Source organism: Myodes glareolus, chromosome 8 (genome assembly GCF_982192425.1).
Source record: "Myodes glareolus chromosome 8, mMyoGla1.1, whole genome shotgun sequence".
NCBI classification, from domain to species: Eukaryota; Metazoa; Chordata; class Mammalia; order Rodentia; family Cricetidae; genus Myodes; species Myodes glareolus.
In genome coordinates, this window is record NC_142033.1 from 7,644,337 (window position 1) to 8,221,052 (window position 576,716).

The window sequence follows — 576,716 nt, forward strand, 5'->3', positions numbered from 1 at the left end:
TAGAGGCAGCAGGGGTCCTGATAATACCGGGGATGGAGGAATAAGAAAACCCAACCTGTGCCTGTGTAGGCACAGCTCATCATAATCAAGTATGTCACCTCAGCCTGCAGAGGAACTATCTCTATCGCAAATGTCACAGAAACAAACCAGCTGCAATGCACCTTGCAATAGCAAGATGGGGTCCCTGGTTCTCACAGATCACAGCCTACAGTTTTCTCATAGAGTTCTGTCGTGCCCCTCACCTGGGCATGTGATATAGGAGAGAAATGGCACAGTGATGACTTCGTCATGATAATGAAGTAAAGGAAAAAGAGAAGGCAAACAATTGTCTCCCTTTGCTCTGTCTACTTCCAGACTATCAGCGTCATGAAGGAAACCCTTCATGGACAAGTTCTCAGTGTCATCAGGACAGAATAATAAACCTAGAGTAAGCACTGTGGCCTCTGACTAAATAACAGTCCTTCCGCAACAACACAAGCCCTTGGCGAAGGGCTGGGCTAAGATTGTGATGGAAGTAGTGGACCAGCTGATCCTGGTCCTCAGACAACCCGATGTTATGAACTTCCTCTCTCTCTCTCTCTCTCTCTCTCTCTCTCACACACACACACACACACACACACACACACACACACAGACACACACACACACATGCACAAACACTGGCAAGTATAGCTAGAAAGGTGTTCTTGTCAAAGCAAAAATAAAACTAAAAAGTGTGAGTCTAATCAACTGAGGTTTTGAGATTCCTTATTGCTTTAGGTAAAGAACACAAGAGAGGAACATGCTAAATGCCAGCTGAGGGACACCTAAAATCAGGTCAGAAGACATTCCAAAAGCAAGTGACCTGTCTTCTACAAGGAAATGAAAAGGAGAAGAACACACAAGAATGAAGAGCTGCTAGTGAGAATGTTGGTGTGTCCTTGAGAATGTTGGTGTGTCCTTGAGAATGTCGGTGTGCCCTTGCCCATGCAAAGAACAATACTAAGCCACACACACTTTGCTCAGGACCTCATTCAGATGCTAGCCTCAAACAGACACTTAGAAGCTAATCAGGGTAATTTGGGTGCCAAGCAGATATTTATTGATTGAGAAATGGCAGTTGATTTGGGCTATAATGACATTAAAAGCAATCTTAATTTTAAAATACATTCTGAGTTTTACAGGCACATGAATTTTGCTTCCACACCTAAATTTAAAGAGCACAGTCTCAAAGCAAGCAACCGTTCATTTGCTGGTATGTTGAGCTAGGCAGTTACTCATACTGTTTTCATAGCCTTTTTTTTTTAGGTTCCCAAAATGAATGAGGGAGAAGAAAGAGAAAGAAGAGGGAAGGAAAAGAGAGAAGACAACTTGCAGGGGCTGGTTTTCTCCTTCCTCCATGTGGGTCCGAACTCAGATCAACAAGCTTGGCAGCAAGCTCCTTCACAGGTTGAGCCATCTCACCTGCCCTGCCCGTGTTCTTATAAGCACGTTTATGTTACTTTTGCTGACAATGCGGATCAGTGGAAGCCCCCTTTCCTCTAGGGAAAGGCAAATAAAAGTGTCTGCTCGTCTCCTTCATCTGCAGTGGGGAGATGATGCAGGGCTTCTTTCACAGACGCAAGTGCGCCAGCATCCTCTGTTGGGTTCTCTGTGCTGAACTGCTTTCTTATTTTGAAAACATAGAAAAAAATCGTTCTGTTGCTGTCAACATTCTTTGGAAAATTAGAATCTCACATCTCCTGGAGTAGACAACACGGCATGGCAGACCATTTAAAAAGAAACCACACTTCCAGTCCCACAGGAAATTGATTGAAGCTATTGTTTTAAAGATCGGAAGCATAACTGCCAAATTCAAAATCTCTTGAGAGTCAGACATGGTATGAGATAGAAAATGTCATAGACAAGCTGAAACTTCTACGTATTTGCTGGAGAAAAGAGCCGCTGGTGTGTGCCCTGGTGTGTTGTTTCTGGGGAGTGTCAAGTATCCAGTTATTCTCAGGCTTGAAGGTTAATGGAAACGGCTCCCTTCATTATAGGCAGCAGCTTTTATAATGAAGAATTGAAACTATAGAACTCTAATCATGGGTCAAAAGAGCAGGTCTATTCTCTGACCTTAGAGGGGCCTGGACTGTCATTAACAGATAACTATCTAAACCTTATAGAAAGGATCGCTATCTAATGAAAGGCTTTCTGCTGAAGAACAAGGGCATGCCACTGTCCCGTCCCTTAAAAGCATTCATCTAAGTGAATCTGTCAATCACCATGCGGTGCTGTCCCAAGATTTTAGAACAGCATAAAGCCTGTCTAACATGCAGACTGGTGCGGGGGCCTCTTTGGCCACTGCTGTGTCAGCTCTTGTGACCACTTCACCTGGAATAAATCCTACCCATCTTTACACTCTGGTCTCTGTGCCCTATATGAATTCTTCTGACATAGATCACAAGAACCAAGGATCTGAGGCTTTCCAGAGAGATGTCCCAATGACAACTAATGTAAGATCCAACTAGGATGTGAATTTTGATTGCCAGTTGAACACTATCTAGAAATAGCCTTCTTGGGAAGGGAGTTCCAGTGAGGGCTTGTTCCTATCAGTCTGGCCTGAGGGCATGCTTGCAGGGAATTATCCTCAACTGATCTGGGAAAATCCAGGCCACTATGAATGACACCATCCCCAGGGTTTGTATGAGATGGAGAGAGGGGAATATATGCTGCATTCTCTCCTGCTTATGACTGTGGATGCAATGAGTTGCTCCACATTCCTGCCTTGACTTCCCCTTCCTTCCAAGAGTGGGCAGTAACCTGGGCTCATAAACTAAATAAAGCCTTTCTCTCCTAAATTGCCTTCTGCGGGGGTATTTCACCATTACAACAGAAATAAATCTAGGACAAGACTGTTGAAATATTTGGAAAAGCCATACTACATTCTGTATCATTCACACACACATGCGTGCTCACACACACACAATTAAATCACACTTAGGATTAAAATTTAAGGCCACCAATATTGTTCAAGACCATTGCAAAGTCATAAAAATATCTAAAGATATTTTTACCTATACCTAATAGTTAGCTTTTCAAAAGCATTAAGTGATGAAAAGGAATTACCTATAAAAATGAATTTTCTTGAAAGACTGAATCACATTCAGATTGATATTTTCTGGGAAACCTTCGAGTTGGCAATTCGCCTGTGCATGATGAAATAATATCTCATGAAAATCCTACAAGAAAGTTAGATGTAGGTAGCAAGTGTTCCACACTGACAGTCAGAATGAGTGTCCTGGCCATGGCTCAATTGATACATTGTCATAAACCATAGCATCTAAGTAATATTTCTGAGTCTCAGTTCACTGGATACAAAATGACGGATTTGTCCTTTCCCCTTTCAAAATTACTTCCAAGACTTTATAAATCAAAAACTTTGTAAAAAGAAGAATTTGGGGTTTGTTTGTTTTAAGTTAAAACAAAATAATAGCCAGCCTCATCCCCACACCCAAAAAATAAAATAGCATTAGATTTTAAAGATTTGTTGAAGAAGAAAACTGCTACACTGAGACTCAGTAGCTGCGTTCAGATTCTCCTAGAAGAATTAAACTTTTGAAAGAAGAATGAACTTAAAATCAAGGTTGACCTATGTCCAAAAATGTTCAGTTGTAAATGAGACATTTGGACCCACCTGCCTGACTCCCCAAGATGCAGGAAACATCACATACAAGGAGGAAAGACTGTAGTCACTGAGAATTGTAGGCAGATTTTTCTTTGATCCACCAGCTCACAAAAAATGACAATGGAGACTTATTATTTGTAACATGAGGGGCCGGCTTGTTGAGGTTTCTATCCTGCCCGGTACCCCACAGCCGGCATGCCCCAAAGAGAAAATCACACACAGAGCTCCATAAGGTTATAAACTGATTGGCCCATTAGCTCAGGCTTCTTGTTAACTCTTATAGCTTATATTAACCCATTATTCTTATCTATGTTAGCCATATGGCTTGGTACCTTTTTCAGCTGTCAGCTTACCTGTTGCTGCTTCAGTGGTCTGGACAGGAATGCCTGAGGAAGTTTCCTCCTCCCTAGCCTTCTCCTATTCTCATTGCCCTGCCTCCACTTCCTGTCTGGTTGACCCACCTATACTTCCTGCCTGGCCAATCAGCGTTTTATTAAAATACATGATTGACAGAATACAGACAATTCTCCCACACCAATTATTAATTATGAAAGCTGGGTCTATAGCTTAGTCTTGTCCCTAACAAATTCTTATAACTTGTTAACCCATATTTTTTAACCTACATTCTTTTACATGACTCCGTTACCTTTGCTCTGTACAACCCATCCTACTTCCTGCGCGTCTGACTGGCAACTTCTCCTTTCTTCCTCTCTGAGCCCACCCTGTCCGCAGAAGTCCTGCCTAAGCTCTTCCTGCCTAGCTATGGCCACTCAGATCTTTATTAAGCCCATCACCGCGCTGTATTGTCACACAGTGTAGAGGGATATTCTGAAACAGAGGATGGAGAGGAGTAATTGAAATGTGTGAACTCAGAGAAGCTGCAGTTTGCCTGTCTGTGCAAGATCAAGGCCAAGTAATATATAAAGGCAGACCTATCAGAATTACACCTGACTTCTTAATGGAAGCAATGAAAACTAGAAGGTCCTAGTTCAAGTGTAATGCAGACATTGGGAGACCATGGATGCCAGCCCAGACTACTATACCCAGCAAAACTTTCAATCACCATAGACAGACAAAACAAGATACTCCGTGACAGAACCATATTTAACCGATATATAGCCACAAGTCCAGCCTTACAAAAGGCTTACTAGAAGGAAAACTCCAACCCAAGGAAGTTGGTTAGATCAACAAAAACATGGACAATAGATGATCTCACAGCAGCAAAACCCAAAGAAGGGAAAATCACATACAATAACTCACCAACAACGAAACTAAATAACAGGAACGAACAATCATTGGTCAGTAATTTCTCTTAATATAAATGGACTCAACTCACCTATAAAAAAGACACAGGCTAACAGATTGTATACAAAGACATAATTCATCCTTCTGCTGCATACAAGAAATATACCTCAACCTCAAAGAGAGACATTGCCTTGTTGGACCCTGGAGTCCAATCACTGAGGAGGAGTTGCCCCAAGAGACCATCCTCACACCACAGTTGATGTAAAAGCATGAGAATTTTTATTAATTCTGTCGTGACAGGGTCTTTCAGCATTTGAGAAGCCAGAAAGACCCTGAATAGCTGGTACAGGCTACTTTTAAAGCAAAAGGTCACAGAAACAAGGGGAGAGTCTGGGGGTTGTTCTTTAACTATTATGAATGGCTTATTCAAAGGGTTATTACCAATAATTGGCTGGAGAGTGGTTGCCAGATGAGGTGAGGTAAGAAGAAACATGTGAGGGTTACTTTGCCCCTTTCCCAGGGACTGAGTCAAAACACCAGGAACTAAGTCAACATCTTAAGGGTTATCTTGTCCCAATTTCAACAACTGAGTTCTATCTGGAGAACATTCACAAGGACTCCGGGAGATGGAAAGTTCCCAACATTTCAGTACATGTGTGGTTAATTGTTAGATTAATGCTGAGAGGCCTCAGCTTAAAGTTCTACAGTCCCAGAGTAAAGGGCTGAGAAAAAAAATTTCCAATCAAATGGACCTAAGAAACAGTTGGTATAGCTATCCTAATATCTAACAAAATAGACTTTAAACTAAAATCAATCAAAAGAGACAAAGAAGGACATTTCATATTAGTCACAGGAAAAATTCATCGAGAGGGAATCTCAATACTGAACATCTATGCCCCAAATACGAGGGCACCCTCATATGTAAAAGAAACACTAATAAAACTTAAATCACACATTAAATTCCACACAGTAATAGTGGGAAACTTCAACAGCTCACTCTCACCACTGGACAGGTCTGTCAGACAGAAAATCTACAGGGAAATGAGGGAAATAACAGATGTTGTGACTCAAATGGACTTAACAGACATATATGGGAAATTGCATTCAAATATAAAAGAATGAATATACATTCTTCTCAACACCTCATAGAACCTTCTTAAAAACTGACCACATACTAGGTAGCAAAGCACACTTCAACAGATACAAAAAGTTGAAATAACCCCTTGTATAGTATCAGATCACAATGGCTCAAAATTAGATTTCAACAGCAACAGTAAGTCCAGAAAGCCCACAAACACATGGAAATTAAACAATACTCACCTGAATCATCAATGCATCATGTAAGCAATAAAGGAAGAAATTAAAGACTTCAAAAATTCAATGAAAATGACTACAAAACATATCCAAATTTATGGGACACAATGAAAACATGTTAAAAAGAGAGTTCATAGCACTAAATGCCTTCATAAATAAGCTGGAAATGTCCCAAACTAGTGAGCTAACAGAACATTTGAAAACTCAAGAACAAAAAGACAAGAACTCATCCAGAGGGACTAGATGACAGCAAATAATCAAATTGAAAGTTGAAATCAACAAAATAGAAACAAAAAAATGCAAAGAATTAGAGAGGAAGAGTTGGTTCTTTGAGAAAATCAACAAAATAGACAAACTTTGACCCAAACTAGCCAAAAAGCAGATACAGAATAACCAAATTAACAAAATCAGAAATGAAAAGGGGACATAACAACAGACATGGAGGAAATCCGGAAAATCATTAGGTCATCTTTCAAAACCTGTACTTCACAAAATCTGAAAACTTAAAAGAAACTGACAATTTTCTGCATATCTATTTACCAAAATTAAATCAAGACCAGATAAGCAAATTAAATAGACCTACAAGTGCCAAAGAAATAGAAACAGTTATCAAAAGTCTCCCAACCAAAAAAAGCTCAGTGCCAGATGGCTTCAGTTCAGAATTCTACAGATTTTTCAAAGAACTAATACTAATACTCCTCAAATTGTTCCACACAAGAGAAACAGAAGGAACATTGTCAAACTCTTTTTATAAGGCAACAATTGCCCTGAAACCCAAACTACACAAATGAATTACTAAGAAAGAATTACAGACAAACTCACTCATGAACATTGATGTAAAAATATTCAATATAATACTGGCAAACGGAATCCAAGAGCACATCAGAAAAATTATCCACCATGATCAAGTCGGCTTCATCCTAGAGATGAAGGGATGGTTCAACATATTAAAATCTGTCAATGTAATCCACCATATAAACAAATTGAAAACTTAAAAAAAAACCCACATCATCATCTCATTGGATGCTGAAAAAACCTTTGACAAAATGCAACATCTCTTCAAGATAAAGGACTTGGAGAGAGCATGAATACAAGGAACACACCTAAACATAATAGAGGCAATACATAGCAAGCCAACAGTCAACATCAAACCAAATGAAAAGAAACTCACAACAATCCCACTAAAATCAGGAAAAAGACAAAATTGTCCTTTTTCTCCATATCTATTCAATATAGTTCTTGAGATTCTAGCTAGAGCAAGAAGACAACAAAAGGAGATCAAGGGGATACAAATCAGAAGAAAATCTCACTATTTGCTGATGATATGATACTTTACAAAAATGGCCCCGAAAATTCTACCAACAAACTTCTACAACTCATAAACACCTTCAGTAATGTTGCAGTATACAAGATTAACTCAAAAAATCAGCAGCCCTCCTTTATACAGATGATACATGGGCTGAGATAGAAATCAGACAAACAAGCACCCTTCACAGTAGCCACACTAACCAAATAAATGGAAGACCTACGTGACAAGAACTTTAACTTTTTGAAGAAAGAAATTAAAGAAGACGCCAGAAAATGGAAAGATTTCCCATGGTCTTGGGCAAGTAGAATTAACATAGCAAAAATATCAATCTTACCAAAAAGCAATCTATAGATTCAATACAATGCTCATCAAAATCTGAGCAAAATTCTTCACAGACCTCAAAAAAACAATACTCAACTTCATATGGAAAAGCAAAAAACCCAGGATATCCAAAAAAAAAATCCTGTACAATAAAGGAACTTCTGGAAGCATCACGATCCCTTACTTCAAACTCTACTACAGAGCTATAGTACTGAAAACAGCCTGATATTGACATAAAAACAACAGGAGAACCAATGAAACTGAATTAAAGATCCAGATATCAATTCACACACCTACGAATACCTGTTTTTGACAAAGAAGCAAAGAATATCAAATGGAAAAAAGAAGGCATCTTCAACAAATGGTGCTGGCATAACTGGATATCACCATGTAGAAGAATGAAAATAGATCCATATCTATCCCCATGCACAAAACTCAAGTCCAAATGGATCAAAGACCTCAACATAAAGCCAACCACACTGAACCTCATAGAACAGAAAGTGAGAAGTATACACTTGAATGCATTGGCACAGGAAACCACTTCCTAAATATAACCCCAGTAGCACAGACACTGAGAGAAACAATATATGGGAGCTCCTGAAATTGAGAAATTTCTGTAAAGCAAAGGGCACAATCAACAAGACAAAACGGCAGCCTACAGAATGGGAAAAAATCTTCACCAACCCCATCCCACATTGGACAGAGGGCTGATCTCTGAAATATGCAAAGAACTCAAGAAATTGGTCATTAAATGAACAAACAATTCAATTAAAAAATTGGGAACAGACCTAAACAGAGACATCTCAACAGAGGAATCTAAATGGCTGAAATACACTTAAAAAAATGTTCAACATCCTTAGCCATTAGAGAAACATAAATCAAAACAACTCTGAGATTCCATCTTACACCTGTAAGAATAGTCAAACTCAAAAACACTGATGACAGCTTATGCTGGAAAATGTGTGTGGTAAAGAGAACATTCCTCCATTGCTGGTGGGAGTGCAATCTGGTACAGCCCCTTTCAATATTAGTATGGCAATTTCTCAGAAAATAAGGAAATAATAAGATTTCCTACAGCACAGGACTTACTGCAAGTCAAGTCATTTTGTACCCAGAATTAGAGCACAGATGTTGGAACAAATCCTAGTTCCCCACTTACTGAATTGACATTGAAACAGTGATAAATGTCTGTCTAGTTTCTTCTCTCTGGATTTTCTATATAACTTAAATTAATCCCAGTTGCGTATATTAACAAATTATGTACAGAAGAATCACATTGTGGTTTGTGCAGAAATAGAACTAGAAAGATTTTGCCAATCTGTAAAATGAGGGCCTAGAACTTTAATCTCTAATTCAAGTTTCACACCTATATTGTGACTGATTAGATAATTTCTCATTCAAGATAGGACTTTAAATGAAAAAAAATCACAATTCTGATGGCTGTAATTATGTATATAATTAAAGTTACATAACTTTAGAAATGTTCATTGACAAACAATTGGCTCTATTTCAAAACTATTCTCAACATTTAAATTCTTGCTAAAAATTGTACAGTCATATATATTAGCACAAATGATTAAAAATTGACATTGATGATTTTATTATCTATAAACAAAATAAACATAATAGACTGTCTTGGTATGCATTACACACTGTCACCAATCCGAGTTGTCTGTCTGTGTCACTGGTGTGTCTCAGACACACTTTTCCCAGCATGCGTTGCACTGAGTGCATTTGCTCTTTTCTTTTCACAAATGTGCTGGCATCTGTTTTCCAAACTGAGCTTTAGAGTTGTTGGATTTTATTTTTAAATACAGACACACTTAATGTACATTTCTCTCTAGTTTTATTTTCAATAATTGTCCCTAACCCCTCCCAGGTATAACCACACCTTTTCTCTATCAAACTCATATTGTCTATCTTTGTTATCACACATACACACACACACACACACACACACACACACATGTTGACAGGGGTTTCTGTCCCACCAGGTCCCACAGTCCTTATGTCCCAAAGAAATACACAGAGGTCTATTACATTCATTATAAACTAGTTGGCCTAGTAGCTTAGGTTTCCTATTAACTCATAACTTATATTAGCCCATAATTCTTGTCTGTGTTAGCCACATGGCTTGGTACCTTTTTCGGCGAGGCAGTTACATCTTGCTTGCTCTGTGTCTGGCTTCCTCTCTGTCTGGATGATGACTGCAGATTAAAACTTCCCTCTTCCCAGAATTCTCACTGCCCTGCCTCTACTTCCTGTCTAGCTGCTGGCCAATCAGCATTTATTTAAAATACAAGTGACAGTGTATTTTATTTATTTAAGTATTTATTTATTTAAGAAAGTGTATTTATTTAAAATACAATGGGTACAGACCATTGTCCCACATCACACACACACACACACACACACACATGTTTCTAAACACAGAAATACAGCCTACACAGTCAGAGCCCCACCCCTCACTTTCATGTTAGCATGCCTGTTGGTGTTGCCGTTTTCAGGACTGGTTTGGGCAACCATGTTGATGAGGCGTCATGGCTGTGGCTTCTCTGACATTACTAGGAGATGCATCCTCACAGATAACGCCCTGTTCCTCTGGTTCTTACGCTCCTCCCACCTTCTCTTTCACATAATCGCTACTCCTTAGGTGCAGAGGTGTGCTGTGGCTGTGTCAGTTGTGACTGGACATCAATGCCCCATCACGTGTGCTCTGAATTTTGAGCAGCTGCAGTGTTTTGTAATGGCCTCCATCTTATGCTGAGAAGTTTTCGATTGAAGGGTGATATTCGTAATTAAGAAAATATTTCCACTCTCTACAAAGAGTGGTTTTCCCCATTAGAATTTCTAAGGAACTCAGTGTTCTCAGAGTTTCCATTCTTACCTACATTGTGATCACTTCTCTAGCAAATAGTTTTGTGATACAGAATAAGTCGAGTAATTTTTACTCTTTATTCATCCCTCCTCCACACGAATAAAGAGGCCACAGCAGATGAAGTGCAAAAGAGAATGCTAACCCATCCCAGCCTACATCATGGAAATGATAATGATACCTCACTTCAGTTAAAAACGGTAAATTAGGTTGCTAGTGGGCCATGAAGCATAAAGTGAACAGTCAGGCAGCCCAGGATACACAGTCACCCACCTGTGGTGTGATGTCTATTAATGCTGCCTTAGAGTTTCCATTTTAAAGGAGAGTAAAAAGTTAAGTACTCACTAAGATCAAGTTTGCCAGCGTTACTGCTTTTCTTCTTCTTTCAATCTTTGGCTCATTTCAATGCGTGTGGACTACATTTGCCAGATTTTTTTTCTCAATAATAAATTCTGTCTTCACAGGCTTCCATGACGTATAAGTAAAATATGTGATTTTAAAAATCGGGCCTGGCAAGAAGAAACAGGTTTAGGAACAAATGGGATCTCTCTTGGTTCATTGTGGAATCAGAATAGCAGGAGGCTGAGAGAGAAAAAACATAAAATTCAGACCAGTAAGCTTCCTTTTGAACAGAAAGATAACTTTAACATGGATTGTGAAGCAAGCACTGACTTTATTCTTTTTCCTGGAATAATCAAGAAAATTGTTCTCCTTTGTAACATGCACCATAGCTTGTGATGTACAAAATTATGAACTAGCCTTGTTAAGCTAAATCTAAAGATTCTGATTTGGATCATTAGGCTATATTCAGCTCTCAGTATGTTCTGACCACATATTTAAGGAAAGAAGGCCCCTCAGATATGTGTGTTACACTTTAAGTTGTAGTTCTTAACTCCGGCTCTTGTATACAGTTGTGAGTTCTGACAAATGTAAGCATCTCACAAACCGTCATCAGGTCTAGCAAACAAAAGAGGGGATTCTTCTGAGTTTGTGCTCAGTACCTCTTACAGAGAGAATAAACTTGCAAATATTTCTTGCAGACCTGATCATTCATAGGTATAGCTACAGATATAGATGATATGGATATAGATATAGGTAACATAGGTAGATATATAAATAATCTCCACAAGTTCAAACTCTTAAAAGCCAGTGAGTAATAAACAAATTATAGATAATAAACAAATCTATGGTAAAAATGAATGAGTCGATAGATGTTCTGCCCTCAGAGGGGAGAGCATAATTCCCACAACTCTGAAGAGCCTCATGTCCAGTCCAGTCCAGTGTCTTATCTAAATTAGACAAGGGTAAGGCACAAAAGTTTGTCTTCCCCTGAGGCAACTTGCTCTTATCTGTGAACCAGTGAGAGCAAGCACGCTTACAAAATGCAATGATGGGATATAAACTGGACACTATCAAGGGAAGGGGAGATATAAATAAGAAGAGAGGGTTTGGCAGGCCACAAGTCTAAACCACATGAGCTGAACAGTATCAAATATCTATTTTATTTTTTTTAGTTTTCATACATACTGTGCATTTAGCATATTCCCACCTATAACCCTCTAACTCCGCTGCCCACCCAACCCTTCTGACGATAGTCCTTGCTGTCTTTATAAACAATTTGTCTTCTATTGTCACATTAAATCAAGATAGAGAATAATATGTGACTGCATGTGATGACTTCCAGATGATGCTGCGATGAGGGTTCATTCCCTAAGACAGAGAGTATCCTGCCTCCATGTCTTCTGGGCAAAGCCAAGACCACAGATCACATGGATTGGAGTCAGTTGCCTGTCATGTTCTCCGATTGGTACTGCATAGCGTGACTCTACAGTTGGACGGTCTCAGGAGCATCCCGTCTCCATGACTTTACTAGACATCGCCCTTACAGGGTCCCTGTTGGAAGAGATGCTCCATGACAGCTAGATGTAGGAGTCCATGCCACGGTAGCTCTTTCTTTCAGAGCCTTAGCCTTGCTAACACCATGTGGGCACTGCTCCGATTCATGGCTCGCATCCTAAGGAACAAGGATCCAAGTTGCATTGAATTTGCTAGTCAGAGACACATTGTTTTGTAAAGTTCTTCTATTAACTTGGGTTTTGGGTTTTTTTTCTTTTTCTTGCTATATTCTTGCATTTCCCACCCTCACAATTGATTCTATAAGGCTAACAAACGCCCTCTCTGCCTTCTGTCAGCCAGAAATCGGGGACACCGTTACTACAAGCATGTAGTAACTTGTCAATCGTATGCTGTAGAACGTCTCTCTTCTCTTGTACACAGCTCCTTACTCTGTCTTATGAGCCTACTCTCCCCTATGATCCCTGCTATGTTGCTGTCTGTCTGTCTATGTCATTACTAACTGTTGTAGTAAAGTAAATTTCTTATTCAAATAGTAATCTGTCTCAGTGTCTCTTTGAAGCCAAAACCCAAAACCTTTCAGAGCTCCCCTGAGTGATACGGCAGTTGTTACGCAGAAATGAGGGAGGGTGCGGTTTAAAGAACAAGAAATCCAGTGCCCAGATGCCCTGGGCCTTCCTGTGGAATCATTCTGCCTTCAAGGCTCCAACAGTTGAGGCCTGTGATAGGTGCAGCCGGTGTGAAGAGCTGAAATGCCTCTCAGACCCTTACCCTGCTCCTAATGTCTAGGATGTGGCTCCCCCTTATCTGATCTCTTTATCAAAAAAGAAGACCTGTTTTTTCCTCCTAAACATTTTTCATCCTTTATTTTTCCAAATGAGAATTTTCTACATCTTTAGAGTCCATTTCCCGATAAATTAAAAATTCTATCCTCAAATCACTTCTCTCCTGACATTAAATTGTTAGCCGTGAAGAGAAGTCGACCAGCGCCCTGAATGAATTGTCTAGCGGCTTCTCCTACCCAATATCTTAGTTCACTGGTCTTGAGTAGTGCCTAGGGCATAATTCAGCCATGCTCTTTGCCATTTCTTAACAAGGGTTGTTGTTCCTCCAGTTTTTAATCATAAAACCTTCATTCCGGCTAAGGCCGCAGAATGCACTTTTCTGACCAGATTTCTATTAGCATTTTGGCTGCAAGCACTGAAGCGATCTCTAGGAATAAAGGACTTTGTCTGCCACTCTTCTCTTCTCTCCCGAATCCCCTGCCTGCTCCGCTCATAGCAACAGAGGCTCTTCCCACCATTCTATTTCAGGCTCTACCCAGTACCAAGTTCCGGAGCTGCTTTCACACAGTAAGGTTACAGCCTACTTGACTCTGCATTACTCCATTGTGTAACTATAACAAAATGCTACTGCCTGGAGAATTGATTTTAAAACACATAAATTTATCTTCCACAGTTCGGAAACTGAGTCCAAGATGAGGGAGTAGCAGGCGCAGGTGCCTGCCAAGGACTGCTTTTTAACTCCAAGAGGGGAACTTGACTACTGGGTCCGTACACAGTAGAAAGTAAAAGGGCAGATCAAGCCCTTCTGGCATTCATGACCTAAACACCACCCACAGAGCCCCGGTGTGCAGCGCAGCTGCATTGGGGGTTAAGTTTGCAACATGTGGGCTTTAGGGAGCCATTTAGATGCTACTAAGTGGGATGACTGTCAGCACCCTAAGGCCGTGTGGATAATGCAGCCAGGAGAAGAACTAATAGTATTGTGATTGTTGTACTGTGGTTCTGTTGGTAAGATCATGGCGATTTAATAGCACCAATGAAAATAATCTTCCTCCTCGTGATGAAAAGAGTACATCTGTTAAAGTGTTTCTTCCTCCACCCTCTCTAGGAACACAGATACCCTACTCCAACCAGGGAACTTTCTGTAGACAAACTTTATAATGTGCTCCATCTTTATAAATTTTCTGAGAGGTATGCAGGAGAGTAAAAGAAAATGTTAATTGTCAAGAAGAATCTACTGTGTGCAAAGGAATTCTCCCTACCGTGCTGGATGCTCTGAATGGCCCTGAGGGTTGCATATCTTTCCAGTTATTTTCAGAGAAAAACTAAAACCTAGACCGTAAGTATTTTGTTCTGAGACACACATCTCATAAAGATGAGATGGTCTTTGACTGTCCTACAATATCATAAGATTCTTGCAGACAGAGTATATTCCAGAAGGGCAGAGAATCAGAGGACAAAGACATAGACAGTATCTGACAGATCTCATAAGATATCCAGATAGGTTGCCCACAAGCATCTTCACTGATAAAGTGAAAGCAAAGGCTACCTCACTCATATTGAACATGAGGATCTATCTTTACCACTCACAGTTCTTCAGGACAAACCCTGTAGTTCACCAGCCAGGATCTTTGTGGTATTTAATCTTCAGTGACAGTTTGATCTTCATTGCCAATTTGATGGGATCTAAACTCATCATGGGAAGAAACCTCTAAACATGGACGTGTCTATGGGAGATTTTCTAGATGAGGATAATTGTAATAGATGGCCCACGATGAGTGTAAGAGGCACCAATTCCAGGGTCCAAGACGGGACAAAAGAAAGAAAGAAAGAAAGAAAGAAAGAAAGAAAGAAAGAAAGAAGGAAGGAAGGAAGGAAGGAAGGAAGGAAGGAAGGAAGGAAGGAAGGAAGGAAGAAAGAAAAGAAAGAAAGAAAGAAAGAAAGAAAGAAAGAAAGAAAGAAAGAAAGAAAGAAAGAGTCTGAGCAGCAACATCCAACACTCTGCTTCCTGACCCAGGTACTGTGTGACCAGTTGCCTCACACCCTGCTGTCTGGCCTCTACTATAGGGGACTCAAACTATAGCCAAAATAAACCTGTGTTGCTTTGATCTGGTAATTTTGCCCTGTATTTTGTTGCAGCAACCAGACAAAGAAACCACTACAGACTTGAAATTCACATTGTCATCACAAATAAAAATACAGCAATGTGAATGAAAAGGGGGTTCTGGAAAATCTCAGAATCTCTAGAACATGACAATGTGAAGACCACCCAAGAAGACCCTCAGAAGAAGGGCATGGAAACAACTCCTCAGCGGTGCCCATTCCTCTGCTTCTCTGTCTGCTGGGAAAGAGTATCAGAAGACTCATACATAGTATCTCATACTGTGAATGTATTCAGGGACCACAACACTCCCTTCCTGCTGACCTCAGCACATGCTGCTCTCCTGAAACACACACGGGAAGCGCTTGGCTCCAGACTGTCCATGCAGCAACACGAGGTGTAGGATCTTGGAGGCCCATTTCTGTCATATCCTCCACATTTTCTGCAGTCACTGGATAGTGGACAAGGGTTTTATTTAAGCACAACTTGAATAGAATATGAATGCTTACGTAGATGAGGAGACTAAAAATCAGCCAATTATTATCTGCACATCTTTAATTCTCTCCCTAAGTTGCAAATATGCAATAATACTTTGTCTTTTTGTGTTCTAGGCATTGGCAACATATGTGAATTTCATTACAATTATGAGATGAATCATTGTGTTGTGAATAAGAACTTTTATTTAACTGTAGGGCTTAGAAAAGCCTTTAGTAGTAATGACACTGTCTAGTGTTTATTTTTAAAATAGCATATGTTCACAGCTTGCAACATTATCAAAATATGGATAACCACTGATATCAGTGCATGTGTGTGTGTGTGCATGTGAACTGTCAACTCTGTATACAATTACATGAAACCTTATTTTTACAAAAACGAGAACATAACACTAAGTGATCTTCACAACTCAAAAGAAAATCAATGTAGAATAGGCTTCCTACAATTTTTTTCAAACATTAAAACAAGTTACAAAGTGAAGAGAAAAACCTTTAAAGACTCCTTTTACTAACAGGACAATGTATAAAGCGAAGAAGCATCTCTGGCTTACTATCTTCATGTCTCTAAAGAAAAACTCAGATACTATCACAGTTTACAGCCCTGGTGAGAACTGGACCAATCTGATGCTTTCTCAAAGGCCTGATGCGAAGACAAAAGGAACCTAGTTCTGGGACCATGTTCAGCCCTTCCTCCCTGAAGAGACTGGAGTTCTCAGTCCCAAGACTGCTGCATGTTCAGCTTGCAATGCTCTTGAGATACCCTGTGTCCCTCTCGAACACGCTGCTTGGTCAGCCTCCTGCTTATTTTGTCCCAAGGTGCAATAGTTTCTGCTGACTTCGTCCCATTTCTTCCCTCTAAACAACACAAGGTGCTCTACTTCTTAATAAACTTGGTTGAATTGGACAAAGCTTGTGACAGACCTCCCAAGCTCAGATACTACCTTCTCTGTCTGCTGTGTTCTCTCTCTCATGCCCTGGCCCACTGTCTATTGAGAACCTGTCCCTGAAGAACGATATGCTGATCCATGTCACAATTCTTTGCCAATACATACAGAAGGGGATTTTGTTATTCTGTAAAGTTTGCAGGAGAACAGAGGGATCTGTAAATTGTTGTAGTGAGCAAGATAATCTAGGCTCAGGAAGACAAGGGCCACATGCTCTCCCCCAGAGCTTCTAATGCTTATGGGTATGCCGCTATGTGGGAGAGAGTGTGGGTAGAGGGAAGGAAACCAGAAGGGATCCATGAGAGGAGAAAAGGACGTTTTAAGGAAAAGAGTTGGAGAGAGTGACGGAACACAGCATGCGGACAAGGCAGTGGAAATGGAACTGTGGGGCAGAGGGGACAAACAGATAGACTGAGGAGACAAGAAAGAGGAAAAAGGAGGATAGGCCAAAAAATGTATAAAAATTACACCAAGAAACCTGTTACTTCTTATGCTAATTTAAAGTATCATATGCCAAGAGTCGCTGACTTACAATTTACAACTTTTCAATTTGTTATCTTTGATACAACTATTGATTTTCCAGTTCACTGAAAGTCATTTACACTAAGCAGAAACCAAAGCTCACCTTTTAGATTTTGATATTTTCCTAGTGAGATGTCACCAACTCCTGACTCAGGATGCTAGGCTGGAGCTGTGAACCTCAGGGTCGCAGTTGTGTCGGGAGAGCTTCAACACTGCATAACGTCTTCTGTTGCTAAGCTACCATTTGGAAGACCAAGCATATTAAGTGCATCTCTACTTACAGGGTTTGGTTAGGACATAACTCATCATACGTGAAGGAGCATCTTCGCAGGCAGAGGCTAAATTGTTTCCCCTGGAATTAAAATCTCATTAGTGGTTTAGACTGGGATGAGTCCCTCCTACGCTCCCACATTACAGATCCCAACCTATGTCCTCACCTTTCAGCTGGGCTCCTCTTCCAAACACAAGCTGTGACCTTAAAATGAACCCTTTCGAATTTCAACTTGCTTATCCTGGCACAAGGACCAAACTCTAACTTTCCATTAATCTCTAGAACACTGATTCTGCCACACAACTATCCTGTCTCTCCCTAAGCTTTGTGTCTATAGGCGGACTACGCCGATCTGACCTATTACATTTTATTTACACAAGAAAAAAAAGCTCAGCTATGCCATGAAACTTTTAAAGCATGACTCTCAAATAATTCAGAGCATTTAGGTCTATAAGTAGACGACCTCCCGGGATTGGTGCTGCATTTTTCTGTGGGTGTAAGGATGAGTATATTAGCCTGCCGTTAAAAACGATGCTGATTTCATCAAATGGCCGCTGTAGGTCCTCCTCTGAGATTCATGACTTCACTAGCCCTGGACAGTTGGTTAGGTTTCCCGTACCAGGGATGATTTCCCTCCTGTTGCCTGGGCTTTAACTCCAGTTAGAAAGCTGTTAGTGACCACCAAGACACAGGCGTAGCACTGCAGACAGATGCCCCATATGAACACAGACAAAATCCAGCAAGCCTCCTTTAGCTGGCAATTGTTTGGAAAATGAAAACTAGTCACTTTACTACTCCTGGGGTTCTTCTTGGTAGGCGTATGGACCAAGTCCCAGTCAAGAGTGACATAATTTTCCTCTCTTTCTGTTCCTTTCCATGGCAACTTGTCACAGCAGGGTTTTCATGAGTTTATGGATCTTTGCAGTTTTATTTTGATTTTGGAGACAGGGTCCACTATGTAGCCTACACTTGCTTGAATTCATGCTCCTCATGCCTCTGTCTCCCATGTTTGGATTACATGTGTGTGCCAGTATATCAGATGCCCTCCTTGTCTCTGTGACCAAATATCTGATAAAGCAACCTAAGGAGGAAGGATGCACTTTGGATCTGGTCTGACAGCATGTAGTACATGGTGGAGAGAAAAACAGTGTGGACATGAAAGGACATGAAGGTGAGAGCGAGATGTATAGAGAAGAGGGAATGGTGGGACATAAGGAGGAAAAAAAGGGACATAAAGAATGGCATGGGTTGAAAATAATCAGGATGTGTTACATGTGCATATGAAATTTCCAAACAAAAAATTAGTTAATAAACAGTTATATTGGGCTATTAATTTCTGATTCCATCTTTTTCATTTTTGAAAATGCTTATTCTGTACCCCCTTAATTGTGCTCTTGCTTGTTGATTTCATCTTTGGACATTATTAGTTCATCTATTTGGAATATTGTAATTTTCTTCTTTTACTTTATTGTTTATGATAATGATATTCCATTTCAGCTTTCTTATTTTATTTTAAGTGTATGGACGCTATGCCTGCATTTATGTCTGTGCACCATCTGTGTGCCTGGTACCTCAGAAACTAAAAAGAGCATCAGGTTCTTTTTAATTGAAGTTACAGGTGATTGTGAGCCACCATGTGGTTGCTGGGATTCAAACCCAGGTCCTCTGAAAGAGCAGCAGGTGCTCTTAACGACAAGACCATCTCTCCAGCTTTGTTTATGATACTTTTTACGTCTATTCACTTGGTCTGGCTTGTGCCTTCACACATACCCATTGACCTTGGATTAATAGCTGTTCTCTTGAAGAGTGAGGCTCTGGAAGAAACCCTGAGCAGACACTCTGTGCATAGGGATTTTTTTTTACTGCTTCACTAATGTTAGATTTGGGGCACTACATTACTGGACATCCCAGCCACCAACAGATGTTTTCTCTTGTGTTGGTAAGTCTTACCACAGAGCAGCTCTCTAGTTCTTACTTGAGGGTTGCCTTATATCATCAGAATTGATTTAGGAAATGAGAGGAAAGAGTAACAACCATTATATTTAGATAATGTATGTTACAGCTTTGTTCTGCGTATCCCTGCTTTCAGCTGTGCCCAAGGTCACCCCTCTGGAAACAACCTCCAACGTCCCATCACAGAGTGATGTAGTGATCACAGAAACTAACAAACTGAAGGACGACACCTTATTACACACTCCTGTGCTCAGCCCACCTGCAGCTCCCCATTCTCAGAAGCAAGAGAAATCCTGTTCTGGCTTGGGGACATGACTTAGCTCCTCCACATGCTCCTCTCTTTTATCTTGGGGTTCTGTTTCTTCGGGTCTTCTAAGCTTGGTACTATTCCTCTACCTGAGTAAAGACCACAGTGTATTTGCTTCATACGCTCTACTGAGACTTCATTTCATAGTCTACTGAACTATTACATATATTACTATATGAACTATATTACTCCACCAACGGTGGCAGAAATAGAACTATGCCAACAGCCTGGCCCAGGCCTAAAGAGAGAACAGAACCAGCTAAACCCAAACTTCCAGCTGCCCCTGACAACACAAATCAAACCATCCTCGATGTTCCAGTTCAACCCAGCCCCCCAATAAAAGACACTGGTCAACTATGGTCCATGCCCCAGGGAATGGAGGAACCATACAACTGAACCTGCCTCCATTGTGAACGAGACATGCTCCTGGGAATTTACCTAAAAGACTCCAGGCCACCCTTTATAGAGACACTTGCACATCAATATTGAGTGCAACACTACTCAAAATAGCTAAGTTATGGAGCCAGGCTATGTGTCTGTCTACTGAGGAACATACATATGGATTAGATTTCAGCTATAAACAATGAAATTGTGTTGTTTCCAGGAGGGTAGATGCAACTGGAGAGAATCATATTAAGCAGAACAAGCCAATCTCAGAAAGATAAATATTGCACATTTTTACCCATTTGTGTATCCTGGACTGGAGGTAAGTACATAAAATGATAAGTGTATAGACGGCATGAAAGGAGAATCGAACTGCCCATGGGAACAATGGGGACTGGCAGGAGGGATGACTGAAAGTGGTCAGACACCACGGTCGGAATATGCTCAAAATACATTATATACTTACATTAAAATTTACTTCTGGATCCCAATACCATGCATATCCATTGAAATATATTATTAATAAAACAAAAATATTGTGACATGTGATGTAATAGTTGTGTAAATACACGCTCTTTGGGGATACAGTTGCACAAGTCCCTTCCCAAAAGCATCTGTTTCCCGCTCTCAAATTCCAAATTACCTTGTGTTTTCCACCTCTCTTGGTCTTCCTACATTTGGGACATAACAGTTTTCATTAAATTTGCATTGCCATTTTCGGGAGTATTCAATGACAGTGAAAGTGAAATCATATAGCTGTCCATCTTATTTAAAAAGAAGTTGCCTCATTCATCTTTAATCTGTATTATAGTATGAGCTAAGAGTCACTTTTGGTACATTTTATTATTAGGTCTTGTTATATTTTCAAAGACTAAATGAAAATTTTTGGTAGCTTAAGCTCTCTCACCCATTAGTTATCTCTCCATACACTGAAGTCATTCTAACACAACAATTACATTTTACATTCCTTCTGGTCTACCAGCACATCTGTGATGTTAAGATTGAGTTATAGTTCTAATAAAGTTTGGTATTCATTGTTCTTCTGAGAAGAGCCTCAGATAGATAACAGCAGCAAATTTAATATCACATGTCATCTTTTTTTTACAGAATTGAAGATACTGTTCTTTTTAAAAATCTAGTTACAGGAATATCTAATCTCATCTTTTCCTCTAGTTCACGACAGGAACCATCAGTAACCAGTAAACGTGGATCATATTAATGCTTTCTAACATGTAGCAGCCGTCAATAAGATCATTCGTTACTGGGTGAAGTACGTGGAGCTCTATGGACAGATGGGGGACCATACGCATGTGCCATCTCAATGACATGCACGTGACTGCAATTTCCCTGGCAGTCAAGCCCGACATCTGGCTAAATATCAATTACAGGGACTGAGAGGCATGTATGGCTTTGTAATTCCCGTTACTGACAGTTTGATTGTAACAGGATCTGAACAAAGAAGGTGAAGGATAACTCTAGGTTTTTGTTTCTTTCTCTCTTTGTTCTTTCTTTCTGTTTTGAAAACAGGGTCCTAATATGTAGTCCCGGCTGACCTAGAATGCCTGTATAGACCTGTAACATGAAGGGCTGGCAAGTTTGGGTGTTTCTGTCCAGCCCCGCCCCCTCAGCTGTTTAGTCCCAAAGAAAATCACACAAAGATCTCTATAAGTTATAAAGCTGATTGGCCCATTATCTCTAGATTCTTATTAACTAACTCTCATATCTTGATTAACCCATTTTTCTGGTCTATTTTAGCCATATGGCTCTGTACCTTTTTCAGCTGGCAGGTCACATCCTGCTGCTTCGGTGATCTGGGCAGGAGTGGGAGGAATCAACTTCCTCCTTCCCAGAATTCTCCTGTTCTCCTTGCATCATAGACCAACTTGCCCTTGAACTCACAGATATCCACATGTTTTTGACTCCTGAGTGTTGGTGTTTAAGATGTACGTCATCATACTTGGCAGGTACTTTTTAAATTTTTTAATTAATTATCTTATATTTTTATGCAATATGCTTTGATCTTATTCATCTTTGCCCTGCCTCCTCCCAGAGAAACCTGTCTTCTCTACTGTCTTAGCTAGGGTTTCTATTGTTGTGAAGAGACACCATACCATGGAAACTCTTATGAGGAAAACATTTAATCTTATAAGGAAAACATTTAACTGTGGTGTCTCGCTTACAGTTCAGAGGTTTGATCCATCACCATAGTGGGAAGCAAGGCAGCGTGCAGGCAGACATGGTGCTGAAGCTGAGAGCCCTTACATCTTACTCACAGGCAAGAGAAAGTGGGCTAAGACACTGCCTGTGTCTTGAGCATATATGAGATCTCAAAGCCTCTACAGTGACACACTTCCTCAAGCAAAGTCACAACTCCTAGTAGTGCCACTCCCTTTGGGGCCCACAAATCATCACACCTACCCATCCAACTTTTTTGTCCTCTTTTTTTTTTAACACCAATGGAGTTCAGTTTCTGCTACCCATATATTCTTGGATATGTGACCTTCCATTGAAGCGTGGTTGACTTACAGGCTACACTCCTAAAGGAAACAAACTCCTCCTTTCCAAGTAGCTAACAATTTTCAGTTATGGGTGGGACATTGTCCTCACCTCCTCTCTCCATGCTGCAATTTGGTCTTGCTTGAACTTGTACAGGATTTTGAGCAAGCTGTCTCAACTGCTACAAGAGCATAGGTGCAGCTGTAGTTTTGTGCCCAGAAGACACCATTGTCTTGTAGTAATCCTCAACCTCACCACTCTTTCCTTCCCCAAATGATTCATAAGCCTTGACAGGAGAGTGGTAGATGACAGACGTCCCATTAGGGGCTGAGTATCTGAGTCTCTTAATCTCTTTACCTTGGTCGGTAGTGGATCTCTGTATTAATTGCCATCTTCTGCAAGAAGCTTATCTGATGAGGGGTCAAGATAGATATAGATATAGATGTAGATGTAGATATAGATATAGATAGCCCTATAAAAATAAGTCATTCAGAGTTCCTTGACCCCTTGTGGGACGATCTATTGAACACCGTTCTTGGAAGCCAGTTTGGAAGGAGAAGAGAGTGATCTGGGGCTCAGGAGCACAGTGCACATGAATCAACTTCTACCTGTTAGAATGCCTGTTCTGACTCATTAGATCAGTGGTCTATGTTTTGCATTTTTAACAAGATCTCAGTAGTGCTGAGACTGTTGGCCACCAGAATTCACTTGGAGAAGTAAAATATAATCAGCTGTTTGTATCTCTTTTCTCTCAATAAATTAGGAACTAATCCACGCTCCCTGCCAGCACTGTGCTATACGTAGATTCTCCATAAAGTTCTTGGATGGAATTTAGAGAAGCAGTACCCATGAAGCGAGAAAGAAACTGACTGCATGCATCTATCTCCTGAGTAAATGATAAATACTTTGAAATTCTTTTTCATTATACCTATATGATTGAAACAACTTAATAAAATTTTCACTGAAAGCATTCAGAGCTTTGCACAACACAAAAGGACACCATTGTCCTTTTCATCTTAAGGAATGTAACTATTAGGGAGACAGGACATTACTGTGCAGTAGAGAATCTAACTATCAAATTTTAAGTGATGGTTGACAAAATCAATACCCAAATAATTACTGTAGATGGCAGAGTACACTTAAATAAAGAAGTAGAAGGCTGTGGCTGGAGAAATCTGGAAAAGATTGGAAAGTTAGAGAATGAGAAAGTGGAAAACTGGGTGGGTAAATTGACAGATGGTGGGATGGATGGATGGAGGGAAGGAGGGAGGGAGAGATAGAAGGAAAGAGCGATAGAGGAATAGAGAAAAATGACTGGATAGATAGATGATAGAGGGAGGGAAAGAGGAAGGGAGGGAATGAAAGAAGGAAGGAGGGAGATATAGAGGCATGGAGTAATGGATGGCTGGATAGATGGATGATTGAGGGAGGGAGGGAGTGTGGGAGGGGTAAATGGAGGGATGGATGGATAGAGAGAGGAAGCAAAGGATGGAAGGAAGGATGGATGGATGGATGGATGCATGGATGGATGCATGGATGGATGGAGAGACAGATGGATGTGCCTCACTATGCCTTGGTACTGTGCAATGGATGGACAGACAAGCAGACTGATAGGTGGATAGAATGGGTAGATGATCGAGCCTTCTCTCTAAGAGATGCACACATCTTTCTGGTGCATAGAAACATATAAGTAGAACTTACTGATTTGTTTTATTAGTTTGACTCGTGGCATAATAGCCCCATTCATCCTTCATCACACATCTCCGCACAGCCTATACCTCAGTACAAATAAGATACTCTAACATTGTACTCTGACTCTTATGTTTTCATTTTATGTTTAAAATTCTCTTGGTAGTAAGAAAACAGGCAGGATTATTTATCCCATGGGGCCTGTAAATTCAGTAGATAGCATCTAATATTGCCCTTAAAATCAATCACATCCCAGAGTGCTTCAAAATGAACTTTAGCAAATAACACAACTGTGATAAAATTTGCATATCACATTTACGGTGCATTTGAGGCTTGCCTCCACTCCCAGCTCAGCACTTATCTCCTAAATGAGATTACATGTACCTGGTAGGAGCAGAGGTGAAGGGCCCACCACCAAAAAGTCAGCCTGACTGAAACAGGAACAGAGAAGTGACTCTGTCCTCTGAAACCCTGAGCGCAGTATTTATGCAGACAGCAAAGCTGAAGCTGGATTTTGCAGTTTGAGTTTAGAGCAGGACACACAAGGTATTGAGTAGGATTAGTTCTTCTCTTCCTGGTGATTTTATAGCCAGACTATGCAGCCATTTAAGATTATAGAGCGGGAAACTGTGGCTCATATTCTTTAAAGCCACAACAGTACAGTCGGGAGAGAATAAAACTTGAAGGAATTCTCATGCTAACTTCACATTCACTCCTTGGACCGATGCTTATCTCCTACCCCAGCACGCATGCACCTGACTGCTCTTTGCACACTCAGAACCTCCTCCTTCTGTGCCTTTGTGCCTTGCTTCTCAAGACAGAGCCGGGAGCAGCTGCTGGGGAGCATTGCACCAGCAGATGCACAAAGTCTAAGAGAAGTCAAGTTGTACGCTTACAAAGTCAACTTGACTCAGTAGAAGACTCAGCAAAGCAAGTGTGTGAAGATGAAATCAAAATATGTTTGAAATAACTGGTTTTTAAACATAAAGAAAACCAGCCCACAAATCACAGTCCCAGAGAACATAGACAACAATGAGGACCCTAAGAAAGACATACATTGATCTAATCTACATGGGTAGTAGACAAAGACAAGAGCTCCTGAGTAAATTGGGAGCATGGGGACCTTGGGAGAGGGTTGAAGGGGAGGAGAAAGGCAGGGAAAGGAGCAGAGAAAAATGTAGTGCTCAATAAAAATCAATTTTAAAAATTCACTTTAATGAAAACCTGTCGATTTATTCCAGTTTGGCTTTCCAAGCCACTTCCGTCACCTCCACCTCAGGTATAAACATACATGCAGACTGTCCTCTGCCTTGACGGGAGTATCCACGGTTCTGTCCAAGCCCGTTCTAATGATGCAGAAAGTAGGCCCGTATAGGAGGCTCTGAAAGCTGAGTGTTTGCCTGTGTGAGCATCCACTTCTGCAGATAAACGCACTGCATCACTAACACTTACAAGAATGATGCTCAAAGGAAAGGCCGTTCTCACCCTCCCTGTAGAGCTTCTGTATGCCTCAGCATGTACCTCGAGCTATTGTTCATTTGGTGAATGGTCCCCAGTCTCTATAAATCAGGTGACCTTCTGGGTCTTGGTTAACTTACTCAGGATGATTGTTTTTTTCTAACGCCATCCATTTCTATGCAAATGTCATGATTTTATATTGTTAACTGATGAATAATATTTCATTGTGTAAATGTGCCACATTTGCTTTATTCATTCTTCATTCGAGGTACATCTAGGTTGTTTTCTATTTCTAACTATTATGAATAGAGCAACAATGAACATGGTTGAGCAAGTGCCTCTGTAGCAAGATGGAGCATCCTTTAGGTATATGCCCAGAGTGGTACAGCTGGATTTCAGGGGTAGATTTCCAGCTTCTCGAGAAACTACCACACTGATTTTCATAGTAGCTATACATGTTTGCAATCCCATTATCCCACATCTTGACCCACATGAACTGTCACTTGTTGATGTGGTATTCCTCAAATGTTGTTTATAAATGTTTGTTTACATTTAAAAGGGAATATATTATAGAGATCTTGATCTATTAATACAAATTTAAGGTCAGTTTTGTTGTACTGTGTTTGAGTTCTTAGGACTAGAGGGGAAGGGGGAGGTGGGGAGAGGGAGGAAAAAGGGAGGCAGGGAGGAGGTGGAAATTTTTTATAAATAAATAAATAAATTTTTTAAAAAACCTAATAAATTTACTATTTTTCCATTTTATGATGAATAAAAGGAAATATATAGCAAAGCAAAAAAAGATATTGTTTGGACAGCTCATTTAAAATGTAATGTATAATTAAGAAATACAGGTGAATAGATAATCATCTATAATAGTCAAGCTTGTATTTATGTTAGTTAGATTTTCTAGCTGTACAGAGATGTATTTCAGATGGACAGACATTCTTCAAACTTTTCAAAGACTACAGAATATAGTATTTAAAACATTTAAGAGCTTAAGACTTTTCATGACAATGAGACATATCTGCTCCTGGCAGCCCCAATTTATTCAAGGCAAGATGGGCATCAAAGAGGCTTTTTATGGAGTTTGTTAGCCATTTGGGCAAGAAACGTCTCTCGTCTGGACTGCTTTGATGTATAAACTGGATATGCAGGATACACAGAGAAAAAACTAATGAACTTGCCTAAATATATGATGGTCCCTTGGGGTTCTAAGTGCTTACTGCTCTCTCAGAGCATCAGTGTTCAGTTCTCAGCACCTACATCTGGTAGATCACAGTTTCCTAGTGTTCAGTTCTCAGCACCTACATCTGGTAGATCACAGTTTCCTAGTGTTCAGTTCTCAGCACCTACATCTGGTAGATCACAGTTTCCTATAACTAGCGCTCCAGAGGATTTGATGTCATCTTCCGGCCTTCCTGGGTGCATACACACAGACATGAGTAAAAAATATAAATAGTTTTAAAAGACAATTTCTGAAAAGACATATGTAATCTCCTGTAGTAGACTGATAAAGCCAAATCTCCCTCCTAAATGGGCCCATTTTACATCTCTATTAGAAGTTTGGCTTGTGTTGTTTGAGCTAAGACTGGACAGAAAATCACCAGCCATCGGTAACTGGAACTAGATCTTCAAGGACTGAGGAGGAGGAGGAGTGAGGAAAAGAACACCATCACAATGTCAACAAGTTCAAACCCTCAGACACATGCTTGACCTCAGGGTCAACTATAGCCATGTGCATATTCCCCGTCAGATCTCAAAGGCCTACAGCTTCCGTGGTTAGCAGAGCAAGGGAGAAGAGACACGGGGAGATGAGGGATGACTCAGTCCTAACAATCACACTGTAACTTCACAATCTTTTTATGTTTAATTTCCTAAACCCAAGTTTATAGACAGAAGCCACCCAGCTAGCCCGTGAGTATAATCCATGTGCAAAGCTGTCAGTAAGCCACTGGGCTGATGAAACCACATGTGACTCATTTGGCTCTGATTTTAAGATAATCCATTCCTCTGCTGGGTGTGCAGGTGAGTGGTGGAGAGCCTAGCGTAGCTGCTATACCAGTTGGGGCTGGGTTTCAATGCTTTAGAAAACTGCACTAAGCTCTACGGGGCTCTCCTACCAACTAAGACACCCCATTTAGGTCCCTGTTGAACTTTGCTCTTCAAGCTTACATTGTGAAGATTTGTGTTTTAGTTGAGAGTACTCTCTACAAGTTTCTTGGGTTGCTCTGGGGACGCTGTCTTTCTATTGTGTTGCTATGAGTGATCCTTGAATCCATAGCTGTATTTAGTCCAAGGATTCTTTTCTTTTGTAGAAGTATTTGTAAAGTTGTGGCTCTCAAAGGTCGGATTGTGTTCTTTGTAAACAACATCCTTGACCGTAAGGGGTTTGCTTCTTAGTTCCTGTTGCAGAGTCCTAGAGCGTCTGCTAGCCAGAGTCACAGTCTCAGTGGGAGGGGCTAAAGTCGGAAGAAGAGGTGAAGATATATAGATGACATCTAAGGATATTAAACCACAAAAGCAGGTTTGTGCTGGTTTGCCTCTGAGCATTATGTTCCCCTGGCAACTGGAATCTAGATCCCATTCTTCTCAGCATGTCTCAGTCTGACTCTCACAGCGTTAACGCTTCCTGAAGAGTTTTCATAAACAAATTTCTGAGCTGCTACAGAGCAAAAAAGTCAACAACGTTATCAGGCCCTTTATTCGTCTGAATAAAAAACATGATAAACTTTTTTGCTTTCAGTGTTCATTAGCTTGTAAACATTTTCCTTCCATGAGGCTGACAGAGAATAAATACAAATCAAGAAAATTTATCAATGGCGCCTGAGAGGGCAGGTTCAGGAGCTGTGTCCACTTCTCCTAGGTAGAATCAAATCCTCAAGCAGAGATCCCTTTCTCTTCTAGTGCCCTATGATCTCAGAGAAAAAAAACTCCAGGCTGTTAGGTTTGTCATCCATTCCTGGGGAATTTTCGAGATGGACTAGTAAACTGGTCAGCAGCCTTACTCATCCTGTTGGCACAGCCCACACTGCTCTCCCTGACTCCTTGTATCTCTCCCCACTGAGGCAATTTCAGATTGCTCTGGTGGGAGTACAATCTTGGGAGACACTTTTTAAGATTTTCCTTCTTATTGACCTAAATTCTGAGAACATCCTAAATTCTGAGAACGGGATGAGGGACATTCCCTGTACTCCTGCCCCCAATCGTTGGATCTTCGTCCTCTTTGTGAAAATGTCCTTCATTTCACATGACTGCCTGTGTCTCCTGCAATAATAAAATATGGGCTTTTATTGTAGCCTGAGCATCTTTGGCCCCCAGCTCTGCACCCTCCTCATCCCAGGCAGAAAACGTATCTAAGCAGGAGTGGTCATTATCATCGCAGGAAACCTGTTAATGTTGGCTTATCAGCACCACACTTAAAGTGTGCTTTGATCTCAAGGTCCACTCAGATACCTTCTCCAGCCTGGTCGTATGTCCTACCATACAGAATAGAAGATGGGCGTGCCCAGAGGGAAGAAGGACCAAGCTACCCTTGCTTTACACCTTGCTGTCTCTTCCCTTTTCTAGTAAATAACAGCCTTCAGACTTTCCCTTCTGACAAGCAATGCCCTTCATCAGTTCCTGATAGAAAAAAAAACAGTTTACATGAAACATGTACACACACAAACACACACACACACACACACACACACACACAAAAGTCCACCATTGAGTGGATCTCATTTCTTCACTGGAAAATAAAGGAGAAGTATAAATATCTAAGAATGTGAGACCTTCATGTGACCTTTTTAAATTAAATATCATCCTTTAGCATGTGGGAATCTTACGTGGTAATTGTATTCAGGTTAGCTGTAGATCAGGCACACAACCTAAAACAGGATATACTTGTGTGACGTTAGCAGAAATCGGAATGCCAGACTGATATTCTAAAACACAGAGAGCGGTGCTGAGGTCTCCTTTCTCACTGGTGTTTAACTTCCCCTCTTGTGTATATAAATTGTGTACTTCCTTTTTTCTTTCTTTCTTCTTTATTCCTTCCTTCTTTTCTTCTTCCTTTCTTTCTTGCATACTTTCCTGACAGACACAATTATATTGTTGTTTTCTCTGCCACCACAGTGTACATGACCTTGAACCATTCCCAGCCCATCACTATGGCCAGTCTACTGAGACCAATGTTCCAACCTCACCTGGCCCGTTAGCTGCCTTTTCTTCTTAAGATTATGAGCAGTCAAATATGAATTTTCCCCTAAAATACGGGTTTATATTCCCTTGTCAGTTTGTCATGGCGACTGCCGAGCCAACTTCCCACTTGACAACCCTACTCCAGCCTCCTTTCTAACCCAGTTTTCCCAGCTTCGACAAATCCTTTGTAAAACAGTCAATGGTGGAGCTATTACTCCATCTGGAGCCAATGCCCCACTTTCCGCTCTAAGGTCTGCACAGAGAACCCTTCCTCCTCCAGATCATGAGGCTTGTAACACCTGCCAATGCCATTTGCCACATGAGGTAACTCTCACCATTCCACAGAGAACAGCACAGAACCATAAACAGCCTCCTGCAATTAGTAATATACCATAAAAGGAGGAATAAAATACAGTATAATATGTACTCATGCTGTGTATGAATCTAGCCATGAAAATGAAGGGAAACTACACTAGCAGTATGGAAAGACACTCCTATGATAAAACAAGTATAAAAACAACATTGAAACATCGTTTTAAAGCAACAGGTTCCAAAGGATGAGCGTGGGCTTTCACACTGGCATTTTTTGAAAGCTCTGTGAACTCTTCGTGGGTCACTCCAGAACATACAAGGAAAGCAGATGGATGAGGAAAAAAAATACTTTTCAGTTTTTCACTATTTAACAAGTCTGACCTCACTTATGTAAAGATTAATACAATATTTCTATGTACAGAGGATGTAAAATCATGAAGAAATAACAGTAGGTAAATATATGTATCTAAACATAATAATCTTTTTCTATTGTATTTTATTGTAATTAATATAAAATAAAGTGTGTGCTATCAAAGTAAAGATTATCAAATAAAAAGAAAAAGAAGAAACTTCTTTCAAGGTCATTCAAAGACATCTTGGGGAAAATTCTGTGCGCTTTTACATAGTCACATTTTATCTTTACAATCCGTCTTTATTTAACTGAAAAACATAAGGCAGATATATAAGGTGGACAAGTCCGGGTGTGGAATGTACAACATGAGAACCGTAGGTAATGAGCTAGGCTGCAATTGGGATCCATAGTAAATAAGCAGAGTTAGGGGCTCCTTTTTCCTCATTCTCATTGTATATAATCCTATTTAGTCGCTTTTGCCACAAAAAGTGAGTAACTACATAAGATCATGTATGTTAATTTACTTCCTTATCCATGTCTAAAAACATCATGTTGTATATCTAAAATATACACAATAAAATTAGTTGGGTTGACTTTTTCCTAGTTTTTTTGTTTTGTTTTGTTTTGTTTTTGGTTTGGTTTGGTTTAGTTTTTTGTTGTTGTTGTTGTTTTCGAGACAGAGTTTCTCTGTGTAATAGTCTTAGCTATCCAGCAAGCTTTAAAACATTGTGAGTTATTTTGTGTAGGGTGTAGGATAAGCACCCAGTTTCACTCTTCTGATTGAGAATGTCTGATTCTCCCAGCACCATTTATTGGAGAGACTGTTTTCCAGATAGGCTGTTCCTTGTACCTTTGTTAAGAGCGGTTGACTGAGAATGTACAGGCTATGCCCAGACATCAGTCTGTCTGCTTTGATGCTTGCCTTTTGAATGACTGCTACTTTGTTCCTTCTTGATATTGCCTTGGCTGTTTGGAGTCATTTGTTATTCCACATTAATTTTCAAGTTGCTCTTTCCTACTGAAAATGCCTTTAGAAATTTAGTAGGACATACACTGAATACATGGATGACTTGCCAGTCAACTTTAATGTTGACAAAGAGAAGCCACAGTTTTCTTAATTTTAGTACTTACAGCCAACGTTGACACAGCCTCGGCCACCCCACCAACTTTCATAAGGAAGAGTTTCTCTCTGAAAACAGAAAACTATTCAAACCTTGAAAATTGCCTGGTGTCCTTGGCAGCTGAGGCATGCCTCACCTTGCCATGTGAGGCTATGTAGTTCTGGTTCCAGAGAGCAATGGAACCAAAGCTGATACAAAGGAGACCCTAATGTTCCATGGCTCACAAGCTAGTTGACGTCACTAAACCATCTGTGAAAACAATCTGCGTAATGAGGCTAAATGGCAAGTTATAGCTCATGGGGGAAGCTATGCCATGAAAAATTATATATTAAAGATGCAGGCAACCACCAACATAAACATTGTGACCCAAAGCTGAGTAGAAAGAAACCCAGAAAGGACTACAAATGATTTCTTTCTCTTCCTCATTAAAAATGTTCCATTTTCAAAGACAAGATCTCCTGAGAAAATTGGGAGCATGGAGGTCAAGGGAGAGGATAGAAGAAAAGGGGGAGGGGAGGAAGCAAGGAAAAAAATGTATAAAAACAATTTTTAAAAGTTTCATTTTCATCACTGTCTCAGAAATAGAAAGAAATTTCATTTGCTAACCACAGACACTGAGAGAAACAATTAATAAATGGGACCTCCTGAAACTGAAAAGTTTCTGTAAAGCAAAGGACATGGTCAACAAGACAAAATGACAGCCTACAGAATGGGAAAAGACCTTCACTAATCCCACATCAGACAAAGGTCTGATCTCCAAAATATACGAAGAACTTAAGAAATTGGTCATCAAAAGAACTCATAATCCAATTTAAAAAAATGGAGTATAGACCTAAACAGAGAACTCTCAACAGAGGAAATTAAATGGCTGAAAGACAGTTTGGGAAATGTTCAACATCCTTAGTCATCAGAGAAATGCAAATCAAAACAACTCTGAGATTTCATCTTACACCTGTAAGAATGGCTAAGATCAAAAACACTGATGACAACTTATGCTGGAGAGGATGTGGAAAAATAGTAACACTTCTGTATTGCTGGTGAGAATTCAAGCTGGTACAGCACATTTGTATGTAAGTGTGGCGATTTTTCAGAAAATTAGGAAACAACATTCCTCAAGAGTCAGTAATACCACTTTTGGGTACAAAGGATATCCAATCGTACCACAAGGACATGTGCTCAACTATGTTCACAGCACCACTGTTTGTCATAGCCAGAACCTGGAAAAATAATAAATGCCCCTCAACTGAGAATGGATAAGGAAAATATGATACATTTACACAATGGAGTACTACATAGCAGAAAAAAATGACATTTTGAATTTTGCAGGAAAATGGATGGTGCTAGAAAACATTGTTTTGAGTGAGGTAACCCAGATACAGAAAGACAATTATCATATGTACTCACTCATAAGTGGTTTTTAAACATAAAGCAAAGAAAGCCAGCCTACAAACCACAATCCCAGAGAACTTAGACAACAATGAGGACACTAAGAGAGGCATACATAGATCTAATCTACATGGGAAGTAGAAAGTATAAAAAGACAAGATCTCCTGAATAAATTGGAAGCCTGGGGACCTTGGGGGAGGGTTGAAGGGGGGAGGGGAGAGGCAAAAAGGGAATGAGAGAAAAATATAGAGCTCAATAAAAATCAATAAAAATATGCAAATAAATCTTTTAAAAAATAAAAGAAACACTTTTTCTTTGTTAAAAATGTAAATGTTTCTGGGGAATCTAATTGATCCCATTTATCAAGAAATATCAGACTGTGAGATGAATGGACAAGAAATGCTGAATAATTAACCTAGAAATGTAGAAGAGAGTAAGCGTTGATGGCATCCCAAGTGTGAGTGGAGAGAGAGAAGCAAGATGAGAGGCGAGGCTGCTCTGAATCTCTGAAGCATGCTTGCTTTTCCCCTTTCCTTCTCCTGGGCCTTCTCCTCCCACTCTTTGCTAAATATTTTTAATTCTTAGAGTCCTCACTCAGTCAGAAATCCTTTTATTTTTTCCTGGATGGCTAACAGTTTGTGAGTGACAGATGTATTTACAATTCTGACATAATTGAAGGAAGTGAAGAGAAAAAATATCTAGAGATATATTTGCATTTGTGACTGAGAAGTCAGTCTGGGGAGGGCCATATACAAAAAAATAAAAATTACTTGGTCAGCCACCAACCTGAGTTGCTGGCAGGAAGAAAAGACAGTGGGCTCAAGACCCTTCTGCTCTGACTCACATCCTCATCCTCATTTATATGTAAATATATGCACATCTACCTATAGAACGAGATATACATATGTGACGCTTCTCCTAAGGTAGCTCCATATTCTTTTTGTTTGCTATCCACACAGCAAAATGACACCCAAAGTAGTAGGGAGACACTCTCCCTCCCTCTCTTCACAGGGAAATCCGGTGTGGCTGAGGGCCTTGTATTTAGTGAAGATCCCGTAAAACCTGCCCATGCTTTAAAATGTTCAATGGCAACATTACCATCTGGTGGTGATGCCTACGGCCATGCCTAGATATGGACATCAAAGGCAGCCAGCAAGATGCTTTTGCAGAGCTAGAGAGAGTTTATTAAAAACTATTTGTGAGATCCCAAGAACTATTTGGAGTTGCCAGAAAGGTAAACAGAAAAACAAGTTGTGGTAGAGATCACCAACGATCAGACAATGAAAATACCCTCCGAATAGAAATGAAATAGCAGGTTTCCAAAAGTGTGTAATACTCTATAATAGACAAAACTATCTTTCACTCATAAACTCGAGAGCTCAGGGAATGCAAGCTTCATGTGCATGGGCCTTGCTCTTGCTTAACCAAGAAAGTCCCGAGTTGAAACAGATTGACTGATGGTCTCTTCCCAGATCTACCTGAGCGATGCTTATTTATGTCTTTCTGATCATTATATAGTCAGCAAAACGCAGTTTTCTCCCTTGACAATGGGTATCTGTCTACCGTGGTGTTGGTGTGGGAGGAGGTACCAATGCGAGTATTTATGAATTAGGATCTCAAAGTATAATCACATATTGATTGACTGTCAGGAATGAATTTACAATCGCAAGCGTATCCTACCACCTGCCTCGTAGCTAGGAGATTATCTGTTAGACATATTCATGGGAGGGTAGAAAATGGAATCTCCTTATAAAAATACAATCAGTTCATACTCTCAGCACCCACTGTGTTCCGTGATTTTATCAACATATGTAATAAATTCCTCCTTCCTAAACACTGACTTCCACGGTCAGCTTGAGTCATTATTTCCACACCTGAACTGCGCTGTTCTCAGAACATTCTCTCGAGCCTTTGTGTCTATTTCGTGCCCCTTGCGTTTGAACTGCCACCACCCTGAAGTGCATCCTCCCATAATCCTTTTCTAAACTCCGAACTCCATCGGCACAGGTCACATTCACTGTCCATTTCCTTCTCAAGAGTAAGGATTGGCCTCATTGTTTTCAGTCCCCACAAGGGGCTGTGACCTCGACCTTTTATCTGCGTGGCTATCTTTATTAATACCCCCTTCCCACTCGGCCACAGGAAAACGGGGTCATGTGGAGCTCTAAGCAGGGTGGCCTCTGAACCCTTTGACACGCTCTTCTGATAATGAGCACTAACGATGCATTAGCTTTCCTGATGAATGTGGTTCTGCTCTGCTTCATCTCGCCTATTAATTTTGTTGCCAATATTCCCTTAAGGATGGTTATTTCCATAGATAATTTTTCAGGTTTTGATTTATTTCTTTTCACCATTTTACTAAACTTCTGCATGGTTTCTAACATGACGTTTAACAAATGCAATGGCAAATATACATTCTTTATTTTAAAAAAGCAGCGAAAGGGGCTAGGGGAATGGCCTCACGGTTTGCAGTGCTAGCTGCGAAGGCATGAGGACCCGAATGTGGACCCCCAGCATCCACATCCAACGTCGGGTGTGGCAGCACACATGTATAAAGTCTGCCGGGTGGAGCGGGGAAAGAGGATCCCCGGAGCTCAACTGTCAGCCAGCCTAGGCAAATCCACAGGCTGCAGGATCAGTAAGAAATCCTACTTCAAAAAAATAATGTGGAACACTACAGAGAAAGACATCCAAGTCAACCTCTGACCTAGACAACCCTGTGCACACACATGAGCAAGTAGACACATCCACACAAACATATCTGAACACCCACACAAATGACAAAATAAAATAAAATAAATTATGTTCCCAAATGATTCTGTTCTCCTCATTAAGCAAATTTGTGTAAATGCTTTATCTCACCAGTGCTGTGGAATAAGTCTTCTCTACACTGTGAAGATGTGTTGCTCTCATTGTGACTAAAAAGCTGATTGGCTGATAGCTAGGCAGGATTTTCAAGGCAGAGAGAACGCTGGGCAGAAGGAGGATAGAGATGGAGGTGTTGTGAACCAGACCTAGAAGAAACAACATGGGAAGTTAATAGATGAGGCTAATGAGCAGCACGTAGATTAACAGGGCTAACTTAAGTTGTAAGAGCTGGCTGGAGATAAGCCTAAGCTATCAGCTGAACAATTATAATTAATAATAAGTCTCTGTGTGGTTATCTGGGAGCAGCTGATGGGACAGAGCTGCTGGGCGGCCTCGATGGAAAATCCCACCTTCACACCAGAACACCACATGCACGGCTTTCAGTTCCAGAGTGACACAGTCCGTTGCGGTGGGCAAGACATGGCAGCAAGCAGGAAGATATTTACAAGTTTACAAGAGCAGAAATCGGGTTGGTCACACCACCTCCTTTCTTGGGAAACAGAGAGAATGAACAGGAAATGGAGCCAGACAATGAATCCTCTAACACACATCCAGTGATGCACCTCCAATTAATTCTACCTCTTTATGGTTGCCCACCTTCCCCAGCAATTCCTCCTATGAGCCTATAGGGGGCGCCTCACATTCAAATCACAACACACTAACGTGAAGCCAGGATTCTTGGTTTTATCAAGATGTTGGTTGTGGCTTCTCAAGACAGTATTACTTGTGTCATTTTACATAAGCGACGTCAGCATACATGGATTTTTCTAACCTCTGAGACCCTGAAACCAATCTGCGTTGACACTGAGATGCTACTATACAGACCGGTGGGATGAACCGTGAAATATGGTCTAAATTATTGAGCGAATATGACTGAAATCATGACTTGCACGGAAACTGAGGTAGCAGCGTATTGCTTGCAAGTTGTTTGCAATAAGGAGAAAAAGAATTGGGCCCAGCAGGGGCTCAACTTGTGTCTCTGTCTGGAAGGAAGAGGAGGCCAGTGGGCTGTGTTTGAATCTTAGATGATTTCAACTGAGGGTCAGCTCTGTACAGCTGGCTCCTGGAATCACCTGTGAGCTTCTCTAAGTTTACCTGTAGGAGTTTTAAGTTATCTTTAAGGATGTTAGGGGCTCATTGGTTTACCCTTCAGCGATTAGCAGCCTGTGCTGAGCATCAGGTGAACTGAAGGTCTCGATCAGAGGGTGACAAAAACCACACAGTTTATAAATGTCTGCTCTACAAAGCAGCATACTACCCGATGTGGTGATGCATTCCCTAGTCTTTGTTCCATGTTCTTTCATGACAAGATAATCTTTTCTTGCAGATGAATTTGAGCCCAAGAAAATGAAGCAAGAAAAACCAGCACACAGCAGTTTTGCTTTAAGAAGCAGTGCAGCAGAACGACCAATTATATGCAGAATACTAAACTCTGTTTGGTCTCCCTTCTTTATGAAACCTCCTAACTCGACCCTGGGTGAGATCCTGGCCAGGTCCTCACACCCTGAGTCCCTCTCATGGCTGTGTTATTTTCTCAGGGGAAAAGGTTTTTCTCCTTGCAGAAGGACTTTATGAAAGGATAGAAAGAATTGGGTCTAGCAGGGGCTCAGCTTGTGTCTCTGGCACAGGAGCAAACTTAGCCCAAATTACCTGTGTAGCCGCTTTGTGTAATACAGTGAATTCTGCCTGAGACCTCTTTTAGCAAATAATAATAATAAAGCCTATTTTATTAAACCTGAAATGGCTGACTCTGAAGGGTAAATTGCCCATGCTTTCATTTATATTCACATTCCTGAGACTTTTAGATTGTAGTTTTAGATTTTTAGTTTAGATAGTGCCTCAAGAAGCTAAGGTTCTTCTCACACTCACTGTGTAGAAGAGAGTGACTTTAAACTTCTGATCTCCCTGCCCCCACCTCCTGAGAACTGGAATTAAAGAAATGACAGTTGTATCTAGTTCATGTAGTCCCGGGGATTGACCACAGGGCTCAGTGCATTCTGGGAAAATGCCCCATCAACAGAGGCTCATCTCCAACTCCTCAAGACCATTCTTAGATGGAATATGGGTGCCAGGTTCTGGTGTATTAAAGAATCTACTAATAAAGGTGGGGAGGCTGGAGTTGGAGAGATGGCTCAGCAGTAAAGAGGTCTATCTACTTTTCCAGGGGACCCACATTTGATTCCCAGCATCCACACGGTGGCTCACAATCTTCTGTAACTCCAGTTCTAGGAAATCCTTCATGACCATCAGGTACACATGTGGTACACAGACATATGTCCAAGCAAAACACTTGAACATAAACAATAAAAATAAAACAACTAAATATCAAGGAAAACACAAGATATTGCAACCAAATGGCCCTCACAAACCACCTATTTGTTGATATAAAAGATCATCATGAATAGAGACTAGTCATGTGATACTTATACCTCAACAGAAAACGCACTTGTTCTATTTTTATTTGCATTTCTATCAATCAGTTACCAATAATTAACACTGAGATGGTAAAATGCAAAATAGCTTTATTCAGGGTCTTAGAAATTATAATTCTGGAAATTCAGATTCCAGGAAAACCAACAATGTTCTCTAAAGAAAGAGGAAAAAAAGAAATTGGGCTTAAGAAAGCAAAACCCTACAATCCCTGTTACAGGCAAACATTTCATCCATGGGTCCACAGCTAATTGGTTAACTGGTTTTAGGCCACTCAACTTGGGATAAGTGTAGCCTGTGAAATGGTCTCTATGTCTGATGTGGGAGTCCCCTCTGTGTGCTGTGATTACCGTTAATGAATAAAGAAACTTTCTTGGCCTTTTGAAAGGGTAGAACTTAGGTAAGTGGGGAAAACTAAATGGCATGCTGGGAGAAAGGAGGCAGAGTCAGAGAGATGCCATGTAGTTTCGCCAGAGTCAGACATGCCGAGTCTTGGTTGGTAGGCCATTGTCATGTGGAGATAGACAGATTACTAGAAATGGGTTAAATTAATATAAGAGTTAGCCAATAAGAAGCTAGAGCTAATGGGCCAAGCAGTGTTTTAATTAATACAATTTCTGTGTGATTATTTTGGCTCTGGGCAGCCAGGACGAACAAGTGGCCTCTCCTCTAACATATGTCTAGGGAGTTTCCTGCGATTTATCAAGGTCACTCACCAACAAGCTTAATTAATTAAAAATCCTCACCTAAATGGGAAAAGGGAAACGACAGATAATATGGGGATTAAGGGCAGAGGAAGGTGTGAAGGCGATCAGAGAGACGAGGGGAAAGGGATAGCAAACATTAATGCATTTTTAATTTATTTTTGTTAGTGTGTATATATGTGTGTGTATGCTGTGTGTGTGCATGTGTGTCTGTGCATATGTTTGTGTGTATATGCTGTGTGTATTCTTGTGTTTGTGTGTGTGTTTGTATGTGTGTCTGTGTGTGCATGTGCATGCATGTGCATGTATATGCCTGTCGATGTATGTGTTTGTATGTGTGTGTTTGCATGTGTAGCATGTGTGTTTACCAACAGAGGTCAGAAGAAGGCATCAAATCCCCTGGAGCTGTACTTACAGGTAGGTTGTGAGCAGCTTGACACGAGATCTGGATAAGCAGCAGTGCTTACAACTGTGGAGCCGTCTCCCAGCTCCAAAATTGAGAATTTCTAAAAAAGCTAAATGAAAATTTACTGTGACTCAGATGACTCTAGTTGGATCTGACCTGAAAGCCTCCTTCCTGCAGTCTAGCTTCCGTGGTTCCAGAGCCTCCTTCCTGCGGTCTAGCTTCCGTGGTTCCAGAGCCTCCTTCCTGCAGTCTAGCTTCTGTGGTTCCAGAGTCTCCTTCCTGCGGTCTAGCTTCCATGGTTCCAGAGCCTCCTTCCTGCAGTCTAGCTTCTGTGGTTCCAGAGCCTCCTTCCTGTGCTCTAGCTTCTGTAGTTCTAGAGCCTCCTTCCTGCGGTCTAGCTTCCGTGGTTCTACAGCCTCCTTCCTGTGGTCTAGATTTCATAGTTCTGGAAAATACTATGCACACTGCTATAGGAAAGGGAGCAATTAAACTATCCTTCCCAGCACCACACACAACCACAACAGCTACTGGCATGACCAGACAGGCAGAACAATGCAAGATGTAGCACTCACATAATAATAGCAACCAACAGCTGTAGAACTAGACTTAAGGCCTGTTCAGCAACAGAGAAATCATGCCTAGTACTAGAAAATTAGCAGCTTCCTATGGCTGGTGAGGTCATGGACCTTAGAAGAGAATCTACTACTGACACTTTGCTAGACTAGCATAATTCCTAACTATGTTCTAAATCTTAATATTACACCCACAGGTAAGTGTAACCACGAGCCCTCATCAAAGAAAACTCTCTTCGCTGCTGAAAACCACAGCCAGATACAGTGCAGAAACCAACAGATCATGGGGTGTGCAGCCCCAGCAGATATATCGACATCACAGCTCCTGCCTCTGTGACTCAGGAAACCTTGTAGAAGTGAAAACAGGAAGATTGTAAGTGTCAGAATAGAAGAAAGTCTGCTGTGAAACAGTCTCTTCCATAAATGGCTGCATACACAAGACCAGAGCAGTAGCAATCCCAATGAACATGTATGTTAATGGAGACAGGGAAGGGGACTTTCACAGGTTCCCACCTAGACACCAATAACTACAGACAACCAATAACTTTGGGAAAAGGAGAACTAACCACTTCCAGGCGTGAGGCCCATTAGTGGTTGCCTAGTGCCGACTGGTCAGCACTGAAGCCATATGCACACTAGCAACAAAAGCAGACTCGGGGGGTTCAGAGTATGTACATATGTCATACATACATGTGTGTGTAACAGTGATAATCAAAGAAAAAGAGGTTAACAACCTGAAAGTTGGGGAAGCATGGGAAATGTTTGAGAGACAGTAGTTGGAAGGGGCTGGAGGAAGGAAAGGAAGGGGATGGAATGGTGTAATTCTATTTCAATTAAAAACACACTAAAATATTTCAATGAAAGGAAAGTCAAAATCGGCTTTCTGTGCCACACCCTTCACACACACATACCCGAGCACCACAAGCCTGGAGCCACTGTTGACACCAGGCGCATTCTTCTGTCATGAAGCAGTTTTTTTTTGTTTTTTGTTTTTTTTAGAAAAAGCCAGTTGCAGGCATTATTAAAATCCCACTGTGGATAGCCCTGGCATGATCTCTATCATTTAAACATCCTCTTCACCAAATGTTCACATTACACATAATATGTCTACTGTTTCTATACATCGATGAAGGTGTGCTTTGTGATCTGAGAGAAGAGGAACAAACAGAAATATTGAGCTACATCTCCTGTTAAATTCCAGCCCACGGTTAACAAGTGGAAATGGGTTTGTTTCCTGATTAGCCACTGATGATAAGTAAGATAGTGAGAACTCAAAGCTCTGACTGTGTAAGAGTGAGCCGTGGACTTGGTATGTTGGGATGAACGTACAAGAGAGTTTGTTGGGTGTACTGAGCACCAGCTGGGCACACGGGGAGAACAGACAGCACAATAAGATTTCCAAAAGAGGAGGAGGGAAGATCGTCTTGACCCCTGGAGGAGAGACAGGAATGAAAGCACTGCCTTTAAGCTCTTCTGGGGCTAACTTTACTTTTCCCGGATGCCCTCTGATGGTTTAACTCAAAATCCATGGCCACATAAACAAAACGCTAACGCTCTTACCTGTGAACTATTCCTCTCTATGTTGTTAAATCCATAGCTTAGTGCCAATTTTCTATGTTACATATGACACAGCTAAAGACCCCAACAAATTTCATTTTCTTTCAGTGAGATCTCCCAAGATTAATTAATGTAAGCTACATGCAAACAGAAGGCAGTATACCGGTCACATCACTTGCTATTGCCTATCAATTGGCTGCTGGTGCCACCTAGTGTCATACCGTGATGTTACTGCTTGACAAAACAACCTGTGGTTTCAGCTCTGAAAGGCAACTTGTAATTATTGGTTTCTAATATAAATCAATTATTCTGAGGAAATCTCCCATACTGTGTCATGTGTACCAAGTCTTCCATAGAATAGATTTACGTGAAATAATTATTTTAACAATTAAAACCAATAAAAATAAAAATCAAAAAAATAACATTGTATCCTAGGATTCTAGTTCTTTTCTTTCCTCAAGATAAGGGCAGCTCCATCCTGGAACAGAAAGCAAATTGGCTTAAAAATTAGCATTAAGAATACCTTTAAAAGCCCGGTGCCGGTGACGGTGCACGACTTTAATCTCTGCACTTGGGAGGCAGAGGCAGGAGGATCTCTGTGAGTTCAAGGCCAGCCTGGTCTACGAGAGCTAGTTCCAGGACAGGCTCCAAAGCTACAGAGAAACCCTGTCTCAATAAGCCAAAAATAATAAATACCTTTAATCTGTTTGCATTCTTTCACATGTCGACCTCCAGTTACGCCTGCACCGTTTGTTGAAGATACAGTAGAATAACTTGGTATGCCCCTGATCTCATAAGGCTAACATTACAGAACAGGAGGCAAATAGCAAATACAAAAGCAAACAAATCACAGTATCATGCCAGACAGCGAGAGCTCCAGAGGTCCTACCGTGAGAACTGCATCAGAGTGAGGGGACAGGGAGCAACCGGAACTTTTCCTTCCCTGAGACGAGAAAACGCCTAAGTAAAGTGTGAAGATCTAGAAAAAGAGTGTTCTTGTAGAGAATGAACGGGAAATGCACACATCCAAAAGCGGGGACTGCTGAGCATGTTTGAGAAGTGACTAGCGGTGGCAGGCTTAGCTGAAGAGAGAAAACCAACAACGGGTGGCAGGTTGGGAAAGACCCTTGGGAGGGAGAAGGGCAGCGCAACCTTGAAGACTTGTGAGCACTCAGAACAGGAAGGGGATGTGAGGGTGGAGTAGCTAATGAGTCAGAGGGAGTGAGCTGTGGTGCGCAGCAGGGAGCGGTGCCATTCAGAAAAGTACCCGCCCATTTGTGCTATGGACTTAAAACTGCTCTCCCCCCACCCAGAGAAAATTCTGCTCAAATGTAACAAAGGCCAGCAAGATAGCTCAGTGGGTAAAAGAACTAGCCATGCAAGTGGTATCACTCAAGTTCAATCCTCCCTGGATCCCCAGAAGATACACACACACACACACACACACACACACACACACACACACACGCGCGCGCAACCAAGTAAAGATTATAAGCATGGGAGGAGGGGAGGAAGTGGAAATTTTTATAAATTAATAAAAAAAAATTAGGACATTTAAGGAAAAAAATAAAATACTTCTCTTGCAATAAAAATTATAAGCAAAATATTAGTGAAATTAACATAACCCTCAAAGTGCAGAGCAAAGATGGCAGTTGGGATGGCCAATGGGAATCAAGCAGAGGTGGGTGTTTAAGAAGGGAACATGTAAGTTGTTACCATGGTTACCATGAAGGTTATATTTAAGGTCATGAGACTTATGAGAAAGCAAGAACTCTGGGTTTTGACTGCTTCACTATTTAAAAAGAGGCTTACGGGAAAATATATACTTGCCGAGCAGTTGGCGGCAGTGCACATCATTATTCCCAGCACCTGGGAAGCAGAGGCAGACAGATCTCTGAATTCAAGACCAGCCTGATCTACAAAGTGAGTTCCAGGATGTCCAGGGCTACACAGAGAAACCCTATCTTGAAAAGAAAGGAAGGAAGGAGAGAAGGAAGAAAGGATGGAAGGAAGGAAGGAAGGAAGGAAGGAAAAAAGATGCACTTGAGAGTTGCACAGGATAAAGAAGGAAAAGGTAGGAGAAAACAAAAGGAATTCAAATACCTTCTAGTCTTTCTGTTCAACGAGTAAGTCTCCTAAGTGAGCTGGCAGTTGACTGTGTAAGCTTCTTAATCATTTCACCACTGACAGCCATTAGAAATCTGTCTAAAAAATATCAGAAAATCTTAAACAAATTAAGCACCAAGAACTGGTGTCTAATTGACTTACGTCAATCACGCCATCAGTCACAGTTATTTGCAGGTTCTTGTCTGGCTGTATTATTAAGTTCTCTTCCTTATCTACTTGACAGGCATACCTCTAATTGACAGATGTGTGTTATACATCATTATCATTGACAAGGTTGCTCTTAGAAATAACAGGCTCTCTAAAATCATCTCACGGCGTAAACAGTAGAACCACCCTCCAAAAGCCATTGCTACTTTTTAAACTAATGCAAAATTATACATTCCCCCTGCTCTCAGGTTTGGTGGGTAAGATTTAAAAATATTTCATGCATATTAGTAAGGCAGAGTACTATCAGAAATTATCATAGACTGGGTAGATTAAGCAAGAAAATTTATTTCCCACAGATTGGGAAGCCAGGAAGTCCAAAATCTAGATGCAGTTGATTTAGTTCCTGGTGGGAGCTCTTTCTCACCTACTAACTTGGCTGCTTACTTCTCGTGTCCCCATCTGGCAGAATTCTCATCACCTAATTAGCGTCCAAGTCCCACTCAAGATTTTGTTTAACTTAAACTTGCTTCTTTACTCCAAATACATTTTCTTGCAGGGCTAATACTGGGAAAGCACAGTTCAGTCCTCAGCACTCTCGTGAACTGATATATAAACTGTAAAGTTGTATGTGCATGTGCTGAGGGCAGGCAACACAGAAGGCATACAAGCCCCAGAGTTACAGTTTGAAGTTTGGTAAATACCAACAGGTTGTGTCATTCAATCACAAATATCCTAACCTATCATAGCAATGTAAGTGTGGTTAAAGAACTAATGTACTTGATTGACTCTGAAAACTGTAAGTATCCCTGCTCTCCTGGAGCATACATTCCAGCAAGGCCAGCAACACAGAAAATAAGAACACAGATAATTAACATGGCAAATATGCCAATACAATCCATCTTTATTATTTCTCCCTTTATCTCCTTTATCTCTTTGAATATAATAATATAATAATGGTGAGATTTCAGACTAAGATGTTGGGTTTAAGTCCCCATGAACACACATAGGTGAAAAGAAAAATAAATTAGACCATACACAATAACCTCCACTCCTGCATGAAACCATCTCAGTGAATGATTTATCAAACCAGGTGAGCTCATTTTTGAAGCATGATTAATAAAAACTCAGAGGGGGTCTTGGAAAGATTAAGGATACAAGGAACATATCTAAACATAATAAAAGCAATATACAGCAAGCAGACAGCCAACATCAAATTAAATGAAGATAAAATCAAAGCAATCCCACTAAAGTTAGGAACAAGACAGGGCTGTCCATTCTCTCCATATCTACTCAACATAGTTCTTGAAGTTCTGGGTAAAGCAATAAGACAACAAAAAGAAATCAAGGAGGTTAAATTGGAAAGGAAGAAGTCAAACTTTCACTATTTGCAGATGATATGATAGTATGCATAAATGACCTCAAAAACTTTACTAGGGAACTCCTACAGCTAATAAATACCTTCAGTGATGTGGCAGGATACAAGATCAACCCAAAAACGTCAGTAGCCCTCCTATATACAAATGATAAAGAATACGAGAAATCAGAGAAACATCACCCTTCACAATAGCCACAAATAACACAAAATATCTTGAGGTAACACTAACCAAAGAAGTGAAAGACCTGTTTGACAAGAACTTTAAGTCTTTGAAGAAATAAATTGAAGAAGATACCAGAAAATGGAAAGATCTACTATGCTCTTGGATAGACAGGATCAACATAATAAATATGGCAATCCTACTCAACGCAATCTATAGATTCAATGCAATCCCCATCAAAATTCCAACACAACTCGTTGCAGACCTTGAAAGAACAATACTCAACTTCATATAGAAAAACAGAAAACCCAGAATAGCCAAAATAATTCTGTACAATAAAGGAACTTCTGGAGGCATTACCATCCCTGACATCAAGCTCTAATATAGAGCTACAGAAATGAGACTGTTTGGTTTTGGCATAAAAACAGAGAAGTTGACCAATGGAAATGAATCAAAGGCCTGGATATTAATCCACACACCTATAAACACCTGAGTTTTGACAAGGAAGCTAAAAATATATAATGGAAAAAAGAAACATCTCCAACAAATGGTGCTGGCATAACTGGGTGTCAACTTGTAGAAGAATGAAAATAGATCCATATCTATCGCCATGCACAAAGCTCAAGGCCAAATAGATTAAAGTCCTCAATACAAATCTGATCACACTGAACCCGATAGAAGAGAAAGTGGGAAGTAGCCTTTGATGCATGGGCACAGGAGACCACTTCCTAAATACAACCCCAGTAGCATAGACACTGAGAGAAACAATAAATAAATGAGACCTTCTGAAACTGAGAAGTTTCTGTAAAGCAAAAGACACAGTCAAAAAACAAAAAAGCAGCCTACTGAATGGGAAAAGATCTTCACCAACCTCAGATAAGAGGACTGATCTCCAAAATTTACTAATAACTCAGAAAATTAGACATCAAAATTTCAAATAACCTAATTAAAAAGCAGGGTACAGAGCTAAACAGAGAATTCTCAATAAAGGAATTCTCAAATGACCAAAAGACACTTAAGGAAATGTTCAACATCCTTAGTCATCAGAGAAATGCAAATCAAAACAACACTGAGATACCATCTTACTTCAGTCAGAATGGCTAAGATCAGAAACACCAATGATAGCTTATGCTGGAGATGATGTGGAATAAGGGGAACACTCCTCCATTGCTGGTGAGAATGCAAACTTGTACCATCACTTTGGAAATCAGTGTGGCAGTTTCTCAGAAATTGGGAATCAGTCTACCTCAGGACCCAGTAATACCACTCCTGGGCATATACCCAAAAGATGCTCAATCATACTCAAGGACATTTGTTCAACTATGTTCATAACAGCATTATTTGTGATAGCCAGAACCTGGAAACAACCTATATGTCCCTCAACTGAAGAATGGACAAAGAAATTGAGGCACATTTACACATCAGAGAACTACTCAGCGGTAAAACACAATGACATCTTGAAATTTGCATGATAATTGATGGAACTAGAAAGCACCATCCTGAGTGATGTAATCCAGACCTAGAAAGATGAACCTGGTATGTACTCACTCATAAGTGGATACTACCTGGAAAGCAGAGGATATTGAGCCTATAGTTCATGATCCTAGAGAAGCTAAGTAACAAAGTGAACCCTAAGAAAGCATACATAGTTCCACCTGGAAAGGGAAATAGACAAGATAGCCTGACAAAATTGGAAGCATGGGGGTGGGGGAGTAGGGAAGGTAGAAGGGGAAGGTGAGGGGATAAGGGGAGCGGGGAAGGAGAACTTGAGAGAATGGGATAGTTGAGATGGAGGAAGGACAGAGATGAGAGCAAGGAAAGAGATATTTTGATTGAGGGACCCGTTATGAGGCTAGCAAGAAACCTGGCACTAGAGAAATTCCCAGAAATCCACAAGGATGACCCCGGCTAAGACCCTAAGCAATAAAGGAGAAGGTGCACAAACTGGCATTGCCCTGTAGTCAGACTGATGAATACCTTAAATATCACCATAGAACCTTCATCCAGCAACTGATGGAAACAGAGGCAGAGACCTGCAGCAGAGCACTGGACTAAGCTCCCAAAGCCCAGTTGAAGAGTGGGAGTAGTGAGAATATGAACAAAGAGGTCAAGACCATGATGGGGACACCCACTGAAACAGTTTACCTGAGCTTATGGGAGCTCCCCAACTCCAGTTGAACAGGGAAGGAAACAGCATAGGTCCAAACTAGTCCCGCTGAATGTGGGTGACAGTTGTATGGCTGGGGCAGACTGTGGAACCACTGGCAGTGGCACCAGGATTTATCCCTACTGCATGTACTGGCTTTTAAGGAACCTATTATCTTTGGATTTATACCTTGCTCAGCCTAGATATTGTAGGGAGAGCCTTGGACCTTCCCCAAATCAATGTGCCTTACCCTCTCTGAGGAGTGGATGGGAGTGGGGTTGGGGGGGAGTAGGTGGAGGGAATGGGAAGAAGGAAGGGAGTGAGAACCGGGATTGGTATGTAAAACCAAAAGAAGATAGTTTGTTTTCTTTTTAAAAATATAATTTAAAAATTGAAAATAAAAACTCAGAGAGAGAAATTGGGGTTCAACCTGAAGGTCAGAAAAACAAAACATCCACTCACTGGCTTTTACTTTGACCTCAGTCTAAAATGGCGTTCCTGCCTCTAGGAATCTCAGAATAAGATTGTAACTGAGAATTGTCTCCTCCCATCTTATAATTCTCTCTAGCTCTTGATTTAAGGTATACACCACTACCACCTGGCTTCTATGCCAAGTTAGTGTGGCTACTGGGATGAAAGCTGTGTATTATTATTGCTTGGTCTATAAAGTTGACCAGTGTGACTATTTTTCTAATCTATAGGCAAGTTTTATTTATTAAAATACAAGTGAAATGCCACTACACCCTTCAGGGAAGCAGTGGGGGAGGGGCTGTAATCCAGTGCCCTGCAGTAATGGTACCATGCACCTCCAGTGAGGTCATAAGGAATTGATATGGGATAATGCTCTTGTATATTGTAAAGATTTTTCACTTATATTAGTTTAATAAAACACTGATTGGTCAGTAGCCAGGCAGGAAGTAAAGGCGGGGCAAACAGACTAGGAAAATTCTGGGAAGAAGAGAGGCAGAGATGCAATCTCCAGCCAGACACAGAGAAAGAAAGATGAGTGTGTCTCACTGAGAAAAGTTACCAAGCCAAGTGGCTAAACATAGATAAGAATTATGAATTAATTTAAGTTGTAGGAGCTAGTTAGTAGTAAGCCTGAGCAATAAGCCAAACAATTTATAATTAATACAAGCCTCTGTGTGTTTATTTGGAACTGAATGCTGTGGGACCAGGCAGGACAGAAATTTTCATCAACATGGAGTCTCCAAGGAAATGTTTCCTTTCACATACAGGCACTGCAAGGACAGCTACGCTGGATGATTTACAGCTAGATGCACAAGTCAGGGTGAGTCCATGGAACTGAAGAGGTCAGAGCAAAGCTTCCGTCCCAGCGCAGAGCTCTGGTTAAGGTCAGTGGGAATCATTAGACAACAGTTTAGAGCCTCCCCTCACCCAACACAAGCCACAGAACATCCCAAGGAAGAGCTGTTGCAGAGTCAGTTAATGAACCTGTCAAGGGACCTGCAAAGGACCCTGGGCTGTGAAAGTTGAGGCCTGAATCAGTCTCCTTACCAAAGCTGCTTCTGAGGTGAGGGAATCCACAACAAGTGTTCCTATTACCCTTGGCCACACAGTGCTAGCCAGCCAGATTGTATATTTTTAAAAATTACCTGGAAAAAAGTATTCCAAACCAATGGAACTAGAAAGCAATCAGGGGTTATTGTGATAACTGAAAAAATAGACATGGAGCCAAAATTAGAAGAGATAAAGAAGATTTGTAGATACTAAGGAAAGGAATAATTCATCAGAAAGCTATTACATGACTGGCTAAGCATTTGCATGCAACATTGAGGCACCCAATTCCTTAAGACAAACACTATGGGATGCAAATACACAGATTAACCCAAACCAAGTAACACTGAGTAATCTCAATACCCTAGTCTCACTAACGGACAAGTCCTACCAACAAAAATAGAGAAACATTATAATTAAATAACATCATAGATCAAACATCTACAGAAAATTCCATCCAAACACTATGAAGTACACATTCTCTTCAGGAATTCATAGAACTTCCTCTAAAATAGATCGTATCATAGAACAAAGCAAGTCTTAACAAATACAGGAAATTTTTAACAACTTACTCTATCTGAACCTAACAGAACAAAGCTAGAAATCAACAAGAGAAACAATACGTACATATTCATAGAGACTGGGTAATACACTATCAGATGATGACTGGTCCATCAAAGGAATTAAGGAGAAAACTTTTAAATTCTTATCAGTGGATATAAATGAAATCACAGCATACTAACACCCATAGACTAAAATGAAAGCAGCAAGACAGTGACTCATAGCTATAAGTTCCTATATTTTTTTTTTAAAAAAGCAGAGATCTTTCAAACAAATAATCTGGTAATGTACCTTAAGTCCTTGGTGAAACAACAACCCAACAAGAATCAGCATGTGGAAATAAATAATTAGAGCAGAAATTAATGAAATTAAGACAAACTGCAAAGAGTCAGTTGAACAATAGTTGGCTCTTTAAAAAGATCAGTCCTGTGGCCAAGGTAGCTAAAAGAAAGAGCACTTCCAGGTTTGACTTCCCAAATAAGCACCCACATGGTGGCTCACTACCATCTGTGACTCCAGTCAGTCCTAGGACATCCAGTGCTGTGGAATAATGTTCTTGTACCCTGTAAAGATTTGTCACTTGTATTGATTTAATAAAATGCTGATTGGCCAGTAGTCAGGCAGGAAGTATGAAAAGAGGAAAGACTCAGGCTAAAGTTGCCACCCAGATGCAGAGAAAGCAAGATGAAAAAGTTGCACTGAGAAAAGGTATCAAGCCACATGGCTAAACATAGATAAGAATTATGGGTTATTTTAAGTTGTAAGAGCTAGTTAATAATAAACCTGAATGTAAGGCCCCGTCTTTTCTGTGAATACCCACACCCGATCCAGGCTCACGCTTTCCCGAACTCGGGCCCACGAGAATGGACGATTGTCCTGAGGGTTAAAACAGACACATACAAAAGAGACCTTGCTCACTTACCAAAGAGTAAATGGCCACTTTATTAAACTCAAGTCGGGTATTTATACCAGTGGGCAAGGGGGATCAAAGGGGCAAGGCCTCCTCCCGTCAGGAGCAGGAGAAGGAGATTACAGGCCCCGGTGCCTCAGGCAGAATCAGCTGGGAGGGGCAGGTGTATGGGGCCCACTGCTAGAACCTTGTTTACAGGTGGAATCACCATAACAAAGAGAGCCAGGTTCTTTGTAAACTATACCCTCAAGCCGGTGCTAGTGCAGAATCTCCAGGGAGCAGGAGGTCACAGGCGAATGCCAAGGAAGAAAAGGGGAAAGACCTTGGTACCTACACCTGAACTAATAGACCTAACAGTTTATAATTAATATAAGCCTCTGTGTGTTTCTTTGGAACCGAATGGCTGCAGGACCAGGTGGGACAGAAACCTCCATCTATAATTCAGTGCCCACTGCTGGTCCTCAAAGGCACCAGGAGTGCACATGGTGCACAGGAATACATGTGGTCCAAATACCTATACACATAAAATAAAATAATAAAATAAAAATTTTTCAAAGAAAGATAGAGAAAATCTAAATGAAATTAAAATGAAGGCATTACAATAAATATCAATCATATTCAGACATATTTTAAAAGCTTACATTCCACCAAATTGCAAAATATAAAATAAATGGATGAACTTCTAGACTCATATAACCTACCAAATTAAACCAAGGTGAGACAAAATATTTAAACATCTCTATAACAGTAATAAGATTAACACAGCAATTATGAAATCATAGTGCTTTAAAAAAAGGAACAAAAAAGCCCAGGCACAAATAGATTCACTGAAGAACTCTACCAGGTCTTTCAAGAATTAACACCAATGCATCTCATACTACTCCACAAAATAGAAAATGGAGCAATGCTACTGATCTCTTTTTACAAAACCAATATTACCCTGAGATCAAAACCACATAAACACATAATAACAGTAAAGAAAATTCTACAACAATCTCTCTAATAAACACAAATTTAAAAACCAATATAATATTTACAAACTGCATTCAAAAATATCATTTACCATAATCATACTAGTTTTATTCCAGAGTTATAGGGATGGTTCAACATATATGAGCTAATATGTCTAATAAGTGAAGTCAAGAACAGAAATCACATGGTTGTCTCAATAGATGCCAAAGGACTTTTGAAAAAAAAATCCCCATTTCTTCATGGTAAAAGTCTTGAAGAAAGTAGGTATAGAAGGAATGTACTCAACACAATAAAGGCTATATACAACACACCTACAGCAAACATTGCACTCAATGAGACACTGAAAGTTTCTCTGCTAAAACCACAAATGAGATAAGAATGTCCACTTTCCATTCTTATTCAATCTATTGATTGAAGTCTTGAAGAAACAAGAGAAGAAAAGGAAGTCAAAAGAAGGATACAAATAGGAACAGAAATCAGATGTTAACAGATTATACTGTTCTATCAGAAGAGACCCAAAGAGACCCAAAGACCCAAAGAAAACTGCAAAAACTGACTTTCAGCAAAGTGTCAAGACACAAAATTAACATAACAACATCATTACATTTCCTCTATACAAATAATATACATGCTGAGAAAGAAATCAGGGAAATAATCCCATTCATAACTACCTGAAGTCACACATACAAATAAATAGATAAAAAATACATACATACATACATGCATACATACATACATGCATTCATACATACATACTTGGCATAATCCAAAGACCTCTACAATGAAAACTAAAACACTAAAGAAATAAATTGAAGAAGCTGCTAGAAGGTGGAAATATCCAGCATGTTCATACAATTCATGAATTAATACTGTAACGTGTGATTATAACCAATATTGTTCAGCTTCCTGCCACCAACACAAAACACTGAGAATTTAAAAGGGCAAATGTTTAGTTTGAGTCTTGATTTCAAGTCTTTCAGGGCATGGTCTCTTGGCTAGTTTGCTTTTTGTCTTTGTGATCAAGTAATACATGGTGCTGGAGAAAATGTGGCCAAGCAAAACCTCTCACTCCAGAACAGCCAGGAAGCAAACACAAAGAGACTAGATGAAGCCAAGTTTTCAGTATCCCTACAGGGACACAGTACCAGTGACCTAACTTCCTTCCTATAGGCTCCACCTCCCAGTAGTTTCCAGACTGGCTACCAAGACTTCAAGTGCATGGCAACCAAGTCTTCAGCACATGGCTTTTCAGACACATTAAGATCCAAAAATAGTGGAACTTCTTCAACTGGTCACTGGGCATAACAATCTACTTACAATCTGAAAAGGTATGTCTAAATCAACATGCACCATGCCCTGGCATACATCCTCACAGGCAACAATTAAGGACAAAGCAATCCACTTGAGAATCACATACAGTAAGGAAACAGCTGCTCATGAAACCATGAGATAAGCAACTAAACAAGGTTCACGGAAACACACACCGTAAGGGGAAGCTCCATCCTAGTGACTGTGTACTCTGTCTGTCCTCGTTATCAGGGCTGCAAAAGTCAGCCCTGAAGTATTGTGCTAATCATTTGCAGAGTTCTCTGAGAACCTAGGACTGTCTCAACATTAGCAAATATATAATTAACAGGTTACTACAGAACAAATGGATCAGACCCAAAATACTAAGAGCTGTGAGATTAAATAACTATATAAACATTCTAGTTCTGCATGGCACAATAGTAACAGGCAAATGAAAATGATAAATCTATAGGCTCAGGTTGGAATTAGTCATCACGTTAAAGGAAATTCTCAAACGTTTAAACATTTTCAAATGTGTGTGTGTGTGTGTGTGTGTGTGTGTTATGTGCATGGTTGTATGGGTCTGTACATGCTTGATTTTAGGGTACATGAAGATCAGAGGTTGTTGTTAGGTGTTGTCTTAGTTAGGATCACTATTTCTGTGATTAAACACCATGACCATAACAACTTGGAGAGGAAAGGGTTTATTTCACTCACAATTCCATATAAGAGTTCATCATCAAAAACAGTGAGAGCAGCAACTCACACAGGGCAGGAAGCTGGAGGCAGAACCTCTTTCATTGGTCATGTTTGCTCCCCATGGCTAGCTCACCTGCTTCCCTATAGAACCCAGGGCCAGCAACCCAAGAATGGCATCACCAACAATGAACTAGTCCCTCCCCCATCACCAATTAAGAAAACGATATACAGGCTTGCCTACAGCTCTTCCTATGGAGGCGTCTGCTCAAGTGAGGTCTCAGGTGGCTTTAACTTGTGTCACGTTGACATAAAACTACCCAGCTTCTTTGATATTCCACTGATTTTTTAAAGATGGGGCTTATCAATTCAGCTAGGCTTCCAGATGAATGAGCAGATGAATGAGCTATCGGATCTGCTTGTCTCTACCGTCCTTCTTGCCACCTCTCGGTGCTGTGGTTATAGATTTGGCACTCACCACTCCCACCTTTTCTTTTATAGATACTGACAATCAGAACTCAGGTCATCGCCCTTGTACCTCAGGTACTTTACCCAGTAAGTCATCTCAACAATCCCTAGAAATTTGAACCTTCAGGTAGAGATTTCTAAGCTAACAAAAGATTATTAAAAATCTGTTAAGCTATTTTAAATCACTTGTATTGACCTGAATAGGGATTTTGCTGGACATTGTGGTAGGTGGAGCTTTGAGTTGAGACCACAGGCAGGTCTATCCTGCCAGCCTATTCTCAAATAACCACACAGAGACTCAATATAATTATAAATGCTTGGCTAATAGTTTAGGCTTGTTACTAATTAGTTCTCATAGTCTAAATGAACACATATTTCTTGTCTGAGTTCTACCACATGGATCATGACTTGTTATGTCATTTTTACATGTCCTGCTTTCTCTGTGTCTGGCGTATAACTTCCCCAACTCTGCCCTTGTTTTTCCCAGCATTCTCCTAGTCTTTTCCTGCCCAGCTATAGGTCAGTCAGTTCTTCATTAACCAACGAGAGTAATATATATTTACAGTGTGCAAAGACTGCGCCACAGAACATTGTCATTATCATGTTTGCACAGGTCACTTTTGCACTCTATATTTTTTCTTTCAAAGATCTATAAGTGAACAAAATAAGAAAGATGTTATTTTTGCTTCTAGTAATAAGGCTGAAAGGGAGAACTTTTTAAATTTTGAGTGAGTTTACATCAACTGTTCATTTGACTGTGTCATAATCAGCTTTAATTGTTAATTTGACACAGCCTGGTTCACCCGAGAAGAGAGTCTCAATGGAAAGACAGTTTGGATCAGTTTGACCTGAGTGCCTGTCTACAGGGATTTGCTTGATTCCCAATTGATATTTGGGAGCCCAACCCCCTGTGGGAGATGTCACTTCTTGGGCAGGTTGTCTGGGCTACATAAGAAACCTAACTTAGCATAGGTCTACAGGCAAGCCAGCAAGCAGCATCCCTCCAAGATTTCTGATTAAGGTTCCTGCTTGAGTTCCTGTCCTAACTGTTGTGAAATATTCGATTACACTGTGTAAAGATATGTCACTATGGTTAGTTTAAGAAAAGTAAATGGTCAATAGGCAGGAGGTATAGTTGAGTCTTCTTGGACAGAAACAGCTCAGAGAAGGAAGGCAGGGTTGGCAGGAAGATGCAGAGGAACTATGACATGCAGAAGGAGAGGTAAAAGCCACGAGTGGTGACACATAGATTAGTAGAAATGGGTTAATCTAAGTTATAAGAGCTAGTTAGAAACAAGTCTAAGCTAAGACTGTACTTTCATAATTAATAATATGTCTCTGTGTCATTAATTGTGAGTTGGTGGCCCCCTATAAATCTCCATCTACATATGGTGCCCAGTGTCTGGGCATGTATTTTCACATAGGGCCTGAGAAAATTTAAAGAAAAAAAATAAAAGAAAAAATGAACTCAGCTTCCTAGTAACCCAGTGCTTGTACAGAGACATGGCTCTACTGTATAGTGAGCACTTGGGCAGCTCGCGGGCTGAGTAGAAGCAGGATGTTAAGTAAAAAGGCTTGTCACAACCCAGCAACTTCCCAGAGCTGAGGCAGTTGAATGCGCTCCCAATGAAACAGTTCGTGGCCAGGCCCTATGGCATAAGGCTCAGTTCTCTCAGGCACAAGAACCAGCTGCCATGCCATGTCCTAAAGGAAGATACAGGGCAGCTGGCTGGTTTGGCTCACATGATCAGAATTCCCTGCAGACACACAAAACGTCAGGTTCAGACCAAGAAAACCTCTAAATAGATACAGTATGCTTAAAATGTGCTTAGATGTTGAAGAAAGTAAAGAAAATGGGTGTAGGCAGTTGAAGAAAAAAGTAGTTTAAAATAATAAAGCCTTTAAAGAAAGAGTAAAGGAATATAAAAAGAATAAGCCATGTAACAATACACAGGGTGCCTGGGATCCTGTATGGTGCTTTGTTGACATATGGAATGGATAGAGATTTATATTACAGTTTGGTTATACAGTCCACAAGGACTTACAAAGTTGACAGGTGCCTTTTTTTATCTGTCAAACGTAAAACAAAAATTATCTTTAGCTGACTTATGCACACTGACTTGTGTTAATGCAGACATATATATTACCTTTAAATGTATATGTTTTCAGAACAAAAGAACCAGAAAAAATAAAGTCAGGACTTCAGATAATCTCCACACCTTTTCATCACACAGAAATTAGACAACAAATAATACAGCTAACTCTTTCAGGACTTGATCATTATCCCAATTTTCTCAGAGTCCCCTAAAGATGCCATTGCCCACAGACAATAGAAAGCAGTCTGGAGAACACAACATTCACATCCCCAATAGGTGAGATAGGTGATTTTTGGTCATTCAATGAATTATGGATTTTTATCATTGTTTTGGGGAGTTAGTTACAAGTTGTTGGTCATGGTCAGGAAAACAGCTAAACAAAGGAGATTAGATTCAGAAACCTCTTTCTGAAGGAATAAGGGGATATAGTATAGAAAGTATGGGATAAACGGGTGGATTATTGAGTCTACTTTTGAACAACCACTAGTCTGAGATATTTTACATTGGTATGGATTTTTGTATATTGATACAAATTAAATTTATTTTTATTATACTGAATATGTTTCTACTCTTGTTTAAGATATTGCGCCTATGCAGTTCATTTAAACATGTAATGCATAATAAAGACATGTTAGTAATTAGTCATCTATAACAATCAAACTTGTGGTGGTGTTAGGTATGTTTTTAAGGTCAGAAAAATATATGTTAGATTAAACAAATGATCTTCAAACAGTTCAAAGACCTACAGAATATGGTGTCTAAAATGTTTTAATAACATAAGGTTTTTCATGACAGTGAGACATGTTTGTTCTCAGAAGCATTAAATTACTTCACAAAAAGGATGATGGGCATCAGAGAACCTCCATGTAGTGTTTGCTTTTGTTGTGTAAAAGTTAGCCCATAGGCAAGAAACTGCCCTTGCCTCTACTGCTGACAGTATGCTGTCCAAATTGGATGAGCAGGACACAAAAGAAGGTGACTGACATACTTTGCCAAGACAAGGTCAGATACTCCTTCAAAATTTCTGCTTCACAGAAAAGTCTTTCAGAAATTCTAGATCTGCATGTCAAAGATAGATGTCCCAGCATGTCAGAGGAATCTTAGGTGACTGTCTAGGCAGCAGCTGCTTATCCTTCGCAGGTCTCTGGGGAAGTTGAAGATGAGGTAGTTTTCCTTTTTAGCAAATTCTTAAAAGAAATTCACCAAAGAGATATAAAGTATATAAGATTAAGAGATATCAAAACTTAAATTGTTTATCTAAGATAATGTCTTAAGAGCAAAAAAATGTTTGGGTTGGAAATACAAGTTATGAAAGAAAGTGTAAAACTTTGAACTCACTAAGATAGGATAGAGAACACAGTACTTTCTCTGAATTTTCCAAATACTAATGGGCTAGATATTGCAAATGTATTTTTTATCTGATAAGTCTTATTATTGTATATAGTTTTACAGTGTGAGAGTTAAAACCCTTTCCTTTTATTTAGACAAAAAGGGAGAAGTGTTGTGAGATATTTGATTAAATTTGTGTAAAGATATGCCACTATGATTGCTTTAATAAAAAGCTAAATGGCCAATAGCTAGGCAGTAGGTATAGGTGGGACTTCCTGAATAGAGAGAGCTTGGGAAAAAAGAAAGACAGAGTCAATAGCTAGACACAGAGGAAGGATGACTGACATGCAGAAGTAGAGGTAAAAGCCATGAGTCATGTAGCAACACGTAGATTAATAGAAATGGGTTAATCTAAGTTAATAGAGATAGTTAGAAACAAGCCTAAGGTAAGGCTGAGCTTTCATAATTAAAATGTCTCCATATCATTATTTGTGAACTGGCAGTCCAAAGAAAAATCTATCTACACCTGACTTCCCTCAGTGGTGACCGTTATCTAAAAGTGGATCAGAAACTGGTACCTGGAGTGGAATAAAATAGCAAAAACCGTTCTATTAGCATAGATTTTAAATCTCCTGGGCCTCTTTGGACTCCCAATACCCTTGAGTCAACATGATCAGCAGGAAGTGACTGTGTTAGGGGAGTTTGATTGATGCAGACCATGAGAGGAAGATGGGACTCCACAATGTGATGGAGGAGGGTTATCTGTCTATTGTGTTATTTTCATTGGTCAATAAAGAGACTGCCTTGGCCCCTTGATAGGACAGAAAATTAGGTAGGCGGAGTAAACAGAACAGAATGCTGGGAAGAGGGCAATGGGGCAGACGCCATAGAGCCAGCCACCAGGTCAGACATGCTGAATCTTTTCCAGTAAGCCACCACCTCGTGGTGCTATACAGATTATTAGAAATGGGTTAACATCAAGATATGAGAGTTAGTCAGTAACTAACTCTCTAGAGATAATGGGCCAGGCAGTATTTAAATGAATACAACTTATGTGTTATTATTTCTGGGGCTAAGCTAGCCGTGCGGGAGCTGGACAGAATGAAAAGCAGGCCTGCCCGCAACTCCTCACTACAACAATGGAACTAAAGAAGAACATGTTTAGAATGCAGGAGATCCTTTGAGGCATTTTACTTCATGTTTTCTTTTGTTTTTCCTTTTGTGAGTTTGTGGTACAGAGTTGTGTTACTGTGCCCTGTGATTAAAATCAATGAAAAGTACAACAATCCAATCCAGGCAAAATTATAAATATTCCAGGAATTAAGGAAGGTATGGGTCACTCCTCTAGGTAAAGAATCAAGCTAAGGTGCTTGCTAATGGTAGAGGACGTGCAGAATAGAGAGTAGAAGAAAGTAGTTCCAAATAGCAGCTAAAGTCAAGTGACTAGTTACAGAAATGAGGATGGCAGTGGCCACCTGCATAAATCCTTGTGTTGTTGTTCCTATATACTTTTGCTGTGAATTCTTTCTTTCCAATGACAGCACTAGACTTTGAGCTCATTGAAAAAAAACCATCTAGATTATTGTAGATCTCATGCAATTTGTACAGTTCTTGAGACAAGTGAGATTTTTCCATGCATATTTGTTAATATTTGTAGAAAATAAGAAACCTTGTAGCCATCAAGTTGTTTGAATACAACTACACTTCCAAAATATTGCCAAATGAACTGTAGAACTCTATTTCATAACAGTGCATTCTCATTTTTCTTTAAAACATTCTGTCTATAATCTTTGAGGTTCTTTTCAACCCATTTACTCTCTCATTGATTAAATGGCTCACTAGGAAGTTTTATACAGTCTAAACTATAACACATTACTTATTAATCTCATTCAAATTAATGAGCTGTGTGTGTTTCTAAGGGGAAAATGACTATTAAGAATTGAAATTTCCAAAGATGGGTAAGAGTAATTTGCATTTAGTAATCAAAAAAATCAGATTTCTCTAAACTATTTAATACTTTTCTTCCAGTTACCATAGAAATCCATTTGAACTACCTTAAACAAAAATCCTAATGCTATGACAATAAATTTTTCTAGTTTTAAAAAAGTAGACTCTTTAAAATTCAAGTCACTAGTGAACATATTTTGCACAATGTAAACAAAACTTACAAGGTAAACTTCTATTAAGAGGACTAAATGAACAGGCATCATTGAGCTGTATTCTGCATCCATCACAGCTAGCTTTGGGAAGTATGGCCCTTCATGGAAATTATGCATGTTTTCAAAAATTACAAAGCAATAACAAAAGAACAGTATAAAAAACATCTCTTTCATCTTCTGATCAAACAGCAGTTGAGTTCCTATGTGTGATGCCTTTGTACTGAGCTAAGAGTATATCTAGTCAAGAGTACAACTGTAATAATTAACCTGTAACAATGTTAATTGCATAATTCTCTGTTTATGTGTGGGAGTTCTGTTTCCTCGTGGGATTCTCCCAGTCCCACAAACAACATATGATCCCCTGATCACCTAAAGTATGTGCTGTTGAAGACACATGGAGCAATAGAGGGGTGGGGTCATAGGCACGGGGTGCCTGGCAGCCTTCATTTACCATCACCACACTTTTCCCTCAGTCTGATCACACATAAAGAAAAGTGCAATCCCTAAAACAAAGGCCACAGGAAAGGTGGCAAGGCAGTCAAGGAAAACCCTGCTTCCTGAGTCTGCAGAGTTGGATGCTGTAACTACCAATCCTGACAGAAATACCTCTATGAGGAGTGGCAATGTGTTTAGCATTGATAAAACACACAGAGAGAAACAAAAATCAACCACTGGGGCTCATCATGGCAGAATGGCACTGGAATAGCCATGAAATGATAAACCCACCTGTGGGTTCTCCTTTCTCCTTTCATGGGCTGGGAAAGCAGCCAATCAGAAGCAAGTGCAGGGGCCTCTTGCCTTGCTGCTGATTTGTTTGTAAATTGGCAAGAGACAGTCAAAGGAAGGCAGGTGTCACCTCTTCTGGCCTATACAGACAGAATTAATATTGATGATTATTTGGTCACTGGCTAGCCCAGCTGTTAAATAATGCTCCCTCTCCACTCAGGTTCACATTTGCATTTGAATTATTTGCATCAAAACCCTGAGGTGGCTCTAAACTTTGTTTGACTTAGTTAACTCAGGGTTAGGGTTAGGGTTAGAGTTAGGTAGAGCTAGGGTTATATACACAGAGAGTGCTTAATTGTTTCCCAGCCACTTAGACCCAAATAATCACACAGAAACTATATTAATTCCAATACTGTTTGGTCAATGGTTCAAGCATTTTCCTGGATAATTCATATCTTAAATTAACCTATTTCTATTAATCTGTGTATCACCACAAGATCGTGGCCTACCAGTAAGATTCTGGCATCTATCTCCTTCGGCAGCTACATGACATCTCCTTGACTCCACCTATTCTTCCTATATATTTTTATTCAGATTTCCCACCTGACTTTGCTCTGCTAAGCCATTGTCTGAAAGAGTTTTATTCATCAACCAATAAAAGCAACACATATACAGAAGGACATCTCACATCAGGGTTAAGGTTAGAGTTTTGGATTAAGACTATGGTTAGGGTAAGGGCTAGGATCAGGGTCAGGGTCAGGGTTAGGGTTGGGGTTTAGGTTAAGGCTAGGGTTAGTGTTTTGATCAAGGTTAGGGCTTTCTTTTGACTGACCTTGTTAAGTTTCAGGACCTTATAATCATTCAGTCTGAACCATCTCTGTCTTCCTCGAAGGATGGATGTCTCCTTGATATTCACATCTCTCACTGATGTCCAGAGCTATTTCTTTTACTAGCATAAGTGATTATAAAACATACATGCGAACACACATGTATGCAATCTGTTTATAATTTGTGTGTGTTTGAGTAATCGCAGACTCAATGCTGATCATTTCACTTTAAGTTATTTTGGAAGGAACACATTCTAATTTTGAGGAATTATGAAAATTTTAATTTCATCTGTAAACGAAGTCTTAAAATGCAATATATTTTAGTAGGGCAGCAAATCATATGCTTCACACACAAACATTATTTGCCAAGTATGTTCATAGTCTTTGAGACACCCAATTAGGCACTTTCTGCAGCCAGAAAAAAAAATGTCAATACTCTCCTTATTGGGTTTTCATCTACAAATACCACCATCTGCTATTTATTCTCCATATTTTGAGCACTGTTTTATGGAGAAACAACATATCTAGATGAGTCTGTAAGACTCCATAGCTAATGCACTCCATCAGGTGAACTGGGAGGGTTTCAGGGGAGATTGTAGCTTTCTGTTTAGCTCACCTCTTTCACTTACATTGGTGAGTAATGGCAGAGGCTCTAAAGACAGGCAAAGTAAAGGCAGTAACAGTTGGACACTTACTGAGCTTTAGACTCCCCATTTAACTCTGAATTTCCCCATCCACAAAACAAAAATAGTAGCCATCCCAAGAGTGTCTTTAAAGATGAAATAAGTGGATATATATGAAGATCAGGATCCTAGAAGCTACCATGGCACATTAATTATCAATATCTGTAAGTTGGGATAGAGCCAAACTGACATGCCAACATCCCAAAAATTCAGTTCTACCTAGCCCAAGCATGCTAAATTATATAGTTTCATATCTTTAAAGAATACCACTGGAATTTGACCTGGGGCAGAGTTCTTGCTTTCTATATTCACACTCTTCCTCTGCTGGACAATTCCTTCCGTGGGAGTCCCAAAACATTGTGTGGGACCAGTGAGAAACCGCACTGGAAAGCCTAGTGATACCCTTGCCTTCAAAGAAACTGCTCCTTCAAGCACTGGTTACACACAGACCAGGGCCATAGAAGAGACGTTATGTGGATGATATGAGCGGCCATGGTGAAACAAAGGAAACCACTACCCTAGACAGTCTCTGATGTCCTTGAAAACATTGAGTTAGTAACCGTCAAAACGTGCAGGAAAAGTTTCAGGAAATAGAGCTGTTGTTCTTGAATTCTCTGACGTCTTTCTCCTCTGGGGGTGGAGGGGCAGACAGACGATGCCTCCTTGTGACCTGTACGTCTCTTCATGTCCTCTCTGCAGCCTCTTGTTCCCTTGTTCATCCTGTTCATACTCTTGATGTAGAGAGGTGAGAACTATTCCCCAGGCACCGTTCTTACAGCTTGGTCCTTCCCAAGTCTGCCCAGAAGCCCTGCTTCTGTCAGGACTCAGAACCACGCCCGAGTCCATTCTGCAATGAGGCTGTCCCCACACTGTTTGCCTTTGTTTACCTCAGGCACTCCTGGATAGGACAGCACCTGAGGTGAGACAGTGAGGCCTGTCCCTTTACACTGTCTGCATCAGACCCAAGAACAATACGTCCCTTCTCTAGATTTGCCCCACCTTCTCCCCTAACTGTTCTTCAGGTTATATCTTCAGGTTATAAAATACAGGCTTGTTTTGTTACTGCCAACCAGAAAGACAAGTAGGGAAAGAGACAAGTCTTTTTTGATGGTTGCCTGAAGGCGCTTCTCTTACTGTGGAAGAGCGCATTTCCTAAGATTCTCAAAAGAACAGAACGAGAATGCCACATTGCTTTTCCTTTAGCTGGCTAATTATGCATTCACCTTTTGCCTCTGACTATGCATTATGGAACCATCTCCCTGATCATTAGACCATCAAGCCTTACTCTGGCGGCTCCTACCTATGACATGAGTCAGTGTGGAATTGCTTGACGCCTGTAAAAAGCAAAGACAGGTTTCAGAGAAATGACACAGCCCATAACAATAACAAAAGAAGCAAAGATGCAACTCGTTTCATTTGTCTTCCCATCGTGGCATAGACTATTTTATGCCCACATCAGAACCCCCTTTTGTCTTCATGATCTTCGTACCAAGGACTCCTAGGTCACGTCTCAACACGTTACCCCTAGCTGTTCCATTTGTCACCGTAACTAGGTGACTTGAAGGGCACTTGTCTGTTGAAACAAAGACGATGAGTTCCTAATGTGACTAAGCCAGTAACATCTGATGTGACCTTGTAGAATAAACCAGTAACGTCTGATGTGACCTTGTAGGATTTAGCCAAGTTCCACACGCTCTCACCCTGGAACTGCAGCCGCAATCACCTGCCTTGCTCCCATCAAAACAAGCAGATTTTTCAAATGATGAAAGACTTTGAATAAACAAAGAAGTTTGAGGCTGTGTGACTGCTCCCAGGCACGCTGTATTTCCAATTACAGGGTGAGTCAGCCACTGATTAATCACTGTGAGAGCAGCAGTCCCTTCCTGGGAAATGCAGCCAGGAGGCATGAACACTCCACGATGAAATATGAATTGAAATCTCACTCACATGACTTGATCCACAGATGCTATTAGATGTTTTCATTGTCACAACACATGCAGGAGCTCTGATGTCTTCACAGAACATTGAGAATCTTGATAGAAAGGAGGCAAGGAGGAAAACCAAATTGGTACCAACCAGAATCTATGCTCTTGTGATTTAGATGGTAAAAATCATCATTAGCGACAACACTTCAGCCTGCCAATGTAAACAAGAGGTGCTAAATATTACTTTTAACCCAGGAACGGTTTGCACTCTTATTTGATTGTTGGGGTACTTCATACCTCAGACACAACCTCCCCACTGTCCACCGTGCTCCACAGTCTTCTTCTTTCTTCCTACACCAGCAGCTGAGAGGTGGAAGGGTCCAAACTTGGTTTTTTATTTTCCTGTCAATTAGCTTCCATAAAAAAGCAAAATAGTCTCTTGTCCTTTGTTATTTTCTTAACCCCAACATGGCGTCTAAGAAAATCTTAAAGAAAAAAAAACGAAAAACGAGGGAAACTATTAAATGAAACAAGAGTATGTTTAACAAAAAGCAGATAGGTGACTTTTTTTGTCAGGGGAAATCATAAGTTACTCTGCTTAACGTGTCAAGAACATGTGCACACGTGCAAAGGCTATCATTTGAAAAGGCATTATATGCATGTTTCTCACAAATAAACACGCTGACAAATTTAGTGCATATCAAGTATTGTGTCAGTGAACAAAAGAGCAAAACTTTAAAAAGTGTGCCTTCACCACAACAATGAAACCTCCTTTTTAAAATGATGGATTCTATTATAAAATCCAGTTATGCAGCTATGTATTTAATATCCCTCTCAAAAATCAAAGCTGTTTACTGACAGAGTTTGTTCAGAAAATTATGGAAAATGTCATGGATATAATATGCCCTACCACAGGCAGGGGAGGATATTTTTTTAAATCTGTTTGCCTCACCAGGCTGTAGCCAGACAAAGTGAAGAAACTGGAAAATCAATCAAATCAATCTGGAGAGAGGGAGCTGCTAATTTTAGATGCTGTGCCGTGCCTTGGTGATGGATGCCAGCACAGACGCTCCGAGTGTGGCCCGACTGGCATTTATATTAGCCGTACTAATGACATAGCTAACATCATGGAAGAAATGGCTTTCTTAGTCACTTTAAAATATAGAATTAAATCAAAGATTTTCACGACATAGTAAGAAATGTATGAAAGTGAGTGTTCTCTGTCCAGTGTCAACATGTCTGCTGTAGCTACAGACGGTGTCCCGACGATGCTAAATAAAAGAGACTTGTAAAATTAACAGAAGACGGTGCATCTGCCTCCGCAAACTCCCATGTAATGAAGTATTGCATAGTCCATTAAGAAAATGCATGCACAGACGCAATGAGGATAGATGTCATCATGAATATTGTCATCAAGGCTGAATTTCCTAAGGACCACGGGATTAAATGGTTTCCAGCTCTGGGAATTCCTTAAAGTGTTGAAGTTTAGTATCACCACATTATTGACACATGAAGATGGCTAAGTCAAGACCAAATGATGAAAATATGTCTTGGCTTGTGACCTGTCAAATCATTAATGTGCCAAAGCCAAAATTAATTGATGATGAAAATCAGCTTGCATATCTAACATGTATAGTAAATGTATCTGCTCGTTTTAATAACCTAAGTCTTCAATACAATGTCTCAAATCATAACAGCATTCCAACTGAAACCAAAATTATGGTGAGATCAAAATAAGGCATATTGTATCAAAATAAGGATACAAATATGTATCTTGACACATTGACTAAGCATAGTCCTATCAAAAAAAAGGAGAAAGAAAAAAATAATGGTTTTCAATTTAACGTAAGAATTTGCAAGCAAACTTCAAGATTCCTGTAAAAATAATATTTCGAATTATTTGAGATTCCACTCTGATAAGGGAGTTCAGCCAATCACATTTTGTTCGTGGGGTGTGTCGGCCTTAGGCTAAAGTTTACCTATAAACCTGGCAAATGCGCTCCCGCTAGCTCTCTCTCGCCTGGCTCCTGTGTCCGGACTGATGGTTTGGATTCTGGTGTAAGCTGGTGTAAGTCTTCCTTCTGTCTATTAAAGCTATATATTTTGTATTAATATAGTCTGGGGACTTTTCATTACCAATCTCCCTGCGGCATCATCTGGTTACCTGTTCATTTTCAAGTGGAACACATAGAGTTGCACTCTGACATATAACCTGAAGGGAATTTTAGTCATGTTGCTGTACTAAACCTGCGGTCCTAGATTCCCAGGGACAAATATCCCTTGCCAACTGCCAGCCTTGCTTTCTGACAGCACACACACACGTGTACACACACACACACACACACACACACGCGCGCGCATGCACGCAGACGCACAGGTACTCACGCAGACGCGTGGGAGCAGTTGCTCTCAAGAAGTACAGACAAAGCAAAACTACAAGCAAAACATCTAATGACCAGATGGGAACTCCAAAGCCCCGCAGCTCCTCCCACTCAACCAAATACCAATGCACTGGTTCCTCAGATGTGAGGCCTGGAGTCCACTGACTTTATGTTGCCCTTTTTTTCCTGTGCTTTTGTAAATTTTTTTTTAATCAATGAAGTTTAATTACTCAGAAAGGTTCATTCTCTTTTTCAGTGACCACACATTTGGGATGGGCTGGGTGGTTTTAGAAGACTCTCTGGATGGTTCACCCCATTCTCTTCTTCCCTTACCCGTAATACGTAATCTCTTTGTATTCTCCAGCAGAAGTTATGGGTACAATTAAATATGTGTGTATATGTATATATATATATATATATATATATATATATATCCATGTATATATGCATGAACAAACAAATAAATATGGAGCTTGGACACTCCCACGGTCCCTGCCCTCCTCACTGGGTGTTCTTCTCCATGAGGCCACCAGGGGGCCCTTGGAAAATGTGAGTCATATGGTTGCACTCGGTTTGTGGATCCTGGAATAAAAACCTTATGTGCCTGGGCATCTAGCAACCATCCAACCTGCTTCCAAGGCCTTCTTTCTGCCCTGGCCTGTGAGCAGCAACTCTGCCCTTCTTCCTTTCCAAGCAAGTTCATGACAACGGGTCTTTGCACTTGCTCTAACTTCAGGTTGCATACACCAGACAGTGGCATGGCTCGCTTTCTTTCTTCATTCAGCTTTGTACTCAGATCTCGCCTTCACATGGAGACTGTACTGGTCCACCCTATCATTCACAGCCTTCTGAATCTCCTTTCCTCTCCACCGTGTCTGTGACCTATCTTGCCGCTTATTGTTTACTCGTTTGTAAACTCATTCAAATGGTTCCCTGTCGGATGGGAGAGTGGGTCTTGTTTTATCCATCAGGGCAGGCATATTTCCAGCAACTGATCAGTGCATTGCCCAGAGTAGGCATTCGATGAATACATGCTGATTTAAAAAAAGAAGATAGAAAAGGAAGGTAAAATAGGGAAACAAAGGCAGGAAAAGAAAAAGGAAGGAAGAAGGGAAGGAGGGGGCGGAAAGGGAGAGATGCTGAAAACAGAACTAGAGTGCAATGGAATGACATTTACAGAACGTTTCACAGAAAACGGGGCAGATGCCGCCCACCAACCCCATTTCCTGTCCCCTAGAACTTCAGATTCACGGACTCCTTCGGTCTTTTAACTGGCAGAGATTTTTCCAGGAAGCAGAGTGCAGTCTTCTACTGAACTCAGCAGCTCTTCACCACATCATTAGCAGAGGAAGTGAAAGGCAACCTTGAGAGCACCTTCTTCTTTTGTGATCATTTCTGCTTTCGTGTTAGGAGCTTTTTAAAATGAGCTCAGAAACCTCCTCCTCTCACCTGCATCAGAAAGGATGCCGCCCTTCACCTCCCTTGCAGAAGACGGGAACAGCCCCTCAGCAGCCCCTTCTGTGGCTGCATGAGCCCCGCGTACTTGGAGACGCTGGCCCTCTTAGTACTCCCAACCTTACCTGGATATCACCCCTTAGTTTTACAAACAAAGGAACAAACGTAAAAACAGTGTGCTCACTTCAGAACAGCAAAAGCTAGAGAGCAGCAGGCTCAGGATCGGGTACTGGGTGCTTCCTTACTCAAAATAACACAGAACAGTGTGATAATTAAGCCTTCAAATTTTTCAAAGAAAATGACTCACATATTAACGTCTTAGATTGGCGCTGTATTTCCTGCAGACTTCGGGAACCCGAAACAGGTGTTCTAACCTAGAGAGTATTACTCCTGGAGTTCAAGTTTTGTGCCCAAAGCTCCAGTGTCATCATCACCCTGCCACGTGACCCCTATAAAGGGCTGCTCCTAGTGTAAGATAACCGGACAATATAGTTACAACCCTTAAGGCATTATGCTTGTGGTTTTGTAATATAAATAACATTTTATATTAATTGTGATGCAAATTAACATAATTAAAAACAAATCTGAAAGGAGAGGGTAGACAAAGAGAAGAATGTCAGATCACCTGGAGTCAATCCAATCTTACTATTTATTAGCTTTTTGCTCAGGCAAGTTAATTAATCTCTGCCTCGTGTCCGTCCTGTGTAAAGGATGGTGCTGCTTCATGGTGAGTGAACAAGGAGAGGAGAATTGAGAAATAAAGAGTTCAGTCACAGAGCGCTTCAGCATGGTGGAATCCATGATGGGGAGCGGGGGAGACCGGGGACCTACCAGACAGGTGTGAGGAAACCCAGTGCAATGACAGACATGAAGAAACTGGGTCCCTGGAGTCCCTGTGGTCAGCCTCACCAAACTCCCTGGGAGATAAACACGATGAGGACTAGGAATGGGCCACTAACGTTAGTGCTGTGGGAATACCTGCACCTTGACAGGAATCAGTTCTTTGAGGGGGGGTGATGAAGACACAGAGAGAAGCCAAAGACACGGGGCATCGCACCCGTCAACAGTTCCTCTGCTTCGACACCTACATTGTGTTTATCATCACCTTAACTCCACCACCAATCAGAACAGTTTCTAGTCTCATCTCGTCTTGGCAACCTTCCTCCATCTCTCCTTTTACCACAGCCCTGCAGAAAAGCCGGGCTGAAGAATTTCTTATCTGAGCCTACAGCTGCCCACCTGAACATTGCTGGGGGAGGAAAACCTTGCCAGGACGCAGTGACGGCTCTCCTGAGGCGGTCCGCAGCAAAGGGAAGTCATGACGCGGCGTGCTAACCACTGAGAGGATGAGGCAAAGACTTGACTTTGCACGAGAGAAATATCATTGTGTCTGCATGTCGGCGGGAAGAACCTGGTAAAGCGTAAAGTGAAACATGGAGAAGCCAGGTGGAACTAGCTCGTCTGTAGATAGAGGCCGTGAAACAGAATGAGGGCTTAGATGTGGGAAGATGTGGGTGAGAACCTTACTGAAGTTATTGCTACCGCTTCTGCTTTCATGCTGAAGAGATTAAAATGGGGAGGGTGCAAGCCCTGAAGTAGATACCTAGAAGGATCGGAGATGGGCCTGGCCACAAAGACTGCGCTTGTGGATTTTTGGTCACAGTAACATGAAACCAGTCAACATACACTGTCAGGTTTTCCCACGGGAGTTCTGAAATAATTCGTCATCATACGCTGAGAGAAGAAAGCCATTAAGTGTGATTAGGATGTCCAAAGAAAGGTCAGTGTTCAAAGGTGCTGATCCCAGAGCAGGAGGATGGGGGAGCCAAAGGATGGGTGTGAGTGGCCATGGAGTTTAGTTGGAGAACTCAAGAACAAAACGTTGAGGTTATGGAAGTTTTACGCGTTCAGTAGTCTTCACAAAGTCTGGGATACAAAACCTTGTAAGATGCTAGAAGCAATCACTGAAAATTAATTGGATCCAGTTTCCTTGGATGGCTTTACATTCATATTAAAATTGGCAAGAGTCATGAGCATATTGAATGCAACAGGAAGGAAATAAAAGTAAAACTGGAGGAAAATAAGAGGAAATGACAGGAGGATCATGTGACCGTGAATAAGAGAAAGTGAGGAATAAATGATGATGTAAGGTTAAAAGTCAAACGTTGGATATGGAGGGTTGTATGGAAACAGCAACAAAATCCTCCACATGAAGGTTCAGTAGTGAAGGGGAGAGGGGCGAATGACCAGCATTTGAGACAGCTGGAAACAGGAAGATTGATGGAACAAGGTTTCGCTCAAGCAGAGGAAAGGTTGCAGATAATAAACTGAAGATGTGGGAGGCTTTGCCTCTAACAGAGCCGGAAGACCAGAGGGAAATGTAGAATTGCAGGGACCGGAGAGGCAGGGGAGAAGAGAATACAGAGCAAGCATATGGTACTCTGTGGGGATTAGAGGGTGGATGAGGAAGACTGACCTGGATATCTGGGGCCTTCTTAGAGAGCTGATAGAAATAGATGCAAATGGAATAATGGACCAGACACAGTGGACTGGAGCCAGACACTGCATGACTGTGGATGTTAGCAGGCAGGGAAGCGTGGATCTCTAGGGCTTCCTGACAAGGAGCTAGAAGACTCTTGATTGGGTGCACATGGTTTAAAGCAACAGTTGTCTTAGTCTCTGTCAGTAAAGGGACAGTTTCCTTTGAAGCACATATGAGCTGGACTGACTCCTACCAGGGGGCTTAAGGATCCTGGGCTTGGTAGATAGCACATAAGTTGTCCCTTCGAGCCAATGCCATTGCTGCTCAAACAGTGTAATGACTATGGTAAAGAGACTTCTGAGAGTTAGAACACACAGTGACATCATGAAAGACCAGCAAAAATAATTTTTCCCCCTAGAAGTTTCTGCCTTGTCTATTTCTCTCCAATGTGCTTATCCAATTAACTCTCTTTTCTCCCAATGAATACATCCTTGCACAAGGAAGAAAATGGCATGGGAAACTGCATCAGCCAAGTCCCTCAGAGCCACCCAAAACACATGTGAAGAGGACATTAACACAAAGACACTTCCAAAGGGAAATTTGATCAAGAAACCAAGATGCACTCTGAGCTAGCAGCAGTATGGAATGAATGCATTGCTCAGTCAGGCCTAGGAACCAGCAGTTCTTGTTAGGCTTGGATGCAGCTATAATCCTCTGCACAGAAAATGCAACCACTGCCCATCCGTGTGTTAACAAAAAGTGCTCAAAATGAACCACACAGCCCTTCATCTTCCTTCCACCTCCTAAAATCCTGGTGATGCCATCCATTGTCCAAACCCAACTGAGGACCAGAGCAGAAACTCATTAGTGTCTTCATTAAAATCATCTTCCTGTGCTGACACCAGGATGAGGAAAAGAGAAGAGGGGAGATTTATCTAGACAGACTAAGGATGAATGTCTACTACATGTCAAGGCCATGAGATACTTCAATAAAACCATAAGAGACAGAAAATGGAGAGTCACTAATGACTGAGGAAGCGAAATGAAACAAGACAGTGCTGTTGGTTGAATATGAGATGTCCCCCGTAGGCTCATGTCTTTAAACACAGGTCCCCAGGTTGGAACCTTATCTTGGAAGGTTATTGTAGGTTCCAAGAGATGGGTCCTTGAGGGCTATAACCCAGATCTACTTCTGGGTTTGTCTGTCTTCTTCACACTGACATGACGTGACCAATTACCTCACACCTCCATCACACAGACACAAGCCCAGTGTCATGCCTTCCCTGCCGTGATGGGTTCTTCCTTCTGAACTGCAAGCCACAATAAGCCTATCTTCTCAAGTTGCTGCTATTGGGTATTTATTCTGACACGATAAGAAAAGCATCCAGTGCAAAGTACTCAGTATATCTGAGTCCCAGGAAGAAAGCTGAAGACGTACTGTTGAAGAGTTCATGCCTCTGTTCCGATTCCCAGCATCCCTAATATTGGCAATCCTCATGAATCAAAACCAAGAAAAAATCCCAAGTGGTTAGACCATTTAGCTGTGTGTAAAGAGTGCTGAGCATCAGAACGCAATGATTCAATGCCTTCTAGGTTCTAAAGAAAATATTTAATTCCATATATTCTACATTGTCGACTAATGAAAATGTGGACAAATTGCTGGTGATATATAGCTCAGTAGATATTTGTGTAGCATGTGTAAACTCCTAGATTCAATTCTCAGAATCACATAAACCAGGTGCACAGGTACATACCTGTAATCCTAGCACTGTGGAACTAGACATGGGAAGTCTGAGGCCAGTTTGGGGCATAAAGGGTTTTATGTGGACCAGCTCATTTCCATTACTTCCCTTCAAAAATGTGTGCCTCCTTCCCATTCTCCCCATCTTACTCAGAAAGATAGAACTTAATTTAGAAACCCTACATGCATGTATACACCGCACACACACATACACACACACATTATATATTATATTCAGTGGATTATAACTGAATCCACTCATTCTCTGTTCTAAGGTCTTTTATCAGCCCCTCCTTTACTTTCCTAGTGCCTTTCTTTCAGCTTTCATTATCATAATGGCCTCTTCAGCGGGCTCCCTCTCCATTTCCCAGCACATCAATCAATATTCACACTGCTGCCAAGGGACTTTTCTACATTTATATTGCATAGTCCCTTAATCTTCTTTGAAACTCATCAATTGATCTCCCCTTCATAATAAAACCCAAATTCCTTAGCATGGCACATAAAAGCCTAAACATACCCCCAGAGGTGTCTTATGTTGCAGTCACACCAATCCCTAAGTATTTCTCCAATAGAGCAAAATTTTATGCTTTATATTGGGAATCAGATATAATAAAATCAATTAATTATAAACCCTGTTTGCATTGTGTAAGCCGTCATTGATTACAAGTCAGTCTGTACTAGGAATTAATAACTGACCAACAAAGAAGGAAGGAAAGCAAGCCTCCCACAGACAAAGCATTATAGGACATGTCTGTCTTGAGCATATGGCCAGGGACTCTGCCAATCTCCTTCTTTGGAATTCTATTCTTGGGTTCTGTTTCCCTTTGGCATCCATGATCACTGCAGGGAGCACTTGTGTAAAGCCAGGGCCCAGGGACAGAGGGACAAAGGCTGTGTATGCCAGAAAGTAAATAAAAAAAATGGTCTGGATTTTTCCTATTTTGATCACTTTTTGCTTATAGTACGAAAATACGCTCAGAACAATGGCTCATGTACTATTTAAATTTCAACAGGAAGGAACTGAATTGTATATTAAGATTTTTGGATCTCTCTCTGTCATATAAACTGTTTTCATTGAAAAATTACAATCTGACTTTGATACTGGGGAGTAGAAGCACTACCCAGCGACCACCTCCTCTGCCTACCTAACCAGCTGGTCTTTCCTTAGCAAAAATATCATTACCTTTGGAAAGCTATTTCTCTGATCTTTCTGGCAAAAATTCAGTGTGTTTTCTGTCTGCTGCCATGACACTCTGGGTAGAATTCACTCTTTAAGAGGTTAGTGCTCTGTGTTCCAATCTTAACTTCATATTTAACTTCATCCCCCAGTCTCAGTGCTGACCATTCAGAGAAAGAACTGAGAGAAGCCTTTCTTCATCCTCATAACACCTTAGGACACAAAAAGTTTGCTTAAAAGAACTGATAGAGATGCTAGGCAGAGTGGCCTGTGCCTGAAATACTAGAACTTTGTGGGCTGAGGCAGAAGGATTGCCACTGAGTTTGAGGCCCAGCCTATGTTACAAAGTGAGACTCTATCTATGGCAAAGAAGAATATGGAGGAAGAGGAGAAGGAGGAAAGAAGAGGAGGAGGAGAAGAAAGTAGAAGAAGAGGAAGAAGTTGCTATAGATTATTATATAAAACCTACAGACTGTACGATTGTAATTTTTACTGATTTTTTTCTAAATTGTAAGTGAAGCACTTCATAAAACTTGCTCTGGGGTTATCCATCTCTAAGTTATAATGAGCGTTTCCAGGATTCACGTGGTAATCGACATGCAAACTGGGGGAACACACTGCAGAAAGCCATCCTGTTTACTTTATATCTGGGCAGACTCTTCTGTGGCTTTTCATGGGGAGACATGAAGAAAACATCTACTCACCTCAGATGAGGCAAGTAGAACAGACCAAGTCATGATTCCACCCCAGTCTAGCTTGGTGAGCTAATGAATTTCTTGGGAGGCTAAGTAAGGAGTTTCTTGTGAGAACATGGGTGACTCAATTACAAAAGAGCCCACCCAGTGTAGGTGATAATTTAGAAATTCCACATCCCAACAATCCCCTGCAGGACTTGCAGGCAGCTCCACCAGGATCTCCTCTTCTCCTTAGCAACTGTTTACTCTGGATACCACCTTGGGGAATTGCCTTGACAACCTTGCAACTTCCTGAACTTTGTGAGTCTTGTAAGCTTCATGAACTTCCTAAGCCTCATAATTCTGTCAGTTTCTCGAATCTCCAGAGTCTGACTCCCTAACCAGTAAAAAAAAAAAAAAAAAAAGCATCAGTTCGGAGAGAACCACTGTACAATGGTGTTGTTCTGTGTGTCAACCATTATCTGCCTTGCCTGATTAAAAGGATTACTGGCACTGACCTCAAAAAAATCTGATTTTTTGCCAAACTTGGAAGACATTTAGAAATCAATAGCTCATGAAATATGTTGATAGCTCCAAATGAGCTTTGTCTGATAGTGTCCATTCCTGAATCGCACACAGCAGCTATGCTCGGCCATATACCTCACATTAGTCAACTGTGTGTGCTTATTTGTGCATTTGTTTATTAATATTGATATTCAACCTCTTTTAAGATAATTATATACATGTGACCAGCTAAAAACAGTATTAGTACTAGCATTTCAGGGTCTTCGTGATAGGTGGTGTACAGCATCAGTTAATGATATCTTTAGCCTAACTCAGCAGCTAGGTTTGTGTTGGTTTCCCATAAGATCACAAATATTTTATCTCATAGTTTCTGGTCAAAAAGCATGGAGCCACTCTATCTGTGTGTCTATACATAGAAAACAAAGAAAATTTTCTAAAAATGATTGTTTATATAACCACATGATTTGCAAAGTTTTAAAAGATGAATTATAAATGAACAGTCAAAAGTAAAACATTACAGAGAGCATATTACACTTTATTACACATTACAGGGAATATCAGTGGCCACAGTAGAGCAAACTGCATGATAAAAACGGATGCCTCATTCTGTATGTAAAGCATGCCTTGATAACTTGAAACCCAAATTATTTTGTGGGGCTGGCGAACAGGGGACGACATCAAGGGCCAGGAAGAAATTTCAGAGGTCACGAAAATGCCATATACTTTTATTTTGGTTGATGGTTATTTAGATAGATATATTTGTCAAAAATATTCTTATGTGAGAAAGAGTTTATTTTCTCTGACTTACATCTCAGAAGAGGAGCTTTTAAAAATCAATAATGAAGCAAAGCAAAGCTCTCGCTTGTTTTTCAAGCCCTATCAAGTTGCTCATTTAAGAATTTATATTCATAAAGGCTGAGAACTGTATTGTTGCAGGGACTGTTCCTGGCCAGATTCCCTCACAGTTTGAAAATAATATATGTAAATCTCATTAAGTGAGTAGCATCATGAAATTTCTTTCTGTGTGAAGATAAATTGTAAATGTTTAGCTTTGTAAAATGACTGGGTTTTCATGTATATTAATATGTATATCAAATTTCATAGCTGTAACATTTTACCATCCCGTGACAAGGCCTATCAAAAACAAGGAGAATAGCTGGTAAACTTGGATAGTCACAAATCCAGCTAAGCCTGGTTTTATAATTAGGTGGAGAAATTGTCACATCAAGATGGATGAACTTAGAAATACAGATGAACTTTGATAGCAACACTTATCATCTAGATGCCTGAAGACAAAATCCCTACGGGTAGCAATTGTTGCTTGATGCTACAGTTGGTGAGTATTCACAATACAGTACCTGAAGGCCCTCTCATGCATGGCCTCACATCATCTTTTAAATACCCTCTTCTTTTTATCATTTTTTTTTCTCGAGATTTGCCCTCCCAAGATAAAAGTTTTTTTTTTGTTTTTTTTTTTTTTTAAAGTGAAGCTGTCTCCCACCATTCCCAGTATCTCCTGATCGGATGCATCCACACAAGGCTTTGATGCACTGCACCTGGCAACAGGCTCAGCGGTGAGCATCTGTTTTCCTGGTGAAAGTGAAAGTTTCACAAACATGAAGAACATGAAGGAGGAGCAGAATAGTCAGCATCCAGTAAACAATGAAGGGAGAGAAGGAAAATTTGTGTGTAAGCTTATGACAAGGTTCTGCTAAATCAGACGTGAAAATGAGCAGGAGCTGATTGGGAGAGCACAAACTTTCAATAGAACCCACCAATCAGAAGTTTTGACTCTGCACAAATGCTACAGAATAGGCACAAGAGATTAAGCTGACAATGGGGAGTGTGAGGTCACACGCATGCACGCGCGCACACACACACACGGATTTATAACTAAAACTAATGACTTATTGGAATTTAATGTTGCCTTTTATTGTTTGTTTTAAAACCATTCTCATAATGAATCTCCAAAAAAATTCTCCTCATATCAGTTTCCTTTAGGGTAAACATCCAAGGGCAGATGGCTTGAGAGACCCACAGAGGAGGAAGGGTTCAGGGAGTTAGACCACACAAACACGGAGGGACAAGAAGAAGCCTGTGGAACCTGAAAGGACTGTCATAAACCTGCTCCAGCTTTTAAACTGCCCCAGCCAGACAGTGCAAGCGCTCTCCCAGGTCCTGAACAAGTCCCTTGGCTAGCATATGCCTCAGTGATGCTGTGGAGACTTGCAGCCTGAAATCGGAACGTTCTGCCTCACGACTTCTCTTTCTTCAGTAAGGTTTCCCCATTGGCTTCCACCCCGGGGACATTGTTTCATGCTTGCGTTCACATCCAGTTAAATGCTAATTGTTTTTTAATATCATCGTTCCGATCGTCTTCCCCACATTATGACAGCATTGCACTAGGGAGCAAGATTGGAGCAGGGAGGCAAAGGCTTAATGTGGAGAATAAAGAAAGAGAGAAAGAGGCGCCAAACTCAGCTTCCCATCAGGCCTCTGAATGCAGAACTTGGGAGCTTGATGTGAATACATTAAACTTTCATTTGGTTCTTTTTTTTTTAACCTTTTTATCATTAACTAGTATAACAGATATGAGTATGCACATTTGCATGTGCATGAACACACACATACAACATGCTTTATTTCATTTATTCATGCATTCATCCATTCCCTCTACATAACTGCACTAATAACATAAAGCATTCCCTCTACATAACTGCACTAATTCCACAGAAACTTTGTTTTTCCCTTTATGAACAGCTAATGTAAAATTAATCATTGTCCAATATCCCTCTATGTTATCTTCCCAAAACTAGTTTCATTACTGAAAAATGAGAACATTGAGATGCCAATTTCGCTGTGATTCTCATCAGTGACTATTAAAACTTTATTGCCCTGCCAGAGTTTGCGGCTCTTTGGGGTTTAATAGGCATCTGCTACATGCTAGATACCGTTTCTGGGGCAGGTCAGTGTCAAAGTGTAAGATATCCAACACATACAGTATCACTTCCCTAACAAGACTTGTGTGGGTCCTACCATAAATAGTCCAATCTACCTTCCAGTCATATTTTGATGCTGTTATGTGCCGCAGGTTATGTTCCAGCTATATTAAACTATTTCCCAAATAAGGTTGGACTTGAGCTTTGGGCCTTATATTCTACTGTTTCCATACCTGGCTCTAATTTAATGAAGCATGGATATCTAGGAACTCTGTGTACCCCAGGATAAAATGCAAAATAATCACAGATATGGTGAGTGTGTGTGTGTGTGTGTGTGTGTGTGTGTGTGTGTGTTTGTGTGCGTGTGTGCATTTGAGTGCCAATGAAGGTAATTGGGGTTTCTTACAGGAGCAATGACAGAAACATGGACAACCTACCTGTGTCTACACTATTTTTCTCTCCCTCTGCCAACAATCGTTAATCACCTATAAAAACTCACATGGGCCAGGGCCTCTTGAGCTTCTCTTTCCTCCCTGACAGGATGTTGATGACCTGGTTTTGTGCAGGCAATCTCAACTACTGAATGTCCAAGGCTGTGACAGCCGGGCCATGTCTGGAAGACAGCATCGCACAGCACTCTTCCCTCTGTCTCTCTCATTCTTCCTACCTCCTCCTCTGTGATGCTCCCCCAGCCTGGGAGGGGTGATGCAGATGTCCCACTTAAGACTGAGCATTTGATGGTCTTTAATGCCTGATTATGAGTCTCTGCAGTATTCCCTGCCCACTGTGAAAGGAAGCTTCTCTGACGGAAGAAGACAGCAACCCTGATCTACAATAATAAACATGAATATGCAGGAGGAAATTTAACAGGCACGGAACTTCCATCTAGGAAAATGATAGTGGTAACTTTTGGTCAGGTTTACAGTATCTGGTGTGAATTCCCTCCTGGGGAAAGAACTGTCAATCCAATTAGAAAGCAGTAGACTGCCCCCATAACAGTCATGCATGGTTGCACCAATGGCCACAGAAGGTTTATTTTGTGTAGACTTCCAAGCAGAGAGATTGAGTAGATTTTTTCCTTAGTAGGGAAAGTGGAACATATTTAATGATTTTTGTCACAATTTCAGAACCTAGATAGTACCACACTAAAGAACAGCATACAACTATAATGCAGATATTCAAAGGAAGAACTATGCCTGCACTTCCATGCTAATCTATGTACATCAAAGAGGCAGAACAGCACAGAGAGCGGAATGACTAGATCTAAGCCTACGAGGCCTGAGAAGGACTCCTGGGCTCTCCAGCATTAGATGCCTCACTGCTCCAGCTCCCCAGCCTGTAAGGTGTGGTCAGCCATAGGCTGCTGTGGAGTAGAATAAGGTTAACCATGAACAGCACGCAGATGGTACCCAGTACAGCCTTTCTAAGGCTTCTTATTCTGTCTTCTAAAGTGGCATGTAAGTTGAAGGAAGCTAACCTGATAGCTTCAGCATTTTCAGACATTGTCCCTTCTCATTGGTGATGTCAAGAGCTTGGCTTGGGGAAGGAAGGGAACAACAAAGTCTTGTTGGGAAGTTGAGACTAATTGGGCATTTCCTTTTCTCAAATACAGCAAATTAGAAACTTGTGTCTTGGGATTGCAAACTCTCCCTTGGCTGTATCTGACACAGTAGTTGAGCACTTGTTTCTGGAGACAGCATCCCTGCCATTGAGCTGAACACAGTTGGCGCTGTGGTTTCCCACACAAACCTCCTCTTCACCGTTTTGCTTCCACCCTTACCTGTCCTTGAGAAGATCAGACTCCACATGGCTGATTTCTCTATCACCGTGACGAAACTTCTCAAGTCCAGGAAAGCTTCTCCTCACGGTAGATGGGAACTAACACAGAGACCACAATCTCTGTGCAGAGAGTGAGAGACTTTGGAGCACCCAATTATAAATGGGGGGGGGTCTTCATCAAACTCTCCCCTCAGGTCTCAGGGATCTATAAGGGAAAGGAATAGGAAGAGTGTAAGAGGCAGAGGTAACGGAAGACTCCAAGGGAACAGTGTCCTCTGGACACAGTAGGACTGGTGCCCAATGACCTCATACAAACTGTAACAGCATACACCCAAGAACTGCACAGGGTTGGGCTAGACAGGGTCCCAGCACTAAGAGGAACTGGACATGGGTCCCCATCCCTAACCAAGAAACTGTCTGCTTTTAGCAACGTGGAAATCAGTTTTCCCAACCACAATCCAGGGCAGGCTCCCAATCAAGGAGTAGCTGGCTAACACAAAATGAAATCAATGGTATTTTGTGGACTCCTTTTTTGTTTTGCTTTGTTTTGCCATTTTTGAGTCTTATTGTGGAAGAGTTGTGATTTTTTTTTAAAGGAAGAAAGAAAAACATAAAGTTGGGTAAATAGATAGGGAAGATCTGGGAGGAATTGGGAGAGGCAATAACACAATCAAAATATACTGTGTGAAAATTTTTTTCAGCTAAATAAAAATGCTCAGTAAAAGATTTGAATGAATGATCACTAGTGAACTGATTTAGGGGGTATTGTGTAGCTGTGTGTTTGAATATATGTTCATATGTGCAAATAGGTATAAATGTGTACACATGTGTGAAGACCAGATTGACATAAGTTTCTTCCACCTTACTTTTGGAGTCAGTCTCTCAAAGAACCTGGAGCTTGCCACTTCAGCTAAAGCCAGAGCATTCCAGAGATGTGCCTATCTCCCCGACTCCCAGTACTGGGACTACAGGTACTGTGTGTCAGTTTCTCACGCCTGGTGCCACACACGCCTGTACAGCAAGCACTTTATTGACACAGTCAACTCTCCAAGCCTAAATAATTAATGAGACTAAACACTATGAGCTGGGGTCGTGCAGGAGAAACACTGGCATTTTGAAGGTCAGTTTGTGAATGCTCCCCTCAGTTCACGAGAAGATTTTGATCATGATGCCCATTCTGATTTTAAGCCCAACTCTGCAGGCGATGTCACTTTTGTTCTCAAAATATGACCCCTGCAATTAAATTAAAGGAGTTAAGAACTTATATTAGCATTTTACATTGTTCAAGGGATTAAAGTTAATTGACTTCGATTATTTAAGGCAGCTTAACAATACTTCCACTTGGAGACTTTTCTCCCTCTTGAGTGTCTCAAGGTAGTTTATAAATCTTCAGTTTATAAACCTTTCTTTCCACTTTAAGTAGTAAAACACAGAGATACATTTAGTTTTAATGAAATTTTCCAATGGAAAAAAGATAGATCTTCTCTCCGAGTTTAATATGTGAGAACACAATTCCCGGAGCATCTCAAGTCAGTATTAAATGAAACCTTGCAAATAGTGGGAAGCCATCCTTTCTCAGCGACAGCAGGGTGTCATTTCCACCCTTCCCTCTCCAACAGCCTCTCTCAAAGGACAATGAAAAAAGATAAATAATAAACCAACTATGTTTGCGAAGCTTTGTAATTTATGTTCAAAGACTATGAGTCACGAAGATCTGGTACAAACTCAGAACCAATCTATTAGCCGTGTGACTTATCACACTGCCTAACATTTATGGTTTTTCTGTTCCTTGTGTGGACAATGAAGCAAACGGCAACATTTCCCGTGTAAGACTGGGGTGAGATCAAAGACTACAAAAACTGAGTAATGTCCTCAGCACAGCAAGCCCTCAAGGTGTGCTCTGCTTCATTATAGAGGTATCATCTATGGTGATTAAGTTTTTCTGGAGAGCATTTTCTAAGTCGAAGATCTTTGAATAAGTGTATCACCATCTGTCTCATCTAATCAGCAGAAGTAATAGTTGTCTGATAGTCTAATAATAAACTGACAGTCTTTCTAAGAAAGGGGCAATTCTCCAGCAGAATGCCTTCAATCTCCCTGTTCTCTGGGCTACACTCCTCAGAATGGAACTGTAAAAGTGAATCACTCTGGAACTCACATTGGCCAGTCACAATGTAGATATGAACTTCTATAAGCACATGAGCGATAGATAGATGGATAGATGGTGGATAGACAGACAGACAGACAGACAGACAGACAGACAGATGATAGATAGATAGATAGATAGATAGATAGATAGATAGATAGATAGATAGATAGAGAGAGATAGATAGATAATAGATAGACAAACAGATGAACATATATGATAATTGGTAGGCCGATGATGGAAGACAGATATTAGGTAGGTATACAGATAATAGACCATATTAGTTTGAGTCTCTTGTAAACTCTGAAACAGAACCATATACAAACATGAAAACCTAAATAATTAAAAATAAAACTTGATATAAACTAGGGTACAATATGCTTGGAATATAAGATCCTTGAAGGCGAGCATTAACCTTGAGGTATTAGCCATGCAATAAATATCCAGTAAATACTTTAAGAGTCCATCCATCAATATATTTTAGTACAGCCATGCAAATATTGTGACATTTTTAAAGGTACATGTGAACTGAAATGCGCAAGGCACAGCCTTACAAACATAATGTCAAAAAGGTGCTAAATGAAGAAGTATTCAAATTACCAGCTATGCCAGATGGCGGAGAGCGTATATGAGCCTCCCCAAATGTCAACCTAGGGAACAGAGTGTCCCAAAGGAACTGAGAGCTAGGGAGTAGATGAATCACATCTGCTGTTGTCATGGATACTGTTCATCTTATCTGTGTGAACCCGGGAACTGAAAGCACTCTAGAATAGAGTGGCTAGCTACTTAATTGAGGCCTCATCTGTTACCAAAGACTTAGGCCAGCAGAGCATCCTTAATGTTTAATAAGCACTCAGAGTGGTCTTGGCCTCGCACAAAGTGTGTCAAATGAACATATACAGTTTCTGTTCCCCTGTTCTCTTGTCGATGCTAGGTACCAACGGAGACATTTTAAAACATCTCCAACAGCATCCCAGCTCCAGATATTGTGACATAGATGCTGGAGGTTGGTATTCTAAAGATCCCCCATGTAAAGTAGGATTAGGAACTGTGGCTGAAGGTTCCCATGGAAAGTCTGCTGGATGCTCAGAAGCACACTTAGCGTTCACAGTCCTTCATCTATCCAGCTTCAATATTAAGCGCATGCTCTGCTGCAACTAATTCTACCTTAGCACCTAGGTTCTCCACTGTCCCATAATTGCTCCAAGGCTTCTAACTTCCTTACTCAGTGAATCTGTACATGTAGAAATATAGGCCAAGGGGATTGCAGACTGCATAGGTAAGAAGCTGGTTAGAGAAAGAGCTGGAGGCTCACTGTTAAAAAGCAACATTTCTAGTAAGCCCCAAATCTAGGACAAGTGCAGAGAAAAGCACTAACACAAGCAGAGACACAGTTGGGTTTTGTGTGTGTGTGGCAAAGTGTCTAAAAATAAATGAGCTTGTGAGCATATATTGTTCGAGTCTCTGAGACATCTGTCTGTGTAGAATTAACTGAATTTGCAATTCTACTAAATGTTTTTCACAACTCCATTTTTTGTTTGTTTTTGGAAAGAGAAATACTCAGGAGTTACATTCTACTTTATACCAAACTAGTGAAACACAAGCAATGGCTTTAGTGTGGGAGACAGAGAAAATGAATGATTAGAAACAGAAACAGAAAAGTTTGGCAAAATAAATATTTTTACTGGCTATTATGGTATCTTATTCTACAAACCAAATCGGAAATTCTTAGGCAGCATATGTTGCTACGGTTGGAATCTCGCGTGTCTCCAGGGTCACATGACAAAGACTTGCTTCCAGTGGCCTCTATCAGAGCTGAGAAATGTTGAGAAGTGGGGACTTAGGATGTCTTCCAGGTGCTGGGGTGTCTGGATGGGGTGATGGAATCTGGTGCTTTCCCTTCCTTCTTCTCTACGTCCAACCCTGAGATTCTGGAGCCTCCATGGCTATGAGTTAACTTCAGCCAAGTCTAAACCCAGCAAAATTGTCTGACCCTAGACTGGAATTTCCAAAGTTGTGAGCCAAAATAACCCTTGACTATCTCTGGTATTTTATGATAATGATAGGACACGGAATAAGACATGTGGTCAAAGCAAGCAACAACTCTCCCCACAGTTATAATTACATAAAAAAACATGAAGGTGGACTGACATGCCATTGTCAAACCATGAGCTAACTCAGGTCAAAGCAACCCTGATCTCAGTTCCCTAAGGAGCGTTGGATGTGACCTTATAGTTTCCCCTCATTTACTTGGCAAACTCTGAGGAAGATGGCAGACTCAATTGACCACTTCTGGCAACAAAAAGATGTGACTCACCCTGGTTTATTTTGAAGATGTATATGGATGTTTTTTAAAGGAGGAACATCGCATACATCCATCCGCTGAAACCACAGACTGTACCAATAACACTCATAAGCCTTCCCTCTTTCCTCCATCCTTTTACATGCATAGTCTTATGTGATACATCAATTGTGTTCTTATGTTCATTCCATTCCCCCACATTATTCATAATCTATTTCTAATTGACAAACCAAGCCAAAATTCAGATGTTTAAAGAATGCCAAGAGGGGGTTAAAACCACTGACTGTTCTTGCAAGAGGATCTGTGGTCAGTTCCCAGCACCCACATCAGACAGCTCACAACCAGCTCAGCAGCTCACAGCTGCAGGGGATCGAACACCCTCTTCTGGTCTCCACAGACCCCTCCATGTATGTGGCTCATATATATATATATACAGTTATGTACATACACATAAAATAATAAATCCAAAAGAAGCTTTTAAATTTCCAACAGGATTCTGTGTTCATTCTTGAATATGACTCTAAAATACAAGACAATAATAGGAAGTTTTAAAAGGTGGTTTGAATTATAACAAAGTTTAAAGTACTATGCATCAAAGGATTAGCTCAGTGAGTAAATGAGTCAGTTCACTAAATGGGAGAAAACATTTGCATCTACAAGCTTGGGAGTAGTGCAAAGAAATGGCCAGTAAGAGCATCCTCAGTATCTCTTATCTGGGAAGATGACAAACAAGACCATGATGTCACATTATTTTCCATTTGTTTGGGTGGTTACTATAACACTAACAAGATGATGAAAAATATGGAAAAGTGTGTGTGTGTGTGTGTGTGTGTGTGTGTGTGTACAATTCAACCTTTAAAAGGAAAGAGATTCTGACGCATACCACTGCATGGATGAAGATGTTTTGGAAAAGTGAAATAAGCTAATTCTTAAAAAAAATACTGTATCATTTACATATATGCGGTAAGTTGACTTATCAAATTTGTATAGGTAGGAAACAAGAGTGGTGGCTGCTGCAGAGAAGGGAGCTGCTAAACGGTGGCAGGACTTCAGTTCTGTGTGATGAAAGAGTTGCAGAAATAATGGTAGCCACGCTGCATGGCGGTGAGAAGGTGCTCTGATGCCACTGGACTGCATGCTGAAAGTGTTTAGGGTGAGCTGTGACGGTGAGCAACCATCACCCCAGAGCTTGTCAGAAGTCCAAGAGAAGGGACACTCCGTTTGAAGCTGGTCTGTGCTTTATAAGTGAGTTCCTGGCTAACCTGGGCTACACAGTGAGTGAGGCCAGTTAGGGAGTATCAGATAAAGTGGTGTTTTATGTGTATTTTGCCACAATAAAGACTAAGAAATAAGAATGAAATTAAATCAATAGCTTTTACTTACTTTCCTCGTGAACCCACAGTTTGGGCAAGGTTAGATATCTTGGTCTGATTCTGTGTGATGTCAGCTGTGGTTGAAGCTCCTCTTCCATGACGTCTCACACATGGCTCTCAAGCTGGTGCTGCTGTTGGCCAGGCTCTCAGCTCAGGTTGTCAGTCAAGAGCTTTAGTTCTCCCCATGGGTGACATGAGGAGCCTTCTGCATGGCATAGAATATTGCCCTTTTTCTTAGAACACTGAAATGGTCACACCCACAGTATTCTATTGACAAAATAGTCTAAATAGTACAGACAAAAAAATCTACCCAAATTAAAGGGAAGGGCATAAAGGGCATAGACCTTACCTTTGGGTAAGAAAAATTGTCGCTGGGTGGTGGTGGCATATGCCTTCAATCCCAGCACTTGAGAGGCAGTTAGAAGGATCTCTGTGAGTCTGAGGTCAGTCTGGTCTACAAAGTGAGCTTTGTGACAGTCAGAGCTACACAGTGAGAACCTGTCTTGAAAACAAAAAAACAACAACAAAAGAAAAATTGTCTAAGAATCCCTAGCCATCTTTGTACAGCCACACAATTAGTTTCTTCTAGAACTTTCTTCCAGCTGATAACTTGTCCACATGACACATTATCTCGATCTTTCAAGAACTCACCTTCTCATGCATGGCTGCCATTGGATCCCTACAACTCCTCTGAATATACTGTGTAGCTTCAAAGCGACTATCAACTGTCTGATTCTGTCTTTTCTTCAGTTTGTATAAACAAGAATGAGATTCTCATTAGCTCAGATCTCTATTTCATGTGAAGCTATGCACAACATAGGTAACCAATAATATATGTGTTGACTGTCATTACATCCAATGCTCATACCTAGCCCCAGTAGCCAAGGGGGCTATGTAATATGATACAAACGATGGGCATTTTTTGCTTTGCTTTTTCACATATGCAATGAGCATGGAGGTAAGAGCCATGAGTAATGTGGAATATTTGTGAATACAGCAAGCACCATCTGTTCCCTAAATAAAGTAGAACCCTTGGGGTGCAGGGAATAGTTAAAGGTCCACTGCTACATAAGTCACCACTATATTCAAAATAACACTGGTTGACTCTCCCTTTTCTTCATGATGGTTGAACAACCTTGGTTGTCAAGTTAACCTACCTGTTGAGAAGGAGTCTCAGTTGAAAAAAAAATATGCCTCCAACAGATTGGTCTGTAGGCACATCTGTGAGGCATTTTCTTGATTGCTAATTGATGTAGGAGGACGCAGCCCATGGTAGGCAGTCTGTCCCTAAGTAGGTGCGTCTGGGCTATCTAAGAAAGGCAGCTGAAAAAGGCAGGGAGCATTCCTGCTTCGAGCCAGTAAGAAGCATTCCTCTGGAGTGTCAATGGCTTCTTCACTGGCTTCTCTACTTCCTTTTGCACAGGGTCTCTCACTGAACCTGGAGCTCCCCAAATTTGCTAGACTAGATGGTCGGCAATTCCGTGGGACCTTCCTGGCTCTCCCCTCCCAGCACTGGCTTTGCAGATGCATGCCACCACTCCAGCCCTTTACAGGCCATTGTGCCTGTGCAGGGGACGCCTCACCCACTGAGCCTTCTCCACGGCTCTTCATTTCATTGGTTTGCTTCTATGTGGTTTGTTAATTGACTTTTGTTTGCTTGTCTATTTCTGATTTTTGATACAAGGTTTCTCTGTGTAGCCCTGACTGAAACTCAGTCTGTAGATGAGGCTAGCCTAGAACTCTGAGATCTGCCTGCTTCTGCCTCCCCAAGTGCTGGGGCCAAAAGTATGTGCCACCACCGTGCAGCCTTGATAGTTGACTTTCATGCCTCATCTTTATCTTATTCAAAATAAGATTAAGTCTTCACAACAGATCTCTGACAGGAGATTTAAAAGGGGAAATGAGGGGAAATATTTTTGTATGTAGATAAAACACAGGAATGTGTGAAAATTCATGGGCAGACAAGAGGTGAGAATAATGAGTAAAGACACCAAAGAGGGTCCTGTTCCTAAGAACTTGAGACAGTCAGCAGATACAATATGTGTGCTTGTGTGTACAGGTTTAGCCTAAATCTAATACACTCACAAGAGGCAACATATACAAGCAGACTCAGCATCCCCATCTTTCCAGTAGAGTGAGGCATGCCGACTCTCATGTTTCATACATTACTGTTTTCATCGGGTGACGCAGAAATACAGGTTTCCTAGACACCCATGCTGTCCCTTCACTTTTATCAATGAAGCCAGAAATATCTTCTAAGAATTCCTTAGATTCTCTCTATCCCTGTTTGAAACGCTCTAATGAGCGCCAATAAGATTAGAATGAAAGACAAATGCCTTGTTATTGGTCAGCTGGCTCTCATGGACTGACCCTTACCAGTCTTTCCAGACTAGTTTTGCAGCATTCCTGCCCATAACCCAGCCCAACAGTGTGCTTCCTTGGATTTCTGTGACGTCTCCTCTCAGATGGAATTAGCTCAAGAAGCTTGCACGGTCCTGTCCACTCTCCGTGTTACTGTCAGTATTTTACACCACACGGGGCTCCTAGATTTGTCATAGACTTGTCTTCACCTATTAGCTTCGCTATAGCCAAGACTTTACTTCTTCCATCACCAATAAGTGAGAATTCCTTAGTGCATCTCATGGGTTCATAGGAAATGGTTGTTGAATGTGTGTGCAATGAATACCGTCATTCACAAATATCCAGCTTTCTAGGATGTCGGGATCAGCTGACCTGTCGAATGTGTCTAAAAGGGGGAGTGAGGATTAAGCAAAGAAAGAGACAAGAGACAGGAGATAGAGTTGGGAGGGTTCTCAGTGAATGCTTTAGCAGCCTCAAATTTATCTTCCATTGTCCTTTTATACCCACAGCAAATAGGGAGTGCAAAAGGCTTCTTTTTTTTTCCTTTTTGGTTTTTTGAGACAGGGCTTCTCTGTATAACAGTCCTAACTGTCCTGGAACAAACACTGGAGACTAGGCTAGCCTCACACTCACAGAAATCCGCCTCCCACGTGCTGGGATTAAAGGCATGCGCTACCACCACCCTGCACAAAAGGCTTCTTTACCATGGCTCACGGAACAAAGAAGTACAATCACCTCCTTAATACTCCAAACATCTAGCAACCTGCCCTTAGTCAAACATCCTGCTCTCTGGTCTTGAAGAGCAAGACATCTAGTAGCTACGCCTTTGGTAAACATCCTACTATTTGGCATTGACAAGCTTGAACTCTGACCTTAAGTCAAGACGGAAAGAGCCACTGTGGGCTCCCACACTACTAGGAAGCCCTTTCTAACAACATGTACACCTGTGCTGATAGATCTTGCCTGTCCTCCAGGGGCTGGAAAGCAACATCATATGGAGAGTTGAAAAGATTCAATAGCTACAGAGAGATTAACCCTTATGGATACTTACAGAGGGTCAACTATAAATAATGCAACTAATAGAATTTAAACATTCTTCCTTTATTATTTGCTATTGTACCCAGATGTGTTAGTTTTAAAGGCTAAGGTAAAAATATAGTTTTATATGTTGATCTACCCGAATATAAGAGCAATAGAAAAATAAGACTATAGAAAAGAAAAGCAATGAAAAGCACCATTTTGGTCGTGTTAACAGAGGGAACACGCTAGCACAGTACTGGTGTGTTATTGGAAAAGGAGTGGTGCACTAAAGTGATGTGTTTGACTTAACAACCAGTGCCAAACAATTTAAAGATTGACAGTGTTTAGAAAAAGTCAGAGCAGTCAGGCTGGTGGTGCATACCTTCAATCTCAGCACTGGGGAAGTAGAGGCAGGTGGATCTCTGTGAGTTCAAGGCCAGCCTGGTCTACAGAGTGAGTTCCAGGGCAGGTAGGGGTGTTACACACAAAAAAAAACTGTCTCAAAAAAAAAGAAAAAACAAAGTAAGAAAGGAAGGAAGAGAGAGAGAGAGAGAGAGAAAGAGAGAGAGAGAGAGAGAAACATATAACAGAAATTGTGAAGTTCAGATATAGTTCCTCAACAGTTTTACATTTCTCATTTATGGATTAGACCATCAAAGGTATAATAATAAGTCTTCACAGGCACAGGTTTAAAATTCTGACATACCATAGAGTAGGCTGTTGATATTCTCTAAGAGAAAACGTCACAGATATAGCGTCACATTCTTCCAGTTCTATCTTGCCCAAATGTTTAACACATTGACATTATGCAGGGACCATGAGGATGAACTCTGTGTTCCACAGCATGACCTAATCTTCAGCTCAGATGATAAGAAAAGTAAAATTAGCTTATAACATCTGCTGCCAACATTTGGAAGACATGACTTCTGCCAGAGCTCATCGTATGACAGCTGAGATATTACACTGTATGAATATCATATTATATGAATATTATACTGTCTATCTTTCTGTTGGGACAAATTGCAGCACCAGCATTATAAAAAGCACCATGTATAAAGATCAATACAGTACAACCTCAGTACTAATTCTACCTCCAAAGAGAAGCTAACAACTACAATGACAATTGTAAAGTTTGAATATTTCTGCCTTTCTGCCCTGATGAATTCAAAATCAAAACTTGATAGCTGAGAAAATTGGCAAGATCACCATGTGTAAGAACAGATTTACCTTCCATGCTGTCATCGTAATTGGAAAGAAAATAGCAATTGAAATAATCCTGTTTTCTATGGGTATGAGGTCAAGAGAAAGTATCTTTTTCAAGTTTAAAATATAAATTATTGGATCTCTTGGAAAATTACAGTAAGTTGAATCCCGAGGACATGATGGTCAAAGTTGCCAGGTTTACACTAGCTGCATGGCAACAAGAATTTCTCCAGACTACAGGAAATGGGGAAGCTCAGGCATCCAGCGGAGCACCTAAGAGGGTTTTCTCTAGGAGTCAGCTCTCGGGTCACCCAAAGGCTGGGCTCATCTATGCTGGTACTGCTCCCTTCTTTGATCCAGGCTTACACATCATCTCATTCCTCATCTTGTCAACAAATATTTGAGTGCCCACTAAATTCTGAACACGCACAAGCAATGTTCCCAAGGAGCTTACATTCAGGCAGGAGATACAGATAATAAAGCAATAAGTGCATTTCATGGTGTCTTATGAATCTCTGTGTATCTAGAAAATCAAATAACAGAAGTGGGTGTGAACAAATATGTCTAAACAATACGACCCGAATCAGGCTCAGTGAGAAAAGGACATTTGAAATATTTATGATGATAAGGGAAGCAGCTGTGTGGCTATCTATAATAAGTGAGTTTCAAGCAGAGGTGGAAACATGTCTGGAGAATTCTAGAAATAGAGGCCAGTGAGGTCAGATAGACGGAAGGGAGCGATGTTCTAAGGACTAAATCACACCACAGGGCTAGAGAGAGAGCGGAACCATTGAGTTCTTCCTGCTCTCCCAGAGTTCCAGGGTCCCAGAGCCCACATCGTGCAGCTCACAACTGCCTGCAACTCCAACTGCAGGGGATTTGACAGTCTCCTCTGCCTTCCACAGGTACCTGCTCATATGTAACATACATTCACATAGACATATGTGAACAAAAAAAGTAAATTTTTAAACAAAGAACCAGAGTGTGTGGGCTCTTGAAGTCTAGTATTCAAAGTTGTTAAGCAGTTGGGGGTTAGCAAAAGGTTCAAGTTAGCTGTTAAAGGAGCCTGTACCTCCTTAAGATGGGCCTGCGTCACAAACTCTAGTGCTTTCGTGGCCTAAAAGAAGCCTGTGTAGATCGAGGCATCAGTGTGAACGTAAGAGCAGGTTCAGAAGGCCAACATCTGCAGCCGTTGGTCAGCCATACGCCCTTGGGAAAGATGCCTGAGGACTCCATTTTCATGAGCACAAATGAAGCCAACAGGAAGGCGAGAGTCAGACAGCGGCATACCTGGTGTGCATCGCTACCAAGCTCTGCGTGTGTTCACTGGTCTCAGAGCAGGAGCTTCCGGGGGAAGGGAAAGCAGGCAGGACTAAGAGATAGCGGTGAGGTAGGATTAACGGGACATGCTGAAAAATTAGATTTGACAAGAAAGTAGAGCTTTGGCTCCCAGGTTCCTGTCTTGGGAAATAGATTGTATGTGTTGCATAAAGTTAATATTTGGGGGACAGGATGAACTGACATGCGCTTCTTACTACCAAGGGAAATAATGCATTCTCCTGTCAGTCACCAGGCTTAAAACATTGCCTTGTTTCTAACTCGATCCAACATTATTAAATACTTCCATAAATAATGCATCGCCTCTGCCTTCCAGGAGCTTGCTCCCTTACCACCGCGATAATAGCGCTCAAGCTCAGTGTTGGAATTATGCTAATAGAAAATCGAAATTCTTCCTTCATGCTGAGAATAGATCAGTGTTTAGGAGAAAGCTGGAAGAGGTAGTATACCCCTATGCTGAAGCACCTTCCGGGAGGAAACAGTCACTGTGGGTGGAACTCCTTTGGGAAAGGAGCCCGGCAACTGAGGTGCAGCTGAGGAGAGCAGATGCCCGGCGGCCCTCTTCAACAGAAAGCCCCCAGGAAGCAGCAGAGCCCGGCTTGCCCAAGCTGCAGCAGGGGGACTGTGAGGAGGCACGAAAGGCCTGGGGACCGGGACTCAGGGTCACGGGTCACAGGAAAACCGGTGGGACTTCTTGAACAATGATGAGAAGCTAAGAAAGGAAACAGTCAACCCCCAGTGAAGGAAGAGAGCAGGGTCACGGCTCCGGACTCACTGTTCCACTCCTTTGGATTCTACCAACCAAGGGCTGAAAACATTGCAGGGAAACCGACAACTACACTAAGCCTGTGTAGACCTTTCCCTGTCACTTTTTCTCCAAATAATAAAGTAAACAAATATTCTCATGGCCTTTATTCTATTAGTTGTTTTAGGTATTATAGAAATGACTTAAAGTATATAGACAGGTGTGCCTAAGTTCTACACACATGTTAAATCATTTTACAGCAGGGACTTGAGCATCCTCGGTTTTGACATCCTTGGCAAATGTCCCAAGGAAACCAATAGTCAGCTACACTTGACAAGGGAGTAAGGGAAGAGCAGAGGGAAGCTCAAACAGAGAGTGAAGGCCAGAAGAGCTCCAATATGGTGACCCTTGCCTGAAGTTCCAATGTTACAGAGGCTAAAGAGTCATGGTTCAAGACCAACCTGAATGTCTAAATGTTTTCAAAAGCTCATAACTGACAGCGTTGGTTATATTTAAAATTTAAGAAGTATTTTTTTGTTGTTATTTTGTTTTGTTTTGTTTTGTTTTATGAGACAGGGTTTCTCTGTAGCTTTGGAGCCTTTCCTGAAACTCACTCTGTAGACCAGGTTGACCTCGAATTCACAGAGATCCACCTGTTTCTGCCTCCCAAGTGCTGAGATTAAAGGTATACACCACTGCCATCTAGCAAGAATTATTTTTCGATTGGGACAAAAACAAATACTTGATGTTTTTGACATTCGACACAGTCCCATGTATCTCAGACTCATCTCTAGCTTGTTGTCTAGCTGACCTTGAACTCCTGGTCCTCGCAAACCTACTTTCCAAGTACTGGAATTACAGACATGCTCCCCCACACTGGATCAACACTAATATTTCAGCTGAATCCAAGTGTCACATGCTTGTTTTGTCTTAAAAATACAGGAATTTTTTGTGATTTTTTTCCTAGAGATTAACATAAAATATTTGACTTCATCTTATAACAATATTTACATTAAAATTACAGCCTAACAAATGATAAAAAGTTAATGCTGAATTTTTAAATGTATTAATCACTTGCATTATTTTCATTATTTTTTAAAAAGTATTCATTTCTTACATTTTACCATTTTTCTGTATCCACATTGCAAACCTCTTGAAATACAAAATTGGTGTGTTTTCTTGGTAATTTTTCATTTCCTACAGTGCCTAGAAATATAAAGTATTTATTTAATAATGAGGAAACAAACCAAAGATAATGTTGATTGATCTCTCTTTTGTGTGTGTGTGTGTGTGTGTGTGTGTACATATGTGAAGGTGGAGGTGGGGTACAGTTGCCCATAAAAGCTCAGGTGAAAACCAGAGGTTGACAGTTCAAATTCCTTCCTTTATCTTATCCCATGTTTTTGTTTTTTGTTTTGGGGGTTTTGTTGCTTTTTGTTTTGGGTCATTAGTTTGTTGTTGTTTACTTGGTTTGTTTCTCACACAGGGCCCCTTCACCGAACCCAAAGCTTGCTGTTTTGGACAGGCAGGTACCACCATGCCCACCTTTTATGTGGTCGTTAAGAAATCTCAGGCCAGGCATGGCAGTGCACACCTTTAATCCTAACACTCAGTGAATCTCTATTAGTTCAGAGCTAGCCTGGACTACAAAAGTTTCAGGTTAGCCATATTTGAGACTCTATCTCTAAAACTAAAAAATAAAGCAAAATTTAAAAAATCTGGACTTAGGAACAAAGGTTCTCATGTTTGCAAAGCAAATGCTCTACACACTGAACCATATGTCCAGCCCTAATGTCAATATTACACACCTAAATAGTAGAAACAAAACAAATGTTGGTTTGTTTGTTTTTAATAAGGAAAATGACTTAAGTAAATCGGACCAAAAGCCTACAAATAATTGTTCCTCATAGTCTATATTTTTATTGATAGTCTATATTCAAAGTCTTGAGCAATATTTTTTTTTAATCTGTCGGAGCTATTTTCTAAGTTTGTTTAGGGCAGACCCATCACAGGAGCTGCTAAAATGACAGAGTGGGCTGTCCTGAATTTAGACAACAATGTAATTCAATTCCATCTTCTCACTTCAGTTTTCTAGATATTTATCACATTTTGTGACTAAAAAAATCTATAAAAACTACTTAATTTCTACCAATAAATTTATACCAAGTTCAGGTTGTATCTCAGAACATACTGCAACATTGGTTCAGAAAGCTTGAGCATATGTGAATGCATACTGGTAATTACAAAAGGGAGATTTCAGAATTCTAAGTAATATAGAAATAACCAGTGAAAAACAGAAATAACCAGTGAAAAACAAAACACAAAAAGACAATGATTTTTTTTTTTCTGTGACAAAGAAAGAGTCAGTAAGGAAGGAACTGAGCCACAGAAGAAACCACTTTTAACCCCAACCACTGCTGAATTAATGCCTTCAAGAGGAGAGCAAGCATTGGCTTGGCAATGTCTTATCTCTCAGAGGACCAGAAACTTACCGGACGGTACATGCTAGAGCAGGTTACATGGAAAGTGGCTCGCTAGACTTATTGAGCTTGAGGTGTTGGATGTCAACTGGCAAGGATGAAAGAATCATGGAAACTCAAACATACCAATCCATTGGCAGCATTGTGTCTGTGGAAGGGCCCTTAGTGCCTTTCATTGACAATGCTGAATGTCACACCAGCTGCCTGCAGAGAATCATCTACAAGGTCCTGTTCCAGGTTCACAAGAAGGACCACAAGCAGTTGTAGCTAATGCGTATTGCATTGACAAATCATTCCTTTCAAGAAAGTCTGTTGTAAAACAGAAAGCATGGAATTTGCTTAGAGATTTTAAAGAGAACCTTGAAGACAGATTTTCCTGTGCAATAATTTGAAGAAGGAGGCTAAAAAAGAAATCCCACACTAGCTCACAGCTAGCTCAGTAGGTAGAACATGAGACCCTTAATTCAGGGTCATGGGTTCGTGCCCCAGGTTAGATGCCAAATGAACAAGGATGCTAAAAACGAAATCCCACACTAGCTCAGAATTGAGTATAATAAAAGGTTAATTATTTAGGGGTAGACTCCCAGATCACAATCCTCTGCTCGAATGGGGAACTGCAACTGAATCCAGAAGCCAGGAAAGAGGCCGGATGTGCACTTTACATTGGCACATATAGTATAAGAGGCCACGCCCAAGTGGGTGGGTAACTTAAAGGCTACTGGTTGTAAGAATTCCTACAGCAATAACTGAGACATACGACCAGAGAACACTGTTGGGGAATTGGGGAAGGCAAGGTGTGTTCACTTAAAAAGTGCCAACTAGAAGTAGTGACATGGTAGGGAGTGGTAGGATGTTGAATGGGAGTCCTACTTAAAAGTTGATGTGGGATGTCCTTCTGTATATGTGTTACTTTTATTGAATAAAGCTGTTTCATCCAGGATAAAGTCAGGCAGGAAATCTAAACAGAGTTATAGAGAGTAGGCAGAGTAAAAGAGATGCCCATGTAGCTACTAAAGGAGAAAGATGCCACAGTCTTGTGGAGATACATAGATTAATAGAAATGGGTTAATTTAAGATGTAAGAGCTAGCTAGAAATATGCCAAAGCCACTGGCCCAACAGTTTTGTAATCAATATAGTTTCTGTGGAATTATTTGGATCTGGGCAGCTAGGAAACAAAAATGCAAGTCTCTGTCTACAAAAAGTCACAAGGACAGGCGTTCTAAGATGAAGATATTGGCACATCATTTCAGAGCCTCTACATGCGTGACTCTAGACAATGTGAGCAGTACGAGGCACAGGTGCCACCTTCAGTCTGCAGGAGAACATTAGTGATGACCAGTGATGTGGAGGGCCGCAACCACATTCTCCATTGCTTCAAGGGACAAAGGTACAGATTGACCTCTGTGACCTCAAGGTGTGGTGGTACACGCCTTTAGTCCTGATGCCTGGGAGGCAGAGGGAGATTGACCTCTGTGACCTCAAGGTGTGGTAGTACACGCCTTCGGTCCCAATGCCTGGGAGGCAGAGACAGGCAGATCTCTGTGAGTTCAAGGTGTTGTAGCACACGCCTTTAATCCCAGCGCATGTGCTTAGTAACTCTCTACTGCTGCGTCCCTGCCTACTTCCGAGGCATCATCTGGGATAATGGGCAGCGGACCAATCCAAGAGTGACACGTCAGAAGCGAGGACTGTTTCCTTTATAAGGGCTTTGTTCCCCTCATTCTGGGTCTCCGCAATGTAAGCTGATGCTCTCCCTCTCAAGACGCATTAAAGCTTTACTGCAGAAGAATCCTAAGTGCCCCGCGTCGTTCTTGCTGGCGAGAAGGTAGCACGGGACACAGTGACTGCCACAGGAGTCACTGAGAGCCAAGGACACCCCAAAGGAAGACAATGGCTGTGGGGTAACAGTGGTGCCCTTGCACTAGGGCTACACAGAATGACAGAGAAACAGTCATAGAATTTGGTCGTTGCTAAATTCTGTTTTATATATTAACCAGAGACTTTTTAAGTGGTAACTTTTAAATTCTATTTTAGAAGTGAGTATACATAGCTGGGGCATAACTCAGTGGTAAAATGCTCACTAGCATGTCCAAATCATTGAGTTAAATTCTCAGCACTGCAAGAATTATCATAAAAGGAATGAAGAACATCAGAATGTTGTAGCACTCTGTGAAAAATACACTAACGCCAGGCACCCCATTCTCTTAGCACTGATCCCACCACAGTAGAAGCATAGGAGGGATGTGGGTGTACCACTTTCTTCCTTCCCATAGATTCTGATAAGGATGAGAAGCAAAGAGCCCAATTCATAATATAAACTCCAACCACTTGAAAGACATAATTCAGTTTACCTCAGTAGATTCTATAAGCTGTTTAAAAATGATAGAATCCACCATCACCCTACATTCATGCTGTGAAAATCCGGGGCAGCTCGGCCAACATCATCTGCTCTAAGTCACACACTTTTATCTTAGCAAAGGACTACTGCACTCTTATAATCAAGGATTGATAACAACACCTGGGAAGACATACAAAGGTGCAGTGCACACATTTACATAATTTAAATTTATGTAACAGGAAAGATATATAAATTTTTTGATAAATAAACCACAGCAGATAACAGAAAAGGCTTTAGGTAATTATTATACCAAAAGTTATTAATCAAAGATAACACATGTATTAATTTTACAATATACAAAGTAATTAGAATAAGTTATTATAAATTTGTCAAGATAATAAAGTATCAAGTCATCCAAACTCAAGTAAAGAGATGTTATTGGCTGAGGAATTCATAAGGAGTTTGTCAACATCTTTATGTAGTATAAATCTGCAATACAGATAAAAGTTTATCATATAGACAGAGAGCCTAATCCATTGTTTCCTCAGCACTGCTACTGTTGTTGCAAATGTCAAATGCAAAATGGATATTTTATATTTTCTTCTGTAACTTAATTATTATAAGTTAACATCTATATTCTATCTTAATTCTAGTTAATATCTGATTCAAAATCCAGCACACACACCCCTTGCCTGCCTGCTTATCCCTAAGCCTCACAATCAAGATTGTGAACATAAATTAGATTTAGAGATAGCCAGTGTATTAATGCTTTCAATAAACCCATGAAGTACAGGCCCTCTGGTCTCTGTGTGATAAATTTCTCAGCTACTGTGCCCTAGGTTCTGTCTGAGCTTCTCATGAGAGAGTCCCAGGACTGAAAACCCAGTGAATGTCCAATTGATGACTTTCAGAAAAAAAAAAAAAACACGAATAAAACCTCATTGTTGCCAGCTCAGAAAGCAGAGTTGAATAGAATGGAGAAAGTAAAAACCAACTGTTTATCTACCCACCAGAGATCCCCACTGTCATCAGCTGGGTAAACTTTTCTATACTTTTGTGATTTTTAAAGTTTGTATTGCAGTACTATTTTATACACAGCTTTATCTGTCGGATAACACATAACTTTTAATTAGAATCGTTGAGTTTCAAGACACAGGAAATAGTCAAAGAATCTTAGATCAACAATAGGATGTATGCAGGAACCCTGGAGGACGGGCATTCAGCAGACCTTGCATTGTCTTGCATACCCAATGTCTATACAATACAGCTATACTTTCTGCATTTTAGTTCAAACTAGTGGGAGAAAATTTAATTAAAATCATCTTTGACTCCAGAACTATCAACTAATGGGAGAGTGATTATCTCAGTCAACTCTTAAGTAAACCCAATAATTTAATCTAAAATAGTTAAAAGGAACCGAACATTTCCACCATAATTTTGAGTCTTCTTTCTTTTGAGATGAGGTCTCAAATATGGTGGTGATAATGACCTAACTGCTGAGTGTCCTGTCTACACAGGCCTGTGCCACCAAACGCTCAGTTTACACTCTTCACCTTATCATTTCTTTCGTCTTCTGGGGATTGAGCGTGGGGTCTTGCACAAGACAAGCGCTCCCTGCTCCGAGCTGCTGCACCTGCCTCTGTCACATCAAGAGACAGCTTGGAGATGTGTGATGATGGTGTATGTGTAAGTGATATATAACTTGGGGCACTTGTATAGACTTCATATTATTCAACTATACAGAAAGCTCCGGTGCTTGTCAGTATATCTCTGGAGACATCTAAATATCATCAATGCAATTCTTAGAAGGAATATTGGAGGTGAGTGGATGGTAGCGATTACTTGGTATCTAACAAAATCTCTTTCCTTCTTCCTAAATACAGACTGCTAATCTGCATCACCCAGGCCTCTTGGCAGGTAAATGTGCCTTTGACACTAACCTTTCCTTGACAACGGCATAGGAGTGGAAGTGAGTCCCAGGCCTTATCTTTCCAACGTTGGCAGCCTCCTCCTGCTGTCTTACAGTGCGGCCAGCCTCCCTGGTGACCTCTCCACAGAGAGAGAACAGCAAATGTCTGTTACTCACCTCACTGCGTTGTGGAGCTTATGTGTTCCACTGGAGAGGAATTGAAGTGTGTGTGATGTCCAGAAAGCTCTCGTTGACTTATGACCCCTCACCATTATAGGAAAGCTCTCCAGAAAGCTTTCGTTGACTTCTGGCCCCTTACCATCATAGGAAAGCTCCACTTTTCTATAACTCAGCAGAGAGACTCACTTTAATTTTTTTACATAAAAATTTTAAAGACAAACCTGCTAGCAGTTCAAGTGTCTCTCGGGTTTTTGATCATTTGTGGTGCTTTGTTTATGGATTTCCAGTTTCTATTCTTTGATGCCTGTTCTGTCATGAATTTGTAAGAACTTTTCATAGAAAATGTGAGAAGGGGATAAAATAAGATGAGCAAGAGCATTTCTCTCTGTGAAACTGGGAGAGAGCACACGAGCGGTTCCTTCTGTGGTTTTCTAATTTTGAACATTTAAAACTGTCTATAATAAGAAGTGAAGTTTTATGCCAAATGCAGTGGCATATGCTTGTAGTCCCAGCACTGGGAAATCAAGAGTTCAAGATCAAACTGGGCTATACAGAAAGTATGACAGTCCTGGGGATGTAACAAGCCTCAGTATTAGAGAATATATATATATATTGCAAAGAAACTAAAATTTTAAAAATATTTCTTTTCACTGTTTACTGAAAAGATCTAAAAGCAACAGTCAAACAAGACATATTATTATTATTTTTTATTTGTTTAACTCAGTGTCTTATTCTGTAGGTCCAAGCTGGTCTTGAACCCACTACACTGCCCAGAGTGGCCCTTGTTACTTAATTGGCTCCTATAGGTCTCATCTCTTACCGCTGCTTCATCGAGAACCATGTTTCAGCATGAATTTGGGGGAGGAGGGACATGGACACTCAAGCTTAATACCAGTCATGGTAGGAAACTTGCTAGAGGAAAACGATTCATCGTAGATGCAAAAGTCATGATAGAACAAACATGGATTGCTAAGAAATAAACTAGATAAACTTTAGTAAGAGGAGGGCCAATGAGACACCACCAAAATGTGCTGACCAAGTAGTCCCAGGACTCAGGAGGCAGAGGCAGGTGAATCTCTGTGAGTTCAAAGCCAGCCTCAGCTCCATAGCGAGTTCCAGGACAGCCAGCGCTACATAGAGAAGCCCGGTCTCAAAAAGCAAACAGATAAATTAAAACAAAACAAAAACATGACCAATGATAAATTGTCAACCCATGCTGTGAGCCATTAAGGACATGTGATATGGAAAACAACACACTGCTGTTTCATCAAGTAAACAGTGAAAATGGTATCTAAATACAACTTTCAATGTACTCTGGTTAAGAAATAGAGAGGTGGACGGGTCGGGGGAGAGGGTGTGGGTTAAACAAAACTCCACAAAAGCAGCTGGACTACAGCACCGTTAGATATTTCTGAAGATGTATGACCCATTTTTTTAAATAATGCAATGTTAAATTTAAAAAGAAGAGAAATGGGACTATTTAATTTAAATGAGAGCACATAATGCAAGTATGAGTTTCTCACACATCCTATCAGTGAGCCATGTGGGAATCGATGTTTGCCCCGATTCAAATAAACAGCCATGAAAAGACATTTTTTGTACAATTGGGGGAAATTTAGACATTAGTTATATATTAAGTGATATTAAGGAAATAGTTATATTTGATATAACAATGACTGTGTGATGTGGGAGCCCCCTCTGTATGTTGCTCATATTGGTTAATAAAGAAACTGCTTTGTGCCTGTTGATAGGGCAGAACTTAGGTAGGCAGGGAGGACAGAACTAAATGCTGGGAGAAAGAAGGGCAGAGTCAGAGAGATGCCAAGGATCTGCCGAAGACAGACACTGGGAATTTTACCCAGTAAACCACTGCCACATGACAATATACAGATTAATAGAAATGGGTTAAACTAATATGTAAGAGTTAGCCAATAAGAAGTTAGAGCTAATGGGCCAAGCAGTGTTTTAATTAATACAATTTCTGTGTGGTTATTTCGGGGCTAAGCTAGCCGGGTGGCCGGGACGAACAAGCAGACCCTGCTCCTTGCAACAACTGTGTTTATCTTAAAAGAAATGCTTGCTTATTAGTGGTATAAAAATCATTTGTCAACCAGGCAACTAAAACAATGACCTGTTTCAGCAAAAGAACCTGTCTTTAGAGGATACGGCAGAGAGAGACAGACAGACAGACAGACAGACAGACAGAAGGAGATAGAAGGTAGGAAGAGAAGGGGGACAGATAAGGAGGAACAACACAAGAGGGAGACTGCACTTCCTCTGACTTCACATGTGTGGTGTGAGCATACACCACATACACACACGACCCAATTTAAAAAAAAAATAAAATAGAGAAAGAAGGAAGAAGCAAGAGTAAAGGTGTACGAACAAGAATGACAAACATGGGCCATCTTGAACAACAGTGGAAGTCCCCTCCACAATGTCCGCCAGCCTCACCTCTCTACATCTCCACTCCAGCTTTACCACTTAGCAGTACAGTGCCCTGTGCAGAGGATGAGGAAGGGAGATAGGGAGACCTGGAAACGCTGAACCTTTGGCGCTGATGCTGTGTTTCTAGTTTCCCTTTCTTCCTCGGATGTGGCTTGGAACACGGGTTGGAAAAAAGTGCCGGATCCAGCCAGCTGTCTGTTTCTGTCATGACACAGCCTACTCAACTGTTCTTTCATTTTCCATGGCTGCTTCTATGGTACAATGACAGAAGTGAGAACGGTCATCATACCTGTGGATGTTCTTTGAATAAGTACAGCTCCCTGAAGTACTCGCATCTAAATTATATGTATGGCAACAAAATATGCTTCAGAGATAAATGGTCTATTTGAAACCTGTGCTGGATGTCTGCTATGAAGCACACAACTATTTTCTTACTCTTAGCTGGATCAGTCCACTGAGGTTGCTAGAACAAAAAGCAAACAAATGAAACATTTCCGATTGGGTGACTTTTAAACAAGAGAGATTTAGCTTGAAGAGGCCCAGAGGCCCAGATCTGAGCACTGTCGGTGACTGCATCCTGGTTCAGGGGTCTTTTGTGCTATGTCCCCAGATGAAGGACGGAACTAAAGCATCTGGGCTCTCTTTCAGAAGGGCAGCTCTCTCCGTCATGGGTGCTCCATCCTCCCCAGGGCTTGCCTCAAATACCAAACCTTGAGACTTACGTTTCCGAGTCTGGAGGATACAAACTCTGGCACATGGCAACACTGGTTACATTTGGTGAGAGCGACATTTCTGGAAAAAGTCCCATGACTGTTCTATTACAATATTTTTAAATATAGTAATCTGACAATCTTGATCTAATTTCATTTTATCCAGCTACTTAGACACACTTTTTATCTGAAAAATGTACCACACCTCCCAGTGTATTTAACTAAATGCAAGAGCTACATCATTAACTACTTGTTAGAATAATTCCAGTTCAGTCTACTCCTTCGGGAGGGAATAGTTGAAATTTGGAGTTCATTCTGAGCTTTTGATTTTAATTTTAATATACCTATAAATCTATTGTTTATGTTTTAGTTTTTTTTAATCAGTTCAAAGCCTACTAGAACATTTCAGATGGAACGTGTTAAAGCAAGAAAACCCATTTCCAAATGTTTAAACGCACAGAGATTTTGCAATGTGATACGTTTTGCAACTTAAGTTCTCAGAAGGCAGATATTGTTGAATTTATTGGAAAAACGTGTCTCGGGGACCAAAATCTATAAAGAAAATGGAAATGAGTAGGAAGCAGCAAAAGAAGCAGAATGCTGTTGGACCAGCAATGGCATGCTATTTGCAACCAGTCTGGGGCAAGCGTGTCTCTGGATGCTTTGAACCAGCGATGGCATACTGCCTGTCACCAGTCTGGGGCAAGCGTGTCTCTGGATGCTGCTGGACCGGCAATGGCATGCTATTTGCAACCAGTCTGGGGCAAGCGTGTCTCTGGATGCTTTGAACCAGCGATGGCATACTGCCTGTCACCAGTCTGGGGCAAGCGTGTCTCTGGATGCTGCTGGACCGGCAATGGCATGCTATTTGCAACCAGTCTGGGGCAAGCGTGTCTCTGGATGCTTTGAACCAGCGATGGCATACTGCCTGTCACCAGTCCGGGGCAAGCGTGTCTCTGGCCAAAATAGGCTTAGCCTTATACAACCTTACATCACAAGAACATCTTGCTTCAATGAAGCCGTGTAAATGCTGCAGTTCAGGCTGATCTGGCGGGAGCCAACAGCAGGATGCTAACTTTGGTCCCCATAGCTGAGCATCAGATTCTTCCTGTTCTGGGTGTCTTCACATGCATCACATAAAGATGGAATGTTACCAAATATTTTGTTTTGTGGTATTAGTGATTAAAACCCGAACTTTGCATGTGGGGAAAACATTCTACCTCTGAGCTACATCAGTCCCCAGACATCCAGGTATTTCCAAGTCACAATTTCACTTCCTTGAAATCTGGGGTTGATGGCGTATACCTAGAATTCAGGCACTTGGGAAGCAGAAGCAGAAGGATCAGGAGTACACAGTCACCCTTGGCTAAAAAAAAAATCATAAATTTGGGGTCAGCCTGAGTTACCTGAAACCCTACTTCAAAATAAAAAAATAATTTCCTTGAAAATGTACATACTTCCTCTCTTAAATTGTTTAAGGAAAACATATTGAATGAGTAGATTAAGCACATATTTAAGTTTTTATTATCTGACAGGTTGTGGGGATGTCTGAGACCACCACATCCAGCAGTGTTGATCCACATGAGGCAAGAAGGAAGCCCAGTTCAACATGATTCAGTAGCTAGTGTTCAAACTTCAAGACATGACTACACCGAAACTCTTTGTAAAGTACACGTGGCCTCTTCCATAAAGATGGGTCCTATAGAAAAACTGAGGAAAACAAGCCTGTGATAACGGACTGGGGGAAGGTCCAGTGTGGTCTCATCATCAGGCCACCATCAACATCTGCCGCCAGCCTTCTGTATACATCCCTCCTCGTAAGAGACGATTCTGTGTGTTTAACATTCCTGGCTTCCCTAGTGCTTAGTGGTGCATACAAGAATCTCCGAGCTTCCCACAACCACAATAGGTAGCCAGTAATGAGACACATTAACGGGCAGTTACATTTGTTATATTGTTATTACAGGAAAAAGCATTTTATCTTTCTTTTGAAGAAAAATAGGTATCAGTTGCTGAAGTTGGGATCTTGACTGTCCTCTGGGGCTCTTGGGTCACGTGGTGCACTATTAGGTGCCCTGGAGCTTTAAGGGTAGAACCTAGTTGGGGTCCATAGGTCACTGAGAAGGGGTCTGTGGACCCCATCCTCTTCTGTCTCCACCTGGCCCTAAGGTACCCAGTTTTCCTCTGCCACATGCTCCCCACAGATGTGTTGCCTCTACAGACCCAAAAGCAATGGACCAACCTATCATGAACTGGAATCTTCAGAGCTGTAATCTAAAATTAACCTTTAATTTGTTTTTATTATGTATACAGTATTCTGCCTGCATGTCAGAAGATGGCACCAAATCTCATTATAGATAGTTGTGAGCCACCGTGTGGGTGCTGGGAATTGAACTCAGGACCTCTAGAGAGCAGCCAATGCACTTAACCTCCTAGTCTTCTCTGTAATCTCCTGGAACTTTAATCTTTAGAAGCTGATTTTCTCAGGCTTTTTATTACAGTGATGAACAGTAACATACTAGACGACAAGTTCAGTTCTTATGAAGTCTAGTACAAACAGTATACCTTACACTATGAAACATTTTACATCTATTTTAATACTTAAGCTTTACTACACATTTGATGTAGGAGAGTCTTCTGTATTTCCGTTGCTTTCATTGGCTAATTAATAAAGAAACTGCTTGGTCTGATAGGTCAGAACATAGGTGGGTGGAGTAGACAGAATAGAATGCTGGGAGAAAGAAAGCAGAGACAGGCAGTAGCCATGACTCTCCTCTCCGAGAGAGCCACAGGTTAGAAACCTCCCGGTAAGCCGCCACCTCGTGGTGCTACATAGATTATTAGAAATGGGTTAATCAAGATGTGAGAGTTAGCCAATAAGGGGCTGAAATTAATGGGCCAGGCAGTGTTTAAAAGAATACAGTTTCCGTGTAATTATTTCAGGTAAAGCTAGCCGGGCGGGCGGTGGGAAGTGGCCCGCTGTTCATTTTACAGATGGCGCCTATATTCCCAAATATTGTTTATAAATGTTCTTTTACATTTAAAAGGGGATATAATATAGATATGAATAATTTGCATTGGTATGAAATTTAAGGTCAATTTTGTTATATGTATATGTATTTCTGATCTTGATTAAGGTACTATGATTGTGTAGTTCATTTAAAAATGTAATGTATAATTAGAAAATATAGGTTGCTAATGGATAATCATCAATAATAGTCAAGCTTGTAGTCATGTTAGTTAGATTTTCTAGATATATAGAGATATATTTCAGTTAGATAGGCATTCTTCATATCTTTCAAAGACTACAGAATATGGCATTTAATGTTTTAATAACTAGGGTTTTCATGACAATGAGACACATCTGCTCCTGGCAGCACCAATATACTTCAAGAGGAAGATGGTCATTGAAGAGACTCCTTATGGAGCTTGATAGCCATTTGGGCAAGAAACTGCTCTTGCCTGGACTGATGCATAAACTGGACACAAAGAACCCACAGAGAGAGGACTGCTAAACTTGCCTAAAGGTGAGATGGTATTTTGGGGTTCCTGATTCATGAAAGAGTCTGCGAGACATTCTGCAGGACACAGCAGATAATGACTGAACTGTCTTTGAATTTTCCTGCTTCATGGAAATGTCGACTGGATACTATGGGCCTTTGGGCTAAAGATGGATGCCCCAACGTTACAAAAGAACTTTGGGTGACTGTCCAGGCAGCGAGATGTCTCTGTCATTTCTAGAGTTTTGGAAGTTGCTTATTTCTTGTTTGCTTAGGTAATATTATATCCTTCTGGAGTCTTTGATGGAGTTGAAGAATGGTTAGTTATAGTTTTCCTTAGTTATGATAAAAGATAAAATAGATATAGATATTGTAACTGTAATTCTTGCTTTATAACTGTTTTTGTTATATGTAATTTTACTATGTTAAAGTTAAAAGTTTTCTTTTTGTTTAAACAGAAAAAGGGGAAATGATGTAGGAGAGTCTTCTGTATTTCCATTGCTTTCATTGGCTAATTAATAAAGAAACTGCTTGGCCTGATAGGTCAGAACATAGGTGGGTGGAGTAGACAGAACAGAATGCTGGGAGAAAGAAGCAGAGTCAGGCAGTTGCCATGACTCTCCTCTCCGAGACAGCCACAGGTTAGAAACCTCCCGGTAAGCCACCACCTCATGGTGCTATATAGATTATTAGAAATGGGTTAATCAAGATGTGAGAGTTAGCCAGTAAGAGGCTGAAACTAATGGGTCAGGCAGTGTTTAAAAGAATACAGTTTCTGTGTAATTATTTCAGGTAAAGCTAGCCAGGCGGGCGGTGGGAAGTGGCCTGCCATTCATTTGACACACATTTTAATTTTTATTACATTAAATATGCTAGTGGCATCTTTTAGTTCTTTGATGGGGCTTGCTTGCTTGTTTGCTTGCTTGGTTAGTGTTTTCCCAGAGACAAAATTCAAGGCTTCGTGTATTTGAGGCATCCATGCTATTACTGAGATATACGTACTTCAAGCCCTAACCACTAAACACGTTGTACACAAAAGACTTTAATCTTGCTTTTGTATTGATGAATGATAGGATAAATGAATTGAGGTTGTGTTGTTGCTAAAATCCATCTTTGACCCTTTTTTTAAAGTCTAGGTGACCCAACTTGAATAATACACAACATTTTTTATCATTTTATTATCATTATCATTATCATTACTACCATTGTTGTTACTGGGACTTTAAAACAGGTTTTCATATAGTGCAAGCTGACCTCAGGCTTACTATCTACCAAAGGCTGGCCTCAAACTCCTGATCCTACTGCCTCTGCCTCCTGAGTGCTGAGATATAGGCATGAACCACGCCAGCCCTGACTTACATTCTTTCTTTCCTATATAATTTAATTATTCTTAGCCTGTATGTAATCCTGGTGCCTGTATATGCAAGAAGAAGAGGGCATCAAATCCCCTGGAACTGGAGTTAGTTATGAACCCCGGGCGGGAAGGGATACTGGGAACTCCACCCAGGGCCCCTGGAAGGAGGTCCAGTTCTGTGAACCACTGAACAGTCTCTACTGTGTGTTCCATTTTAAACAGCAGCTACTGCATTTGCCTTCATCTTCAGGGCATTCTCATATGTACACTATGTATATATATATAGATATATAGATAGATAGATATATAGATAGATATAGATAGATAGATAGATAGATTACTTTCGATTTTCTTTTTAATTCTGTTCATATTCTATATCCCAGTTATCCACATAGTAATCTAGTCTAAAAATCACAACAGAGTAGCCATTTTTAGACTGTAGACAACCCTAAATTGTCTTTCTAAACCAAATGTGCAAAGATATGCTACTTTTGCTTGTGCTACATGGAGCTTTAAATTCTTATGCATATAACCTATTTTTAACAATGTTAAACCCCTCAAAATGTGCATGCAAGGATTCCTGTTCAGAAAAGGCCAATGGAACAGAAAGACCCAAGCCAGCAAATAAGGAAGCGAGTGACACAGGATCCATTTCTACCGCAGGAGCGTAAGATTTTAATCGATAATGTTACAAAATGAACAGGGAAAGTACCAGGGGAGGAGTCAAAGGCTGTAAGATTCGGTGGTGAAGCACTGGAGCTTCGGCAGGTCCCGCACAGGAAGTGTGGTCTAAGGAATGGCTCTCAGAGCCTCAGGAATGGCCACATCATTTAACATCTTTGACTGTTGGTTCACAGCTATGGTAGGTGTTATTACAGTTGGTTTAATGTGAACTTGCCACCAGTGAGAACCACCTGAGAGGAGTCTCGCCCACAGAACTGTCCCGATGACCCTGATTGCTGTGGGATGGCACCTCTTCATGTGGGTGGCAGCCCCCACTGAAAGGGCTATTTCAGAAGGAAGAGCATCTGGCCTCTGCTTGCTTGGCTCCCCTCCTGTGGCCCTGTTCATTTGTTCTGCAGCTGCTGCCAGCTCCTTTGCTGGTGTCAGAGCCAGCATTTCCAAGTTCTCATGGAACAGGGACCAATGACTTCTGGAGTCTTCTGGGGTTCCAGTGCCAGATCGGGATGCCCAGGACGCTGCCCTATGGACTAGTTGTTGCCCAGTGAGATGCCGTTATTGAGGGACTACTCTGACTGTGGAGGACCCATCTCCAGGACCTAGTAGGGAATTATCAGCATCACAAGTGCGGCTAGGCTCTCAGTTTTTTAAATATAACATATAAGCATATGTGTGTGTGTGTGTGTGTGTGTGTGTGTGTGTGTGTGTGTATGTATAAGCATATACATATATATATATACATACATACACAAGTATATTTCCTTGATTCTGTTCCTCTACAGAGCAAGACTAATACTGGTGTATCATTTCAGCCATTTTGCTGACAAAGAAATAGTTGTTGATTTCTATAACTAAATCAGAAATGCTAAAGAAGATGTTCATTGATTTTATTAACTTTTAGGGAACCTTGTGGAATCCTGAGGTGAATGTGTAATGGTAACATCTGTCTTCATTTGTGTTCTAGACACTTAGTGTCAAAATGGCATTCTCATCTTTAGCCAGTATCTTAAAGAAGGTTGTTCACTTCCCATACTGTTACAATTGTGCATCAGTACCTTAGCTTCTTTATAAACTAAATTAGGCTACCTCACCCCATATTTTCATGTATTTTGTAACATTATCAATTAAGATCTTACACTCCAGTCTATTTGGTATTCTGTAAGCTTCTTGTACCTTTTATAGGGATATCCTTTAGGTTAGGAAAGTTTTCTTCTATAATTTTGTTGAATATATTTTCTGTGCTTTTGAACTAGACTTCTTATGTTTCTTCTATTTCTATTATTCTCAGGTTTGGTCTTTTCATGGTGTCCCAGATTTCCTGAATGTTTTGTGTTTTGATGTTTCTTGGATTTAACGTTTTCTTTGACCAATGATCTATTTTCTCTATAGTATCTTGTTGTCATTGGCTTCTGTCCCACCCAGTCAGAACATTCAGTCCCAAAGAAACACACGGAGGCCTACATTAATTATAAACTGGTTGGTCTATTAGCTCAAGCTTCTTATTAATTAATTTTACTTCTTAAATTAACCCATAATTCTTTTCTGTGTTAGCCATGTGACTTGGTACCTTTATCAGTGTGGTGTTCTCATCTTACTTTCTCTGCATTTGGGTGACAACTGCAGACTAATCTTTCTTCTTCCCAGAATTCTCCTGTTCTCGTCACCCCGCCTACACTTCCTGCCTGACTATTGGCCAATTAGCATTTTATTAAATTAAATTATATTAAAACAATACAACTGACAAATCTTTAAAGGGCATAAGATCATTGTCCCACAGCGGTATCTTCAATACCTGAGATTCTCCCTTACATCTCTTCCATTTCTGTTGGTTTTGCTTGCCTCTGTTGTTCCCATTCGTTTACCCAGATTTTCCATTTCCAGAATTCCCTTGGTTTGTGTTTTCCTTATAGCCTCTATTTCGGTCTTCACATCTTGAACTGTTTGAACTGTTTGCTTCACCTGTTTGATTGTCTTTTCTTGTGTCTCTTTATAAGATTTATTGATTTCTTCCATTTTTTTTGTTTGTCTTTCCCTCCATTTCTTTAAGGGAAATTTTCCTTTCCTTTTTAAAGGTCATCATCCTCATAAAGTTACATTTAAAATCATTTTCTTCTGCTTCTTCTGGGTTAGGATGATCACATTTTCCTGTTGTATGACCACTGGGTTCTGGTGTTACCATTTGCTTTGTAGGTCATTGAATGAATTCTTGCATTGGCGTCTACCCATCTCTTCCTCCAATTAGTGTCAACAGCATTTTTGGTTCTTGGTCCAATCTTTGCAGTTGCTTTCTGTGTCTTTGGGAACTGTTCTTTGTCTGCTTTGTACTGTTACCGTCTGTCTCAGAGAGCCAATGAGGTCTCCCTTGGCCCGCTCTCTTGATCTACCCTCTTGGTCTGCTCTCTTGGTCCAGTCTGTACAGGACACATAAGTGGATACTAGCTGTAATGCAAAGGATAATGAGCCTAGAGTCCACGATCCTAGAGAATCTAAATAACAAGGTGAACCCTAAGAGAAACATATATAGATACCCCTGGGAAGGGGAAATAGACAAGATCTCCTGACAAAATTGGAAGCATGGGGGTGGGGGGGGGAGAAGGGAGGACAGAAGGGGAGGAGGAGGGGAAAAAGGAAGGAGTAGGAGAACTTGAGGGAACAGAATAGTCGAGATGAGGGAAGGACAGAGACAGAGAGTAAGGAAATAGATACTTTGATTGAGGGACTGATTGTGGAGCTAGCAAGAAACCTGGCACTAGAGAAATTTCCAGTAATCCACAAGGATGACCCCAGCTAAGACCCTAAACAATAGTGGAGAAGGTGCACAAACTGGCCTTGCCCTGTAGTCAGACTGATGAATATCTCAAATGTCAACATAGAACCTTCATCTAGCAACTGATGGAAACAGAGGCAGAGACCTGCAGCAGAGCACTGGGCTGAGCTTCCAGAGTCTAGTAGAAGAATGGGAGGAATGAGAATATGAGCAAAGAGGTCAAGACCAGGATGGGAACACCCACTGAAACAGCTTACCTGAGCTAATGGGAGCTCACCAACTCTGGCAAGACAGGAAAGAAACCAGTATAGGACCAAGCTAGACCCTCTAAATGTGGGTGACAGTTGTATGGCTGGGGCAGATTGTCAGGCCAGTGGCAGTGGCGCCAGGATTTATCCCTACTGCTTGTACTGGCTTTTTGCAAACCCATTCTCTTTGGATGGATACCTTGCGCAGCCTGGACATAGTAGAGAGGGCCTTGGTCCTTCCTCAGAGCAATGTGCCTTACCTTCTCTGGGGAGTGCATGTGGGAGGGGGTAGGTGAAGGGAATAGGAGGAGGGAAGGAGTGGGAATTGGGATGGGTATGTAAAATGAAAGCAGATTGTTTGTTTTCTTTTTCAAAAATAAAATAAAATAATCTTACATTCTGGTGGGAGAAATGGATCATGTGTCACTTCCTTATTTACTGGCTTGGGTCTTTTTGAACAGGAATCCTTACATGCACATTTTGAGGGGTTTAGCTTTGCTAAAAATAGATCACATACACAAGAGTTTAAAGCTCCATGTGGCAAACACGAAAGTGGCGTATCTTTGCACATTTGGTTTAGAAAGATGCTTTAGGGATGTCTACAATCTAAAACTGGTTACTCTGTTGTGATTTTTAGGCTAGATTACTATGTGGATAAGTGGAATATAGAATATGAACAGAATTTGAAAGAAAATATAAATTCAGCATTTATATATGCATAGATATCTTCATATATATTCATGATTGAAACTATCAAGCAAAAACAGTACTTGAGGTTTTACACAACATGGAACAGAGGTTGGAAAGATGGCTCAGCCTTTCAAGTCAATGATTGCTATTCCAGAGGACCCGGGCTCAAAACTCAGCACCCACACATTGCTCGTAACCATCTGTCACTCAAGTTTCAGGGTATCTGATGTGTTCTTCTATACTCAGCAGGTATCAGATACAAATGCATTGCGTGTGTGTGTGTGTGTGTGTGTGTGTGTGTGTGTAGTCAAAACACCCATATACATAAAATAAAAATAGATAAAAATTTCTAAAAACTGGAGCATTATTATCATTCCTCAGTCTTTTGGCTAAAATCCAGCACAGCATTATTCTTATCAGTTCAAAACCTGGACCATCAGACCAAGACAGGAGACACACACTGGTAACCTAAGCACTGCAGAAGTAGAGGCAAGAGATCAATCAGGAGTTCAAGGCCATCCTTGGCTACATAATGAGCCTGAGGCCAGGGTAGGTTACCTGAGACCCTATAAGCAAGCAAACAAGCAGAGAAACAGAATTTGTAAAAGAACTGGAACATCTATTTTAAAGTTCTTATAGCTGGGCATGTACATTCAAGGTGAGAAAGCCAGAGATGCCCCAGAGAAGTTGTCTGCATGGCAATGCTTCCATTAGGACTTTGACCTAAATAGGGCGAAGTGCTTGACACCTGACCTAAAGACTGCTGAACATTTGAGACTGAGATGGATAGCATTTGTCGACCTAATGGGATCTAGAATCATCCAGGAGACAAACCTTCAGATATATTTATAAAGAAGTTTCTAGACCACTTTAATTAAAAGATCCACACTAATTGTGGGTGGCACCACTTCATGGGCTGGAGTCTCAGAGAAAGGAAAGAGGAGACCCAGCATTTGCAGCTTTCTGCCTCCCTGCTGCGGATCCAGGTGGCCGCTGCTTCCCTCTCCTGCTGCCATGCCTTCTGACATGACGGGCTGTAGGGCTTCAAACCGTGAACCGCAACAAATGCTTCCACAGCAGCAAGAAAAGCAACTGAAATAGAGTCCATCTGAATGTCCGATGTCAGGAAACTTAGCATGCATCTTATTTCTAAATTTCAAAAGATGGGTGGGAGCTGGGTAGGTATCTCAACTGGTAGAGTACTCCCCTAGCATGCGGAAAGTCCAGTCTCAGCATAAAGTCAGGCATGGCAGTGCATGCCTGTAATCCCAGCACTCAGTGGGTGGATACTGAGCAATAGAAACCACGGTCTTGGGCTGGAGAGATGGCTCAGTGGTTAAGAGCATTGCCTGTTCTTCCAAAGGTCCTGAGTTCAATTCCCGGCAACCACATGGTGGCTCACAACCATCTGTAATGAGGTCTGGTGCCCTCTTCTGGCCTGAAGACAGAATACTGTATACATAATAAATAAATAAATAAATATTTTTTAAAAAAAAAAAGAAACCACGGTCTTCCTTGCCTGCCCAACAGGTTCAAGGCCAGTTTGGGATGCACAAGACCTTTTCTCAAAAACAATGACAATCTCATGAATGATTAGTTTCTCACAACAAGTAAATATTTTTTGTGAATGTCTGTATTCCACTAGCAAGTTTTATATGCCTTTAAAGATCTGCTTTCATTCGTGTGTGTGTATGTGTGTGTATGTTTGTGATATGTATGTGGTGAATGTGTGGTGTGTATGTGATATGTATGATGTGTGTGATATGTAAGTGATGTATATATGTGGTGTGTGTAGTGTATGTGATCTGTGTGTGTAATGTTTGTGGGTGTTATATATGTGTGGTATGTGTATGATGTCTGTGTTGGGGAGTGATGTGTGTGAGTGAAGTGTATATATGTGTATGTGATATTTGTGTGCATGCATGTGATATGTGTGTAATGTATGTGGGTGTATGTGTGACGTGTGTGCATACATGTGTGAATGCATGTCTGTATGTGTGTGTTTGCATGTGCATGTGATGGCTATGTATGAGTGTACACATGCACATGTACGTGTGTGTGTATGTATACCACATATGTGAGGGTGCCTATGGGTGCTAAAGATGGTATTGGATCTCCTGGACCTGAAATTAGGGGCAGATGAACAGCCTAGCATAGGTTCTAGAAACCAAACCAAGGTCTTCTGGAAGGTTGAGCCACTTCTCCAGCCTGTCTACCAGGTTTTAAAATATTTTAAAATATTTTTATATGGAGTTAAGTTGCTCAACTTCTCTGAGCTTTGTTTTACTCACCTTTAAGATGGTAATTGTAATAATATATCTCATGCCAACAGATTTGCTATGATCATCAACTAGATACTATGTAAAAGAACATTGTGAGTATTTTTCAACTGTTAATTAATAGGGATAAACAGTTCAACAGGATTTATAAACCTTAGGATATTGAGATAAAAATGGGTAAAGAATTGTGTGAGATGATGTGTATAATGCCATTTGTATAGAAACATTAGTTTTTAAGACTTTAGAAAGTTGACCGTGGCCAGGGATGGTGGTGCACACCTTTAATCCTAGCACTCAGGAGTCAGAGTCAAGGTCTCAGTGAGTTCCAGGCCAGTCTAGTCCAGTTACAAGGTCTAGGTCAGTCAGCACAATGCCTTGAGACTGAGAAGTCCCTGTCTCAACAACAACAGGCTAGGTGTGGTGGGGCACGCCTTCATTCCCAACACTCAGGAGGCACAGACAGGCAGATCTCTATGAGTTCAAGGCCAGCCAGGGCTGTTACAAGAGAAACTCAGTCTTAAAAAAAAAATAATCCAAAACAAACAAAGAAAAAAAAATCAAAAAAAACCCCAAACAAACAAAAATCATCAACAATTTAAAAAACCGACAGTAGGGAATCCTGATCTTATACTATGATGACATGCCTAACACTGAAAAATAACAAGTCTCCTCCAATAATGCTCCCCTGAAATATCCATAAGCAATCTTCACAGGAACAGAAGGAGGCAATAAACAGATGATCATCACGCACAAGTGTCAAAGTATCACCCTCAGGAAAAACTGTGAACGACGCCTTTTTAATCTTTCTTAGTACCAACTTAACTTAAATCAATTTAAAACTTTCATTTAAAGATAAAAAGCCAAAAAAGGTTATAACCAAATTAATTTGTTTGCTAATATGAGAGACAATTATACATGCTAATTTGATATGTACAGTACCTGCAAATGACCAAATTTGTCACAGACAATTCCAAAGATTTATTTCTTTACCTGTTCTTACTAATTTTTTTTCAATATTAGGGATTGAATATAGAGACTTATGCAAAGTCTCTATATTTTATTTTTAGAACTCCACGACTAACATATTCCCAGCCTCTAAGACTAACTGATTTATATTGATTTTCCTGAAGTCTGCATACAGTGGTTCTCAACATGTGTTGGGCGTGTTGAATGACCCTTTCGCAGGAGTCATATCAGATATCTATTTATATTACAATTCATTTGCAAAAGGTAGCAGAATTAGTTATGAAACAGCAACGAAAATAATTTCATGGTTGGGGGTCAGCACAGCACAAGAAACTGTATTAAAGGTCGCAGTGGCAGGAAGGCTGGGAACCACTGCCCCGTGATCTCTTCCAGTGCCACTAAAATATTTATCAGTTATATGTAGGTTATTACTAAATAATTATCTTTGATCCAATTTTCTCTTCAGAATTGTAGCTCTTCCATTTAATCTTCCTGTTTGTATGTTGGGAGGACATAGTCTGACTCAGATATCCCAGTCTCCTAAAAATGAAGTTTCTGTACTACACATCTAACTTGACCCCATCCTGTCACCTGGCCCAGACCCTCCTATACAGCCACGGTGGAACTAACATCATGCTCACTATCCTACTGACCTCCAACAGTCAAAGCGGAAGTCACAGTGTGCTCACTATCCTACTGACCCCCTGAACAGTCAAAGCGGAAGTCACAGTGTGTTCACTATCCTACTGACCCCCTGAAAAGTCAAAGCGGAAGTCACAGTGTGCTTACTATCCAACTGACCCAGAAAGGCATCTTCTCAACAGCTTCTCTTTGCTCTTCAAACGCACACCATACAAAAATCTCCGTGATTTCCCTATCAGAAGATTTATTGTCTCTACCTTAGGATCCTGGTGCCGTCTCTTCAATCAGGCCTCCGAGATCTTTATACATAAGCTACCTCACTCACCTTCAGACCTCCAGATGCTCTCTGATGTTCAAACTTCTGAGTGTCTACAGACACAGCTCAGATTCCTAAGTCCAGCATTCAAAGTTGATTTTTTTCAATTTTTCCTCACACTGACAATGCAACCTTCCATCACAAATGAAATGTCTTTGCGTAAATATGCCTTGCTCTTTCCCACTTCACATCTTGTGGGGATCACAGATGAAGGAAAGGCCTTCCTCTTCCTTTGCTTCCCATCCATAACCACTTAGTCATTCACTCAAGCATGCATTGAGTAACCCCAGTGTACCAGACCATAACAGCAGGGGTGAACAAGCCAGGGCCCCGGCCTGTGTAGTGTAAGACACTATGAAGCTAGTACACATGTATCACTTTTCCTGTGATAAAGCACCATGACCACAGGAACTTACAGAAGAGCTTGTTTTGCCTTATGGTTCCAGAGACAGAATAGCTGGCAGGCTTGGCAGCAGGTACCGGAAGCAGAGAGCTCACTTCCTGAACCACAAACAAAAAGCAGAGAGAACAAACTGGAAATGGCAGGGAGGATTTTTTTTCTCTCAAAGCTTTCTCCAGGGATGTATTTCCTCCAGGAAGCCAAGCCACCTAGAGCTCCATGATAGCTCCACCAAGTGAGGACCAAGTGATCAAATGCCTCACACTAGGGGGACATTTCAAACTCAAACCACCACACCACACAATGGTTAATACTGATTGGTGCTGTCTAGAGCAAACTAGGAGACAAGCCTCTGGGCTTGCCTATGAGGGATTATATCAATGATCTTATTTAATAAAACGTAAGGAAGACCCACCTTAAAATTGGGTGGCAGGGTTCCCTGGGCTGGATATCTGAGCATGTACTTTCATCTCTGTCAGCTTCTTGACGGCAGATGCAATGTGACCAGCTGCCTCCAGCTCCAGCGGCAGGGTGTTCTCCACCATGAGGGACTGTGGACCAAAATAGGCCCTTTTCCTCTGAGGTGATGCTTGCCAGGGATTTCAGTCACAGCATCAGGAAAAGTCACACACACACAGTACAAAAGGGCATGAAACAGGGCTGATACTCACACAAATTAGCTAAGGACTCTACTCTTTTCTCTGTAAAATTTGAGAGGAACGTCTCATATTTTGTGTATGAAAATCCACTTTGTCAACTGTCAAGCCAGGATAAAGATGTGCCACATAACTCTCAGGAAGGATGGGATCTAACTGGCTACAGCTAAGAAAGACAAAATACATCCAAGTAGACAAAGATTCCGCATCATTCATCAAACATTGTTACAACTCATCTATCTATTCACCTACTAGCAATTGGCTCTCCCATAGACGCTACTGTTACAACTGGGTTTGACCCCTTATGTCCTGATAGAGTCCAGCATATTTAGTCTTTAATGTATTTGTAGCCACTGTGAGGATTTGGGGTCAAGCTACAAGATATACCATTGATCCAATGGTCATTTGTTCTGCTCTCTTTGGTCAAGATAACAATTTCAAAAACAGTTACAAAAACTATCCTCAGCAGAATAATGGATGTTGCATACTTGAGTAGTGTTTACGATGTAGTTGGTGGTGATCTGTCCTTTGTAACATTTGTAACTCCCTGGAAACCATCTAATAAGATAAAACAGTTTGTTTTCTCAGATTGTTACACACGTATTTATCTGCTCCTTGCTTGTGTTTGTGGGAAGACACAATTCTCATTATTTTTTAAGTAGAGTCAGTAACCCTTTTGTATTATGTAGAAGCAAACAACAATCGATATTCAAAGAGTCAGTGCAATATGTCTGCACCAAGAAGGAAGGAGGAAACCAGAGACTGAGAGAAGAGCAGAAGCAGGTGCGGAATACGAGCAGGTGTTTCACAGAGGCCACAGGAACCAGGAATGGAAGCAAACACAGAGATACGTAAGCATCATTTAGATGTGGGAGTCAGGCACAGGGATCCACACATGGAAGAGAATGTTGCAGAAGGATCGTGGATTGATGTGACACCAGAGCATAGGGAAGGACGCAGGACCACATGCAGTGGCTGGGGACATGGGTAGTGGGGAGAATGGCCCACAAACGCTGCAAACAGGTCATTTTCCCTCAGTACTCCCTGGGGAGAGAGACACAGTTGCTCTGCTTCCCCACCTGAACCAGCTACATAATTCTACCTCTGGAGCCTTGTGCGGAGTTTCCGTCAACCATACACCATACACAATGAGCTATACATAGTTAGCTCTGTGCCCCAGGGAGTCCATAGCTCAGTGAGATGAGCTATTCATGTTTATGTGGAAAAAAATGTTCAGTGCCTCACAGTGCTCAAGTTCCCAGGTTCAAGCTCATTGTGTAGAGGTTTCTATATACTCAGTTTACTTCTGTTTAATATTTGACAACAATTTTATCTCCATTTTAGACTGTTTGTTTCTTGGGGCAAACGCAGTAGTTGTGGTGGTTCTGCAGATTGAACTAAGGACTTTGTACATTCTAGGCAAGCACTTCTTCACTGAACTATAGCCTCAGCCTGGAATGATCATTTCTCCATGAGGATAATTAGAAAATAAAAGGAGGAGGAGGATAGCCAGGGGCCAGGTATATAAAACAGTCACTGGACCTGGTGTTTCACACTGTAATCCCATGTCTTGCTCCTCCGTTACCGTGTTTGAACATTGAACAAAAGCAACTTGGGGAAGGGAAGGGTTTTTTGGCTTACAGGTTTCAGCCCATCACAGAGGGATCCAAGGTAGGAAGTCCAAGCAGGAACTGAAGCAGGAACCATGGAAGAACATGCTCCCCTGGCTCAATGTTTGATTTTCTTACACAACCCAGACCATCTGCTGGATGGAGACACTGCCCACAGTGAGATGGGCCCTTTCACATCAATCAGTAATCAAGAAGGTGCCCCCAGGATGCCCACTAGCTGACCTGAGAGCGGCTGAAGTTTCTTTTCCCCAGTGACACTAGTTTGTGTAAAGTTTACAGAAGTAACCAGGGCATCCCTGGACGTGAGGAGCAAAGGCAGAGGGCTGCCATTTGAGGCGAGACTGCACTACACAGGAAGTTACAGAGCAACCTGGGCTACAGAAACAGGAGAGGAGGAGGTACGGGGAGGTTCTAAAGCAGACAGTGGGGGGAGGGGTCTCCTCTGCATCCATATTTAGAAGAAAGGATCACAAACTGGGTGGGGGTCGCAACACTGTGGCACAGTTGTAAGAAAGAGAACACAGAACTTACAGTCACTAAATCCTGTTCACGTAAGACAGGAGTGCTCCTCACGCAGGCCAAGGTGCTTCACACTACCTTACCTGGTGTAGGAGGTCCTTCTGTCTATGTATTGCTTTCATTAGGTGAATAAAGAAAACTGCCTTGGCCTTTTGATAGGGCAGAACTTAGATAGGCGGGAAGACAGAACTGAATGCTGGGAGGAGGAAGGCAGACAGGGAGAGCTGCCACAGAATCACCAGAGTCTGACATGCTGAATCACCTCTCGAAATGTGGAAAGATCTACAGTGTAACTTTGGCGTTGACATTATTACCTAGGGCGTACAGTTTTATCCGCAGTGTTCCTCAGCTAGAACATTCTACTCTTCCATTGCTCAGTTTGCTTACCGAAAACAGACACGCACACATATATCCATGTTTTGGCTTTCCTTTCTTCCTAATTACACATGTTGTATTATGTATCAACCACTCTCACTCCTCAGGCATCCAACCCATCTTTTAGAACTGAACACAGCTAGTGGGGTACACCTGTAACCCCAGGACTCAGGGGACTCAGGCATGATGATTATGAGTTTGAGGTTAGCCTGGGCTACATAGTAGAAACTGCCTCAACAAAAGAAAGAAAGAGGGACAGGAATGACTTAGAACACTGTATATAATATATTCCTTGAGAAACACCTACTACCTTTAAGTATTTCCTTTGCACATGTTTATGGTTTGTTACCTGTGTGACTGTGTGCCTATAGGCACATGAGTATAGATTCCTGTGGAGGCCAGAGAAAGACGTTGGCACCTTTGGAGCTGGAGTTCCAAACAACGGTGAGCCCCCTAGTGTGGGTGCTGGGAACTGAACTTGGGACCTTTGCAAGAACAGCAAGCCAGCTTTTCTGCTAAGCCATCTCTCCATCCACCTCCCTTAGTATTTTATATCGCTATTGTGAATCTCTCACATTTTGAAATGTGATTATTCAATTTGCCTGTCTCCCCAAGCATATCTGAAGATCTTAAAGTCTGTACAATACAAGCTGGTGGCGAGTTGCGGTCTCTTCGCTCTCCTGGCAGCTGTATTAATATTTTATTTCTACCTCTGCTCATTTCTGAACTAATGGTTGTGGTTTCATGCTATGGTAGGCAGGCAAAAGTGGAAGTTTTCAATGTCTTCTTTTTATTTCTAGAGTAGTTTAATCTCTGCTGTTCTCTCCTAACTTGAACAATCTGGCCCTCCTCCTTTCTTCTTCAGTTTCCCATCAGACTGGAAGAGAGAGGCAAAGGCACTGTGCCTTTAGTTTTAGAAAACAGAGACCTGAGTCTAGAAATCCAAACAAGAAAAGCATTGACAGTGTGGCATGTCCTTCCAACTGCAACTCTGGCACCTCTCTCCTGTGCAGACAGCCATGTATCCTTAGAGGTAAGGATGGGGAGGAGATGGCAGGATGTCTGAGAAGGTGACAGTCATCAGCTCTCCATGGTGACCTCATTGATTGCAGTAGTGCAGACAGGACAGTCATGAGTCCCCAGTAGTGCAGACAGGACAGTCATGATTCCCCACTATTGCAGACAGGACAGTCATGATTCCCCACTATTGCAGACAGGACAGTCATGAGTCCCCAGTAGAGCAGACAGGACAGTCACAATTTTCCAGTACTGCAGACAGGACAGTCACGATTCCTCAGTAGTGCAGACAGGACAGTCATGAGTCCTCAGGAAATGCTGGCCACTGAGAATGCAGGAACTGTAGGTTTAGGCTTGGATACTCTGGCCCGAGCACTGTGAGGATTTTCATTCTTAAAGCCAATTGAATGCAGAGTGCCAGCACTGAGACAGGCATCAGGAGTGACAACGGGTTTAAAGAGCTGAGGGCAAAGCATCCAGAACACAACTGGCTCTAAGCTGAAAGTCTGGGTTATTGGTCCTGGTTTGTACCATTGGTAGTGCTGTGGGACAATGGTCTTGTACTCTGTAAAGACTTGTCGCTTGTACTAGTTTAATAAAACACAAGCCAGTAGCCAGGCAGGACGTATAGGAGGGGTGACCAGACTAGGAGAATTCTTGGAAGATGAAAGGCTCAGACTGTAGTCATCACCCAGACCAAAAGGAAGCAAGATGAGAATACCTCACTGAAAAAAGGTACCAAGCCACATGGCTAACACAGACAAGAATTATGGGTTAATGTAAGATGTAGGAGTTAGTTAATAAGAAAGCCTGAGCTAATAGGTCAACTGGTTGATAATTAATGTAGGCCTCCGCGTGTTTCTTTGGGATTGAACGGCTGCGGGACTGGGTGGGACAGAAACCTCTGTCAACAGTGGAGCCTTGAATTCACTGCATTACTGGAAAAGCAGCAGGGTGACATCATTACCTTAGCAATCAGGGACTTGGGGGCAGATGGAAGAAACAGTCTAGGTGAAGGAAGACTGATCAGAGAATAGATTTGAGAGGAAGCAGATGGGGCAGTGTCACCATATGAGGGAAGAGCTTGGCAAAGGGACAGAGGACCTCTAGCATGGTGGGAGATGTTGTTTTATGTTGCATTTAGGACCCCATCGGTGTTGTAGAATATTAGTTAAAGATGTGTTACATTCCTGGGTGGTGGTGGTACATGTCTTTAATCCCAGCACTCGGGAGGTAGAAACAGTTGTATCTCTGTGAGTTCAAGGCCAGCATGGTCTATGAAGCAAGTTCCAGGAAACACTCCAAAACTAGAGAAACTTTGACTCAAAAAGGAGAAGAAGAAGAAGAAGAAGAAGAAGAAGAAGAAGAAGAAGAAGAAGAAGAAGAAGAAGAAGAAGAAGAAGAAGAAGAAGAAGAAAAGAAAGAAAAAAATTGTTACATTTGTTTGTGCCATGGAACATTTAAGGTGTGTTGCATTCTTTCATGTTACATTTGTTTAACTCTGTGAAGCTATGTTACTTTACCTGTCTAAAATACCCAATTAGTCTAATAAAGAGCTGAATCATCAACAGCAAGGCAGGAAAAAGGATAGGCAGGGCTGGCAGGCAGAGAGAATAAATGGAAGGAGAAATCTAGGGATAAAAGATCTAGGAGTAAGAGAAGAAGGAGGAGGACACCAGGGGTCAGCCACCCAGCTACACAGCAAGCCACAGAGTAAGAAGTAAAGAAAGATTTACTTACTTAAAAAGAGAAAGATAAAAGCCCAGAGGCAAAAGGTATATGGGATAAGAAAAGCTGGCAAGAAACAAGCCAACCTAAGGCCAGGCATTCATAAGAAATAAGCCTCCATGTGTTTATTTGGGAGCTCAGGGTCAGATCCTCAAAGAGCAAAGAGTAAAACCAAACAGACAAACAAATAAAAAAACCAACTACACTTTGGTGAGGGTTTCAGCAGAGGGAAGAAGTCGGAAATCAGTGCGAGAGGTGTAGAAGAGTGGATGTAGGAAAGGGGGGTGCATACATCTCTGCCCTCAGAACTCTGCTGAGGCCAGAATTCCTAAAAACCAGGCCAGGTTGGCTGGCATAGCAAGTCTGTGTTTAAAAAATACAGATACCCCAGAAGTTAGATGTAGCTGTAGTCAGAGTTGAGGATCACAGGTTGATTAGCTGGGGCCCTGCAGAAATGCCATGGGATCGATTTGAACGTCAGTTCCATTAGAAATACTCACAGACATAGCAGAATCATTTTAAACCAAATATCTGCGTAATCTATGGTCCAGGGATGCTGACACATAAAATTAATCTTTACAGGCATTGAATTAAATGTAGATTTATTTGAAAAATATTTGGCATAGTGTGTGTAATGTAATTGATTTTTACAGAACCTTAAATTGAATATAGAATTTAATTCCTTGACAAGGCAAGAAATCAAAACCCTCTCTATTAATGAATGAGTCTATGTAGAAGCCAAAACTATTGGGAAAAATTAAAAAATAAAGAGCCAGGCATGGGGGTGCTCACCTCTAATGCCAGCACTTGGGCAGTTCAGGCAGGAGGACTGTGAACTTGACCTAGCTTGGATTACACAGTAAGACTGGCCTGGGCTGCACAGTAGGACCATTGAGTTCAAGGATAGATTGGTCTACATAGCAGGGTTCTGGCCAGCGAGGGCTTCATTGTGAAATCCTGTCTCAAGTGGAAAGGGGACAGAAGCAACGGCTTAGTGGTTAAGAATGTTTGCTCCTCTAGCAGAGGTCCAAGGTTAAGTCCCACCCCAACTTGGCAGCCTACAACCTGCTACTCTAGTTCCGAGGGGTCTGGCATTCTCTTGTGGCCTCCCAGATCGTCAGGCACACAGTGCACATACACACATGTAGGCAAGCACACAGTGCACATACATACATGTAGGCAAGCACACATGCACATACATACATGTAGGCAAGCACACATGCACATACATACATGTAGGCAAGCACACATGCACACAATGTATAAAGAAATAAATAGACCTAGAACAGAAAGGGTGGGTTGTGTTTCCGGTTGTTTTATTTGTTATTGTTTCATTCTACTTCTCACTCCCTGAAAGTCTCAGGAGTTCCATGGAAAAGAGACTTTATTTCTAAAGGTAGCAGATACCAAGGGGAAAGGAAGAACAAAAAACAAACAAACAAACAATGAAACACCAAATATCAGCCATAGATCCAGAGAAAAGCTAGCTTAGCATCTCACAGATGCTTCCCAAATAGGATACCGTCCTCAAAACAGATCACTTCCAAATTAGCGGGCACGTGATTTGCATAGCTGAGCCCAGCAGGCAATTGTGAAGAAAACAATGTTTTCTAGTTTTAGCACAACATATAGGAAAGAAATATGAACAAATAGCTGTATGAATATCTGAACATTGCAACAACAGAGGGTAGCCCATGTTAAGATCATCGATAATTCAGTATATTCTATCCATTCATTACATTAATGTATTCCATTAAATCTGTGGTCATTCCTAATTGCTTTTCAGCATTTTTCTACTATGAGTAAAGAGCTTTTATAATGTAACAGAGTATTACCATAACAGGAACAGTGAAAGCCGGGCAGTGGTGGCACACGCCTTTAATTCCAGCACTCGGGAGGCAGAAGCAGGCGAATCTGTGCCTGGTCCACAGAGCGAGTTCTAGAATAGCCAAGGCTACAAAGGAAACAGTGTTCAAAAAAACAAACAAGGAGGGAGAGACAGAGAGAGAGAGAGAGAGAGAGAGAGAGAGACTAATATAGGAAGTCAAACTGACGGTGCTTGGCAATGGATTCCATTGTGGGAGTGAGAGAAAACTGAAGTGTCAGGAATGTGGTCTCGCGAAGTTTCTGAGTGAAACAGTAGCCCAGGAAAACCTGGAAGGAGAGAGTGGAACACACACTTCATAGACAGGCCTGGGCGTCATTTGCGGCTGTCACAGCGTCTGCCTGCGCCGTTGGGCTAGAGCCGAGTAGAGCACTCTAGTACGGTCTACCTGGGGCTGGCATACCATTCACTAGTTCGGAATGTGAACACAGACGTGTACTGACTCTATGGCCCCTCCTCCGCCTTATGTTTTTAGCATGATTAGCAGGCACCGAGCAGGCGGGAAATATGGCACACTTGGGAGTGTTTGCCTAGCACAGGGAAGCTTACTTAAAACAGGTGCACACCTGTAAGGTCAGCTCTTTGCAGGCTGGGCAGGTGGACTAGGAAAATTTCAAGTCAACTAGGGATATCTATGGAGATCTTGTTTCAAAAACAAACAAACAAACAAACAAAACCCAAAGACAATAAATTCCTAGATTTTTTTTTCTTTTTTAGAGATGTCTGGCTGACTTTTTCCTTCTAGCCAGCAGATGGCAGTGTTTTATCTTGTTTAAGTATTTGTAATCACCGCTTTTGTTTGGAGTCCTCCATGAAAAAACAAGGGCTTTTGAGAGTTCACCTTACATTCTTTAATCCCATACTCTCTAAACTCCTGCTCAATTTGCCTTTTACTTGTTTGTTGCAAACAATTGCTACTAGTATTGTAAACAGGAAACCCTGCTTTTTGTTTATTTCAGGTTTTTTGTTTTTTGTTTTTTTTGAGACAGGGTTTCTCTGTGTAACAGCTCTAGCTTTCTAGCTTTTGTAGACCAGGTTGGCATCGAACTCACAGAGATCCTCCTGCCTCTGCCTCTCGAGTGCTGGGATTAAAGGCGTGAGTCACCACCGCCCAGCTTTTTCCCCTCTCTTTTGACAAAGTTACCGTGTGAGGCTCAGGTTGGCGTCCAGTTCTCACCACATTTATTTTCTTTAACTTTATTCTTTAACTTTTTTTTTCCTGAAAAAGTCAATGATTCCCAGAAATTCCGAAAATACAGTTTCATGTATTTAATTGCAGAGGGAAAGTTAACGATTTGATTGGCTTTCCTTTCCCATCAAAAACAAGAACCCCTTCAACTGTGAAGTCTCTGACTGCTGCCTCATTCCCAAGGTACATTGTGTATTGACGACCTTTAATAATTTTCTCCCCGTAATTATTTGATGTGTGAAGTAAATCCAGCACACATACAGCTAACTTGCACCTGTGAAAACAACCACAAAGACGGTGGTTTTGAAGTTCTCTGCTCTTCATAACGCCATCAAGACACATGAATAAATGAAAAATCAACATAGAGGTGGCCTTGCGCTCTGCAGAGCAAGTCCATGCCCATCGTGGCCTGCATAGTAATTACCTCAAAAACACAAACAAGGAGAAAATATTAAGAGACTTGAGCTGTATGCAGAAATGGGATCCCCTTCAACACCGTCTCCACAATATCCCGTTTCCGTTCCCATCATGACCTAAGTTATGATACGCAAGAGCAAAAACATGGCTGTTCCCTTTCCTCCTGAGGTCTTGTTACTCCAAAGCTTATAGAAGCAGATTTCTGCTATTTACTTAAGTGCAAACAGAAACAATACAGCAACCTACAAGTCCCCCAAACAAAAGGAACACTCCAGTACCTCCTTTGAATGTATGTACAAGAACAACAGAAAATGCCTCTAATTGGAACTTTCCAGAAGCATTTCTCCCCAATTAGAGTCAGTAATGACTCTAAATGGTACTGTCTCGGGGACAGCTCATCAGTTAATTATAAGGAGCCCTCTAAATTGAGGAGGGAAGAATGATACTCAGTTTTGATCAGTGCAGATAAATATGGCTTGTCATTATTCACTCGATATTTTAGACACTCCATCAGAGGAAAACAAGGAACAGAAATAATTGTCTTTACAAAGAACAGAGATTATGAGAATAAAACTGAACATTTACTTAACTCTGCCTTCTTGTCTGGGGTGCATTTTCTTCACTGACATTCCGTTCATACGATCCCCGGAGACACCCATTTGCTTGCCCAGTTTCTCTTTCATCTGGTTCCTCTAAACAAGGGGAAACAATATGGTAATTCCATTGTCATAGCTAATAACCTGGGAAAATGGAAATACGTTTTAGATATAATAGTTACATAATTTAGCATATAAGTAAAACTTGAATGTCAAAGGTTAAAGTCTGTGTAATTTTTGTCTTCTAACATCTGTAGCACTCCATGTTCCAGAAACATCTTAAAATTAGAGCACTTACTTCATATACATACTATATATAATGTATATATATATATGTATACATAATCCCATCAGCTAAAGTTTAAACTAATTGTTCCATTTTATAAATATAAAAGAAGCTATTGTTAAAATAGCAATTTTTCAGCTTAATGTTTATCTTAACAATTTTCAGAATTCTCATTTAAAACGTTCTTCCTTTCTCATGTATTTTTTATGATTATTTTTCTCCATCTTCTTTCTCTTGTGCGTTGCGAGTTTGTGTTCGTGGAGTTTCTGGTCACCACGGGCTGTCAGGCAAAGCCTCTCAATGGCTCTTGTCTACAGTCACCCCCTCCGTGACCTGAAGTTAGGAAGCAGACTCCCATGCAGAACTGTTTCGAAATAGCCCTTCAGCTTCCCCTATCCCCTAAGGAGTTTGCCGCACATGCCTAGAACTCCTTCCATCTGGCCTCAGCACAAAGGGCTTATCCCACTTTAACACAAGTCTTTGTTTTATGAGGAGTTCATCTGAGGGAATACGTAGGACACAATAGTCACGTTGCTGGAGAACCTGCTCTGACCAGTTTTTTTTTTTTTTTAATACTTAAACTCAAGATGACAGAAACTGCATTTGGCTGACAACAAAGACCAAGGAAGGTAAGGTCTGTGGTGATGACAGATCTGAAGCCGAGCTGAGGAAAAGCAACTGGCAAGGCTCTTTCCTGGCCATCCTTACAATTCCTGTGTTTGGATGGCTTCAGGAGAACAAGGGGAGGTGGCTACATGGATGTGTGTGCACTAGAATCAAAACCTTTGTGAGCCTGACTGTAAGACAGCAACTTTATCGCAATGCTAGCTTTTTTTTAAAACAGAAAATATTTATAATTAATGGACTAATGACTTAAGTTTCATACATTTTTTTTCTTCCAATGTACACCAAGAATTCGGAAACCTCTTATTTAAGCCGAAAATCTTCCTTTTAAAAACGCATGGTGGGCTCTGTGTTGGCTCAACTGAATTTTCTCCTCCTACGTGACCCCACCATCTGACAGCTCTTCTTTTCACCACACTCCGGGTCTTAAGATTTCGAGGATTTTGTGGTACTTTTGTCTAATGCTAGATCGGAGAATCTAAATCTAAAGAATAAACACCAAAGGGTCACAAAGGAAAGAGAGCAGCAACAACGAAATATAATCAGACACACCCCTCCCCCACACAGCGATGTGACTTCTAAGGTTTCATTTAAAACTGTGTTATAGAGTGCTACAGCAAAGACTATTTGGGTTTAAGCGTTCTAGAGATGGCCAAGCCCTTCAGAGGATGCCAATCTTGTTATTAAAGTGGGTGGTTAAAAAAAAAAAAAGGTTTGTTCTGGCATATTCTTCTAAGAACTTAGTAACACCTGAATTTTTATTCTGTTACCTGCCCCCCCGCCCCCGCCCCTCCTTCCCTGCCTCCTTCATCCTCTGTCCCTACTCCCCCTCACCCTGCAGCCCTAGCACTTTTCCGGCCTGGCTCTCCACACCTGGATAAGGTACTTTCCGCTGCCAGCAGGCACCTACTAAAGGCAGCAGGAACTGTGACCCCCACAGATGAATTCTGGGTTTGCCTGTGGTGCTGAATCTTGGGTTTAGTGAGTAAATCATTACAACAGGATCCACTTCCATACACAAACTGACTTGAAAAAAAAGGAAACAGCAAGTCCAAATTGCTTCGTTTTTCTTAGAGGAAATCCTGAAACTGCTGTAGATTGCAGCGTTGGAAAAACAAGCTCATGTTTCCAGTTTCTGTAAAGCACCACTTCCCCACTCTGAGCTGTTCGAAGGAGTTCAAGCATTCATGCTGACTCAGTTTGTCCCCGCAGCCAGAACAGAAGCATGACCCGAATGGTCTGCTGGGTTGACTAGGAACAGAGACAAGCTGATGCCCGCTTAGCTGTTTTAGGTTTAACAATACATAATGCTAGGTTCAGACATTGTGTTGGTCAGATCTATAGATCTATGGAGGTATAAATAAATAATGCATCTTTCCAGAAAGAAAGGGCAAACCTAAAACCTCTGCTGATGGTCTCAAGGTCACTGACCCAGGACAACCCTAGAGACGGGACACATACTCCTGATCCCGAGCCCCCATGGAGAAAGTGGGGGGTTCGAGGCCGCGTAGTGGAAGAGCCAGCGTGGGCAGTTCTTTTATACTCCAGCTGGAGTAAAACGAACGCAGGTTTGCGTGTTGTCATCGCTGGTAACAGCATCCAGCCACGGATGTCGGGGTTCGGGGGTGCGCAGCGGTCCTTTCTCGGCAGGGTCTCCCGAGACACCCGCGGAGAGGGCTGGTGAGCACCGCGCGGGGTTGGGGAGGGGATGGACCCGGGGAGCCCCGAAGCCAGGGCGAGGGGTGCGGACCCCGTGTGCGCTCGCACCCCGAGGATGCGGGAAAGCGGGAGCGGCGACGGGGAGGGAAGGAAGTAGGAAAGAGGAAGGAAAGGCGGGAGGGGCCGGCGTCCCCGGGCTGCTGCAATTTCTGCGGCCGGCCTGGTGGGAGGAGCGGGAGGAGCGGGAGGAGCGGGAGGAGGATCCCGAGCCGTCCGTCAGCCAGCCGGCGCGGGAGGTGGAGAGAGCGGGAGGAGGAGGATTAAAGATGGCCACCAGCAGCTGCGGGAGACGGCCACCAGCCCTCACTTTCCGGGATGTTGCCCGCGGCCCGGCCCGGCCTTGATGGAGAGCAGCAGCCGGTGCAGCGCCGAGGCTGAGGCGGCGGCGGCGGCGGCGACCCGGCGAGGGAGGAGACGCGGCGGAGCAGGGAACCGGGCCGGAGAAGGGAGCGGCGGCGGCGGCGGCGGCGTCGCTGCCCCGGCCGCCTAGCGCGGCTGTCGCCCGGCGGCCCCGGCCCCGCAGCTCGCGGACTGCAGCGGGTACTCGGCCCCGGCCCGGTCTGGGAGGGTTCCCGGGCCCCGCATCCAGGCTCGCCGGTCTGCGGTGAGTGCTGCTCGCCCGCTCGTCCGCCTGCGGGGCGCTTTGTTCCTGCGGGGCGGAGGCGCTGTCCGCGCGGCCCCGCGCTCGCCACCGGGCACAGGCCGCGGCCCAGCCGCTCCCCCACCCGCGTCCTCCGCCGGGCCTGGAGAGGGCGCCGTCGGCGTCGGGTTCCCGGCTGGCGGACGGAGGGGCGGGCGGGGGCGTAACCTGGCGGCGTCCCGGGATCGGGGGTCCCCCCGGGCGGACCCTCCAGGTGACCATTCCTAGATTCCCCCCACCCCCCTCCTCCGCCAGGGCGCCGCGGAGCGCGGCCTCCATCCCTGGGGTGCCATCTCCAGTGCCGCGGGCCTCTCCTGGCTCGTCCCTCTGCGCCCTGAGCTGGAAACCCTTCCCCGTGGAAAGGACCTAGGATGCTTCTGTCCTGCATCGGGGATGTGGTGGCATCACCAACATCCACAGTGATGGCGGGGTTTAAAAGGCAGCGGTGACCTTTCCGATCGGTTGCATCGGAGGTGCTGCGTTCCCATTGATTTTTGACAATTTGAGTCCGAGAGGCCGATTATGCGATCTTCCTTCGTAGACATAACGGGATAAAATCAGATCTAGCATGTTTACCATAAGCATGGATTTTCTGTGCCTCAACAGTGGCTAAGTGTTTTCTGTGGGAAAATGGTGCTTATGCATATGAAAAACTATTTTCGTTCACTAATAGGCATGGGCGGTCAATACCAAGTGGTTATTATGTTGTCTGAAAAACTAACAAAACAGAAAAACAAAACCTTGTGCTTCGAGACAACCTATTTCCAGGCTGGTATCCATCAGGCAGATTTAGATCAATCAGTTTTCACGATCAAGACGTTTAACAAGTAAAAATAACAAAACAACCCAAGAAATGCTGATATACAGAGAAACTGGATGTAGTGTTAGTGTATAGGTTTAGTAAAAATAAATCTGTCTTTAAAAAGAAAAATAAAAGCTCATGGGACCCTTCAATGTAAGGATTTAGCTTGATATGCTTTTATGTTTAAAAAAATTCGTTTTGCATTAGGCTTGAGAACTCATGGTGTTTGAAATCAGTATTGTGTATGATAATACTTAGAACACTGCTCTGCCTCAAGCAACTAGAAATACAGGTTTTGAAATAGTTTCTTTTTCTTAGTTGAAATCCATTCATGTAAAAATATGCTCCTAACAAAATTTCTGCACAAATGTGGTATGAGTTAGGAAGCATGAGGTTCTGAAGTTACTTGAAAACTATGAAAGAAAGTTTAACGGTAGTGTAATATTCCAGTGTCAGATTCTCCGAGGGTTCTGAGCTTGGCCAGCCTTAACTGTTTACATCCGGCATGCTTAATACTGCTAATGGGATTCATTCAGCAGGGTCTTGGAATTTCCAGAAATTATCCTCAGAATGTAGCATTTGCTAGTGTCGCCCCCCATTATATATGGGACCACAAAAATTATGAACAACTGGACATACTAGTTAAGGAATGTCCTGCCTGGGTGTGGTGGCCCACACCTGTTGTCCCAGTGCTTGGGAGGCTGAGGCAAGAGAAACAGCCAAGCTTAGTAGTTTCAAGCCGGTCTGAGCAACACATGTAACACTACCTCAAAAAAATAAAAATGAGTTTATGTGCCTGCCTTCCCACCTGATTGTGTCTAATGTCTGTGACCAAGCATATAGCAGTATAGCACATAGGTTTTCATGCATCCTCATGCAGAGGTTAGGAAAATGTTGATTCCATTGCACAGATGGACAGTTAGGCTATTTTGAAGGTTTAGTACCCAAATGGTCTAAGTTTAGAGCCAGTGAGGACAGTTGATAGATGGTTGTTTTTTTTGTTTTGATTTTTCGAGACAGGGTTTCTCTGTGTAACAGCCCTAGCTGTGCTGGAACTTACTTTGTAGACCAGGCTGGCCTTGAACTCACAGAGATTGCCTGCCTCTGACTTCCAAGAGCTGGGATGAAAGATGTGTGTCACCACTGCCCAGTGACAGCTGATAGATGTTAAGATGAGTAACTGATGTTTTAGGACATCATTTAGAAGTGGAAACATATCTGAAGGTTATCATAATATGGTGGACTGGAGCCACAGGCTTTAGGCTTACAGTAGAAAGGACTCAGTGGTAGGGACCCTGCTTGGGTGACCCCGTGTGCGCCCTGCTCTAGGGTCACACCTGGAGGCCATTGCTGTAGCGTCCTTCCCAGGATCAGGTACCCTCTGGTTTGAGTGTTGTACGTGATTACCCATTCCCCTTCCCCCTATGTTTTCATGTTCTTTCCCATTTATGTCATGTATAGATCTGTCAATCTGGAGTGTGCACTGATCCCAGCTCCCTTCTGTAGATCTTATGCATTTCTTATCTGCAATATAATTCACAAATTAATGACATGGCTAGTTTTTTTTTTTTTTTCTGGTTGGGTTTACTTAGGTATCATCTCCGTGCAGTGAGGTTTTACCTGTATGTCCAGCTGGGCAGTCTCTGTTATAGACAAGCTGAACCTTCATACCACCCCAGAAAGCCTTTCAGGCCTCTCTACTGTTAGCCCTCAACCCTTGGCAGCCATCAGTGTCTTCTGTGGAACACCATCCAGATGCCTTGTACAGAATGTTGCCTTTTGTGTCTTCATGCATTCGGCATAATTCCTGTGTCACCCATCAGTGGGACAGTCATGGCTGGCAAATGCTAGCAGCCTACTCTCCCAAACAAAACAAAACAAGACAAAAGACAGCCAACCCTCACTTGGGACATTTGGTGGTTACTGTAGTGTAATAATTGCCACAGCCTGTACTAATCCTCATAAACCACCATGGCAACATCCTAACAATTCAACCAAGGGTGCTGTTCAGCCGGTACCAACCAGCTCCAGCACATGCTGAGTCTCCTTTTCAGCCGGGTACCATGACTTAGGAACATGGTTCCCATTTTGTCCCTTCATGATTAATGGACATTTGAGTTCTCCATTTTGGTTAATTATGAATGGAAATATTTTGAAGTTTGGCAGGCAGGTCTAGTTGTCTTGACTGAGTATGCAGAGGTGGGACTCTCAGGTCCTATCTAAGTATCAACACACTTTTATCAAACTGTCAAATTGTTTTCCAAAACGACCATACCTTCTGCATGCCTACCCGCGATGTGGTAGTACACCATTGTCAGCACTTGTTATTGGCCAATCTTAGTTTAGCCCTTTCTTGTGTGTATATTATGTGCTAATATGTTTGTTTACATTTTGCCTTAGTTCTTATTTTCAGGAGTAGTTGAGACAACAGGAAGTTTAGGATGGCTATTTCACACAGTACCTTTTTGTCTTGGCTGTCTTAGCCATGGTCTCGATTTGATGAGCTATCAAGGCTGTTTCTCGGGTAACTTAGTATGTACTTTACCTTTCGTGTTGTGAAATTAGCTTTTAGTAAAGTGATCACTACCAAATTTTGTTTTCCACTTTTACTCAGGCTTGAAAAAATTCTCAGGTGCTGCTTGGGTTTCAGTTCAGCTTGGCCCTGAAGAGATTTTACTGCTGTGTTTTAAGGCTCACTGGACTGATTGCTTACAGTTCTAAAGCTAGGTGTGATCCCTGTGCGTGGGAGGTGGAGGCAGGAGGACCAGGAGTTTAAGGCTAGCCTCAGCTAAGTGGCGAGTTTGCGGGCAGTGCAAAGGGTTGGGTTGGATTATGTGTATAAATATATGTTATGTGCATGTGTCAGGTGCACTTAGAGGTCAGAGGCCTTGGGTTGGCATTGTAGGCGGTTGTGAGCCTCGTGCTGTGGGTGCTGGGAATTGAACTCAGGTCCTCTGAAAAGAGGTATGTGCCCTTCACTGTTGAGCCACCTCTCCAGCTCCTGAGCGTTTAAGTTTCAGTAGTAAAATGCATTCTTTATTTTTAGAATTCTATGTCATCAGTTAGGAATGGATTATAAGAAGCGGTAGCTAGAACTTTATAAGCAGTTTTTATCAGCTTACAAAGAGAATAATTATACCCATAGTCTGAGGACCTGCAGTATAAGACGTGCTTGTGTAACCTCATCTGTTCGGTCACTAATTCATGCCTTTGTTACACTCAGAACAAGCATCTCGTGCATGTTGCTTGCAAAATAGTTGTCAGGGCAGAGCTTAGAGTTGAGTGTAGGAGACCGCTGGACAGGGCCTCGCCTAAATGATGGCCTGGGGTGGATGAGGTGGGGAGTTCCAAGAACTCAGACTTCACATTGGTCAGGACTTCCTACAAGAACCAGTGTCTACCTGGAGATACCCAGGGTATAAGCAGGTGACTTTGGGGTGTCAGCAGACATGCAGACATGCACAGCAGAGGGAGACTGAATAGCCAGGCTATTTTCGAGTTCTGCTGCCATTATCCAGTCTCACCTATACTTAGGATGACCAGTAGAAGTGCTTGAGAAGGAGGGAGGGAGAGAGGGAGGGAGAGAGGGAGGGAGGGAGGGAGGGAAGGAGGTGGGGAAGGAGGAAGAAAAAAAGGAAAGAAGGATGGAAGGAAGGAAAGAAGGAAAGAAAGAAGGAAGGAAAGAAGAAAGAAAGGAAAGAAGAAAGGAAGGAAGGAAGGAAAGAAGAAAGGAAGGAAGGAAGAAGTACTTGAGAAAGAACTCGAGAAAATGCCAAACAGGAAATGTGTGCTCTGTTACTGAGTAGTTATGTTGACAGCCTTCTGTCATAGGCAGCATCTATAGACTGGATACATTTAATTGTGTAGGCTTTGATCTTATCCTCAGGTTTTATAAAAAATATTAGTATAGGAATAACTTTGGCATTCGTTTTTAATATATATCTTTGGTTAAGTATATTTGGCATTTATTATCATTTTTATTATTTATTGTGTTTTCTGTTATACACTTTACCAACATGGAAAGCTATGATTCTGTGATGATACAAGATCATATTTAGTTCCCCTGATGGACCAGGAATTCCCTTACAATTTTGAAATTGTGTGATTTTTTTTTCTCCTTTTGACCATGGTCTCCCTAGAATTCCTGCGCTCAAGTGAGTCCTCCTGTGTCGTCTTCCTGATAGGTAGGAATACGGTCAGGCAGCAATGCCTTTCCTGCTTGTTCCATCTCTAACGGCTATTTAAATAAAACAAACCAGCCCACACCAGACTGCTGAGTTCTAGATCTGTGTGTTAATACCCAGCTGCTGGTGCTCAGGCCTGTCCTCAGCGGGTCTGACACTTCTCTGACCCCTTCTCCCTGAAGTGTGTCCGCCTTGCCTGCCCGGTTAGCTTAGATGTTTCAGCTCCTGCACCATAACCAGATTGAGATCCCGGAATCCTCAGCCATGCCTCGGTATCCCTCAGGCCCACTTTCACAGAAGCCTCAGATCTGATGGCTTTTGTCATCTAAATATTCTCCCCCTCGGCCTCTTTCCCATCCCCAAGCTGGTTTTCAGCCCCCTGTCTGTCTGCTGAAGTGTTACAGAGATCCTGTAATGATCTGAGCTCCATTCTCCCCCTTGCCCACAGATGCCCCTTATACCCTTTCCTCAGTGAATTCTGTCTCTGCAAATTCTGAAAACTAGGAAATTGCAGACTTTCAGTTATTTTCCCTGCATAGACCCCTTGAATCGCCAGAGTTACTATCAGATTGCTGTGGAAGCCGTTGGACCTGGTGAAGACAAAGGCCCCTGGGACCTGTCCCCTGCTTCCCCAGTCCTGTCTCTGCCAGCCATTTTTTGGTTCAGTTTACAAAGTAGCACCAAGGGCTTGCTGTCTGCCGTGCGCACTGCAAGGCGGCAGAGCGCTCTAACTCAGCTCAGCAAGGGTTGTGTGGAGGAGCTGAGAACAAGCGCATGCTGTTGTAGTTACGTGGATAGTGACTTAACACTTCTGAATTCCGCTGCAGTGTTCGGCTTAGCTGTCCAGTCCCCCGTATCCCTGGAGTGCGGAGTGCCATGGAGGGACAAACTGGGTTCAAAGGGCAAGGGCAGGACTGGGCGCCATGTGAGTGGGGTTGCCGTTAACAGAGGACTGTGTGAGAGAAGAAATCTGGAGCACCTGAGAGGAAAAACTAGCTCTGAGAGGAGATCTAGTGCCAAGGCTTGGTATGGGAGGATGCGGGCAGGGAGAAGGAAAGGCTGGCTGCGGAGAGGCCGGAGGGGAGCCGCAGTCCCTGTCCTTGTGGAGGGACTTTGAGCTCTAAGCTCAGGAACTTTTTGCCCATGTTGCTTTCTCCGCCAGGACAGATGTGCGTTCCGGCTTCCACTTGAAAGTTCAGAGGCCAGTCCACCCGCACTGGCCCCTGCGCCCCCTGAGCTCCAATCCAGCCGCACTGGCCCCTGCGCCCCCTGAGCTCCAATCCAGCCGCACTGGCCCCTGCGCTCCCTGAGCTCCCATGCTGTACCTACTCACATTCTTAGGCCAGTGGCTTTGTGGTGCAGAGGACAAAGCCTAGATTTCTGTCTTCAGTTTCTGAGTTCCTGTTTCAGTGGTTTCGTGTTTGTGAAATTGTGGAATTGCTGAAAATGGGTTTCTTGTTGTTAACTGGGCAGTAGGTACCCAGCCACACTGCCGTGACTATGGATGCGGCCTGTGGTGCACACTGAGGATCTGATGGTGGTGAGCAGTGTGCAAAGGGGCTCAATAAACACGTGGTCAGAGTGATCAAGTGCATATCCACGTGCCAACTCTGTAGCTGCTTTCCTCCGCTCCCTTCAATGGGACATCCCGCAAAGCCTGGACTGCATTTCTCTAGGATGGACTTGCAGACCTTCTCCCAGCACTGACGCCACCACACTAGGCAGGTGGCCCACAGGAAAGGAACACAGTGGCAAGGAAATGGAGCATTAGCTGCAAGCTAAAGCGGGGTTCATTCCCGACGCCTGACTCGCCCCTTCTCTTCTTTGCCTTTCTTTAGCAAGGATTTTTTTTTGCAAGTTAATTTTTTATGGCTTCATTTGTCTTTATGTGCAAACATTGACAGGTCTAGAATATAAATTCTGTATACAACTTGAAATACTGGTCTTGCAGAATTTTAAATATCTCGCAACATTTTTGTGCACCCAGTGGTATTTCTTACGGTTTCATGTGACTGAACAGAGAATTGCCCTGTAGTTTGTTTACTCGGCCCTGTTGGTTTAGGACTTTGGTAGGGTGGGTTTTTTGAGTCTAGATGTTTTAGATTCCATTAGAGACCTTTCAACTCTGGAGTATTCTAGTGTCATCCTGGACATTCAACTGTTTGCGGCCTGTAATTTTAAGCGGCCTGACCCTTATTCCTCAGACTTCCTGCTTGTGTTTGGAACTTCTGGGGAAGGACACAGGGAGGGAGACCTAAGATCTGATTCTGCAGAGGATCTAAGTCTGGAGGCAGAACACTCATTGTTAGTAATATGAGTCTTTCCTTCCATTATTGTTTAACCAAAAAGCATCATGTCCAGTAAGTTGAACGCAATAGCTCATAAACACTGGATTATTGATCTCCTGTATTGTGTTATATTTTAATCATCTAAACTATAGATTTCGCTAATGGCTCTTATACTGTTGTTTGGAGTTTGGTGTTTCCGCCTGGACAGGGTCTTGACTTTATTTCCCTGTCAGAGTGGTCATATGTGCACATGAGATTTTTCAATAAAAGATGTGATTTTTTTCCCTTTAAACTTCAGCCCCCTAGAATTCATTTTTAGCTTGGCTTCCATTTGTGCGCCAGCGTGTTGGTGGATGCCGTGTGGTTTTACACAATGTTAAGGCCTCTAGTCATTTCTGTTTTATTGTTTGCGATGTCCCACAAAGGAGCATTGTGTCAATGAGAAGCTGCCATACTCCAGCAAGCTCAGGACTCAAACTGATCTCCAGCCTACAGAGAGCTGGCGTAAACAGGATACAGTCAGGCCTTTAGTGAGACTGCAAGCTGAGATTCGAAACCTCCAATCAGCTGGACATGTGGGACGGCACGGTCGGTGTAAAGAGAGGTTCCTACCGTCTGGATGTCAGAGAACCTACGAACTGACTGAGCATTTTCCGAAGGCATTGCCGCTCTCTGACCCTCCTGTGGCGGGCCAGTGCCCAAGCCAAGGAGAGAGGCTTCTAACTCTACAAGTCCACAGAGCTGTGCTCCCATGTCCAGGTCACCTAGCCTGTCCAGCCTGTTTGCCAGTCCTTTCCATCTCAGGTCCTTGACTTAATAATGACAACTGAACTCTTTCACACCGTCCCTTAGCTTGCTTTCCTCAGTTTCTTAAGCCTTTGGCACTTCCGTGTACGAGGATCTCACAGGACAAGGTAGTTTCTGACATACAGTAGGTATGTGCTCAACACGTAATGATCTGTACATGCCTGGTAATGATCTGAGCATAGTTGGTACCAGACTGGCCCAACTTCTTCTTCCTGCGTGATGGTTCCTCCTGGCCTTTCCCCTCAGTTCTTTAGCTGGTTTGGACTTTGAGGAAGCCTACCATTTGAATAGGAAAGAAGAGTATGGGACGTGGTCTTCACTTATTTAGTCACTAGGAAGTTAGGCCAGCGGTTTGGTGCTGCCTGCTCTAGCTACTCTGTGTATGTAAATCACATTTCAGGAACTATGAGTTAGGAAGTGTTGCAAGAATTCCTACAACTGTATTTTCTCGAACTATGAAAATTGCTTAGTATATTTTAAGCATAAGTTTGGACAAACGCTTTACCTGTTTTAATTTCACTGAACCATTATTAATTCTTGTTCATTACCTTATTGATTGTTCTGAAGTATTTACAAGTTGCAGGGAGAGAGAGAGAGAGAGAGAGAGAGAGAGAGAGAGAGAGAGCAGTCTCTTGTTCCTGTCACCCCGCTAACAGCCGAGTGACAACTTGTGCAGTTGTAGGAAACAAACTTGCATTTTATTATGAAAAGCGTCCGATGAGTGCAGAAATGTTGATGTTTTGCTCCCCGGCCCTCCTTCTACAGCCACTGAAGGGGTTTCTTCTTGCGTTTTCTACAATACTCATGAAGAACTTTAATTACATGGCATTTTTCCTAATTCTACTTTATTATTAAGACTTCCTCTTTTAATAAGTACTAAATTGGCTTACTGGGTACTTTCATTTCTAATTTGTAACAGACTACAGAGGAAGAATAACTCAGCCATCAGTCAGGGATACTTAGTGCCAGTATGCCTACGCTCGGTGTAGAGGGGTTGGGGAGGAAGGGTGTTCAGGGTGCATTAGATGAACCCATAGAGAGCACTGTCTCCCATAGTGCAGGGCGCACAATGTTGCCTTTTAAACACAACATTGGCAGTTGAGTAAGATGTACATAATAATATCATCATAAAAGTATATAAGTCCTAGGAAAATAAATGTTAAAGGCTTGGGATTGATCTCACATTGTAGAATTCTTGTGAAGAACAAGGCCCAGGGTTATAGCCTCTTGCACATGGGCATGGTGTTGCTTGCCCCTGATCCCAGCCTGGGGGAGGTTGAGATGAGAGGCTCTGAAGTCCAAGGTCATCCTCTGCTACTTTAGCAGTTGAAGACCAGCCCAGGCTTCATGAGACCCTGTCTCAAAATAATGAAATAAAATAAAGCAAGTTTCCTGTTCCTCTTAGGAGCTCTGCAGCTTCTCTTTGTGGGCTTGCTTTCCACGGTTCCTTTTCTGTCCTCCTAGAAATCACTTGGTAAATTTATTATCAGATTCCTTTGACTAAAGTCTCAGTATCTCTGACTCCTAGTTCTAAGTTCTTTCCCTGTGATAATAGCTTATAGAACACAGGACTGGGTGCTCTAGATGCCAGATGTCAGATCTGTTTTGTGAGACAGGGTCTCCTCGGGAGCACAGCTGTCCGTCTCAGCCTTATGAATGCTGGCATGTGCAGGCTTCACCACTATGTCTGACTGAGATGGCCAATATCATATTAAAGTAGATGCGTGTATAATAAAAACTTCTTCACTTATTTTTAGAATAATTGTTGTGCACAGATTGCCTGATAATTTTGTGAAGCTTGATTTATTTCTGCAACATGCACTGATTAAATAAAAAGCGAAAGGGATTATCCTTGCTGCCTGGGACTCAGTGATGCCATAATCCTTAATGGTAAATTCTGCGATTCTTTCCCAAATGTTCATCAATAGCGATGTCAGGATGAGGTTATGCCACCCACATTTTTTTTTTTTTATAGCACAGTGGAGATAAGAGAGTAAATGATTACCAGGTGTGAGCAGAAGCTCTGTGGACACTTCCCGAGTGAGAGCACACTCATCCATGTGATGAGGAGACCCTAGTGTGCTGCTTGGCCTGAATGACAGAGGAGTGAAAGGATGTCCTTCGTAAAAACTGTAAAGCTTACTCACACCAGGATTACAGCAATCGGAAGTGGGAGGCTTTTACTGTGATCCCGGGGAGGCTTAGGGCAGGTACCCTAAAACTTAAAGAACAGAAGTTAAGTAATAGGCTTGGAAAAAATGTTGTTTTTACCATGAAAACCTTACTTTTGCTTTTGAAACATTGAATAACTAGGTCTTCATAAAATTATACTAAATAGTACTTCCTAGCATGGATTCCTTTTTAAAAAATAATTTTGTTGTATGTAAGGCATATGCATGATGTTATAAGAGACACACATACTAAAAACAGCTACTGTGTGGAACAGTATTGCCATCTCACACAGTCATTTTGTTTTTGCTTTTTAACTTTTTGTTTTCTTAAACATTTTGTGTATCTGTGGTACTGTTTGTGGGTGTGTATGTGTGTGCAAACACATGTGTACATAGATGGAAGTTCTGCTCCCCACCTTTTAGTTTGAGGTAGATCTTTCATTGAGCCTGCAGCTCTCGGATTCAGCTGGATGACCAGTGCGCCCCAGACTCCCTAACTCTGTCTCCCCAGCACTGAGAACGCAGGACCCTTTTTAACGTGGGTCCTGGCGATTGACTAGGGTTTCGTGCTTAAATGGCAGGCACTTTAGTGACGCAGACATCAGCTTTTATTTTATGACAGTGAAGAGCAGCTGAGATCTGGTCATTTAGCAAGACCCTCATACACAGTATAACTTTATTACTGCGATCTTTGCATAGTTAGAACCCTAGACTTCATTATGACCCATCTTTGAATCCTTTGACCAACATCTTCCCGTTACCTGCCACCCCTCCATCCTGTAGCTGCCATTTGTTCTCCACCTCTGTGTGTTTAATCTTTTTATTTATTTATTTACCTTTTTTTTGAGATTCCGCATGCAAATGAAATTCTGCATTATTCTTCCTTTTTCTGTGTCTGCTTAGTTTCCTTAAAATAGTGCCCATCAGCTTTATCCGTGTTGTGGCAAATGGCAAGATCTCCTCTTTTACGACTGAATAGTGGATGTGTAGATAGGCAGTTAGCTTGGGTAGATGGGTGCCATATCAGTTTATTTTTTTAATCTACTCAGGCATCAACAGACACTGAGATACTTTCTTATCTGTGGTAACATTGTAGTGAACATCCAGACCTCTGTGATATCATTCATGTCTGTGGAAACATGCAGTGAACATCCAGACCTTTGTGACGTCATTCATGTCTGTGGTAACATTGCAGTGAACATCCAGACCTTTGTGACATCATTCATGTTTGTGGTAGCGTTGTGAGGTCATCTCAGTTCTTTATATTTCAGAGGGATTATTGGTTCATAAATAATCTAATTTATTATTTTAATTTCTTTTAGAAATTAAATTTAATTTTAATTTTAATTTTAATTTCTTTTAGAAATACTTATCATTTTATTTATGCATATATGTGTACCTCTGTGCATGTCTTTGTGAATGTACATCACGTACATGCATGCCTATGGAAAGCCAGAAGTCCCCTGGAGTTGGAGTTGCAGGTCCTTGTGAGCTGCCTAATGTTGGTTCTGGGAATGAATTCGGATACTCTGCAAGAGCCGGAAGTGCTCTTAGCTACTGAGCATCTCCAGCACGGCCCTGGTGTTAGTTTCTTAAGGAGCATCCGTCCACACTGGCATCTTTAGGATGACCACCTTAGTCTCTTCACATGTCCCCAGGATCTGTTGACAGTTAGCTCCAGGACCCGGGATATAAAAATCTAAGGGTGCTCTAGTTCTTTATAATGGTATAGTATTTGCAATTAACTTATACACAGCTGTCGACTACATAAAATACCTAAAATAAATACTTAACACTATAGAAACACTAAGTAGTGTTTAGGAGAGTATTACAAGAAAGTTTACAAAGTTTTTACATGTTCATTGTAGACACATTGCATATTTCGTGACACCAGATATTGAGTCCAAGGTGTCGTACATCTAGGGAAGCAGTCTGCCATGGAACCATGTGTTGAGCAGCCCCATGCCCACCCTTCATGCTTTCCATCCTTGGATACAGAGCCTACAGATCATATTCTAGGTTATACCTTGTAAGGTGACACAGTCTCTTGGGTAGATGACAGATGTGTGTTGAGTATTTCATTTGATTTGTCAAACTTCATAATGAATTAGATTACTTGTGTCTTTGGCCAAAATGAAAATTGATACATTGCTGTTTTTTTTCCCTTTTTAATTTCAGAAGTTCCTGTGTGTGCAGTGTTTTTATTTCTTTTAAGTCAAGTAGCACTGAAAGAATTTCGGGACTTTATGGAATGTAGGCTTGAGGTGGCTGTCAGTGGCCCGCTTGAATGTCTGGGGAGAAGGACAGAACTTGGGTGTGTGGCAGGTGACAGGAGGCAGTGGAGGGCAAATGGACTCCTCCTGTGTAATGGGGTGATCTGCTTCGGGTCACTCAGAGTAGATGCCAGAGGGTATCTAGTCTAGTCTGAAACATATCCTCCAAAACTATGAAGAATAAAATCTTTGGAATTAGTATTAGTTGTGCAACTAATGCTAATGGGAATTGTATCATAATATCCACTGTGTTCCCCACCTCCCTCTCCACAGAGACCTAGATTCACATCTGAGTCACCGGAGTAAATAAGCTGGGTGTCGCCCAGCTTCTTAGGTTACATAAGCGTACATGGGCTAGCATAGGTGGCTATACCTTCTCAGAAGGAGGGGGAAGGCATGGCAGCTGCTGAAGATGCTTCAGGGCTGTGGCAGTCACTGGCATGCGCCTGTGTGGTTGGGGCAGGCTAGGGCAAACGTGCCCACCGCAGTCCTTGAGGATGGTGCAGTGCCCTGTGTTCATTAGCCTGGAGATGAGTGTGTTTTTATGAGAGATGGTGTGGGTTTTCATATAGTTTGAGTTTTTCTTTCTGACTGATTCTCTCCTCTTCTCCCTCTGCTCTGCTGGGGATCAACCCTAAGGCTGGACATGTGGGAGGGATGTCCCATAGTGAATGTTTCCTTTACAAAATGCAGATGGCTGTTTACTGGTATTGGGAAGTTGTTAGGAAGAGTTCTGCGCTCTGGCCTCTGCTCTCAGCAGTTTACCCCAGAGTGCAAGTGTGGCTTTGCCTGCTGAGTCACCTGGCTGAGAAGGAAGCACTCCTTTAAGAAGCACAATTTTAGCGGGAAACACTGTTTGCACCCCAGCATCTAATTGTTACTTAGGTGTTCATAGTGCCGAGTGTGGTTTAGAGTCAAGACTAATTTGAATTTTGTCAGAGCTTGGAAATCTCTCTCTACAGTCTGGTAGGCAGGTTATGGCCCTGTTTTTTTGTTTTTGTTTTTCCTGTCTATTTGACACAAACTGGAATCTCCTGGGAGAAGGCCCTCAGCTGAGGAGCTGTCTCCTTCAGGTGGGACTGTGGGCAAGTCTGTGGGTCATGTTTTTGATTAATGATTAATGATTTTTAATTAATGATGTGGAAGGCCCAGCCCACTAAGTGCTTTGCCACCTTTGTGCAGGTGGTCCTGAGTTGTACGAGGAACGGGGCTGAGCAAGCTATGGAGAGCAAGCCAGTAGCAGCCTTCCTGTGTGGAGTGATCTCTGCTTCAGTTCCTACCTTGCGCTCCTGCCTAAGCTTCCCTCAGTGAGACCCTACCCAGATAAGTGAGTGGTAAAGTGGACTTTTAACACGCACGTTTTAAACACAGGATTAGAGTGTGGAAAAAGCAGAGTACAGTGGCTGGGCCCTGGAGACCTAACGGGGCCGATGCTGGGTTGAAGACATGAGAGACACATGTGGAAAAGCGGGGACTGGGTGGGCTGTGTGGCACTGATATAGGATCACTCCCTGTTTTTATCTGTGGTTATTAGGGAAGGAAGGCTGGCTTGTCTCTGTGGGAGGTCTCTGTAGGGACCAGTCTCAGGCTGTGAACTGCAGGGAAGAGGAAGCTGAGGTTGGAGCTCTCTGTGCACTGTCAACCTTTGTCAGCATTTGGCTGGGGAAAGTTCTGCCGTTTCCCCCAAACCTGACCCGGGAAGGCCTTGGGTCCTGGTCGTGGCTGTGCTCATGTCCAACACCACACAACACTCAGGTCAGGACCTCATCTGCTCCCCACAGGAAGACTTGGAATATAAGTTTCAATGACAGATACTGGCTGGGTGAGAGACTGAGCTGGGCAAGTCCATGCTGTGAGGTGCATCTTGCAGTGAATCTGTAGGGAACTGCTTTGGATGTGGTCATAGGACTCACTCCACACAGCACTTCTGAGCACAGGTTCCTCCCTGGTGGTTAGCTGTGTTGCAGGACGAGTGGCACACCTTTCCTGCTGCCCGAGTCCTTTTTCCCCCTGAGCACGTCTATATTAAATGCCCACTTCATACGCTGAAAAATATGAAGTGGGAAGATGCTGCTTCCTCGCGAGCTGGCGTCTGCTAGTCTTGGTTCGGAGGAATTACCTGTGCCAGAGGACCTACTCCCAAGTGTCCTTGGCTTCCTGCCTCTCTGCCGTTTGGAATTCCCATTTCAGCCTGTTACACTTGTTGTCCTGCAACTCTGGCCTCACAGGGCCTCTGGCAAATCCACACGCTGTCTTTCCCACCTGAATCTTGGCTCCTTGTATTTATTGCTTATACAGAAGAGGACCTCATTTGCGGTTTGTTCTTTAGGTGGGTATCAACTTGTAAAGAAAGCCAGTCACTAGAACATCTTCAGAGGGACTGTACTCATAAGAAAATAGAATTTTGATGAAGCAGTCGGACTCCCATTTGAAGACTCTAATGGACTGAGAAGTATCATAAAGTCTATTTATTTATTTATTTATTTGTTTGTTTGTTTATTTGAGACAGGGTCTCATTATGTAGTCTGTCTGGCCTGGATGAAATTCTGTTTGTGGACTAGGCTGGCCTCAGTCCCACAGAAGCCCACCTGCCCCTGCCTCCAGAGTGCTCAGATTAAAGTTGTGTACCACCATGCTGGACTTTTCAGACATTGATTTATGTGGTCAAATATATACATTTTCTTATTGTTCCGTTTTACACTGTCTGTTCTGTGTTAAGATCTCTGCTAAAACTTGGGACCCAGATGGTCATCTCAATATTCTATAGTAGAATCATTTTACAAAATGCAATTTAGTCATTCATATTTTTTTCTCTCTCCTCTCAATCTCCCTCCCTCACACACACACACACACACACACACACACACACACACACAGCTTTTCTCTATAGTTACAGACTGTAGTCTGGTGATTGAAAGATAAAACTTGGCATGGAAATATCCAGGAACCCTTCCTGTATTATGGTATTGTTTTAATTGTTTTATGATAGTATGTCAGGTTCATACCATTTAAGATTTTTTTCCTTTCTGTTTATCTTTTGTGTTTACTATTTGTCAGATTTTATTAAAGCTTCTTTGTGTTTGCTTTTGGCCACGACTCGGGAAGCTTTGGACCTGGGAAGATGGCTGGTGTTAGACTGGATGGGCTAGCCCAAGAGACATGAGCTCAAGCCAGTATAGCCGAGCAAGGGTTCAAGGGATTTTTTGGAGGCCATGCCAAAGGCAGAACACGTGAGAGCAGCCCACCCAGCTTCTTGTTCTTGAGACAGGTGACAGCACACATGGAATATGTGATCGGGACGTGTGGATCCCTCATGCATGAGCAGAAGCGTCGCTGCGTACAGGATCTGTATGGTGGCCTTCAGCTAGCTCTCTCTGCGGGCCCTGGGCTCCGGAACATGGCTTGCAACCATTCCTTGGGATTGGGAATGGTGTTTGAAAGTAGGTCTGGTCTTAGGAACAGAAGTTTATTTATCATAACTTAGCTGTGATAGAGCTAAGGTGGTGAATGAGGAGCAGATGACTATAACAGAAAGATCTAGAAACCCTGGTTGTCCATCCTGGGGAGCATGCAGTGGGGGTGGGGTATAAACAGGGTTAGTTTGATAGTCTTGCATGCAAAATGCCTTTTCAGGGTAAAAATCCGTTCCAGGGTTAATGAGTAACCATCAGTCTGCCCTGTTGGCACTGTGTGACATCTCGAGAGCGCTGAGAACTGCTGAGATCTGCTGTTGCTTCCCAGTGCCGTCCTGGACGGGAACTGGTGCGCAGACAGAAGTGAGCTCCGCGGGAATGTGCTTCCTTGCAGAATAGGCGGATGTGAGAAAGCACTTTAGGCCGAGGCCCTCATGTCACTGCAGGAGGCAAACCTGCAGTTTGGAGTGACAGGAAGCAAGGGGAAAGCATGGTTGTTAGGGTGCCTCGTGGTAAGTGTGAGCTTCCACACTAGGCATGGTTGTTAGGGAAGGCATGGTTGTTAGGGCACTCCGTGGTAAGTGTGAGCTTCCAGGCTTTCATTTACATCCCAGCACAAGCTGCATTGGCATGACTTTTGGTTGGACTTGGAGGAGAAAGGGACCACGTGGAAAATTTGGTGACAAACCCTTGGAGCTCAAGCAGCAGGAGTGAGAGCTGCTCTAGGGCCTCATTAGCAGGAGTTATTTATATATTGTTGAGACAGTCTCACTCTGTGGTCCAGCCTAGCGCTGAGTTATTATCTTCCTGCCTCAGTCTCCCAGGCCTGTTATTATAGGGCCTGTGCCTTCACACTAGGCTGAGCAGCAGGCTTTAGACATAATTGTTTTTGAGTCCCCTACTGTTAAGGTTGCTTTGCTCAAAAGACTAGATTAGATCAGCCCTGTTCAGATCAGGTATTGGTCCCTCCCAGAGTCAGAATACAGAGATGTGATGTAGGGCAATTGCCTCGAGGTTCTCTCTTTGTACTTTTGGGCCATTCCCATGAAGAAGAAATCAAAAGCTACGCACCCTTCCTAGAACATCTCTTTGGTAACCCCATTTTTTTTCCTGCTTCTGTTTCTGCTTACATCCAAAAAGAGAGATAACTGTGTCAGTACTTCTTGTTTGTTTGATTCGTGATTATTTGTAGCAAGGTTCTCCTGTCTGGCCCAGGCTGGCCTGGGTCTCCTGGCAGCCTCCTGTCTCAGTAATGTGCACCAGAGCACCCGGTCCAAGCACTCGGGTTGGGTGTAGCTTTTCCTGTGGAAGAAAACCCAGATGCAAGTTGAGGTGCCATAGTTAGAGGCTGAGCCATCGTGCAGACAGGGACACTGGGCATTGCAGGTCTCTGTGATTGTTGGTTGGTATTTTAGAGCTGAAGCTGTGCCTACTTGTGTCTGCATGGTGGAGGAGAGGAACACATGTTTAGAGAGGAATGGCGAGAGGCCCTTGCTGTACTCCAGCAACCAGGATGGAAACAGTGACTGAAGCCCAAGGTGTCTGTCTGCAGAGATCCCAAACCAGTTCACTGCAGACAACAGCTTGCTTTCTGCTACCCTTTGGCTTATGGTGGCCATGTTCCTAGCAGGCCAGCTCAGTTCTCCAGTCTCTCCAACCTCCTCTTTCTGGTCTTCCCAGACTCAGGGTGAAGAGGCAGCTCTCCCTTAATAGTCAGGGAAGGCAGCCTATCCAGTTCATACCTGTGTTTTCTTTCTGTGTTTTTGTATGTGTTGGCATTGTGTTCTTTTTAAAATTGGAGATGGCTTCCTTGGTAAAGAGCCTGCTGTGCCAGGGTAAGGGCCTTGTCTTTAGCACCTATATGAAAGACCAGGCACAGCTACATGGACAGTGACCCCAGTATCGGATAGGCAAAGGCAGGCAGATTTCCGGGACGGGCTGGGCAGATCATTTGTCTTCATCAGTGAGCTCCAGGTTCAGTGGGAGATTTCTTTCAAATAAGTGAATGAATGAATGAATGAATGAATGAATGAAAGAAATAGGTAGAGAAACAACCGACAAGGCACGTACCCATAGCTTTCCTCCGATCTCTGCAGACACCTTTGTGCACACCACAATTGCTGTGCATTTACACATGTGTTGACTCTTTTCTGAGTTGATATTTTGTTCTATATGTTGAATACCAGTTTGTTACGTGTTCTACAAATGCTTATTCCAAGCTTAGAACTTCTCAGTTATATAACTGCTTTTTAAAGAGTGGAGGTTAATTTTGGTGAAGCCAGAGACTTGGCGCCAGGAGTGTGAGGGAGCCTCATGTGCATTCCCGCCAGAGAGATGAACTAGGGTGCCAAGGTCTCCTTTCCCCTTTTTATTTGGTCTGGCCCCCAGCCCCCTGCTCGGTGCCATCAACATTCAGGATGACGCTCCCCAACTCAGTCACATTTTTCTGGAAACAACTTCTTGGTCACACCTTAAAGGTGTGTTCTCATGGCAATTCTAAACACAGCCAAGACACCTGTGGAGATTCACCCTCCCAACCCAGCTGCCTATCAACCTGACACTGGAACTCGACACTTTGTATCCTGACATTACCACTTGACCACGGAAGTTTCTCTTCTCTCTCTATGTAAAATGCTGTTAGTCTACCCCTAAAGTCTTCACAGCCTTAGCCAGTTTCCAATGCTGTTAGGAACCCTCTTCTGAAGCTCTCAATTCTGATCTCTTCATTGTGTGTCCCTATTGAAAATGAACAGACGGATGACACACTTGCAATGCGCGACAGCACAGAGTAAACATTTAGGCTGCCATAGGAGGACGGCAAGCAAACCTCTGGTCAAACAAAACCTAAACACACTAGGGTAGACACCAAACCCGCTCCATAGCCCCTGCCCTCAAGCTCCGTCGTCTCTGCTGTAAGGAGCATCTCTTTTGACCTGATGCCTGCAGCTTCCCTCGGAGTGGAGTCTCATAGATATGCCCAGACTAACAATCACATCTGTGATCCACTGAGTGATGTTTGGCTGGCTTTTTGGAGACAAGGTCTCATTCTGTAGCCCAGGCTGCTGTATGTTGGATTTCTGTGCTGTTAGTATTGTTTGAGACTTCATTTTCTTTTGATTTATACTTTTAAGTATATATTGTGAGTTTTTATTTGCTAATATTTTTAAAAGTTTGGGTGATGGTGGTGCACACCTTTAATCCCAGCACTTGGCAGGCAGAGGCAGGCAATTTACTGAGTTCTGAATTTGAGTCCTACCTGGTCTACAGAGTAAGTTCTAGGACATTCAAGACTACACAGAGAAACCCTGTCTGGAAAACTAAAACGAGCTCCAGTGGTGCAGCTGGTTGGCGTGAAAAATAAAACTAAAAACTTTGTTAAAAGTTCTTGATGTGTAGAATATACGAGGCCTAAATTTCCAGTCATTTCTTCTCTTACTGTTTGGCTTTTGTTGTTGTGGTGTTGCTGCTGTATAAGATGGTCTGGAAAGAGCTTCAGACTGAGAAGTAATATAAACAAGCATATTTAGAGATTGCGCTGCGGCTCATATAGGAAAATGGGAAGCAAAGCCATACATCAGCGTGAATTTATCAAAAGAAGGTAAGGGAGGTATGGGGTCAAAGGTTTATGGAAGGTACTGACGCTTCAAAGTTACATCTTTTTTATATAGCTTAGGTTTTTCCAAGTCTGTTACTTTTCACATTTAGATGAGAATGGAAGTTGGAAAAATCCTAAATTGCTAAAACAAGTGAACTACTTACATTTTAAATTAGTACTGTGTCTGAAGGCGTAAGTCACAGACAATCCCACACCAGTTTGGAATTATGATTAATAGAATGGTTATTTATTCAAAGGGGAAAAAACTTACAGATTACCGTCCCAGACAACAGCCCCTCCGCGCGAACAGGAAAGGAGTCCAGGGGCCGGAAACGGAGCCGGAAGACAAAGACAGAGTGGAGGACAGCCGCTGCTTTTTTTAAAGGGAGAGAGACCACGCCCCAATGGGCTGGTAACTCAGCGGCGATTGGCTGAAGGAGCTGAAGGAACTCCCACAGCATCTCCCCCTTTTGTTTAAGTAAGAGAGTTCTAAGCCTACTACGCAATTATATACAATAAGTACAAATCTACGAAATTATATACAATAAATACAAATATCCTATTCTAACTAGCTTAAGTCTTGTATAACAAATAACTTGGCCAAGTCATGAAAGGAAAGTAACTACATTTATATAATCTTCAATCCCATCGAAGATCTGAGAAGGGAAATAATGTTATCTGAGTAATTAGGAAGTGCAATCAAACAACTTCCAGAACATGTAACAAATCGCAGAGACAACTGGCTACCTGGACAAACACCCAAAGTCACATTTGCAGCGTTGAAGCAACCAACTTTGGCTAAGGCCTGATGTAACTGACATACCATTTTCAAAGGCAAGAAACTTCAAAACTATCTTACCCTGTCTTGGCAGGATATGACAGTCTTGTTTTATCCATTTACGGATATTCTGTAACTCTGTCAGTAGTTGAGGTATGAGCATTTCTTTACCCAAAGGCCAGTTCTGCCAAGAAGAAAGGCTCCAGGTGGAGTGTCTTTGGTGCTCAACATTTTCTTGGGCATAGATCAGTGTTGCCAGGAGTGATTGTGTCTCCCTACCATAGAACTCTGAATTAGATTAAAGGCCATTTTTTACAGCTCTTTGAAGAGGTTGAAGATTATCTATCTATACTGAATATAATCTCTATGTATCTAAAGAACCTGATTAGTCTAATTATAAATGACAAACTTAGATGACTGTTGATCTATATAATTCTCAATATCTATCTAACTTAAAGACTGAGATAATAAACAACTGTGCAATAAATAAGGACAATGTGACCTCCAAATATAAACAATGTACAAGTATACATTGCAATATGGTAAATATATATATCAATACATAAACAATATATAAGTATCTTAATCAGAGGTAGAAGTGTACAATGCAATATGGTAAATATACATATATCAATATAATATATATATATACAAATACATAAAAATGTTTTAAACAGAGGTAGAAGCATGAAGCATGCATGCATAAAATAGTCAACATAATTTAACTTTGTATCAATATATAAGAATCGATACCAATATGTTTGTCTAAAAGCAATAACTCACAAGTACAAATCTATTTGTCCCATAATCCAATTATCCCTCTTTTTTTTTTTTTGAAGATTTCTGTGCTTATAAAATTTATCCCCCAACCCTCAACCGTATAGTAATTATAACCAACCCCTAAATGATGTCCCTAAACCCAAGGACAAACTTTATTGGGAGAGGGGACGTCGTTCTCTAGAATTACTTCCAGCTGTCATGGGGGCGACGTTCTTTCTGGGGGATCCTGTGAAAGTAAAATGATGGTTAAATTTCAAGATCAATGTCTTTTAAAATTGTAAATAGTCTCTGAGTATTTTGTGGAGGTCTGGCCAGAATGTTGTGTCATTGTAGGAAAAACTCATTGTTCATTGTGGAAAACTTAAACATTAATTATATAGACATATACATGAATACCTATATTCAATGAGAGACATGATAGATATATTTAATGAAGGTATGATAGATATGAAGAAAAGTAAAGATGTTTTCTAAACTCATATTTCTTTCTGTCCCATATCATGTGTCCACATTAGAAAATCAGTCTAAGTTACTTATTAACTCAGTGTGTGAACACTTACCGTCGGCTTGAGTGAAGTTCGGGGATGTAAGATCCTCATCTCTTCCTGTCATGTTTACTCTCTACTCTCTGTGAACAAAATAGTTTAGGGAGAATTTTGGGTCCATTGAGGACTGAGTTTTGGAGTTGTTGGAATAACGGCTTCCTTGAGAAAGATGAGATGTGTAAATATGGAACAGAAGAAGGAAAGAATAAATCTTTTGGGGGAAGGATTGGAGTTGAAGACTCCAGTTTAATCCATTATTTTTAAAACCAGTATATATTCACATGTGAATAAATTGTGAAACATTAAAAATAGAATCTGTGGTACTAGAGAGATGGGTCAGCCCCTAATCCCTGCTCCAGGGATCTGGCACCCTCTTCTGACCTCTCTAGACATCCACACACATGACATACGATCTCTATAGGTATCCACACACGTGACATATGACTGCTACAGGTGTCCACACACATGACATACCCTCCTAAGTACACACACATACACATAAATAAAAATTAAAATAAGCATTTAAGTTAACAAAATAAGAATCCATACCATAATAAACGGATTGATAAGCTAATAAATGGGGGTAAGGCTCTTGCTTATAGTACAATTCAAACTCAGGAGCTAGAAGCCATCACTTAGAAGCCAGTAATGGTTAGGGGTGCCAAGGATCAAAACAAAACCAGGGGATCACTGACCGTATTCTCAGTGTCTTGCAGCATTTCCCCACAGACTGTATTAGTTGCAGGATATACATTGGTAAGACCCAGCAACAGTATGGAACAGATGGTCACCATGTGACTGCAGTTGTGACACCCCGAAGGGACACATCCTCATCTCTGCGCAAGTGGCATGACCTCCCGTTAGGAGGAACCATAGGGAAATCCTTTAGAAAATGGAGCGGCACGAGGAGAGGGTGTGTTTTATGAGTAAGTTAGTCCTGTAAATGAAGGCTGCAGAAGGAGCCCTGTTTCCATTAAAGGCCATGATGTAAGCGTGGGCTAGCAGTGCCTGATCTTCCGTTGGCTGCCAGGTTGAGAGAAAGTGCTGTAGAGCCTCTCATTGGATCAGCTGAGAAATGTGGCTGCACAGACTGAGGGATGGGCAGGTGAAGGTGTAACGACGCGGGTTAGTGGAGTTGATGGCTGTTTCGTCTGTAGAGGAAAGTACCCCAGCGAAATGCACAGTCGCGGAGAAGCACAGGGCTGTGGTGCTCGTGGCACCTGTGATTTATCTTGGGGAGGGGCTGGGGAGGAACAGATGAACACAGGTTGAAATAGGATGGGTAGCTAGAGAAAGGCGAGCCTAGCTTTACTGTGGTCTTTGTGTTCCTATACAGCGTTTGTAACTCTTCTGTAAGTTTGAAATTATTTTGAAGCAAAATATTTAAAACATTAAAAACATCTTCCCTTTATTTCAGAGCATTCTCATTTACGGAGTCCTTGTTTCTCTGCCTCGAGTCGGGGTTTGGAATGAGCGTTTTGCAGTATTTCTCTCTGTGTTGGTGTTGAACTCTGCAAACCACCCATTGTCAGCTGTGGCAGGAGTTAGTAGAAAACAAGCCATTCGTGGCTCCGAAGACTCTGTTTAGGGGCGTGTTTTCTTTTGTAACTATGGTCACACCTGCTCGTCAGCTGCTGTCCTCAGGATTGTCACTATCTTATATTTTAAAGGGCTTTTAGAACAATTCATTCAAATTTTAAAAAACCCATGATTATTTAATGCTCTTGTTTTATACATTCTGGCCTTTTTATTGCCCTAATAGGTTTGCATTTGCTTATTAACTGCCTGCCATTGCTTCCTGTCTCCTTTCCTAGGTGTTGAGGATGTTATACCAAACAAAACAAATTTCTGCTCTCATGAATTTTACTTTCTATGTGTGTGTGGGAAGGGGAGTTAGAGTAGAAGTTAGCTGGTAATGCTGGAGAGAAATCAGAGAGGGAGCGAGGGGATCCGAGGGCAGGCTTGGAGCACTGCCCGGGAGACTGTGGCTCGGCCACCTGAAGATGGACGGCTGCACAGAAATGATGTCTCACGAGGGCGCCCACAGACGGCAGCCAGTGCGAAGACCTTGAGGATGTTCCAGGTCCGCAGGGAGCGAGGATGTGGTAGGAAATGGTGGCGGGAGCACGAGCCTGTCTTCCTGACTCTGCTGGCAGTGTTGATTCTCACTGAGGGCAAGGAGAAGCCACCATGGGACAGGGATGCTCTGCCCTGTCTGATCCTCCTGAGAAAGGACTGGAATACAGTCGGGGTAGAGATCCGAAGGTCAGCTCCTAAACCTTAGCAGGAGGAACTCACGAGGCAGGTGACACTGACTTTGACCAGCACAGGTACTGTGTACGTGAAGAGACTCTGAATGTACTTTGGGGTAGGAACTAGGCTTTTAGAGGTGGGGATGGAGGAGGGATCAATCAAGGAGGTGGGGAGGGAGTTGCCAACAAATGGGGTCAGACTAAGAGGGTGAGCGCCAGTGACAGGAACCTGTCAGCATGCCGGGGTGGGGGTGGGGGGAATGCCCGTGCAGCCTATAGCTCAGGGAAGGTCTATAGGTTATCCGCTACCTTTAAGTTTTAGTAGTGCGGTGCTGCGGAGAAATCTAATAGGAGTGTGCCCTGTTTGAATGGGAGGGTGCTAGCAGGCAGAAGTGATGTTTGACTGTCCCCTACAGGGATATTAGGGGAAAGGGTTGTTTATCTTCTAGTAATTGGAGATCTGTCTGTCAGTAGTTGTTATTTTCTTGGGAGGAGACAGAAGTGGGACTTAGCCAGCAATGTCTGTGCTTAGCAGCAGGCTGACATCTGTACTGAAAGAAGTTTAGACCCCATGTGTGACTGTGAAGCTGACACAGTGCAGGGGGTGGGGGTGGGGGACGCTACCAGCAGCTCCTGTGGTCCTCTTCTGATGGCTCATGGGATCAGGTCAGCATGTAGAGGGCTGCAGATTCCATGTGCTCTTTTGTTTGTTTCCTTGGTGGTTTTCATTATGTTGTCTGGCAGGTGTCCCAGAAGAGCCATAGGAAGCTATAAAATTGCTTATTAAAAGTTTCTTTCTGAAAGTGAGCATTTTGTTATTATTTAATGGTTCACTTTGTTTAAACTCAGAGACCCTTGAAAATCGCTAAAGACTGAGAAAGTGTGTTTTTTTCATTGATCTACAAGCTACAGAGTTACTTGATTCTAAGTCCCTTAGACTTTGCTGAGATCAAGGCATAGCTAACATTTAGCTAAATCTGGAGTTCAGGCAACTGCTTCTAATTTATATAACTGAGTTTTGAAATTCAGATTTTTATGTATGAACATTTGTGCATTTAAAAATACTCAACCCTTTGACACTGTACCAGACTCACTCTAAATCAGAGGTAAACAAAGAGGATATAAAAATATATAAACTATAAGGGCCACGGTGGAAGCGCTGTCTAAATCGTGGCCTGTTTAAAACTTGACACCTTGAAATTGTGTTGTAGGCTACAAGTAGAGTGTGCTGATATCTCCTAAGCTTTTTCTTGGCTGAAGTTGTATTGAAATGGAAGCTTAGACAGCTCCATCCACTGTATGGTGTTTTATATCTGAGCTTTACAGTATCTCTGTCTGCCTGCCGCTCAGAAGGATGGAGTCAGGAAAACATTGACACATAGCTGGCTCTTTCCAGTTGTCTGGCTTCCTGTTTCTACTTTATCTGATACCTGCTTGGGCCTGGCCACTCAGAACTGGCAAAACCAGATAGTCAGCACGTGTAAGAGAAGAGGAAAGAACTCAGGAAGAAAGAGAGCAGAAGGTAGGAACAGGCCTTTCACCAAAGGGAAGCCATGAGGTAGCCAATGAGTATGGTAGACTATGCAGCATTATTAAGGAGCAAGAAGATGGAAATTAAGATTGCAGTAAGTACCATTTTATATCCTAAAATTATAAGGAAGTGAAAGGATATAGCTAAATATGAACCATTATTGCTCATGAGAGCATAATTGCTAAGCACGTAGTAGGGAATAAATTTAGTATCATGAAAATTGAATGGATGAGTCTGGGAGATGTAATATTGAATAGAAACATTAAGTCAAACATATAAGAACTGTTTGTCATTTTTATGGATTTATAAAGAAACTAGAATACCATCTTGTTGAAAAATACATAAATATATAATACACTTAAAACAATGATGAAGGCACAATAGACATGTGCATTTATAAATGGCGGGAGTTGGAGATGTGGAGTAACGGGAGTAACCTAAGTTTAGTTCTTGAGTTAGGAGACAGTTTCTAAATGTTCTGTTTTTGTTTCTCTGTATCTAGAGGCCCCTGCTAGACCTCCAACTTCCTAGTAGCTGGCCTTGAATTCTTGTTCTGGCCTCACTTCCTAAAGTACTGTTGTCTATGGATATGGCTTGTTTGCTTTTCACTTCAGAATGATACCCGTGCTTTGTAACCCAACCCCAAAGTGTTACTAATTCTTTTGTTAAAAGAATAGATTTTCCACCAGGCAGTAGTGGCACACGCCTTTAATCCTAGCACTGCGAGGCAGAGGCAGGCAGATCTCTGTGAGTTCGAGGCCAGCCTGGTCTACAAGAGCTAGTTCCAGGACAGGCTCCAAAGCTACAGAGAAACCCTGTCTCAGAAAAAAAAAAAGAATAGATTTTTCTTTTGTTCTGTTTTGCTATTGTCCACATGTGTGCTAGGGAAGTGTCAGTGCTAGGAAGGGTCCTGCCCCACGTCTTAGAATTTCTCTGAACCGTGTGCCTACAGATGAAGGAGAATGCATATATTTAGTTTTCATTTGATAAGATTCAGAGTCATGAGCCTCGCGATGCTCATGTTATTATTTTGCTTTGATTTTAGCTGAACATTTACAAATAATTGTAAGTAGCAAATAATATATTTAAAATATAATTAAGATTGGGCTATAGTTCCGTTAGCAGAACATTTGTCTAGCATTCTGAATGTTGGAAATGTAATGTTGAATGAGAACAATAAGCCCTGTAAGATAAGCGCTATTTGGTGTTATTTCTATGGATTCATTTATAGGATCTCCACCATTCTATGATGAGCTGTGGCGGCTCACTTCTGTAATCCTAGCACTTGGAAGGTGGGTGCAGGAGGATTGACTCCATGTGAGTTCAAGGCGAGCCTATGCTGCATAAGACCCCGTTAAGTTAGATTTAGGACAGGTGTCTTCACGGCGATTTGAATTCCTAGTGGTGCTGTTAAGTTGCTGGTTTAAATGTTTCTTCCTCAATGAGCTTGTTTGTGTGTCTACCATCTGATACAACATGCAACTTAAAGTTGTTGAAAATGCAATGAAGGATTTTGAAAAGTAACATTTATTATTTGTTTGTTTCTGTCTGTGCACCAGGGCGTGTTTATTGAAGTCAGAGTCCGTCTTGCAGCAATCGGCTCTTTACCTGAGGAGCTGTCATTAGTGACCTGGGCTCGTTAAGAAATAGCTTCCAATTTTTGAAGAATATTTTCTTTCCAACTTTACCTTCTAATTAATTAAATACCAGCCAAGCTTGATTGGCATGGTGGTATTTGCCTGTAATCCCAGCACGAGGAAGTTCAAGGCTAGCCTGGGCTACAGGAGACCTAGTCTCAACAAATAAATAAATAAATAAACACGAATAAAAAACCATCATCAATAGTAAAAAGAAACAGCCAAGAAGTGAGATACTTATCACAGCTAGATTATCTTTGCATAGGTCTTGAGTGATTAACTGATTTTGTTTGAATTATTATACTACGAATAGCGAGATTAACAAAGTTTTATGACCCAGACTAGTAGTGAGCAGGAAATCAGACTGTTGCGGCTCACTTTTGAAGGCATGAAATGCTGACTCTATATCCAGATACTAGGATTCTCATGCTGAAATTGGGACTCACAAATAAGAGAAAAGTTTAAATAATCTGTGTGTGGCATGGTAAATAACTTTAGGCTGGAGTGTGACCTGTGAGGGAGGATGGGGGTTTCTGATTTTAAATTCGCACAAATTCATTTACCTTTTCACTCCATGTACCTCCTGATGCTGGACGCACAGACCTAAGGGGCTGCTGATTGGTTTGTTTGTTTTCTCTGAAGGGGAGACAGGTGAATACCAGCCCCAAGGGGTAGCGCTGGCTTTAGGGTTGGCACTGCCACTCACCACGCTGTCACCAAGTAAAGAAGCCAAACTGGGTGACCTGTCGCAGATACTTTAAGTGACCTATTTTTCATGGATTTTAAGGAAAACTATCATCAGCCCTATTTTTTTAAAAAAAGCTTCTCTTACATTTTGTTTACTCATTTTGTGTTTGCGTTTGTGCCTGCCGACCTTGTGGAGGCCCGAGAGCTGCTTGTAGGAATCACACTTCTCCATCCACCGTGTGGGTTCCAGGGATCAAGTTCAGGTTGTGGTTGTCAAGCTTGCTGGCAAGCACCTCTACCCACTGAGCCATCTTGCTGGCCCCCTCATGGGTTGTTTTAAAGCAGGGTTTATCTGCCTTGAGTGATGGGCTCTCGGATGTTAAAGGGAGGCGGCAGGCGACCAGTAGAAGCGGCAGAAGATGCTGGGTCAACTGGTCTTCGGGACATTAGCTGAATCTCTTTCTTCCTTTCTCACAGGTGTGATACCCTCGACATCTTCTTCAGGAAGAAAGTGCCTGTCGTTCTTGCCTCTACAGGTTCATGCCAGCCCAGCACACAGATTCAGGTCAGTTTGGGGACTTCATTAGGCTGTTGATAAAGGAGCCAGGGAAGGAATCCTTGAGTCTCCTGAGCTGGGGTTCCGAATGCCCACCGAGGTTTCCATCCTGCTTCATCTCTGATAACTGGGTAAGCTTGGGAATGCCATTTTCTCTTCATTCACACCAAACAGGGTGTGTTGGAATTCACTATCTTCAACTGCAATTCTATCTTTAAATCATCAATATTTTTAGTATTGGTACCTGTAAATTGTAAATGGAGAATGTTTGTTCATCTTACAGCTGCCCATATGGGAATAACCACACAGAAACTATATTAATTACAACACTGCTTGGCCAATGGCTTACACGTGTTCCATTTAGCTCTTACATTTTAAATTAACCCATTTCTGTTAATCTGTATGTCGCCATGAGACTGTAGCTCACCAGTAAGGATCTGGTGCTGTTCTGCAGCTACATGGTATCTGCCTGTCCCTGTCTTCCTTCTCTCTGCACTGGGTTAGATTTCCTGCCTAGCTATATTCTGCCCTACCCTAGGCCAAAACCAACGGCAATAAAACATATTCACAGCATACAGAGGGGGCTCCCCCATCGGTAAATGATAAAATCATGTATTAGAAACATTTCCTTTATCTCTTTCCTGGAAAATACTGAGTTTTGATGAACTTACACATCATAAAGTGAAATTACATTAGATTGTTAGTGCACTTACCATGCACATGGAGCGTCATGGCCTAGCAACGTAGCACACTGTGGAACATTAGTCCTCCCACCCCACCCCTGCTGATTGGAAGCCGCCACTCTCTGTCCCTGCCCAGCACCAGAACTATTACACCATCACTGGACCCAGAAAAGATCAAAATTCAATATTGAAAGCATGGTTTTAGGAGGTATATACTGTTTGTGACACTGTGGTAACTCCAGAGTGCAGGCTTCTCTGTTAGTTCTGTTGTCCCTACTGTGAGGGACCAGTTGAAGGGGAAAATGACACTGTAAGGTGCTTATGGGTTTTAGGATTCTGCAGCTGCCTTAACTGTCGCATTTCATTTTAACCGAGGGACTTTGAATTGCTTATTTTTTCATGGGCTATCAGTCCTTATGTAATGTTCTTCACTGTGGAAATGGTGCCTTTTGGGCCATCTTCCCATCTTCTCATCGCTGTTTGAGAATCCCTCAACGGAAACCAGCTTAACTAAAGAGGGAAAGGTATCAGGGTCTGGGGGTTTTCCAGAAGACACAGATCCAAGGGCAGAAACACAGCCAGGTCGCACAATGGCGACCCAGGGGCCTAAGCACAGAAATTCCTTGCCAGATCTCAGCAAAGTGCCTGTTCTCTGGACACATGTGAGTTTCTCTCCTCTGTACATATAGGTGTTTCCCTGTCCTCTGCACACACCCACTTTTCCCTGTCCTCTGCACACACCCACTTTTCCCTGTCCTCTGCACACACTCATATTTTCCTGTCCTCTGCACACACCCACTTTTCCCTGTCCTCTGCACACACTCATATTTCCCTGTCCTCTGCACACACCCACTTTTCCCTTTTCTCTGTACACACTCACTTTCCCCCATACTCTTTACACATGGTGTGTTTCACTGTCTTCTGTACACACTCATGTTTCTTTCTCTGTCCCCTGGACACATGCGCGTGTTCCTGACCCTGGTAACTCCTGTCTTCAGTCCATCCCCCGCTGTGGAAGCATGCCTCACTGCTCCTCCCAAGCTGTGTGTTTCAATGGAGACCCCTGGCAGGCTCTTCTACAGCAACCTACAGTTCCCAGAGCTCACTATTCCTCGCCCTGCCCCAGACAGACTCAGGAGAGGCCATTTAAACCTCACATCGGCCTTTCCTTCAAAGCCTGTTCTCTAAAAAGCACCGACTTCTTCCCTCCGAAATGTAGGTTGTGGTCACCTGCCAGTGCCCCTTCCAGCGCACAGCGTGCACAGAAAATCAGTGGTATAGCACGCTTAGATCCCAGCCCCAGTACCAATGAGGAACAGAAGCGTTCCAGGGAAGGAACTCGAGAAATGACAGGTGAATTTGTCAATACAGACAGCGATTGAAGCTGAAAATGCCCAGTGGAAAAGTTCTTATAATCTGGATAAAACTGTAAAATAAAATAGCATATTGCTAATAATTTTAGGATTTTAGGTTATAATTTATTTTTCCTCAATTTTAAGAAATGCTGGTTAAAAGTTAGTACCCAGAAGGAGGAGCTGTGTCTCACACAGTAGCAGAGCCCTGGCCTGGTAAGCTAAGACCCTGAGTCTGCGTTTGTCACCATGGCTGAACAGATAAGTCACTAAGTAGACACATAATTTAGGTCTCGGAATGTTGAAATATTTCATCACCAGTTTATCTCTTGCTGTGAAACTTTGTATAATTTTCCCCTTTTCTGTAGACTTTTGGCTTATTTAACGATACCTGAGATTTGCATGGCCGCCTCACAGAACTATTTTTAAATTCTTAGTATCCTTAGCGGGTGCTTATTTGGAGAACAGAGTATATACATTGAGCCTCATCAGAAGGGGCAATTAACAACAACCCCTGTAGAGAAACCCAAGTGGTCTAAGTGTGAAAACCTGCCAGGCCCCAAACATGCTGCTCCCAGCTGTCTGTGCAGATTTCCTGCACATGCCTCTCCTTTTCTCATCAGTAAAATGGCTCTGCTACTGGCAGCCTGGTGCAGTCAGAGGCGTGGCTCTGCCTGACTAGAGAAAGGTCCCCATGGCCTTGTCAGCGAGTGTGCTGGTCATTTTCCCTGTGACCTGTCCCACCAAGATCTCTGCTAAAAACACCTGCGTGGATTACTGTGGCTGTGAGAGGTCCGACTGCTTCGGGGCCTCCTGAGGAGCAGATCTCTGAGGAAGTGATCTGTGTAAATCAGGAGAAGGGTGGAACTCAGGAGGAAGTCTCCCACACCCAAACACTTTGACCTGATTGGATCAGGCATCAGGCATGTGTCCAGGCACATTGTGTTGCTTTGTTTTTTCCTTCAGGAGTGACTGGCAGACTTATAATCTCAGTACCTGGAGGCCACAGTGAAGGGACAGAGTGTAGGCCAGCCTGGGCTACATGGGGAACTGCCAGAAAGGAAAGACAAGGAAACACAAATGAGTGTAACGAAAGTGCTTGCAGTATAAGTGATCCGGAGGAAGGATGGGAAGCCGTGGTCTCTGGAGCACACGCTCTCAGGCTGTTTGGTTAGTTCTTTGCGTGCATCGAGGCTGGAAATGAGAAACTGGCCTAGACTGGTAGTACTTCAGAAGCCCAGGTTCAGGACCCTGGGACCGCATGGATGGAGCCAAATCATACAGAGAAGGGAACAGAGTCCTTTAAGGAAGAGTCCTTTAAAAAATTTTTTTTCTTATCTAATATTTTTAGTTTTTCATATAAAAAATTGGGATATCCAATTACATGTTCAAGAGTTGCCTCTAAGAGCCTCACAGGTATGAATACACCTCTCTGCCCAGTTTTGATAAAAGTTAAACTTTAAAGAGCAGAGTTAAGATTTGGCTTAGTTCAAAAGCATCAGTAGATAAGCCTGGTACTTTGCCATATTTGAGGATAGAATATTCAGGAACGAGGGCTGTGGGGTGTGTGTGTGTGTGTGTGTGTGTGTGCGTGCATGTACATATGTATGTTTAGATATCTTTGAAGGAAAACTGCTCAAAGTTTCTTAGAAAGCAAACCATCCCACTTGAAAGGATGCCTCATGACAGGCTGGGGGAGGGCTCAAGGGTGAAGCGCTTTGGCATGAACCTGAGACCTGTGTCTCATCCAGACATAATGGTGAGTGTCTGTGATCGCAGTGTTGCCACAGCAGACTAGGAGGTGGAGAGAGCAGATATGGCCACTGTGCCTGGGGTACATAGTAGCAAATAACAAGGAGACTGTCTCAGACAAGATGAAAGGCACAGTGCTATGCCCAGCTGCTCTCTGACCTCCACATGCATGCTGTAACATGCACATACACATATACATACATTCTCTGTCTCTGTCTCTGTCTTTGTCTCTCTCTCTCTCTCTCTCTCTCTCTCTCTCTCTCTCTCTCACACACACACACACACACACACACGGGGTGGGGGAGGATTAAAAAATAGAGCACATTAAGCCTGACTGTGAAGGTCTTCCTACACACTTAGGTTGTCTAGAAATCAGTGATTGTGTTTTTATGTGGGCTTCTCTTTATCTCCCGTGGCTTCTAGGTTATGCTTTTCAGTGTTTTTCATTTCTTGCACCTGCTGAAGAATGGCCTGTTCAAAGAATTTAGTTTGATAATGTCACATTTATATCTGAAATCCACCTACTTCATCTGAATAATAGCTAATGGTAATAAAACAGTATTATTAGTAGGTAGCATTTACTGTTTCCTTGGGTTTCTTTATCATATATTCCTTCACTTATTCTTTCTAACAAATAGGTTCCATTATTGTTAGTCTAATTTTCTGCTTGGGTGATGCTAGGGCCAGAGTCTCTGGCTGGCTCCAACACTCTGTAGCTGTGTGGGTTTTATAGGAAAAACCTCTCTCTTCTTCCTCTCTTGACCCTAAATGGGCATGAAACATTTGCCTAGGTTTGTATTTGGATGCAGTATTAAGATGGTTGACATTCGTGTCAGGCTTTTTTCTCTTAGGCCACCAGCCATCTCCCAAATCCTGGCACAGACTTGTTAGTTTTGAATGCCCTGACTAGCTTGGGCATGTTTCTGGCTGGCTCTTTTAACTTAAATTACCCTGTTTCTCTTTATCTACCTTTTGTCTCAGGGCTGATTCCTTTCTTACTTCTGTGTATCTTACTTTCACTGCCTGACTTCTTGTCCCCAGCGTGTCCCTCATTCTCTCCTCCTCCTATTTATTTTGTCTGCCCACCAGCCCCACCTATCCTTTCTCCTGTCTAGCTATTGACTGTTCAGCTTTTTATTAGACCAATCAGGTGCTTTAGGCAGACCAGGTGAAGCAAATGCAGCATCTTTACATAATTAAACACATGCCCTTACATTGTTAAACAAGTAGAGCATAAATAAAAGCAACACATCTTTGCCTAGTTAAAATAATATTTCACAACAGTTATTATATTAAACACAAGTTTCAGCCATCTTATTCTACTGGTGAGAAAAATATAAAACTCCCTAGTAGGAAGGTGTGTCAGGAAGAGTGTTCCTTCCTGCTCTAACCCTGGGCGGAGGTAAAATTCTATTTGGGGAAAAACCTACTGACCTGAAACTGAATCTCAAGCACTGTTAGAGCTAACCATATTTTTGGTATTCAATACGTTAATTACTTTACTCTGGGACTCTGTATCTGTTCAGGTAGATGCCTGTAGTTCCCGTTCGCTGTCGGCAGTGTGTGCATGAGACAGGATCTCACTGTGTTGTCCTTGCCGATTTCAGACTTGTGACCTGAGTGCTAGGATTCCAGGCATGCGCCTCCACCCCTGGCTCTGGAGTCACTTTGAAAACAGCTACCCTGGTGCCATATACCATAGATGTCCAGGGCGGGGAGTGCATGCTGCCGCAGATAAGCGTGTTTCCAGGTGCCCGTGCCTTTGTTTCTCTTCTAGAGTTTCCTGTGTCTTGTTTTTGTTGCTGGTTGCTCAGCTTTCTTAGCATGTTCAGTGGTCCATCCAAGTACGAAGGCTAACTACGCAATTGCCTTGTTGTGTATCTCTTCAGTGGGAGAGTTGGGCCATGGGCCCTTTCTGAAGGGTGTCTAGTAGCCATCCCAGAGGAGTATACTTGGTAGGAGAGAGAAGCCGTGGTCCCATTCTGAGGGATGTCCAGGAGGCATTCTCGGAAGAGTGCAGCTTAATGTTCATAGTTTCCTGCCCAGAGCCAGGGAAAGGACGGCTTCTCTAGGACGCTGTGGCTGGAAGAAAGGGGATATACTTACTGTGGTAACTGGAAGGGAAAGAGAGATTATCCTCGGAAAAAGCAGGAGATGCAAGCTTGAGTCTGTTTCAAGGTTATTAATTTGGGGTGTCTCTTTATGGTTTCTTGCATTTCTGGGTACTGGGTTTTGTGCTAGACTTTATTTCTGTAGCTCTTTATGAATCTGAATGAGAATGCATTCTAACTCTAGTGGAAACAGGTGTCTGACAGAGTGAGAACTTCAGTCATACCTTATCACTCTGTGAAAGAAGCAGGTGGCCCTAAAACAGATCAAACCTGCTTTGTCTGAAGCAGTCAGCAAAAACTGTATGGTAACCTTTGGCATCTTTTCTACTTTGTTTCCAAACTGGATAGAACACTTCCCCCTTTTTTTCTTTTCTTTTCTTTTCTTTAAAAAAAGCTTTATATTATTTTATTTTCTCAGACAAAGTCCTACTCTGTAGCCTTGACTATCCTGGAACTCACCATGTAGGCCAGGCTAGCCTTGAACTCACAGGGATACCCTGTCCCTGCCTCATGAGTGGTAGGATTAAAGTTTGTTTTTTAAAAAAATTTGCTCATTTGGTGTACAGATGTCTGTCCATGCACTTACACAACACTGCAAGTGTGGAAATCAGAGGATGACTGCTGTAATGGAAAAATTAAAAATGCTGTGGGATCCCGGTGGCAGGCAGTGGGCAGGGGGTCCCGAGAGCAGCCAGTCACAGGCAGGGATGGTGTACGAGACCACGCGGCAGGTCTCTGAAGGTGGCTGGTCCCTAGGCAGCGAGCCATGTGGTGGTGGCAGGCAAGAGACAGACGGATAAGCATGCCATGCAGAGCGAGGCTGGATATTTATGAAGTGGGTTATGGAAGTATGGAAGGGAAAGGGGAGAAGGCGGGGGGGAGACCAAAGCTGCCTCTATGAGAGGTGGGGGGAGACCAAAGCTGCCTCTATGAGAGAGAGCCGAAAAGAGAGAAAGAGAGAGAACAGGCTGGAAGCTGAAGATCAGCCTGTCTCAGCTAATGGGAAGGGAGTGGACATGACTTGTCTCTTAAAGAGACAGAACAGACCATTACACCTACCTCCATGTGGAGTCTGAAGCTCGAACTCAGATGATCAGGTCTGTAGCAAGTGCATTTACACTCCTTTCCTGCATGCTTTCCCTGAGTCCTGGGTCTCAGCATTCTTGGATTTTTTTAAAAATTAGAAAATACTCAAGAGAATTAATAGACAGTGTATAAGGCATTTTAAATAATTCACAAGTTTTATAAAGACGCCTTATGTTGGAGACCAGCTTTGACAAAAATACCACTTACCAGGGTAGGGTCTCAGGGATTAGGAAAATAGTAAAGAGAATGAAGACATGAGTGAAAATAATGAACAGAAGCATGGGTAGCGCTGGAGGGAGCTCCAGTGAGTACTGAAATTCGCTTGTGTTAAATGTCCATACACATTTATGCCCCAACAACAGGGGAAGAAGATAAAAGACTGCTTTACCATGATACAAAGAGCAATTTTGAGCCTTTAAGCCATTAATCCATGAGAAAAGCATTCTGTTATTTAGGCAGTGAACCCACCCCAGACCAAGTATTCTGAAGGCAGCCACTCCCAAGGTCAAATCTGCTATTTCAAAAGAAGGAGCAGAAGTATGCTTGAATATCCTGACCACTGGTCAGGGTGGAGTGGATCTACCTGTATGGGCCACCTTAATGTCAAAAGGACCAAATAACCACACCCAAGTCAGGTTGTGTAGCCACACTTGTCAACAACTTCGAACGAGCTAAAACTCTCTGACCTTCAGGCAAGGTGGAAATAGGCTCACATTTTTGGGCCTCCACAAGTTTCGTCCTCTAGTTTTTGGTTTCCTTTGATGATACACTCCAGTGAACATTGCTGTTGGAGGGATGTGTGTGGTTTACCATAGCTCTTCACCGCTGCAGCAGACAGTTCTGCAACTCTGTGCTTCTGTATGTGGTGTGGGCAGAGTCTTGTGCATTTGTTTATACAAGGAAAAGAAAGAGCAGTCGTAGTTTTCTATGTTCTTCTCACTTTTAATGAGAATGGTAATCCATTCTCAGAGGAAGCGGTGAGCACTCTGCAGGAAATTTATCTCTACTCTGCCCTGAGTACTAGAAATTTAATTGAAGGATATGGCTGGGTAGCCCCGTTTGCTTAGCATATGTGAGTGTTGTTTTTAGGGCTGCAGAACTCCTACGCCCCCCTCCCCAAAAAAGTCAAAACAAAGCCAAGTCTTAGAAATCTAAAGGTAAATGGAGAATGTCTCATTGTGTAACACACCTCTCACTTTTTTTATTTCTTAATACAATCACGCTTGCCATCCTTCTTTGTAGCTTGCGTGGGGGAAAGAGCAGAGACTGCAGCCAGCAGACTGTCCTAGCTTTGCTCCTCTGGCCGCTGGTACGTTGCTCATCTTCATTCTCATCTTAGTAAATTAACAAAGTGCTTCCGGTTGGTAAAACTCCAGGAGACTTCATAGCTAGGGCTACACATCAAAGTTAATAAAAACAGGATAGATGTCATCTACATCACCTGATTATTGTTAGGATTAAAGAGGTCACTTCTGAAAGACAGTGAATATGGACCTGAAATATGGCAGCTACTTGGGTCAAGCTAAATGGTCAAAATAAGTATGAAATCCCTTTCCCGAGAGTAAAGTCCTATACTGAACACTTGGGAATGCCTAGGAAATAAAGTATGGGTATGAACCGTGGAGTCACATCTCTGAGTAACGATGCCCTGAGAGAAACAAAAGGAACATGCTAGAAAGTAACATCTTCTTCCAGAAATCTACTGAAGAAAGCAGAGTGGATAGTTAAATACACAACATGGAGAAAGAGAGAGAGAGAGAGAGAGAGAGAGAGAGAGAGAGAGAGAGAGAGAGACTGTGATAATTCCTTTGATCTCTTGGGGTGGAATGCTGACATTGGAGTGCTTGTGTGACTTATTTATAGTCTCAATTCATTTCTTTTGATGTTGCTTAGAGGAAATTTGTTTTATTTTTAAACAGTTTTGTAAAAACAAAATAAGCAGGGGCTGGAGAGATGGCTCAGCGGTTAAGAGCACTGGCTGCTTTTCCAGAGAACCTGAATTCAATTCCCAGCACCCACAATTTCCAGCTCACAACTGTAACTCCAGTTCCATGGGATCTGATACTCTCACACAGACATACATGTAGCTAAAACATCAATGCACATAAAATAAAAGCAAAATAAAAAAAACCAAAATAAGCTTGTCACAGTGCGTGCAGTTTGATGGTAGAGTTATAATGCCTGGCTCACAGTATTACGGACCATTGTCTTATCCAAGTGGAATTTTAAGTTTTGATGCTTAGACCCAGATGTGAAGAATATGCTTTAGTTTCATGACTCAGGAAGAACTTTACTATATATTTATCTGTCTTTTTCCTTGTAAGGAGACTGGATTTCAGGTCTGTCTTCCTCCAGCAGTGGCTGAGCCAGGTGAGAATACAGACACATCCGCCCAGGTGGTTCCCGTTGCGGTGGACAAGCAAAGAGAGAACTTCCCGCTGACTTTGCCACTACGGTTCTCATCCAGGAGCAGCTCCTCTGCTGTCCTGGGCTCTGCTGAGGGGACCTCATGGCAGAAGGCATAGCAGAGCAGGTCTTGCCAGCAAGCAGAGAACAATGGGAAAGCAGGTGTCCCCCTAAGGCATGCCCATGGTGACCTTCTCCCAGCCAGGTCTCACCTCCTCTAATATTTCAGTAGTGTCACTAGCTGGAGACTTGGCCTGTCACACATGTGCCTGTGGGGGGTATTTGATAGTCATAACATGTTACATCATGCAGGAAATAAGGGAATATTTCGGAAGGAAATAAAGGGTCAGAAAAATTAGTGGGAGCAGAGCGTCTGCATGATGAGCTGAGCAGAGTGTTAAGTTGAGAGAATTCGGTGAGGCGAGACGGCTTGCTTCTTGGGTAGGTAACTGGGGCGTGGTGTGGCTCGGACACAGGCAGGGTGGCAACACTTCTCTGGACAGGTTTCCAGACATCAGGTTTCCATTGTGACAATGCCTGGTTCCTTCTAGTACAGAGGGAGCATTGTCTACACATGAATTTTATTTTTCCTCTGTGTTTAATCAGACATGGTGACTCACACCTGTGATCATAGGATTCAAGAAGTTGAGGCAGGAGGATTGCTTTAAGTTCAAGGCCAGCCTGGTCTACTGTGATAGTTTGAGTAAGAATGGTTCCCCTCGGCTCATATATTTTTGAATACTTAGTCATAAAGGAGTGGCATTATATGAGAAGGATTAGGAGATGTGGCCTTGCTGCAGTTTGAGTGGCCATACTAGAGGAAGTGTGTCTGTAGGGGAGGCCTGTGGATCAGCTATGGCTCCAGTGCCATCTGTGCCAACATGCTGCCCCATCCCCGCCATGATGGTAATGGACTAAACCTTTAAAGTCGTAAGCATGCTCCCGGTTAAATGCTTTCTTTTGTAAGAGTTGCCTTGGTCATAATGTCTCCTCACAGCAATAGAACAATGACTGAGACAACTACATAATGAATTCCAGGCCAGCCTGGGCTACAGAGGGGAGCCTGTCTCAATCCATCAATCAGGAGTCAGTACGAAGAAAAACAGCATGGAGAAGTATGTTGCAAGAGAGAGGGCCCGCTTGTTTGTCCCGGCTGCCTGACTAGCTTGGCCCCGAAATAACCAAACAGAAATTGCATTAATTAAATCACTGCTTGGCCCATTAGTTCTAGCCTCTTATTGGCTAACTCTCACATCTTGATTTAACTCATTTCTATTAATCTGTATATCACCACAAGTTCGTGGCCTTCCAGGAAAGATTCGGCATGTCTGTCTCTGGCGGTTCCATGACGTCTCTCTCCTGACTCTGCTTTCTTCCTCCCAGAATTTAGTTCTGTCTTCTTTGCCTACCTAAGTTCTGCCCTATCAGGCCTAAAACAGTTTCTTTATTCATTAACCAATGAAAGCAATACACAAACAGAAGGACCTCCTACACCAGAAGTAGTGTACCATGTCACAGTGGTGTACTCTGAGCAACTCGCTTTGAACTTCCTCACTCCAGAAGACCAAAGAGGCAGGTACACTCACCAGCCTCCTAGTGTTCCTAAGTGGAAGCTAGTTAAGCACGTCCACTTTGCACTGGCTTTGAGTTCTTTGAGTAGTCTGAATGAAGAGCAAATTTAACAACTTGGCTGCATATAAAATTCCAGAGTTTTGTTGTTGTTTTAAATCAAACACATATTTACACGCTCAGACCTATAGAAATCCAAGCAAGAACTGAATTGTAACTGAATGGATCTTTGATTCTCCCCCTCTCTCTCTCTCTCTCTCTCTCTCTCTCTCTCTCTCTCTCTCTCTCTCTGTGTTTGTTCTGTGTGATCATATATTGTTTAAGTTAAACGTTGAAAGACACCTACTTTCTTATACTTATCAAAGGCAGGAATTACTCTGGAGAGAGGTCACACCTCCGGTTATGGCATCTTCATCCTTCCATGCAGCTCACTAGCTTCCACTTGTGTGAACTGGAGAGGATACACCCTGTCCTGTTGTGTGAACTAGAGAGGATCTACCCCTGTCCCATTGTGTGAACTGGAGACGATCCACCCCGTCCCGTTGTGTGTGTCAACTCCAGGATTCCATGGGCGTAGGTTTATGTGGATGTAGCTTTGTTCATATGCCATTGTGGTTGGTTCCACGGACTGGTAAACTACAAAACCATAAGATGAAACTGGTAGGAACAGCTCTGTGCTCATGCCCCAGCAATTTCAGTTCTAGCAGAACATGTTGATAGGACTGTTCCATGTTACTTCTCAGGTGAAAGTGACTTTCCCAAGTCAGCCATGATGGTGCATGTCTCTAATCCCAGCATTCCTGTGAGGCTGACACAAGGGGGCCTGTGAGTCTAGGCTAGCCTGTACTACATGTGTGAGTCTAGGCTAGCCTGTACTGCATGGTGGATTCCAAGCCAGCTGTGATACCCAGATTCATGTAAATATTAGCTTTCCCTGTTTGTGTCCAGTTGGCTCTTGTTAGGAATAGCTGAAAGGCTAGTTAATTCTTAAGTAGACTAGGATCTGCTGTCTGTGGAATCTGACAGAACAGACTTGCCTCTGTTCTTCATCTCCGTTGTCTCCTTTCCTTCCCTCCATTGCATTTCTACCCCTCTCTATTTTCCTTTCTTTCTGTTCTGTGTTCTCTTCCTATCTTTTCCCAAAGTTCTATCCCATGTCATGTGTGAAGGAAGCACTGATTGGCTTGATTCACAATAGTTGCCTTAAGAGTGGTTCCCAGAGGGCCAGCAAGATGGCTCAGCAGGTAAAGGCCATTGCCACCAAGCATGACAAACTGAGTTCAATCTCCAAAACCCACATGGTAGAAGGAGGGGACCAACTCCTGCAAGCTGTCCTTGACCCGCATATATAATATATACAATGAACACACACATTCTCTCTCTCTCTCTCTCTTTCTCTCTCTCTCTCACACTCACTCACACACACACACACACGCACAATTATAACTGTAAAATAAAATAAAAAAGATGGCTTCTTCAGTTGTCTCCTGACTGAGTTTGCAGTACTCATTGGACAATACTTTGGGGGAATTACAAAAGTCCATGGGTAATAATTTTTGCATATTTCTCAAGATCCAAAAGGAGGAAGAAAGACCTAAAAATATATCTGTAATATATTTTGTCAGTGTTGTGACTTTTAAATTTATGAAGTAAGTTCTTTCCTGCCTAGGTCACGACCTGTTAAGCAATCTAGAGAGGATCATGGTCAGATGTGCCCATGGGATGAAATGGGACAGGGGCTCTGTAGAAGCATGCAGGTAACTCAAGGCCACAGTGAGTAGGGGACAGTAGTCTTTGAGATGAGATGCCCAGAGCTCAGATCCTGGACCACTTGGTCACAGAGGAAGGAGACAGTGGGGACCGTGGGCAGCATTCCCCGAGGGTGCTGTTTTGCATGTGGGACTTGAAGGGAGGGAGGGAAAGTGAAGACACTGTGTAACCCAGGTCAACTGTCCACTCTCTAGCTTGATTGGTTGCTGCTGCCCTGAAACTGTGGGAATTAGAGATGAACAGATCTCAGTTCCTGAGGTTGTCGGAAATAATTTCAAACTTATTATAGAAAAGTTGCAAAATATTCTATAGCGAGCACCATGAATCTTGTATCTAGATTTTCCTGTCACTGCCCTTCGCTCGCGTGGGATTTATTACTCATTTACATATATGACTACTTCTGTGTACATGTAAACACACACATCATTTATGTTTCCATCACTATATGATAGCCCTTCTGCCATGAATCCCTCTGTGCACTCAGCTCCGTTACGTTACTTCAGTCTGCCATTCTGCTTCCGCTCTGTGCAGTGCAGATGCTCTGTGCAGCACTTGGCTGGCCTCCAGTCTGAGCTCGTCTGTGGTCTGTGTTGGTCTAGATGTTGTATGAAATTGCCTTTGAGTAGCTATGATGAACATTCTGAGAAAGAACTCAAAGAGGAAGGGTATGTTGGCTCTTGGTTTCAGAGGGTTCATCCCATACTTGGTTTGTTCCATTGCTTGGGCAGAACATCATGGAGGATCAAGTCCTTAGCATCCCTTGCTATAGAATAGTTGTGCACAATTTCTTTGCCTTTTGTTACATGAACATCTTCAGGGTGTGCATGTATCTATCTACCTTTCCCTTTGTTTAACTGTGGCTGTGCCTTTTGCCTGTTGTGATTTCGGGTAAGTGTCCTTGGTAAAATATTCTATAAGGAACATGCCTTTTTTAAAATTTTTTTTTCGAGACAGGATTTCTCTGTGTAATGGCCCTAGCTGTTCTAGAACTCACTTTGTAGACCAGGCTGGCCTAGAACTCAGAGATCTACCTGCCTCTGCCTCCCAAGTGCTGCAGTTAAAGGCATGTGCCACCACTGCTGGGCAGTTAGTTCCTCATAACATTTCATCTCCTTTGTGTAACATGTATTGGTGATGCTTGTTGGAATTTATAATTGGTTTGAAATCCCAGTTTCCTCCCCCTTCCCCACGATTAATGAGTCATTATTCTCTCAACATTTTGGTTCTCAGATCGCCCGATGTCTCACTGTATTCTTATGTCCTTTTATTTCCCAACAGTTTTTTAAATGAGCGCATCATTATTTTCACCCTTTATAGGAAGGCTTATCGTGTGCTTTTAGTGATCACTGCTTGGAGTTGGTCCTTCCCCCGAGTGGCTGTGGTTCCACTTCACAAGAAGAAACCACGATGCAGACACTTGGCATATATGCCAGTGGTGGGTACTTTGCTTCAGACTCCGTCAGGGAACAGAGCTAGTAAACAGACGTACCTTTATACATAAAACACACATGCATATGTGTGTATCATTTGTGTGTCTATATGCTCCTTTTAGATAGATAAACGTATGAACAGTTATGTTTGGTTGTTGTCTGTTCATTTGAGAGAGAGTCTTCTGTGGCCTCAGCTCACTATGTAGCCAAAGATGACCTGGAACTCTGCTTAGGATTGCAGGGGTGGGGCCAGCTGTGTTTTGGGATACGTATTCACACTGATACCTTCACTTGACCCTTCCCATAGAAAGAACATGATTCTCACTAGTATCAACATTTTTACTTAATATTACTCCATTTTCTCAAGTTTTCCGTGTTTCAGCTGTTCAACCTGTTATACCTCAGTAGAGCCAGGCTGTAATGTACATTGTCAGTGTTTTCTTATTTGGTTTTTGACATTGCTTATAGTAGATTTTGCCACTCAGATTTAAAATTTCTATGTAATCCTATCTGTTAGTGACTCTGTTATTGCTCTAACTCTTTAGATAGTAGAAAACATAATAAATTTAAATGTAACTGATTATGTAAAACAAGGAAGAAATGCAGTGGTTATTTTCTGGAGAAATAGGAATAATTCTCAGTGTTGTCTCAGGTATGCTATAGTCTTACATGTTTTTGCTGGACCCTAAACCGATGTTATTTCAGGTACAGAATAAACTAAATTTAAGCTTCTCCCCAGTCATTTTCCAAACAGACTTTATCGTTCTGTAGCTTCAGTCCCTATCCGTTCTTTAAAGACTATCCATCCACGTGGCTTTGACCCCAGCTCTGAGCTACTCTGAAAGGGGGACTTTGAGCTCCCGACGGACCCCTGGGTCTCAGCCTTTTTCAGTGTTCTTAGTACAGCCCTCACCTTCTTCCCTCACCTCCTTTCTCCATGTCCATAACTCTGCCCTCTGAACAAGTCTACAGTTTATAGAACAGAGATGACAGGTATCAGAGCAGTGATTCAGATGACTTGTTTGCTTAGTGCATTAGAACCGTATGACTTTGACTGGGCACGGTGCTACATGCAGTTGGGAGGTAGGGACCAGATGATCTTTGTGAGTTTGAGGCCAGCCTAGGTCTCCATGTGAGTTCCATGACAGCCAGATACACAGAGAGAGCTTGTGTCAATAAAAGCTCTAAATTAAGATTGTATGTCTAATTTCAGTCAAGGAAAATGGGATTTATTGGCATATAAGAAGGGAATGAGGTTCTGAGCGAATGTGTGCTGTTGATATGGGCACAACCAAGCCCAGGACTCCAGTGGCTCAGCCCTGTGGCAGTGGCAAAGCTTTCCCTGGGGAAGCTCAGGGATGGCAGAGCCTTCCTTGGGTCTAAGTGTGGATGTTGACAAGGTCTGTAGAAAATGTCGTCCAAAGCTTTCTCTCCACAGATGTTAATGGTCATAAGAGAGACTTTCCCTACCTAGACTAGCCAACCTGCCTCCTTATTAATCTGTGTGGAATATCCCTGCCTCCTTGTTCAGTTGTCTATAATAAACACAGCTTTCAGGGTGCTGAGCTGGGTCCCAGCTTCTCCGTACACACACCTGCCTGTTTTCTGTTCTTTCTTCCCTCTACACTGCAGTTAGGCCAGTCCCTGGAGCCATGCAAAGATGTGGCACTGTGTTTTGTTTTTTGTTTTTGGTCAATAACTGGATCAATATTGTTAAAGTAGAACTGCCAGTATTGTTTATCAAGCGAGTCATAAGAAGACACTTGGCAGCCAGAACCCAAATGCAGCATGACAGAATTCTCAAAACTTGCAGTTTGCTCAAAGGAGTCTACGTAGTCTGTCATTTTTAGACTGCAGTCACGTAGCTGGCTAGCTTTCATCGGAGTTATTTTAACTCTGAATATTAGTTTTAACTTGTCAAGAATCTGATTAATTTATAAGAATGATTAGAAATCATAAGAGCTCTGTTTTCCCCTTTTTGTTATTGATTGATTTTATTTGATAATCTCAAATATGTGTACAGCATATTCTGACTTTTTTTTCTCACACCCTCTTACCTCCCTCCTGTCCCTGTCACGTCCCACATGTCCTTGCCAGTTCCTTCCCCAGGCTCATGACTGTGTGTGTGTGTGTGTGTGTGTGTGTGTGTGTGTGTGAGAGAGAGAGAGAGAGAGAGAGAGAGAGAGAGACAGACAGACAGACAGAGAGAGAGAGACAGGCAGACAGACAGAGAGAGACAGAGACAGAGACAGAGAGAGATATCCAGGCCAGCTTGTCCTGGGGCCATCTGAGCAACCATTGAATGGAGACTATATATTGAAGCCTGGCGGTGTCATCAGTGGATCTGTCAATAGCAAATGGTAAATGGTCCAGCAGTGAGTGGTAAGAGCCCATGAGGCCCTCCTCCATCCAGGCCATCCTGTCCGGGCAGATCCAGTGCAAGCATCCACATCTGCTGTGAATATCCGATTGCAGCAGCTGTGTCGTGCCTAGGAAATGGCCTCTCAGAACCTTTCTCCCTTCTCCCTGTCTTCTGGCTCTTAGATTCTGTATGGCCCTTCTTATGCAATGTTTCCTGGGCCATAGTGGGAGTGTCTGGTTTAGGGCCGAGCACACTTTCGTCATTTGTTCGCATCCATGAGTGTCCGTATTCACTACTCTACACTCGAAAGAGCGCCTTCTCTGATTAAGCCTGAAGGTAGCTGACATCAATGGATATAAACATAAATACTTAGAAGGCAGCTTGAAACTGGTAATTTACTAAAGCGCAGTATTTGGTGTCAGTGTTCCCAAGGTCGTATGGTTTCCCATGCCATGGGTTTTGACCAGGTTCACGCACATGCATGAATTCCCTTCTGTGGAGTGCGTCTGAGATCTGTTCAGATAGCCGCTGGTTACTCATGTGGCACCAGTGCCAATATTGCACCAGCGGGCTTATTTTGCCTGGCAGGTTGGTCTCACAGATGTAGGAGTCACAGCTGGGCTAATGGACATTTCTCTGATCCATTCACTGCCTCAGACAGTCTGCACAGCAGTTTCTGGGACAGTGGCAGCCACGTGGCAGGGAGGGGTCTTCCAGCTCAGGTCTAGCTCCTAAGGATATATCCCACACTTGTCATTGGAACATTTATCACATAATCCATGGCTTCTGGGAACTTTTTTTTTTAGCCATGTAAGGTATCTTTCCTCAAACTCGGCTTTTAATTATCATCATAAGCTATGTTTCTGTTTGTTGGGGGTCTTGTTGTTTGACGCAAGGTCTCACTATGTAGCTCTGACAGACTGAAGGTCCCTATGTAGGCCAGACTGGCCTTGAACTCATAGAGACCCTTCTGCCTCTGCATCCCGAGTGCTGGGTTTTAAGGCAGGAATCATCATGTCCAGAGTACATTTTTAAAATTTGATTACAAGACAGTAGTTTGCATACATTTTATACTTCCCTTGTTTTAGTTAGCCCTTCCCCTTGCTCGCATTGCTCTCCTCTCCCCCTTCCCCCATGCTGTCCTCAGCTCCATCCTTTTCACTTTTATGTCACCCCTGTTCTCTCAGCCCCTCCCTCAATGCATCTCTCCTGCAGGGTTCTTTTTTCTAGTTTCTGGCTTCCATTGGTACTCAGAATCAAACACACGGCTTTAGAGTTTTGAAGCTAGGAGTCACATAGAAGAGAGAGCTTATGGTGTTTGACTTCCATGACTGAGTAACACTCAGTATAATTTTTCTATTTCTATGCATTTATCTACCAATTTCATAATGTTTTTCATTTGAGTAATATGAAATTTTATAAACCTTTGTGTTTATAAACCATATTTTCAGTGTTCATTCCTCAGTGATGGACTTCTAGGCTGATAACGTTCCTTAGCTGTGTGGCTAGAACAACGGTGCGTGTGAATGGTCCATTTGCAGCGTGTTCTGGATACACTGAAATGCTGGGCAAGGTCTGCATTCTATTTGTAGAGCAGTTTTCCCTCCTGCTTAAGAAGCGGATTGCTTGCTGCAATCCTATGCTGCGACCCTGGCGTCCTTTGGTGTAGGGAAAGAAGCTGTTAGTGATTCGCCTCATGTGGGTAGATAAATCCTTTGTCCAAGTAAGGAGCACAGCTGGTTCCTGCTCACCGAGAAGAGCATGCTGGCCCTCATGACAGCACAGAACGCAGACAGGAAGTGGGCAAGCGAGATGGAGTAATCATGGAGGTGCTGCTGCATGGGCTCGTATTTTTTTTTTCTGTGGCCATCTCTTGTCAGCTGCCCACTGGGGGGCTCGCATTACCTTTCCCTTTCATTTCTTGACTGTTGTCTTTGTGTTTTTCTCATTTTAGTTTATGATGTTATTTATTCCTTCTCTGAAATTACAGGCTGCACACAAAACAGATGGTTTTCTTATAGCTAGACAGACTGATAATCAAACCAGAACTTTTTATAATGAACAGTTGCCCTTAGATGTGTGACAGGGCTCTAGTCTTATGGTGAAGCACATCAGCTGTAATTTCAGGATTAGTGGATTATGAAACAGGAGCACCAGCGTTCGTGAGGAGCAGACGGCACAGAGGGTAATTGATTCTGCAGCGCTTGCCAGAATCACAGAGCTGAGTGTGTGCTTTGTACAACCAAGCCTTCTTTATTCTAGTGCCCCTTAACTGAGGTTTGCACGCTTACTGTTTCTCCTACCCACAGGTCGTGCAGGCTTGGGTCTTTTTCCTTTATTGTACATTTCCCATTGTTAAATATCTGAGCGCACAGACTTTCTCTGGTGGCTCCTAGTTTAAATCTAGTATAAAGAAAGCATGTGAGGTGTCAAACAGAAACGAAGTAAAAGTAGATGGCTGGAGATCAGGCCCGCATTGAACTTTGGTCTTGTTTGTGCACAGTGTCTGAGTTCCCTCAAGGGTTGGAGGTTCATGCTATCAGGCAGGCTTCTCAGGGCTCATGGTTGGGGGGTGGGGGGGGTCTTCTTTAACATGGCCAGAGTTGGGTGCTCTGTTTTAATGTCAGTATTTACTTTGAATTTTATCAGTTTATGTTGGTTTGGAATTTTGTTGTGACAGGCATTAGATTTGTTCAAATTCTGTGATTAGTATTGTAATAAATGTATTTTTATAGTGATAAAATCTGTATAATCTAAAAAGTGCCATTTAATTATATTTAACTGTAATTCGTTGATACTTTATGCATTCAAAATGTTCTGTAATCATCACTTCTATTTCCAGAACTTGCCATTATCTCAGATAGACTCTTGCCAATTGGGCAGTAATTCCCCACCCCTCATTCGTGGTCTCTGGTGACCTCTCCTTTTTGTCTCTGTGTTTGCCTATCTCACACATATCACGTGTGATCTTAAAATATTTTCCTCTTTATATATGGCTTTTTCACATAGAATGTTTTCAAGGTTCATCTATGTTATTGCAGGTACTGAACTTCAATTTTTTTTTTAGGACAGAACAATACTTTATCATGAGTATATGTCACCTTTTGTTCCTTTGATAAACAGTTGAGTTGTGTCTACTTTTCACTATTGTGAAGTCACTACTGGGGATCTCAGACTCTGTCTGTGTCCAGTGCTTTTAAGAATCTGCTGGGTCATATGGTGACCTGCCTTTGCAGGAGTCACTGGAAGTGCTTTCTGTGTTAGTACATGTTACAGCGACACATGAGTGTCCAGTCCACAGTGTTCTGGTCAGTAATAAGTAAACAAGCAAATAATTTATGTGGTCATTTCTTTGGCTGTTTCAGGATTGTGTTATGTTCCTGTTGGTGGGTAATAAGACATCTCTGTGGGTGCTGAATAGTAAACCCTCAGGAAATATATCGGTTCCAAAAGGTTTCTTATGTTCTGCCTTTTTGCTTTGTTGGCCCTTTGGTACACTGAAATACTGAGTTTTTCTGAAGACCTGTGTTTCTAGCTTGGTTTGCTTATTGTTTAGGTGATATTTAAAACAAAGCGTTGCCAAATTCAAGATCATTGAGTTTTATGGTTTCATCTTAAAAAATTTACAGCTGTAGTCTATTGATGTTAACTTTTATGTGGTTATTCCTATTTTTCAGAGTAAGTTTTCGTTTTTAATTTAGATACATATTTTGTTTGTGATCTAACAAATAAAGCTTGCCTGAAAAGCAGAATGCAGAGCTAATTACTAGTTAACCACAGAGGTCAGGCAGTGGCTATACACACCTTTAATCCCAGCACTCGGGAGGCAGAGGCAAATGGATCTCTGTGAATTCAAGGCCACCCTGAACTGTACTAGATTTATCCAGTCTCAAAGTGAAACAGAGCCAGATTAAAGGTGTGGTGGCTCACACCTTTAGTCCCAGTATTTGGGAGTCTTACACCTTTAATCCCAGCACTAAGGAGGTAGAGACTGGAAGGGATATGGCTGGGTGGAGAGAGGAATAAAAGGCGGGAGGAGATGGAGCAGCTCGAGGCATTCAGTCTGAGGACAGTGGAGACAGACACCCCATTGAGTCTGAGGATTTCGTGGAGGTCAGAACTAGTGCCTGGCAGCTCTGCTTCTCTGCTCTTTCTGCTTTCATATCTGACTCCGGATTTTTACTATAAAGACCAATTAGAAATCTGCTGCAATTGTTCTTTTCCTGTTAAACGGTCATAGTTTCCCTGCTGAAAATCAATTGGCTATATATGTGAAGTGTTTTTCCTGGCCATCATGTGCTGTGTTATTGGTGTGTGCCTGCCCATCATTATGCCAATGTTTCATTATTTTGTTGTATTTAACTTGCTTTATTTTGTGTGTATATGTTTATTTGTGTGAATGATGTAGGCACCTCAGTTGTCCGTTCCCACATTCATTGTTTTTCTGCGGTAGACACTGGTGCAGAGGTTCATGGGTTTTATGGCTTCACCAGCCCATACCTCTCATCTGGCCTTGGAAGATGAGATGGGATTACAGACAGTCCTGACAGTCATCTGGCTTCTGATATGGGTTCATGGCCTTGAACTCACTGAGCCAGCTCTCCAGACACTGGCTATTACTTTTAATATGTACTTTAAAATGTATTTCTATTTTTAAGGTCTCTTATATACTTCAGTGGGAGAGAGCTTGCCTAGCACATGTGAGGACTAGGTTTGATTTCCTGGTACCACATATACACAGACACATTCATACCTATACACATATACACAGAGATACACACACACTTAGCAACACAGACACACACACATGCATGCATACACACACACACACGCACCCCTAATATATTTCTTAAATCCCTTCCCTCAGGCACCGTGAGCCCCTTCCTGACTGCTTAGGGTTGCAGGCATGTGCCACAGGTCTAGCTTAAGGTTTGACTTTACTAGTTTCATTTATTTTGTGATACTTCAGAAAGAACTCCAAGTATCACATTTATTACAAATTCTGATGGGTGTCCTTTGAGGAAAATTAATGCCTGGCCCAGCAAATGTTTGGTTTCACATTTGATGCTATGCTTTCTATGGAAATTAATGTACTTGTTTACAGAAAGGGTATAGGAATGAGAGATACTAGTCTCTCTCTCTCTCTCTCTCTCTCTCTCTCTCTCTCTCTCTCTCTTTCTCTCTCTCTCTCTCTCTCTCTCTCTCTCTCATGTGTTTAACTCTTTATCTGATCAAGAATAAATGTTCTTATTATTCCATTGGCAGCACGGTGTAGGGGATTAGGAATGACAGCTGCCACTCTCCCATTGTACTGGCGCACTTTTATTTGTGTCATATGTTCCAGAGTACGTCTGCATCCTTGCTACCCTTTGTTGTAAGTGAATATTTGGGAGCTGGGTCCACAGCCTCAGAGACAGAGCACTTGTCTAGCTTGTGTGAGGCCCCGAGTTCAGTGCAGAGGAAGAAAGGGATGAAGGACCAATAATTTCCCCAACACTTTTACCATAGTCTGGGGCAGTAATTCTCACCCTTCCCAGCGGCACCAATCTTTAATGTTGTGGTGATCCCCAATCATAAAATTGTTTTGTTGCTACTTCTGTGAATGGTAAATATCAGCTATGCAGGATATCGCAACCGCAGGCCTAGGGAGTTGAACGTTTTTCTATTCTATTCTGTCCTCTCATTTTATGCCTATGAGTGTTGTCTGCATGCACGTGTGCGCCCTGTACATCTGTACCTGTGGAAGCCAGAGTAGGGCATCTAGTCCTTAGACCTGGACTTCCATGCCATGGACCGGCTCAGGGGAGCCACTCAGACCGAGGGAAAACAGGGCGAAGGCTCAGAAGAATTCAGGAATCGGCGAGGAAATGACAGACAGACATATTCAATGTGGTTGAATATGCTGCTGTAACTTTACTATAATCAGTGTAAGGTTTATATATTTTTTTTTTACAATCAAAGAACTTGGCAAAGGCATACATCATCAGATCATAAAAAAAGAAAAAAGAACAGCATAAAACAGTTTACAAAGAGAATCTTTGAAAATGCTTTGACTTGGGTGCAAGGACTTTTGCTCAGTCTGTACCAGGTGGCTGGCTGGGCTAAGTGACCTTGTGCTCAGAATATCTTGGGTGGGAAAGGGAAAGGCCACTATCTTCCTGGGAAAACTTTCTGCTAGGAAATTTCATGATCGCAAACTACTCTGAAACTCATCTTACACCATTAACCTCAACTCTCCTCCCTCCCTGACTCTCAGGCTCACATGTTGTTATCAGCTTAGGTCTTTTCTGGCCATAATGAAGGCTTCATAGGCCTCCTGTTTGCAACTGCACGTATCTCCCCAGGCAGATGCCTAGTGGGGACTGCTGCAATTGTTTTTCTGCAGAAGGCTTCTGCAGTAAGATTAACCACTAGTTAGTTAATCCTAGTAAGATTAACTCCTTTTGCTCCACATCATTAAGGAATTATCCTAACGATGACCCCCAATTCCCAGAACTGGCTACTTCTTAAAGGCTTGAATAAATGATGGGGCAGAGCTTAAAATGTCCTCAGCAGTCTTGTTTGTATCCGCAACTTTCTGGAATAGTCTGATCTGTTGGTAAGATGCAAGAATCACAAAGAACAGAAAGACAAGGAAAAGACAGACATATGGCGCCAAGGGCAATGAGGTCGAGTCAATGCAAATGGCGACTCAGGTGGCATCATGACCACAGCTGATTGCCAAGGGACAGCCTGGGACGCAACTCCGTGAAGCGCTAGCCCCAATCCTACGACAACAGTCCGTCCAGTCAGCATTTCTGCTACACTGGCGTGACAGCCATGGATGTAGCACTTCCAGATGGTTGGCACTCATCAAGCGGGTGCTAGTATTCAAACCGTGGTCCTCTGCAGGAGCAACAAGTGCTCTTAACCACTGCGCCACCTCTCCAGTCCCCAGCCAAGGGAGAATTAAATATTTTGTAGCAAAAACAGTGTTATCAATTACAAGTCTCTCAGAAATTATAATTACTTTTTAAGTTTTGAATTAATTTATTCCAACCTATGAATGAAATAGATGACTGCCATAATTCTAACTTAAATTACTTTTCCCTGATACATTGAGAAATCTTGAAACATCGCTTCGTGCCCATTCCTGGTTTGCTCGCTCCGTCTGTGTGTGTGCTCGTTTTCTCTTCCACATTGTTCTGGAGTGAATGGTACCAGTTAAGTATTTTTGGAAGGTGTGCACCCATGTGCACGTGTGCGTGTGCACTACTGACATGCTACAGTGTAGGCTGAGCTTGTATGGTAACTGCATTTGACTTGTTGGAGTGGAGCAGTTGAAGCGGATTCAGTGCCAGGAATAGCAAATTGGAGATGTCACCTCTGACCTGCAGGAACTTACTGCAGCCCTGCAGAGCTGCGGGTCGCAGTACTAGGACTCTGGGTGAGTGTGACTCCTGAGCTTGTTCTCACAGATCTCATTCAGATAGTCAAGGGTCTTCTCACATGTAAAGGAAAGAAGAATGGTACTTGATGTTAGCAATAAGATTATTTGATGTTAGAATGTAAAAATGTAAGTGATGGCGGGGGTTTGCAGAGGTGAAGTCAGTGATGTGGAGGTGCTTTATGACTGGGTTGTACTGAGTTCAGAGAATTTACAGTCTGTATTTTGGACAGTGTGACTTAAAATTTGCATATTTAGGATATGTTGTTGATTTTCTGAAATTAAAAGTTATGCTATAAATAATTAATATTTTCTTTCAGTCTGAATATTTCCCTGTCAAGAGTTTTTAGAGTTCTTGAGAACTGCTGACATTTAGCTTACAGCTAGTGCTGCGGTTAGGCTTTCTGCGCTGTGTTGCGTCTGCACGCTGTCCCTGCTGATGCAGGCTGTCGTCTTCAGTGCTGGCCACACTCTGGTTAGCTGCCTGCTTTAGTGGTGCTCCGAGAACCCTCCTCTCTACCTCACTGTAAGCCTTTACTCTCTGTCTTTGAAATCTGTGTATTCTGTCGTCTTTGGCTAACCCCCCGAGTCTAGTGTGCAGCAGCTCTCCTTACCTTTCTGTCACCTGCCACCTGTCTCTTCCCTTCTGTCCCACCAGAGCAGCGTCTCTCCTCCGCCGTCCTCTAGAACTTTCTATTGTGTCCTCATTGTTGTAGGAAAGGTTTTATATTTGTTTATTTCATTTTACTTACGTATTATTATTACGGTCTATTTGGGAAAAGGTCATGTTATATAGTCTTGGTTGGCATGGTACTTGCCATGTAGTCTTGAATGGCCTCAAACTTATGGCAAGCCTCACTTGGGCCTTTCGAGTACTGAGGCTCTGGGTGCGAGCCAGCAGACCTGGCTTTTATCTCTAGATCTTTAGAGTGTGATTCTTTTCCTCTTTGATGGCGTCTTATGTTCCTCCTGTTCCCGTAGAAAGCAGCGTGGAAAGCAGGGCACAGGAGGCGCAGGCCAGTAGTTATTAAATGGATAAATGGTGTTAGTCATAATGATGCTATTCAAACTTGCCGGCTTAGGAAGACACACATCTAGCTTATAATTAACAAAAATTAAAACCCTTTAAACCTTAATTTCTTTCACATTCAGAAAATTTTGATTCTTTTTTTGTATGTCAGACATTTTATTAGGCACTAAGTGCTGGTGACAAGACAGGCATGCTCTGTCTACTTGGAGCTCATGGTCTGGCAGGGCGATAGACTAGTGCATAGGTATTTACCAACATTGACAAGCGCGTTCTGTGGAAACACGAAGGAAGATGAGGTGGCAGAAGACTGTGGGGAGAGCTGCACCTGCCCTGTCAGAAACGCCATCAGTCTAGGGGACCATGAAGCTGAGAAGGGAGAGCTTTCTGTGCCAGGAAGGCCCTGTGGTGTGAACAGTTGGTGTGTGAGGCGCTGAAAGGATCCTGGGAGATGTCCAGCCAGAGAGGGGAATGCAGTTGGAGAGGTAGGAAGGGATCAGGCTGAGTCATGATAACAAGTGTGGAACTTATTTCATGCTCTGCAAGCTATTGGCAGGTTTAAATGTCCCAGTTGGAGTTTCTCTTTAATCAGAGGAACCTTGCTGCAAAAGCAAGAAATGACAGGCAGGAGAGGAGTTGAAAAACAGGAAAGAGGCCATCATGGTCCAAAGAGAAGATGACTTGGCAGTGATCAGAAAAGGAAAAAGATGGAGCCGAGATCGGACTCATTGGCAGAGCTGATGAGATTTAAGGAGACGTGAAGGAGACCGGAAGGTGGTTCCTAGGTTTGTGGCTAGAGCAGATGGATGAATGGTGACTCTCGAGTGAGACTGGACGTTGTGAGAGGGAAACCGTGATGTATTTTGAACACTGATGTGCAGTCTGCCTATCATCTAGAGAGAACTCACTTGGTCCTGGAATTCAGGGGCTTGGGAAGAGATAAGGGGGCAGTGAAGGTGCTGGAGTGGTCACTTACTTCGTGAACAATGAGAAAGAGGCAGCATGGAAGGCTTGCTTTGTTCGTGCATACACATAAAGAGAACGCGTAAGTTTGTCTTTCTGTTGCTCTGATACAATGACCACACAAAGGCAGCTTCAGGGAGAGGGTCCACATGAGCTAGAATTGAGTGCATCACCACAGGGGAGTGACCAGCCAGAACCAGAGAGCAGTGTTTTTTAATGCACGTGAGCTGGTGCTTGGCTCATTTTCTGTACATGCACACACCAGAATCTTCTTCCCAGGGAATGGTGCCACCCAAAGTGGGCAAGTTTTCCCACCTCAGTTACACAACACCCCCACCCCCAACACTGCTCGCAAGTCAATTGAATCTAGACTCCCATTGAAACTCCCTAGGTGGTTCTAGCCAGTGCCAAGTTGACACTTAAAACTATGTCACAATATGATGTATATTTTTTTCTTTTTAAAAATCTCATTAATTGTATAGTACATAAGAGTGAAAAATGTTCCCACTGACTTTCTGTTGATGGAGCAGATAGCAAAGCCACTTCCTAGTTGTATGGCAACAGTCTTTTCATAATAAACATAATTCTTTTATTTTCCCACTCTTTGCTCTCATTTTGTTGATATGCCTGGATCAGGTGTCGCTTCAATACTCATTGTCTCTCTAGTTTCATGTGATTTGTATTTGTTGTTTGTTTTCTGAGAGAAGGTCTTACTCTGTAACCTTGGCTGGCCTGGAACGCACTGTGTTGCTCAGGCTACCCTCAGACTCACAGAGATCTAGCTCTGCCTGCCGAATGCTGGGATTAAAGGTGTGTGCTACCGAGGCTGGCCCTCACATGTGGTTTTACATATCAGGTATGGGCATGGGGTTTGTATATGAAAGGTAGGAAACTCTTCCTGAAATATCCATGTGTAATTTTTTTCATGCTTTTATCTGCCTGTAATAACTTCGATGCAGCAATCTTCAAGGCTATTACTTAAATAGCAAAAGTCTTAAAGGCTTCTTTTGACATATTATTGAAACTTGATAAGTAGGACAAATTGAAACATTATCTATGTGTTGAGCCTTTAATAATTATTAATGTAAAACTCAGTTTCATATTATGTGTCCTGTGTCACATGTCGAGTTGGACAGTTCTGCATAGATAAGTGCTTGATGGGTTTCTGGTCGTCTCTGCTTTTCTTTCCCACCACCCCTCATGCCTGTTTCTTTCATCGTAAGGAGAAGCAGTCAGTTCAAACTGCCCTCATTGTAGAAAGTGCCCACAGTAGACTGCCTTTTCTTCTCTCTAGTCACGGCCCACAGCCCAGAAGCCTTTGCTTTCTGTTAACAGCTCTTGTCTCTGACAGTGTTAGAGCAAAGCCTCATCTCTGTCTCCACTGCTCTAGAATAAAATAAGAAGCCCTGCTTGGTGAAACCTGGCTTACATCATTTCACAGAGACATGTGTGCCACTACTATCTGGCCTCTATGGTTAACTGTGGCTTTTGATGCCCTCTAGTCTCCAGGCAAGCTTTGTCAGGGTTTTGTAAACAGGAAGGAAGTGCCTGTAGATGGGTTCTGTAAACAGGAAGGAAGTGCCTGTAGATGGGTTCTGTAAACAGGAAGGAAGTGCCTGTAGACAGGTTCTGTAAACAGGAAGGAAGTACCTGTAAATGGGTTCTGTAACAGGAAGAAAGTGCCTGTAGATGGGTTCTGTAACAGGAAGGAAGTGCCTGTAGATGGGTTCTGTAAACAGGAAGGAAGTGCCTGTAGATGGGTTCTGTAAACAAGAAGAAAGTGCCTGTAGATGGGTTCTGTAAACAGGAAGGAAGTGCCTGTAGACAGGTTCTGTAAACAGGAAGGAAGTACCTGTAAATGGGTTCTGTAACAGGAAGAAAGTGCCTGTAGATGGGTTCTGTAAACAGGAAGGAAGTGCCTGTAGATGGGTTCTATAACAGGAAGGAAGTGCCTGTAAATGGGTTCTGTAACAGGAAGGAAGTGTCTGTAGACAGGTTCTGTAAACAGGAAGGAAGTGCCTGTAGACGGGTTCTGTAACAGGAAGGAAGTGCCTGTAGGTGGGTTCTGTAACAGGAAGAAAGTGCCTGTAGATGGGTTCTGTAACAGGAAGGAAGTGCCTGTAGATGGGTTCTGTAAACAGGAAGGAAGTGCCTGTAGATGGGTTCTGTAAACAAGAAGAAAGTGCCTGTAGATGGGTTCTGTAAACAGGAAGGAAGTGCCTGTAGACAGGTTCTGTAAACAGGAAGGAAGTACCTGTAAATGGGTTCTGTAACAGGAAGAAAGTGCCTGTAGATGGGTTCTGTAACAGGAAGGAAGTGCCTGTAGATGGGTTCTGTAAACAGGAAGGAAGTGCCTGTAGATGGGTTCTGTAAACAAGAAGAAAGTGCCTGTAGATGGGTTCTGTAAACAGGAAGGAAGTGCCTGTAGACAGGTTCTGTAAACAGGAAGGAAGTACCTGTAAATGGGTTCTGTAACAGGAAGAAAGTGCCTGTAGATGGGTTCTGTAAACAGGAAGGAAGTGCCTGTAGATGGGTTCTATAACAGGAAGGAAGTGCCTGTAAATGGGTTCTGTAACAGGAAGGAAGTGTCTGTAGACAGGTTCTGTAAACAGGAAGGAAGTGCCTGTAGACGGGTTCTGTAACAGGAAGGAAGTGCCTGTAGGTGGGTTCTGTAAACAGGAAGGAAGTGCCTGTTTTGACTAGTTTGCTTTTATGGAGCTCATTGTTTTCATGATTTTCAAAACTTATTTCATTGGATTTATAAAATATATAACAATTTATAATTTCCTTTTAATATGTATGTATGAGTAGTGTGTAAGAGGTTTGCATGTAAGTGGTGAATATGTGTGTGAGTGTATACGTGTGCACGTATTTGGAGACCAGAAGCTATGCTGAAAGTCTTCCTTGATCATTCTTCAGTCTCTTGCTTCAATCTAGGGCTTACTCATTCTAGGTGGCTAACCAGCCCTGGGATCTCTGCTTCCCAAAGTGTCAGGATGATGAGTGGCCCATCACACCCTCCTCACCCTTTGATGCATGCTGGGTATCTGGACTCTGGTCTTCAGGGCTGTAGAGCAAATGCCTGACTGAAGGAGCACCCGTTACCCATGTTGCTTTTATTAGCGTGTCCTGGTACAGTTGGAACGAAATGCTAACTCTGGTAACAGTGTTAGCAGAAATGGGAAATGGGAAAAAACAGTGAGAGTTGAGCCCATGAGCTTGTGGTGAGCTTGCGGGCGAGCTTGCACCTGTGGCAATCACTGAAGACTGTTGTGAATGATGCCTCGTGTTTACAGCTGGTCTTCGGAGTAGAAGGAAGGCACTCGAGATAGCATGGATCACAGCATTTATGTAATGAGTCATGTTTGACAGGGAACGCCAACCACACTCAGACTTCATATTCACCCCTAGATGCCAACCTAGCAAACTGTGCAGAAAAGCCAAAAAAAAAAAAAAGGTAGCATAATTATTGATTTAATGCACTGTAGTGAGCCAAGTTTGTAGAGACTCAGGCTATACTTTCTATTATGATCTTCTTGGGCCTCAGATTCTTTGTCCAGAACTTAGAGTTAATTTCTTGAACTATCTGTTATGGTACAGGTATCACCTCTAAAGTTTAGGTATTGAAACTTTTGGGCATTGGTGACTGCAGGAGGTGACTAGGCAGAGCCCACTGATGAATGAAGAGTGCTCACAGGAGTCCTCGAAGCTCACCCTTCCCTCGACCTCCTTGTCTATGCAAGGCCACTGTCCCTTCTCAGAGGGTGTGCTCACACACCATCCCAGCAGTGGAGACAGCCCTCGTCCTTGTCACTTAGAGCCACTCTGCTGTAGTATGACGGGCCTGCTTGTTGGGGTATCTGTCCCCACCCAGTACCCCAAAGCCGGCAAGTCCCAAAGAAAATCAATCACACAGAGATCTCTATAAGTTATAAAGCTGATTGGCCCATTAGGTCAGGCTTCTTATTAGTTCTTATAACTTATATTAACCCATTATTCTTATCTACGTTAGCCATATGGCTTGGTACCTTTTTCAGCTGTTAGCTCACATGTTGCTTCTCCGGTGGTCTGGGCAGGTATGGCAGAGGGAGTTTCCTGCTTCCCAGAATATTCCTGTTCTCATTGCCCCACCTCTACTTCCTGTCTGGTTGACCCACCTATACTTCCTGCCTGGCCAATCAGCGTTTTATTAAAAAACATGATTGACAGAATACAGACAATTCTCCTGCACCACTCTGCAGCTGAAACGTGGGAACAGACAGAATGTTTGTTTCAGTTATAGGGCCTAGATGTTTTCAGGGTGGAAGCCACAGCCGGAATGCCTGTCTGTCCCTAACAGTAGCTCATCTGGATGATGGCGTCTTTCCTGGTGGCGACTGCAGTGTTAAGTCTTACTGTTGGGAGGTTGCCATTTGTGTCGGGTGTGTTGCCCTTGGCTGTGATTATATTTGACAGATGCAGTAGTTTGGGGTTAAGAGAGAGGCCAGATGTTGGCCCTAAGGGTACCGACAACTGATTATTTTGGAGTTAATGCATGAAGCCAAGGATGTCTATCTGGTTTGAGTCATTGTTATTTCTTTCTTCCTGTCCCAGGACTGTGATGGCATCAGAGCAGGGGAACTGCAATTCTAGGGGTCCTGCTCCTGCTTGTCTTGGGGTCAGGGACTGTAGTCTTGGGTACAAAGCTACTGCTGATAGGCTTTTGTTTGTAACTTTGAAATGGAAGTTTTTTTTCCCCTGGTTCCTGTTGGCTTGGGATAGATGATTGGCACCTTGTCCTGGCAGTTTAATGTAATTAATCGTTGAACATTGAGTAAAAATCATAGGCCATTTTCCTAGACTATATTGACAGATCGAAATGAAATTACTCCCAAGTTAACACTACCCGGTATAACTCGCTAATCACTGAAATGCCCTGCCTGGCCTCATCTAGTGGGGTTGTCACTAGCTGACTTCACACGTGACTCATGAAACCAAGGAAGTGAACTTCTTACTTAATATACTCGAATTAATATGAGCTTAAGCCACACATAGCTGGTGGCTGCCATATTGGACAATACAGACTTAACCCCTCCCAAGTCCTGTGGGTTACAATCCCTATAAAAGAGGCCTGTGTGTGTATTTGTCTTAGAATTTCATATTTTCACCTCACTTCTGATCATTGCAGTCAATCATAGCCATAGTCATGGACCGTACTGTTTAAGAATCTTGTCACAGAACTGTGTTTGGCGCTGTGTATGTAACTCTTTGGAATTCAGGATTTAGCGGTGTTTCCTGTGTTTGAGTCTGCCTCTTCTGTAAGGCTGTGTCCAGGGTGGGTTCCACTCACTCAGGCTGTTATGTTTGTTGAGATATCTGAGAAGACCGAGACGGCTACAGGGGACTCTTTTATGTCATGGTGTCTCCTGCTAGGAACTCTGAAGATCTCAAGCCGTTGTTTGCTCAAATATTTTAAAAGTGCACTTCCTGTTCTCAAATATTACTTAGTAGTAAGATCAGAACTTTAGGAGTGATCGTCATAAAATCTGATATTTTATCTCTGTGGCAATGGTCCTCAGCCCTGGCGCACGTGAAAGGCTACAAAGGAAACCCTCATGCCCGCCCACCGCTCTAGCCCTCGCTCCTGACTTGGGCAGAAGAGGGTGTGCAGGGCACAGTGTCTAGCCACTCTTAGCACTGGAGGAATCCGTAGGCCTGAGGCAATGAGCAGATGTGGTTTTCTCTCTGGAGGATAATATCCTGAATTAGAAACTAATTCAGAATCTCCCTCCCCTTTCTAGTCGGAGCCCAGATTTCAAGGCCCAAGTAAAGTGCCAGCCATCGGGGATGGGCCCCATTGTGCTCACACACTCAGAACGATCTGTCCAAGGAATGCCCTAAAGGTCAGTGCCTGGAAGACAAATTAGTGGGCTTCTGTTTAATCTTTACTGACATTTAATTTATTAGTAAATTGTGATGATGAATTGCTTTTGAGTAGAAATGGCTTTTTAAATTTTGATTAATCTATTTTTATACATTTGATGATTAAAATATCTTAGGAACTATAAAATGTCTTAAGGATTACATTTGAATGGGCTGTTTAAAAGCATATGTATACTGCATGTTCACCTATATGCTTATAGATGTATAACATGTATGCAAGGATATTCAAGAAATTCGTGATAATGGCTCTAAGGAGGGGACATCAAGTTTGCAGGGGCTTCCTTTCATTGTATATTTTTGTATTGGTGCTGTGGTTTAGAACTTGTGGTTATGGTAAATTCCAAAACAAAACAGACGAAACCTGTTCCTGAAAACTTTCTCGAGTTTTTAGCAGTGTTTTACAGTTTTTCCTACTGGGAAGATATAAAACAGCCGTGCTGTAAGTGGAGTTGAAGGCCTCTGCTGATTTGGTTTGGATGTGCAATTTAGGGACACCCTTCACCTTTCCCTTTTTTGAACTCAAGATTTAGGTTTACTTTTCATTGTATCTTCTTACGCTCTATTTAACTCACCAGGGCCAGATCTGTCCCGTTTGATCTGTAGCACTAATTCTTAGAGTGGGCTCTTTCTCTGGTTCAGTTCCTGGTACTGGCACTCTCGCAGCCACACGGGTGGATGGCCCAGTCCTCTGCATCTCATCCTTTGACCTTGAAATACCGCCAGTTCCCAGGTGTTGATCACTTGTCTTACCTCTACCCCACCCTTGTCAGCAAAACAGCATTAAATTCATCCACCCAACCCCATACACTATGTTTAGAAGTTATTGTTAGCTCATACATAAGCCTTTAATGATCTGTTTGTGTCTACCTTCTTATGCAGGGCTCACCTCTATCATCCCCTCTGGGTCACCCTGTGCTAACTGTGCCCAATAGTTAGAGGACCCAGCATCATGTCTTGTACTTTTTCCTTTGATACATAGTCTGTTTGCTAGAAATAAGATCCACCCCATTCAATGGTCTTTAGTTAAGCTTCCAAGGTCTGGTTCGGATGTCACCTCTGATGACTCTAGCTTGTGTCATGTTGACACACAAAACCACCCCGTGCTTTAGTCGGCAAAGCTTTTCTTATTTTTATCATGATGCTTGCTTTCAGAGATCCTTGGGGCTCTGATGGTCCCTGTGCAAAATTGAGATGATCAATTCAGTGACCTGCTAAAGCCTGTCTGGCTTCAAACTTCTATAGTCCCCTGCCCCACCTTCCATATGAAGTTTAATATTGTTCTTTTGAGGCCTATAAAGAATTGTATGGGGATTGCATTGAATCTGTAGATTGCTTTTGGAAAGATTCCCATTTTTACTATGTTGATCCTACCTATCCAAAAGCATGGAAGATCTTTCCATTTTCTCTTCAGTCCATATCCTCTTCAATTTCTTTCTTCAAATACTTAAAGTTTTTGTCTATAGGTCTTTCACTTGTTTGATAAGAGTTACCCCAAGATATTTTATGTTGTTTGTGGCTATTATGAAGGGTGATGTTTCTCTGATTTCTTTCTCAGCCCGTTTATCATCTGTATATAGGAGGACTATTGATTAATCTTGTATCCTGCCACATTACTGAAAGTGTTTATCAACTGCAGGAGTTCCCTGGTGGAATTTTTTGAGTCCCTTATGTAAACTATTATCATCCATAAATAATGGAGTTTGACTTCTTCCCTTCCAATTGTATCCCCTTAATCTCCTTTTATTGTCTTACTGCTCTAGCTAGGACTTTGAGTACTACATTGAATAGATATGGAGAGAGTGGACAACTTTGTCTTGTTCCTGATTTAGTGGGGCTCACTTTGAGTTTCTCTCCATTTAGTTTGATGTTGGCTATCAGCTTGCTGTATTTTGCCTTTATTATGTTTAGGTATGTTTCTTGTATTCTTAATCTCTCGAAGATCTTTATCGTGAAGAAGTGTTGGATTTTGTTGTAGACTTTCTCAACATCTAATGAGAAGATCATGTGTTTTTTTTTCCTTTCAGTTTGTTTATGTAGTGGATTATATTGATGGATTGTCATCTGTTGAACCATACCTGCATCTCTGGGATGAAGCCTACTTGGTCATGGTGGATGATTTTTCTGATGTGTTGTTGGATTCGGTTTGCCAGTATTTTATTGAATATTTTTGCACCAATGTTCATGAGGAAGATTGGTCAGTAATTCTCTTTCTTAGTTGCGCCTTTGTGTGATTTGGGTGTCAGGGTAACTGTAGACTTGTAAAAAGAGTTCAGTAATGTTTTTTTTTCTGTTTCTATTATGTTTGACAATTTGTGGAGTATTGGTATTAGCTCTTCTTTGAAAATCTTGTAGAATTCCGCACTGAAACCATCTGGTCCTGGGCTTCTTTTGATTGGGAGGCTTTTGATGACTATTTCTATTTCCTTGGGGGTTATAAAACTGTTTAAGTTGTTTATCTGGTCTTGATTTAATTTTGGTATGTGGTACTTATCCAGAAAATTGTCCATTTCCTTTAAATTTCCCAATTTAGTGGAGTATATAGGCTTTTGAAGTTTGACCTGATGATTCTCTGGATTTCCTCAATGTCTGTTGTTATGTCCCCCTTTTCATTTCTGATTTTGTTAATATTTTCTCTCTGCCTTTGGTTAGTTTAAATAAAGGTTTGTATATCTTGTTTATTTTTTTTAAATGAACCAACTTTTTGTCTCATTGATTCTTTGTATTGTTTTCTTTGTTTCTATTTTTATTGATTTCAGCCCTTAATTTGATTATTTCCACTCATCTACTCCTCCTGAATGAGTTTGCTTCCTTTTTTCCTAGGCCTTTCAGTTCTGTTAATTTGCTAGTGAAGATTTCTGCAACTTCTTTACATAGGCAGATAGTGTCATGAACTTTCCTCTTAGCACTGCTTTCATTGTGCCCCATAAGTTTGGGTATGCTGTGCTGCCATTTTCACTGAATTTTAGGAATTCCTTAATTTCTTTCTTTATTTCTTCCTTGACCTAGTGATGATTCAGTTGAATGTTGTTTAGTTTCCATGAGTTTGTGGGTTTTCTGCAATTAGTGTTGTTGTTGAATTCTAAGTTTAAGCTATGGTGATTTGATAAAATACATGGGATTATTCTATTTTTTTTATTTTTTGGTGTCTGTTGAGGTTTGTTTTGTTTTTGAGTATGTAGTCATTTTTAGAGAAGATTCCATTAGGTGCTGAGAAGAAGGTATATTCTTTTGTGTTTGGGTGGAATGTTCTATATATGTCTGTTAAGCCCATTTGAACCATGACATATGTTAGTTCTCTTATTTTTCTGTCAAGTTTCTGTTTGGTAGGCCTGTCCAGTGGTGAGAGTGGGGTATTGAAGTCTCCCACTATTGGTGTGTGCGGTTTGATGTGTGATTTATGCTTTAGTAATGTTTCTTTTACAAATGTGGGTGCCCTTGTATTTTGGGGTATCGATGTTCAGAATTAAGACTTCATCTTGTTGAATTTTTCATGTGACAAATATGACATGTCCTTCTCTTTTGATTACTTTTAGTTTGAAGTCTTTTGTTAGATATTAGGATTACTACACCAACTTGTTTCTTAGGTCTATTATCTTTTCCCAACCCGCCACTCTTTGTGTTTGAAGTTGAGGTGTGTTTCTTGTATGCAGCAGAAAGATGGAGTCTGTTTTTGTGTCCATTCTGTCATGCCTTTTTATAGGTGAATTGAGTCTGTTGATACTAAGGGATATTAATGACCAGTGATTGCTAGTTCCTGTTAATTTTGTCTTTGTTGTTGTTGATGGTATTGTATATGTGTTTCCCTTCTTGGAAATTTGTTGGTTTGGGATTATCTATTGCTTGTGTTTTTGTGGATGTAGCTAACTTACTTGGGTTGGAGTTTTCCTTCTAGTACTTTCTGTTGGGCTGGATTCATTGGTAGGTATTGTTTAAATCCAGTTTTGTAGTGGAATGTCTTGTTTTGTCTGTCTCTGGTGATTGAAAGCTTTGCTATGTATAGTAGTCTGGGTTGACATCCGTGGTCTCTTAGTGTCTGCATAACACCTGTCTAGACCCTCTGACTTTCTTTGTTTCCATTGAGAAGTCGGGTGTAATTCTAATAGGTCTGCCTTTATATATTACTTGGCCTTTTCTCTTTTTAGTTCTTAGTATTCTTTCTTTATTCTGTATGTTTAGTGTTTTGACTATCAATGTGGCAGGGACTTTTTTTTTTCTTTTTTGGTCCTGTCTATTTGCTGTTCTGTAAACTTCTTGTACTTTCATAGGTCGTGCTTCTTGTACTTTTTTTAGGTTAGGAAAGTTTTCTTCTATGATTTTTTTGAATATATTTTTATACTTCTGTCCCTAATATTCTTAGGTTTGGTCTTTTCACAGTGTTCCATATTTCCTAAATATTTTGTGTTAAGAATTTGTTGAATTTAACATTTTCTTTGACTGATGTCTATTACCTCTATTGTGTCTTCTATGCTTGAGATTCTCTCTTCTATCTCTTGTATTCTATTGTTTATGCTTGTATTTGTGATCCTGATAGTTTACCAGATTTTCGATTTCCAGAATTCCCTCAGTCTATATTTTCTTTATTGCTTTCATTTCAGTTATTAAGTCTTGAATTCTTTTCTTCATCTTTTTGGTTGCTTTTTTTTTTTTAAAGGGGTTTGTTGATTTCTTCCAAGTTTTAGTTTGTCTTTTCCTCCATTTCTTTAAGGAAGTTTTTCATTTCCTCTTTAAGGGCCTCAATCATCTATCTTCATCAGGTTATTTTTACAGTCATTTTCTTCTGCTTCATCTGCGTTGGGATGTTCAGATCTTGCTGTTGTAGATCCACTCACTTCTGAAGGTGCCGTATTACTGTTTATGTTGTTGAGTGTATTCTTACACTGTTGTCTGCCCATCTCTTCCTCCAGGTGATACAGGTGGAGCCTGTGCTCAGGGCGCCTCCCTTTCTCCCGTTGGTGTAGTTGGGGGCTGTGGCTCTGTTGATCACTCTTCTGTATGCAGGCCAGGCAGAGCCTCCAGTGATGGCTCTTCTGTCTGCTCAAGTGGACACTCTTCTCGGTGCAGGGTCTTCTGTGTCTCCGTAGGTTGTTGACGTGACCTGGGATCAGGCACAGAGACTGGCACTGGAGACTGGCTGGGACACAGTACTCTCTCCCAGAGGAACTTCTCACTACAGTTTCTGGAAGCCATTAGTGCTACTCATGCTTCCACTCCTCCCTGGAGGATCACCCGGCTGTGTCACCCCTGCTCATGCTTCTGCTCCCCCCCCATATTTCATTTTTAAAGGTTATAGTAATTTCCAATGAATTTATAATAGACTATTCACAATATAGTTCTACAGTTTCATGCCAAAACAAGACTTTGTTTGAGAAAAAGTGCACAGCTGTGTGTTGAACTGTGAACTGCAGATATAGCTCCCATGCTAGTCAGTTCAAACAGGAATCTTCTTACTAGAATATTAGTGGGGTATAGATTCATGGGGTGGAGGGAAGGGCTGTCTTATGCTACAAAACAGACCATTAAGGATGCTTTTTAAAGAAGATTTAGTTTCATCTTATGACTATGCGTGTTTGCCTGCACATATGTGCCTAGTGCCCAAAGATACAGAAGAGGGTGTTGGATTCCCTGGTTCTGGAGTTACAGACAGCTGTGAGCTGTCATGTGGGTTCTGGGAACCAAACCTGAGTTCTGCAAGTGCAGCAAGTTCACCTAATGGCTGAGCCATCACCGCAGTTCCCATTGAGGATGCTTTATGTATGGGCATGAGATCTGTAGGCATGGCTAAATCAAAGCTGGAGGCCAGATGTGACCTGTGACCTGATTGTGTGTATTCTTTGAACTGTGACTAGATTGTCATTTTCAAAGATTCGAAAATACCTCGAAAGAACAATGATTTGTGGTACCAGTGTCCACATATGAACTATACTGGAGCATAGCCACACTTATTTATTACATGTGACTTCTCTCACCCCACAATTGCAGCATTAAGCATTTATAACAAACACATCCTGGCAAAGTAGTTATTATCTGGCCCTGGGTTTGCCAACCCTTGTTCTAGGCTACACACTCTAGGCTGCCTCAGAATGCTTCAGTCGTTGCCAGCCAGAGAGAGGTGACAGGTCCTGGAATTCTAGTCCCACAGCTGAAAACACTGGCAGTGTGGTTGGTCTCTGCTCTCTTTTGCCAGTGAAAGTTTATGCAATTGGGTTTTGCTTGACTCTTCCTAACTTGCAGCCAGAAGCTGTGTGTAGTCTGGAAGACAGGCTATTTTTGCTTATAGCGTGTTCAGTCTGTGAGGGCACATTGCAGAAGCTCAGAAATACAGATCCCTGCATTTGTTAAGATGGTAGCTCCGCTGGGCATGCTGGCCCATGACTCCTGAGGAGGCTGTGGAAGAGGATCTTAAGTGTGAGGCCCATGTAGTATGCTCAGCACCATCCTGTAACATGAGGGCCGGCTGTAGCATGAGGGCCGGCTTGTTGGGGTATCTGTTCCCGCCCGGTACCCCACAGCTGGCAAGTCCCAGAGAAAATCAATCACACAGAGATCTCTATAAATTATAAAGCTGATTGGCCCATTAGGTCAGGCTTCTTATTAGTCCTTGTAACTTATATTAATACATTATCATTATCTATGTTAGCCACACAGCTCAGTACCTTTCTCAGCATGACAGCTCACATGTTGCCTCTTCGGTGGTCTGGGCGGGAATGGCGGAGCAAGCTTCCTGCTTCCCAGAATTCTCCTGTTCTCATTGCATCACCTCTATTTCCTGTCTGGTTTTCCCATCTATACTTCCTGCCTGGCCAATCAGCATTTTATTAAAATACATGATTGACAGAATACAGACAATTCTCCCGCACCACCATCCTGAATGGAAGTTTAAACGGAAGTTAGGGATGAGGATGAGGCTTCCAGTGCTGTGCTTGCCCAGCATCCGTAGGTCGTGAGGCAACACACAAAAAGCAGCCACAACGAGGGATCAGTTTTTCACAAACTCTAAATCACACATTGATTAGCTATAATTATGATTATGTTCTAAGTAGACATTGAGTACCCACTATGTGATGGTCCCACACATGTATTGTGATACTCTGTTCTCTTACACTATAAAACTGAGGGAATTATCTGCTTAACTGAAACTGGGCAAGGTGTGTTCGAGGGTTGGTTGATGACTGTTCTCTGTGAGCTTTCCCCAGCTCCGAGGGATCAGTGCCTCCGCAGCATGCCTCCAACATTTGTAAAGATATCCCAGAAGCGCTCCAGCCGAGGTGCTGCTGTTAAAGATCAGACCCACAGGATCCAGGATCCATTTCCCATGAGACTGTGCACATCAGGCCAATGAGATGAGGATCTAGGATCCATCTCATATGCAAATAGTTTAATTTGTTTAATTATAATATTTTAACTTTCTGAAGTTAAATCTAAATAATTTCAAGGCCAGGCCTTTGAAAACATAAAGTCGAGGACTGGGGAGGTGGCTTAGTTGCTCTTCCAGGGATCCTGAGTCCATCCCAGCAACCACATGGTGCTCACAGCCATCTGTATGGGATCTGGTGCCCTCTTCTGGCATAACGTTGTACATGCAGACAGAGCACTCATCAAATAAACAAATCTTAAACTAAAAAAGATAATCATAGAAATCAGAGAAGGGAGGGAGAGAGGGAGAGGGGGAAGCAGGCTCTTGAGGGTGGGGACTGAGCTCAGGGCTGAAGGAACACTGCTCCAGGAGTAAGGATGGATTGCTGACTGTTGACTGTCAGTGCTTTTTCCTTGGTGAATTCCCGCTCTGGTTCCCAGCTGCTGCCCGGATTCTGATTGTTCTGTTCTTTTGTAGCTTGTATGACTTGATTTGGACCAGTGACTCAAGGTTAGGACCTGATGGACCAAAGAGCTGTCTGTGTTTCTACTTACATTGGATATTTAGGGAAAATATTTCATTAATCCAGAGTTTCATTTTTAAATGAAAGTGATTATTTAAAATAATAAGGTCAATAGTTATTGTTGCTGGATTCATTTTTTCTTTTGAAGTTTTAAATCTCATTTTCTTATTCATGAAGAAATTTGTAAGAACTTAATAATTATTTAACATAACATTCTGTTTAATGTTTGACTGCCAATAGTGTCCCCTTCATTTATTTGTCGTCCCCTTCAATGAGTTCTGCCAGGGAATTGTTTCCTTAATATTCTGAGTATTATTCATATTTGAGTTCAGGGTGTGGTTATAATCAGGGAAACTCTCACAAGAGAAGAAAATGCCATCATGTGTGTAGGGCACTTCCTGAATATCAGCTGTGTCTGGAGATTAGAATTCTCTGGCGAGATCATACTCAGGACACATTTTTTGTTTCTTACCAGCCTGGCTACAGCCGTGGTGGAACACACAGAGCGAGCACAGGGTCCGTTGGCCTCCCTCCCACCCTCATACCCTCCCGCCTTTTGTAAAAGCTTTTTTCTGTGTAAAAATACTTGACATGGTGACTTCATCTGAGTGTTAAGGAGGAACAAATCCCACTGTCTTTGCTAGAAAATAAAGATTGCTGTCTTTGAGTAAACAGTTATTTCCTGGGCTAAGAGATGACTTGATGGGTAAAATTTGCTGTGCCAACGTGAAGACCTGAGGTCAGACCAGCCCCATGTGAGAGCCAGCTGGGCCACGGGACAGGTAGGTCAAAGGGCTCTCCTGTCAGCCAGCTAGCCAACCGGTCAGCCCTGATCTCTGTCTCAGAAAGCTAAAGTGGGGAGTGACTGAGCGAGATACTGTGTTAATCTCTGGTGTATACAACTGCACACACAGTCACACACACACACACACACACACACACACACACACACACACCTATCTCTGAGTTAGCTTCCAACAATAGTACAAGACTGGTGTAGTTATTGGTTTTTCTGTTTTGTTTTTTGGGTTTTGTGTGTGTGTGTGTGTGTATGTGTGTGTGTTTTGTTTTATTACTCTTTGGGGGCCTGCCACCAGCTCCCAAACAAATACATAGAGATTTATTCTTACTTATCAGTGCCCGGCCTTAGCTTGGTTTATTTCTAGCTTTTCTTAAATTATCTCATCTACCTCTGGGCCTTTACCTTTCTCGATTCTATACCTTTCTTTTCTTTTTACTCTGTGAGTGGCTGGGTGACTGGCTCCTGGTGTCCTCCTCCTCTTCCTCCTCCTTCTTTTGTTTTTGCTCCTCCCTCTTATTTATTATTCCTCCTGGCAGCCCTGCCTATCCCTCTCCTGCTTAGCTCCTGGTCATTCAGCTCTATTAGACCAGTCAGGTGTTTTAGACAGACAAAGAAACACAGCTTCACAGAGTTAAACAAATGCAACATTAAAGAATGCAACACATCTTTGCATCATTAGACAAATATTCCACAGCATAAAAGAATGTAACACAACTCAAAATAATATCCCACAACAGACTGGATCCAGATTTCTCTATCTTCAAATTTTAGCTGAAGCTGGGTTTTCAATTTTTCTGGCAAGTTGCTCTAATGTCTCTGAGTGTGTTTCTTCATGTGTCATTTTGTGGCAATACATGAGTCCATTTCTGTGAAAGTACTGTGTGTCTGAGTCCGAAGACCTTAGACTGCATTTCCTCACCCAAAGGCAGGAAGCAGAGCTCCCTAGGGATCAACACCAGCCGTGGCTACTCAGTGTAGATGCAGTGCCTCTAGACTCTTAAAATGATTTAAGAACAGAATAGCTGGTGTTTTCCACATGGGAAGCCCGGTCACCAGCTGGTGAGTAGAAAAGTCTGGGTTTGAGTCGTTGACATAGGCAGAAGCAGAGCTGCAGACAGGCTGGGCTGGGCTGAGGTCAGGCCAGGGAAGACTGTTGGCTTCCTGAAGTTGAAAACCTGGTAAACATGTCCATAGCTCGAGCTGTCATATTCTTTCACCCACAGCCCTGCAGCTCCACTTTCCCTTGTTCTTGCCTCTCTGCTGTAAGGGTGCAGCCCCCATCACCTCTCTGTGTCCTCGCCACCACCCAGACTCTCCTGGCAAATGGCTACATCTGTCTGTGCTCATGGAGCACATTGAGCACTTCATACAGGTGCTCGCTCTATCCCAGAGACCTTCCTACCCAGGGTGTGGCTTACATCTTGTAAGTAGGATTCCAATCTAGTAGATTGTGTTATCATTGAGAACCACCATTCTTATTACGTGGTCACAGAACAAATAGGAGAATACGTGAAGTGTATAGTGACTCCCAAATACAGGAAGTTGATAGAGCCACATTGGGGCTATTGAACACTGTGGAATCAGCTTGGTTTGTTGTTGGAGACCGTGGGTAGGCCCGTGCTGGGAGTACGAGATCAGATGTCTTATGCCATTAAGGGCTGCACAGTTTGTCTGGATGCTATTTTAAAATACACAGTTTTTATGCCTCTTTCTCCCTCATGTAAGAATCTTTCTAGAGTTGAGAGACCTGACTGGCCTGCTTCTCCTTGCTCTCCGGGTTCTCTGAGCTAAACCTCTTTTCCCGGGGACAAATGTTTACTGAGGTGTCATCACTGGCTGGGAGAATCATTCCCCCTCCCAGAGAGAGAGAGAGAGAGAGAGAGAGAGAGAGAGAGAGAGAGAGAGAGACGCCTATTCGAAATTTATTTTTGTTTATATGATTCTAATGGTCACAAGCATTTTTTAGAAAAAGAACATAAAAACTACTTCCAGCTAAGTATTTCTGAAGATGTAATATTTTTGTTTTTACTTTCTTTTATATCTTTTCAATATATAGCAGATTATATTTAATTTAAGTGCATTTTTTATTTTTTATTTTTTTTTTTTACCTTTAGAGCATTAAAAGGAAGAGGCTCACTGAAAATATGTGAGAATCAGTTTAGACAAAAGTATATAGATATATCTCATGGCTTAGTTGAGACCAGCCTAAGAAATAGGCTAGTGTTTAAGACACACACACACACACACACACACACACACACAGAGAGAGAGAGAGAGACAGAGAGACAGGAGCGCGCGTGCGTGCACGCACACACACACACACACACACACACACACACACACACCAGCAAGCAGCAGCAGCAGCTGATAGACTGGTCTTAAGAGTCTTTTATGATCTCAGGGATTGTATTTTAATAAGAGTTCAATAAAACTGCTTCATGGAAGCAAATGGCATTTGAATTTACCTACTCAGGAAAGGAGCTATGATTTGACAGGCTGAGAGAGGCTCGCTGCGTAGACCAATATTTGTCTCAGATATTTCTTCCTTGCAAGAAGCTTCAGAAATAACTGTGTTCTTTGTTTTTCTGTATGTTTGAGATAAACTAGGGATATCCCTTTTCTAATAATTTTAAGAAAAATTAATTTGCCACCAAATAAAAACCAATGAATTCTGTGAGACTGAGACAGGCAGGGGGCAGTACAGTGGCCCAGGCAACATGTAGCAAGTGATGTGTGTGATGCAAGATTTATAAGCAGCAAAATCTGCTTAATGATATGAAAACATGAACCTGAGACTAAACCAGAAAGGCAAGAAACAGAAGCTCCATAAAACAGTACTAGTACATAGGAAACTATGCTGCCTGTCCCCTAGGAGCTACCTAGACTCTCTGCTTATTGTTCCCTACCTTTACGTGTGTGTGTGTGTGTGTGTGTGTGTGTGTGTGTGTGTGTGTGTACCAGATAGAAAAAGGTACAGTGTAAATTCACACGTTCCCACAAAAAAGTGCATTTGTCTGGTTTTGTTCTGAAGTTTTATTTCAAAAAGTAGTATTATGTAGCGAGTTGTTTTTCAACTTCCTGTCTTTATGCATTTTAAGTCTTCAAATGAACCCGTACTGTTCCATGAAGTTTGCTCATTTCTGTTAGGAAGGACCAGTTCAGATTAAGTCTGCTGTCCCACACATCCTATGCACATGCAAGACTGTCTCTGGGCATGTGCTGGGACTGGAGCTGCTAGTTGAGATGGCATGCGTGTGTTCAGTGTCACCAGCTGGTGTGAAGCAGCTAGATGTCACACTGAACTTCAGTGTTGTGTTCTTTCCCTCTGTTGTGTAATTACCATGGTCTTAAGTGGCAAATGGGAACAAAGGTTTTATCTTTTGGTCCTGGAGGTCAGGAGTCAGAAATTGATCTAGCAATGCAAAAGTACCAGCATCCAGAGCTGTGTTCCTTCTGAAGGTACAGGGGTGGGGTGATGCGAGCGTCTTCCTTTTTCAGCTTCTGGGGTTCACCAGATTCCTGGCTCAAGGTTGCAGTTCCTTGACCCTGCTCCCCCAGTCACATCTCATCCGGCTCTCATGCTCCTCCCCTGACTTTGTCAACATACTAGCCTGGCTCAGATCTTACGGAACATTCTTCTCATCTCAGGGTCCTTGACTTTGTCATATTTGCAAAGCCCTTTTTATTGATTTATTTGAGGAGGTCTCACTAGGTAGCCCTGATTGGTTGAATTTAGTTATGTAGACCAGACTGGCCTGAAACTCACAGAGATCTATCTGTGAGTTCAAATGCATGTGCCAGGCTGGAAAGATGGCTCAGCAGTTAAGAGCACTTGCTTCCCAGGGTCTCCAGCATCCTCTTCCATCCCTCAAGGGTGCTGCACACACATGGTGCACTTAGATACAGGCAGGTAAAACTCATACACATAAAGTAAAATAAACTCTTAAAAAACCAATACATGCCCCCACATCTGGCCTTGCAGAGTCCCTTTTGCCATGGAAGCTGTCAGGCATCCTAGGGTGACAATAGAGGTATCTTGGCCTGAGGACTTCTCTGCCTTATGTGAATGTGAGGCTATTTAGTTTAGTGGAAAGATTTACTTTGGCTGGCTATAAACTTGTTTTCACTAATTTGCATTTCATTTATTCCTAGCCTGGTTGTTCAGCCTTCCTAAGATTTGTGGGCATTCGTTTCTGTTTCCTGCAAAGTGTATATTTGTGCTTCGATCACTTTTGGGGTGGGGGTTGTTTGCTTTTCTGTCATTGATTAGAAGGTGCTCTTTGTATGTGTTAGATCTCATGCTTTTCTGTTCATTCAGGTGTCACATGCTGCTCTCCCTCCCCCATTTGGGACTTGTGTGTTATAGTTTTCTTTTGTTGATTTTGATGTACAACGGCTTTTTATTTTGATAAAGCTGATTCTGTTTGTGTTATGTGTCTAGTTTTGTTTAACATTCTTTCTTACACTGAGCTTAGGGAATATTTTCCAACTTTGTATGGCTCATTCAGGAGACTGTGAGGTCAGGGGATCATGTACTTGAGTGCAATCTGGCCTACAGAATGATGCTCTTTACAAACAAGTTTCATTCCCGTTAGTGTGCAGTACTGTGGTGGGAAAACAGGGGGACATGAGTGGCTGCATCTGCACTTCAGGAGGCCCAGAGACAGAACGGAGTAACGTGGATCTGTGAGTTAACACCTCAGGTATTTCTGTGGCCACGGTTCAAATTGCCTTAGGATTAAGAAAAGTCAAGTCAGGCAGTTAAAATGTTTAGTTTCCATTTCAAGCAGAAGAAAGCCTCGTGTAGAAAGAAAGCCCCGGTTACAACATGTGTGGAGGGTCAGAGAGCTGTCCAGATGTTGAGGACTGCTCTCTAAGCTTAGGATGGTCTGGCCCATCCAGATGTTGAGGACTTCTCTTCTAGCTGAGGGTGGTCTGGCCCATCCAGATGTTGAGGACTTCTCTCCTAGCTGAGGGTGGTTGAGGACCGCTCTCTTTGCTTTTCTGACTCATCACTTTTAAGACCAGTATACACTGACTTGTTTGGCACTTTGGAGAAAGGCATGTTATCATGTTATGGTTGGAGTGAAGACTTGAGCTGGCATTTCCATGGTGTTTTATATATAGCAGGCACTGAAGGAATTCAATTTCAACAAAGCCCTTGTGGCTGGAATTCAACAGCACGGACTGCAGCACATTATGTCTCCACCCACAGGGTGGGATCACCATTGTCTTCGCTAGGGTCTTGGGCATACTAGGCAAATGCTCAACTACTGCCCTATATCCCCAGACCTTCAAATTTATTTTTCCTTACTTGGATTTTTGAGATGGGATCTTACCTTATCTCAGCCTGGCTGGATCTTACAATTCTGCCTCAGACTCTTGAATGCTAATATTACAGATCTACCCGGGACTTACAGTGTAGCCCAAGCTGGTCTCCAATTTGAGATCCTCTTGGCTCTGCTTCCTGAGCTCTGGGATCACTGCTGTTCATTGCTGTGCATTGCATCACACTGTGGCCCTCCAACTCAATTTAAGTCACCTTCATTTAGCTCTGTCTTGAAATATCTTTAGTTATTTATCCCAACTATGTTGATCATCTTTTTCTTATGCGTCAAGGAGTCTCTCTGTCTCTCTGTCTGTCTTTGTTTCTCTCTCTCTTTCTCTCTCTCTCTCTCTCTCTCTCTCTCTCTCTCTCTCTCTCTCTCTCTCTCTCTCTCTCTCTCTGACACGGTTTCATTATGTAGTCCTGGAACTAGCTATGTAGACCAGGCTGGCCTTAAAACTCACAGAGATTCCCGACTCTGTCTCCCAAGTTCCGGGATTAAAGGCATGCACCTTTGTTTCTTATTTACTAGGTATCATTAGGTGTTGGGCAAGAAAAGTTGAGCTGGACATCACCTTTGCCTTCCGTGTCATATACTTTTTATTTTGTTAAGTCTGGTGTTGGAAAAATAGCATTTACACAGTGCACTATGGGAACAAAAAAGAGTGGTTGCCTGTGAAATTGAGGGTAGGGAATACTTTCTCCAAAGAGGGGCAGCTGAGTTGAGATTTAAAGCTCCTCAGTAAGCATGGAAGCCCAGGCCATGGCTGGATGGACTTGGGTTCTGGAGTGTGATGCATTGCAGGGGCCACACAGTAAGGATGCATTGTGGCTGCTCAATCTACAGAGCAGCAGTGATCACTTGCACACATGCTCTTCGTCTTCACTGTGCACTGGACCCTCTGCAGAGGCAAAGGACTAGAGACCTCGCCTGTGAGGGAATTCATAGATCATTGAGGCGTAGTGATGACTAGATAGCAGGAAATTGTCTATAAGCAAATTGCTACCTTTTCAGCTTAGACAAATGTGCAACACAGCCCTTGTTCTGGAGACAATTCAGGCAGTTTGTGAAGGGTTTTTATTTAGTAAGAAGTAGGATACATAAATTACAAAATTTTAAAAAAATTAAATGCTATAATATTTAACTTTTTGAGAAATAGTCAATCTGGCCTACCCAGAGATCGGAATAACTTGAGAGAAAATCTGGTTTTGCCAGTTAGTAAGCAAGTGACATTTTGTTTATCTTTTAATGTATTAGCCCTTCACAGACTGAATTCAGGATACAAACCTGAATAAGATTTGGCTCCCATCACTGAAGAAAGTATTAGATTAGTGAAGGGAAACACATTTATTAGTAAATATATCTTAAATAGATAATAACAGTTTGTCCTGGAACCCCATTTGAGTGACCATAGCCTGAGAATACAGATTCTGATTTCTCCAAATTCCATATTCCAAGGTGGTTAGCATAGTAACAGAACCTAACTGCACAGTTCATTGCTGTGAACTCGAGCAGGTGCTCCAGGGAGAGGAGGGGACCCCAGAAGCAGCAGCCTCAGGGGTGTCCCATGGCATTCTGAGCCTTTTGATTGGCTCAATTAGTGGTCTGTACATTCCAAAGATTTACATGATATGGCTAGTAACGGCAGAGTTTGCTAAAGATAGTTTGTAATTATGCTGCTCCCACCTTGCAGCATACTGGCCTCTCCACAATCACAGAAGGTATAGTCATCGGATGGGTCAAGCGGGTGGGTGTGTCTTTTTTTTCCAGGAATTTTGGTCCACACTCAAGACAGAGTAGTCTTAAGTTCTATTAAAAGGCAAATGTCCCTGTGGGATAAAGCAGCCTGTACATTTGGGGACCACTTACCCCTGAGAAGGTGACATCAAGACCGAGTACTTTGCAGGTAGGCAAAGCTGAGGAGGGCTCATTCTTGAGAGAAAAGAGCATCAGCCCATGCAGGAGGCACTGAAAGTATCACCAAGGCTAAGGGTGGGTGGGGAGGGGGGCTTCCTTCCAGGAGAGTTTGGACTGGGCTCTGCTGAGGGAGACAGTGGACTAAATGAGCCATGGAGTCTGAGAACTCAGATATTAGATCGTTGTGGCATCTTTGCTGTTCACAAGGTAGTTCCAGACCCGTGGAGGACACTGTTAAGATGCGGGTACCAGTCCTGTAGTGTGAGATGTGGGGTACCAGTCCTGTGGTGTGAGATGCGAGGTACCAGTCCTGTGTGTGAGATGGTTTATCAGTTGGTTCAAAGAACAAGGCTTTGGTTTTGCTGCTTTCCTTTTTTGCTTTCTTTCTTTGTGTGTTTGGTATTTGTTTTGAGACAGTATCTTACCATATAGTCCAGGCTGACCTGGGACCTGTGCTGGACTTTCAGGAACAAACCATTGTGCTCAACTTTCGGTTTGGTTTTGACTTTGGAGACAGGGTCCCTTGTAGTCCAGGTTAGCCTCGAACTCTGTGTAATAGAGGGAGACTTGAACTAATCTTGCTGCTCACTTCTGCCTGATGCTTTGCCGTTGTTCTACTGACAGCAATGAAGGAAATTAATCTAGTTTCTCCAGTTTTTCTTTTGGTTGAAGTTAACATGGTATCCCTTTGCCGTCCTCTATCTTGTTTGTTATTTAAAATTGCGGTCTCATTCTGTGGCTCTGTGGCTCTTGCTACCTGTCCAGAGCGTAGATTGGAGTGGCCTCTAGCTTCTTGGAGTTGCCCCTCAGTGCTGGGGTTATAGGCAAGTAAGTGTCTTCACAGCTGTGGGACTTTAGCATCATGGCTTTGATCAGGAGACAATGATCTAAGCTATTACACTATTACAATCCTTCTGTTGTGGTGACACCAGTGTCTGTTATGTTTATAACTTTTCTTGGTAGCTTTTATCTACACACACACACACACACACACACACACACACACACACCCCTCTCTCTCCTTTGTTTTAGCTCAGCACCCAGAACTTACCTTTATTTTCCTTTCTTCTGAAGCCCTGGAGCGTGAGTGATAGGGTTGAGGAATGGCTGTTCCCTCAGGCCAGAGAATTCTCTGGGGAAGGCTTTTTTTTTTTTTTTTTTTTTTTTTTTTTTTTTTTTTTTTTTTTTTTTTTTTTTTGGAGAGCTGGTCTTCCCTCCCTTGGGTTGTATTCTGGGCGGGACCTTCTCTTACTGAAAGTCTTCCCACCCTTTGCTAAAAGCAGACACCCGGATCCCGTTTCCAGAGTGAAACTCCTGGGTTGAAACCTGGACAGTTTCTGCTCATCCTGAGACTGCACACCTTCCCGCCGGCTCCCCTTCTGCAGCCATCACAGTGAGGTTTTCACTCATTCGTGGCTCCACAGGCTTCTGGGGTGAAGCGGATTTCACATCAGCTATCTGAGTAGAGAGTCTTTCCTGTTTATTCAGTGGTTTCACTGTCAAGGCAAGAATCCTGCTTACGATTTTCTTGGTATGATAAACTTTAGCTTTGCTTTTTCTTGAAGTTTTTCCTGTCACTTGTTCTCTGCTCTGATAATCACCTGTCAGTTAGTGCTGTGCACACCACACCACTCACCAACCATTTCCTTCACGTGGTGGTGTGTGCCTATACTGAGAGCATGAGCCCTCACTTACCTGGACTGTGATGGAGGCTAAAAGTCGTGATAACCCAACAGTCGTAAAAACATGTGCACCTTGATGGTATCTTTTTGACTTAGTATTTCTCGGTAGCATCCTTGAAGATGCAACCCCAGCTGAGAACTATCACGGAACTATCCGGTTGCTCTAACCAAGACAACTGGCTTAAATTTTAATCACCCATGTTTGTATGCCTCCATTTTTGCTGTACTAAGTATGTAGTGTGTTAATTTTGTCAAATTTGATGAGCAAATATTTGTTCTTTGTTTTTATTTGCATTTCTGATGTTCTTAATACCTGTGTAGTAATGAACTCTTTTTACTTGCAGTACTTTGTTATTTTAATTAGTTGATTTGTAGTGTTCTTTGAGACCAGCTCTCTCTCTGAAGCCCAGAGAATCCTTATACTTCCTGGGTATTAGAATTTTGGATGTGAGCTGCTAGGCTTGGCTGGTTTCTATTTTTTTATTTCAAGTACATGATGGTCTAGGGTTTTTGTTTGTTTTTGTTTTTTGTGGTTTTTTTGTTTGTTTGTTTTGGTTTGGTTTTTCCAGACAGGGTTTCTTTATGTAGTAGCCCTGACTGTCCTGGGACTCACTCTGTAGACCAAGCTGGCCTTGAACTCACAGAGATCTGCCTGCCTCTGCCTCACAAGTGCTGGAATTAAAGGCGTGTGCACCATCACCACCTGACTTAGGTTTAGGGTTTTTAATTAAAAGAATTCCATAGAGATATTCTAGCTACTAAGTCCTGATTAGACAATCTAAAGTATTTTGTGCCTATATTTTTATTAGCTCATTTCTTTCTGTCTTCATTTTTTGTTTATATTTCTTTTAGTCCTGTCCCTGTTGTCTTGCATGTCATACATAACTCTGGGTATTTTTACTCATAAATTTGTTCTTTTTTTTTTTTAAAAAAAGAAGAATTCACTTTTAGCTCTTATCATTTCTTTCTATACTTGCTACTAGTCTTTTATTCACATTTGTACCTTTGTTTAGATGTATTATTTTTATTTATAAATAGAAGAAATTATAACAATGCCTTTTTGTGTTTTGAGACAGACTCTTTATTTTTAACCCTGCAAGCCTGAAACTCTATGTAGACGGAGCTGACTTCTCAGAAATCTGCCTGCCTCTGTCCCCTTGGTCCCAGAGTGCTGGGATTAAAGTCCTGTGCCACCGTACCCATCATAATAATATGCACAGTATGAAGAACTGTAGAATTTCCTGGACTTTAGCCCACAAGCAGAAATAAGAAATGGAGAAATAGCTCTTTTTTTCTTTTTTGGTTTTTGAGACAGGATTTTCCTGTGTAACAGACCTAGTTGTCCTGGAACTAGCTCTTGTAGACCAGGCTGGCCCCAAACTCACAGGAATTCACCTGCCTCTGCCTCCCAAGTGCTGGAATTAAAGGCGTGTGCCACCACCACCCGGCGGGGAAATAGCTCTTAACTAAGTAGGAATTCTGGGAAATCAAGAATGCAGAAGGGTTACAGCTGGACAGAATGACCTGGGCTTCAGGAGAAACAACTAGAATGCAGGATTACAGAGGAACTGAGCTGTAACAATTCTTCGCATAATGAACACCTGCTCTCAGAGGACACTAGTCATTGTAGGTCTGACAAGGATTTATTCCATAGTGTAATCAATTATATATTTAGTAATACCAACTAACCTCCAGTAGGGTGATGTTCCCCAGTCATGGTTTCCTGATAGCGAATGTCAATGGGAGCCCTCGCTGGAGGTGGTTGAGGATGCAAACTTGGCTATATCTACAGTATCCACTCAGAGCTGTCCATCTTAGCTGAGTGTTCTTGAGTGGGTTTAAGTTTCTCTTACTTGCTTTCTCCACTGAAAATATATCTAAAGAATTGCAGATGTGCTGAGTTTAGCTTGGATTGGTAGGGAACGGGTGGGTCTTACATATTTTGTCTTGTAAGAGAGATGGATGATTTTAGTACATCTCACATTAGGCTAAACTTTAATGACTCTCATTGAAAGGCAAAAAGTTCAGTCTTCAGAAGATAGGAATTTGATTTATTATCATCATCATCATCATTATTATTATTAATTGAACTACTATTGAACAGGTCTTACTACCTAACCCTTGATGTCCTGGGTGCCTTGAACTCACAAAGATCTACCTGCTTCTGCCTCCAGAATGCTGGTATTCAAGGTGTGACCACCACACCCTCAAGAATTTAATCTACTGTGTGACAGAAAAACCGGCCATTGGATCTTCCATGCTAGGGACCAACGTAGACTTTTAGCAGTGTGGTCCTACTGTGTTTCCAACGTAGACTTTTTAAAATTGATTTTTATTGAGCTCTACATTTTTCTCTGCTCCCCTACCTGTTTCTCCCCTTCCCCACTTCAGCCCTCCCCCATGGTCCCCATGCTCCCAATTTACTCAGAAGATCCTGTTCTTTTCCATTTCCCATGTAGATTAGATCTATGTATGCCTCTTTTAGTGTCCTCATTGTTGTCTAAATTCTCTGGGATTGTGGTTTGTAGGCTGGCTTTCTTTGCTTTATGTTTAAAAACAACCTATGAGTGAGTACATGTGATAATTGTCTTTTTGTGTCTGGGTTACCTCGCTCAAAATAATGTTTTCTAGCTCCATTCGTTTTCCTGCAAAATTCAAGCTGTTGTTATTTTTTTCTGCTGTGTAGTACTCCATTGTGCAAATGTACCACATTTTCCTTATTTATTCTTTGGTTGAGGGGCATTTAGGTTGTTTTCAGGTTCTGGCTATGACAAACAAAGCTGCTCTGAACATAGTTGAACACATGTCCTTGTGGCACGATTGAGCATTCTTTGGATATATACCCAAAAGTGGTATTACTTGAGGAAGGTTGTTGTAACGTGAGGGCCAGCTTGTTGGGGTATCTGTTCCCACCCAGTTCCCTACAGCCAGCAAGTCCCAGAGAAAATCAATCACACAGAGATCTCTATAAGTTATAAAGCTGATTGGCCCACTAGGTCAGGCTTCTTATTAGTCCTTGTAACTTATATTAATCTATTATCATTATCTGTGTTAGCCACAAGGCTCAGTACCTTTCTCAGTGTGACAGCTCACATGTTTCCTCTTCGGTGGTCTGGGCAGGAATGGTAGAGGGAGCTTCCTCCTCCCTAGCCTTATCCTATTTTCATTGCCCCGCCTCTACTTCCTGTCTGGTTGACCCACCTATACTTCCTGCCTGGCCAATCAACATTTTATTAAAATACATGATTGACAGAATACAGACAATTCTCCTGTACCAAGTTGTTTCCTAATTTTCTGAGAAATCGCCGCACTGACATCCAAAGGGGTTGTACCAGCTTGAATTCCCACCAGCAATGCAGAAGTGTTTCCTTTACCCCACCACTTCTCCAGCATAAGTTGTCATCAGTGTTTTTGATCTTGGCCATTCTTACAGGTGTAAGATGGAATCTCAGAGTTGTTTTGATTTGCATTTCTCTGATGACTAAGGATGTTGAATATTTCCTTAAGTGTCTTTCAGCCATTTTTGATTCCTCTGTTGAGAGTTCTCTGTTTAGGTCTGTACTTCATTTTTTTATTGGATTATGTGTTCTTTTGGTGACCAATTTCTTGAGTTCTTTGTATATTTTGGAGATCAGACCTCTGTCTGATGTTGGGTTAGTGAAGATCTTTTCCCATTCTGTAGGCTGTCGTTCTGCCTTGTTGACTGTGTCCTTTGCTTTACAGAAGCTTTTCAGTTTCAGGAGGTCACATTTATTAATGCTTTCTCTCAGTGTCTGTGCTGCTGGGGTTATATTTAGGAAATAGTCTCCATTACCAATGTGTTCAAGTGTATTTACTGCTTTCTCTTCTATAAGGTTCAGTGTGGCTGGCTTTATGTTGAGTCTTTGATCCATTTGGACTTGACCTTTGTGCATGATGATAGATATGGGTCTTTTTTCATTTTTCTACATGTTGATATTCAGTTATGCCAGCACCACTTGTTAAATATGCTTTCTTTTTTCCATTTGATATTTTTTGCTTCTTTGTCAAAAATCAGGTGTTCAAAGATGTGTGGATTGATATCCGGGTCTTCTGTTTGGTTCCATTGGTCCTTCTGTCTGTTCTTATGCCAATACCAGGCTGTTTCAGTACTATAGCTCTGTAGTAGAGTTTGAAGTCAGGGATTGTGATGCCTCCAGAAGTTCTTTTATTGTACAGGATTGTTTTGGCTGTCTTGGGTTTTTTTTTTTTTTCCTTTTCCATATGAAGTTGAGTACCATTCTTTCAACGTCTGTGAAGAATTTTGCTGGGATTTTGATGGGCATTGCGTTGAATCTGTAGATGCTTTTGGTAAGATTGCCATTTTTACTATGTTAATTCTGCCTACCCAAGAGCATGGGAGATCTTTGCACTTTCTGGTGCCTTCTTCAATTTCTTTCTTCAAAGATTTAAAGTTCTTTGTCATATAAGTCTTCCACTTGTTTGGTTAGAGTTACTCCCAGATATTTTATGCTATTTGTGTCTATTGTGAAGGGTGTTGTTTCTTTGATTTCTTCCCCAACCCTTTTATCATCTGTGTAAAGGAGGGCTGCTGATTTTTTTTTCAGTTAATCTTGTATCCTGTTACATTACTGAAAGTTACATTACATTATGAGTTGTAGAAGTTCCTTGGTAGAAATTTTGGGATCGCTTATGTAAACTATCATATCATCCGCAAATGGTGAGAGTTTGACTTCTTTTCTGATTTATATCCTCTTGATCTCCTTTTGGTCTCTTATTGCTCTAGCTAGGACCTCAAGAACTATATTGAATAGATATGGAGAGAGTGGACAACCTTGTCCTGTTCCTGATTTTAGTGAAATCGCTGGGAGATTCTCTCCATTTAGTTTGATGTTGGCTGTTAGTTTGTTGTATATTGTCTTTATTATACTTAGGTATGTTCCTTGTACCCCTTCTCTCTCCAAGACCTTTATCATGAAGGCATGTTGTAGTTTGTCAAAAGCTTTTTGGCATCTAATGAGATGATCATGAGGTTTTTATTTTTTAGCTTGTTTATATGTTCAATGACATTGACAGATTTTTGTATGTTGAACCATCCCTGCATCTCTGGGATGAAGCTGACTTGATCATGGTGGATGATGGTTCTGATGTGTTCTTGGATTCGATTTGCCTGTATTTTATTGAGTATTTTTGCATCAATGTTCATGAATGAGATTGATCTGTAATTCTCTTTCTTAGTAATGTCTTTCTGTGGTTTGGGTATCAGAGTAATTGTAGCCTCATAGAAAGAGTTTGGACATGTTTCTTCTGTTTCTATTGTGTGGAATAATTTGAGGAGTATTGGTATTAGTTCTTCTTTGAAAATCTTGTAGAATTTTGAACTGAAACCATCTGGTCCTGGGCTTTTTTTGGTTGGGAGACTTTTGATGACTGTTTCTATTTCCTCAGGAGTTATAGGTCTGTTTAATTTGCTTATCTGGTCTTGATTTTATTTTGGTAAGTGATATTTATCCAGAAAGTTGTCCATTTCCTTTAAGTTTTCCAGTTTTGTGGAGTACAGGTTTTTGAAATATGGCCTGATGATTCTCTGTATTTCCTCCGTGTCTGTTGTTATGTCCCCCTTTTCATTTCTGGTTTTTTTTTTCAAAGTTTATTAAATTATGAAAGTTTCCATTTCCGCCCCTCCTCCCAACACCCTCCCACACCCTCCCTCCCCCTCCTCCTCCCTCTCCATCCCTAAGAGCAGTCAGGGCTTCCAGCCTTGTGGGAAGTTCAAGTTCCTCCCCCCCTCCTTCCAGGTCCCTGAAGGTAAGTATCCGAATAGACTGGATCCCAAAAATCCAGTATATACAGAGGAAACAAGTCCCAGTGTCATTGTCAGTGGCTTTTCAGAAAGGCTCCGGGCCAGCCACATTCAGAGAATCCGGCCACATTCAGAAAATCTGGTTGGATCACATGCTCGTTCAGTCCCAGTCCAACTGGCCTTGGTGAACTCTCATTAGATCAGTCTCCTTGTATCAGTGGGTGATCGCACCCCTCGCGGTACTGAGTTTTTTTCATGTTCTTCCTCCTTCTGCCCCTCATTTGGACCATGGGGGGCTCAGTCCGGTGCTCCAATGTGAGTCTCTGTCTGTATCGCCATCCATCGTCAGATGAAGGATCTATGGTGATAAGCAAAATCTTCATCAGTATGGTTATAGGCCAAGGCCGGTTCAGGCACCCTCTCCTCTGTCTAGAGAACAGTCTGGGGATCTCTCCTTGGACCTGAGATCCCATTTATAATCAAATCTCCTGTAAATCCTAAAATGACTCCCTTAGTTGAAATATATTCTTCCCTGATCTCATATCCATCCTTCTTCCCTCCCCCCATCCCAGTCCACCTAGCTTTCCCCATTCCTCCCCTAATCCCTTCTCTCTAACCCTCTCCCCTTCCACCAACCCTCCCCTCCCCATGCACCCGAGGTTACCTGGGACTCTTGTCTATTTCCAATCTCCAGGCAGATAGCTACATGATTTTCAACAGGTTCACCTTCTTATTTAGCTTCTCTAGGATCACGAATAATAGGCTCAAAGACCTTTAATTATGGTTAGAATCCACTTATGAGTGAATACATACCGTGTTCCTCTTTTTGGGTCTGGGTTACCTCACTCAGTAAAGCGTTTTCTATTTCCATCCATTTGCATTCAAAATTCAAGATGTCATTGTTTTTTACCGCTGAGTAGAACTCTAATGTGTATATGTTCCACATCTTTATTAACCATTCTTCTATTGAGGGGCACCTAGGTTGTTTCCATCTTCTGGCTATTACAAATAGTGCTGCTATGAACATAGTTGAACAAATGCTTTTGTAGTATGATAGGGCATCTGTTGGGTATATTCCCAAGAGTGGAATTGCTGGGTCCTGAGGGAGGTTGACTCCCAGTTTCTTGAGAAACCGCCACACTGATTTCCACAGTGGCTGCACAAGTTTGCATTCCCACCAACAATGGATGAGTGTTCCCCTCATTCCACATCCTCTCCAGCATAGGCTATTATTGGTGTTTTTGAGTTTGGCTATTCTGACAGGTGTAAGATGATATCTCAAAGTTGTTTTGATTTGCATTTCCCTGATCACTAAGGAGGTTGAGCATGACCTTAAGTGTCTTTTGGCCATTCAAAGTTCATCTGTTGTGAATTCTCTGTTCAGTTCAGTACCCCATTTTTTAATTGGGTTAATTAGAGTTTTAGTGTCTAGTTTCTTGAGTTCTTTGTATATTTTGGAGATCAGACCTTTGTCTGATGAGGGGTTTGTGAAGATCTTCTCCCAGTCAGAAGGTAGCCTTTTGGTCTTACTGACAGTGTCCTTTGCTTTACAGAAGCTTCTCAGTTTCAGTAGGTCCCATTTATTCATTGCTTCTCTTATTGTCTGAGCTCCTGGGGTTCTGCTTAGGCACTGGATGGAAGCTGGGATGGCTGGCGGGGGAGCTAGCAGGGTGGAGCCAGCAGTGCAGAGTGACCTGGGAGTCTATGGGGTTGGGGGAAGTCCGAGCTCCTCCTCGCCGGGCCCCTGCCGCAGGCCTGAAGCAAACTCACCCCTCCGATGGCCCTCTGGATGGAAGCTGGGATGGCTGATGGGGGAGCTAGCAGCGTGGAGCCACTCATTTCTGGTTTTGTTAATTTGGATATTCTCTCTCTGCCTTTTGGTTAGTTTGAATAAAGGTTTGTCTGTTTTGTTGATTTTTCTCGAAGAACCAAGAACCAACTCTTTGTCTCATTAATTCTTTGTATTGTTTTCTTTGTTTCTATTTTGTTGATTTTAGCTCTCAATTTGATTATTTCCTGCCATCTAGTTCTCTTAGATGAGTTTACTTCTTTTTGTTCTGAAGTTTTCAAATGTTCTGTTAATTCACTAGTGTGGGATTTTCCAGTTTTTTTTGTAGGCATTTAGAGCTATGAACTTTCCTCTTAACACTACTTTCATTGTGGTATACAATAAATTTGGGTATGTTGTGTGATCATTTTCGTTGAATTTTAGGAAGTCCTTAATTTTTCCCTTTATTTCTTCTTTGACCCATTGATGATTCAGGTGAGCATTGTTTAATTTCCATGTGTTTGTGGGTTTTTCTAGAATTACTATTGCTGTTGACTTCTAGTTTTAAGCCATGGTGATCTGATAAGGTACATTGGGTTATTCCAAATTTTTTGGATTTGTTGAGGCTTGTTTTGTTACCGAGTATGTGGTCAGTTTTGGAGAAGGTTCCATGAGGTGCTGAGAAGAAGGTATATTCTTTTCTGTTTGGATGGAATATTCTGTAGATGTTTGTTAAGTCCATTTGAGTCATAACATCTGTTAGTTCTCTTATTTCTCTGTTCATTTTTTGTCTGATAGACCTGTCCAGTGGTGAGAGGGGAGTGTTGAAGTCTCCCACTATTAGTGTGTGGGGTTTAATGTATGATTTAAGCTTTAGAAGTGTTTCTTTTACATATGAGGGTGCTCTTGTATTTGGGGCATAGATGTTCAGTATTGAAATTTCCTCTTGATGGATTTTTTCTGTGACTAATATGAAATGACCTTCTTTGTCTCTTTTGACTGATTTTAGCTTGAAGTCTATTTTGTTAGATATTATGATAGCTACACCTGCTTGTTTCTTAGGTTCATTTGATTGGTATATTTTTTCCCAACCCTTTACTCTGAGATGATGTCTGTTTTTGAGGTTGAGATGTGTTTCTTGTATGCATAAAAACAATGGATTCTGTTTTCGTATCCAATCTGTTAGCCTGTGCCTTTTTATAGGTGAGTTGAATCCATTTACATTAAGGGATATTAATGACCAGTGATTGCTACCTCCTGTTAATTTAGTTTTTATTTCAACGTAGACTTTTAACAGTGTGGTTCTGCTGTGTCTGAAGCTGCTTCCTATTTCACATTAAATTGAAAGCTCACATGCAGCTTGTAACACCTAAATTTTACCCTTTGTTCTTCAAGTGTAAGATTTTAGATTTTTTTGTGGAAAAATCTAAACGAGGAAGCGCCTGAGGACCTTCAGGTCCTAGATGAAGCTGTGCTTTTTTTTTCTCATAAGATGAAGGGTAACTTAGCAAAGCTGTTTGGAGTTTTAGCCGAGCCTCTGGGGAGCAGCTGGTGACTGCACGTATATTTAAAGGGTAGACTGTTCGCTTGGTCTGTGTGCTTCTGTAACTTAAATAATGAAAATCCTTTTAAAGGATTTGGGGAGTGTAAAGTGATTTTCAGGCATTAACACAAGGTTGGATTAATGAGTGCTGTGCAGATTAGGGGGCATTATCCTGCTGATGCCCAAACATCCTCCTCTTGGCAGGACAGACCCTTCTTCCTTGTAAGAAAAATTTAGGATTTCTGTTAGAAAGCCTATTAAGCACAATCTTCATAATAAAATAAGCCTGTTAATATTTCCCCCTTCATATAATTCTGAATATTATTATCCTCCCATTATGTATCTTGCATATTTCTCTAATTTTTTGCCTTATAATTCTGTTCTTCAGTTGAGCTTGGTGGCACAGGCCTATAATCTCAGCTCCTAGGAGGTTCAGACCGGAGGCTTGTCATGAGTTTACTGTGAGGCTGAGTGACGTTGATCACAGTATAACAGCAAGGCCCTGTATCCCGAAACCAAATCATGTAAAAACTTTTCCTAAACAGCCATATGGGAAATTGATTGTATCTATGTCTGTCCCTGTCCCTCTGTGTGTGTTTGTGTGCGAGAGAGAATATGAAGATGTGTGTGTGTGTGTGTGTGTGTGTGTGTGTGTGTGTGTGTGTATCAAGTCTCTGACATTCTTAAGGATTTATGTTACTTTTTATTTGTTTGGAAAGATGTCACAGATGAAAGAAACTCAGACCCAGGGGTTTAAGGGCTTTAACCTCTCCTGGTTCTCTGTGGTTCCTGCTCTTAACTCCATTGCTTTCTCAGCATGAAGTGTTGTGTTTGCTTCCTGTCAGGCCCCCTTGCCCAGGCCTCTGGGTGCTGGGGCAAGAGTTATATACAAGAGTTATATACTGCTGTTGTAGCCTTATTTTTTTTTTTGATTTATTTTTTTCCTTATTTATTTATTTAAAGAATTTCTACTTCCTCCCCTCCTCCCAATACCCTCCCGCTCCCCCCACTCCCTCTCCTCCTCCCTCACCATTCCCAAGAGCAGTCAGGGTTTCCTGCCCTGTGGGAAGTCCAAGTTCCTCCCCCCCCCCCCCCCCCCCGTCCCTCCAGGTCCAGGAAGGTGAGCATCCAAACAGACCAGGATCCCAAAAAGCCAGTCCATGCAGACGAAACAAGACCCAGTGCCATTGTCAATGGCTTCTCAGTCAGCCCCCATGTCAGCCACATTCAGAGAATCCGGTTTGATCACATGCTCGTTCAGTCCCAGTCCAGCTGGCCTTGGTGAGCTTTCATTTGATCAGTCCCCTTGTATCAGTGGGTGAACACACCCTTCGCGGTCCTGACTTCCTTTATCATGTTCTCCTTCCTTTTGCTCTTCATTTGGACCTTGGGGGCTCAGTCCAGTGCTCCAATGTGGGTCTCCGTCTCTATCTCCATCCATCGTTGGATGAAGGTTCCCTTTGGTTCTGCTTTCCTTGCTCACGATCTCCCTCCCTCTGCTTCTCATTTGGACCTAGGGAGTTAAGTCCAGTCTTCCAATATGTGTCTCTGTCTCTATCTCCATCCTTCGCCATATGAAGGTTCTGTGGTGACATGCAAAATATTCATCAGTATGGTTTCTTCAGGTTCACCTTCTTATTTAGCTTCTCTAGTATCACGAATTATAGACGCAAAGACCTTTAACTATATCTAGAATCCACTTATGAGTGAGTACATACCATATTCCTCTTTTTGGGTCTGGGTTACCTCACTCAGTAAAGCGTTTTCTATTTCCATCCATTTGCATGCAAAATTCAAGATGTCATTGTTTTTTACCGCTGAGTAAAACTCTAATGTGTATATGTTCCACACCTTCTTAAACCATTCTTCTATTGAGGGGCACCTAGGTTGTTTCCATCTTCTGGCTATTACAAATAGTGCAGCTATGAACATAGTTGAACAAATACTTTTGTAGTATGATAGGGCATCTGTTGGGTATATTCCCAAGAGTGGAATTGCTGGGTCCTGAGGGAGGTTGACTCCCAGTTTCCTGAGAAACCCAAGATCATGGACCAACACTTGCTTACATGAAACTGTAAGCAAGCCCCAAATTAAATGCCTTCTTTTATAAGTTGGCTTGGTCACGTTATCCCTTCACAGAAATAGAACAGTAACTAAGACAATATATAAATGGATTAAAAAGAACAATGTGAGTGTATACCCAGTGGAATATTATTCTGCCTCAGAGAGCACAGAAACCCTGTTATTTGCAAACACTGTGGATGGACCTTGAGGCCATTGTTAGTGTGAATCCAGGTGGCTTTGCAAGTGCAGATACTGCATGTTGCCAGTTACATGACAGATCAGCACAGTCAGAGAGTAGGGTGGTGGTTGTCACACCAGCGTTGGGGGTGGATGGAGGAGCTGTTGACATGGCTGCAGAGTACTGGTCATCTAATAGACAGCAATGTGACCATAGGGGCAGCACTGAATTGTGTGGTCAGTGTTAGACACATACAGTGAGTGTTATAGTCAAGGAACTTCACTCTGTTTGTTTTTGTTTACAAGATTTATTTATCGTTCTGTATATGCGTGTACACTCCTATGTGATTTTATGTGTCCCACATGTGTGTAGGTGCCTACAGAGGCCAGAAGAGGGCATTAGATCCCCTGGAATTGGAGTTACAGGCAGTTGTGCAAGTCACCCAGTGTGTGTGTTCACTTCCAATTCTATTTCTTAGAGACTTAGAGATTTTCAGGACTGTAAAATAACTACCACAATATTAGGCTTCTTGAATATATTTGCTGAAATCCTTTTATTAACATTTGGCAGACTTGAGTTGTTTTTCCAAAAATGAATATATTGGACAGCATTGAACTGGGCTCATTTTTGTTACATTGTAGTTAAATGTTTTTAGCCTCTTGTATGTTCAGGTATGCTTTGCTGCAACGAGGCTCTTGAGGATATATGATTATGGTAGCCACTCCATACCCTAGCACTGCCAGAGGCAGAATTCTAGGTAGCATGGCTACCCCTCATCTGGGAGGTGCCCCTTTATCTGGGAGGTGCCTCTCATCTCGGAGGTGCCCCTCAGGCCCTCCTGTCTTAGGGTGATAGTGTGTGCAGTTGGAAACCTGCACAGAATCCCCAAGGGCAACATACTTCTGGTCAGATCCTTGTTCTCAAGGGTTTAGGTCCTTGACCCCTGGTAGGTGAGACCCCTGCTTAGACATGGCCTTTCATTTCTTGAGGGGTAGCACGATAGTTCATGTGACCTCATAGTGGAAATAGAAGCAGGCCATGGCTACTTTATAACAGACTGAAAACAAACTGCGTTTCATTCAGATTGGCCTTATCCTAATGTTCTCCCAGCCTTCCTGGTTCCTTTGTTAGATTTCCTGTTTTTGTGTCTGAGATTGGCTAATTCCCGGCACAGTCCGAAGTAACCGAACAGCTGTTGGCACTTTCTGAACCTGTGATTGATTCCTTGTGTACTTGAGCCTGTTGAGTAGTTCACTGATGGCGGGTCCAGTGAGGGGTGCGCGTTCCATAACCTCACATATGCACTCATGCATCCTTACCTAAGGTGTGCGGCACCGGCCAGTAGCCATCCTCACCATGCTCAATCCCTTGGCTTCTCTGCTGCTTCCCCTAGAAAATGTCCATCACTGTCACCAGCTAACAAGACGTCACAAAGGTTTCCAATCACAGTTCAAGAAAGTGATCTTTAGTTCTATGATCAGTCTTTCTATATTTATAACACTTAAGAAATATCATTCAATCTAATTTATATATTTTCAGACTAACAAATTGTTCATCACATGCTCAAAATCCTTCACATCCAAGCATTTTAAAATTAAAACTAGAAAATTTGTGGAGTTTGTTTCTTTTGGGCTTTATTTTAGATGTTTTGAGTTTGGGGGTCACTGATTTTTTTTATATATATACTTGACTATTAAGCCTCATAGCAGTAAGGTTTGTGATCCCCTTCTTACAATTTGAACTTGATGCTAAATGAATGGCAAGCATTTTTGACTTGCCCATTATACCCTATATAAATTGGGAACCAGTAGGAGGTTGAGATTGCTGGTCCATAGGGCTGTTCTGAGAGGTTTATCAGCCGTAGCTCAGCATTTAAAGCAGACAGACAGACGTGGGACAAATAGTCTTCGGACTGTTTAAAGTTCTCATAGGCTTGCTTGACAGAGGCAAGGCAGGGCCATGCTAACTGCTCGTGTCTTAACATGTTCCTGCAGAAACAGAAGCGTGCTTCACCCACCAGCCAAGATGAACATGGTGAAGAGGATCATGGGGCGGCCTCGGCAGGAGGAGTGCAGTCCGCAAGACAACGCCTTGGGCCTGATGCACCTCCGCCGCCTCTTCAGCGAGCTGTGCCATCCTCCGAGGCACATGACCCAGAAAGAGCAGGAAGAGAAGCTGTACATGATGCTGCCCGTGTTCAACAGGGTGAGTCCAGCCGGCCGAACACAGGCCTTCCAGGGCTGCTGGTGCCGTGGAAATCTTAAGGTTGGCAGAAAGTCACGGTAGATGACAGCATGTGTCTTCTTTCTCTCACCTGGGAGACTGAGCAGACTGCAGGCATCCACAGCTCCAGAACTTTGGTTTCGCTCTACATTCTGTAGTGAGAGACTGAGGCTGGCAGAGTACACTGTGCTGACTTAGTCCTCCTCAGCCCTGAGAGTACACTGTGCTGACTTAGTCCCCCTCAGCCCTGAGGTGGAAACGGGAGGCACTCGCTCAGTTTCAGAAGGGGGAAGATTGTCAGTTGTCATTGTGCTATTCTCTTGTGTGATTGCCAAGCCATTTGAATGGGCTTCCAAGTGTCACATGTGGACACACCGGTGCGGCCTTTAACCCCGGCACTCAGGGTGCAAAGGTAGTCGGATCTCTGTGGGTTCTAGACAGGCGTGGTCTACAGAGCGAATTCCAGCCAGCCTGCCAGGGTTACATTGTCAGAGCATCTCAGAGAAAAAAGGCATCACAGTTAGCACTGGTCAGCTGGCTTTCTGACACACATCGTAAGCGGATAGTTATTGGCTACGGTGAACGAAGGAGACTGGGTCCTTTTGTGCATTTCTATTCTTGCATGTAGCGATGTTGTTGCAGCTTTTTAACATGCCATTTGGTATTGATCAAGGGTTGCAGTGTGTAGCCTGAGATGTCTAATGGCTCAGCAGTCTTGCAGATCCTGCTGCTGTCCACCAGATGTGGCTGCCCCCGAAGCTCTTAACTCTGACCTTCCCCTGCTCTTCCCCATTGTCCCTTTCTAATGGACTTCCTCCTAAGAAGTGAGAATTTGCTTCCTGCTCCTCCCAACCACAACATAGGCAATCCCCTGCTTCACACGCTCAACTCTCTCCCAACCACAACATAGACAATCCCCTGCTTCACACACTCAACTCTCTCCCAACCACAACATAGGCAATCCCCCTGCTTCACACGCTCAACTCTCTCCCAACCACAACATAGGCAATCCCCTACTTCACACGCTCAACTCTCTCCATCTCCGTGCAGTTGTGCCTAAACTGTTCTTAGCGACTGGCCACTGGTTGAAGGGTCCCTGTAATGCAAAGGTGGGTCTTGGGGTGCATCACCTTTGTTCCTTCACTAGTTCAAACTCGTTCCCTAGTGTCAAAATCTCTTTAGTTTCTTTCTCCTCCATCCTTACCCCCCTCTTACGCTTTCTCCTCTGTGACATGCACTCCTTGTCCAGCAAGAAGGAATGATCACAAAACCAAGAATCCTTCTTAATCACAATTTATTGGAGCCACTTGATTAAAAAGGGGAATGGGGAAAAGGGATGACGAGAGAGAGCGAAAAAACCCAAAGGCAGCCGCTTTTCTAGGGTGAGAGGCTCGAATGCTGATTAGTTGATGCCATTCTGCTAGGACCCAAGGCCACAGCAGCAGCAGCAGCAGCAGCAGCAGCAACAAAGGATTTGTATACCTCCAGGCTGTAGGACCACTGTCATTATCTCGCCAAGGCGACATCCTGGCGGCTCCTAACACTCCTCCATCCTCAACCCCTCTTTCTCTTTCTCCTCTGTCCTCACCCCCTCTTTCTCTCTCTCTCTCCATCCTCACCCCCTCTTTCTCTTTCTCCTCCATCCTCACCCCCCCTTTCTCTTTCTCCTCCGTCCTCACCCCCTTCTTTCTCTCTCTCTCTCCATCCTCACCCCTCTTTCTCTTTCTCCTCCATCCTCACCCCCTTTCTCTTTCTCCTCCGTCTTCACCCCCTCTTTCTCTCTCTCTCTCCATCCTCACCCCTCTTTTTCTTTCTCCTCCATCCTCACCCCCTCTTTCTCTTTCTCCTCCATCCTCACCCCCCCCTTTCTCTTTCTCCTCCGTCCTCACCCCCCTCTTTCTCTTTCTCCTCCGTCCTCATCCCCTTTCTCTTTCTCCTCCGTCCTCACCCCCTCTTTCTCTTTCTCCTCCGTCCTCACCCCCCTCTTTCTCTTTCTCCTCCGTCCTCACCCCCTTTCTCTTTCTCCTCCGTCCTCACCCCCTCTTTCTCTTTCTCCTCCGTCCTCACCCCCCTCTTTCTCTTTCTCTCTCCATCCCCTTCTGACTCTTTTCTCCCTTGTCTCTCTACCCCGTTTCTGGCTCCCCTCTCTTTTCTCTCTCTCTCCCATTCCTTCTTCCTCTTGACTCTCCCTCTGCCCCATCTCTCTAACACATCTCCCCCAGCTCTCCTTCCATCCCCCCTACTCTGGCTCCTCTTGCCCTCTCTCTCCCACTCTGTCTCCCGTCCTCTTCTCCCTCCCGAGTTTCTGACTCACTATCTTTCTCCATTTCTGTATCATTTTCTCTGGAACATATCTTCTGGAAATTGTCCTTTTCTCCTAACTGTGCTGATATTTAAGGTTGAGACACTGAAAATACCTTGGAAATTACGAGTGTAGAGAAACAGGACTCCTTGTGGTCCGAGGACGTGGGCTGTCTTGAGCCTCCTCCAGGGAGGGATCAAGGCTTGGTGAGCACAGGTCTCTGGTTTTTGGAGGCCAGAGACCGGGATTTACAGGTATGACATCTCAACTACACAAGCTAGGTAACTCAGCCATGTCCTCAGACCACAAGGAGTCCATTTAACCTGGATATTTTTAATTTGGCTTGTGATTTGGCTTGATTGGGATTTTTGCATTGGCAGAGAGCTCGTGTTAGGAAAATTCCTAACACTACCCATAGGGATTGTTTCCTGGATGCTGCTCTCTCGGGAGGCAGGGGTCTTTGTAAGCACGACACCAGTGTTGTCTTATAGCCACACTGTGAGATGAGGTTGATAGTTCCTATTCCATACACAGACTTCCACCTAACCTCTCGATTTTTCCATCCCACTCCCTGTCCTCATATATACTGTCAGCCTCGGTTGTTTCCTTGACTGGAGAGGTGCGATCACCTTCCTTTTCTGGGCAGTAAAATGAGAATAAGATTATCTACCTGTGGTTGCTTTTCTTTTTACTGCGGTGACTTTCGTGATCAGTGTAACTTAGGGTTCACTTTGGATCACAGTTTGAAGTCACAGGCTGTCATGGTGAGGAAGGCATGGTAGCAGATAGAGGCAGCTGGTCACGTGGTATCTGCAGGCAGGAAGCAGAGGGTAATGAATACTCAATGTTCAGATCACTTTCCCATGTGATCTCATCCCATGCCTCTTAGTTAAAGTGAGAGTTCTACCTCAGTTACTATAAACTAGATAATCCCTCTCAGACATGCCCAGAGGTTAGCCTACCCAGAGAACTCTCACAGTGCTCAGAGACTAACCTAACCAGACAGCCGTCACAGTGTGCCTCAGACTAACCAGACAGCCCTCACATTGTGCCCCAGACTAACCAGACAGCCCTCACAGTGTGCCCAGAGACTAACCAGGGTGACCTAATCAAACAGTGCCTGGTGGAACTATGATTCGGTGAGTTGTGGAGTTGAATAGGGCATGGAAAGAACACACCAGGAATAAATTTGAAAGAAATTAGAACAAAAGAAATTGGTAGAAGTTCTGTTAATCTGGTGTTGCTGTAACAAAATGTGCAAGGTTAGGGAGTTTTTGTAAGGAAGAAGTTGAGTCTGGACAGCAGAGGTGCTGACAGTCTGGCAAGGGCTTGCTGAGTCTCGCTAGAGAAGCAAAGGAAAGGGTTTATTTGGTTTCTATGTCTCAATCACGAGTCAGTCATTGAGGGAATCTGGAGAGACTCACACAGGAACAGAAAGAGGAGCCACAGTGTGGCGCTAACTGGCATGTTCAGCCTGCTTTCTTATGCCCAGCGGTGGCACCACCCACAGTGGGCTGGGCCCTCCCACATCGATTATTTATTAAGAAAACACCCACAGACTTGTTCAGCAACCACTCCAATGGAGACAACTCCTCAGCTGAGGTTTCCTCTTTCTAGATGACCACAGTTTGTATCAAGCAGGCAAAAATCAGCCAGCACATAGGGATAGTTAGTTTGGTACATTTACTGAAGTTTACTGTTTGTGAAGATTACAAGACTCAGTCTTGCTCATAAGAAAAGAAAAAAAACTCATAAAGGGCGAAATTTGTAAATTTTCAAAGATAGTATACAATTAGATCAAAGAAGGAGAGAGCGTAGTGTCGAATTACAGGTGGATGAGTAAGCCCTGGGCAGGAGGAGGCACTGAGCTCATGTGGGAGACAGATTTTGCTGCTGTGAATGTTGGTCCAGTAGTGTTGGCTAAGGTCTTGCTCGGTGTTCATGTTCTCATTGGCGGAAGGGTCCTTTGGGTCTGAAGTGGACTGTGTAGGGAACTAAGGAGAACTGACCTTTTCAGAATATCAGTGTGATGAGGGAGGAGCAAGAACGATGCAGGAAGAGGCCGTAGCATGAACACAAGGAGAGAAAGGACAGTGGTGAAAACAGCCATTTTTAAAATGGGAGCTGCAATTGGCTATGAACCAAGCCCTGTTCAGAAAGTCGTTGGTTATATTGGAACCAGTTGTAGAGTGTGCTTGCTGTTTTCCTGCTTCATAGTTGGCTTAAAAAGAAAATCATGGCTATGGTTAGCTCAAGATGATTCTTTCAGACTATGAATATTTCCAAGGAGCGATAGTGTCTAAAACAGCGGCAAGAACGGCTTTCAGCTCTTCTAGTGCGGTTCCTTCGGTTGGAATTCAGTGCCTTCTAGTGGTCTACCCTGAGCTCTTGTCCAGTTCACACTCAGCTCTCAGTGTGACCTCTTAAGTGATACCTGGCTATGTCTGTGTCATCTCCCCCCACCAACACACACACAGACGCATACAGACACACACACATATACACAGAGGCACACACACACATACAGACACACACACACACGTTCAGACACACTGACACACACAGAGGCATACACACACATACAGACACACATACACACACGTACAGACACACTGACACACACACAGACACACATAAGCACACACAGACACATGCAGACACACACTGACACAAAGGCACACACACATACAGACACACACAGACACACAGACACATGTACGGACACACACACACACACACACACACACACTTCAACAGTTAAGCTTCTGTAGTCCCTGAACTGAGTCTTAGCCCATGAGTCTTAAAAGTCTTTGCTTGCTTGCTTGTTTTCAAAGTGGATCCAAGACAGATTATTCTCTGTTTTTATTTTTCGGTTTAATTTTGTTATGTCTGTGTTATTGTAAAGAAGTATTATTAACTAGTATTAAATGTTTTACATTGACAGCTTTTAATTAGCTGATTAGAAGTGTTGCTACATACAGTCCCTTCTTTATAATGAATAATTTGACCTTCAGAAGTTTAGTATTCTCTCTCTCTCTCTCTCTCTCTCTCTCTCTCTCTCTCTCGTGCGTGTGTGCGTGTGCTCTGCCGCTGGGCTGTATGTCCCCATCCTTGGTTCAGTGCCCACCCACCCACCTCTGTTGCGCGTTCTCCTCTATCCTGCCTGCCAGCTCCTAAATAACCACACAGAGACTTCTCATTAATGGTGAAAGCTCGGCTGATAGCTTAGGCTTGTTTCTAACTAACTGCTATACCTTAAACCATTTCCACATACGTGGCCCATGGCTCGTTACCTCATCTCCTACATGTTGTGCTTCCTCCGCATCCGAGTAGCAGCTCTGCCTACTTCCCAGCATTCTCTCTGACTCTAAATTCTGCCTAGCTATTGACTATTCAGATCTTTATCAAACCAATCAGCATGACATAGCTTTAAATAGTGTAAAGGAATATTCCACAACAACCCTGTGTATCTCTATGTAGTTGTAAAACTTCCAGTGTGGGCTCTATTGACCTACACACCCACCCTGGCTTTGTTTGCTGTGGGTTTGGAAGGGCAGGCCTCCTACATGCTTGGGCAAGTGCTCTACCACAGAGGAGTTACATTTACCTTCCTAGGAAATTCCCAAGTAATGAAAAGATTGGATGTTATTTCATACCATTATGACCAGTTAAAATATGTACAAATTATACTCATTGTGTGAACACTGACAAGCAAAAATTACCATTTCCATCAAATCTACAAATTGGGAGTTTGTTTAATGTTTGTCCATGTGCGAGAACATTCTCCACTAACAGGAAGTATTGTTGGTGAATAAAAGGCTCAATATGGCATTATGGCCAACAAGGCTTGAAATTCTGCCCATGAGCTCCATCACAGTCCTGCAGGGCAGCTGCTGCTGTCCCATCTCAGCCCTCAAGATCACGGGAAGTCTGAGAACAAAGGAATAAACTTATTTGGCAATCTAAAAAATAATCTTTATGTCCAAGAACAAAATGTCACAGAGGAAACACTGGGATTAAGTTTTGCAAAATGAATAGGTTTCCATTGTCTGAAATTCTATAAAATGGCTCTATTAATTATCACAGTATATCTTCCTCTTATTTTGAAATTAATATTTATGAACCTGATCCTTAAGAAATTCCACTTGCTTTTGAAATCATTTTTAGTTTATTTTTGAGAAGTATCCAAGTTGAAGGCAGTGCACAAATCCCTCAAGTGACCTTTGCTTTAAAATTGTTGGCATTAGACAGGGACACATACGTTTAGATCCAGGTCAGAGAAAGACCAAAATTCAAGCAGATGGTCTGTTTTGTTGCATTTTATATCTATAGCAACTCATTTAAGGGCTAATGGGAGTCAGTATTTAACAATTTTAGATGGTGACATATTCAAGAAACAAAAGATCCTGTGTATGCCCTAACTTCTTTTATTAGTCATATCTGTTTTTATTTAATGATATCATTCAATAATAATAATAACAGACTGGGCTCCTATTTTATAAACACTGTTAAATAGCACAATGTTTCTTTTCTCTGAATATGCCAAAACTATTTAGTTCAAGTTCTAGGAAATTTTTCAGTACTTATTAGGTAGATATTAAAAATTTGCCTTTTAAAGGGGCTAAGGGACTAGCATCCCCCTCACAAGTGTGAGACCCTGGCTTTGATTCGTAACACTGCTAACATTAGAAGATGATTAACCTGTAAAAATAACGCTTGGAATACCAAATCATCTCTCAAAGGAGGACAGTATGCAGCGTTGTAGGAATCAGCTCTGATGAAGTTTAGTAGAGAAAATATCCTGGATGCTTCTGGGCTCACACCGACTGGTCCTGTGCTCCTATCTTGGCAGAGGTTAACTTCACACACCCTTAATTCTCTTCACTGTCAAAGGAGGATGCTACCAGCACCTGCTCTGTAATAGTTTTTTGAGACATTAACGACATGTTAAACATTTGAACAGTGCTAGAAACAGTGTAAATCCTTGTTTCTAAGTCTAGTTAATTATTGAATTGTTTCAAGGTGCTTTTGTTCCTCAGAATTATCTTCTCACCCACAGTCTGAATCACAAATATCACAAATTTATCATACAACTTTTCTTTCCTGAGTTGAATGTGCTAAGTGTCTCCCTTAATAGGAGGGGAATTCTAGGTGAACTTTTCTGTCCCACCAGCTGCTTCCCAAATAACCACACAGAGACTTACTAATTGTAAATGCCTGTGACCAGCCAGCTCTTACAATTTAAATCAACCCATTTCATCTGTGTGCTGCCCTGAGTCTCATTTGCTTCATCTATAAACTTCCCATGTTGTTTCTTGAGGGTCTGGCTTGAGAGTCTCCTGACCCCCTCACTCTGCCCTTCTCCCTAATAATCCTGCCTAGCCATCTGCCAATCAGCTTTTTAGTAACAATGAGAGCAACACATCTTCATAGTGTGGAGAGGATTATCCACAGCAGGGAATCGTGGAGGGAGAGGAGAGAGAGAAATAGAGAGACAGGCAGATAGGGAGAGAGAGAAGACCCAAATCTCCTGCCTTGAAGTTCCAGGCTCTCTTCGAAAAACATTTACATGGTGGAGCTGTACCTGGGGAAGCATACTAGTGTTTATAGTTGGAGCATTGATGTCAGTGACAAAGAGCACACTTTCTTCTGCGTGCCCTTATCTGTTCAGCTTTCCCAGATTGAAATCTCACTGGCCGTGCTCCTCCATCTTGCCTTGGTCCAGGCTGCCAGGCCTCTTCACCCTCTACCACCATGATGTCATTTGCACTTGAGGTTTATGCACAGCTCTGCCCTCTGCAGCATTATACAACGCCATCCTTAGGGTCTGTGTCATTGCCTCAGGTTGGCTTCTAGAAGCCTTCCTCCACACTAGGCACTCTCTCTTTCCCTATTCCACATAGTTATCTTCATTTTCAAGATTTTGTTTGTTTGTTTAAAACAGGGACTCACTATGTAGATCTGACTGTCCTGAAACTCACTGTGTACACCAGATTCATCTCAAACTCAAAGCATCATCTGCCTCTGTCTCCCAAGCATTGGGACTAATGGGGTGTGCTATCATGCCTGGGTATTCTTTTTAATTCTGTGCCCTGGTGCTGGAGTTGTGACAGTGAGTTTCCTGTGTCCTCTGTCAGCACAGCAAGTGCTCTTGACTTACTGAACCATCTCTCTAGCTCCTTAAATTAATTTTTATTTTATTATTTTTATTTTGTATATTTTTAGTGCTGGAGATAAAACCCAGTGACTCATTTTCTAACTTCATTCTCTACCACTGAGCTGAACCCCTAATTTTAATAGTCAGTATTTTGCTTTCTGAAACAGGATCTCTCTGGAGTTCTGAGCTCCCGAGGCTATGGGATTATAGACATAAATCAGACAACTATAAATTTAAAATTTATAGTCTTTGTGCTATTCTTGTGTGTGTATGTGTATGTGTGTGAGTGTGTGTGTCTGTGGTATTAAGGAGTGAACTGGGTCTTTAGAATTTTAAGTTAATTTCCTTAGCATTTGTCATCTGAGTTAGAATATGAACTTGGTGGACCCTAGAATTTAGTCTTCATTTACCTGTGAGTTCCCAGCTCTTAGACCACTGCTGGGCATGCAGCAGGAATTCGGAAAGTTTTTGTGAATGAATGAGTGAGGAGCAGTGCTGTTTCCTGAGGCTAATATCATTTATGTGATGCCATGCTTGTTCATTTCAGATTAGCAGCTAAAACACTCCTTTTATCTTTTGAAAAGATTTTGTGATAGAAATAAAGCAATAAGATTCAAGTTTGATGTGTTTTCAGAATGTTTTGTGTGCCTTATATGAAGACTGCTTGAATCCCTCCATTCTCACACTGGAAGAAGTGGCTGTTTACTTAGAAATTTTCTTCCGCTCATATAAATGAAACACTTAATTCTTACAAGCAGAGTATAGTATGCATCAATGTAATCTGTGTCTCAGGAATATTTATAGACACCTGCATTTTAAAATTACATATTTATCCCTATTTAGAGGTCAAAAATCATTAGTTGGTACCTGAATTTCTGTCTTTTCTTGAGTTTGTTGTGGAATATTGGTCTTGCTGCTGATATAGCTCAGCTACTAAAAGTTACTTGGCAGTTACTTACCTTCAGACCCACGTATCACCAAATACAAAAACTAAACAAACAAACAAAAAACCAGAGCTATGGGTCTTATTTAACAGACGAAAGATTTAACTGAAAGTACACGTTTATCAAAGAGCCATGATGGGGGGAGGGGACGGGTACTGAGCACTGGCTGCTCTTGCAGGGGTCACAGGTTTGGTTCCCAGTCCCACCTGGCAGCAAACAACAGACTGTAATTCTAGTTCAAGGTCATCTGGGACCATCTTCTGATCTCCTGGGCCCCAGGCAAACCTGTGTATGCATACAGTGCATGAACAGAAATGCAGACAAAACACTTATATGTGAATAAATTAATTTTTAAGTTTAAAAACCTGTAGTAGGAAAGAATTGAGGAATTCTTTAAAAACAGTTTGTTCTTTGAAAGCATAAAAAAGCCTCCTGTGAGATTGACAGAACAGATTATTCCTTGACCTGAGCAACCTGCGCAAAATGGTTTGTTATTAGTTACAGCTTCATTTGAAACAGTATCTTTATAAGGATGTAGGAAACATCCTATATTAAAATGATATTGTGGGGTTTTCTGTATATTTTACTAGACTCTGTGAAATAAAGTCTTTTATTATTGTACTGAGAAGTCCAAGTGCATACAGCATACATGTGTGACTGTAAACGGAGACTGCTCATTCATTCCCCAGCTGCCCAGACCTGAATAATCACACAGAAACTATGTTAGTCACAACACTGTTTGACCTATGAGCTCAGGCTTCTTATTAACTAACTCTTATATTGTATTATTTTATATTTTAAGACAAGACTCATGGTTTGTTACCTCTTGCTGCTTGGGCAGTTATATGGCGTCTTCTTGACTCTGCCGACTCTCTCTCTAGCTCCTCCAGCCTGGCTACATTCTGCTCTGCCACAGGCCAAAGCAGCTTTTTTTAATAACCAATAGTAAGAAAACATAGTCACAGCATACAGAGGAGAATCCCACATCATATGACAGGTGCTGAGAAGTCCACATGAGTACATGTATGACAGGTGCTGAAAAGTCTACGTGCATACATTCTTGCAACATTTATGTGTGATAGATAGATACTGAGAAGTCCACATGCACACAACCTACATGTATGGCAGATGGTGAGAAAGCCACATTGTGTGTGTATGACAGATATTGAGAAATCCACATGCACACAGCATCCATGTATGACAGATGGCGAGACCAAGTGCATATAGCATACGTATATAACAAAGACTGAAAAGTCTATATACATGTAGCATACATGTATGACAAATACTGAAAAGTCTATATGCGTATAGCATGCATGCATGGCAGATGCTGAGAAGTCCACTTTGTACATGCCTGACAGATACCAAGACATCCACTGCATACAGCATCCATCTGTGATGGTCTTAGGGAGACTGAATGGCGGACTTGGCGGAGTACGGTTCACTAGGCTTTATCTTTTGACTAACTGAGTTCTTTTTGGGTGGTGAGTTTGTAGTTTTGTGTTGCTCTGGTGTTTTATTTGCTGGTTGGTGTTTGTTTTGTTTTTGTTTTTGAGACAGTAGACACTATGTGGTTCAGACCGGCTTTGGGCTCTGGGCACTCGTCCCAGCTCCTCAGCTGGGGGTACAGTTGAGTGTACCCAGTCTTCCTTTAACAGTGTCTGTGTAGTACTTGCTTATAGGACAATGTGCATATAAACAACCAACTTTACTTAGGGAACACCCCTGAAAATGACTAGTGCGATGTTCATTTGGGAAAGAATGTGGGCAAATTATGCTTGCTGGCTTTATAGCAGACGTTTGAATAGTAATGATGCAAATATCACATTATAAACGGGAAGTGTAGTGTTATGACAGCTTACAGGACAGAATTCCCTTTAAGCTGTAAAGAACATTTTAAAAAATTTGGCCAATTCATATAGTTACTAAAATACTACTTCTTCTCTTATGGCGGTCCATCCTGTTTCATCCCTTCTCTTTTGAGTCCACACAGTTTTTAAGAATTATTATTATAAAGTTCATTTATCCTAAAATTTTAAGAAAGCCAGTTTATTTATGCACCTTCTATTTTTTCCTTTATCTCTGTCATTTTCAGATAGCCTTAAATTAAAAATGATTGTGGTTATAATTTATTCTGAAATATCAAATAAAATGAAGGAATTCTCTGCTCAGCGTAGGTCTGTGTCTGCATCTTCCCAGAGAGCACCTGTCTTCCCTCAGCAAACCGCCCCCTTTCCTGAGTTTTCTCTGAGTTTTCAGTTTAGGCTTTCGTAGGGAATGGTTATGTTTTCAGAAGTCTGTTAGTGGTGCTTTTCAGCTTTCTTAGTTAATCATATACTTAACCCATTCATACGTGTGAGAACTCGTGGCCGGGTGTGCTCTTTCGGTAAATGCTTCACATTTCAGGCAAAGGGACAGGGCCTCACTAAATGCTTCTCTTATTTACAGGTTTTTGGAAATGCTCCACCAAATACTATGACAGAAAAATTTTCTGACCTTCTGCAGTTCACAACGCAAGTCTCGCGACTAATGGTGACAGAGATTCGGAGGAGAGCATCAAACAAATCAACAGGTATTTACAGAGGCATGTCAGGGGCAGACCTAGGTAGAGGATGGCAGCTCGCTAAACTTGCTGCTGAAATGCAGTAGGGGGCAGTCTGGCTGCATGCACATGGACCTCAGCCACAGCCCCTTTCACCGCAGTCACTGTTGCCTGCTGCACTGCCCTGCGGGGCCACTGACCCCTCCACTGCCACCCTGTCATCACCCTGCATCCTCTACACAAATCCTTAAACCGCGGCATGATGCGCAAGGTCAGTCTGTGATCTGATGTCACGTGTGTACTTGTCTCCATTCCTGGTTCCTTTTCTTTCTTTTGATCAGAATGAGCTGTTAGAGACTGCAGAGTTGACCGTGCTTTTGCTTCTGTTCTTACCGTGTTCCTCCCAGAAGGACAGTCCTTACTCAGTTTGTCTAAATCTCAGCCTGGTTAAGTCACGCTTCCTTGATGAAAAATGCTCATGATTTCTGTAATCAAAACATTTTTTATTCTTTCAAACTATTCTTGTGTTTTTCAGCCTCATGAGTGCTGCGTGTGCATGCGTGCGTGTGTGCGTGTGTGTGTGTGTGTGTGTGTGTGTGTGTGCGCGTGCGTGCATGTTTTACCATAAGCACCTTAAGAACTGTCCTAGTTAGTTGTTTTTTCAGTTTGACCAAGGTACCGTCCTGTGAGATGAGGAGCCTCAGCTGAGAAATGCCCTCACTGTGTGGCACTCCACAAACAGAGTTAAGGCCTTTGGGGCATTTTCTTGATTGCTGATGGATGTGGGAGGCTCTACCCACTGGCCACAGTGCCACCCCTGGGCCTGTGGTCTCGGATGGTATGAGAAAGCAGGTTGAATAAACCAGTGAAAAACATTTCTCCATGGCTTTTGCTTCAGCTGTCTGCCTTGCGTTCCTGCCTGACTCCCCCAGTGATGAGCTATTACCTGGGAGTGCAGGCTAAAATCAGCCCTTGGAGGTGTTGGCCAGTGAGGTCATCCTACAGGAGCCCAGGGCGAGGAGGCAGGGTCAGCTGGGACAGTCTTTTAGCATGGATGGCATCAGCCCTCCTTCCAGCAAAAAGTCTTGGTTTGGGGCAGAACCTGGTTCCGTGAGTTCGGAGTGAGGTTGTCTTGTTGAGTTATACTCTTGGTGACTTGTGTCTTCATCAAAGAAGGATTTCTCGGAAAATTATTCAGACTCTGCTTGAAAGACATGATATCTCTTGGCGTTTTGGAAGCCAGCACCAGGGAAAGGAGGAAGGCTGGGGACCTTCAATGTGTGCACTTCTGCTTCATTCCTGCGTGCTGGTGGGTTTTCCGCTGTGTAGACAGCTGCCTTCTCACTCTGAACTCAGGACTTTTCTAATGTGTGTGCTCATCCCATCGTGAGGGACCTATTCTCACAACCCAGTCTCACCCTGGTTTTTTCCCAGGTGCCCCATCTGTGTGTAGCATCACAGTTGGCTCGGCAGCTCAGACCACAGCAGTGGCACTCAGCAGATAGAGTTAAGCACCATAATCTGAGATGTCTGACTGAACCCGGGTCCATTATGCACATTATACAGTCTTGGAGTTATTAGAATGTCCTTTTTTTCTTTTTTTCAGTTTTTCGAGACAGGGTTTCTCTGTAGCTTTGGTACCTGTCCTGGAACTCACTCTGTATACTAGGCTGGCCTCAAACTTACAGAGATCCACCTGCCTCTCCCTCCTGAGTGCTGGGATTATAGGTGTGTGCCACCACTGCCTGGCAATTATAATGTCTTTAATTAAGGATTAAATCCATGCATGGTCAGTGATACAGTAAGTGGATTAATACTTATATTTAAAACCAAGGTGGCTTTGATTACATTTGCACCTGAAATACGTCTAATGAGAGGGTCAGTAAGCCTATCTGGCCTCATGCCCTCCTGCGCCCAGGGTGGAATCGAACCCCCTTGTAGTGCACACTCTGGATCTAGTTAACTACAGCAGAAGCGAGGGTTTGTTGTGTGAGATCTGTGTGGCTGTAGACAGATGGCGGACAGGGGGAAGTTCTGTCCCGTGTTTGCTGCTGTCATTGCGCTTTCTCTCTTGAGTGACACCCGAGATTAGAAGACAGCCCCGAACTCTGCTCTCACAGGTGCCTGTCGTTGTTCTGTCCTGGGAGCACCTTGACTGTCTGCGGAAGGACACCGGGCTATGTTCTGAAGATTTTATACCCAAGCTAATCTTCTCGATGAGATGACAGATGTCTTAAACAAAGTGTGTCTCACTCTTAATTACAGTAATAGTTATGCAAATATTTTAAGTTTTAATTCTGAAGTATTTATAACCTCAGGGGACATTGCAGGAATGATATGGAGCATCTCAGGATGCCCTTCATTGTTCCCCCACTGTGACATCTTATTATTAAGGGACTTTAAGGTATATGGCTATCATGTTTTGTAAGTCCATCTAATATTGAAATTTAACATTCTTAAACTTTAGAGTTTCTAAGATTTCACGTTTGCGTGTTGCTTCCTCGCTTGTGTGCAGTAATGTCTTCAGTTTATTGCAAATGACTTTGCTGTATGCAAGAGGCCACAGCTAAACGCAATGGTGCCATTCGCAGTGGCACCATGCTAGTGATGGAGAAGCTGGTGATGGTCACAGTTCTCCAACAGCAGTGTTAGTGACTTGTAGTGAAACTCCAATTAGACAACCCAGCCTTTCTTTCCAGACAGAAAATCAGTGTGTGGTGCTGTTCTCCAAGGATTTCAGAACACAGCACCTCAGGTGTGCACACGCGGTAGGTAAAAAGAAGCAAGAACAGAGTCCGTGAAGTCTAATACTGTCTTCCAGCTTAATTTACAAATGGCTTTTTTTTTTTGAGGGCCAGGGCTGTTTAGGACTTTGTTTCTTCATCAATAACATAAATATAATAATACTGCAAGCACAGCTCATGCTGCCACCCTGAAGCACAATTGGAAATGACACGTGCTTTCAGTGGGCTTCCCAGAGGGAATGGGTGGATTTCATGTTTGTCATTAACACATTCCGTGCTCTGGTTGCTCTAGATGTTGACTTTGGAACTCACTTGTAGTTCTCTATGTGTGACAGGAACTGCATCTGTCTAAAGGCTGTGCACATTGTTTGCCTGTTTGACCTAATTTAAGCTCTACTGACTCCATTTTTCCTTTCCTCTTGAAAAAGTTGACACGTCCATCCCATATTGTAGCTCAAGAGATGAGTTAACTAAAATGTGTTTTCATTAAATTTAGGACCCTTAACTCATCATTCAACTTACGTTTGTTAAATCTTATGGAAATTAAAAGATCCTAACACAATGTTTGTGACCAGAAGTAAGGAGTTTGGTTTTGCACTGAGCTACAGCCTCAACCCAGACAAAATGCCTTAAAGATGCCATAAATGAAATATGTTTACATGAGCTGCTTCCTCACTTAAAGAGTGGAGGATCCCTTTGCTTGACTGTAAATGACATTGAAATCGGAAGGTAAAAGTAAACAGTTCTTCCACATTTGTTTATGGTATGAGGATTTAATTCGTGTTGTTGCTGAAGATCTATTATTTTTAATATGTGTGTGGGTGTGTCAGGTGTGTGCATGTGAGTGCAGATGCCTTTGGGGACCGGAAGAAACTAAAGCCCTGGAACTTGAGTCACAGGTTCACAGGTAGTTGTGAGCCATTTGAGGTGGGTGCTGGGAACTGAACTCAAGTCTTCCAAGAGCAGTGTATGCAATTATCCACCAAGCTCTCTCTCCATCCCTGATAATTCATTCTATTAGCAAAGTTTGGGACATCCCTCATATCAGCCAGCCACAAATTGTCTAGACCTTTACGTCTGTTCAGATATATACCACCCAACCACGTACCAGTTGCCCCATATTGTTCATACTTGGGTCTTTCCTGCCTCCTCAAAAAGTGAGTGTTAAAGGTGTTCAAAGGACACATGAAGGGTTCTGCTGACTTTGTTCTTTTGGGTTTTCACTTTTTATTTATTTGGCACATTGACACACAGAGCATGTAGCTGTGTCTGCTAGGACATTGCTTGTTCCTCCGCCCCTTGCCCTTTTAAATAATGAAGAATTAATGTTCACTGTCAGACAGAATATATAAAAAACACACCATTGCCAGGCATGGCAGAGGGGTCGAAGCAGAAGGATAAGGTGAGGCGGGCTAGTCTGGACTGCAGGAGAACACGTCTCAAAAACAAATAAACAAACAAAAAACAGGATCAACAAGATGGCTTGGTTGGTAAGAGCCTAAAGACATACGTTCAGTGCGTGGAGACGGTGGTGGAAGGAGAACCAGCTTCGCAGAGCTGTCCTCTGGCTGCTTGTTCATGCTGTGTAAGCCCTTGCACACGGGCTCCTACACATAGCAATCATAATGACGGAAATAATAATTAAAAAACAAAATAAACTGCATACCCTTTCAAGTATAAACGCTTATCATTGTATAGATAAATGTAAACCAAAAGTATTAATAGTTAAAAATTAAAAGTGCGTTTTTTTGTTTTAGCTTAGCACCCTGTATAGTATCTGGCAGTCTTGAATAGTAATGGAAAAACCTATTTGACCACTTTCTAAGTTAATAGTGAGCATCCCAGATATATTCCCAGTCTGTGCATGTCTCTCGATTTTGGTCCTCTCTTCTAGGAAAATGACAATGCTTTGAGTTTTAAAGTTGATTTAGTTCTTTAGAAATCTTTTTTTTTCTCCTCTGTAAGTAATATAGGAGACATAAATCAAATCTTTCCATAACCAGTGTTGTTATCAGGTATTATGTCAATGTATTAGGCCGCTAGATGCGATCAGTATGAAAGTACAAGTCATTTCCTAAAGCTGCTGCAGATGAGACTGGAGATGCACAGTCTCAAATCAAAGTTGCCCGATTCTGAAGACGACTGGTCTGCTCTGGCCAAGAATTTCAGCTGCCTGGAAGCATGTCTACCTTGTGTCTGTTTAATTGCTCTCAGGGGAAGAGGTGTATGGTTTCTCGCTCGTGTCAGTTGGCTCCTTTGTAGCCTTGCAAGTAACAGTTTCTGTTTATACCTGAGCTCTCAGACTGTGGTTGCTAAACTACATTGAGTGATAGTTTTTCTTTTTTGATTTCTTTTCTTTTCTGTGTAATAAGAATGGCACAAATTTGGGAGCTTCAAACAACACTCCCACGTCACTCCCCTTTCCTAAATGTTACAGAATCTCTGCTGTCCACAGTAAGTTGGATCTTGGTGATACCCTGACATCTTTCCTGTGCTCTGATCTGGCTACCTCCTCGGCAGGATCCTTACTGATTGCACACTCAGGGTCAGTGACCAGGATCACATGTGGACATGGCTTAGCACGGAATCTGTCCCTGTGGTTCTTGTTCTCTGGAGAGGGCCAGGGACTGTAACTTAACAAGCATAGGAATATGGTCACTGGGCCACCAATAGCATCTCACATGTTAGGTTCCTCTGGGCTACTGTGCATTTCCTAGGGCTTGTTCTTCAGATATTGCTCTGTTGTTTGTTTTTCTGTTTGTTTGTTTGTTTTTGTTTTTTGTTGTTGTTTTGTTTGATTTTTTTTCCTTTTTTGGACAAGTACTCTCAGTCTCTTGTTGGCCTGGATCTCACCGTAGGCTGGGCTGGCTAGTGAGCCCCAAGAATCTGCCTGTCTCTGCTTCCCCAGTCCTGATATTGCAAGCCCAGCTGTTATTCTTTTTAACTCTTTGGCAGTCTTTTGCTTTACGTATGAAGTTTAATGCTTCCCCTTCCTACTTCCCTCTCTTCCCCGTCTTCTCTCACTGAGACCCCCCTCCGGCAAGCCCTCTCCTGCTTTCTTGCCTACCATTTCTGACTTGCTGAATTGAACAAGGATCCTTGCTTGAACATAGGCAGGTGTTGTTTTCTAGTGAATGGGCTGTGCCTGTGTTAGTGAAGAAAATGACACACTTATTCGAGCCCTCATCGTAGTCCCCAGGTTGAAGGCCCCAGTCTTATACAGGCCTTGTACAGGGGATTGCAGCTGCGTTAGTTAAGTTCACGAGCCCAGCCCATGTCCAGAGGACAGCTTCACACACTCTCTTTGCTTCTTCGCGTGGCTTCTGGAAGGCCCACTCGGGCCCTCATGCTTACGTAAGTGACTGACCAGCAGAACCCTCCAGCTCACTCGCTCTCCCTCTCTCTTTAGTATTTCTCCTTATTTTTCACAGACTGGACAGCTTGGGTTTAAATGTGAGTTTACTACTGGCAAATTACTTATCTATTCCATATTTAAAATTTTTACCGGAGAGGCTTATTGGTAGGAAATAACTCATCCAGTTGTGTGAAAACTGAGTAAGCTAAAACATGGGCATTGTGAACACCGCTGATACCGTTCAGACCCAGTAAAAGCAATGATTTAATGTTTTCTGTTAAAATATGCCTTCAAGGGCAAGTGCATGAAGATGAAATGTGTTCAGCACAGCGTCATATATAAAATTTGAGCTGAGCTATCTAAGCCGGCATGTGTGACTGTGTTACACTGAAGAACAGTGAACCTCAGCGGCCAAGTTCTAGTCAGCTTCCTGCTTCCCCATGAAGTGCACCAGGTACACTCTGGTGTCTTGCCCAGCTCATCAGGAGTCCCTGGGAACTTCTGGCAGTTTTTATTCATGCCAGATCTTAAAATTGGCAAACCGCTGATAAAATTAAGTGGATGTCTAGAGATTTCTCCATTTTCATTGCTCTCTTAAAATTTATTTATTATGATGTATTATGCATGTGCCCATAGTACACAGGTAGACATTAGGGGACAACTTGCGAGGGTCATTTATCTCCTTCCTCAGGGTGAATCTTGCTGATTGAATTCGGGTCATCACGTTTATCAACAGGCACCTTTAGCTGCTGAGCCTTCCTGCCAGTCCCATTTTCACTAGTCCAAAGTCATAATCATCTAAATTGACTTTTAGATATTCTTCTAACTCTCCCATTCTGTGGAGGATGCTCGTATATCTTACTGTTTCTTCGTCCCCAGGCGAGCCTGTCAGGTAGCCCTGTGGGTGTGGGTGTAATGACACAGGCAGTGTCTTTTGTCTTCTCATCACCATTTTTCCTGGACTCACGGTGTCACACACCGTCTTAAAGTCGCCTTTTCTGCTTTATTCCCTCTTACACCGTCAGCTACAGCCCTCAGATTGCCTTCCCTCATAATTGTATATGGACACACACACAAATATTCATGAACAGACTGCATTTTATTTTTTTTCATAGATTACAAAATAATGCTATTATAAAATGTGTGCTTAGGAAACAATGCTTTCCCTGATATGTTTTATGGGTTGTTTAAGTTTATAAGGGATTTCCCCCTGCTTACTGGCTTCCCTTTGGTTTTATAGAGGCTGCAAGTCGGGCCATCGTCCAGTTCTTGGAGATCAATCAGAGTGAAGAAGCCAGTAGAGGCTGGATGCTGCTGACAACCATCAACCTGCTGGCATCCTCTGGTCAGGTGAGCGCGCAGTGATGGTGTTGGTAAAGGAACCCTGCAGTGTACCGTCTTGGGATTTCAATGCTGCAGTAATCATTTCTGTCCTGCACATTCTGCTTCCGTGCTTCTCATGACAGCAGTGTTTCCATCTACGTCACGTTACAACACATATAAATATACCATTATGGAGCATCGTAGGCAACAAGATGGACCACTGGTGGCCGAGGGAGCTAGCCAGCAGTGGGCATACCCAACATGTGTGTGACTCACATTAGAAAAATTCTGACTTTGAACATGCACTCATATAATATCTTCAGCTAATAAAAAAAGACACAGAATATTTATGAGTATTTCTGATTTTTATAAGAAGTAAGGAAGGCTAACATCTTGAGTTTCAGAAGGATGTGTTTTTACCTGATTATCTGACCTGAGGCATGTCGAATGTACTCATGAGTGAGACATTTGGACACCTTAGTTTTGTATTTGACATCTTGGGATGTGAAGGGTTTTTTGGTTTTCTAAATCTGGAGTATAATTAGAGGGAAAAACCAATGTTCAGTATCTGTTGTCTAAACTCAGTGAACTTAGAAAACCCCAACGTTCTTAACAATGACACTTACTAAAGTCACCGCAGAAACAGTGAGTACCTTTATCAACTGCAGTCTTAAAGTGCTCACCGGCCTGAGCACTTGGTGCTTGGACTTTTCCTCGGAACATCCCGTGTTCTCTGCAGCTTCCTGGTTTGTCTGCCCTCACTGAAGATGCTTAGAGAACCTGCCACACCAACTTATCCTGATTTTCAAAACTTACTGTTTACATTTCAACCTAGAAAGTGTTGCATCTCAGACATCCCCTGAGTCCTGGGTCACAGGGGCAGCCAGTGACCATAAATAACAACCTTCAGGTAGTGCTCAGATAGACCACCATGTCAGTGTCTGTGGCTGCCCTGAGGACTAGCAGAATTCCCAATTCCTTCTGTCATTAACTATAGCTGTAAACGCCTCTATACCACAGTACCCAGATTTGATTTAAAGTATAGTATCCTTATATGCTATTTAAATATTAACGTTGAAATGAAATAATTGTTATCAATACTTCCTATGTGTTGTTTTAATTGAAATATTTCTGAAAGTTACTAATACTTTTTATAAATGCTAAATTAAGATCTCCTTATGGTAAGAGGGCTGCCCTAGCGGGTAACACCTAACACGACAAAAAAAAAAAAAAAAATCACTGGATGGAGATGAACTTAGACTCCATGAATGCATAGCTAGCTTTTCAACTAAGAAAAGAGCCTGACATGGTAGTCTACAGCTATGATCAGGAGGCTGAGGCAGGAAGTTGAAAAAATGTGAGGCCAGCCTAGGCTAGCCTGTGAGTTAGGGGGCAGCCTGGGCTACACCATGAAACCAAGTCTCAAAAAAAAAAAAAAAGAAAAGAAACAGCCAGTGGAGCCTCAGTCACTTCAAACGATGACAAATGCAGTACAGTTTGGATGCCAAGTTGTGCCTCAAACCCGCCGGTAATAAGATGAGAATGGGAAACCATATTGCTTTGCATAATGGGAAGAGAAAGCTAGTGAGAATTTGACTGGAAAATGATGCATTTAAAAAGCAAATTGCGCATTATGCCTTGAGCTGCTGTTTTTGTTTGAGAGCCGTTTTCTGCTGGCACCAATGTGATAGCAAGATGACTGTAGTCCTGACTCAACATATAAGAGGCAGATAAAACATAGCATAAAATACGGTGATGAGCCACGTGTCGCTCCTCGACAGTAGAAGTGCCCTGAACATTGTGAGGCTGAGGGTTAGAGGAAAGAATGGGATTTGAGAAATTTGGAGAAATGACAAAGACTTGAACGAAGGCTAGCTACGTGGTGGCATGTGGCGCTGAGAAGCCGCAAGCCAAAGCCAAGGAGGCAGCGTGTCTGCAGGGAATGGTGATATCTATGCAGAAGTGGGCCAGACCTTTAAAGCCTTGTTCTCGAAACTCCCCCTCCTCTCCATCTCCCCCCCCCCCCCCGGAATATATCTGATCGTTTCATCTCGTGTTGGCTTTCTGCATTGGTTTCCCTGTTCCCTTGTCTCTGGCTGCCTCTGCTAGTTTATGATCTGTGCTGCTACAGGCTAATGATCTGAATTCAGTTTCTGTTCTTGTTTGTTGGTAATATTTCATTGGGTATCTGCCACCAGTTAAAAAGAAAAGAGTCAAGCTAGAGTGTGAGGTCATTCTCGTGGATTATTGAGCATGCACCCTCGCCTCGATTGCTGTCTTTGTGAGGACCATGCAGTGTTGAATCTGAGGTGTAAATGACATACCCTATGAAGCTTTTGTTTGTAGACCACTAATGAGAAAGTCATCTTTATTGTGGCTTTCCGGCATCTGCCATTTGGGACTCTGTAGTTCTTCAGATATGTGCTCTCACATCCCAAGTGTCTTCAAGTGGTGTTTCCCCAACTTATTTAGTTATTTGTAATTATCTGTTTCATTTCAGACACTGTTGATTTTTCCCGTTCATATTGGGTTGCATGTATTGCTATGATCACTGAGGGTTTAGATCAGAGTAACTTAGGGGTCTTTCATTGGTTATAGTCCTAATCATATGATCCTTTGAAAGGGAGGGATTCCTAGTCCTGGTCTGCAGCTTTCCATGGGTTGTCTCACATGCCCTAGTCCAGTGGTTCTCGGCCTTCCTAATGCTCTGCCCCTTTAATACAGTTCCTCATGCTGTGGTGACCACCCTCCCTCCATCATGATTAATAAAAACTCAGAGACAGAAATTGGGGTTCAACCTGAAGACCAGAAAAGCAAAGCAACCAGCCACTGGGTCTTACTTCGACCTCAGTCTGGATCGCAAGACTGAGGAATCAGAATGAGACTGTGTGAGAGCTGTCTCCTCCTGTCTTACAGTTTCTCTCTAAGGCTGGGATTAAGGGTGTGCACCACTACTGCCCAGTTTCTGTGGCAAAGTAGTATGGCTACTAGGATTAAAGGTGTCTGTAAGACTGACCAGTGAGGCTGCTTTACTCTCTGATCTTCAGGCAAACTTTATTAAAATACAAATAAAATGCCACTACACCACCACCACCGCAAAATTATTTTCTTTGCTACTTCATTACAGTAACATTGCTACTGTCATGAACCATAATTTAAATATTCTTGTTTTCTAATGGTCTTAGGCGACCCCTCTGAAAAGGGTCATTCAACCTCCCAAGGAGTCGTGAGCCGTATGTTGAGGACCTCTGCCCTAGATACTCAATAAATATGTCTGATGAGAAAGTAAATAAGCGAATTGAAGATATTGCCAGTCCCTACTATAGTCTAGCTTTCTGCCCCACTGCACCGTGGACTTTTTGATAATTATACCATACTTCTTAGCAACACTGAAATGATCCCTAAAAGACTGTCAATAATTTCGTTTGTAAATCTCTGAAAATGATACACGCCATGTGTGTCTCTTAGATGTCCTTCCTACCCAAGACCATCCCAACGAAATAGAGATACGTGTGGTAGTAAAACAGATGTCAGTACACTATTTAGTGGCCAGTGAGTCTATTTACTGATTGATTCATTTATTTCTTCGGTATTGGGATTGGACTCAGAGCCTCTTGTCTTCAAGGAAAGAATTCTATCCCTAAGGTTTTCTCCCCCCCTTGTTCTAGTTTTTCTTTTGAGACAGACTCTGATTAAGTTGACTAGCCTGGCCTCAAGGTTACCTTGTTGTCCAGATAAACTCTGACCTTGGGATCCTCCTGTCTCCACCTCCTCAGTAGCTAGCATTGCAGCCTATGCCACCAAACTTAACTGTTAGTGTCTGTTGTATTTTAGCTGCCATCTTTATCCTTCATTTGTGGGAGAGACAGAGAGGAGAGCGAGAAGAGGCCCAGAGATTAAATAGTTATACCATTTGTGGTAATTGTGTGTTTTTCTTAAACTCCTAAAGTTTATGTTCTGCGAAACAAACTGCTTAATAAATAAATAGGATATTTAATAAGTAACTTACTTCACTGCTAGCAAACTACTCTTATCATTTGATTAGAGCAGATTTGCCCAAATGGCAAATTGGCTGTTTTTCAGTTTGAAGTCGGTGTTTAAATCTTCCCTGCATTCAGGAATGAGCTTGGTTCGTATATGGCGCCCCAATCCGTCTTTGTGGCGACATTAGCTGTCCCAGCTCCAATTACTCCATCTCTCTACTCACTTCGGTTGGTTTGTCTTCCAGAAAACCGTGGACTGCATGACAACGATGTCAGTGCCTTCCACCCTGGTTAAATGTCTGTATCTGTTCTTTGACCTTCCACATGTGCCTGAGGCAGGTGGAGGTGCCCAGAGTGAGCTACCTCTAGCGGAGCGCCGCGGACTGCTCCAGAAAGTCTTTGTGCAGGTGAGTGGGCGCTCCCTTGCAGGTTGTTTCTGTCTCTGTAAAATGACTAGAGCATTTCTTACGTATGTTTTGTCTTCTTCTAGTTGTTCTAGCACGGGTTCTCACTGTAGGCCAGGCTGACCACAAACCACAGCCTCCTGTCTCAGCCTCCCAGGTGCTGGGATTATGGGAATGCACCCCCATATTTGGTTGCCCGTTTTCACTTTCCATAGCATTTATTATGGTATGGCTTTTCCTCATAATTGCATTTTTTTGCAGAAGGAATACGAAAATGCTTTCTGGGGATGTTTGAAGGTGTTAGTGCATTTGTTTCTGTCAGCAGGTCCAGCTGTTAAAATACATGGGAAGTATCAATGATGTCTCTAAAATTAAATTGCTAAGGAAATAATTTTTTGCTGAGTTTGTCATATTGAGATTTGGGAAATGTCTTATAATAACAAAAAATGCTATGCAATTTCTATTTATAGATAGGATTTGCCAGGCTTAAAAATATTCAACCTAGAAAATAGTGATTTATACTGGCTGCTGCCACCTCCTCCTGTCTATCTACTGCCCCTCCTCTGAACTTTGGAAATTCCCTTCCCATGACTTCCACTGTTCTTTTATAGCACCGTGTTAAATGAAGGTAAAAGGCCTTTTTAAAGCACCGTCACATATAGCACCCCACGGTCTCCTGTGGGAGAAAAGCCTTAGGTTAGAGCCCAGAGGTCCATTGACAGCAGTGTGTATAGCTAACACTACACTCTGCTACTTCTTGTGCTGAAGATTATGAATTTGATGAAGCTTTTAGAAACTTCAGTGCTTAATACACTAATAATCACACCATTGAATCTGTGTTTCTGAATCTGTGTAAGCGAGGATATAGTTTTCTTATCTGCAGAGTGAAAAGTGTGTGTCTACGGCTTTTTCAGTTTGAGCTGTAGTTCTCTGCTCAGCACAGACTAGACTTACATAGCAAGTTGCCGCTGTCTTCTTAGCGAGAGAAGCAAGAGACTAGCGGACTGTGGGTCTGTGCCGCATGGGCAGCGTGGGTGTAGACGCTAGTGGCCCGTGTGCCTCCGGTTCTCTTCTCTGCAAGACTGGTTGCCTTGAGAAGGCGTTACTCCAGCAGGGATAGAGCCTGGGACGCTAAGACAGCTATAAAATAGACTTCCATCATCAAACACAATGCTATCTTAATAAGGGGGCTAAGTTGGTTGAGTGTTCATCTATCAGGTAGGAAGTCCTGGGTCAGTCCCCAGTGCTGCAGTAACTAGGGGTGGTAGCGCACGTCTGTGATCCTAGCATGAAGGAAGGTCTTCAAGATCAGCTCTGTTCCCCGTGGAGCTCAAAGCCGTCTCAGGCTACATGGAACCCTGTCTCAAAAAAAAATTTTTTTTGAATACTTGATTAATCATATATTTTTGTATTCAACTTTAATACTTCATCCCATGTAACTTGAAAATCAATGTTTAATCAGAACTTTTTCACCAAAATAATTATATTGGCAATTGGCAGATGAGCAGAATTGTAGGATTAAGTGAAGAAAAGCATCACGTAGGAATTAAAGTTTCTGTGAGACCTTGCTGATGAGTGTAGTGGGTTAATCTTGACACGTAAGAGTGGCGGTCCTATTTCAGTAACATCTTTTCATTTAAAAAAATAGCTGAGACCATAAGTAAGCAGCAAGTGAAAGCTGATTTTCTAATCCTAGCATCTAAGCAGGCAACGGTGCTCTGTTCTTTAAGAGATTGACGCCCAGTGTTTGAAAGGGATGGATGTTGACTTAAAATAGTGCAGTGTGAGGCTCTTGGTAATGTACAGCCGTTGGTAAGTGTTAAGGTGCAAAGGAACGTAGAGCTTCAGACTCCAGCTTTGCATTGTGGGAGCTGACGTCATGCATGTAACCCAACCATGGCAAGGACCTTGTGAGCTCTTTCGCCGTGTCAGTTCCTTTGTTTTACTGCTTCACCCCAGGGTAGACACCCTGTCTATCATTTTGTTCAGGGAAAAAATGGAGACGAGTTTATTAAATGCATCAAGCTGGAGGAAATCTCCGTGTTTGTATTCTATGACGACAGATGGTTTCCTGGGACCTTAGCAGTTGGTGCCGCTGCACGCAGGCATTCGCTGCCTGGTCGATGTGAGCAGTTCTGCCTCTACTGCTCTTGGATGCGAAGCCCTGCAGGAGAGTTGAGAGAGCAGCAGTAGACAGCAGCTCCGGCCCAGGGACAGGGTCAGGATAAATGATTTTCAAGAGTCACTTGGCAGTAAAGTTGAGAGCCAGTTAGTTATTTTAGGGTTCAGCAGTGAACAGGGATTTGGTTTGGATTTTATTTCCTAGTTTTTACTATTTTGGTTTGTTTTCTGTTATGAATTAGAGAAATGGCATCTGTTCTAATTGCAGCCTCACAAGTAGAATCAAACAGCTGACAGCATCCCCCTTATCAGCTTAGCCTTGCTGTGTTTGCTTGGTCAAGAGAGGCACACATCAGTGGGCAATCTGCACCCAGAAGTTCCTCCAGGCCTTTGGTAGAGAAGGTGCCAGTGTTTGCTAATCATGGGAGCCTTTCCCGCTCTCAGCGCTCAGCCCTCTCTTCCTGTGGGTTGGCAGGTATGAACTAGGAAGCCTTTGTTAGTTAAGAAAGTTTTGGCTTCCAGTAGGACACAGAGGACCTAACTTTGCCGGCAGGGCACACTATTTCCCATGCTCTGATTCTTTAGTTTATAGAACAGTGCTCGCCCTGGTGTTAAGGGATCCACAGTTCCTGAAGAATGTTTTTGAGCTAAAGGAATGATACTGTGGTGTCTTATATTTCACCAGATGTCTAGGTGAGGGGGTCAGCATGGAGAAGGTGGTTGTCCCTCACACTGTACTTGGATCAGAAGAGAGAAACTGTTGAAGGCAAAGTCTGCTTGGACTACTGGGGAGCAGGCCCAGAGCAGCAAAGCGCCAGACTAGGGTGCTCTTGCCGGTCACAGTTAGCTCTTCCTTCTGGAACTGATAGTCTTTGCTGAAAGCCAGACTAGGGTGCTCTTGCCGGTCACAGTTAGCTCTTCCTTCTGGAACTGATAGTCTTTGCTGAAAGCCAGACTTCAGGGAGTTTTTATCAATTAGATGTAATTGAATGATATTTTGAAATTATGATGATTTATACTAACTAGACATTTCTTCCTACTTCTATATAAAATGGAAACAATTTAAAACTCACTTTATCTAATGTCAGTTGTACTATCCTTTTTCTAAAAAAAAAATTATATTTCACCAGTGCAAATAAAGAATGGAAGAACTAAATAAAGAAGTTAAAACGGGCAGTTGTGGTGGCACGCATCTTTAATTCCAGCACTGGGGAGGCAGAGGCTGAAGGAATCTGTGTGAGTTCTAGGCCAGCCAAGGATATATAGAGAATCCCTGGCTCAACATCCCCACCTCCAAGAAAAAGAGAAAGAGAAAATTAGAAAATTAAAGTACTGACCCTGAAAAGAAGTACAGCAATGCTGTTTTATCCTGTTTCAAGCTGAACTATTCAAAGATATAAGAAGAAGGGACAGTGAAGTTTTGTAAGCACACTGTCTCTAGCACATTCCTGATCCCTAGATGTCTTTTAGCATTCCTAAGAACAGTGGTCACCGTGATCTTACTGACTGCCCAGTACCCCTCGGAACTTGGGTGAAGTTTTGGTCCCCTGTTTTCCAGTCCCGCCTCCCCATGACCTCTGGGTACCACACACTCTCTTGTTTCCTTTTCCGTCTAGATCTTAGTAAAGCTGTGCAGTTTCGTTTCTCCGGCTGAGGAGCTGGCCCAGAAGGATGACCTGCAGCTCTTGTTCAGTGCAATAACCTCTTGGTGCCCCCCCTATAACCTGCCCTGGAGGAAGAGCGCGGGGGAGGTCCTCACGACCATCTCCCGCCATGGGCTAAGTGTCAATGTGGTGAAGTATATTCACGGTGAGGAGCCTGTTGTCTTCCCGCTTTCTGCTGTTATCTCTAAGTGGTCCAAGGTTTTGCCTTTAAGTTAGTGCGTACATTTAGACAGGTTCTAGTTTGGCAGAGAGATGGATTCAAGGCCCCCACCTATGAAGTGAACTTTTGTCCCGATTGGGTAACTTAGTGAGATCCTTTCTCAAGATGGGAAGGACAAACAGGATGCATGTAGCCCTGTAGGAACTGCCTGACTTGACTAGTCTGTGGAAGACCGTCTGTCCGGTCCCTAGGATTCCCAGATGCATATGTACGGAAACTTACCAGAAGGGAAAAAAATGATTTATTGGGTCTTCCCAAGGCAAGATGTTTTCATAGGTTCCACATAATGGATATGAATTTAAAATTACTGTTGTGTGAATGTTAGTCTTAATTCAGTGTAGGTTATGCCATTGTCCAATTGTTCTCCTAGTGAAAAAAGCAAGTGTTTTCAAATGCTGTCGCTTCCAGTGTTCTGAAGGTATTTCATAAATTTGCTGGTGGATTTCTTTATCAGTGGTAAAGAGAATTGACTGCCTAGTGCATACATAGTCTCATCTGACCTTTGAGGAGCCAATGTGAGAGGCAATTCCTGCAGCCTCTTAAGTGCTTATCTCATTTTGTGTGGACGCACATATATGCTGACGTGTCCTGAAATTCTCAAGTTAATATATGCAGCGTGTATGTGTGTATGCCTCTGTGTGCATGTGTGTGTGTGCACATGTGTGTGCGTGCATGTGGCCTGACACCCTGTCCTGAACTAGCCACTGATGATGTTTTCCTTCTTCTCCCGTGTTATTCTTAGCTTCTGTTGTAGGATGCTGGGGCTTCAGAGTTGCTGGTGGGGTGTGGCTGTGGTTTAAACTGGCAATTTATACTGTACACATAATTTTTTTAACATTTTATCCCTTTATTTATGAAAGTATTCAGTTGGTTTATATTTGCACTTTGAATACTTGATGATTTCTTTTCCTTCCTAATTTTTTAAATCTTTATATAATTATATATCACTGTAAATGGTCAAAAACTATTTGGCAGTGGGCAGTTATTTAGATTTTGTTTAATAATGGCATCAAAGTGTAGTAAGAACTATGGTAGCATCAGCTGGTTCCCAGCCTGCTCCTGTGTCACCCTGTGTTACCACTTAGGGCCCCTTCCCGTGTGACCGAGGCCTCGTTTCCCTTTAAAAAAAAAAAAACAAAAACAAACAAACAAAAAAAACCAGCCTTACTCAGTGTCATAGTCCATTAGCACGTGATTCTTCCTTAAACCCCTTTTCTTAAGCAATGGACATAGACAATTCATACTTAACTTTTCACCCTTACAGAGAAAGAATGTCTGTCTACGTGTGTTCAGAACATGCAGCAGTCCGACGACCTGTCTCCTCTGGAAATCGTTGAAATGTTTGCAGGGCTCTCTTGCTTCCTCAAAGACTCCAGCGGCGTCTCCCAAACTCTCCTGGATGACTTCCGGATATGGCAAGGATACAATTTCCTCTGCGACCTCTTGCTCAGGTAAACTCCACAGCTTGAGAACACATCTGAAATGTCTGTGGCGACGGTGGGATCGTCAGAAGAAAGCAGGGAACGCTTGCCTTCTTGATGCATTCTTGGGGTCTTGGCGTCGCTCTCCTTTTATTCCTGTTTCCACTGAGAAGAAGGGGAGTTCTGAGTGAGACAGTCAGAGGCAGCACAGGCTGCTCTCTCCCGTAACCACAGAGGAGGCTGGAGAGCTGGTTAGTGTGGCTCTCAAGTCCAAACTCTTCCTGCTTAATTATTTATTTTGCTTTTTCTCATCTTATACTACTTGCCAGTGTGTGTGTGTGTGTGTGTGTGTGTGTGTGTGTGTGTGTGTGTGTGAGAGAGAGAGAGAGAGAGAGAGATTAAACGTTTAATTTTTTTGTTTATTTTCTCCTCAAGATCACACTCACGAGTGCTACATTTGCGTCAGTCGGTCCCTCCCTTTCTTCTATTTCTTCCTTCCACATCCCCTCACTCCTCAAGGTCATGGCCTTTTATTTTTAAGTTATTGATATTTATATAGTGTCTGGTTATTTTTATTAAGTTTCTGGTTTATTTTATTTTCAATATAGATTGAAACTGTGCACTTGTGTATGTAAGACAGACTAGTCATTGCTACATGTTGTGCCTCCCTACTGTCCCCAATGCTACACACAAGAAATGTCTGGGTAGATATTTTCTGGGACTGTGACCTCGTCCCCACTAGCTATCCTTGGATGCTCATTGTCTTCAGAACATTTGCTGTATCACAAGACAGCACTGTTGTGTAAATTTATTGTCTGCAAGTACTTTATTCTACTTACTGTTGGCTAATAGGTGACCCCCAAGGAGGTGTCCCCATCTGTAGGAGAGGGCATGTGAATGTCACCCCCGGATAGTAACTGGTGCATTCCTTTAGCTTGTAAGTTGATAAGCTGTCCCTTCGTATCTTGAGGCTCTCACACAATCCAATCTCTTATCTAGTGAAAGGATAGGATTCTAAATATGGAGGAAGTGCATTAGCGTATTAGCTGCTGAAGCCATGGTTGGCTGGAGCGGCATCAGAAGCATGGTTCTGGAGGAGAGCTTACACTAACGTGTGAGGGTGTGTGTGTGTGTTTCACAGTCAGTGGGGGAAGAAAGGGGCTGTGCAGTTGTGAATTCGGTGTAACAGTGAGCAGCATAGAGTCTGACTCTAGATGGACGCAATCGGAAAGACCACAGAGCCACACTCTAGTGGGCGCCCTTGTAGCCACGTGGGCAGGCATTGCTTAGTTTACTCTGGGTTAAGAAAGGAGTGCATGCAGCTGGGATGGGGAAGTGATGGGCAGGGTGGAAGGATTTGGTGACAACCGAGTAGGGGTGAACCTGATCACACACTTGGGTCCATGAAAATCCCAAACAATACTTGGAAAGCACAGGGGAGCAGTGAATCTGCGGGCTGAGTCATGACACTGGCCGCATCTTTTCTCCTTTCCCAGTCTTAGGCATTTCCTAGGTCTATGTTGATGACAATTAGTAATTTCTATAATAAGGAAAGTTCCGGGGAGTCTTGGTCTTTATGAAAAGGGAATTCTCTCAGGCATTTTGTGCTACAGCAAGAGTCGTATCCTCATGACCTCAGACGAACGCTCACGACCTCAGGCGGTGGCTTAGGAGTCAGGTCAGCTCCAAAGTTTGCTTTGCGAGCTCAGAGCTTTGACTGACAGCGTCACCCCACAAACCCATGCAGCGCACACAGAACTCTTAGAGCTTTTCGCAGAAATTTCATTTTTAAACATTGTGGAGAAAACTTATTAGGAAGAGTTATCTGAGGCAGGAGGATCACTGTGAGCTCAAGACCAATCTGTCATACATATACAGTAGAACCTGTGTGATGAAATCAAGCCATCCTTGTCTATGGCATGCAGAGCTTCAGGGCAGCAGAGGGAAACTGTTTTTTGAAAACAGTAATAAAATCTTTAGACTTTTTAAAAGAAATATGCATATGAGAAAAATGTAAAATACTTTGTAATTATAGATTTACTTTCTGAGTCTGAAACTGACAAGTAATTTTATATTAAATATAAGAATATTAACAAAATTAGAGAAACAATTTTTTTCTCTAATTTAATTTCTCTAAAAATTAGAGAAACAAAAAAAGAAAAAATGTTCTGAAATTAACCTTTTCTAGATTGGAACAAGCGAAAGAGGCGGAATGCAGAGACGCCTTGAAGGATCTGGTGAATCTGGTAACTTCCCTGACCACGTACGGGGTCAGTGAGCTCAAGCCAGCTGGTGTCACCACAGGGGCGCCCTTCTTGCTGCCTGGATTTGCAGTACCTCAGCCTGCAGGCAAAGGTGAGTTCTTCCTGAGTGCCCAGAGTGGAGGAGGAGTGGGTTTGTTTCTGCTGGTGGATCCTGATAGGTATTACCAGGTGAAACTGATTGCCATTTTCCATAAAGTTCTCTGCCCGCAGTTGCGCTGCAGAGAGATTTCTCCCTCTTCAGTCTGAGCGACAAGGAGTTGAAAATAGTATGGTAGCTCTAAACCAGAGGCGCTCATCGGGAGACGCGGGCCTGTGAGCCCTGCCCTCTGTGTGGGTGGAGGTCTGAGCACACTCTGTTCTCCACACCTGCTGGTAGGGCTGCCAGGGACGTAAGGACAGCAGGAGATGTGAGTGCTTCTGTATCTTTTAAGGTTGTGCAAACCTAAGACAAAGAGGTCGCATTACTTCCTTTAGGTCACAGAGTAAGTTTTCATAGGCTACATTTTCCTAACATTTTGATCCTCATAATGGTGCATTAAATGTTTGATTGGTTCTGTTTATTTTTAATTAAATATTTGAACTTGATGAAGAAAAGTCAGGCCTTTCATGGAAACAGGACCTTTGAGATTCATGCTGTGTTGACATAGAATCCTTTACCGTGTGTAAAACGTCACATAGCACCCACTTGTGTTCTTGTGTTCTATTTTAGGTCACAGTGTGAGGAACATCCAGGCCTTTGCAGTTCTTCAGAATGCATTTTTAAAAGCAAAAACCAGCTTCCTTGCCCAGATCATCCTTGATGCCATCACAAATATTTACATGGCTGACAATGCCAACTACTTCATCCTGGAGTCCCAGCACACCCTGTCCCAGTTCGCAGAGAAGATCGCCAAACTCCCAGATGTGCAGAACAAATACTTTGAAATGCTGGAGTTTGTTGTTTTTAGCTTAAATTATATCCCTTGTAAAGAACTCATTAGCGTTAGTATCCTGTTGAAATCCAGCTCTTCTTATCACTGTAGCATCATTGCAATGAAAACCCTCCTGAAGTTTACAAGACACGACTACATCTTTAAAGACGTCTTCAGAGAGGTGGGCCTTCTGGAGGTCATGGTCAACCTTTTGCACAAGTATGCTGCCCTCCTGAAGGATCCAGCTCAAGCGCTCAGTGAGCACGGTAAGCACCCCTGGTTGACATGTTGGGAGAGAATCAGAGAGGCGCCACTGTCTCTCATTTGGTGGTTGATGTGACTGTGGTGTTCAAGTGCGGATTGCCCAGCCTTAACTTCTTCTTTACCTTTTGTTAGGAAATTGGGTAAAGTGGGGGGGGGGGGGTGTAGAATTGATTTACAGTAGTGGGAGAGAGTTCAAAGTAAACATGGATGGTCTTCATGACCTTTGTTATTACTTTCTCTGGGAGATTTTTTTTTAATTTCTGGAAATAATTGAAATTGTTATTAATTACAATTAGTTAAATACAATTAAATGTGGGTATCTCAAAGTATTTTCATTCTAGAGAGCAATTATATCTATTTAAAGTTTTCATAAACTTTATACGCTTTTTTAATAAATAGCTAAAGTACTGCTGTATCTAGCAGTTGACACAATTTAATTGTGAGTTAATACATGTTGAATGGACAGCTGATTCATAAGCCTCTTTCTGTATAATAATTCTCCTATTGGCCTCACTGGTTAGAATCCCCATGAGAACGCCATATTTACTTTGTTTGGCATCTTTATTTTTAATATGTGCTATATAACTAACTCTTCCCACACTAAAATAAAAATCTGTTAGCACTGTTTTATTTGGGCATATTTTAGACAGGTGCTGGACACATGTTATTTTGAAGGGTGTAATACTATCATTTGTGTTAGTGGAGAAAGTAAATGTTAAAGGCAGAACGAAAGGAATTAATTATTCAACGAAAACTGGCTCAATTAAAAAGGCAATTTTTGTGATTTAGACCTTTGAACCTATCTTCTAGGGGACTCAAGAAATAATAGTTCAGTTGAAGACCAAGAACACTTGGCTCTGTTGGTGATGGAGGCCTTGACCGTGCTCCTTCAAGGCTCGAACACAAATGCAGGTAACAGGAAAGCGCAGCTCGTGCTTCAGGAGTGGGTCTGCTGCTCTCCAGGTTCCTGTCATTCACAGGAGAAACACTGGGTCAGCAATGGTATAGTCAAGCCCCCCAAAATGAGGCACCTTTGGCCTGCTAAAATACAGCCCCAGCAAAATCTTTATAGCTGTTATTGTCTGGAGATATATTTACTTTTTTTTATGGTATGCTTTCTGTTTGGCTTTTTTCTTTCTTTTCCCTTTTTAGTTATAGTGTGTACTCTTCTTCAAGTGATTGCCTTATTTAAATTATTTCTGAAATACTTCTTCATAGCTGTGGTTCATAGCTGTAGTAGAGCAAGATTTTAATCCTAGCACCCAATAGGTAGAGGTAGGCAGATCTCTGTGAGTTTAAGGCCAGCCTGGTCTACACAGAGAGTAAAGGATACATAGTGAGATCCTGCCTCAAAGAAACCAAAATTCTAAGACAACTTGAGAGGACTAAGTGAGCTCAGGCTTGTGGGCAGGCTCACATCATGGAGCCCTTCTTAGGACTTGTGCAAGAGCTGGAATTGGATTATGGTTGTATGGGGAAGCCACAGATGAATAAAGGAATGTCATGTGAAATGCGTGACTGTTGGTGGTAACACAGAGAAACTCTATATCCAACATATTTAAATGCCATGTGTCTCAGCCAACATACTAACTCACAGTGACGAAAGGATAATTCTTCTCCCAGGAGAATTACAGCCGAACTGCATAATTATATAAGTAGTTGTTTGAATACAATTTGGTAAGTGCTTAGACAAAGCTGAATAAATCTAGGAGGTGACAGAAACTATGAGTCAGATGATATTTCCTGGGCTCTGTAGGATCATTTGTCCATTGTAGAATGTTTAGTATGCTTATTGCTACTTTGATTTAGGTGACCGAGATACAGACACAATAAATAATGAAAAACAAGAATTTGTCAAGTTAGCTTTCTGTAGTGTCGTGTGAAGCTGCACAGGCTAGCATCAGTCATTTTTGCTCCTATAGAACAGAGGCTTAGCCAGTCAGTGTCTTGGCACCTCCCAGGTGCAGACATCTCCATGTGTTCTTTCAGTATCCGTCTTTTCCTTGTTAGGAAAGATGTTTCTTCCCTTGTAATCTGAGGCTCTGTGCTGGGTCCACAGAGAGTATTCCTCAGCTGTTAGCCATGTGGAGTCTGATAGGCTCGGGGTTTGTCTCCCTTCATGTACAAAGGATGTCACAAATGCATGCCCTAAGTATGGCTTCTTGTTGTTGTTGTTATTTTAAAGACAAAGTCTTGTTGTTACTTAGCTTCAGCTTGCCTTGTATTCCCCCGCCTCCCACTCCCAAGTGTAGGGCTTGAGCTCCAGGACCTCTCCATATCAGTCTTCAGTGTTATGTCTGAAGTTCATGACCTAACATTCACTTCAAGGTTTTATAATTCCTATAAAGTTAGCAAATGGAAAGCCACTTAAATTGAGATAATGGTGGTCACCAAGGTAAAATAAAAAAAAAAAGCACTGTTATTCAATTGACAAATTTTCATTGAAACAAAATCATAAGAAAATCCCAAGTTTCGTGGGTAATCAAATATGTAAACAGTAGCAAGACTGATAAAATTAAAGTGGAGCTATAAGATATTTTATAAAGCAGGATTGTAGAAATACTTATAAGAAGTACAGATATACATGATTGGTCTTTCTTTTTAAAGCCTGAGAGCCGGCAACATTGATCTGAGAACAGGATCCTGAGTGAGTGGGAACACGGGCTGGGACGGTGCCTGTAGACGAACTCTGTGCTGTCACTGACTGGCTGGGACTAGGGATCAAATATGCAGAGGGCAGACTTTGGCGCAGTCCCCACGACTGGTGTTTTCTGTTGTAGATTTTGCCTTTTTGGTTGTTGTGTTTGCCTTACTTCCTCATTTGATGCCATACTTTTCCAGCTTTGTGCTGTAAACCGCCTTCAGTGCAAACCTCTCTTACTTGGGCATTGTTTTTCCAAACACCTGTCGGTGCTTGCTTTCCGTGTATGGTTTCTTGGTGCAAACCTGTTAAAATTTTCAAATATTCTAGAAATGAACATGGTGACTGTATCAGGACATTAATCTTCCACTAAGAAGTCTAGAAAATGTATATGTGTATATTTTCATGACATCCTGCAATGCAATTTTTATATTGTAATATAAAAGATGAAATAGGAATGTCAGCTTTCCACACATTTGTTTAGGTTATTGTTCCCACAGAAGCAGTTGAATTTTAGTTCACCCGACTTACCCTGACTGCCTTAAGTTACTCCATGCTGTCCCCTTACTCCCTGCCTCAGGAATCTTCCGAGAGTTTGGCGGTGCGCGATGTGCACACAATATAGTCAAGTACCCACAGTGCCGGCAGCATGCCCTGATGACCATACAGCAGCTGGTGCTCTCTCCGAATGGGGATGATGACATGGGCACCCTCCTGGGGCTGATGCACTCAGCCCCACCCACAGAACTGCAGTTGAAGACGGACATCTTAAGGGTACATTTGATTAATACATGTTTGCTTTCTACTATTAAATCTAAGGGTCCTTTTGAAATTATATATGCATCTTTTCATCAAGGAAATTCTTTAAAGAGATTTATTATGTATTACTTTGTAAAATTTTGTGTTCAAGTGTGTATCTGTGTGTAAGTATACGCCCTCGACTGTGGGTGCCTGATGTAGGAGGGTCATTTGTCTATGTGTTACTTTCATTGGTTAATAAAGAGACTGCCTTGGCCCTTGATAGGACAACAGCTTAGATAGGCAGAGTAGACAGAACAGAATGCTGCAAAGAAGGGAAGTGAGGCAGATGCCATGATTCCCCTTCCCAAGATGGACGCTGGCTAGACTCATGCCGTAAGCCACGACCTTGTAGTGGCATACAGATTATTAGAAATGGGTTAGTTAAGATGTGAGAGTTAGCCAATAAGAGGCTACAGATAATGGGCCAGGCAGTGTTTAAATGACTACAGTTTCCATGTAATTATTTCGGATAAAGCTAACCGGGAGCCAGATGGCGGGATGCAGCCCGCCGTTCCTTATTACTACAGGTGCCATGAAGGCCAGAGGCATAAGAAGCCATGGAGCTGGAATTAGAGACCATTGTGAGATACCTGGGATTGAATTCAGGCCATTTACAGAGCAGTACACCTCCTTTTAACCACTGAGCCTACAGCCTACGCAAGAGAAATGTTAAAAATCCCAAATAACGAAACCTCCACAGTTTATATATGCTAGGAGTTTGGGAAAGCACCCATTCGTGCCTTTCTGTGCCTGTGGTTCTTCTGATTGGCCTTGGAACAGTTGTCCTGGCTCATTAGAATCATCTGAAATGAGTAAAACTAAACACATATATTATCTATTCAGTTCCAGTCATCTAAGCTATGCTTATGTACTGATGGTCAGAGGAGGAAAATAGTGCAGCCTGCCTGTGTTTCCCCATGCACGACCTCAACACTCATCCTTTCTGCCACACCAATATGCCGCACAGGATTTCAGTACATGTATTTCCTCACAGTGCTGTAGTTACATTGCCATGTAAGAAAACTTTAGAACTCACTAAAATTAAACATTCTCCTATTAATTTGTTTACATAGGAGTTTAGTGACTCCCAGCAAGGTAGAGTAGATAAGTGAAGACTATGAAGTGACACATGAAAGCATTTGTCTAAGTACCAGAAAACATTGTAATTCCAACAGCAACTAGCACTGTTTCCTGTGTGTAGATATTGTTCTGTATGTTCGCATGCACCCACTTACGTTAGCCTCTGAGCAAATAGATGCTATTAGTGTCCCTGTGTCATTTTACTTAATTTGATTTATTTTATTGCAGTTCCTTGGGCTTGCTAGCTAAACTTCTGCCCCAAGACCCTCCCTGTGTTTATACACTGTCAACTGGAGCCCAGCTTTATTAAACAATCTGAAGTGGGAGTCTAGTGGGTCGAGGAACCAAGGAACCAATTGTGGTCTCGCACAATTGAGTAACAGCTTTAATCCAAAGAGACTTATTGACTTTTGGCTAGAATCCTTGTTTTGCACTTCAGCCACATCTGCATAAGAAAGAAGAGACTTTGATATTTGTATATTTTGTTAATTTATTGATCCATAATTTCTGAATATCATTTCTATTGTAACAGGCAGGGTTTCTTAGAAAAATGGGCATTATACATCTGAGGCAGATAAAGAAACAAAGTGAGCCTAAATCATTTTCTTTAGCCAAAAAGTAAGGGAGAGAGCAAAGCAGGGAAGTGAATAAACAAAGGGCTGAAACACAAGCACCATGACAGGACAGCTCATACTTGCTGAGGTCACGGAGACCGCCATTTGCTCTCTCCTCATCTCAGAGCCAGCGCTGGTTGCCGAGCGCCTGCGCCAGTGGACGGTGCCACGTGCTGTGATTTCAGGGCTCACGTGTCAGTGCTGGGAAGCAGTGGGGAGGATGTGGGATTTCAACTTCAGTTTCCATTTTCACTGCATTCAAAACTGCTTCCCAGAGTCTCCAACTGTGCAGCCCACATGTCTGCTAATTTGCTCCACAGTTCTTTATACACAAACTGAAATCCTATGGTCTTCATAATCCTGCTGACACACACGTTGAATTATATATCATATACATAGTGAAGTTTTCTCTAATTAGCTCCTGAGACCCAGCTCTCATCATCACTATTATTCGTGCTCTTTATCATATCTTGGTTTGAACAAGAAGCCGCCCTGGCACTCGAGTTTCCCAATACTGATTGGACTGTGAGTTGCCAGCAGAAGCCACTCTGATGAAGTAGGAGGCAAAATGTCCTGAAACTCTTAGACTAAGAATTAGGATTGTTTTCTAACTCGATCAAAGTTCTAACCAGCCATGAAATTTTTCTTAACTCTAAATCACCTGTCGTCAGCTGTGAAGCTGCGGTCCTGTTCTGTGTAGAGGTGTTTATGAGCCACACAGTGTGAGGGGGGCAGCGCAGTTCCCGGGACAGTTTCCATTGTGCCTTTCCCATGTTCCATGTGTTCAGATACAGAGGTGTGTTGCTGCCTGTATGACTCAGAACAGTAAGATACTTAGAATCTCAAATAATCTAGCGTACCTAACCTCAGTGTTTGATAAACTATTTAGGGACTGTGCCCCAGTACTGTGACGGTACACTCCACAGTGTACACTAACCTCGGTATGTAGTGGGCCATGTCCCTTATGGAACACCACAACACAGAAAGCTCTAGTAACTGGTGTGATAAAGCAGTTTACTGTCAGCACCAGGATGGGGATCCAAGCATTCTGACTCTGTGGTCTGCATTTACTCTCCATGATAACTTTAAGATTTTTATAACATTGAAATTTCTTAACATGAGTTGTAATTCTTAAGAATAAATATAATTTACTAAACTTGACAATGTGGGAACGATATTGATACCAAATTTTTTAAATGGAAATTAATTCTTTGCAGAAGAATGGAAGGAATGTACTATGTTTTTATGTCTTTGTAACATACACAGATAATTCTTCTAAGATAAGAAGTCATAGTATACACAATGACACAAACCTTAGAAACATGTGAAATATTTTAAGTTGACTTTCTGAAACGTAATGACTGCTAAGATAAAAATGTGTCTGAACTCATGGTAGACACCAGCTTGCTGTGTGACAGGAACTGAAACAAGGGAAGAAGCCCACTGTGTGTGTCAACAGATGTAGACACGGTTCAGGACAGGACAATATCATGGTTAGGTGCATTTGGGGAACTGGAATTTCTGGATTTAAATCCTACCTTTGCTGTTCATTTAATGTAGTATAGAATCTTTGATTTTTTTTTTACTGTGGTCTTAATTCATCATCCAATAATAGTAATATAGGTTGAACAGCCCTGTTTTGAAAATCCAAAATAATAATAAAAAAACTCCAAATTCTAAAACTTAAAAAACAAAAGTAGGATTTGCCTACCTGTATCATGTATGCCTGTGTACCATATGCATGCCTGATTCTCATGGAGGCCAGAAGAGAAAGGATGTTGGATACCCTGGAACTAAGGCTACAGCCTGCTGTGAGCTCCTTGTGGGGGTCCTCTGCAAGAGCTGCCAGTGCTACTTCAGCCTAGAACTAGCAGTCTAGAACTTTCTGCTCTGATGCCCCATGTCAGAAATCCCCTAGAGTAGAGTTTTGTTTCATATGTAAGATTGTTTAAAATACTGCACTGTTCAGGCTATCTCTGAAAACCATATATAAAACATAAACACATTTTCCTATTCAACATGAGCTCTCATGCCCAAGGTACATCATCGCATATGTGCGGGTGTTCTGCAGACAGTACACGGAATTCCTGGACCTCAGCCGTTTGGAGGAGAAACACCCACTTTGCGTAACACACAGTACTGTCGAGCAATTAAAGACAGCGGAGTCTGAAGGAACTCGGTGCTCAGTGCCCCATGTAGTTAAATGGGACAGCACCTTTTTGGGCTTCAGGCTCTAATTTTGTAGAGATCGAGAAACGATGTGTATGAATCAAGGACCTCTGTTCTTGGCTGCCCTTACCTTTCCCACCCCTCCTGGACAAATCCCCCTTTTACACACGTAGACAGTTCCGAGTTCTCATGGCCATGTGATGTGAGACTGTGTGGTTTACTTATTTCATGCAGTCATTCTGTTAAGAAGTTGAATTTATCAATAGCGTTATACGTTAAAGGCTTCTAACCATTGTTCGGATCCAGTCTTAACCACTAAGAAATGTGTAACAGCATTACCTGAAATTGTATTCTGCCTCATTGTCACCTGTCACAGCAACACTTGAATGCTTTATATAACTATTTATTGGTCAAATGGCAAAGACGTTCATATCAAATATTCACAGAATGATGTTCACCTTTGATATTCATGCATGGTAGTTTTTAGTTTAGTTTGGTTTTTAATTTGAATTCCAAATTAATTGCAGATTACAAACTTTTCCTTTTCTCCTGCAGGCCCTCCTTTCAGTCCTTCGAGAAAGCCATCGCTCAAGAACGGTTTTTAGGAAAGTTGGAGGTTTTGTGTACATCACGTCCTTGCTCGTGGCTATGGAGAGGTCCTTGAGCTGTCCTCCCAAGAATGGCTGGGAGAAGGTGAGCCAGAACCAAGTGTTTGAGCTCCTCCACACAGTGTTCTGCACGCTGACGGCAGCTCTGCGCTACGAACCGGCCAACTCGCATTTCTTCAAAACGGAGATTCAGTATGAGAAGCTGGCTGATGCTGTTCGGTTTCTTGGTTGCTTCTCGGACCTTAGGAAAATAAGTGCCATGAATGTCTTCCCCTCCAACACACAACCTTTCCAAAGACTGCTCGAGGAAGAAGCTGCCTCAGCGGACTCCGTGTCACCCACCCTGCGGCACTGCAGCAAGCTCTTCATCTATCTCTACAAAGTAGCCACTGATTCTTTTGACAGGTATGGGCCTGCTCTGCCTTCTGGTTGGCAGGGTGCTCTTCAGACTGGAGTTAGCCAGAAGGGAAGGGAAAACTAATCGGTCTTCTGCTTACTTGAGGTCTGTCCCTCTACCCAGAACTGTCACTATTGCCCAGATGTTGAGTTGGCAGTGCAGGAGCCAGTCAGTGTTTGCCAGTAGAGGAAAGTTCAGTTAGCTTTTATTGCATGTAATGGAACAGCTTCTCCCCCACCTCTGTAATTAAAATTAAAAAGTTTCCCCTCCCTCCTCTCTTCCTTCCTTCCACTCGCTCCCCCATCCACTCTCTTCTGTTTAGAAAGGGGCAGCCTTCCATGGGAGTCAACAGAGCATGGTATATCTCATTGAGGCAGGACTAAGTTCCTCACCATGCATCGAGACTGGGCAAGGCATTCCTGCATGGGGAATAGGTTCCAAAAAGCCAGCTCATGCGCCAGGGACAGGTCCTGATCCCACTGCTAGTGGCCCCACAAACAGACGAAGCAACACAACTGTCATCCACATCCACAGAGGGTATAGGTTGACCCCACGCAGGCTTCCTCGCTGTCGCTAATGAAACGGCTTCTGTGACGTTTTCTTTCCTAGTGTGTTTATTATTCTTCACTCTCAAGAAACACTAGGTGCATGTGGACGTGTTCATCCTAGTCATCAGCTGGAGAAATGGTTATTATGATGCCTGTGTTCAGGTTGCTGTCAGGTAGCCTTTCCTACTTCCCATTTCACAGTCCTGGGAAAACGCCATGGCTCCCTAGGAGACACGTGGGTGTCTGGAGCCATCCGAGTCAAGAGGCGGTCAGAACCATTTCCTCACTCTCCCAGTGATGGAGGCCTACTGCACACCAGGTCGCTACACACCCCCACACTGAGTCTCTAGCCCTGCATGATGTTTCTGCGTCCTGGCCACCTGCTCATTGATAGGGAACACACACAAATAGTTGTAGTGTGCGCACACATTCTATCGTGAAGAAATCCAGGGTTCTGCACAGAAACAGGCCAGCTCCTTCACCCAGCATCTTTACTTTCATGGTTTGACTGTTTTCAGTTAACTTCCCACTAAAGATAGCGTGGTCATGTTCTGATTTGTCTAGTTTTAGCATTATCATTTTAAGTCTCCCATTTTCCTTCATATAATAAATGGGATTTTCCCATTTCAGCACTAAACAGACCAAGCAACCAGGGATTCTCATCGGTTTTGTATGTTTTGTTCATGTAATATTTACTTTTAAACATATATTGAGATGTTTCTTGCATCTTAACAATATTTCTTAGTTATTAATGGGTTTGAAAATCCAGGTGTTGTACCTAGTTTCTCATATTGCGGTTAGTTACTAACCTGCAGGAAGCAGCCTGCTGTGTGACTGAAGGCAGGAGCTGCGCACCAGGTCGCTGCACACCCCGGCACTGAGGCTATGTGTAACTCTACTTCTCTCTGCTACTGACTCCACTTAACGCCCCTCAGTTTTAGTGGCATCTGTTCAGCAAGGTCCGTGTTAACACTGGTAGGGGCAGCCTCTGCCGCCCGCAGCTTTGCTCTTCCGGTCGGCCCTGTGTTGTGTTCCTCATGGCCCTCCCTCCCGCAGAATGTGAAGATGTTTCTCATGAGACTGACCCTCCGTGTCCTGTGCCACTAAGCGGCTGCTGGCCAGCGGCACGTGCTCTCCTAACCACTAACCCGTCTGTTTTGTCTGTAGTCGTGCAGAGCAGATCCCGCCCTGCCTGACAAGCGAGTCTTCTCTCCCCTCTCCTTGGGGAACACCAGCTTTGTCCAGGAAAAGGTACTGATCTCACACGAGAAGTCAATGTGGATTGCTGTGGGGTTTCCTGTGCTTGCCTGTGCGTTGATGTAGTGTTTGCGATCTCTCTGTAACCTGGGGTTCGTGTTTTCTTTAGGCTTCCTTTGCGGGACTAAAAAAAATTACATTTTAGGTTTTCAGATTTCTAGTTTCCCTTCAGTATGTTGATGAAAGTAAGATGTGTTTAATCTATAGTAGTATGTGGGATGTGTAGAATTTTTCACTCATCCCTACTAAGTAGTTTCACTGTTATGACCTGAAGAGCAGGCAGACTTTCCATTAAGAGCATTGCCCTTGGGCTAGTGCCTGTGGGCAAAGTGCCTGTTGCACAATTTGACAACCTGAATTCAAGTCCCCATAAAGCCTGGAAAGTGGGTGTCTGTAACCCTGGGGCTTAGAAGGGGAGACCTGAGGCAGTGAGAAGAGAATCTCCAGAAATTCCATGGATCAGGTAACTTGGCATACATAGTATGAACAAGAGACTGTCTCAAACCAGGGCCATGCAGGACTGGTACCTGAAGTTGTAATTTGACCTCTCCACAAGTCATGCAGGTTCCTGTTGTATGCCTACATATACAAGCAAGGAATGCCACCCTCCTCACACAGCAGGCATTATACAGCCGAAAGCTGTGCATAGAGACGCTTATCTAACAGAAAAAGTGCTTCTCCTAGACCACTGTGCTTCTCCCAGACCTCTGCGCTTCTCCCAGACCACTGCGCTTCTCCCAGACCTTTGTGCTTCTCCAAGACCACTCTGCTTCTCCCAGACCACTCTGCTTCTCCCAGACCACTACTCCTCTCCCAGACTGTTGCGCTCCACTGCCCGGGCACTCTTGCTGACTCTGGCCCTCCCGCAGTGTACTCATGAACTGTCCCCCTTAAAGAGAAATAATAACTGTGGGCTCGTGCTTCTTTAAGTAGACTGCTCCCCCTTTCTCATTACATATTGTTGGGGACATTCTTGGTTTTACTGTTATTACAAAGTGAACAGCCCTCAAAGGAAACGTGTATTTTCTCAGTCAGGATGAACTGGTTGAAATATGAGGCTATAACAGAGACAAAGCCAAGTTTTGAAAAACAGAAGAAAAAACACCCTGAGATTTTACTTCCATGTATCCCTTGAAAACGTGTAAGCTGCTCCAGTTCATTGCACATTTAAATTTTATGAATTAAGGGGGGGACCAAAATAGCAAGTGATCAGCCAAGCGCAGTTGAGATCCATTCAGGAGTCTGAACAGCCTGCACCTAGTCTGGTCGGTCTGTGCCTTTGGCACCGTGCGCTTTCTCTTCTCTGTTGTCCTCGTGGCTGCTGTAGTTCGTTAACTCATAAACATCTCCAATTGAGATTTTTGGAAAATGAATCTGAGAATCTGTTATATTATGCTTCTCATCCTAATGACAGTTGTTCAGACTACAAAACAAATATAATTATGGGTAATGGATCAAAAATATCACACATTCTGAGTTTTTTTTCTGTGCCAGTAAATTCAGTCAAACTCAGATTGAAATTTTGCTTTATATTGAATATATATGAGCTTTTTTCTTCTTATTCCATGAGCAATATAGTCTAAGAACTATTTATATTGTAGGGGGCATGATGAATAATCTAGGTAGGAAAATGCGCCTAGATTACAGGCAGGCATTACCCCATTTCTGTGTGGAACCTGAGCACACATGGAGCTGGCTCGTCATGGGTCTTGTTCTGATTCCCTGGGATCTGCAGGGCCAACCAAGTTCCTAGAGAAATACTCATTAGGGAAAAATGGTACATTTTATTTTATTTTTTGTTTTTGATTTTTACTAGGGCTTGTATCCCATTATAATTAATCATGAATAGTTTTAAATAAATTTTGCATTTCAATATATTTGTGTCCTCAAATATCTTTTTCTTTTTTTGTGTGATGCTGTGAGTAAATACGGCTTTGTGCATGCCAAATAATTTTCTTTTAAAGAGTTGATCTTAATTCAAGAGGACATAAATTAGACATTCGAGTTAACTCAGTAAGCTTTCCATTGCAAAGTGAATGTGATAAGACTTTTCCATTTGAGCATTAGTGTGTTTATGATCTCAAAAAATTAGTAAATATTAGAGAAAGGATTATATTTATGAAGTAGTATGAAAATTTTAATTTAGTATGAAATTACTAAAAGTTCTGTTTTTAAAATGACCTTATTAGAAATGAAAAAGGCCTACAATTTGCTATGTTCCAAAACAGTTAGTCTTTGAATGAAGTCACTGAAACTCATGGAGTAGAAATTGACAGTCTAAAAGAATAGATTTCTCTTTTAGAAGAAAAACCTGGAAGCACGTCTGTTATTTAAGTGGTGATTGACAGAGAAAAATGGCTCTGTTTAGAGTTCTGTGTGACTTTCAGTCAGAAATGTGTTTTCACTGTGTGCAGTGCAGCCATCTGCAGAGACGCTAGGGACTTAGGGGAAGCCATCACTCACGCAGCACCCGTATCTGTGTGTTTTCTCCATCAGTCTTACAAACCAGTGCTGCATGACACCATTCATGCTAAAATCACAGTTGCCCCATCCCCACTGCTTAGGACTAAGCATGGCTACTTACACATGTAAGGAAAGCATTCTGTTACGGAGCTGCATGCCCAGCCCCGGTACCTACAGTTTCAGGTTGCCATGTAGGTCAGGTTGTCCCCTCCTGAGCTATAATCAAGCAAATAATACAGTATATTTATTCACACGTCCAAGTATAGTACGTTTTGAAATTAGAATAGTCATGTAGTCACGGTATTTCTACAGCTCCTCAACAGATTACATCAGCTCATGGGCATCTCTTCCGTTTGGCAGCACATGTTGGTTTGCTGGCAAGAGACAGAACAGTCTTGTTCGGTGTTTTCCTGATCTGTGGAACATCCGGACATTAAAGAAGTTTGAACTTCTGATCTATGTCGTACATAAAAAACATGGGGATTGTCTCTATTTTTAAACTAGGAAGAACTAGTCAGCCTCGTGTTTTGGGAACTAAAACTTTCTATTACTTTAAGGACTTTCTATTACTTATAGTTTAAGAGAAATACTATGGCAGAGTTATAGTTGGGTAATGGTAAGAGTTAGGGAAATAAAACACACAACAGTCAAAACAATTCCCTAGACCTGCGGGGAGGGCCACGGCCACTAGTTACTGTACAATACCTGTGCCTTGAAATGCCTGATAAAAGCTGGGTGGACTTTGAGTATTTGACTGTGTATTACCAAAACAAGCTGACAAAACTTAATTATATGGGAATTTAAGTTGGAGTATTAAGTAGCAATTTCTAGTAGTTAAAATTTATCATAACATTCATATTAGCTGATGAAATAATCATTTTATTCCCTTTGCAAACAGTTGGATCTTGCTTGTGAATTAACTATTTAATAAACTTACCACAATCCATAGTTAAAGATTGGTCATATCTACTACTTGGTAAAAATTGGTGCTGTATTAACGGCCCTATAAAACGCAGCTAGCTTTATTGAATTAAAAAAATCATGTTTTAGGTTTTTATTAATGTTTACCATGTTTTCTGCTTGTGACCATATTGTCACTTAAGGGTTGTGAAGTTTGCTACTGTAATATTTATCCATTTGTGAAAAGTTTAATTTCTAAAGGCAAAAGATATCTTTGAGTATGACTATACTTTAATTCAAAATTGAATCATATAATTTCACAAATAAGTTTCAAAGAAAGGCCACTATGTAAGATATACAACTGAAATCTCTGTTTTCATCAAATTTGATTTGTTTTTGTTCAGAATGAAAGTACTGTGTATGAATTTCAGTGAGTGGGGGAATCTCTGTTACACTGAGAAAGTGTCATCTTTTTTCTAGATGGATAAAAATATTTTCAAGAATAAAGAGAAAGAATATGAAGCACAACCGTTAGTAAGATATGCTGAGAAATCTTGGCTTAGGGTTATTTTTATTTTATGTATACGAGTGTGTTGTTTGCATGTGTGAGTGCACTGCCTGCTGTGCCTGGTGCCCAGAGAGGCCAGGAGAGGGTGACTGACAGTTGTGAGCTGCTCTGAGGGTGCTGGAAACTGAGCTGGAGGCCTCTGCAAGAGCAGCCAGCGCTCGCCATCTCTCCAGCCCAGAAATCCTTGTTGATAATTTTCGAAGTTACAGCTTTCTGAATGTAAACCACCAAATCCAGGACGGGAGTGAAAGCATGAATGGGTTCAGCACTGCTGACTTAAATGAACATGAGTGCAGATGAACGCTTTCCTAGAATTTCTGTAAGAAGAGAATAGTGCGTGTTTCGGAAACATGGCAGTGCCAGTTCTTTACTAAGTCACTGAAGGAGGGCATCTGTTTCCCAAGCTGCTCCTGAGCTGGAGCCGGAGCTGCACAGCTTTTAGTGACAGTGCTCGGCCTGAGATTAGGCTGAGACCCACCCATTGGAACTAGAGCGCCCACAGGCTGTGGCCACAGGTACCTGTTCTGGAGCATTGGACAGCAGTGAATTGTAGATGAACATATTAAGATGTAGAAAAAGAGAGCATTGTGGGAGCGAATGGCCTGACTGTCCGTCTAATAGAAGCTTGTTGTACAAAAGACACCGTCTCTGCTCATAAAGACTGAATATTTTCAGTAATACTGGAGAGACACACACAATGTGAATGTAGTTCCAGATCAACCAAAAACTTCTCTGCTGAGCCAGCATTCACTCAGTGTCTTCTGCTAGAGTAGATCACTTACATCTTATTAGCCGATGATCCTGTTGCCTTTAGGTCAAGAGAAGATTAACACCACACAGCTAGTTTCAAAAGACTCGGGCTGAGGGATTCGGTTTAGTGAGCTATTACCCAAACGGTTGTCCTCTTAGAGCTGTGGGTCACTCGTTCAGCTGCTTTTTAACAATACCTCCTGCTACACATGCCACTGTTTAATGACGACCCAAAGAGTAGACAGCACAGGCCGTATGAGCCAGGAACTGGTAAGTTGTCTGCAGGAAACTCAGTGAGGTGACGATGCATTGGTTTAGTTTTGTTTTTTTTTTTAAGTGTCTCACGCATTAGGTCAATTGTAACTCCCTGAATTGCAAGGCTTTTTTGCAAATCAATGACTTAAAATAGCAGGAGATGAGGAAAGCGGACTCTGACTGGTTTTACACGAGGTCTCAACAGGCCTTCCTTCTTTGTAGGCATGCGTTTCATTGCGTCTCCACTCCTCCTGTGTATCCTGCAAAAGGTGTTGCTGACCTGAAGCTCGACATGACAAGCTCACCTCTCCCGAGTTCCGACGCAGTCATCATCCACCCTGGAGCCATGCTGGCCATGCTGGACCTCCTGGCCTCTGTGGGCTCAGTGACACAGCCAGAGGTAAGCTGGGTGGGGTAGTTCTCTCTGAGTTTAGGGAACGAAAGAGAAGTGTGGTTTTTAACCTTTGAGAAATAAGGACCACAGAGAGTGTAGACTGAGCTGGCCGCTCACAGCAGCAGGAAAGCCATTCAGGCAGTGCTTTCCAGACAGCAGTTTGTTTTTTAATATAGTTAATTTGTTATCAGTAGAACCCAGCTGGTTGCCTCTGGCGTGAGAGTCTCACTGTTTCCCCCTTGTAAACCCTGACCAGTGGTGGCAATGGCTAAGAGGCAAAACAGAAGAAAAACTTCCTGCAGGTACCACAATGAGCCTGTTTATCTCTTCTGTCATGAACACTCAAAAGTTTGGCTTGTTTACACTTGGGGTGATGGTTTTTGTATGGCTTCTAAGCCCCAAAGTGTCACAAATGTGAATGACAAACTTCCATTAAGCTACTTGTCTACCACCAGGGAAAAGACATCATGCCCCAGACACGCAGGCACACAGCTTTAATCCCAGCACTGGAAAGGCAAAGGCCAGCCAGTCCCCGGCCAGCCTGCTCTACATATTAGGTTGCTAGCTACATAGTGTTACCCTGCCTTACAGAGAAGAAAAGGAGACTTTACATCTGTTGCTATGGAAATGGAACATTTGCGTAATTGTGGTGTTCAGAAGACATCAGGGAGAAGAGAGTTCAGTCAGGAACGAGTGGAGCCAATCAAAATGAGATTTCCACTTGACCTTATTCTTAAACTGCTGTATTTATTGCTTGAGCCAGTTTCTTAGTTTATGTGAGCATGTTTTCAAGGAAATAAAACTTGCTGTTGCAAGTGGTGCTGGTTGTAGAGAGAACTGCACCCGTGTCGCTAAGGACGCCCCCATGGCGTGCCCCTCTCTGTTAACTTTAGCATGCTTTGGACCTTCAACTTGCTGTGGCCAATATTTTACAATCGCTGGTACACACGGAGAGAAACCAGCAGGTCATGTGTGAAGCCGGTCTTCATGCACGGCTACTGCAGAGGTGCAGTGCTGCGCTGGCTGACGAGGACCACTCGCTGCATCCACCCCTCCAGCGCATGTTTGAACGCTTAGCCTCCCAGGCCTTGGAGCCCATGGTGCTGAGGTTAGTAAATTCTTTTTCATATTTACGTGTTAGTAAAAGACAGTTTGGGGCGTCATCGCATTTGAGGCGAGAGTTTTACGATCTGTTCAGACCCTGTGGTGAAGCCTGCCTTCTCAGGTACTCAGGAAGCTGGAACAGGGTGTGGAAGGTGGGGCGCAAAAGCAAGGCCTGACTTCAGAGACTTGGGGACTTCAGTGACATGCTGTCTCACAGGGAAAAGTGCATGAAGTCTAGGGACATAGCGAGTCTGCCTAGCATGCATGAACTCTTAGGTCCAATTCCCAGTACCACAAAAAATAAAAATTTTTCTTTCATGGACTTAATTGAGCTAAATATGGACAAACTACAAAACGGACCAACTCTTTAGAAGTGGCACGCCTTGATTCCTAGCGCTTATGAGTATAGGGTGGGACCCACCATAGTGGCATCTTGTCTCCAAAAATAACTGAAGGGGGTTGTGTGCCCTGTGTCACACACTCTCTGGTCTCCCACCATCCCTAACGTGTGTATACCACTACTCTGTACTCTTGCTCCATAGTTTTGTCACCTTGAGAATGTTCTGCTTGCACACACACTATATGTGACATTTATAGATTAATAATTTTTATTTATAATGCTCCTGAGATATATGCAAGTTTTTAATGTATATCATTAATTAGTTCCTTCCTGTTTATTGTTAAATAATATGGTATGAGCATACTACAGTTTGTGAATCCCTCAAAATTGTATATATGTGTTTGTATATGCATGTATGTATGTGTGCACATGCACTCTGTGTGTGTATGTGTGTGTGTGTGTGTGTGGCAGGGAGAAGGTAGTGCTGAAAATCAACCCAGGGCCTCATGCATGCTGGACAAGTACTCTACTACTGAGGTGTATCCCTAACTCAAGAAGAATGTATGTTTTAATTCAAGAGGAAAAATAAAATTTGGTATGTTTTTAAACTTTTTTCTGAGGCTAGTGAGATGGCTTAGCAGTTGAGGGCATTGGTTGGTTCCCAGAACACAAATGGGGACTTAGAAACCTTCTGTAGCTCCAGGTTCAAAACCCTCTTCTGGCCTCTGTGGGCACCAAGCACACACATGGTGCACAGCAATACACAGAGGGAAATACAAAAGAATACAAAAGCAGGGTAGTTAGTCTGTGAAATATAAGACTGGAGAGAAAGGAGCAGATCAAAGACAGTTTTAGGAAGTAGGATTAACATGATTAACATGGGAATTTTATGAATGTAGGAAGCAAAGTAAACGAGAAGACTACGAACACATTTCAGTGATGTGTGGAAGGGGGCACTCAATGTGTGTAGGAAACGCATAGTAGATGTGCAGGCCTATGTTGATTATAATGTGACGTTGGCATCGCATGTTATGTTCTGTCTACTCCATATATATATTATAATTCATTATGCCCCACCCTCACAATGTGGCGTGTTGTCCTGTATTCTCAGTCAAGGAGTAACTTTGCTTTCTTTTTAGGGAGTTTTTGCGTCTGGCAAGCCCTTTGAATTGTGGTGCCTGGGACAAAAAGCTACTAAAGCAATATAGGGTCCACAAGCCAAGTTCGTTGAGCTACGAGCCCGAGATGAGAAGTAAGCTGAGTTTGAAATTCTTTGTCTTGGTTTCTTTTGTTAATGAAATCCATGTGAGGGAGGGTGGATATTTATGAAAACTTTTCCAAACAGAAGAGTTCATTGCTGTTTGAGCAGTGGCACAGAGAACAGTTCAGGTTCTCTGGACGTGATAGGGGGTAGTGCTGGGTGGTACGGGATATGGGCAGGTTAGCCCCTGGCATAGAAGAGGGTGAGGGAGATGTCATTCACGGGAACCAATCAACTCGTCCTCAAAGTAGCTTGAATGAAAGGAGAGAAGACTGAATGGAGTCAACAGAGGAATGAGGAGGACAGGGAGCTGTGGTCACCTAGACAAATGTGGTTGATGTGTTGAGTAGCCTCCAAGGAGATGTCACTCAGAGTGGAGGAACGTGACCTGGGAGGGAGCAGAATGCAGGCACTGCCCACTGGTCATAGGACACAAACAGACACCATGCATCCACAACTGGTGGGAAATCGCAGTGGAGCCCAGCTGCACTGGATTCGGGGTTCCATCCTGTGGCTAAGTGTGGTTTAGGGTTTCCTTCCATGGTTAACTCTGTGTGTTTGTGCATGTTGTACTCTACGGTTCCTTCCGGGTCGCTGCTGGCCTTGGAGGTAGGGCAGATAAGGGAGACTTATAGTGACCATTGCATAGACAATGCTAGCGCACCATGCGGAGACGATCCTTAGAAAGCCAGAGTGACTAACTTTTCCCACTTTGTGGTTTGTGTTTTCTGTCGTTTTGTTTTGGATGTGCTGAGGATTAACGCTGTGCTAGGCAGCTGCTCTGTCCCTGAGGTACATCCTCCCTGTCCACTGTGGCTGCCTTGAGAGGCAGTAATGGCCATCGTAGTCGTTCCCTACAGTTCTGAGGTGAGCTCATCAACCTTCAGCCACTGATCCCCGCCATGGATCATCACCAGTGTTAGCTGCCGTGCTGTGGAAACTTGAGATCTTTTGAGTCCCAGCATGGTTTCATGGGAAGGCAGGATATATTACAGGTTTTCATGTTAATTACTACACATCCCCTTTATGTATTTTGGTTTTTGTGCTTTACACAGTTCTTTAGAATTGAGTTGTAATTCCCTTTGTTAAAGTAGAGAGAATAGTAGTTACTCCCTAAAACAGCATTAAAACACTATTATGTCGACCCGGCATCAGGCACATTGAAGATACCCTGCAGATCATCTTCAGAGGGAATGTTTCCTTTGTTGCATCTGAGATGTTCCCTGGGAAGACAGGACTGTTTATCAGCACTGTGTACACATAGAGATCCTCAAACAAAGGGTTTTATTCCAATAGCTCTGAGGGTACAAAGGATGGGGGAGACAGGAAAAGTGAGTGTTGCTATTTCTCTCTGAGCTACCCAGTTTCTTTCTGTTATGTTGCTTGTGGTGGGGGGAGTCTTTTTTTTTTTCCAAAGAGAAAAGATCAGTGCTGTTGTGAATTAAGAAACTACACACACGGAACTTGAACTTCCCACAGGGCAGGAAACCCTGACTGCTCTTAGGGATGAAGAGGGAGGAGGAGAGGGAGTGGGGGGAGTGGGAGGGTGTTGGGAGGAGGGGCGGAAATGGGAACTTTTATAATTTAATAAAATTACTTTCTAAAAAAAAAGAAACTACACCCCTTAGCTGAGAGTTAGTTACGTAAGGGGGGGGGGAAGCAGTGATTGTAGCACTTATTTTCTGTTTAGTACCAGTGGCTGGTGTTCTGCGGTGTGTGTGGTCTTGTAAGTTTAAAAGGAAACACAAGCTCTTTAAGTCTGAAAGGGAACAGACAGCATTGCAAGAGTGCAAGTGTCCTTGGTATTGAAAAAGAAAATTCTAGTGTGAAAATAACTCAGGCTGGTAAAGCTATTTTAAAATCCAGCATGTTTTCCCCCTGCCTCGCAGGCAGCATGGTCACCTCTCTGGAAGGTCTGGGCTCTGACAACGTTTTCAGCCTACATGAGGATAACCATTACAGGATAAGTAAAAGTCTGGTGAAGTCTGCAGAAGGAAGCACTGTTCCCTTGACCAGGGTGAAGTGTCTCGTCTCCATGACAACCCCTCACGATATCAGACTTCATGGATCCTCCGTTACTCCAGCATTTGTTGAATTTGACACGTCTCTTGAAGGCTTTGGGTAAGGAAGTGGCAAGCTCACCGACCTGGCTATCTTAGAACCTCGCTCTATCATCTTGAGCCTCGTTGAGATCTTTGCAGAGAGACTTGATCTTGACTGCTGGGTTAGAATATGCTGTTATACATTCTGTGCTGTATGTTTTTAAGCGATTCCAGTTGTTTGAGCATGCTGTTTCTAGTTTACTTTTTAAAAATTATTTATCATATTAGCTACATTGGTATAATGATGGAGTTAGTAATTGAGGTCCATGGTTGAGTAAGTTTTTGTAAGTTTGATTGTAGATAAAATCGTTTTCTTGGGTCACATCCAGCTCATTCATGTATCCTCTCTGAGTGACAGAATTATGTCATCCTAGAAGGAAACTGCTCGAACAAAGGAGCTGCTTTATCTGTTCCCTTCCCGACACTTAGCCAATTCCTGTGGCAATAAATATGAGATGTAGATGATAGAGAAACTTAGATAGTACGCTCGGATTGGGTTCTTTCATCTTGCCTCCAGATTATGTATGATATTACGGTTGATAATGTCATCTGTATGACTACTCAGTGACACCAGTGATGTCAGATGATAACTTTAAATATCCTGAGATTGATAAAGCAGCCAAAGCAGCAATACTCTACAGTGAATCTCCAAATTTGTGATGTCCAGTAGCCTCAGAGTGTGCACAACTATGTCCAGTTGCCGAATTATGAGGCAGCATTGCAGGGAGATATCTTTTCTGTGATAATGAAATTGCTCAAGTGTTTTGATTGAGATTGTATGCCCAGATGTAGCTGGAAAGCTACGGTTGCATGCTTGTTTGCACGTCCGTTGTGTAAACACAGAGTGGCTCTCTAACCAGGATGTGTCTTCTTTACCAGCTGCCTGTTTCTGCCCAGCCTGGCTCCCCATAACGCCCCTACCAATAATGCTGTCACAACTGGTCTTACTGATGGGGCTGTGGTCAGTGGCATTGGTTCAGGTAAGCGGCACTCCTTCCTCAGGAGGTATTTCACTAGCAGTTCATCTGGTGTGACCACCTCTTTAAGAATGTAAATGGGAGCCACAAATGGGAGCCTTTCGTGATTTTTCTCTTTTGACTCCAGGTGAGAGGTTCTTCCCTCCTCCTTCTGGCCTAAGCTATTCCTGCTGGTTTTGCATCGAGCACTTCAGTTCTCCTCCTAATAACCACCCCGTCAGGCTCCTCACTGTTGTGCGGCGAGCGAATTCCTCCGAGCAGCATTATGTGTGCCTTGCCATAGTTCTGTCTGCAAAAGACCGCTCCTTAATTGTCTCCACGAAGGAGGAGCTACTCCAGAACTACGGTTGGTGTCAGCCTCTTTCTGCTCTCACGATTCCAAAGGGGAATGTCTACCTTAATTAATATTCATTTGTAAATTTAAAGTATTAATCCTCATCTGGCTTTTACTAGGCTAGTGTAGAACAGGTTATATGAATTTTTGCCTATTTACCTGTGAATTGTGTGTCATACATACCTGCATACACATATATACATACACACACATACATATTTTCTTTGAGAATTTCCTACATGTATGCTGTGTCTTTTGGTCCTAAGTACACCCCACTTAAAGCACTTTCAAAGTGAGCAGGCAAGCAGCAGAGGCTGGGCCTGAGCAAGGGCGCATCTCATGTGCCAGCGCTCAGGATTCTGGTCCTGATGCTGTGCTGAGGATGCCCATTTCAGTCACGTCGCTCTTCTCCCACCCTCTCTCACACTTCCCTGTGATCAGTTTTTCTTGCATCTTTCCTTCAAAATTAATGTTCTTTGGTCCAATTGATCTTCCTGGGGGGAGAAGGCATTATCATTTTTTGTTTGTTTAAGTCCACGTTACCCCAGGAACCATGAAGTCATCTTTTTTAAAAGTCTATGTTCTAAGCGTAGTGTTTATATTTCACACACATAGTGGACATCTGCATTTGGAAACTTGAATTTTATTCTGTTCAGGGCCTTGCCTGAGATTTGTTTATGAAACCTACCTCTCTATCTATTTTTTGTCTTGGTGATAGCTAATTAGCCAGCTCGAAGCCTTGAGTAACCCTCAACTGCCAGGCTTTGCACTGTCTTACTGTGGTGCGCCGTCCATTCCTCTCCAAAAGTTACTGTTGGTTTGCTTCCGAGATGGAAGTCTCACTGTTAGCCCAGGTGGCCTAGAATTCCATATCCCCCTGCTTCCACCCCTCCTGCTGTGATTGCAAGCTTTAGGGACCAAGTCTGGCTTTCATGCATGGCAGGCAAGCACTATAGGAGCTAAACCGCCACACTCACCCTGGTCTTCATTAGGGTTTGTACTGCTGTGCAGAGACACCATGACCATGGCAGCTCTTATTTAATTGAGGGAGCTTAGCGTTCAGAAGTTCAGTCCATTATCACCATGGTGGGACATTGCAGCGTGTAGGCAGGCATGGTACTGGAGACTTAGCTGAGAGTTCTGCCTCTTAGGCACGCAGTAAAGAGTAGCCTGTCCCACTGTGCCTGGCTTGAGCATATATGAGACCTCAATGTCTGCCTCCAAGGTGACACACTTCCTCCAGCAGGCCCACACCTATTCCAGTAAGGCCACACCCACTATACTGCCACACCCTTTGAGGGCCATTTTCTTTCAAACCTTCACACGCTCCATAGAATTTTTAAGTAATATCATCTTCAGTACTGGAGAATATTTACTGTTTATTAATAAGGAAGGGAAGCACAACTTTTTGCTCTAGTGTGCCTTTGGGGGGATGCAAGAGAGAAGCCTGTGCCACTGTGAGTCCCGGGTATCAAACTCAGGCAATCGGGCTCAATGCCAAGTGCCTTTACCTATGAGCCGCCTCGCCAGAGCTGGTGTGCGTGAGTGCGTGCGTGCGTGCGTGTGTGTGTGTGTGTGTGTGTGTGTGTGTGTGTGTGATGCTAGGGCGCCATACATGCTAAGCACATGCCAGTCCTGTACTTCCTTTGATGCTCTTCACACCGTCCGTCTGTTACTGTGGCCTCCTGAGGCCGTCTCCACTTACTGCTTGGGCTTCCCCGTTCTGCTCCAGTTGTCCATCACTCAGTGGGTTTTGCATTTGCGGTGTCTTCGCTGTTAAAGAAATTCTCATTCTAAACAAGATCTGATGCTTTACCGTAGTAGCTACCTTCATAGGCCCAAAGTAGGGATCGGCATTTTTTTTCATATAATTGGAACTTTACTTTTATATGTATGGGTTATGTTAGCCTCTTCATTTCCCCTTTATGTGGTTTTAACCTCTGTCTCTCAGCTGATGTTTACCCCGTTATAAATTGTGAGAAAGAACAAGACTGTGCTATAACTCAGGGGAAGAATACATGTTGACACGTGCCAGGTTCTGGATTTGCCTCCTCACACCACCAAGGACAGCAAACAGAACAGAAAACAGTACATTAATTTTCAGTTAGATGAACACTAAAATGAAATTAATATGAACACTTCCATATAGTGTTTGTTATAGTTGATCAAAATTTATTCTGAACAATTGGGAAGGGAGATGGGAAGGAGCTGGGAGGAGCTGGAGGTGGGGGTGGGAGGAGAAAGGGAAGGGGAAGATCTGGGAGGAGCTGGGGGTGGGAGGAGAAAGGGAAGGAGGGAGATCTGGGAGGAGCTGGAGCTGGGGGTGGGAGGAGAAAGGGAAGGGGAAGATCTGGGAGGAGCTGGAGGTGGGGGTGGGAAGAGAAAGGGAAGGAGGGAGATCTGGGAGGAGCTGGAGCTGGGGGTGGGAGGAGAAAGGGAAGGGGAAGATCTGGGAGGAGAAAGCAAAGCGAAGGGAGTACTGTGGTAATTAAATTACAGTCTCAGAAATAAAGAAATAAGATAAGAAAAGAAGAAAATCTCACTGTCCTGTCATCTTACTGCTTACATACCTGTCATTAGCACAGTGTGACCAGTGCTACCTGTCACGCAGAAGTGGGGAGAGTGGGAAGCTGGCAGCAGAGGATATCTGTAGAACAAGGTTCTCCCAGAAAGCAAGAGCTTGCAGCAACGGATGCCTTCCACACAGAGCCATGCAGCGCCTCTCCCCAGAGCTGCTGTCCTGAGGTTCTGGGCAGGATGGTCTGTGGGATGAGCAGCATGTCCTCCGGTGCTGATGGAGAGATGCAGGCTACAGAACAGGGGCAGTGTGGGCATGCGCTCTGACTAACACCCCCCCCCCCCGGTTTTAGTTGATGATTTCAGTGAGGAATCCTCCTTCTATGAGATTCTCCCATGCTGTGCCCGCTTTCGATGTGGAGAGCTGATAGTAGAAGGACAGTGGCATCATCTGGTTCTGCTGATGAGCAAAGGCATGCTGAAGAACAGCACCGCGGCCCTCTATATCGACGGGCAGCTGGTCAGCACTGTGAAGGTAAGCATTCTGCACCAGGAAACACAGCCGTTCTCAAGCCAGCTCCTGAGAGAAGGTGATGGCATGTGCATGCCTGTAGATGGGTGTGCGTGCATGAGCACATGTGTGCGTATGTGGAGGCCAGCTGTTGACTTTGGGTGTCTTCCTCTGTTGCTCACCACTCTGTTTCTAAGACAGAGTCCCTCTAGACCTATAGCTCACAAGATGACTAGGTTGGTCAGCACCAGCACCCGAGAGCCTTCCTCCTCCACCTCTCTGGTGCCACACACTGATGCAGGCCACTGTGCCTGGGTTTCCCTTGGGTGCTCATGCTGGTGCAGCAGGAGGCCCTTTGAACCATCCCCCCAGCCATCTGTGTTGAAGGAATGGGGATGTAAGCTTTATCAAGAATGTCACACTCTAGTATTCAAGAGCACTGAGAAGGAGAAGTAAAGAATCCCATCCTGAATGAGGTGAATATTGGTCTCAGTTGAACGTTTCTAAACCTAAAGTTCAAAATAGTTCAAAATATACCAAAATCTAAAACTTCCTGAGTGCCAGTATCACTCATAAAAGGGGGATGGGATTTCAGAGTATTTTGAATTTTACATTTTCTGAGTAGCAAAGTTTGCATAGATGTGCCAAAGTCTGGAAAATCTGTCTGAAGCACTTCCAGTTCAGACTATATCGATCTAAAGCATTTCTGGTCCAGGCTGTAAGCTGTCCTGACTTTGAACAGAACTCAGAGAGGTTAAAATCTCTTAACTTGTGTGAGACAGTGTCCATCTTACACTGATGTTATCCCCAGTCAATGGTAGCGATGCCATTGTGACAGTCTGTGCCCATGAGATGAATGCCAGGATTTCCCATTGCAGTATTCATGGATCCCTTTGTGTAGATGACGGTGTTGGAAGTGAGGCTCTAGACTCTCTGCTAGGTTGCTCCTCATTCACGTTACTGTGTCGTCAGCTTCTAGGGTGGAGAAGCACACAGCATCATTACACACGCATGTCCATGTACACATGTACACACGTCTACCGAGAGTTCCTTACCATCGTGCTGACAACACTGGGATCACTCTCTAATAATGTAAAGTTTTGGGTGTGATCTGAGATTTGGCTGATGTTATGGAAACACATCAGTGGCAATGTCCCTCACCTGTGACAGAAGCTGCCGCTGCAGGCAGACCTCAGCTCCTCATCTGTTACACCATACTGAAATATATATTTATTTAAAATGAGTTGATTGATAATTAAGATGTCTCATCAGTAAACAAAACATTTTCAACTCTGAGAATGGCAATCAACCATGCCTATCTTGTGTTGAGATAATATATGTGCAATAATATATAATAAAAATAGTTATTTTTCTAACTATTAGGATACTTTTAATCAGTAATTTTCATTAGACTCACATCAAAAGTGGTTTCATCATAGAACTGTGAACTCTACATTTTCAGAGAAGCATCATTAATCTGATAATTAGACCACAGGCAGTGAGTGATAGTATCCCTGTATTTAATTGTTGCCATTTCTCTATATAATGTACTTTGTGAGAATCTGATGACAAATTTTTGCATTGAGCACCCAGTTACAGACTGTAGAATCTTGTCCTTTGTGCTTCTCAACTTGTTTTTAAATATATAGTATGGTCTTGGGATAATGAGAATACGTATAATGTAAAAGTAGTTATTCCTGGGTTCCAGGTTTTCGCCGTCTCACCCTTGTGTCTTCTCTACAGCTGCATTATGTCCACAGCACTCCTGGAGGCTCAGGCTCGGCCAATCCCCCAGTGCTGAGCACAGTCTACGCCTACATCGGTACTCCGCCTGCACAGCGCCACACTGCATCACTGGTTTGGCGCCTGGGGCCCACTCACTTCTTAGAGGAAGTTCTACCTCCTTCCAGTGTCACTACTATCTATGAACTCGGACCAAATTATGTTGGAAGTTTCCAGGCTGTCTGTGTGCCATGTGAGTAACTTAGCCTTAGCTCTGGGCGCTGTATGGGACATGACTTCTGCAGCTAGACTCATTTGTATGTAGGACTGGGTATGTGTTTGGCTGGGAAAGTGCTTTTTAATTTTGTTGATCATTCCTGTTGAAAGTGTTCTTCTCAGGTTGAGGATATAGCTCAGGATTAGAGTGTTTTGCTACCATGTCTGAGCCATGGATTCAATCCCCAGCATCACAAATAAATTGATAGATAAAACAAAATATAGAGCCAGGCAGTGGTAAGACCTGCCTTTAATCCCAGCACTTGGGAGGCAGAAGCAGGTGGATCTCTGTGAGTTCAAGGCCAACCTGATCTACACGAACTAGTTCAGGACAGCCAGGGCTACATGAAGAAACATTGTCTCGGAAAACCAAAAAAAGAAAGAAAGAAAGAATAAAATAAAATATAGTATTCCTTTTCACAATCACACTGTACTTTTCTGATTCATTATCTACTCAGTAATTTCCCATGTTTTCTTCTTGGATTAAAGATGAGGGTTTTGGTCAACTTCAATCCTATTTTCTTTGCTACTTCTATCACATGAAGCAATTTAAATATTTAAATGTTTAAAAAAGAACAAGTGGGTCCAATAAACAAAATTCTCAAGATTAAAGCTATCACCCCTAATAATCCATTTTTTGAAATCCTTTTTTGTCTACAGTTTACTTGTGGCACCCAGATGTGTCACATCTGCCTTGTCCTTGTTCTGGTTTCACTCATGGTCTCAGAGACCTCAGTTATGACAGATAAGTTCTAAATGTTAACTAACTTGATGATGCCTGAGTACTTTGTTTCCTCAGCCTTGTATCTAATGAGGCTGACCCTGCGCTCAGCTGGGCAATATCCCCAAGGGCCTTGTTCTCTGTTCCGCCTCATACATATCTATTTCTCTCAAATCAGTATCTCAGCTCCACTTTTTCTCTTCCGTTTCATCAGTGTGGGAACTGAGGCAGAGACAGACAGATGAATAGATTTACTACATAGATTTTAAGTAGTAAAGCAAGATTCCAAAATGTGTGTTCTTCCCCACCCTGCTACGCAGTCCTGTTCCGAGGGGCGTGGGGATGTGGGTGAGAACTTGGTAAGCAGAGCGCCGAGCCCCACTGTGCTGCCGACACCCCTGCTTCTTTTGCCTTCCCATGCAGAATGGAGTGTTTGGTGTTAGATGGAGTTATCACCCCTTTGCCTCCCGTGCAGTAGGCCTGATGGTCAGGTTCGCTTAGAGTAATATGGTGTAGGCTTGTATGACTGGCAGCCCCTTTCCTATACTGTAGTCAAAGAAATACGCAAGAGCTAAAAGGCACAATGGTTTTGAAATCTGGCTGCCTTTTCTTTCCACTTAAAAAATATTTAAAGCCACCCAGGCAAGAATGACAGGAAGAATAGACACTTTGTTCTGAGTGTATAGAAAACTATTGGCCATTGTGATAAGACTCACTCTTTCTTTTGAAGGTAAAGATGTAAAGTCTGAAGGTGTCATTCCTTCGCCTGTGTCACTAGTTGCAGAGGAAAAGGTGTCATTTGGCCTCTATGCGCTCTCTGTGTCCTCCCTAACAGTGGCAAGAATTCGGAAAGTCTATAACAAGCTAGACAGCAAAGCTATCGCCAAACAGGTGAGTGGAATGCTCTCCCAGTTCGCCGTGATGGTTTTCACTGGTAGGGTGGTCCAGATGGGCACAGTTGAGCCACTGCAGTCCCCTCAGGGTCCCTCAGAGGTGAAACCCAATGTAGTGGAGTGGATATTGCTTGCTTGAAAGATGAAAACAAGGGTCCATCGACCAACAAATGCAGGCGAAAAGACAATGAGTTCTCTACAATCAATACAGCGCTGCCAGTACCTTCCTAGGCCGCCAGGACCGGATTTGTCCTCAGGTCTTCAGAACTAAGATCATCAAGTTAATGTTGTCCTTAGCTTGGTGGTAATTTGGTAAAGCATCCACGAGACTGCCGTGGGGTTGCTGGATGTAACTGCAGTAACAAGGTCCTCTCTCAACATTTGTTATTCATTTCCTCTTCTGGTGTCATTCTCTCGCTGACACAGCACTGTGACCAAAAGCAGCTTACAGCAGAGAAAGGGTTATTTCTTCTGTTAGGTTTCAGTCCCTCACTGAATCAGGGTAGGAACTCGAACAAGAAGTGGAGGAACCCTGCATGTGACTCTGTCTCGTGTTCATGCTTAGCTATTTATGCAGGGATGGTACCACCCACAGTGGGCCAGCCTCACCTGCATCAGTTAGTAAGACAATTCCCCGCAGACATGGCCACAGGCCAGTCTGATTTAGACAGTTCTCCATTGGAGGCTTTCCTTTCAGGTGGTTCTAGGTTGTGTCAAGTTGATAATTCAATCAAACCAAACTATTTCCTTTGTTGTATTGTGTAGCTTCCGATACAGATCTGAGCATCTGAAGTGATTGTTCTCTGTGTTCTTTCTTTCTTCCTTCCTTCCTTCCTTCCTTCCTTCCTTCCTTCCTTCCTTTCTTTCTTTCTTTCTTTCTTTCCTTCTTTCTTTCTTCCTTTTTTAAATATTTGCTCTCTAGAAATCAAATGTGAAATACCTAGACTTTTTGAGAAATGTATTCCCTGATTGGAATGGAAGCATTGACTCTCTTGAAATATAAATTCACATCTTCCACTACCTTTCAGTAATTAGATTTGCAAATACCTCTCTGTTGCATTTTCTTAGTTTTATTCTGGGACTCTAATTAGCATAGTTGTTTTTCCATATTGCCACCTTCATGTGCCATTTATATTTGGTACATTTTGCTCCTAATTTAGGCCAAACATATTTAAATATTTAGCTTAATTGGGAAACTGAGAATATCTTGCTGAGCATCAACGCTTACATTGGCAGTGTGGAGTTCAGCCGTGAGTGTAGCTCAGCCTTAGAACACTCTCTTTGCAGACATTCCCTAGGTGTGACCCCAGGCCACAGAATGTTAAGAAGTTGAACCTTAACGATCCTAAAGAACACAGTTTCTGGTGATAAGTTATTAGATTGACTGGTTTGTGCTTTCTGTGGCAAGTTCTTACTGCATAGCCCATATCGGTCTTGACCTGGATTCCTCCTGCCGTAGCCTCCTAGACACTGAAATTTTAAGCTTGGACCACCACATAGACTTCCTTTTATATTTTAAAAAAAATACTGACATTGTTAAAATTTAAACAAATACAATAAAAAAGGTTTTCTCTGTAATTCTGGCTCTAATTGCAGAAGAGCCTAGTCGATATGTTTTGTCGTTTCCTTATGTAGTCATGTTTCATCTGTAATCCTGGAAATTTTATACAAATGAAGCTGATTGGGTCTGGATAAAACTATATCGCCAACAGTATTTGTCTGCGAGGCAGTGAATGGTGGACAGCCTCCAAGCCACAGGGAGGTCCGTTCAGGAAATGTCTCAAATATCTCTGCCATCCTTACCTCTGTAGACTGTGTTTAAAATTACTTTTATGGAATCTCATACTGTGGAAGTCCTTGCCCAATTAAAGGAAAGTGGTGCGGGAGAATTGTATTCTGTCAATCATATTTTAATAAAATGTTGATTGGCCAGGCAGGCAGTATAGGCGGGAAAGCCAGACAGGAAGTAGGGGTGGAGCAATGAGAACAGGAGAATTCTGGGAAGCAGGGAAGTTCCTCTGCCATTCCTGCGCAGACCACCGAAGAGGCAACATGTAAGCTGACAGCTGAAAAAGGTACTGAGCCCGTGTGGCTAACATAGATCAGAATAATGGGTTAAGATAAGTCATAAGAACTAATAAGTAGCCTGACCAAATGGGCCAATCAGTTTATAACCTTATGGAATCTTGTGAGTGATTTTCTTTGTTGCTTGCCGGCTGTTGGGGTACTGGGAGGGACAGAAACCCCAACAAGCCGGCCCTCATGTTACAGGAAAGATTGTAAAGAAGACTCACACTTTACATATTCTGATAAGTAGGAGACAGAAAAGGTTTCTACCCTCGTAAGAGTGGTAGTACCATACCAGACCGTTCTCTGACTGTGTTCTTTCCCTTTCCTGTTCTCCAGTTGGGCATTTCCTCCCATGAGAACGCCACCCCGGTGAAGCTGGTTCACAATGCCGCAGGCCATCTCAATGGACCAGCACGCACAATTGGGGCCGCTCTCATTGGTTACTTGGGTGAGTAATTTGTCTTTCTTGTTTCAAATTCTTTCCTTTCAAATGTGCCATTCTTCCCTTGATATTCATATAAAGGGAGACAAGGAATGTTTTAAGTTTATATTTTGAAGCATTTGACATTACACTTGACCATTACAGATCATGTTCCTGCCGTGTTATGAATTTGTCCCAAATTCTAATCATATTTAAAAATTCTGAGCTCTCATGAAATCTCCTGAACTTCTATATAAACTGCAAATGACATGTTGAAACAGTTGTGAAAATCAAAGCATTGATTATTCTGTGGTTTCATTCTAGCTGGTTTTGCTCGTACGTCTTTCTGTTCCTTAGAAATGATCTGAAAGAACTGGGGTTGTAGCTTCATTGTAGAGCCCATCTGTAGCATGCGTGAAGCCATTGGTCCAATCCCCAGTACCTCCAGACAGCAACAGAAAGAGTGAAGCAGGAGAGCCTCTGAGTGTAGACACGTTCGCCTGTTGCAGACATCAGAATTGCCTCTGCTAGAGCACCACGCTCTGTCTTGCAGTCGGAGTTTATGGTTAGGCAGGATCCAAGGCACCCGATCAGGCTCCCAGCCTTCAGGAGAACTGATTAAAGTTGTGCTCCCGTGATGCTACTTCCTTTTTAGAGTAACAAACAGTTTTGCTGGGCTAACTCCTATGTTTAATTCGTCCTTGCAATTTTCAGCACCCTATGCTGGCCATATCCTGACCCTGCTTTTCTTTTGTGGTAATATTGCATTATTAAAGGTCCCCTGTTTGATAAAGCATACAACAGATACTTATGGAGTGCTACTTTGGGGACTTAGGGCTTTCCATTCTTTGCAGAACCCCAGTACAGTGTGCTAAGGTAGGAAGTAATAATCAAAGCATTGGCAGACCAGATTCCAATTCCTGCCCTCCCACTGAGTGACTCAGGCCAAGCATCTAAGCTGCTTAGACTTCAGTTTCCTTCCCTGTGAATAACACTTACCCTGATAGCTTTAGAAAATAGTTCTCAAAATCCATGGTTCTCATGGATTAAAATGTTATAAACGCTGCAAAGCCTATAAACATTAAACTCATATTAACATGTGGGTATATTTATATTGGGTTTTCCCATTTTTACTTAGTTAAACTATAATTACATCGTTTCTCTCCTCCCTCCTGCCCCTCATGTCTGAGGGCCCTGCCTCCTGGCTTCCCAGATTCACAGCCTGTTCTCTTCAAACCATCGTCATTACACATTCAGAGAACTGAACCGGCTTACCAAGTGCAGCCTGCTGGGTCTGCTCAGGTGCTTCCACGCCTGTGTTTAAGGCAGCCCACTTGGTTTGGGGTAACCAATCAGAGAGCTCATCTTCAGTGAAGAATGAGTCTCCCTCTCTCAGCAGTTGTCAACTGCCTGTCACTCTTCATCAATGTGTGGGTCCCAATGAGATATCGACATTAGGATATCAACGTTCTGGAACTGTTCAGGTCTTTAGGGAGACATACTGAAATTTCATGAACACAGCTTCTCTGTGACTTCTAAGAGTCAGTTTCATAGCAGGCTTCCTGGTCTTCCATTTTCCCCAGCCTCTCCTCCATTCTGTTCCCTGAGAGATAGAGCAGTTGGGGCTGGGTATCACACGATCAGCTGATCTGCATTTTGACCTGTTGTGACTTTCCATACTGATCTCTTGCTTCTGCAAATAGAGATTGATGGGGAGTGAGAGCTGTGCTTATCTGTGCACATAAAGGTAAGTGTGCAGACTGTAGCCAGGATTATAGTAGGTTAGGAAAGTGACCCTAGAAGATCCTCGGGTCCATGACCTTACCAGCCATGTGTCATGGCTGGGCAGCACTTACAGGGATAGCTTGCCCCTGGCCATTGTGATGGACATAGGTGCCACACCTGGCTCGGACTCCTGATCCCTTCTTCCCTCAGCGCCTTGCGTTGCACCTTCTAGGACTATGAAAAATAGTCCTCAAGGAGGAGGTTTAGGGTCAGTTCCAGCTCAAACCCTCAAAGTATTTGTAATGTCTTTGGCATTTGGGAGGCATCCAGGAGCTATGGCAACAAGGAAGCATCCAGGGGCTATGGCAACAGGGAGACATCCAGGGGCTTTGGCAATAGGCTCTATTGTGTTGGGACTCTCTTGGACAGACTCCCCTGACTAACCACTTGAAAGATTTCCCATGCCTGATACTAATTGAAGGTTTGTTAGATAGTTTGTGGGAGGCGTATTATAAGCCTGTATGATGTAATTTCATTTGAAATGTGTGTGTGTGTACATGCACATACACTTATATGTACAAATGCAATTTTAGCTAAGTATAAAATAATGATTCCTCATACATTTGATATTGTGACTGATCTCAAAACTCTGGCCTCAAGTGAGCTTCATCCATTCTTCTTAGTAACAGGGGCTACACGTCACAGCTACTTTTATTTTTAAAGTTTTTTTTTTTAAATTTTTAAGTATGTGTATATGCAGGTGCTGAGGTACACATATGGGCAGGTACCCTCAGAGGCCAAACTGGTGTTCCAGGAGGTTGTGAGCCGCCTAGCATGAGTGCTAAGAGTTGAACTCAGCTTCTTCAGAACCACACGCTGGACTCTAACCACTGAGCCATCTCTCCAGCCTCTAATTCGGCATCTTAATAGCTCAGTCCTAAAGAGCAGGCAGGTAGCGTTCACCAGAGCATAATAAATGCTTCAAACATAGTAGCATCATCCCTGCCCTCCACTCATTTCCCCACATGTATCCCCAAATCACATTCCTGACTTCTGTATTTCTAGCCTGTCTCTTGTCCAGCACCGTGTACTGGATAAGTGAAGCTGCTCTAAACCCATTCTATATTCTCGTCTCACGCCTTTCTGGGAGTATGTTAACTAAGACTGCCTTTTCCCAGATTCTTCCTTTGCAGGTTTTTTTTTTTTATGAAATATGTGACTGTAAGCAAACTCGTCAGCATGACTTCTTGTTTGCATGGGAAATGTATTTAATTATCATTCGCTCTCTTTTCAATCAGGAGTAAGAACGTTTGTCCCTAAGCCTGTTGCCACTACGCTGCAGTACATTGGAGGAGCTGCTGCCATCCTGGGCCTAGTGGCCATGGCCTCTGATGTGGAAGGGTTGTATGCAGCAGTCAAGGCCCTGGTCTGTGTGGTCAAGAGTAACCCGCTAGCCAGTAAGGAGATGGAGAGAATCAAGGGCTATCAGGTTGGTGACCACAATGCTTTGCCTTCTCTCCGCTTTACCCCAGACCGTCTCATTCTCATTAGTCATGTTCTCTAAACTGGAAGAATTATATTTTCACGTAAACTGAAAGGCCATGGGCTTGTATAAGAAGTAATGCATCGAGTGAGGAGACGTCTGTGTGGCTTTGTTCACCTTTGGTTTCTCAGGTCCACATCTTTCTCTCAGTCTCGCGTGTCCTACAGACTGCATTGTTCAGCCAGCCTTGATTCGTATGAGACGCTGGACCCTCTCTGTCCTGCAGAATGGTTACAGGTCTCTGCGCAAGTCTCATCCACATCTCATCCATCCGTGCTGCTTTTGCATGTGACCTGGGTGCGACTAGGCCATGTGCTGAAATCTGAGATGTTTATTGCTCCTACTACTATGTGAATTCTGATCCTACAGTTCTCTCCCTACAGTTACTATGTAGTGTGGTCGTTAGGGGATAATTAGAGGAAATGTCTGTACAAAGCTTTTAAATAGGATGGTTTTGACCTCAATTTGACCTAATCTGTATGTTCAAACGCCATGGATAGAGAAAGCCAACCATGTTCAGATCGCTGTTTTGGGTGTTCTTTCTCTACACAGAGGGAATGAAGTTAAATGGATCAGGTTAGCTGCTACTTGGAGAGACTTGGGGTTGGTGACCCCTCAAAGCTTTCCCCATTTTCTTTGTGGCTCCCTTCTATTTCCCGCCCCTTCATCTTTAGCTCTCATACTCACTAAGTATGGAAAGCCACTGTATAGCAAGCATACACGACTGTTCCTGACGGTGCAGAGGGGGTTATAAGGTCGGTGTCGTTCTTTGCTGTGTAGTCTATGGGGCAGAAAAAGGACGCAAGGGAAACAATTTAAAATAAATATTTGAGGCAAAACTGAGAGTCTCTGCTCTTGTTGTTGTCACTTTGGATCCCTGTGAAAAACAGCATAATGGCAGAAATGCTTTCTTCCGGCCTGTGCTGGTGGAGGCTTGGTCCATGATCTGCTGGCTCTGTTGTAAAATAGAACATTGGAGTGGGGAGCATGTGCCCGAGGAGAATTGTTGATCTCATACAGCAGGAGACAGGAAGGGACTGAAAACTGTTTATCCGAGTACATCCCCAGTGGCTCCTTTCACCCAGCAGGACCTCACCTGCCCTAATAGCATTAGGTCATGAAGCCAACAAAGAGTTAATCCATTGACTAGATCCAGTATGTAACATGAGGGCTTGCTTGTTGGGGTTTATATCCTGCCCAGTTCCCACAGCTGGTAAGCCCCCAAAGAAAATCACATGGAGAGTCTACATTAGGTTATAAACTGATTGGCCCATTAGCTCAGGCTTCTTATTAGCTCTTGTAACTTATATTAACCCATTATCCCTTTTTATGTTAACCATGTGGCTCAGTACCTTTTTCAGCGGGACAGGTCACATCCTGCTTCTTCGTTGGTCTGGGCAGGAGTGCAGATAGAATTTCATGCTTCCCAGAATACTCCTGTTCCCATTGCCCTGCCTCTACTTCCTGTCTTGTTGACCTACCTTTACTTTCTGCCTGGCTATTCAGCGTTTATTTAAAACATGATTGACAGAATACAGACAGTTCTCCCGCGCCACCCATATATGTGCCATGATCTACATGATTATCTGCAATAGGCCTGTTGTGTTTCTTCTTCCAGTTGTTGGCAATGCTGCTAAAAAAGAAACGCTCCCTTCTCAACAGCCACATCCTGCATCTCACATTTTCCCTGGTGGGGACCGTTGACAGTGGCCACGAGACATCCATTATTCCCAATTCCACTGCTTTCCAAGACCTGCTTTGTGATTTTGAGGTAAGTATACACACCAACTGATAATACAAAGTTGATGGATCTATTCAACTTTTCCTTTTTTCTTCTCCATGAGAGAGTTAAGCAGTTTTATCTCAGAGATGTGTGTCTGAAGTCGTGTAATTTTATGATTATATCAATACCATTTAGTAAAACATAAGAAATCAAGTAATTATATTTCCTTTTCTCCAAATACATTCTGTTCTACAAATGTTACAGAAATTAGATGCTTAATACATACCCTGCAACTGCCCATTTCTACTGTAACAGGCTCTTGTGAAAGAAACTTTTCCACGAGAAGTAGAACCTGGGTGATTAGCAGCTCCATAGTGAAAGAATGTTTTCCCTAAAACAGCAGTTTTCAAGTTTATGATTCCTCCGGTTTCAAGTTTATGATTACCATTTAATATGCAAACATAAATTTAGTTGAATACCAAATTCTGACTCCATTTCACAGTACCTTTCTACTCCATGACTTCCTAGAGCATCTTTTATTACTAAGCCACAATAGTCTATAAATAATTCCTCTCTTTTTATAAACAGCCATTTCACAAATAAAGTAATCATAACAGTGTATATTTTCTTTGATATTATTTTATAATCTAAAATAATGTGGTTTATCTTTGAAGAATATTGTACTATGTCCATTTCTTCTTTCCTATCCTTTTCCTGTATTTGCACATTTTTCTAATTTATAATATCCAAAATAGTTCATATTATTACTTTCACCTTAAATGATCAGTTAATTTTTAAATGCATTTTTAAGAAATCTTTTCATTGCCCAGAAGTATCATATTTACAACTCTTTAAAGATTTTACTTTTATTTTTTATGTAAGTATATCTGTGCCCATGTACAGTACCCAAGGAGACCAGAATGGGGTTTCAGGTCCCCTGGAGCTGCAATTACAGGTAATTGTGCACCATCCAATTTGGGTGCTGGGAACTGAAGCTGTATCCTCTCAAGAGCAGTGGGGGCTCTTAATGACTGAGCCTTCTCTTTAGTCTGACAACACAGTCCTTATTTGTAAACCTGTATTTCGTCTTGTACCTGAATTATAACCGAGGTCAACTGGCAATGAATTCTCCCATCAGAGGAAGGCTTTTTTTTTCTCTTTTTATTTAAAGATGCTTTTGCGTGAATGCACTTCTAGTTGGCCATTTTCACTTTTCTACACTTTAAAAATGTCATCGAACATATTTATCTTTATGACATATAGAATATGTACGATAGATTTTAAAAGCTTGCTAATTGCATTTCTGTCTTCTTGGGTCTGTTTATAGTGTTTGATTTTTCTCCCCCATTTTCTGTTGTATATAGTTAATTATATGACTAAAGTATGTTCCATTGCTGTACTTGATTTTGTTCTGCTGACAACAGGGCATTTTCAGGTTTAAATATTCTGTTGTTCGTGCTTTGTTGTAGGTCTGGCTGCACGCGCCGTATGAACTTCATCTTTCTTTATTTGAACACTTCATTGAACTACTGACAGAGTCCAGGTATTAGTTAATGCTCGTGTAGTTGACTGTTCACTTATGAAGGAGATGGTCTTACAACGTGTTAACTGTCTTTCTCTTACAGTGAGGCTTCCAAGAATGCCAAGTTAATGAGGGAATTTCAGCTAATCCCCAAGCTGCTCCTGACTCTCCGAGACATGTCCTTGTCCCAGCCAACCATTGCTGCTATTAGTAATGTGCTGAGCTTCTTGCTGCAGGGCTTCCCCAGCAGCAACGACCTGCTCAGGTGGGTTTGTCTCTAGAGACTGAAATCGCCAGTGAGCTGGATGGAATTGGTCCCCAGGGTCCCTATGCTTATGTAACAATTGTAATGTCAGTATCGTGCAAGTAAGGTGTGGGAAGGGGTGTGGAAATCAGCCAAAAACATCGGCTGACCTAGATGTGAAAGTTTTCAGTATAGGAATTGTCAGCCCTGACCCTTACTCTCAAGGTCAGTCCATTCCCGGGGTGTGTGTCACACATGCATATGGACTTCTGCTTTGCACCTTGCCTTGCCCTCTGTCACTCAGAAACAGATGGAACTTTATTGTTGGGGACATAAATATTTTATATGATTTGAGTATTAATTTGTTTAGAGTAACTGAAGAGATAGCCCAGGTGTAAGATCACTTGCTATGCAGCTGTGATGATAGCCAGCCAGGTCTGCCTGTAACCTCATGGAAGCCGAGACAGAAGGGTCACTGGGGCAGGCTGGCTGCTCCCCCAGCTGTCTCGTAGGAGCACCAGACTCAGGAAGAGACCCTGTCTCAAAAGAACAAAGTAGAGAATGACAAGGTAGGAAAGCCAGTTCCTTCTCTGTCCTGGACACATGCACAGGCACTCACTCACACACACACACACACACACACACACACACACACACACACACACACACATGCATATGCCATAGGCAATAGCTTTTTTTTAACATGAGGGAAATTCAGAGCCTTTCCTTTCATTTATGGAGTCTGCAGAAAGTTGTTTGATGGTTTTAACTTTGATATTTAAAGCTGAAGCTTTGATACTGTTTTGGAGAATTTCAGTTATCTTAATTACCATTATTTATTTAGAATTTATCCTGCCATATGATCACTTAGATGAAATTATCACCAAATCTCATCAAAATTTTAACTTTTTAAGTTTTAAGTTTTTAACTTTTCCATTTGCTGTGTAAATGAACAAGGGCCCAGAGAACTCGAACTGCCTGTCTCCGGTCACATTGTTAAAAAAGTGCCTCTGTGTGTGTGTGCTCGTAAATATACTTATATACACGCACACACATCATATATGTGTAACCTAGCCTGCATTCTAAACCCAAGTTCTCCATCCCCCAGCTCCAGCGGACTCATACAGATCAGCTAGAGCATTCTAACTTGACCAGTCATGCTCTTCAGCTTGTTTAAGTCACGTGGCTTAGTGCGTTAATGAGCTCAGACTTCTGAAAACCTAGATTCCTCTTAAACTTAGAGACATCTTTGTGTTGATGGCATTAGGTGTGGTTCAAGAGGAAGCAAACTGAATACTGTCACCTAAAGAGCCATAGAAGTCGAAGCAGAAATGTGTGTGTGTGTGTTTGTTTTCTCATTTCTTTGTATCTCATAATCTAGGGAAAGGACACATGAGACCCTTTTCTTTCTGCTTTATTTAAAGGTTTGGCCAGTTCATTTCCTCTACTTTGCCAACCTTTGCAGTTTGTGAGAAATTCGTGGTTATGGAAATTAATAATGAAGAGAAACCTGATGTGGGTGAGTTAACCAAAGAAAATGGGCAGCTAATTACTCTGCCCTCATATGACACAAATGAAACTGAATTGTATGTGAAAATATTATGTGACATTCCTCTTTATGTTACATTTTTGTCCTTTACTGGTATGTCATCGCATGTTAAATCTATATAGTATGCAGAAATGTAGTGTAGTCACAGCATATAAAATCTTTCCTGATTTTAGAGTCATGGCAGTTCTCTTCTGGTATAATTGAAATTACTTCATTTCTAAAATTATGTCCATATTACTAGTAGTATTTCTCTGTAGTTTTTTTTTTTACTGTAGTTTTCAGTAGTCATTGAGAGAAATTTTTTTAACAGCTGATACTGAGAGAGAACCTTCCTTGTTCATCATTATTGATGTTATAGCCCTGTTATATAATCAGATAATCTATCCCATGGAATCTTATAGCTTACAGACATACACAGAAGAAGTATAGCAAAAGTAGTGTAACCTCACCTTGCAGAGGACAAAGATTAAGAGACTGAAATGCTAAAATCAGTCTATTAATACAGACTTGGGACTAGAGCATACAGCTCCTGCTTAATTCGCTACTGCTGTCCATTTGAAACCACTTTGATCTTGGAAAAACTTAGCAGAATTACGATGAAATCGATAGACAGTGTTGGTAGTGTGTTCTCTCTAACTACACAACAAACCTGTACTGTGGTTACTGCCATCTCTGTTTTAGGGAAAAGAATCTGCCACTCATACAACATAATTGAAAGATCTAAGATCGAGACTAGATTTGAATCAAGGTAGCTCAAACCAACATAAAGTTTTTAGGTTTTATTGAATGGATGTTTTTTATACAGTATATTCTGCTTATTGTTTTCCTAACCCCAACTCTCCCCAGATCCTCTACACACAAACACACACACGTGTGCGCATGTGCACGCACGCACATACACACACACACACACACACACACAATCCTCTACACTCCCTCACACCCAATCCTCTACACTCCCTCACACCCAATCCTCTATACACACACACACACACACACACACACACACACACTCCTCTATACTCCCCCACAACACAATCCTCTACACTCCCACACACATCCAAATCCACACCCTGTCTTTCTGTCTCATTAGAATACAGACCTCTAAAAATAAAATAAAAAGAAGAAGATAAAATAAAGTCAAACCAGAATGGACAAAAAGAAAAAAACAAACAGAATAAAAAAGGGCCAAAGGAAAAGCATAAGAAACATACAGATACTGAGACACATATTCACATGCACAGAAAACCCATAAACAAAATCAGAAACCACAATATATAAGCAAAAGACCTGTGAGAAGAAAACAACAACAAATCCCCAGACAAAGCATTGTGAGATAAAAATCTTTGAAAATGCCATTACATTGAGTTTGTTTTGCATTGGCCGTCTACTGTGGGACTCGGGCCTGCCCTTAGATGTGGTTTGTTTCCCCAGTGAGACGGTTGGTGACAATTAGTTGGAGACAGCTTCTGTGTTAAGGATGGGGGTGGCATCTGCTACTCCCAGTGTTAGAGTCCATCTTGCTGAGACCTCTGCCAGCCCTGTGCGTGCTGCCACAGTCTCCAAGTTCATAGGCATGGCAGTCTTGTTCTCGGGATGCCCTCTATCCCCTCTGGCTCTTCCAGTCTTCCCACCTCCACTTCCCCAGAGTTCCCTGACTTCTGAGGGAGGGAGATGGAGACATCTATTTAGAACTGAGTGTTCCAAGGCGCCCTGGTGCTCAGCACTTGAAAGAGGATGGCCTAAGTCCCCCTTGTGACTTTATTCATAATGAATAAAGTAATAAATTCCCTTTGTGTAAATGGAGGGGGGAGTGGGAGTCAGGGTCTCTTACTTTGGGTTATCTAACCTGGTATATAAACCAAAGTGCCTCTGCCTCCCAATCGCTGGGATTAAAGTCATGTACCACTGTACTCAGCTAAATTCACTTTTTATTTCACTATGTAGACCTGACTGGCCTGGAACTCACTACATAGCTGAGACTGGCCTTGAACTCACAGAGATCTGCCCACCTCTAAAATGTTAGTTTAAAGGCACGTGTGACCACACCCAGCCAAATCCATATTTTAAAAGACAGTCTAAAGTTCTAGAGTAGTCCATGATCCAAACAAGTAGAAGCTAAAACCACAGTAGAGTTCTGGCTGGGCCTCAGTGCTAGCAGAAATGGAACTGTGGTGGTGACTAACGGTACCCAAGCCCTAAGCTTCTGGTACACCCCACTGAGGGCCTCTGAACCTGTCTTACTCTGCTTTGGTATAGTTTCTTTTGTGTTTTTGTATAGACTTTGTCTCTGTTCTGAGCTATACAAATTCTCACTTTGCTGTATGTATTGTATTTGTTGAATAAACTAATGATTCCTATTTTCAAACTTTAACATCTAGTCTCAACAGAAAACATAGCTCTCATCTCAGAGAAATTAATAGAAAGTTTATTCTTTCTATTGGTTTATTCTTGAACCAATAATGAGTGATCATGGCCTAGGTTCAGGTTCGCTCAGGTAGCATGTTTTAATGTAGAATGGCTTTGTGAAGTTTTTATAGTTACAGAGCAAAAGTAAGTAGTTTTTCTACATACTCCGGTGCAAACATTGGGTAACAGGATCCAGAAGAGCAAGGGAGCATCTTGGATCAAATTAGATGTCATCTTGATGTTTCTATAACTGTAGCTGGTGAAAGGTAGCAGTCTGCTGGGTTAATTCCTTTCAGAAGGGTTTACTGGATCACACAGAGGCGTTAGGTCAGACACAGGAGAGAAGAGCAAGCTTAGGGTAGCCTAAGGCCTCTGGGGTCCTGATCTGCAACATTCCAGGTCTTCATAATTAGAAAGTTCATCAAGTATATCAAAGCTTTAATGTGGGCGTTGCCTGTTCCAGGAGCTTTAGGTCACATGACTGCATTTACCGCATCTTTAAAGAAAGAGGAAGTAGAGGACCTGTCAGGGACACTGAGGTTCTGTGGGAATAACTGTTTTGATTCCTATGGTTTTAATTGATGGCTTCCTCCTACTAAGGAAGATAGGGGAGTATTAGTTAAAACACAAGAGAAGTAAAGTCTGAAGTCGCTACCTTTGACAATGTTGGAGGTATAAATGAACACTGGTCATGGTCCTAAAGAGAAATTATCTGGTTCATTTTCATTTTGCTATTGTGGAAATCGCTTGTGAAGAACATGTTTCCTACAAGGTTTTTTTCCCATTATTTCAAAGAAGTGGATTGGGCATTTTATCCTCTATCCCTGGGGTATGTAAATGTGTTTATCTCCCTCTTAGGATCAGAAGAGGAGTTTGGAGGTCTTGTGTCTGCTAATCTTATACTTCTGAGGAACAGACTTCTAGACATCTTGCTAAAACTAGTTCATACATCGAAAGAAAAGACAAGCATTAACTTGCAGTAAGTTAACTAGCCTGGCATGGGGGTGCACACCTTCAATCACACTACTTGGGAAGCAGAGGCAGGCAAATGTTTGTGTGTTTAGGCCAGCCTGGTCACATTGTGAGTTCTAGGACAGCTAGGACTACGTAGTGATAACCTTTCTCAAGAAAAAACAGACAACAATGATGAATAAAAAGGAGTAAAAGAACCAATATTCCTGTATGCTGTTACTTGTAAATGGAGACTGTGCTTCCATTTCCTGGCCACCCAGACCTGAATAATATCACAGAAACTATATTAATTATAACACTGTTTGGCCAAAGGCTCAGACATATTCTTAGTTAGCTCTTACATCTTAACCCATTTCTGTTAATTTATACATCACCACAAGGCTGTGGGTACCTGTAATGTTCTGGTATCTTTCTCCTTCTGTGGGTACATGGCATTTCTTTGACTCCACCTACTCTCTCTCTCTCTCTCTCTCTCTCTCTCTCTCTCTCTCTCTCTCTGTTCAGATTTCCTATCTGGTTTTCATCTGCTAAGCAATTGGCTAAAACCGCTTTATTCATTAACCAATAAAAGGAACACATATACAGAAGGACATCCAACATCAGTTACTCGTTACTTCCTGTCAAACAGGAAGAGACTTCATTAGGTTTCAAAGGATTGACTTTAACCCTGAAATTGATAATATCTCAAAAATGAAGCTCAGACAAATTTTCTATTTGAAATCTGAGTCTAGTTTGAAAGCTAATTTCCTTTCTTTGAACCCGTGTGTCTTGGACCAGGGCTTGTGAAGAGCTGGTGAGGACCCTGGGTTTTGACTGGATCCTGATGTTCATGGAAGAACACTTGCATCCCACCACAGTAACAGCTGCCATGCGGATCCTCGTGGCCCTGCTGAGCAACCAGTCGATCCTCATCAAGTTTAAGGAAGGACTCAGCGGCGGAGGATGGTTGGAGCAGACGGATTCTGTGCTGACAAACAAGATAGGGACTGTGCTAGGTGAGACTCCAGTTCCCTGCTTCCAAGTGTAATAACAATACAAAGAAACCTTGTAGTCTTCCAGATTCAAACTCCAGCCAGAGATGGATTTTAGTATGTGAAAACTCAGAGACCTGGCTTTGCTTTTATTGTTCCATACAGTCTTCTTTGACCTCAACTGTTATAGCAGAATTGATTAATGGGACTGTTAGTGTCTGTGCTGCATGTCCTGCGTCAGTCACCATGCTTGCCATGCAGTAGCTTCTTTGGTTTGCACAGTAACTGGATGATGTGTCAGTATATCATCCATAACTCACAGATGAGAAGCAAAGCCCAGGGCTGACATCGGTCACACAGCAGGGACACATCAGGATAGACGCCCCCTTGTCTCAGATATGCATGGCGGGGCCTAAGTCACATGGTGATCATTGTGATTCAGAAACGAGATGACGTATGCAAGAGAGTGAGAAATTTTTCTTCATTACAGTATATTTTAGACAATTAATTCAGCCACACTGAGAAACTGGTGAAGATACATATACTTAAAAGCAACCTAGACATAAATTGTTATTATTGTGTTAAATAACATAACTGAAAGTGTGAATCGCCATTTGAAATTTTAATAGCTTCAGAGTAAAAGTCAGTCACTACTGTTTCTGTGCACAGAAGATTTCTGTTGAAATTGTGGCTGACATTCGCTCTGCACTGAGCTCTCTGCTGGGCATGGGTGTCAGAAGGACCGTGTTTGGGTCGTACCCTGAGACTTGGTGTAATTGAGGACTCCTATAGACACAGAATTGATGGATGCATGTATGTTCTTAGCCACGTCCATGGCTGTCTCCTGGCAGCGTTTCAGAGAATGGTGGGTGACCCACTCAGTTTGGGGAGACCACAGCCACAGTGGGCATGGACCTGCCGTCTCCCCGCCTGCAGTCTGCTGACATGGTGCAGGTGTGGTGTGTGAGGAAGTCATTTGTCTTCATTTACTCCTAAGCCTGATTCCACATATAACTGAAGGTTAAGATGTGGGTGGATGACTTTTTTTTTTTCTTTTTGAGGACAAATTGCTCAGTTTCACTTAATTCTTTTGGAAACATGAGTGGGGACATCAGAGCTCTTTGGCAGTTAGTTACTCTTGTCTTGAATGTGCTTGTTCACTGTGAGAAGCATCTGTGGACCTGTCCCAGCTCTCTCTGAGAACCTGTGTCTTCTTGGGCAGATTGCTTCAGTCCAGCAGGTGGTGTCGTGAACCTGGACTAAAAATGGGGTCAGCCACCGGTCCCAGGCTGGCTGTGCCTGTGTGAGCACAGGACAAGTGTGCCACAGCCACAGAATTGTGCTCTCTTTGTCCTTGTGGCACTGGCACCCTTTCTAACTCTTCTTCCCTCTTTTCCTTCTAGGGTTCAATGTGGGCAGGAGTGCTGGTGGGAGATCTACAGTCAGGGAGATTAACCGGGAGGCCTGCCATTTTCCCGGCTTCCTGGTTCTGCAGTCTTTCCTGCCTAAGCACACGAATGTCCCTGCCCTCTATTTCCTCCTCATGGCCTTGTTTCTGCAGCAGCCTGTGAGTGAGCTGCCTGAGAACCTGCAGGTCAGTGTGCCTGTCAGCAGCAGCCGATGTAAGCAGGGCTGCCAGGTAGGAATTACCTAGTAAGGTGTCACTGTAAAACCTGACATTCTTTTCCTTCTGACATTTAAAGCTGAATTTGGGAATTTAAAAACCCTGAAAATTTGCTAGGTAATTTTCCTAGAAAGACGTCCTCTGCCATGGTTACGCCTTCTTTTCTCTCTGGTTGTTCTGTATCTGTGCATGAGGACTTTGGGTGACATTAACGAGGATCTGAAGAATTGTTTTGAGTAATCTAACTTTACCTAGAAATTTGATTTTCTACCAGATAATAATAAATGAAGGGAAGGTGTGGGGAGATAGCTTGAGCCTGTGATCCCCAGAACCCGAGTAAAAAGCCACCATGGCTACACAGTCTCATGACCCCAGCCCTTAAGTAGGGGGAATGGGTGACCCTTGGAGCTCATTTACCCTCTGTACCCAAATTGGTAAACCTCAGGTTCAATGAGGAGACTTTGTCTCAAAATATAAAAATGAAGGCTAGAGAGTGATCAAGGAGAGATATCAAACATCAACCTTGGATCTCCACACACATCTGCTTATTTTGCACACACACACACACACACACACACACACCACACCTCACCACACCACATCATACCACTAAAATGAGTAGGTACAAGTATTGGTTTGAAAAACATTGTTAATTTCTTAATGGTATATAGCATCTACATTTTTCAGGATGATTTACAATAATGATTGATTTGAGTTGTCATTGAAGATATTAAAATTGTCTGTATGTAGCTGATAATCTGTGGCCCCATAAAGACTTACTTTAACCTTTAAATTCAACTTTGCTTCCATCCAACACCAAATGATATTCAAAGCAGTTTTAATATTTAACTAAGCCATTTTCATGAAACCTCCTAAGTGCTACTCTTAGATTTATGCTTAGCAGAATTTAGTTTCCTAGGTCTTTTTGAATCACAGGGCACCATGTCATGGTGTTATGTAAAGCTGCTCTCAGTAAATCCCATCATCCTCTCATTCTGTCAGATCTTACTCATAGGTAGCATACGTTTGCGCCGTGGCTGAGTTTGGGAACTGAGTTCATTGTGCTCCTGTAAACACGTTGCTTAAGATGATCACATTGATGATTTCATCTTTTTTCTAATTGCTATGTGGGGGTTGGGTCCATATTTTGTCAGAATAGAAATAGGAATAGTGTAACAGTGAATGTGTAGGTACTTGCTGAGATGGACCAGGTGATGGTCTATACGGTATTCCCCAAGCTTTGTTATGTAGAATGGAGGGGTACTAGTGATCTATTGGTTGGTCATTACTCAGTTAAAGCAAAAGTAGTTTCAAGGAGATTTTAGAATGTTAGAATGTCTAAGCATCTCCTCTAGGGAAAAAAATGACCAGTGTCTTATTGCTGCTCACTTGATCCGCAGTTTGACTTGGATTCCATCTGGACCTTTATCTTTGGAGTCCCCGCCTCCAGTGGAACAGTGGTCTCTTCCATCCACAACGTGTGCACAGAATCTGCTTTCTTACTGCTGGGGATGCTGCGCAGCATGCTGAATTCAGTGAGTTCCAGAAGGCCAGATGGCTGGCAGCCCACAGGCCGCATGCAATGCTGGCTACCGCATAGAAAAAGCTCGCTGCCGTTTACCATAGCTGTCTGTTTCCCGTGGCTCTCGTCTTCGCCCTGTTTTCTTACCTCTGATGTAAGCACAGACAGTGTTTGTAGTTGAGACCACAGATTACAGGCTGGAGGTGTGGCTTACTGGCTGACTCTCTGCCTGCCAAGTGAGAGGAGGGGTTTGTGCCCCAGCACTTAGAGAGGCCAGAAACCATAGACTCTGGAAACAAGGGTTTCACGCCTGGTAACTCACATGTGCTGGCTTCTGTCTGCTTCCTAAGTTTAAACATCTTGCGATAACAGCATTTATCTCATAGGTTGTGAGGATTTAATGAAGTATTACATATCAAAATACATTAAAAAGTATTATAAGCATCAACTAATATTACCACCATAAGATATATAGTAATAGATATATAACACACATATAATCATAGTATCTTGTATATATGATATGGTTACACATTGATATTCTGAAATTACTCTCATTTAGATGTTAAAACTGTAACAGAAGAAATGTTATTTTCTGCTCGAGTCATTTAGAGAATAGTGGTTAGAGGGGTAGTGACAGAGTCTACCCCTGTCTGTCTGCAGGCACACTGTGAAGGGTGCCCTAGCTTACCCCTGTCTGTCTGCAGGCACACTGTGAATGGTGCCCTAGCTTGTTACACAGCTTAGAACTATGTGTTAGGAGAAAATACTAACCTAGATTCCTTGAATTACATGTATCTGATGGTTCTCATCTAAGAACAAAACATCATTGCATTAAATGCATTCATTGCCTTTGGATTTTACATTCCTGCTGGTCCATAAATAAATGTAAAATTCTATGTCAAGAAGCCACACTCAGGTCAGGTCTCAGGAAATACATGTTTTCCAAATACTTAGATTACTGTCTTTACGGAGCATCACATGTTTGTCGTCTAGTACTTACAGGTATTGTACTGTGATGTAGTGTAAGGTTTATAGGGAGAAATGACTTCTGCATCCTTATCCTAGTCCCGATTTTCTGCCAGGATTCCCAGGAGCAGTAAAGGCAGAGAGCTACTGTCATGTAGCCACAGTCATGTTGATGCCAACAACTGTTCTTAGCCGAGCTGTGGGGAGGGTGTGGTTGTCCTCTGACTGCTGGATTTGTTTGCACATACATCTTTGCTCATGTATGATTTATAAGGTTTTGGATCATTGATATGTGCAGTATTAGAAGAAGAATAAATAGTAAGTCCCCCTCTTTAATTTGAGACAAGGGTTCCTGTAGCCCAGGCTACCCTTAAACTTTCTGTGTAGCTGAGGATGACCTTAACTCCTGATCTTTCTCCCTCCTCTTCCCAAGAGCTGGCTTGCAGATGTTTGTGCCAAGCCCAGCGACCATTAGAAGCGTCTCTCTAACACAGCTGTTCTCTCTCGCCCTGCATTAGCCCTGGCAGTCAGAAGAAGAGGGGTCGTGGCTCCGCGAGTACCCAGTGACCCTGATGCAGTTTTTCAGATACTTGTACCACAACGTTCCAGACCTCGCCTCCATGTGGATGAGCCCCGATTTCCTGTGTGCCTTAGCAGCCACCGTCTTCCCCTTCAACATCCGCCCTTACTCAGAGATGGTAAGAATTCGGAGGGAATGGTCAGGCTGGAATTGGTCTGCTCTGGAGGAAACATGTTTTTTTCCCCCTAAGTTCCTGACTAGCTTGTCTATTTGTCACCTTCTGTACCACGTTTCTGTCGCTGTCTGCTGTCAGGGCCTCCCCGGATGAGATCCATAGACTGCGCTCCCTGCTTTCTGTCTCCATGCTGTTTGTTGCTGTTGTGAGTTCATTGCTGATGCCTCTGACCAGGCAGCTGCTGTTGGATGTCTTTCCAGGAGATGGTGGCTTTGTGCTTAGAAACTGTTCTTAATAGTAACCGGATTGTAGTCAAAACAAACTGGTTTTTGTTTTAGACAGTGGATGTTTGCTGGGTTTTATTTTTACCAAGTGATTTATAGGGTTGACCTTCTTCATCAGTGACGAAATGAGTGATTCTTTTGCTCAACTTTTCTTACCTTGTGCAACCTTTATTTTGTACTAGCTTAACAGGAAAATATTAGTCTACAGTCAGACAGACTACAAAGACGTCTGTCCTTTCAGAGAGGCCCAAAGAGATAGTTCACAGTTTTTGTCCCTGTCATGTATTGCAAGGTCTGAAGTAAACGTCCTTCTTCACACTAATTTTTCCCTCTATATAAGTGTGAAGTGCTCATTCCTGACTTATAGAGACAGACTGCTGTGACCCACTGCTGGCTCAGAGGTTTAGAGTCCTTGTTTTGGTTTAAAAAGTATGTGTATACATATTTGTGTGTGTGTGTGTGTGTGTGTGTGCATGCATGCGCACACATGCAGGCGCATGCATGCATACATGGACTTATAACATTTCCTTAACATCTCCTTTTCAACATCTGGGATTTGTCTATAGCTCTTTCTCTGGCTTGGCTGAAACTTATTGATATTTTGTTTAATTGGATTTTGTTCAGCTGCCAAATTAAAAAAAAAAAGATAGATAAAGCCCTTGGGGCTCGCCTTTATATAGATTCTCCTCTGACCGGTGACATTTGGCTTCTCAGCAGAAAGCTTCAGATGTGCAGGTGCAATTGTCCCCATGATATCACTTCATTCATCTGAAGTGTTCATATTCCCCGTAAAGCAGATGTATTACCAATAGTCTGTCAGAAGTGTTGAGCAGCATGGTGCAGTGCCAGATTCCTGCCTTGAGAGTCGGGACAGAAGAGTTCGGTCCTGAGCTGACTAGCATGATGGGAAGCAAAGGCTCAAGGGAAGTAGCCCTGCTTTGATATCACTGCTGCTGCCTCTGCTGTCAGTTTTGTCTTCTTTTGGCAAACATCCAGGTGAGGTGTCAATATACACTGTAACGCAACTGCCCGTGATTCTTCCGTCAGGTGACAGATCTCGATGACGAGGTTGGCTCTCCAGCAGAAGAATTTAAAGCCTTCGCCGCAGACACAGGCATGAACAGGAGCCAATCAGAGTACTGCAATGTGGGCACCAAGACATATTTAACCAATCACCCAGCTAAGAAGTTCGTTTTTGACTTCATGAGAGTCTTAATGATTGACAACCTCTGCCTCACCCCTGCTAGCAAGCAAACTCCACTAATTGATCTTTTGTTGGAGGTAAAGACAAGGAAATGCACGTATCATTTGCCTGCATTGCTTTTGTAATGAAAACATTAGTAACCAATTAAGCTCTATGCAGAATAGTTTGAGACATCTAATTCTTCTGGGTAACGTATAGGAAAACGTGTGAGGGTAGATAGTTTTTAATGCTTCATGGATGGCGAATCCTGTCACTTGGTTCCGTTTTTATTTTTTCCCTTTCCTCAAGCATGTTTCTACTGCAGTCCTTTATCACGTCTTCTCCTATGGCAAACTTTCCCAGTCAGGGCTCGGGAACACTGACTTCATTTGTGTCACAGCGCTTCATCTCCGCCCTTGTGCTGTCAACAGAACTAGAGAAAAGACCTTTGGGTGCAGTGAGTAGGACTCTGCTCACAGAGGGTTTTATCTGCCTGTGCACACAGGCTGGAGCCAGCTCACAGGCACGGTGTGTGCGTGCCAGCCCCTCTAGACATTCGAAACACACTACCTGGCCAGTCAGTCCCCCTGCCACCACGGCTGCTCCCACTGTCCAGTGCATCTTACAGCATGGTGTATTGCACATAGAAGATACTCAGCACACGCTCAGTGACCTTTCCCAAGGGCAGCAGGCTTCTGGTTGTTCCCTCTTGTGGGGAGTGGGAGGAATCGGTGGCCCAGGAGAAAATGAGACTCTGCACTTGAGTGGTTTCGTTGCTGGCTGTAGATGTGAACCATCCCTAAAAACCACTCTCAGGTGTTCATCTAGGATTAGGTGTCTCACTCTGGTAGACTGTATAAGACTGGGTTTCATTCTAAACAACAGTGTCAAATGACCATAACAAAATATTCATCTACTGACATCACTGAAGAAAATAGATCAGAGAGAAAGAATCTGAATGACTCATCCCTTGCCTGGCTTTTCTGGGCAATGCATGGAAATGGTACCAAAGAGTCCTTGCTTGTGCAAGGTGTGGGGTTAAGATGTGTGGGGACTGCTCCCTTCAAAGGGAGGGATGGAAACATGTCACGTGCTCACAGCGAGACAAACAAAACAGATTTTCTGCTCCCTCTGGTGGCTGCTGCAGTTAACTTTTTAATTGCAACCTCAAAACCATAGAAGGTGTTTATCTCACTCCTGTGAAAACATCTCCATTTGGCCAATTAAAAGAAGTCACTTGTGGAATTTAGAAGCCTCTTAACCAAGACCACAAGTTTTTGGAATTGGCAGAGAGAATCATGTGTCAGCAGTAAACCACACAATTAAAATATTGCCTGATAGAACTTGTTGCTTTGGAAATGTTGGAGTTCATATAGCTAGATCTGGAGCTTGGAACAGCTCGTTGATGGAGACCAGTGATAGAGGCCTGTGATGGAGCATGGGATAGAGCTGGTGAGAGCTCCATGGTGGGGCTCAGTGGTGGAGCTCAGGAGAGCAGTGACAGCGTTCCACCATGGAGCTCTATTTTGGAGTCTGGTGATAGAGCTCGGTGATGAAGAAACAAACAGAACAGCTCACGAAGAGAGATGGTTAGCACCTTAATATCTAGGGTCAATAAAAAAAGAAAACTTAAAACCAAACGCTGGAATCACAAGATGGTTTTCAACAGAAGTGTGCAGGAAGGATAAGGCTCCAAGGTTAGCATAGAGGTAAGGGAATGGGCAAGTGTACCTGGCCAATGAGCGCATCTCTTAAGCTCCTGAGAACACTGACAGCTAAGCAATGGGTTATGAGTAACTTATGGACCTGTGTTTTTGTTTCATATATAAGCAGGAATGATATATTATATTTTGGAATATATATTATATTTATAATTATATATTGACCTGTGTCGCCCTCAAGTATGGTCTCCTCGTGGGTGTGTAGAGCTGTGCCTTTTGGACTGGAAAGCTGAGTGTTAGGATTGTAGTCTGGGAGCAACAGCAGTGTCAGACTGAAGCCCTGGGGGCTGTTAAACTCTTTAAAACTACAGGCAGATTTTCATGTCTTTATCCCCTGTAACAAGTGGCACAGTCCCTTGGTGTGCTGTGTAATAACTCAACTGTATCCCTGCCCAACAGAGAGATAGGACTCCATCTTCACCAGAAAGGGTGACACTTTTTTTTTCGTTTTCTATTTATTTATTTATTTATTTATTTACTAAAAATTTCCACCTCCTTCCCGCCTCCCTTTTCCCTCCCCCTCCCCACCTCCTCCTTCCTTTCTAGTCCTAAGAGCATTCTTAAAAAACAGAGATGGAGAGATAGCTCAGGCACCACACGTGGCCTACATAAGCATACATGTAAATGAAAGTAATGTGCCACGTTAAAGACCTTTATACTCTGATATGTCTATATGCAAAATCAGTTTAGTTAATATTACTGTTTTCCATGCCTTCCTTAAAAAGCATGATTGTTGATCTTCTGATTATAAGGTCTGTCCCTAGAGGGACTCAAGAGCAGAGCTGTGTATTTACTGCCTTCTGCACAAAGGGAGGGAGGGCCTTAAACACGTTAATCATTAATTTGGCCACTGTGAACCATACTCTCTTCTGTCTGATTAATGTTAGTTTTGTCATAGAAGAACGTGCTTTCTTGATTATATCTTCCAAAGAAAACATGTGAGTCTATTTTCTTTAGCAGTCTCTAAAACGAAGCAGAATGCCATTCATGTAGAATGGATTGAGTGTGACGTGGTGCCCGGGTTCCCTGTTCATAGAGAATGGATTGAGTGTGACACTGGGGCAGAAGCTTAGGACATGGTTGAACTACATTCTGACGGCTGTTTCGATTGGTTGTTAGGGAGGTAACCTTGCTTTAAAGTACAGGACATGGCAAATGGCCAGACACTAGGGATACTTGAATTGTCCTGAAGTGCCAGGCCTTTGACACACAGTGAACAATTCCAACTGTCATAATGTTCTTGATTTGTATTTGTAAACAGACATGCTGTTGGTTTGTAGACAAAGGCACACTGTTGGTTTGTCTCTGTAGACAGGAATGCTGTTGATTTGTATTTGTAGACAGAAGCACACTGTTGGTTTGTCTCTGTAGACAGGAATGCTGTTGATTTGTATTTGTAGACAGAAGCACACTGTTGGTTTGTATTTGTCGACAGGAATACTGTTGGTTTGTCTTTGTAGACAGAGGCATGCTGTTGGTTTGTCTTTGTAGACAGAGGCATGTTGTTGGTTTTGATTTGTAGACAGGAATGCTGTGGGTTTGTCTTTGTAGACAGAGGCTGTTGGTGGCTTGCAAACAGGAAAACACAGAGCCAGGACTGTTTCTGACCATCGTACCTGGTCCTCATGGCAGTCTCAGCCTGCTTTCTTATACAACCAGGGCCACCTGTCTAGGAACAGCACAGTCTACAGTGAGCTAGACCTGCCCACATCGATCAATAATCAAGAAAGTGACCCGCAGGTTGCTCACAGGTCAGCCTGCTCAGGGCACTTCCTCCATCAAGAGCATCTCCTCCAAAATGGCTCAAGGTTTGTGCCAAGCTGACAAAAACCAACAGTCACCCTTTGTCTCTAAAATGGAGATTTACCCATTTCAAAGTGGCATTTGCCAGTTAAAGAGGGCATAAATTTATATACCAAAGCACATAAGAACATGCTAATGAGCTATTTTCAAAGACACAATGATGCCTGCATTCATAAAATCCTGAACTCTTTAACAGTTAGGCTGCTAAGTCCCAACAGGACCATTCTAACTTGGCAGCTAGAGCCAGTAAAGAATGTAAGTTTCATCATCACTTTAAAGACTTGGAGAACTAAATTCCTGTATAACTCAGTCACCATAAATAAGTCTCCACTTTCTGGAGCTAGAAACATTTTTGTTTTTTAAATAAAATTAAGTAAAGTACTGATAAGTGATGAGACACCAGTGTGGCCTGCTTTCATCTGGTGGACCCGTCTTTGTGTGGTTAGGTTTCCTCCTGATCTTGGTGTGTGTGTTGTTTTACTTAGGCCTCTCCTGAACGATCTACAAGAACTCAGCAGAAAGAATTCCAGACGCACATTTTGGATAGCGTGATGGACCACTTGCTTGCAGCTGATGTGTTATTGGGTAATTCTGTGTTTATTTTTATTTTTTAAAAGTGCATGCATTACCGCTTTCCTCTCTCTAATCTTCCTTCTTTCTTTTCTGTCTGACCTCTTCGTTTGAGATGCTATATTCACATTTTTACATGCAGCAGTGTGTTGTCATCACTATATAGTGCTGTGTCACATGTATGCAAGCTATTTAATACTATTGCTGATAGATAGATATATAGAAGGTTCCTGTTAGCGACAACGCCATTAAAACTGCTGTGAACATTGTTATTCAGGAGCAACAAGCATGTATGTTCCGTATGTCTGTTGGGTAGTGGGATCTCAGGTATGTGCACGCTATTCTTCAGGATGGCTTTTGGATCAGAAAGTCAGAAGGCAATGGACTATATTCTTTCAAGGAATTTGTATTGAATTGCAATACAGATTAACACTTGAGAAAGTCATTTACAATAGACAGGTCACTTTTGTATCAAACAGCATGAAATTTCTGAGAGAAGAAAATGTTTTAGTTCACAGCCAGGAATAGCTGCCTGCCTGTCATCCAGGCGTGACTCCAGATGCTGCATCAGGAGGATTGCAAGTTCAAGGAAAACCTAGGCTACCTAGTGAGACCCTTCTTGGAAAGCAAAACTATAGAAGTTTGAACAATTTACTCTCTGACCTACTCTGAGTGATCATATGAATCATAGAACCTTTCTGGTAAATTAATATTTTCGTAAAGTAATTTGCCAGGACATCTTAACTGTTGTGTTAATATGTAACTGAATTTTCATCTCTAAATGTCAATTTACATTTTATGCCTGCTCTTATCCCCTGAGATCAGCTCCTTAGAAGTGGAGGTGATCAGTGATCTGTGTAGTCTCCACAGTGTAGGAGGGTGAGGAGTGTGCTCACGGGAGCCAGCGCTCCTGGGCACAGCTGTCTGTGGCACCTGCCTGAGGTGCCTCGGTGTCAGCAGGTTTCTGAGTCTCATGCCCTCATGTGTCACTTGGTTGCTGTGGGAAGTGTGCCACAACGTCTTGCTGGGAAGGCTGCCCCCCACTTCATGATGCACGCTTAACCCATCTTTAACAGAACTTTTTGTCGGGTAAAGATGCGCTGTCTCTGCGGTTCTGGTTGAGAACCTGAGCTTCTCACAGACAGCCTTTATGTCTAAGAGTGTTTGCAGGGACTTCCAGCCCACGAAGCTCCTAACCTGGTGAAAAATATTCTTTCCCATATTTACCCTGATTTCTGTCCATGCACAGCATTTTCTTAAAACACGTGGCCATGTTTTGTAAGGACTGGGTACACTTGTCTTGCCTTAGCCTGGTGTCTTTAAGGTCTTGTGCTGGTAGATATCAATTTTCTTAGATACCTTTTCCTACTTGGACTTAGGGGAGGATGCATCTCTGCCCATTACCAGCGGAGGAAGCTACCAGGTGCTGGTGAACAACGTGTTTTATTTCACACAGCGTGTGGTGGACAAGCTCTGGCAAGGCATGTTCAACAAAGAATCTAAACTTCTTATAGATTTTATAATTCAACTCATTGCGCAGGTAATCCATCGTCTCTATTAACTGTGGAGCACACGTTTTTCTTTTAACTTTTTCCTGTGGTGTCAGAATTATTGGAAGTAGGTATAATTAATAAGATAATGAAGATTAACGTTTGATACACCCAAGCTTTGTTAAGGTGAATTGAGAAATATCGAATCCTCCTCCCTTATCTGCGGCCAGTGCTCTTCTTACAGAAGTGCCTGGGTTTCAAACTGATCCTTCTCCTGCCGACCCTTTCCAACCCAAGCACTTCACATGCCTTAAGTTGAAACAACTCGATAAGCTTTTATAGTGTCGTATGAAGACTACGGAACATGAGATGAGGAAATGTCCCCTCATCTGTAAGCCTCCAGTTCTCTGTCATTCCTTTTTTTTTGAGAATGGCATTCCCCCATGCATGCTTGGCCAAAGAGCATTGGTCAGACTTGCCATACATCTTACTTACTTTACAATGTAGAAAAGTAGGAATACTTTTCCATGTATATAATAGGCTTGCATTTTTATGGGCCTTATGTTTTGGTGTGTGTTACTTTGTGATTTTTTTCTGTTTTTTTTTATTCTGATTTGTTTTTGTTTGTTTGCCTGTTTGTTTTCTAAAGAAAACGACAGAAAGGGTGTGTGTGTGAGTGGGTGGGTGGGGAGAACCCAGAAATAGTTGGGAAGGGAAACTGAGATTAGTCCATAGTATGAAGAAAAAAATTCAATAAAACAGGCAAATTCCCTTTTATAGTTACATGAATGACGTGGTGATTATGAACAAATTTAAAGATGTAAAAAGTAAATAAAAGGGAAAAATTCTCATCTCTGTGCCAAGCTGCAACGCTTGCCCTGTGCCATGTTTAGCTGGTGTATGGTAGAGTGTACCATTTGTTCCCTCGGAAGATGTGCATTGGTACTTAAGCCAGAGGCAGCTGTCAGGTGAGGGATGGAGCCAGAGCACAGGACTGCCCTCACTGACTCTCCTGGAATTTCTTCAGTTGCCACAGTTGCCACTCACGCTAACAGAGTTGGCTTGGTGGAAGCTTCCTCCCAGGTGACATCTGTGTGTTCTCAGGGAGGCCACTCCGCAGCAGAGGTGTGGACTCTCCTCACTGGGGACTGTACAAGGCTCTAACATTCTTAAATTGCATTTATGTGATCTTGGGTTCTGAATCCATGTGAGCAATGACAACCGTTGCATGATAGCTGGTCCCGAGCATGCCTGTGATTGACAGCGGGTTTTACGTTTTTCATCCTGTTACTGAAAACATATCTTTCGTTCCTTTAGTCAAAGAGAAGATCACAGGGATTGTCGCTTGATGCGGTCTATCACTGCCTCAATAGGACCATCTTGTACCAGTTCTCACGCGCACACAAAACTGTCCCTCAGCAAGTGGCTCTCCTTGATTCACTCAGGGTCCTTACTGTAAACCGCAACTTGATCCTGGGACCCGGCAACCATGACCAAGAATTCATTAGCTGTCTTGCTCACTGCCTGATTAATCTACATGTTGGAAGGTAAGTTTCTCGGGTTCTGTTTGCCCTGTTGTCTTTGAAAGCATTCCGTCAGAACTCCTTATTTTCCTTTTCCCTCTAATGAGTTTTATTTACTGCTTTATGAAAAAGGATTAGGGCAAGCATTGCATTTCAGCAGAGATAGTGAGGATTGTTCTCTTTTTATTTACTTTTACATCTTTAAATTTGTTATTAATAATAATATGTAATTCATATAGTTGTAAAAAGAAATTTGCTTTTTTATTGAAAAAAATTGTTCTCATACAATAGATTCCAATCATGGTTTTTCCTCCAAACTCCTCCCAGATTCTATCAACCCAACTACCACCCTTTTCTCTCTCTCTCTCTCTTCCTCTTTAAAAAACAAACAAAAAAAACACACAAACCAGAATAAAAAGAAAACAGGGATAAACAAGAAACACACAGGCACATCCATGCACAAACAAAATCCATAAAAGCACAAAGCTAGAAACCATAATGTACAAACAAAAGACCAGTAAGATCAAAAAAGAATCTCAAAGCAGTGTGAGACAAAACACCTACAAAAATGCCTTGGGGTCTTTCTGTGTTGGCCTCGTGTGTGACTACCTCCAAGGGTAAGAGCTTGGCAATGAAACAAAGGGGGTGCCACCTGGGGAGGACCCTGGCATGCAGCAGTGTTTTCAGAGAAGTGATCCTTTTGCAATTTTAAGATAAACACTGTTAACACCAATCTAAAAGCCGAAACTGCCATGGCCGTCTTGATCTTTAAAGGGACTTTGAGCTATGTGTAGCTAAGTGCATTTGTGAGCTCAGCCCTTAAAAATAGTACTTTTGTGTCAAACCAGGAGTCCTGTTTACATCTGCGGAATGTCTGTGTGCTAGCAAAGGGATGATTCCGTGTGCCCGGTGTCCGCACATGTCCGCACAGTAATTCACAGTCGTTACGCCTCTCAGCTGTAATCATGCCTTCACAGTGGAATCTGCTTTGACTCTTTCAGCAACGTGGAAGGATTTGGCCTGGAAGCAGAAGCACGTATGACCACATGGCACATCATGATTCCCTCAGACATTGAACCCGACGGGGGCTACAGCCAAGATATCAGTGAAGGTAACTGCCCCTCGCTGCTGTGGGTGTGGTGTTGTGCATCTCCAGGTTTAGACATAACAACATTGGTTTCAGAAACCACTCACCTAGCCAACCTGTCCATCTGCAACCTCCACAGACAGTCTTCAAATGCCTAGATGGGTAGAACTGTGAGGCTGGCAAAGCCAACCTTCAGCCTCCTCATGAAAGTCGGTGGCCTTTGTGCTGCAGTCAAGAACATGGCACCATCTAGAAAGAGGCCACCTGGTGCTCATGCTGGCACGTCCCCGTTAGAGGCAGATGGTCAGTGACACCATCTCATCTTTTTGCTTGTGTGTTTATTTTTGAGACAGGGTCTCACTGCATACCCAGACTGACCTTGAACTAACTAAATCTAGCCCTAAGATAGGGGTGATCCTCCTACTTCAGGCTCCCACATCTTACTCTCTTTTTCAGAATCTCATCTTTCCCAGCTCTATAAACATCACGTACATTGATTTCTTACTTCATGTGTTCCAGGTCCAAGCTGCAGTCACTACATAGTGTCTGTCTCCCAGCAATCCCATGGGGTGGTATAATGTGTGGTCCTCTCCTGCAAGGCCACAGCTCAGAGTCTCCCCTTCATTCTTTTATTTAAGCAATTGGTCCTTCTGTCTTCTACTGAAATGTCTTGGTCCCCAAAACTGAGATTTGCCCCTCAGAACTGGAGGTCTAGAAACTTTGTTCCTGCTGTGTGCTCTGTAGACTGTAGATTATCGAACCCCTCTGATCTCTTGAATGAGAATCTCCAGGGCTGACAAGGTCCGTCTGTCACAGCCCTCAGAGGGATGCTGAGGCTTGCTAAGGATGGGTCAGCTGCTGTCGGTGGGAGTATAAACTGATTCAGCCACCATGAGAGTGAGTGTGGAGGTTCCTCAAAAAACGTAAAAAAGGGAGCCAGCTGTGGTGGTGCACACCTTTAACACCAGCACTCAGGAGGTAGAAGCAGGCAGGTGTCTGCAAGTTCAAGGCCAATAGCCAAAGCTGCATAGTGAACTCTGTCTCAAAAGAAAAGAAGAGGTACCTGACCTGTTCCTCTCCAAAGATCTAAATCAGCCTACTTAGAGATATTTGCCCATCCAATGTATGTCTGTGCTGTTCCGTTACACAAAATAGCCAAGAAATAGAACCAGGCTAGGAAAAAAAAAATGTGTCCATAGTCATGACATTATTTTGTTGACCATAATGAAAAATGAAACCTAGCCAAAAGATAATACTGAAAAACCATTGTTAAGTGAACTAAGCTGGACTGAGAAATAAATACTCTGTTTATTTTCATGTGGAATCTATATTTGAATGTGTGTACAGTGTAAGACAGACAGACAGATAGAGGTCATAAGAGTTAAAGGGGTCACCATGAGAGAACAGGGAGAGATGGTAGGAGAGCGGGGAAGATGGGAAGAGTGGGGAGTATGTGCGGGGGGCTAACGAGGGGGAGGAAGAGTGTCAGCAAGAGAGGGGGACCATGGGAGATGTGAATAAGGATTACGTTTATATGTGAGATGCCATGGCACCCCTTGTTGTTGTGCTCTAACTTACAATTAATTTATAGAAAGAGATATATTAACATTTGTTTTTAGGGCCGGAGGATAGAGCCCTGGCAGACAGAGCACTTGAGTGGTACAGATGGGACCCTAGATTCAGGTGGGGTACAGGACAGCAGAGATACCAATTCTTTCTGAAAGCTGGTAGATAAATACTTGTGATTTTCAGTTTTATAAATGAACAGTACATCATTTTCACAGGATGGAAAGGTTTTCTGGAATGTTTTCCACATAGGAAGAACTTAACTTTGGCTTATCTACATTAAGTAACTCTCTTCACTGAACTGAATATAATCTAGCTCTAAAATTGTGTGTTACAATTAAATACAGTAGTTCAAATTCCTAGGTGGGAGGCGTGAGGAACACAGCTGCCTTCCTGTTCTCTCTGGATCCTTTTCTTTCTCTCTATTTTCAAGGGCGTCAGCTTCTCATTAAAGCCGTCAACAGAGTTTGGACTGAGCTGATCCACAGTAAGAAGCAAGTCCTGGAGGAGCTTTTCCGAGTCAGCCTGCCCGTGAACGACAGGGGCCACGTGGACATAGCCACCGCACGGCCACTCATCGAAGAGGCTGGTTTGAAATGCTGGCAGAATCATTTGGGTAAGAAGGCCCTCGGAGACCCTGTGGCTTCTGCCCCTGAGTCACTCTGTCCAGCTAGGGCTCTGCACTGTCCACGTGAGCTTAGAGAGTGACGCTGCTGTCAGTGTCCCTGTCCACGCCCTCCATCCTTAAAGTGCGTCCTTAGAGCACGGTTTTCTTATTAAAAGTGCCTTGGTAGCTGCTTTTATCATATTAGGTACAAACTAATTTGTTGGGTGATGTTAAGGAGCTATATTATGGTGTACTGCCATGGACCGTCAGTGGTATACAGTGTTTAGTGCTTACACTTCCTAGTTTTCCACAAATCTACGACATTTTGTGTTCCAAAATATTCTCAACCACAAATGTTTTGAGATAATAGATTGTGAATAATTTACATAGAGACACATTCTAATTTAAATAAGTTTTTATTTTATTAGAAGAGAGTGACATTACAACCAAATATCAATTCAGCTACCACACTAGTTTTCAAGCAGCCGACCTTAAACAGGGCCAGCAGTAAACACTCTGTGACACCTCAAAGAAACCGAGATGAGCGCCCTTTAGTAATTGTAGCAGCTCTTCATCTGCGGTGACTTGTCCCCAGGTGGGCTCACAGGCACAGGAGAGGTGCAGGGAGCGCTGTTTCTATGTCGCTGTGTTCTGGAAATATGGTCCGTTTTTCAGATCTCATTTCTTGTCGTTGGGTTGCGGTCATTGTCTCCAACTGTGCCTGCGTACCAGGTGCTGCGGCTCGAGGAAGGGAATGGTGGATCATGGAGAGATGGTTGTGATTTGTAACCAGAACATGGAATAGTCGAGGCCTAATAAATGCAGGATGAATTGTACAGTTGCCTAATTCTGTATTTGCAGCCCATGAAAAGAAGTGCATAAGTCGGGGAGAAGCCTTGGTGCCTACCACACAATCCAAACTGTCCCGGGTCAGCAGCGGCTTCGGCCTTTCCAAGCTGACAGGGTCAAGAAGGAATCGAAAGGAAAGCGGCCTTCACAAACACAACCCTTCCACCCAGGTACAAGACTTAGCACTGTGGCTCATACCTGGGGGATTTTATATCTCCAGGTCTAGTTTCAGTGTTTTATTTCATTATTTATTTATTTATGCATATGAGTGGTCTATCTGCATGTATGCCAGCATGACAGAAGAGAGCACCAGATCTCATTACAGATGGTTGTGAGCCATCATGTGGTTGCTGGGAATTGAACTCAGGACCTCTGAAGGAGTAGGCAGTGCTCTTAACCACTGAGCCATCTCTCCAGCAGTGTTTTAATACTGCTCACATAAGCAAGCAGAAGGTTTGATGTCGAACTGTTCTGCATTCTGCTTTACAAGAGAGATGTGACAGGTTCCGGGTGTCTTCATCTTGTAAGATGCCTCCTCCATTAATTTTCATCCTCATTCATCATGACCCTTAGGCCAGTGGCAGTGTAAAGAGGGTCTGAAGAAGTTGGCATGTGCCCGGCTTGTGTTGTGCCGTAGCGGGCTTCTCAGAAACCAACTTTGAGGAGGATCTGGTATAGAGGAAGGGGATTAGGGAATGTCCTCAGAGCCATCCCTATGGATCCAGTATGCACGAAGGGGGTTGGGGATGTCCTCAGAGCCCATCCCTGGAACTGGACACTGGGAAGTGTCACACTGTAGTGTACTTTACCATGGTTGAAGACGAACAGAGGTAGTTGGCCAAATGTAAATCACTGTTCATCACTAATTTTAGGCTCATTTTTCTCCCCCAAAAAATTCAGAAAATGCTAAGGTTCTTTCCTTACGGTTTGCTAGGAGATTTCCCAGTGGATGTTTACACACATCGCTGTTGTGCGTGACCTGGTGGACACACAGTACAAGGAGTATCAGGAGGTGAGCTTCCACAACACTGGCCGCGGTGTCCGGCACCCTTGGGTGAGATGCCAAGTGCGTGTTCACAGCAAACCCCACTTCTCATGGAGCCCTCCGTCCTCTTTCCTTAAACTAAATATGACGTATTTATAAATAAAATATGATTTATTGTATTTACTGAAATGACCTGGGTTGAGTTTGTTCCCAATTATAACTTCTTTTCAGGTCCTTTGTGTTTTTTTATCATTGAAAAGCATCCTGGCCTCTCTCCCTACAGCGCCAGCAGAATGCCCTGAAGTACGTGACGGAGGAGTGGTGTCAGATCGAGTGTGAGCTCCTGCGGGAGCGGGGGCTGTGGGGTCCGCCCATCGGCTCCCACCTGGACAAGTGGATGCTGGAGATGACGGAGGGGCCCTGCAGGATGAGGAAGAAGATGGTGCGCAATGACATGTTCTACAACCACTATCCTTACGTGCCGGAGACGGAACAGGAGACCAGCGTGGCGGTAAGTCCGTCAGCCTTCGTGGTGGCTCCTTTTCCCTTGTTAGTGGATGACCTGTTAGGTAAAACTGTACCTGGAGGACTGTGTCTGTATACCTGTGACATCACCATGAGGCAGAACACACGTTGCATGTTACAGTGTGTTGTGGAACCTCTTTAGTTCCACCTTCTCATGTTTAAAATTGGAAACGAGTTCTACCTCACAGGACTGTTAGGATTATGTCAGTTGAGTATTAAAAGAGTAGCGTCTATCAGCAGCTCCTATCTCTCCTTGTGGGAGTCCTAGCTCCATTCATCTGTGGCTCCAACCCCTGTTCAGTGCTGCCTAGGATGCAGGCCCTCACGTCAGCATCTGTGCCCGTCCACCATAAACAGAAAGTGCAGCTCGTATGAGGTTGGAACACTTGAGATTGTAACTAGAAGGGTATGCTGTCATTTGCTTGCACCCAGGTATATTTGGAGACATGTCAAGTGGAGTAAGGGAGGTGCAGAGAGGGAGTTCCCGCCAGTTCCCCTTCATGTGACGTCAAAGGCAATGAGCAGAAGGAGTGTGGTAGCCAGGGAGCAGGGTGTGAACAGGCTGTAGTGGGACACTGACTACACTTTGCAGACCTGTTACCCACAGAGGAACTAGAGCTAACAGTGGTGTATTATGTTTCAGGATTCGTGTGGTCCTTACAAAAGTGATAGAATTTGAAGTAACCATCTGTTAGTTTATGAAGGCGCTGCAAACTATACAGTACACGAATAGTATCCCTTTTACCTCATAAACATATATGATAGAATTTGTCAGTTTACAATTTTTTTCAAGAGAATAAGGATCTTAGACTCTACTAATCAGTAGTTCCTTAAAACTACGTTTCTCAGCTCATTAGTTCCATCAAGAATGCCATACAGTGTCCTAAAGTGCTTGCTCTACCTCCAGATGTAGACACATTGCAAACATAGTGACCCTGTGTTCTGCAGGCTTTTCTAGCATCTGCTTTTGTGCGAGAAGAACAGTAGTCTTTAAGTTTTTATTGTTGCCTCCATTAAGTCCTTAAGGGTTAAAGCCTAGTGTAGGAGGAGGCTGCTTATTCAGCCCAGCCACCCAAAACCGAAACAATCACACAGAAACTATATTATTTAAATCATTGCTTGGCCTATTAGCTCTAGCTTCTTATTGGCTAACTCTTACATATTAATTTAACCCATTTCTAATAATCTGTGTATTGCCACATGGCTGTGGCTTACTGGCTAAAGTTCTGTCGGGTTCCAGCAGGGCTACATGGCTTCTCTCTCACTCCATCTTTCTTTCACCCAGCATTCAGATTAGCTGTCCTGGCCTAGCTCTGTTTCCATATAGCTACAGTTCCCCTGCTATAGGCCCAAGGCAGTTCCTTTATTAACCAATGATATTCACACCATACAGAGGGGAATCCCACCCACATCACCTCCCCTTTTCTGTTTAAATGAAAAGTAAGGTTTTAACTTTAACATAGTAAAATTACATATAACAAAGCAGATATCAAGCAGGAATTATAGTTACAATATTTATATCTACTTTATCTCTTATCATGACTAAAGAAAACTATGTTATTACTATCTACTCTTCAGCTCCATCAAAGACTCCAGAGGATATAATATTACCTAAGTAAACAGGAAGTACATTGTAAGCAACTTGCAACACTCTAAAGATGACAGAGACATCTCGCTGCCTGGACAGTCACCCAAAGTTCATCTGTACCATTGGGGCATCCATCTTCAGCCTACTGGCCCATAGTATCCAGCTTTTTCATGAAGCAGATCTCAAAGACAGTTCTGCCTATATTGGCAGTTTGTCATTCATGTTCTTCTGTGTCCTGCAGAATGTCTAGCAGACTCTTTTATGAAGCAGGAGCCCCAAAGGATAGTCTCACCTTTAGGCAAGTTCAGCAGTCATTGCTCTGTGGGTTCTGCATGTCCAGTTTATGCAACAGTTCAGGCAAGAGCAGTTTCTTGCCCAAATGGCTAGCAAACTCCATCATGAGGAGCCTCATTGATGCCCATCTTCCTCTTGAACTAATTGGTGCTGCCAGGAGCAGACGTGTCTCATTGTCATGAAAAGTCCTAATTTCTTAAAACATTTAATTGTCATATTCTGAAGGTCTCTGAAAGATTTGAAGAATATCTAACTGAAACATATTTCTGTATATCTAGAAAACCTAACATGACTACAAGCTTGCCTATTATAGATAACGATCTGTTAACCTTTTTCTTAATTATACATTACATTTTTAAATGAACTGCACAATCACAATGCCTTAATCAAGAGCAGAAATATACATATAACAAGATTGACCTTAACTAATGCAAATCTCTATAGCATATCCCCCTTTAAATATAAAGAAACATTTATAGACAATATTTGAGAATATGGACATAGTTCTGTCCAAACTACTTCCTGCTGTAATTTTTTTGAGGGGTGTACAAGGCAACCTTTCATGGGGTTGTGGTCTATCAAACCACATTAGGCTGGAATGAATCCACACATTCTCATCCTCTGTGGAAACAAAAGAAGAACCTCTTTTCCAAAGCAACATATCCTTAGACACAAATTCTGAAATCAAGATACCTTTATAATATACATGCTGGTTTAGCTTAGCAGCCCATACAATGAAGTGTCTCTCTGTATTTAGCTTCTTCACAGTTAAAAAAAAAAAGTTCAAAGAAAACACAATGATATACATAATCTAGACTCTGTGAATTCTCCATCTTTATTTGGCTTATGTTTTTTACTCATTTTATCTCTGTACTCTCTCTTTAAACTTTGGGTTTTTTTCAAACAATTTACTTTCTCTCTATACTCTTCTCTCTCCCAAGCCTATGTACATTTATTCAACACTGTGACCCATTTAGAGGTCTTCTATATCTGAATTTATCCTATTGTGTATCTGTAATTCTTAGTTGTCCAGGAGTACTTCTTAAATATTAAGTGCTTCTTAAAAACTTAGGCTGCACATTGCTAGGGGACATATGGCATTGCCTGCTTGCTCTGCCCAACCCAGTATGGTGGAGCTGCTCAGTGCCTCCAAGAGCCATGCACACTGCCCCATCCCTAGGCACACAGCCGGTCCATGTTGCCACCACGCAATCCGTAGCACGTTCCTCACAATCCCCATTCAAATGCTCAGTCTCCTAAAAGAGTCAGAGTTTGCACTGGCAGCACAGCCCAGAAAGTGGGCATTTCGCTTTTTTTCTTTTGTTACCGCTGAATCAGGAAAGCATCTCTTAAAGGAGCTGAAGCACGCTGCCAACAGACAGCAAGAAGCTGTGTTAAACTCTGTATTTTTGTATCTATAATTCCTTTTCAAGCCCTCTCAGGTTTTAAGTGGATTTTAGTCAACCACACTGGCACCAGTTTGTTGGAGAAGGCCATTTCTTGGTTCCTGGCCTCTTAACCAAGGAAACCCGGCAGGACAGAAGTTAAGACAACAGCCTAGGGCCGCCTGATACAGGCTTAAGTAAGTTCTCATTTGGCTTGACCACTTTCAGAAATGCTGACTTCCAGTTAAACTACATGGGTCACAAAACATCCGAAAGCCATAAACCTGGGAACAGGACAGGCAGGATTAAGGACATTAGGAGAGAGGGTGCAGGGAGAGGGAAGTCAGAATACATGACATGTAAGAATTGTCTAACAATGAAATTAATAGAGTCTAGGCTGTAAAATAAATGCACTCACCTCAACACAGAACCAGCTCAGGATTTGCTCTCAGTGAGGTGTACACTCGTGGATGTTTTTTCCCATAACTACAATGTTCTTACTGTAGTTATGCCTTTTTTCTTGAACAGTCTTATTAATTTGTACAAGTGTATGAAAACTTCAGTATTGGGAAAACACAGCTATTCACGACTCATACATGTTTTAGTTAGGGTTTCTATTGCTGCAACAAAACACCATTACCTCAAGGCTAGCTGGAGAGGAAAGGGTTTACTTGACTTACACTTTCACATCTTAGTCTATCACTGAAAGAAGTCAGAACAGGAACATTAAAATAAGTCACACAGGGCAAGAACCTGGAGGCAGGAACTGATGCAGAGGCCATGGAGGGGTGCTGCTTACTGGCTTGCTTCCAGTGGTTTGCTCAGCCTGCTTTCTTTTAGAACTCAGGACCACCACTCCAGGGTTGGCACCACGCATCATAGTCTGAGCCCTCCCCCATCAATCACTAATTAAGAAAATGCTTTACAACCACATCTTATAGAGGCATTTTCTCAGTTGAAGTTTCCTCCTTTCAGATAACTAGTTTGTGTGTCAAATTGGTATAAGACTAGCCAGGACAATACCTAACCCTTCTGTGTCATCAGCATTCACCTACGCAGAGGAGTCCACCAGCCTATGTATGGGAGCTGAAGAAGCACTCCCAACAAGAATGTATGGAGCTAGGCTTTTGACAGCAGGTTATGTATTAGAAAATACAAGGCAGGCAAGAAATGTTGGTGTGTTTACATAGAGTGAAGGAGGGGAGAAGAGGTAAAGACAGTTACTGAATACAGAGTCTGTGTTACGTGTTACACTTATTATATTCAAATCAAAAGTTAACCTGAGATGTGGTAAAATTTTCTAAATGAATAATTTTACTCTGGTTTTAATAATTTAAGATCTGATAAATTTGAGAGGCATTGCATATCCACTTTATTATATGGAGCATACAGCCTGTTGTTGAGTGTGTCTGCAAAGCAGTCAGATGCTTCCATGGAGCAGGTCACATGCATCTTCACTCACCTAAGTCTCCCCAGAGCCCCCGGAAGTCCACTTAGCATTACCCTTCTCCATAAGTGCAGGTTAGAGCTGAAAAATAGTGGGGCGCAGCATGAGCATAGACCCTCAAGCCCCTTAGGCAGATCACATGACAAAGCTTCGGTCTCGTCTGGTGGTACATGACTGTATTCACATCACCTAGGAGGCACAGACAGAAGGCTCAGGAGTCCAAAGCCATGCCAGACTATATAGTCGCCCTTGAATTATTCTAAACAGAAGTTGTTTGCTAGGTTTCATCTCTGCTATTGAAGGACTCGCAGTTAAATGCTGAGCTACAGGACCACCAGTGTTCTGCCCCCTTCAAGTCATAGGCTTGTTTTATCCTTGTCTCCTGTTTAGTCAACAGTGAGGAGAATTTTCTTGAGTCTGAACATTTTGTACTGTCAGGAAATCAGTAATTTGGGAAGATGAGTATGAGGGGGTCAATTTAATGTGGGTGAAGGTGAGCAAAGTATAAATGTTTGTGTGTGGATAGACAGATAGGTAGACAGACCAATTAGAGACAGATTAGAGATAGATATTTAGAGAGAGAGAGAGAGAGAGAGAGAGATCTCCATAATGAAATCCAGTACTTTGTTTGTAACTTAAGAAATAAATTTTAAAAATATCCACTAAAAGGGGCAAGAGCCAGTTTTCTGGGTCCTGAAGGTAACATAGTGTGAATAAGCATTTCCCCTGGGGGAGGACTGTGGGATGCAAGTGTGACACTCTGAGGGTGGGGGTGGGGGTATAAGAGCCATACGGAGCATGCTCTGTTGAAGGTTAAGCTCCATATTCTCCACCCCTGCCCTCAGCCATGTTGAGTCTTTAGAAGTAGAGGTCGTTTGAACTTTCTTTCAACTTCCTAAACTCATTGCTGCCCAACTTATAAAATACAACCAGGCTACTTGCAGTTGGCAGGTGTGTATCAAGAGAAAACAGCTCCCAAAGACTAGTGACCAGCAGGATGGACCTTGTTTATCCAGAGGGATTATCGTTTCTATGCCATGCTTACATTGTGTGTTCTGTTGTATAAGCTGTAAACTATGGTGGTGATTAAAAAGCTAATTCTACTTTAGATCTTTCTGTTAGAAATTAAATTAGTGATTATTTCTGCATTTTACTATGTCTTTGTTTATTAGACCTTTGAGGACGGGGCAAGGAGGTTGTTTTGGGGAGGTAGATTGAGACGGAGTCTCGTAGTCCAGGCTGACCTCACATGCAGACTCTTCCACCCCACTTCCCTAGTGCTGAGATCACAGGTATGGATTTTATTGTGTGAGAGTTTTACGTGCATGTGTGTATGTGCACTATGTATGTGCCCAGTATTTTAGGAGGTGAGAGAGAGCATCAGACTCCCTGCAACTACAGTTCTGGATGGTTGTAGCCACCACATATATGTGAGGAACAGAGCTCGAGCCCTACCCACAGCCCCCAGTCAGTTGGTTCTTAAGCCCTGACAATGCTCTACACTATACTTTAAAATAGCTGAGCCGCTTGTCTAATTTTGAAGTTTGTTTATAAAATGTACGATATGTTTGGTGATTCATGTGCCACAGACTTGAAAGTTTTTAATTCTTATCAACTAAAATTGTAAAATTTTAGTTGTCAAGTAAAAACATAAAATTAAAGCAAAGAAACCTAAATAATTAACGCCTTGACAAAACTCCACCAAACATGGCATTTCAGATTCTCGCTTGAACCCTCTCTGCACAGTGACTGTTTGGGAAGGGTGAGACACTTCCCAAAATGTAAGGAGCTGTGCTGGACGGCACTGCTGTTGTGTGGATTGTGTGTGCTCATAGCTGACATTAAGAAGTCAGTACAGGCTGCAATGAAACTGCAAAACCCGGACTCATGAGTCTGAGTCCTAGAGCAAGAAAATAAGATCCTGGGCTGGCAAGGTGCTCGCCAGCAAACCTGATGACCTGGGCTCAGTCCCTGAACCTTTGTGGTAGAAGGAGAGAGAACTAACTGGCCAGTTGTCCTCTGTCCTGCACACATACACTGTGATGTATGTGGTACCACACTTGCTCATGCATGCACGTGTGCGTGCACACAAACATACACACACATACATGAGTAACTAAATATTTTTAAAATAAGTTAGGTCATATTTTTCAAATTAACAACTTCAAATTTCAAATAAAGCTGCTGTTGTTTGCAAATATCAGTGTGGTACGTATGAGCTGCACAGCATTAGCATGGGGTAGCGCCGGGCAGGAAGCTGACTTAGTCTCCATCTCCTTTTCTGACCAATGGACTCTGTGTTTTCATATACATCTTCTAGGACTCGAAACTAAACGGCTCATGTGGGAAAGTCCATCACCAGCATGTTTGAGAGAGAAAAGTAGATTTCTGTAACCATAATAATCATAACCATAATACTAATAATGATAAATAATTTAGTATAGTTTTTCTATGTAAAAGGAAATTGAGGTAATAACACTTTGTTGGCATACTGGTCATGTTTGCCATTCATTTCTGAACTCTTTATTAAAATATTCAACTCAGTCAAGAGATGATGAGCACGTATACTTACTTGTACACACGTGTGTGGTGTGTGAGCTGCCCACCTCTGCCTGGGGCTCTGCAGTAGAACAGGCAGAGTTTGTCTGGACAGTGGTAATTGGTCCATCTTGTATTTATCATGTATCTGTCCTGTAGGGTTTTTTCTTTTATTAATTTCAATATTGAGCACATGTTAAAACAGTTCTGCTTATTATTAATTTGGGTTCAGTATTCTTATAAGTTTTTATTGGAGTAATCTTGTAGTCACAGACATTCACAGACGTTAGGGTCAAGCTAAGGGCCTTTGCTCGGTCATCATACCCTAAGTTACAACACACTTAACCTCCTTTCTCTTTTTTTTTTTTTTTTTAAAGATTTATTTATTACATACAGTATTCTGCCTGCACGTATGCCTCAGACCAGAAGAGGGCATCAGATCTCATTACAGATGGCTGTGAGCCGCCATGTGGCTGCTGGGAATTGAACTCAGGACCTCTGGAAGACCAGCAGCGCTCTTAACCTCTGAGCCATCTCCAGCCCCTTAACCTCCTTTCTCATGGTTGAATTTTAAGAACTTTTGCCTTTAAAGTGGATTTTTATTGCTGCTGGGTAGGGTGCCTCAGTCCTCCAGTATTTGGGAACCATAGGCCAGAGGATTATGTTGATTTTGGAGCCACTGTAATCTACATAGTGAGTTTCCACCCTGCCAGGGTTTGGGAATGAGACCCTGTCTAGATCCTGGAAACAGAAAGCTTTTACTTCCCTTCCTTGTGGCCGTCTCAGTGGGTTTTGGCAACTGTCTCCCATACCAGACCCTCCCGAGGTCAGAATACGGCCATGTATTTTACAAGGCTCTGTTTCCTCCTGTGGCCGGCTGTTTCCTCCCTGTAGTCGGTTGTTTCTTCCCTGTAACCGACTGTTTTCCTCCCTGTAGCCGGCTGTTTCTGCATAGAAACTGCACCAGGCCCTCAGCAGAATTGCCTCTTGTCAATCAGGTGACTGCTAATTCTTCTAAAATTCTTTCCAGAAAAGCTTCTGTTGGGCTGATGACAAAGTCCGCCTTCCCCTGGTGGCTTTCCCTGCTGCTGACTGGAAAGCAGGGGACCTGTGTCTGGGCTTCTGTGGCAGAGTGGATGTCAACCAGTCAGCCCTGGTTGTGTGTACAGAGATGTAGATGACAAAGTAAATTGTGTGTGTTGTTACAGCACAGGCTTAGGGGATGTGGGGGAAGAAATGTGGCACAAGGTTGTTTCTTGGCATGAGCGTGTGTGTGTGTGTGTATTCTTTTGAAGTCATCCATGATACCAGCACTGCTGAAGCTTTGTTTTGCAGTTTTTATGTCTGTCTGCTCAGGGCACTGAAACTTTGGTATGTTTAAATATTATTTAAAACCCAGCTCTTTGGTCAGCATGAAAGTAACTGTACAAGCTCAGTGCTTGTGTAAGTGGCCGAGTAGGTCATGTTAATTCCCTTTGAGTTGAGCACATTCTCTGTATGTCTTATGGTCCTCAAGAAAATTTTGGTTTTGATATCTTTATATGCTTTTCCCCCCTGATATGTCTATACTTAATACCCTGTTTTCAGTCTGAGATCCCAAGTAAACAACCCGAGGCACCCGATGATGTCATTGCTCAGAAGGTAAAACACTAATTACCACAAAGGAATGCAGACTACTGGGGCTTTGTTCTTAGTGCACGGTAGACTAGAGACTAACTTTACAGACTGAATCTCCTGTGAGGTCCTGGTGGGGAAGGCCTGCTGTCCTTTGTGTGGGGACTTCTCCCCTTCCCCAGCTGCTCCGCGCTCTTCGCAGGGACTTTTTGCTGCTCACTAACAGGCGGGGCTGTCACCTGACCCAACGTGTGCTGCTTCACACGTGACTAACCAGTTGTGAGGCATGTTAGTGATGGGCAGGCGGGTACCCTCAGCTTTTTAAAATATACTCTAATTATTTTAAATGCTGAGAATGCAAGACTGTCCCAATTAAATTGCTTTCTAGACAGAAGAAATTAATCTAAAAGCAAAGTGTATGATCACTTTTTTAATTGGCATATATTTTTCTTTTTTGTTTATTTGTTTGTTTTCTAAAAAGGTTCAGTACTTTCAATATAGATATAGAAATGTACCTCAACACATTTTGGAAAGAGTCAGTAGCGAAATCTACATCATTAATCCATTATTTTGCCCATCACTAACTATGCTATCATATCATCTTTGAAAACATTAGCAGTTTTGGAGGTGATACTCCGGTCACTGCCCAGCCTCCTCTATTTGCCATCTACTAAATTTTCTTTCTGTTTCAATGACGTATCAGCAATTTTGAGTTGAATATGATCATTTTGCTTCATAGAGAATACCATAAAGGTGCTAAGTTTCTTGTCTTCACCTCATTTAAACGGAACACGCCATTTCCCTTGTTAGGTTGCCCATCAACTGGAGATCACTCCACATCCTTTGATATTTTCCAGGGTTGTGTCATGTTTTCCTCCCCCCGACTGTGTAGCTCCTTCCTCTGTTTGCTCACAGATCTCAGTTACATGGCTCCACACCTGAAATTAAAAGAAGGGCATTATGGCTTCAGTTAGGTATCTCATGTCTGGAAATCCTTTTAGTATTTCAGTCTAAGTATCTCACCCACCCAGGCACCTGGTTTCCATTTTAGTTGGAAATCAGTTACAAGAATGTGGGGAGGGAGAGAAAGGATTTAAAAAAAAAAAATGAATATCACACTTATAACAAAGGAGAACCAAAATGCTGTCTGAAGGGGAGGCATGTTTGGAATCTTCAAAGCCTGGGTTTTCAGTCATTATTCATAGACATTTTTAGAAATTTTGAACCATTGCTTTCTCCTTGTATGGAATTTTAAGAAGGAAAACAAGTTTAGGTCAATTGGAAAACTCATTTTAGAATAAAGATGATTCTGTGAAAGAAATGTCCTAGTATATCCAGAATATTGAATCTTTCCTTATATCTCTAGGTATTCATTTCTTTATCAGAATTGAGTTATGTCTGTTCTTTAGTTATATGCTACCAAATAGTGCCAGGCAATAATACAGACCAGCTCCTCTTGCTGGCCAGCCAGAGAGTGCCACCTAGTGTTGAAGGTGTCTTCTGTGCCTAGTGATGCAGAGGTGGCAGGTGCTGGCTGTGTCCAGAGTCCTGTACAATTCAGGACCACTCTCCCTGCAAGCTCCCAAAGTAAGACTTGAGATTGTCCCCAGTGAATGAGCGCCCTTCAGTCTCCTCTGACAGACATCACTAACTTCTCCCCCTGATGTGTCTGTAATTAATATCCTGTTTTCAGTCTGAGATCCCAAGTTGCAGCCCGGTGTCCTTCCTATTGGACATGCTCTCCTCTGCGGTCCCAGAAGGTCAGCATATCCAGAACTGGCAGGTCTCTTTCTCTTGGGAAGGACAGAACTGCCAGGACTGTTCAATATATGTCACCTTACAAACTGTGGAGTTTTTAATGGAGCCACATAACCCAGAAGTCTGTGTATCTAGTGTTTATTCACCTAGTCTATGCAAAGCCCCTAAACAATAAGAACACAGAGAAACCTTCACAAGCTTGTGTTGTACTTGTTGAAAATAACTCTGAGTCGTTTTCTCTTGTTATTTCTTAGAAACCGGCTCGGTACAGAAGAGCTATAAGCTATGACAGTAAAGAATACTACTTACGTCTGGCCTCTGGGAACCCAGGCATTGTTCAGGATGCTATCGTAGAAAGTTCAGAAGGGGAAGCCACCCAGCAAGAACCAGAGCACGGAGAAGACACCATCGCCAAGGTCAAAGGTCAGCTTCCTCTTTGAATTTGATTTCATATCATTTGGAGCATTCCTTCCGTGAGACTTCACATGTAAATATGAGCATTTGCAAACAGGAGGGCCAGCTATAAACATGTCTGTAGACACTTGACCACCGCATCTTAACGACTGATGTATGAGTGAAAACTGAAGGGACTATCTGTTCCCTATAGATGGATAAGATTTATAGTCATTGGCTCAATATGTTTTGATTGTATTTCACAAAACACTCAGAGAAACCTGATTCTCTTTTAAATCTCTAAGTTTTCAGAGATTTTCGTTTTGTGTGGTGTGTAAAAGTGCACATATACATAGTTATGTGTGGCACAAGTACACATGTCTGCACATGCACACGGAAGCCCAGGTCATCCACAGCGAAGCTTCTCAGAAGCCTTCCACCTTGCTTTCCGAGTTCTCTCTCATTGGCCTGTAGCTTGCCAGTTCTGTTAGGCTGACTGGCTAGCAAGTCCTGGGAATGCTCCTGTATCAGCTACACCAGTTGTGGGGTTACACATGTGCAACATTATCCCCAGCTTTACATGCAGGTCCTTGTGCTTGCTTAGCAGGCGCTGTACCCCAGAACCCTTTCTCCAGCCACAGATTCCTTTCCTCTTACCCCGCTGGCACGTTCCTAGAGCGAAAGGAAGACCTCCCATATACAGGATCCATAAGCCTTTGTTTTCAGTTTTTTAAAGTCTCTGAATGACAACAAACTCAGAAATATTTTCATTTTCTAACACTAAGCCCTAAAGTATAAATTAAGAACTTTGAATTGAAAGTTTTAAAATTGAAAGCAAATAGATTAAAATTTAATATTAAACTTGTCAATAAATTAAAACTATGCTTCAGCGGTGGAGAGATGACTGAGTGGTGAAGAGCTCTGGCTGCTCTTCATGAGGACCCATGTTTGAGTCCCAGCGCCCACGCAGTGGCTAACAACTGTCTGTAACTCCACTTCTGGCAAATCTAAAATTCTCTTCCAGCCCCCGTGGGCATGCAGACACACACATGATATACAGACATGCATGCAGACAAAACACTTAAAATTAATTTAAAAAAAGAAAACTAAACCTCACATCCCGTGGATTAAAAGCTAATAACCTGTGTTCATGTCAACAGAAAGCAAATCTAATAGTATTTCTTTTCTTCTTTTCCTTAAAGCACATATATTCTTTCTTGGGGTGCCCTCAACTTCACTAAGTGACACTCTAAAACAGTGGAAACAACAGATTAACCAATGGATTCTATACATAATAGGTCTTGCTTTTATTCTAGATACTCATAGACTCAAAGTAATTGCAGCTGAGCAGAGGACTCAGCCCTGCGTCTGTTCACACTGCCAGACTGGGCAGGGTCTAAACCCCTGGTTCCTAAGAATAAGCCAAGTTTAGCCTGCAGTTAGTCACATGACCTGGCTCCAGGCTATTGTCTCAAGCTTGATTTTTCTAATGTCAAAGATTAGCTCAAGTCACAAATATCAATGTCGTTACTATTGTATGCAACAAGTTATACTAGACGTGGAATTGGAGGTCATGGCCCATTAACCTGAAATGATGCTGCCAAGAGTGCTTTCCTTCATGACTTTCTCGGCCAACTCCATCTCTCCTGCTTGCTCGCACTGGGCCGTGTCTGCTCAAAGCAAGCCAGAGCCCTGGTCACTAACATTCAGGGGACACTTGCACTTCCGTGAACGCAGAGCAGTGTTGGTAGCAAGTCCACTGCCACTTTGACGGCACAGCTAACCTGATGATACTGTGATTTACAGTACATTTTTAGAACATCTAATATTTTAGGATTTCACTGATTTTTATTTCTTCAAATGTGATTTTTTTCTGACATTATCCAAGTACAAGCAGTAACATATTTCTTAATTAATCTTAGTTAATCTGTTCCTATGCTGTTAAAAAAGAGTTCTATTCCTGTTCCTCGTGACCCATTGTTTGACTAATTTCATTCATGAAGAATCACATTGCTACTTTGGGTGAGGCTTGGCATAGCCTCCTTGAGCCCTCTGAGTTCTAATGCATGTAGTATGCCGTCCCCTAGTGTGTGTGGCAGGGACTGTCATTAGCCATTCACTCAGTGCCTTCCCCGTGCTACTCAGACGAACAACACATTCTTGCCACTCTTAGGCTCAGCTGTTTGTTGCCATCATCCGGCTTCCCTGAGAATTGACTGTGTGTGATCGTGGTCCCAAGGACTTTACAGTCATTACCAAATTTAGCCCTCCAACAAACCTCTGAGCTAGGTAAGCTCCTCCCCAGTTTTATAATGGAGTCTTGTGTCATGGTTCCCAAAAGGCAGATAATTCCCGGAGTCATGCAGGGTTTAGTTCCCAAGCCTTTGCTGCTGACCCTGGAGCACTGCTGTGGGCCTGTGCTCTCCAGAGTTCTCTTCCTGGAGATGTCAACACGGACCGTGTGTGAGTAGCCTTCGCTGTCGTGACAGCACATGACCAGTAAACTCAGAGAGGGCAGAGATTTCAGAGTCTCCTGTCATAACTGCTGCCGTTTTGAGGTGTGTGGCAAGACAGCGATACCTCATGGCAACCACAAAACGGATAGGAAGGGTCTAAATACCCCCTTCCAGGGTACATCTCCTAATGGCCTAATTTTTCCCACTAGGCTCCACTCTACACATTCCACCCTCCCCGCAGCACCATCCTAAGGCACAAAGCTTTAGCCCATGGACCTGTGGAGGCCACCCAACCCGTAACCGACTCTGGAACTAAACTGTTCCCCATGTGACCCTGTTGGTTTCTGCACTGCAGGCCTGGTGAAGCCTCCCCTGAAGCGCTCTCGGTCCGCACCTGACGGAGGTGATGAGGAGACCCAGGAGCAGCTACAAGACCAGATTGCTGAGAGCAGCTCCATAGAAGAGGAGGAGAAGACAGACAATGCCACCTTGCTGCGCCTGTTGGAGGAAGGAGAGAAGGTACTGTGTGTGCTTCTGAGGGCGAGTGTGCTGAAGTAGCAGCAGAAGACCCTGCACTCCACAGTGCAGACTCATCAGAAATGGAGTTCATGGTTGACCCCTGCCTCTCTCTTCTTCTGCCCCGCTGTTAGACCACACTCTCTACAGGCCTGGTCAGTCTGCAGACAAGCCATCCTCCTGTCCCCGCCATGATATGCCTTCCGCTCTACATCTCCATCACTGTGGTCATCATGCAAACTGCACCGGCTGATCAGTGCCCTCACCTCACGCTTACATTTGCCCTGTTCTCCCTCACACGCAGGAAGTTGTCTGCCTCCTCGGTCCTGCCTGCTCCACTGCTTGTAGCCTGAGCGCCTGCCACAGCCTGAGCATCCGCTGCAGCACGCACGCTGAACTCATTGCATGCACCATGGTTTTAGCTCTGAACTTTGCTCATGCTGTTTCTCCTGACAGCTCCCCCACTTCCCTTCATCATAAGGGTCCGGCTAGTTACATCTGTGTGTCTATTAGTCTCAAAGTCTATAGCCCACATTAGGACTCTTGCCTGCTCAGCCTCACTTAGGTGCCCCTCCCCCGTGCTTGCAGACTGCCTCATAGCTATCAGCATATTCCCTTATTAGAATCGTTTGCTCCTGCATCTTCTCTTCCTGATGTGTGCTTATACTCAGGCACTGTTTGCTATCCACATCCCCTTACCTTATATGACTCCAACCATAACAGACACACAAACCTTCCTGCAGTAATTAGCTACAGGAAGAAAGGTGGATAAATAGATTACTATATCATGAATTTGAATATCACCCTCCTCGAGAGGCTGTCCTTAGTTTTGCCTGTTGTGTCAAGTCTCGCTACAGCCGGGAGATCTACCCGAGCCATGAGAAGCTGCTGTGTAATTAAGGCAGTGCTGCTCACATGTGTGCTCTGCATAACCTTGACTGAAATTGTCAAAGAAAACGAGCCGTGTGGCGATGAAAGCGCAGCCGTTCAGAAGACATCTGGAGAGGGTGGCTCCTGGAGTGTTCAGCATCTCCACCTGGATGCTGTTCTCTCACTGCGGTTTTAGTGTTGAAAACTCAGAAAGCTTATGTGCTGTGATGTCCGTCTGTCTTTTGCTCCCTCCCCATTTACATGGCAGTACAGTAGCTATTTTAAAGAAAGTCCAGCAGCGGAGGGCAGAGCTCGCCAGTTGAATAGGTGTCTAACATGCATGAAGCCTTGGGTTTCATCCCCAGCACCATAAGGAAAACAAATTTAAACTTGTCTATGCCTGGGGATATAACTTACTGGGTAGAGTGTTTATTTAACCTTACACACAGGAAGTTCTGGGTTCAATCCCCAGTCCTGAATAAATGGGATAAAGTGATAAAGTGGTATAAGGCTGGAATCCTAGCATTCATGAGGTGTAGGTAGGAGGCTTTGGAGTTCAGGGAGTTTGAGGCCAACCTGGCTGTCTTAGTTAGGGTTCCTATTGCTATGAAGAGACAGCATGACCATGACAACTCTTATAAAGAAAATATCTAATCGGGGGCCTACAATTTCAGAAGTTTAGTCCATTATATTCATGGTGCAACATGCAGGCCTGATAGTGCTGGAGAAGAGGCTGATAGTCCTTGACCTTTGGCAACAGGAAGTGGTCTGGGATGCTGAGTGTGGCTTGAGCACATGAGACCTCAAAGCCTGCCTCCACAGTGATACACTCCTTCCAACAAGACCACACCTCCTAATAGTCCCACTCCCTTTGTGGGCCATTTTCTTTCAAACCATCACACTGGCATACATGAGACTATGTGTTATCATTGATGGCATAGGTGACCCAAGGATGGTCCCACAACTGTGGCCTCAGCAGGTAGGAGAAAGACAGATGTGCCATGCAGTGGGAGAGCTTGGGTTTATTTAGAGAGTATTGGGAAGGGTATAAGAGTAAGGAGTTCTGGGATGGAGAGGGACAGAGAAAGAGGAAAGAGCAGGGAGAGGCAGAGACTGCCTCTTCAGAAGAAGGATGGACAGAGAGAGAGATGGAGGAGAGGCAAGATCCAAGATCTACTTGCCTCAGCAGGAAAGGGGATATTGGGAGTGGGCAGGGCTTGTCTCTTAAAGGGACAGGGTACCCAGGTGACAGGGCAGGCCAGTAGATTATAATACTATGTCTCAAAAAAATAAAATAATTTTTAATGTTTGGATTTTGCTGTAAACAGCCATTCTTTTATTTATTTATTTGTTGGTTGGTTGCTTGCTTGCTTTTTGTTTTGAGGCAGGGTCCTGGCTGTCCTGGAACTCTCCATGTAGACCAGGCTGGCCTTGAACTCAGAGATGCACCTAACATAAGAGATGACTCCTAAGTGGGGTGTGGGCTTAAGTGGGTGATGTGGGTGAGTGAATGCTGTCTCCTATTGCTGAAGGCATCTGCAGGTAGAATTGAGTGTAGGCTGTTTCTTGGGTTTAATATGTTTAGCTTGGAGCTTACTGTAGTAGTAGCAAAAGAGAGAAATTAGCCAACAAAAAAGTCTTTTAAAGTTAAAAGAAAGATTATTTGTGACTTTCTTTGTAGATTCAACACATGTACCGCTGTGCTCGCGTCCAGGGCCTGGACACCAGTGAGGGGCTGCTGCTGTTTGGGAAAGAGCACTTTTATGTGATTGATGGATTTACCATGACAGCAACCAGGGAAATAAGAGACATTGAGACTTTACCTCCAAAGTAAGTAACTGAATGAGGAGACGTGAGGCAAAGCTGCCATTCGATGACAGAATATGTGTTCGCATTATTTCTCTTTAATCCCAAGCCTGTGTCCTACGTAACATTATCTCTCAGCTTGTGTGCCTCAGGCCAATACTGTCATTTCCACTGGGGGAGGGGGGTTCTTGTTCATCAAATGATAATTCCATTTTATGTCTTTCCATTATGAGCATTGGATACCGAGTTACAGTCATTGCTAACCTGGTGTTTTAGTTACTTGTTCTCTTGCTGTGGTAAACAGCATCACCAGAAAGCAGTTAGGGGAGGAAAGGGTTAATTTGCCTTAAGTTTCCCTGTCCAGATCCTTCACTGAGGGAAGTCAGGGCAGGAACCATGGAGGAGTCCTGTTCTTGGTTACTCCCAAGGCTCCCTCAGCCTGCTTTCTTAGACAACCTAGGACTACCCACCTGCCCAGGGGATGGCACTGCCCACGGTGAGCTGGCCCCTCCCACAGACCGCTCCTATGGACATGTCTGCACCGTTGAGACTCTCTTTCCAGATGGCTCTAACTGGCGAGCTGACAGACTGACCAGCACACACACATTTATAGGTTCATTCTGAACTGGGAGATCACTGTGAAGTCATTGATGCAGAGTGGAGAGGTGGCCAGGAGGGTACGGTGCCTGCTCCTGAAGCACGAGAGCCTGAGGTCCCCAGGACCCACATGACACACACAAGCATGGCCACACAGGCACTGGTATGACAGTCCTGTGGGGACCGAGCTAGGGAAATTGCTAGGGATTCGCGGCCATTAGCTATGTTCAGCTTCAGTGAAAGGCCCTGTCTCAGAGGAATGAGGCAGAGAGTGATGCAGCACCTGAGGTCCTCCGCTTGTGCCTATGCATCGGCATACACATGTGCATATACAAGCTACACATGTACACACTTAGACATATGCACATGCTTGTGCACCAGCATGCATATACATGCTACACATGTACACACCTAGACATATGAACACATGCCTGTGTATCAGCATATACACGTGCATATACACCCTACACATGTACTCACCTAGACACATTGCACACATGCATATACACCCTACACATGTGCACACAGTGGTAGGAGCACATTCAGAAACTATACTCTTTAATAAAAGACCAACCCTGTACTTGGTTGTGGGTGTCCTGGAAGTGGGGTGACCGGAGCCCATACGGGATGACTAGCTGGGCTCTTTTCCATCTTCCTTTCCTTCCCCTAGTCGTGGGGTCATCGTAGGTAATAGAGCACTGTGTGGTCAGAACACACGTGTGGGCTTTTGTCTCCTCTTCGGCACTCTGAGCACCTAACACTACAGTTAATGAGACAGGGCCTCTGCATTCCTAGAGGATATGGCAAATAATGGCTTTCTTCACCAGTCTTGACCATGCTATGACTCCAATGAGCCCCTCTTCTGTATAAAAAATAAAAATTAAAAAATTCTTTGTAATTATGTTTTATGATTCTTGAAAAATAAAATGAAGCCATGTTTTGTAACTCCTCATATAAAGTTAGATCTATATTAAAATGTTTTAAGTCTTTTTATTCTGCTTTGGAAACAAAGAAAACGTATGTTATTGGCTTAGACCCTGTCCAACTGCTTAATAGAAAGGCTGGTTCAACAAAAATAAACTTTTCGAAAGGGGTTTCCTTGTTCACGGGAGACAGTAGAGTGCTCTCCTAACCACATTTCTAACTGGAAATTCTGTATGTTGTCTCCCCTCCTGGTCCTGTGTTGGAAATGGCATTTGCTTCATTAACCAATGAGTTTATCGACCTACTGTTGTGTTTTGTTTGCTCCCTTTTCTCTTGGCTACTCATAGTATGCATGAGCCAATTATCCCTCGGGGAGCCAGACAAGGCCCCAGTCAACTCAAGAGAACATGCAGCATTTTTGCATATGAAGACATCAAGGAGGTGCATAAAAGGAGGTACCTCCTGCAGGTGAGTTGCTAGCCCCTTTCCTGCTCTGAAAATGTACTGTTTTAGATGGATTGGTCTGCTCATAGCTGCAGCATCCACACTGCTCCCTGGAGACTCCCTGGGAATCGTGACCCTTAGGATACATCTGTGTTTCCTTAAACAGTCTGGGTTATACTGTGCATCTCTCTCTAGTCTTCAAATGCACATTTCGTCCTTTTATGTAAAAAGTACATCCTCGTCATTTAAGGAACAGAATCTTTAATATTTATCATTCTGTTTTTAAAGATCTCTTTAATTTTGAGAAGAATAGGAAAATTCCAGTAGCTGGGCGGTGGTGGCTCACGCCTTTAATCTCAGCACTCAGGAGAGAGGCAGGCAGATCTCTGTGAGTTCAAGGTCAGCCTGGTTCCAGGACAGGCTCCAAAGCTACAGAGAAACCCTGTCTCAAAAAACCAAAAGAAAGGAAGAAAATTCTTTGATTGCATGGCTTAATTTACAGAGAATTCATGAGTCTAAAATATTCTCCAGTGAAGAAATTCATCAACCTTGTAGGACTTCGCGGTGGGGAAGTTGGTGTGTTTGTCATGGTCTGTTTCATAATCTATTTTTCTCTAACCATTTCAGCCTATCGCTGTTGAAGTTTTCTCTGGGGATGGACGGAATTACCTCCTGGCTTTTCAAAAGGGAATTCGGAATAAAGTCTACCAAAGGTCTCGTTCATGAGGAATCCCTTATATGCTGTTGTGGGAAGAAATGGGAGGGGGCCCATTGGCAGCCTATTCGGCTAGGTGCTAAAAATCCAGACTCCAGGCCAGTGAGTCGATGTCTTTGTAGTGTTCCTTTTATTTTCCAGCCTCTTGAAATGGGATTCCTCCTCCTAGCTTTTAGGACGATGCCAGTTCCCTCCTGAAATAGCTCGTCTCCCTTCTGGTAACTCGGAGCGAGAGCTGAGCCATCTCTCCAGCCCACTAAAGCACTGGTTTTTAGTGACAGTTTAAGTCTCAGACTCTGTGAGCCTGTGCCTTTGACAGTTGTAAAAGCACTTGATCCTGAAGCCCAGGGCTGGAAGTTCAATCCCCAGAACCCACAAAATGTAGAAGAGAAGCAGCTCCGCGGCTGTCCCTCTAGCCTCCACACGTGTGCCTTCATACACGCGTGCCTTCACACATGTGTGCCTTCACACACGTGGTGTACATACATATACACAATAATAGTAAATCAAGTAAAAGTTGAACAGTAATACTTTTGGGTTCAAAATGTTCCACTTTCTCCTTACCTTTCTGTGGGGCTCCAGAATGAGTTCCCGTAGGAACAGGATCTTGAGAGTCTTCACAGCCCTGGAAAAGAAGTTGAATGCCTTCATTGTTGAAAAAGTAGCTTAGTGGCTAAAACTGCTGATCAGTTCTTAGTATGTTTTATCATTGGTGCAACATCTAAAAGCTATTTCTGGAGTTTTCCATTTAATATTTTTGAACCATGTTTTATGATCTTTATTTGACCATAGGTAACTAAATGACAGAAACCAGAACTGTAGATAGCAGAAGACTTGTGTAATGTGTGTGACAGAGAAATGACATGTCGTTTAAATACAGTCCCTAGACCCCTTTCCTGTGAGGGGGCTGACCGAGTGACACCCCCTCATCTGACCTAGCCATTGCAGAGGCAACGCAGTTCAACCTTCATAGCCGTGGGGTGCTGGGAGAGATGCGTTTGTCTTTCTTTCAGAAATGTCTTTGTGCATGGCAAGTTCAAGGTCTACATCCTCTCCTGGCTTCCCCTTCAACTCTCCTTTGAGACTTGAAACGTATACTGATGTCATGAGCAACTCTGCAGAAGCTAACAGTAGTGCAGGAAAGTTGCACCTTGCATGTCCTGCTCAGTTAGTGGTCTGTTTTAACGTTAGTTTGGCCGTGTCTTGCCCACTGTCAGGTGACTACTTAGTTGCAGTTACGCATTAGCACTTCATTTGTTGACTCAGTTTCCCCTTCCTCACTTCATGTGACAGCACAGGTACAAGGCAAATGGCTCTGTGGGCCTCTGCGGCAGCACCTGGTCACATGGTCTCTCTGTCTGTATTTACTGGCTATGGGTGGGTCAGGCGGCAGGAGGGATATGGGGAATTGCCCATCCTGGTCACATGGTCTCTCTGTCTACATTTACTGGCCATGGGCAGGTCAGGCGGCAGGAGGGATATGGGGAATTGCCCATCCTGGTCACATGGTCTCTCTGTCTACATTTACTGGCCATGGGCGGGTCAGGCGGCAGGAGGGATATGGGGAATTGCCCTTGTTTCCTAGGGCTCCAGTTGGTCCCTACGGAGATTTCATTTGCACTTTTAAATTTGTAGGTTCCTGGCAGTTGTGCCATCTCTCACAGACAGCTCAGAGTCTGTCTCGGGTCAGAGACCAAACACCAGTGTGGAGCAAGGGTAAGCCATGTGTTAATGCTCAAATCATTTCTTTGTGAAATTAAGGTGACTTATATCTAGAGAGAATTATTTGGTGTTTAAAAATTTGAATTCTCAAAATACAAGCTTTTATTCTTTCATTTAGTGCTGTATGTGAATATTCCTCATCTTCAAACTCTCTTTGGAAACATAACCTTTAACCTTTAGTATTTGTCAAATGTATAAAGCATTCTCTGATTTTTTTTTTTTGATGGTACCTTTTCCAAGTTTTCTTATAGTACTAAAATGCAATTTCTCTTTATTTTGTTTGAATGTATAATAAAATGTCTATAATAAAGTGAAGTGTGTAAGTTCTAAGGTGATGCAAGATTAATAAAAAATAAAAACTCAGACAGAAATTGGGGTTCAACCCAAAGATTTGAAAATCAAAGCAGTCAGCCACTGGCTCTTACCCTGACCTCAGTCTGAAATGGCGATCCTGCCTTCAGGATTCTCAGAATGAAACTGTGTCTGAGAGCTGTCTCCTCCCATTTTATATTCCTCTCTAGGGCTGGGATTAAAGGTTTGCACCATTGGGATTGAAGGCATGCATGCCCAGTTTCTATGACAAACTAGTGTGGCTACTGGGATTAAAGGTGTGTGTTACCTCTGCCTGGTCTGTAAGACTGACCAGTGGGGCTGCTTTACTCTCTGATCTTCAGGCAAACTTTATTTATTAAAATACAAATAAAATGCCACTACACTAAGGCTCCTGATATACAAAACCAAATTAATACACAAGAAATTCTCCGTCTGTATCCTGCCCTTATTAGATTGATTTCCTTTACTGAACAGATAACAGATTTCTGCATTAGCTATTTAAACTTCAGATTTAAATTATGCTCTCTTGCATAATTGTACACTTCATGAAGAGTAAACTTGCTTTCTGTCAGCTGACTCTGAGCTACCCCTCTCGTATGCCCACTTTGCTTGTGTTCTTGTCGTCAGCTGACAGGGGATATCTCTATAATGAGGTCTTGATTACACCTCTACTTATACAAATTTCCCAGCCTTCCTTTCTCTTTTGTTCTCTGGTCTTTAAATTTAAACTCCCTGGCTCTGTGTGCCTCCCAGCTCCCCATAGCCCCAGCATCACCCTTGCCTCCCAGCTCCCCCATGGCTCCTTTTAATCAGAGGATCCTCTGGGTGCTGCAGCTGTTTCAAGAATCCATACATTCAGCTTTGTTTGCAGTCATTCTGTGGCAGGCCACATGGAAAGAAGTGGTGTTGTGAGACTAACATATAAATCACACACACATACACACATGGTGTAAAAACTTAATAGAGTTTTTTACAAATGAATTTTCTTTTCAATCTGTGCACATCTAAATATATTGTTAATAAAAAAGTTGGTTTTATTTTTCTTTAATCAGTAGCAAATAAAAATCCTAAATATGTGCTTTTGTTAACCTCAGAAACATGTCTAGAAGCTCCACACATTTTTGTTGTCAACATAAATACAGGAAGGGGATCATTTCAGTACTGAGGAATGTTCTGGTCCTTCCCAGGGACAGTTTGCATGTTCACTTTGCCTGGGGGAAGGACGTTATAGATGTAGATAATGGCACCTGTGGGGATAGCCAATGGCTCCTGTCCCAGCGGTTGGTTTTTAATGCATACTTCTGATAACCTTAAGTAGCATTTTATAACACTCTAACGGAGCAGCAAGGCTATCTGTCATAAATTCTCATACTGTCAGTCCCTTATTTCAGGAGCTGCATACCTACTGTGATTACAAAGTTGGGTTTGATCAGGGTTTTTCCAGGTCTTTTACCCACGATGGATAATGACATGTATACACTGTGCTACGTACGCCCCCAGGCACTAAGGTTAAATCATGAATAGTGAAACACAGTTCATAGAAAAATGCCTCCCTTGCTGTATATTGCGCCTCTGAATTTTCATTTGCTTCAGCTATTTTGTGTTTCGAAGTGCTCCTCACAGTCCTATAAAGTGGTTCATGGCCCACATGAAGAGATCCATTCTGTGGGCTGGAAAGGACTTGGAGACAAGAGAATGAAATGTGACAGTTGTAAAGCTCTGCAGACTGAAAACTCTGGCCTACAGTTGATTGTCTTGTGTTTAGGTCTGGATTACTCAGTACTTTGGTTGGAGAGAAGTCTGTGACCCAGAGATGGGAGGTAAGCACAGGTACACAGAAGGTTCCTTGGACCTCATAGGTCATGGTCTAGAAATGCAGCCACAGCGGAGAGATTTCTCTTTTATTGAGGGGGAGGGGAGTGTGCTGTACTGAAACCTTTTTTTTTTGTCCAGTTTTGCATATAAAAAATTTAAACAGCAAAACTAATTACTCACTCTAAGATGTTTCTGTTTATTGTCTTTCCTAAGAGAGGTGAAATCAGCAACTTCCAGTATTTGATGCACTTGAACACCCTGGCCGGCAGATCCTACAATGACCTCATGCAGTACCCCGTCTTCCCCTGGATTCTCGCAGACTACGACTCCGAGGTGAACTTCCAGTCATTGCCCGAGTGTAATACCTTTTCATAAATGAGGGAAACTTCGAGTCCCCTGTGCTTCTTGGTAGTCTACTGTTCCCTGATCGGCACAGGCACTATATGAGAAAGACAAGAGGGCATTTAGCGTGGGTACATTGGGAATGTAAAATATACCAAAGGTTAGATAACGGAGTCCCTCCTTGGTATCAGGCACTGGCTCACCATCTGTTCACTTTCTTTTGCTGCTAATCAGTTTGCATCCATTGGAAGTGCCAGAAATTGCCTTTGCAGATTGAATTGTTGTCTAGAAAACAGTGGGAGTGGCCCTTTCTGTAAAATATCGCGGCTGCATAGGAGGGCTATTTTCTGCTTTCCTGAGAAATGTGGGGGATTCTTGTAACTTGGGGCTTCTGTCTGCCAACACTTCCAGTCTGGTGGAGATGACACTGGTTCTAGTGCAGCAGGAGCCAACGGAGTAAGGCAAGATGGGCGTTTGTAAGCAAGGATGAGAAAGATAGGTCACTCAAAATTCAGAAATCTACCTGACTTTGTCTCTTACTAGAATCAGAGCTGCTTAAATGATCAGAAATTTAAGTGTTATATTCTGGAGAAAGTTGAAGCTTTTGTCCTCAGAAAGATGCTAGTTTAATTGAAGAATAATAGCATCTACCCTACCAAGTAGATGTGCCTAAGGTACAAGTGAGGCTGATTCAGCTGGGTGAATGAATACATCTTACGAGGTGGTCAAGGGGGAAGACTCATGAGGTGAAAATATTCAAGTTCATCTGAAAAAGAAAATTTTAAATTACAGATTGTAGAGTGTTGGGAAAGCAAAAGCAGCGCACTTTTGTGCGGAGGTAGGAAGGCCCTCATCAGCTTTGCCAGGCTCCCCTTCAATCTCTCTGAACATCTCTCACGAGATCATGGCCCCAGGCTCCCTCCTGTTTTCTACTCTCTTCCCCCCTTACATCATAGTCATCACACAGTTGATTGACTTAACACCTGTCTAAAGTGATTCCGCGAGACCACCGAGCCCCTCTTCCCGCAGTAGCTTTCTTCATGTGATCAGCCTGTCTGCAATTGTCCCACGAGCTCTCACCTTGCTTGCCACCTGGCTAGTCTGAAGTACCCTTTACTTCACACATAAGCACAACACTCATGGAACACACTCTGCTCTCCCTCTCCCCTCTCTGCATCAGCCCTGTCTTGTGCTTCTCTTCCTGTTTGACACTCAGTCCTTTGATTTACAGCGAGGTGCAGTCATTCTTGTCCGACTCTACTTGTCTGTGAGGTCCTCAGCCCGGGCTTCTCACAGCGCCCGTAGACCCCACTCCTAGAACAACGACTGTCACTCAGCGTGCATTTTATCATTTGCTGAGCTCAGTACAGATGAGACCTCTCACACATAGGCTTTGCGGAGACCAGTAGACTCGTATCGTTAGTGTGGGTTAGTTTCCTGTGTCGAAGACTTCATGGATGTTTTGCAAGATTGTTAATGTACATGATGTCCTATAAGAAGGACATGTATTAAACATTTCACAGACATGTATTTTGAATTTGTACCTTTAAAAACCCTAGTTTGGTTTACAGTAAATTTTGGTTTTCTTTTGAATGTGTGAATAATGTCAGCTAGTGATGTACTTTTAAAATAATCTGTATTGGGAAGTCACTTACTAGGGTGTGTGTGCACCCTAATGGCTGAGTGTTTCCGTTTGTCTCACTTCTAAACCACCTGCCTGAAGACAGTGCTCAGCGATGAAGTAGGAGGGGCAGGAGGAAACCTAGAAAGACCCTGTCTTCCGAATGGGAGCTTTTGGTCTGCAATGTCCTTCTGTGTCCTTGTTAAGAACATCTCCCTGTTACCTTCCTTCCTACAACCGGAATCCCAAGTGTCTCCCTGTGAAATACATAATTTCCAAACATTTGTCGAGAGAGGCCACTTAGCAAGCCCTGCCTCTGAATGTAAGCTGTGTGTGTAAGGCACACACGCGCTTGTTTCAGTCCGACCCACAGATAGGGTCACTCCCGTCACAGTTGCTGTATCCACACTAAGAAGGGTGCCTGGTAACTCAGCATTGGTTTTTGTTTCATATTTCAGGAGGTTGATCTTACTAATCCCAAGACATTCAGAAACCTGGCTAAGCCCATGGGCGCACAGACGGACGAACGGCTGGCCCAGTATAAGAAGCGGTATAAGGACTGGGAGGATCCCAATGGTGAGGCACTCTTTCTGCCTTTGGCTTTGGTTTTGGTTTCAAAAGTCAACACTGTTTAGTGTTCTGACACATGTGAATATGCCTACAAGCTGCTAGAGTGTTACATGTGCACACCTGCACATATGTGATTACAATCATGCCAGTTTGTGGCCATCTCTAAGGTGTTTGAAGCTGTCTGCAGAGCCCTGGCAGGAAACTATCTCCTCTGTCTTGGTCTCTAATAATACTTAATCCGGAACTACACACTCACTTATTGTGTCTCCTTTAATTTCATTTAGGCACTTTTTAAAAAATCCTTCATTGAAAGTTATAAATTGATGAAATTTGTAAACTGTACAATTTATTATATTTAGTGACTTGTTTTTTCCCTCACATACATAAAGAAAGGGGGAAAACTTGACTCTAAGCCTATTCGTATGCCTGTGCCCATTTTCCTTCCGCCTCTCTCCTACTGTCTGCCAAGGAAGATACACATACTGTTGTGCTGTGTTTGTCAGTACAGTGGAGAGAACTGTATCATTACAAGTTATAACTTAATAAAAACAAGTAGCTATTAAGTGGGTATTCTGCTTCGGTGGGTGATGGGTTGCTGTTGGAGGTAACAGGAGCCCCAAACTGACTACGGCAGATGCGCTTCTCTCAGGAGAGAATCCAGCAGGCTTGTCCTAGGTACCTGTCAGAGGGACTGTGCCTGAAGTCGGTGGGGCCGAAGTGGCCGCGCTGTCCTACTAGCTGCGTCTGGTGTCCTGGTTACCTATGGCAATTGCTAACATTTCCAATGTTATTTGATTAACACCAAGTTTACTTTCCTTATTTTCCTTTTGTTTTTAATGATGCCCCCAACTGTCTGGAGCAGGAGAAACTCCAGCATACCACTACGGCACCCACTATTCGTCTGCAATGATTGTGGCCTCGTATCTTGTCAGAATGGAGCCTTTCACACAGATATTCTTACGGCTTCAGGTAAAACTCAAATTCTGAATTTTTACCATTCTCATTAAGTCTACTTTCATTTAAAATTGTCTTTTCTTAAAAAAATCTGACCTTAGAAGGAGCACTGTGGAGCTTTAGTATGACAAGTTGGTGATTCAGAGCTGAGCTGAAATGCTGCTAAGCTTAAATTGATAAATAACTAGGATTCATTTCGGATGAACAAGTGCCAGGACCCTGTAGTTACAGTAAACAGCATGAGTGGGGAGGGGAGGGACTGGGAGGGTTAGTCTTAACTAGAATCCAGCAAGTGTTTTATTTTCAAAGGCCCTATTCTGTGCCCATGGTTGTGATCACCTCCTCCATATTCTCTCTGTGGTCAGCACATGCCTGCTGACCCCCGTGCACTCTGTAGTCAGCACATGCCTGCTGACCCCACCCCTGCGATCTGTGGTCAGCACATGCCTGCTGACCCCCGTGCACTCTGTAGTCAGCACATGCCTGCTGACCCCACCCCTGTGATCTGTGGTCAGCACATGCCTGCTGACCCCGCCCCCTGCACTCTGGTCAGCACATGCCTGCTGACCCCCCCTCTCCCCACACACTCTGTGGTCAGCACATGCCTGCTGACCCCACCCCTGCGATCTGTGGTCAGCACATGCCTGCTGACCCCGCCCCCTGCACTCTGGTCAGCACATGCCTGCTGACCCCACCCCTGCGATCTGTGGTCAGCACATGCCTGCTGACCCCGCCCCCTGCACTCTGGTCAGCACATGCCTGCTCACCCCCACACACACACACACTCTGTGGTCAGCACATGCCTGCTGACCCCCCCTCCCCACACACTCTGTGGTCAGCACATGCCTGCTGACCCCCCCTCCCCACACACTCTGTGGTCAGCACATGCCTGCTGACACCCCCCCCCCCCCCGCACACTCTGTGGTCAGCACATGCCTGCAGAGCCCCCTGCACTCTGGTCAGCACATGCCTGCTGACCCACCCACCCTCGCACTCGTCACTCTTCGGCTGTGACATCTGGGAATAAGGACAACGCTCTATCTTGTAGTTTCAGGGTTAAGGAGACAGCTACACATTGTTTTGAATGAATAAATTGTGCGGTGTTTTTAGAGTGTGATCAACCGTGTCAGAAATGCAGGTGAAGTGTGGAAAGAGGGGGCAGCTTAACAGAGTGGCTTGGGGAGTGGGTAAGGAGCCCTGCAAACACCTGGAAACACAGTGGGATCTACACAGGGCTCAAGGCAAGCATATGCCTGACAAAAGGAGTAGGGAACAGCAAGGTGCCAGGGTACCCAAAACAGAGTGGAGAAGTAAGAGAGTCATGAGCAAGCGATGAAGTAGGGCACTGTGCAGAACAGGGCAGACCTAGCTGCCCTTAGTGGCCTTTGGCGGTTTCCTGTAACAACTGTCGGATGCTCCCTGTTCACTAAAGCACCATCAGGGTCTGACGACAGGAGAAAACTGAGGGTGCATGGGTAAAAATGCTTTCTACTTTAACATGTTTTATTAACCATTAGCCTCTGATAAGTTTCTACTCAATCGAATCGCAGCGAAAACTTAGGTGTGGTGTTAATTACATTAATATGCACTAGAAAGTCAGGGAATCCACCAACGGCAAATATGAATGAGAGTCCTGTGTGGAACCCGGTACCCTGTGAGCTGACGTAAAAAGCAGAATGTTCACACTTAGGAACTTGACTTACCAGTTACATGGGGTCTCCCCAAGAATCTTCCGCAGGCCTTCTTCCTTTGTGGAAGATTCTTACTCCCCCATAGCTTTGCTGTCTCTCTAGAGACTATAGTCTACAATCTTCTTATTTTAAGTTTACTTTGATTACAACACAGATATACTGGGCATCTTTTGTAAAGAATACACCAAAGAGAAATGGATTTTATGATTATTTCAAGTTCTGTCTGTTTAGTGTAGGATGGTAAGAAATGAGAATGTAGGCAAAGAGTGTTTCAGCCCTTGAATTTGACAAACTGTCGCACAGCGGTTCCCTAATAGAGAGGTGCCTCCTCCTTCTGCCCACAGGGTGGACACTTCGATCTGGCAGACCGGATGTTCCACAGCGTGCGTGAGGCCTGGTACTCCGCGTCAAAGCACAACATGGCGGATGTGAAAGAACTTATCCCAGAATTTTTTTATTTGCCAGAATTCCTGTTCAATTCTAACAACTTTGATCTGGGTACGTAAAAGTGGCATTTCTTGAGACCATTAGCAATCTCTCTTACAAAGACTGTCTGCAGTGGTTGGAGAGGAAGCTCCCTGTAGTCCATCCTGCCACGCTGACTGCTTTGAGTGTGTGTTTAAATGCAACACAGGAAAGCAAGTTCATGCTTCAAAAGAGCCAGTTCAACTGGGAATCTGGGAGGAATTTAACACTGGCACAGGTGGCATCCATAGTTGGGGTTGTGTTGTTCAGCGAAAACAAAGTGGAAAAAAATATATTTGAGAAACATCTACTGTTGAAACCCTGTCAATGGCCGAGGGTGGTGTGCACGATCCCGTGCGTCTTATTAATCTTGTCTGCTACCCGAGGCATCATCACTTTATGTGCCCATTTGTTTTAAAACTATGATTTAAAAATAATTTAAATCATGTTTCTTTGTCCTGTGAGTAGCCTATTTTCCAGGGGGGAGGAATACCAAATCAGCATGTCTTTAAGAACCTGATGTCTGTCGTTTCAGTGGTTAAGCACAGACATGATGGTGCTCACCTGCCGTCCAAGCACTTAGGAGACTCGGGTGGGGATGGTGATCTTAAAGTGCAGGCCAGCCTAGTCTGCAAACAAACCAAAGGAGTAGTGGGCACAAAAACACTACATAACCTAGTGGTTCACGCCTACGTGTGCAGAATGAAAGCCAGAGCTCAAGCAGACACACACCCAGCATGTCACATGACACACATGGCAGCTCAGCTGTGTGTGAGTGCCATGTCACATGACATATGTGGTAGATCAGTTGTGTGTGTGTCACGTCACATGACATACATGACAGCTGAGCTGTGTGAGTGCACTCATGGATAAGCACATGTGAGGCACGCAAGTGCAGAGTATGAAACATTACTCATCCCACCCAACACATACCTGATCTTATAAGAAGGCTGTAGGAGGTTTCAGTCCACAGTCTGGTTGGCCCTGGGGTTGAGCCTGTGCTGAAGGGGAGCATCGCAGCAGAGGCTTGTGGGGTAGAAAGGCCTCTCTTCTGGGGCTGGAACGCAGATGAACTGAGCAGGAAGGACTGGTGTCTCGCTGTGTCTTCAGAGCGTGCCCCAGTGGCCAGAAGACCACCCCTGAGCCCAGCCTCCTTGTAGCACCAATCTGTGAACTGCACATCTGACCAAACGAGGGTCTCAGGAGACATTCCAGACCTGGTATAATAGGGAAATCTCAGAAGCATCATGCTGACTAGTAAAAACCCAGCTCCACCATCTTTGTCACACGACATGTGATGCTTTGGCCATCCTCAGAACAGGTAGACCCCAGACACACGCACAGTGTGGCTGCCACGTGTAGGAGAGAACACTGAACCGCTCTGTGGTTTCTCAGGGGCATAACGGTGCTCTGGAGCCACCTAGAAACGCTGACTGCTTGCCTGCTGAACGACCGCGGAATGCCGCGGAATTGGTCTCTTTGAATTGATCAGAGTCGTATGGCTCTTACCTCAAGAACAAAACAACACCAGTTCCCGCTCTCTGAGAAAAGATCAATGGCGTGAAAGAAAGCTCCTGGGCTTGTTTTCTGGTTGTTCTAGTGAGAGAAAGCTCGTGGGCTTGTTTTCTGGTTGTTCTAGTGAGAGAAAGTTCGTGGGCTTGTTTTCCGGCTGTTCTAGTGAGAGAAAGCTCGTGGGCTTGTTTTCCGGCTGTTCTAGTGCTCCTGTTCTTGTGTCTTCTTCCTGGGAAGGAGCTGCAGGATACATAAACCAAGGTTTTCTCTGCGACTGTGCCACCTTCAGATATCTTTAAAATGATGGGTAGTTCTGAAGCCATACGTATTCTCTAAAGCTCGATTATTTCTCAAAGAGGCCTAGGAGTTATTGCTTGGTTTTAACAAAAAATTTGGTCTGTAGGGCTGGAAAGATGGCTCGATTGTTAAGAGTGAGGACCATCTTGCCGGAGGATCCTAGGTCAGTTCCCTGCAGTTATGTAGAGTGACTCACAGTTGTCTGTAATTCCAGCTGACTGCTGCAGACTTGTGCACACATGCACACAGACATATAAACAGCGTGGGGGATCACTTGAGGAGCTGAGAGGGAACATGAGAAGTGTGTGGTCACTATAATGATAGGACTTTTTGACTTTTTAAGTCACATGGTAATTTCTTTTTTTGTGTTTTTTGTCTTTTGAGACAGGGTTTCTCTGTGTAGCTTTGGAGCCTGTCCTGGAGCTTGCTCTCTAGACCAGGCTGGCCTCGAACTCACAGAGATCCACCTGCCTCTGCCTCAAGTGCTAGGATTCATCCACCACATTTTAATGATTAAGTCACAGCAATGAAGACGTGATGGCTTCTGCAGGAAGTGTTTTTCCTGCTGTCTCTTTGAGGCGGCCCAGTGCTCTGAAATCTGAAAACTGTGCTACTTGCTGAAACAGCACAGTGTTTACCTAACCAGGGCCGCAAAGTCAGGCCACTGGCTTAGTGTTTCCAGGAACTTCAGCACAGTGCCAGTCTCATTTGTCACTATGGGAATTGTAAGCCAAAATGACCTTTTAGAGTTAGTTCATTAAAAACCTGTCTTTCTAGATGATAATTCCAATTAGTTTTTAACCTCAGAGCAGATGTTTTCTTTTTCCTTTTTTTTCCTTAAAGTTGGGAATCTTATTTTCTAGCCCAGGCTAGCCTATTACTTGCTATATAGCTTAGGGTGGCCTAGAACTTGCTATATAGCCTAGGCTGGCCTCCAGTTTGCAGTCCCATATCCCCTCCTAAGTGTCGGGATTATAAATGTGTACCACTATGCTGGGCTCAAATTATTTCTTTAATACTTTCAGATTACCTAATATAACTTAAATAAGTTTGCATGGAATAGGAATCAATATTTATTGCAAAATGGTGTTTTTGTTTCTGCCAAGAGGCTCTAATTTTTCCAATTTTTTTTCTTTTAATGTTGCAAAAATTTATTGTTTCAGATTTTATTTTTAATGAGAATCATCACTGCAAAGTATCTGTTTTCTGTGGATGCCTCTTAAGTGTCAGCCGGGCATGATGGCCCAAGCACTTGGGAGGCAAAGGCAGGCAAATTTCTTGAGTCAAGGCCAGACAGAGCTACCCACTAGAAAGACTCTGTCTTTTGTGTGTGTGTGTGTGTGTGTGTGTGTGTGTGTGAAAAGATGAGAAAACTCATGTACTGAAGTTACCACAACATGTGCCATTGAAAAGAGATTTGCAGCCATCAGCATTCCAGAAACTGCTGTGTTGCTCTTAGTAAACCATAAGCTTAGCCTCAGAGCCCCTGGGGTTTTACCAGGGAGAAACTGTGTTTAACTTTGTAAGTTAACCCTCCCTAAGGACACTTGAGGGAGTTTTGCTTGTTTTGTTTTGTTTTTGTCTTTTTTTTTTTTTTTTAACGTTGGCAGTCTTTCTGAAGCTTGCTCTAGGGAGCAGCCTTGGAGAAAGGCCACAACAGTCTCAGGACAGGGGAAGGTGTTCTGTGCTGAGGCTGAATAGCTCTGGCAATGAGTCTAGCCTAGCACACAGTTTCTGTCTCTTTAGTAGGCAGCCAACCTCTAAACTACTCTTCCACTTTATTCCTAATGTGTCCAATTGCACAGGCTGCAAACAAAATGGCACCAAGCTTGGAGATGTCATCCTTCCACCCTGGGCAAAGGGAGACCCGAGAGAGTTCATCAGAGTGCACCGCGAGGTAAGGGAGAGCTGGGTACCCTGAGCAGTGCAGCGTTGTCCTGTGTTCTTAGTTATTTTAATTCTCTTGACCTCGAGCCACATTCCTCTTAACCCAGGCTCTGGAGTGTGACTACGTGAGCGCCCACCTGCACGAGTGGATCGACCTGATCTTCGGGTATAAACAGCAGGGCCCCGCAGCGGTGGAAGCTGTCAATGTCTTCCATCACCTCTTCTATGAGGGTCAGGTGGATATCTACAACATAAACGACCCGCTGAAGGAGACGGCCACCATTGGCTTCATTAACAACTTCGGTCAGATCCCTAAGCAGGTATGGAGGTTCTTATCTTTAGTGGGTCCGTTTCCTTCTGGAGGTGTGGTGGAGGACCATGCAGGGGTAACTAACGCAACCATACCATTACCCATGGTACCTGTGCAGGGGTAACTAACAACCATACCATTTACCCATTCAGTAGATGGTTCATTATTTCTGGTTTATAGTCCATGTAAGTAGAATTTTTGTTATTTGAATAGTTTTCATTCACAAACTAAGTCCGTGTTCATGTGTTGTATTCAAGACCTCCCCAGGAGGACCTTGTGGGTCACAGAATATGGAGATGGGATTTCATCCTGATGCCAGTCCATTTCATGGCATGGCCACATTTAAACTTCAAAACTTCATTATAGCTTCTGTCCCCCTGCCCCCTTCTCTCTCTCTGACACACACGCACGCACACGCATGCACACACACGCACGCACATGCTGCACAGGAACTCAGATAGGGAAGAGAGTACTTGGCGACTGTCCTTGTTTTTTGACTGTTGCTGTGCTCAATCACCTGGATAAAAAGCAGCTGAGGGAAGGAGGTTTATTTTGGCCCCCAGTTCCAGGCTGCGTGAGGTCCATCAGGAAGTCAAGGCAGGAACTTAAACAGCTGGTCCCTCCACAGTCCACACATCCACAGTCAAGAGCAGAGAGAAATAAATGTCTAGTGCTTAGATCATTGTTTCTACGCTTACACAGCCCAAGGCCTAAACCTGCGGGTGCTGCCACCCAATTTCAGGCTGGGTGTCCCAGCCTCAGTTATGGCAATCAGAACAGTCCACCACCAACATGCTCAAAGGTCAGTCTGATTTTGATAGTTCCTCATTGTGACTTCCAGGTGACTCTAGGTTATATCAAGTCAATGATTAAAACTAACCATTGTAGAAACCGGTTGTAACCATCTGGGCTGCAATCACAATGGAGCTATGAAAAGGGCTATCCTGTGATAGGCCTGGCTGAGACAGACAGTGGCTGTTCCTTACCCCGACCCCCATCTGAGTGCTGTGAAGAAAGACTAAGCCAGGGCCACAGCCTTCAGACTGGAGACCACTGCACTGAACTCAGTGAGGGGCAAACGCCCTTCCTTCATCCCCACCACGCAGACGCAGGGTACACAGGAAAGGGGGAGACACCAGTAGTGATTACAACGCTGCGGGGGGGAGACACCCAGTGCTGGGCTGCTCATGCTCCCTGCCTGTGACAGCACCTGGAGGTTCTGCTCTCAGGGCCCGGGCTTCTCGGGTTGTGCTGCAACAGTTATGTTCTGAAGGCTTGTGAGCCCTGAGATTGTAACGTCGACATCAGGAACATGTGAAGCCTTCGCATGTGGAAAAGCAGTAATGGATGATCAGACAGCCAGTGCCGAGTCCTTCACCATGCAGGCGTTCCTTAGTGCCCTCTGCTCTCATATGGGACCCCAGTTTAGTTGCCAGCACCCACATTGGGTAGCTTGCAGCCATCATATCTCTAGTTCCAGAGGACTTTGACTCCCTCCTCTTTGACAACACACACACACGCACACAAACACAATTTAAAGACCCCTCACCATTGTGACATTGCTGTGTTACTTTAGTATAAGAAGCCAGCTGAGTTATTTTTAAGACATTCTGTTAAACACCTAACATTTTAGAATAAATGTTAGAACCTAACATTAAAGAATAAAGGTGACTACTTTCACACCTAGGTTGCATGGTTGCTGTGGGTACCTAACTTTGTGTGCCTGACTCTGCACAGTGCATAGCCTTCGTCTTTGTGTTCGCCAGGACTTCTGTTGCTATGATAAACCCCACGGACCAAAAGCAACTTGGGGTGGGGTTTATCATTCTTGAAGTCAGGACAGGAACCTGGAGGCCAGAGCTGGAGCAGAGACCATGACGGGGAGCTGCTTACTAGCCTGTACCCCATGGCTTGCTCAGCCTGCTTTCTTGTACGCTCCAGAACCACCTACATCAATTATTAATCAAGAAAATGACCCTCAGGCATTCTCACAGGCCCGTCTGGTCAGGGCATTTCCTCACCTGAGGTTCCTTCTTCCCAAACGACTTCAGCCGAACAACATAAAGCTCACCTGAACGATCTTCGTGGAAAGTTCTTCGGTGTCTGTTTTATAATGTGTTTCTGTTTTACAACTGCCAAATCTACAGAGAATAACAGAACTCTGGCCCATGTCCCTCAAGTATCTAAACTAGAAACAAGGGCCTCAAAGGCTTGGGAGTCTGCACCTGTATTCCTCTCTGTCCAGTCTTTTTCCTGCTTCTTTTCTTTTGTTTTGTTTTTCTCTAGTGGTCCCAGTAAAGCACTCCCGAAATGTGGTTGTGGGTCCCTCACAGAGCTCAGATTCTGAGCTCAGGTCCTGATTTCCCAGCATAAATGAATACGAGTACTTCAGAAACTGTGAAAAAACTCTTGAACTGGACCTTTAATGTTTTGGATCTTGTAGAAATAGTGAACAAAAAAATGCCAAAGATTTTTTTCTTTTAAAAATTTGTTTCATTGGAAAAATAAAAGTGAGCCTGCCAACAAGTGCTTCGATTCTGCGCCCTGCCCGGTCACTGTGGTGTGAGCTCACGGTCATCTTAATTTCTGAGTGTCTTAGCGTGAATGCAAGACAGATTCATAAATTCTCAGCAAATTAACAGAACCTCAGAGACACCAAAGTGGCATGACAGCTGTGCAGGGCATAGCATTGCTAAGTCACATTAAGGATGACTGTGCAGAGCAGAAATAACCCTGTTCCAGTGCCTGCCTGCAGGGACAGGGGATCAGGTTGTGGACAGCTGCTTAACTCTTAAACTCCCCTGGAAAATAACTGCCAGTCAAGGTCGAGTTTGAGTAGATTCTGTTTTCAGAAAGTTAGTTCAGCTTTGTATTGGGTGTGATGGCCCCAGCTCTGGCACCGTGGTCCTGTCGCTGCTTACTGTGGTAAGTCTCCTAGTCTCTGCCTTTGAACCTCTTTCCTCAGATGATAAATGGGAATAGTACAGTATATGTTACATGTCAAGTGTATGCAAAGGAAGCCATGGTGCTTGGCGTCCAAAGGCCTGAGTACACGTCACCCTCTAAAGTGTGTCTTCCCCTTCAGTTGTTTAAAAAACCTCACCCGCCAAAGCGAGTGAGGAGTCGGCTCAATGGAGACAACATAGGCATCTCCATCCCCCCGGGAGTCACCAGTGACAAGCTCTTCTTCCATCACCTAGACAACCTGAGGCCTTCGCTGACCCCTGTGAAAGGTAGGATGGTGGGCACCAGAGCATGGGTGTCCGGATGCTTGCTCCGTGTGTGAGCCTTGAGGTCCTACATCCTCATCTGTCTTAATGCAATGATTTCCATACAGAACTCAAAGAGCCCGTGGGGCAGATTGTCTGCACAGACAAAGGAATTCTCGCAGTAGAGCAGAACAAGGTTCTTATCCCACCAGCGTGGAACAAGACCTTCGCCTGGGGCTACGCAGACCTCAGCTGCAGACTGGGGACCTATGAGTCAGATAAGGTGTGCACTGCTTCCCTCCTTCAGCCTTCTGCATGTCTGGACAGCCTGACTGGAACAGTTACTGTGCCTGAAGAACAAATGTTTCTGGGAATTCTTCTAAGATATCCTAGTCAGCAAAGGGCTTACCATTTCTGCAACCTGAATATCCTCTTGTTGTCAGGTCACAGTCTGGCCACTCACCATGTTAACAGTTCCCTAAAGCAGCCCCATCCTACAGCACAAAAGCTGTGCTGTGTCCTAGAGAAACAGACGGGTGGTCTGTTAGATGTGGCCCTCTGCTGGCTCCTCCCACCAGGTAGACTATATAGCCCCCTGGTCACACCGGGCACTGTTCTCTTTGGGCAGAATGCTCCTTAAACATGCATGTTCACAGCACACATGCTGCCATCACACAGGTTGAACATCATTTTCCCAAACGGGGTAAAAATCAGACTGGTATGAACACAGTCTCTTAATTTTGTTGCTTAACAGCTTCTGTAGCTTAGACACTCTTAGGCAGTTGGAGCAGAACTTCAGGGGAACTGTCACTAACTGAAACCTGTCCACTGCAACTGAACCCAGCCCAGAGTGAGACAGCGCATGCTTGGGTAGCCTTCCCTGGGAGCACAGCACAGCTCTTCCTCAGCACGTGGTGGCCTGCGTCTCACGTCTACTTTGTTTGACAGGCAGTGACTGTCTATGAATGTCTGTCCGAGTGGGGCCAGGTTCTCTGCGCCATCTGCCCCAACCCCAAGCTCGTGATCACGGGCGGAACAAGCACGGTGGTGTGTGTGTGGGAGATGGGCACCTCCAAAGAAAAGGCCAAGCCCCTCACGCTTAAGCAGGTAACCATACAGCAAGGGAGAGGGTGGGCACATTCTTGCTCAGCTGCCAGGCTCCAGGAACTACAAAGGCCTCCTTAGGCCAGAGCCACTCCAGACAAACCCAGAGCACGGGTGGGTTGGCGTTGTTTGGCTGTGAGCGTGAAGCTGTATGTTGGTTTTGACTAATGACTGTTTCCAGCTCTGTCGTCTAGGCTGTCTTCAGACTCATGCTTTCCAACCACCTAGGTGTTGGAATTGCATCTGACCCGAAACATTAATTTACTAGAAATACTTTTCAGTAATCAGAATAAGCTGTTTCTCAAAAAACTGTCTTTTAAAATCTAAATGAAGTTGTCTTTGGGGATTATATTTCAGGATACTTAAACACAGATATTTCTTAGAAATATCTTTACCCAAAGTGTATTTTCTGGAGCTTGACATTAATGCCCCTCACAGCGGTTCCACTTAGCTGCACCACCAAGTCTTAGTTGTTTATCATTTGTCATTCCTAAGAGCAGGTCAGATTCGTTCATGTTTCCAGCAAAACACTGATGGTGTTGCTGACAAGTATTTTGATTACTTTGATTACTTAATCATTATTTGATTCTATTAATTTTTACTTAATGTGAAAGCTTTTTCTTTAATAGAGTCCATTTTCTACTTTCAACTTTCTGTGGATTCTCAGGGTTGAATTCAGGGCACAGGGCTTGTGTTTAGGCTCCTCTGCCCACGGAGCCGTCCCCCTAGTATTAAACTGTTGTGCGGTGCTTGATCTGTGAGACTAACCACAGGTGTTTTGAAAATAAGGAAGGTACATCCATGTTTTTAGGATATAATTTGAAAAGCAATGTATTAATAAGCTATCTCATTTGTTCATACAGAACTCTGAGCCTCAAGTTACACAAAGTAGGGGGTGTCTGGGTATGAGGGCAGCACACCTTAGAATAAAAGGCATGCCAATGTTACCTCTGAGATAAAGCCAGAACTTGAGTTCAGATGTGACCCTATTTTAAAGCCAAAATCAAACAAACCCCATGTTTTAGCTGTATATGGAGAAAATTAAGTCCCTTGTCCAACAACCTTCCACACGGACCAAAGGGTCCTTCTGGTTACTACAGTGAGCATGTGAAGGCATTCTCCAGAGCACCAAAGGTAAGGCTGCTGGCGGTCTTGCTAACCACACTTCCTGCAGAAATGGCTCACCAGCAGCCAATGGACATTGAGCTCATGTGCCGTCAGTGTGAACTTAGGACTTAAAACAGCGTTCTGTGTTTGCCCAGTGTATCTCCAGGTGTCTGTATGACCACAGAATTAAGGCAGCTCCTTATGTAAGCAAACATGTCCCACTGGGGACAGGAGAGGCAGTATATTTTCAGTAAATGAAACATTGATCAGAAACTTTTCTTCAAAATCTTCCCTAACCTTCACACATTGCTATTCTGTGTTCCCGCAGCTCTCCTGCTGCAGTCAGCTGGAAGGAGCCACCCAGTGCAGACTCCTCCTGCAGACACCCGCAGCACAGCGGGATGCAGCCAGGTGGCATGTCGGGACCATGTGCCACAACCATGCAATTTTAATTTCTTTACTTTTGAGCACTGTAATAATTGCACTTGGTTCATCCTCTTTAAAAATCACAGGTGCTCACAGTCATCTAAAAAGTTTATGGCAAAAGAATAGAAGCTTAGGTTGCGGTCTCGACTTCGGCCCCGTAGTCAGTGCATGATCTCGGGAAGAGTGGAGAGAATCCAAGCCAGTAGTAGTGGGCATCCCCCTTCCTTCAAAGGTCTGGGCCGCCATTTTCCGTCCTGCTGAGAAGAATGGAAAGATGGAGAGTCTATACCACACCTGCTCTGGTCATCTATAATAATGAGCCTGTCCTTCTGCTGGCACATCTAGAAAACTGGATACAGCTAGGCTACTCTGCCATTGTGATTGGCCTGATTTCTCTCTTTCCTCCTTTTGTAGGCTTTACTTGGCCACACGGATACTGTCACCTGCGCCACAGCATCACTAGCCTACCACATAATTGTTAGTGGGTCCCGAGACCGAACCTGTATCATCTGGGATTTGAACAGACTGTCATTTCTAACCCAGCTCCGTGGCCACCGAGCTCCCGTTTCTGCTCTTTGTATTAATGAGTTAACAGTAAGTAGAATATTTAGGAAACATGCTGACCAGACTAAACTCAGACCGAGTCTCTCTAAAGCTGATGGATATTTGAAGGGGCGTGGTCGATCAATAATTAACCAGGCCAACTCAATACAAAAAGATTTAGCTTTTAATAAAAGGGAAAAACTTACACGATCAGATATCCCACAAACACCAGGTGAGCAGGGAACCAAAGAGAGGAAGTGGCAAGGCACTTGGATCTTTTATTTGTTTTGTGTGGCCCCAGGGGGACACACCTTAAGCAGAATGTGATTGGCTGAACTCCCCTATCAGATATTCACATTGTAGGAGCCACTGCTTGAAAAGCAAGTGGATATTAAATTTTATAATCCAAACAACAACAAAATGCAAACCATAGGATTTTTTAATAGTCTAAGCATTTTGTCGAAATTCTTTGTACAGTAAAAACTATTAGCCACTGGGTCCATGAACAAGAGAAAAATATCAGGTTACTTAAAAAACAGTTTTGAAAGTTACCAGAAGATGCTAGCTTTTTTAAAAGTTAGTGTTTCATATATAAATAATCAGAATAAAATGAATATATTGGCAGACCAAGGCCTCCTAAGGTAGACCAGAAGGAGATCCATTGCTAAGCTGGAATTATAAGCAAGGGGAGCTCAGGTGTGGGTTTACAAAAGCCGAGGCCTCTTGTGAGACTTCCTCTCTGTGAGGCATCCTGCATAAATGGTACTCCATCTGCAGAGCAATCCTGGGAATTAACAGCAACCTACCTGTTGGCTTCCTGGCTCCACATTCTCATTTGCGTCTTACCCTGGCCCTGTCCTGGGGCTTTTTTCTTAACATAGTTTGAGATTCTTGCTCTCATCCACGCAGCCTTTTGTCTGGAAGGACCCTTATAGCTTTGGTTTCTTCTAGGTGATACTGTTTGTATGACTTAATGTTCTCAACATTGTAACTAAATTCCCAACAGAAACAAAAGAGAAAGGGTCTATTTTGGCTCAGGGTATGTAAGTGGCTATGGTTCATCATGGTGAGGAAGACATAGCAGCTAAACCATTCTAGTCTGCGGGCTGTAATGGGTATAAGACATTTGTTAGTACTGAAGTCTGTAAAAAGCAGAGAACTCAGGCCCAAGCAGGCTGGAAATAGGGCCAGGCTGTAGCCCTCAGAGGCCCGCCCTGCAGTGATCTACCTCCACAGATAAGCCTCCTTGCTCAGGAGTCCAATAATTCCCACCATGGCCGTCACCCGTGTCCATGAGTCTGTGGGGTACATTTTACACCCAAACTGTAAAACTGTGTGCTGTGTTTTAGTCAGATATCCTGCAGTCACTCCGAGAAAGTCAGTTCCAGTGACTCCCACACAGAGTGCCCACTTGCTGCGAACAGTGTGCTCAGAGCCGGGAATGCATGGGGGTACGCACTTGTGGGAATCCCATTTGTTTGGGGTCTTGTATGAGCACTGTACCTAAAAAGGTTTCTAAAACTGTGGGCACAATGTAACCCCTTGGCCTTGGGGTTTCTTAGTGAGATGCTTGATGCCAGTATTCAGAACACTTTGGTCTAGGATTGTTCCTAAGTAGCTAGAATCATGTATCTAGTCTTGCCAGGCCATTGTATACCCACATAATTGCAGCCAGGGCTTCAAACTGGACAGATGCATTTGGGTTTGTTGAAGATGTTTTAGTGGAGCTGGCTCAGAGGTTAAAGGCACTGACTGTTCTTCTATAGAACCAGGGTTCAATTCCAAGCACGCACATGGTGACTCACAGCTGTCTATAACTCGTATCTGATGCCCCACATCTGGTTTATGTAGGCATTGGGTGAGCACTCATGATGCACAGACATTCATACATAACAGTCTTTTAAAGATGGTTTGGTAATGTCTCAGTGACTTGCGGAAAGGTTTCTGTCTCTGGCGTACCTCCCACCGGCTTCCCTTCCATCCACCGCTCTCTGCCCAGCTTCTCTAGTGAACTGCATGGCCTGTCCTCTTGCTAGGACCCATCAGGTTGGTAGGTTTCCCTTTCTGCTGTGAGTACAGATTTGACAGTAGACACACAGCAGTCTGTAGACTTCTCGGTTACTGAGATGCCGCACTTCCCAGCTCATAGTTTTCCCTCTGATCTCTGGTCCTGGTGTTTGAGTTCATTACTTCTCGCCTCCATTTGTGATCTCTGGCTCCAGCAAAGACTCTGCTTTCAATTCTTGAAGCTTCTGTTGAAGATACCTGTATCAACAAGCACCAAATTGTAGGTTACCTCAGAAATCATACAGCTACTAGACTTCAGGGCGTAAGGGTTTTGAGAGCTAGGCATGGGATATGAAGCTCAGAATGAAGAAACAAGCTCCTCCTCTTCTCCTCAGGGGGACATTGTGTCCTGTGCCGGCACATACATCCATGTGTGGAGCATCAACGGCAACCCGATTGTGAGTGTGAACACGTTCACAGGCAGGAGTCAGCAAATCGTCTGCTGCTGTGTGTCCGAGATGAACGAGTGGGACACGCAGAATGTCATCGTGACAGGACACTCTGATGGCGTGGTCCGGGTAAGTGACCTCAGAAAAGCCTTCATACTGTTCTGCATGCATACACACACACACACACACACACACACACACACACACACACACACACGTCTGGAGACTTCCATCCGTGCTTCAGACTGGAGCCTACCTGCTTTCCCCAGAAACCTAAACGCAGCCCTATTTTTCTGCTTTCTGTGTGTTGGCATCCCGGAAGAGACAGTGTGCACACTAAGCTCTATAGTCACTCAGATTTTCCTTTTCTGTGGAGCTCTAAGTCCCTTAATTGTCCCCTTTGTCAAGGTGACTGATTGTCACTCTTCTTAATTATAGGCTCAGATTTAGAGACAATGAAACTGAAAGCCACACCCAAACTATTGCAATGCCTCAGGCAGCAAGGGGGGTGGGCTGTGTGTAGTTCTGAGGCTACAGCTTCCACTGCTAAGTGTTACAGGCACTACTGAAATTGCCACAGATGAGTGTGCTTGGAGGTGAGGTTTGTCTTCATGTATGCAAGACTTCACAAGTTTTGTAAAGTTTACTTATGTGGCTACTGTCTTAGTTGCCATTACCACTCCATCGCTATGAAGAGACCAGGACCAAGGCAACTCTAAAAGAAAGCATTTAATTGGTGGCTCCCAGTTTGAGAGGGCCAGTCCGTGACCATCATGGCAGGGAACAGGGCAGCTAGGGCGCAGGGGCAGTAGCTGAGAGTGTGCATCTTATCCTCAAATTGAAAACAGAGAGCAGAAACAAATGGGGAAAGCACGGGAGGGAGGAGGGAGGGAGAGTGCCTCAATTCAGAGCTCACTCCCAGTGGCACACCTCCATCAAAAAGACCACACCTCCTACTCCCCAACAGTCCACCAACTGGGAACCAAACATTCAAATATATGAACCTATGGGGCCCATCCTCGCTCAAACCTCCACAGTGACCATGACTATAAACTTAAACTTTCTTGACCTCTGTCCTCTAGTGAGGGGAGTTACCATGTGGGGCAAGCAGGCCCGCAGGTTCAGAAAAACATATTTAGAAGCAATAACCAGAACCACACACTTGCCCCTCAGCCTGCACCTTCATGAAGTAATGTGTTCACTGGCTCCAGTCTGACTCTGCTGTGTGTTGTTTCCACGTTACTTTATTGCAGTTCTGGAGGATGGAATTTCTACAGGTCCCTGAAACACCAGCTCCTGAGCCTGTGGAAGAACTAGAAACGCAAGAAGGCTGTCCTGAAGCACAGATAGGTATTTAACACTCTGATGGTTTAGGCCACACCGAGCATCTCAAATGGACAAGGCTGGACGCTGCACTTGGCACTGTCTCTGCTGCTGTTCCTATGCTCCTGTGTGCCTGGTTTGCTCTAGTTCACCAGTGCCCTCCCAGGAGGCCGTCTGAGCTGACATCTACATCACAGGCAGATACAGGGGTGCTTTCCCTGCAGTGCTGGAGGCCTGAGGTCTAGGCACAGTGCTGGGTGAATCAGGCAGCTCCTCACCTCAGTTCTACAGCTGCTGTGCCCAGCTGGTGGGGTGCAGTGTGGACAGAAACAAGTGGGTGCAAAGCTTTTAAATTGTTAAGCCAAACATCAGTCCCCAGGCCACCTGCTCCTGCTCACACGGGCAGTAATTGCGACTGAAGGCTGTCATGTTATTTCAGACAGACAGTGCCAGGGAGCCAGCAGTGCCCTGCCCCGTGCCGCTGTCCCCACAGAAGCTGCCCCTCGTGCTCTAGCACTAATGACTTGGAAGGAATCAGCTTTCAGTTTGGTGACCTTCACGTGACCTCTGTGTTTCTGCACACAGGGAATTGAATGACTTTGGTGATATAAGGGGCTTCTCCGGGAAAAGGCAACACTATCAGAAGGGCACAAAGTGTCTGCTTTCTGTGTCAGGAAAAATAATCCCATCAGCAGGACATTTTAATTCTCACGTTATATTGATAATGTAATTCCCACAGGCTACACTGTAGCCTCAGAAGAGGTTATCTGAGGTGGTGATGGGGAGAAGTACAATTTGGAAATTTTGATTCAGTAACTGTTTGGGGGTTGGCTGCCTGTTTTATCTGTCATTGGATTACGGGGTCTAGTGAGAAGGGAGTCTTTCCTTTAATGACTAAAAGAAGATAAGTAAATAAGATGGAAGAAGGGTCGTACCCAGGGTAGAGAGACATTCCTGTATCATGTCCTGTGTATTCTGCTGTGGCGGTTTGCAGAAGGGGGAAGGAAGCGGTCTACAGGGAAGGACTGAACAGTGCCGGGCATGAGACTCGAGGAAGGCAAGCTAGGGGCTCCCAGGAGGTCAGAGTCACGCTCGGCAGCTGGGGACTTTTGTGTGCTGACAAGGAAGTGTGTGTCCGTCTGTGCACCTTTTCCTGGACCTTCTCTGGGAGATGCGACTGCAGCAGACAGATCATTAGTGTGAGGAAATGGCAGTGGGAAGAAGATCCAAGATTTAAACTTTCATAAGCAACGCACTAGTCTTAGAAGTGGCATGGTTACTGTCTGCCACAGCCATGGCCCTGTGCTTCTGTTCTTTCTCCACTGTTTGTAAGGTTATAGGGGCAGCAGTTTAGAGAAGAATGTCCAGTACCAAGAGGTTTGCAGAGGGAGAAGATATAAGCAATTGGGTAAGATTTTAGATATTGAAGTTGTGTCCTCAAAGACAGGTAGCACCAGCCCACACAGACATGGAAGACAAATTCACGTAGAGAAACAGTGCATACAAACCTCCATGATGACGGGCAGGTTGTGGGGAGAGCCAGAGGAGTCAGGCTGATAGGAAGAGTGTAGTCTGGGTTCTGCTGTGAAGGATAAAATGCCAAGCTAAGGATTTTCTCGGGCGTAGTCTATAAGATGAATTCTAAGACAGATCCTACTTCTTTACTGTCTGTAACCTTACTAGAAATACTTGGCTGCAAGTGTTCTGTTGTTATTGTGGCTTTCACCAATAGAAGAAGAGCAAGCAGGACCAAAGGAAGTCTAACTGATGTGTCTGCCATCTCCCCGTTCCTTATGCTTTACCCAGGGCAGCAAGCCCAAGATGAGGACAGCACTGATTCTGAAACAGAGGAGCCGAGCATGAGCCAGGAGCCTAAGGAAACGGCCAGCCAGCCCAGCAGCACCAGCCACAGGCCCAGGGCAGCCTCCTGCAGAGCCACTGCCACGTGGTGTACGGACAGCAGCTCCGATGACTCCAGGCGCTGGTCAGACCAGCTCAGTCTTGATGAAAAAGATGGCTTCATATTTGTGAACTACTCTGAGGGCCAGACCAGAGCCCATCTGCAGGGCCCCCTCACCCACGCCCACCCCAATCCCATCGAAGCACGAAATTACAGCAGATTGAAACCTGGTAAGTTGAGGTCAGGTGTCTTTCTCCCTGCCTGGGAGTGATGAGACAGGTTGTGTGATGGGCCCTGGGGTCCAGCTCCCTTGGGGCCCTCTCCTAGGCCACAGACCAAGGCCTCTGACAGTTCTCCTAGAGATCAAGCTGGGCCTGTTTTAAACAAGAAACCACAGTCCAAAAACGGCCTCCATTCCTGTAGCTCCCTTGGTTGAGTTGTCTCTGTCCTCCACTTCTCCATTCCAGGGTACCGGTGGGAGCGGCAGCTGGTGTTCAGAAGCAAACTGACAATGCACACGGCCTTTGATCGAAAGGACAATGCACACCCAGCTGAGGTCACCGCACTGGGTGTCTCCAAGTAAGGGCCAGGCTTTTGGAGCCCATCTCTCTTTCTGGGTCATTTGCATAGCTAGGGACCCTTATTTCAGCCCAATTTTTGAGACATGTATTATGCTTGTAGCCTGTCTGATTCTTCTTGTCTGATGCTTGCCACTGGGTGGATTTCAATTCTCAATAAATAAAACATAATGCTCTCTGTGTCTTTTAAAGACACAGCAAAGTTTGAGCCAAAGAAAATTGAAATGGGAAAATAAACCCAGGCTAGGTTTTATTTTTTTTTTGTCTCTCTTAACTTAACTTCCTTTGAGGGAATCGGGCTTCCTCTGAACACCGTGAGCCCTGGACCAGAGCCCTTCTATTCCACAGGGACCACAGCAGAATCCTCGTTGGTGACAGTCGGGGCCGCGTGTTCAGCTGGTCTGTGAGTGACCAGCCCGGCCGCTCTGCTGCTGACCACTGGGTGAAGGATGAAGGTGGTGACAGCTGCTCTGGCTGCTCCGTGCGCTTTTCCCTCACAGAAAGACGGCACCATTGCAGGAACTGTGGGCAGCTCTTCTGTCAGAAGTGAGTTATTCATGAACTATTTCTCTCATAGAAAGTATAGAAATAATCACAAAAATACCTGCCACCCTGACTTCAACTGCATGTGTGCATGCCATCCGGACTGTTGTAGAGGCACACGGGGTATGTGCACATCCACACTGCATGCATACATGCCATCCAGACTGTTGTAGAGGCACATGGGGTATATGCACATTCACTCTACGTGCGTGCATGCTGTCTGTACTGTTGTAGAGGCACACGGGGTATGTGCACATCCACACTGCACATACATGCTGTCCAGACTGTTGTAGAGGCACATGGGGTATGTGTGCATCACACTGCATGGAGACCTGCGTCCATCCCACTTTCACTGATGGCTCGTTACTGTCCATGAGTCCTTCCAGCCCTCAGCATTTGCCACTCTGTACACAGAGTCTGGTTCTTTTTCTCGGCTTTACACTGCACCGTTTGCACTTTTCTGTAAAGTTAGACTCCGGTTTCCAATCCACTCACAGATAACCATTATTCTAGTGTGTTCACTGCAACCGTGTGCCAGGTAGTTCACCTCAGGGCTCTGCAGGAATTGATTCCTAACACTTCCTCCTGAGGATCCCTGGTGTTAGCATCCCACCTTGCAGATACTGTGAATAATGCTGCAGTATGCTCCATCCTAAGTGCCAGTTTCCTCCCCGGACACAGACTTGACCCTGGGTCTTACCTGGTCTTGCTAAAGGACTCCTAGAACAGCAGCGCTGCTCCGCCTGGCCCATAGGAGATTCTTAGTCATGCTTGGTATGCCAGGCCTTTGTCCTTTTGCCAATCTGATGGTTAAGGAAGTGTGTCTTGTTGTCTTAACTTGCAATGCTAGAGACATTAGTGTCTTTTCAGGCACCTGTTGGCACTCAGGCTTCCTCTAGGAAAGCCTGCCCGTTTTCCTTGTAGGTTTTCTCTGTTGCCTTCTTTTTCTCCCTCCTTCCTGTCTCTGTTCTCAAGTTCTCCGTTTGCTCTGGACTCCAGGTCTTCGCTGTGCCGTGCACATACCTACTTCTATTTTAACTTTGCATTTGTTCTGTCTGGTGCACAGGCTTCAGTTTTGGTTGCACTTACTATACTCAGTTTGTGCACATATGCTAGAATTTTGGTATCCTAAGTTCGATCATATAGGAAATTGTATTTTCTTTTAACATTTTTCAAGTTTTACTTTTTGTATTTAATCTTTAATCTATTTAGAGTATCTTTAGGTTATGATGAGGCAGTCTATCTTGGCCCAGAACAAATGTGAGCTTGTCATCACCTGATGGCCCATTCAGACTTCCCTTGTCCTGCACACACAGAAGGGATCCCCTGGATATGCTGCTCTGACACCTCTGACACCCACATTGTCTTATTGTAAATGCCCTCATAGAAAACACCTGTCTAACCATTTCTGAAGGCAGGTTCTGAGGTCTCACAGGCAGCACATGGTTCCTGGTGATTGAGCAAGCTTATTGTTGCCTCACCGAAGCCCTCTGAGCGTGTTCTCTGTGGGTAAAGGAGCTTGTCTTTAGAGCTGTTGAGCGCACCGAGTGATAGCAAGTGTGGGATGGAGGCTAGCTGGGCTTCTAAGGTGTTATAATTACTGTTTTTTTTTTCTTACACCCCCGTTCTGAGAAGTAGATTGCAAGGTACATTAGCAGGAATGTCACTGCCAGCATGTCTGCCTGGGACTCGAATGAGGTGGGGCAGAGGATCCTGTCACGTGGCACTGTGCTGTGATGTTGTAATTATGGGTGGAGCACCCCAGTGTAAAGCTCAACACTGACACCCACCTGTTCTTTGTAGTGGTTTCAGAATTAAGTGTAGGTAAGTCTTTAAGTTCTCCATTGCTCGGATATGTGCGGTGAAGGCTGTTGAGAGCCTTGACCAAGTGGCAGCTGCTGCTTTAGCAGACAGGGCCAGAATCAGCTATGTAGGAAGGTACAACCTTCCTGCCCGCTGCTGCCGAGAACTGCCTCCGTCTTGAGTGTTTGAACAAATCTTAAGCACTTGGCTTATTTTCTGACACTCAGGTTAACAGATTATATGAATCTGCATCTCCCTTTTGTGAGAATCCAAGCTGAAAGTGATTTAATGCCATGCCTGGCGTCATTTCCTGATTTATTCTATGGAAAGAAACCCACAGTACTTTTTAAAGACCATGAACATATCTTAAGTACTCTGTGGGAGCACTTCTCTCACAACAATAGAAATAAGAACACTTCACTTAGCAAGAAAAGCAAAAAAAAAAAAAAAAATGCCTTTAAGAAATGATTGTAGTACTGGGGCGTAGTCTGCTTGCAACACTTGCTGGCATGTATTCCCATTTATGAGACCTCCAACAGTCTCACTTCCCAGGGTTCAATCTCCAATACACAGAATGACACACATCTTTAATCTCAGCACTCAGGAGGCAGAGGTGGAGCCTTTTGAGTTCAAGGCCAGCCTGGTCTAGGAAGCAAGTTATAGAACAGCCAGGGCTACACAAAGAAATCCTGTCTCGGAAAACCAAGTGACAAAAAAAGAAGAAGGAAGGAAGGAAGGAAGGAAAGAATAAAAATGTTCAAAGACAAAACATGTGTGGTAGCCAGAGTGCCCTTTTGGATGGACAGTGGTCACACAGCACAGTTGCTGATTAGAACAGTCAGCTTCTTCACAAAGACCCAAAGCATCATGGGTAATGCCGCAAACCAAGTTCCGTGGTTGTGTGTGAACACTGGAAATCACAGGAGAGAAACAGAAATTCATAAAACCTTGAGATTTGAGACAAAGGCACCACAGGAGAAATATCCCACACACCTCTCGGCTGGCCCAGCTGTGCTGCCAGGAGACTCTCAGCTGAGCAGCAGCCGGACCCTGGAGATCCTGTCCTGGGAGCAGATCACCCCACCCCCACCCCTCGCACAGGCTCATAGCTTCTCTAGGCGAAGCCTGAGATCTGCAAGGGGCTTATCACCTCCGCTCCAAGTGAAGACCCATTCTCTGTATCTGGACTACTTCAAGATCAGAATCCTGGGATTCTCCCCACCCAGGAGACTCCACAGGTACTCCGCCACATTGGATCCATCCATGTGGCTCCGGGGTTACTGTCTCAAGAACCAAACATGGGTCAGAAGACACAAACTATGCTACATGGGAAAACAGATGTTGGCACGCGGAGATAAAGTGTGTGATGCATAAGGATGGTGGAGCTGTCATCAAGGGTGTGACCAGTTGTGACTGGTTTTAAACAGGGACCTGGACAAAAAGAAGGCTTTGCACACATTGATGTCCACCCTCCACACGCCACTTGTATTCCCAGGAAAAGAACTGATCCCATTGTTCCCATCACAAAGGACCCTCCAGAGGTGGCCTTAGCAGCGTAGCAGCCCCAGCCATGGCTAGGGCCATGGGACACATAGCCATGAATGCCTGGAGAGAAACTCTGCCAGGGAGACTGGCCTTCCACTCTCGCCCACTCCGGCAAGCATTGCAGACTCAGGAAGAGGAAAGTTTGCAGACATCCCCAGACACGCTCAGAGTGGGGAAGAAGTCTGCAGTCCCAGTCCATGCAGGCATGGCCACGGGAGCAGATGAGAGGAAGGAAGCTCCTACTGTCAGCACAGCTATGCTGGTCCTGGCCGTAGTCATAGAAACACATCACCTGGTCATTACTGCTGACAAAGGTGGGCAGGGGTGTGCAGTGGTCCTGCCCTGAGCTCTTCCTCTAAAACAGCTGGACCCATGCCTTTAGTCAGCAGAGAGCCTTCCGGCCCCTCAACTGCACTGGTACAGCTGGCGACAGATCCTTACAAGCAGCAACGTGGACAGCAGCGCCTGAGGAAACCTCTATGCCTTAGCAGTCAGCACTGCACCTCACACTGACTGCACTGCTAGAGTCTGCCCATCGCCCAAGTCCATGCGGCAGGGGTTCCCTGCAGCCTCTATCCAACAGGTCCTGGGCCCAGCCTCACTGATGGCAGCCAAGGAAGCCTGAAGCCACCGGGAGATTACATCATAGTGAGTGCTTATCTGCACGTGAACTCAACACTGTACAGCGGATACTCTGAGACACAGCCGTAGAATTATCTTTAAGAAGGCCATCTCATGAATGTGTGGAGACAGTCACCGGTCCCAGTTCGCTTGCTGCTGTAATGAATGCCATGACCAAAGCAACTTGGGTCAGACAGGTTTGGTGGCTGACACTTCAGGGACACCAGAGCAGAAGCTGAAACGGTAACTGGGGAGAAACCATGGAGAAATACTCCAGAGTTTGCTTCCTCTGGCTCGTGCTCAGCCAGCTTACACAATCCGGACCCACAGACACGCCCACGAGCCAACTGGAGGAAGGAAGTCTTTCCATTGAGACTCACTTTTCCAAGGTGACTTTCCAAGGTCAGGTTGGTAGTTAAAATTAACCAATATATCACCATGAGATGTACAGATCCCATATGAGAATGCAGAAAGTATGAAAAGCCATGTAATACGACACGTCCTCAGTGGCACAGCCCTGGAACACAGCTCCAGATAAATACCAGAGCAGATGACAACAATCCCAGCACTATAAAACGTTTCCATACCTAGGGATAAACAACTCAGGAAATCAGGACTGGCTGAGGGGATAGCTCAGATGGCGCATGCTCACCATGCAACCTTGAGGACCTGACTTGGACCCCAGGGCCCATGTGAAAAGCTGAGCCGGGTGGCTAGCATGGTCGGGTCTCCAGAAACCTAGAGGTTTCTGCCCTGAGGTTGCCCTCTGCCCTGCATGTGTGCATGCGCATACACACTGGACATCTAAAGTGTGAAAATGATGAGACATTGAAGGATGAAATGGGGAAGACAGTAGAAGGCTGGAAGGCCCCCGTGTTCACAGACCAGAAGAATGAGTATTGCCGACATGTGCATGCGGCCCAAAGCAAGCTCAGCTTCATCGTGACCCCCTTCAGAACACCAATGGCATTCTGCACAGAACTAGGGAAAACAACCCTAAAGTTAGTAGGGAAACAAAAAGTCAGAGTCACAGTAGCCACAGCAGCATGGTGCTGGGCTAAAAGCAGATGGTGGGCCAGTGGTCAGTTTGCAGACACATAGGCAAGCCTGTGCACTGTGGCTGACTGATAAGTTGACAGAAACACCCTGAAGGTAACAGCCTCTTGAGCAATGACTTTGGAACACCCGGTAACCACATACAGGAGGTTAACACTTGACCCTCTCTATTACCGCGTGTGGAAGTCAGTTCAAATACTTTGGTATATGGCCAGAAGCTCTCACTGCACCAAAAGGAAATCAGAGGAGAGATTCTTTATGTACTGGTTTAGGCTGGGCGGTGATAGTGCACGCCTTTAATCCAGCACGAGGGAGACAGTGGCAGGCGGATCTCTGAGTTCAAGACCCAGCAGGCCCGGGCTACATAGAGAAACCCTGGCTTAGGCAGTTTTCTAGATCGGACTCCAAAAGCATCAAGAGCAACACGTGACAAATGAACTGTGCTCACGGAAAAGGGTGTGGTGAGGAAATGGAGACGCTGCCTGCAGGATGGGAGAGAGCGTGCGCTGCTGGTGGTCCTGGATTCATAGCTAGAGCACTCAAGTGAAAACTAGGTAATCTAGATTGAAAATTGGGCAAGTGGTCCAAATAGGTACTTCACAGATAAGCAATAAATATATAAAATAATACTCGGTGCAATCAGGCCGTAAGGAAATACAATTAAAATGACAGTGAGATTCCATCTGACTCTAATCTGAATAGTTGTCACCAATAAAACAGTAACAAATCCTCCTGTGGACAGGAGGGCAAGAGGCTCTTCCACACTGTTGTGAGATGTAAATTAGTCAGTCTGGATGGAAAACTAAACTCAGAGCTGCCGTGTGGCCCAGCTGTCCTTGAGTATACATCCAAGGACGTGAAAGTCGGCATCTGAGAGGACCTGCTGCATAGCTGGCCATCGTAGCTTTAGTCCCAGAAGCCAAGAGCTAGAGTCAGCAGTGAATAAGTGGACTCGAGGATGCTGCATATCTGAAAGATGACTGCAGAGGAGCAATGGGAACACACGTGAGAACAGACTCCCAAAGGCTGGCCTCTGACTTCCATTGTACTGCATGCATGTGCACATGCTAAATAAAATGTAATAGAGTAGTGCAAATTTCTCATGTATATATGCACACACAGTACTAGGTGCCCTTAAAGGATGAAGGAATGGAACTGAAGAACGTTTGTGCTGAGTGAAGTAGGCCATTACAGAGAAAGACAAGTATAGCAGGCATTCAGGGCCATTTATTCAAAGTTAAAAAGTAAACGAACAAAAGTTGGCCTGACCTGAAAGCAGAGTAGCTAGTAGCTAAGGTGCGGGGATGGGGGCGACAGAAAGGACGAGTGGGTCCGGTCAGTGTCTGTGCACACATGTGTAGAAATAGCACTAAATGCCATTAATAGATAATTAATATGCATTGGCAGAAACAAAATGAGCAGTTCCCTATGATGACAGGGCAGCGGACCAAGATGGGCATTGAATCTCCCAATCCAGGGGGAAGGTTAGGCTCAATGATGAGATTGCCACACTCGCCACACCTATAGTCCAGGAAACTAGGAGGCAGCCCGGCACACAGATGTGGTCAGCTTTTGACTTCCACCATGTGGGGTTCAGTGAGGAGACTCAGATCTCCTGGCCTGTCATCAGGCCCCTGTACCCCAAACTCCCAGACCCAAATCAGTGAATCCTAAGCCGTTAAAATCTACTGATGCCAGGGTGGATGCGGTTTCGCAGGCTCACAGCTGTGTTGAATCCCTCATGTTTCAGATTTTCTCTGGTTAAGAGATGGGCCTTCTGGCATATGCACAGCATTCTTTGGTCCTGGGCCAGCAACACGAACACCAACCAGCATGGCCTTGGGCGTTATTCTGGTGTCCTGCTCCTTTGATCCCCAGACTGCCTGCTTTCCAGTGCAGTTCCACATCGCTGGCGCCCTCAGCCAGTGGTGGCTTGTGGAGAGGATCTACAACTAACCTGTCTCCCCTTTCCTGTAGGTGCAGTCGATTTCAGTCAGAAATCAAGCGCTTGAAAATCTCATCCCCAGTGCGAGTCTGCCAGAACTGTTACTATAGCTTACAGCTCGAGAGAGGGGCGGAAGACGGGCCTCGAAACTGCCGAGACTGAGGGAGCCGAGGACAGACCCCGGCCCGGGAGCCCTCTGGGTCCCGTCTCGGCGCCGAGTGCCCTGAAGCAGCCTCCACATGCACAGCGCTCCTCACACTGAGAATCTCTGGATCACGGTTCCGAGGCCGGTGACAGGCAGGCACTAGCAGTGAGCAGCACGGGAAGATTGCCAGGTGGTTCCAGGCGTGTTTCAGAACCCGGCTCCCGTAGCGTGGCTGTCTCTACTGTCTCCACGAGCAAACTCCGTGCGCCCCAACTGTCTCTCTTGCACCTCATTTTTATAGAGCTATTCATCCTTATTTGGGAAAATCAACAAAGACTTTAAAAAAAAAAAAAGGCTTCTAGAAACAGTAGTAAATCTGACTTCTTTGCAAGCAGCTGTGTATATTGTAAATAGGTATAAAGGCCTTTTTTTTTCTAAATAAGGACCTAATTGCCTGTAACATGAGACTTCAAACTAAGCCACTAACTCAATGAACTATTTAAGGTTTGTCTAACATCTCTCAATTATAAATAAGGGTTTTTTTTTATCCTCAAAGACATTATCTGTAATATTTTTTTTCCTGTTCAAACCAAGCCTGTGTGCCTGATACCATTTCTTTCAAGTTGCCCACAGTATCTCCACTTAAAATAGGCTAGTAACCAAAATCCTGTAGCCCTGCTTTCGGAGCTAATGTGGGAAAAAAGCGGTCTGGTCATGAGGTGACCTACAAATGCCTGAGCATCGCGTTCTGGCTGCACACCGCCACAGTGGTGTTCTTACGTGACTGACCTGTGGGCTGTGTGGACCAGCGCACCTCAGCATCCATGGCCCTAATGGGACCAGGTGACCAATGTCAGGCAGGACACAGCCCTGCCTCAGTTAATGGAAATAGATTTGCATGTAACCCCAAATTAGCTTCTCTGCATAGAACATAACAAGTGTGTGTCTTTGGAGACACTATGTTCTACTACAACTTATTTTCAAAAGAGGGTTTAAAAAAAAAAAGTGTACAGAATTAACATTTAAACCTTGTAAAACTGGATCATGTCAGAACTGCTTAAAATGAACCTTTCCCATTTAATGCCATCTACCTGAGAACAGTGAGATTTATACTGTATCGATGTCTATTTTTTTGGTTTTGCTATGAATATAATTACAGTATTTTAATATTTAGTTATTTAATTTGTTCTACTAGTTGGATGCAGAACACACAAATCCAGGAGGATTAAAGCTGGTGGGAGCTGAGAGATAAGTTTATAGAAAAATGGCTTTGGTGGTGGGATTTTTTTAAAAATGTGTGTTATGTACATAAATATAAATATATATATATATGAAATCAAATAAAACAATTAATCTAGATTTTAACATTTTCAGATACTTAGTGCTAATAATATGAACAATTCTAAAAGCCCTGTGATTTGAACAATAGAGGATCACTACTGGCCCAGGAGAAAGGACAGGCCTTGACACCCTCACACAGGGAGGTATCATTCAAAGGACAGTGGCTTTGGCTTCCCGTACTCTCCATCCTTAGCCCTGGTGACAGGCACACTCATGCACTAAAATGCACATATATGCACATGTGTCCAGAAACAGGCATTTGGTACAACAGTGAGCTTGTACCCGGTGGGCTGAAAGCAGCTTCAGAACAGAGAGTTGTTCTTCCTGATAAGCAGGTCTCCAGGAGAAACCGTGAAGGCTGCTTTAGTGCCTTATGCTTCCTAAATTTAAACCTTCCTTTATAGGTTTCAGCCTACAGTCTATGATACATATCAAAATCGACTCAAATACTTCCATTTCTAAATGCTCAAATACACACGTGGAAGAAAAGGATTGTTGGCATTAACTCTTTTCACTGGAAGAAAAGTGGCTTTTGCTTTGCTCTCCTTCCTGTGTCTTAAGCAGCCCCGCTATCTCCCCATCAGGTCTTTAGAAGGGGCTGGTGTTCCTCCTCAGTTGCAGAAACTGCGTGGTGGTGGGCTGGCCCTGTCTGCGCCTGGATGCTTTATAGCAGTGTTACTCACCTTTACAGAGAAGCGCCCCCCTTTGGCCCATGACCCGTGTTTACCCGTAGCTGATAGCAGAGGTGTTCTCAAGACTTGAATATAGGAATGTGTGTGTAGCCACTTGAAGCTTGTTCCTCTGTCTAACCCGAAGTTCTATGGGATGAACACTCTTAAACTTTCAAACTAGTAGGTGGAAACCAAACCCCTCATGATAGCATTTCCTCTGGCAGCTGGTGCTGTGGGCAACTGTTTTGTTCCGTCAGTTTTGGTTTTTGTTTTCTTTTCACTTCTGCAGAAATCCCAGAGTCGCTCACACAGGGCAGTGCACTCACCGCGTCTGTCGGCTCCTTTCTTCTTCAGTCTGCCCTCTGTGGTCTGTGCCAATCTGCTCAGCAACATTGTGTGCGTCCACCTTCCTGTGGTCTGTGTTCCTTTTTCTGAGTACCTCACAGGGCTCCAGCCTGATCTTCATTCATGCCTCCACCCACCCATCCATCCGCCCATCCCTCCATCCCTACTCATCCATGTACTCTGACACATCCGTGTGCAGTGTGCAAGTGTAACGTCATGCTTTCGAAGACGAGAAGTAGCTGCCCGTAGCAGCCAGCCCTCTGGAGAATAGCAAAACACTCTAGATAAGTTATTTTGCACTTTCTTATGTACAAAGGTGGTAGAAACTTATTTTTGCTTTGTATCATTTAAATACATTTTGTTTTGGTAAACGAACTGTGTATAAAATATTTATGCTGTTAAAAAAAACCTGTTTTTAGAGAGTATTTTTAATTTCAGCAAGTTTGGGTACTTGTTGCATGACCATTAACACAGCTGACTTTTTGTGTCAGTGCGATGTATATTTTTGTCCTGTTATTAACTTGTGAGCCCTAGTAACGGCCAACTGTTTGCACAGCGACAGAAGTAAACTGCAGATGCTGGCTGAGACTGGATTGATTGTGGACTTCTGTACTATACCGCAGACCCCATACCTGTTCCTCTGGTGGTGATGTAAAAGGCCTGACGAGCTCCTATCTAGTGTGCAATCTGTGATTCCGAGTGTTTATTGTATCTTTGTCTGATGCAAAAAGGTAGACAATTACAATCCATGATGAAATGCAATAGTCCAGGTACTTAAGTATTTTTTTCATTTCAAATAAATACCTACTATTTACCAAAAAAAAAATTTAAGTTGTTTTAAATTAAGTTCTTCAGAAAAGAAAAAACTGATAACTCTCCTCTACTTAATGTAATGTCTTCTGGTTGTGCAGACTTCTTTCCTCTCTGCTTAAATCGCAGAGACTAGCTGTGTGGGTCACAGCTCATCCTCATGAACCAGGCTGCCTGTCTACATCCTGGACTTTCCCACCATACTGGACTACCAGGCTGGCGACCGTGGGGCTGGCAAGAAAGGGAGGCCAGTGGCTTCTGGGAGGCATGCTCTCAAATTTAAATTGGCCTATCAATGACCTTTTTGCATAATTTTGGTTCTTTATTTTTCTAAGCATTGTTTTCATCATTGTATAAAGCACCTCTGCGTGTGTGTACATGTGTGTGCGCATGTGTGCGTGCACGTTCATGCATGCGTGTGTGCGTGTGTGCGTGTGTCCCGCCCCACCCATCTTCTGAAGTCCTGCAGCCACTGTGAGCAGCTGTTCCTTCCAGTTCAGCCTCCCAGACTTAGGACTCACCAGGTCATCGTCATCGCCATCAGTTTAGAGGTAGCCGTATTCCCAGGGGAAGAAACAGACAAGACTCTTTAAGTCTATTTAGACTGTCTCAATTATTTCTAGTTTGTCTTCAAAGTCCTCTGCCTTCACACAAAGAGCATCAAGAATAACACAGTTTGCTGCCGACTTTTGGTCTCAACTCATCTTGAACATTTTCTGAGAACCCTCAAATAGCTTTTCCTCATTTGGTTAATATACATCAATATTTAAAGTCTTATAAAAGCCAAGATGTAAAAATATATTTAGTAACTTTTGTTTTTAAACAGGGCCTTGCTACATAGGCCTGACTGATGTGGAACTCACTGAAATCCAACTGCTCGCCTCTAAAGTGCTAGGAATGAGGTCTGTGCCCCCACCCCTGGCATAGTAACGCCTTTTAAGTTAAAATGTGAAGCCATGTTAACAAATACATGTGTCTATAAATTACTTTTTTAGGAAAACAAAAACACAAGTACACTGGTGAAGCGGTCCTGGCTCTGGAGAAGTAGAGCCAAGAAGGTCCCTGGGGTCTCTCAGGCTCTAGTCTAGCCAATCAGAGCTTCGGGTTTGATGAGAGATCCAGCCTCAGAACAACAAACCGCAGAGCAATCGAGGAAACTCCGACGTCTATCTCTGACCTCCACTCAGCAGGCACACACAACCCCATGCAAACAGAATGGAGTTGTTCTGACTCTCGTGTGTGTGTGTGTTGTGTGCACATATGAGTGTGTACAGGTGGAGGCCAGAGGTCAACATCAGGGTCTTCCACTATGGGCTCCATTCTATGTTGTTTGTTTTTTTTTTTTTCGTTAAAATCATTATCTTAGGTTCATTGGATGTGTGCATATATGTCCTGACCCATACGTGGAAGTCAGAGGACAACCTGGGTCGTCTGCTCTGTTCAGGTTTCCAGGCTTGGCGTCATCCACGCTACTGGTCCATCTCACCAGCCCTCCACTTTATCTTTTGAGACAGGCTCTCACTAAAGCTGGCCAACAAGCTCTACTGTGTCTCCCTCTCCAGTGCTGCATGCCTCATCCTTACGTGGGTGCTTCTGAAGATCCCACTTCAGGTTCTTGTGACTGTGTGGCACTTTACCACTGAGCCATCCCCCAGCCTCTGCTTTGGTTTACATAGGGTCTCGCTATGCAGTACCATCTGACCTCAGCCTCCCAGCAATCCTCCTGCCTCAGCCTCCCAAATGTATACTGTGATCACAAGTGTGCACCACAATGCTGACTCTTATCAAGAATCTATATCTGTAACAATGAACCTATCATAAAATCTGTCTTGTGTCTTTTCCCTCTCCATAACCAGAAAGCCTTGTGATGTGCTACAAAAATGCTAGTGGCCAATGTCATAGGGATCTGTGTGCTGCTGCAGAATCTGAAGATCTTCAAGGTGCTCACATAGTCCATTATGTGAGGGATGGATGGATGGATGGATGGATGGATAAATAGATAGATAGATAGATAGAGAGATAGAGAGAGAGAGAGATAGATAGATAGGGAGAGAGAAATCATATATAGAACCAAAATAGTACCAGCACCATAGGAAATTCTAAGTTCTGTGGAAGTAAACACTCCTTCCAACATAACTTTTGTCATTAACAATCAATAATGTCTATGGTCGTCTTTGAAGTGGCATGCTCATTTTTGATCATCACAAATGTGTCTGCCACAGAGCTGGCATCTGCTGCTTGTTCTGTGAGTACAAAGTATTCTCCAAGAGGTCCCCAGATTGTTCCTTGGGCAGCAGAGGAAAGGGTGCCTGAACTGGCCTTGTCCCATAGCCACACTGATGAATATCTTGCATATCACCATAGAACCTTCATTTGGCGATGGATGGAGATAGAGACAGAGACCCACATTGGAGCACTGGACTTAGCTCCCAAGGTCCAAATGAGGAGGAGCAGAATGAGGGGGAACGTGAGCAAAGAAGTCAGGATCATGAGGGGTGCGTACACCCACTGTGACGGTGGGACTGATCTAATGGGAGCTCACCAAGGCCAGCTGGACTGGGAGTGATGGAGCATGTGATCAAAAGGGACACTCTGAATGTGGCTGGCAATGAAGGCTGGCTGACTGAGAAGCCAAGGACAATGCAATGGGTTTTTATTCTACTGCATGGACTGACTTTGTGGGAGCCTGGTTTGTTTGGATGCTCACCTTTATAGACCTGGATGGAAGGGGGAGGACCTTGGACTTCCCATGGGGCAGGGAACCCTGACTGCTCTTAGGACTAGAGAGGGAGGGGGAGGGGAGGAGGGGGGAAGGAAGTAGAAATTTTTAATAAATAAAAATAAATAAATAAATAAAAATAAAAAGCAAACAAAAAAAAAAAGAAAGTATTCTCCAAGAATGGGGGCTAGTCACACTACAGCTCAACCCCAGGAGCATCTTCCAAGCAGCTGCAGCGTGTCGCTGACTCCTGAAAGTCAAAACTGAACTGAACAAAATTCCCCATTTTTACAGTTCACCAAGACCATTCTTGTTTGTTTTGATTTTCGAGACAGGGTTCCTCTGTGTTTCCCTGGCTGTACTGGAAACCTGTATAGACCAGGCTGGCCTCAACTCAGAGATCCTCCTGCCTCTGCCTCCTGCGTGTTGGAATTGAGGCGTGTGCCACCACTGTCTATTGCCAAGGCCATTTCTTAAGCAAAGCTGTACCTGTTTTTGTTGCCTGCGCTTGGTGGTGAAGACGTTCACTGATGCCACCACGATCCCAGTTTTCCCCACCACTCCTGCACTGCAGGACAACTACCAAGCATGGTGATAAGAGCAGGCCTGGTTTTAATATTCTACGAGAGCAGGCTTCATGCTAACCCACAGATGGGTTTCAGGACTGGAGGGATAAAGACTGAGAACCACAACCCAAGGAAAAGATGCAGGAAGTGCTGCCCACACTGTTCCGTGTGCCTGTAACCTTGTTTGCTTGCTAATCAGATTCCAGCACATTCTCTAGGCTTCCACCCACACCTGCCAAATCGGACTGGGCATTGGCAGCTACAAACAGTTATTGGAACTTCCCTCTGAGACTTGAATCTCTGTGAATGGCACACTTCGGAAGTGTTGGGGACTAATGAGAACTTTTAAAAACTTCCATTATGATCCTAGACAAAACTACACTTTCGCTCATACACAGCTGTTAGCACTACTATTTTAATACTGCATACAGCTCTCACAAGTATGCTATACCGATCAGGCCCAGGGCTGTTTCTCTTCTATTACTTGAGCGAATGGCAACCTCTCTGTATCCGAGTTTCTTATGTGAAAATTTACTAAGATGCTCAAAGAAGTGCTGTAAAGTTTGGGTGTTGGGAAGCTAAGGAGCCAAAGTAGTACGTGTGGCCTCAAACACATTCCCATTAACTTGGAAATTGTCCTAGGGTGTCTATTGCCCTGAAGAGACACCATGACCATGGCAACTCTTATAAAGGAAACATTTGGATGGGCAGCTTACATTTCAGAGGTTCAGTCCATTGTCATGGTGGGACATGGCGGCATGCAGGCAGATGTGGTGCTGGAGGAGTAACAGAGTCCTACATCTTGCCAGCATCTGGAAGTGAACTGAGATACTGAGTGGTATCTTGACCATTTATGAGGCCTTAAAGCCTGCCTCCACAGTGACAGGACCTTAACAGGACAATTCCTTAACAGGACCACACCTCCTCCAATAAGGCCACACCTCCTAATAGTACCATTCCCTTTAGGGGCTAATGTCTTTCAAACCACCAGAAATTAACAAGAAATGATGTGCTGAACTATGAAACCCAAAAGCAAATCAAGGGGAACTGATCATCCATGTGGTCTGGGTATAGTGGAAAGAGCTCAAAGCCCACAGCCACCCTTGCTTCAGAGAAATCTGAGTTCCCAAAGAGAGGTGCATGAGAAACAAGCTTCCTCCCTCTTCCATCCAGCCTCTGCTCACAGCGCTCACCCTTCTCAGGGTCCTTTTCGTGACCTCAGTGAACATATGCTTAGGATGATTGCCATGCCATCTGCCCAGAATCACACCCGGCCATGCCATCTGCCCAGAATCACACCCGGCCATATCAGGAAGATAAACCATTAGAACTTCAACCCTGATCTTCATCTCTCATGCTTCCTGCTCAGAGACAAAGTGAAACTGCAGCTTTTTCCCAGGGAAGAGGACAGAGTTGTTCCAATAAAAACAACTCGTTTCCGGCCTTTCCTTGAAAACTACTACCATCTTCAGACGATGGGGCTTGAAAATGCCACTTTTAGCTAAGAGCACAGTGCAGGGACGAAGCTTGCACTTAGGCACGATCTCCAAGTTCCAGCCCAGTATGAAAACGTAATATCCACCACACATTTACAACCGTAACAGAAAACCGCTCTTCTGTAAACTGATTCCTGAAAGTACTCCTGGAGCAAAGGTCAACCCAAGCAGGCTGTGACTGTACACATACAGATCAGCTAATAATGTCTGGCTTTGCTGCCTGAGTCTCCCACATTATCGAACATCCTTATAGTTCAACTTCAAATCCACACATTGAAAATGCTACTTTTTCGTCTAATGTAGCAACCCCCATGTTCATGCTGATATTCAGCTGGGCCATCAGAAAGTTAAGACAAAAACCCTATTCTTGAACATTCCATAGCAACTCAGTAAACTTACGGTGTCTTTCCCATGCCTCTGCCAGTATGAGGATTTTAGGCTCTGCAATCTTTATTTTCACTATCTCCATTTATGCCAATTTTGACCCTCTGTTGAAACGGTACTGTTTTCAACAGTCATGATACTAAGCCTCCTCGTGTGTTTCCTGGTCGTCTTCCCTCTCAGAGGACACACCTACCCATCTTTTATTCACACAGTGACTTTCTTCTTCCTGTCCACTTGCTTTCCACTTGCAGAGGGAGACAGGCTGTTGGGGAGCAGTGTGAGTCTCAGCACTGAGTGCTATGGGTGGCATTTGTTTCCCAGTAGCTCCTCTACACAACAGTACCAACGCCATATTGAGCCACTACGCTGATTAAAACCCTGAGTGGTTTCTCTCCGTCTCACGGCTGGACTTTGTTCTGACCATGCCTTCTGCCTACCCCTTCAGAGGGACATTAGTGAAGCTCCCTGTACGGTTCCGGCACTCCTGAGGGCAGTGGGTGTCCTGTGGTCCGGGCAGGTACCTTCCCACGGCCATGCTCTGCAGCGGCTCACTGTCGATCTCATGGACAGCCAGCTGTGGAAAGGTCTAGCAGTCCATCCTGCCCACCACGGTGCAGAAATCCTCCAAGCACGTCAGGCAGGGCAGCTGCTGAAGCATCTTTGCTCTCAGGTCAGATGCAGTTTTCTCAGAACAACTTCTGCAGCATGTGGGCTTGGGTTCATGCCTTTGTGTATCCAGACCCCAGGCCGCCTGAAAACTGTTTTTGAAACCTTCACAGACAACTGATACTAAACCTTCAAAGTCCTTGGTCCTGGAGGGGTCCATGGAGCAGCATGCTCATTCTCTCAGGGAGAAGCATCTTTGCCCAAAGTCAAAACAAAGAGAAAGCCTCCCCACCTCCCTGACTGACTGCTCAAATGGGAGGCAGCTGCCTCCACCCTGTCTGCAGGTCAACAGTGGGGTCAGGCAGCAGCCCTCCCTGACCTCACTCAGCCCTGGGTGCCCCCACTCATTCTGCCTGCTCACAAACCCCATAACAGGCACCACAATAAGCGACATGAATAACTGAGATATCCTTACTATAAGCAAGCCTGCTGGCTCACACCTATAATCCTACGAAGCTGAAGCTGGACTCTGACGAGTTTGAGGCTAGCCTGGACTACAGACTAACTAACGAGACAACCAGGGCTGTAGACTGAGAGAGTCTCGAGTATCTCTGTCTGTGTTTATATAGATAAATGCATTTGTGACTGGTCATCCATGTTGCAGCATGTATCAGTGCACTGCTCACTGCTAAGTAGAGGTTCACTGTGTAATTGATATACCACATATGATTTATCCATCGACCAGCAATGTACCCACATTTCTACGTTTGCTCCCATGTTTAACCATGGTGAAGACTTATTTACAACTTCTAGTGTACATTTCCAACTTTCTTGGGTCCTGGTGCATACATTAGCCATGTGTCCCCTCTCCCCACCCCCTCAGCAGGCAGCCAGTGGCTTTCTTCGCAGGAACCAGCAACACCCCGTCCACACTCCTCCATGTTGCTACTAAGTTCCTATTCCAACACATTCTGACCTGGGGACAGGCCACTTTCCAGGATAATGAAGGTATCTGTTGAGAAAGTAGGTGGCAGTGGCAGACTGTCCCAGCAGCTGCAGAAGGTACCCTAGCCTCTGGACCTCCCTAGGCTTTCCCTGTCGCCCTCCTCTCCACCCTCCTAACTCCTAACTCCAGCAGAGGTTAGGGGTCCTTCCTGAGTAGACTGCAAACACAGCAGCTGCTGCTGCATCTCCCCAGCTGACCTGAAGGGCTCTGAGGGCAGAGTGTGGGCTTAGCTGGGGGTGCCAAGGTGATGTTCCCGCCAAATAGTGTTTCATACACACCTCTACTGAAAAGGTGGTGCCCATCCTTCAGACATCAGGAATTTGGGGATGGTCTTAGTTAGGGTCACTATTGCTGTGATGAAACCACAATCCACTGAAGGAAGTCAGGGCAGGAACACACAGGGCAAGAACCTGGAGGCAGAAACTGATGCGGAGCCCATGGAGGGGTGCTGCTTACTGGCTTGCTCCCCATGGCTTGTTCAGCCTGCTTTCTTATAGAACCTAGGACCATCAGCCCAGGGCTGGCATAACCTACAATGAACTGGACCCGCCCCCATCAGCCACTAATTAAGAAAATGTCCCACAGGCTTGCCTATAGCCTGATTACCTGGAGACATTTTCTTAAATCAAGGATTCATCCTCTCGAACGGCTCTAGCCTGGGTCAAATTAACATAGTTACCCAGCACAGGGATGGTGGGAATGGGTATTCTTCAGTTTTATTCCCCCCTCCAAAAAAAATGTATTTTTCTTTCCCTTAACAGGACTCTCTATGCAGCGCTGGCTGGCTTCAACTCCACAACCCTGCCCCCTGCCTCCAGGGTATTGTGATTAAAGGCATGGGCCACCACATCAACCTGAAATTTGAGATCTTTTAGAGTGGAATTATTCCTGGTGCCTACAAGTGTTCTCTCCTGAGAACTCAGGGGTCAGTGTGAAGCTCTTGTCTTTCCCTTTGCTGTCTGGAAGTGAGAAGAACATATGTCCACTTCATTGTGCTCTCGCCTAGAACTCCCGTCAAGTCCTTTGGGCCTAGGCTTCCTGACTTTTTTTAAATGTGACTAGATTCTTACCCCAGGTCAATATATTTGGTTTAGGATTCGTTACCCCTCTCCCCAGAAAACAAAACACACAGAAAACCAAACCAGAACTGTCAAAGTGTGACTTCTAATTGTGTCTGACTTTAGTCTAAACAAATGTTCTCCCTATAATATGGAGATCCACATATCTACAATAAAATTGAAAATGAAACAAACAAAGGGCTTGGAGTGCTTACCCTGGGCTTTTCCCTTCCCGCAGGCTCAGTTGGTCAGTCTCTTAGTTTGCTTTCTACCAACGTGGTGACCAAAACACCATTCCCAAAGGCAGCTTGGGAGGGGAGGGCTCATCAGCTTACCTGTCAGTCACAGTCCAGCCCTGAGCCATCAGGGCAGGAGCCGGGAGGCAGGAACTCACATGGAAGCCATGGCAGAACGCTGCTTACTGACTTGCTCAACCTTTCTTGTCTCTCTTGGTTGTGAGCCTCACACAGAACTCACCCTCTGTGACTGAATCTCTCCAGCCTTCAGCCTGCTGTCTCATACAATTCCGAGGCTAGTCCCGCCCATCTCAATCACTAATCAAGAAAATGCCCCACAGACTTGCCTATGGTTCCCTCTTCTCAGGTGACTTGCTTGAGGCAGAACGAAAAAACCTAGCCCAGACAATAATAAGTCAAGATACAGTGATAACTTTGGAAATAACTATGCTTTTCAGTTTTCTAATTCAAGCAGTTAAGAGACAGCATATTCCCTTATTATCATAGCTTCTAGTGCCAAGCCACTGCGAAGATTCCATCTGCGTGCTGAATCGTGGACTTTCCTTTCCTGTGTAGTAAAGGTTGAGCCTAAGAGATACCTCGCTATGACATCTCCATCCTCTCTCTGAGTCTTCTGTGAATTCCAAGCTTTTGGATCCCAGAAGGGCCTATTTAACACGTATCTAATTCTCACTTTCCCTTTACCGCCCCCCAAAACACACAGTTGTGAGAAACAGCAACCCAACGCCATGTCTCCCCTACCTCAGTTTTCTTGCTAATTCAGAGGCTCACGGAGACCAGCGTCTTCAGAGATTTCTCCGTTTAGTTCCTCCCTGATGGAAGCAACGTTTTTCATAAAAGCCCCACGTTGGGAATAATGCAAGTGCCTCTCAAGTGGCAAATGGGTTGCCCAAACTCAATATGCATGAAAAGTAGTAATACATGCAAAAATGCTATGCCTGATACAAAACATGGCACATCATGGTTCCATTAATACACAATGCCCACAAAAGGCAAATGAAACAGGTTAGTGGATCAGGGGCAACACAGCTGGGCATCAGAGGAGGGATTAACCGCAAATGGACACCAGGAACTTTGGGAAAGTGGTGCGGGAGAATTATCTGTATTCTTTCAATCATATTTTAATAAAACGCTGATTGGCCAGGCAGGCAGTATAGGCGGGAAAGCCAGACAGGAAGTAGAGGTGGAGCAAAGAGACTGGGAGTATTCTGGGAAGCAGAAAGCTCCCTGCAGTTCTGCCCAGACCACTGGAGAGGAAAGATGTAAGCTGCCCTGCTGGAAAAGGTACTGAGCCATGTGCTAATGTAGATAAGGATAATGGGGTAATACATGATACAAGGACTAATAAGGAGCCTGACCTAATGGGCCAATCAGTTTATAACCTTATGGAGTCCTGTGTGTGATTTTCTTTGGGCTTGCCGGCTGTGGGGTACTGGGCGGAACAGAAACCCCAACAAGCCGGCCCGTCATACTACAGGAAAGAACACGGGCATGGTTTCCAACCACATTTAGTGATGGTTGAGTAAGTTTGGGAACGTCAATTAACTGCTTTGGTTGTTCTGAGGCAAGTTCTCCTGAAGATCAAAGCTGCTGTGGCAATCACTACATAGCTGAGGCTGACCTTCAGTTCTTGATTCTCCTGCCTCTGTTTTCCCTGTGCTGAGAGAGCAGGCATGCATTGTCATGTACAGCCTCATGTGTAAATTATATTTCAACAGAGTTTCTGTGGGGGAAAGGCTTACCGGTGAAATATAGCCATCTGACCTGGACTAGGTGAAATTTCTGGTTCTCTCATCCCTTCACAACTATGAGGGATTTATCAAACTAATGAAAACTATATTAACAGGTTTTCCCAAGACTGCCCTACAAACTGTGCCCTCTTCTAGGCCCCATCTGAGGGTTAAAAACCACTGGGATCCACTAAACTCGAGTTGTACCCACAGTAAAGGAGACTCGGGGTTTACAGACAGCCCAAAACCCACAGATTCAGAAGGGGATCGGGGAGGGGGAGATTTGGAGCTCTGTCCTTCCACTAAAGGGGACAAAGTGGCTTTCCATCCTCCCAATTACTCAGACAGCATGTCCGACTCAAGGATTTTTTTCTGTGGACAAGGCCCTTTATCGGCTATACCCCCTCTACGCTTTAGGACACTGGACGACTCTCCCTGCAGCTTTTGGAGAACACCGTGCCACTGACACAAACGCTACTCTTCACTGAGAGACCCGGATGTGCTGATGACTCTGCAAAGCACAACACACCTGTACGCGAAGACACCAGGCTGTCAAGATGGCTACTGGTTTAGGGCTAATTGTCTAGACCTGACTGTCTTTGCAGAATTTCATAGGCTCCTAAATGCATAGCCCTTTCTCCACAGGGGTTCCAAAGGACTGGAGCGTCTCAGAGGAGCTCAGGTGGTACCCATCTCCCCTGGCCCTGGGGTTTGCACCGGCAGCCACTCTTCTCTCATCCCCCACCCAAGCCCAGTTTCAGTGCTGTTTCCAGAAGGACGCACTGGACTACATGGATTGGTGGGGGCATTCCAGGTTTGCTCAAGGGAAGGGGAGCCAGCCTACCATTCAAGAAGCACTTAGTCCTACCAGAAAAGCCACAGTCAAAGCAGTTGGTTTTTGGCTCAGCCCTCCCAACCCACCCTTTCCCGCTGGCTATGGGCAGCAGTGAGCACAGGAATGGTTACTAGCGGCTCCTCCTCACCGAACACAGATGGGGCCCTCCCATGTGTCTCATCAGCAAGGGACAATGGAGCTCACCTTAGACGTATACAAAATGACACTAGGGGACAAGGGATGGGGCTGTCCAGAAAACGAGTGAGAACAGGGCAGGACGTTCATCTTTCAGAAGCCTGGTGCTTAAGGAATGCTTCTCCAATGACAAAATGCACAGAAAAGTCAAAATACCATCGAATTTTTATTATTATTGTTTTTCTATCTCAGTTTCAGTAAAAAGATTCAGAGAACTGATTGACACATATCATAAACTTTCACCCATATACAGTTTATATACAGTGTTGCTACCATTTCCTCTTCACTGAAGGAGGCGGCATTACCTGCGTCCAACCAAAGTGCGAGTGAGGAGAGAAGGCTAAGAGAAAGGGGGTGGTCTTTAATCTCAGAGACCGAGTGTGCACCACCCACGGTGGAAGAGGACAGCAGCGGGTACCACACAGCAGGTTCGCATCACTGTGGAAGGCGTCCCCAGCTCTCATCTGTCCACCACATTCTGCAGTAGCTGAAGCCTCTTCTGGTGCAAATAGAACGCTGACTGGAGTCCGGCTCTGCCGGTGATTGCTAAAATATAGTCCATTTTAATATACATGCTATAAAAGTATACTAGAAATGTCAATCTTCAGAGCTTTCTTAAAATTGGGAACCTACTTTTTACATGGCAAAATGTATACAATCTAAAAGTCTATTGAGAAAAGCTTTTACTGTAACCCCAATGGTCCTAATTCCATCCTCTGTTTAGGAGAATATTGACTTTTAATACCTATGAGTAAGCAATGCTTCCCTAATTCTGTCTTATAACACCTCACCAATGCCACAGGACCGTGATGGGCGAGGGGAATCAACGTCGTCCTGAAGCCGCTCAGTGCATCTTCCTATCACAAGGTTTTTTGCTGTTTCTCTGGAGTGGGAAGGGGGACAACAGAACTCACTTCCCAGGTGGCCCGACTGAAAAGCCATCGGCCGTGGCAGCGCCGTCACGAGGCAGAGGCAGGACGCAATGGAGGCCTGGTGCAGTCCCAGGTCGCAAGTCACCTAGTAGAGACCAGACCCAACAGTGATGGCATTCTCAGGGCTGAGGGCCACATCTGCTAGGCTCGGCACACACACCATGTGAGGAGAGCACACACGGTGGCTGGAGGCGCAGCCTCAGAACACAGGCACATCTACAGCAGGAAGGGAATGTGTGATCACTGAAATTCATTTCTAATTTAAACAAAATATTTACTCTTTTCATTACCAAAATATCCTTTACAATGTATCTATTTCTCCCCCTGAACACTGAGGTGGAGAACTAGGCGTTGGCTGAGGGTGGCCAACAACGCGCAATGTTAAGATGGCTGTAGAGTGCGTACAGGAGCTATGTCCAGGGCCTTAGGTGTCCTCCAGTCTGGTGACAATGTCCGGCCCACCCCAGGGAGGCATGGCATTCATGTGCTTTTCTTCTTAATGGCTACAATTTCTGCTTGGATTTTACGACATGATGGGAAGAACAGTTGCCAGCAGGGAGTTGGCAGGGGCCTGGGTCTTCTTCCCAGGTGAGGTGCACAGAGAGCAGGAGGCAGCCCCTCACCTTGGCACCAGCCAGGGCTCCGCCCCAGCCCTAACCCCCATGGGACTCAGGGAATCAGTTCACAGGGAACTAAGATCCACAGGTTACCACCAAGCCACCGGATGACTTTCCGCAGCTTTTGAGGCGCCACTTCTGGGTCTCTTGGGAAGTTGGCTCTGGTTTTAAAGAGTTTAGTCAGAAGTGGATGCTCACACCTGCTTTTGGACAAATCAAAAGAGGCACAGGTTTCAGCCTCTAGCCTCCGAATTCTGAAACTACTTAAAATCAGGACGTTTCCACTCAGCAGACTGTTACCTCTCTGACAATTAGGCAGTCTCCCAGACGGAGCCCAGGAGTGGAACGCCTGCCTGGTGGGTGCAAGACCCTGGGTTCCATCCCCGGTACCATGAATAAACAAACAAAAAGGAGGAAAAGAAAACAGAAAAAAAAAGTGAACAATCATTCTTTTTCTTTCTTTTTTAATCTAACTCAGCCCTTCAGAAATACTTGAGTCTCTCAGAGGAGGGAGCCCCAGGACCTGGCTCCCCACGATGCCTGCAGCAAGCCTTGAGGCTACAGAGAGGCATTTCCCAACAATGTTTGTGCATAAGAGCTGACTGCCAGGCACAACCTCAGAGGAGCTCAACTTACAGTGTTTGAATCTTTAAAACACAAGTCTCCTAAACTGCAGAATCCAGCATGTGAGGGCAGAGAAGTTAACATGGGAAAACATCTTAGAAAAGGGCGGATCTCTCACGGGCGGGCACTTGCTATGCACTCATCAGTTAGATCACGAGTTTGTTAAATATTCACAGTAATTTCAGAGAAAGACATTCATATCTGCAAAACCTGCAACCGTCGCCTCTTCAGCTCCATGCCGGCTCAGCGCAAGACTTCGGAGCTGTTCTGAGGGCTCCTCCTTGGCAGTCCATCCTCTCAGGGCAGCTACGCCTTCAAGGTGGGCTGCAGGATTCCTTTCTCGATGAGATGTGTCTTCAAGGTTCTGTAGATGTTTAACTGCTGCTCTGGCTGGAGCACCAACAGCTGCTGCAGGACTTTACTGGGATTCGGACCCCTGATGAGGAAGCAAAGACATGTTGGCACTATTTGCACACCATCTGCACAGGGGCTAAGTGAGGGCAGGCTGCGGAAAACATATCTGAAGGGCTAAGCAGCCACTGCCACAGAACTGCCACTGCTCCCACGTGAGCACCCAGCACTTGTGAGCACTAGCAACATGCCAGAATGACTGAGGCTTGAGACGCAAGAAGAGTGGGCAGGCGTGGAGGGAAGGGCAGGCACAGAACAGAGACCTAAGTTCTACAGAAATTCTCTCAAGGGCAACCTGATAAAGGGCAAACCCTCAGGCCAGGAGACACAGGACAAACTGAAGAAGGACACAAAAAGAAATTTACAAGTTTTAGCCTCAAAGGGACTTCTAGACCACGTAAAGTACTTTGTTGATGAAATACCCTGGGGAACTACACTCGTTCACCTGAGAGACAAATCACTAAAGTCCTGAACTATGGATGCACCATAGTTTCCCAGGGAAATGCAAACAGCGTGACACCCTCCTCTGCTCTCTGAACGGAGGCCAAGGACAGCCCCGGCCTCTTGCCCATCCACCAGAGCAGTCCACGCAGGAGGAAGGGGCCCCGGGAACAGCTACGGGAGCGGCCCGCCACCCCTCTCTCCTTGGACTCACTCTTCCAGGATCCCTACTCCAGCCTTTCAGAGTATCACTCAGCGGGGGTACACAGAGCTAAGAGGAGCCCCAGGCAGGGGTCCCTCCTTCACACCCTGTGAATGGTCTGTGAAGCAAGAAAGACATAGCAGCTTATACCTGTAAGCTCAGTATTGGACATACTGAGGCAGAAGGATTACCATGAGTTGGAAGACAGGCTGGACTATATAGTGAGTTCTAGGTCAGTCTGATCTACAGAGTAAGACACTGACGCAAAACAAAACAAAACAAAAACAAAACCCTACAAACCTCCCACCTTAAAATATTTGTGTCTATCATTAGACCTTCCCCAGTGCACTTGCAGAGGGGTGCGTGTGTAAACAACAGTGAGATCTACTTAGAAAATCCCATTAGCAAAATATGTAGGATGGTGCGGAATTCTGAGACACACATTAAAAACAAGTAGGTAAATGATTTATAGTACAGATTTTAAAAACAGAATGGTAAGAAATGGAAATCCTGGGGACAAAGAAATGTCTTCTATAGAAACATCACAGTTGGGAAGGACAGAGGCACAACTGATTCCGAGAAATCTCTAACTTAAAACAGTAGCAGCATAACAGCACTGAGCCGCCATCCCACGGGTCACTTTTGTGTCTCGAGGCAAACAGGCAGAAACCTGTGGTAGCCATGTGCCCCTCACAGCCCAGCTGGTCTTGCTACATTCTGCGGCATGACCTGGAGCAGCCACCCACAGGGAAAGGAGCTATGCCAGCAAGCTGAGCTAATGGAAGGTGATGTCAGCAGGTGTTTCCCGGGAGCTGGGTCCACGACATCTCTGCTGCCTCCAAATAGGACAAGGGTCTGCTTTCAGCCACAGGGACACGGTACAGCCTGACTGTGCCGCGGAGAGAACACAAGGTAAATCTTTTCTAAACAAAGAGTGCGAAATTTGTCTTAAAAATCTGCCATCTCTAAAGCCTCCTCTGTTTTACGGATTTTAGGGACTTGGCCTTAAATTGCTGATACCAGGCTCTATCAATGAGTAAATATCATACAAAAAGACAAAGAGGGTGATGGGGTCATAAAGAATAAAACAACCAGAAAAGAAAACACTGTTGAAATGAAGACAAGGAAATGCTAAAAAAGAAAAAAGAAAAAAAAAGAAAGAAAGAAAGAAAGAAAGAAAGAAAGAGAGAAAGAAAAGGAAAAAAAAAGGACCGAGAAATTGTGTGCTAGCACTAATTAATGGAAGCGGCTGGCCAGAGTGTTCGAACATGCATTGGGCAGGCAGCGAGACAAGCGGTGACCAAAGGAGGGATTCCACAGGGAAACAAAGCCACGATACTCCAATACGACCTCGAAAGAGAGGGTGTGAAACTTACACGCGTGTACCAGAGCAGAGAAAGGAAAGACCTGCGACCCTGGCAGGAGCCCCCACAGAGCTCCATTAAGGTAGAGCAAGCACTCACAACTCAAAGGACCGTACTCAGCTCCTAGCAAAACTGCACCCGACCCAGTATTACATCTGAAATTGCATGGTGGTCGTTTGTTCCCGTCAGATGTGACAGAAGAGACGGTGTGTTGAGCCGTGAGGCAGGGCTCAAACCTTAGGTTCTTTCAACCACACACCAAAACCAGGACAAACAGCAATAAAGAAAGAACAACCACAAAGCCTTGATCTGCTTGGAAACCAATCGGTATACTTCTAAATAACCTGAGTGTCGGGGAGACAGTGGCCCGGGAAAATGAGCACACTGGGACCACAGGATTAGAACCGAGGAGTGTTAAAGATGCGGGGGGGGGGTCTGCAGTCTTAGAGAAGAAGCCTAAATCAGCAACCTATGCATTATCTTAAAAAGCTAGTAGAAGACCAAATTAAAGTTTGAAAATATAAAGAAATAAAAAGTATAAATCAATGAAGGAGAAAACAAACATACCACAGAGAAAAGTAATAAAGTCTTGGTTCTTTGAAAAGGTGAAGGAAGCTGGTAAATTTCAGGACTGCAACCTCCCTCCCCCAAAAAGATTAATACAAAAATTCTTACACTGATATGGATACATATGTTTACATGTACATTTATGAATCCCTCTAAATAACTCTGATGAAAACATATTTTCCATGGCCTTCTGGGCCCCAGTGGAGACCAGGGAGGTCATATCAACATGGTATGATTGTTGGCATTCCCATGCTACACTGCCATTTTAGGGAAGATCTCATATTCTAGTAACAAGAACAGCCAACAATTTATTAAACAGCCGCCACCTCCCACCCCTCACTGGCAGCTGAAACCTTCGCTATCATGTTAGATCCTCCACTCTCTCAGGAAGGAGCTCTGAGAACAGGGAGGGGTCCATTGTGCTCCGCTGTGTGATGACATGTCAGACACTCCAGCAGCAACTGGGTCATGCCCACGGTTAAGAAATGTAATCTGGTTGGGCAGGTGGTGGCGCATGCCTTTAACCCCAGCACTTGGGAGGCAGAGGCAGGCAGATCTCAGTGAGTTCAAAGTCAGCCTGGTCTATAGAGTGAGTTCCAGGACAGCCAGAGATACACACAGAGAAATCCTGCCTTGCTACATCCACGGCTGTCACGCCAGTATAGCAGAAATGCTGACTGGGCAGGCAAATATTGCCGGAAGGATTGGGATTCGTGCTTCTCGGAGCTGTGTGTTCCAGGCAGTTCCTTGGCAATCAGTTGTGGTGTAATGCTACCTGAGTCGCCATTAGTACTGACTCGACCTGGCTGTCCTTGGAGCCATAATGTGTGTCTTTTCCCTTGTCTGTGTGTTCTTTGTGATCCTTACATATTGCTAACAGATCAGACTATTCCAGGCAGTTGTGGATATAAACAAGACTGCTGAGGACATTTTTGAATTCTGCTCCACTATTAATTAAAGCCTTAAAAAAGTAGCCAGTTCTGGAAATAGCCAAAATCATCATTAGGACAATTCCTTGATGATGTGGAATAAAAGGAGTTAATCTTAGCAGAAAAAACCTTAGAAGCCTTCTACAGGAAAACAGCATTAGGCATTTAGGTACAACTTAACAGGAGGCCTATGCAACCTTCCTTATGGCCAGAAAACCTAGGCTAATTACAACATCTGACCCTGAGAGTCGGGAAGGAAAAGGAGTTGAGATTAATGGTACAAAATGAGTCTCAGACAAGTTTAAAATCATGTCTTTAAAGCTTCCTAGCAGAAAGTTTTCCAGAAAGATAGTAGCCTTCTTCTTTCTCACCCAGACACACAAGGTCACTTAGCTGAGCCCAGCCAGCCACCTGGTACAAGCTGATAAAGGTGGGCTAACTCAAGAACAATGGTCTCTCTAATAACAAGAAAAAAGAAGAGGTAACTTTACAAATGTAAGGAAGCAAAAGTCCTTGTACTCATGCCAAAGTATCTTTAAAGATTCTCTTTGTAAAACTGTTTTATGCCGTTCTTTTCTATTTTATGATCTGATGATGTATGCCTTTGCCAAGTTCTTTGTTTGCAATAATATATAATCCTGCACTGAAGTAAGTAAATCACAACAGCATGTCTCAAAAACATTGGGAGTGTCTGTGTGTCACTTTCCTCGCCGTATCCTGATTTCTCCTGTGCCTTCGCCCTGATTCCCTTACGGTCTGAGTGGCTCCCCTGAGCCGGTCCGTAGCACTGCCTCAGAAAAAAAGAAATGCAATCTGCTTGTATTTTGAACCTAGCATTAACTAGGTCTTTTGATTGGGTTCTGCTAACTGTCATCGTGTATACGACCCTTGAGTTGCTCAAATGTGCTCACAGCAATGACTACCGGATCCTACGACGCAGAGTCATAGTTCCATTTCATTTGACGTTATAAACGACCACTGACAGAAGCAGTCAACTTAAAGTAATGGGAACTCAACAGAATAGCGCAACGACATTTGAGGTTGTCTTAGTAGGGAAGTACCTTATAAAGCTTGTGATGTACACGTGCACAAACGTCGCCATCAGATACTGACAATCAAACCTGTCCATTATCCCGCCATGTCCAGGAATGGTGTTTGCAAAATCCTGCAGAAACAAACAAGCGTGAAATACACATCACCTACATCAAATTCTGACACATAAATGTCTTTTCAGTATTACAGACTTTATAAGAAAACTTTACTATTAATTTTTTCTAACAAATACAAATAAAATACAACCAACAGATTAAAATGTTATTTTCAACTCTCCACTCACTGTTGAATGATTTCTAAATTGGCCCACAGCACTGAAATAACACTACATATTAATTAAGTCTAGCACTTTTTCTCATTGCTGTAATCTCCCTAAATTATCTCGTTCTGTAACTGCCTGTGATCCTGCACGGTGAGCAGCTGTGTGGGAGCTGCCTCACTGCCACACAGACGCACACGCATCTCTCACTTGTGTTTACCCAACAACCCCTGTGCCGGAGCAAACACTCCAGTGGTGAGCAGCCTTCTGTAAGCACTGAGGTAAAAGAAGGACAAAGCACCTGAGTCTCTGAGAACATGCTCGTCCATCAAACAGGCTGAGGAGAGGCCAGGCGGTGAGGTTTCTGCAGAAGAACTCACTACCAAAACCCCAGAGAACACAAGTGTTCTTGTGAACATCTGGGCACTAACACACAAGATACAACAGCAACTGCACGTTCAGATGTGAAAACAAAAAACCTCCCCCTTTAGTGAGGAATCTTAGAGATCATTAAAAACACACACACACACACACTGGGCGGTGTTGGCGCACGCCTTTAACCCCAGCACTCAGGAGGCAGAGGCAGGTGGATCTCTGTGAGTTGGGAGGCCAGCCTGGTCTACAGAGGAGTTCTAGGACAGTCAGAGCTACACAGAGAAACTCTGTCTCAAAAAACAAAACAAAAACCACAATCTAAATACCCGTGACTAATTTTTCCCAACCTATTTCCTCCCTTCCCTGCTCACCAAGGCTTGAGGGAGCCCCAGCAACCATATCCCACTGCAAGGCGCTCACCCCAAGCAGCAGACAGGACTGCTTCCCACCCTCCCACATGGGGAGGGAGCATCCTGAGGCCAGGTACCCTGTAGGCTTTCTATATTACCTTGCCCCGACCACAGCACCCGAGTTCATTTACTTCCCTGGTCATCCTAAAGTCCCAGGTGGTTTCCAAACACTGTTCTCTAACAGAGCCGCTGGGTCCTGGCTCCCTTTAGCGAGTGACTCCTTGTACTCACTCACTTCAGTGCTCTTCCTCAGACATCTCAGTAAGATTTACCCTCGTCCTCTCTTCAGATCTCGGCTCCAATCTCACCTCCTCGGAGCACCATTCCCTGACCAGCACATCTTCACCAGCCATTCTCACCCTTAATGAGCCAATTTACTTTACCTGGTAAGGGAGGATGGCCCTGCTGTACTAACACGTGGGGATGACTTTAAGTAAGGACCACAATCAGCTAACTAGCTCTCACAGTTCAAATCCCAACCCACAAGCAGGTCTTACAAACAAAGTTTTAAGACTTTCGCGGACATGTCTGTGGTACAAGCTTCATACTGTAGCAGCAACAGCGTTCAGAGCTGAACCGCAGAGAATTTGCAAGAATGTTCTTTCCAGCCTGGCCTGACAAAGTCTGACAACCCCGACCTAACAGGATGGACAGTTCCGATCCAAATGCTCCTTGGAAGAACCCTTCGAGTGGGACTGGGAAAGGCTAAGCGGCAGATGGCAGACTACTCCATTCCTGAGGGGACATTCCATCTCCAGAAGAGTCTAAGACACTTCAAAAGGAATAAATATGCCATCACCAAAAAACTCCAACCAGCCAGGCAGCATGGCTGTGAGGCTACACGGATGTCAGGGATGGTATGATTCCCAGGGGCTCAGTGTGGCCAGTGTGGGCCACATCCCGAGGACAGAGAGCTCCTATTATGTGCACAGAGACTGCAGCAGAGAATGTAAAAACGCACCTTGATCTTAAAAGCTCTTTTGAATCCACTGGCGAAGAAGCCTCCAAATGGGCCAATCAGCGATGCGAACGTTGACAACGCAATGCTATGGATCTGGAAGGGATACATGCTCACCGTGTCCTGAGGAGGGGGTAGGAGAGGACCAGCTGCATTAACATTGTGTTTACTCATGCCACCTAAGCCAGGAACATGGCAGACACAGGAGGCTGAGACAGACCACATTTCTGTCATCGTCTCAAGCGTTAAAGACCATGACTGAAAACATGGCACCATCAGCAGTCTCCACGCCCCATGCCGACTCCCCATCCTGTACCCATAGCCTCACCGCCACACCCACCACAGTCTCCACACACCGTGTGCCAACTCCCTGCCCGGCACCCACAGCCTCACCACCACACCCATCACAGTCTCCACGCCCCATGCCGACGCCCTGCCCAGCACCCACAGCCTCACTGGCACACCAGGTGGAATTCCAGCTCAGCCAGGGCTTAGGAAACAGTTGTGTGGGAAATGTGGGAGAGTCACACTTTGGTTCACTCTACGCTTGCTCTCTAGACCACAGTACTTTGTTCTTATAATCACAGGATTTATTTTAATTTTATATTTTATAATAGTATCTAATTTTAAACGATGAAACAGCAAAAAGTTGTCTTTGTCACCAAAACTACGTCGAAAGCTATGGAAACATACAGAAATAAATACTTTTTTCTTTCTTCCTTTCTTTTTTTGGATTGCTTTTTCAAGACAAGGTTTCTCTATGGAACCTTGGCAGTCCTAGAACTTTCTCTGTAGACCAGGCTGACTTCGAGAGCTGAGATTAAAGGTGTGCACCATCACTGCCTGGCTCAGAGATGAGTTTCTTAATATACTGTCAAGGGGTGGTGGCATGCCCCTGTTATTCTATACTCTGTACGCTGACACAGGAGTACCTTGAGTCAAAGGCTAGCCTGGGCTATGTGATAAGACCCTGCCTCAAACAAAACAAGGCCTGTCAAAATGGGCATAAACAAAATTATTTCAAAAGATGTAGAGAAATCATCTGAAGAGAATTTTACTTTATATAAATTATCTGAGGGTATAGCTCTCTTTCCCCCTGAATTAACTATGAACTAATTATATAAATTATCTGAGGGTATAGCGCTCGTTCCCCCTGAATTAACTATGAACTAAAAGCGGCACGTGACGGGTATGGTCCAGGAAAGACATTCAGGCCACAGAGTTTGGAGCTGTTCTCAAAGAACAACATGGCTCCAAACTTAAAGACTGGTAGGAGCCTATGCTTTATAGGATGTAACAGGAAGCGTGGATGGTTAAGAAATGTTTAAAACCAAATAATGAGCACTCAGAGAGATAAGTTATTTGCAGGTTAATTTGTTTCCAAAACCTTGAAGCTGTGAGTTTGGAGTACAATGTACACACACATACATGTGCAGTTACTGTATGTCCTTGCTTGCTTTCTGCTACTATAAAGGCAGGGCTATTTGACTTACAGGTTACAGTCACCTGTAGCAAGCCAAGGCGGGAACCTAGAAGGAGCCCTGCTTGCTGGCTTGCTTCTCCTGGCTGGCTCAGCTACTTTCCTTACACAGCTCAGGCCCACTTGCCCAGGGACAGCACCACCCACAGTGGGCTGGGCCCTCCTCCATCAATCAGCTTATGAAAACGCCCCACAGACAAGCCCACGGGACAATCTGATGGAGTCAATCCTTCAGTCGAGGCTCCTTCTTCCCACGTAAAAGCTAACCAGCCTACTTTTTTCCCACTCTAATGATGTAACAGAGTCTACTGTAGAACATTCCAAACAATCTGAGGGATGGCATCTCAGGTGCTTTAAATGGTGGCAATGGAAGGCTCATTTCTAGATTTCTATATTAATAATGACCCCGAAAAATCAAGGAGTCTTTCAATTGATGAGTCTCAAGCTTTATACTTACTCAAATCAGTAACATTCATTTATTTGTAAAAATCTATTTATTTTTAAATTTTATTTATATTTTAAAATAATTTTTAAAAATACAAACTGCTATCAGTATTTAAATCATTATACAAATAAATTCCTAGTGTACACACATATGCTTGGAAATGTTATAGTCATTTGATGGTTAAGATGATGGTGTGTGAGAATTGTCTGTATTCTGTCAATCATATTTTAATAAAACGCTGATTGGCCAGGCAGGCAGTATAGGCGGGAAAGCCAGACAGGAAGTAGAGGTGGAGCAAAGAGACTGGGCGTATTCTAGGAAGCTCCCTCAGTCACTCCTGTGCAGACCACCAGAGAAGCAACATGTAACCTGCCCAGCTGAAAAAGGTATCAAGCCATATGACTAACATAGATAATGATAATGGATTAATATAAGTTACAAGGACTAATAAGAAACCTGAGCTAATGGGCCAATCAGCTTTATAATCTTATGGAGTCCTGTGTGTGATTTTCCTTGGGAGTTGCTGGTTGTGGGGTACCAGGCGGGACGAAACCCCAACAAGCCGGCCTCCTCATGTTACAAGATGACAAACATACAACCCACTTCTACATATTTGGGAAAAAAAAAAAGAACCAGAGCATCCCTTTTTATTGTGGCTTGGATGGGAATGGTGGATCCCCAGACACACCGGTTAGCCATTTGCTCTTACCCGTCTCAACACTGCCCTTAGGAACGGAGGGAGGGAGTAACTCTGGAGCCGGAACAGTTCTGAGGGCTCGCATTCTGTCACGAAAGAGTTGACATCGCTTCGGTATTCCACTGGGCACACAAAGTACTGGTGTTTGGACAGCACATAGGCAGCCTGAAGACCAAAGCAAGAATTTGTAAGATACTGCCCAGGCAAGAGGAAGCCAAGTGCCACAGCGGACAGAACCAGACGCCAAGTGTCCGTGCACCAGCATTTGGCTACGTGTCCAGAGTTAGGTTGGGATGGTCCCAGGAGAAACTGAAAAACCTTCAGAGAACAAAAGAATTTTCAAAAGCAGAGAGATCTCCATACAACCTCAGAAGGGGTGGGGCCAATGTGGTCTTAAAAGAGCCTTATAGGAGATCTGAGTTTTCAATGTTCTAAGTACGCATGCATTGTGTGTGTCCCCATGCCAGGGGACTGTGTAGTGAACTCTGGGGTTCAAACTCGGTTCCCAGGATTTGCACAGAAAGGGCCTTTACTCACAGAGCCATCCCTCCAGCCCAAGACCTTACTTTTTAAAAGTCTGCATAGTTCTCTCGGCGAGGCCTAAGATGGCGTGGTAAGGGGCAGACTCTGAAGATACGGGCTGTGCGGGGGGGGGGGGGGGGGCTACTGCACATAGACTGTGTCAACTTCACACTAAACAAACACTGCACAACAGCAGTGTGGGAGAAAGGCACTGCCCCCTGCCAGCCCACGATGTCATCGGTGCAGTCTTTAAAATTAACCCTCCTCAACCATGGCAAAAGGAGAGAAGATAAAACATCTTCTTGTTCATCTGATTCCATCTCTCCCCCAGCCACTCACGCCAACGTTTTGCTCAAAAACAGCAAAAATTCAAATATGCTGCCAGGAATAGATTCCAACTGCCTGTGCATAGGAATGACAAGCATTGCTATCACTGTGAGGATCTTGTTTAGATGACCACGGTTAAGATTTCATAGGTGCAGCTCCCTGGCAAATATGGAAGACACTATCTTGTAGGAGATACCTTACTTCTCTGGCCCTAACAACCTTTCCTCCCCATCCTTGGAGATGTTCCCTGAGTCTTAGGTGTAGGAATGTATTGGTGGAGATGGTCGGTCTGTCTCATGTCTACAGGTAAGTGTGGCTCTCACTTTTCATTAAACAAAGTTATTTTTGTGGCAGATAGAGATCATCACAGAATCAATACTAATCAAAAGGCAGAGAATGACTATGGGGGCCTATTTAGTAAGTTTTAATAAACATATTACTAGCGTTTTGTGGTTTTGTAGGTTTAGAAAAGGCTAAATCCTAGCATGCGTTTTCAGAGTATAAATAAAAGTAAAACCCCAGTAGAACTCACAATGAATCCAAATATGACGGTGGAGAAGAAACCGCCAATGAACCCTTCCCAGGTCTTCTTAGGAGACAGCTAAAGAGACCGGAGAAGATGGAGGGTTAGTACACATTCTCCCCATACCCCTCTGCTCTCATTTGAATGGGCTGAAAATGCAGCTCTTCCCTGCACGGTCATGATTGACCTGAGCGAGCATCTTGAGAAGCACCTAATGCGGGGCAGCCCCTCAAACGTGTGGTGTTGTGATATCTACTCATCTCTGCTAAGTAGCCTCGACTTCTTTCTTTCAAAGGTCTATAAGTTCAGTAACGAAATAATTTTCTTACGACTTGCATGCTTCTCTTAGAGTGAGATTATTAGTCATCCCATGCAAACATCATCAGTGCTAACCCACCCCTGATCAAAGAACAGGAGGACCACAAGGCACAGCTGCGCAGCAGTCCAGGTGCTCTTGTTTGTCAGGTGGGCTGGGCAGACAGGGTCCCACTACGTCGCCCATTGGGTCTAGAATTCACAACCCTCATGCCTCAGCCTCTCAACTGATAAGGTTATAAATTTGTACTAGCATGCTCAGCTCAGTCCTAATATGTAAGACACATGAGATTTCCTTCTGAAATGAAATATTCAACAGCCTCAAACACCCACCCCCATAATCAACGTCTACCTTTAGGTAGAAAGTAACAGACTGTGCTCTGAGAATAGACACTGTCTGTTTCAGTCTGGCTCCTATTTCCCAGTCAATGAGACATTCAGGGAGGGAAATCTGGAGGGAAGTCTGGAATTCAGTGGGGTAAGGGATAGGAGAGAAAACTCAGGAGCTGTGGTCCTAACCGCCCTACGCTGCCACGGAAGGTAAGAATTCAGACGTGTATGACTCAGGGGGTTAGGAATGGGTCACAGCCCCAGCTACCTGAGCTCCTCGTAGACTACTTAACTTGAAGTTGAGAACCTTATTGCTAAACTAGCTGGCAGCAATGGTTTCTTAACAAATCTGGTGACACTTTTGCCACAGAGAAGGAAGCAATGCACCCACTCCTGGGGACAATCCCGTGTCTGTACTGGTGCCGCCATCGAGTAGGCTCAAAGCGTCTGCTGATTACTTAAGAAAACTTCGAGCTGACTCACACCAGATCACAAGTGAATTGCCCAACTTCCTGGGCATATCATACAAATAATCTCCTTTGCTCAAATCACCCGAAAGGCATTCAAAACCAGTCCCTGGGATCCCTGCAGGGTCTCAGTCTCCCGCGGCATGTTAGTTTAGAGCTCAGCCCACGCGAGCATGGAGAGCATGCTGACTCGTTTCGCGCAGCAGCTTTAGACACAGCTCAGAGATGCATACCTTGCATGTCAGCAGCCCTGCAGCTGGGCCTGGTGCTGTGCGGCCGCCCACGAGAGGAGAGCTGAGGGAGGTACTCTGAGGGGCAGGCTACCTCCACGCTCCCCAGGAGCAGCACACTTCAGCACAAGGCTCTCAACAGCGCAAGGCTAATTCAGACTCCAGCCGCTCCTCCCTAACAGCTTCCCTCTCAGCCAAGGAATGTATGTGTAAGATCCTATTAAACACTTGGCTCAGTATGGAAACTGAATCCTACATGAAGCCCCAACATAAAAAGCTCTCTTAAAAATGAAACAAGTCCTAGGAAAAGGTTGGATTTTTCATTAAGAACTGGTTTTTCTTGCCCAAAATGAAATCTGAATAATTTAATTCTTACCCTTGCCTCCACTGTCCATAAACAGAACCAAATCTAAGGAAAAATGGCAGGCTGTTCACGTGTGCTTTCCTCCTTGTCTTAACCTCTTACCACTGGCTTTAGATCCTCCAGTCTTTTACGTAGATGAACTTGGGAATCTTTGGACGACAGTACATAAAGACTGTGCGCCTTGCTCTTTTAGGAAGTTTAGTAACAGACAGCATAGCTAGCCATGGGGATGCTGGGAGTGGGTTAAGGAACTGAGCAATGAAGAGGAACCTTCACAAGCAGAGGAAGATAGAGTCAGGGCCCAAGGAGGACCCAGCTGAACACTTGACAGCAGAGGGAACTCCCGCCCTCCATGGTGGCAAGCTGCTGCATTTGGGAAGAGCGCAAGAGCAGCAATGGTTGAAACGCTCTGTGGCCTGTAAATCTGTGGGAAGGGCTTCTGTCTAACATCTTCCATTACCTTAATTAAGGGAGTTCTTCCAAAAAAGAATCCGAAAAGGTAAGCAGTGATGTCGTTGCAGATGACGCTTGATATTGGAACAAGAAACCTTGAGAAGATGAGCAGAGAAAAGTCTGTGTGGTTAGACAGTGAACGCTTATCCCCTTACAGCTCAGAGTGACCCACGTTACACCCGGTAGCTCACACAGTGGACAGAGCAGAGCAGAGCACAGGGCAAGGCCTAGGAGAAGCAGAAAATACCACACACGCTCGCTCCTTTAGCCAGGAGACGGAACAAAATCTATCTCTAAACTTAGAGAATGCTGCTAAGGAAACTATTAAATAACTAATCGCTACAGTTACAAACACTCACAGTTTAATTTTATAAGGAATAACTTCCAAAGAACTATCACCTCTTAAGAAGAGCAGCCTTGTGAAATGCAAAACAAGTCACTTGTGCAAGCAGAGACTAAAGTGACAAGCTCATGCCAAGCTCTTAATACAAATTCTCCTTCGGGAAAAGTATTAATCTTAATTCTATTTTAGCCTATGTCACACGCTGATAACTTTGCAGAACCTATTTAAATAATCAACATTTCTCCCTCAATTGAAAGGCTTTATATGACATCCATCCCTAACTAGAGTGTTTATACAAACACATGGACATTTTGGTAAGCTGTCAGGAGGATCAATTTATCCTGGCAAACTCCAGTGAGCTACGAAAGATTCTAGTTGGTGACTTTACGATGGATGTGGAGGGGAAGACTCATGTTCACCATCTAGATGAATGCACAGAGAACTTTATTAAGCCTTTCTCCATTCCCTTTCGTTTCTAATTATGAATCTGGATTACTTTTAATTAATAAAAATGCTGGCTGAATCTGCAAACCCCAGTGCTGTGGAGCACCCAGCTCTGCACACACACACGGTCTAGAAGCTTGCTCCTTCCCAGAAGCGAAGCAGGACCTGCCCAAGTGTCACCTGGAGAAAAGGCACTTCTCCAACCTGCTAACTGAAAGCCAGCTCCCACATACTTTCTGCACTCCATGTAAATAACATCTAACCTTTGTTTTTAAAACACAACACTGCAGTTTGTTAGCATCTGAAAATGGAACTGGGTTTTGAGGAAGACTTTCTGCATTTTGCTTGGAACTAGAAGCATGGGTCTTCAGTCACTGGGCAGGCGCTCTACGCTGGGTTGTCAGCGAGATATTGAGTGGTCTCCAAGCAGTAGTGGAAACCGGAAAGCTACTGCCTGGCATTAGGGGGTTTAGAGGGCAACACATGAAAACAGAATGTAGCATAACACAACATAATCCCTTACCATATCATGCCTTCAAACAGATTTTGGATGACAAGATGTGACTGAGTAACGGTTATCAGTAAAGTGACATGGGTCCATGCGAACTGTCAACAGCCCAACAACACAGAAGTTAGCAAACACGGCTCATCAAACAGCCAATTAGCAAGAGCGATTTTGAAACACAAGTTTTCTGCCATGACTTCTGATCAAACTTTGTAAGATAGGATCATACAAACAAAACAGTGTGGTTAGTAAATTACACACTTCACATTGTCTACTAAAACCTGAAATAACAAACACATTTAGCAAAATTACTCTAATTTATAGATAAAGGGAATGCTAATACCAGTGAGACATACTATTAAGTTTTAAAAACACAGAGAAATAAGGCGCCATCTTGGAGCACCCCAATGACAGCATGGCTGTGGCGTGTGGAAGCAGTGCTAGTCTCTGAGAGCGCCATAGTCAGCATGCTGAAGCTGCAGTTTCTCCTGAGTTTCCTGACAACCTTCCCCTGCAAAGAGTTATTCTAACTTTGAATGCTTGAAACCCTCAGGATTCAACTGCCTTTACGTTCCATCTTTTCATGCTGAAAGAAGATCTTTCTAAGTCTGCTCAATGACATTATGCAATTTCAGAACTTCAAAGCCCTGTGCTGTTTCCCTCATCATCCTCCCTTAGCCCTCAGCCTGAGGGTGGGGTGTTTTAGTGACGTACAGCACAATCACTATGAGCAGAACATGATCTGTGTACTCATCAGATAAACTAGATTGGCAATTATGAAGTGATTTTTAAATAATTCAGATTTTTATTTACTCAAACATTATTTACATTTTAACACAATATTTTATGTTGACTGTTTTCTTCTAGTCTACTGGTACACACTTAAAGGAACCAAGCACTTTACACTAGTTACACTAAAATACATCCTTTTTCCCAATAGGCAACTGGCCCTATTATATTGCACAGCTGGCCCTCTACATACAGTTAATCCTATACCCACAAATTCAGGAACCACAGGTACATGGATCAACATGCACACTTATTTTGTTCTTGTCACTATTCCCTAAGCAATAACTATTTACATAGGATTTGATTATGTTAAGTCTTATAATTAACAAGAATGATCTGAAGTGCAAAGGAGGAGCCAGTGGACCACTGAGAAACAGAAGGCGCTCAAGCATGCGGAGTGTTATTCACAGGGCTAGAACCGTGTTCCTGACAGGAGGTTTGACTGTTTCCAATCAGTCTTGAAGCTCTTAGATCTCATTAAGATTTTATTCTAGGGTCACCTGAAATTATAAACGTAGGAAACACTACAGATTTCTTAGCAATAATAATTTGTAGAATGTCTTCTTAAAGAAACGCTCAAGTATGAGCCGACCTGAGAAACGCCTTGCTGATCCCCAAGTTTGCACCTCTCAGAACTGCATTGTACTTTAGACTTATAATTAGCTCCGCTTTAGGGAAACGAGAAGCTCATTGTGTAAAGGAATGGATCTCCACCAAACAAACTACCTGAGGGCAACAATGACTATGGCTGACCATAGTCATCCTTATGGTGACCATAACCACCAGTAAACCACATATTCTGCACTATGCTGAAGCCAACAGCCGGTGTCCAAGGACACCAACAAGTGACACATACTTGCTAGGCTTCATCAACTATACCAGAGATGAATGATTTCCCACAGTTAGGGAATTAAAACGTATCATTTACATTATTTCCTTTGAAAATACCTAAAAAAATGTTTCAGGAACACTTTAGGGATGGTTGTATATTTTAAATCTCAAAATCTTTTCAACTTCAATATTTTGTATCTAATGAACACACCAAAAAAAAAAAAAAACCCCGATAAATTCTTTGGGCTCAGGTAAGACATTAACTAGCTAATTTGACTATTATCTCTTCAAGTACAGGAAAAAGGTGAACGCAGCTATGGAAGACTGTTGATACACACCATGTAAAACTGCAGGCGGTAGTGTTTCTTCACCAAGCTCAGCACGAACATGCAGAAACCTGTTCAAAAACAGAAGACAAGCTGTCGGGTTCTGCACAGAGGACAAGATCCCTGAACACCCCACACCCAAAACCAGTCTCCTGCACTTCATCCGACTACTTCTCCTGCTTTACAGAGAGCAGCCTAAGCAGTCTCCTGAGGGAACAATTGTGAAATCTCCAAAGTGCCAGTTCAATCACTGTCTCCTACATTAATTAAATGAATTAGTCCCTTGCTAATATGGAAGCTGGAAAACATCTCAAATTATCAATTTATCAAGAGCAGGCTGACAGGTTAGTGGTTGAGAGTCTGCCTAGCATGTGGGGGGAAGGGGGTTCCAATGCTTAATCTTCAGCATAGGAAATTCCGCTACATAAAATGTCCATTGATTGAGAGTATTACAGAATGTGTTCAATGTCTATGAAAATTAGTAACTATGGCAGCTAATGCCCATTAAGCATGTTATGTTCCTAACTCCATCTAAGCTTTACGTGTATTAATCCAGTCCTTCCGATACCCTTGACATAGCTGTCCTTCACCATCACCACTTCACTGTAGGCAGAGACTATGCTTGCTTTTCTGGCTGCCCAGACCCAAATAATCACATAGAAACTGTATTAATCACAACACTGTTTGGCCAATGACTGTAGCATATTCCTAGCTAGCTCTTACATCTTAAATTAACCTATTTCTATCAATCTGTGTATCACTAAGAGGCTGTGGCCTACAGGTAAAGTTCCATGCCCTTCTCCTTCGGCAGCTCTCTGACTCTGCCTACTCTCTCTCTAAATCTGTTCAGATTTCTCGCCTGGCTTTGCTAAGTCATTGGCTGAAACAGCTTTATTTGTCAACCAATTACAGCAACACATATGCAGAAGGACATCCCACATCACTTCACAAATGAAGAAAAAGTTTCATTTCTTCACTGAGAATCACAGAAATAAAAGAAATGTTTAAATACTCCTGGCCCTTAAGTCACGCAGTTCTGTGGAAACACAGGGGTCAGGAATAACTTGTAGTGACAAAGACGGACTTGAAGTTTCTCAGATCAGCAGTAGAATTACAGCGAAACATATGCTTTTAAGTCATTTCTCACTTCCCAGTGTCTGACTGCATCACATACATTCACTGCGATGAAGACGTGCTACAGTACCCAACTCAGGGAAGCTCCCCACTCATATACTAACATGATTTGGCTTCAGCTGCCAAGCGTGTGAAAGTCTGGTTTTAGACAGACTGCCTTACGTTTTCCTTCTGTGATGACGAGATTTTGTTTTCTTCATTGAGAATTTCATGTGTGGATGCAGTAGGTATCCTTTCCCCTCTCTGACTCCTCATATCTATGGAAGCCCACATGCAGAAGCCTGGCACTGGAGCCATTTCTACCACACTGCACAGAATCAGTCCCAAATGCACCAAAGACCTCACTCGAAACTACTAGAAGGAGACACAGGCGGCACCTTGGATCGCTGCAGCGAGTGCTCTCTGAAAACAACTTCGTTGGCCTGGGTAGTAAGGCCATGCATTGACAAATGGGACCTCACAGAACTAAAAATCCCAGACAGCATAGGAAAGAACCAGTCAAGGGAAGAGGAAGCCCCAGAGCAGAGAATCTGTGACAGCTCTTTACCTAATGAGGGATTAATACCCAAAATACATAAAAACTCACAAAATAGTCACGAAAAATAAATGACCCAATTAAAAACAGCCAAGGATCTGAATAGATTTCTCAAAAGAAATAAAAACAGCTAATATCTCAAATGTGCTCAAGATCCTTAGAGCAATTAGGAAAATGTAAATTAAAACACTGAGGTTTCATCTTACCTCAACAGAATGGCTAAGATCAAGAAAACAGAACTGGGGGGGATGGTGGTGGCCACACCTTTAGTCCCAGCCCTTGGGAGGCAGAGTTCAAGGTCAGCCTGGTCTATGGAGTTCCAGGACAGTCAGGGCTGTTCCTGGGCTGTAGAGAAACCCTGTCTTGAAAAACTGAAACAAAAAGGAAGAAAGGGAGGGAGGGAGGGAGGGAGGGAGCGAGCGAGGGAGGGAGCGAGCGAGGGAGGGAGCGAGCGAGCGAGGGAGGGAGGGAGGGAGCGAGGGAACGAAGAACAGACAGCTGACAACAAGAGTTGGTGAGGGTGTAGGAAAGGAGAACTGTTTACTGGTAGAGCTGCAAACTGGTGTAGCTGCTGTGGAAATCAATGTGGAAAATTCTCAAAAGGCTAAAATCATATCTACCCTACAACCTGGCTATACCTCTCCCTGGCATACACCCAGGAAGACAGATGCCAGACATTCTCCTATCTAGAGATCCTAGCTCCAATCTTCAGATGTGAGTAGATCATCTGAAGTAGGCACAGAAACCAGGGAAGTAAACAGGGAGGGAGCTCTAGAGAGGGGACCAGGGAGACACAGGTGCCAAGGAGGGGGAGATTCACCTGGGGAGGGATAAGGGACACAGCTACTCAAGAACTAAATGCATCAAGACCACACACTTCTCTGCCTTCAGGAGAAGAGGTGCAAAGTATAGTGATCTGAGTAAAAGTGGTCCCTATAGCCTCATGTATTTGAACACTTAGTCGCCAGAGAATGGAACTGTTTGAAAGGATTAGAAGGATTGGGAAGTGCAGCCTTGTTGGAAGGAGTGTGTCATAGAGGATGGGCTTGGAGTATTCAGTACCACCCTCTCCTTCTCCGCCTGTGAACCATGATCTAGTTCTCAGTTGTTGCCCCAGGGACACGCATGTCACCATGCTCCCCACATGACGATAATGCACGAGGCCTCTGAAACTGTCAGCACGGCCCCAATTAAATGCTCTCTTTTGTAAGTGTAGCCTGGGTCACGGTGTCTCCTCACAGCAATAGAACAGCGACTAAGACATCAAGTTTATCTAAAGCTAAATATTTTTAAAGGAAAGCATCCTTTTAAAAAATAGATATGAAAATCATTATCATTCACAACTACATGGCTATGTGAATATTTTATGCTTAAAACATAAAAAGTGCACATATCCTAATAACTCCAGAGTTAAGATAATTTTTACAATTGGATCCACAGTCATATCTTTTCTTGACTAAAGAATATTTATACAGTTATGTTTTCAATTAAAATCACAGGCTTTATTAGATGATTACAGACACCAGCAGTCACTAAAAAGGTCGGTTAGTTTTTACTAACTTGTCACCTGCAAAAAGGGGCACTTAACTGAGGAACTGCCTCCATCAGACTAGCTTGTAGACATGGCTGTGGGGCATTTTCTTGACTAAGCAGTGAACACAGCAACAGAAAGCACACTAGCACAGGTGCCTAACCCACTCAGCTGTGATGTAACAGCTCTCAATGTAGTTATGTGGAGCTGGACTGGCTGAGCTGGAGGTGCTGATGCAGATATGAGCACCCTGCATCCCATCCCAAGCACTCCCCGGGTAGCAGCAAGAGCCGGGTTCCGACAGACAAAGCCAAGTCTCTATAGCCAAGAATAGCAGCAGATGAGATGGTCGAGCAGGTCGTGAAAAATGAAGGAAAAACTGAGATACTGGAAAAGCCCACAAGACACAATACAGCAGATTTCAGAAAATGAGTTAACAATTTAAAAACATATCAAGCATTTATGACATTCCAGGTACAAGATTTTAAAAAAAGTGAGAATCACGAGCATTACAGAACTCACTGTCCAGCTGAAGAGATGGAAAATGGAAAAATAAGTATTTTTAAATTTTAATATTTGTGATTAAGGACCCAGTACACATGTGGTGTCATCAACTCTGAACCAGCCATGAGGAGGAGCCTGGGTTTGAACACAGAGCTTACCAGCTTCCTCCTCATTCTTTACTTGGTTGCACTACTTGCCAAACCCCAACTTCTGGCATCATCTTAGGTAATTTCAGAGGCACACTGCACTGTGTGGTGGAGTCACACCCTAGACTATGGCTGAGTTGTACACACAAAGGTTAAAGGAATAGGTAGTTCAGACCGATACACAGAGTCACACCCTAGACTATGGCTGAGTTGTGCACACACAGGTTAAAGGAACAGGTAGTTCAGACACCGATACACAGAGTCATGGCAGCTGAATGTGAAGAGAAAAGCTGCCAAAGGAGACTGATCAATTACCTAAGGCTTTAAAAAAAAAAAAACACATGTAACATGTAAGCAAAACAATCCTTTGCTAAGATACTACACACGTGACTGTAGCTGCTGATGTCCTTTGGGGTCAAGCACCCCAAATGTATCAACCCACCATCACAGAACTTGCAGCCATATGCTTGCTCTCATTCCTAAACAGCCCCAACCCAAGTAGCCAAGTCTGGGAGACAGTGCTCTTTTTTTATGCAAATCTTGTCTCTGGAGAAACTTGTACTATTTCTAGTCTTGCTGACTTTTTTCTTTGCTTCTTAGTCAAATTCTCTTTGTGACGAGATTATTTAATATCAGGACAACTTCGAGAGCCTCAGTGAGTTACCTTGTATGACAGGAAGCAAGTCATTGATCTTCATGGCCTCTGATAAGGGGGACAGACCCAGAGATATCTACATCTTTTCCAGTAAAATATAATGTCAATGAAACAGCCTAGGCTGTCTTTGCTTTTTACATCAGCTAGGACATATACTCCAAAGTCCTTTGGTCATGGCAATAAACCAGCATTTCCCAGCGCCCTTTCACACTGTCGTGTGAACGTACAGATAAATAAGCAGCACGGTTCCTATTTCCTGACACCATCTCAAAGTCTAGCTCCAGTCAGACTCATAGCACTGCTGACGACTTAAAGACTCATCAGCACCACAAGCAAAGCAGTGAGGCTGAGGTGACCGCACTCAAAAGCATCCCGTGGATCCACATGTTCTCAGCCGTCTCATCATTCAGCAAACACAAAGGGAAACTCACTGCTGGGCTCAACAGAGGGCTCTAAGGATTGACCAAATGAGAACCACACACATTGAAAGCCACGGAGTTGGACCTAATAGCTCCCTGCTCACTCCAAGCTGCTGCTGCTGCTGCTGCTGCTGCTGCTGCTGCTGTGTGTGTGTGTGTGTGTGTGTGTGTGTGTATGTGTGTGTTTTGCAGGACTATGACAATTGTCTATCTCCTAGGATGACGCGAGAGCTTTCAGATAGTTATGTGGGTAGAAACTGGACAAAATGCAAAAGGCAAATGTTAATTCTTACAACTAGACGTGAATATATAAAGATCTCAATTTGAAAGTATATTTGAAACCAATAGCCAGGGACCCAGAGCAATTTTTCATAGACTGTCATAAAATAGTGGCCGGGCTCCAAGGACCAGCTAACTGCTCACTGTTTAGGTGCTGAGTATAAATCTGAGGCACAGGCTCTGCCTCCTCGCTCCTCTCCCTGCTAACTGCTCCCAACCCATTTCTCACTTGGCCACAGACTTTGCTTTTATCTTCTCTTGATGTGGAAACCCCACGTGGCTTCCCCAGGAGAAGTACTAACCCTTTCGGGGACAAAGACAGCTTCTCAAGACACAGGCAGTTACCAACTCCCTGGGCTTGGACATGCCATCCTCTCAGCTCTGTTCTGGCTCGGCCAGCTGGTCCCAGGATGAACAGAGGCCCGCCTACCCCTCACCTTTCATGGCACCAGACACCTCTTCCCCAAGCTTTCCGAGGTGCTCCGGCCCTCCTCCCCCGAGCAGGGCCTTCTCTTCCTGCTTCCTTCAATTCTGCTTCTGTCAATCCTGCTCATCATGTTTCCGCGTGAACTGGGGCACCCAGCCTCACGGGCTCTACACAGGTGGGGTCAGTCACTGTCCCCCACGCTGGCAGTGCTGCCACACCGAGGACCTGAATGTTTGTTCAAAGAAGAACCAGTGACTTTCAAACGAGCTTTGTGACCACTGTGCCTATTACCATGTGGTGAAATATGTCGGGCAGAAATCACTGGGAAAAACAACCAATGTTTTTTTGTGAGATTCTAAATCTTTCACGTACAGAAAGTCTAGAAAGTCTAAACAGAAACAACAAGAAAATCAATTCGCTGTCTGTCTCTGCTCAACAGACACTATGTGCATCCATGAGCTGCGGACACCAACAGTGGGAAGGACAGAAGGGGCGGCTTCATATATACGGACTTATGCCCGGTCAGACTGTAAGCTGCAATCTGATACAACTACGGATCAGCAGACACTGGCGTGGATTTAGATGTGTTACTATACAACCACCTGAAGCTACATTAACTGGAAGTGATGGGTTATAGAAGAATCGCATTTCATCTGTCTAAGAAAATAGGTGACGGAAGATAGGAACGTAGCGTACAAGCTTGAATACTCTGAAAATTAGAATAACTTCAGCAAGCCCCTGGAGACCGGAAGTAAGGCTCCAAGGCTTCAAAATGATCTTACTGAATACTTCTTTGTTGTTCTGAATGTTTACTATGAAATACAGAGTATATATTTTTTAAACATCCGATCTTTAATGAGACTGTTTTAGAATCTTGGTATGGTTTTCATATTCCCAGCCTCCCATGGAGAGGTACAGACCAGGCCCCAGTCAGCAGTGGGCACAGGTACAGCCTTCCCACACTACTCAGCCTCCACTGACTTTAGGCACTTTGTTAGAAAAGCTGGCTGTCCCGGACAGCCCACAGGACTGAGAAAGCAATGTGCTATGTTTAGACAGGGGAAGAAGTCAAATCAGGCGTTGAGCACGCACGCTCATTTCTATGCGGCCCTGGCAGTCTGCACAAATGCCACCGAAGAAATGAAGATGAAGACCAACTGGAACCAAGAGGATGGAAGCATCACATCGCAAGACTCAACAGCAGGCAACATGGGTAACATCTGAAGTCCTGAGACCACAGAGCTGGCTGACGGTGGTCTCCAAAACCAACACAAAGGTCAGTGGCGGCAAGAGAAGCATCGAGAAAAAGGACTGGTGGCAGGCACGAAGCCCCGTCATGGTGATCAGTCACAGGGCTCCAAGAACTTATGAGCACAAAGCGTTCTCCTCTGCACCATCTCATAGGCCACTATTAGAAGCCCTGCTTCTGCAAGGTGGGATGATGTCCAAAAAGCTGGGAGACCTGGGAAAGAACTGAATCATGAAGGCAGGAGGAGGGGCCCAGGGACCTCCACTAATCACAGTAAAAGACACAGTCTCTGGTTTGTATGGACATCTAAAAACAAAACAAAATGAGAAAACCCAACCAACCAAACACTACCAGCACACGTGGGCCACATGCATGGGTAATATGGATGGCTCCACTAGGTAGGACAGCTGATTCAGTAGGAAAGTAAAGAGTTAAAAATGAATGGAGGGGCTGGAGGGATGGCCTGCGGCTTAAGAACAACGGCTTCTCTTCCAGAGGACCCACATGGTAGCTCACAACTGTTCCTAACCCCAGTTCCAGGGCATCCAGTGCCCTCCTCTTCTGGCCTCCTCAGGCCTCGTATACACATAGTGAACAGACATACATTCAGGCAAAACACTCAGACAAATAAAATGTTTGAAAATATGAATAGAAGTCCGACATTATTTGGCTCTATAGGAAGTCATGGTTTGGATACCAGTTAAGCATCATAAATAATGACTTAAAGGTCTGAGATTGTGGAACGCAAGATGGAATTTAACAAGAAGTCAACATAAAAATAAACAATGCCAAAAGTAAAGGAAGATGAGCGTCACCCTCAGAGAGGGAGCGCTGCAGAGGAGTGGGGCAGGGCGCTGCCCATACTACAAATCTCTGGAAACTGGCTTTTAAAAACTAATAAACAGCAGAAATGACTCATACTTTAATTAACCATTACTATTACTAAGTAATTACAGTAACAGTAACATGAAACAGAGCAAGATTGCAGGTGAATGGCAGAAGGCAGACTGGAGAATCAGCTCTTGCTGAGGAATGTGGGGAATGTGGACCCTCAATCTGAACCCCACTAAAAGTCACCAGAGAAAATAAACAAACAGAAGCCACTACAAAACATTTTCCTGCTAACTTCACTAACATTTTTAAACACCAATAAGGTGCATTCCTATCTTCTGAAGAAAGGTTCCATCTCAAAACTGACTTCAGAGCAAGACACAGCACGGGTGTGCACTGCCTCGCAAGCAGCCCAGGCTCACAGGCTACAGAACTTTAGGGTGACCTCTCTGCAGGGGCCACAATTCTTCCAGCTGCCGAGAATTCAATTACCTACAAATTGAAGGAGTAGGAATATTCTAATGCTTATTTCTAAGAACGCATCTTCTGTAAATACATCATCAATCACTTTGTAAAGATTTATATATTTTACCTTATGTGTACATTTAGCCTGTATGGAAGTGTCTATGCAGAAAAGACTGTACAGCAGTGATCCATGACGAGCACGCTGAGACTCGAACCTGGGTCCCTGGCAAGAGCAGCAAGTGCTCTTAACCACTGAACCTTCTATTCTGCCTCCATTAATAACATTTGGGGTGGGAGTTGAGGACAGGGTTTCTCTGTGTAGCACTGACTGTCCTGGAACTCACTTTGTAGACCAGGCTGGCTTGGCAGTCACAGAGTTCTGCGTCCCAGAATACTGGGATTAAAGTTGTGTGCCACCACACCCAGCTAAAACTTTTAAAATTAAGGGAAGAAATCAGAAAACAGATTGGATAAGAAAGCAGATATAAAACGTGGGAAATCCTTTAGGAGAAGCTTTCCATCCTCTGATAGTCCCCAGACATTCCACATTGGGTTCCACGCCCTAATCTGCAGCAATGAGAAAGGCTCCAGCGTCCTGGAAGCAGGCTTGCACACAAATAACCTCTCCAGTAGACTGCCTGGTTCATCCAGAGAGTGGTTCTCAATCTGTGGGTCGCAACCCCTTTGTCAAACCCTTATCTCCAGAAATACTTATATTACCATTCATAATAGTCGCAAAGTTACAGGATGAAGGAGCAACGATGCAGTTTTATGGAACTGTGGAACTGTGTTAAAGGGCCACAGCATTAGAAAGGTTGAGAACCAAAACTCTAGCCAAAACCTTATTTCCTAGGGACAATTATAAATATATATTTGCAAATTTTTCTCTGCAAATTACGTTTGATTAATACAAACTCTAATAAATTATAAATTGAAAAGAAAAATTTCAGGAACATGGAATGCTATAATTATGGTTTTTTTAAAATTACCACGAGGGAATAAATGCTACTTAAGACCACAATGGAAATGCATGAGAAATAATGTAAAGAGAGCCTGGAACAGAACGCAACAGAAAAAACACAAATGCATTTAAAAACACATGTGGAAATATGCACGCAGGTCAGTGCAGAGCAGCCTCAATTTACCTGCCAGGTAGAGGGCGAAGGATATAAACCTGTGGTAGCGAATGAGGAACTGTAGCTGCTCCTCCCTCTGAACAAACGTAGCAAAGTAATCTGCCACCGTCTCTCCATAGAAGAAGTAGTTCACACACAGGAGAAAGTACCTGCAATTGAAACCCATTAGCTTGGTGTGTCTGAATGCTCTCCCCACCAAATGGGACAGAATTATTCTCTGCATTTTGGTGGCAAAAATCAAATTCAAGTGATTAATTCAAAATAAACTCCACAAAAATGCTGCTTTCTCATTTAAACTTTATTTTAGCCCAATCCAGTCAACAGCAAACAGCAATTCACCAAATACAATTCATGTGTTCATTCAAAATATAGTACCACAGACAACAATGTCAAAATACAACAGACAGATGCTCACATGTCCATGCACACACACATACATACACACAGCACTGAATTGATAATGAACAGGCAGATGTGCACACATCTGTGCACACACACAGCATTGAGTTTATAATAAAAATTAACTCCTGGCTGATTAATGTTCTCATGTTTAATAACTAACCCTGGAGAACACAACCTCACCTCACCAGCTAGTTAAGAGGGGAAGGAGGAAGAGGTGGCTGACCATCTCCCCCAGTGCCCCGCACATAGTTCTGACGTTTTTCTCAGTTCTTCTCAAAGCCCAGAAGGGTTCCAATCGAGTAATGATTCTTCATATTTTGATTTGGTGTGTGTGTGTGTGTGTGTGTGTGTGTGTGTGTGTGTGTTTCCCATATATTTTGTTAGAATGGAGAAAAGTACTAGGAGAAAATGACCTCTTCTAATATCAACACCCACTCCACCACTTTCCCCATCTCCAGGATCTTACGATACAGCTCAGGCTGGCCTTGACCTCATGGTCCTCCTGCCTCAGACAAAGGGCAATTGAACAAGTTGTTGTGGCTTGGATCCCAGAAGCAGGGTCACAGGCCTGAGTCAGCACACTCAGGTAGGAACTATTTAGAATAGTTTTAGCCCAGAGGTGAGAAGCAGCTGTTTGAGGAAGGCAGTGGCTTCAGAGAAGATGTTAACGGAACAGATTCCTTCCAGGCACAACCGCGGAGCCTGACTAGAATCTAGTAGAGTGCCGTGTTTCCTACTCCAATCTTGGCAGGGATGAGTGCCTGACATGTTAAAAAAAAAATAAGTAAAGCAAAGCTTTACACACACATACACACACACACACATCAAATATTTGATATTCTCTGATCAACTGGGAAAAAAGAGAGTTTTTCATAAAATTATGATCAGGAAGGAAATAAAATGATCTATTAATCATTTAGTAGATGTCATTACAAAGACTAAAATGAAAGTTTGAGGAACGTTGTGCTGGAGGAGGAACAAAGGTTATTTTCTTCTTTATAAATTCAGTTACAGACTCTTCCCTGTCCACCCCTCCCCCAAGCCTGCCCTAGTGTCTGTGAGGTCCTTGGCCCAGGAACAGGAACAGGTCCTGCGCCTTCACTGAGGCTGCCCACTCAGAGGGAACCTTCATCTGGCGATGGATGGAGATAGAGACAGAGACCCACATTGGAGCACTGGGCTGAGCTCCCAAGGTCCAAATGAGGAGCAGAAGGAGGGAGAACGTGAGCAAGGAAGTCAGGACTACGAGGGGTGCATCCACCCACTGAGACGGTGGAACTGATCTAAAGGGAGCTCACCAAGGCCAGCTGGACTGGGACTGATGGAGCATGTGATCAAACCAGACTCTCTGAATGTGGCTGTCAATGAAGGCTGACTGAGAAGCCAAGGACAATGGCACTGGGTTTTTATTCTACTGCATTAGATCAGTCCCACCTGGACTGACTTTGTGGGAGCCTGGTTTGTTTGGATGCTCACCTTTATAGACCTGGATGGAGGGGGGGGACCTTGGACTTCCCACGGGGCAGGGAACCCTAACTGCTGTTAGGACTAGAGAGGGAGGGGTGTGGGGAGGGGGAGGGAAAAGGGAGGCGGGGAGGAGGTAGAAATTTTTAATAAATAAATTAAAAATAATAATAAATAAATTCAGTTACAGCATGTTTCTCTTTCTAAAAATCATCCTGTAATTTAAAACGTTAGAGATGAATTCAATTTCCCTATTCAGAGCGGTGTGGCAGTCACTCACCAACTCAGGGTTCTGAACCACGGGAGGTCATAGGAGTGATAGACTCTGTACCCAATGGTGATGATCTCGTGGAAGCATTTCACTTGGATGCCCAGAACCTAGGAGTAAAACAACAGGGTCACATGATATTCAGTGTTTCTATCCGTGCTGTGTAACTTAAAGCAACATCTTGCCATGTGTATTTTAGAAAGTCTTAATCTACCTATTTCTAATTACTCTAAATGGCAATAGCAAAGAGGCGATATTCGCTCTTTCAAGGGAAGTGATGCCGATCGGAGCAGCAAATGGATATTTAAAACAAAGGTCTGAGATCTTCCCAAGAATAGCCAGGGGTAGCGAGTCCTTGGGGAAGTTTCTTATTATTATTTATTGGCACGTATTCGCCATTTCTCGAGATGGATAATCTTTTCTGAGACAGGTCTCAGGACAGACTGGCCTCTCACTCCCTTCTCAGCTCCTCAGCCTCCTGTGTTGCAGGTACCGCATGGCCAGCTCTGGTTTTTCCACTTCCGTCTCTTAGATTACAATGGGAAAAAGTTGACCGAGGGGAGTCTGCTTGGGCGTATGTATCTTTAATCACACGCTACAACACTTACAAAGATGGTGGCATGGACTTTTAATCTTACTTAGCACACAGGAGGCAGAGGCAGCAGATCTCTGTGAGTTCAGAGTTCTCTCCATCTCTACATAAGTGACTTCTAGACCAGCCACAGCCAAATAGTGAGACTCTACCTTAAAAAAAAATAAAAAATAAAAGGTGATGTCCAGGACAAACAATGGCAGCATGGTCTACAGCCAGCAACAGCTCTGGTGAGTCTGGGCAGCGTCACCGGCATGTTCACACAGACAACAAAGCTGGTGGAGCTCTGCCTGCAAGGTGTCCTTGTGTTCAGGAGCTGAGGTTCTGCTCACAGCCCTTCCCAGTGATAAACCCAGGGATCAAGGTGAGGCTGCTGTAATGGTCTGTCCTGACCCTTTAAGAGATAAGCCCCGCCTACTCCCTCCCCACTCTCCTCACCCCCAACCCCCATTCACCACATAAGCAACAGGATCTTTCTTTCACTTCTAGCTTGAGTCCTTTCCTTTCAGTCTCTCTCCCAAAAAGGTAGCTTCTGCCACTCTCCCTTCTCCCCATTTCTCCCCTTCCCCCCACTCTCTGCCTCTCTCTCTGCTCTTCTCCCCTTCCCCTCTTCCCCTGTTTCCCCTCTATAACCCACTAAATAAATACCCACGTTCTCTGCATGGTGTGCCTAACAGATCTCTGTCTCTCACCCACTGTGTGTTTCCCTGCCTGGGACTGGCTGCTGTGGCCCAGTGTGGTCTCGTGCCTGCTGCCCACTACTGCCACTACTCGGGGACCCATGGTATTTTATTTTTACCATAACATTTGGTACTCCTGACTTGGCCAGGCTCTCTCCACATTCGTTCCTTGCCCACAGGCGGGCCAGCCGAGGACACATGGAACCCTGGGCTCTGGAACCAGTTTCTTTGCAATAGTTCTACACTGTATCTGCCTAAACACTGACCTCTCTGCCCACACCAGCGGCTTCAGTGGTGACTTTTCCCCTTCCAGTCAGCCAACCACAGCTTTCACTGCTGAGGTTGAAGCATTCATTGACATTCATCTCTGGTTGCTTTCCATAGCTAAAAACGTGCCCGGACTAACCAGATTGGTCCTCCCACACTAGCACTGCACACGCTGTGTGGTGCATTCGTCCCTTGGATTTTTCTTTTTCATTTCTTTTGGACCACTCATAAGTAATCCCGCTGTGAGAGACTGCTCAGAGCGGCCTATTGCCTCTGGCTGCTGAGTAAACTGGACGGGAGCCAGTCAGGCTTTAACACCTGCCTGTAGAGAGGAGACGTCCTCCTATAGGCCCTGCGGTGTTTCTTTGCTGTTTTCGTGGGTTTTCACATTTTCGGCTATAGTATAAACCCTCAAACAATCAGCCACCCACCTGTGAACGCTCTGCTGGTGTCCCACCAGCTCTGCTTTTCCTCAAACTATCCCTGCCACCACTACCACTTGTCCTGCAGAAACCGACCCACTAGGCAGCTGTTTTCACTTCTAGCCATTGCTCCCCACAGTGGATTGTGGCATGGCGGCTCAGCAACAGGGTGGATCATGCCTCTAGGTCTCTCTTCCATACAACATGTGACTGCCGCCATTTTGATTGAGGTCAGGTGACTTTATTGCCATCTTAACTGAGGTCAGGTGACTACCACCATCTTAACTGAGAGACAGGTCAGGTGACCAAGTTACCAAGTTCTACCAGCTTTACTGAGGTATTCCCTGCCTGTTTCCCCAGTGTTAACTGTTACATGGGTGACCTTACCATCATCTTAACTGAGGTCAGGTAACTTTGCTGCCATCTTAACTGAAAACCAGGTCAGGTGACCAAGTCCCGCCATCTTTACTGAGGTATTCCCTACCTGGTTCCCCGGTACTGACTCTGTTGCACGTGCGTTTTGTGCAGTGGCATGCCTTTGGCAGAGCCCACCAAAGCATCCACTTTGCCCAATTCCTGTTCACTGTGTGTGTGTGTGTGTGTGTGTGTGCATACATGTATCTTAAGTGTACCTATGTTTACCGTTAAATGTTATAATTTTCTATTCATTGTATCTCATTCTAGACTACAAAATAATAAGCCTCATGTTTTAAACAGGTATGTACTTTTAAGTCTCTTAATCCAACCCCGATTTAAAACATATTAAGCTGTTCTCTACTATTGTCAGTTCTGCCGTTAACCTTCTATTGCAAGCAATTTTTTCTTCTTTTTGTCTTTTTACAAGTATAAATGTTACCTGTTAAGTTGAGAGCCAGCACAGTCAAGCTCAGACCCAGCCCTCCAGGAAGATTCTAGACTGTAGTTATGACTTATCTATACCCAGTAAACAACCCTCATCTGCTTAGAGATCTGAGGAATATGGCATTTAAATGCTTAATTATTAAAAAAAAACTTTTCATAACAAAAAGAGACAGGTTGGCTCCTAGCAGCAGCACTCTACTTCCTCCAAAGAAGACAGAAGACAAATGGGCACACAATAATGTCCATCCACAATTTGCTTCAACTGCCAAGCACTGACCATTGGGCTAAACTGCCTTTCATCTAAACTGAAGATCTCCAGACGTGGACAGATGGCTGGAATCGACAGCCTAGCTGCTCAGGTCAAGTTAGGCCTGTCTTCCTACAGATTTCTTAGCCCACAGCATCTTCTGGAGCCTGGCAGGCCCTGCACTAAACAACAAAAGAAAAATACGACCCTCAGCGACCATGGAGAACCCTGAAGAGGGGCTCTAGGTGTCAACCAAGTAAGTTATTCTGTAGTTTTTTAATCAATAACTCAAGTAAAACTTTTTCCTTCCAAAGATCTCTGATGCAGTTTGACAGTTGAGAGGTTTTGTTAGTTTAAAAGGACAACCTCACCAAATTTCAGTAAAACACAAATACAAGTTATTAAGGTGTGTACCTGCAAGTTATAAAGGTGTGAGGACAAATACAAGTTATCAAAACTCTCTCATGCTGCCTTCCCTAGTCTTAAAAATACTTTTCTTTGTGTAAAAAACATGTCATAATCATTCTGTTGCTGTTTAAATTTTCATAAACCCAAAGAATTCTTGTGAGTTCCAGGGAGTTGAATTGGAGGATCCACCTTAACAGGTCAGATATACCCCTTTCAATTCCCTAGTCCTAAATTTTTTCTCCAAAACTTAACTTTGTCCTCTGCTGCGCTTTAAACAGGTGTAAGAGACACCAGACATTTCCATACCACAAACACCGGACAGGAGCAAAGAGACCAGCTATGCCAGGATGTGACCAGCACCCAGCTTTCTCAGGTCCCCCTTCCAAGATGCCCACAAATAAGCAGGAAGTAGTCTTGAGAATCCGCCAATCCAATTCCTTTAACCTGTTGTGCCTAACCTCCTGCCTTTTCTTATAAAAAAGAGATATGAATGTAATGGTCCACCCTGTCCCATTAAGATATAAGCCTTGCCCCACCCACTCCTCCCCTCCCCCATTCACTGCTTGAGGCAGGCAGATCTTCCTTCCTCCTTGCAGTCAGGGACTCTTGTCTCTCTCCCTAAGAGGTAGCTGCTGCCATGGCTCCTCTCCCCTTCCCTTCCATAATTTTTTTACTTAAATCATAACAGCTGCAACATCTCACTCAGGCGTGGCCAATTCCAAGACTCAAACAGCACAGTGAGAACCTCTGAGCCAGAAGGGAGTCTTGGTGAACACAATGGATTCTTTTTCTTCCTTTAAACACCACACCCAAGGGCTTGTCATTAATAATCTTGGACAAAAAAAAAAACATGAGACTTTTATAAGTTTAAAGAGTTTACAAATCAAAGACTATAACAGACCAATTTGTAGCTTAGAATCTAAAACACTACTGTTTGGTCTTTCATTGAAAAAGGTTTCAGCATCTCTTGGGGTCGGGGTGAATGAGCCAGTGATAAAACGACACACGGCACAAGCATGAAGACCTAGGTTGACAGACATGACGTTCCAAACCTGGCACTGGGGAAGGGATGGGGCAGACAGCAGGCACATCCCAGGGCTCAGGGGTCAGAGAGAGGCCTGAGCATGAAGCTCCAGGCTCAATGAGAGATCTCTTTGGAGAAAGAGAAGGTGCAGAGACAGACAGACCCTCAACAGCAACCTTCCACCTCCAGGATGTACATGCATGGGAAAGTGCATGCACACACACAAACATGCACACACAGGGGTGGGGGAGAGAAGGATTTCTATAAACTAGCCTTCTCAAACCTGCCATTCAGGGATTTTTAAGCAATCTTGTCACCAAATGTAATTTTTTAAAGTATATGTCCAGTCATATACTTTAAAATATTAAGTGTTCCCTTTAGCCACATAATAAAGAAATATTATATCAAAGAACAGGAAAGTAAAGAAAGACTGGAGGCAAAAGTCATTAGTGTATTATAAAACAAAGGATATTTAAAGGTCATTCTTCAAATAATCTTTGTGTAAGTATGAAATAAAAGGTTTTTTTCTCAAAAAATAATCACAGAATGGGGACAAAGTTCAATGTGAAGACAAAATGGCAAACCGTACTATTTACAGAACAAAGAGCTGTTAGAATATCACGTGCAGTGATGCGATCTCATGAACACACCCACGCAGCACTGAACACAGCATTGAACGGACAGGAGGAAAAGGGGGCTTTATTCAGCAGCCATGTGATCTGTGTGATTATCATTACAGCTGGCAAGGAGGCTACAGAATGTCTGGGACAACCAAAACTAAGGAATTCAAAGTGCTAGAGATAAGAATCTTTAAAATGTCTTTATAGTTTTAAGAACCAGGGATTATGCAGAAATTGATACATCGTGCTACTGACACTGGTAGTGATAAACACTGAAAGAATTTCCCTGGCCCAATTAATGTGTTAGGAGCTTAAAAACAAGAACCAGTTCTTTAGCAACCACTGAGGAGTCCTGGAAGTGATTTGGGACATTCGCTCTCAGAGAGTCTGTAAAGAAGCATGTAACTCTAAAGCCATGTGGAAACAACCACACACACACACACACACACACACACACACACACACACACACACACAACACACACGGGCAGTGGCAGCACCTGGTGTGGGAGAATTATCTGTATTCTGTCAATCATGTATTTTAATAAAACGCTGATTGGTCAGGCAGGAAGTATAGGCAGGTCAACCAGACAGGAAGTAGAGGCGGGGTGATGAGAATAGGAGTATTCCAGGAAGGAGGAAGTCCCTCCGCCATTCCTTCCCAAGCCACCAAAGAGGCAACATGTGAGGTGCCACGCTGAGAAAGGTACTGAGCCATGTGGCTAACATAGATAATGATAATGAATTAATATAAGTTACAAGGACTAATAAGAAGCCAGAGCTAAGGGCCAATCAGTTTATAACTTATAGAGATCTCTGTGTGATTGATTTTTCTCTGGGACTTGCCGGCTGTGGGGTATCAGGCAGGAACAGATACCCCAACAAGCCAGCCCCTCATGTTACAAGCACCAAACAGAAACAGATGACCAATGCATGCTAGGCTGACTAAGTAACTCAGAGATGTCAGAATGCACAGATATGGGTGTGAACAGAGTGCAAACCAGCAGAGAGTGTTGCGGGGGACACGTGGAGACTAGATTAATTGAAGCTGGAAACTAGGAATGTGCCATCTGACAAAAACAACATAGAAAGAATTTATTCCAAAGGTCTTAGAGTTCAGCGATTTGGGGATCTATGGTGACACAGAACGTGGAGCGGGAGGGCACCATGAAACAAGCTGTTCTGTCCAGGAGGCACAGAGTGAGCCGGAAAAGAGACAAGAGCCTCTCTGCTCTGGACTACCTTCTCCCGTTGGTCCACCTTTGGAAGTTGCCACACCTCTGAAAAGTCCATCAGATGGGACCCTGACTAGATGAGACCCCTCTCAGTGATTAGATCCAGGTGGGAAGCAAGCCTTCGACTTAGCCTTTTTGGGCAACACCATCAGAGGGCTAAGGTGAGGAGGGAACACAGAGCAGAAAGGAAAGCCTGGAACAGCAGATTTACACAGGACGGCTGGGGGACAGAACATAGGATTTTGACATGTTGAGTGTCAGCTGTGTGTTATGCAAATAAAGATGCCTATTTTTACTTTAGGAATCTATTTTAAGAAAATAATGATTTATGAAATCATAACTTACTTGTGCTCCAGTATGTTCAAAATTAAAGATGTTCTTATTAAAGAATCAGAACATAACCTGAATATTTTAAAAAAAATAGCACAGCAATTTAAATAACACGATGCTTCACATTCCATTAGACAGCAGGAAAGGTAAAGAAATCTTAAGTATTTAAGACAGTTCGATGATTCTCTTTTAAAAATCAGGATCCAGTTGAGCATGGTGCACACTACAATCCCTGCCCTGCAGAGGCTGAAGCAGCAAGTATGCAAGTCTGAGGCCAGTTTGGCCTTCATGAGCAAGTTCAAGGTCGGTCTGGCCTCCACGAGCAAGTTCAAGGTCAGCCTGGCCAACAATGAGCAAGTCTGAGGCCAGCTTGGCCTCCACGAGCAAATTCAAGGTCAGCCTGGCCAACAATGAGCAAGTCTGAGGCCAGCCTGGACAATAAAGCGAGAGCAACTAAAAGTGCTCTGAATTTTGTCAAGGAAATGTAATCTGGCCCTTCCTGGGGGCATCACCCCCTGACTTCCTATGCTGATGAAATTTTTTATTGTGATTAATTTAAATTTCAAATGTATTTTTAATAAAAGGAAAACCACACCGTGCTGCTGATAATCATATCTACTCTCAACAGGACACGGTGATAGACAGGAAGATGAGTTAGGGGCATTCGTCCTCTCCGGCAGGCAGAAGAGGAATGTGAGAAAACGGAAGAGGCTGTATGGACCAAGATGAGAGGAGGAAAGCAGCAGAGTGAAAGGGAGAGTCCAGCACCAGCACAGCTACCCGGTGCACACGTATGTCCTGGGAGGGCAGGGGCCACAGTGGGAGCAGCTGCCTGGTGCACACGTATGTCCCGGGAGGGCAGGGGCCACAGTGGGAGCAGCTGCCTGGTGCACATGTATGTCCCGGGAGGCTAGGGGCCATAGTGGGAGCAGTGGGTACAGCTACCCAGTGCATACATATATCCAGGGAAGACAGGGGCCACAGTGGGAGCGGTGGGCACAGCTGCCTGGTGCACACTTATGTCCTGAGAGGGCAGGAACCATAAGTGGTAGCAGCGGTGCCTGGCCAGGGGAATGAGCAGTTTTATCTACAGAGGTTGTCACCTTCTCAACTTATCCTTACATAGTAATAATGAAGGATACTGTGTGCGCCCCTGGATGTGTGTGCACATCCTGTGTGAATGGTCGTCACTATCCACTGCTAAGCCATGCCTAGATAATTGGAAACACCTGGTAAATCTGTTGAGCGAATGGATTTCTCCTGGCTCCCACAACTGAGGCGGACATTGAGTGAGGAATGCCTCCACACCCAGCCCCTCTCCCTACCTCCACGATTCCTATTTAACCTTCAGGTGGACACTCATGTGTTGCACAATGCTCCAGAATGTCTGCCAACTCCTTTTCTGCTCTGACAGTGCAAGTCTTCATTTAAAATACGCAGTCTGTACTGAGGAGTGGCTAATCCGTTCTTTACACTGTAAACAGCAAGCACCGTGAAAACAGACTGGTGTGCTCTTCTGAGCACCAGCATTAACACACCCCGGAGCTTCGGTAATGCTTGCGACGCACTAGTCACCTTGAAGCATTTATGAAATGAATGAAGTCAGAGCTTAATTTATCTGTTTGCCCTCATGACTTGTTTGGCTTCCGATACACATCTAAATCTCCCAGGAGGGCATGTACTCAACTCACCAGTCTCATCCCTAAGGGTTACACACAGACCAGCTTGGACCCCATGCAGGCGGTACCACCTTCTCTCATTAGCTCCTCCCTTGATTGACACTGGGGTAGCCACCTTGAAGTCCACCTTGCTTTCTCTGGGTAATCTTCAGAATCAAGCTTAGGCACCATCTCTCTGTAAGCCTTTGCTAACCCTGTTTCAGAGCAGACGGCATGTTTCTCTACCCCTGTGCTGAGACATGGCCTGTCACGAGACTTACACTACTGAGTCCTCTGAGTGCTTCTGTTGTCACTCTAAGCTCTATGAAGTCAGGGACCGAGTCAGCTATAAGTATTTGGAAGTGCTATATGCATTTCCGTCACACCTAATGTTCTGCACAATACTGGATACGTAGGTATCTATGTATTAATGCACGCCCACTTGGTCTCTGCTGCATGAGCACACTGAGGGGCCACTGTGCAAACAAAAGATTCATCTAGATCATTCATCAATTCACAGATTCATCTAGATAATTTCATGAAATAGAAACTGCTGAAAGGAGCTGAATTTGCCGTCATCAAGTCGTGGTTACCTCTTTATGATGATATGTCGAACAACTTCAATGATATGCAACTATTGAAAATTCAAGGCACTTAGGCTGGTGCCAACCACTTACCAGGAGCATCAGCATGAAGGACCCCATATAGATGATCAGGAAAAACAAGGAGATCATGGTCAGAGTGAGGATGCCTCGGATCCACCAGTTCTTCCATCTACGGAGAAGTCCATAAAGTCGGGATTTAATAACATGATTTCAAACTTTTGGTATGTGTGGTTTCAACACAATTCCCAGAACCGGGAATTTCTCCTAACTGTTCTTTAAGAATACCTTATTTCAGCCAGACAGGTGGTGGCACACACCTTTAATCCCAGCACTTGGGAGGCAGAGATAGGTGAATCTCTGTGAGTTCAAGGTCAGCCTGGTCTACAAGAGGACAGGCTCCAAAGACACAGAGAAACCCTGTCTTGAAAAAACAAAAAACAAAAACAAAAACAAAAAATGAAAGAAAAAACAAACAAAAAAAGACTACCTTATCTTATATAATGGCGGCAACAGCTAATACTCTACACTGTGTTAGCTAAAGAGAGAAAGGGGCTGTCATTAAGTAAAAGTCAGGGAGTCGCAAGGACAGAGAGCAGGGCGTCAGCCTGGATGTGGGAATGGGACTTCCCCATGGGTTTTGTGAGGGAGCAGCCTGAGGTGAGTCTTGGAAAGGAGACGCTTGGGCTCCCAGAGTCGTATAAACAATGTCTCGCTAAGAATGTGTCACTGCCAGCAGAGTTTGTTTCTCAGGGCGGAGCACCCCAGCAACAAGGAGGGGCTGGCTCCTGGTACGCTGCCGCCGAGGGCTGGTCTGAAGTGCTGGCTCCTGGTACGCCGAGGGCTGGGCCCCCTCAGACCTCTGCTTCAAGGCCAAAGCACCCAGCAACCCCCTCCTCTGAAGCTGTTCCCTACGAGAATATCCCTTGGGAGTCCTTGTGTTACTTGAACATGCCACGAGGTAGACTGGTAGACACTATACACAAACCTAGGAAAATCCTAATACGTGACTGTTGCTTGTAAGCCATATTAGAAACCCTAATGTGTCACACCCCTGCAGTCCCAGCTACCTGGTGCGGCGATGGAAGGCCACAACAAGGCGCTGTCTCCTAAACAGACTCTGAAAGCACCGGAATGTGCAGTATGTAGATCACTCTGGATCCAAACTCTCCACTGTCTTTAAGATGGTGTTTTCTGCCATACATGCTTTAGGCCCCACACAGTTGGAGGCTCCCATGGATTCCAACTTCTCCTATGTGAGTCAATACATCCTCCATGAGTTTCTCTAGCAACCTTCATGGAGATCCAAGGGCCTCAGCTGCATGTGTTGGACGTGTATTGTAAGAATTTGAGGACCATTTGAACACTGAATGACGGGATGTTTTATGTAAGCGGTGCGTTACTCTCCACACACCAACCCCTCCTTTAGTACACCGTCACCTGCCGAGGGCCGTGGCCATAAAACGCACATGTACAGAGTATTTGCTCAGCAAATATTTGATGAACTAGTGAGCCAATCAACAGGTTAACAAAAATACAGGCATAAAGTTTAAAACAGGATTTTCAGGGCCAGCAAGATGGTTCAGCAGGCAAAGGGGTTTGCTCTACAGGCCTGGTGAAGGCATAAGGTAGGACAGATCTAGAGAGTTCTCCTCTAACCTTTGACCTCTGACCTCCACACACCAGTGCTGTGGCTCGTGTATATACGAACATATACATAATAAATTTTAAAATAACCTTGAAAAGGTTTTCGTCAGTTGTCACTGCAAACTGGCAGGGAAGGCAGGACGGGCGACCTGAATGGCTAGGTGACAGGCAATCATCAGAGAGCAGGAAGCGGAAGGATGCCAGTGCCCTGCAGGTGTCCTTTCCCTGGTTCACACAGTCCAGCACCCCTGTCAAAGGGGCCCTGCCACCATGAGCAGGGTGGGTCTCCCTGCTCCACTAAGCCTCTCTGTAACCACTGCTATAGACACACTCCAGTGTGTCTAATTTATGCTTTGGGTGTTTGGAAATCAAACCAAACTGACAAAGTTAACTACTACATACGAGTTTTATTAGTTCCAGTAATAACATTTAATTTGTATTACAAAAGATTTTGATTCAATCTAGTCAAGAAAGCATGAATCCTAAGTGTGTGTGTGTGTGATTGTATGTATGCGTGTGTATGTGTGTAGTACTGGGGCTCACATGCAAAAGAACCATGAACACAGGACAAGCACTCCACCCTCGAGTCACACCCTCATCCCCTCTCCTGCATAGTTTAGACACTTCTTCAAACAATCCTTTAACGCCATCTCTGTACTCAAGGATTCAAAATTGTCAACAACAGGAAGACGACAGTTTCTTGCCAGCTTCCCAGACACCCTGAGGTCTTGAACTGAGTTTGCTCTTCCACATTTCCCTCTACTGTTCAGTAAACATGCACAACCATGATGCCTTTCATCGGGCGTCAGGCCTCAACTAAAAAGTAGTGTACAGTCAAAAGTACAACTGAAGGGTTCTGCTTAGTTGCACAGATGTAACTCTTGCAGATTAATGAATGGATTAGGGAACTGGGCTAAGTCATAAAGTACCTTAAGCCCGGCAGTGATGATAATCCTGTCCTGTCTGCATGCAACCCGGAATATTTAGCCTTCCCGAGAGAAGAATCATAAACCAGGCCCTGATGGGAGCTGACACCGCTCAGATGTCTGTGTCTGCTCTGAGCTTTAACAGCAGCAGCTGCTGAGCTGGAGACGTGAAGAAGACACCCACTCTCTTCCCATGGTCTCACCATCACAGTCAGCACACCCTGGCCCTCAAGGAACACATACAGTGTGCTCCTAGTCACTCTTCAAAGGGAGAAAACTTCTGCTGGCATCCAAATTAATGGGTATCACTGTGATATATTGCTGTCTATACATATATATTAAACTTAACTTTTATCTGCCCCCCCCCAAAGGCTGGTCCCCTTCCTCACCAAATCATGCACCACCCTTTCACAGCACATGTACCGTATGACTCCTCTTGTCCCACCACCCCGCTGCCTTTACATCTCCTTCTTCTCTTTCATGGTCTATGAGTACACGCACATACAAAGACACACACACACATGCCCACTGTTCTACACACAAATTGAAAGCTAGATTCCACATTATTCTGAGTCTGACTAATTTTGCATAATGCAATGATCTCTGGCTTCATCCATTTTCCTGCAAATATTATAACTATATTCTTTGAAGCTAAATAAAATTCTCAGGGTCCGTGGACCACATCTTCCTGATCCATTTATATGTTGGTGACATCCAGGGCGTGGCTCCTGTGGACAGCAGCAGGACAGCATTCACATGGCTGCATCTCCTAAGAGTCCTGCAGGCTCACACCCAGAAGGGATGTGGCTGGGTCACATGTGGTTCTTTTTAAATGATTTTACTATATTTTAATTATGTGTGTCTGTGTGTGGGTATGTGCATGTGTGACTGGGTGTCCATGGAGTACAGGAGAGGGGACTTGGACCCCTAGAGCTGGAGTTACAGGTTGCTGTGAGCTGCCTGACATGGGTGCTGAGAAACCCAAGACCTCTGTAAGAGCAGCATGTGCTCTCAACCAACAACCCACCACTCTAGCCCTCTTTTAAAAAATGGTTACATTGTATTTATTTTGTGAATTTAATTTTGCGCATAATGAGAGATAATAGATCATGCTTAAGAGAGAGCCAAACTTAGCATCTTAGTCTCATGTCTCTCTTGTTGGCTGCAGTATAGAGACACATCTGGCAGTTGCCAGTAAACCATGAGCTAAGCCACATGGCAAGTTACTCAGTCTCTCACAAGGGCTACAATAGAGTCTCCCCGTTGCTGCCCGTGGGCATAAGCTGCCAACACAAGCTCCACCAGTGTGCTGCATGATGAGCCTGGTGTTTTTGCTCAAGTAGACAGAAAAGGTTCCAGATATACAGTAAAGAGATTCAGATAAAAAAAAACTTTTTAAAACAGTGCATTAAAAAATATGTGTAGGCTTGGGAGAGAAAAGAAAAGGATAGAGAAAGTCCCCTAAAAACAAAGAGAGTAATAAAAAATATAATAAGCCATGTAAAGATGGGGCATGCACAGAGAGTCTGGATCCTGTATGTTACTGTGCTGTCTTTAAATTTTTGGCTGCTAAGAGACACTAGATTTTTAAAATTGATAGAGTCAATCAATCTATGTATTTTTAAAATATCTTGACTTCAAACTTTATATCAAAAGATATGTTACCTTGGGGGAGAGGTTTCGTTTTTGTGTCCACAGGAAATGAGAGGCTGTGGATTCATTCAGGGTTAAAGAAAATCAGGTTTGATCAAGGAAGATCCCCTGAGATTCTGACTACAGAAGTAAAGAAATAAACCTAAAAGAATTACAAAACAAGTGATGTGTATTCAAACACATGAAAAAATTATCTGTGGCTGATTTATGTACAATGCACAATCTATGCTTGCATATCTGTATTAATGCAGATATACTTTAAAGATTATGCATTTCCATAGCAAGGGGACCAAACACCAATGAAAATGGGTCCATCATTTCAAAATGCCTCTAACAGCCTTCTCAAAATTCTGCATCCAGAACAGCTTCAAGGCTGCTGACTGAGATGAGGTAGCTTCACAAAATACTCCAGTCAAGACCTGACCATAATCTTAAATTTTCTCAGGGTCGCCAAAGATAAAAGAACCCACAAACGACAAGAAGTAGTCTAGAAAACTATGCCCACATTCCCAAAAGATGGACTATGGATATTTATCATCATTTAAGGGTGTTGGTTACAAGTTGTTATAACAGTTAGGAAAAAAAGCTGAACAAAGGAGATTAGGTCCAGGGGTCTAATTCTAAAAAGTAAAAGGGGGATATAGAAATGATAAGATAAAAGGATAGATTGATAAATCCACTTTAATCTAAAAACAACTATTAACCTTAAATATTTCCCATTGGTGTAGATTTTGGTTTACTGATACAAATTTAAAGGTAATTTTGTTTTACCACATATATATTTCTCCTCTTATTTAATAGCAGACTTATTTAAGACTGTGTTTATGCAGGCCATTTAAAAATATAAAATACAATTAAAAATAGATTAATAGTAATCTATAATAGTCAAACTTACAGTCATGTTAGCTATGTTTTCAAGGCCATATGCAGATATTTTTAGATAGATGATCTTCAAATACTTCAAAGACCTACAGAATATGGCATTTAATAGGTTTAATAACCAAAGGCTTTTCATGACAGTGAGACACGTCTGCTCCTCATAGCACCCATCCACCTCAGAGAAGAAGACGGGCACTGAAGAAAGTCCGTATGGAGTTTGTTTTCTTTATGGCAAACACTAGATATGTGGGCAAAGAAATTGCACTTGCCTTAGCTACTGACAAGATACTGTCCAAACTGGACCAAAGATACAAGAAAGGTAACTGCCAAACTTGCTAAGACAAGGTAGAACAATTCTTCAAACTTCTCTGCTTCCCAAAAATGTCGGCCAGATATACCAGGCCTGTAGTCTATAGATCCCCAAAGTCACAGAAGACTCTAGGGTGCCTGTCCAGGCAGCCTGATGTCCCTGTCATTAGCTAACATTTCATCCCAGAGTCATTAAAGGAGTTAAAATTACATAGTTAAAGTTTTCCTTAGTTATGATAAAAGATGAATGAGATATAAAACTTTAGACTCACAAAGATAGGATAGACAATAAAACATTTTCTATAATTTTGTCAAATACAAATGGACTGGATGTTATAACTGCAATTATTTAATACCTTTTTTGTTGTATATAATCTTATTATGTTAAGGTTAAAATCTTCCTTTTTAATTAGACAAAAGGGGGGAATGCTGTGGAATAATCCTTCTATACACTGTGAAGATTTGTTACTCAGATTGGTTTAATAAAAAGCTGACTGGCCAGTAGCCAGAGAAAAATTATAGGCAGGACAACCAAAGTAGGAGAATGATAAAAAGAAGAAAGTGGAGTCAGAGTCAGAGAGATACAAGCAAGTCACTGAGAAAGCAGAATGTATAGAAAATGAGCCACATGGTAAAGCATAGATAGGAAATATGGGTTAATTTAAATGTAAAAGTTAGTTAATAACAAGCCTGAGCTACCAGCCAAGCATTTATAATTTATATTAAGTCTCTGAGTCATTATTGGGAAGCAGTTACCAGTTATTTGAGAGCAGGTAACTGGGACAGGAAAACTCTACCTACACTATTTACTTACTAAGTCTTACAATTTTGCTGCCCATTTTTCTGGCTAGCTGGGTTGTTTGTTCTTTTCTTTCCCCACTATGAACACAAAGGGTCTTCCGGTGTACTGTGTTGGACAAAGTGGATTTCCTTTGCTCATTTCTTCATTTCACACAGTATATTCCTTCCTGTGCCCTTGAGGTTGGGGCTAACTTTCTTCCACTTCTCTACACAATGCTTTTTCAAGTCTCTCCACTGTGCTGGCTCAGGCATCATTAACTGCCTTAGACTTGAACTGTTCTTCTTTCTCCATTGGATAAAAGATGCCATTTCAGGATATGGCCATCAAGGTTGAAAGTTATTTACTTTTGGGTTTTGAAATACATCCTCTCATGTTCCTCTGGCTTTTAGGTGACTGGTGAGAACTAATCTTTTTTATATGTTTAACTTTTGTGACTTGCTGTTTTTCCTTTACAGTTTTTAATATGGAAAAATAAATGATATTTAGACATAATAAGTCAAGAAAAGGTTCTTCATTTCTATTTAGGGATGTTCTTTCCTACAGATTTGCAGTTTTCTGTCAAAATTATATTGAATATTTTTTCTCTCCTGTGGTTATCTAGGTTTCTTCTTCCATCACATGTATTCTTAGGTCTGATCTCCATGTAACCCAGAGGTCTTGGACACTGTAACTGTGGTTTTTATTTTCTTTTCCTTACTGGTGTTTGAGTTTGGAATTTCCTTAACCTTGCCCTCTATCCATGACATCCTTTTGACTGTTTGGCTGAGTCTATTGATGATGCTTTCCACTCTGTTATTATTGGCTTCACTGAGTTTGTCATTCCTGAAATTTCTTTTTTTCCTACCCAAAGACCTCATTTCCATTTTCCCTGTTGTCTCTTCCCTCCACTGCTTCCTTTCCATGTCCTAGACGGACTTGCCTGTATCTTCTGAGGTCACTGATGACTTTTACAAGTCAGTTTGGGAACCTCCATCCGGCACTAACTCCTTCAGAATCTTTGGGTTCAGTAGCCAAGGAATTAGGATCTTTTGGAGCAGCCAGGGTGTCATTTCTTTTATCCCCATATCACAGCACACACATATGCTGGTTTGGACATACTCTTATTTCACAGTTTGTTCATACGTACTCAGTCACTAGCGTCACACAGTGGTGACTCTCCTGCTTCCCCTCCCAACAGCTGCATGCACAGTTGTGCACAGTCTGTCCTCCTCCATCTTTACACATGCCAGGTATCCTACCTACCACTGTCCATGAACTTCCAATGCTCTTCCTCTGTAAAACACAATGTGTTTCTTCTCCCTTTCTCTCCTTCCCTGGAAACAGTAGGACTGCTCAGTCTCACCGAGAAGTCTCTACTCAACAATGTTTCAGTGCATAGACAATTCTCCCAGTAAGATAAAAAAATTAATCTGCAGATTTTCCAAAAATACAAAGTTAGAAGATAAACCCCTATGTATCCATGCTGTATATATCGAGGGTCACTGTGTCTTTAGTTCTCTTATCTGCTGCCATAACAAAGCACCTGAAGCTGGGTAACATGAGGAATAGAGACAGACTTCTGACAGTTCTGAAGGCCAGCAGTCCAAGGTCAAGTGTGGCATCTGAGAATGCTGCCACTTCATCCTACAGTAGAGGCCCCAGGCAAGCAACCAAGAAAAGTCACTTTTATACCAAGTCTGCTTTTGTGATACGTACCCCCACTCCCACATCAATGGCACTCACCTACCCACAGAGGCTCTTGGTACTCCATACCTGTCAGCCCTGCTGCACATAAGTTTCTGCATGTAAACCACATCCTCCTCTACACAAAAACTGCCTCTCAGAGTCAGAGAACATCACACAATATGGAGAGTAGGAAATCACTGTTGCTAAAATGGAGTGTGCTTGGCATACATGAGGTCCTGCTTCAGGCCCTAGTATAGCCGGGGAGGGGGGAGCAATCATTTTAAGTGGTTACATGCTGATAGAATCACAGCCAGGCTGTTTAAAACAAGCAGTATGTCAGTTCTGTTTCAAAAGTTAATGACATGTTTTAATTATTTTCCTAGAGGCTCAAGCATCATGAGTCATCAAGAACTTGCGTGGTCACGCAGCTTACTTAAGCCAAAGATAAGGACCCAGAGGCGGCCTGAAGAGCAGGCTCTGTCATGTGATGGAGAGCAGGAGTTGGAGAAAGGCCATGGAGCATCCTGGAGCAGAAGTGGACAGGAAGTGTGTGGGTTCTCAGAGAAAGGAGACCCAATGCAAAGCTCAGGAGCACCAGCAGGCTTCCCTGGATCCTCCAGGGTTTCTGTGGCATTAGCATCACCTGGGAGCAGAACTCTGTTACGAGAACCTCCCTAGGATATTTAGCTATCCAGGTCTGGTCTCTGTCCACCAGCTGTCAGCAGCACTGGGCTGACACGATACACTGCCACATGTCCCCAGAAGTGACTGAGAGATGAAGCTAAACCCATCTGCCTGATGGACACAAACCCCCGAGCACACTTACCTGCTGTTAGACACACCCCAGAGCACACTCACCTGCTGTTGGACACACCCCAGAGCACACTCATCTGCTGTTGGACACACCCCAGAGCACACTCACCTGATGATGGACACACCCCAGAGCACACTCACCTGATGATGGACACACCCCAGAGCACACTCACCTGATGATGGACACACCCCAGAGCACACTCACCTGATGATGGACACACCCCAGAGCACACTCACCTGATGATGGACACACCCCAGAGCACACTCACCTGATGATGGACACACCCCAGAACACACTCACCTGCCCGCTGATGCACACATCCAAGAGCACACTCACCTGCCCGCTGATGCACACACCCCAGAACACACTCACCTGCCTGCTGATGCACACACCCCAGAACACACTCACCTGCCTGCTGATGTACACACCCCAGAGCACACTCACCCGCTAATGCATGCACCCCAGAGCACACTCACCTGATGATGCACACACCCAAGAGCACACTCACCTGCCCGCTGATGCACACACCCCAGAGCACACTCACCTGCTGATGGACACACCCCAGAGCACACTCACCTGCCTGCTGATGCACACACCTCAGAGCACACTCACCTGTCTGCTGATGCACACACCTCAGAGCACACTCACCTGTCTGCTGATGCACACACCTCAGAGCACACTCACCTGCCTGCTGATGCACACACCCAAGAGCACACTCACCAGCTGATGCATGCACCCCAGAGCACACTTGGATGGTGAAATGGCTGGGGTAGCAGCAGAGACTGAAACTCTTCAGGCCTCTCTTACTTTCAGAAGCACATTTCTATTGAGGCATCACAGAGGAAGGGCTTGGCCAAGCAGTTTCACTCTAAGAAAATTATGGATTCACTTTAACAGAATTGTGTTTCTCTAGGAGAGAGTAGCTACAAAAGATATTTACTATACATATGCTTTCCCATTGTGAAGACTCAGAAACTAAATGACCCCAATGGGTAGAAAATACTTAAGGATAGGAGAAATTGCTTCTAACTGCACAGAATGCCATGAAAATAGCACGATAAGAAGACTCTGATCCCATTTCTGTACTGCAGAGAGGCACGCACAATTCACAGAGCAGAGGGTCTAAGAATATACACCACTACTGCAAGAGTGTGTGCTGGGAAGGTCACGAATTCCTCCTATGACTCAGAAACTTCTCACACAGTGAGGATTTTTAACCCTATATATCTACAAACTCAAGTCTGTGCGACATGGTCTCATTTTGGTTTACTGCACTAACAGAAGGCCTCAGAGAAACATGCAAGTACATGTTTGTACAGAAACATCCATGAACTCTGTACAGAGCAGCTACTGTTCTGGTTGTTAGAACAAAGTATCTCATAAACGGTGTTATACTATTCAGTGCAGATGAGAACCAGGCCTGGATGATGTGGGAGTCCCCTCTGTGTGCTGTGATTACCATCAATGAATAAAGAAACTGCTTTGGACCTATAGCAGGGGAGAACTTATGTAGGCAGGGAAGAGGGAACTGAATGCTGGGAAAAAAGAATGTCGGACTCAGAGAGAAGTCATGGAGCTGCTAGAGATAGTTGCTGGGAACTTTACCCAGTAGCCACAGTCACATGGAGATACAGAGATTAACAGAAATGGGTTAAATTAACATGTAAAAAGTTAGTCAATAAGAAGCTAGAGCTAATGGGCCAAGCAGTGGCGGAATTAATAGTTTCTGGGTGATTATTTCATGGTTGGGCAGTCAAGACCAATGAGCAGCCCCTTCCCCCAACAGATTGGCATGCCAACGTGGGGCTGACCAAATCCACTTAAAAGCCTGAGAGAATTTGGAAAATAATTCTAGACAAGAAAAAAAAAGTTGCTCAGCTCCTCCATACTATTTTCTTGAATGGACACTGTTTGCTGGAAGCAAGCAGAGGCACGACTCCTTTAAGAGAGGTTTTCCTGATTTCAGTAGTAGCAGGAAAAAAGCTGCACCGTTTTGAAATGCTGGCTTTCTGGGTCATGTTGCCAGCAACAACTCTGACTTTTTCAGGCAGGAGGTCCAGCTAAAGAGTATTTGAGTGGGGTTTGTAAGCAGAGTGCTGCAGCTTGCTTAAATGACACAGACTGGCTGTGTGCCTGAGAATGGCGCTGTGTGCATGGCTCTCAGAGGCGCAAGCTGCTCCACCATGCTGGACTGGGCAGGCAAGCGGAAAGTACCCTATATACTATAGTAATAATGTAGCTTAAGTTTTAGTCTAAGGGGGCAAGCAGAAAGTACTGTATATACCATAGTAATGGCGCAGTTTAAGATTTAAGAAGTGCTTAGCATTTTAAAAAGCGCCCCTGAATAGTAAAGAATCACAGATATGCAAAAAAGACAAATACAGATGAGTCATAGTGTTGAATAAATATAAGTAGGCTTGGAAGAGAGAAGAAAAAGAGTATAGAGAGTCATAAAAGGAAGTTAAGGGTTAAAAAAAGGGTAAAGTCTTTAAAGAGACAGAGTACAGATAGTCATAGATTAAAAGGAATAAAGAAAATTAAGCCACGTAAAAATGCTAAATTCACAGAAAGTCTGGATTACGTATATTATTGTGTTTTCTTTGAACTTTTTGACTGTGAAGGAGCTAAGTACAGAGAGAAATTTCATTGTATTCACTGCTAAGCTAAACTAGCATGTATATTATAAAAGTATCATGACCTCCAAATTTGGGTCTAAGGATATATTGTTTTGGAAAAGAGGTTCTTCTCTTGTTTCCACAGAGGATGAGAACCTGTGGATTGCTTCCAGACTTGGTTTGATGGACCAAGATCCCCCCCGCAAAGGTCGCTGAGAACACCCCCAAAAATTACTATGCGCAATAATCAGCAGGAAGCAGTATGGAGAAAACTACGCCCATATTCTCAAATATTGTATATATATGTTTACATTTAAAGGGGGATATGATATAGATATGAATAATTTGATGGATCTTGGTTTATTGACACATATTTAAGGTCAATTTTGTTATATGTACATTTCTGCTCTTGATTAAGGTATTGTGTTTGTGTAGCTCATTTAAAAATATAATGTAAAATTTTAAAACATAGATTAATAGGTAATCATTTATAATAGTCAAGCTTGTAGTCATGTTAGTTAGATTTTCTAGATGTACAGAAATATATTTCAGATGGACAGGCATTCTTTAAACCTTTCAAAGACTAGAGAATATGGCATTTAAAATGTTTTAAGAGCTTAAGACTTTCCATGACTGTGAGACACATCTGCTCCTGACAGCACCAATTACTTCAAGAAGAAGATAGGCATAGAAGAGGCTCCTTATGGAGTTTTTTAGTCATTTGGGTAAGAAACTGCTCTTGCCTGTACTGCTGAACTGGACATTCAGGACCTACAGAGAAATGACTGTGGAACTTTGCTAAAGGTGATATGATCCTTTGGGGTTCCTGATTCATGAAAAAGTCTGCTAGACAGGACTGGAGAGATGGCTCAGAGGTTAAGAGCATGCCTGCTCTTCCAAAGGTCCTGAGTTAAATTCCGAGCAACCACATGGTGACCCACAACCATATGTATTGAGATCTGGTTCCCTCTTATGGCCCGCATGCAGACAGGTTACTTAATAAATAAATCTTTAAAAAAAAAAAGTCTGCTAGACATTCAGCAGGACACAGAAGAAAATGACTGACAAACTGCCAATATAGGTGGAACTGTCTTTGAAATTTCCTGCCTCATGGAAAAGTCTGCTGGATACTATGGGCCTGTAGGCTGAAGATGGATGCCCCAATGGTACAAAAGAACTTTGGGTGACTGTCCAGGCAGCAATATGTCCAGGTAAGAGCAGTTTCTTGCCCAAATGGCTATCAAACTCCATAAGGAGCCTCTTCAATACCCATCTTCCTCTTGAAGTAGATTGGTGCTGCCAGGAGCAGATGTGTCTCAGATGTGTCATGAACAGCCCTAAGTTATTAGAACATTTAAAATGCCATATTCTGTAGTCTTTGAAAGATATGAAGAATGCCTATCTAACTGAAATATATCTCTATATAACTAGAAAATCTAACTAACATGATTACAAGCTTGGCTATTATTAATGATTATCCATTAACAACCTATATTTCTTAATTATATATTACATTTCTAAATGAGCTACACAATCACAATGCCTTAATCAAGATCAGAAATACATATACATATAGCAAAATTGACCATAAATGTATATCACTAAAGTAAAATCCATACCATTGTAAATTATTCATATCTATATCATATCCCCCTTTAAATGTAAAAGAGCATTTATAAACAATATTTGAGAACATGGGCACAGTTTTTTCTCTCCAAACTGTTTCATGCTGAATAGGGGCGCTGTTAATCAGGTCTTTCATGGTGTAACCTGTGTGCCAGGTTCATCTCAGTTGGCAGCTGAGTGAAGTAATTTTTTGAGGGTGTTCACAGCAACCTTTCAGGAGGGCATGATCTATCATACCATATTGGGATAGAAGCAATCCACAGGGTCTCATCCTCTGTGAAAACAAAAGAAGGACTTTTCCAAAGCATCATAACTTTAGATTCAAATTTTGAAGTCAAGGTTTTTTCAAAATATCTATCTTGGATTAGTTCAGCAGCATTTATAAACAAATTTTTTTAGCAGCTGTTGCTCCTTCCTCAGCATTCAAACAATTCAAAGAGAGCATAATAGCATACAGTATCAAGATTCTCTGTGTATTTTCCACCTTTATGTGGCTTTATTTTAACCTCTATTTCTTTTATTTTTACTTTTACTTTTTGAGACAGGTTCTCTGTATAACTTTGTCCTGGAATAACTGTAGACCAGGCTGTCCTTGAACTCACAGAGATCCACCTGTCTCTGCCTCCCCAGTGCTAGGATTAAAGGTGTGTGCTACCACACCTTGAACTCAGAGATCTGTCTGTCTCTGCCTCCCAGGCATTGGGATTAAAGGTGTGTGCCACCACACCCAAACACTCTCTTTCTTTTTTTACTTTTAAGAACTTTAACCTTTAGTCTGCATGTATTTTTAACACACTGTAAACCATTTAGAGGTTTTCTTCGTCTTTGAATCTCTCTTTACTGTATATCTCTCTTTCTGACTACATGAGTCTTTTTGGAGAGGATTAAAACTGTGGCTTTGATGGCTAGATCCAGTCCATTCCTTAGCTTTACAGCCTCAGGGCAGAGGTACCGGCTGCAGCCATTTTTACTGCCACAACTCTATGGCGTTTCAAGGTTCCTGCCAGCAAGCAAGCTGCAGCATTCTGCTCACAGATCACACTCAGTTGGACTGCCTGTCTGAAAGAGTCAGAGTTTGCCCTGGTAGGACAGGCAGCATTTTAAAATAGCACAGCTTTTTTCCTGCTATGGCTGAAAACTGAAAAGCATGCGTTCAACTTTTCATCAACACCATTTAAGTGTTTCATGGCAGAACCTCTTAAACGAGCTGCAGGGTTTTGCAGCTAAAGCTGAGTCAGGAAGCCTCTCTTAGATGAGAGCACCTGCTTGCCTCTAGCAAACAGAGCAGACCTGAGAAATTGCTGCTACCAAAAATACATGCTTTACTCTATTCTTTTCCAAGCTTTCTTAAGCTTTCTGTAGATTCAGTTATCCACTTGGGCACCATCTGTAGTGAGGGAGCTGCGGGCAGGCCTGCTTTTCATCCCGCCCAGCTCCCGCATGGCTAGCTTAGCCTCGGAAATAACAACACACAAATTGTATTCATTTAAACACTGCCTGGCTCATTATCTCTAGAGAGGTAGTTACTGGCTAACTCTCACATCTTGATTAACCCATTTCTAATAGTCTGCGTAGCACCACGAGGTGGAGGCTTACCGGGAAAGATTCAGCATGTCTGACCTGGTGGCTGGCTCCATGGCGTCTGCCTCTTGCCCTCTTCCCAGCATTCTGTTCTGTCTACTCCACCTACCTAATTTTCTGTCCTATCAAAGGGTCAAGGCAGTCTCTTTATTAACCAATGAAAGTAACACATATACAGATAACCCTCCTCCAACACAGGAAGAAGGAGCATTGTCTATATCCAGGAGGAAGAAGCACTGTTCACATCCCAGAGGAAGGAGCACATCTACATCCAGGAGGAAGGAGCACTGTCCACATTCCAGGAGGAAGGAACACTGTTCACATCCAGGAAGAAGCACTGTCTACATCCAGGAGGAAGGAGCACAGGCTACATCCAGAAAGGAGTACTGTCCACATCTGGAGGACGGACTTTACTCTGATCCTCAGGATCAAGCTGTTCATGATGAATACACCTTGTCACTATGTAGCACAGCAGCCTTAAAGGCTTGGGACAGGATTCAGGAACCAGGAAAGAGGGTTGAATCATATCTTAGGGTTAAACAGAGTCAGAAAGAAGCTTTTAGTGACTTTTTACAAAGACTAACTAGGGCTGTACAAATAGGGGTAACTGACCCAGAAGCTAGATGTATAATAATTGAATTTTTGGCTTATGAGAATGCCAACATAGAATCCAAAAGGATCCTTGTGCCTTTAAAGATCAGATTAGCACCCATGGATGAATGGGCCTTGTATACAATGAATGTCAAGACATTTAATTATGGTATTGAAGCAAGGGTAGGAGAAGCAAATTCCAATGGTAAAAGAAGACATCAGAATACCAGATGTTTTAATTGTGGAAGAATGGGACATCTGAGAAGGGATTGTGGACAAGGGATTCCTAGGAATAATGTCACCTCTGAGAATGGCAGAAATAGGAGGACTCAACCTTCAGGTATATGTAGGTGTGGCAAAGGCCAACATTGGACCAATGAATGTAGGTCAACAAAAGATAGACAAGGAAACCTGATACCATCGAGAAACTCCTTGAGGGGTCTCTCGCAGGCCCCCATGATGAATGTGGTCCAGTCATTCCCAGTTACTGTGGAGAATGTGTCTCACCAGGAAAACTAAAAATCCAAAGCCTGCTTTTAACAAGACAGGTCTGAATGATGGGTTAAATGTGGAGCTTGGGTCAAAAACTCCAGTAGGACATAGGGAACGTATATTCTGGCAGACTTCTATAAATGATCAGAAACCAAAGCTAAGAGTGTGGATAAATGGCATTTTTATTGAAGGTTTATTAAACATGGGTGTGGATGTAAGTATCATTACTCCAGAATCTTGGCATCCGAATTGGTCTCTTCAGGAGGTAGATGCTCAGCTCCTGGGAATTGGAACCCTATCTCAGGAAAAACAAAGCACAGTATGGGTTGACTTCATAGAGCTAGAAGGGAAAAGAGGAAGACTAAGGCCATATATAGCCAATATTGCAGTGAATTTGTGGGGTCATGACCTATTGCAGCAATGGAATACCCAGACTATCATTCCTGCAGCCCCAAAAACTTACGTTTCTGAGGAAAATATTAGAAGATATTATAGACAACAGATACCAGACATTCGGGCTGTACAAGAACACAAAGCCATTGATAAACCATCAGAGGTACCAATAGCCCTAACTTTAAAATGGTTAACTGAGAAACCAATATATCCTCAGAATGGTTATTGCCCAACACAAGGAATCTCTGGTTGCCTTTAATCCATGACTAGATCAGAGGTGGTGTGACCCATCAGGAGAAACGCCCATTGTTTATTTTTCAGTACCAAAGACCAGCAGCAAGCAGAAGGAAATCAGAGGGTATCATATAAAATAACAGCACAAACCTTAGGAGCATTTTTGTGTCTGTGCCTCTTAGGATGTGATACAAAACACATCTCTTCCTGGTAGGGTAGGAAAAAGATGCTGGTGAACATTGCCAGCATGTAACTAACACTTCTCATGGTAACCTGGATGAAACTTAATGCTTCCTTCAATTTTATACATTTTATAATTCAGATTACCAAAGTATCTGGCGCAGGCTAAGATAGACATAGCTGAAATCCCATGGTCATAAACACCTTAAAATAATACAAATACAAAACAGTAAAGCATTGTTGAGTTTGAGACCATGATTTTAGATTCAGTTAAAGAAAGAATTCTGGAGGTTGGGAGATGGCTCAGGCCACAAAGCCCCTACTGCATGAGCATGAGTGCCTGAATGGGACCCCAGCACCCTTGTTAAAGCCAAGTCTAGTAGCACACAGCTTGGGGGCAGTAGGGGGTGGGGCAAGGGGGAGGGGGAGGCAGTGGGGGAAGGGAGGCATGCTGGTCAAATCAATGCGCTCTGTGAGAGAGATCCTATCTCAAACAATAACCAAGTCAGACACCTGATGCTGACCTCTGGCCTGTACACACACATGCACACACATGGACACTTCCACGAGAACATATACATCATATGCACACACATATGTACATCCCACCCACAACAACACCAATCATCAAAGAAAACGATATGGGGGCTGGAGAGATGGCTCAGAGGTTAAGAGCACTGACTGCTCTTCCAGAGGTCCTGAGTTCAATTCCCAGCAACCACATGGTGGCTCACAACCATCTGTAATGAGATCTGGTGCCCTCTTCTGGCCTGCAAGCATACATGGAAGGAATGTTGTGTACATAATAAATAAATAAATCTTTAAAAAAAAAGAAAGAAAGAAAACGATAAAAATTACTTCTTTTTTTTTCTCGCATTTGAAGAACACACAATATATGATTTTCATTATGAGGCATCGCATTACGAGGAAATCTAGGAGCCTGTGCTGCTTCTGTAACCTTCACCAGCCAACCTATCAGACTTTGTTCTCTCCCACCGCACACAGTCTAACAGGCACATACGGGCACTAATGAAGCACTTCAGATCGTCCTTCATTACAGCCTTCTGCTCCCATGGGTCCCAAACTCACAAAGAGCCAAACGGGATGCATGGACGCACCAGGATGACCCTGAAATGTGCGCTTGTGCTAGACAGCAAGACAAACTTGTCTTCACCCACCATACCTTGAAGACAGTCCAGACAGGGCTTTCTTGAGGATCTCGGGGGTCCTGTCTGAGGATGGTGGGATCTCAGGAACATCAGAATCCCCTCTGGCGTCGAGATCTCCATACCTGTCGTCAATATCTGTTTCCTAAAATTAAAAGGAAGAACTGTCTGCAAAGCATCCATGCGTATGTTTATTCTGAGATGGGGCTAGGAGTGGCCCCGGTGCTGGCCCGAAACTGGCCTGCAGCTCATTAGGTCGCCCTGTGGTTCTCAAACTCTGGCACTCCTGCCTTGGCTTACCAGTGCTGGGCTTTAGGTGTGTATTGTCAGTCCTGGGGCAAAGTGTTCTTTTAAGCAGCATATGCTTGCCAGAGTATCCTCCCATTGCTCGGTGAGCCACAACTCAACTGTTTAATCTAGACAAAGGCACTATTAGCCTCCATTGAATGCCCAAGCACTGCCATAGTTTCTTGCTAAGTAAGCTTTATTATCTTTGGTAAAATTCCAAAAGAAAGGATTATCTTAAACAAAAGACAGAAGAACAGTTCAGTTGACTCCTAAGTCAGATGTTTGCTGACAGAACCAAGTATTTACTGTTTGCTTCTCAACTGGGAGGACAGGGCCATTTCTGTAGATTCTAACCAGCCATTCAGTCTGGTTTTCCTTGACTAACATCCCAGCATCAACATGAAGAAAGCTACTTGCTTGGGTGTAGCAATATGGACTTTAACATCCATCATTTTTACTAGATCCCAGGAAAGCCAGTCAAATGGACACTATATTTCTCCAACAAATGAACGTGATCAAAGGTGTTACTTCAGTTGTCAGATTAAACTTATTTGATATTTAAGCAGACTTCTAAGAGGGCGCATATGCAAGCACCGTGTGTGTGCTATAGGCCCTGGGAGCATAGGTCTCTAGGACAAAGATCACTCTAGAACGTTCAGGATAGGCTGGCCAAGGCATTTGTGAGAACAGACATAGCATCCTTCCCTCCTCCTAGCCCTCCAAGCTCCTGCAACCACCAGCCTTCAGGAAGGACCATGATTTGCAGATGTGAGAACCAGAGGGAGCAAGCTCAGGGGAAGGCACATTCCCAACAGACAAGGGCAGGCACTGGGCATAGAGAGGGCTGGGAAACAACTTTGAGAAATCTAAGTTCGGCAAGTTTCATCACCATTTTACCTGCATTTGATATGATGCTGAGGATGGGGTGAATTCAAACAAGCAGTAGGCTATTAGGATCAACTCAAACCCTCCAGCCCCTCAGGTGGCTTTTCAAATGAAACGTTAGCATTTAGGCAGAATTTTCAGACTTTATAAAACAAAAATCAAAGTTCAGCCTACCAAACGTAGCTCTGATATAAAGCTAAACATGTCACTAGGCCAAAAATGGCAGAGGAGGTAGATGTGACCCCAAACAGCTTCAACAGAGAAATGTTGCCTGATAACAAGGAGACCAAAGCCAACCCAGGGTCCCTGGTCACAGGCGGCCAGCGGGCCAGGTCCCCTGACTCCTTGGCGGGGGAGCAAAGCACTGATTTTTCTTGATACTTTTCTAACTTCATTGACCCTGAAAGGTAGAAGGGTAGGAATGAGAACGGTGACAAAGGAAGTGGCTCTCCAAAAAAAATCACAAAGCCACAAAAAGAGCCTAAGATTAGGGACTGGGAACCCAGGACCCACCCTACCCCAACTCAAATGATCAGTGTGACACAGGCCAATCCCTGTCCCCAAGGAATCAGTGTGACACAGGCCAATACCTGACCCCAAGGGAATCAGTGTGACACAGGCCAATCCCTGTCCCCAAGCAATCAGTGTGACACAGGCCAATACCTGACCCCAAGGGAATCAGTGTGACACAGGCCAATCCCTGACCCCAAGGGAATCAGTGTGACACAGGCCAATCCCTGTCCCCAAGGGAATCAGTGTGACACAGGCCAATACCTGACCCCAAGGGAATCAGTGTGACACAGGCCAATCCCTGTCCCCAAGGAACCAGTGTGACACAGGCCAATCCCTGACCCCAAGCAATCAGTGTGACACAGGCCAATCCCTGACCCCAAGGAATCAGTGTGACACAGGCCAATCCCTGACCCCAAGGGAATCAGTGTGACACAGGCCAATCAATCCCTGGCCCCAAGGGAATAAAGGCTTCAGTTTCTACTTGGAAATAAAACCACTGGGCTGGAATTCAAGTCGTTTTTCTTCAAGTGAGAAACATTCTTGCAATCCCCATCCAAGTCCATGGACAGTGACCGACTGGCTCACGCCTCATCTCCTGTGCTCCAGTTTTAACTGTCACTTGAGCCAACCTGGAATGTGCACGCAAAGGAGGAATTATCTAGATCAGACTGGCCTGTGGGCTTGTCAGTGCGGTCTACCTGACTGATGGTTGGCATGGGAGAGCCCAGACCACTGCAGACAGTACCATTCCCTGGGGTAGGTCCTTGCAGCGGTCTAAATGTGAATGCCCCCCCCAATAGGTTCATATGGATACATGCTTGGTCCCCAAACAGTCGGTGGAACTGTTTGGGAAGGATTAGGAGGTGTGACCTTCTTTGAGGAGGAGTGTCACTGGAGGTGAGCTTAAAGGTTTCAAAAGCCCATGTCAGGCTCAGGCTCAGTCTCTCTCTCTCTCTCTCTCTCTCTCTCTCTCTCTCTCTCTCTCTCTCTCTCTCTGCCTGCTGTTTGCTGATAAGGATGCAAAGTTTTCAGATGCTGCTCCAATGTCATGTCAGCCTGCCACCCCACCATCTTCCCACCATTATGTTCATGGGCTCACCCTCGGAACTGTAAGCAGGACCCAATTAAATGTGTCCTTATATAAGCTGCCTTGGTCATGGTTTTGCATCACAGCGATGGTACAGTGACTAAGACAGCACTGAAGTGTCTAAGCAAGCAGGCTGCAGCATGGCGCATTTATTTCCTCTCTGCTCTGACTGTGTGTGTGGTGTAGCTCGCTGTCCAGGACCCCTGCCTTTGTGACTTCCCTGTCAGTGAGGAGCTTGAGAATTCCAAACTGAAATAAACTCTTTCTCTTAGTAACACTGCCTGCTGTCAGGATTTTTCCCTAAAGCAACAGAAATGAAACTGGAATACTGCCCTCCCCCCGCACTGCCATGTTCTGGAACACTGCCACTGCCCTCCCTCCATGCTGCCATGCTCTAGAACACTGCCCTCCCCCCATGCTGCCATGCTCTAGAACATTGCCCTTCCTCTGTGCTGCCATGCTCTGGAACACTGTCCTCCCTCCACACTGCCATGCTCTAGAACACTGCCCTCCCCCATGCTGCCATGCTGTAGAACATTGCCCTTCCTCTGTGCTGCCATGCTCTGGAACACTGCCCTCCCTCCACACTGCCATGCTCTAGAACACTGCCCTCCCCCATGCTACCATGCTCTAGAACATTGCCCTTCCTCTGTGCTGCCATGCTCTGGAACACTGCCCTCCCTCCACACTGCCATGATCTAGAACACTGCCCTCCCTCCATGTTGCTATGCTCTTAGTTATATTCCTCAAGTTCCAAGTTTTATCTTTCTTCCTTTAGAGAAACACAATTTAAAATTTAAGATTTAATTTTATTTGTTTAATTTCATCCTAAATAAAGACTAAAGTGTAATTCCCAAACACAGTATATTAGAAGAGCATTACTCACACATCAGAACTGGATGGGTCCTCTGCCCCAAAGACAGCGGTTTCAAAAGGATATCAGGTGAATGGACAAAGGATCACTTCACTGCACTGATGCATGCTGGGCAGATTCAAACTGTTTTGAAAAGCAAAGTCACAGAGGCTTTTTGCCAAGCCAATAGTTTAAAGGTGGTTCTCAAAGGTCTTCCCATCCTGGGCCCCTGACTCCAAAGTGTATACGCCTTTCCTTTATCTCTGTTCACCAGGGACCTGTACCTCTAGTTCTCAGTCTGCCATGCCAGGAGTGTTTCCATGAAAAGCACCAGGGTACACAACAGAAACAACTGACCTGCCTCTTCCACCAAGCCTGTCTTTTGGCTTTCCTTCTGTTACCATTAGCCCTTCTGGGATCACCCTCCTCCCCGTGCCTCAGCTTCCTCCTATCCACCTACTCGAACCTGCTGTGCACACTGTTGTGCACACTGCAGTGCAGCCAAGGCCATCTCACAAAGCCACAGATCCATCTTACTGCTTCCCTGCCAAAAATCACCAGGATGAAGCCAAATCACTGAGTGCTGTTTTGGCTGTTTCTACGAGGGCACCCATGTCTTCCGGGCATCCTCCTTGTGCCCCACTTTTTAAAAAAGCATCCTCCCTCTTTCCTGCATGTAGACACTTATTCTTGGAAAGTTACAGCCCTCACTTGCCCCTTTGTTTCTAACCTCCCAGCCCATTCCTCACGTCCTGCTCCTGCAGGGCGATGGCCTGACCTCACCATCAAGTCACTCCTTTCGATCTCATCTTCTCTGACTCCCAGCTCCAGGTGAGCTACTCTTCAGCTAGCCTTCCCGAATTCACCTTAATGCAGTGACCTGCCTGCTAGCCTGCGTTTGTTACCAGTCCACACCCTCTGTGCAGGGAAAATGTGGACCACAGGCAGCAATCCCGATTCCAAGGAGCGGCAGTGAACAAACATGCAGAATGAGTCAAGTCTGCTGCTACTTTACACTGAAGTTCTCTCCTGCTCTTGCTACAGGCAATCTCAGGTAAATCACCTGGCCTGGGACCAGCCTTGGACTTAGGTGGAATGAGGACTTCTGGGGGGGGGGGAGCACTACCATCCAACTACAAAGCCCAAATAAAAATTGTCTGCTCATGGCGTCTGAGCTGAGTGAGTCTCCCTGATCATCTGTAAGTTTGGTTTCTACAGTGAAACTGATTCTAGAATGCGGAGCGAGATGCTTCCTAGATACTGATTCACTTTTGATGCGTTCACCAGAGGAAATAATCACTTCCACTGCATAAGTAGCAAAGTTTTCACTGAGATGCCAAGCAAAGCACTCGCTTTCCCCAGCTCTAGATAGGCTCCCAAACCACTCTGTGCACTAACGCTAAGCCCGGAGGCACCCTGACAGGAAAGCTAACAAAAGAAGAGTCAACTTTGAAGGAATAAAGCTAACAGACATCCACCGCTGTTTGCAGGAGTCCTTATAAAGCTGCTGTCATCAAGACCACGTGACACTGAGACAAAAGTCAGAACCGTCCCTGGAACAGGGTCCAGAAGTGACCTCGCACACACGTGCCCACCTCATTCTCAACCCTGTGAAAACAGTGTTTAGGAAGACCTGCAACAACTATGGAATCCTTACCCAGATATCATGACACATACAAAACCTAAGTCAAAGAATTTTTAAGATTTACTTATTATGTATACACACACCACAAGAGGGCACCAGATCTCATTACAGATGGTTTGAGCCACCATATGGGTGCTAGGAATTGAACTCAGGTCCTCTGGAAGAGCAGCCAGTGCTCTAAACCTTTGAACCATCTCTAACCCAATAAAAGAATTTTTAAAATTCCATAAAGTCTCTGAGTTTGGATTAGGTCCCAAAGACTTTTCTTGAATATAACAAAAGCATGATCCATAAAAGAAAAAAGAAAACAAAATTTACTAAATTATTTTAGAAAAACACTGCTAAGAGAATCAGAAGGCAAGTCAAAGACTAGGAGGGCACCTGTCAATCACACAGCTACTGATGGCCTGACATCCAGGAGAGGGCACCTATCAATCAGACAGCTACTGATGGCCTGACAGCCAGGAGAGAGCACCTGCCAATCACACAGCTACTGATGGTCTGACAGCTAGACTCTGACATAAAAGACTCTCAAAGTTCAATGAGAACAGTCAACAACCACAAACCATGAGCAAATATTTTAGCACTCTCCGCCAACGACAGCACACAGATGGCAAATAAGCACAAGGGAAGATGCTCAACATTATTATTCATTAGGGAGATGAAAATCAAAACCTGCAAGTGAAACAGGCATGGGCACACCAACCAAGTTCCAGAAGGCTGGGGTGGGCACACTGCGAGTCTGAGGCCAGTCTGGGCAACAGAGACCCAAACATACACACTCATGCACACACACACACACACACATACACACAAGTATACACAAAGGTTACACACATATTCACACAAGTATATACACAGGTTACACACACACTCACATATGTATATAGACACGAGTATACACATACAAGTAAACACACACTCACACATGTATACAGACACACAAGTATACAAACACAGGTATACATATACACATACAAGTATACACACATATACACTCACACACATATATACACAAGTACATACATACACACACATCCGTTGTTGGAAACTGTGAAGTTCTGTCCCTGTATGCTGCTGGTAGGACTGTTAAACAGGATAACTACTTCCCAAAACAGTCTGCGAGTTTCTTGGAAAATTAAATGTATAGTCTCCAGATGACCCAGCCATTGTATTCCACTGACTTTCTCAAGAAATATGAAGCATATATCTATCGTATGTGTCTATGCACATAAGCCCATGGCAGCTGTATTTGCCATGGTGCCAAACAGGAGACAACCTAAAATCCCACTGTGTATGGGCAGCCTGTCATTCCATACAGTGAAGCGCTCACTCGCTCTCGATGTGAACTACTGCAACATGGGATGTGCGGGTGTGGCTGAAAACAAAAACCACACTAAGTGAAAAGGCCTGCTATCCGGGCTGGTGACAGAGGTGGAGGCAGGAGGACCGGGGCCAGCCTGAGATGAAACATGTAAACGAGTACATGTCTGCATCGCACTCCATTTGTGCAGAATCCCAGGACATGTAAACTTAACTTACACCAGTGGCCACGGGTTGCAGGGGGACAACAAACAGGAGAAGACAATATTCATTATTTTAATCATGGTGATGATTACACCAGAAAAAAATAGCTCAAAACTCACCCAACTGTAACTGCAATGGATTACTTGTCTCCCCCAACCTCCAGGCCACACCCTGCTGCTAACCTCCAATGTGATAATACTGAGCGGTCACAGGGTGGAGCCTGGAACCAGTGCCCTCACAGGACACAGACAGGTGCTCCCGCTCTGCCACGGACAGACAGTCAGTGTCACCTGAAACATGAAACAGCAACTTCCCTGGGACCAAAGCAGCCACAACCTCCATGCTGGACTTCCAGTCTCCAGTACTGTGAAAAATAAATCCCTGTCATTTAGGCTGACGAGTCTGTGGCATCTGTTATAGCAACTTAAACTAACAACACAGCATTTTAAGTGTGTTCAATTTGGTGATATCGCTGGAGAGTTTGAAAAGAAGGGTCCAGAGACACTAAGATTCTTTCCAACTGTGAACACTGGGTGGTGAAGGATGCGGGCCACTCATGATGGGAAGATGTTCTGTCATTGTGTGAGGGAGAAATACAGTAATGAAATCTGCCAAATAATCAACCTTGAGATGGGGAGGGTATCCTGGACTGTCCAGGTGTGTCACATATACCCCAAAGGGAGAGAATAGAGGAAGGACCAGAGGAGACACGAGAGCAGAAGTTACTACAACTGGTTTTGAGGATGGAGGAAGGAGCCACAAGCTAGTGAATGCAGGAAGACCGAGGATCAAGAGAGGGCAAGGAAATAGCATTTCTCTTAAAAGCCTCAGGAAGCAACAGGTCTGCTGACACCCCGAGTTCAGCCCGTGGGGCTCACTCATTTCAGAGAGCTGATTTCAAAACTCTAAGACAGTAGTCTGTGTTGTTTTAAGCCACTGTTGTGGCGATGGGATACAGACGATATCAGAAATCAGCACTAAAAAGCACCCATAGTCCAATCTGCCACAGTGGGACCCCTCCTGCAACCCGCCTTTCTGCCAGAGTTCTCCGGCCTCTTCATGGGCCAGAGGCCCACCCACCAGGACTATGCTCGCCCCTGAGGACTCTGTGTGCTGAGGGATGGGTGATGGCCCGCTGTGTGACAGACATGAACGAGCCCAGCCTCCTGGGTGGCCATTCCACTGCCCTCACCATCTCCTGCTGTTTAAAATGCCATGGGCAGTAGTCACATGACAGTCCATCTCGGGCCCTGTTCTAGGACGTCCCTGCTCACTGCAACCTTTCCCCCGGAGACAACACGTCATTCTTAAAATTACACCATGTCTAATGGTGTCATTTATGTAAGTCCCAAGTCCCAAATTAGAACTAAAGATCCCGTAAGGGATAAAGGCATAGGATGACACCGAGCAGCTCAGGCAGCTGAAGGGTTTCACTCAAATGCTAATTACGATCGTGATAGCGAACGTGCACTTTACCTGAGTTTTTATGAATGATATCACCACTTTCTCCCCACTACATTGTCTTACCCCATCAGAAAATAAAAAACAAACAAAAACCCAATCAAACAACTAAGAATAACCACACCTGCTCCCAGTCCTGTCCCACTAGGATCCAGATTTGGGTATGGGAGAGCTCTGAAAGAAACATTGGGGACAATCAGAAAATTAGAATACGGACTTTTTTTTTTAAGATGGGTCTGTGTTGCCCAGACTGGTCTTGTACTCCTGGACTTAGTGACTCTCCAGCTTCAACCTCCTAACTAGTTGGAGGTGTGAGTGGGTGCCATTGTAACCAGCTAAATAAGACTTGTTCATCTTTAAACCTGTAACGGTATTGTGGCTGTGTAGGAAAATGTTTGTAAGATAGATACACATGCTTAGATAGGCATTCATCCCAGCACTCAGGAGGCAGAGGCAAGAATTGGAGTTCTGGGTCATCCTTTTACACAGCAAGTTCAAGGCCAGACTTGGCTACTCAAGTCAGTCAGTGTCAGAAAGCAGAAGAGGAGGGAAAGGTGTGTGGCTGTGCTCACAGAGAGTTGTCCAGCAAATATTTGTGTGACCACATCATAGGGCAAAACAAACAGCAGAATATTTATTATTATTTAAAATTAAAGGCTGGACACTGAAGATGACTGTATGTAAATCTGGAGGAAGGTTGGAGACTGAACAACACACAGTGTCAGGATGCAAACATATACAGTAAATATATCAGGAGACGGAATAAGAAAAGTCACCCAGGCAAGTAGCTGGAAGGTGCCAGGCATCAAGCCTGTGTTTATTAAATGTCGTGCAAACCGGAGTACTCCATGAGGACTTCCAGCGGGTGCACTGCACTCCACACGCACACCATCCTAGACGGCTGCCAAAAGGCTTCACCTAACAGTAAGTGGGTGAAAGAAAACAAGAACCACAGCCAGGGAAGAGTCCAGGTCTATCTTGTTTCCTCATCTGGATTTCTACACATTGAGGTGAAATGTTAAGTCCAAGATGAACTTAATAAATATTTACTGCCCCACAGCGCCACCGTGTATTTGAAACAGCCACTTGGAACAGGAAGATGGTGTGGCAGGGAGCCCTTATCTTAACGCAAACTCCAGGTAGACGACTACAGAGTGCGCTGAGCTTCAGCACTCCACACCCAGCTTTCAGTCAGTCAACCAAGAGTCCTGCTGACACTGGGAAGGACTGCCAGCAGTCAGGAACAGCCTTTAGGCTCACAAAACATCTGAGATAAACAGGATCCCCAGAGAGCTCTGGACTCCCCCATTCTGTGCATTTCAATGTTGTATTAAAACAAAGTTTAAGATCTTGGTCGTTCCGACAAACACTTAAGCAGACATAATTACTAGAAGAATACATCTGACCCCTTTGTGGGGGGAAAAAAAATTATCAAGACAACTAATGGCAGCTCCCGGCAGGAACCGGTCCCGGGAGCTCAGAACACACCAAGACCTGACTGCAGGAGCGCAGAATGTGACAGTACTGAGGAAGGAATCCATGAGCCGCTTGCTCCAAGAGGCAGGGCTGTCCTGTCCTGGCATCAACGGCTTTTCTCTCTAGCAAGGACCTGGCCATTTAAAATGACCTGTCTCACAGAGAAGGCTCCCAGCAGTTTTCCTACCTGAGATTTTACAGAGATAACAAGCAACCCTTGGTCACCATACGTGCCAGCGATGAAGGGTGGCATCTGATCTGAACCCTGCTTAGAGAGGTACCTAACAACCATTTTCCCAAGGCACACGCCAAATCAAGTCCCCCCAAAATTGGTAAAGATCCTGAGTGACCTGTTTCATTGCACTGAATTAAAATATTTCAAAGCAGAATTTTCAAATACAGAATAGTTAAGGGAAACACAGAGGCAAGCCATGTGTTTAGCTGAGTCATCTAGGAAGAGATAAACGTCTATCTTACAAAAATGATATTCTATTACTGTATATTGGTGTTATAATATCTTTACAAGATCACTTTGTCCCACCTGCTTCTAGCCAGGACGACCATCTTCCGAGAATTTGCCACAGTGACCAACACAAAGGGGAAGAGCATGGGATGTGTGTCCTCTAGAAACAAGCAGAGTGCCACTCACTGTGATCATGAGGGTCTGGGGAACACTTAGCAAGGATGCCCATAAACATCACCATGAAGAAACAGGAAGAGTCAGCACTACTGATGCTGGTACAGTGAAGCAAGACTCTTGTCAAGAGCACCCATGACTGGTGACCATAGTAAGCTCCCCGAGAGCCGAGAGTGTCACTAATTAGTGAGGGAAGATGATCATGAGAAAGAAGGAAGCAAAGAGGCACCAGGTTTGGCCAAAGTACCAGTCAGCTCCACCTGAAGAAGCAATGGGAAGAAGACTGAGCCGCTGCAGACCATCCCCTAGGATTAGTGGGGTACTAACTAAATAAAGACCTCTAGAGTGGAAAACATAACAAAATTACCAAAATAACAATACAAAATGCTCACCTTTCCTTGGACATTTATAAATGCACAAAATATTGATTGCTTGCATCAGGAAATCCACTCTAGATGTGGATCCGCTGATGGGTCCTTCAGAAGTTCCCTCTTGGGGCCTCCTCAGAGGACAAGGGCTTTCCTAAGCGTGTGTCTTCAGGAATATAAGCTATGCCACAGAGGCCAGTTCTAGTACAGGTGTGTAGACAGGAAGCTGAGGGCAAGTGAGGGTGGGACTTGGCCATCTTAAAGTCTTTTTGGTATTTGGGATTTCTAAAGAACAGCCTAAAGGTGTTACTGCATGAGCTTTTATGCTTTGGGTCTTGGCTTTAAGCAGTTCATCTTATTGTTTTGAGAAATTTCCCAGAGAATAGTGTCTGCTGCCTATAACTAACCGCCTGCTCCACTAGAGAGGAGTAACAGCCAGAAAGGACTGAGCTGGCTGTGTCCACGGTTCTGCACAGCTGTATTACCAGAGTTGCCCACCCTAACCAGGCCTCCGCACTGGAAGGCACGCCTTAGCCCAAGTCTCTGTTCTGCCACACCTGCTCTCCCACTGCGAGACGTCAACTGCTTTTCCGCTCGCTTGGCTATTACTCCAGACACATCGTGAGGAGCAAGTCCAAAAGAACTGAGCCCCTCACAGACATCAGATGCTATGACTTAGGGCTAACTTAAGCTGTCTGGATTTGGTGTGTAACAATCTGCACTAGGTTTGATAGATCTATTAGTTACCACCTGATCATTTAATATCCTGGGCCTCAAAAAGGACACCACCAGGGTGTGAGCGTAAACTAATTTGTTAGCGCTCACTGGTTCTAAGTCCCTGTTGGACTCAGGAAGTGGTGAGCCCAAGGCAGATACCTGGATGCTCGCTCTTCTGCTTTTCAAAACAGTGCTGGACCTACCCTCCATTTCGGCTTTTTCTTCTTCCTCACAGAAGAATCACACACCCCTCTCTCCTGGCATATGCACATACTCCCTTGCGCTCCTGGCTCACTCCCGCCTGGCGCTCAGGCCTACTCATCCATGTCAGCGTCTCACCTCTCATTCATTTCTAGGAACACACCTCCCCTCCACTGAAAAACGTCTTCCCTTAGCCTCTTTTTTAATGAAAAAAATCCATACAATATATTTTGATCATGTTTTCCCCTCCTCCCAGATCTCCCCACCTCGCTAGTCACACAGCTCTGTGCTCTTTTCCTCTCTGTCAAAACAAAAAAGCAAAATGAAACAAGAAGCCCACAGGAATACCAGAGTTCACTGTGTGTTGGCCAACTACTCCTGGGCACGGGTTCTGCCCTGGGATGTGGCTAATGCACCACTGACACTCTGCTGGAGGAAATTCATCTTCCCTTTGCAGGGAGGTATCAACTGTGGATAGTTTCCTGGTTAGGGGTTGGCACCCTGTCTGCTCCCCTTTCTCAGAGCTCGGGCCCCATCTGGGCAGGCCCTGCACATGCTGCCTCAGGTTCAAAACTCAGGTGAGTTCACCTGCGCAACAGGCCCGTCGTGAGTCACCCATCACCTCCAGCTCCTCCACCTTTCCACCTCTTCAGTACAGCACCCTGAGCCTTGAGGGTATGGTCATCCTGGGGGGACAAGGGTCCCCCTATCTTGGTGCTGCCATTACATTGCCTCTTCCCAATAGCAGCTACCAAGTGTGCTCCCCTCACCAGAGAGCCTGGCTTCCACCAAGACCTTTGGCTGAATTCTGTGTGTGCCTCGGCCTTTAGCCTAAAGAGCTACTCAGGATACCTTCCGAGCAACCCCTCCTCATTTGGCACCCAGGACCCTTTATCTTGGTTACTCCTTACATCCCTAACTCTTTTCTAGTATGGACACTCTTTTGTTAGTCTCAACATGAGCACCGGACGCATGGTCCCACCGCCATATTTTGAAAGATACGTGCCTTCTCTCTGCTGCAGGACATCACCTGTGCTAGACTGACTAGCCCATTTATTCCCCAGATGGCTCTGCAATCCTACCCTCCTTTTCAGGGTTCCTGACTAGTTCCAGCACTTTCCAGACCACTGCTCTTGAGCTACGCATGTCTCGGCAGAAGTTCCCAGGGACAAGCTACCTGTGGCGCTACGTACACCTAACCCCAGCACCTGGAAAGTAAAGGCAAGAGGTTGATTGATGGGTTCCAGCTCAGCCTGGACTACACAGGAAACACTGCTTCAGAGGAAACCAGCAACCAAAACAACAACAAAAACGGAGTCCATGCTTCCCAGAGTCCATGAACAAAGAGGAACATCAAAAGCTATAAGGCTCTCAAGTGCTTGACTCCACCTCCCAATCAGGCAGAGTTTATGCTCAACGAGTTTCTGAGTTCTGTTCCTAGAACGCCGAGTCAAGAAGCAGCTCGGCAAGCCTTTTGCCTAGAACATCCTGCCCTGACCGCTGTCCACCTGACTGGATTCCCAGGCATCCATCCTTACTTCCCACTTCAACCCCCAAGTGCTCTTCAGAGTTCCTCCTACAGTCTCCAGACTGTAGTCCATTCAGACCTTCCAGTGCGAACAAGGCCTTCATGGCTGTCTACTGAATGTAGCCCACACAAGGCTCCAGGGTGGGACTGGGCTAAGGGGGTCCTTGTCCTCTGCCAAGTACTACTCCACCATTACAAGTCCTGGAACATTCCCCTGGAGGGAAGAAGCACTTTTTCCACATGTTAATTCTCCAAACGCAGAGCCTTCTCTAGGCAGAAGTCTCAGGGTCCCGAACAATGGAAATGTCACATTAACACCAACATAAAGGCTAAAAAAGGGCAAAGCACGGGGTGCAGTTTAATAGCAGGCCATAAAGCACCTCCTCTACTTCTTGCATTAAACTCAAAGAAATTTTTCTTCTTGCTCTTTACTGGCTCTTAAACAGAAGAGCACTTAAACAGTTTCGATAGACCAAATATTAACCAGCCTCCAACGGGCAACTGATTTAAAAATAGCCCTTGACCTGGAAATATAGGTGTGTTCAAAGACACACCCTGATAAGAAAGGACAGAAGACACCTCAAAGCCTGGCAAGTCAAGGACTCCTAGAGAGAACACTCCAGAAGTACAGGAATATTTCAGCCGTTTGAACAAGTTCACCCTCGTCTAGGAAATCACCACAAGACGAGTTACAGATGGACGCTTTTCATCTCGGAAAACCACGTCCGTCAAAATATGTACCAATGACAGCTAACAACACAACATTTTATAAACAAACACACAAACCAGTGGGGTAAAGAAGTCACTAAGGGAGATGTCGAGTCTAATGAGGCAAATGAGACCGTTCCTGTTTTAAATACATTCTGGTGCTTACAATGTAAGTAAATCCACTCAAGAGCTATTTTACGCACTGTTTCCCATTTTCTGGACACATTTTGTCTTAATAAAAGCTCCCTCTAGTTAAGGAAGTCAACATGAGGAGGCTGGTATTTCCTTGATTCCCAAGGATAGCAGTGCTAAAGCAAAATCTCAACCTAATTAATTCTATTTTGGGTCTAGTTTCCAGGGCAGTTTTCACAAAAGGCTGTTCTTAGCCCCACTGTCTCCAGCTTCCAACCTTCCATAGCTAGAAAATGTATTCTGTCCATTTCCTCAGCACACACATTTCCCAGACTCTCATTTGATCCTCATACCTATCCAGTGGGGAAGAGGCTGTCAACTCACCGAGTCCAAAGTTTTGGTCCTAAGAACACCAGCGTATTTATTGCTTCCGCGTTATTGTAGCACAGATTTGTACCTCAAGCTCCATTGAGTTCATTAACGTAAGCTTTTGGAGGAACAATCAAGCTGCCCAGAGCGCCAGAACAACACAGAGGTGGGGCAGTTAGGTTCCTGTCACAAAATTCTGTGAGCTTGACCTTGGACCATCTCAAGACAACTAGTCTTTGTTTTTGTTTTGAGACCGGGGCCCAGGGTCCAGCTTACTACAAAGCTGGAAATTATTATTGTTATTTTTTTGCCTCCACCTTTCCCTATTCCCTAGTGCTGGGATTATGGGTAAACACCACCATACCATCATCCACAAAAGAATTCAAAGGATGATTCAAAAGTTTTGAGTTTCTCAAGCAAAGTGGAATTCTGTAAACATAAGCTTTTATAGTTAAGGTATTCTCTAGCCCAATTTCCCAATCTACCTATTTCACACGGTCATAAAACCGCATTTTTTCTCTCCAAAAGTTCTTATTGGCACCAGTTTATTAGGAAAATACCTAAACTCCCGACTAGCTTTAACTATAACAGTGGTACTACACCTGCAAGTCTTTAAGTATGAAGCAAGGTTAATCTAAAGGTGGGGTATGTGTGTGAAAAGTCTGGAATTAGCCTGTTCGGTTACGGGGAAACCGCTGGTGGGGACAACTGCCCCGTGTGCGATGCGCTCGCGTGTTCCCCATGTACAACAGCCTCAAACCCTCCGAGATCTATCAGCCCGGAAAAAAGAACAGAGAAACGAAAGCGCAGCTTGGAGCAGCTCCAGAGCCGGTCTGCGTCAGGCTCCAATGACAGCCTAGAACCCAAGGTGCCCGTCTTAAGTTTACTCCCAACTTTGTCGCCCTACCAAGGAGTGGCGAGGGAGGTGGCAGCCACTAGACCGCAGGGGCGCCCGCGGTGACGGGTTCCATCCTGGCCCCTGAGCGGGGTTAGGGTGCGGGGTGCGGGGGGGGGGGGGAGAATCTAAAGTGCACAGGTTCAAGTGCGGCAGCCCCGGCCTCGCACGCCCCGGGGGACATGCAGGACCCCCGCGGCCCGCACGCCCGCTCCGGGGGCGCGGCTCGGGCCCCGCCTCACTCTCGGTCTCTCTCTCACTCACTTTGTCGCTGGTGCTCTCCGTTTCGTGGTCGCCGCCGGCCGCCTCTCCCTCGCGGGGTGGCGGTGTCCCCGCTCCCCCAGGACCGGGGCAGCCCCCGCGGTGCCGCAGCTCCAGCATGTCCCGCTCCCGCGTCGCTGGCTGGGCTGGCGTCGTCTAGCGCCCCGCCACCGCGGAGCCGCGCCGGGTCACCCCCAGAACGGCATCAACGAGCGAGCGCTCGAGGCCGCCGGCAGGGGGTGCGGGCAGGCGCGGGCGGGCGGGGACGCGGCGGCGCCGTTGCCAGGTGCGCGGCTCCACGCACTGGCCCCAGAGGAAGGAGGAGCGGGAGGCAGCCCGGCCCTCCCTCGCGCCTCGCGACCGCGCCACCCGGCTCGCCCGCCCGCCCCACCTTCCCGCCGCTGAGCTCCCGCAGCACGGTCACGCGCCGCAGGCAGGCCCCGCCCCGCCCCGCCCGCCCCTCCGCGCTGCACTGCGGTGCCCCGGCCACGCCCCCGGGAGATGACGTCACTGCCCAGGCCCCCGCGCAGGTGGGGGCTCGGAAAGGTGCGAGCCCGGCCGAGGAGGTGGAAGACCGGGAGGCGAACCCGCGCGACGGGGAAGCCCTCGACGGCGCAGGGGCGTTAGAGCGAGCTCAGCCGGCTCCTGCAAGGGACTCGGCCCAGCTTGACGCACCGCGCCGCGGCGGAGCTTCGCAAGCGTCCCCAAGCAGAAACTTGCTCGGCAGGACAGACCCGTTGGCTCCGCGTTCCAGCCGGTGCTTTGCCTCCGCGGTGCCTGGGGATGAGTTGGCCAATAGTTTCAATCTCGTACCAGGTTCTGTAGTGGGAAAACTCGGGCTTTTGACTCTCACAACATGTTCTACCGTGGATTTCCCAGAGAACCTTGGATGCCTTAGGGCGCCACAGCCGTGTCTCTCCGAAAGACGAGCACCTTGGGACGCTAAAACTGGAACGGGATGGACACCTGATCTGCGTTAATTCCAGTCTAAATCCTGTTAGCAGGTTCTTAGTTTTCTTCACATGCATTTACTAGCTGGTCCTTAAAGGCTAACGTGACACATATTCCACAAACCGGGCAGAGGAACACCTTTAATGTAATAAATCAACAAATTCTCAGGTCATTACTGACAAAGTAAAAAGTAATATATTGTTCTTAAATTCTAATAACTAGTCAGCAAAACTCAAACGTCAGAGTAAGACACAATGAGAAACAGCAGACTCGCATTTCTTTGCCAGGCCAGACGGATCTTTAAAGCTGTCAAGTTCAGTTAGGGTTGCCAGCTTCATTTCCCAAACGTGTAGAGGAATTATAATTTGTTCTGTGTAAGCAGAGTTGCAAAAAATAATGAAGACGGGCCGGAGGGCACTCAGCAGACACAGAGACACTGGATGCCACACCTAGGACTCAAGTTCAGTCCCCAAGCCCTGCCTATATGGGGGTTTCCAGAAAGCTGTCCTCTGATCTCTACATTTATACTCAGACACATAAATAAATATCACTGAAAAGTAATGGAAGACATAGGTCCTATGTGTGATGTACGTGTGTGTGTGTGTGTGTGTGTGTGTGTGTGTGTGTATGTGTTTTGGTTTGGTTTTCGGCTTGTTGGTTTGTTTGGGTCAAGAACAGAAGATTTTGAGTAATTAGGTTAGTTGTTCTACATTTTTGGAGGGCCAGGGCTAAAGTACCTTCTGACAGGAAGGTAAAGTGATAGCAGAAGAAGCCACAGAAGGCTGTAGTGAGTTAACACTTTGGCTGTCCATCCCACCCAGCAGGAAAAAAGGACTTTAAACTTTCTTCCACAAAGTTGGGGAAACCCCCCCCCCCAGCAGTGTCCTTTACCTCCGTGGCCTCTAGAAAGTGGGTAAGCCCTGTCTCCATCTGTAAAATGAATAGTAAGAAGGCTGGCCTCCTGACCTCTCCTAGCTCGTACAGACGCTAGCCTTTCCTTCCCCTGGCACAGGGAGAGAGGTGGCTCAACACTTCTCTTTCCCTTCACCAGTCAACCCCTTCTTCCTTCCTTTCTTTCCCCTTTGCGGTAGGGGGAGTAGAACTAAGAGGGATGAGAGAAGACAGTGAACACAACAGAAGAAATGGTGCTTCTCTGCTCAGGGAAGCGAGACAGACAGTACTCCCGCCCTTCTCCAAGTTCTGCCACTCCCTGTGTTTCAGCTGACATGGCAATTTATTTCTGTCTTCATTATAGTTATTGGCTCTAGTTGAATGATGGATGGAACCACAGACTAAGATCTTGCCCCAGAGCCAGCCCTTACCCTCAGTCAGCAGCGTTTGTTGAAGAAGGTGAATGGGAAGCAAATGGACAGAGATGTATGGCTTGATAGGAAGTTACTTGGTGCTCATGTTTTGTCTTTAATGTTTTGACTTATACAGTGTGACAGCTGTTCTTGGTTGTCAACTTGACTATATCTGGAACTAAAACCCTGTCAGGTATTTTTCTTGGTTGGAAGACCCACCTTAAATCTGGGCCACACCCGCTGGTGCCAGCCAGAACATGGAAGGAGGAAGTTCTTAATGTTTACTTGCTTGCCCTTGCTCTTGCTGGCAAGTTCATTCCTTCCCTGTTACTAGAGCCTTCTTTGGAATCCTTGAGTGTACTGAAGACAGCTGAGACATCCAGCCTCATGGGCTGAACAACTTTTGTATTCTTGGACTTCACATCAGAAGACAGTCATTATTGGAATACTCAGAATACAACCTGCAAGCCACTCGAATAAATCACATAGATAGATAGATAGATAGATAGATAGATAGATAGATAGATAGATAGAAAGATAGATAGATAAATGATAGTAGATAGGTAATAGTAGGTAGGTGATAGATAGTAGATAGGTAATAGTAGATAGGGGATAGATGACAGATACATAGATACATACATAGATAGAAGGTAGGTGATATATAGTAGATAGGTGATAGGTAGATAGTAGGTAGATGATAGACAGATAGATTGATTGTGTCCCTGCTGTCTCTCTAGAGAACTCTGACTAATTGATACACATGCATATCCACATATCTTCATGTTTCACTTTACCTTTAAGAGATTAAGTTTAACATGTATTCAAAGAAGTTCTGGTAATATTTTATATTTTAATTAAAATATATTACAATATATTCAATGATACCTGGCTTTATTGCACTTAAGATTTGCAGACTTTATTCAAGGTCGTTTTTCTTTCCTTTTTTTATTCTTTAATTTTCCCCCACCTATTATGTTTGTGTTTTATGGTACAAAATCTGACATGTAAGGATTCCCAAGCCTCCCCTTTCACTACAGTTTGACCTGCTGAAGGGCTTCCAGGAGTCCCAGAGTCCATGGGAGACACTAGGTCAAGAGACACTTCCTGGCTGGTTTGAAGAGTTTCCATGGCAGTGGTCCTGGAACTGCTTAGCTCTTACCAAGGGAGTGGCTGGGTAGTGTGAGAGCATGCAGTGATGATGTTATTTTTATGGTGTCTATTTTAGCTTGGGTTTTAATTTTTCCCATTGCCCACAATAATAAGGACAAGATATGCAGAGACCTGCTACTGCTCCTCCAAGAACTGCATCCTGAGGTTTCAAGACTGAGTAAAGTCTTCCTCTTAGGTGAGCTGCTTCCCACATCAGAGGTTCTGAGATCCTTGGCTGTGTTATGCCCAGATCACGGAGTCCCCCAAAACCAACCAGCAGACTGAGTCCTGTATGTAAAAGCAAAGAGCCTTTCTTACACAAGTTTGCAAACTCAGTCTCTCCATGCATCCAATGTATTACAGTGATCAGTTAGAGTTGGGTTTTTATAAGTATCTAAGGCAGGAGTGAGGGATTTCTTAGGTTTAGGATTCCTGATTGGCTGACATTTGTCTGGGGTATCCTGGTAAAAAGTGATGGGTGTGTGCTGGCAGATGATCCTATCTACAATGGTTGGAAAGAACCTTAGGAATTTTCTTTGGTTGGTTTGTTCCTGAGTGGTACCTGGGCAGTCTCAGTTTGTGGTCTTTGTCAGAACCAGGTATTGCCTCAGGGTAAACTACTGAGACTCAGGCCTCTATTGAGCTTGTCATGGCTGGGCCCTGGACAGGCTGTACCATTCCCAGGTTGCCAAGGGAAGGAGCACTCTGCCTCACCAAGAGTTTCTGGTTGCCTGGATACCCTTCCTATAGCTTTTATGGCCTGACCTACCTTCTCTGCTACCTCTTCCAGCTCTTTATATAAATAAATTGGAGGTAATCATTTCTGATTTAAGGGAAAAGCGATAAATATGGATGGGGAGAGAAGTGAAATAACAAAGTAGATGGCTAAAAAAGCCACAAGGAATCATGTGATTAATTATTTACCTAAAAATAATACATGTAATTCAGTTTAGATATATCATTTTTTAATTTTTTTTCAAGTTCTTTAGTAGAATAGATATATAATTTTAATGAACTTTCCCATCTAGGCTGACAATGCTCCTTCCAAGAACCAAAGTCCACTGCAGTAGTTTGAATAAGAATGGCCCCCATCAGCTCATAGATTTGAATGCTTGCTCACCCAGGATTGGTAGTTTTTGAAAGGTTTAGGAGGTGTGGCCTTGTTGGAGGAAGTGTGTCGCTGGGGGTGGACTTTGTGGTTCCTAGGTCCCAAGCCAGACCCAGTGGCTCTCTCTTCTTCCTGCTGCCTATGGATCTAGATGTAGAACTCTTAGCTACTCGCTCCAGCACCATGTCTGCCTGTGAACCACCATGCTTCCCACCATGACAATAATGGATTAAACCTCTGAAACAGTAAGCAAGCCCCAGTTAAATTCTTTCTCTTATAAGGGTTGCTGTGGTCACAGCAATCAAATATTGAATAAGACAAACCACTGAACAAAATCCCAATACCTGACAGGAGAAGCCCTTTTTTGAGTCGTTGGCCAGGGCTAAGAGACTCCCAAATATAAGGTCAATCACTGTTGCCGTAGGTTACCCCCTAAAGGTGGAAAGTAAGTCCCTATCGCTGAAGACACCATGCACTTCAGAAACAGGACCCAAAGGCCCCTGAGCAACTGACAAGAATGCCCCCTCCTGGAGACTAGCTTTTATGGTATCAGGAGGCACCATGCAAGCTTCTAGAGAAGAGAAGCAACCAACAGTCCCACCCAGCTGTGACACATATGAACTACATCAATAACTACCCTCCTGGTGCAGTAGTGGTATACATTACTTGTTGGTAACCAACTACCCTCTGATTGGACTTAAGACCCATACAGTAAGAGAGATTCCATGCCTAGCACTGAAAACCTATGTAAATTAACCAGTGCTAGTAAAACCAGGGTTACTGGAGGAGAGTCTACAACCACTAATTTACAAAACCAGAAAAATCCCTAAGAATAACCTATAAACATTTGACCTTATATGCGCATGTAAGTGCAGTCTTCTCCCTTCATCAAGTATACGTATCTTTGCAACAGAAAGAGACCAATCCAGAAAGCCACAACCAGTCAATATGGAGAGTTGTAGAGCCTAGTCCCAGCAGACACATCTGTGAAGCACTCCTGCCCCTGAGCTCAGGAAACATGGTGGAAATGGGCACAGGGAGTTTGTCATGAGGGGCCGTCTTCCAGTAACATAGGAAGCTATGGCTGTAAAAGTTCACCAACACGCCTGCCAAATGTGAGCTGGCCGAGGAGAATATCAGTGAATGTGCCAAAGCACCCAGGAAAAAGCCCATCAGGTCTTGATCCTACCTGAATTAGAGACAACTGAGTAAAGCTGGGAACAAAAGAGGTGGCCCTCTTCTTTGGTCGTCCAGAGCCAAGCAGCCCTGAAAACAAACACACAAGTAGCGTTACATAGACTGTACAGGTTATATTTAGGAATATTTATGCATATACAAATACATATATGGATGTAATAACAATTAGTTTTTTAAAAAGGCCAAGAATTTGAAGGAGAGAAGGAAGGATATATGGAAGGGTTTGGAGGTAGGAAAGGGAAGGAGAAATATTATGATTAAAATAAAATCTCAAAAATAAAAAGGTAAAGTAAAATAAATTAGTAAAAAAGAACAAAAACAGAATTTCTAATTTAAACCAATCAATGAGGCATCTTATGGGTGTAAAAGGAACAGCGGGCCACTTCCTGCCACCCGCCCAGTTAGCTTTACCCGAAATAATTACACGGAAACTGTATTCCTTTAAACACTGCCCGGCCCATTATCTAGCCTCTTATTGGCTAATTTTTACATCTTGCTTTATTCTGTATTTAGTAATCTGTGTATCACCACTTACCGGGAAAGATCCTAACCTGTGTCTGTCTTGGGTCGGGGAATCATGGTGTCTGCCTCATTGCCTTCTTCCCAGCATTCTGTTTTGTCTACTCCACCCACCTATGTTCTGACCTATCAGGCCAAGCAGTTTCTTTATTAATTAGCCAATGAAAATAACAGAAATACAGAAGACTCTCCTACATCATATGGGGGAAAATCTTGGAAGATAATTGCTATTCACAACACTCTTATTTTTAAACTGTGCAGGAAAACAATGGTGAGACCAGTGATGTTACAGTGAGAGGGGCCCGAGGGAACGCGATGGGGTGGGTAGAGGCCTCAGGTTCATGCGCCAATAGCCCTGAGTTGGGGTCATGTCTCTACTTACCATCTTCAAGTTCTCACCCAACCCACCTGCGCTTTCATCAGACATGGCTGAAGCCACAGCCAACGTTTAATGTCTCTTCAGACAGTGCTTCACACAGAACTTTCACACACATCATTTCTCTTGTTCTGCTTCACCTATAAGACATGGCAAATGTTATCATTATTCCCATTGTACAAGAAAAAGTCAAGAGATTCAGAACAATAGGTTTCTAAAGGAAGATTTTTGGTTGAAACCTAAGTGGGTGGGTGGTGTGGGAGAATTGTCTGTATTCTGTCAATCTTATTTTAATAAAACGCTGATTGGCCAGGCAGGCAGTATAGGCGGGAAAGCCAGACAGGAAGTAGAGGTGGAGCAAAGAGACTGGGAGTATTCTGGAAAGCAGGAAGCTCCCTCCGCAGTTCTTCCCAGACCACCGGAGAGGAAAGATGTAAGCTGCCCCGCTGGAAAAGGTACTGAGCCATGTGCTAATGTAGATAAGAATAATGGGGTAACATAAGTTATAAGAACTAATAAGTAGCCTGTCCTAATGGGCCAATCAGCTTTATAACTTATAGAGATCTCTGTGTGATTGATTTTCTTTGGGGTATGCCGGCTGTGGGGTACCGGGCGGGACAGAAACCCCAACAAGCCGGCCCCATCATGTTACAGGTGGGAGATGGGAGAGTGTATGTCTTTGTTTTGTTGTTGTTGTTGTCTTGAGACAGGAATTCTCTGGGAAGCCCAGGCTGACCTTGAACTCGCTACAGAGCTCGAGCCAGCCAGAAAGCCTCAGCCTCCACCTTCAGCCTCCCTCATGCTGGAGTCAGGAGTATGACTTAACCACAGGCTTGTCATCTACACGTCTATAATTCAGATTCTGCCTGGTTCAGGAGGTGAAAAAATCCTCGATGGCAGAAGCAAGCAGTGTGGGAGCAGGGCTTTCAAAGGGCGGAGCTAACTGCGGTTTCTCCGGATGGTGAGTAGAAGGGCACATTGTAAGCTAAGATAGAAGTTTTGTACTTTTAAATACATGACATGTGTGCCTTTGTTGTAAAAACTGCTTGTGAGTGCAAATCTCAGCTCTGTCCCTGCTAGCCTTGACTGAAGAGCTAAACCCTCTCTGTACCTAAGGGTCTATGCATTTAGTAAAATGGAGACTTTTTGAAGGGTTTAAACTTTCCCACTCTTACATTTGAATTTAGGCTCAGTTCTTCAAGCAGGGCAAACATGTGTCTCTCCCAACAAAGGATCATTTATCAACAAATTACATTCAGGGATGAGGGAGAGGGCATGGACCAGGCCTGAGTCAGCCCCACAATGTCTCAAGGAGTGTTTCTGCAACCCCCTTGAAACTGACCCATATATGTCCAAAGATCAAACCTCAACCAATTAAAAGTATACTAATGTAACTGTTGCTTGTTTTAACCAATCATATTTGAAATGAAATTCCCCTACCTGTGTGTAAAAGAAGCCTTCAAGCTCCTCACAGGGTCACTGCCATTTTGCACAGGTGAGTGACGCCACATATGTGGGTATAGTAAATAGCGCTCTTTATTCTTACATACTATTTGAGTCTAGGGTCTTCCTTCAGCATTTCCTCAAAGCCTACAACATCATTTTCTTCATCATCCTTATGGAGAATAAACCGACTAATTTATGTACACTCCTGAAAACATGACTGGCCATTGTGGAGGAACAAGAGTGTGGCCTTGCTGTAGGACTTGACCATAATCCTAAATTGTTTTAGGTCCCCATAAGATTATTAGTACCCCCAATCAGCAGGAAGTCACCTGGAAAACTATGCCCACATTCCCAAAAATATGGATTATGGATGTTTGTCTTTGCTTAGAGTGTTTTGGTTTCAAGTTGTTGTGGATAATGGTCAGGAAGAAAGCTAAACAAAGGAGATTAAATTCAGAGTTTTTGTTTTTTTTTTTTAAAAAAGGGGGGGAGTGCTGTGGGACAATGGTCTGTACCCTGTAAAGATATGTCACTTGTATTAGTTTAATAAAATCCTGACTGACCAGTAGCCACCCAGTAAGTATAGGCGTGGCAACCAGAATAGGAGAATTCTGGGAAGAAGAAAGGTTCAGTCTGCAGCTGTCACCCAGACACAGAGAAAGCAAGATGAGGATGCCTCACTGATAAAAGGTACCAAGCCACGTGGCTAACCCAGGCAAGAATTAGGAGTTAATATAAGATATGAATTAATAAGGAGCCTGAGCCAAAGACCAACCAGTTTGCAATTAATATAAGCCTCTGTGTGTTTCTGTGGAACTGAACGACTGCAGGACAGGGTGGGACAGAAACCCCTGTCAACATGACCTATTATTATTATTCATAGTCTTAAAATCCACATTCTGAAAGAGAGGAATATTTGATCTCTAAAGTCACTACTGTACCGTAGAGGACCTTAAAGAACAGAAAACACTAATATTGTTTTGGTGGGGAAGGTGGAAAGTAAGACAGTAGGTGTGGGGGGGGGAGTCTTTGGAAACATCAGCTTACCAAAAGGATTTATGTTCTGTCCCTGAGAGGAGTCAGAAATAACACAGACAGAGCTTCCGCTATTACTTGGAACCTGTTGTGTCCATGCACACAGAGCGGTGACTTTGGAATGCCTTATACTTCAGCGCCCTCCATGAGTCCTATATTCCCTGGGAAAATCACATGGTAGTAATTTAATCCGTGTGTAAAGTAGACAGCAGACACTTTCTGTAAATTCACAATTTTAAAGGATGGAGTGCTTAATCTTGGCTCTCCTTTGACTATTGGCAAAAGCACACGTTAAGCAAAAATAAGATATATGTTTTTAAATAGACACGAGAGAATGAATCTATACATGTCTCTGATACTGTGTAACGGGTGAGTATTTTGTTCTTCAAATATAGGTGGATTTGTGTCTTTTTGGTAAATGGACCAAGTAAATTAATTCTGTTGGAAGGGTTGGATCACAACCAGGGATGGGACATCCCTGCAACCCCAGTACTTGGGAGACTGAGATGGGAAGATGACTGGGAGTTGGAGGCTAAGCTGGACTTCTTAATTAATTCCAGGCCAATTTGAAATAAGAGTGGTTGAGATACTGATGCTAAAAACAAAACAAAACAGACAACAAAAGCAAAAATCAAACCGAAACCAAATAAAGTCAGGACTGAGCCAACAAATTGCTGCAGACTAAATCTGTTGTTTTCATCTGTGTTCAGCAAGTTGCTGGAATCCACAGGTAATGAGGCTCCTAGGTTCAGGGACAGACTGACTCTGGTTGGTTGTGTTAAGGAAATACTCTGCCACAGTTCCGTTAGCCACTGCTGTAGTTTGTATGTAGACTCTCAAAGGTCCATGTGTTGGAGTTTTGATTGGCAGCCTGTGAGAGTAGGCCTAGTAGAAGGAAGTCAAGTCCTTGGGACCATGACTCTGAAACCACAGCCTACCACCTTCCTTCTCCTTCTGCTTTCCTTCCTTCTATCTCTCTACTCTTTATTTTCTGTTTCTCCTCTTTTCTTCCTCTCTCCTTCCCTTTCTCCTCTTCCCCCTCCTCTTTCCTGACCTCCATACAGTGACTAACACGTTCTTTCTGCGTTCCCCAGCAGGATGTTCTTCCTCATTGTAGGCCTACAGGTAGAGGCCCAACGAGCAGGAGCAGGAACCTCTGAGACTATCAGGGAAATTACTCTTTCCTACTTTTAACTTGATTTTCTCACAGCATTGGACACCTAATAAGGAACATAAAACCATGGTACAACTTTTAAATGATGATTGCAATGAAATAGAGCATTTCAAGCCTCATTGCTGTTGGTTAGGAATTTGGGATTTTTGAGATGGTGGCAATTATTTGTATTTTTAAAAATACTGTGTCTTTATTAGTAAGTATATGTGAATCAGATTTTTTAAATATTGACAAACTTTCACATCTATATATTATCATAGTCCCTCAAAATTCTCCAGTTAGATTACACAGAACCTCAGCTTTGGTTTGCAAAATGTTGTCACTGTCATGTTGAAGAGCTTGCTACAGCTGTGACTGGAAAGATGGCTCAGTGGCTAAGGGGGCTTCCCAAGGGTTTGACTGCACCACTCTCATCAGACTGCACAGTGGCCTGTATCTCCGACTCCAAGGGATCCGATGATCCCTTCGGCCTTTGTAAGCACCTGCACATATTCAAATACTCACAGATACACAGACATATGCATAATTAAAAATAAAATAAATTCTTAGGAATGACTGCATTGATGAACATGACAAAACACTTCTACACTCTACATTCCTTGTATGACCAGCTGACTGGCAATCCTTTTTTCACATAGTTTGATCCATTAATAATATTTGGTCCTATTTTAGAGACTTTACTGATTTCTTCATTAAATTAATATTAATAGCCCAGATAATCATGGCCAGCAAGTTGATTTCTCTGGCTCCATAGCAACAATTTACAATTTAGTTACGTACGATCTGATACATATTTCTGCACTTCCTTGGGAAAGCCTGATACATGGAGTTGCTAAAAGGACCAACTGCAGCCTTCAGAGACTTGGGAGGAGCCCAAAGTAGGAAAATCATTCCTAGGAGGACCGGAAGTCTCGTTAACCGGAAATGCTTACGAGATTTGGTTCTTGCTTTTGCGCAGTGGGTTTTATGGTGTTTCTCATTTCTGTTCCCTCCCCGTCAACACCTGGGACAGAGTGCAATAAACCCTTTGCCACTAAGCTTGGGGAACAAATGCTCTCTTTCTAGGTTCTATCAAGTTATTTTAGTGTGTTCGAGGAGGAGATTAGCAGTGCAGTGAAAACATCTTCTACAAGGATTTCCAGAGGTTTCCAGGAGGCAAGAGCTTAGAGTTGCCTTCAGCAGGGAAACAATCAAATCTGCCTTGTTACTTGGCCTTCTTGTCAAGAGGATAAATGACTAGTATCCGTCTGTTTTGTGCACACTGGAGACATTACTAAAATATGTGAGCTCATTGACATATATTCGAAAGGTGCTTCATGTGTTTCAGAACACAAAGAATGACTGTCATAGTTCGGATTTTTATTCTGTGAAGAGACACCATGACTACAGCAACACTTACAAAGAAAACATTCAATTGGAGCGACTCACTAAGAGATTCAGAGGTTCAGTCTATTATCATGACAGGGAGCATGGCAGTATGCAGGCAGACATGGTGCTGGAGCTGAGAGTCCTACAACTTACAGGCAACAGGAAGTGGAATGCCTCACTGGGTGGTATCCTGAGCATAGGAAACCTCAGATTCCACCCCCACCATGATACACTTCCTCCAACAAAGCCACACCTCCTAACAGAGCCACTCCCTATGAGATTATGAGGACCAGTTACATTCAAACTCCCACCATGATCATAAGCATAGCAAGAGAGGGAAAATAGGCCAGGTCTTGAAATGAGCAATAGAGGTTTCTAGCTGGCCTTCCAATAGGCTCTGGGCATGCCCAGTAGGTTTGCCTGATCATACCTGATTCCATAGACATGTACCTTTTAAAATTACCTTTCTGTGTTTATTAACATAGTCTGCATATCAGAATTCACAGGTGGTTTTTAGGCATAAAGCAAAGAATAACTAGCCTACAGTCCACAACCCCAGAGAACCTAGATAACAGAGAAGACCCTAAGAGAGACATACATAAAACCCCCTAGGAAGGAGATGAAAAACAAGCTCTCCTGAGTAAATTGGGAGCATGAGAGGCAGGGGGGAGGGTGGAAGGGGAGAGGAAAGAAAGGAACGGAAGTGAGGAAAAATGTATAGCTCAATTAAAAACAAAGTATAAAAAAAATGCATCATCTGACCCTATGGCTAGAAATTGAGAACAGAGAATGGCAGAAGAACCCACAGTGCATCCTTTGTATTGACTTGTAGTCCCCATGGGGTTCCATGTGTTCACCAGAAAAACTCTCTGGTGAGCATCAGAGAGCCGTCCAAGCGCCCTCTGCTCCTACTGGGGATGTTCTCTTGCTATGAACACAAGAGAGTAGTACGAGGCTGTGGGGAAGAGGAACTGCGCTCTACCCAATGCCCTGTCTCCAAGGGAACAGTACGATTCTTTATTTTATTTTATATTTTTAGCTGCTATGTACCTATAGAAAAGAAACTCAAGACTCAAGAGACTTGTCAATAAAACCTTCTAAGTACTGCTCTGTATAGTTGCACACTGGGTGTCATGTGCTTTCGGGAGGAAAAAAAATCCTCACCTTCCAGGAGTGACCTTTTAATGAATTATTAACTTTTAAATGCCTATGAGAAAAAGAATATGTATGTAAATATATGCACACACATATATTTACACACACACACACACACACACTTCATTACTACTATTTTACAAATGCTTCCATTTGATTTCTTAAGCAAACAGTAATAAAAGGCTGTAGAAAAATTCATGAAAATATAAATAAAACCGAAACAGGTAAAGATTTTGTAAGAATGTAAAAGTTATACATAAACATTAAATATAATGTTAATAACATTAAAACAGAATGAAAGTACACAAAATGGTAAAAAAAATTATAAATTCATGACTTATACACAACATACAAGGAAATATGCAGCCCTTAAAATTGTTTTTTGAAAAATGTCAGTTTCATCATCCTCAACATTAAGAAAAACCATAAATCCTATGTCTGGAAGCCTTAATCACCCACTCAAGAGAAGAGTGTCAGATCATATGCTGTGGTGTTAATAGTCACACGCATTATCTCAGTCAGGTTAGAAACGGCCGCTTGCGATGGGTCTCCAGTTCCCTTTGTTTCTGTTCTTTCTTTGTCGCTCCATAACTTTCTGTTTGCTTCAGTCGACACATCTTGGCACACGTCTGTGATGCTGATGGGTGATCCAGGAGGATGCGTCAGCGTCTGTGCCCAATACGCAATGGTCAAGTCGGTCTTTTCCTCTCCTCACTCATTCATCATCTGTACACGTTGGCAGTTGTTCCCTTCTCGTAATGAGTCATGTTTTAGGCTGTTAACCTGCATGTACCGAGGCACCAGAACTCCTTTCCTGTGTGTTTGTGTCCCTGGTCATCTCTTCTTCACCCTCCTCTCCCCTGCCTCTGGGGTCCACTATTCCGATATATTCTTTTATGAGTCTGGCATGAGTGTTTCCTCATACGGGTGAGAGTGTGCGTTGTTTGTCTTTCTGTGTCCGGCTTATTTAATACAGCGTAATGACTTTCATTTCTATCATGAATATGTGAACCAAAGTTTCTTTTTTCTTTTCTTTTCTTTTCTTTTCTTTTCTTTTCTTTTCTTTTCTTCTCTGTGCTGACCAGTATTCCACTGTAGAAAGAGACCCCATTTTAGCCATTGTTCCACCGGAGGACAACTGGGCAGACATCTTTGCCTGTCTTTGCTCACCAGGTTATTTTTACAGCTCTGTGGAGTAAAGGTTAATCTTAAGAAGAAAAACAGTCATTTGCGTGGTTCATATTTATGGAATGTAAATACAAATTTGTGGACTATAAATACATTTGTCTGATGAGTGATTTTAAGTTAAGATCATTTTTGATAAGTTCTCTAACTTCAGCGTCTCTCTGGTTACATTGTTGAGTGTGAAATAAGTACTCGCCATATGTTAATTTCTATTCACGTGAAACTTATGACCCTCACTCTGTTTGTCAACTGTGCTTTGTAACAATATATTCTTGTTTTCATCCAATAGATTTTATATTCTTCTCTTTATGTAGCAAATATCCTTGAGCACCTTCAAAGTGAGATCTCAATTTTAGGTTCCTCATGAGATACCTAAATATATATATATACAGAGTATATGTAAGTATATATGTGTATATAAACATACACTTGAAGTTAAAAACTTAAAGAATGCTTTATTAGCTCAAGCATCTTATAAATTTAAAGTCTATTTTCCAGCTTCTTGAAAACATAGTTTGTTATCTAGAAATAACCAGTTGTTAACTGTTTACCATGCTTCCTTCTAGATAATTCCCATGTCTATATTCACTTATGTAAGCATAGAGCATGAGCTGGGAATGCCATTCACCCAGCTGGTAAAGTACGTGTCTTGCATGTGTGGAACCTATGTTCAGTTCTGCATACATGGCATGGTAGTGCACACCTGAAATCCCACCATTGGAGAGGTGTTGGGAATTCAGGTCATCCACAGCCACATCAGCAGTCTGAAGCCAGCCTGCAGTCATTATGTGAGACCCTGTCTCAAAATGGTTTAAGAAAAATCAGGCATATGGCATGTGTCTACATGATGCTCTGTAATATCCTTGACTATTCTACTTCAGCATCGTATTGTGTTAGGTTACGAACATTCATTCTTCCAATTAGAACCTATACAACAGACTCAAAATTTATTTAGCCATTCTATTGATGAACATGTTGAAATTTCACTTCAATCCCATTGTTATTAAAGTTACTGTACATAATTATAATGTACATTTACTACACATACTTGAATGTAAACCCAAAGGAGGGAACAACTTTATAAATACCTAGACAGGGAGAGATAAAATCAAGAACATATGCTACTGAACAAGGTTATCTTCCAAGCCAAACTGCTGCCATCTTCAGGAATGTGGCTGGCTGCTCGCCAAAGGCCATCACAGCTGGGCTTGTTGACTGCTGACTTCCCCGTTGTGGACGGAGGGGCTAAGGAGTACTCTCCTGAGTATCCAGCTACCCTTTGTAAGCTGTTGTAGGAAATTCTGTCATAGCTGAATGTGACCTCAGGGACTGTGAGAAAGGTTAGCGAATACAGGTAGGGAAGGATTCGGAGAAGGAAAAGCCACAGAGGAGTCATCGTGCATACAAGCATGCTGGGTAAAGGCCTTCCCATGTGGCAGCTTTTAATGTCATCTATGGTCCTGTGCAACCCCTCACTCGTTGCTCTGTAAGTAAGCCTAATAAACTCACTACCTCCCCAGAGTTAACTTCAGCGAATCCCACCTTGGCTTGTTTTGGGGGTGCTGGGGAGGGAGTAGATGTTGGTTCTGTCTCCCCTAACACATGATTTTCATGTGTTGACATGTAAGATGTGCCTACCAAACAACTGTGCTGGTTTTATGTTGTACAGGACTCCTGAGGATGTTGTGGAGATGGAGGTGGAAGTGGACCCAGGCAGGATGTGCGATTAATTTATCTGATGGATGTGTGGACTTTTCCTTTCTCCAGTTGCAGCACCCACTGAGAACTCTGAGCTTTAGGGCCTCCGTTTGAGAAAACTGGGCCCATGTGCATGAAATTACAGCCCTCCCCACCTCTTCCTCTCTTGCCATCACAGAGACTCGGGGCACAGAGCCTGCTCCACACCCAGTACTGCCTGGCCCGCTACAGCGGACTGGGCCAGTTTCAGTCATTGCACACATAACAGACTATTACTGACTCAGTCAAGTTCTTCTCAGTTTTGTGGTTTGCCTTTCCTCTGGTTTCCAACATCTTTCCTATTTCCATCAGCTACATCTTCAGAATGGCCCGTGACCTCCATTTCTGTGAATGTGTGAGATTGTTCCTGTCATCCTGAAGGTGGAAACTTTCTCTCCAGGTCCCTGTTTTTCTTCCTTCATACTGATACGATGGCCGTTGATGGCCATCAATATCCTTATTTCCTTCAGAATTCCCTTTGTGACTGAAGCACTTTCTAAAACATACTTCAAAATTCTTTTAACCTTTCCCTTCGATGCCTCAGCCGCATGCTCAGCTAGCTACACTGTATCCTACTCCTGGTAGGAAAATCTGTGTTTTTAACTTCAGCTGCAGAGTGTTATAGACTAGGTAGCTCAAACAATTAAAAAAAAAAAGAATATTTTCTTGTGGTTCAGAAGGCAGGATCAAAGTGTCGCATGGTGCGTTTCTGGGGAGGCCCCTCCTCCTTGATTTCAGTCAGAAACCTACTGGCTATGGTCTTACAGGTGAAGAGGACAGGAGCGTTCTCTGGAGTATTCTCAAAGATGCCCGTCCTTTGGGACTCTCGTCCCACCCCGATGGCCTCAAGTAACTTCAGTTACTTCCCATTTCAGAACACAGCGTTCAGAATAAGAAGTAACACGAACTGCTGACCAGTTGTGTGTGGACCGGTTGAGGGATTAAGAGCAGTGGCAAGCCTTTTACTTGAGCAGCCTACTGTCTGGTGGCACCAGAGCTGGAGAAGGTGGTGCTGGAGGGGAACTGGGCCTGAAGCCGAGGAAGACGTCTGGAAATCTAGAGAAACCCACAAAACACCAAGCGCGACTAGCACTTTATATACAACGTCTTTTATCCACAGGCTTACACGTTATCCTGTTGATTTTCTGGATAAGGACACAGAGAGTCACTTGGACAAGCTCAGACAAGAACCACCAGGGAAGTCATGTCCACAGCCTACACCTTGGCCTGTCTGTTCTGCCCCATGTGTCAATACCTGCACATGCTAAATTGTAGGAAATTTTGTTGCATATGGGGCAAGTGGCAACAGGAAGGTGGACTTTCTGGTTTTAAGAACTGGAATATTTATTTGGAAACCATCACAAACAATGGTGGTGAGAGAAGTGCTGAGAACAAGTCAGAGGAGTTTCTTGTATTAAGCCAAAATGGGCGAACATCAGTCATGCTTTATTTTCCATCTGAGGCACCGGGTGTTTATAGCACTGGGTGATATAACGCACTAGGATGAGTTATACACAACAATTAGGTGCCGCACACTGGTAGAACTCTTGCTTGGGATGGGCAAGGCCTTAGGCGCAACCCATGTGCTGCCCAAACAGCAGCAAGGACATCTACAACAAATCAGAAAAGGTCATTTCCTTCCAGATGCAGTAGGAAACCCACTAGATTTTAAATAAAAAGTATCTAGGATTGTGAGACAGATTATTGGCTCCTAGCCTGCTCTGAGCATAGTAGTCTACTTCACGGAACAATTCCATATTTATTTCTACAGCTCTAACTATTGCTGTTTTAAGCACTCCTGAGGATTTTGGGGAGAACCAGCTAGGAGGATTCTGGGATGCTGGCTGCTTGTATCAGGGTATCAGGGGCACAGCAGCCAAGATGCATCAGGTTCTTTACGATTTGGAGGGAGCACCAACATACTTTATATTTTCTTCTTAGATGCAGGATGTGACAGAATGAAACAGGTTGAGCACCACCCCTAGGATCTTGGCCTGCGTGTTAAAATAATGGTTTTTCCTTGGACTTACAGACATGGGGCAAACCATGGGAGAAAGGAACCCGCTGCCGAGCTGTATGTCTAACTCAGAGATCCGCCCTCACTCTTGTGATGGTTAGGGATGTGGACAGGAATGCCTGGGGAAAGCCATGTCTACAAAGCTGAGAGCCTGATCAGAACTTCAGTGATGTGGGGAGGTTAGAATGTCGCAGCTCAGAGCCCAGGGGCCAGTTAACAATTTACTTTGGGCTATCTTTCTTTGTTTTGTTTTGTTTTTTGAGACAAGGTTTTTCTGTGTATCCTTGGCTTTCCTGGAACTCACTCTGTAGAGTAGGCTGTCCTTGAACTCACAGAGGTCCACCTGCCTCACCTCTGTCTCCCAAGTACTGAGATTAAAGGCATGTGCCAACACACCTGGCTCTACCATGGACTATCTTTAGCCTACTGAATAATCATCCCTTGTCGGGCTCTGTGTCAAATCAAACATCATAGTAGAAAACAATAATAATAATATAATAAGCCCTTTGGGAATGTATTCACTTAACAAAATCTTAGTTTTCCACCAATCAAAGGACTAAGAGAGCTGTCAGATAGCATTGAAGGCTGTACAAAGCTCTCCCTGTCTCTCTCCAACTCACCTACCTGATGTACCTGCCAATGGATCAGAAAAGCATCTTGACTTACAACTTTTCTTTGCAGTATTTGTATAAAACGGACAAAATTGCGACCTCGTTGAAGTATGGAACTTGGGGTAATCTAAATCTGTGTTCCTGGACTGGGGTCACTCATATTTGACTGTAGAATAAAATATCTTATTCTCTTTTAGGGAAGAGCTGTGTTTTGTGTCAATGCGAAATGCAAGAATATTAAATTCATGTTTCATATTCTTAGTGGATGAGCCACACTAAGAATCACACCTCTGGGCTGTACGGTCTGGCCTTGAAATCCCCGGTTCCTCTAATGGGCCCCAGCGAGGCAGAGGAGAGCTGATTTCCCACAGCATCACCAGCGAACTCAACGGAAGGTAACAGCCCAGGGCTTTGAGCTCAGGGTAGTCTGAAGAATGACTGTGTTTACCAAGAGCAAGAGAACTGCAAACAACTGGGCTTTCTCCCTCCCCAAGAGAAATCAGCCTTATGGAGCTGAGAGATTTATTTCAGGTAGGCAAGTCTGGGAGTTGACAAGACAACATGGAAGTAAAATATGAGGTCACGGGAGGAATTATGAGTGTGTAGTGCACGTGGGGGAACAGACTGAATGTAGAAGCCAAGAACTGCCATCACGGAGGTAGAAACTGGTGCCGAGATGGAAGACAGCCTTCCCTGGGCCAGGGAGAAGGGAAAGAATCCAGGAACGACAGCAGGCCTAGGAGAGGGTGCACAGCAGGAAGACAGAAGGGAAAGAGGAAAAGTGCCTAGCAAGTGTCTAGGGATTTCGGTCCTGAGCAATGGCTTTGTTCTTTCCGTTACAATTCTCATTAACTAGGGCTGGTGAGAGGGCTCAAGTCTCCTGTGCTTGCCATGCAAGCATGGGGGTCTGAGTTTGAGCTCCAGCACCCACGAAAGGCTGGGTGGGCAAGATCGTAGCCTCAACACTTTGAAGACAGAGAAGGGGAATATCCAGTGCAAGCCTGGGTGGTGGGGCGCAGACTAGCAGAACCGGTGAGCTAAGGGTTCAGCTGAGAGAAGCCACCTCAGTACAGCAGGAAACAACTGAGGAAGACATTCACCATCAACCACTGGCACCCACAGACATAAGCATACATATCTACATGATGTCACACACACACACACACACACACACACACACACCACACACACACACAAAGGGGGAAAACAGTCTCAGTAACCACATGCTCAAAATACTGTTGTTAGGCCTCCCAGGCTAACGATAAGGCCAATTATTAAGATTTATCCTGGGTCACACAGCAAGTACTCAGACTAACAGGAAATGGATCCTGGAATGAAGGCTTTTCAGTAGTTCATTAGGAGGCCTTTGAGCCTCCAGTGTCTACACAATTCCTGATATTATATAATCCTTATGGCTTTCCAGGCTCTGTTCAAGGTCTTTTAAATACCTTTCATTCATTTGGTTGGTTGGTTTGGTTTTTTAGGAAAGTATCTTAGTCAATGTTCCATTGATGAAAAGACACCATGACCATGGCAACTCTATAAAGGAAGACATTTAATTGGGGCTGGTTCTTCTTTTAGTTTCAGAGGTTTAGTCCATTGTCATCATGGTGGGGAATGTGGTGGCATGTGGGCCGACATGGTGCTGGAGCAACTGAGAGAGTTCTACATCCAGATCTGCAGGCAGCAAGAAGGAGAGAGAGCCAAATTTATTTAACATATATGATCATACATGTGTATCTCTCTCTCACACACACACACACACACACACACACCTGGAATTAGGTTGTATGATCAAAAAGGTAGTTTTATTAACGTAAGGCCACTGAGGTTTTCTTTTTGCATTTTTTTTTCATGAAATCGAGTTTGTTTTCCAATACAAAAGCATGCAATGGGTATCTTAAACTCCTCCAATATGATTGGAACTTGTTCCTTTGATGAATATCTCCCTATGCTGGTTAATCTTCGTCAGCTTTACACACAGGCACCCCTGGGAAGAGAGGACCTCTGCTTGACCTGCAGACATGGCTGGGAGACATTTTCTTGATCCTTAGTTGGTGGAGGAGAGCCTAGACCACTAGGGTGGTGCCACCATGGGCGGGCAGGCCTGCATTGTGCAGGAAAGGTAGCAACCTGGGCACAACTCAGTAAGCAGCATTTCTCCATGGTCTCTGCTTCAGTCTCTCCAGGCTCCTGAGTTGAATTCCTGTCTTGGCTTCCTTCAGTGACTGACTATAACCTGTAAGACAAATAAAATCTCCCCCCTCCTCCATTGCTTTGATCGTGGTATTATCACAGCAATGAAAACAAACTAGAACATTTCTCAGACCCATTCTCTTCCAGCCCCTGCTATGCACCGTCCTGCCATGCAACATTTTCAGAATCTGCACATGAGTGAGACCATGCTTTTTTTGTCGAAGTGTGCCTTATTTCATTTAACATAATGTCTCTTAGGTCCACCCATGGTGTCACAAATAACAGTGCTTTTATTCATTTTTAAAAATTGGCTTAGCATTTTCATTTTTTCTTTTCTTCTTCTTTTTTTTTTTTTTTTTTTTGGTTTTTTGAGACAGGGTTTCTCTGTAGCTTTGAAGCGTGTCCTGGAACTCACCCTGTAGACCAGGCCAGCCTTGAACTCGCAGAGATCCACCTGTCTCTGCCTCCTGTGTTCCCTCAGAGCGTTTCACACACACTTCATTTTGATTGACTCCTCTCTCCCCGTTCTCCCTCCCTCCTCTCTCCTTCCCCATCTTCCTGCCCCTCCACCTCCACAGCGTTCTTTCATCCACAACATTTGTGCTTCCACTCACAATTTGGCATCCCATGCAGTGACATTTCATTTGTATTTTAATAAACAAAGCTTGCCTGACGATCAGAGAGTAAGACAGCCCCACTGGTCAGCCTTACAGGCCAGGCAGTGACAATACACACCTTTAATCCCAGCAGCCACACTGGTTTACCATAGAAACCAGGCAGTAGTGGTGCATGCCCCCTTAATCCCAGAACTAGAGAGGATTATAAAATGGGAGGAGACAGTTCTCAGTCAGTCTCATTCTGAGATTCCTGGAGGCAGGATCGCCATTTCAGACAGAGGGCAAGGTAAGAGCCAGTGGCTGACTTTTTTGCTCTCTGACCTTCAGACAAGCTTTATTTATTAAACTACAAATAATTGCCGCAACACTTACATATCACCTCCTGTGTTCTATTGTCTTCCCTACCTCCTCCCAAGGCCTTCTTTTCCCTGTCTTCTGGGCCCCTTCCTAGTTTCCTGGTCTTTACCCATCCCTCCTCCCACCCACACACATATAATTTACAATTATAAGCTGGGATCTGCATATGAGACCATATGGTGTTTGTCTTCCCGAGCCTGGGCTACCTCGCTTAATATAATGTTCTCCATCTCATTTTCGTGCAAATTTCACATTCCTTTGTAGCTGACTAAAAGTCCGTGGTGTTCATGGGTCACATTCTCCTTCATCCATACATTGATGGACGTCTCAGCTGAGTCCACTTCTTTGCTGTTGTGAAAAGAGCAGCAATAAACACGGATGTGCAACTGTCTCTAGGGCAGGATATAGAATTCTCTGGGTGGATGCCCGGGAGTGGTATAGCTGGGTCATATGACCGTGCTATTTTAGTTATTGAAATGCCTCTGCACTGGTTTTCACATGAGCTCACTCTCCACCTGCAGTAACTCGGTCCCTCTTTCCCTGTCCCCTCACTCCTTGCTGTTTGCCTAATGGCAGCCATTTGGACTAGGGTGAAATGGAATCTCAAAGTGGTTTCAGCTTGCAACAAATGGCAGCATTTTCTTCTTCACCAAGACAGACTAGCATTGTGTATATAAACCCCATTTTCTTTACCTGTTAATCCATTAGTGGTCACTTAGGATAATTCCATATGCTACTTACCCTCAGCAAGTATGTTATCAGCGTACCGGTACACCCAGTGGCAGTCAGCATCAGCAAGCCATGTGCTAACCCCACTTGAACGGTCCACGTGCTAACTTCCCTGCAGTTTACCCACCATCTAACAAAATGACCACTCCCACCTCCGGATCGCCTGACACTCCTCAACCACAGCAGAGAACCTGGAGTCTGGGGTGGACTCTGTCACCTCAGCTGATAGATGGCAGTTGACTTCTCTAATTTGAAAATATTAATTGTGTGGGATTATTTTGTCTTCATTTCTTCTCCCGGGCCGACGTCAGGATGAATAGGAAACATGTTCTGCCGCCTTCTGCATTAGTAGTGTTCCATCCTTTTCCCGCCCGCCCGCGAATGAACAGGGAAGCCACAGATGAAATGAAAAGCTGTGTGCCTATTAAGACCGGAGCATACTAGCCAGCAAATAAACCCAACTTAAATTTAGAATAAGCCATAAATAATCTGTAGTAAAAACATGTCCTGTGCAGTATTTGCAACATAACAAAAATAAAAATAGATTTTCACTGTTTATCTAAATTGAACTTTAAATGGGCACCCTGGATTTTACTTGACAGTTCAACTAAAGTATGAATTCAGATCAGCTGTTTCTGACTTTTGGCAGTTCAAGTTAGTTCAGGCTAACAAGCCCACGTTGTCCCTGGTTTGACTCACCTGGAACTCTGAGCCATGCTTGGAGTACTCTGATATTTTAGGCAGTGGAGGCAGGATTTCCACACACCCCAGAGAACTCAGTATGAAAATGTAGCTTGTAGTGGTTTTGGGGGTGGGGTGGGGCAACCACCCAACTCCCAGATAAATATATGGAGATTTCGTCTTACTTATGAATGCTCAGCCTTAGTTTGACTTGTTTCAAGCCACCTTTTCTAACTTAAATTGAACCATTTCTCTTTAACTGTGTTTTGGCTCTGGGCCTTTTACATTTCTTTATTCTATATATCTCTCTTTCCTTCTTACTCCACGGCTGGCTGGGTGGCTGGGTGGCTGCCCCTGGAGCCCTCCTCTCCTTTTCTGGCAACCTCATTCCTCCCTCATCTTTCCAGCCTAGATTTCTCCTCCTATTTATTCTCTTTGCCCTCCAGCCCCACCTGTCCTTTCTCCTGCCTTGCTATTTGCCGTTCACTTCTTTATTAGACCAGGCGGGTGTTTGAGATAGACAAAGGAACACATCTTTACAGAGTTAAACAAAAGCAGCATAAAAGAATGCAGCTCGTCTTTGCATCCTTAAACAAATATTCCACCGCAGAGAGGAACGCGACACATCTTCAACCGTATTCCACATCTGAGCGGAGTGATGACTGTCTTCACTGTGGTCTGAAGATTGTGCCCCTCCACTCTGGAATTCACACCCCTCAGGGACGTGATTGGGAGGAGATTAGTCATGGAGGCAGCGCCCTCACGAACAGGATTATCTGCTGTCATAAGAGTCTCAAGAGATGTCCCTCATCCTTCCGCCATACACGGCAGACAAGCCCTGACTGTGAGCCAGGACTCATCTCTCACCCCATACTGGAGCTGCCTTCATCCTGATGTTCCCAGTCTCCTGCACTGAGAAACCAGTTGTGTGTGAGTGTTCTTAGCATGTGGGGTTTTGTTAAAGGCACTCAGAAGGACTGACTGTTGTCATGGAGTCGGGGTGATTTGTGGCTACCTGGCTTCACAGTGAACTGGCAACATCTATTTAATTGAAAATTAGGATTAATTCTATTATTTTTCTTTACATCCGAAGAATAGTTATTTGAAAGCCCCCACCTGAATGGTTCTCTTCTTAGTCTTAAAGTCCTATAGTCTTAGTCCTATAGAAGCAGCTGGGCATGGCTTGCATGCCTGGAACCCAACACTGTGGGTTTGGGCGTGGGGCAGAGACTAAAGGATTGCTGGAGCTTGCTAGTCACCAGCCTAGCTTCACGTTCAATGAAAGACATCGCCTAAAGCAATAAGGCAGAGAACGACAAAACAGGACAACAGATGTTCTCCTCTGGCCTCCACAGGCATGTATACAGGTACATGCACCTGCACGTACATGCGCACACACATACCACCACACAACAAAAGAGTATCTATTGTATATCAGAAACATAGACCTGTCTACATAGGGTGGATACCCAACTAACAAGTCCACAGGGGAAATATACAGAACTAATTGTCATTCATTTATTCAGACCAAGTATTTCCTGAGCCCTGAAGTTCTGGTCGGTTCTGTGATGAAAAGCCGAGGGTTATTTGTGCTCTCCTCTTACCAGTGCCCTTGTATGTCACTCATTTAGCCCTCAAAACACCCTCAACGGCCAGGTACCGTGAGCCAGGGTGAGGTTGGATAACTCCCTCAAGGTCACAGGAAGGAGCAAAATGAAACCCTCTTACTCAGAAGACACCCCTGCTTTATCTGGGGGCTCACTTTCTGCAGTGTCAGCTACGAGCTTGAAAATATTAAATGGGAAATTCCAGAACAAAAAACAATGTGGAAGTTTCTAACTGTGCCTCCTCCTGAGTGGCTCTCGTGCTGTCCAACCCAAAGCACAAACTGCTCCTTTACCCAGTGTGTCCGAGCTGTATATGCTACCCACCTGTGGGGTACTCAGCCTTGTTCTTCAGGTCGACTGCTGTGGGATGGCAGTGCTTTTAAGGAACTCTGCTTTTATTTTAACTTAATAATGTCCCCAAACAGGGGCGCTATACTCTAAGGAGCCTCCCAGACACAGAACAGGGAGGACTACTCTGGAACTCCGTGGTGATGCTACAGGTCTTTAGGGCACAACATGGGATATGTAGGCCTTGTTCTAGTCAGGTTCACCATCCATGGAGGAGCTCAGAATGTGTCCTCCAAAGGTCCAGGGGTCTCCTGTGATCTACAGTATACCAACTTGATGTGGGAGTCCCCTCTGTGTGCTGTGATTACCATTAATCAATAAAGAAACTGCCTTGGCCTGTTGATAGGACAGAACTTATGTAGGTGGGGAGGAGTGGACTGGATGCTGGGAAAAAGAAGAGCAGAGTCAGGGGCTGCCATGGATCCACCACCAGAGATAGACATGCTAAAACTTTGCTGGTAGGCCATAAAAATGGATTAAATTAAGATGTAAGAGTTAGCCAATAAAAAGTTAGAGTTAATGGGCCAAGCAAGCAGTGATTTAATTAATGCAGTTTCTGTGTGATTATTTCAGATCTAAGCTAGATGGGTGGCTGGGACAAACAAGCAGGCCCTCCTGCAACATCAGCTTCCTTGTGAACAAATCAGGTCTTACCTGTCCTTAGGAAGTACACAACACTTGCAACTGCCCTTATCCTCAATATACTTCCTGTGTGTAAAACCAACACTGATCGATAAGAGGGGAGTATCATCTACTAGCTTTTAATGTGTATGAATATGTATTTGGAGGAGTTCATTCTTTAACTCACAGAGAAGTCATATTTCATTTTATTTTTTGGTTTTCTTGAGACAGTTTCTCTGTGTAGCCCTGGCTGTCCCAGAACTTGCTATGTAGACCGGGTTGGCCTTGAACTCACAGAGATCTACCTGCCTCTGTCTACAAAGTGTTGGAATCAAAGGTGTGGTGGCCTGGCAAGAAGTCATATTTTCAAAGTCACAGATACTGGTAAAAATTTTCAACAGTTATGTCCTAGAGTGCTCATGTTTGACTGTATGCATTTTAAAAATCAGGAGAAATTTAGGAAGACACTTTAGTTTTTTGTTGTTGCCTGACAAAAGGAAGTTAAAGAAGGAAGAGTTAGCTGGGGCTCACACTTTGAGTACCCTCTTCATCAGGGAGAGGAAGGCACCATGACGGGAGCACGAGGCAGCTGGTCACCCTGCATCCATCCTCAGGAAGCCAGGAGAGACTAGTGCTGGCCTCTGCTCACTTTCCCCTTTTAATTCAGTTCAGGATCCCAGCCCTTAGGACAGCGCCACCGGTGACTAGCATGGGTCTCACCACCTCAACTGAGCCTGTAAAATTACACAGCAGCACTCACAGGCGAGGTTTGTCTCCCCGCGGTTCTCCATCCTGTCGACAATCAGTATTAACACTGCGATGTAATTAATTTCAGCTTTCCGTGGCAGTGTTCTTATTAGTGTGGCATCTTTGCATAAAACACCTCATAAAAGCTAATCTAGTAAACTGACTTATCACTTATTCACTGTGTCTCCCTGCTGCTGTGGGAGTTCCTTCAGCTCCTTCAGCCAATCGCCGCTGAGTTACCAGCCCATTGGGGCGTGGTCTCTCTCCCTTTAAAAAAAGCAACGGCTGTCCTCCACTCTGTCTTTGTCTTCCGGCTCCGTTTCCGGCCCCTGGACTCCTTTCCTGTTCGCGCGGAGGGGCTGTTGTCTGGGACGGTAATCTGTAAGTTTTTTCCCCTTTGAATAAATAACCATTCTATTAATCATAATTCCAAACTGGTGTGGGATTGTCTGTGACTTACGCCTTCATCTGGCGCCCCACGTTTGGTTGTAGAACCCCCCCCTTCCCCCCCACTCAACTGCTTGCTACCAGCTCGGCTAGTCACGAGACCTCCCTCAGCTGCGGCCTGTGCCCTGTATGTGAAGCCAGCAGTTCAATTAAACCCCACGCCTCCCAAGCTCCACAGGCTCGGGACAATCTCTGCAAGCCTGGTTTGCTCTTTTCTGAGTTGTTTTTAAATTTCCCTTGTAAGTGCGGTGCTTTAGTGGCGTGAATCAGAACGACTCGGTCACGTGGAGGCATACGCGGCTTCCGGGTTGCTCTTTTCTACCCCTGGATTCTGGGTTTCTGGTTCCGTGTATGGAATTGATTTAATTAAACTTTCTTTCTTGAGCAACTTATATTTCCTAGTTTTTAACAAATACTAAGGCAGACACTGAAACAGGACCTGTTTAAGTCACCTTTGCAGTGGTTCTAGTCGCAACTTGGCAACAGCGCCGCCAACTAGACAAGAGTTAATATGGCAGTTTTTGTTTCCAACGCCAATTTTACTGTTTTCTTTATTAATACAATGGATTATGTCATGCAAGGTTTATATGACTATGGGAATATATTAATTTACTTGTTACTAGGTTTCAGTTTTCTTTTCAATATTTTATCATTAAGAAAGATACGATTTTTACGGACTAATATTGAACAACTAGTTGAAAGGATTAAAATTATTGAAAATCAGGGGTTATCTGAACAAGTGGATACTATGATAGACAAAATTGACTCCATGTCCAAGGGTACTAGGAAGTTACCTGAAAGGGTACAGGCTGTTGAATTTGACGTTCAGACGTTACCACAAAGTTTTGATAAGGTAACAGATAGAATGAACCTCCAGAATGGGAACCAAAAAACTGATACCTTAGTGAAATTACTAGAAACACGGGTAGGTCAGGAGATTCAGGATTTAAGGGATACAATGATAAAAAGATTAGAAATGATTGAAGAAACTATTGGAGCTGGTGAACAGAGTAAGAAGGCACAAGGACAGGATACAATGCCACCACCAGCTGTTAGAACTGGCTTACCCAGGGTCCTAACAACATACCCTGTAATTTATTCTGACAAAGGGTTAACTTCCAAAGGCTCAAAGGGAGTTAAAGAAGCTAGATGGACACCAATAGCAATGAATGATTTAAAAGAAATTAAGCAAGCTGTCGTTAACTTTGGCTTGCACTCTGCATTTGTTAAGGAAATGATAAGGACTTGGGCTTCTAATGTCAGAGCTACCCCCCATGATTTCTCTCAGCTAGTGTCTGCAGTTTTAGATGATGGGCCTTCCTTGATGTTTGGAATTTATTTCAGAGAAGAGTCCAAACATATGGAACAGCAAGGAAGAGCAAAAGGTGTGGAGGTTTCCCAAGATCAAATTCTTGGTGTAGGAGCATATGCTGATCCACAGGTCCAAGCTCTTTATGATGAAGAAGTGCTGTCCTTATGTCACAAAGCAGCCTTGAATGCTTTGAATAGAATACAAGATCCAGCAAAAAGGGTCGAATCATATACCAGGGTTAGGCAGGGACAGAGAGAACCCTTTACTGACTTTGTGCAAAGATTAATTAAGGCTCTGGACATAGGGGTAACAGACCCAGAAGCTAGACGAATACTTCTTGAATCTCTAGCTTTTGAAAATGCAAATACTGAATGTAAAAAGATAATTGGGCCTTTAAGATCTAGATCAGCACCAATGGAAGAATGGATACAGCATACAATGAATGTTGAGATGTTTAGCTATAATGATGAATCCTGGGTAGGAGAAGCGATTTCCAAAGCTATGAGGAGACATCAAACTACCAGGTGTTTTAATTGTGGTAAATTAGGACATCTGAAAAGGGATTGCAGGCAAAGAAATCCTAGGAATAATATCTCCTCTGGGAATGACAAAAGTAGGAGATCTCAGCCTTCAGGTATATGCAGGAGATGCGGTAAAGGCCGACATTGGTCCAACGAATGCAGGTCAACAACAGACAGACAAGGCAACCCGATACCATCAGGAAACTCCTTGAGGGGCCTCTCGCAGGCCCCCAAGCCAAAAGTGGCCCAGTCATTCCCAGTTGCAGTCGAAAATGTGTCTCACCAAGAAAATTAAAAACTCCAATGTCTGCCGTAAAAAGTAATACTGGTCTAAATGATGAATTACATGTGGAGAATGAGTCAAAAAATTCAGGAGGACAGAGTAAACGTATATTTTGGCAAACGTATATTAACGATCAAAGACCAAAGCTAAGAGTCTGTATAAATGGCATTTTTATTGAAGGCTTATTAGACACAGGTGCGGATGTAAGTATAATTACTCCAGAATCCTGGCATCCGAATTGGCCTCTTCATGAGGTAGATGTTCAGTTCCTGGGAATTGGAACCCTATCTCGTGTAAAACAAAGCACAAGATGGGTGGAATGCATAGGGCCTGAAGGGCAAATAGGAAGATTAAGGCCATATATAGCAAATATTGCAATAAATTTATGGGGCCGTGACCTGCTACAGCAATGGAATACCCAGATTAACATTCCTGTAGTTCCAGGAACTCACAATTCTGGGAAGGATATAATGAGGTATTATGGAAAAAGGTCACCAGCCATTCAGGCTGTACAAGAACACACAGCCAATAGCAAACCTTTAGAGGTACCAACAGCCCTACCTTTAAAATGGCTAACTGAGAAGCCAATATGGATCAAGCAGTGGCCTCTAGCTGAAGATAAGTTACAGGCTTTGGAACAGCTGGTACAAGAGCAACTAGATGCTAACCATATTGAAGAATCAACCAGCCCTTGGAATTCTCCTGTGTTTGTTGTAAAAAAGAAATCTGGTAAATGGAGAATGGTGACAGATCTAAGAGCTGTCAACAAGGTAATTCAGCCTATGGGTCCGCTACAATCTGGAATTCCTTTGCCTTCTCTATTACCAAGAGGATGGCCTCTTATAGTTATTGATTTGAAAGATTGTTTTTTCACTATACCTTTGCAAAAAAAAGGATAGAGAAAAATTTGCCTTCACAGTGCCTACTTATAATAATTCTCAGCCTACTAGGAGATATCAATGGACTGTCCTCCCACAGGGGATGCTCAATAGTCCCACATTGTGTCAATATTTTGTTAATAAGCCACTGGAAATAATTCGTAAGCAATTTCCCAAGTCCATAATTTATCATTACATGGATGACATTTTATTATCTGATTCAAATAAAGATATTTTGGAAAGTATGTTTGAAGAAGTAAAGAAAGTTTTGCCTAGGTGGGGATTACAAATTGCCCCTGAAAAGATTCAAAGAGGAGATTCTATTAATTACCTAGGCTACAGAATAGGGTTAGAGAAAATTCGAACACAAAAGGCACAAATTAGGAGAGACCGGTTACGGACTCTTAATGACTTCCAAAGATTGTTAGGAGATATTTCCAGTCTACGACCAGCTGTTGGGATAACACCTGATCTAATAGTTCATTTAAACAAAACCTTAGATGGTGATAAGGATTTGAATAGTCCCAGAAAATTGACAGTTGAAGCAGAAAAGGAACTGACAATGATTGAGGAAAAATTACAGGAGGCACATGTGGATAGGGTCAACCCGAATCTTAGTTCCATCCTAGTCATACTGCCTTCCAGAATTTCTCCTACAGGGATTTTAATGCAGAGGGAAGATATTATTTTAGAGTGGATATTTATACCTCATAAACCAAGTAAAAAATTAAAAACTTATGTAGAAAAGGTTTCAGAATTAATTATAAAAGGTAAACTGAGACTTTGTCAACTAGCAGGTATAGACCCAGCAGAAATTATAGTGCCTTTTACTACTGAGGAAATAAGAAAGTTATGGGAAGATAATGAACCATGGCAAAGAGCTTGTGCTAATTTTTTGGGAGAAATTAGCAGCAACTATCCCAAAAGTGATAGACTTAACCTCATAAAGAGAACTTCTTGGATTCTTCCTAGAATTGTACGTGATGCTCCAATAACTGGAGCTCGGACATTTTATACCGATGCAAATAAATCAGGGAAAGCAGGTTATAAATCGGAAGAATTGAGTAAGGTGGAACAAAGCCCTTATAATTCTGTCCAGAAGGCAGAATTATATGCCATTCTTATGGTGCTAAGGGATTTTAAAGAACCTCTTAATATAGTTACAGATTCACAATATGCAGAAAGAGTTATCTTGCATATTGAAACCGCTGAATTCATACCAGATGACACAGAGTTGACTTCATTGTTTATCGAGGTACAGGACATAATTAGGAATAGGCTTTGTCCAATGTACATAACACACATCCGGTCCCATACCGGTCTGCCTGGGCCTCTAGCACAAGGTAACGCTGAAATTGACCAATTATTGATTGGAAGCGTTCTGCAGGCCTCAGAATTTCATAAAAAACATCATGTCAATAGCAAAGGCTTAAAGAAAGAGTTTTCCATTACATGGCAACAAGCTAAGGACATTATAAAGAGATGTCCTACTTGTTCTTTCTATAATCAAACACCGTTGCCTGCAGGGAGTAACCCAAAGGGTACTCAAAGGAATGAAATCTGGCAGATGGATGTGTTCCACTTTATGGAATTTGGTAAATTAAAATATGTACACCACACCATAGACACGTATTCAGGTTTTCAATGGGCAACTGCCCTGAGCTCAGAAAAGGCTGATTCGGTAATCACACATTTATTGGAAGTTATGGCCATCATGGGTATACCTGCACAAATAAAGACAGACAATGGTCCAGCATATGTATCTAAGAAAATGAAACGCTTCTTTGCTTATTATAATATAAAACACGTTACAGGTATACCAAATAATCCTACAGGTCAGGCAGTTATAGAAAGATCAAATCGTACTATAAAGGATATGCTAAACAAACAGAAAGGGACGAAAGATACCCCCAGAAATAGATTGCATAATGCTTTATTAACCTTGAATTTTCTTAATGCTAATGAGAAAGGAACAACAGCAGCAGAGAGGCATTGGATAATGGAAAAAACTTCTGAACTAAACCAATCTGTTTATTTCAAAGACGTGCTGACCTCTCAATGGAAGCCAGGAGATGTGCTACGTTGGGGAAGGGGTTTTGCTCTTGTTTCCACAGGAGAAGAAAAATTGTGGATACCATCAAAATTAATAAAGGTTCGATTTGAAGAGGAGAAACCTCTTGGAAAGGAGAAATGACAGCATCTACAATGATGATAACCATACAGGTGGTAAGAAAAGCATATAGAATGGGGGCAGGGTTCTGTTCTTATCTCCACAGGAAAACACTGATCTTTGAAAAGTTCAAGGGACCCTGGATATTTGAATACTGACAGATGGAAAATAACGGCCCAATAGGGACTATCAAGAAAACTGAATAGGTTCTGTAAGTACCATATACTAAATCATATTTCTAAATTTATAGAGCTGGTTTTAGAGTTGGACTCTGGCTCAGTCCCTCTCTAATTTCAAGCCTGTTGTTTAAAGAAAAACCCAGAGTTTCTGGAGTTTCTGTCTCATGTCAAGAGCCATGATATGGGACAGAAAGAAATATGAGTTTAGAAAACATCTTTACTTTTCTTCATATCTATCATACCTTCATTAAATATATCTATCATGTCTCTCATTGAATATGGGTATTCATGTATATGTCTATATAATTAATGTTTAAGTTTTCCACAATGAACAATGAGTTTTTCCTACAGTGACATTTGAAGTTTCCAGGAAGAAGATGAGGCCCCATAACAACAACTCCACCTGGTTGATATGACGTCATGATACTGATAGCGCTACTACAAGACCTGTTTTGGGTACCAGCTGCACAAGACGGTTCCAACGTGCTGAAATGGTGCACATCTTGTACAACATTCTGGCCAGACCTCCACAAAATACTCAGAGACTATTTGCAATTTTAAAAGACATTGATCTTGAAATTTAACCATCATTTTACTTTCACAGGATCCCCCAGAAAGAACGTCGCCCCCATGACAGCTGGAAGTAATTCTAGAGAATGACGTCCCCTCTCCCAATAAAGTTTGTCCTTGGGTTTAGGGACATCATTTAGGGGTTGGTTATAATTAGTATACGGTTGAGGGTTGGGGGAGGAATTTTATAAGCACAGGAATCTTAAAAAAAAAAAAGAGGGATAATTGGATTATGGGATAAATAGATTTGTACTTGTGAGTTATTGCTTTTAGACAAACATATTGGTATCGATTCTTATATATTGATACAAAGTTAAATTATGTTGACTATTTTATGCATGCATGCTTCATGCTTCTACCTCTGTTTAAAACATTTTTATGTATTTGTATATATATATTGTATTGATATATGTATATTTACCATATTGCATTGTACACTTCTACCTCTGATTAAGATACTTATATATTGTTTATGTATTGATATATATATTTACCATATTGCAATGTATACTTGCACATTGTTTATATTTGGAAGTCACATTGTCCTCATTTATTGCACACTTGTTTATTATCTCAGTCTTTAAGTTAGATAGATATTGAGAATTATATAGATCAACAGTCATCTAAGTTTGTCATTTATAATTAGACTAATCAGGTTCTTTAGATATATAGAGATTATATTCAGTATAGATAGATAATCTTCAACCTCTTCAAAGAGCTGTAGAAAATGGCCTTTAATCTAATTCAGAGTTCTATGGTAGGGAGACACAATCACTCCTGGCAACACTGATCTATGCCCGAGAGAATGTTGAGCACCAAAGACACTCCACCTGGAGCCTTTCTTCTTGGCAGAACTGGCCTTTGGGTAAAGAAATGCTCATACCTCAACTACTGACAGAGTTACAGAATATCCGTAAATGGATAAAACAAGACTGTCATATCCTGCCAAGACAGGGTAAGATAGTTTTGAAGTTTCTTGCCTTTGAAAATGGTATGTCAGTTACATCAGGCCTTAGCCAAAGATGGTTGCTTCAACGCTGCAAATGTGACTTTGGGTGTTTGTCCAGGTAGCCAGTTGTCTCTGCGATTTGTTACATGTTCTGGAAGTTGTTTGATTGCACTTCCTAATTACTCAGATAACATTATTTCCCTTCTCAGATCTTCGATGGGATTGAAGATTATATAAATGTAGTTACTTTCCTTTCATGACTTGGCCAAGTTATTTGTTATACAAGACTTAAGCTAGTTAGAATAGGATATTTGTATTTATTGTATATAATTTCGTAGGTTTGTACTTATTGTATATAATTGCGTAGTAGGCTTAGTACTCTCTTACTTAAACAAAAGGGGGAGATGCTGTGGGAGTTCCTTCAGCTCCTTCAGCCAATCGCCGCTGAGTTACCAGCCCATTGGGGCGTGGTCTCTCTCCCTTTAAAAAAAGCAACGGCTGTCCTCCACTCTGTCTTTGTCTTCCGGCTCCGTTTCCGGCCCCTGGACTCCTTTCCTGTTCGCGCGGAGGGGCTGTTGTCTGGGACGGTAATCTGTAAGTTTTTTCCCCTTTGAATAAATAACCATTCTATTAATCATAATTCCAAACTGGTGTGGGATTGTCTGTGACTTACGCCTTCACCCTGCTAAGAATTCTTAGGTATTTTTTTTTCAGTAAACAATCTTAGCCCAAAGTTATTGAACTTTTGCAATTGTAGTAAATAAATTTAAATGCCCCCCCCCCGCCTTCCCCCAAGACAGGGTTTCTCTGTGTAACAGCTCTGGCTGTCCTGGAACTTGTTTTTTAGACCAGGCTGGCCTCAAACTCAGAGATCCGCCTGCCTTTGCCTCCTGAGTGCTGGGACTAAAGGCTTGCGCCACCACTGCCCGGCATAAATCCACCCTTTAAGCCAGAAGAAGGGTTTATTGAGTGCAGAGTTTATTGAGTTATTAGACAGTAAGTAAGGAGAGAGTATCGCTCACAGGAAAGGGCGAGGAGTCTGGGGAGGATACCTCCAGTCTAGGAGAAGTTCTAGACTGTGAGCTTTATGTAAGCGGCTTCCTGGATGTAGTTAGGATCATGTCAATGAGTATGGTCTGGATTGGCTGGCCCAGTTCCGGGAGGTTAATGTGAGCGGGTTGTGCAGTCTCTGTCATGCTAATCAAAGCCATGCAAACAAGGGCAGTCCGGGTCAAAGGATACCACAGCTCCGTAGTGTGTTGTCACAGAATTCTGTGGCTAGCAGTTTGGAATTCCTGCGCCATCCTTGTGAAGATTCTCTCTATAGGAGCACCAGCTCCATCTAGCTATTCGTGAGTGGCCTTCTGTTTATAGGTATGCCTGGCTCTCCCAGAAAACTTACTGATTAACTTGTTTACGTAGAATAATTTACTTCACTCCCTTCAGAACAACTGTTCTCATCAGGTTTGTTTGTGCTCTTTGCATAATGCTTTTAAAAGTAGCTTTTCTAGCCAGGTGGTGGTGGTTGCGTGCACCTTTAATTCCAGCACTCGGGAGGCAGAGACAGGAGGATCTCTGTGAGTTTGAGGCCAGCCTGGTCTGCAGAGTGAGTTCCAGGACAGCCAGGGCTACACAGAAAAAAACTGTCACAAAAAAACAACAATAACAAAAAAGTAGCTTTTCTACTTATTTATAGTTATTTGAGTTTTATCCTATTTTTTTCTTTTTTAATAAAGCAATTCCTATTTCATAATTAATTTAATTCATCTTGTCCTTTACTTTTTAATGCTATAATTTCTGACTTCTCAATTCTGGAATGTTCTTTACAGCAGTGTATTTTATGTACTGAATCCAAAATGAATATTAAGAAGTTCAAATTAAACTATCTTCATCTCTCTCTCTCTCTCTCTCACACACTCACACACACACACACACACACACACACACACACACACACACACGTAGGCACATAAACACACATGTGTACAATCTCTGCCTTCTAAGTAGTGTTTATTTACAGTGTTCTTTACAGAGTAAGCCCCTCTTGGTTTGTCTTAAATGCTGCCCTAAACTCATACTTTAAGGACACTTTTTTCCCAGTCTCAGCCCACCAGACATCAGGAGAGGCTCCAGGGGTTCTACACCCATCTGTCCTCATTGCCAGTGTGGAATAGGGCAGTGGTGGAGGAGGCAGGGAAGGCATTGGGAAAGCCACTGGTGGGAAGACATGGCCCGACCAGCCATGCTTTGTGAGTGGCTGGCTGCTAGCAGGTGACTGTGGTAAAGCCTTGTAATCCGGTGACCTGGGACTTCCCCAGCAGGCAGCCCTGGTTTCTGATCATAGCTTCTGTTACCTGCCAGACATCTGACTCTGAGCAAACTACTTAAACCCTACAAGCCCTTTTCCTCATCTGCAAAATTAAACAAACAACACTATAGACCACATAATATTGCTGTGAAATTCATAATCTACCAAATACGTTCTGTTTACAACATTTGGGGCTTGTTGCTATATCCCTGTGAAGTTGCTAATGAGATGAAATTAGCGAGTCCATATTCAGGTGTCACTGTGGACTCACACTGGCTCGATTGAGTAAGAGGAAAGCGTGATTTTAAGTGGGCCTGGTAAGATGGTAATTTCTGTAGCACATTTTTCTGCCTCCCCCCAGCAGCTTCCATTGCTATGAGAAATCCTGTAGCCCAGATGGACATTCCATGAGGAAGAGTAGATCCCGACAGTCTACCCTCTCCGGTCCACAGAAAGGACTGGATTCCAAAGTCCACGTCTGTGTAGAGGAGAAAACCAAAACAAGAATGCTAGGAGCCTGGCTTTCTTTCTGGCTGCTGGAGTCTCTGAGTCCCCTCCCCCCTCCAAAAAAAATGATCTCCAGGATCAGGAAGTCATAGACGGAGATGAAAGGAGCAGTGGCCTAAGGCTGGTTCATCTCATGGATCTTAGGATTATTTTCATTTTTTTCCAAAAATAAACTGTACGTTATGGGACTTTGGTTGATAACTTATTAACAGGAGCTTTCAGGTGTCTATTTTCTTTGTCAGGTTCGGGGTTTTTGTGAGATAGTAGAAAAGTCTGACTTTTAAAGAATGGAAGGTATTGAACACTGACTACAAAAATAACATATACCCCAAAGCCCACAAAGTTAATTTACCCCCATGGAACTAGCCTCTGGTAATTTTACCTTTTAAAAAAGTGTGAATGTGTGTATATTAATATACTTTAATCCTCTTACCCCTTTTTTTGTATCTCATAATCATTTTCCCAAGTAGAACTTTGGGGGTCTGAACTGCACATAGGATTTTCCCTCCCTTCTGAAAACCAGAGAGTGAGGCTGCACCACATCCGGGGCTGTTGTGCGGGTCTCACAGGATCAGTGTGCTCTGTGGCTTGTCCCTGGTTCCCAGGCCACCCACTCACACCACCCACCCTGAGAGGACACTCGGGTTCACACAGCCTCAGTCTGCGTGGTTCACACCTTCTTCCCAAGCGGCTACCACCCGTGCTTGGGGATGCCTGTTTTTAGGGCGCATTTACCAGACCTCTGGGGAGCTAAGAGCAGATGGAAGAACAGTGTGTCAGCCAAGTTCCCTGTTCCGTAATGCTCGGGTCCAGGAACCTGGAGTGTGTGCCATCCTTATCTATAGCCGTGTCGATGCGGGTGGACAGGCAGCCCATCGCCTATGCATCCTTCCTCTACTTCTGCTGAACACTAGACCGTGCGGACCAAAGCAGAAATAGGGACTTTCCCCCTGCAAGGCCAGAGGGGGAATATCACTTATAAAGTGGTACCCTGGTTATTGAGAACATATCATAAGCCAGGTGCTTTACTGAGAGTTTCATGTATGTTCTTAAAAATCCTTACATACCACGAGATACTGCCATTATTTCACATGTGTTCAAACTGAACTTCATGGAAGAAAAGAGTAAGAGGTTGCCAAAGATTTAACTAGTAACCAGCAAAACCAGGGTTTAGGCCAGAGTCTTAGGCCAAGGCTTTGTGCTTTCTGATATAACAATTTGGATTTGGTTTTGATTCATTTTGGGTTCTGTTTTCTGACGTAGGGTCTCATGCAGCTCAGGCTGGCCTCCATCTTGAGAGACACCAATGATGACCTTGAACTCGACCCCTCTAGCCTCTCAGTGCTGGGACTATAAGCTTGTCCCAACATTCCTTGCTCTACTATGGCAATCTGACTCCCCAGATATGCTGATCATTTGTAAACCTGTTTAGCTAATTTTAGTAAATCAAAGATTTTAAAAAATATTTTTAATTTTATTTATTTTGAATACCATTCACTCTTTTACATACTTTTTTCTTCTGTCACTTAACCTTGTGGGGAGTGGTTTTTGTTTTTGTTTTTTTTTGTTTGTTTGTTTTTGTTTTTGTTTTTTTGAGACAGCGTTTCTCTGGGTAACAGTTCTGACTGTCCTGGAACTCTCTCTGTAGACCAGGCAGTCTTCCAACTCACAGAGATCCACCTGCCTCTGCCTCCCAGTGCTGGGATTAAAGGCATGTACCATCAATGGCCAGCAACTTGGAAGCATTTTTTCAATTAAGGTTCCCTCCCCTATGATGACTTTAGCTTGTGTCAAGTTGACATAAAAACTAGGCAGTACAAGAATATACTATTTTAACTGGGTGGTGGTGGTGCACAACTTTAATCTTAACACTTGGGAGGCAGAGATAGGTGGATCTCTGTGAGTTGGAAGCCAGCCTGGTCCACAGAGCAAATTCCAAGAAGCCAGGGCTACACACAAAGAAACCTTATCTCAAACCCCCCCCAAAAAAATAAAAATAAATTAAAAAATACACACACAGAGTTTTTATAGATACATACTATAATATATATATATATATGTTGTTTTATTTCAACATTTTCATATATGGTAAGATGTCCAGTTCTATTAAACAATATTTGTTATAAATATTAATTGTGAACTGCAGAATTTCTTCTGACTTATTGAAAGACTGAAAGGGTTTATGGATGCCTATTAGAAATTTAAGAAATCCTGGGTGCCCAGGATAGAGCACTGAAGGTAGATCGCTTACCTACACAAAGCCCTGGGTTCATTCCCCAGAACTACATAAACCAGACATGACGGTACCTTCATGCAGTCTCAGAACTGGGCAGAGGCAGGATTAGGACTTCAAGACCATTCTCAGCTTCACAGTGAGTCCTGGGCTATGTGAGACCCGTTCTCAACAGCAACAACAACAAAAACGAACAAAACAAAGCCCTAAAATCCTGGAAGAAAGCCAGACATGGTGCTGTAATAAAACACTTGAGAGACTAAGGTAGAAGGGTCGTTATGAGAACAGCCTGGGCTAAAAGATACGTTCGAGACTAGCCTGGGAAACTGAAAAACTCCACGTCCTTCATAAACAAGGCAAAACAAAACAATGAAGGATGGAGGAAGAGAGAGGGAGAGAGAGAGGCAGAGAGTCGGGAGGAGAAAGAGGAGAGACTGAGTGGTTTTCAACCTTCCTAACGCTGCCATCCTTTGGTACAGTTCCTCATGTTGTGGTTACTTTCCTTGCTACTTCATGACTGTAATTTTGCTACTGTTATGACTCACAGTGTAAATATCCGTGTTTTCCTGTGTTTTCTGGAAGTCTTAGGCAACCCCATGAAAGAATCTTTTGACACTGGAAGAGTCAGAACTCACAGTTTGAGAATGCTGCCTTAGACGATTACTGCTTGACCTCATCCTGGAGCTGGGCAAGCAGGAGAGCTATCACTGACAAACTGGGGTAGCCTTGTACCTGGTCAGTCCCCCTCACTGTGGACTTTGTCACTACCTGACCACATGGAGACCGTCTCCCCAAGAATTCTCTGGTATTCGGTTTATGCCAAATCTGCCTCCCCTGCCCTGGAAGCTGACTGGACACGGATGTGAAAACCAAGGATTTGGAGGTCAGAGATTCTCATAGCTGTTTTCATTTCTGTCCTTGCCCAGTGGTTTGAGTCTGTGCCCCCAACAGGCCCTGTTCTGAACACCTGTTTCCCAGCAGTATTTTGGGAGGTTGCAGAGCTTGTCCAAGAAGGACCTGATGAGTAGACACATGTTATAAGGAGTGGGCCTTAAATTTATAGCCTGGCCCTTGGCCCTGGTCCCTCTTTCTGCTTTCAGACAATAGATTCTTAGGATAAGAAAAGGGGGGAAATAAAAGTCCCAGTTTGAGGGGTTCCTAATGACTTTTTGCTCTAGCCAATAGGCAGTACTTTTTGTTTCTTTGTGACTTTATCCCTAGTGGTAAGTTCTATTCTCTGATGCACAGCCCATTTTTCCTCAAATACGGTGACTTTCTCTGTACCTATCGTACCACGAAGAGCAGAGGAAATTGGGATGCCCACTTTTACCCTAGATGATCAGTAATTACAGAGACTCAGTTCCTACTGTCTTCAGGGGCTCACTGACTTCTCTAGACCAATTTTTAAAAAGGAGGAAGAATCACCTGAACTCAAATAAAAACCGACCCCTACTTAGAGTTGATGGTCTCCCCAGCTCTGGGAGGGACTCTTTCTTGCTGAGAAGTCTGTAATACCTACAATAAACCTGACTTTCACTTTGCACTGAGCTGTTCTCCTGTCCCAAGTCTTTGCTAGGTGAAAAGGAGCCACTTACTAGCTTGCTGGGCTGTGGTGATGTGAGAATTCTCTGTCGCTCACTCCCACGGCTGTGAATACCACTCTGGAAGCCTTCCCTATTACAGTGGACTTGAAGCTCCTAAAACCGTAGGCCTGAATAGACCCTTCAGCCCTCGGGTTCTTTCCTGTTTGATCCTGGCAGTGTAGAAGCAGCTCATACAACCGCCATGTGCTGTACCCAACGCTACTGCACAGTTCAATATGAACCTGCCTGTTAATGCAGGAGATGAATGATTCCAACTTGTCTCACAAAATGTGCAAGAGTACCTGAATTTCCTTACAATTCTGTTTGCTTCTCCTATGAGCTGTCAATCAGTCCTCCAGTGTTAACCATAGTCCTGATCTCGCTTGCAGACATGCCAGGAGCTCCCAAACCGTCCATCCAGTGGATGGCAGAAGAGGTGCTTGGTGGTTGTGGAAATTTTTCAATGGCTTTTCCTCCACAACAGTTGGGTTTCAGCGTTGCCGCTCCGCAGTCATTCCCTTCCTCCCCGCCTCTGGACCGTGTGGTCCTTTCCTGTGCTTTCCTCTCAGCTTGCTTTCTTCTTGTGTTTTTCCATCTCCTGCTGTCCTTATTTTTTTTTAACACTGTGTCTTTTGAATTCTTTTTAAAAATAATTTTAGTAGAGTCTTACTAGTGGTGGTGATAAACATGGTATTAAACATATCTATTGCAATATGACCTCCAATAATATTTATCAAGAAGGATCTAGCCCAGCCTTTGTTGATTAAGGGAAGCTGTCAGCATGCCTAAGCAGATTGTATGGAGCTGCTTAACCAGGCTCCTGCAAGCTCAGGTCACTGACTTCAGCATTCCTGGGTGGTTGCTCAAGCTGCGCCTCGTTAATAGCTTGCTTGACTAATGCAGGAGAGCCCCGCCCAGAAGACGTCCTGGCACTTGAGAACATACGATGCTGAAAGCGTGGGCCTTGCTTCTTACAGCTTCAGAGGCCATAGATACCATCGTTAATGTTTTGTTATTTCTTTTGCTAATTTTGAAAGTTATTGATTGTGTCAATTCAGAGCCTTGATGTTGCTCACGATTTATAAAATATTCTGTTAGGAATGTGTGGGTTAAGTCCAATTTGGAGGTTTGGAAAGACTGGAGGTACTGTAGATTTATTTAGGGAAATGATCCTAAAATGTCCAGAAGAAATACACAGGCAAAAACAGTAAAGTAATTCATATTAGACAATTGACACGTTTAGCGTGGATAATGGAGGGTGAAAAGCACTTTGTCATGTGTGAGAGGCAGAATGGCTCAGGTCACCTTCCAACTTTCTAGCGTCCTCTTTAAGACTTCCAAGTGAGGGAGTAGAAGCCACACTACCACGTCCGTCCTGAAGTTCCCCTTCTGGCTGTTCCTGCGTGGTGGGAGAGATGGAGACGCCATCCGCCACCTGCTACCACGAGTCCCTGACTGGGCTGAGGTCTATCCTTGGCGAGCACGACCCGATGAACAGTTAGATAAGAAACCAGATTTGCTTTCAAATTACCTGGTGGAGGAGGTGGAGGGAAGTGAGTAGGTGTGGGATTCGGCAAGATTGGACACACGGCGGTAATTGTTAAGCCTGACTGGATGGGGTCCTTCTGTTATTTCTACTTTCATATTTTCCACAAGAGATCTCTTACAAGAGTAATCACTTGGTGAAAACTTATTTTTAATTACAGTTTTAGCTTCACAGCAAAACAACAGGGAGTACAGAGTCCTTACACTCTCCTCCCCACACACGTGCAGCCTCCTCCATTGTGAGTCCTCCACCCACATGTGCAGACTCAGCTGTGAAGGCATCCTCTGCACATTTGCTGCAACATATCAGCCTGGGGTGGTGCACGGCTCCCACCCAAAGTCCTTGATTTTCATTGGACGGCATGACTTCCACAGTGGCGTCTACAGCTTGTAGCAAACGTGTAACGACAGGAGTCCATTTTAATAACAAATAAAATAGTTAACTGCCACGTCACGAATCTTTTTATTGATACCTTAGCTCTGTTTTGTCTCTTTCAGAATACTGTAGTTGAAAATATATCACATTCTAATTGGGAGTCCCCCTGCACCCCCCACCTCCTTTTTTTGTTCCCTGTAAAATTTGAGATTCAACCAGTGTTTAATGCATGATTGGTAAGTGGTCCTACCACCGAGCTACACCCTCAGTGCTAAAAATCACTTCTAAAATCATTTAGGGCTAATAGAATGGCTCCGTGGGCAAGGTACTTGCCGGGAAGATTGGTAACCTGAATTTGATTGCCACATAAAGGTGAAATGTGAGAAATGACTACACAAAGCTGTCCTCTGACCTCGTGTGCACACTATATGTACACATGTATGCACAAGCACAGAAGCACATACACATACACTAAAATTTAAATCATTATTTGAAATTAAAATCAATACCTAGTCATATCACATTCACTTACACTAAAAAGAAATACAATGAAATTTACAGTCTTTTAAACCTTGTTTTCCCATACAAGCTTGGGTGGGAAATATGCAAAGAATGACCCAAGGGAGCAATGCTCTATTCAGGAATGAACACAAATCCTGCTGACTGCTCAGGTGGAGCATCTTCTCTCTGTCTCCCAAGACATTTCCTGATGCTTTATTAGGTTTCTTTGGTGGAGGCTCACACTGGGCTTGTTTCTCTGGCCAAATATTAACCCTCCTCTTTAAGCCTTCACTCCAGGTGAGGAACCTCAGTAAGATATCTGCTCAACTCTCTACAACAGAATAGATACCAGATTTAGAAAAAAAAAAAAAAAGTCCCCGGAGCCACATTCCATAAGTTGTCCCATGACCACCTCCATAGGTGCACGATGGCAGACACAAGGAAGGAAGGAAGGAAGGAAGGAAGGAAGGAAGGAAGGAAGGAAGGAAGGAAGGAAGGAAAAGAAAGAGTTGAGGGGCTGAAGAGATGGCTCAGTGGTTAAGAGCATTGCCTGCTCTACCAAAGGTCCTGAGTTCAATTCCTGGCAACCACATGGTGGCTCACAACCATCTGTAATGAGGTCTGGTGCCCTCTTCTGGCCTGCAGACATACACACAGACAGAATATTGTATACATAATAAATAAATAAATAAATAAATATATAAAAAGAAAAAAAAAAGAAAGAGTTGAAAGGGAGACCAAACATCGAAAGATGGCTTAGCAGGTAAGAACATGTATTAGTCTTGTAGAGGACCTGAGTTCAGTTCCCATGACCCATGTTAGGAGCTACACAACTACCTGTTACTCCAGCTTCAAAGGCATCCAGCACCTTTGGCCTCCACAGGCACCTGTACTTGTGTGCTTATACCCCCACACAGACACACACATGCACATAATTCAAAATAACAAATCAGATCTTTAAAAGGGGGTGTCGTCTGTACACAAAGGAAGGACCTTGTTTGCCCTTTGAATATCTGTGATGGTGTATGATGTAATAAGAAGCAGCATTTGAAAGCAAAGCGTTCATTTGCCCTGGTTCCTGGTCCAGCTTCCATGTCAGGAGTTCTGCCGTATGCTTCTACTGTGGACCCTGCCATGCCTTCCCTGCCATGATAGACTGAAACCGTGAGCTGAAAGAAACCTCTTCCCTTTTATAAAGGGTCAGAGCTGAAGAGATGGTTCATCAGTTAGGAGCACTGGCTGCTCTCCTAGGTTCAAATCCCAGCATCCACTTCATGGTGGCTCGCAACCATCTATAACTCCATTTCCAGGGGATCCAATGCCCTCTTCCAACTTCCGTGGGCACCAGGCATACAAGTGGTTCACACTGACATACAAGCAGGAAAAACATTCATACACACAAACTATATATATATATATATATATATATATATATATATATATATATATATATTTCAACTCTGTCTCTACTTTAAAGCAACATTCTAAGTAAGTCAACTTGTGTATTGTTTCCGTTTCATATTGTTTCGTTTTCCTGTGCGACCCCAAGGCCATGGAGTGTAAGGAAGTTTACCCTTCCTGCATGCTCATACGTAGGAAGCACATGAACTCCAAATGAGGAAGCTGGACTTTGTACTCTCCTCTCACCTGGCTGACTAGGGGCTGCAAACCCTCAAGGCTTGGCCCAGCACTAGATGATCTCTGGGCTCCTATTCAGTAGCACTTCTTTTCCCTCGTGTAGGAATCCCCAGATGTCATTTTCTATGTTCTTCCAGCGCGATTCATGACTGTCAGGGACAATTTGTTCCCATGCAATGAGGAAATCCTTTCTGAAATCTTAACTTTAAAAGTATAACACACTATAAAATATATCGGTCTACTATGCAAGTCTGTGTCTGGAACCCAATACCAATTATTTACTAATTCTTTACTATGTTTTTTGCTTGTTTTTTTTTTTTAAGTGGGACTCCTAGAAGTGGGAGCAGGTGTATCTCTGAGTCTTTTGTCTGTTCTTGGGACTCTTCCTCCTATTGGGTTGCCTCGTCTAGCCTCAATATGAGGGGTTTTGCCTTGTCTTATTGTATCTTGTTTTGTCCTGTTTGTCTCTTAGGGGCTTGCTCTTTTCTGAGGACAAATGAAGGGGGAGTCGATGGGGCGGGGGAGGTGGGGAAGGGAAACTGGGAGGAGTAGAGGGAGCAGAAATTGTGGTTGGGCTGTATTATATGAAAGAAGAATCTATTTTCAATAAATTTTTTTAAAAAAAATCTATTCAAGAAAAAGCAAACAAACAGAATGGTTCCTGTGTTAGGCAGCCTTCAAGATGCCCTGATGATGCCCCGTTCCTGGGATTGGTACAGTTATCAACAGTACTTCTTTTCATAATCACATCTGCACTGATGGTCACAGACTCGCTGCGGGTGGACCAACCAACCAATGAGTGGTTCCTTATCTCCTACAACCAACCAATGTGTGGTCCCTTATCTTCTGCAACCAACCAGTGAGTGGTCCTTTATCTCCTGCAACCAACCAATGTGTGGTCCCTTATCTCCTGCAACCAACCAATGAGTGGTCCCTTATCTCCTGCAACCAACCAGTGAGTGGTCCCTTATCTCATGCAACACCAGCTCCTATTTCATCCAGAGAAATCAGCGTGGCATCTGTGAAACCAACTCTTCATCCTGTCTCCATCCTGACTCTTCATCAGTCCTGGCCCATTCATGCAGCCTCCATGATCTAGAAAATCTAGGAAATCTTCAAGTGCGTTCCTGCTGGGGAAAAGGCAAGCTCCGCAGAAAAGTGAGTCTGCCCTCCCTCGAGGCCCAGTTCCACACGTACGACTTGTAAAGAAATGAATCCAGAAGAGGCCAATAAGAAAATACAGTTGTGGGGCTGGTGAGATGACTCAGAGGTTATGAGCATTTGACTGCTCTTCCAAAGGTCATTTCCCAGCAACCACACGGTGTGGCTCACAACCATCTGTAATGAGATCTGGTGCCCTCTTCTGGCCTGTAGGCATACATGCAGGCAGAACACTGTACATAATAAATAAATCTTTAAAAAAAAAAGAAAATATATTGTGTAATATATCCAACTAAATTGAAACAGCAGGAAGCTGCCAGTATATACAGCTCAGGTGAACATAGTCTATGCCCCACTCTCAGAGCTTCCTGCAGCACTGCTTCCATGCTGAACTCCCCAAGTCCTTTCTCTTTCTCCCTTTCTTAGGTGACTTTGCTCATCATCTCCTGTGTGACCTGCAGCTGTCCGGCCTACACATGTATTTATTTATCTTTGAGGGGATGGAGTCAGAAACTAATTTCAAGAAACAAAGCCAAATGCGTTAGGAGGTATCTAGGTTCCCCCATCTTCCTGGTTGGGGAGACATGTGTCACAGGCAGAGGGTCCTGGAGCTGGTCTGATGTCTCTGGTTGGGCCTGGATGGGGAGACATGTGTCACAGGCAGAGGGTCCTGGAGCTGGTCTGATATCTCATGAAGCCGAACGAGCTGCTTACCCAGGACCCGGTCTTTACCCCCTCACACATGGCTACCACCTCCAAGTGGTCCATCTATCAGTGCTCCCACTGCTGTCAGAATTCTTCAGAGGAAGAGAAACAGAGGCAGTCGGGCATGGGTCTGTGTGTTATCTGTGCATATGGAAGGGGAGGGGGAGTTTTTAAGGCATTACCCACACAGTTGCAACAGCGACCCCGAATTCTAAAATCTGCCAGGGTAGAGTTGCTGACTCGGTACAAATTCCAAAGCCATTTACGGGCAGAACTGTGTCTTCTTTGGAAGCCAGCCTTTTCCTATTAAATCCGTCAACTGACTAAAGGAGGTCCACCTGTGTAGCATGAATTCTAATTGGTATTAATAATAAAAAAACAGAGTCAGATATTAGGGGGTGAAAGCGGAGCGATCGGAGAAGCAGTGCAGCCAGCCACTAGAGAGACCTTTTGCCTCTACAGAATCCTCAAAGGGCGAACCTGTCCTCAGCCTGTGTCCTCTGACTGCATCACCGGATCACCAGGCTGGCTGCTTCAGACTCTAGATGGCAAACCCTTTGGGTGTTGCGCATCGGATATCCTGCATATCAGATATTTACATTATGACTCACAATGGCAGCAACATTGCAGCTATGAAGCAGCAGTGAAAATAATTTTAGGGTTGGGGGTCACACAACATGAGGAACTGTATTTAAAGGTCGCAGCTTTAGGAAGGTTGAGAACCACTGACCCGCAGGTTCCCGGATGGAGGTGGGAGCTGTCTAGTCTGGGGCAATGAATAAACTCAGCCTCAAGCTGCCAGACCTCCTGGTCCCACACTCACTCCATCGAGCGGGACACAGGGAGGCTGACAGCGTTTTCTACACCATCACATGACCACAGAAGCTTTCTCACTCTGGCCGTGAGAGTTGCCTGCCTTTTCCTGCCTTCAGGCCAGGGCTTCTCTGCCCCAGATCTTATACCCTATCCAGTACAAGGCCTACAGTGACCAGATGGTCAAGAGGTGAGTCCTCCGGGCCCCACCCCCGACACACACCCCATGGGCAGTCCCCAGTCCCAGCACCACAGCCCACAGGAAGGCATCCCAGCCTCCACCCTAGAAAAGAAATTGTAGAGCCAGGGAACCCGGGCCTCTTGACTGCTGCCAGGAGCCGTGTTGGTGCAGCTGCCTCTACTGCATCCACAAACCTTGCAAACAGTTTCTCAAAGAGGTCTGTGCCCACAGGGAGGTCCTGCGAGCTGACCCATGCCTGGACATGTTCTTCATACGTGGTACGCTGACCTGCAGCAGCCTGTGCCAATCCACAGCCATGTCCTGCATCAGGAGCTGCTAGCACCAGTTGGGTCATTGCCCTGGACTCCGAGGTTTTCTTCTCTTTCGTCCTAGACAGCAGTGTGCTAACCTAGGGCTGTGGTCAGAGATGCCCCAGGCTCCATCCCTGGACAGTGAGGGTTCCTGGCTATCCAATCTCTGCCCCTGCTTGAGGGACACTTGGGGATTTTGTCTGAGAATAGACCTCTTTCAGCCCCCTAAAAGACTGAAATCTGCCTGGATTTCCTATAGCTCCCAAGCACAGACCACTTTTTGTTTTATACAAAATTCAAAAAGTTTTACAAAAACAAAACAAAACAAAACACCACCTCCATAGGGGTTGGGGTCGTGCTCAACAGATAAAGTGTCTGCCCTGCAAAGATGAGACCTTGAATTCAGATCTCCAGCATCCGTAAAAACAGGGTGGAGGCTCTGTCTGTAACTCTGATGACACAGAGAGGAGACAGGCAAGATGCAAAGGACGAAGGGTGGGCACTTACTGGCCCACCAATCTAGTCAAAATGCCAAACTCCAGGTTCAGTGAGGGTCCCTGTTGGCTGCACTTTTCTGTGAATCCCCACACCCGATTCAGGTGCGCGCTTTCCCGAATCAAGTCCACGAGAATGGATGAATATCCTAAGGGTTGAACAGACACACACAAAGAGACCATGCTCATTCGCCAAAGAGTAAATGGCAACTTTATTAAACATAAGTCGGGTATATATACTAGGGGGCAAAGGGAAAATAGCCCCTTCCATCCGGAACAGGGGAAGAGGATGTCAGGTGTCCAGCACCCAAGGCCAGACAGCAGCTGCGGTGGCAGACGTATAGCCGCTGGTGAGATCCTTGCTTGCAGGTGGAATTACCATAACAAAAGAGGGTCAAATTCTTTCTAAGCTAAACCCTCAGGCTGGTGCAAGAGCAGAGAAGCCAGGAAGCCAGAGGTAAAACGGCCCTGCATAGTGCCACGAACAAAGGGGAAGAAACCTGGGTACCAACAGGTCCCTGACTCCAAAAAGATGACAAGCTAGTAAGATGGCTTTAGTGACTAAAACACTTGACGGCAGGCCTGACAGCCTGTGTTGGACCCACAGGACCCTAAAGGGAGGAGAGAGAGCTGATTCTTCTCCACACATGCATTATAGCAAGTGTGTGCACACACATAGATGTACACACATAAATAACCAGGACCTTAGCATACAATGTACATGTGTGTACACACGCTGAAATTAAAATAATTTTTCTGTTATACTTCCAGAAAAATAGATTAAAAAATACATTAAAAAAATAAAAGCATACATACTGTTTGACAATATATCTGAGTGTTATGCCCTGGATAAGTCATCAGATAAAAATAACCACCACACCATTCTTCCTTTTTCTCCAACCAGAAGCTTCCTGACATTGCTCTCAGCAGAGTAAAAAGCGAATGGGTTGATTCTCAGAAACCTGAAGCCCGTGGCAGTGGTGCATATTAACTGTTATGCTCTGGTTACTGGGCCCTTGCGTCAGCCTGGGCAGATGTCCACTACCAGGAAGAGGGGTACAACGGACTAATGGGGACTTGTACAGTTAGTGCTGGGGTGGCCAACTGAATGTCTGGGTCCCTGTTGTTGGTCAAGAGGGTAACATGATCAGTTTGCCATCTACTTCCTGTCATGAGGATGGACCAGGAAACAGACTCCTCAAGTGGAGGGAAGGCTGTGAGGCCTGTTGGTTCCCTTTGCACTCAGAAGGGCAAGGGGCCATGGCATTGAGTGTGCTCTGTTTTGTTTGCTGTAACGTCCCCTGACAAGACTTGTGAAGTCAAAGCAGCTTACAATGGAGACGCGGGGAACAGTTCAAAACTGGAGACTTCCCAGAAAGATAAATACAATGTCCCTACACATAGGAAGAAAGGATTCCAAATAAGGCCGTGCAAATGAAAATGATAGTTTAATAGTCCATTCTGTGAGTGTCCCCGAGGGAGACCATTATTACCAGGTGTTAGGGTAGGGAGTGCAGAAATGATGGCACACGTCGGTCAAGGACCCTGGCAATCCCTGCCAGGTGGAGAAATATGTTTACTTCCAGAACTGGTTTTGCTGTTGTTCTTTCTCCCTTCTTCCACTTCTCTTGCCTTCTCTGTGATGTTCTGGACCGTGAGCGGCTAATCACCACATGGAAGGTCTCATTCACACCCCTTGCAAGCTGTGTAAAATTACAACAATAAATACCAGAAGACCAGTTTGGTTCATGAGGTCACAGGCAAGCCCACAATAACATCTGCTGGGATTCCAGCCTGTCTCCTTGCTGAAAAGTCCGGCTTGGGGAAGTCCCTGGCAAGGGTTTTGTTCAAGTGACAGTCTCTAAAGATGAAAGCCAAGAATGGTCCATTGGTAGTGAGAGACCATCAGTACCGCCCTGGTCTCAGACCCATGGTCCCAGAACTCCAGGCAGCAGGGTTAGCTTCAAAGATCCATGGCCTGGTGTGGCCAGGGTCCTGAGCTGTTCCTCCTGTTGGCACACTCGCTCTAGATTGCCAAGATGTCAGTGTGCTCTCCCAAAGTAACAACTGCAATGATGCAGGAGTAGTCGCCGCAGTTTCGTGGCATTCACCGTGAATCGGGTACTGCTTGAGCCACTGCACTTTTCTTCATAACCAAATACAGCCATCTCTCCAGTCCTGGTATCTTGGTTGAATGGTGCCTTAGTTACTATTCTATTGCATAAAGAGACATCACGACCTAGGCAGTTCCTATAAAAGAAAGCATCGAACTGGGGGCTTGCTTACAGCTTTAGGGAGTTAGTCTATTATTGTTGCGGCAGGAAGCAGAAGGCGCTGGAGCAGTAGCTGAGAACTTGCATCCTAGCCAGCAGGCAGAGAGACAAAGGGACACTGGGCCTGACGTGGACTATTGAAACCGCAAAGCCCATCCCCAGTGGCACACCTCCTCCAGCAGGGCTGCTCCCCAACTCCTTCCCATAGTCCAACATCAGGAACCAAACATTCAAATGTGAACCCATGGAGACCTTTCTCATTTAAACCACGCCAGCAGTGACTAGCCATGACCGTTTCCTGGTATCTATACCCTCAGTCACCACCCTACCAGTTCCTTTCTCACGCATCCCAAGAAACACGTGATTGATGTCATTCCACGTGGGAAACGTTGCAGGGAGGCCACTTGTTGGTTCACGGCTGTTCAGTCCCAAAATAATCACATAGAAACTATATTATTTAAATCAATGCTTGGCCCATTAGCCCTAGTTTCTTATTGGCTAACTCTTACATATTAATTTAACCCATTTCTATTAATCTGTGTATCACCACGTGGCTGTGGCTTACTGACTAAAGTTCCAGCGTCTGTCCCTTGCGGGGCTACATGACTTCTCTCCAACTCTGCCTCATTTCTCCCAGTCTTCAGTTTAGTTTTCCCCCACCCCAGCTCTGTTCTACCCTATCAGGCCAAGCCAGTTTCTTTATTAACCAATGGTATTCACAGCATACAGAGGGGACTCCCACACCAGGGAAAAATTTAAAACATACTGAAATTTTTAGATAGACAGGTAAAACAAATAATTTCAGAAAACATACATTTAATACTGGTGCAAACATAATTCAAAAGTAATTTCTTTTTCCAGAATGCTTTATAATTGGCAAAATGTTTTCAAGTAGACAGTATGCGGAATAAATATAATCTTGTCTCATTTTAAGGATAAGCAAGAGAGGCTCAAAACCTGTATGTCAACTATGTAGAACCCAGAGACAACCATGGAGTAAAATTTAAATTTGTCTGAAGTTCAGGTCACACTCTTGGAAGCAAATGTCAGTGGCAGATCAAATCTGTACAGAACTGTTGTTCGTGGTGAGCCTTTGCCATGAATGACAAAGTACCAACACGACAGCCCAAGGTAGAGGCTGAAAGGGAACAGAGATCATTCTTGGCACTTGGAAGCTTGGGGGACCGCACGGTTAGAAACCCACCCCTTGCTCTGTCTTCATTTTGTTCTCACTTAAATTGATCCCATTCTCTAACACATTATTTTCTCAGGTAGCAACAATGATTGTCAATAACTCCAGTCTCACATCCTACCAGGCCACAAACCTTAGTAGAAAGAAATTCACTGATTGGCCCCGCCTGGGTCCACTGCCCTTCCCTGGATTACGGACCAGTTTAGCCTATCTAGACTGTGCATGTAAAAGGAGGTAAAGGTGCACCAGGAAAGGAGAGCAACAAAAACCAAATACAAGTCGAAATAAAAAGAAAGCAGTCAAAAGCCTATAAAGGAGTTGGTGACAATAGGGCTGTCACAAGCCAAGGGTGTGTAAAGGGAGGGAGAGTTCATCCTTCGGAGTCTTTCGCATTGCTCAAATGTGTTTAGCAATAGGTACGTAAAGCATCTGCAGCGACTGGACAGATGGTCAGCAGTTAAGAGCACTGGCTGCTCTTCAAGAGATCCCAGGTTCAATTACAACATCCACAGGGCAGCCCACAACCAGCTGTAACTTCAGTTCCATGGCATCTGAGGCCCTCTACCGGCCTCCAGAGGCACAGGCATGCAAGAGGGTCACAGACAGACCTGCAGGCAAAACTCCCCTACAACAACAATAATACACATTTATAATAAAAATGTTGAGGACCAGAAAGACCAGGAATGTTTAATATTACTCTAATTCATTAAGACTGGCCTAGACGTTTTACCTACTAAATAAACCATGCATGCTTCCAAAAGCTGAAGAGACATTGGTAAACGAAGCAGACAATCAAACATGGAGCAAAGACCCGGGAAGAAGGTTTAAAACAGGTTATTATTTGCAACAATGAAAACCCAGGAGAATTGCCCGAGAACCTGCTAGTACTGAGACTTAATGACAGTAATGTGCCCCATGCAAAAATTCACACAGCAACATCGGCTTCCTGGGGAGTAGGGGCAACACCGCTAAAATACACGCCGGGATAAATACAGCAGTTTGGTAGCAGAGTGTTTCCAGCTCACAATCCAGAGCTGGCCGTGCTGACTCTTCCTTGTCAACTATGACTCCTAGCGGTGTTTAACAGTGTACACCCACATTTCTCTTCTCTTCTAGCGGCATCAGCTGGGTTGAGGGAAGCATGTGATACAGATTGACTCAGATGAATGGGCCCCTCTGGAATCTGGGGTAAGCAAGGTGATGCAGCGCTTGGAAGTGGAAACCCTTGCGTCCACAGGTAGCCTGCTCCGGCTAGTCGAAGCTCCGGGGCCGCCGGAGCTCACACATTCTCCTTGCCGGGTTGTCAGAGCTATCCCAGGCTCGCTTTTGCTGGTGTCCAACAGAGCCAGCGCCTCGTCTAAAGAACCACTATGACTTACTACTTAAAGTGATCTTTTACTCAACCAGTTTTAAATTTCATCACAACTCTAATTCCAACTGAATAAATAGGCCATAGATAGAATCTGGTCAAATAAAAGGTTTGGTATGAATAAAGCAAAAGCATGCCATGAATAAATGAGACAATCTGGTCAAATAAAAGGTTTGGTATGAATAAAGCAAAAGCATGCCATGAATAAATGAGAGAATCTGGTCAAATAAAAGGTTTGGTATGAATAAAGCAAAAGCATGCCATGAATAAATGAGAGAAAAACAAGATGTAATAGAAAAATTTGTAGTTTCAGAAAAAAAAAAAGAGTTCCCGTAAGTAATGTCAGACAACAATAGAAATTCTAATACAGTTGTTTTGAGGGCTTTGTTAAAATGAAAACAAGCTTCGAGGTTTGAAGGGCAGACGTGGACTGGAATCAGGCTCCCTAGCCTGAGAGCTGTTCTATAGACTCCCGGCGGTCCAGGTGAGGCGCATGCGCTCATCGTGGCAGCTGTCTGAATGGCCGAGTTGCTCCTCCCACAGGCCTCCATGGTCCAAGATGAGTGGGAGGGAGAAGTTATGGGGTGGGGGCCTGTCGCCTTACACCTCCCAGGCACCTCTTAGGTACACCATTCTATTCGCGTGGTTCTTAGAGGATTTGGCCCTACAATTCCCAGAATCATCAGGAACAGATAGCCACATATGTGTTGAAAATAGTTAGGCCTTGTTAAGTAAATTTTATAAAGTCGATGTGAAATCTTATTTCAGTGATAAAGGCGTTCGCATCAGGTTTTGTTTTAGAAAGTTCGATTCTGTAGGGAGAGAGTCAAGTCCCAAGCAAATGAGTAGTGTTTGTCCAGGACCCAGGGCCTTCAGACAAAGCTTCCCCTGAGGGAGGCAGCGAGGGGTGGCAAAGCCTTCCTCTTGTACAAGTGTGAATATTGAGAGTGTGCACTAAACGGCCACTGTAGCTTCCCCCTGGGTGTTCATGGCCCGAAGACTGCTCACCTACAGAGACTGTACCTTCTGAGATTAGCTAAACCTGGCTCTGTGTGCTGCTTATGTGATAACCCTGCCTCCTTGTTCAGCTGTGTATCATAACCCTGCCTCCTTGTTCATCTGTGTATAATAACCCTGCCTCCTTGTTCATCTGTGTATAATAATCCTGCTCCTTGTTCATCTGTGTATAATAACCCCGTCTCCTTGTTCAGCTGCATGTGATAACCCCGCCTCCTTGTTCAGCTGTATATAATAACCCGCCTCCTTGTTTAGCTGTGTATAATAACCCCGCCTTCTTGTTTGGCTGTATGCACTTCTTGTTTGGCTGTATGCGCTATCTCTGCCTTCCTGATCAACTGTTGTATATAGTAAACATGCTGAGTTGCTTTGTCTTCTCCATCCAAGAGCTCAGTCCATTCACTTCCAAGCTTTTCTGTCCCCTTGTCTGTCTTTTCTTCATTAACTCATTTCCTCTAATGAGACCTAAGTCTCATTAGGACTTTGAACACGTCTCCAACTTACCACCTTCCTCAGTAATGGGAGACGAGGCTGATGCTCTGTGGTGATGACTACATAAAGTAGCACAGGCTAGACAACAACACAATGGCGATGATGGTGCTAGTATTACAGCAATAAGAAAATAATAAGAGGCCGGGGTGTGGCTTAGCAGCAGAGTTCTTGCCAAAACATATGTGAGACACTGAGTTCAAGACCCAAGACTGGAAAACAAACAATAACTATGCACTATGACGTTAGTAGAGAGTTTTTAAATCACAGATATTTTCTTGGCCTCTTACACATTTCATCTTAGAGAAATGTTCAGGTTTCAGAAAAGTTACAAGAATGTGGTGTTGACATCGCATGCCAAATCCTGCTCTCTCGGAACCTGCCACGTCAATATGATATTAAACTCACATGTTTTCTTCTTCTTGACTCTTTCTGAACCAACAAAGAGTGGGCTGCCAAGACTGTGCCCCTCCAGCCTACACACGCCATTGTGTCCAGATAGTCTCTTCTCTCCTGCAACCTTTGTGCAATGAGCACATTCAGGATATCTACCCCAGCGCTAGCTTGTGAACATGTTCCCAATGGATTTTTTTTCCAATTGCCGCTGTTCTGTCTTCTACCCAGGCCACTCTTTTCTAGGGCAGGGCCATCCTGAAGCATATGCTCAACATGTCTGCTTCTTCTCTTCCCTTCACCTATGAAAGCTACTCAGATTTTTCTTTGCTTTTCATGTCAGTGATTTCTTGAATCACGCAGCCCCATAGACTCTCAAATAGTCTTTATAACAAGCAGAGTCGCTCTTCCTCGGCCCTAATCCCCAGCTCTGTGTGCGTGTGCTTGATGACGCATGCTTGTGGGTGTGAGTGCACACTCGTGCATACCACATCGCACCAGCGGAGGCTGGAGAACAACCTGGAGTGTCCTCACCTTGTTTGAGACAGGGACTCCTCCCCTACCCACTCTCACTATACAAGCTGGCGCATGAGATTCTCTTGTCTCCCATCTCACTGTAGAGTGCTGGGGGCTACACAAGGCTTTACCAGGCTTCTGGATTTCTGATTTTAGGTCCTCGTGCTTCATCCAGTGAGGCTTCTCCCCAAGCCATGCATTGATTGATCCCAGCAGCCAGGAAGCTGAGGCAGGAGGATCATGAGTCTGCAGCTAGTCTGGGATACATAGTCAGCCTAGCTCGTGAAAACCACAGACAGACACACAGACTCTACATTCTGTCTTCCCTTCATTCCCCTCCCACCTCTCCTCTCAGGAGCAAGAGTCCTCCGTGGCTAAAAGCACCTACCCTTCCCTTGGGCCTGTAGATGCCTAGTGGGTTACTAAAGGGAGAAAAGCTGTAACTCTCTCTTCTTGGGATTCATTTTCTCCTACGGTCGGTCACCTCAGATTCTAGGACAAACTGGACAGATAACACCTGCACGAGAGCAGGAATTGCACCCTGGCAACTACAACTTCCTTATTGTGCCTCGCTAATCCCTGGACAGTGATCAACCCGATCAGTTGATTGGCCAAGCAGTGATTTAATTAATACAGTTTCTGTGTGATTATTATGGGAGCGGGTGGGACAGAAACCTCATACAATAGGGGTGAAGTTTTAAATCCTCACAGCCCACTCCCACTGATATACTCTCTCCAACCAGGATCTGAAGCACGATTAATAAAAGCTCAGGGTCAGAAATTGGGGTTCCACCTGAAGGTCCAAAAAGTAATAACATCCAGTCACCAGCTCTCACTCGATCTCAGTCTGAAATGGCGATCCTGCCTCCAGGAATCTCAGACTGAGACTGTGTCTGAGAGCTGTCTCCTCCCATGTTATAATCCTCCTTAGGGTTGGGATTAAAGGTGTGCACCACCATCATTAAAGGTATGCACCTCCCAGTTTCTATGGCAACTAGTGGGGCTACTGGGATTAAAGGTGTGTGTCACTGTGGCTACTGGGAGTGTGTCATTATGGCTACTGAGAATAAAGGTGTGTGTTACCATAATCTGGTCTGTAAGACTGACCAGTGGAGACTTTTACTCTCAGATCTTCAGGCAGTCTTTATTTATTAAAATACAGTTGAAATGCCACTACAAGGATCCACCTTCCAAAGGTTCCACAACCTTCCCAAACATTGCCACCAACAAGGGAACAAGCGTTTAAATACATGAGCAGGAAAAAAAACTCCAAGGAACAAACCAACTATTAAAACAAACAAATCCTAAAGTCTAGTCTAAGAGTGGGAAGGATGAGAATATGAGCAAAGAGATTAAGACCGTGATGGGGACACCCACTGAAACAGCTTACCTGAGCTAATGGGAGCTCACCAGCTCTGGCCAGACGGGGAAGGAACCAGCACAGGACCAAACTAGGCCCTCTGAATGTCAGTGACAGTTGGACAGCTGGGGCAGACTGCGGGGCCACTGGCAGTGGGACCAAGATTTATACCTGCTGCTTGTTTTGGTCTTTTGGAACCTATTCTCTTTGAATGGACACCTTGCTAATATAGTAGATATAGTAAGGAGGGCCTTGGTCCTTCCTCAAAGCAATGTGCCTTACTCTCTCTGAGGAGTGGAGGAGGAGTGGGGTGCGGGGGGGAGGTGGAGGGAATGGAAGGATGGGAGTGAGTGGGAACTGGAATTGGTATGTAAAATTTAAAAAGATGTTTTTAAAAATAAAAATAATTTAAAAAAACAGGTAAAAACCAAACAAATCTAGAGTGTTCAAAGCAGTAATAAAAATGTTCACTAGGGGGCGCCATTACAACAAATTATGTGCCGCTCCTTTTAAAAGTATTTATGCAAGCTCCGTAGTTTATTGATAGTCTTCCCTGTGAGGGCAAACCGTGAGCAACGACGGCGTCCTTCCCTCCTACCATAAATACGACAGCCGGCTGTCTCAAAGAGAAACATTACTATAATTTGAAAGGAATAAATATTTACTAAGCTCCGGACAGTCCTAATGTCTCTCATTCTGTCAGCCAAGAGCTAAATGTAGATGAATGTAGTTGAATAAAGCATATTAAACACATTGAATAATGAAATAAGAACGAGTCATTTATAACAGTTGGTAACATTCTCTGAAATGGTAGCACACGCGAGCGGTAAGACAAAAACAAATGAAACTTGGAGGTAGCCAGCCCTCTAAGCGCTTTTCTCACACGGTGAAAACGCGCTGTTTTTGAGTTAAACGTGAACCTGTAGTTTGGAGTCACTGATTTTTCAGTAGAGACAGAAGGCAGTGTGATAGTAGAACAGTCTGGGCTTGGGGTCCCCTTTCCTTCTCCGTGGCCCCCCAACAATTCAGTCTGCCTCTGTTGCCACCTCTCTAAGTGGAGGGACCAAGCTCAAAGCTCGCTTGGGTCCTGTGAACTCTTCCTAGCTTCAGTGTCCTGGTCAGATGCCCGGCAGTCGGCTTCAGCTAGAGCGTTCCTTGCGCCGGAAACAGTGCCAGTAATCTATGCAGAAGTTTCTAACATGAAATTCATTGCTTTTGTTTGAGTTCTTTTCTTGTTTGTTTGTTTGTTTTTCTAGTTTTTTTTTTTTCTGGAGGCCAATAGAATAATTTCTCGATTGGGCTGAGCTGAAGGGTGTTGAGCCTTCTGTGTGGGAACCTCGGGAAGGACAGTGTGGGGATCCACACGTGTTTGAGATCCGCCATTACAAGATGGCGCTGAGAAGCGTGGTAAACAAGATAAGCAATTCTATTTTTGGCGCGAGTCTTGCCTTAGTTTGCCTAGCAACAGCTTTGCACCAATCCTAGCCTGACTAGTGTCCTGTTAGAGGGGAACATCTTTTCAACCTGCATATAAGCCACCACTCCTCCTAGCTTGGGGCCCCTCACTTCCAGCTCTCCCTCAACCAAGCAGGCTTCATTAAAGCGTGATCAGAGAAGAATCCTCGTGTCGGTGGTCTTTCTTCCCCTGCTGGTCAGGGGCGCGCCACAGGACAGAGGGACTGGATCCCATCCTGCACAGCCAAGGCAACAACAGGAACAGGGAGACAAGGTTAGGATTTTGTACTTGCAGTAGGATGGTGGCGGCACTGCTTTAATCCCAGCACTTGGGAGGCAGAGGCCGGAGGTGCTCTGTGAGTTCGAGCCCAGCCTGGTCTATACAGAGTGAGTTCTAGGATGGCCAAGGCTACACAGAGAAACCTTGTCTCAAAAAAACAAAAGAAAAAAGAAAGATTTTGCACTGCAGTTGGAAGGACTTGTGTGTGTTGTGGGTGCACTTATGAGCGATTGTCCCAAAGCATATGTCCAGCAAAGCTTTTGTTTGAGAAGCTCCTCTTCATACCCATTGCATCATATTTAAAATACACAGCTCCATGAATTTGATGGGAAAGAAGGCAATGGCAGAATCCTGTCCTCAATAGCTTTCAAAACAAGAAAACACTGGGGAGATTTCTAAACAAGGGGCGGAAAGACCTCTACTTCTTCAACCAGCTTTGAGTTGCTGAAGAAAGGGCTGGAAGAGGACACTGGAAACTGGACTGACCTCCCATGCTCACTTAGAAGATTTAATCTGCAGGTTCAGTATAATCTCCATCAAAATGCCAATGGTATCCTTCATAGAACTGGAAAGAACAATCCTGAAATTCACAAGGAACTTCAGAAGACCCTAGACGGCTAAAGCAATCCTTAACAGAAAGACCAGTGTGGGAAGTCTCACAATAGCCAGGCTCAAATTATATTCCAGAGCCATAGTAATAAAAACAGGACGCTCTGGCACCAAAGACACATTGACCAGTAAATAAAATATAGGACAGGAAAATAAAGGCACTCAGTTACAGTCACCCAATTTTTGACAAAGAGATAATATCACATGCTGGAGAAAAGATTCCCTGTTCAACAAATGATACACACATAGAAGAATGAAATTAGAGCCATATCTACACATATTCTACACATGTAGAAGAATGAAATTAGAGCCATATCTACACATACTCTACACAGATAGAAGAATGAAATTAGAGCCATATCTCTCATCTTGAACAAACTGGAACCATTCAAAATGAATCAAAGACTTTAGTATAAGACCCAAAACTGTTTAATAAAATTTACTTTCAAAAAAAAAAAAAGACCCAAAACTGTAAAACTACTAGAGGAAGACCTAGGAAAAAAACATTTCAAACTACAGACGTCGTTCTAGTTAGGGTTTCTACTGCTGTGATGAAACTCCAGAGCCAAAGCAACTCAGGGTTTACTCTGCCTGGTAACAGACCATCCCTAAGGAAAGTCAGGGCCGGAAGCTGAGGCATAAGCTGATGCAGAGGCCATGGAGTGGTGTTGTTTACTGGTTGATCCCCATTGCTTGCTCAGCCTGGTTTCTTATAGCACCCAGGACCACCAGCCCAGGTATGGCATCACCTACAGTGAGCTGGCCTTCCCACATCGATCACTAATAATGAAAATGCCCATAGGGCAACCTTCTGGGATATCTTTTTTATTGAGGTTTCCTCTCCTGGAATGAATCTAGCTTTTGTCAAGTCAACATAAACCTAGTCTGTGTGGACACAAACCAAGGTTCCATAAAAAGCATCAACACCACAGGAATACTCCCAAGAGTAGATAAATAGATTTCCATAAACTCTGAAAGCTATGGCACAGGAAAGAAAACTATCTGAATGAAGAAACAGCCTGCAGATAGAACAAAATATTTTCCAGTCACGTACCAGATGGGGTTAATATTTAGACTACACTCCCACCAGCAGTGGAGAAGTGTTCTCTTTACTCACATCCTCTCCAGCATAAGCTGTCATCAATGTTTTTGATCTTGGCCATTCTTACAGGTATAAGATGGAATCTCAGAGTTGTTTTGATTTGCACTTCTCTGATGGCTAAGGAAGACACTATCTCCCAGGAGTTACCTTGTCATCTTCATCAAGAGAGAAGTAAATTGATGGCGAGTCTCTCCCCCATTACGGCTTTTCCTCTCTCCCTCTTTGCTCTTTCCATCAGCACAGCCCTCACCGTGAAGACGGAGTTGTACAGTTTCAGCAGATACAAGGTCTACCCCAGACACAGGTAACACTACACCGGGACCGATGGGCAGGATTCCTTGACAGATAAACTGCACTGTCCTCCTCAGAAGAAAACACAAAAACAGGATAGTCAGATGAAATTCAAAAGAAGAGACCCTGCCCCACAGTCAAATTCCATCAGGTCATTGTTGGTGCATCTCCTGCTGATATAGTGACCAAGAGGAATCAGAAACCATAAACTGGGCAAGCTCAGGGAGAGCAAAAATCAGGGCTGCCAGGAAGCAGCATCAAAGAAGACAGCAATGGCTGCTACCAAGACCCTCACAAAGGCAGCACCTAAGGGGAAAATTGTGAAGCCCGTGAAGGTCACTGCTCCCCGAGTTAGTGAAAAAAGCCAACTTGGTAGATCTAAGTTTTAAATAAAGATCCATCTCTAGCTCTTAAAAGGAGGAAGAGAGGAGGAGGGGAGAGGAGGAAGGGAGGGGAAAGAAGGAAAAGAAGAGAAAGAGGAGAAAGAAGAAGAGGAGGAGAAAAGAGGAGGAAGAAATAGGGGGAGGAGAAAGGGATGATGACAGGTTTTGTGCTGATCAGGTGGTACCCGGGCTCTGCCTTCACCAACACCATGTGTGAAGGGCCTGTGTGGGGATGACTTCCTGGAGTCCCTTCTTCCAGCCCCTGTCCCATCCCTCTCTCATCTCATTCATTAAGGTACCAAGGTTTGTAGCTCTTACTCTGGGCTGTAGTAGGGCTCTGGTGGGCTGGGACACTGTGGAGAATTAATGAACTATGGCATAGTGCCCATTGCCCTCTGGTGTAGCCCTACCTAAGCCAGGGATGAAGGAAGAATACAGGGCTGGAGGCCATCATAAGAGAGCAGCAATAATATTTTTGGTTTGTTTGTTTATTATAGAAGGTGTGGCCCAGAGTTAGGAGGCAATCAGCAAGAGGGGCTTAGAGGCTTAAGAGATGGCTCAGCAGTTAAGAGCACTGGCTGCTCTTCCAGAGGACCTGGGTTCAATTCCCAGCACTCACAGAGTGGCTCACAACCATTTGTAACTTCAGTCCCTGGGCATCTAACGCCCTCTTCCATCCTCCATGGGCGCTATTTGCATGCGATACACAGACATATTTGTAAGCAGAACACAAACACCTATACACATTTGAAAAGGAAAGAAATAAGGAGGGAGAGCGACAAAGAGATACAGACAGAGAAAGAGATTAGGACTTGGGACCACGGTAGCCGAGTTGATGGTCTTTAACCCTGACCTATACTCACCTCCCCCAATAGTGTGGGCCTTGCTTGTGCACGGAGCTCTTCGTTCCAGCAGTCCACAGAACAGCTGCCACAAGCTCTGCCTTCTGAAGCACAATTAATAAAAACTTGGGGTCAGAAACTGGGGTTCAACCTGAAGATCTGAAAAGCAAAACAGCCAGCTACTGGCTCTTACCTCGACCTCAGTCTGAAATGGCGATCCTGCCTCCTGGAATCTCAGAAGGAGACTGTGTGTGAGAAGCATCTCCACTGTCCCGTTTTATATTCCTCTCTAGTGCCGAGATTAAAGGCATGCACCACCTGATTTCTATGGCAACCAGAGTGGCTACTGGAATTAAAAGTGTGTGTCATTGTGACTACTGGACTAAAGGTGTATGTTACCATAACCTAGTCTGTAAGGCTGACCAGTGGGATCTTCAGGCAAGCTTTATTTATTAAAATACAATTGAAATGTCACTACAACCTTCCTCCTCCCATTTTCTCTCCTACTGCAGCCATCTTCAGGCATGTTGCCATAGAGCCTACCTGTGTGTCAGTGAGCAACAGCGAAGGAAAAGACAGACAGACAGATGTGGATCCTAAGCTTACAATGTGTGTGTGTGTTTACATGTGAATTTGTAGGACGTGAGGCTAGGATCATGAGAGGGGACGAAGGCGCCTTCACAGAAGTAGGAAGTGGAGAAGCCAGTGAAACTCGTGGCAGGATCAGGGGGGATTGACTGGGGACAGGAAGGAGCCAGGGGGAAGGAAGGGGCAGAGGCCCGTGGCGGCCCGTGGTAAAGACAAATGGGAACAGTCCAATGGCACCCACCTGGGAAGAGCTGGGGGGGGGAGCCAAAGTACTAAAAGCACGCTGTCCGTATTTCAATCAGACTGTCTTTTACACCATGTGTCACAACAACAAAGAGTTCCGGGTAAGATGCTTGTAAAACTAAAGCTTGTAACTGTCTCTCTCTTTCCCTTCTAAAGATGGTGTGTCTACAGGATCCCAGTTGAAACTGATCTATACAGAGGCATTTAAAGAAATGAAAATGCTAAGGAATATTTGCTAGAATTAATGACCGCGCTGCCCTGATTTTAAGTGTGAAAATGACAATGTGATGCTTTACTGTTTTAAAAATAGTCTCTTTCCAACACACACAGTGAAATAATTGCAGATGTAATGATGCAGGGTCTGGAACTCACTTCAGAATAATTGCTTGCATAGTCCAGCACTTAGGAGACGGGATGGAGTGAGCCGGGCCGTGGATGCAGTGAGCTTGGCTCTGAGTTGGTAATGATCGCGGCTGGGTTCAGAGGATGCTAAGAGGAAGGTCATTCTGTATTCTTTCTGTACTTTTGCCCCAGTTTGAAATTTTTCATAATAATAAAAAGTTAAAAACAAATCACATGCCAAAAAACTCCCAAATGTAACTGTCATTATTTAATAACTTTGAACTTAATGTGGACCTAAGAAGCCATCTTTCACAAGAAAAAATTTGCAGTTTCAAGTCTTTTTCTTGATGATTGGGCCTGAACGTGTTAATCAATGCTGCCCTGTCACAGCCTCTGACATAAGAAAATGCTGAAATGTGATTTCTAAGTCATAAAAATGTGCTCATAGTAATAGCTCCATCTTTTGCATAATATTTAAATCAATGCATTGATTCCCAGTTGCCTGAGACTCTTATTTCAGTAACAAAATAAACGATACATCGTTCAGGAAAGTTGAATCCATTTGGGTTCATTTGTGCACAAAGTCTGAAGCTAATTAGGGCCTGCTTATCACCTCCTTCTAGGGAAAGTTACCAGGTTGCCAGTGAGGTTGCGTTCCTCCTTTGCTCCTTCCTTCCCTTCTTCCCTTCCTGCCTTCAACCATTTTCCCCCTCCCTTCCTCTCTCCCTCCCTCCCTCCCTCCCTCCCTTTGTCCCTCCTTCCATCCCTTCATCCACCCTTTTATTTCTTCCCTCCTAGTTACTGCATTTATGAAGAGAGAAAATACCAGTCACATTGACACCCGGGCTGGACTCTGTATATCTGCAGATAAAGAAGCAGTAATATATTCAATGCCGTTAGACATTTGTTTTTAAATTCCTCCAGATCAAGGGTCCATTTTCTCTCTCTACTCTTGTTCCCCTTTTAGAAAGCTATCCTGCCCGCTTTGCTTTCCTCTCCAGTTCCATCCGGCACTTTCCGGAGGTCATCACAGCTTTTGCAGCTTAGTCACCCAGCTCTTAACACAGTCAACAACTCTCCCTTGGGTAAATCTGCCAGCCCTTGCTCATCTACCTTGATCTCCCTAGTGGCACATGACTTGATCCCGGCTCTGCACCCAGAGGCCTACTGGGGGAAGTTTCAGATCACGACCCTCTCCAGGTTCCTTCACCTTCCTTGGCTTACCACACCAGCTTCCCTGCCCTCATCTTTCCTTGCTCTTTGATGCACAGGTTTCAGCCTTGAAATCGCGCTCTTCTCTACCTGCACTCATGGTCTTGATAGAATATTGTCTCTTAGACTCGACTCCAAAGATACATATGCGGATGCCCTGAACTGTACTCCCACGCGGACTCCTCCCTGTACACACCCACGTGGACCCACACAGACTTCTCCTTGTGTGCACCCAGGTGGACAGTCATTTCTCTGCTCTGCTCCATCCCCCTCCCCCCACCAGTGACCTAACCTCTGCCTACATGCTGGCACCTCTTCAGAGTTCTGCCACCTCATACCTTCACCACAAGGGAGACTAAGCTTCCGACACATGAACGTTTAGAGAACACACCTAACTCTATCTGAACCATAGCAAGAGGCCCTTCATCCACCCACTGGTCCTCTCCTTCCCATTCCTTAACTCATTAGAATGGACGTTCTACACAGACAGGCTTTCCGCTGTCTCCCCACCCCGCCCCCGCTTTATTCCCACGGCCTGCATCAGAGCCTGACACTTGGTGGCTGTGTAAACACTTATTGATGACTAATTGATTATACAAGTTAGTCACTGAATACTTCAAATCCTTCTTGTACAAACACCACATATAGATATTAATAGAGAAGACATGAAGGATGGAGGGAGGAGTGAAAACTGTGTGTTTAGGAGTTTGGTAATAACGATTGAAGGTGATGTAAGAGACCCCATTGAAGCCTGATAAGTCTTCTTTTTCTCCCTAGTACTGGGTCTTGAACTCAGAGCTTTGCACATGCAAGGCAAGTGCTCTGCCACCGAGATGTGGTACCAGCCAAGGTCTGAACATTAGCAATGAAAACGATGGTTTTGACTTTGGTTGTATCAGGACTTAATATGGGTAGCAATGATGAAGGCAAGAGAGGGCGATGGTTAATATTGGTTGTCGACTCAGCAGGATCTAGAAAAACCTAGGAGTCAGACTTTTAGGCATGTCGGTGAGGGAGTCTCTAGATTAGGTTAACTAAGGGGAAAGGATCCACCTACCCACCTATGCCAGCTGTGGGCAGCCACAGACTGAGGTTCCAAACCGAATAAAAAGGAGAGAGCCAGCTGAGCCTTAACCTTCGCCTCTCTCTGCTTCCTAACTGATGTAATGTCACACCTCACAATATCTGCGGCCATGGCTTCCCCACCATGGTGACTGATCACACAGTGGAAGTGTGAGCCCAAAGAAATCCTTCCTTCTTTCCATTGTTTTTGTCAAGTATTTTGTTGCTGGGATGAGCCCCTTCCCAATTCTACCATCTGCATTAAACAATGCCGAGTCTGATATAAAGTCCTTTATATACTGTGATCCCCCACCCCCACAAGCTTCAGAGAGCTGTCATGGGTAGTATGGTGCCTCGGGTGCAGAGGGAGAATATGAGACTGGGAGAAGTTAAGGAATTGTTCGAGGCTGGTGTTGGTTGATTTTGCTATTTTTATTCTTTGGGTTTTTTTTTGGGGGGGGGGGGGGTGAGCCTACCACCCAGTTCCCAAGTAAACCACACGTGGAGGATTATTCTTAACCATCAGTGCCTGGCCTTAGCTTGGCTTGTTTCTAGCCAACTTTTTGAAATTGATCCGTCTACCTTTTCCTCTGGGTTTTTTCCTTTTCTTCTGTATCTCTTTCACTCTTAATCCGTGGCTGGCTAAGTGACTGGGTGACTGGCTGGCTGGCTGAGGGACTAGGTGCCTGGCCCCTAGCGTCCTCCTCTCCTTGTTCTCTCTTGTTCTTTTCCAGATTTTTCCTTCGGCCAGCCAGCCCTGCCTATCTTTGCTCCTGCCTTGCTATTGGCCCTTCAGCTCTTTATCAGGTGTTTTAGGCAGGCAGAGAATCACAGCTTCGCAGAGTTAAGCAAATGCATCACAAACAAAAGTCACACACCTGACAATAACATTCCTCAGCACTGGGCTGCCTAGCCACTTAGTGAAGGAGACACCAAGAGAGTCGTCAGGATCACAATGGAAGACATGTTTGTTCCTGCGTGGGAGACTGCATCACTAGGGCTGGTCACACAGTTCAGTGGCAGAGTGCTTGCCTAGTGAGTGGGAGGCCTAGGGTTCAATCCCCAGGACTGCAACAAAACAAAGTGAGAATGCTCAACAACCTTGGTAAAGTCACATAGGGTCTGCACACATGACATCAGTAAAGCCAAACTGGAAATGTGAACTTCTACCAACATGCTGTTCACACATCAGCAAGACAGTCTCAGCCCACCGGTCTGTTAGACTCGATGCCATAGATACAGCCATAGACCTTCAGCCATATTGTGGAATATGGCTGTGCAGTGCTCAGTTCACTGTACTTTTTTTTTTATAGCAGACACGAAATAAGAACAGGATCTCCAGAGTGACGGCTAATGTGAGCCTTTATTGTTCTTGCTGGATGTCCTGTACGGTGTGGTGAGCACTAGCCCCCTTCAGGGCACAGTACAAGGAGGATGAGGGTTCCGTGTGTGCAAGCCACATTGTGATGGAATGCAGAGTGGCTACGACGAACAGCAAAGCTGACTTTTAAAGAAATCTGAAAGCACAAAGAGGAAATAAGGCCTGCACTGGAGGTTTGCCTGTGTTGGCAATACCTGCGATGCTAAGAATGCCAGCCCTTAAAAGGAGTATTTTGAGCTAGGAGGAGACAGAAGGATAAAATTGTTTGGTCTTTGCTTCCTCTTCTATTTTATTATGAAGGCAAATGAGATCTTGAGGATATGTTTATGGAGAAAAAAAAAGAACAGCAATAATGAAAACTGCCAATCCCGTCACCACACTGAGTAGACCTGGCTAACACAGAGAGTGGGAAAGTCTGTTTGAAGGCCTCCAGAAGGAAGTGATTCCTCAGACCTCTTTGGTGGTCTGTCATGATGTCAGTGTTGTGGTTGGTTTTCTATCAATGGAGGAGAGAAACACAGTAGCACTCAAGTAATTTCCAGTACACAAGGGAATTCAGCAAAGAGTAGAAGTGGTTTAAATAACTTTCCCTCTGGTCTTTCACAGGCATGATTCCTTGGAGAGCATGAGCAGCCCTTCTGGTACATTCCGCCTCAGAAGAAATCCAGCCGAGCAAGTATCTTAACGACCTACTTTGTGTCCAGAGCACTGAGAAGGAGGTGGGGTAATGGTCTTGACCTTGAGCTAGATTCCAAGGAAGCTGCTTTGTGGAGACCCAGGAGGTGAGCCAGCTCCTCTCTGCTTCTTGTTGGGCCCTAGGGCGCTTTGTGGATAGATGACTCCAGTTCACACCTCTGCTTCACCCCATAGGGTTCCAGTTCACACCTCTGCTTTACCCCATAGGGCTCCAGGTCACACCTCTGCTTCACCCCATAGGGTTCCAGTTCACACCTCTGCTTTACCCCACAGGGCTCCAGGTCACACCTCTGCTTTACCCCATAGGGCTCCAGGTCACACCTCTGCTTTACCCCACAGGGCTCCAGGTCACACCTCTGCTTTACCCCACAGGGCTCCAGGTCACACCTCTGCTTTACCCCACAGGGCTCCAGGTCACACCTCTGCATTACCCCACAGGGCTCCAGGTCACACCTCTGCTTTACCCCACAGGGCTCCAGGTCACACCTCTGCTTTACTCTACATAGGGGGCCTCCTCTTTCCTCATCTGGTAATGTCACTTCTTGGAAGCTCAGTGATTGACTGTGGGGGGAAACATGGTAGTTTCAGTAACCAGAGGTCAGCATCATGGTGGGAAGTGGGGGGGGGGTTTGAGGCTCCCTCTGGCCATGGAGAGAACTAGTTTTAGCATGCATAAAGGTGGAGAATCCGCACATTCAGAAGAATCCCCAGCAGACCCTCAACTGGAAGCCCTGAAGACTGGAGTGACTGTGCTTGCCTACTTGACTGGCTTCAGAGTGACCTCAGAGACAAACGTCTGGGTGCGGACGCTGAAGTGTTTCCAGGGAGTCTTCCCTGCCAGGTGAGCATCAGTTACCTTTCTACTGCTGACACAGAACACCATGACCAGGGCCACTTGTAGAAGAAAAGGCTTATTTGGACTTAGGGTTCCGGAGGATTGGGGCCAGAAGGTGGCAGACACGGTGACTGAGCTGAGACCTGTGCACTCAGGTCTCTCACGGCAAGTAGGAAGCAGAGAGCAAACTGGGAACAGCTTGTGCCTTTGAAACCTCCGAGCCCACCCCCAGTGACACACTTCCTCCAGCAAGGCCACACCCAAGTCTTCCAAAACAGCACGGCCAGTTGGAGACCAAGTGTTCAAATCCAGAGCCTAGGAGGGATGTCATGAAAGAAAAGACTCATCCCAAGTGTGGGCGGCGCTACCTCCACATGCTGCAGTCCTGGACTGAATAAAAAAGAACACAAACTGAGAAACAATATTCTCTTTCTTTGCTTCATGACTGAGGACACACTGTGACTAGCCACCTCATGCTCCTGCAGATGAGACTTTCTAGCATGGTGGCATCCTGGAACCGAGAGCCAAAATAAGTCTTTTATGAAGCTGCTTTTGTCCTAGAGACAGCAATGAGAAAATCCAACAGGATCAGGGTGATTTTATTTTTATTTTTAACTCATTTGAGACATGTATCTTCAGTCTTGCTATGTAGGCCTCTATTAGTTCCTAATCCTCCCCCCTTAACCTCTCAACTCTGGGATTAGAGTTCTGCATCTCTGTAGCTCAGCAAACAGCTGACTTTGTGTGACATTAAGTCAGAATCTGTAAGCTGGGTCAAAGATATGGAGAGAGAGAGAAAGAGAGAGAGAGAGAGAGAGAGAGAGAGAGAGATGGCAGAACAAAATGCCTAATCTTGTCTTCTAGAACAGGGACTAAGGACTGGACTATGTGCTGAAGGCTCTTGGGGACACGGCAGAATTCCTAGAAGGGGGATCTGTGATCTGGGCCTGCTTGCGCGCACACACATTTCTAGTCCTTTCTCCTGCAGTGTCTACACCTGCAGGCAGGGTCATGCTCTAAGGGCTGCTGACTTCAGATGTATTTGGTTAAAGGGAGACAAGTGGGGAAGGCAGAAATCAAGGGTTCCCTCCATGATTTTCTATTTAGGCAAACGATACCAGCTGTCATCTTTGGACAGGTTAGATGTTGTTCCCAGTTCTGTGAACTGGCATCACACTCTGAGCTACAAAAATCACCATCTTCCCCTTTGTTCTTTATCCCTGGGGTGTCAGTGACCCCTCTGCTATTGGGTGGCCTCAAAGTCTTCTCTCAGGCTTCCAAACTTTTCTGTCATCCATGTTATCAATATAAATTACATGTATTTTCAGAGTGGTTTATTTCCTGGAAGGATCAGGAGTGATATAAAAATCTGCTCTGAAATATGACTGATATAAAAATATGACCACTGAAACTTTGGAAAGATCAGCACAACTTCAGGGAAAGGTGAATTGCACAGAAACAGAGAGACAGACAGACAAGAACAATGGGTTATAAAATACACCAACAGAAGAGAAATGATGAACGCTTGGATTCAGGCAGAGACAAGTTCAGAGGGAAAGAAATATACTTGGGAGATGGGAAGGAGGCAGAACCCGTGATGCTTGTGAAGGATTGGCTGTAGAGGAGCAGAGGTAACATCCTCTGTCCTGCAGCAATGGCTTCTAGAAGAGATGGCGATGCTATTCTGGATATGTGCAGCTGGAAGAGCCTGTGCGATCGATCAGCTTTTGGATAGCTGCGTGTGGAGCAAACGAGGCGGAGACACAGCAGAGTCATCAGTCCTGTGTTGTAAGCCGTAAGCCGGGGCATACATGGGGCAGGGGCATGAAGATGGGGTAAAGAGCAGAGCACAGAACCCTGGGTATAATCCCAATGCTTCAGTAAAAGGTTAAAAATGAAGAAGGACATAGCATACGTGGGAAGAGGCATTAGGAGGACTACAGAATTGTAACATGAGGGCCAGCTTGTTGGGGTATCTGTTCCCGCCCAGTACCCCACAACCGGCAAGTCCCAGAGAAAATTAATCACACAAAGATCTCTATAAGTTATAAAGCTGATTGGCCCATTAGCTCAGGCTTCTTGTTAACTCTTATAGCTTATATTAACCCATTATTCTCATCTATGTTAGCCATATGGCTTGGTACCTTTTTCAGCTGGGCAGGTTACATGCTGCCTCTTCGGTGGTCTGCGCAGGAGTGGAGGGAGTTTCTGCTTCCAGAATACTCCCAGTCTCTTTGCTCCACCCCTACTTCCTGTCTGGCTTTCCCGCCTATACTGCCTGGCTGGCCAATCAGCGTTTTATTAAAATATGATTGACAGAATACGGACAATTCTCCCACACCACAGAATGCTTTTTGTTGGTTTGTTTGTTTTCAAGAAAGGGTTTCTCTAAATATCTCTGGCTGTCCTGGAACTCATTATATGTATACCTACAGTAAAAATCTAATTTTTAATTGGTGATAAGATGTCAATATAAACCAATAACAAATAGGACAGTTATAGAAATGGGCCACAGTAAAAGTTCATGTAGATTTGTTCTCTCTCAAAATATATAATTGTCTGAATTCATCCTTCTTGGAGGAAGGGAGTGATGTGAATGTCACAGGTGTTGTCCCTTAGCTTTAGCTGCTACAGTGGCATTGCTTGAGCATGGTCACAGTGATGTCATGTCAGTAGCCATGGTAGGTGTGATATCCAGGGCAGAGCCAGCAGCAGAAACACTCAGGACAAGGGACTTGTTGGCAGTCTGGACAGGATGCAGCAGAACGGCTTGCTACTCAGGGCAGCCTGTGACTTAAACTGTGTGGGCTGTTTCTTTGGGGCTATTTAACATAACATTTTGAACCATGGTTCATGCATACTGAAGCCACAGAGAGTAAAAGCACAGAGGAGCTACTGTCCTCCACCTGAAGGCAACTTCTGAAGTCTACAGTCAGAGCCTTTAGCGTGTGGAGCTCTGGGCCAAACATCCTTCCACTGTTGCCTTCCCCAGGGTACACAGATGCACGCTTGGAAACAAATGCAGCTTCGCTATTAGCTCTAGACTCTCTCAAGTGATGGGACACCTTCCAAGAACCAACACAAGCAGGCACAGCCACTCTGCTTTGAGAGGGAATAAAAAAAAAAAACCAAGCCTGATCATGCTATTAGCTGGGAACTGTACACAGGTGTCTCCCTGACTTTCAGGGAGAGGAGGGACGTGGAAGCCGTGGGGCTGTATCTCCAACACTAGTCCTGAAGGAGAAACTGGTCAACGCTATTCCATTAATTTCCTCCCTCTTGCCTGAAGAACCTTTGCCCTAGCCTGGTCCTTTTCTCAACCTCAGATGCTCCGTGCAGTCCCAGTCTGGGGCCTCAGCTGCCATTGTTCTAAGTCTTGATCTCAGGAAGCTGCTGACTTCATTATGGAATGCAGAACCATCTGGCTCGGCTCTTCTGGGGACTTTAAATTTTAACCAAAGGCAAAGCCTCATTTTGAAAGAGAAATTATATATGACGCTCTACAGAACTATGTAGGGTGGAGAGGACTGTTATAACTTCCTTACCTAATATCTACTGTAAGGAATTTGAATTTCTGATCTAGCCAGAGATGCCGTGTGATAATCAGGATTTTGCTTCCATGTTCTGTGTCTTACATGTATGGAAATAACGAAAGAGGGCAAACTCATGTAGAGCCAATGAGGTGTATTTATCTATAAAAGAATGAAGGTGGTATTCAGATATTCTTTTGCAAAATATCCAAACCTTGAGGAGGAAGGACAGAGGACCTAACAAACCTGTTCAGAATTTTAATGACAAGCTTTATTATGGCTAAGTGCGCTATTGGTTTCCATTCTGTAATTTTACAAGGGATTTTCCATTTCCCATATATCCATTAAATATCTAATTCATTGTCTTGGTGTCTCATAGTTATATCACTAGCAGACCATCGTCTGCATTAGACGGGCGTAAGAGTCAAATGTGACTAACATATTAAGCATGTTTAGCTGCTCCTTTTCTGTATGTTCTTGAGGAATCGGGAACAGACTGGAGAGCCTTGACAATGCAGAGCTCTGCAGAGCAGGGGCACGAACTGTGGCTATTCATCGCAATGGACGGGTCTTCCTGTATGGAATCTTGTAGTACCTCCATCTTCCCGCTCTCAAAGATGCTATCGTGAATACATTTACAGGACGGATTACGAGGAAAGAAAGGAAGTTTAAATATTCTCTCTTTTTTGTATATACACAGGGTCTTGCTACATAGCCATGGCTGGCCTGGAACTTGTTATGTAGACCAGGCTGGCCTAAACTTAGAGATCTGTTAGTGTCTAGAGTGCCGGGATTAAAGGCATACACCAGCACTCTTGATGAGAAATCTAAATCTCGGTGGGGAGTTTACAATTTGTCATCTTTTGGTAATCAGAGCTTCACTGAGGGGCCAAATGAGCACCCAGCAGGACAGCAATGTTTTTAGGTTCAAATTCTCTGCACAACCTTTCTTATCTGGGGAACAGCCTGGATAGTATGGCTCACGAACTCTATGGTTTTGAAGGAATAAAAAGTATCAAAGGTAATATTGTTATCTCTCTGTCAGTCAATTTCATCTTGTTTACAGTAGAAAGCACAAAGCAATAGAGGAGGAACAGTGGTCAAAGGGAAGCCATGTTTTCCTGTTGCTTTCTTAGGTTTTTATTTGGTCCCAGGTCCCTCTTGGCATGTGTCCTTTGTGCCCTGCCTTCACACATCCTGGCCCATCTGGTCTTCTCAGGGGAAGACAACAGTGTGTCCTGCCCACACAATACACCTTACTCTTGCATCTGTGGCTTTGTCCTTTTACCTAGTCCCATTTCTTTTGATATTTTTAACAGTTTTAATGAACTTTGTTTTCGTGTACCATAAAATTCTCTAATAACTAAGCACACAGCTCGGAAGCTTTTAGGAAATTCACAGTTGTGCAATTTATAACTACATTATTCTGCACCCCAGCAGAGCCAACCAGAGACCTTCCATGCCTCCAGATAGCCACTAGTTGGTTGGTATCAGAAGTTGTCTTCAATCTCTTTTCGCCTTTTCATTGAGCTGGGATCTATCAGCTGAACTCAGAGCTTCCCCTGTCTCCCTTCTGGAGCACCAGCAATATAGACGGATCGCCACACTCACCCAATCTTAAGTGAGTTCTTGGAGTTTGAACTCTGGTCCTCCAATTTGCACAGCAAATGCTTTAACCACTGAGCATCTCCTTAGCCCTCTACTGTGTTTTATTGCTGAGTGATATCCCACTGTATGACTATATCCCATTGTATCTATTCATGTATCAGTTGATGAATACTTGGGTTGCTTCCCCTTGTCTAGTATATGCTCTGCTTGCTGGGCCGAAACTGTCTATAAAGGCACATATTTTCATCTACTCTTTTAAGGACGAAGGAAGTCGGATGGAAAGTGCTAGAATCAATGCTTGCTGACTCTTAATACATCACCCTGTCAGTTCACTACATTCCAGAAATACTAAAACTCAAGTTAGTTTTAAAATTCCAATATTGGGGCTGAGGGAATAAAACTCACTGGGAAAGTGTGTGTTGAGCATATGCGCGCACAGTCCTGAGATGGATCCCCAGCACAAAGAGCTAAATGGACAAGCACACAAATAGATGGTCTCCAACATTGTTCACTGCCTGTGTCCTGGATGTGATTTGTATCCATTGCTTTGGAATACATTCTGGGTTTTGTCCAGGATTCAGACACCTTTGTATTTGTCTGGGAATCCCTTCACAACCCAAACTGCAAACAGGTAGCAATGACATCCTTTGAGCAAGTCTCAAATCTATTGGCTACAATGTGATCCCTTGACATAAATAGTTTTGAGAGAATTCTACTGAGGGTTCATTCATTTGACCCTTGTCACAGGCTCCAGACACTGAGGAAATGCCTGCTGTGCAAACGGGTTGGCTATAACAAATCAACACCATCTGAACAACGTTCAACTGAAAGAGTGCCTGGACCAGCCGTGGTGACATGTGTGCTTTACAACTGCAAGGGAGGGGACCGCTCACAGGCCTCAGGTAGTGGCTAAGAAGGAAGAAGGCAAGTCCAGCCTCAGAATCCTCTTCAGACAGGCCTGGCTCCATGTTGTTCTTTTGTGTGCATCTGAGTGCTCATCACTTAGATCAGAGAATATGAGCATTGGAAGGCAGCACAGAAATGACCTTAACCAACATCTCCTATTTGTTAGTGTGTTGAAGAATAAAATTAGGTCCACCAACATTCAAATTCTGGAAGCTTCAGGATTCTGGCCTCCTAAATCCTAATCCATGTTAGTCCTGGTACAGGAGAGGCTCACGGTGACGAGCCTTGGCTGATTAAAAGCAGCAGTAATTGTTCTCGGAGTCCATTTGAATGAACTTCTCTGGCTTTGATTCCTGAGCTGGGATTTCTCAAGCCTGGCTTGGACAACTACCAATGTCTGTTTTTAGTAGCTAATGTTCCTCCCGCCGCCGCCACTCCACACTGCCAACTGATATCTTTTGCGCATGTGAGCATGTGTGTGTGTGTGTGAGATGTATGTGTGTATGAGGTGTATGTATGTGTACATGCTTGTGTGTAATACATACGTATGTGAAAGCACACAGATGCTGGTGTTGGGTGTATTCCTCTATTGATATCCACTTTATTTTTGAAGCAAGGTCTCTAACTGTGAGCCCTAAAGATCTCCCTATCTCAGCCCTTCCTCCCACCTCGCATTATTGATGTGCCATGGTGCAGGTTTAATGTGGATTGTAGGATTCCAAACTCAGGCCTTGATGCTTGATGTGGGAAGTGCTTTCCTGAGAGCCGTCTCCACCCTCCTGCCTCCCAGCCCAGTCTCCTGATGATTCTGAAGAATTTTAGGTTGAGTTCTCCAGGCACTGGGTAAGATGGTTCAGTTCCTCCTTAGTCCAAACCCAGCTATCTGCTTCAGTTCTGTTTCTCCTCCTGTTGGAGGTGTGGGAGAGACACACAAGTAAATTCAGGGAACTGTGGGCAGATACTTGGTGAAGGAAGCCAGCAACTGCCACAATCCGAGCGGGTTTTGAGAAAGTAGATATTTTTAGGTAAAACTCAGCTTCATGTCTGCCAAGAGACAGCTTTCCCACACTTCCTCCATCTGTGTTGAAAGCACAAATTCAGCACTTAGTAAAAACGAAGTGTGTGTTCTCCCATTATCTCTTCCTTGCCAACGTCACATTGACTTTTTTTTTTTTTTTGGTTCCTTGGTTGTGTGCATTTCTTCTACTTCCAGAGCAAGGATCCTGTTCACTCTCTGAACGCAAACCCCTACCATCCTCCAAGATCGCTGCTCCCCAGAGTTCCACTTCCACTTGACACTTTTCTATAACGCTGTAATTCTCAATTTCCATAACATTTAGCTTTTATTTTTCAAACAAACTACATCATAATACAGAATAACATTCTGAAATTTTGTATATTGTACCCCATTTCTTCAAAGATGATGAAGCAAGGTCAGTAGCTATGCTTTAGTTGGGTGTAGTAGTGCACACCTTTCATCCCAGCGTTGGGGAGGCAGAGGCAGGTGGATCTCCATGAGTTCAAGGCCAGCCGGATCTGCATAGTGAATTCCAGATCAGCCTGGTCTATGTAGTGAGGTAGTGAGTTCCAGACCAGCCAGAGCCATATAGTGAGGCCCTGTCTTGAAAATACAATAAAACAAAACAACACACACAAACACACACACACACACCAAAAAATTCTGCATTTTATCAGTTAAGTTTTCACAGTAGTGCTGAGCACAGAGTGATAGTAAACACCCAAGCTTTAATTTCACCTGATCTGTAATAAGTTGAAAATTAATTAATATATATATAATTATATATTATATGGGAGCACATGCACTTTCATCACCAATGCTTGATTAGGATCAAGAAGACATGTGGAGGAGGTGGTGTTGACAGACAGATGTTGGACACTGACCGTGGTCTGGATCCTGGGTGAGGTAAAAGGTTTACAAAGGTTAGGAAAGTGTGGGCTTGCTCTACAGATGCAAACAATCTGGAAATCTATGTGTCTGTGAGCCCATAGATTCATAGTGACAAAGCAGGGCATCCTAAGCACAGGAAGGCATAAGAGAGCAAAGGGCACTGGGTACAGTGTGTGTGGGTTGACAGCAGTTTACTAGAATGATGGGACATATGAAGGCAACAGAAAATCTAGTAGTAAATAGATAGTTTACCAATGCTGTCTGGCAGGGTCTGCCTCTGTGCTGTCCTGTTGTGGGATATTCAACTACACTGTGAACCCCAAGTTTGCATTTGCATTAATTAAGTAAAATAAACCTGCATCAGGAGGCTGAGTTAGCAGCTAGTTGACAGAAAGCAATCTTAGAGAGTCATTGGGTGTCCGTAAGATGATAGACACACAGGAAGTAGTAGGGAGGAACTTAGTACAGCGTCAGTCCTTTTGTTTCGGCAGAGCAGAAGGGTGCTCTCTTTCAGTGACTCTGACAAATAGAGAATATCAGCTAGTTGCTACTCAACCTCACTGAGCTAGCAGGTTTTCACCCCAGCCTTTGACTCCCAAGTCTTATTGATAAATAGAACAACAGAGATTTAATTAAAAGCTGTATTTGGCAGCGGTGACATAGCTTGTGCCTGCTGGGACAGAACTCCTGCCAGGCCATGGCCTGAGTGGCTAGGACACAGCTAGAGAAGCAGGCCAGCAACAGAGGAGCCACGTTGGCTGGCGAGAACAGCAGCAGGTTAGAGCTCAACCTCTGCGCTGACGGGAAAAACAACCAACATTTGGCATCCAGTCCAGGGCTGGACCTCACAAAAGGAGACTCACAGCAGTAAGCTGCCACCACTGCTGCTCCCAGGACACTGAAAAACGAGTTTGTGCTTAGAAATTGCAGGAGGGGAGCGAGTCCTCTGCTAATGGTGCTCTTGCTGCAGACAAACCAAGAAGTCAGCAGATTTGGTGAGACACTTGGGATGTCCTTAAGGAGGGAGTTTAATAATATTAAAAAGAAAACTCTTTCCCACGTTAAGAATCAGAAATATCTCGGGATGGAGAGAGGACTCAGAGGTTGAGAGCACTGATTGATTGTTCTTCCAGGGGTCCTGAGTTCAATTCCCAGCTACTGCATGGTGATCCACAACCCTCTGGAATGAAATCTTGTGCCCTCTTCTGGCATGCAGGCATACATGCAGACAAAACACTGTATACATAATAAATAAATGAATCTTAAAAAAAGGAATCTGAAATATCTCAGTGCAGGGAGTTAGGGCTGAATGGTGCTACTATGGGAGGCTTGCAAATGGAAAAAATAATTGAGAAGATAAACCACTTATCAGGGACTGGCGTAATGCTGATTGTAATTACTTTTAGTTTGATAATTCATATTTTATCCTTTAAAAAGTGGTTTGATAACTGTGTCAAATATGGAAATTTGACTGATAAGATACAAACCTTAGAAAGGCTTGCTGTTGATAAGATACAAGTCTTAGAAAGGCTTATTGTTGATAAGATACAAGCCTTAGAAAGACCAAATAATGAAAATTAAAAATATGATCAGACACAGGCAGAGGAATTTAGAGCAGAACCTATCACACCACTGCATTATGAAACTGAAAAGGAGCTGCCTACAGTTATTAGAAAACAAACCTTAATTCATCCAGCTACCATACAAGAATGACTGCCAGGTGATAGGAACCCCCAAGGCTATGAAGAAGCTCTTTGGGATCCTGTTGATATTTTAGATTTCAAGAGATTTAAGGAAGCAGTCATTTCATATGGAATACACTCACCCTTTGTGAAGCAGATGTTAAATCCATGGACAACATTGAACAGGATTATTCCACAAGACTGAAAAGATTTAGTTAGCTACAGCAGTATTGGCAGTTGGTCCTCAGTTACAGTGGAAAACATTGTTATAGGACAATGAAGTGGGACTAGAAGTATTAATATTTCCCAAGATTGGCTTCTCAGTGAAGGCCAGTCTGCTGATTTGCAGAGAGAGTTTACATTTAATGTTCACTCCTTGGTTCTAGGCCATATAGAAACTTTGAATGCTTGGGGAAGGGTTGATGAATCAGGAAAAAAGACTGAGTCACTTATTAAAATTATAAAAAGTCCAAAAGAAGACTTCACTATTTTTTTTTTACAAAGATTGACCAGTTCTAAATAGAATGATAACATATCCAGAAGCTAGATAAATATGAATTGAATCTTTGGCTTTTGAAATGCTAATTCAGGATGCAAGAAGGCAATTAGTTCTTTAAAGTCAAGATCAGTACATAGATAGATGATTGAATCTGAAATATAGCTGATACTGGTTCTCACATTTATTTTGGTACTTGAAAAGGAGATGTGATTTCTAAAAATTTCAAGAAAAATAAAAATGTCAGATGTTTTAATTGTGGTAAAAAAGATCATTTGAAAAGAGATTGTAGGCCAGGTGTTCCTAGAAACAATGTTTATTTTCTAGAGTTATTCCAAACAGAAGGCTCCAGCCTTTTAGACTATACAGGTGTGACAAAGACTGGCATTGGACTAATGAATTCAGATCAACAGGGGACAGGCAAGGTAACTCTTTGCCATTGGAAAACACCCTGAGGGGCCCCATGAAGGATCAATCTCAAATTTGGTTAAAGCGTTCCCTCTTAGCATCAGAGAAACTCATCCACAGAGCAATTAAAAGACTTAATACCTATTCCTTAAAAACTCACTGCTCTGGATGTGGTCAAAGACAGGACAGCTTCAAAAGATATAACAAAGGGTTCAGGAGAGATCAGAAGCAAGTATTTTCGCAAACTGCTTTAAATGATCAGAGACCAAAGCTAAATATACAAATAAATGACATTGAAATGGGGGATTTGGTCAGCACCGGTGCAGATGAAACAATAATTTCACCAAAGTCTTGGCATCTAAATTGGTCTCTTCAACAGGTAAATATTAAGCTTCTAGAAACTTGAACTTTATCTTGGGTAAAACAAAATGCAAGATGGGTTGAGTGTACAGGGCCAGAAGGACAGAAAGGAAAATTAAAATCATAAGTAGCTAACATAACAATGAACTTATGGGGAAATGATTTATTGTAGCAATGGAAAACTCAGATGAACATTTCTCCAATCTCAGAAACAAACCCTAAAATAAAAAATACTAAGAGAAATATTAAAATGTACCATTAAGAACTATAACAGACAGTCCAGGTTATATATGAACAGAACACAAGAGCTGTTGGTTTTTCAAAGGTACCAACAGTCTTACCTTTAAAATGGTTAACTGACAAACCTGTGGTGGAACAATGACCTTTGGCATCAGGAAAATTACAGGAACTAGAACAGCTGGTTCAGGAGCAGTTAGATGCCCAACATATTTAAGAGTTGACCAGTCCTTGGAATTCTCCTATATTTGTTATTAAAAGGAAATCTGGAAAATGGAGAATGTTAACAGATTCAAGAGCCATAAATAAAATGATGAAACCAATGGATTCTTTATAGCCTAGAATTTCCTTGGCATCTTTAATACCCAAGGGATGGTCCATTATAGTGATTGATTTAAAAACTGTTTTTTTTTCCTTTACAAGACTAGGATAGAGAAAAATTTGCCTTCGTGATGCCTACTTCAAATAATTCCCAGCCTGTTAAAAAGTACTAATGGAAAATTCTTCCATAAGGACTGTTAAACAGTCCCACCTGGTGTCAATCTTTTGTATAACATCCATTAGCATGGATTCATAAACAGTTTTTTCAGCCTATCATTTACCATTATAGGGATGATGTCCTGCTGGTTGATTGAGATGCAGATACTTTAGAAGAAATGTTTGATGAAGAGAATTTTGCCTTGTTAGGGGTTATAAATTGCTCCTGAAAAAAAATACAAAACAGATATTCTATTAAATTATTTAGGTTATAAGATAGGTTTGCAGAAAATTAAGCCACTGAAAGTACAAATCAGAAGAGATAAATTACAAACTCATAAAAAAAATTGGGTCCATATAAACTGGCTTTGGCCCACAATGGATTAACAACTCAAGAACCAAGTAATTTATTTCAAACCTTACAAGATGACAAGAACTTAAAGAGTCCAAGAAAACTATGAGCCAAGGCTGAGATAAAATTGGCTCTTGTAGAAAAGAAATTACAGGATGCGCATGTAGAAGACATGAATCCAGAGCTTGATTGCACCCTAGTCATTCTCCTACAAGAATTCCTATGCAGAGAGAAGGTAATATTGTAGAATGGATATTTTTACATACAAACAGAGTAAAAAATTAAAGACCTATATGGAAAAGATTTCTGAATTGATTCTGAAAGGGAAATTGAGACTTCATCAATTAGCAGAACTAGACCCAGCAGAAATTGTGGTACCTTTTACTAATGCTGAAATTCGAGTTTCGAGTAATTTTTTGAGAGAAATTAACAACAAATATCCCAAAAGCAAGAGATATCAGTTTATAAAAAGAACTAATTGGATTCTCTCTCATATAATAAGGGAACACCAATTTCTGGAGCCCCTACTTTCTATACTGATGCAAATAAATCAGAAAAGTCAGGCTATAAGTCAACAAAATTAAGTAAAGTGACTCAAAGTCTTGATGATTCAATTCAAAAATCAGAATTACATACCATTCTCGTGGTATTATTAGATTTTCCAGACCCTCTTAATATGGTTATGATTCTCAACATGCAGAAAAAGTTGTTTCACTGAACTTACTCCAGATGATTCAGAATTAGCTTTGTTATTTATTCAATTGCAACAAATAAGCAGAATCAGACATCCCTTTTATATAACATGTATCAGACCCCATATGGGTCTACCAAGCCTTCCAGCACAAGACAATGATGAAATCAATTAACTATTGGTAGAAAATGTGCTGGAAGCTTCAGAATATCATAAGAAATACCACGTTAACAACAAAGGTTTTTGGAGAAAGATTTTTCTATCACTTGGTAACAAGCCAAGAAAATGTCCTACTTGCTCTTTGTATAATTAAACTCCATTAGCTGAAGGAAGTAACCCAAAGGTAGTCAAAAAAATTAAATTTAACAAATGGATGTGTTTTATTTTTTCAAAGTTTAGACAATTAAAATATATGCACCAGACTATATCTAAATATTCAGGATTTCAATGGGCAACTGCTTTAAGTTCTGAAAAGGATAATTCTATAATTACACATTTATTAGAAGTCTTGGCTTGGTGCAGGAGAATTGTCTGTATTCTGTCAATCATGTTTTAAATAAACACTGATTGTCCAGGCAGGAGGTGTAGGTGGGAAAATCATACAGGAAGTGGAAATGATGCAAGGAGAGGAGGAGGAATTCTAGGGAGGAGAAAGCTGAATCCCCCTCTCCTGCCCAGATCACCGAAGCAGTAGGATGTGAGCTGCCCCACTGAAAAAGGTACTGAGCCACATGGCTAACATAGATCAGAAAAATGGGTAAATCAAGATGTGAGAGTTAGCCAGTAAGAGGCTAGACCTAATGGGCCAATCAGCTTTATAACTTACAGAGATTTCAGTGTGATTTTTCTCTGGGACTAAACAGCTGGGGGGGGGGGCAGGCAGGACAGAAACACAAACAAGCAGGTCCCTTCATGTTACAGAATGGCACCCCATGTTGGGTGCCAAATAATGGCGAATCAATCCCACACCAGTTAGATTTTAAAGGGATATTTATTTGGGGGGGGGTAAAACTTACATACACATAAACCGTCAGGAAAGGAGCCTAGTCGCTGGAGCAGGAGCTGGAACCAAGCGCCGGAACCAAGAGGCCGAGCTGAGGCTTGCCGCTCTTCTTTTAAAGAGAAATATACCACGCCCCAGTGGGCTGGTATTTCAGCGGCTATTGGCTGACAGAGCGGAAGGTGCTCCTGCAGCACTGTGGGCTTGTACTTCAGCGGCTATTGGCTGAAGGAGCGGAAGGTACTCCCTCAGCAACAGTAGCCTGGAATACTACGCCCACATTCCCAAAAAATGGACTATGGATATTTTCCTTTGTTTTTTAAAAAAAGAGGGGGAAGTGGTGCAGGAGAATTGTCTGTCAATCATGTTTTAAATAAACGCTGATTGGCCAGGCAGGAGGTGTAGGTGGGAAAATCAGACAGGAAGTGGAAATGATGCAAGGAGAGGAGGAGGAATTCTAGAGAGGAGGAAGCTGATTCCCCCCTCCTGCCCAGATCACCAAAGCAGTAGGATGTGAGCTGCCCCACTGAAAAAGGTACTGAACCACATGGCTAACAGATCAGAAAAATGGGTTAATCAAGATGTGAGAGTTAGCCAGTAAGAGGCTAGACCTAATGGGCCAATCAGCTTTATAACTTACAGAGATTTCAGTGTGATTTTTCTCTGGGACTAAACAGCTGGTGGCGGGCAGGACAGAAAAACAAACAAGCGGGTCCCTTCGTGTTACAATGACTATTATGGAAATATATGCACAAATTAAGACTGACACTGTTCCAATATGTCTCTAGTAAAATGTAACAGGATTTTTTTTTTTGCATTTTGCAACATAAAGCATTTTACAGATACATCATACAATCCTACAGGGCAAGAAGTTATGGAATGATCTAATCATACTTTAAAAGATATGCTTAATAAACATAAGTGAGTAATAAAGAGCCGCAGAGATAGATTACACAATGCTTTATTAACTTTCAGTTTTTAAAATGCTAATGGAAAGGGAACAACAGCTGTGTAGAGACATTGGATAATAGGAAGGAAACTGCTGAATTAAATCAACCTATATACTTTAAAGATATTTAGAGCTCAGAATGGAAACCAGGATATGTGTTATATTGTGGAAGCAGTTTTGTTTTGTTTCTTCAGAAGAAAATCTATGGATACCATCAAGATTGATAAAGATTAAATATGATAGCAGAACCCTCACTGTTGGCCAACTTGAGATTCTGGCTGCCTCTGTCACTTTTAGAATTGCTGTGGCATTTCAGAACTTGCCAAGGTAGTGGGTGATCAAAGAAATTATCCCCAATCTTCAAAGCAAGAGGATAATTTTTAATTTTTATTTTTTGGGAGCAAGTTCCTGTCCCTGATTTTTGGACTTTTACCTTTAAAACCCTAAATGTTATTATTGCCAGCTGCAGGTATGATGGGCAATGAGCAGGTGAAGAGCCAGTGGAGAAGCATTCCAAACCTCCTGTGAGCCAGCCAGCTTTTGAATGTTATCTGTGGTCTACACAGAAGGATGGAGAAGCAGTAAGGAGACATATCTGCTATCACAGCCTTAAAACAAAACAAGCATCTCTTTGGACTTTAAAATTGTTCCTATGTAGCTTATTTTATTTTTGTTTAATCAAATACACAGAGAGTCTTCTTGTGAAAAAAAGTTTAGATTTAGATCTCTTGATTAGAAGAGGCAGTAGTTCATCAAACAACTTGGTCATTCAGTCGAAACTAACTTATAAGACTAAAAAATTCCTTTCATTTGATCAGGCATAAAATTACTTTTTATTATTAAAAATTATTTATTATTATTTCTATTGCAAAAAATTGTCTTAACAAAGATATAACCTGCCAAAAAAGGGAACTCCCCAAAGTTAGAATTGGGGCAGAGTTTTGTTTCTGTCTTTCCAGGAGAATAAAATCATCCAGCTAAGGAATCTGAAGATCATTGGACAAAAGAGACATCTGAAGAAGAAGAACAAATCATCCAGAGGAAAAGAGCCCAAGAAAAAGAGTAAAGTTGACTTAATGTTATAGTACATTTCCAACAGGTTAAAATTTTACAAATCTTCCCAAATATTTGCTTATTTTTCTCTCTACAAACATAAAAGAAAAAACATCTTTTTGTGCTCCCAATTTAATTAAAAATCAAAACTGTCTTTGGAGTTGGAGCATGACCCTTCCCTTCTTGAACCTCAAGCATGCTTGTTAAAGGAAAATATAAAATCTCTGTCTCATGTCAGAAGAATCACTTGATATGGGACAGAAGAAAATCAAAATTTAGAGACTATTCTATTGTCATTAATCTCATAATCCTTTGGTTTTATTTTGACTCTTTAAAACTTTTCTTCAGGTATAAATATTATCTCTAAATTAATAATATTTTATATATCTATTATATTTTAAATTTCTGTCATGATATTAATGGTCATATAGAGAACTAATTAATTATAAAAATACGATTCATCTAGCTTCCTGTTCATGATTTCATGCTTGAATCTGAAGCAGGTAACTAGGAACTAAGTTTGTGTACCTTGGATATATTTAATAGATTGTGGTCCTGTAACCTCTCTGAGATCTGCTGCATGTGACATCCAAAATGTTTTAAGTTTTCTGCTATGGATCATGACCATTGTTAACAACAACCTTTAAAGTCTCCAAAAAAATGATGGGGCCATACAATGATGATTCCACCTGGATCATAGTAACGCCATTAAACTGACAAACAGCACCCACAGATGATCTTTGGACTACAAACTGCTCAGGACAACTTCAAAGCTGCTAGCTAAGAGGGTCCAGCCTCATAGACTACTCTAACCAGGGCTCCAGATAAACCCAGCAGTTTCCCACTACAGAGACTGCACAGCAGATATTACAGGTAGTTTTCTCATTTTTCTCAAGGTCTGCTAAAATGCTGTCAGCCCTCAGTCATCAGGAGGTAATTTTAAGAACATGAGGTCCACATTCCCAAGAGGTGGGGAGGATGGTTTTTGGTCATTTGGTGGGTTATGGATGTTTGTCATCATTTAAGGGGGTTGGTTGCAAGTTGTTATTGGTCATTGTAAGGGAAGAAACTAAACAAAGGAGGTTGGATTTAAGGATTTATTCTTGAAAAAGAAAAAAAGGGGATATAGGAATGATAGAATAAAAGGATAGATTATTGAATCTACTTTAAACTAAAAAGCAACTATTAATCTCAAATATTTTCCATTGATATGGATTTTTGTTTATTGATCCAAATTTAAATATTTATTTATTTATTATGTATACAATATTCTGTCTGCATGTGTGCCTATATACCAGAAGAGGGCACCAGATCTCATTACAGATGGTTATGAACCATCATGTGGTTGCTGGGAATTGAACTCAGGACCTCTGAAAGAGCAGGCAATACTCTTAACCTCTGAGCCATCTCTCCAACCCAAATTTAAGGTTATTTTTGTTAGAATATACTCTGTATATGTTTCTTAAAGTGTTTTGTATATTGATACAAATTTAAGGTTATTTTTTGTTAAACTGTATATTTGATTTAACTCTTGTTTAAGGCATTGTACATATGCAGATCATTTAAAAATTAATATATAATTAAGAAATATAAGTTAGTCTATGCTAACCAAACCTGTAGTCATGTTAGGTATGTTTTCAAGGTTAGACAGATATATTTTTGATAGATATATGGTCTTCAAACACATCAGAGACCTACAGAATATGGATTTAAGATGTTTTAATAACCTAAGGCTTTGCATGATTGTGAGACACATAGGAAGTCATAGGGAGGGACTTAGTACAGTGTGGGTCCTTTTGTTTCGGCAGAGCAGAAGGGTGCTCTCTTTCAGTGACTCTGACAAATAGAGGATATCAGTTAGTTGCTACTCAACCTCACTGAACTAGCAGGTTTTCACCCCAGCCTTTGACTCCTGAATCTTATTGATAAATAGAACAATAGAGATTTAATTAAAAGCTATGTTTGGCAACAGTGACATAGCCGGTGAGTTCCTGCCAGGCTGTAGTCTGAGTAGCTAGGTTGTTGCCAGAGAAGCAGGGCAGTACCTGTGGAGCTTCATTTGCGGCTAAAACAGTAGCAGACTGAAGCACAGCCTCTGTGCCAAACACAGCCCAGTGTGCCATTTTCTCTTTCTCTCACCTTGAACTCCCCATCTTCTATCTCCATTTCCAAGTGCTGGGATGACACCAAGTTCATGTATTTCTTGAGGTTTTATCTTTGTCAGTTAGCTTAAGAAAATGAATTTTAGTTTAAATTAATTTAAATTTAAATAATGCTCTGATTTCTCTTTGGTCCCACCCTACCTGCTTCAGTTCTGTGTCCCTTCTTTGTGGGAGTGTGGAGATTCTAAGGGAAAGAGCTAATGGAAATGATTATTATAACACACAGCTTTGGGTTAGATAGGGAAATTCAAGTCAGCAGAGTCCAGTTATAAAACAGAATCACGTGAGTTATTTCACCTCTCTTCTCTACGTTTGATTCGGATGGGTCTGTAAAATGGAGAAATCACCTACTGTCTTAGTTAGGGTGTCTATTGCTGTGATCACGGCAACTCTAACAGAGAAAAACATTTAATAGAAGTGACTTACTAACAGTTTCGGTGATTCAGTCCATTACCATCACGGAAGGGAGCATGGCGGTGTGCAGGCAGGCATGGTGGTGGAGCTCAGAGTCCTACATCATCTTGCAGGTAACAGGAAGTCAACTGTGACACTGGGCAGTGTCCTGAGCAAAGGAAATCTCAAAGTCCACCTCCACAGTGGCACATTTCCTCCAACAAGGCCATACCCACTCCAGCAAAGCCACATCTCCTAATAGTGCCGCTCACTATGACATCATGGGGGTCAGTTACATTCGAACTACACACCTGTATTGACTTTGGGTTCTCACTTCTGTGATTGGATCTAAGTTGCTGAGTCAACAAAATGACAGTGATAATGTTCTGTCTCATGTTTGAGGGATTAAATATGATGCTATGTGTGACAGGACTCTGGGCTTCACATTTGGGAAAATTTTAAAACTTTATGGTATAAAATGGTTTTCAGGCATGTGATAATCTGTGTATCTTTCCCTGTTCAGTTAGCTAGGGACAGGGACAGTGTCATCAGTTAACACTCAGGATAACAGCCTAGTTATCTAGACTAGCTGTCTGCAGTACCTGTTCTATAAAAATAAACTTTTCAAACTTCCCAGTGGATATTTATATGAGGAACAAACCTTATTCCTATTGAGCCTAGGATGTTTTGTTTTATATCTATATCTAATAAAAGCTACACAGTTTCTATAAACATTGAATTACCCAGAAAAGTAATGCCCAAGTGATTAAGAACATAATTTACATCATTCATTATTTCTAGATAGTCCTTCCATGCTAGTGGCATCTATATTTGAAGCTCCATAGCCAACCAGTATGAATAGCTATTGCATTTATTGCAACACTACAGGTGAGTGTAGCTACTGCATGCTTACATATAGAACTGGGTATTCTTACAGCTTATCTTTCTGCTAGTCTTTCTCTTATAGACTGGGGTCTCTGTAGTTGTGTCTTCATTTTGTATAGCATTAGATCATATTACTATAAATGCCATTTCAATTACCATAAAGGACCCTTAGCAAACATTCATTATAAAAATGATGTCTGATTCTGCTGGGATGGAGAACAACTTTTCTGTGGCCCCTGTCGTCATCATCTGATGTGGGATTCCCCTCTGTATGCTGTGGATATGTTTTACTATCATTGGTTAATAAAAGAAACTGCTTCAGCCTTTACAAGGGCAGAATATAACCAGGCTGGAAGAGATATCTATAGAGAGACTAGGCAGAGTCGGGGGATGCCATGTAGCCACCAAAGGAGAAAGATGCCTGCAGGACCTGTTGGAACCTTGCTGGCAGGCCATGACCTCATGGTAATATATAGAATAATAGAAATGGGTTAATTTAAGATATAAGAGCTAGCTAGCAATACCTCTGTGTGATTGGCCAAGCAGTGTTTTAATTAACACAGTTTCTGTGTGGTTATTTCAGGTCTTGACATCCAGGAACAAACAAGCGGCCCCCACCTACAATCATCTGCAGCACTTTCTGAACTCCATCAATACACTCTCTGTTTCTTACAGCCCACCAGTGTTCTTTCCTAAGGTAGGCAACACTTCTCTGGTAGAGAGGAACAGTTGCTTGACCTTACAGCCAACCTAGATGGCCTAGAAAGTTTCCCCTAACATTCTGGTCCAGTTGTGGACAATGGGTTCTTTTCTTTCTCTCTAGAAGAACACTAGACCAAGCTAGAAAAATTGGCCCAAGCCTTACTGAAAGCACAGGGAAAGTAATGTGGAAAATGAGCCTCGGGGACTAGGATGAACTAGTTTCTACAAGGGACTCACTGTCGTGAGAGAGTCCCTAAGGAGGAGTTCTTTGTAGATTAGGTGTTGTTGCCTCTGCATTCTGCTGCATCTACTGGACCTCTCTGTGCAAAGCACACTGGGCATCTTGAGGTCCAAACAAAAGAAAAGAGAATTGTTTGCTCTTGCTGAATCATCTAAACTCTGCCTCTTCTTCCTTACCAAGGATGGGCTATCTACAGATGACAGACATAAAAAAGTCATGGTTTGCTGTGAGACAGTGGTCTTGAACCCTGCAAAGATTTGTCACTTGTATTGGTTCAATAAAATGCTGATTGACCAGTAGTCAGGCAGGAAATATAGGCGGAGTGACCAGAACAGGAGAATTCTGGGAAGAGGAAAGGCTCAGTCTGCAGTCGTCACCCAGATGCAGAGGAAGCAAGATGAGAATGCCTCACTGATGAAAGGTACCAAGCCACGTGACTAACACAGATAAGAATTATGGGTTAATGTAAGATATAAGAGTTAATAAGAACCCTGAGTGAATAGGCCAACCAGTTTATAATTAATGTAGACCTCTGTGTGTTTCTTTGGGACTGAATGGCTGCGGAGACCTGGTGGGACAGAAACCTCTGCCTACATTGGTTCCTTTGAGAGAGTATCACCATTTTGTCTCACAGGGGTCTTCATAGCTTCCAGACACCTCCGTTAACAGCTCCAGGGAAGGACATCGTAAAGCCAGCATCTTTACAGAAGAGTGGCTGGTTTACTAACCTGACAAAGGACCAGTTTCCAACACAGTAATTAACCTATCCAAGATCATAGCTGGGAAGATGTGCACTAACAATAAGGAGCTGAATAATTTCTTTCTTTCTAAATCTCAGGCAGATAAATAGTACACCTGCCTGGCCATGGTGCACTCCTTGATCTTGGTACTTAGGAGGCTGAGACGAGAGGATTACCAGTTTGAAACAGGCTTTCCTCTAAGACAAGTTTGACATTGAGTTCAAGGCCATCCTGGGCTATATCCAAAGACTGTGTCTCAAAAGAAGCCATCAGACAAACAAGCAAAACAACAGTACATCTATTCGAACAGATAGGGTATCCCTCTGGTTAACTGATGCCTATGGCAGCACCCCTTCTGATGTGCAAAACTGATTGACAAATGGCTTCAGAAAACTTTTGTTATGTATTTCTTGCTTAATATATTGTTTATTGTTTGTAATTTTATATTTGGTATCTGTTCCTATTTCATATAGTTGTATTGGGTTTGGTTTGATCTTGTTTAGACAAAAGGGGGAGATGATGGGAAAGCTCAGTCAATCACATCTGGATAGAGTGTGACTGCCTGGAACCCAGGTAGATAAACAGAGGTAGATAGATGCGCGCACTTTGTGCGTTTGTCCGTTTGGACTTCGGACCTTCCACTCTGGTAGCGTGAGTTTCCCCGTTTTTCAATTATTAAATTATATCTATATTATAATTTATATATATATATAAATTAAATATATTTTGAGCTGGTCTGGTTATTTAGCGTACCGATCGAATACGCCAACACTTACACTCCGCAGCAATCATAACACTGTCACCTGAAGTATATCAGCTAACCCAGGATTTCCTTGGGTTAGTGTGCTGTGAATGTTTTTTTAAGGCTGGTTAGTTTGATTTAAAGTTACCTGGCCATTGAGTGTGGATGCCTTCAGTATCTCTGTGACCAGCTGTCCTGATGGATTAAGGGAATATCGATGTGGATCTGGTTTGTGTGTATTTAGAATGAAAAAAGCTTTAAAAAGGCCAGAGGAGGCAGTTCATAGCTATGTCCTGGAACTTAGGACACGGAAGTAGGAGGCTTGCTGAGGAGTGTTGAGAATTCAAGGCCAGACTCAATTGCGGAGTGAGACCCTGTTTTTAAAATACTAAAAATTAAAAGTATGTCTCTTGAAAGCCTGAACTGGCTGGGCACATGGCTTGCAAGTAGGATGCTTGTCTGCCATGTGTGAAACCAGTAAGATCCCTAAGACCATGAAAACAAAAACAGAAACAAAAACATGTGCTGACTTAAACAAATTATTTTGAAACTTAGGTACTTGACTTGTGTATAAGCTAAAGACATTGATTTTCAGAGATTAAATTCTTATTTTTTGAGGTGGTTCAAAATCTTCCTCCTACCCAAGATATGGTGAATTCTGTTTCCTCTGTAATGGATATGTAGAGCCACCTGACAATTCACAGTATTCAGGTTGCTTTCACATGCTCTTCTGTTTTTGTCTTCCTGGAGCTGGACATGGAGCTCAGGCCTTTGAGTGTCATGCTGGGCAAGTGTTCTACTGTTAAGCTACATGCCCAGCCCCTTGCTTTCACAAACATTTAAGCATTATTATTATTGCAGCTAGCAGAAGGCCAGTATAATATACCAATTAAAGGCATGGGTGGCTCTGGAGCCAGATTGAGGGGTGTGTGTGTAAAAATTCCAGTCTTCCTATTTTTCTAATTCTTAAGTAGAATTCTTAAATTCTCTATGCTACAACTTCATTCCACAGGAGGATGTTTATTTTGCCTAATTTGTAGAGCTGTTGAATTAGTGCCATAAACTACTTAGGACACTAAACATTTATTAGCTACTATTCCTGTTCCTCTGTCACAGCATGTTGAAGAGTAATGGCTGTGTGAAGGATTTGATGGTGAATGGACGGATCAAGGAAGGAACCTTGCCACTGAAGCAATCTCCAGGCAAGATTGCAGTTTGTTAAAGTGAGCTAGGCCTTCTGACACACGAATATGATCCTTCTTAGGAGAGGCTAATTCCCAAGTCAGGTTGGTTTCTGCTTCCACGTGCAAATAAAGGTTATAAAAACGACCTTCGATACACAACTCTGTCTACGTCAGAATAACCTCAACATTCAGACTGGAGAAAAGAACAGATATGCAGACCACAGTGTTGCCATGAAAGGTACAATTGTGGACCACAGTGTTGCCATGGAAGGTGGAATTGGGGGGTCACAGTGTTGGCATGGAAAGTGGGGTTGTGGATCACAGTGTTTGGGCTTATGTGCACTTGTATATCCTCTGAACTTTCCAAATGTGCCAATGAGCAAAATTCTACTCGATGAGCAGAGAAGGAAGCAGAAAACCAGCATAATTCCGATAAAAGTGGCAATGAAGCTAAGTAGCAGTGTGAATCACCATAGTTAGAGAGACTTAAAAACTAAATGTTCATTCCAGAAGGGTTGTGGTACCTGACTTAAAGCAAAACTAATGAACCCATCACGTCAAGAATTCGTCAGATAATAAAGAAATTATCAAATGCTAATAAATCGCACGGGGATTTGCACGCAGGCAACCTGTGCCACTGACAACCCATCGCAATGGGCTGCCAGTTCTTACTTGGGCCCTAGGAAAAACGTTAGGAATTTTTTTCCCCACAAGAGGGCGATAACTGCACAACGTTTCACAAGCGCGTGTTGGTCAAAGGGATACACGAATAAAATAACTTTCCAGCGGCCACCCGGCCAGAAGAATAAGAAGCGGCACCCGGGAGACGGGCAAGGACCAACGTCCACACACTCAGGCGCTCAATCCCACGGGAGGAACCGGTTTATGGAGTCTATCAAAAACCATGCATGTTGCCCGTCGTTACGTAAGCTTGTCAATCAAAACTGCACATCAGAGCAAATCTGAGGCATTAGACTGGCCTAGCATTTTCCTCTGTGAGTTAACTCAAGAAACCAACGGGCATTCCTTCAACCATATGATTCTCCATCTGTATATATTCCAGAATATATACTTCAAAGTAAACCAAGATTGCAAACCAAGGGTTTGGGGATGAGCAGAGGGGTGATTTTTATTTGAAAAGCGATATATTTGCATTCCTACATCTATCTGCTTTGTTTGTTTGAAGATACTTATGGATATTTGAAGTTTTGCTCTTTCCCATCTTCTGAGGTCCGTTCGGAATCCTCCAGTGGGGCGCTCCAGTTCTTGTTCCACAGGGTCGTGCGTGCTGCAGCTGTTTTGCAGGGGTGCTGGGCTGCGGGTTGAGGGGAAGGCAGCTCCCAAGGAGGCTGAGGCGAGTCCGGGAGAGGGGTTCCGGGTCTTTTGGTAGAAGATCCCACCAGACATCTGCTGGCGCTTCCTTACGGGTGAGCAGGGAATGCACACAACCCCCACCACTCCCACCCCGCGCCAGCCACCAGAGCCTTCACTGCCTGCCCGGGTGTGGGTTGACCGGGTCTTGCTCTCCTTTCTTAATCTCCTTCCCCTTGGGCAGAACTTCCGGTCCGGTTCCCACCTGACAACATTTAACAGCAAAGAGACCCACTAACGTTCCTCCCCCCACCCCTTTTGTTCCCTAGAGCAGGCTGGGCCAGTTTGGGGACATTCTTGTGTCTTCCTTGTATTTCTTTGTAGCCACTAGCTCATTTTGTTAACATTATTTTAAAACTAATCTTTCTCTTTTTCAGCCCAAAAAGGCCCCACTCCTGTTGTGGCATGGTTAGTCTTCCAGCGGGTTCGACAAAACAGGTTCCGAAGAGACTTCTTGTTGTTTAGTGTATGTTGTTTTTGTTTTGTTTTGTTTTTTGTTTGGTTTTGTTTTGCCCGAATCACATAATCTCCCGCCCCCTTTTTTTATGTAACAATAGCCTTTCTACACCACCCTCGAGCATCCCGACATTTGACACTAATATAATCAGGGCAGAGGCATTGGTGTCTTTGAGGAGCCTAGGTACAGTTAGCTGAGGTTTCATTCGCATTCATCCCCAGTGTCAACCTGGATCTAATGACGGCTCCTTTCTCTTAAAGCAGAAGTATCAACAGCCGGTGGTGTGGCGCTCTGCGTCAAAGGTCAAGGGAGAATGCAGAGCCCCGTGGATCCGGGCAAGCTGCAATCCCCAGGAGTAGGCTGCAACTGGAATCTGGGCACCGGAGAGCCACAGTCCCCCAGGATCAAAGTCCAGGGGCAGATCATCTTCCTGAGGCAGCCCTGTGAACCCTTCCTGCAACTTCGGATTTGCCAAAAGCTTTCATTTATTTTTAATTAAAATGCAAATCATTCGCTTTCAAGCACAGTCTGGTCCTCCCCATATATAGCTGTATACATATAGAAACATAATGTTGGGGAGAGCAGGGACCATTGCTTAGACCTGCTTTAGTGGGAAGTCGGTATAAGAACTTGGAGGCCCGGGTAGGTCCCCCAAGGAAAACCAAGTCTCGTCCCAAGAGTATTTGGAACCCACCAGGCAGTGCCTGGCAGGACCTGGGCCAGAGTGGATCACTTGAGGGCAAGGCGATCTCTACCCGAATGAACCGAGCAGCTCACTCTCCTGGGACGCTGGGGGCAGATCCACGACATAACCTGGCTAGAGGCATCCGCCTTTCTTCAGAGGCTGGCAGAGTGAATCCGGAAGATACGCTGCCTGCCGAAGCTGCTGGAGGATTTGGGCACCCGAATTCACCCATCAGGGATCAGGGACACAGGTCCTATAATCTTTTATTGCTAGAATTAAGAATCATACTACTTTAATTTCTACGACGTGAATGACAGTTACAGAATCAACGGATGAAACTTCTTCATTTCAAACCCAGCTTTGCAACTAGCAAGTACAGTTAAACTGGAGTTGATCATCTCCTCTCTCTCTCTCTCTCTCTCTCTCTGTCTCTATCTGTGTGCCTCTCTCACCTTTTGTCTTTCTTTCGAGTCTCTTTTTAACATTTCCTTCCCAACACCAGATACTAAATTCTCAATAGAAAAATGATCGTTTCTAAAACTACCAACTCTTTGCGTATTACAGTATCTACAGGGATAGGCACTTTTGGAGCGGCTAACTTGCCAGACTGTAGCTTCGTTTTCTCAGTTCCTACCTAGTCCCTGTGAACGCTCTTCCCGGAGGACCTGAGCAGATTCCCTGGAGGCCCAAGATTCGGGTGCAGGCTGACCTTATGCCACCGCCGAAATGCTGGATCCGAGTGGGAGAAGTTTGTGAGGAAGCCAGAAACAGAACCGCTGACTGCACCGCCACCATCGCCTCTGAAGTCTCTCTACAAATTTGGCTGACGGCTCGTCTCGGGTTTAGGCGCAGAGGCGGTCTGTCTGGGCGTGGGAGTGCAGACAGTGTCCACTTCAGCTCTCCTCGGAAGCGAGAGGCTGGCAGCCCCTTAACAGACCTCTCATCCATGCAGAACCCCACCGTTCCTAGGTCAGATCCTAACGTCTACGAAAAGATGGCGTTAACCAAGTCTTGAAGTCAATAAAGGTGGGACAGATAGAGGAAGACAAATATCATCCCCGGAGAGTGAATGAAGGGGGCAAAGGATGATTAACTGCTCGGCTTTGCTCTTACATTTCAAACGCAATCTCAGGTTGATGCCCGGTAGAAGACTCAAGCTTGGGGAAGGGTGGAAAGGTAGGGGGTGATTAAGGCCTCCTGCGTGGACTAACAAAGTCGCCTTGACATTCAAACTCCCTGGTGCAGCTCAATTTTTTTTTTCCTTGGGTCGTTTGTTGCATTTATTTTTGTTTTCTGAGCCTTAAATTTTGACTCAGTAACCTCATGCAGATCTCTGTGGTGATACCCCCCCACACACATGTCCATTAACTGCCTGATTCCTCAAGATAGACCTTAGCGAGAACTTGAAGACCAGTGAGAGGGAGCAAAGCCCCTCTGACCAGTTATTGCTCCCAATCCCAGCCTATAAGTCCCGGCATCTCCAGCTTTCTCAGCAGCCCGGAGTTGAGAATTTGACCGAACATTTCTGGAGGTATTCCTGTATCTAAAGTTGCCGCCTGAATTTTAGTCATTCTGCCTCCTGTGAATCCAACTAATAATAGTAGAGGGAGTATTTTATTATTATTATTCATCTCATTCCTCTTAGATTTGGACACCACGCAAGAGACAAATATTTTCATTAAGCTGATTTCGTTCCTAGAGCAATGAGACCCGCTGTCAAGTGACAACGGTGTGTGTGTGTGGGGGGGGGGGGTGCTCAGGAATGAAAATCAAAATGGAGAAGGAACAGAAAAGAGAAGGAGGAGGAAAGATGGGAAAGGATGACCCTTAGGCCTGCGAGGGGATTAAGGACATCTATAGGCTTAAGGAGCAACAAATTAATTTACACAATTCTGCAAGAGCCCAGATGGCCTTTAATTAATCCCTTCTAAAGAAAGAACCCGGCCTGGGATGCGCCGGTTGCCTGCTCCATTAGCTCGGTTTCTTTCGCAAGGGTCCAGACACCATTCGAGGTAAGGCGCCGAGAGCTGGTGGGGGAAGTGGGAGAGGATGACGCGAACTGATGTGGGCGAAGGGACGAACTTAAACTACTTTTCCATAAAAGGGCTGGCTTTTCATTATTCCTCTCTTTAAAAAGTAATACCCTCTTCATTCCTGCTCCCTCCTCCCCTTTTCCATTTTATTTTGCACAATTAATTGAGCAGGGCCTCTGGCCCGGGGCTGGAACCACACTCTTCTTGCCAGGTCCCTCCCCTCTTGTCTCCGCCCAAGGGACGCCGGGGTGGGGACTAGGAGGGCGCGGCCTTACGGCTCCCTAATTTCAGCCAATCAGAGGATGTGGCGCTCTCTAGTGGGCGTGCCCGAGGAGCGAGGCCAGGCAGAAGCTGAGCGCTATTGGAGACGATGGTTACGCCCAGACCTGCGCCCGGGTCCTCAGTCCCGCCCCGCCGAGCAGCCCCGGAGTGACGTCCCTGAAAGTTCTCATTTTGACCCCCCACCGCCCCTCCCTTGCGTCCCCCAGCTAAAGAGCGGCAGGGAGGGGTGCAAATGTTTTATTACCTTTGAGAGCTTCATCCGAACTGTCAGACCCGGAGGGAGAGAGGAGAGAAGGGAAGAGCCGCGAGAGGGTCAGTTTGGCCAGAGGACAGGGTTTAGAAGAGCCAAGCCTGGAAAGCCAAGGAGAAATGCCAGAGAGGAGAGAGAAAGGCGGAGAGTGAGAGCAAGAGAGGGCGCCGGGGGTGGGGTGGGGCGGGGGTCTCCGGGCCGGTTTGCAGAAGCGGACGGACGATCGGAGCGAGAACCGACCCGTCAGACTTTTCACACTTAGGTTTTTCTTTTTTTTCTTTTCCTCTTTAATCCTTTCCGTTACCGCTACTCGGGCGCCGCGCGGCCCAAAGGGGAAGCAGGCGCGTGGGCGCGCCAAGTCCCCAGGCCGCCGGAGCAGTGACACTGCCCTTTCTGGCACAGTAGCTCCGGGCCCGCGGCCGTGGCAGGCGCAATCCCCGCGCGGGCCGGTTGCGCTCTGTCCCCCGAGCGAGAGGCGAGTGCGAATCAGCTGCGCAGAGGTGGCGAGCGCTGAGAGTCCCAGCGAGATTAGAGGCGCGCACCGGGCGAACGCGGCTCCCTTTGAAGCTCCCCAAAGCGGGCGAGCCAGCCCCCACCCTCCTACATCAAAGTGTACGCTCGGTGGCTTCCAGCGTTGTTGCAAACTCTCAGGGCCCGGCCCCGGGCTTGTTTTGGTGATTTCCCGCGGGGGTGGAGAAGAGAAGTAGAGCCCCCTGAGCCGCGGACGAGGGACGAGCGCCTGGGACCGAAGTCCGGGACTCTCCGAACCAAGGCAGCGCCGAATCCGCCCGCACTCCCGCGGCCCTCGCCCGTCGCCGCCTCCAGCGGGGTGCTTGAACATTTCTGCTGCGCAGCTCGGACAGCAGCTCCGGGCGCCCGCGACCCCGGCTCCATCGGCCGGTCGCATCCCAGTGAGCCGAGCCCACCCCCGGCGCATCGGGCTCTCCAGAGCCCCGGCGGGGCCACCGGCCTGCGCGGCTGCGGGTTCGGGCCTGGCTGTGGGATGTTAGCTGTGGGGGCGATGGAGGGCCCCCGGCAGAGCGCGTTCCTGCTCAGCAGTCCGCCCCTGGCCGCCCTGCACAGCATGGCCGAGATGAAGACCCCGCTGTACCCCGCCGCCTACCCACCGCTGCCCACTGGGCCCCCTTCTTCCTCCTCGTCCTCCTCGTCCTCGTCGCCCTCCCCGCCTTTGGGCTCCCACAATCCAGGCGGCTTGAAGCCCCCGGCCGCGGGGGGCCTCTCGTCCCTGAGCAGCCCCCCGCAGCAGCTCTCGGCCGCCACCCCGCATGGCATCAACGACATCCTGAGCCGGCCCTCCATGCCGGTGGCCTCGGGGGCCGCCCTGCCTTCCGCCTCGCCCTCGGGGTCCTCTTCCTCCTCCTCCTCGTCCGCCTCCGCCACCTCGGCCTCTGCTGCAGCAGCCGCTGCTGCTGCGGCGGCGGCCGCCGCCGCCTCTGCGCCCGCCGGGCTGCTGGCCGGCCTGCCCCGCTTCAGCAGCCTGAGCCCGCCGCCGCCACCGCCCGGGCTCTACTTCAGCCCCAGCGCTGCGGCCGTGGCCGCCGTGGGCCGGTACCCCAAGCCCCTGGCCGAGCTGCCGGGCAGGACACCCATCTTCTGGCCCGGGGTGATGCAGAGCCCGCCTTGGAGGGATGCACGCCTGGCCTGTACCCCCCGTGAGTACTATCGCGGGCCCGGATCCCTGTTTCCTATGCCTGCTTTCGGGTCACAGCACCTAGTGTGCCCGCGGATGGGTCGGTCCTCCTGGACACCCCAGTAGTTTGGCAGTGCTAGAATAGCAGGCTGTTGCCTGGACCCGGGCGTCTAGGGAGGGATGCCAAATTTCCTGAGTTCGTCAAGTCTCAGGCAGGCCTGGGCTCCGCGGGAGAGCAAGTGTCGGAGGGCGAGTTTTTGTCTGGGCTGCTCCTGAAACGAACCAACTTTGGGTTACAGAGTTGGAAAGCGGCGGGAGAAGGGAGAGGCTTCTGCACTCCTGTTTTTCTGGCTATTTCCAGCCAACCAGAGTCAGGCCTTCAGAGCCTGACCCGTGTTTTCCGCAGACCCAGGAGGGTAGGCAGGACAACTATCCACGGTCCCAAGAAAAGCAGGCATTTGCATGCATACCTTCTCCCCTGCCGCTCCAGCTCACATTTTAGTCGTCTCCCCGCACACTCCCAGCACACTTGTTCACAGTTAACCTGCTGATGAGGGGCCGGTGGTTCCCAGAATGGGACCTGGGCTCTCCCTACTCCTGGATCCCAGGGTCCTTGGCAAGTTGGATCTGGGTACAAAGAAGAGGCTTAACACAAGAAAAGAGAGGGAGAGAAATATGACCCGTGACAGGACGCAGCAGTAAAACGTAACACCCAAAGACTTTGTCTGGGTCACCTCGATGACCCAAGATCTGGGTAGGCTTCTGGCCAGTGAGCCACAGCTCCTAAAAGGCTCCTCGCCCCCAGATGGCGTCCAGGGCCCGGTTCAGATCCTTCTCTCACTCTGTTCTTTAATGGTGACCAAGTCCCCGAAGTTAGTCCAAGTCACTGGGCCTCCTTACTTGGGGCTTAGTGGCAATAACTTCAGTTACTGAGGAAACCAAGTGGGGCTCTCTTGGGAAGGTGACTCCTTAGGGCTATTGGGGTGTTGGGGACGTGTATCAGTGTTGATTGTAGGGATCGCCATAAGCTGGGGTTCCCCCCTCCTTCGTTCTCTTCCTCCAGCCCACAGGGGCCTCAGAAGAAGGACCAGTTAGCTCTCAATTGTGCAAAACACAAGGAGCCTTTTGTTGCCCAACACAGGTTAGGGAAAAATCAATTACCTTCGTACCAAACTACTTCTCTTCCGGGCGCAGAGACTAACCCGGGAGGCCAGGGCGACCTTTCTCGTGCATTCCTGCTTAGTTTAAGGGGGTGGTGTCCCATTTCAGCTCTGCACTCTTTAGCAGCGGCCTCCCTAGTTATTTGGCACCGTGGTTAAGCGTAAAATATTTACTGCTGCCCCAACTGCACCTGGCTTCGACAAAAGTAGTGAGCAGAAGCCGGCCCAAGGAAGCTCGGAGTGCGCCTCTGGCGCAGACCACGGACAAGCGACTGCGCCTAACTTTGCTAATTCTCATCTTGCTCCCACTCCTCCATGAAGCACCGTAACTGGTTGCCTCGTCCCTCTCTGATTATGATATCGGTTCTTGCAGATCAGGGATCCATTTTGTTGGACAAAGATGGGAAGAGAAAACACACCAGACCCACGTTCTCTGGCCAACAGATCTTCGCTCTGGAGAAGACCTTCGAACAAACGAAGTACCTGGCGGGGCCAGAGAGAGCTCGCTTGGCCTATTCTTTGGGGATGACGGAGAGTCAGGTCAAGGTGAGTGGACCTTTGACACTTCCAGGGACAGCGTTCTCGAACGTGCGTGTGTGCGCCCCCCACCCCGTGTGTGTGTTTGTGTTCATACGCACGCGCCTGTATTTCCCCCCTCCCCAAACTGACAATTCTGGTGGAGGTGGGGTGCGCTCTGGGGAGCCTAGGGAGAAGTGGGGAGCGGACGAGAGGGTTGGGGCCCTGGGGCCCTGTTGATGAACAAAAGGGGTCAAGTCCCCGCCTTAGAAATTAGGCTAATCTAGACTGCAGCCAGTGCTGGGGGAACTCGCCCTTAGCAGAGAATAAAAGCACTGAGGAGATATCCCCGAGCACAGATCGAGCCGATTAGAAAGCTTGATTTGTTTTATTTGTAAAGACACTCAAGTTTCTGTTAGTCAAGTCAGGCCCCACTAGATATATAATTTCCTAACGGGGAGCAGCTATATTAATTGCAGTGCTATATTAATTTGTAGGTTAAAGGGAAATGAATTCAGAAGAATGTAGCACTGATAACTTGCTTTGGCTTAGACGAATACCATCGCTTTGGAATAGTCATTTTCCAAATGAGCTGGCAAGATTTTTAGTGCATTTTAGGGTTGAACTCTCTTAAAAGCAAGTTTACCTGCAGAATTAAGATACTGCAGTTTATGACAATTTCCAAGTGAGATGTCACTCTGGCTATAATTGAGTTGTGTACTTCATATCTAGGAAATCAAATTTTAGAAATCTGTCCCTGAAAGTAAAGGGATTGAACCGGCTGTGTAAATTCAATGGATGGTTTTCTGGCTTTCTGTGTTCTCTTTGTCCATTTCAGTTTGTTGCGTTTGTTTCTTTAGGGGGTGTGGGGGGGGTCTGCTTTCTTTAGTTATATTGTTTCTCATTAAGAAGTCACATCATTGAGCTACTTAGAGTTTATTTCCCTGCTAGGCAAGCATCTTACAATATATTTCAATTGAGATTTTTTTTCACGTGGCCATTAGAAAACCATCACATTCGAAATTATTTTTTGCAGTGGGTGGCTAGAGAGCTTACCACCTTTATCTGGAGGTCTTCGTTTGCCACCATAAATACGTCCGTATGGCCAGAAATGAATTACTATAGCAGTATAAAGAAAATCACTTTTCTTAAGAGTTCTAATTCCCTGGATAAAATAAATAACAGATGAGAGGCATACAATGAGAACAGTTCAACATGTTCGGAAAACTGATTGTTTTTTTACCCGGATTGTAAAGATTAAAATACATGTGTCAGTCCATGTCAAACATGAACAGGTTGAACATATTCGTATTGCAAATGACTATCTTAGACAGGAGCAGTATTACACTAAGGTTTGAAAGACGAGGCAAGATCATAATTAAAAAAAATGTAGCCGGCAACTTTTCCATTTAAAAATAGTTAATGGTAATAATATTAGTTTTATGAACAACATTGAGGGTGGGTAAAGAAACTCAGCACTGAGCTGTTAAATATTTTCATGTGCCTGTGTTGGTTGCTATGTGTGAACTGAAGTTGCCATTTTATCAGAAAACTTTGTTTCACGCATCTTAAGTGTTGTGGAGAAGAGAGGAGGATTGACCAGCGAAGTTAGTGAGGATTCAGGCCTCTGATAAGTGAGCAGTCAGGTGTTCAAAAGTGAGAAACACAGTGGAGATAATTGGATTTAATACTGTGCTCTTCAGTACAAATCACACAACACTGTAGTGGTTTGAAACTTCTTAATCTACGGATAGAATTAAGGACTAAAATCCACTACTATCGGAATACTAAGGAAGTTTTCCGTTTCTAGCTGGAACGTAGGAAAAGCAAGTTTATTTTTAGGGCAACTCCAAGTCTTGCTTTCACTCTTTCGGAGAAATGGCTTACGACCGGCCTCAATGCTCTTGTGTTACTATCGCTATGGCAACGGCGGTGGGTTAGTGAGGCCACCAGACTGACTTTGACGCCTGGACCTCGGGGGCCCGCAAGGGAGGGTGAGGAGGTGGGAGCCTGGGTCTTCCAGCGCTCAATCACCCTCTTCCCGGCTCTGCCTCCCGCCTCCTGCTCTCTCTCAGGTCTGGTTCCAGAACCGCCGGACCAAGTGGAGGAAGAAGCACGCGGCCGAGATGGCCACGGCCAAGAAGAAACAGGACTCGGAGACCGAGCGGCTCAAGGGGACTTCGGAGAACGAGGAGGACGACGACGATTACAACAAGCCTCTGGACCCGAACTCTGACGACGAGAAAATCACGCAGCTGCTGAAAAAGCACAAGTCGAGCAGCGGCGGCCTCCTGCTGCACGCGTCGGAGGCCGAGGGCTCATCCTGAGCGCCGCCCGCAGCGCCGGGATCCGTGCCGCTCAGCCGGTCGCCCGGGCCCCAGCACCCCGGCTGCTCCCCGGGCCTTTACTATTTTCTAAGATGTACATATCTATTTTTTTAACCTAGAAATTGTGGCGGGGGCTGAGGGTAGGACGGCGCGTTGATGAGAAGGAAGGGAGCCCGCCGAGTGTACTGCGCAAAAACAAAAAAACAAAAAAAGACCCCGCAGCCGAACCCGCAACCCCACGGCTTCCCAGGACCCTTCCCACCCGCGACGTCAGCATCGCCCCCCCCCCCACACCACCCTCATCCAGGTTCGGTCCCTGGCTCTGCGGTCGCTGAGCTCCAGGTCGTGTTTCTGAAGAGTCGACAGTCAAAGCCTGGTGGGAATCTCCGAGCCACCCAGGGCGTCCGCCTCCTAGGGAAAAAGAGATGCTCCTGCGGCCCACAACTGCTCAACCCACTAAGTAACCTGTTGAAGGCTCTATGTAAATAAATCGTGAGTCACACTGACTAGAAGTTACTTTATTGTGAATATTTAAAATGTAAAATGCTTTTTGAAATTTAGTATAAAGAGATGGACGTTTCCTTCCGTTGGTTTTAAGACCTAACACACCACTTGGCCGGCTTTCATTTTAAGTTGGGAATGTAGGGGAAAAAATGTCGTTGCCCTTCCCAGACACCTCCCTACTCACTCCCCTTACGCCTCTGGATCTTTCCAAATGGCTTTTCCCCTTCACCAGTTCTGTCGGGATCGGCAGACCTCGCTGGGCCCCAGGGCAGCCCCCAAGTCCTCCCCGCTCTGCAGCCCGCCCCAGGACTTGAAATTGCAGAACCCACAAGCTTCTCACACCAACTTCTGGGTTCCCTTCCGAAATTGCACAGTCGTTTGTTGCTATTTATTAGTGATTTAAAGAAAATATTGGGGAGGGAGGGGCTACAATATCTTGTATTTAATTTAACTCCTTTCTGATAAAAAATGCGTAAAAGTAGATGTTGGGAATTGGTGCAAGCTCTCTGGGTCAGAACACGAAAATTCCATTTAGTTGCTGCAACCCAATCCGAAGTGTTTTGTATTATAAGAATACTATAGAATATGTAAATTGTTTTCTTTTAAGCTAATAACAATGACATATTAGCCTCTTTAACATTTATTAATTTATACGGAATTCGGTTTGTAAAGAAAAGGCAGCCCCTTTGCGAGACCCATGAAATGTAATGCACTTTCTGTTTTGAAGGATAAATCTAATTAAAAACAGCAACAAAAAATAGTTTGAATATGTCTGTTGCCTTGAATGAACGGGTGCAGATCACCTGGCCTCATCAGTGATTTCAAATAGAAGTCAAAACCACAAAAAAGGGTTAGGTAGGCGTCCTGGGTAAAATAGCTCCTCCTCCCCCCTCCTCCTCCTCATCCTCCTCCTCATCCCCACCATCACCAGCAGCAGCAGCAGCAGCAGCAGCAGCAGCAGCATCTTCACCATCTCCATCATCTGTTCTTTGAAGGAATCACACCTACCCCCTGGTATGGAAGGATGGAGAGACTGTCCTCTTATCAGAGCTTCCTGCAACTGTCTAGCGGATGCTTGTAATTTCTCTCCTAATTTTTTCCCTTATTTTCCCCCTTTTTCCAGGAAGCCTCTGGGGAATCTAGGAAGACCTCATTTCCTTGTATGGATGCAGTTCCTCAGGCAACCTCTGATTCAATCAACTTAGGGAGAACAGGGTGCTAGCTGCCCGACTGCAGTAGTTACCTAGCACAATGCAGAAAAGTCAGGAGCCCCGAATTCCCCAAACAGGACAGAGAACGGAAAGAAAGTATCTTTTTAAATGATGTGGCCTGGCAGCCTTTAGAATTACAGACACAGTGCCCCAAGCGTCTTCAGTGAGAAATAGGTTGATCCAGGGCACTGGGGGCGGGGCAGTTACTGTATTGGGACCTTGGGTGGGTATGGGCGTAATTAGCTATTGTTTTGTTTTCAGACACTCAGTTACAGGTCCAGGGAGATGTAGTTTCTCCTTCGTGATGTAGATTAATGAGCCTGTGTCCAGAGAAAGGCAGATCAGTGGTACCCCTATTCTTTACTTCAGGGAAAGCAAGTGTGAGAACTGTTTGATTTTCTAGAGAATGCAGATTTGAAAAACATGGCTTTCTCCCCAGAAGTTGGAATGGCTAATGGTAATCCTTGGGGTGTATATTCCCTCCTGGTTTTCGGTTTTTCAAGATGTAGCCCTGGTTGTCCTGGAACTCAGTCTGTAGACCATACTGGTCTCACAGAGATCCGCCTGCCTCTGCCTCCCAAGTGCTGGAATTAAAGGCCTGTGCCACACCATCTGGCCAACTGTGATGTATATTCCTGATGACACGGTTCATTGGAAAAGAAGGAAGGAAATCACCCAACTGTTACTGTCTCCAGTTTGCAAAGTTCTTCAGAAGTTTCGAATGCATTTTGGTTTCTGTGTTCTTAGCAAGACTGAGGTATTCATCCTATAGAAGGCAGCTGGATTGCCAAGAATGCTTTACTCTGCAGGGCTGGTAGCTGGTTAAGGCTAACTGTGAACAGGCAAAAAACCACCCTCTTCTCCATTCCGTTTTCTCGTTTTCTTCATCCTTTCTTTCCCTCTTCTCTCCCTTTTCAGTATTTTACTATCTCTCTCCAGCCTTTCAATTATTTCCCTCTTTGTCAGTTTCCCTCCCTCCTTCCCTCCCTCCCTCTTCCTCCCTCCCTTCCTTCCTCCCTCCTTCTTCTTCCCTCCCTTCCTCCCTCCCTCCCTCCCTCCCTCCCTCCCTCCCTTTTCCCCTCTTTCCCTCTCTGTCCTTCTTCTTCACGGTTTTTGAGAAAGGGAACAAACACATTTGCTATTTTCAATGACACTTTATTGAAAAACATAAAAATCCGTTTCCCACTGTACTCTTGTCAACTTTTAACCTCTCTGCTGCATGAAAAAGCTAGGAAGCAAAAGGAAATAAAAATTTACACTGCAATTAAAACATTGTTTCTGGATAATGATAACAATAATTCATAGTTGGAGAAACAATACAATAATAGGAGTCATAGAAAACTTGAGTAAGACTTAATGTGTTTCTCAGGAAGTGAATCATTTGAAGGCTGACAGTGTTTATTTCAGGTTGGACTTGTCGAGAGGTCTTGTCACAATTCTCTCTGTGCTTGGCGTCTTTAAATGTAGCCTCCACTGTACCCAACCCTTTAAGTTGGAAGCGGTGGCAAGAGGCTCTGCAGGGACCTGAGCTGGTGGTCCTGGGCTCTGGGGCCTGGCTGCACTGACACCCACCTTTTTTTTTCCAGTTGACTGCAGCAGTGACTTGAGGTTTCCAGTTAATTTACTTCCACACCAAACTCCAGCTGGCCACGGGTTAACACCAGCCTGTACAGCTGGTAGGAAGGGGGAACTGGGTGGAGGGTGCCTCCTCTGCTTCCCTTTGTCTGGGTTGGTTTGGTTTCTTTCTGTGTGTATACAAAAAGATAATTCTGCCTGAGAGTTGATGTGGTGGGGAAACTGAGGAAGCACATTTCCAGTACAAGCAGCTAAGGAGAAGAGTCCTTTGGTTTTTCATTTTGTTTTGCTTTTCATTTCTGCTTTAAAATGCTGTGGTATTAACAACCATGAGCACCTGATGGGCCGCCAGCCTTCACAGCTAGAGATCCATGACTGAAAGCCAAAAAAAGTTCCAAGGGATTTGATAGACCACTGCTTTTACAAGTACAAAAAGTGAAGTGTGTGTGCGCGGGCACACACACACACACACACACACACACACACACACACGCATGCACGCAAGAAAGGGAGAGTACAGTGTTTTGATTTTTGTTGTGTGTGTTTCTTTTCCTAAAAAGGAAGTCAGTGAGGAGGCTGGTTGAGGTTTGGGGGCCTGCAGTGGAAGGGAACAAGTCATGTCCTGGATTTGCTGTTCTTGCTCAGTTCTCTTCCATACAAGCTCAATTTTCCTATGTAGTGATTAATTTTCCCTTTGGGTTACATTCAGGATTCTGAAATCAAGCCCATATGCTTTCCTTCCAGAAGCTGGGGGTGGGGGTGTTGGACATGTTTCCAAGTTTGAGAGCATCTTAATCTACTTTTCTTTTTCTTATTGAGGACAGTGGGAAGAGAGAGGACTCCAAGGGCAGGAGGTTTGTTCTGGAGCCCTGCTCTCTTTGGACATACTGTATGTTCTATGTTAGAAGCAAAGGGTGTCTTTGAAATCTTCTGCTCTCTAGGGTCAAGAGATGAGAATGGTAAGCCAACACTAACTTGGGGAGGTCTCCCTCCCATTCAAGTTGGTGGAGGGGACTAGGAATGCACACACACACACACACACACACACACACACACACACACACACACAGAGAGAGAGAGAGAGAGAGAGAGAGAGAGAGAGAGAGAGAGAGAGAGAGAGATTCCTCTTGGGAACTCCTAGCACTGAATAGCTTAAAGAGACAGTGGCTCCTTTGTTAATCTTCAACAATGAGATGGTGTAGCAACAACAGAGGTAAGTGTTGATTTCATCTATAAACTCCATCTTAGGCTAATTTGAACAGCTTTCTCTGCTTTCAACACCCTTCCCCCTTTACCACACACAGACAGATGTACAGGGAATGCTCCCCCCGCCCTCAGGACCACCTTTTCTTTTCAGAATCAGTTCTTCAGTGCCCCCTCCTTAGGAAAGTGCTATTTTGTTCTGCAGCCTTTAGACAGCTACTTCGGAGACCTAGTTGTCTTCCCTGGGATAACGGAAGTTTCCCCTCCCTTCCCCTCTTCCTCCCTCCATTTCTTCTTTCCCCTCCCCTCCTCTTTCTCCTTTGCCTTCCCTTCTCTGTACTCCTCTTCCCTATTTGTTTCTTTCGCTTTTCTCCCCCAATTTCCCTTCTTCTCTCCTTCTAGCCCCCCCTTCCTTCTCCTTCCTCTCCCCTGCCCTTTTCTTCCTTTCTGAGACCTTCTCCTGCTGGCCTCAAACTGGAGATTCTCCTGCCCCTCCTCAGGGATCCTGGGATGGCGGCCCCTGCTACCAGACCCAACTAGATCCTCTTAAAACACAGCACCACAATCCCTCCCATTTATTAAGGGAAGGTTCATGGAGAGGAGGGAGTGTGTGACCAGGGTGTGTGACCAGTGTGACTAAAGGGTTAGGGGCATTTCTCTGTAACTGTTTTGGAGGTGTTCCACAAACTGGAGAGTTGGTCTTAGTGTCTAAGCTCATTCTCTAGCCTTCTTTCCCATCTAAACCCAGTGACTGGAAGATTAGCTGTCTAGATGTGTACCACTTGTTCCGAGGCCCCCGGAGCAGACGCTACTATGGAGTAACACATTAGAAATGTTGGAAAGTATAACTTTCCCAAGGTGTTTGGTATCTATTCCAGCCAACCTGAAGCAGAAGTCTCTTTTACAGTCTCAATGTCTTTTTTGGGAAAAAAAAGGACTGGTTCAGCATATAAGGATATACTCAAAGATGGATCCTTCTACATTGTAAGGGGGAGTTTTCTACCATGCAGTTTGAATAGGTGCATGTTATTGTTATAGAGGATCTCTAGTACTTTCTATTGCTAATGCTGTTATCTTCCTTGGGGGTAACCAAAAGACATATCGAGGAATAATTGCACTATTTGGCAGATGGAGGCAGTTCAGTAAGAAAGCCAAAGTTCCTTTCACCTCTGTGCTCAGGTTTTTAATTGGTCGGGGTATATAAATCATAAAAAAGTCAGATTTTGGGGGACAAATTTCCTTGTATTACACAGAGAAAGTTAAGGCTCCTGGGATCAGTTCTCTTAGTTATTCCCACAGGGCATAGGATGGCTGCAGTCATCTCCAAGCATAGGCTCGGGAGGAGTTTCCGTGCCCCATACATTGGTACAGTTCGCAGTCATCTCCAGGGGCCACTGCAGCTTTGACCTTGCTTCTCGACCTTGGTTAAGCTCTTGAAAACTATTTTGTAGACCTCCTCTTCCTGGGTCATCACTGGATCTACAAGGGCTGGTCAAGCTTTCTCCTCAAATCCAATGATCTCAAGGGAATGGGAGTTCCTGGGAACTCCTTTTATCTTTGCCACAATCACAAGATCATACAGTGTGTGATAGCCAGGCTTGGGCTGAATCTCAACACCAGCACCCCTGATTGGCTGTGCAGTTTTGGTTAAGTGAGTTGTGCCTTCCCTGTGGCCCCGGTGTTCTGCACAGTAGATATGTCAACTGCATTGCCCTCTTAGGGTTGTAGAGAGAACGGAACCTGTCAGTTTATATGTCACCCTGAGAACAGAGTCCTACCTGAGAACAGGTGTGACACAGGTAAGCTGTGGGAGCCAAACATTTATCATCTTCATCATGGGAAGCAGCTGCTGTAGCATCAAGAAAAGCCTGTCCAAGGTTACTTTCAGCTCCAATGCAGGATAGATACCCGGTCCAGGAGCAATCATAAGATGGAAGTGAAACCAGTCTTGAGGACAAGGTTTGTTTTCCTTCATGTGACATGTAAAGTGCAGCGAGCTGAGGTGTCCTTAAAGGATTTCCAAAAACTCTGGGATAGTCCTTCCTTTAGAAAATAGAGCCTGATCTTTCTGGACTTGGGTGAGGGCATCATGTTGGTTAGAGAATATGGCTTGTTCTGCCTTTGATCCCTGCCTTGGGGAAGTCAGTGGCCTCTTGTCATTACTTAGACAACTCCATTGAGAGGTGCACAGGGTCAGGAGTAGGAGCAGGATCTCATGTGCTTTAACCTGATTCTTCTTCCTCTTCCTGGTGTTGGGAATACAGATCAGCACTACCACACATTGTTTTATGTAATGCTGGGGACCAAACCCAGGACTGCCGCATGGCAGGCAAGAACGCTGTCAACCGAGTTTCATCTTTAGCCTAGAGTTAAGACCATCTAAGGTCTAATTTATTTATTTATTTATTTTACATTATTTTTATTTTTTTATTTTTGGTTTTTTGAGAGTTTCTCTGTAGCTTTGGAGCCTGTCCTCGAACTAGTTCTTGTAGATCAGGCTGGCTGTGAACTCACAGAGATTTGCCTGCCTCTGCCTCCTGAGTGCTGGGATTAAAGGTGTGCACCACCATTGCCCGGTTTATAAATCCTAATTACCAAAGAGTAGAGTCTGGAGGCAGACCCTCCAGCCCAGGGAGAGCCACCCTCTTGAAGGCTGCCTTCTTTGAGTTTCCGAGTCAGAGTCAGTCAGCACACTGGATCTCTGACCTACAGAGAATATGTCAGTAATAAAGGTTTGCTGTTTTAGTCCGGGAACTTTGGGGTCATTTGTTATATAGCACAGATAACTAAGCATCTAACAGATCTATTTTTGTTCTTCGGATAAGAAGTAATATACCAAACGAAAAGACTTGGGGCATCTTTCCTGGACACCTAAAACTGTTTGAATACACTTCAGAAGGACCCTGTAAAATAAACAGGCAGTACCGCTTAATTTTACTAAACAGTATCTGAGTCCTAGGAATCTTTATTTCTTTTTTCTCACTTTTTGAAAAAAAAAAGATGAATTTATTTTAGGTGTATGTGCCTGAGTATATGTGTGGCCAGGTATATGGAGGCCAGAAGATGGCATCAGATCCCCTGGAACTGGAGTTGATTGTATGACACCTGAGTCAGTGCTGGGAACCAAACCCCAGTCCCATGCAAGAGTAAATGCTTTAACTTCTGCATCATCCCAACTTTATCCCAGGTAAGTCATGTGACTTCAGTAACCTTCCCTTTCTTTCCCTGCACAATTATCTTACTATAAAAGTAGCCCCCTCAAGTTTGAGAAACTTAATAACATTACTTTCTTTAATATGGCATGTCGTTTGGCTTTGTATAGGATACCATGGTTCCATTATGAGACCTTAGACATGGAAAGAAGCAGACAGCTTTGTGTCCTGTTTGTCTGTATTGTTTCTCCCCATAGGAAGAGACCAAAGACACACTTCCATTTTTCCTTTGCTTTATTAGATGCCAGGAAACACACACACACACACACACACACACACACACACACACACACACACACACACCCTGCACTTTTAAGTTGGGAACTCAGTGTTTGGAAGTTCCCTATGCCCTTACCTTTCTCTTGAGAGCCAGGGCTATGGGTCTTTGGAGTGGCCATGAGGTGGGGGGAATGAGAGATCCTGCTGAAGCTACTGTGACCTCCTGAGATGAAATGGAGAGAAGCAGCAAATCCCTAGGAGAACAAAAGACCTAGACTTGAGCAGAACTGAATATTAAGAACAAAAGCCCCTAGCCACTCCCTCATTCAGCATGAGTAATAACTAGATTACTGAAGTTAGTTGGCAGACAACTCTTCCTTTGTTAATCTGCTCATCTTTGTAACTTGATTTCTAAAAAGTGTAAAAATAAATAAATACATTTATTCATGACTCAGCATTCTTGCTATGTGACCCAAGCTAGGCTGAACTCCGGATTCTCCTGCCTCAGACTCCCCAGGAGTGAGAGTATAGGCAAGCCCATTCGTATGTACTCTATTTTCACATTCCCCTCCCAACAAAACAAGCAGAGAGCACTCAGGGGACCAGGGATGGAGCAATGCCAGCAAGACACAGCCCAAGACTGGCTTTCCTTGCTCCCTGGGTAAGAAGCCATCCTTGTGCCTGCCCAGGCAGTCTGACAAAGATTGTTACAGTGGGTAAAGGGTCTGAAGAGGTAAATATGAAAACAGCACAGGTCGTGAACATCCATTAGACAGACTGCAAGGCAGAAGTGGGCATAGCCTTTGCCCCCAGCACGCTTAAGGTAGACTGACAGCCAAAGATTCATGCTTCACCTGAAAGAGGTTTGATATCTTCTAAGTAGACAGATTTTTATTTTTACGTTTTCAGCTTACCTATGTGTTATCTCACCAGGGAGACAAGTGTGCCTCAGATAGTCTAAAAGGCCGCAGTAGATAGCAGTTTGGAATACAATGTAACATCAGTGCCCCCCACGGAAAATAGAAAGCCAAAATAGCCACTCCACCAGAACACAGGGTTATATGGTGCTTGTTTACTGTTGTGTGAGTCTTATGTAACAAGTTTGGTATCAGACTTGCTATGAGGGTAGCCTTGAACTTTTGATCCCCCTCCTCCATCTCCCTAGGGTGTGCCCCATATCCAGTTTTATGTGATTCTGGGGACTGGGACTAGGGCTTCTAGTACACTAGTCAGGCAGTTTATTAACTGAGCTACAACCTTAAGCCAAGAACACATCTTGATCTTGTACACGCATGCACGTGCACATACACACACATGCACACACATACACATGCACACACATACACATACACATGCACACACACAAAGAAAGAGAGAGAGGGAGGGAGGGAGGGAGGGAGAGAGGGAGAGTCAGAGAGAGAGAAAGGTAAAGCCACAAGGAACTGTTAAAGAAAATGAGAAGAAACTTTACTACAGCTCTGGTTCCTCATTCCTGCACCCTGGAAGGAAGGGGTTCTCAGGCTCCTGGAGTCTCTTCTATGCCTTGTTATATTTATAAATAGCAGAGAAGTTGTTGTAAAAATAAGCCAACATAAGAGATTAATGAGCTCAATGTCAAGATTTTCCCTGGGAGAAATGGAAGCCCAAGAAATGGTGTTTTGATTCATTCATTTAGAGTTACTTTTAGAGAAACGTTTCAGCCAAGCTGTTGTATACTGTTTCTGGTACTCTTCAGGTCACATGGGTTAGGATTACACAAAAGCCAGAGGGCAGAAGAAAGAAGCTCACTGCTCATTTCCAGTGTCCATTGCTGGCAGATTTATGTCCCATTCATTCCCCCAGCAGAGCATTTGAAACAACAAACTTTGATTTTTCAGTAATATTTTCTTCTGGGACAAAAAATTGGAATACTAAACACGAACACAGCAAACTGATCTCTACATGTTCTAACTAAGAGTCCAACTCTTGCAGAATCCTCACTGGGAGCACTTACCTAGGCTACCCTCCATGTTCTTGGTGCCTAGAAAGTCAGAAGGCAGCCTGCAGGGCATGCCAGAGACCCTTATGCTGAAGGATTCTTGCAGGATTGTGAGGCTCAGGAGACCTGCAGGCACCAGAGGGGAGCCTGGTGGTCATCTGAAGTCAACTTCCTTCAACCTGCTGGCTAATGTCATAATACTGAAAGTCTAAGCATCCGTCCTTCCTTGGCCCTTTCAGGTACTTAAGAGTCGCTGTGCCCCATGGGGGGGGGTGTTTTCCCACGTGCAATGGATTCATCTTTCAGCTATTTTTCTTGGGTGCTTCTATCATGCTAGCTTACCCTAACAGCCACCCTGCTCTGGAGAGAAGCTGAGGAAAAGCCTGTGATGGTGAGAAATGGCCTGGTCCTGTAACAGACCAGAAAGGAAATGGGGTTGGGGGAGTGAGGTAGGGGAGTGGGAAGGGGGTGTTTTCCTGGTGCTAACCTGGTCACCTCCCTTTTAAAAAATTGTTTCCGGGATCCTGCTTCTCGGGCCAGATACTTTCACAAATAAAGTCAAGAGCGATTAAAAAACAGAGGAAGGGAAACCAGTTTTCTGTGGTCCAGCAGGGGAGGGGCACGTGTGATGTGGGAAGATTCCCTAAAGGAGGGTCACTGCTCTTAGGGTTTGGAATATCTCATGTGGGCCCAAGAACAGGGTGTGCAAACACAGTCTTTCCCGAGGCCTGGGGGCAGCTTGGAGACTGTCTTTCCAGGGAACTGAGAACTGGAAAGGCTCTGTGACGCCCTGCAGGAGGCCGCAGCTCTAGAAAATTCCGGTGGAGGACTAGGAAAGAAAAGATGCCAAATTTGGGGATTGTTGGCCCCTTTGAATTCCAGACAAAAGAAACACAGACAAATGAAAATTAGTCCGAACTCTTTGGCAAGGCAAAGTAAAAGAATACCATACTGCGGAGCTGTTCGTGGTACTTGCATGTGCCCTGAAGAGGACCCGCGGGAATAGCCGCCTGCTACCCCACCCCACCCCGCTCCCAATCCCCAGGCTCAAGCCGTTTCTTTTTCTATGTTTCTTCATGCTCACTGTGGGTCGTCGAGTGCAACTCTGCGAAGCCAAAGGCAGGCCAGTGCTCCCGTGTAGGGTGGGTTTGGTAGCTGGACTCCCTGTAAGGGTGATTCCGGGATTGAGGCAGTGGGGTCCACAGGATGAAGTTAAGAACGCTCTGGTCACCTCCTTTAGCACATTCTGTTTACCGACGAAGAGGCCGCACCTGCTAGCAGAGGGACCAGGAACAGCTGCCACAATTTCCAATCTTCGAACTTAGCAGAGAATGCCTTCCTCCACCCATGGACAGGGGAAAGCCAGTAATGGCCTCTGCCCTCCCCTGTCCATTGTTCTCTCACTTAGGTCGTAGAACTTTCGTTGCATTTTTTCTCCTTTGCCATCCTCACACAGTCTGAACCAACCCTCACTGGCAAGGGCGGTGTTTGCTAGTACCAAGTCCCTGTCTTCTAGAGGGGACTTTCTGTTTACACGTGGTAGACCCAGTAGGTACTTCCTTCTCTGATTCCAGGACGCTTTTTTTCTTTTTTCTTTTGACACATTCCATATTGAGCCAGACCCAACTAAGTCTGGAATTCAGGGCATGGCCACTCCTGGACTTAGTTCCCTGGTGCCTAGGGTGTCCTCAATGGGCAAGATCGATTGATTCATCGCATCACACCCAATCTGGGCTTCCTGCCTAGGACAAAGAAGAGGGTTCAAGAAGTCACTGCAAGTCCTTGGCACTATCTGTCCCGGGTGCCCTGCATGTCTTCACAGAGAAGACGGGATTGGAGTGTTCAGAGTAGAGCTGGGTACAGTAAATCACCTTCCCTTGTTTATTTAGCCTTACCCCCCGCCCCCCCCCAGCCTCCTCACCCCCCCCCCCCGTGGCCGGCCCCGCGCTAGCTCATTTCTGATTCGGGGAGCGCCCCCTGCAGGCGTGGAGGACAACGCAGTTACCCGGATCAGGAGCCCTAAAGACCCTGCTGAGTCCGGGAATGTCCACATTCTCTAGACCTAGGGCTAATTGGCACCCTCGACACAGACCGTGCTCACGCCCTCGCCGCCGCCTATTCCCGGGAAGGTCTAGTGCTCTGGAGCCTCCCAGGGTCGAGCAGTTCTGGCTTGGGGACCACCGCTAGGACCTCCGCATCCGCAGACCCCTGTTGGTATTCTCTGAGCTGCTGAGACACAAGGCATCCAAAGGAGACCTCGCTCCTTTCCTCAAGGACTTTCTAGTCTTTTCTCTCTCTTGGTTATTTCTACACTGGTTAGTAAAGGCGAACTCAGCTAAATTGAATCCGACCCTTTCTCACTCTGTAAGTGACACAGAGACTGTGTACACATAATACACGTATTAATTTGTCCCCTGCCGGGCCCTTCCCTCTCCTCCGCAGTTCCCACCAGGTTTCTTCTAGAACAGATGCAAGTAGCTGGCGGGGTCCACCAGCTGTCGCGAACATCAGTTACAAATCTCCGCGAGGGACAAAAACATCTGTTCTGACGAGGTGTGGGACTCCAGGCTCTGTGTCCTGCAAGGACGCGCCACACCCTGGGTGCTGAGGTCGCACGTACCCCACAGCGCCTCTCTAACCGATTCCTCATCCTCGCCCCTTCCTCTAGGTTCAGGAGGAGGAGTTGTCCCTCCAATCTTTTTTTTTCCCGTGTAGGATGTGACCATTTGCCTCTGTAGCTGTAACGCTGGAGGAAGGGCACCGAGCGGTGACGCGCTGTCTGAGACCCCATCTGGGGACGCCGAGCTAAGTCCGAGAAAGCCCGAGGAGCCTAGGCTGGGAGGCCTTCAGTTTTTGATCAATTCGGTGTGCCGTTTTATTTCTGTTTATTTTGGGTAGGACGTGTACTTAGTGAGAATGCAATAGTGGGCACACACGCAATCGGCAGGGGGTTTAACTAGAGTACGACCCTCGGGGCTGTGTATATATCTACAGCCCCTAGTGGATGGATCCCAAAGTCATCGTACTTCACCGACTAAGTCTAAATTGGTGGCTTCTTACTGTCAGTGCTCAGCAGTTTGCATGTGGTTCCCTGGGAGAGCGGCGGCCTTTCTCGTCCACTTCTAGCGAACTAGAGGTTTGTCAGTTCAGAGGCGAGGACGCCAGATATAAAATGCTCGTTACAACTGCCTACAAATTTAATGTGGATGAGGGTCTATAGGAGGGGCTCGTTTTTTCTCTTCAATTCCCGATTCCATTTACAGCTAACGTTACTAATGGTTAATAAAATGCAGTTTGCGATCGTAATATGGGTTCAGCGCGGTCCCAATAAATGTCATAATATGCAAGACAAAAAAGTACCTTACGATTGTGCGCTGTACTGTATCACTCCGGGTTTTAGCCAGGGATGCACTAAAATAACCTGTTAGCACGCACCAAACTGCATCCCTGTAATAACCTTCTCCATCATTTATTAAAAGTCGTGTCAAGCAGGCCCGTATAATTCATCTCTATGCAAATACATCAATGTCAGGCCATTAGTGTATTGCTCAGGTTTTTATTAAAGTGCATTCTTTTTAATTCAGCCCTGTAAAATACGAGCCCCATTGCTCAAGAATTATAGCAACTATTAGAGTAACATATGGGCAACATGCACTCAGAAAATAAAAAGCAACAGATAAAGTGGCAGGGTCACACTGCAGAGCAAACACTTAACAAAATGGCAATAGGTAATAGATTTTGCTTCCTCCAGGGCCTTTGGTGAAAGGGTGTCATAGGCACAGACACCTCCAAAAAGGCAGACTTCAAGTCATTTTTTTTTCTTGCTCCAACCAAGAGCCTGGGGGAATCGGAATCCTGTGAGCGAGGGGTAGCATTAACTTCCCAGGTCTCTCTGTGATCATCTTCCCTCCTTCCCGAGATTTCAGCACCCACCAGAGAATACTTCCGTGTTTCTTGAAGCAAAAAAGCTCCCGATTTCAGTGTTCAGTCTGCAGCAGACACCTGAGCACTTCTCTACCGCCAAGCAGAGAGAGCCCCATTTGGAGGAGACTCTGGGTGAGATCCTCCTTGCCACCTTCGTCAACCACCGGGGAAAGGGAGAAGTGGGGCTACAGAGGGTCTCTGAACTGGCCCGTAAAATTTCCCTCTCCTGAGTGGGAAGCGCCCGGTTTGCGGGGAGGGGGGGAGGGAACGGGGGGGGGTGTTCCATGGGAATCCACGATTGCCGGTTAGCTACTTGCTCTCCCAGCGCTCTGCCTGTTCTCGGTGCTCCATCCAGGCCACCCCAGGTTTCACTGGCCCGATTGCATTGTTCAAACTTTGCTATCAGCACAGAGAAAGCACCTGGTATGAGGACAATTAGTATTTTACATACTAAGGTCGAAGGAAAGCAGTGGGTAGGGTTCAGCCTCCGTTTTTTAGCCTGCTTCTGGGGTAGGAGAGGAACGGAGCAAGAGGGTGAGGGAGAAGGTGAGAGGGAAAGGTGAGAGGGGGAGGGAGGGAGAAGGTGAGAGGGGGAGGGAGAAGATAGGAGGGTGGAGTGAGGGACAGGAGGTGAGAGAAGGAGGAGGAGGAGGAGGAGGAGGAGGAGGAGGAAGAGGAGGAGGAGGAGGAGGGAGAGGAAAAGATAAAGAGAACCACCACGAGTTTCAGTTTTAAAAAATGTAAACTGTGATTACAGCAATCAATTTTTAGAGCCCCCCCCAAATACACCACAGATTCAAAACACCACAGAGCACACCCAGAAAAATACAGAGGAGAGTGGACAAAACTCGGAAGAACAATCTTCCAGATTTAATGAGAGTCACCCACAGCTTCATCCCCCAGCATGGTAATTGAGCAGATCTATTAACTTGTTACACTAGATTTGTTTAAAGAGACTATTACACAGTCATTTAATCAATTTGTTACACTGGAGGTCCTGACTTATGAGACACTTGCCTTATGATTCCTTAATGACTGAATTAATTTGTTTTAATAAAACCAACATTGTGTACAAGCACATTTCTAGAAATGTAATTTTGGAGACAGAACAGTCCAATGCTTCATCCGATTAGGCCCTTTCTCTGGTTTATCAGAGTCTGTACTTTCTGACATAGCTGTGTGCGTGGAGTATTTTTCTTCTTTATAGCGTCATTAATTTAATATGGATCATTAGTTCTTTATACACATGCATGTTCTGACAAATGTACCCAATGAATAATGCAGCTAATGCGCTCAGGCCCAAATGCATCACATCATAAACAGAGGCCTCTGCAAAAATAACAACAATGAAATAAAGCCCCCCGCCGGCAGTCTCCATGCCGGTCGTCTGGATAGCATTCCCAGCTACATGAAAGTCTTGCTTTGCAGAGCAGGACATGCTTGGCCCCAGGATTATATCAAGATCACCAACTGGGTCTAACGACGACGTAGTGAACACAAATAGACTTATGGTGAATTAAGGCTGTCCTGAGAGCAGACACAAGACAAGAAAATCGGTTTTGCTCTTGATGGGAACTGACGTGTGTGGAATAAAATGCAAATAAACAGAACGTCTCCAAGAAAAAAGGCCTTGATGTTATTGATTATGTAGAATAATTAGGACATTACAAATGGTGATGCTCTCCAAATAACTGGCCTTTAAAGCTTCATTTCTCCAGGAAGGAATGGCCAAGGACCTGGGACAGCACAGGAAGAGTGGGGCACGGTCCAGGGTGTACAGAAATTAATAACAGAGTGGCCGGAATGGTCAGTGTTAAACAAAAAGTGATATAAGTGGTAACAGAATAGGCCTACTGCAGAGACGGTTGAGCCTGGAGAAATCTAAGGTGGAGTGATGGCCCTACGTGAACACTCAGGCCTCGACATGGCACAGAAGCCAGGTATTGATTAAGCAAGCGGCTTAATAATTATTACAAGGAAGAGGGAGAGCTGCAGATAATTTCAATAAGAGATGTCTTATACATCTTTCTTAAACATACCGGACGGGCAGACAGTTGAGCTTGATTTCATTCCAGGCAGACTTCAGACCGCACACCCGTATTGACAATTGTAGCTGAACGCTTTGGTGCCTCCTCTCCATGTGCCTCTCAACCGGAAATAAACACGTGGGGTGATGAGTGTGATTCTGTATCAGAAACAATTAGATTCTAACATGCCAGTGAGATTCAGAAAAGTTTCTTACAGTAGTAGTAGTAGTAGTAGTAGTGGTGGTAGTGGTAGTAGTAATAATAATAAACACCCACAATCTACCAAGACTTCAGTGTGAGGCACAACAATCAGATGGGCTGTGTATCGACCATGACTAAAGTAATGCAATGTTATTTATGGTTGTGACTCTGTTTTGAAACTAATCTTCCAGACATGGTTCTGTTGGTAAAATAGGCTTGGTCATTCATCCTAAAGTTTAAATAACATGAAAGATGTCACTGGAGTTTTGGTTTCTCAAGCGTAAACATTTGTAAAATGAGAAGGAGTCTCAGGAAATCAGACAGTCACTCAGTTCTGACATTTTCGCACTCTGCGTTTATCTTTTCCACTTCACCCTGGCTCAGTGACTTCTCTGCCGGGGCAGGGGTGTTTATGATGATGAATCAGTGTTGTTTAATTAGATCCGTCTTTGCTTCATTTCAATGTGAGCTGGGAATGTATTTCTGTAGTTTATAAAAATGAATAATTTAATCTCTTCCTAGTTTAACAGAAGTGGTGTGAGACCACAGATCAATGACAGATCATTTTTTTTTTTGAATTTTGAATTTTATTCTAAAACACTTGTGTAATCTCTTACCTTCTTGTTTTGGGAAATGAATTATATGCATTTCTTCCTATTTATAAGCAGCTAATACCAAATGTGTTAGCTATTTATTACACAGTAAATTAATTTGACCTTTTGCCCATTTCTCTATACACTATTTCTGATCATCCCCCAAAACCATTTAAAGTCAACAACATTAAGCATTTGAGGTCACAAGACCAATTCAAGGTCACCTTAATACTGGCGAAAGGTTAATTAGATCACTGTGTGGAAACAGCAATAGACTTTTTACTCAGTTCGTCTAAATAAACAGAGACAGGCTTTCTGAGCTTTCCAACTTCCTTTATTTCTTAAAAGAATGAATTCTTGTAAATGTAAATTTCAGTTCCAAGCTTACCAACTTTAGCAATATTTGTCATTTCTTGGGCACTTAGTAGGCATCAGGTGTCATATGACACACTTTATATTCTCAGCAGCCCTTTGAGGTAATCATGTTCCACACGAGGCTACTGAGACTCAGAAAGGGACCAAAGTCAACCAAGGTGTTGATCTAGATGCAAACTCAGACCCCAAACTTGAGATTGAGTCCAAACTGATGCATCGTGGTGTCCTCATGAAGCATACATAGTGTTAAAAAGCATAGCTCTGTTTTCATCTTAATTTCTAACTGCTATTGTCTACAGTCATTTGTTTATTTTGTTTTCTTCAGCAGGGGAGGGGATGTCAAGCCCAGGACTCAGTGCACGCTAGGCAAGCATTCTCCACTGGAATCCACACCAGTATGGATTCAGTTCAGTATGATGGGGGTGGCAGCTTCGGGTCTAAGAACAATGACGTTCTGCACCCACCTGATGCCGAACTTCAGGAAGTCCTGGAAATGGTGGCAAAGCAGTTAATCACAATTGTCTCAAGGTGCAGGTCACAGCAGACATGGTCTCCAATCTCCATGGCTAAATCAAGACATTCTTTAAGCAACGATGGAGCCTAAAGTAGATCACCGGTTGTCTCTTAACACCCGGACAAGATAATTTATTAAATAATTTCCTGTGGCTCCTGAACAAAACCACACCCTTCAAGGGCTGGCCTCTCGCCAGGCACTGCCTTTTCTAGAGAGACTCTTCCTCCCTCTTAAATGGACAGATGGACAGACGGCAGCTGAGGACAGCAGATCTGCTCTTACGGGTGTATTCAAGACGGGGCTCCGATAGCCTAACTCCCCATAGGACTTTGGAACTGGAAAATTTTCAGTTAAGTACTCTGTTTTAGAGTTATTTTCCCTGAACTGGGAGAATTTGTTATTCAGACTCTTTGCCTCAGTGGTGTATTGTTTTATATTTGGCTCCATCTGCTTATAAACAGGGCCTGTTTTCCCTGTGTAGGCTGAACTAAATATTCTCTCTCTCTCTCTCTCTCTCTCTCTCTCTCTCTCTCTCTCCCTCCTTCCCTCTCTCTCTCTCTCTGTCTCTCTTGTCTGTCTATCCATCTGTCTCTCTGCGAGCCTGCATGTGTATGTGTCTTACATTGCCTAGTGAGGAGTGCCGGCTTTGGAGAATGCAGTCAAGCTGTCTCCTTGGGTTATACTTCCAACCCGTGCCTTCTTGTTCGTTTGTTTCTTTCCTCCTTTTCTCTCTCTCTTCCTCCTTTCATTTAGGTGTGTGTGTGTGTGTGTGTGTGTGTGTGTGTGTGTGTGTGCACGCTCGCATCGGAGACCAATGGACAACCAACAGGAGTTGTCAGCTTTCTCTTTCTACCATGTGGGGCCTGGTGCTTACTCAACAGGTTTGGTGGCAAGCATCTCTACTTGCTGAGTCTCTTCTCTCAGGCTATGTGTGTACGTGTATGATACCTCTCCTCTGCCTTCTCTTCCTTCTTTTTCTTCTAATTCTTTGAGACAGAGTCTTGTTGCATAGCCCTGAATGACTCAGACTTGCTTTGTAGCCCAGGCAAACCTCAAACTTAAGCTCCTCCCATCTCAGTTTCCCTGAGTGCTGGGAATATGGCACCTTTCTGTACTAAATCTTGAAGGAGAGACAAATGCCCTGCCCTAGTCTTTCTTTTCTTACACTGTATTTTCAGTTTACTTCTGAAATGTAATTTTTTTGGGAACCCTTGCAGGTCACAGATGTCAAGAACAATTTTCATAACCTAGTTCTAGTTTTAGGATGCTGGATATTTGTTAGCTATTATAGAATGCTTTTTAGTGGACTGAATCTGAGATCAGAGGTAATGAAAGTTGCTTCTTCTGCCTTCCAAACAGCTTCATTGCTGGACACTCGCTGGGACAGGGTTAGAAGGAACACTGAAGAGGAGACGAACTAGGTCAATCAGTGAGCAATAAAACCAAGGCCTGGTGATGTTGGGGATGGAACCCAAGACCTCATTCATGGTAGCTGGCACTCTACCACTAAGTTACTTCCTTTCTTAAAATGCAAAATTATTATAATGACTATGCCCATTACTTATATTCTAGAACTTTCATTGTGTCTAGTGTACAACTTAATTCTCATTCATTATTAGGCAACCCGAATCCCTACAACCCACTCTAGAGAGGCCATTTGGATTGCACAGCTTCCTACCATTTCTGGCAACTGGAAGAGCACACAACCACCTTGCCTGACCAAAGAGGTGGAGTCTTCCGATTTTAAGGTCTGTGTGTGCAGACTGTCTAAGCTGGTTCTTGACCCACTGCTGTTCAACTCCAGGTCACGTGGCCAACTAGACAGCCTGGTGGAAGTGAGCTCCAAGGCACACTGCTCTGACTGTGCTGAGTGAGAATTGCAAGGGAGAGCTGCCTGCTAGAGGGATCCCCCTCTGACTTATCTGCTGGTTCTACTTTTGGTTTCTGCTCCTTTGCTATTCCCATGGGCTCTTAGGAAGAGCCCACTACATCGCACCTTACAATCTGTGCACTGTAACCAAGCTCTCCCTTGCATAAAAATGGGGCAATTTTGGTCCTTATGTTTTATGGTACAACTGAATTAAATTGTGTAACATGTACCATGTTTACAGAAACGCCCACAAAGAGTACTTGCACACTGATTGGTAGTCCCATGGCTTTGCCATTGTTGGTGATAATGTCACACATCAATGTTGGCAATGACAATGGAAATGCTGATCCTAATCAGTTACAGCTCCTAAGCAGGGCTTCTGAATTCTGAAATGTCTTGCTCTGAGCACAGTGGAGGGGCTGGCATTTAATTTTGGTACTCCACAGGCACAAGAGTCAGTTTGAAGATAGGTTACTACTCCCCCCAATCCATTTTATAGGGTAGCAATAAACATGGCTGTATCTCATTAAATTTAATGAGCCTTCATAAAATAACTATCACATTCTGAAGGTAATGAAAGAATAGCTTTGATGGTTAGTAAATAAACTGCCAAGGGCAGTCTCATCACATTCTAGGGCTACAAATAGGTGCAGAGGACACGGGAAGGGGCTGTGTGTGTGTGTGTGTGTGTGTGTGTGTGTGTGTATGAAAGGCCATCCAGGCTATGGCAAGCTTCAATGCATAAAAGGCTGTGATGGAATACTTCTCATTTTGGCCAGGGCTCTCCTTATTACACCTTGGTTGTGAGTGGCTATTAAATTGATTGTCTTAAAACTTCCTAGAGGATTTTACATATATCATGTCACTTATCCTGAATTTGAAAACTATTGTACTAGGTTAGACTAAATAATTTATCTTATAAACATAGAGGTAGAGCAGATTGAACAGAGTATGCAAATTTATGCAAATAGATCTACAAATTTAGACTCTTCTGATCCAAGAGCCTTGGTACTTTATAAACAGGGCGGTAACACTGTAATTCAGGAGTTATTAGTTTGTGGTCTACCACCAAGTAGGGGCTCGAATTTATGTGCAAAATGGCATGTATGTATTTTTCTGGAGGGAGTTCCTAGCATTCAATAGATTCTTAAAAGCATTCCCTACTGAAAGAATCTAAGAAATGCAGCATAGAACATACAGTCTAGAGCTGGTCATATTAAATAAATAGCAGGTATACCCGTTTTTCACAAAGTATTACTTTATTAGAATAAACAAATTACTTTATGATCTGGCTAAAACTGAGGTTTTGGAAATTTTTGATGCCAACCCATTGAGAACTTTGGTTAAAGGTGGCTTGTTTGAAAAGAGATTAAATAGGAACAAAACATGAATATACGAGTGGTTTTTTTTTTTTTGGTTCAGTTCCCCTGCTGTCATTTAACTACAGTGTTAATTTCCAAATTAATTCAATAGCAACTTATGGAATTCAGACGGGCAAATGCAGCATGGCCTGCATCCCTAGAAACCTCCAAGACATGCAGAGCAGGGCAGCAGCTCTGCTAGTGACTGGGTCTCCAGGGGCAAAGCAAAGTCAACAGAGAATTTTAGAGCTAGATGGGACCTTTGACATTGCTGCAGAGCTTTACCAAACTAAAAGAGATGTTGAACTATAACTCAAGGCTCCTAAGTCTCACCTTATTTATGACA

The 576,716-nt window shown here is 43.6% G+C and overlaps 3 protein-coding genes and 1 long non-coding RNA gene across 8 annotated transcripts; 2 read left to right on the forward strand and 2 right to left on the reverse strand.

Moving 5' to 3' along the window:
* Positions 1-128,649: 128,649 nt before the first annotated feature.
* On the forward strand, positions 128,650-371,211 carry Wdfy3 (WD repeat and FYVE domain containing 3). Of its 5 annotated transcripts, none has more exons than XM_087908832.1 (67): positions 128,650-128,769; positions 157,026-157,113; positions 219,898-220,108; positions 231,978-232,101; positions 239,411-239,520; positions 243,722-243,883; positions 247,618-247,810; positions 249,150-249,336; positions 251,495-251,661; positions 252,280-252,747; positions 253,556-253,657; positions 255,967-256,160; positions 260,606-261,063; positions 262,771-262,854; positions 268,019-268,196; positions 269,084-269,298; positions 270,774-270,886; positions 272,785-273,016; positions 273,877-273,977; positions 274,102-274,320; positions 277,179-277,360; positions 279,080-279,311; positions 280,786-280,946; positions 283,355-283,466; positions 286,463-286,653; positions 288,326-288,478; positions 289,900-289,973; positions 290,056-290,217; positions 291,621-291,715; positions 295,013-295,133; positions 295,904-296,121; positions 297,501-297,736; positions 299,122-299,256; positions 300,731-300,910; positions 302,239-302,472; positions 306,384-306,483; positions 307,848-308,008; positions 309,276-309,505; positions 310,483-310,592; positions 312,568-312,750; positions 313,603-313,760; positions 314,525-314,602; positions 314,859-315,086; positions 323,940-323,993; positions 325,979-326,147; positions 328,929-329,092; positions 331,641-331,789; positions 333,634-333,754; positions 334,358-334,443; positions 336,081-336,161; positions 338,266-338,320; positions 338,529-338,648; positions 340,737-340,854; positions 341,711-341,817; positions 343,838-343,991; positions 347,573-347,664; positions 347,762-347,974; positions 351,050-351,197; positions 351,302-351,456; positions 352,122-352,280; positions 354,225-354,404; positions 356,756-356,938; positions 358,063-358,159; positions 359,939-360,262; positions 360,500-360,611; positions 360,959-361,156; positions 368,156-371,211. In XM_087908832.1, the coding sequence occupies exons 3-67, from the start codon at positions 219,929-219,931 to the stop codon at positions 368,283-368,285; spliced, it is 10,590 nt and encodes a 3,529-aa protein (XP_087764958.1). In that variant the 5' UTR covers positions 128,650-128,769; positions 157,026-157,113; positions 219,898-219,928; the 3' UTR covers positions 368,286-371,211. The 5 variants fall into 5 exon arrangements, with proteins under 5 accessions (XP_087764958.1, XP_087764955.1, XP_087764956.1 ...); XM_087908829.1 differs by having other exon boundaries at positions 128,727-128,769; positions 297,501-297,691; XM_087908830.1 differs by lacking the exon at positions 323,940-323,993 and having other exon boundaries at positions 128,727-128,769.
* An 11,229-nt stretch (positions 371,212-382,440) lies between these two features.
* On the reverse strand, positions 382,441-454,622 carry Cds1 (CDP-diacylglycerol synthase 1). The gene is made up of 13 exons (XM_085691579.2): positions 454,338-454,622; positions 438,801-438,928; positions 421,286-421,382; positions 412,278-412,375; positions 410,141-410,280; positions 400,833-400,891; positions 398,893-398,975; positions 397,590-397,677; positions 395,433-395,501; positions 394,064-394,216; positions 391,433-391,552; positions 389,436-389,539; positions 382,441-384,896 (listed from the first exon to the last, which is right to left on the reverse strand). Exons 1-13 carry the CDS (start codon positions 454,452-454,454, stop codon positions 384,767-384,769), a joined length of 1,386 nt encoding a protein of 461 aa, XP_085547705.1. The 5' UTR covers positions 454,455-454,622; the 3' UTR covers positions 382,441-384,766.
* On the reverse strand, positions 436,975-438,794 carry LOC146893752 (uncharacterized). Its single transcript, XR_015002625.2, has 2 exons — positions 437,588-438,794; positions 436,975-437,105 (listed from the first exon to the last, which is right to left on the reverse strand). It is a non-coding gene; the product is annotated as an uncharacterized LOC146893752 (long non-coding RNA).
* Positions 454,623-550,952: 96,330 nt separating the features above from the next.
* Positions 550,953-555,659, forward strand: Nkx6-1 (NK6 homeobox 1). Its single transcript, XM_048427891.3, has 3 exons — positions 550,953-551,622; positions 553,134-553,306; positions 555,352-555,659. Exons 1-3 carry the CDS (start codon positions 550,953-550,955, stop codon positions 555,601-555,603), a joined length of 1,095 nt encoding a protein of 364 aa, XP_048283848.2. The 3' UTR covers positions 555,604-555,659.
* The last annotated feature ends 21,057 nt before the right edge of the window (positions 555,660-576,716 follow it).

Coding starts and splice junctions, on each gene's coding strand:
- Wdfy3 (XM_087908832.1), top strand. CDS start 219,929: ATGAACATGGTGAAGAGGATCATGGGGCGGCCTCGGCAGGAGGAGTGC. Junction 261,064..262,770: donor GCCACTGATTCTTTTGACAG/GTATGGGCCTGC, acceptor TTTTGTCTGTAG/TCGTGCAGAGCAGATCCCGC. Junction 300,911..302,238: donor TCCGCCCTTACTCAGAGATG/GTAAGAATTCGG, acceptor TTCTTCCGTCAG/GTGACAGATCTCGATGACGA.
- Cds1 (XM_085691579.2), bottom strand. CDS start 454,454: ATGCTGGAGCTGCGGCACCGCGGGGGCTGCCCCGGTCCTGGGGGAGCG. Junction 397,678..398,892: donor CTGTTTGAAGGCATGATATG/GTAAGGGATTAT, acceptor CATCTTCTCAAG/GTTTCTTGTTCCAATATCAA. Junction 389,540..391,432: donor AAAGAGCTTTTAAGATCAAG/GTGCGTTTTTAC, acceptor TTGTTTCTGCAG/GATTTTGCAAACACCATTCC.
- Nkx6-1 (XM_048427891.3), top strand. CDS start 550,953: ATGTTAGCTGTGGGGGCGATGGAGGGCCCCCGGCAGAGCGCGTTCCTG. Junction 551,623..553,133: donor ACGCCTGGCCTGTACCCCCC/GTGAGTACTATC, acceptor CGGTTCTTGCAG/ATCAGGGATCCATTTTGTTG. Junction 553,307..555,351: donor TGACGGAGAGTCAGGTCAAG/GTGAGTGGACCT, acceptor GCTCTCTCTCAG/GTCTGGTTCCAGAACCGCCG.